The following is a 429,044-nucleotide window of genomic DNA, read 5'->3' as shown; positions in this document are numbered from 1 at the left end:
AGATAAACAAATAAGCCGTCCAAAGCTGTTAATCTCCTCTGTTAACAGTTTGTAATTTGCTCCAGGTGTATTCTATTAAGGCATCCATTGACCGTAGATGCTAATCTTTTTCAGCAATTCCTAGTTTGGTCAATCATTAAGGCCTTTCTTTCCCTATGTGGAATTTCCTTGTGTGTCTTTCTCCTACTACAATTTCCTCAGCCCCCAACCCTCCCTCACTAGAACAGGGAAAACCTCTTGCACAATCATACTATAATACTCTGTGTGCAGTCCCCGTACCTGTGTGTATGTACAAAATATATAACAGTTTGCTCATCCCCTATCATTGCCTTCAAAGCTGGCATGACTAAATTTACACTTACAGATTTAACCAGCCCTGGGGCAGGAAAGGAAGGGTGGGGGGAGATCCCTCATTTGCAGTATTTGCCAATTTCTGTTTTGTAGATACTCAGACCATGGCCGATTTAGGGCGACTGACATAACATCACTGAGCACAGAGTTGGGAAGAGATGTACCATAGCCCGCCATTGTACAGTATTTCTATCATATGGATAGAACACACACAAATAACCTCAAGGGCGCAGATAATAGTAAAATGTAGTAAAATAATTAGGAAGTGATGAATTTTAGGTACTTTTACCTTTGTTTTAATTACCAGCTGTAAGTGTATATAACAAGTTTAAAAAACAACTGTGTTTAACACCTGACTTGCAGTATCTCAAAAATTAGCAGTTGGTTCTTGCTAGCTAGTACAAGTTAGCTTTAGCATGTCAATGATTTTAACCTCGTCCCAGAGTCTAGAACCAAGCCCTAGTTGAGTAACTCCAACGAGTCACTCCTGTATCTAGAGCAACTCTGATCTCACATACACAGAAACTAGATTCAAATTAGATTATTGGTATTCACTGAACATTCCCACGTGTTTGGCATTGTTTTAGGGCCATGAGGACACAAAGAAGGTTAAGACTCCTCCCACATTCTTCCCTATATCAATAAAGAGCATCTCCATTTTCCAGTTTTTCAGGACAAAAATCTGGGTGTCATCTTTGACTCCTCTCTTTCTCTCCCTTCTTATTTCAAGTCTATTAGCATATCCTGAGGGCTCTACCTTCAGAATCACTTCTGATCACTTCTCACTTTAGCATAATAGCCTGTCTGAGCTCCTATTCTTTCTTCCCTGGATTATTGGAATAGCGTCCTAAATGGTCTTGCTTCCATATTTGCCCCCTTATGGTCCAGTTTCAAAACAATAGTCAGATGCAACCTTTTAAGATACAAGTCATGTTGTGCTTTTTCTCTGCTCACTATTCTCTGATAATTTCTCATCTCCCTCAAAGTAAAGCCAGATGCCTCGCAAATGATCTTCAGGGCCCAACATAATTGGTGTCTCTCTTACTACTTTTCTTTTCTTTTTTTTTAAGATTTTATTTATTTATTTGACAGGGAGGGACAGCCAGCCAGAGAGGGAACACAAGCAAGGGGAGTCGGAGAGGAAGAAGCAGGCTCCCAGCGGAGGAGCCTGATGCGGGGTTTGATCCCAGAACGCCGGGATCACGCCCTGAGCCGAAGGCAGACGCTTAATGACTGAGCCACCCAGGCGCCCCTCTCTTACTACTTTTCTGACATCATCCACTACTCTTCCCTTTGCCTCACTCTGCTCCAAAATGGCTTCCTGGCTTTTCCTCAAATGTGCTGGGCAGGATCCTGCCTCAAGTTCTTTGCATTTGCTCTATTCACTACCTAGAACACTCTTCCATTGATATCTGCATGACTGTCTCCTTCCCTCTTGCCAAGTTCAAGTCTTTGCTTATATGCCATCTTCTCAGTGAGGCTTTCTCTATCACTCTGTTTAAAATTGTAACCCTACTTCCCATGCCCAGAAATTCCCCACTTAAATTTTCTCCGTAAACTTATTTCTATTGACAAACTATGTATTTTACTTATTTGTTTATTGTCTGCCCTCCCCCCACACCCCAACCAGCTACACAAGTTCAGTGAACTTTGTTCTGTTCACTGCTTATTTCCAAGTGTCTAAAATAGTGTCTAGCATATATAGGTGCTTAATATATATTTATTGAATGAACGAATGATCTCAAAGAGTTTTATAGGTTTTCTATGTGTATCTTTTGTAACCAAAGTAACTGGATTTCCTGCCTTTGGATTCCGGTTTCCTAGTGACTAATCCCCAATACTTGTTGCTAGGCACATGCAGTTCTGACTTGCCTATTCCTATATTCCTTGCCTATTCTCTGTCAGTTAGCAGCTCAATTTTACATCTGGGGTCCTCCTTGGCTGCAAATTTTGGTACATACGTTCCTCTATTCCTTTTACCCTATAAATTGATCTTTCAGTTTCAGACCTGTCTTTGAATTATTACAATTTCATGTCTCAGTCTAAGAATTTTTTCCCTCACTGTCTGAGCTTTGGATCTGTTAGTATTCTGTGACAAAGAGATTGTGTAACAGCCTTTCCAGCAGAGATGACCTCCCAATGAGAACATGCCCCTTGAGAAGGATCTTCTCCCTCCCATTCCAGAAGAGGAGAAGAGGAAACACAAGAAGAAACGCCTGGTGCAGAGCCTGATTCCTACTTCATGGTCATGGAATGCCCAGGATGCTATAAAATCACCACCATCGTTAGCCACGCACAAACAGTAGTTTGTGTGTTGGCTTCTCCACTGTCCTCTGCCAGGCTACAAGAGGAAAAGCAACGCTTAGAGAAGGATGCTCCTTCAGGTGGAAGTAGCACTAAAAGCATCCTGAATCAAGATGAGTGGGAAACCATCCCAATTAACACATTTTGAATACAACAGCAAAAGAGAGAGAGAGAGAGAGAGAGAGAGAGAGAGATGGTAAAACAAAGTATATTACCATCACAGCCCTCAAAAATTAAAATGGGCATTGTAAGGATAATCATTCTTTTAGCAATTAGACAGGATATACTTATTATCTATCAATGCTCCTATTATCTACGTGAGATAGGCGAATATTCCAATAACATTCTTAGGTCTGACACATGCAAAACCAAGATTAGAAGCTATCTGTCAACTACCTACATGCTTTTCTCAGATATTTTACAAAAACCCTGGAATAACTAGGATCAGCTGAGTGGTAGCCTCATTTTTGAGCTGGTATTTGCTACCTAGACAACATGGCAATAGACAGCTCTGAATGAACAAGCTGTCTCTTTCAAGTTAAGATGGTTAGGGTGAGGGGTGCCTGGGTGGCTCAGTTGGTTAAAGCGTCTGCCTTCTCATGATCTCAGGGTCCTGGGATCGAGCCCCACAGGGGAGGCTGCTGCTCCCCCGACTTGGCTTTTCTCTCTCTCTCAAATAAATAAATAAAATCTAAAAAAAAAAAAGGTGATTAGGGTGATAATTTGAATCAGAAGAATTTTTAACAGCCAACAATCACAAATTTTGTGAAATAATTTTGTTTTCTTAAAGCATAATCTTCGTGACCCGTTTTATTTCTGCAAAGGTCTGCAAAGAATAACAGTATACATGGTAATCTTTTCCAAATAGAATTGATATGGTGCAAACTCAGGGAGCACTAAGTACCTGAAAACGCAAGTTGAAATATAAAAAAGACTTTCTCCTTACGTAGCAACAGCCCAGAGAGAACAAAATCTTTTACAGCGTCAATACCATTTCCATTACTGCATTTCTATGAGGGAACTGGTGGGAAAAGAGGAACAAATAATTTATCATGTCTTCATGGATAAAGAAACCGAGGCGCCAAGTTAGCCAATTTCTTGCCTGAGACCACAACGGTACACCAATTGCAGAAATAAGACCGCTGCATTGTCTTAGTTGTTAGCTTACAGAGTGGTTTTTCTAAATCTTTCTGCATCGCTAATATAATTGAGATTCCGAGTAATAAGAGAGGATGGTCAGGGCAAAGAAACGGTAATGAGCCAGAGCTAGAACTGAAAATAGAGTCCAAGTCTTCTAACTCTTTGTCCATTGATCCTGCCATTATGCTGCAGGACTGAATTACTGAACTTCATCAAAAAGTGGCAACCTAATGCCATTAGAGACAAACCAGCATGAGTTCGGTTAACTTTTCATTATAGATGAACAGAATAATTCATATTTTGGCTTACCTAAGGGAAAAAATATCTCAAATTGGAATTCTTTTCTGGACATTGTCATTTCTTCTGTTATTTGAGTATTTACTTGTGTGATATAAAAAGGTTCTTGGTTGACTGAAGTTCATTAGGCATCAGAAAAAAACATCGTAAGTTAGAAACAATCATCTCTGCTTAAAGAAGGTATGAATCAGCAAGCTGGAAACCTCAGTTTTTCATAGAGTTGGCTAGTCCACTGTGTCAGTCTAAGGGGTAATGTGGTCCATTCTAAGCTCCGAGAATAGGCCAGGGGAAGAGAGAAAAAAATAGAAATGGGGGGGAGGGGTGTCATCTTTTGTCTTACATTTAAGACATCTGCTGTTCGGGGCGCCTGGGTGGCACAGCGGTTAGGCGTCTGCCTTGGGCTCAGGGCGTGATCCCGGCGTTATGGGATCGAGCCCCACATCAGGCTCCTATGCTATGGGCCTGCTTGTCCCTCTCCCACTCCCCCTGCTTGTGTTCCCTCTCTCGCTGGCTGTCTCTATCTCTGTCAAATAAATAAATAAATAAATAAATAAAATCTTTAAAAAAAAAAAAAAGACATCTGCTGTTCAACCTTGTAAAACTGAATGAGACCAGTCATAATTCAGAAGTCAAAAAACTTTTCATTAAATAAAAAAGATTCTAAGAAAATGCAATACAGTGGGATGAATTCTCATTATATAAGCTGACACATGATACTCTTCTCATGTATTTACATGAGGACGTGGGCATTTTGCCCTGTTGGAAGGGATGTAAAGCTCACACAGACTTCCTCAATGGTGAAACTCTTTATGTAAATCAGAACGCCAGGAAGGTAGGGGCCAAAGAAAGAAACAAAGATCTTATTTCTTCATAAGTCTTAGTTTTCTAAAACAAATTGGCAGGTAAAGAGACATCTTTGGGGTTACTTAGTGTCTCTTGGTGTCTCCCATGTATACAGGAGGTATACATGTTATTAAATATCTGTTGGGTTTTTTTTTCCTGTTAAAAGGAAAGAAAAAAAAAGAAACATATTTAACATAATATTTCTGGTTTTAATTAAACTGACTTTTTTAAAGGGTGCCACTTAGCTTCATGTGCATTATTATTTTTTAACCTTTATAAAAACCCAGAGAGGAGAATATTATTTTACAGATGAGAAAGCAGAGGTTAAGTATCTTACCCACAGATTGCATTGTAGTTAGACCTGGGTTTAAAATGTAGTTCTTGGAGTGCCTGGGTGGCTCAGTTGGTTAAGTGTCTGCCTTCGGTTCAGGTAATGATCCTGGGGTCCTGGGACAGCGCTCAGCAGGGAGCCTGCTTCTTCCTCTCCTGCTCCTCCTGCTTGTGCTTTCTCTCTGTGTCAAATAAGTAAATGAAATATTAAAAAAAAATAAAATAAAATTTAGTTATCCGAAACCACTTCCAATACCTTTTCTATATGTCACAGAAGTCTACGGCAATATTTTTATTTTTTACCTTTGAGCATTTCTAGATAAACCTTAGGCTACTTGATGACTTTTTGAGAAATGGATGCAGGAATATTTGTTTTGCATACCTATTTTTCTCATATATTTCCTCAGCAAAGTATAGACATTAGACATCAGATTTGGCTCTTTTTGTTGCAAGAAGGTAGAAATGCACTTCCTCAAAAGTCTGGTCACCATACGCCTATTCGTTTTGGGTTCACTAAGGGAACTACAAGTGAACTTACTGGTTGTAGGCAGAGTCCTAAGCGAGAGCTATGAATGACTTGCTGTAAATAGAAGATTTCCTCTACTTTGTAAAACAAGGTAGAGGACGCTAATGAATAAACTGCATTTTGATATTGGCATAGCCTAACGTTAGGTATTAGATAGGCTTTAAAATGTTAGAGACAAACTGAGGGTTGCTGAAGGGGAGGGGGTGGAGGAATGGGGTAACTGGGTGATGGACATCGGGGAGGGTATGTGATGTAATGAGTCCTGGGTATTATATAAGACTGATGAATCACAGATCTGTACCCCTGAAACAAATAATACATTATATGTTAATTAATTGAATTTAAATTAAAAAATAAATACATTAAATAAATAAATAAAATGTTAGAGGAAAAGCAAACAAGTATTATTTTCAATTTACTTACTCCCTAGAAAGGGTGTAATTACTAGCATTTGCTGACTACCACCAATTTACAAGTTGTTACACTAAACGTAGATTCTAACTCAACCCTACCTGCGGAATATTGTTTTAGTAATCTGGTGAAGAAATTATCAAAATCATTAATGATTAATTCCTATGGATCTATCTGTATCTAGAGAACTTCAGGTGAAACCTCTTCCTTCTTTAATCATTCAACGAAAATTTGAGTTTATTATACACCAAGCTCAGTGTTAGGCACTATGGTGCCCTCTCCACAGTGAAAGATCAATATTGTTCAATGATGATTCACTAATGATTGAGCGAGTGAAGGAAACACAAGAAGTCAAATACATGGCATTTACCCAAAATGCTATCATGCTAATCATCTAGTATACTGAAACATACCAAAGAAATTAATGTATCAGTGGAATTATTTAAAAAACACAAAATGTCCTTTATATTGCTGCTTTTATCATGACACTGACCCCTAAGGCCTCAGCGGGATTACTTTGGAGCTAATAGTATAAGATACTACAGGATTGTCTCTGAGATCTTTATCATGTACTGAGCTGTTCCATTTATCAGAGGAGATAATATAGAGGAACAAGTATGGGGTAGAAGATATCCTGGATTCATATCTTGGCTCCACTACTTTAGCCAGGAGATCTTTAGCAAGTAGCCTCTAATGTTGTTATTTTTCTCATCTGAAAAATGAGAGCTTGTATAGTATTTTCCTCAAAGGGATGCGGTGAGGATTAAGCAAGATGTTATAGTGTAATGTCTATTACAGCACCCGGCATAACACTTTGCTGTTAGCTAGTACTCAATACTTTCTTAAAGATTTTATTTATTTATTCGAGAGAGAGAGAGAGAGATAGAGCATGAGCGAGAGAGAAGCAGGCTTCCCACGGAGCAGGAAGCCCGATGTGGGGCTTGATCCCAGGACCCTGAGATGACGACTTGAACCAAAGGCAGATGCTTAACCCACTGAGCCCCCCCAGGTGCTCCACCAGTACTCAATCTTATCGTTAACAGTATTTTTTTTTCTTTCTTTCAGATTTTAGAAAAATACTTTAAAATCTAGACTTAATTAACCTTCTTATGACCTTGTCAAAGGGCCTGTTTCCATATGCTGCCTGCCAGATGGCCCACTTACAAATGAGAAACCTGTGTGCTTACCTGTGTTAAATTAGACCCTTGAGGTCAATGCAGTGTAGTCAAGGATAGGGTTGGCATAACTGAAAATGTACAAGTATGTAAACTCTAGGAAGCAGTTTTCTGCGAAGAGGTGTGGTTCAGTGAGACAAAGCTAAGCTTGAATCAGACAGACCCAGCTTGACTCAACTCCTCACACTGTACTTAGCCTCTGAACGGTATCTTCATTGTGTGCCTGAGGGAAATTACTTAAATTCTTTGGGCCGTTGTATTTCTCATCTGTAAAGTTGGGAAAATAATACCTAACTCACTGAGTTTTTTGTGATGACTGACTGCCCAGAGTAAGACCTCAGGAAATTCACTGAGGGCTGTGGCCAGGCGTTGTGAAGGTGCTCCATCAGCCACTCCATCTCTGTACCACTTTCTTTTCATTTCTTCTCACCTCTCAAGGGGCTCAGTGACTTCATATGGCCATGACCTGTCCCTTCAGCTTCCACTGTAACCTGTCTCACCTCTCTCAGGTCATCCAATGCCATTCAGTTCTGCCATGAAAATCCTAATCTCTCCAGAGTTCTGCTCCTCCAGGACTTCTCCACGAGATGAGTGCTAATTGCATAAACTAATTCTAGCTAAGGAATCGACAAGACCTTCCTTTAGTTATGCTGTCCATTGGCATTTTAACAGAGGTTTCCAGTGTTTCAACCCAAAGGAGCAAACACTGTGAGAGTTTGAAGTACCAAGGCAAAGGTCACGTAGTGCAGTTCGAAACAGGGGACTTTTCAGCACAGCACATAGTAGCTGCCTGTCTGCTAATGTATCAAACTAGAGGTGGCCTTGAATACAAACCAGGAAGCGGAAGCTGTGTACATTTAATGAACAAGCCTGCCTGTCTCACATCAGCCAGTCCATTTAAAGAGTCAGTAAGAACTTTGGACCCTATACCAATACCCACCTCTGAAGGAAGAGAATGTGGGAGGGGCAGATTTTGTGGTAAAAAAAATTGCCTTGAGTGTCAGGAAACTTGGATTATAGTTCTGCCTCTACCACTAAATAGCTTTGTGAGGGGCACCTGGCTGGCTTAGTCAGAAGAGCATGGGACTATCTGTCTCAGGGTCATGAGTTTGAGCCCCACATTAGGTGTAGAGATTATTTAAAAACAAAAACCAAAAAACCTTTAAAATAAATAAAATGTCCTCTTCCTTGGGGAAAAAATAACTTTGTGGCTTTGGACAAGTCAGGTATGTGCTTAGGCTTCAACGTCACCGTGGACTGAGACTGCATTAGAGAACCTGTGAAATCTTTTTCAGGTGTAACCTTCTATGTGGCTTTTCCCCCTATTGCATTCCTATTTAGCCTGGAGGGAAAGGCAAAGCTGAATAGCTTCAACAGTATGACTTTGAGGGGCACCTGGGTGGCTCCTGGGATCAGGCCCTGCATCAGTCTTCCCGCTCAGGGGGAAGTCTGCTTCTCCTGCTCCCCTTGCCCCTCTCCACTGCTCATGCTCTCTCTCTCATACTCTCTCTCAAATAAATAAATAAAATCTTTTTTAAAAAGTATGATATTGAACTGCGTATTGAGGGGTGACTGGGTGGCTCAGTCAGTTAAACATCTGCCTTTGACTTAGGTCCTGGGATCGAGCCCCACATCGGGCTGCCTGTCTCCCTCTGCTTGTCCCCTCCACTTGTGCTCTCTCACTCTCTCTCTCAAATAAATAAAAATAAAATCTTAAAAAAAAAAAAAAGAACTGCATATATCAAGAGTGCTGGCTTCCAGAGAGATTACATTAAGAGTTAAGAGTGTGGAGTGTGGAGTGTGGAGTTAAGAGTCCTTCATTCCAGTGTTTGGGTACTGGGTTAGTATAAATTACTTAAGCTCAATTTCCTCATCTGTAAAACAGGAATACTAATACTTAGTCATAATGTTAGTGAGAGGATTAAATGAGCTAATACATATTAAAACACTCAGAACTAGTAGGTCCTCAGTACTTACCTCTCTGGGTAATTACCTCTCTGTAATTTTATTTTTTTGGTCCAATCAGAGACTAGGACTAAATTATTTCCAAGGTGTTTCTATTTCTGTCTTTCAATCTCTATCTTTTCATTTGTAATAGAAATGTGTGTTTTAGTAATTTGGCCAGTTTTGAATTTAATAGCTCAGTTATCCCTCCCATGTGCACAGAGTAGTTTCCCAGAAAGATCTCCAAGTCTGAACTACTCCCATAGCGTAGGACGATCAGGGCCGGTGACTAAGATATAAGAGTTGTACAGTTTCAATCCGAAAACCCTTGCTCCTGTACTTCCACTCCTGATAACATGAAAAACTACATCTGTAGATATCTAGGTCCCAGGCCACATGACAGTCCTAGGAGTCATCATTATTCCCATATTGATAAAGTGCAGCAGCCACTTGGACCCCAAGATATTTGTCTTACATCACATTCACCCATAGGTGATAATTTGGTTAAATATGAATATACTGCATGCCATAGATTTCTAATATCATGTTTCTTTTTTTTTTTAAGATTTAATTAATTTATTTGACAGAGAGAGAACACACAAGCAGGAGGAGCGGCAGGCAGAGGGAGAAGGAGAAGCAGGCTTCCCACTGAGCAGGGAGCCCGATGTGGGGCTTGATCCCAGGACCCTGAGATCATGACCTGAGCGGAAGGCAGATGTTTAACCAACTGAGCCACCCAGGCGCCCTCTAGCATCATGTTTCTTTCTTTCTTGTTTTTTTAAAAGATTTTATTTACTTATTTGACAGAGAGAGAGACAGCCAGCAAGAAAGGGAACACAAGCAGGGGGAGTGGGAGAGGAAAAAGCAGGCTTCCAGCGGAGAAGCCCGATGTGGGGCTCGATCCCAGGACTCCAGGATCATGCCCTGAGCCGAAGGCAGACACTCAATGACTGAGCTACCCAGGCACCCCTAGCATCGTGTTTCTTATTGATGAAGAGTTCAGCACTGCTTTCAAGCCCAAAGACTTGATCACAACGATTCTTCAATCCTACATTTGACAGTCTTCTTCCTGGATCACTTCTGGGATCAATTCTATATCAGTCAGCAGACAAAAACCACACCGGTTACTTGAGAAGAGATAATGTAATATAAATAATTGTTAACTAAGTGTAAAGATGTTAAGTAACTAACTGCAAGGGTAAAATGAAAACTTGAAAGACTCATGGGGTAGCAACTGCAGGAAGCAGTTACAATCCCTCCAGCCAAGAGAACAAAAGACAATGATTAGAATTATTATTAAAACTAGAGAAGGGGACTTTATTAACAATTCTTTATATTAAATTGTCTCTTCAAGTAATTGGTGTGGTTTCTGTCTCCTGACTGTACTATGACCGAACAGTGGTTGTGCCAATTTATACTCTCACCAGCAACATATGAAAGTTGGGATTGCTACATGTCTTTGCCAAAACTTGGTGTTTTTCATCTTTTTCGTTTTGACTATGTTGCTGGGCTTCAAGTGCTGTATTGCATTGTGGTTTTTAATTTGCATTTTCTTCATGGGGAATGAAGTGAAGCACGTCTCCATTTGTTTATTAGTTATTTGGATCTCATCTTTTTGTGAATTATCTGTTCAAGTTTTTTGCCCATTTTTTCTATTGGGTTGCTGCCTTTTTCCTACTGATTTGTGAGAGCTATTTGTGTATTTTGGACATGAATTCATGTCAATATCGTCGCAGCTCTCTGTCAATATGCCTAGGCAGCATTATCAGTACAGATGTTCTTCCTTTGATTAAATGGCCCTAGGGACTGAATTACCTCAACAAACATTAAGAACAGTGGAATGGAGGCACTATAACTTTCTCTATTGTGAGAAGAAAGGAATATCTATTTCACTTATGTATTCATTGATCCACAAATCCCTTTGAACATATGATTTTAGACCATTAATTATGAGCAAGGATCTATGCCAAGTATGTGAATTTGCTTCTTTCTGAAGTATTAGAACTCAGCTTGGGAAATTACGCATATTGTCATTGTAATAACATAAGAATCTTGCAGTAAATTAAAAAAAATTCTTCCGGGATCCAGGACATTTTTGAAAACTGAACAACTCATAGCCACTAACTACCTGAGGTCAGTGAACATCAATACTGAATACTTTTTGAAAAAGTGAATATCAATACTAAATACTGAAAAAGTCCTGTGCAAATGTTAAAAATGCCTTCTAGATTTTATTAAGACTCCCGTTTTTATTCATTCATTCATTCATTCACTCAAATCAAATATTTGTTAAGCATGTATTACAGAAAAACATTAAATGGAAACTAATTTATTAGATCTGCTTTTCTTCCACACACTCATCCTGGATTGTTTCAACCACTCCTATGGCTTTATTTACCAACTATCTATATGCTGATGACCCCTATATTTATTTCTACAGTCTATTCATCAGGCTCAAATAACCAACTATCCAATGAGTATTGTTGCTTAGATGTCTCAAGGCACCTGTCATACAATATTTTCTTTTCCTTTCGTTTCTTTTCTTTTTTCTTATTTATTTATTTATTTATTTATTTATTTATTTTAGAGGGAGAGAGCATGTGCAGGTGCACACGTGTGTTGGGGAGCGGTTGAGGGAGGGAATCCCCCAGACTCCCTGCTGCGTGCTAAGCCTGATGTCTGCCTGGATCCCATGACCCATGAAATTATGACCCAAGCCAAACCAAAAGGCAGGTGCTCAACTGACTGAGCCACCCAGGCACCCCTGTCATACATTTTCAAAACTGAGCTCATCATCTTCCCCCAACAAATCTTTTCTGTGTTTCCTCTTTCAGTGTACAGCACCAACATCCACCCAAGTTGCCCACGTGAGACAGTTAGAAATCTCCCTTGATAGCTTACTCTCTTTCATTTCTCCCACCCCCAAATATCCTATCAATTACCAATACCTTTTAATTCAACTTCTCACATACAATCTCTCTCAAATTAGTCTATATTTTCCCATGGCCAATACTATAAGCCATATTGCTGGCATTTCTTGCCTAGATCTCCTAATTTATTTTCTTGCCTTTAGTCTCTCTGATCTCCAATCTATTCTCTAATCTCTCCTATTTCTAAAATCCTTTAAGACTTAACCTTTATTCTTTGGATAAAGTCCAAATTCCCTAATATGGTTTATAAGATGCTATGTAACTGATTCCTGCTGCCTCTCTGGTATCATATCTCACTACTCTCTGTCTGTCATTTACTCCCACTAATCTGTCAGATCTCACCAAAGGGATCCCCTGAGATCCCTTCCCAGATCCTCAAAAAATAGGTAAAATGCCCTCCTACAATACTCTCCTATTCCCCTATCTCTTATTATATGATAATACGGTAAGCTTGTGAGGCCAGATCTTTTTGTTTGTTTTCTTGTTTGTTAGCTGTGGTAACTGAGCCAACAAATCAACTGATTTATTGAAATAATGAATGGATTTCTTGGAACTCAGGGATAGCCATTATTATAGTTAGAATACTGTATTACAATAAGTTCATTTATTAAATTTAAGAAATATTTCAGATCCTTTAAGGTAAGGAGATATTTGGGTATAAGTAGTTACAACTAACACACTTGGAATTTTGCATAAGCCAAAGTCCGTCTTACTTATTGAGATGATTTTCATGAGCTATTGTTTGTGATGACCATGTGTTGCAAATTTATTTGCTGGGGCACCTGGAGCTCAGTAGTTAAGCATCTACCTTTGGCTCAGGTCATGATCCTGGGGTTCTGAGATTGAGCCCCGTGTCAGGCTCCCTGCTCGGCTGGAGGCCTGCTTCTTCCTCTCCTGTTCCCCGTCTGCTTGTGTTCCCTCTGTCACTGTCTCATTCTCTGTCAAATAAATAAATAAATAAATAAATAAATAAAATCCTTTAAAAAATTGTATTTGCCAAGATGGAACAAAGTTTGCAAATTACAGTCCTAAAGAATGCATTCCAGGAAATGACTAACTAGGATTTTACTTTTCAGAGTTGGCCTGCTTACTATTAACCTATATGTAAAATTTGATTTAACAAGATTCATTCGTTTCCCAGGCCTGTTTTTGGGAGAAGGACCCATGTTTGCAAACAGGAAATTGTTTATATTTTTTCATCTTCCAAAACACAAAATTGATAAGACAACAGCAAAAGCCTATTTTAAAAGAATCATCAAATCTTTACAATCTTTTTCAAATCCTCTTAAGTGAGTTCTAGATTATGGGGATTTTAATAATAATTATAAAGTATCATGGGAAATAGCCTAAATTAACTCAGGATTCTGAATTAGGACCTTTCACTTGCTATCCTTGGTTTATAATCTAGTGGTATTATGTGAAAATTTCCTCTTCTTAATAATGATCATGATTTGATGGAATAGTCAATAGATCCAATTGCTTCAGGGCCTTAAAGTAGTAGCATCTATAGGTGCTATAAATTTTGCTTAAATTTTAACAAGTCTATTAAATGAGTTATTCTCTCTGATGCTGGAAAAGCCAAAGAGCCCTGTTTCAACCTAATCTATACATCTTAGCAGAGCAAGGCATGAAGGAAGGGCTGCAATATCTTCTTATAATTCTCTGAGATTGAAATTTTCTTTATACTCTGGCAATGAACTAGTTAGAAACTACTTAAATAGAATTGTACCCTACCACACTATGATAGCAAAAAACCTACAATTTTTTCATGTCTTTTTCCTAATTTTGTTGGATGAAGTGATTTATTACATTGGCAGTATGTTTTAAATTTGTGTTATATTGAGACTCCAAGATAACTCAAAGGATCTTTCAGTACTTCTTTTGAGTGATCTATAAATGTTGGACTGCAAAGTTACGGGAAGAATTGATCCCATTGCAAGGTTAGGATGAGCATTTTAGAAAAAGTAGTACATGATGCAAAAAATGTGAATTTGGGGAAGTTTTTCTTGCATATATTGGATGACACTTAAGAGGCATTCAATATATTTTTCTTGGCTGACTGATCAAATGGATGAATAAATGAATTATCCTCATCCAGGTCTTGTCCCCTCCTCTTATCCCAACTCCCAATTAATAGTAATTATTTCTGAGTCTCTACCCACATTTTAGATAATTTTGCTCCCAAGTTTTGGCAGCCGGATGGCTTTTATAGTGCCTAATTAAGAATGATTTGTTAATAATTATTATCTCTTTGAGTCATTTTCTTCCCCTTTTCACTCTTTTAAGCTGTTTTTACACTTTCCAAGTCTCATGCTGCTTTTTATTTCTTAAGCTAGCTTTTATTAAATAAAAGAGAATAGGGGCGCTTGGGTGGCGCAGTCGTTAAGCGTCTGCCTTCAGCTCAGGGCGTGATCCCGGCATTCGGGAATCGAGTCCCACATCGGGCTCCTCCGCTATGAGCCTGCTTCTTCCTCTCCCACTCCCCCTGCTTGTGTTCCCTCTCTGCTGGCTGTCCCTGTCACATAAATAAAAAATAAAATCTTAAAAAAAAAAAAGAGAACAAAGCCCTTTTTCTCTCCGCCTTTTCGTAAATGTGACCCTTTCTGTCATTCTTTCCTTGATCCTTTCCAAATCAGCAGTGGTTGCCATAAGTGACGGCTGAGAGACAAGATGCCAAGTGCAATGGCTAAATTTAAAGAGCAGTATTCGCACCTGTTGTTAACTGGCAATGACCAGTCTCACGCCCACGGCTTCCTCCACTCTCTGCCTCCTACCAAGTGCAACCCACAGTCCAGAGTCTTTATGTGTTCACATATAAATAAATACTGATGAAGACTATATGTATGATATCAAAATGGAGAATGAATATAGCATTTGACACTAAACTTGTTTAGTTTCAGAGGAGCTGAAATTTGGGCAACACTCAGCATAATATAAAGATGAATCTGACCTTGAAGTAGGTAGACTAATGTGGCTAGCTATTTAACACATTTTTGAAGACTTTTAATGGACTATTTCACCCCAGAGTAATTTTGTTAGATCTCCCATACTTTGTGACAATATTTTGGCTATTATCATTGGGAGGGTCCTATTATTTTAAAGGTGGTGTGAAAGAGGCAATCCCAGAAGTCCTTATCATCATCTAAAGAGTTAGCTTAGTTTGCCAGACTGACAACACTAACATGGAAGAGTCCTGTAAGAGAAATATAGAAACATAAATAATTTTGATACAAATTATACTTAGAAGATGAGAGAAGGGTACTGTGGCCCAGCCAACCAGATTAGTCTATTCAAATAGGTCTGATAACCAAGGGAGTGTGGCTGACCTCATTGTCAGATCAGCTCACATCAAGTACCAAAGTACTATGATACAAAGTCAAACAATAAATTATGAGAGTTTAATTTTACCTGGACATTTAATCTCAGAGGAGGCAAAGCTGGTCTTCAAAAGAGTAGAACAGGTGGCTTATAGAGACAGTAGTAGCAGAGTGGAAGGTTGAAATGTCAGGGCATATTCAGGGTATAGGTAGTAGATACCTGGAGATTGCTGAGAGAGGGGAGGACCTTACCAATTTGGATTTTGTTAGAATTCAGTCTTGTCAGAACATGTTCTTATGATTTTTTGGCACCTTTGGGTACTCTGGAATGGTGTTCAGTTCCATCAGAATGTGTTGAGGGGCACCTGGGTGGCTCACTCAGTTAAGTGTCTGCCTTTGGCTTGGGTCATGATCTCAGGGTCTTGGGATCAAGCCCCACTTCAGGCTCCCTGTTCAGTGGAGAGTCTGCTTCTCCCTCTTCCCCAACTCATTCTCTCTCAAATAAATAAGTAAAATCTTAAGAAAAAAAAAAGAAAGAAAGAATGTGTGTTGAATTCCTATGCTGAATTCCTATGGAGGTGTGGTTTATTTGAGTGCAAAATTAGTGTTCTGCCTCTTTGAGTCACTTCGGGTAGAGGCAAAAGACTTCCTGGCTCCAAAGGTCTAGTAACTAGCAAAGGCTGTAGGAAGCCGCAACCAATCCAATACAAAAGGGACAGCACTAATGTTTGCTGCCAACCTCTCAGATCTTAAGAAACATGAACAAAGACAGTCCTATTTGAACAAGCCCTGCCCTTCTCAACTCAATGTTTTCCTGGTGTTCTGCTCTTGATAGAAGAAAACTTGCAGATTGGAAAGAATGTTAGATTATAGGGTCGCCGAGTTACAAAATGAATGTGGAGTCAGTCATTCCTTGGAGGCCAGGGCATGAGGCTCCCGCCACACAAAAATTTTAAGAGGTCATATGTAAATACTTCTATGTAAATTATGTATGTACAGTATGTACATAATCCAGTGTAAGGCTACAGTCTATATTAGAGTAAAGGGGATAGGGGTGCCTCAGTGGCTCAGTTGGTTGGGCGGCTGCCTTTGGCTTGAGTCATGGTCTCAGGGTCCTGGGATCAAGCCTCACATTGGGCTCCCTGCTGAGCAGAGAGGCTGTTTTCTCCCTTTCCTCCCTGTTTGTGCTCTCTCTCGCTGTCTCTCTCTCTCTCTCAAATAAATAAATAAAATCTGTTTTTAAAAAAAGGTTTAGAGTAAAGGGGATGGGAATATTGGGGGAAGAAAAGGAGAGAAATAAAAATGAGGAAGGAAAAAATGTGTGTTCAATGAAGTGAGATTAGATGTGGATATAGACAGGAAGTGATATGTGGTGGGGTTTATGAGGAGTTCAACCCTTCTTGGCTACACTTACTAGAAATACATCTGGTCCAGGAAAGCTGAAAAAAACCCCAACATAACAGATTACAGAAACAAAGAAGTCATGGGAAAGTGAGTGGTGGTGATGGCATGATGGCTGCAGATGGGAAGGGGTAGAGAAATGGGAATAATGACATCTGGGAAGATAGTGAACCCCAAATAGCCAGAAAACAGATCTAGGCTATGATTTATGATATGATAAATATTTGAAGGTAAAACCCTTTCTTTTTGCTCTCCTTCTTCATACACTTTTTTCCTGTTCTTTAAAAATTGCTGATCTCCTCACTTGCATAGTAATTCACACCATCTGTGAACCATGAAACACAGCCCCCAGACCTCTAAGCAGATCCCTGTCATGGTTTCTTGCCCATGTCAATGAACTGTGTGCATCACCTATCCTGGCTATTCTGGAATGCTTTTAGATAAATCCTCCATTGAGTTGAGTCATAATTGGGAGCTGACTTCAGTGTACATTTTAGTAGGGAGCCTAGTTAGGGTTTCATGCTCCAGGAAATCTGTTCTGATTAGTTTTAGCTAAAAAAAGATCAACCTGTTTTAAGGATTGGCACAGAAAACAACTCTGTGGCCATGTAGATTTCAGTGACCATGTTTTTATAATGATAAAAATAACATGCAGATGGGAAAATGTTAAACCATTCAATAGAGTAGCTACCCCTCAAAAGTCTCCAGAGTTAACATGTTTCTTGTTTGTTTTTCCAGAAGTCACTATGTACCTGAAATACATATATAACATATAAAAATATGTATCAGTAACTTTTATATATATAAATAACTTTTAAAAGGCTCATCTGTATTAGATGATTACTTTTTAAAAATTACGTATTTATTGACTTGTCAGAGAGAGAGCACAAACAAAGGGAGCGGCAGCCAGAGGGAGAAGCAGGCTCCCCGCTGAGCAAGGGGCCAGATGCAGGGCTCCATCCCAGGACCCTGGGATCATGACCTGAGCCGAAGGCAGACGCTTAAACACCTGAGCCACCCAGGTGTCCCACATTATTACTTTTTTAAAGTATAGATGGAATAATTCATTTTGTTAATGGTTGTATAATATTCTGTTATAGGGTTAGTCTCTTATTAACAAATTCCCTATTACAAAACATTTAGGTTTTCTTCAATTTTTTATTTCAAAAGTTTATTTTTGTGCTTACTTTGCCATCTTTTATAAAAGTATTACCTCCAGAGTGATCAGTGCAGTGTCTGGCATAGTAGGTACTCAATGAATATTAATTCCCTTTCCCTTCATATGTAATTTATTATTTATTTTTTAGGAATGAGGATACTTTCTGTTAAGCCATCTACACTTTCTTAATATGGGACCTGGCCAACCAACTGAGGTGAGATATATCCTTTGCAGCTATGGAAAAGATTTTATCTGTGAGGAGGTAATTGACATTTGTATAATTTCTAGCCCGCGATTATTAGAACTCAATTTAGAACTCAAATTACACAACCTACCTGGGGTGCATCAGTGGTTTTATCTTGGTAGATAAAAGATGACACCTTTAGTAAATAAGAAGGAAGCTTTTGGTAATCCCTCTAGTTTCAGGTTTATACAGTTTTAAAAAAGCCCTATTTATTGTGGTTCTTTTGCAAATGCACAGGACTAAATCTCATACCTGCAGGATGCATGTCTAATTTCTGTATTTGGAAAAAATAGGAGAAAGACAATTCCAGTAGAACTTCTCAAAGTATAAGATGGAGATGGAGGGACAATCCTGATTTGTAGGCAGATATGGCAAAGGCAGAAAATAAAAACAAAAGTAAAATTCATGGTAATCCTAGTAAGAAGGAGGAAATGGCACAGCATTGGTAAATACATAACATGCAGATGGGATAAATATAGATGGGCAGAAAATGATTGTAAGTGAAATTGTTCCAGGAATGTCACAGATTTCCAGCTAGGGGGGATTAGTGTGTGCAGCTGTTGAATGGGGGTGCTCATCTCATTCTTGAGCTCTCAGGTTCCACTTGTTGGGCAATAAATGCCTTTTGGGTGAGTGGTGTGATATTCTCACCTGGAGAAGCCAATCATTTTACTGTTCTGGGGTGGGGTGGAAGGATTAAAAAAACCAAAAGCTCCATTTCATTATTTAACAATTCTTGGCTAAGCATATACCATTTCAGTTAAACTTTAAAAATATTATTAGAACAAGTGATACAATAAAATTGTATGTAGTGTATTTTTGTTTGTTTGTTTCAACTTGATCACCTAAGGCTACACTACCAAGATGTTTTCCAAAATTTAGAGTAATGCTTTAAAATTTTTATTTATTTATTTATCTGAGAGAGCAAGCACGAGCAGGGGTGGGGAGACGCAGAGGGAAAGGGAGAAGACTCACCACCTAATAGGGAGCCTGATGCAGGCTTTCCGGGCTCAACCCCACGACCCTGGGATCATTTCCCCAGCGGAAGGCAGACGCTTAACAGACTGAGCCACCCAGGCGCCCTTAGAGTAATACTTTTAGCTGCTTACCAAACTGTTCTCCTGCTTCAGATTTTAAAAGATGTGAGGACTAACCAGCTTATAATAACAGCAAGGAAATCCTCTTCTAAGAAAATACTTTTTTTCACAGTCTTTAATGAGCTTTCTTTATGATCTTGTTTCTTGGGGGAAAGAAGTATTTTTCAAGAGGAAGTGATCAAGGATTATTCCAAAGTGTATCCTAGTGGCTAGTTTATTTAAATTATGAAAATTCATTAAAATAACCTTTATACGACTTTTATTACATTACCAACACGTTCTGTTTCCATAGTTTAATAAGCGCACACAGGGTCAAAGATAGTAAGAAAATTATTATTCCTTCTGAAGAGTGTAAGAGTATCAGTCTAAAAGGTGCTGTAAAAATGAATTGAGTATTTGAAATGTATGTAGGTCTGTTAATTCACCCTGAGGGCGTGTACTCATTCTGGGACTTTGATATCATAAGCATTCTACCCCTCCTACATTATGCTACATGTCACGGTCATTAGATCGCCCTTTGATGTAGGGTTAATTTCAGCATATCCAAATACCATCAGTTATGAATGATAACTATGGGCGTGTCATTGAGAGTTCTAGCATCCTTAGTTTAATGATTACTAATTTGGTACATATTTTGCCAACTTAGAACACTCACAAAGTACAAAGCTTAGCACAAATATCTGTTTCTCCAGTTACCCTTATCATAGCTCTATCCTTGGTGAAGATTAGACGAATCGAGTATGCCATCTCTACTGCTGCTATTCTGAGGGGCTCGGGTGCCAATTACCGGTTCCTTAGAATTTGCCCGTAATTGACTATGTCCCACAATAGGTAACTCTGGAAGTGACAGGCAGCCTCAAGTGTGGTTCTCCCGCCTGTCGATTGGGCCTTGCAGGAAGCTCCGCCTCATCAACTCAGCCAAGGGCGGCAGTTGGTCCGGCGTCGGTGAGTGGCGGGTCTTAGCTCCGCCCCGGCCGTCCGCTGCGCTGCCTGGGTCGGCGCCGTTTCCAGTTGAGAGATGGCGGCCGCCGCAGGTAGATCGCTCCTGCTGCTCCTCTCCTCCCGGGGCGGCGGCGGGGGCGCCGGCGGCTGCGGAGCGCTGACTGCCGGCTGCTTCCCCGGGCTGGGCGTCAGCCGCCACCGGCAGCAGCAGCACCACCGGACGGTGAGCTAGCGCGCCCGGCGGCTCCGGGGAGGGCGGGGCGGCGCTGGCGTGTGGGAGCCGCCGGCGGGCAGGCCGCCGGGGCAGCGGGCGAGTTACCTCAACTCGCGGCCGCTCCCGAGCTTGCCGGGCACCGAGTAGCCGCCGTGCCCTTCAGGCGCCTGCGGCGGCGACCAGGAAGGGAGGGAGGGCGGAGGAAGCCGAGTGGAGGAGGAGGAGGGGCGATGGCGGGGATGTTCCCGCAGGACCCGGGGCACCAGGGCGGGGAAGGGACGGGACTTGAACCTCTCACTGACTCGCCCCCGATCTCGGTCCCTCCCTCCTTTTTTTTTTTTTTTCTAACAGCTCTGCCCCATCGCTCGCGAACTGAGCCCCGTGCAAGTTGTCCCCTTTCCCTCCTCCTCCGGGCGGGTTGGGGTGTCCTGAGTTGCCGCGGCTGCCTAGGGTATGTGTCAGGAGAGTGGCAGTGCCATGCTTCTGGGCACTGTCTCCGGAGAGCAGCCCAGGACCCCAGCGGGGCCGCTCCCTCGTCCTCTCTCGGCCCTGTGGGAACGGGCAAGAGGGATAATCAAACTTTATCCCCCTCCGTGACTTCTGCGTGTGTGGGCACGGGGAAGAGCCCCCTCGCGATGGATGCTGCATTGCTTCAGGAGGCAAGCTCCATCCCCTCAGGTCCTTAAAGGTCCTCGGTGGTCGTTTTGGAGGACTGGTTTATCAGCTTGTTCACGCGTGCCTGAAGAAGGAAGGGTGGGCAGCAGGCGGAGGGGAAGTGAATAAGGCAAGTTGTTCACAGAGGCAGGGATTTGGTGGTTGAATTAACCAGTTATTGCTGGATTTCATTGGCTGGCGACGAAGGAGAGTTTCTGTTTGAACAGCCTTGGGATGTATTTGTGAGTGATCGTGAGTTCTTTTTTCATTTGCAAGAGATCAACTTGGCATGGAGTTCTTGACCTAACAAGTCAGCGGGTTCTTTTTCCTTGGACTTTCTAGACCCATTTGTGTTGGTCTCTGGCCAACTGTGAGCGAAAGAGTGTAGATTTTGTTTCCTAGGGCTAAGTTGTATAGTGTGGTAATGAGGGAATCACTGCAGACGGCCTGATAGAAGAAAGTAGTACCTTCAGATCTCCGCAAATACATCCACCTGTCTTATTCTGATCGCATAGCTCTTGAGAGGAAGCTGAACTGGAGGTTTTCAGAGAGGATACCCCAAGACTGTTGATGACATGAAATTGTATGAAAGAGCTATGAAAAGAACTAATGCTCTGTAAATGCAAGATGATATTATTAGTCACACGTATGGATCCTATCCTCATTCTTGTGAAGAAAATTTGTACTTCATATTTGGCATACTGACATATTGCTTTGCTGAAGCTTTTGGGTGAGAGCCGAGCTTTTCCACAGTTCAGTTTAGATTTGCATGTTTCATAGCCTCCATTTATGTGTTTTGTTTTCCTAAAAACATAAAGCCATCCAAAAATCTGATGGCATTCCCCTCTCTCTCAAACTATTTAAAGACTTACCAAGTTGTCTTTATCCCTGTATTTTGCTAATACATCTTTTGACTTTGCACAGTTTGTTTTTAAGGCTATTTGGGTGTGGTATTCATTTAGCATTTTTAAATTTGTGCCTTGTATATTTTCCACTATGCGAATCTGTCAGGCTGTGAGTGTCTTCCTTGTGTGGGTACTTCATGAAAGTGTTCTTCTGTGCTATTCTGGGGTGGGTAAAAGTGATGTGCTGAATTTATAACTGAAAGCACAGTTAAAGTGAAGTGTTATTTCTGAAGGGCTGAGGTGTTATCATGGGAATGTTGACTTGTAAATGAACTTAGAATTGTACGATTTTGAAAAAAGTTGTACCTGATTATTGAAAATATATGAACAGGTTTTTTTTTCTTTTTCTACGATTGCTCTGAAGGCATCCTGTATATAGCTGTCTCCATCTGTTATTCTGTGATTCCTCACAAGACTCAGTTTGAAAGGTATCTCTTCGAGATTTAACTCTTGACATTTTACGCCTGAAATTGAGGCTCAGAAAGGGAGGCTCAGAAAGGGGAGGGACTTGGCCAGGATTACACAGCTAATATGCAACAGTTTTAGGATTCCCACCCACCCTAGATATTCTGACCCCCTTATCGTGTTCTTTTCATTCTAAAGTACAATTGCTCCTTCATAATATTCTCCTCCTTTTCAAAACTACTGTTAGGAAAGTATTGGTATTTTAAAGTCCCATGAATGGGAATTCTCCTGTAAGTAGATGTTGTTGGAGGCAGAGTTGTTGAATGAGGCAAATATGGGAACAAACAACTTGCTCTTATAAAGGTCCCTGAGTGACACTAAGGTTGAATCTTGCATAGGACACATTCTGTGCATGTGCAGCAGATGGCACTCTGCATTGGACTAGATCACAAACCCAGCTTGTGCCACTTTTGTTCTGCTGTAGTAGGTACAGTAAATTAGAGCCAGGGGGACATAACCAATTATGGCGCTCGTTAATTTTTTGCTTGAGATGCACGCGTTTTGAAATCTTTTCCAAGTTCACAGAATGAGTCCAAAGCAATACAGTTCAGCTCATTGGTAAATGTGGTTTCGAAGTTATAAGACATAACTTGTCCCTTCCCCACCTTCCTCATTAGAAGATCATACAACTGAGTAAATAGAAATAAAGGTGCAGGGGCTTATTCAATATTTTTAGCACCATCTAGCGTAATTTTTCCTTTCTTGTGTGAAGAGCCTGCTATTGCTCCTCAGCTTGTGACTGTAACAAAGACTGATGTAAAATATTTGTTGCATGCCTTTCTGTGTGGTTAGTGAAGGTGGCTGCTATTTTCAAGGATGATACTTTGAGGGGAAACTGCCTTTCATCGTGAGCTGGGTAATTGCTTTGCTAAATCAAACTGTCTCACCTCTGATTATGAAAGCCTGACTGTTAACATTTCCTAGTGGTCAACAGCTATGCTGAATTACTAAATCTCTTGCTTAAGCGTGCCATTGGACTGTTATAGTTTGTGGCCGCCCCTCTCTATTTTACACATTATAGTTCTTTGGCAGTGATAGCATTTCAGTTAAACTTGAGAATTTTAACTGAGGTTATATTACCTGACACAGAGGCAAGTCCCAGTTCTTTAATTGGGTTTCTCATGGTCTGGCCCGTCTTACTTAGCCAGATCCATCCCAGCACAAATACTCCACTGTACTTAAGCCAATGTTCTGTATATCTATACTAAATGTTTATGTAGTTCTTGCAACTGAATTTCAGTCTTAATCACTCCTCTAACCTCGAAGGTCCATTTCAGGTAAGAGACTGTGACCTATGACTCCTCTTTGATGCTAACCTCCTCACTTCACAGATGAGGAAACAGACCTAATGGCAACTGAGGGAAGTGACTTATTAGGTGATGTGTGTGGTTTATGACATCTGAGATTAAAATTCTTTAAATGGAGGTGGATTCAAGATGTTCTAGTCAGAATCTTAATTTGTGTGATTCCTGGCTCTTAATCCCCTTCTGTTCTATTCTGTCCTGTCTAAATTCTGATAGGATTTATTATTAGCAGGACACAGATTGATACTGACTTGTCTTGTTATCTAAATATTTCATTTGTGGGTACCTCATCTTACAGGAGAGGTAGGACAGTATTGCTTTTTTGTCTCTCATAGACTCCAACACAGTGCTAGGTATATAGGTGACACTCAAACATGCATTAATTGAATATGTACCTTTTTGTCTGCTTGCCAGTGAGAAGGTATGCTCATCCACTCCCCGAGCACCCTGTCCCCAGTTTGACTTGTTTAATGGTCTGTTACTTGAGTACCCATATTTGGGTAGTTGCTTTAACTTTGGTATTGCCAGTACGGTCTTTGATTGTATATTATACTTCTTTATGGTAGTATACCCATAGAGTGGGTACCTTTGGATTAGCTCTGTGGTGGTACTTGCTTTCTGCCCAAAGCCCAGCAAAAGTATGATTAATAGAAATATATGATTGAATCAGGTTCTAGAGTTTTTTTAGTCTACTACAATACTAAGATTTTGATAGTTCTGGATAAATATTTAGAACAGACCTTTAAAATTTACTTTTATTATTATTGTTATTTTCTGTTGAAATATAGTTGACACACAATGTTACATTAGTTCCAAGAGCAGACTTGTTTTTAAGGAAGCAACCATCCTTTTTTTTTTTTTTAACGATTTTATTTATTTATTTGAGAGAGAGAAAGAGTGAGAGAGAGCATGAGTGGGGGGCGGAGGCAGAGGGAGAGGGAAAGCAGACTCCCCCCCCCCTCAGATTTATAAATTTGGATTTATTCAACAGATTCTGATTATTTGAACTTCTCTAAGTCCCAGGGGGTTCTATTTTATGCTTTATGGAGCTCTACTCCAAGAGGAAATCTAAGTAGAGAATGCAGCATCAAGAATGGTGTATATCAAAGATAACAAAAAAGATCATTTTTGGTTTTGGGGCTACCTCATGTTTGAAATCCAGAGTGGTCATGGTCTTCTGCAATAGCACTTCATTGATACCATTATCTGAATAACTGCAGAGATGTTGCTTTCATTTTTTTTTTTTTTTAAAGATTTATTTACTTACTTGAGAGAGAAAGAGAGTATGAGATAGGGGAGGGGCAGAGGGAGAGGGAGAGGGAGAGGGAGAGGGAGAGGGAGAGGGAATGGGAATCCTTAAAGACTCCCTGCTGAGCACGGAGCCTGACCTGGGGCTCTATCCCAGGACCCTGAGATCATGACCTGAGCCTAAATCAAGAGCTGGACACTTAACCGACTAAGCCACGCAGGCACCCCTTATTGCTTTTTTATATTCTTTGTGCCTCTGTGGGTTTTCTTAAAAATTACTGTTTTGTTTTTTTTTTTTTATGATTAAGGACAACACTACCTTTTAAGATCTTGAGATAATCACTTAAGGGAATCCTCTATTTGACTGATTAATGCTCATGGATATTTTACAACTACTGGAATAACATGTTATTAGGAAAACTAAGATGTTACCATGGAGGACATGTACTTAAAAGAATTGTAGACTTGAGATCTCAAAAAGACTGTAGGTTAAGGAACTAGTGCAAGAGTGGTGAAAGGGCTTTAACCTTGGCAGCCCAGCAAGTTACTAAGAGCTGAAAATGGCTCCCCCATCTGCTGGCTTTTACATTCAATTCTTTTCCTACGAAATTACACAATTGTGTGTTTTGTTTTAAAAACTGTTAAGCAGAGCTGGGTTTTAAAAAGTGAATTGGGGCTATATTCTTTCAGTAAGTGCCTAAACTCAAACCCAGTATTGAATAATTACTCCATGATTTAGGTCAAGCTTGATGACACATGTTAAAAAAAAAAAACACAACAAAAACTAGTCCTGTGCATGTTGAATATGCAAGAGAAACTGTCCATTTAATTATTTAACTGCAATTTGTTAAATGCTTGCAGTGAGAAAGCCTGTGTAACATGAAAATTGACTTCAAGCAAAGTAATTTTAGTAAGTTTAGTGAATTATTAACCCATAAACTGTGTATGGGCTTGAATCTTTATATATATATATATATATATATTTATTTTTAAAGATTTTATTTATTAGAAAGCACAGTGGAGGGAGGGGGAAGGGGAGAGGGAGAAGGAGAGGCAGACTCCCCACTGAGCAGGGAGCCTCATGTGCGGCTTGATCCCAGGTCCGTGGGATGATGACCTGAGCTGAAGGCAGCTGTTTTACCAACTGAGCCACTAGGCACTCCGAATCTTTTATTTTGATAAAAATATAACTTGGTAAATTATATCACCAGCTGGGCCTAATAACATGCTAAAACTGAACTTTTTCTAATGCGGTTCTGGAAAAAAACAGAAAATATGACATTGCATTTTGACATCTCTCTTAAAAATAAGAGCCTTTTCCAATGGTTCTTTAAGGACATTGATAGTGTTTATTAATCAAAAGAGTGGGGTGTTTACCTCTTATACCTTGTTACTGAAGTTTTCAGTTTTTACTATTTATCATTTATTCTTTGGGGAGCATTTGTAATAATCACCAAAGAATTGCTGAGGAATCCATGTGTATGAGGCTATCCAGAGGATATTCTCCTGTGTAGTCTTAAACTTTACTGCCTTATAGATTACAAGATTCTTTAGACTTCTTTTTTTGCCTTCTAAGAGAGGCAACGTTGTACTTCTTATCTACAGTACGTGGTGTTACAGGATGTTTAAGAGTATTAATATCCCCTTTAAACTTTAGAGAAAGTTAATGTGACTGATTTTTTTGTGAACAGGAGAGTTAATAGGTTAGCTTGAACTGCCTGACCTGTATGTAGAGGAGTAGATATAGAAGGAAGCATCTAAGATCTGAGGGTATTGTTTTACCTCATTTAATTCTCACCATAACCCTATGAGAGCCATTATTATCCCAGTTTTATAGATGAGGACATTGAGGATGAGGTAGGCTCATTTCTTCTTAAGTGTCATAAACTGTTTTAATGCTAAGGATACAGCAGTGGACACATGTTTTGGAGGTGAGATTTAAGTCTAGGTCTGGCGCTGTGTCAGTGTGAGGCCTCCTTCCCTTCTGTCTTCTCCTCAGCCATGTTTCTTTCTCAAGCATCTCCTGCAGTTTTCTTCCAAGAGATCTCACCACCTTTCTGACTACATTTCTGAAATCTCTTTCTCCATCCTCTCCTCCAGGTATTAGGTAATAAGGGTCTAAGGTATTGCTAACTTAGGATCTTTGTAATTTAGCTAAGGATTCTAGAAAGTCCCACCCATTATCAAGCATTGCTTCTATAGCACATTTATAACGTTGTCTAGCGTACTCCACAACAACTCTTCAGGCGAAATACTACCCCCATTGTACAGATGAGAAAATGAAGACCTAGTAAGAGTAAGTAACCTGGAGCCATTCAGAAAATATCTATTGAACTACTGTTTATAACACGCTGTGCTGGGAAAGAGAGATGCCTCTGAGGTGGTCCAAAGAGGTCACAGTTTGGCCAGGAGACACCGACAAGCAAGACTGTAACTGGTTATGCTTTTCTTCACCCCTTACAGGGGTTCAGTAGGGGCATTTAGACCTACTCAAAACAATTGGGGAAGGCTTCACAAGGGAGGCCTCACTTAAGCTGAAACAGGTGGAAATATAATGTGTGGGGGACTGGAAAGGTGTAGTTCACATTCTAGAGAGCATCACCATCTGACATGACAGTCTGAGGGAGGAAGATGTATTTGAGAAATAGCCAGTAGTTTGTTATAACTGGAGTATGAGCAAGAATAGGCAGAGGTTAGGCTGGACAGTAGTAGTGATACCAGTAATAATTAATATTAAGTGCACCATGTGTTATGCACTTTACATAGGTAATCTCATTTAATTCTTGTGACACCCTGTGGTTAGGTACTGTTACTATCCTCCTTTTATAGGTAGTGAAACTGAGTTATCTTAGATCTCTGGATTTGCCCAGGATCACAGCTGGTGAGTGACAGTCAGTAAATGACTTGCTCAGGATCACACAGCTGCGACTGGTCTACCTGGCAAATAAACCCAAGGGGTCTGGCTCCAGCGCCTATGTCTTAACTACTGTGCTGTGGTGAGTGAATCAGACTGTGAAGGGACTTGTGAAGGAGTTGGAATTTTATTATGTAGGTCAGTCGTTTTTTTTTTTTTTTTTAACTCAACCCACAGTAGAAATACATTTTATATCATGACCCAGAATGTGCATGTGTGCGTAAAAGTAGGAAAAGTTTCACGAAACAGTATTTTTACTATGTATGAGGCATACATAGTTTCTGTGCTGTTTTCCTGAAGAAATACTGGTGGGGACCCATTTAAATTGATGCTACGATTTAAGCCATGGTTTGGAAAAATACTGCTGGTCAATAGGTGAGTGTCTGAAGAATTTCAATGAGGTGAATCACATGATCAGTTTGTGCTTTTTGTTAGGTTACAATAGCAGCTGTGTGAAGGCTGAATTGGAGAGAATGGGACCAGAAAAGCCAAGAGGCCAATAAGGGACATCTTAATGGACCAGGCAAAAGATGCCTGAATGAGGACAGTAGCATTGGGGCTAGAGAAAAGGAATAGAGAGAAGGCAGATTTAGGAAATAGAATTGATAGAACTTGATGATTGGATGTGGACTATCACTCAGCTGGTACTGGGTAGAAAGGTAATTCATTTCAAGGACTGTCTGATTCTGTTAATACTCAGGTGCTGAAACTTTGTTTCTGGACCTTCTCTGTGTGTTTCTCTTTACAGTCATGTTAAATATGTTTCATTGTTGTGACTGTTGTACCTCTACTTTTGTATATAAAAATGTGCTGACTTGGTTTAATGATTTTTAAATTTGTATATCAGATGCCCACCTTATCCTCATTTTCCTGCCCTCCTCCCCAACCCATACCATCAGAATCTGAAAGATTTGCATACCAGTATGGGAAAAGTTTACAAAAGCATGATGAGCATTCAATAAATCTTTGTTGAAAGTGTGTGTTCTGTGTATTATACTCTTCCAAAGCAGAAACTCTTCACATTACATTAATTAGAGGAATATTTTTGAGCAATTTCCTTTGACTTTGTTCTCGACTTCAATTTTCCACTTTTGTAATATTTGTTTACCTTTAGGGAATATTGAGCATTGTATGTTTGGTGGTCTTTTATATTTAAAACAAACATCTAGCTATTCTTAAGCATGAAACCTTTTCTTAGTAAAATTTTAGCAACCTTCCTTTTCACATTAGAAATGAAGATACGAGATTCCTACTGCTTCTGCCCCCCCAGTTCCTCAAGAGAAGTATAAAAAATAAAACCACATAATAATCGAGAACGAGTTATATGGAATGATTCCCTAGTATTTTAATTGATTTACTGGATTGCTTTATTTAGAAAGCATATGTTCTTTGGTCTTCTAGGTGTACAAAGGTAAGTATTTATTTGATACCTATGACAATTTTTTATTTGTTTTTAAAAAATATTTTATTAGACAGTGCATGCAGGGGTGCATGAGTGAGCAGGAGAGGGGCAGAGGAAGAGGGAGAGAGAGAATCTCAAGCAGACTGTGTGCTGAGCTCCATCCCACAATCCCGAGATCATGACCTGAACTGAAATCAAGAGTTAGCCAATTAACCATCTGAGCCACGCAGGCACACCAGCTATGACAATTTTTAGAGTCATTACAATATCCGCTTTGCCAGAAGAGATAGTATTTGTCATGTAGTGAGCCTTTTGAAATCTGTGGGAGCAAAGGATTGTTGTATCATCACAGAATTTTATATTAGTTTTCTGAGGTAATTAGATAAAAAAAGAGATGGAAGTGGTGTGTGTGTGTGTTTCAGTCACCAAAATAAAAGTAAGTAATTGAAGAGCGTTAGGTGCCATATGATATAACAGGAGTCTGGGTTCTGTTCATTCCTTTTCTGTTAACTTGCTATTTGACCTTGGGCAAGTGACTTACCTCTTTGGTCTTAATGTTTTGGTCAGTTAAATAAGGATGCTTAATCAGGTGAGCCTAATTCTAGGACATATATCATATTCATATTGTACTTTATAAGTAATTTTTATGTTATTTCATGGTGGTGGGCTTGTATAAAATCACAAACCCAAGTATAATATATTTGCTTATTCTCAAAAGGGTCGAGGGCTTGAAGTGAAGAAAAATAGCTTCCATTTCCTTTTCAGGACAGTTTGCATAATTACTTCTGACATCTTGATAGACAATTTACCCTGCATTCCTCTTAAACAGTTCATTATGCCTTAGTCCCATCTTTCTCTTTTGTCTTCTTTTTCCGATCCAAATTACTGAGGGTATGAGGGAAGAGGTGAAGATATGTTGGGGAATCCGGAGAGTTGGAGAGATGGGGGAGGGAAGGAAAGAAGCAGTTAATGTTGTAGTGCTGAGGTAAGATGGACTGTTCTTCCCCCCACCCCAGAGATTTTTATTTTTTTGTGAGAAAGAGAAAGAGCACAAGCAGGGGAACGGGCAGGTAGAGGGAGAAACAGGCTCCCTGCTGAGCAAGGAGCCCAGGTTCCTGGGATCATGACCGGAGCGGATGGCAGACACTTAACCAACTGAGCCACCCAGAAGCCCCAAGATGGACTGTTCTAGTAATTTGTTAATTCTGAGTTGTGGCTTGCCAGTCTGAAACAGAAAATGTTTCTGTTTTCCTTTTTAATTACACTACAGGAATTCTGAGTGTGAATACCTCAGTTGATAAGTTGCCCGTAGTAGTCTATTCTCCCAAACTCTGTGAACTGAGCCTAATACAGTGTCAATAACACTCAGCCAGTGTTGGATAAATGAGAGTCAGTGAGTTAAAAAGTCCTAGAGACCATCATCTAAATCCTTCAGCCCTGTGGATACTGCATCTGTAGATCATCTTGTTCTCTGTGCCTAGATAATACAGTGATGGAAATCATGGAAATTGAAGAAGGAATTACTTTTCTTTGATTCAAGCAGCAGCAAATCATTTTAAAAGAGTTCACAGATTATGCTGAAACAAGCAGGACTATAGAAAATACTAAGTAAAAATAGTGATGGAAAAATATTGTAGTGCTTTCGTGTTATAGGTGATTTAAGAAATTGACACATGCATCTGCCTGGCAAGTATTTGGAGCAGGTAGAGGAGAAGAGGGAAGGGTGAAGGGCTGGGCACTGCAGAAGAAAGCTTTAAAGGAACACTTTGAAAGAGGTGCTGCCAGCTCTAGATTCCCTACATGTATATATTTCCAAAGATGACAGATTTTTGGAGGTGTTTATTTTGGAACTAATCTTCTGTATTTCCATTCTGCCCCCACTGTATCCTGTATCTTGCACTGCCAGAATTCTGCTAGCTGCCATGAAGCTGGGCTGTGGCAAGTGGCCAAGTGTGATAAAACCTATTTTTCATTTTAAAACAGAGTATAGATGTCGGAATACTTCAAAGAAGTATTTAAGGGTAGATTGAATGGAGTAAGAGAAATAGTAAAAACCTAATGAGAAGATTGAAAGTTTCTGATTTGCTTTTGATGGAATTACATTTATTTTGTAAACAGAAGAATACCGGCTTATGTCTGTGTCTGTCAGTTTCTCTCTTTCTTGTCCCTCTTTCTCTGATCTTTGCATGCTGGTGCTAGAAGCTGCTGAATACACAGGAAAAATGAGTTTTCTGATTCCAAAGAGGTGATAGTGATTTTTTGTCGTTGTTTTGTTTTTATCTTTTGTGGGAATCCCAAGGGTATGCTCTGTGTGAATGTCTCATTACACATATGCATGTTAGAAATTCAGTTTTGTTTATTTTGTTCTTGCTTTAACCACCCCCTCCAAAAATGAAATCTTTTCTTTTTTTTCATTTCCGGCTCTGACTTAAGCTTCAAAACAAAATGTTGTCTAAACATTGTTGATATGGTAAAACACTCGTAGTATAACATTACAGAATTTTGAAGTATTCACTTATTAGATGGATAATTGAACTGCAATCAGTACTTTCTTTAATTTTAATATCTCTTTCTGCATTGACGTTTGATTCAGAATGAAATCAAGTTCTTCGCTTGGCCAAATGCCACAAAGTCGGGTGAGCTTTAAATATGTAATGACTTTGTTTTTAGTGATTGCTAGAGCTTTTAGCAGTTAAAAGGGGAAAATGAAAGGGAACTCTAGCAGATTTCTTGCCTAAAAAGAGTATTCTTGTAAGATTAAAAGTAGAGACGAGCTGAGGCCCTGAGTTATGGATCTGAGTCACATCACAGCCAGCATCAGAAAGTAGCAGCATTAGTGGAAGAAAACCCAGGTCGGTACAGTCTCTCAAAGCTCACCTGGAAAGGGCATTCCATCACCAGAGGGTTTTATTTGGGGTGCGGTGGGGGGGGGGTGGGCTAGGTAGGGTGTGTGCCTTCATAAGGAAATTGCATTGTATTCAGTTAAACATACAAGGGGAAAAGTCTTTTGTTTTTAAAGTATGAGGTATGTCATGTCTAAAAAACAGGTATAATATTTATTTCTTATAGCTTGAAAAATAACACAGGACAACTATAATTGCTGCCCTAAATATCCTCCCTCAGTCTTATTTCTTGTCCTTTCTCTCAAAAGTACCATTCTTTCTAATTTGGTATTTACCATTTCCATGCATATGTTTATGCTTTTATCTGTCAAAGTTACATAGTACTCTAAGTATGTTTTAAGCCTCACTTAGAAGATTTTACGCTGTATGTAGTTATGTAATTTGTTCTTTTTGCTTAAATTCTTAAAAAAAATATGTAGTTGATACATGGAGTTCTGGTTCATTCGTTTTTAACTGTTTTGTGGTGTTTCATTCTCTATTTCTCATGTTTAACCATTCTCTTGTTGACTGAAAGTCTTTTTAGCTGAATATTTTGGGGGGAGAGGAAAGAGGAATTTATTATGTCATTTTAAAAGTTAGACTAGGAATGTTGTGATTTTTTCCCCCTTTTTTGGTGTGGAATGTCCTCATTTATCATATTCCTGGGAAAATCCTTTGTACTGCCAGAGAGAAGGAGGAGGAGGAGAAGAATGTTTCATTGCACAGATGAACATGTCTTGTGCAAAATGCCCAACAGCATCTGCTGTAATACAGCAAAGCTCATGCGGGATTGAACTGCTGCAGCAAAATCTTGGTTTGCTCTATAAAAATGCTCAGATTTTTGAAGCGCAAACAAGCTGTGGAAGGAAACTTGTTGGCCTTTATTCATTGTTTCTTCTCTGTGTGTTTGGAATAATTTGCGGTTTGGGACTGCTTTCTTTTGTAAAAAGGATATGTGCCTTAAATGGTGAAAAGACTGTTCTTGAATGGTGTCATGGTTTTATGGAGCAAAGGAAAAACAAGGTCTGGGAATGAGGGGGGACGTATTTTTTTGAGGTAGATGATGTGAAATAAATATTTGTTTTATTAATAAACCTTATATATGTACTTGCCATTGAGTGAGTATTCTTTACTTTTTAGTCATTATTTTAGAAAGGCAATCTCTGATTTTTTTTTCTTTCCAATTTCATGCAGTTGTCTTTCATTTGCAACATTTCTGATAATGGTTTGGATAGTGTTTCAGAATACACAGTATAGCGCTCCGTTCAGGTTGTCCCTCCAAATGATGTGCTGTTGTGCTTTAACCAGAAGTGCTGATGCAGCGAGGGAGACACTAATACATGGGATGCTTCCCAGGAACTGTTAAGGCAAGGCAAACACAAGCCAAAATTAAGAAGAATATGTGAGCTAGGCACACAAGATGTAGTCTGGCCAAATATGCCCTCAACAGTGAATATCCCATTCTAATTAAATTAATTGAGGCCTGGACAATTTGAATCATCAGACTGTTAAAAAGGTGACCCAACTTGAAGCATTTTAGAATTAGGGAATAGTGCAACAATAGTCTTTCGGCTAAAACTTATTTACAAAGAAAAATTATCTTTGCCTTTTCTTCTTGGAGAGATTCTAGTGTCTCAAGAATAATTAAATTCAATTGCCTGTTTGTTTCTTCCATTCTGGTTCTGAGGGAAAGGGTGCTGAAGGGACATGCAAGTAAAAGAAGAGATAATGAAAAAACAATTTTTTTTTGAGGGGGGGTTGGCATGATTAGATGGAAGAGAGAGTATTGAGAATTCAGAATTGAGAACTGATTTTTTTTTTCTTTTAAAGATTTTATTTATTTATTTGACAGAGAGAACACAAGCAGGGGCAGCAGCAAATGGAGGGAGAAGCAGGCTCCCTGGGGAGCCCGATGTGGTATTTGATCCCTGGACCCCGGGGTCATGACCCAAGCTGAAGGCAGACCCCTAACAGTCTAAGCCACCCAGGCGCCCCTGAGAACTGATTATTAAGAATGATTTTTGTTTTTTCACTATTGCTGCTTTTCTTGTAAGTCACAATTTTTTATTCACTAATTATTTTACCCACAAATAGTGTAGGCATTATGAGAGGAGGTGAACAGGCTCTTTTTAAAATTGTTGCTGTTCTGGGGGAAAAAATGTTATTTGTCTGGGTTTTGAGTGATCTCTGATTAAATTTGCCAAGAGCCAAGCATTTTGAAACAGAACTCCTAAATCAGAGGGTTGTGGGGCTAGGTAAATCAATTAGGGTTTTTTTAGTGCGTCAAGCATTCTAAGATTCGTAAATTTGTTTCTGAAACTACTGAAAGTTCTGAATGAATATGGATAAGCTAAGACTTCTATTGCCAGGGTCCCCTTCAGTTTTAAAAAAATTTTCCTGTTTATAGAAAAGGGGGAGGGGTGCCTGACTGGCTCAGTTGGAAAGCATGCAACTCTTGATTTCTGGGTTGTAAGTTCACACGTTGGGTGAAGAGATTACTTAAAAATCTTAAAAAATATATTTCTTCTTCCCTCATTGTTTACTAGGGTTCCAATTTTTTAAATGCTAGAAGCATAGAGAAGAGTGAAAAAAATTTTGCTTCTTTAAAACTATTTCTAAAAATATTATTGGTCCATGAATTGTTGCTTCAGATTCTCTATTTTTTACATCTGTATGAGCTTATCATGTGGTTATCAAAAATTTAATACTTTCTTTCTCTGGAAAAAACGTGTATTGAGAGTTTCTCTTAACCTTCTGGATTTATTCTAGGTTATATCTAAAATTCTTTCACTTGTAATGACTAGCAGCTAAGATAGATCTAAAGAACATCTTTTCAGACTTTCTTTTCTTTGTTGCCGTATGCTGAGGTATCCATGTCAGCAGGCTCAGGAGAGCCTTTACCTTTGACATTGACTTTACTTTTTTCTATTCTTTTAGGTCTTTCACTACCATTCCTACAGTGGTTGACAAGATATCGTTTCTACCTCACTCACCATGTACCATGCCAGTGACATCTTAGCTGCTAGAGTGTGGAGCTGGCCTGTGAGAGTCAAGTAAGTGCCTTTTTTACTATTTGGCATGGTTTTTGCTTACTTTGCAAAGCCATGTAGAGGAACTTCTTAAGATTAGTTTTTAAAAAGGCACTTGCTTGATCCTTTTGGGCTGGCTCTTTGCTCCAGCCTGCTGTTGAACATCTGGTAGCTAACATGGGCCTGAATTTAGCAAGGCGACTATCACAGAATGGAACATTTTTATTAGGATAGACCCTAAGAGATGATAGATCTGATCTTGGCCTAATCAGCCCATTTGTGTTGATGAGCAACCCCTGTCCTATCCCAGAGTGAATCAGAACTTCTGTGTTAGCTCAAGCAGTTAGTCTGGCCTTCTGAAATTCAACAGCTTATGGATGACCAAAGGTCTGCTGGTCTAAAACAGCTGGGTTGCATGGAAGCAGAACAGCTCTCCCAGGAAAGTCAATGACCTTGATATTTACCTGAATTAATTTAGCTTAATATATAGAAGTAAAGTGATGGTTGACATTAATCAGGTTTGAGTTTTTGTTATTGCTAAAGTTGCTAAAACCTGGTATTTTACTTTTGCAGGTCACCTTGTAAATTTTGCCTATATAAATTAACACATCCTCTATATGTCATAACAACCATGTAAGGGAGAGTGTTTTCCTGCTCTGTCTTAGGTATTGGTGATGTGACCTGTTCATGCAGGGGATACTTGAACATTCTCAGGTATGTGAAGATCATGATTCATAAATATTTTGTCCCTGTAAACAAAACAGAGTTTATATCAGTGTGAACTCATGATGTGGTTTTACAAAATCTATCTTGCCAGTTGATTTTTCTCGCCTTGATATTAGAATAGGATTGGCAAATTACAGCCAAGACCATCACTTGTTTTTTTGAATAAAGTTTTATTGGAACACACACCCATTCTTTTACATATTGTCTGTGGCTGTTTTTGCACTATATTAACAGAGTTGAGTTGTTGTGACAGAGACCCTATGATTCACAAAGCCCAAAGTATCTGATTTTTTTTAAAGATTTATTCATTTATTTGAGAGCGAGAGAGAGCATGTGCAAGTTGGGGGAGGGGCAAGGGGAAAGAGAATCCTCAAGCAGAGTCCCCGCTGAGTGTGGAGCCAGTTGTGGGGCTTCATCTTACAACCCTGCGATCATGACCTGAGCTAAAACGAAGAGTCAGATGCTCAGCTAGCTGAACCTTCCGAGTGTCCCAAACTATCTGTCTAAGAAAAAGTGTGCCAACTCCTTCTATAGAAGAACCAAACTTAAGGTTGTATTTAGATATAAACTTGCTGGAACCACAGGTGAATTCAAATAGTCTTCTACAGAGAAAGTCAAGACCTGTGTCATAATGCTGACTAGCAAGTAAATATTTGCAATATATATATGGTGGTGGGGTTACTGATACAAGGTTAATGGAATGGAAAGCTATGATGGCTGTTCAGCTTCTTTTCTTTTGCTCATATCCCCCCACCCTCCATCCCCTGGTAGAAATAAACATTCATTCCGTGACAGGATATTAATTTTCTTTCTAGATGCTTTAAAAATTTTATAGAACAGATAAGGATAAAAGAATTGAACTAGGCTATCAGGCATAGCGAAGAAGTGATAACTAAAGGACCTCTTGATTCATGGAACAAGTATTAGAGTAAAATGGACTTGAGATCATGGATATGGAAGATCAGAGATGTTCAGGGAACATCCTCATCGGAGGAGATGAGCGGTTGAATTGAAACTAGAAGCTAGGTCTCTTGCCTGCTTGCCCAGAGTTCCTCCCACTAGGTCTCATACCATATTACGGCTACTTGTTTTCCCTACTACCTGTAAGGCACAGCCTTTTTCCTTTATTCCCTCCGAAGTAAAAGCAAAGACTCAATGACTTAAACCACAAAGATGTGATTTATTGGAGAATTGATGTTACTTGGAGTTTGGATGCTTTTATTTTATTGTTTGAAGATTAACTGGGGGATTGCTTCTTAATCATTAAGTGTTTACAGTATATACGCAAAAAGGTTAGGTTAGTTGGAATAAAAAAGGAAGTCTGAGCCTTGTTCGTAATTTTATAGCTAGGAGCAAAACCAAAATCAGCATAGGCAGAATGCTTCCTTCATATATCTATGCGTCTAAGCCCGTAGATGGAAAGTATGTGTGTGTGTGTGTGTGTGTGTGTGTGTGTGTGTGTGTATGCGTGTGCACACGCATGTATGCACGCGCGGGTGTCTAACAGCTCTTAAAATGCATTTGGATTGCATTCTGAGAGGAGTTTAGCAGGTGTATTATAATCTGCAGATTATGTTGCAGAGTTTTAAATGGATTTTTAAAAATAAATTCTATTTTTAAACAGCTTTGGATTTATAGGAAAATAGCTAAGATACTACACAGAATTCCCATATATACCCCAACTCCATTTCCCCTATTGTTAACATGTTACATGAGATTGGTACATTTGTTATAATTAATAAACCAGTACTGATACATACTAAAGTGTGTATTATTCAGATTCCCTTAGTTTTTGCCTAATATTCTTCTTCTGTTCCAGAATTAAATGAATTTTTGTTTGCATGTTCACTGATTTAGAAGGTATTGATACGACCACCTGAAGGTTAGACTAGTTTTGAAGTCCCTTTTGTTTTCCAGGAGTATGATTAAATGAGTACAGGTTTAACTGCTGCAGAGTTCTTTTTTTTTTTTTTTTTTTTTTTTAAGATTTTATTTATTTATTTGACAGAGAGAGAGACAGCGAGAGAGGGAACACAGCAGGGGGAGTGGGAGAGGGAGAAGTAGGCTCCCCGCTGAGCAGGGAGCCCGCCACCAGGCTCGATCCTAGGACCCTGGGATCATGACCTGAGCTGAGGGCAGACGCTTAAAGACTGAGCCACCCAGGCACCCCTAACTGCTGCAGAGTTCTGACATGTAACATTTATATTCCATAACATGTTGAGAATGTGACTCCTTTACCTTATTGATTATAATGGCTCTTCAACTGTTTCTAAATTTTCAGCATCAGCAGTTCAGAAAAGATAAGACAAACTTGGTTACTTCTAAGTGTTATTGTCACATTCCAAATTGCTGGTGAAAATATTCTAAAGTAAATTGCTGTCCTTGGAAGCCATGTGGTTCAACAATCCTACTTCAATGTGTTTACCCTCCTGAAAGTAGTTTTGATGGAGTTTTCATCATACCTTCTGACACATCATTAATCATTCAAATTGCCCTATAAAGACCTTAAAGTATTCCTTCCTTTGGGGGTACCTGGGTGGCTTAGTCGGTTGAGCTGCCAACTCTTGATTTTAGCTCAGGTTATGATCTCGGGGTGCTGGGATGGAACACCGAGTCAGGCTCTGCAATTGGTGGGGAGTCTGCTCAAGGATTTTCTCTCCCTGTGCCCCTCCCCCGCCCATGCTCGCGTGTGCGCGAGCATGCGTTCTCTTTCCCTCTCTCTCTCAAATAAATAAATAAATCTTAAAAAAAATATTCCTCCCTTTAAAGTTCATTAGTTGTTTTACTAAAGTTGAACACTTGCATGTTCTGTGACTCAGCATTTTCACTTCTAGAGTTATATACAACAGAATTGTGTGTGTATATTCACCAGAAGACATGGACAAAAATGTTAATAGCAGGACTAATTGTCATAGCACAAGCTGGAATTTTCCAAATGCCTATCAACAGTAGAATGGGTAAATAAGTTTCTGGCATAATCACGCAATGAATTAAACATTGATCAGAATGAACAAACTACAGCTGTATGTAATTGTGAAACTCACAGATACAATGTTGAGCAGAAGAAGCCAGACACTAAAGAGTGCATACTGTATGATTGCATTTACATAAATTTCAAAAACAGGTTAAACTATCTGTGGTGTCAGAAGTCAGGAGATTGATTACCCTTGTTGGGGGTTGGGGAGAGTATTTGAATGGGGCATGAAGGGGCCTTCCCAGGTGCTAGTGATGTTCTGGCTTTTGTTTTGGGTATTGGTTATATGGATGTGTTCACTTTGTGAAAGTTCACCAAGCTTATATATTTTTTCTGTATTCATATTATTCAAAGAAAATATATGAAAATATTAGCAATTCTAGAAACACAGAAACATACATACAAATTCACTGCTAACATTTAAAGGATATATAGAGAACACACTGAACATATTAACCTTATATCTTAGAATATATGGTGTCTGAATTATAGGATTATCAAAGTGCCTTTGTGTTACTGGATTTGTTACAGTCCTATTTGTATATAAGATGAATAAAGTAGGTTGTGTTAATGGCTGCTTTTTATTGTAATTAGGTTTTGGGGATGTCTTAGAAAAGACATCTTTTCAGTCTGTATTAAGTGCAGTTATCAAGTTGCATATCCATCTTTTCTTTCTTTCTTTTCTTTTTTTTTTTTTTTTTTCGAGAGAGAGAGAAAGCGCACATGGGCCGGGGATGGGCAGAGGCAGAGGGAGAGAGAGAATCTCAAGCGGACTCCGTGCCAAGCATGGAGCCTGACGTGGGGCTCAATCTCATAACCCTAAAACCATGACCTGAGCCAAAATCAAGAATCAGATGCTTAACCAACTGAGCCACCCAGACACCCCTCCATCCTTTCTTACATTAAAGACTGATAAGCCAAGTAGTAGTGACTTGGGCATATTAGTATATTTATACATGGTGAAATTTCTTCTTCCCACTGATTGTCTTTGTTAGATCAGCAAGTGAGCTTCAGTCTTATATCTCTGTATATTGTATATGTCCTTTTAGCTTTCAAGGCATCACTTCAAACTTAACCAGTATGTAGTCATTTTCCTAAATGGAGCCCCCTTTCCTGACTTTATTGTTGTGGTTGTTGTTGTTTTTCCTTATCGGTACCTTTGGTTTTTCCAGGTACTTGAGTTAACTTTCCCTTTCTGACCCTTTAAAAAAATTGTGGTGAAAATACATAAAATTTACCATCTTAACCATTTCTTAAGTGTACAGTTCAGTATCCCACCCTTTGCACTTTGTGTTCCATTATCACTATCCTTACCGTTGTTGAAACTCTTATTGTAGGTCTAGACTTTTGTCTAAATAGCATCTCAACGTCCATTGTTTACTCTGCAATCAACCCATCCTATATCTTCCTGCCAGATTTATTGTTCTAAAATCCCACCACGTAATTTCCCCACACAAAACTTTTGTTTGCCACTGCCTACAGAATTTAATGCAAGCTCCTTAGTCTGATATTTGAGGCCTTCCATAATTGGATTCCAATCTGTCTTTCCATCTTTAATGAGAATGTTGTTTTTGATAACCCGTGACTGCTTCCTAACTTCCAAGTTGTGTGAAGCACCATACATACATGATATTACTTAATTTAGTCCTATAAAGTAGGTACTGTAATTGCCACTTCCGAGGAAATAGAGGCTGGAGAGTTCTAAATAACATGCTGCAGTAAGTGACGCAATTGAGAGTTCAGATATGGGCTCCATACTCTACAGTTGTAATCCCTATCTCCCAGTGCTCCTGAATGCCTCAAGTAGGCTAGTCCTGGACCACCAAGTACGTTCCCATCTTTACCTAGCTCTTTAACTTTGCAGATCCATTGCCTGGAACACCGTTACTTATTCCTTTCTTTCCTCTCTCACAGGCTCATTCTGTCCATCCTGAAAGACCTATCTCAAGTCCAGTGATTTTTTTTTTTTTTCCTCTCTTTACCTCCAGTTAATAGAAAACTCCTTAGGGCTACTACACACTTTGTACTTGCACTGCCTTGAATCTGTTTCTTTTTATATATGGATGATTTAGCTTAAATTTTAGATTGTAACTTCCTTAGGTTGAGGGCTTGGATTATAGATCTTTTTGTATCCCCTGCAGTACCTTATATGTAACAGGGGCTCAGTAAATGTCTATGTTGATCATTTGGAATGATAATGGAATCGTTGATAGCTAAAGAAATGTAATGTGTATCTAAGACTCCTTATTGGTTTTTTGTACTTCTTGAAGCTCTTTATAAATCCAACTAACAGTCTTAATTCAGAACTAGAAATGACATATTTAGATTAGAGGTAGTTATCATTGATTTATAAGTAGGAAGCTTGGTAACTGTTGCCACATGCTGATTCAAATCAGAGCAGCTCTTCATATTCGGAATTCTGCTTCTGATGCTCTCACCATTGGCACTTTGATTTAGACTACCAGCATATCTCATCTACATTATGTCACCTACATTATGTCAACAACCTCCAAATTAGTCTTCCTGCTTTTGCCCTTTTTCTCTCTGATCAGAATTCAAGCAGTGATACCAGACAGAAGATGACCCTTCCAGTAGCTTCTGATCTCGCACAGAGCAAAAGGTAAAGTATTTAAAGTGGCCTACAGGCAGCAATGTGCTGATAAACTAAATCTCCAGAGGGGGGGAAATCCACTGATTTGTACCATTCGGCTATTTCTGTGGTATAATTACTCCCACTACGGCTGATTCAAAGTTCTGGAATGTATAACAATCTGTTCTTCAGCTGGTACCAGTTAACTCCAGCTCATCACTGCTGAACATTCCCCATCTGACCCCCACCTGCTGCTGCTTTCCCCTTACCCACTCCATTTTTATGATTCTGACCTCCTTTGTGTTCCTCAAACATGCTAGATATGTACCCATCTCACAGGATCTTTGCATTTGCAGTTTTATGATTAGAATGCTCTTTTCCTGAAATAAATGGGTATTTGCTTATTTCTTATCTTTCTTAGGTCTGCTTAGATATCTTCCATGATCTCCTTATACAGGCAAACTTGGAGATATTGCACATTCGGTTCCAGACCACTGCAATAAAGTGAATATGGCAGTAAAGTGATTTGAATGTATTTTTGTTTCCCAGTGCATATAAAAGTTTTGTTTACACTATACTGTAGTCTGTTAAGTGTGTGATAGCATTATATCAAAAAAATATACATACCTTAATTTAAAAAAACTATTGCTGAAAAATGCTGACCATTGTCTGGGCCTTCAGTGAATTGTAATCTTTCTTCATGTAGAGGGTCTTGCCTCTGTGCTGATGGCTGCTGACTGATCAGGGTGGTGGTTGCTGAAGGTTGGGGTGGCTTTGGCAATTTCTTAAAATAAGACAACAGTGTGAATTTGGCTGCATGATTGATTCTTCCCTTTGTGAATGATTTTTCTTTAGCATCAATGCTGTTTGATAGCATCTTACCCACAGTAGAACTTCTTTCAAAATTGGAGTCAATCCTCTCAAACCCTACTGCTTCTTTATCAACTAGGTTTATGTAATATTCTAAATTCTTTGTTGTCATTTCAATAATCTTCACAGTATCTTCACCAGGAGTAGATTCCATCTCAGGAAACCACTTTCTTTGCTCATCTATAAAAAGCAGTTGCTCACCCTTTCAAGTTTTGTCATGAGGTTGCAGCAATTCTGTCCCATCTTCGGGTTCCACCTCCTTATTCTAGTTCTCTTGCTGTTTCCACCACACCTGTAGTTATTTCCTCCATGGAGATCTTGAACTTCTCAAAATTATCCATGAAAGCTGGAATCAGCTTCTTCCAAACTCCCATTCGTGTTGATATTTTGACCTTTTCCCATGAATCACAACTGTTCTTAATGGCATCTAGAATGTTGAATCCTTTCCAGAAGGTTTTCGATTTACTTTGCCTCGATCAATTGGAGGAATCCCTACCTGTGGCAGTTATAGCTTTATGAAATGTATTTCTTAAATAATAAGACTTGAAAGTCAGAATGACTTCTTGATTCATAGGCTGCAGAATGGATCTAATGTCAGCAGGCATGAAAACAATCTTGTGGTACATCTCTGTCAGAACTCTTGGGTGACCAGTTGCCAGTGAGCAGTAATATTTTGAAAGGAATCTTTTTTTCTGAGCAGTAGGTGTCAATAGTGGGCTTAAAATGTTCGGTAAACTGTGTTGTAAACAGATGTGCTGTCATCCAGGTTTGTTGTTCCATTTATAGAACACAGGCATGGTAGATTTAGTATAATTTTTGAGGGCCCTAGGATTTCAGAATAGTAAATGAGCATAGGCTTCAATTTACAGTCACCAGCTGCATTAACCCCTAAAAAAAAAAGTCAGCCTGTCCTTTGAAGCTTTGAATCCGGGCACTGACTCTCTATCTATGGAAGTTCCAGATGGCATCTTTTTCCAATATAAGTCTGTTTTCTTTTTCTTTCTTTCTTTCTTTCTTTCTTTCTTTCTTTCTTTCTTTCTCTCTCTCTCTCTCTCTCTCTCTCTCTCTCTCTCTCAGACTGTTTTCATCTACATTGAAAAATCTGTTGTCTAGCATAGCCGCCTTCATGAACGATCTCAGCTGGGTCTTCCGGATAATTTGCTGCAGCTTCTGCATCAGCACCTGCTGCCCTACCTTGTGCTTCTTTGTTATGGAGATGGCTTCTTAAACCTCAAGAACCAACCTCTCCTGGCTTCCAACTTTTCTTCTGCAGCTTCCTCCCCTCTCTCAGCTTTGGCTTAGGGGAATGTGGTGGCTGGTTTGATCTCTCCCTCAGACCGCTTTCCCCCTATCAGCAATAAGGCTGCTTTGCTTTCTTATCATTCATGTGTTTACTGGAGAAGCACCTTCCGTTTCCTTCAAGAACTTTGCCTTTGCAACTGGGCTGACTGTCGGGACACGTGCCTGGCTTTTGGCCATCTCGGCTTTTGACGTGCCTTCTGCACTAAAGTGAGAGACAATGACTCTTCCTTCACTGGAACACTTAGTGACCATTGAAGGGTTATTTCTCGACCTGATTTCAATATTGCGGTGTGTCAGGGGATAAGCAGGCCCGAGTCGAGGACAGGGACAGAGACAGGGGACTGGCCTGTCCATGGAGCAGTCAGGACATACATGACATTGATCCATCAAGTTCACTGTGCTGTGTGGGCACAGTTCATGGTGCCCGGAAACAATTCCAGTAGTAACATCAGATATCACTGACCACGGATCACCAGAACAAGTATCATAATGAACAGGTCTGAAATATTGCAAGAATTACCAAAATGGGACACCAATGTGAAGTGAGCAAATGGTTGGAAAAATGTGGGCACCAATAGGCTTGCTTGACGCACGGTTGCCACAGATGTTGTTTGTAAAAAATGCAGTGTCTGAAATGCACTGAAGCGAAGCTCAGTAAAATGGAGGATGCCTGTATAGAACCGCAGACTTTCCCCAGCTGCTCAACACTCCCTTTCTCTATTGCTCTGCTTTTTTTCTCAGCACTTCCAGTATTACGTATTTATATATTAATATGTACTCCTTTTAAAGTGCACATTTCCCCATCTCAGAGTGTGTTTCCCCATCTCAGAATATCCTTTGTATAAAGGGATTTTATTGGTCATCCTGAGATGATTTCTTTTTTTTTTTTTTTTTTAAAGATTTTATTTATTTATTCGACAGAGAAAGACAGCCAGCGAGAGAGGGAACACAAGCAGGGGGAGTGGGAGAGGAAGAAGCAGGCTCATAGAGGAAGAGCCTGACGTGGGGCTCGATCCCATAACGCCGGGATCACACCCTGAGCCGAAGGCAGACGCTTAACCGCTATGCCACCCAGGCGCCCCTCTATCTCTCTTTTTGATACTTAAGTATTTTTACAAATAAAATTCTAATAACAGTTGAAAACATGGTAAAGAGCATTACTTTTTCCAAGTTAATCTTTGGGTAACCACAGTAATCCATTTTTGTTCTAGGGTTTGATTCACAGAGGTCAGAGAAGAGAGTAGCTTTAACTGAAAGCTGTCACTTCTTCCCTGCAGACAGTTAAGAAATGGAGAAAAAGTTGGTTTCTCTTTCCTTTGTATTACTTTCTTGGGTCATGTTTTAACTAAAATTTGTGATATTTCCTTCCTTAAGACTTTTGGACATGGGCGAGAAAGCCCGTTTCTCTTAAGAAAGCTGAAGTTGGGTATTATGATGCTTCCGTGTTGTCCATGAGCAAGCTGTGAGAAATTAAGTTGAGGCTTAGTAAACCGGTAGATCTTTTGGCCTTTTTTCCATTTCGCAAGGAGTAGTTTTGACACTCTCCTCCTGTTAGACTGTCTTAACTGTCTTAACTTCAAAGGCTTTTTAGGTGGAGGTGTGTCCTTCCCTCTCTGGCTCCAGTGTAACTGGGATGGTTTCTGTTCATGGCTATTCTACATCTTTTGTGAAGAGTCAGTTCAAGACCTTTGCCCATTTTTTTATTCGTGTTTGTCTTATTTTGAATGCAAGAGTTCTGGGTACAAATGTTTTGTTAAATAGGTGATATGTGTATGTTCTAATTACAAAGCCTTTGTTACGTATATATTTAAAAAGCTTAATTTCCCTTGTTATATCACTTTTGTCATCAGGAAATGTTTATCTTCTAGAATTTTTAAAATGACTTAATCTTTTTAGAGCAGTTTAAGATTCACGGCAAAAATGAGGGGGCGATAAGAGATTTAGATTTTTTTTTTACAACTACATTTTTAATAACTGCCCAACAAATCTGTCAGAACAAAGATAAACAATTTTCTGTTCATGTGTATGTTGCTATGAAAGTACTAAGTCATAGAAAAGTAAAATATACAGAAAAATGGAAGAAAGGAGAAAATGCTACTCAGAAACAACCATTGTTAACATGTTTATGCATTTCTTTCCGGACATTTTTTATGGAATTCATCTCACTTTTGATAGAATAGTAGTTCATTTTTTTTTTTTTTTTGTCAGAGATAGAGCACAAGCAGGGGAAGTGGCAGGCAGAGGGAGAAACAGGCTCCCCGCTGAGCAAGGAGCTCCATGTGGGGCTCCATCCTGGGACCCCAGGATCATGACCTGAGCCAAAGGCAGACACTTAACCGACTGAGCCACCCAGGTGTCTCAGTAGTTCATTTTTATATGCAACATAAAACTATATTTTGCTCCCTTTGCTTAGCATTACACCAAATGTTTACAAACTTGTCATGAACATTTATTTATTTATTTATTTATTTATTTATTTATTTATTTATTTTAAAGATTTTATTTATTTATTTGTCAGAGATAGAGACAGCCAGCGAGAGAGGGAACACAAGCAGGGGGAGTAGGAGAGGAAGAAGCAGGCTCATAGCGGAGGAGCCTGAACGCCGGGACCACGCCCTGAGCCGAAGGCAGGCGCTTAACCGCTGTGCCACCCAGGCGCCCCATCATTTATTTTTTTAAAGATTTATGTATTAATTTGAGAGAGAGAGGAGAAAAGGGAGAGGGAGAGAAAGAATCCCAAACAGACTCCATGCTGAGTGTGGAGCCTGACCTGGGACTCAATCTCATGACCCCAAGGTCATGGTCTGAGCTGAAACCAAGAGTCAATGCTTAACTGACTGTGCCACCCAGGCGCCCCTGTCATGAATATTTAATGGCAGCTTAATTTTTCAAAGACTGGCTGTATCCACTGTTTGTGTTTACAATACTATTTTCAAAATAGTTTTTTTTTTTTTTTTGGTGGCACATTCAGGAGTTTTAAAGAATAAACATTCTTTTCTCTTGAAACAAGTTTCAAGAAAATTGAAAGAAATCAAAAAACCTATATTCACCTGATGATCTTTTGGTACTTCTCCCTGTGGGAACAGAATTGGATACTGCCCGCACCATGTTCTTACACACTCACAAGTAACAGCCTCAAATTACAATAAGGTTATTTAAAGCATCTCTTAAAGTCCATCTGTTTGACATGCTATTCTCAAGAACCCTTTTACTATTTTAATGAAAACTGGTAAGATTCTTCTAAGGGTGTTGGAAAGCCCATCCTTCCATCTCTAGATTTGGTAACCAAGATATCAAGATATAATTGTCTTCTAAACTCTTCTTTCAGAATTGCTAAATGGTGTTTTCATACCTTGTGAATCTTTCACATAGATGTGTAATGTACTATACTTTTAGAAAAATCAATTCCCGTCTCTTAAACACTTAAGTTGTTCCCAGTCTTTTGCTATTATTTGCATAGCCACAGTGAATAACCTTGTGCATTTATTCTTGCTCTTGTATGAGTTTATGGAATGTATTCCTAAAAGCAGAAAGTATGGGAACTACTATCTGCTTACATCTTTGCCAACACAATGTGTTACCAAACTTTTGGATCTGTGTCTGACTGGTGAAAAAATATCATAATGTGGATTTAATTTGCATTAAGTGAGTGAAGTTGAACATCTTTTTAAAGAACTATGTTTCCTTTTGCTGTGCACTAAAGTTCCTATTCCTTAACTCTTAAAAATGGTCTTTTGCTTTGTGATTTTTAGGAGCTGTTTGGGTATTAAGGAAAGCCTTTGTGATCTGAGTTGCAATTTTTTTTCAGTTTGTCATTTTTTAACATTTAAATCTCTAGAGTCTGAGATTTAACAGACACATTTTAAGGGCTACATTACGTATAAAAGCAGGAAACTACCTGTAAGTGTTGCTAAGTGAATAAGATATTAGTCCTGTGAAGACAATTATGTAATTAGAGGTTAGATTAGATTTATTCCTTCTCCTTATGGACAAGCAAATTTCAGTTAATCACATGGAAGAATTTCTCTCATTAGATCAGCTTTAAAATGGAATGGGCATCCTTGGGACTAGATGGATTCTTTGTTAGTAGATCTGTTACTGGAAAGGAAATACTAACCCTTGTTGCTGTTTATTGCACAAAATAGGCATTTAGTGTTGAATTAATGAGGGTTGGATCATCTGGAGATTAGATTAGGTGGTTTCTAATAACTCTTCTTTTTATTTTCATATTGTTTTTATTTTAAAAATACTAGTTTCTTTATGTATATGATTTTTATATAATTGTGAATTTGTATCAATTTTTTCATTTCTTGCCTAATTCCCTTTCCCCCTTTACTTCTCATTTTGCTCCAAAGTAACTGTATAGTATATATCCTTTCATAATTTTCCCCATACTTGAATCACCATCCTATCTATTTTTTCCCTGCCTAGCAGGACACATACACTAATCCAGGCACACCTGTGTATGTATAGGTTTTTTTTTTTTTTAAATAAAACTGGATCATATGATGCATTCTGTTCTGTTCTGCATCTTGTTTTTCTCACTCATAATAACTAGTACAACATTCTCCACATCAGCTAGTAGAGCACTAAAGCATTCATTTATTGGCTGTATAAAATATGCTATTATGAATGAGATTATTTTTGGTGCAGCTGTACATTTGTTCATTTAGCTAATCCCTTATTGATGGACACCTACTTTGTTTCCCATTTTTTTTTTGTCACTGTGAACATTGTAGTAAGCTTCTTGTACATACCTTCACATATTGGTACATTTATGCTATGAGATAAAGAATCAGGATTGGGATTGCTGGTTCAAAGGATATATACATATGCTATATGTATATTTAGTAATATTTAGTAATTACTACAGATTGTTTTCCAAAACCAACAACATAAGAGTCTTTCTCAAGTCCCTTCTGATTCATGTGAGACCATAAAATGTAATTATGTAGTTTTTTATAGTTGTTAGCTATAGGATTTGCTGGATTCTTAGAAGACTTTATCTAAAGAGGTCTCTTTATAAATTTGTCTTTCTATGTTCTTAGTGACTGTGTTACTTTAACACACAAAAAACCCCAAAATTCTTTTCCCAAAGCCCTAGTTCGTGTGCCTGGTACCAACGTAATAATCTCATAGACCAGAGGATAAATGGAATTGAGACAAATGTTAAAACATGACTTTGGGGATGGGGATGGGAAATAAAGGCCATTTTGGTAATAGATTTTTATCTTTAAATTGGGTATCCAGTTGGTTACAAGAGGATTAATTATAAGAATCTCTTTCCCTAGTAGTCTCAGCTTGAACAGATAAATATAGAGCACCAGTGTTCAGAGAGGGAATGCTGTAGAAAATGTGTGGGTAGCTGTTGTAGTTTTACATAGCAGATAACATCTAGGATAAAGAATAGATGAAAATGCTCATTGAGGATTAGTGTTCTTGAAACATCATCAAATACAACATTCCCAGGCCTAGCATTCAGAGCCATTCATAATCTTGCCCATCCTGTATATCTAAGATACTTCCCACTGAGCTCCACACACTTTTCTTTAATCTTTTATTTCTATGTTTACCACACTTATTCCCAGTGCCATTCATTTGTTCTCATCCTTTAGAAGGCATGTATTTCCCCGTCTGCACCCCTGCAGAAAGATGGATTACAGTTTATCTTTCACTACTCAAATGCTGTCTCATGAAGTCTCTCTGTGTTCTCTAGTCTATGTTGATCCCTTTTTAGTTCTTAATTCCTATAGCACTGGTATTTTGAATTTCTTCCAACTGGTTCCTAAGTATATGTTTATGTAGCAATGAAGAACTTTTTTGAGTTTTTATCGAGTACCTCTTGTATATGCATCACTATTCTAAATCCTGGGTATAAAGGATGAAGATAGACAGTGTCCCTGTGCTCGCGGAGTTGATATTCTTGTGGGCAGAGACAGCCAATAAATAAAACAATTAACAAGAAGATTCAGACTGTAAGAATCTTATGAAAACATTTATGAAGAATGAATCGGATAATTTAGTTGCAAATGGTGAAGCCCATTTTAGTTAGTTAAAGCAGAGGAAAAAAATTAAGGGTGTTATATAGCTCACAGAATCTTTGGGGGAAAGTGGAGAATCGGTCTTGGAGACGACATAGCTAGGAACAATGTCTAAATTATAACATTGGGCTACATCATTGGAGGTATTACCACTTTTGTCAGTGGGAACAGGTATTGGAATTTGCACCGTCTCTGCCGAGTAGGAGATGCAACTGGTAGGACCTCTGTCATTTCTGTTTCTGAAAGGAAGGTTTATCTGTCTGAAACGTACTGCAGAATGGATTAAACGTGGTGTTTCCATTATATCACTTGATTCCTAATTGAAATATCATGTGGATGTGTTTGGTTGGGAGAATCTAGGTCACATACCTGCTTCCTGTTTGCAGAAGAGGCTGAGGAAGTGAATTTCTGACTTCTCTTTTGGGGAGACACGACTTAGGAGATGAAAAAGTTCCCAAACAAGGAAGGCTGTTTAAAGGTGCTGAGTAGTTAAAAACCATGGAAAAGTTGATACGGTAGAGAGTGATTGCAGGGTTAATTTAGATTTGAGTAGTCAGAGAAAGCCTCTCTGAGGTCAAGATACTTAAGCTCAGACCTAAATGACAAGGAGAAATTCATGTAATGTTAAGGGCGAAGAATATTTTAGTAGGGGGAACAAGTCAAAACACCCTGGTTTGGAATTGGGGTGGGGGTTTGAGGCAAAGGGTGGTGAATGAGTTTCGTCGTTTAGAGGAAGAGCAGGATGGCTGGCTGATGTTCCTGTAGTGTGGTGAGTGAGAGGGAGATTATAAAGGAGAGGATGTTTTTGTGTCGTTTTAACAAAAGTTTGAGGACACGCATCTTACTTTTTCTTCCGCTGAGATGTCCTGTTGAGAGTAGGCATGTCATTACAGGTGTGGAGACTGGAAGGATATTTCTGTGTTATTAAACCTGTGAGCTGTCGGATATCACGGAGTGACTAAAATCATTTGGATGCTGTTTAGGGGAGAACAGCATGAGGTTTCTAGCAAAGATAAGAAATACTAGAAAGACTGCATGTCCAGTGAGTAGTTGGACGAAGCCTTCTGTTTTCATTCCTGTGTCTCAACCTAGTGGGCCTTGAAAGAAATCCCTTCGTTATTTCTCTTCTTACCTTGATGTATGGGAACAATGTTTTGTGTGGTTACAGTGATAGCTCACGTGACTGCTTCAGAATAACAAAAAGACTTCAACCTCTAATCTGCCCTGATTGATCTTTCCTTTTAAAGAATTGCATTATTGGGGCGCCTGGGTGGCTCAGTCAGTTAAGTGGCTGCCTTTGGTTTGGGTCATGATTTCAGGGTCCTGGGATGGAGCCCCACATCAGACTCTCTGCTCAGCGGGTAGTCTGCTTCTCCCTCTGCCCCTCCTCCCAACTTGGGCTTGCTCTCTCTCAAATAAATAAATAAATAAATAAATAAATAAAATCTTTTAAAAAAATGAAGAATTGCATTGCATAATGAAGTGATAGAAAAATGATTCCTAGATTTTTTTTTTTTTTTTAAAGAAATCAACTCCATCAACAAGTGAGATAAATTTGCCTTGGAATGCAGAGCAGTTATCACTCTGAATAAAGTGGACTCTGCTTCTTGCTCACTCTCTTCCATTTTCCATTTTGAATTCAAACTGGAACGGATAGTCCATATGTATCTAATATTCTCACACTGCAGAGTGACATTTGGACTTTAGATGGACTAACGGGACCAAAGGTGGTAATATTCTATGCGATTTCTCAACCTCATCACTCTGATACCTTGTAAGATAATTCTTTGTGAAAGGGGGACTGTCCTGTGCATTGTAACACGTTTAGCAGCATCCCTGGCCTTTACCCACTAGGTAAAAGTAGCACCGCTTCCTTGGTTGTGATAACCAAAAAAATATCTTTAGACATTGCCAGGTATCATCTCTGGTTAAGAACCTCTGCTCCAACTATAGCTTTTCAGCTTTCTTTTAAAACTTACTCCTATTTGTCCTTTCTAATAATATCTGATGACCCTACTTGTAGGTGCTCTGCAGAGAATATATCCATGTGAACAGTTGCTGAATATGACCTCTTTATCCTAAATATGCAAAAGTCTTAACATAGTTCCAAAATGAGAAGACAAAACCTCTCTTTCTTGTGTGTATATCCTATAGATTTTCCCAAGACTACTGTGTAAGATACGTAAGAAAATGTATGTGAAAGTGCACTGTGGGTGATGTTAATGGATGCAGTGGCTGATGCCTCATTAACTATTTCACCTTTCCCCCACTGTGCAGCAGTAGTTAGGTTTCTGAACTTGACACTCACCTCATGTGAGAGCTCTGATTAGCCTAAGCCAGTGGTTTTGAGACTGCCAAACATGACCTATTAAAGGGTCAGAAAGTCACTTTAGTAGAGTGGCGACCAACTGAAGAAATAATAAAGGTAATAGAAGTTTTCTTCTATCAGAGTGCATTGTGTATAGTAAGGATACGTCTTGTTTCACAGAATATTCGTTAACTTGTCTGAATATGTGTGTGTGTGAGTCCTGATGTAAAATATTTTTCTTACCGTGACTTGCAGTTGGAAAAGTTAGAAAGCCACTGGTCTAAGCCGATCATGATAATTCCGTTCCCCTTGCAAGTGATTGGTTCAGGAGCCTGGGTTTAAGCCAGTCTGTACATGGACTTCCTCTGGTGGCATGAGTAATTCTGGGATGTGCACATGATTTTACGTGGCCCACTCAACCTGGAGGAAAAGGCTTTAGATAAGGGAACCTTCATTCTTCTACTTCATGAGTATAGAGAAGGCTGCAAATCCAGTTACTACTGGCTGCCATCTCAAAATCACAGGAATAACCAGCCTGAAGTTAAAGATGAACACGGCCTGGGTCCTTGGAAATATTGCGGAACTGGCTCTAAAGCCCACTCCTACCTCTGCTCTGTAACGAACAATACATTTCCATACTGTTGAAAACACTTTAAATATGTTTTGCTCTGTTTGTGCCTAAGAGTACTGACTGATGGGTGTACATGATAGTAGTGCTATTTTGGAGTTAATTGCTGGGAGCTTATTTTCTGTTCTTAGAATCTGGATGAAAATCATACTGACCCCTTTTCCTCCTCTGGGAAATGGAATTGGGACTAAGTTACTTGGAGTCTCATAGAACAAATTGCTGTATTTGAACGCAGTATTTAATATTTGTAGAATGTGCCACTTTATGACTGTGAATATTATACATATAAAACTTCATTTTAAGGGCTGTATTAGCCATCCAATTTTTGTTTTTTCTTTTCATTTATTGATTTTGAGTCTTACTCTCTTTCCAAAACTTTCTTTTTACCTATTCGCAGAGATTCTTTAATTTTCTAAGCCCCAAAAAACACAGCTACTTTCCTTCCTTCCTTCCTGCCTGCCTTCCTTTTTAAATTTTATTTATTTATTTGAGAGAGAGCACACAGGAGAGAGCATGAGCAGGGTGAGAGGGAGAAGCAGACTCCCCATTGAGCAGAGAGCCCGACTTGGGGCTCAATCCCAGGACCCTGGGATCATGACCTGAGTAGAAGGCAGATGCTTAATCGACTGAGCCACCCCGAAATCATGACCTGAGCCGAAATTGAGTTGGCCATTCAACTAACTGAGCCACCCAGTCAGGTGCCCCAGTACTTCATTCCTTTTATTGCATAATATAATCCATGATATTTCATTGTATGGATATACATAGTTTATCCAGCTATGATTTTCTTTTATTGATATTTTTGGTTGTATTTATTTCTCTTCAGAATATTCAAAAGAAAAAAATAATTTGTCTCATTCTTCTTAAATGGCAAAATAATAATAATAGTAAAGATTGTGCAGAGAACAAACCTATGAGAAAATAAAACTAACTCATTCAGATTTAGAGTCTTTTATTCTAGGTGTTATCAGTGAGCACCCACAAAAGGATATTGGAAAGGTGTGGTTGTCCTTAACTTCAAAGGATAGAAATCTCTCTCTCTTTTTAATAACAGCTTTATGGAGATGTAATTTACATACCGTAGCATTCACCCTTTTTAAAGTATGCAATTCAGTCATTTTAGATCTGCACTATCTAATTCCAGAACATTTTCATCACTACAGAAAGAAACCTCATACCCATTAGCAATCGCTCACCATTTCCCCGATACCCATCCCTGGCAATTACTAGTTTACTTCCTTATTTCTATGGATTGTTGTAATCTGAACATTTCAGTTAGATGGAATCAAACAATACATGGCTTTTGTGGTTCACTTAACATAATGTTTTTAAGGTTCAGCTATGCTGTAGCATGCTTTTTTTTTTTTTTTTTAAAGTAAGCTGTATGGCCAATGTGGGGCTTGAACTCATGAACCCGAGATCAAGAATACATGCTCTACTGACTGAGACAGTCAGGTGCCCCAGTACTTCATTCCTTTTATTGCATAATATAATCTGTGATACTTCATTGTATGGATATACATATTTTATTTATCCATTCAACGGTTGATGGATGTTTGAGTTGTTTCCATTTTGACTAGTATGAATAATGCTGCTGTGATCATTCTTTTTTTTTTTTTTTAAGATTTTATTTATTATAAATAAAAAGAGAGTGAGAGAAAAGAGCATAAGCAGAGGGAGTGGCAGAAGCAGGCTCCCACTGAGCAGGGAGCCTGACACGGGGCTCAATCCCAGGACCCTGGAATTGACCTGAGCCAAAGGCAGTTGCTTAACCGACTGAGCCACCCAGGCGCTCCTGCTGTGAACATTCTTGTACAGGCTTTTTGTGGTCATGTTTTCATTTCTCTTGGGTTTATACTTAGAGTAGAATTATAAGGTGATAGGATAATTCTATGTTTAGTCTTTGTGGAACTGCCAAACTATTTTTTAAACTGACTACACCATTTAACAACCCAGGCAGCAATGTCTGAGGAGGGTTCCAGTCTCCCTCTGTGTCGCAGTCACCAATACTTGTTATTGTCTGTCTTGTTTAGTTTAGCCATCCTAGTGGGTGTGAAGTGGTAACTCATTGTGGTTTTGATCTGCATTTCCTAATGATGTTGAACATGCTTTCATGTGCTTCTTAGCCATTTGTATATCTTCTCTGGAGAAATGCCAATTCAAATCCTTAGCCCATTTTTAAATTGAGTTGTTTGGGGGCGCCTGGGTGGCTCAGTTGTTAAGTGTCTGCTTTCAGCTCAGGGCGTGAGCCCCACATCAGGGTCCTCCACTGGGAGCCTGCTTCTTCCTCTCCCACTCGGCCGCTTGTGTTCCCTCTCTCGCTGGCTGTCTCTCTCTCTCTCAAATAAATAAATAAAATCTTTAAAAAAAAATTTGGGTTGTTTGTCTTTCTGTTGTTGAGTTGTAAGAGTAGGGGTATGTTTTTTAAGCTTTTCTTTACCTATCATTCATTCATTTTTCAAACTGATCTCTCAGAGTCTTTTTCCAAAGAAGGCAGTCATGTGTCCTTTTCAGTATCTTTTAGTTTTTTTTAAATATTGGTCATAAAGGGAGTAAAAGTCATCTGTTTTAAAAATTAAAATGGAGATTGTTGATGTACGAAGGTCAGTGGAAGAAATTGTAAAGGACTAATATAGATCAAATGTGATAGGATCTGGTAAATGGCATTAAATCCCTTTAATTCCTATGGGAATCTGATGAAAGCCAGAAATACTAAATGTGTCAAACAAATGCTGTTGGTTTCTGGCACACTCCGTAAGCATTCTTCCTCACCAGGTTAAGAAACATTTGTACCCAGTATTGCCAGGTTTTGTACATAACATTTAGATTATATATTGTTTTACCCTCCCGAAAAAGGAATTTGAGTATTCAAAGAATTCATAACTGGTTTAACTGGATCATGAGAATGATTTACGTAGCTATCACACGTGCCTCTTTTGTAGCAGCAAATGAAGGTTACTGTTAGATGTATTCTTAGCTTGACTGAATTACAGGAGAGCACCCCTGAAACCAGAATTGCCCTTTTGACTTTTTTCCCTACATTTAGTGGGTTTAATATGAATGTAATCTTTCAGTAGGAGCATTTATGCCTTATTAATATTAAATGGAAAAATAAAGTAGAATATCTGTAAGGAGGTAGAGATGGTTGGAAAGAGCACAGGCTTTGGTGCCAGACTTGGTTTCAAAATCTACCATTTCCTCCTTGGGTGACCTTGGACAAACCACTTTAATCTCTTGAAACTTCAGTCTTCTCATCTATAAAATGGGATGGATAAAATCTACCTTGAAAGGTTGTTGTAGTAAAATGAGACAATGTAATTATGAAAAGCATATAGGCTAGTGCTTAATAGGCACTCAGTCATTTTACCTGGTGTTTATTGCTTCAAATATATATATTTTGGGGGGAGGGGAATTTATTTATTATTTTAAAATAATTTATTATTATTATTTTTTAAGATTTTATTTATCCACAAGATTTTATTTATTGAGCACGAGAGGCGGGAGGGTCAGAGGGAGAAGCAGACTCCCTACTGAGCAGGGAGTCTCACATGGGATTCGGGATTCCAGGGACTCCGGGATCATGACGTGAGCTGAAGGCAGTCACTCAACGACTGAGCCACCCAGGCACCCTGCGGGGAGGGGAATTGAAATAGTCTCATTTAGCTTAAATTGGAGCATCTGCTCGATCTTGACAAGCCTTTCTGATAATTTAATTTCACAGAAGGTAGATAAAGCAAACTGAGACCTATTTTTTTTTTAACCTTTTGATTATGGTGGTAAAATATGCTTGTTAAAGACAAGTTGGGAAATTACTTTGGAAATTACATTTAAAAAGCTAAAAAAATGAATGGAAATCTGTGAACAGAGGCTTAGTATGGGAGTGTGTTCAAGAAAGAAAGAAATAGGGGTGCCTGGGTGGCACAGTCATTAAGCGTCTGCCTTCGGCTCAGGGCGTGATCCCAGCGTTCTGGGATGGAGCCCCACATCAGGCTCCTCTGCTAGGAGCCTGCTTCTTCCTCTCCCACTCCCCCTGCTTGTGTTCCCTCTCTTGCTGGCTGCCTGTCTCTGTCAAATAAATAGATAAAATCTTAAAAAAGAAAGAAAGAAAGAAAAAGAAAAAAACACTGTTAATTGGGAATTATGAGTAAGAACTAGAGGAGGGTCCTTTAAAGACTAATGTGTACTACGAAAGAGATTCCTTGCTTTACTCAGATCTAAAACAGACATTTACAAAAGACCAATGAGAAGGTTACACAATCGAGCGACCTTGGAGTATTATCAGAATGAGCTTAAAGTGAGATGAGGCTTCTAAAGTTACTGAGACAACAAAAACATTTTTTAAAAACTGGAATAATAGGTAAGGATAGGCTTGCTACTCTTACTTCCTGATGATGAAACAGATGAAAGCACAGTTCCTTACCTCCTGTTCACATTCCCAGTGAAGAACCTCTTTTGACATGAAGGATGGAAAATGCGCTAATAAAGAGTAGTCCAAGCCCGGGAATAGTGAAGGAAGCAGAGTTACCCAGAAAAAAAAAAAAAAAAAAAAAAAAAAAAAAAAGAACTACATGGTACTCAGAACTTATGTGTGTATATGACATTTGTGGTCTTTGAGAAATCTTAGAAAGTGAGAGAAGTACAGTATTGGGAAATTGAAGATGGGTCTTCTGAAAAAGAGAAGAAAGTAAATTTGCAGTCCAAAGAAAGGTCAGTGATATAGGCAGGATTCTAGAATAGATAATTAAAAAGGAATTTTAAAAATTGTAAACATTTTTCCAAATAGGATGCAAAACTAGTTGAGTGAAATGCTGCATCCACACTAATATTGTAGCGTTTAGCCACAGGTGACTTGAAATGTGCCCAGTTCAAATTGAGATGTGCTGTTAAGTGTAAAATGATGCAGGGCTGCTGAGCACCATGGTCAAGGAAGAATTCTTGAGGTGGAGTGACTGATTATTTACTTTTGTTTGTGGAGGGAAGGGGATAGACATAATTTAAGTTTCTTTTTTTTTTTTTTTTAAGATTTTATTTATTTATTTGACAGAGAGAGAGAGACAGTGAGAGAGGGAACACAAGCAGGGGGCGTGGGAGAGGAAGAAGCAGGCTCCCAGCAGAGCAGGGAGCCAGATGCGGGGCTCATCCCAGGACCCTGGGATCAGGCCCTGAGCCGAAGGCAGACGCTTAACGACCGAGCCACCCAGGCGCCCCCATAATTTAAGTTTCTAAGGAATTTCTATGTGCTGAAAGTAGGGTCTACCAGACCTTGCAGATCTGACTATTTGTCCAGATAAGGTTGTTTTTAGTCTTTGATGAAACATCAATATTAAGACAGCCATGAGTTTCTTAAGGACTGTCATGCTCTGCATGCCTCAGGGATTTATCAGTGGGCTGCAGGTTGTAAGGAGATTTAATTTTCGCTACAACTCTCTTGCCTTTGTCCTCATCATAAAATACATATCAGATTATTTACCTGTTGAAATAATATTTGGGGCGCCTGGGTGCCTCAGTTGGTTAATCAGAGACTCTTGATTTCGGCTCAGATCATGATCTCAGGTTCGTGAGATCAAGCCCCATGCTGGACTCTGTGCTCAGTGCAGTGTCTGTTTGAGATCCTCTCCCTCTGCCATTCCCCGTGCTTGTGTTCTCTCTCTCTCTTGCTCTCTGTCAAATAAATAAATAAAATCTTTAAAAAAATATTTTGGATATATTGTATTAAATAAAATATATTATTAAAATTATTTTTACCTTAAAATTTTTTTAATGTGGCTACTATTTTATATATGTGGCTCACATATTTCCATTGGAAGTATTGAACAGCACTGTGACTCGAGTGTAGAAATAGTTACTAACTTATTTTTGAAAAAGTTAAAGTACCGGATATTTAACCAAGCTTAAAATAATTTCCTTGTAAATGGTGGGAAAATAATGAGGACTTTACATTTGTATAACTAAATGGACTTATAACTAGTTAAATAACCAAAGAATTTGAAGAAAGAATGCATGTCTAATGGTGGGATATTTTAGTTGTAGTGACCATATTAACAGGAGACAGCGGGAAAATGGTAGTGATAGCAGACACTATGCTTTGGCTATCTTTTGTTCAGCATTTAAATTTATTTTAATTAAATTTTTTATTTTGAGATAATTGTAGATTCACATGCATTTGAAGGAAATAATGCAGTAAGATCCAGTATGCCCTTTACCCAGTGAACATTTTGCAAAACTGTAGTACAGTATCACAACCAGGATATTGACATTGATGGAATTCACAGATCTTCTTCTCTCTTTTTTTAAAGTTCTGGTATATTTAAGTATACTCCCAACGTGGAGCTCAAACTCATGACCCCAGAGATCAAGAGCTGCATGCTGTACCAACTGAGCCAGTCAGGTGCTCCTACAGATTGCATTAGATTTTCTCAGTTTTATTTCTGTTCATTTGTGTGTGTGTGTACGCGTGTGTGTGTACGCGTGTGTGTGTACGCGTGTGTGTGTGCGCACGCAATTTCTTCTGTATCCACCACTACATTCAAGATACAGAACAAATCCATCACCACAAGGATCCTTCTTCTTGTCCTCTTACAACTATATCCATCTTTTCTCTCCCTACTCTCTAACCCCTGGCAACAAGTCATCTATTCTCCATTTCTGTAGGTTTGTCATTTCAGGAATGTTGTATGAATGGAGTCCTATAGTAGGTATGTAACCTTTTGAGATTGGCTTCTTTTTGGTTAGTGTATATCAATAATTCATTCCTTTTTTTCTTTATTGTGGTAAAATAAACATAATATTTATTTGAACCATTTGTAAGTATACAATTCAGTAACATTAAATATACTCACCATGTTTTGTAACCATTACCACTAAATCATTGTCACTATACCTAAAGCTTTTTCATCATCCTCCCAAAATACTCTGTACCGATTAAACAATAACTTTCACTCCTCCCAGCTCTTAGTAAGCTCTAGTCTTTCTTCTGTCTCCATGAATTTTTCTATTCTAGGTGCCGTATAAGTGTAGTCATCCAATATTTGTTCTTCTGTGTCTGGCTTATTCCACTAAGCATAGTGTTCTCAAGGTCCATCCATATTGTAGCATATATCAGAATTTCAGTTCTTTTTATAGCTGAGTAGTCTTTCAGCACTCAACATTTTTATTAATAACATGGATGAAATATTGATGACTGAAATGGACTAAACTGATCAAGATTTATTGAACATTGATAAGTGCAAAATTCCACATATGATTCTAAAAATAAGTGTTACTGTAGATGATTGTGATGTAGTTTAACAGCAGGTAATGTGAAAAATACTGAGGGTGGGGTTGGAGTGGTGGTACATGTTCATGTGAGTGCACAGTGTGATTTGGGCTCTATTAATAGACAAGTAGTGTCCCGAGTGGGTACTATGATTGTTTCAGACTGTTCATTGCAGTACCTGGTTTTAAGGGTGCACAGACATATTCAAGACAGAAACTGGGATGATGTGACAGCAAGGTAATAGGCACTCAGTATTAGAATAAAAGCTGCTATAAGATGGAGTGGACTGCTTGAGAGGTAGTCAGGTCCTTGTCAAAGGATTTGTTTAAGCAGAGGCTGCCTGAACACTTGGCAGGGACATTGTAGAGAGTATTTTAGTATCTCTAGGAGTGTGGGGATGGAGAAGGTGCTCCATTATACCTATTATCTTTGTGGATCTTCAAACTTGAGGTTTTGTAATTACAGAACATTATAAAACACTGGGGTTTAAACTGTTAACAACAGTTGTCTCTGGGGGTTGGGATTGCAGGGGACTGTCACTTTCCATGTTAATGTATTTCTGTATTTAATTTTAGTTTTTACAATAAGCATATATTACTTTTTTTTTAAAGCAAAGGAAGTCATACATATTGTTTTGCATATTGATATAATTTAGTACTTTAATTCTAAAAATTTAAAAAATAATAGTAAATTAATATAAACATTTTTTGTTTATAACCCTTTGCATGCATTGAGAGATGTGTGTACACATGGAGGTTGGATATGTGAATATTTTATGTGTTTGAAAGAGTGCTTTGCTTCATGTTTGCCTGTATTCCTTTTAGTAGTTCTCTGGATGGTGACAGTAAAATTTGGTTGGGCTTTGGCAGGTTATTCTACATCCTCAGATTTACCACCAGCCCCAGGTCTGGATTATTAGATAACTAAATAGTAAGATTCTGACTAATTTCTCTGATTCATTTTCTCCCCCCATTGACTGTTGCTGCCTAGTACCCCTGTACTCACAAAGACTGTCAGTTCTAAAGGGAAGTGAGAGTGGAAAAAATTGTTGCATTCTCTTAGAAAATATTTCCTTCTAACCCAGATATCTTTTGTTTTCCCTCAGATGGTTTTATTTTATCCCGCAGAGATGAAGGTCGGCCCTTCATGCTTGTTGGGAAAGAAGGATTATGACCAACATTTCCCTCCTGGAGATGTTCAGGAGAAATGTTGCTAAGCTGCCTTAGTAAATAGGTTGTAAACAAAAACTCTGGAGCCACACCTCCTCTTCCTATTATTATCTCAGTCAGTAAATTTTAGCTCGGATTCTAATGATTTAAATGTTGTAGTTCTCTCATCTGCTTTCAAAATCTGTGACATTTGTCAATGAAGAGTTTGATTACTATACTTCCTCTGCCTTAGCTTAATAGTACCATTTTGATGATTTTTAGGTCAAGCATTTAGCAATCTAAATGGTGGACAATCTTGGACATTGTTGCTTGATGTCATCATGAAGCTGTTCGGTATTTGAGACAGTAGTGTGAGGAGAAATAGTTCTGTTGGCATTTGGTCAAAGAGCTTTCCCAGACTGGTTGCTTTCAGTGTTTATAAAAAGTTTCTACAAGAAGTTGTTTATAATTTGCTACAATGTTACCCAGAACTTCTTAGTCTTGTTAGTGAAGCATGTATGGCATGTGTTTTATGGATTATACTCTAAATGGACATATACATTTTTCTTGAAAATAACTCGTAACTTGCTTTTTCTAAACTTCAGAAATTCTTCAGTTGGTACCATATAAGTGGTATAATTCATAGTCTTCAGTTATGAGTTTGCATTCTCAGAGATATGAAGGCATAACTGTTTTGGAGGTAAGAAAACAAATAATGGTGATTACTAATGTAATGGTAGAACTTTCTGTTAGAGCAGTATAGAAGCAAAAGTGGTAGAAACCTCCACTAAAATTAAAAAAAAAAACCCAAAAAACAAAAAACTAACTTTCCGTGTAAAAGTCCCACATTGCTAGGCCTCGGCCTCAGACCTCAGATGGCACATAACCTATTTGTAAGAGATTTCTATTTTAAAACTTGAGAAGAGAGGATAAGGGAAGCAATCCCATGTGAATTCCTTAGGAGGAAAGCTGTCAGTGTTTCCCCCTTTTCTGCTTTTTAATTTTTTAAAAAAGATTTTATTTATTTGACAGAGAGGGAGAGAGAGAGAGAGTGCACAAGCAGGGGGAGTGGGAGAGGGAGAAGCAGGATGCGGCGTTTCATCCCAGGACCCTGGGATCATGACTTGAGCGGAAGGTAGACATTTAACCAACTGAGCCACCCAGGTACCCCTCTGCTTCTTAATTTTTGACCTGAGTTTCAAGAGTGGGCTATCCCTGTCTGCAGGTGCAGCAAGCTCTTGATTACATCCCTAACAACTCCTTATCATTCTCGGACTTTTGAGTGGGCATAGGAGTAGCAGTGAGCTGTGGTAAAGATGGTGGTTATCTGTAGGTACAGTTGTTACGTTAGTAGTCATTAGGACTTGCAGTCCTCTGGGATTGCTACTGGAGAAATCCTGTAATAATTGTAAAAGAATGAGAAAGCCTAGGCTGGAACTGGGGACAGAGTTACAATCATTACAAATAAAAACCACTGGAAAAGCTTTCTCGTTCTGGTAGTGGAATAAAGCTTATAATTATAGTAATCAAAAAGTTTATTTGAGGAAGATAGAGGTGGAATTGGCCTAAAGTTATATGAATAAGTACCCTGGGGGCACTGAGAAATTCCTCCCACTCATCCCTCCTTAGTTACGTGACCAACAAATCAAAAATAGCCTCATGGAGTGAGGAATAGAGCCAGTCTTATATACTTATGTGTACCCTATGTGCCAGGTTCAGCTTTTAGATTGAGCAAACATTGGAAAGACTACTTTTTCCTCTGGTTTGTGCTGTTTTAGATAAAATGGGGCAGAAAGACAAAGCCATTTTAGAAAGTTTATGCTAAGCAAGGAAATGTGGATTCTTAATTGTCTTGAAAAAGGAAATGTTGAGTACTGATAGCTCTGATGTTGACATCCTAGCCTCATATTTCAATAGTGAAGGGTTATAAATAGCAGAACATAAGGAAATGTTATGTGAAGCTTATAATTTCTTATCTGTAGAAATTCTGTATTTGGCACAGGGTTTTTAATGGTCACCCTTCTGCTTAAAATCCTTTGCTGCCTGTTGCCTGGAGAATAAAGCTTAAAATCCCCGAGCTTTTGTGTTGAAAGCCCTTTATGGTTTGAACCCAGTCTAGTCTTCCAGGTTCTTTTTTTCTCCTCTCCCTTTTGCAACCTACGCTTTTGCTGGGCTAGTTTCCTGAGACATGCCTTATGGTTCTGTCTTTGTTCACAGCTTTTTGTGGGATGTCCTCCTGACCCTTTCTACTGGCCAAAATGCTATTCATTTTTGAAGGCTCCAGCTCTTTTGTTGCATTTTTTTATTCGGCTAGAGCCAAAAGTATGTTTGGGTATGTATTAGAAGGTAAGCACTCTGTGCACTGACTGTAAATACTTAGGCTTAAAAGTCATGTCACAGTGATGTGCTGCACATATTAGATGTACAAGACATTGTAATTAAATTACTGAAGTAGGTACTATAAATTGGAGTATCTAACTGTAATTTACCTTAAAATTTTTTCGACTACTAGTGAGTTGTTGACTAATAGCCAAAAAAGAGAAGACTGTAATGTCTGGTACATTGCAGTGAAGTTTATATTCAGATTTGAGGTAGACCGTTCCCTTTTATACACTTTTATTTTTATTTTTTAGAAGATTTTATTTATTTATTTGACAGAGAGAGGGAGAAAAAGAGCGAGCACAAGTAGGGGGAGTGGCAGAGGGAGAGGGAGAAGCAGGCTCCACGCTGAGCAGGGAGCCTGATGAGGGCCCGATCCCAGGTCCCTGGGATCATGACCTGAGCTGAAGTCAGGTGCTGAGCCACTCAGGCCCCTTTTACATACTTTTAAAATAACATTTGGAATTATGCTTAGAATCATTTAAATTTTATTAAATTGTATTGTTTCAAATAGGATTTTAATAAAAGTCTACATGTTGGGAACTGGAAAAGTGATGAAAGTCACCCTATATATCTTTTTTTTTTAAATTTGAATTCTAGCTAAAAAGTGTTAATTTCAGTTCTAGGTGAACTTAGCATTTTTATAGCTTCCCTTGCAGCAATCCTTCAGGCTTCTCTGTTTATGAAACAGAGAAGAATTTTCCATTTTAAAGAAAGCCAACTTCTTATGGTCCTGTAGTCTTTTTGTGGGAGTAGGGTTTGGGGATATGTGGTTGTTCAGCCCCTTTCCCTTAATGTCTTAGTATATGAAGTTAACCAGTGAAGATTTTTATTGTTAACTCTGCTTCAGTCCTGTCACTCAGTGTTTTTTCACCTTGCTGTATATGGGTTAATAATAACTCTCTCACTGTTCTTTGGCCACCTGGAAAAGAATGCTTTCATCATGGTCTTTCCCCTTCTAGTGTGAGGCTTTCTCTTTCATTATCTCAAAGTAGGAAGCTCCATGGTTTATGGCTGATCATAACAGTGAAATGACAGAATATCCTATTAGGAATGCTTTTCCCAAAACAAAACTTCTTTTCAGTTTTTTTTTTTTTTTTAAAGATTTCATTTGTTTGAGAGAGAGAGAGAGAGAGAGCATGCGTGAGAGAGCAAGGTGGGAGAGGGGCAGAGGGAGAGGGAGAAGCAGCAGACTCCCTGCTGAGCAGAGAGCCTGAGGTGGGCGGGGCTCCACTTGGGGCTCTATCCCAGGACCCCAGAGATCATTACCTCAGCGGAAGGCAGACGATTAACTGACTAGCCACCTAGGTGCCCCAATTCTTATCAGTTTTGCGTTTTTGTTTTTAATTTCTTGAACAGCTAAGCTTCAGAATTGTGACTTTTATTTCTGCATTTCTTTTTGACTTCTGATTCCTGTCTCTTTGTTTATTTTGTGTGTGTGTTGTTTTCTTCATCTCCAGCTTCACTTCCAATGAGGTCATGAAAGCTAGTGTAACCCAAGGGTGAGTTCAAACCAACAGGTACCATGAGTCATTTGCTCCTCTGCCTGGGCAGCCAGTGTGTTTCTGTTAGGCGTGGTTGTCTCTCTTAATGAACTGTCAGGACAGATCCTTTAATCCAGTTGTGCCAGTGGGGAGATGACAGCATGGTTCTTAGAGAGGCATTTCTAGATCTAATAGGCAAAGACTTACTGGATGTATAAAAATATTCTAGCTAAATTTGGTATCATGTGGGCTGTTCCAACATACTTCAATAGTTGTTAATAAAATATTAATGCACTTACTCATATATTTAATTGTAAACACAATTAATCTTTTTTTCCTTTCAGATACAACAGTTAATGAGTTTAGTTAATTGAGCCCTTGAGAAAGCAGCATTTAATTGACCATGACTAAATATAGGTTTCAGTAGACATAAGGAAATTGTGTCAAGAATATGCCCCTGTGATTTATAGACATTCACTGTAAAAGATAAAACTATAGAAACAGTCTTCTTTTGAAAGTGGATGGTATTTTGAAAGTGGAAGGCAACGTAAAAGGAATCTATACTGTGAGAGGAGTGTTCCTGTGGTCAGCAGTCACTGTTGTTGACATTTCCTGTGCCATGCTTCCAAGATGACTGTGGCTTGTGGATTATTTGTATCTAAAACTTTTATTTGATAAGTCTTCTAGATTCCACTTGCTCCTGTTTTTTCTGTATACTCTGTCCATCTTTGTCATTGTAGGGGTTCTTCAGACTTGCAGTTTTATTTATACTCTATTGTATTACCATTTTTCCTCAGAGGTTCTCAGCATTTTTATATACATTTCAGCCATATTTTAGAGTGCTAGATCTTTGATAAAGTAAATAATGCCCAGAAATAAATGCTGTTCCTCCTGTCACAACCTGTTGGTCACCACTGGTCAATATTTTTATTTATAAATTAATAATCATGGTTTTCATGGATTCCTTAAGTGCTTGCCTATTCATTGACTACGGTGAGTGTGTACTCAGTGAGAACTGTACCCTAGTAAGGTTTGAGTGGGATACAGTGAAAGATAAGTGTGACGTGTTTTGCCCAATAACTTCCACACAGAGAGGTACGTCTAATAATGAAGAGCCATTATTTTTTTTTAAGAGCCACTAATTTTAAAGGAATCTGTTGCCCGTGGGCAGGACCTGGACTATGGTTTTGATTTTTACCCATTGGAGAAGAGCGCTCCAGAGAACCTGAGTTAGGAAAGGCCTTTCTCTTGAAGATGTAGTTCGATGCACTTCCACTTGCTATTTGGGCAACTCCTGAGCTGATTTTTAGGGAAGGCAAAGCTGTAAAAATACTATTGAGGATTTTGTTCAAGGCAGAAAGTCAGGGAAAGGGAAGGAAACAAGTACCTTAAATTCAGTTTTGGTATCAAATGGGTGTGTGTACTGGGGGTGGTGAGGGAAGCAGAGAGGGGGAGAGTACACCATTTGGTCACCACATTGTGTTTATGGCTTTGCCTGGTTTTGAGCTATCTAGAGAAAGGATTCTAGAGCCACTGTAATATAAGCATTTTATGAGGGGGAGATGGTAAATTTAACTATAATTAATTCTTTTTTTAAAAGAATATTTTATTTATTTGAGAGAGAGAGAGAGAGCATGAGCAGTGGGGAGGGGTAGAGGGAGAGTGAGAAGCAGACTCTCTGCTGAGCAGGGAGCCTGATGCGGGACTTGATCCCAGGCCCCAAGATCCTGACCCGTGCTGAAGGCAGACCCTTAACGGACTGAGCCACCCAGGCACCCTAACTATAATTAATTTAATTCCTTAACTATAATTCCTTTATTCATTCAGCAAATATTTATACTTAGTACCTATTACATTATCAGGCTGTTCTAATCATTGAAAGCACTTTTTTCTTTGGTAATGTACATTTAAGGTGTCCTATAAGCCATGTTTTTGCTTCTGGAAGCCTGTAAGCATAAGCTTTATGATATAGATTACTATATTATGAACTTAAAAGCAAATGAAAGAAACTTTAACAAATAAAAATTCATTTTGCAGTATTACTTAGAGGGGTGCTATTACTGGATGCTCTTATTTAAAGAGTAGCTATAAAGAAATGATGAAAGATTTGGTATATTCGTGATAGGATTTGAGACCAATTAATTGGACTTGAAAATAACCTTTCTACATAGTAGTTTTACTTCTGCTTGAAGTTCTCTTGGTGCCTGGTGGCAGCTGATTCTGAAAAGCTGAACAAGGTGCTGTTCTACAGTATGATGAAACTATGCAGTTCTTTCCAGTAATCCAGCCATTTGTTTTTTGTAGGTTATGCCGCAACTCATTTTCACTTCTCTCTCCTTGACAGTTTTATATATGTATATATATGCATATATATATATATAGTTTCTTTTGTTATTTGAAAATTATTTTAACCCAATCCTTTTTTAACCCACCTTTAATATAGAAAGTATTTTTTATATATGCTACAATTGTTTCTCTCCATTATGTAATAACTATCTTTTGGCTTCATTTTTTTCTATTCTAGATCCAAAGCAGTTTTTTGAGTTGGTTTGTTTGTTTTAGGATTTTTGAAGGGGTGCCTGAGTGGCTCTTGCGGTTAAGCGTCTGACTTGTTCTCGGATCTTGATCTCAGGATCCTGGGATGAGCCCTGGCTCAAGGGGGAGTCTGCTTGTCCCTCTCACTCTGCCTCTCCCCCTGCTCATGCGTGCACACGCACTGTCTTTCTCTCAAATAAATACAAATAAATAAATTCTTTTAAAAAAGGATTTTTGGATAGTTAACTTGAGTGGTAATAGGATATTCCTACTTAGTGACAGATGGAATGCAGATTTGTTCAGTGGACTTTGTTTTGCCAAGTAGCTCCTTAGATCCGGAAGAGTTTGGTGAGGAGGAGAAAAGCCTTGAATTTTTGACTGACTGGTCACAGCTTTGGGACTGAACATAAAATAGCAAGACTGGAGGTTATTCAGTCGTAGGCCCATTTTCCTTTGTTAGCATACCAAATTTCTTTGAGCTGCAGTGCAGACTTCTTTCTGTCAGACCTTTTCCCTGAAGTTTTGTTGGAGAGTATGGCAGGAATGTTCAGATAGACCTCTGGGTCAGCAAATAGTCCCCGTATCACCAGTTGAGATTTTGTGTTTTATTTTAATCTTTGTGTATTTAGGATAGAACTTTCTCTCAAAGTGACCTGCTTCCCTTTTTTTGGATTTGTGTAACAAGATCTGCAAGTAAGTATTTCGTATTAATATTATAAAATTGTTTATGTGGTCGATCCATATGAGTTTTTAAAAAACTATAAAATTGAAAGACTTATGACCAACTTAGATCAAAACAGTTTAGTTTCTCTTCTTGGTTTTTTTTTTTTTTTTAAAGTTTTTATTTGTTTATTTTACAGAGAAAGTGAGAGACAGAGACAGAGCATGAACAGGGTGGGGGGAGGCAGAGGGAGGGGAAGAAGCACTCTGCTGAGCATGGAGATGGATGCGGGGCTTGATCCCAGGACCCTGGGATCATGCCCTGAGCCAAAGACAGACACTTAACGGACTGGGCCCCCAGGCACACCTTAATTTATTTCTTTTTTAAGCAAGCATGTTTATTTCTAAAGGCTCAAAGTCTGTGTTTACCTAAAATTATACTTAGTTTTTCTTCCAATGGAGTAAATACTACTTAGTATTTTATACATAAATAGCTACCATAGTATGTTACTTTTGCCATGGAACTTGGCAAACAGATATTTTGTGAAACAGCATATCCTCACAGTACATCTTTTTCAGTGAGAGCCTTTTTGCTTATTTTTAAGGTTTTTACTGTACCATGTACCATAATATTTTACATGGCCAGAATTTCTCACCATCATAGTCTCAGTGTCCTCCTGTGAAAGTCCATAGTCACACTTGGCTGAGAAGCTATTAAAAGTTTCTTTTAGGGGCATCTGGCTGGCTCAGTTAGTAGAGAAAGCGACTCTTGATCTCAGGATCGTGAGTTTAAGCTCCACATTGGGTGTGGAGCCTACTTAAAAAAAAAAAAAACCTTATTGTGATAAAATATACATAATATAAAGTTTACCATTTTAACCATTTTTAAATGCACAATTCAGTGACATTAAATACATTTGCATTGATGTGAACCATTACTGTTATCCATCTCCAGAACCTTTTCATCATTCCATACTGAGTAGCTATTTTTTTGCTGTTTTTAGTGGAAGAGCATCCCATCTGGTTCTGCCTGTATTTTGTTTACTTGCATCAAGTTTTTCTTTGCAGTATTATATTAGTGTGCATATTTCCCCTCTTCTCATTTATTTATTCAAGAAATAGTTATTGAGCATCTTATGTGTATGTGGTAGGGTATGGAACCTAGTGATGTAACTGTTACCCATAATGCTCAAATACAGAACTACCTGATACTAGGCACACTAGCGTTGCTGTAGTTTTTTCAAAAATCAAAAGGAAAAGTATCCTTCGTGGGGATATTTGAATTATGGCCAGACTTAAAAGGAAAAAGACACTTGAGTAGAAGCTCCAAGTCATATCACACATCTGGAGAATCCAAAAGATTTATTGTGGTTGTGAATAAAAGCTGTTGTACAATGCTCTTGGATTTAAGTGTCAAAGAGACATAGTACGGTGACTAACATAATATAATAAAAAGCATTAAAAAAAAGTGTCAAAGAGACATAAATGTCACCTGTATCTAGATAAATACTACATTTTATTTATTTATTTATTTATTTATTTATTTATTTATTTATTTAACGTCCCTTTTAATGTGGATAAACCTGGCTATAGAGAGAGATATCATTTGAATTATATTTATTGAAGCTGTGTCTGTCCTAAGTAGTAAGTCTGGAGTTTCTTATTTTCAGGTCTTATTCTGGGGTGTTAATAAGACTTGAGTGTTTCAAGTACCTGAAGTTGCCTCCAAACAAACATACTAGCTGCTGTGTGTTTGGAGATCTTACTCTATTTTATCATTGTAATGTCAGCAGCCATCTAAAATCTAAACTTAATGCAAAATTTGTTATAATTGCTACTAATTAAGATAGACCAGGGTATGGAAAAATAATTTATTTGTATCTTTTAATACCAACTCTGAGATATCAAGACCTGTAGTTAGTATGGAGGGGATTGGGAGGAGCTTATTTATTATCTTTTACTTAGAAGTTGGGTAAACTCTTAATGGTAGGTTGCAAAGCATGAAGTTAGCCTATTTGAAATTTGGAAATATAAAGGAAATTTAGAACCTAACAATGAAACTGTCTAGGCCTTTTCAACCTAACTGAGTATCTCCAGATATGACCAAAAGCAGGTAAAAATATAAACTAAAAATGTAAGGGAAAGTTGAGGAGTAGATGTAAGAGTAATAGTTTGAGTTTATTTTTGTTTGAACTCGGCTTGCCTATTTGTTGCATCTGGTCTATGTTCAGGGCCTAGGTTTTGCTTCCTTATTCCACGTTACACTCTTCTGTGGACGTAGGTTTCCCAAACTGGCACTATGGTTTTTTCGTCTTGTGTTTTAGATTCCAGATGTAAGTGAAATCATATGGTATCTATCTTTCTCTGTTTAGCTTATTTCACTTAGCATAATATCATGTCACGAATGGCTAGATTGCATCTTTTTTATGGCTGAGTAATATTCCCCGTTGTATAATACACGTTGTGTGTGTGTATGTATGTGTATGCACGCCACATCTTCTTTACCCATTTGTCTATCAGTAGACACCCAGGTTGCTTCCATAAACAAACAGAAACAGACCCAGATACCTGTGCCAGAGAGAAGGGGGATGGGCAAAAAAGGTGATGGGGATGAAGAGGTACAGACTTCCAGCTATAAAATAAGTCACAGGGATGAAAAGTATAGCATAGGGAATATAGTCAACGATATTGTAATAACTTTGTATCGTGACAGATGGTAACCACACTTACTGTGGTGAACACTGCATAATGTATAGAATTGTCAAGTCACTATGTTCTCCACCTGAAACTAATATAACATATCAATAAAATATATTTTATTTCATATATTTCAATAAAAAAAAGTCTATGGTTGGTTGCTTTGAGATATTTCAGGGATCATACAGCATCTAGACAAATAGTAGGTACCCAGTAAATTCTTAGAGAATTAAAAATACCCCTTAAACCAAAAAAAGTGCAGGGCATTGCATTTTAAAAATATTCTGAGTTTTGCTTTGGTTTTCATTTCATTTTAAGATCTGTTAAGGAGAATATAGTGCTTATTACTGTCGAGTAACAAGGACTATTCTCATTACAGATAATTTTGTCACTTTGACACCTGTGGTGCAATTGCAAAGACTTTATAAGTAAGTCAGTATTATGCCTGTTATTGTTCTTATGAAAATTATTATGGAAACACATCAAAACGTAGTTTATTGTAGGACTGTTCAATAGAAATATAATGCAGCTGTATATGTAATTTAAAACTTTATAGTAGTCACACTAAAAAAGTAAAAAGAAACAGATGAATTTGTATATTTTACAATTTTTGGAAAAGCTTTATTTATTTATTTATTTATTTATTTATTTATTTATTTGAAGGAGAGCGCACACAAGTGGTGGCGGGGGGTGGGGAGGGAGAGGGAGATGCAGACTCCCAGCTGAGCAGGGAGCCCAATGCGGGGCTCAATTGCAGGACCCTGGGATCACGACCTGACATGACCTGAGCCAAAACCCACTGAGCCCCCTGGTGCCCCTGTATAATATATTTTAATACAAAATATCAAAAATACTATTTCCACATGTACTCAATTTAAAAATTATTAATGTTATTTTACATTCTTTTCTTGTTGTACTAAGTTGTAAAAATCCTTGCCATGCACGCATCTCAGTTAGGATGAGACACATATCAAGTGGTCAATAGAGCATCTGACTAGTGGCTGTTATGATGCACAGTGTAGGTCTATCACTTTCTTCTCTTTCTCCCATCAGATTTATTACCAAGGAATGATAGCAGGAGTATTAACTTTTCCTGTTCACATGAACTGCCCAAAGGGTGGATGACAAGAAGATATAAGGAGCCTGGGCAGTTCATTCCCTGAGGAAGTAAGTTTAATGCTTTAGGTAGACTATAAAAGAAGGAAATCCCAATCCACATTGTTAAGTCTCAAGGAAGAATTATAATTTGAAACCTTTTCTTTTTTTGACAACGATATCACATCAAGGAAGCTGAGATAAACTTTCCATCTGGAGATATAGCATATTGGAATTGCTTAGAATTTGGCAAACAGCATCCTAAATTGGAGTAAAAAGCATTGGCCTTTCTATGCTATTCAGTTGCTTTAAAATGAGAATGGAGGCATGGGTAGAGATTTTAAATTGGGTGGTTTGTTTGTCTTCAATGTGACTGATAGAGTTTCTCGTAAGATATTAGGGTATGGATTAATTAGAATGTTGGGTTATTTTTATGCAGTTATACAGTCCAGAGAAGAGAATTTTATTAGCTATAATTAACAAAATAAGTAAATACAACACAAACACATTAGGTTAATCAAATTCATTTTTCCTGTGTCTTTTTTTTCTTCTCTTTTTTCTCTTTTTAAACCTAGTACAAAGACTTCTCTTTGTGAGGTCCACTTTTTAGGTCTTGGTGTGATAGGTAGGGATTGTGGGTTTGGTGCCTTAAGGGAAATAGGTTAAGGGTGGGGTATCCATATAATTCATTGTCTAAACCTCAGCCCGTCTAGATTAAGAGAGAGAGAGCTGTTAATAATTATGTCAGGGGGTGCCTGGGTGGCTCAGTTGGTTAAGTGTCCCACTCTTGATCTCAGCTCAGGTCTTGGTCTCAGGGTCATGAGTTCAAGCCCTGTATTGGGCTCCACGCTGGGTGTGGAGCATATTTAAAAAAAAAAAAAATTATGTCGGTACAGCAGCTATTAAACCAGAGCTGTCCCAGGCATGTTAGGACACATGGTCACCCAAGTTAAAGGGCACTGTTTTAGCTTTGCTAGCTTCTGTTTTGGCAATCCTGATAGGCTGTGGAAGTTGCATTTGTGGAAGTTATCACTGTGAAAGGCCTGTACTGTTGGTGACATCTCCTTCATCTCAGGGCTTAGATAACTTTTTTTTTAGGGCACACTGAACTTGAGAGGTTGAATGAGAAGGAGAAGGTAAAAAGATTTAATTTAACAGACTGGCAATATCTGCCATCCCCTACAAGAAGGTTTTACAGGCATGAAATGTAATAGAAGAGTGTTTTCTTTTAAATGTGCAAAGTTATTGTCTTCTAATTCTAGATTGACTCCATAAAAACTAGTACAAAAAACCTGAGCACTAGGGGACCTGGCTGGCTCAGTTGGTGGAGTATTCAACTCTTTTTTTTTTTTTTCTTTTAAGATTTTATTTATTTATTTGACACAGAGAGAGACACACAGCAAGAGAGGGAACAAAGCAGGGGGAGTGAGAGAGGGAGAAGCAGGCTTTCCGCTGAGCAGGGAGCCTGATGCAGGGCTCGATCCCAGGACCGTGGGATCATGACCTGAGCCAAAGGCAGACGCTTAACCAACTGAGCCACCCAGGAGTCCCAGAGCATGCAACTCTTGATCTTGGAGTTGTGAATTTGAGCCCCATGTTGGGTATAGAGATTACTTAAAAATAAAATCTTTAAAATAAAACAAATGAGGGATGCTGGGGTGGCTCAGTCAGTTGGGCGTCTGCCTTCGGCTCAGGTCATGATCCCAGGGTCCTGGGATCCGGTCCTGCATCAGTCTCCTTGCTCAGTGGGGAGCCTGCTTCTCCCTCCCCCTGCTTTTGCTCTGTCTCTCTCGTCTCTGACAGATCAGTAAGTAAAATCTTAAAAACAAAAACAAAACCCCCCCAAAATTGAGTACTTTCTTCCTGATAAAATTATGTTGCAAGACATTGATTACATACTTGAATTTATTGTTCAATGCTCTTATTTAGATTTTTTGTTAGCCATCTTTGAGGGAGATGTCATAGTGTTTATGTGATTGACCATATAACTTCTTGATCTGGTGGCTTTTTACGTTCTATGTAAAAGATATGGGATATGTGATGCCATATATCTCAAATATAGATGACTTTGGAGGATATAGACTTTTCCCAGATTTTTCTTTTTTTAAGTTTATAAATAATAATATTTACTTTTTTTGTGTGTGCATCTATGTGAATTTTAACATGTGTGTAGATTTGTGTAACCCCCTTAACAATCAGGTTACAGAACAGTTCCACCACCCCTAAAATTCTCTTGTGCTGTCCACTGGACTGAAAGAAACCCTCTTCTCATCCACAACCCCTGCCAACCTTTGATCTGTTCTGTTCTTTAAACTCTTGCCTTTTGCAGGTTATCATATAAATGGAATCAAATCACTTGTAACATTTAGAGATTGGCTTCTTTCACTCAGCATGATGCCTTTATAATGCCTTTGAGATCCACTCATGTTACTCCATGTATCAGTAGTTTGTTCCTTCTTGTTGCTAAATAGTTTTCATTGTATGGATATATATACCACAGTTTGTCTTTCACCAAAATTGTATTCAGCCACTATTTCTTCAAATGTTTTTTTTCTGCACCATATTCTTTCTTCTCTGATGACATGGTTGTTATACCTTTTGGTATTGTCCCACGGATTCCTGAGTCTCCGACCTCCTTTGAGAACACTGTTGTTCATCCCTTAGAGTCATTCATTCAGCAAATAGTTTTTGAACACTTGTTTTCTATTCTCTTGTTGATAGGCAGTTATTTCCAGGGGTTTTTTTGTTTTGTTTTGTTTGTTTTTTTCTGTAATAAAAATGCAGCTGTGAACATTCTTGTGCAGTTCTCTTTGGGTACATGGCCCAGGCTTTCTCTGTGGTATTTGCCTCTGAGCAGAATTGCTAGGGTATAGGATTTGCATATTTTTCTTCACAGATGCTGCCCCAAGTTGTCACACCAATTTACTTTTTGAACGACAGTGTATAAGAGTTTACATTGCTCTATAAAATTTTTTTTAAAAAAGAGTTTACGTTGCTCTATATCCTTTTCAACACTTGGTGTTGTCGGGTCTTTTTTTCTTTTCTTTTCTTTCTTTCTTTCTTTTTTTTTTTTTAAGATTTTATTCATCCGGTGCTTGGATGGCTTAGTTGGTTAAGCGTCTGCCTTCAGCTCAGGTCATGATCCCAGATCCTGGGATCCAGTCCCATGTCAGGCTCCCTGCTCAGTGGGGAGTTTGCTTGTCCCTCTCCCTCTACCCCTACCCCCCACCTGTGTTAGCTTGCTCTCTCGCTAGCTAGCTATCAAATTTTTAAAAATCTTAAAAAAAAAAAAGATTTTATTTATCCATTTGAGAGAGAACAAGTGAGAGAAAGCATGAATGGGGGGAAGGGGCAGAGAGAGAGGGACAAGCAGACTCCCCACTGAGCAGGGAGCCCAATGCAGGGCTTGATCCCAGGACCCCCAAGATTATGACCTGAGCTGAAGACAGACACTTAACCAATTGAGCCACCCAGGTGCCCCAGGCTTTTTAGTTTTTATGTATGTAATGGATATGAAATGGAATTTTGTAGTCTTTTAAATATTTTTCTTATTATGAGTGAGGCTGAGCATTTAAAAAATAAATTAGCTATTCATGTTTCTCCTAGTATAACTTGGCCATTTATATCTTTAATCCATTTTTCTATTTAAAATCAGCTCTTGGGGCGCCTGGGTGGCACAGCGGTTAAGCGTCTGCCTTCGGCTCAAGGCGTGATCCTGGTGTTATGGGATCGAGCCCCACATCAGGCTCTTCCGCTCTGAGCCTGCTTCTTCCTCTCCCACTCCCCCTGCTTGTGTTCCCTCTCTCGCTGGCTGTCTCTATCTCTGTCGAATGAATAAATAAAATCTTAAAAAAATTAAAAAATTAAAAAAAAAATCAGCTCTTAAGACCAAGTTGAAATGTTTTCTGTGTAATTACACTGTTTTAAATATTTGTCCTTGATGAAACAGCTCTTTCAATGGACTCTGATATGAAATCAAGGGTCCCTAGTTTATTTTTTAATTTTATCTTATTTTTTAATTTTTAAAAAGGTTTTATTTATTTATTTGAGAGAGAGAATGAGAGAGAGAGAGAGAGCATGAGAAGGGGGAGGGTCAGAGGAAGAAGCAGACTCTCCGCTGAGCAATGAGCTCGACAGGGACTCTATCTCGACACAGGACTGGATCCCAGGACTGCAGGACCATGACCCGAGCCAAAGGCAGTTGCTTAACCAACTGAGTCACCCAGTTGCCCATATCTTTTTAGATATTTTATTTCAAAAATCATTGCTCAGAGCTTCTGGGTTGGTGAATTGTGGAGATGCGGGAAGAATGGTATGCTGGGAGAGAGCATGGAAACTCTGTGTCCCTTGCCTTATGTATCTCTTCCATCTGGCTGTTCCTGAGTTTCTGACACTGTCTCCAAGTAGATGGTATCAGAATTGAATTGAATTTCTGCATACCCTGCTGGTGTCCAACAATTGCTTATTGGTGGACTAGGAAACCCCTTCACACACATGTTGGAATTGGGTCCAGGAACCCAAAATAGTTGTTATGTATCAGGAAAGGGAAATTGGCACAGGAGAATGATCCCAGGTGAGATTTGGAACAGTGATCATCTGTGTACCATGAGAGTCGGCCAACCAGCTCCTTAGAAACCCAAATACAGTTTTCATAAAAGAGAGACTATGTAAGAAAATTCACATGAATAAACTACACTTTGATTAGTTTCAAGTGTCAATTTCACTTTAAATGGTTTTAAAATAAATTTCATATCAAATCATTGCCACAGGAGCACAGATCTGTCAGATGCGAAAGTCTTCAATAACAACCTCTGTGTCAAAACTTCTGTCTCAACTTAAAAACACACTTCTAGTCAAAAAAAATCCATTCATTTTCTGCCTTCTGAAAGTTTATACACTATTTTGTTATGTTTTATGGACTCAATATGTTCTCTGTATAAATTCAGATTGGTGATGCATTTCAGCAGCTGAAACATATTTAGTATTTTAAAACCAAATCAGCATTTACTTCATCTGCAGACCTCATGTCTAGATAAGGATCCATTTTTAGCTTTTGGTATATCATATCAATGTTGCCATACGTTGTTAGCAAAATATTGTCCCAATGACAACATGTTTGTACGCTACTAACTTGGGAAATACAGTTGACCTTTGAACAACACAGGTTTGAACTACATGGTTCCACTAATATGTGAATTTTTTACAGTACATTGTGCAAATGTTATCTCTCTTCCTTATGAGTTATCTAATTCTTTTCTCTAGTTACTTTATTGTAAGAATACAGTATATAGGCTGAGTTGATTAAGTGTCAGACTCTTGGTCTCGGCTCATGTCATGATCTCATGGGTTGTGGAATTAAGCCCCGAGTTGCTTGAAAGATTCTCTTCCTCTGCCCCTCCCCCCCCTCAAATAAGTAAATTCTTGTAAAAAAAGAATACAGTATATAATACATATATAAAATATGTACTAATCAACTGTTTGTTACTGGTAAGGCGGTTGACAGTAGGCTATTAGTAGTTAAGTTTTTGGGGAGTCACATTTTATACAGGGATATTTGATTGTGCAGGGATCAGTGGCCATAATGCTTGCATTGTTCAAGGGTCAGTTGTACTTTTTTTGTTTTTTAAAGATTTATTTATTTTAGAGAGAACACGAGAGGAAAGAGGGGCAGAGGGAGAGGGAGAGACAGAATCTCAAGGAGACTCCCTGCGGAGCACGGAGCCCGACACAGGGCTCAGTCTCATAATCCTGGGATTATGACCTGAAACAAAACCAAGAGTTGGACGTTTAACTGAGCCACCCAGGTGCCCCAAATTGTACGATTCTTAAACTGCCCTTGTGTTTCTTAGTTGGCTTTTAAAGCCAGTCGAAGTGGTGGTTTTGTTTCTTAGTGGCCGTGCTTTATATGTGAGGTGTACTCTGGATTAGAGACGTTGTAGTTTAGTAATAATGCACATTTAATAAAGAAAATCAGTCCTCTGTAAATGAGGTAAGTGCACCTTAGCAGCAGTCATTCTGTATCATACTTGACATTTGGCAGTCGTGTTCATCTGCCTGTTCATGAAATAGGGAGCCCTGTCTTTGACAGATTATTTTGCCAGATGTCCAGGGTTTCCTTCCCAAATGCAGCAGTGTGAGTCACGTGAGTCTGGCCTTGATCTTAATGGAGGTCGGTGTATATATAGTTTGTAGAGCTTCCAAGTAGAAAACAAAGATTTCATGAAGTTCAGCCTTGCTGAAGCCTTGCTATGCCTTATGGGACAAACTTTTTGTTTTGTGTGCTCTGTTGTTCAGATGTCTCAGATGGGTAGTAAAGAAGCCTGAGAGAGAAACGACAGGGAAGTCTTTTTATTGTTTTTTTTTCAGTGTGGAGGTTTGTCCTGCCCCAAGGAATGTAGTGTATTCTAGGAAAAAGGACAGCGAACTTAGCCTATTTATTGCTCTGGTTCTGGTTTCATTTTTTATTTCATAGGTTGAGATGATCACCATACTTTTCTCATTTATTAAATGGAGGTAACATTGCTTATCCTGTGTACCCATGAGAGATGTCAGGATAGGCAAATTTGAGTTTCTTCTTTTACTGCCCTTGTAGAAGCAGCATGTGGCTACATAAAATACTACTAAAAAAGCAAAAGAAAGCAGCAAGTATTGCCAAACAGATACTATTACTGAGGAAGCTAATTATCCCCACTGTCAATACTTCGTTTCTAGAAGTTTCCAAATTATGGTTAACTTTTGATTGAGCCCTTTGTGTATAATACCTCTAGCGGGTGCTATAATAAGATTATAAAGAATCGAAAGATGGTATAATTTCATAAGTTTTGCATTTGTAGAATGTTTCTATTCTCAAGCACTTTCATTTTTTTTTCCTTTATAGTGAATTAAAAAAACTAAAGCAGGGATTTTTATACCTATTTGTATGACATACTGTTGGCAGAAATAATCATTTCCATATGTATATCATTTTATAATTAAAAAAAAATCTCTTTCATATATTACCTCAGAGGAGACCTGCAGAGGTTAAATTACGTGCTGAAGACATAACACTATTTAGTGACCAATACAGATTTGAATCCAGAGCTACTTGGTGTCCATCTCATCAAGATGTCTTTTTTTTTTTTTTATTTAAAGATTTTATTTATTTATTAGAGAGCACAAGCTGGGGCAATGGCAGAGAGAGAGAGGGAGAAGCAGGCTCCCCGCTGAGTAGGAGCCGAACTCAGGGCTTGATCCCAGAACCCTGAGATCATGACCCGAGCCGAAGGCTGACGCTTAACCGACTGAGCTACCCAGGCGCCCCCATCAAGATGTCTTGATGGAGAGAATAATCTACACTAAATATGGAATGTGCTTCATGCTTGAGTGCTAAGAAGATGCAGGCATTCATAAAGCTGAGAAAACATTCTTCCCTTAGCACTGTATCAATAGTTGTGTAGCTACCACTCTGGTGGTGGAAATAACTGTGAACAGCAACAAAACTTATAAGCACATTGGAAGGACAGACATGAAGCAAGTATAAGCAGTCTTAGGTCTTCATTAGATTTCAGGTTTTGCGTGCTGCATGGCTCACAGTAAGCATCATTCTGTTGCAGAATTGGAGGCCTGTTAAATCCTCTAGTTTGCAGACCTGTGGTGTGTATTCTTTGTAGCTGAATCATAGCTGCTGTAGCTGACTTACAAGCTTGGAATTTATGGTAATAGAAACTTTAAATATCCCAAAGGGTGGAAGGAGCCCTTAAGAGAGCAAGGTCAGATATCTATTTTGAGTTTGAAACGGATCAACAGTTTATGAGGAATGCTGTTTCCAAGTTCAGAGAATCTATAGTTATGCCACTATGTGTAAATCTGGTGGTCTATATGTGTCATGTGAATATAAATTTCTTTTCTGTTGAGAGGCTCTAATTTTAAGCAAGAAGGTTTAGTGTCTCTGATGTGATTTTTCTTTTTTTCCATTTTTAAAAGATTTTATTTATTTGCTTTGAGAGAGAGAGATCGTGTGCGTGCAGGCAGGGGGGAGGGCAGAGGGAGTGGGAGAGAGAATTTCAAGCCGACTCCCCACTGAATGCTGAGGCCGATTTGGGGCTCTGTCTCACCACTGTGAGATCATTACTTGAGTAGAAATCAAGAGTCAGACACTTAAGTGACTGAGCCACGCAGGTGCCCCTCTTCTCTTTTTTTTATTTTTAAGGTTAGTTCAAACCTAATAAGTTGTAGGATTCTGTTTTGTTTTTTGACTGGATACTACTTAGTCTTAGGCCCCTTAGATTGTATTGTTTACAGATCTCTCTAATGAGATAATTTTCCTCTCACAACTTAAAAAGAGCCATGAACATGATTATCCTCCCTAAAATAAGAAATACCCAAAACATGAATGTATGATGCAAAAAATTTAAATGAGTTGTCAATACTAATGGCAACAATACCATTTAATAAACATTCGTTGAGCACTTACTAAGTACTGGGTACCAAGAACTTTTTGTATTTGCTAATTCTTTATATAACAATTATAAATAAACATGTAATAGTTTATGAAATGCCTTCTCATCTTGCTTCAACATTCATGGAAATGTCTTAGAATTAGATGGTATTCATTGTAACAGATGAGAGATCTGAGGCTCAGGTTGTGATACTACACGTGGTTATGATTTATTGGTTACAATTTACTGAGCATTTATTCAGTGCCTGGCACTGTACTAAACACTTCGCTTGCATTGTTTTATGTAATCCTCAAAACCACACTATGAAGCAAGTACTATTTTCACACCTTTTTTCCAAATGAAGAACGTGAGGTTTAGAGTGAAGTAACTTGCCCAAGATTACATAGCTAGTATTGGAGTAGGAAGATAACCTCTAGCTTGTGAGAAGCCTTTGCTTGAAATGGAAAAAGGTGCCCCCTGTGGTGAACCAATGAGATAACTGAAACTTCTGGGCTGCCACACTACCCTAGGTAGTAGCCTGGGGGCTTGTGTTAGGTGTCACTTCTTCTACCACAAGTAGCCCCCATTCCAGGATGGATGGCTTGGTGAGCTGAATGGAGGCAGAATTCCAGCCCCATTTTGCTTTCTTGGCCAGGTGCCCTTGTACTGTATATAAACTTTTCCACTCTACACAATGATCTTAAAGCTGGGATTTCAATCCAGGTGTGTCTGACTCCAGACCCTGTATTGTGTTTAATAGCATATTGCCAGTTAATGGCAAAATTAAGACTTTAACCCACGTTTTTCTTTTCTTTTCTTTCCTTTTCTTTTTCTTTCTTTCTTTCTTTCTTTCTTTCTTTCTTTCTTTCTTTCTTTCTTTCTTTCTTTTTCTTTTTTTAAAGATTTTATTTATTTATTTGACAGAGAGACAGCCAGGAGAGAGGGAACACAAGCAGGGGGAGTGGGAGAGGAAGAAGCAGGCTCCCAGCGTAGGAGCCTGATGTGGGGCTTGATCCCAGAACGCCGGGATCACGTCCTGAGCCGAAGGCAGACGCTTAACGACTGAGCCACCCAGGCGCCCCTAACCCACGTTTTTCTGACCATAAACACTTTGCTCTTTTTGTTATGTACTGTTTGACTTACAAATGGCACTGGGGTCCCATATTGTGCTATGCCCATTGCCTAGTTCCACAGGCATTGTTTGCTGGTGATGGTAAAGATTTCTAAGGGCTTAAAAAGGGAGAGCTGAAGAATTATAACCTCACATGTCTCATAACTAAATGTGTTTTTCGTTAAATGTAGCTCAAGACTTGTATTAAATTCGTGGTTTCACCATCCAGTTCCCTGTATCACCTTGACCAAGTTAGGGACAGAATATAATATAATAATTAAGAGCATGGACTGTGGAATCAGACTACCTGGGATTAAATTGTAGCTGTTACTTACTAGTAATGTGAACTTGGGCAACTTCCTTACTGTCTTTAAGCCTAATTATAATAATGGTGGTGGAGTGGGAAATAATAGTTCTTACCCCAACGAGTTGTGGGAATTACTAGATGAGTTAAGTATATAAAGCACTTAGAAAAGTGCCTGGCACATAAATAGAGTAACTGCTATTTAATTAATTGCTAGCTGATGTTGTTATTTGTATTACATCATTATGAATTTGTGCCTATAAGTCAGAGCAATCTGATTTGCTGAAACATAAATGATTATCTAAATTTGGACTCCCAGGACTTTTTCTTGCCGGCCGGAAGTTTTTAAAGATTGTGTCAAAGTATTGATTTAGGGATACTAGCCCCATTGCAACCATTTCCTGAAAGAGGTGTGCATGAGCCATATAGTACTCTCCATTTTTTTCCTAAAATAATGTTTGTACTGTATGGTGGTATCAATCTATCTTTGTAGTGTTAGCATTTAAGAATTGCATTTTCAGTAGATTGCTATAAGTTATAGCCACTAACAATTACTCATACATAAAATTTTCTTTTGGATTGTTAGCCAGTTTGGGGGAGCCCCTGAAGAAATTGCATAATTAACTGGATGAATGGGAGTCCTGATTCTTGGAGGTTATATAATAGCATTATCATTGCTTGCTGTATTCATTGTCTTTACACGTACTGACCTATTTTTAATAATACTTTTGCTGTATTCAAAGAACATCTCAATCTGAGAGACTCCCTGGTTGACATTACTCTGTCATGGCTAGCATGTTACCTTAGTAGCTTTTGCTAGTCCCATTTTGTTCCCTGACCTTCCATGTCTACTTTTTCTCCCTCTGCACTCCCTATCCTGTTTTCAGTGTGTGTGCCCTAAGAAGTCAGAGTTAGGATCTCACAGTCCATGAATTCAGGATTAAGATTTTTACTTGAGGAGGCATATTAAAGCACATAAGTATATGAAAAAGCCAACTAACATTTCAAAAAACAGTAAATAATAAAATTGCCAAGTAAGTGGTTTTTTTTCAGTCAGAGTCTCACTAGGAGAATGGAAACTCTCAGGTATTTACAACAGAAAGAATTTGATGCAGGAAAATTGTAACACAAGCAGTGAAGGGGCTGAGAGCCAAATAAGAGATGGCAGGGGAGGTAATCTAGAAATTAACAACAGGAAGTCACCCCCCCACCACCCCTCCCCTGCGCTTCCAACTGAAGAAACACAGAGAGGTACTACATTTTTCTCAGTGAGTACAAACATTGTTTCAGGGGGGAAAAAAGGAGGGAGAAAAATAGAATATTTAATTTGGTTAGGTAAGGACAAGTACAATATGATCCATCTCTCTTTTTCTCCCTCCCCTCCAAAAAGCACAGAAAACCCCATAAAAATTGCTGTTTTTGAATAGGAAGTTTCTCACTTTTTCTAGGAGGTGCCAGCCTGCACGTCAGTGCTAAAGGATAAAAATTGGAATAACATAACCTAATTTTACTTTTTAATCTCTAAAAAGAGAAAAAGAATTTTATGCCTAGCCAAAGTGGGCTGAGGAGTAATACCTACCAAATATAAGCCAGTGTCCCCCCCCCGCCCCCCCGCTGAAGAATTCTGTCCCCCCACCCCCACCCTGTGAGAATGTTCTCTGAAACAACCCTCTATGGCTGTATGATGTCTACAGATATAGTTGTGTAGTAGTATTTGCCATCCAGAGAGATGGTGTATAAAATCTCTGCCATCCAGAGAAAGTGAAATATAATATTAAAGTAAACTCTTTTCTAAAAGCATGAATAGGCATCTTTCAGTTACTGGAAATAATTATCTAACTCCAGCTTGTCTGTGGGTGGATGAGCCTCATTGATGAGTGTTGGTCAAGAAATAAGCCAATGACTTTGCTGATGTGTCAGTTTCTTGGCTTTCCCTGAAAGCAGAAATCACAAAACCATAGAGCTAATTAAACCCTGGTTTTCATGGCTCTCTTTAACCTATTTCCCTGGCTTTGAGAACTTTAGTCGTTTTAAAAATTTTCCCCTTTCTTTAATATTATTTAAATTTTCTATTGAAAACAGAATTTTAAGGCAGATTTAAGAAGTAATGTGAGAGAGGACAATGATAACACATTTAGAAATAGAAGTTTCAAAAATGCAGTATTATTTAGTGGAATGAGCTTCCAAGTTAAAAGGTTCAAATTCTGTTTGTAACTCTACCTCTCTTCAGTTGTGTCATTAAGGTTATATTGCTTAACCTCTCCATGTCTGTTCCTCAGGTCTCCATGTAGGATCATAGTACTTCTATTCATCTTAGAGACTTGGCGTGAGATTTGATTGAAATTTATAAACTTTGCTTTAAAATAAACTCTCAGTACAAAAATAAAGTAGCACAATTTGTTATGGACTGAATGTTTGAGTGCTCCCAAAATTCATATGTTGAAGTGCTAACCTCCAATGTGACTGTATTTGGAGATAGGTCCTGTGGGGAGGTGATAAAAGATTAGGTGAGGTTGTAAAGGTGGACCTCTAATCCAGCAGGGCTGGTGCCCTTATAAGAAGGAACACTAGAACTCACAGTGAGTAGGTGGCTGTCTATAAGCCAGAAAGAGAGCTTTCACAAGAAACCAACTCTGTCAGACCATCATCTGACACTTGTAGCCTCCAGAACTGTGAGAAAATAAATTTCTTTTGTTTAAGCCACATAGCCAAGGTATTTTGTTATGGCAGCCCAAGTAGACTAAGACACTCTTGATATACTCCATTATCTTTAAATCCTACAAAATTTTAAAATCTTGTTTCAAGAAATGGCTTCTTTGAAAAATCTGGTTATAATACTTACAAGTCGCACTGTAAGAGAAAGGAATATTTAGTGAGTAGTTACTCAGCGCCAGGCATTATTTTAGATGCATTTTTAAAAAGTGTTTAAAAATGTAATCCTCAAAAGAATCATAGGTGGCATTTTTGTCCTTATTTTACAGACAAGGCAACTAAGACTTGCCCAAGGTCAGTTAGTAAGTGATAGCACTGAGATTCAAACATAGTCCCTCTGAAGCTTTTTAATTATATCCTCATTCCTTCTAAGTTTCTACCAGCCACTGAGCTCAGTAGAATGCCAGGCAGAATGCAAAGGATTTTAGAATTAGGAAAAGGTTGTGTTACAGAGGAGAGAACCAAGGACCAGAGAGTTAGTGAGGTGACTTAAGATTGCAGAGCTAATTAGTGAAGTGAAGATCGATGCTGCCAATGTTTTGCAGTCCATTTTTAAGCCTGTGTAAATGCTAACCATTAGTAATGAGAGGCATCAGAAGATGTTGAACGAGAGGTTTGAGTTGCATATGGAATCAGTCTTAAGCCACAAAATGAGCCTGAAATTAAGAATCTTTCTACTTTTTATCTCCTGAAGAATTGAAGTGTCAGTTGATAGGAAAGATGCACAGGACTGATATGATTTACAGTTTAACTTCATCTTAAAATAGGTATTTTAAGGTACAAAGAAAACGAAGTTATCTTATGGCCAGTATACATCTTCTCAGCTTGTCACATGATAGGGACATTTTGGTGTATTATGATAGCTGCTGCCATACCTTCATGAGTACCTGCCAGTCTGAAAACTCTGTGTCACAGTGAAAGCTGACTTTTCCCAAATTCCATTTTTGAATAGTTGAATAAACTATATAAGGGTCGATCTAAGAAATTTACTCTTGTTACTCTTTAATTGACTTTGGACTTGAATTCCCATCTCTACTACTTTTGAGCTGTGTAATTAATCTCAGGCAAGATACTTAAATCCTCTGAGCCCCCCATGTCTGTCCCCGTAAGGATAGGTAGAATCACCTTTGTAGGGTCATTGTAAAGATTAAAAATACCACAGAGATGGGCACATATTACACCCTCAGCTGATACTGTGAATTATAGTATTAAGCATGCCTTTGAAAAGGGGAAAATAATGCCAATTTTAGAGGGTTGTGAAATGGCACTTTCTGAATATTTCTAAATCCTTGATTTAAGAATGAACTTCCAGTAGTAATTTATTTTGTCAGATCCTTAAGTTAAAATCACGGTGGATAAATAAAATAGTTCTTAGTGGATCTTGGAATTGATAGAACTAAAAACGTGTTCCTGATGACAGCATACATATATGATTTTAAAAAGTATGGTATGCGATATGAAACAGGAAAATTGATTTAAAAAAAAAAAGCTAAATACATGCAAGCTCCATGGGAAGACTGTGTCACAGTGAGTACTTGTCCTGTTAATAAAAGGAGACAAGTCAGAAGAAGTAAACTAGTATTAATAGATCTCTGTGTCTGGAATGACTAATGTAGAATGAAAGCAATTCATATTGCCAGTTAAGATTCTGAATTGAAGAAGAATGTTTTAATTATAGTAATAAGTTCCTTCAGAATTACATTATGAACATGTATCAGTTCTAAAATACTGTTGAGCATCTCTCTAGACAACAGCTGTGTAGGTATTGGGAAAACAATTTTGAGTAAGATCGCGCTCCCACCCTTGAGCAGACATAGACAGTGATAGTATCATAACAACGGTGCCCCCAAATATTAGTATTTTATTGCTGCTGTAACAAATTACCATAAACTTAGTGGCTTGAAAAAACACAAATTTATTTTCTTGCAGTTCTGTTGGTCAGAAATCTGACATGGATTTCACTGGGCTAAAATTAGTGTGTCAGCAGGGCTGTGTGCCTTCAGGACACTTTACAGAAGGATTTGTTTTTCTGCCTTTTCTAGTTTCTAGAGGTTACCCGTATTCCTTGGCTCATGATCACTTCCTCCATCTTCAAAGTCAGCAGCAGTGGGTTCAGTTCTTCTGTCATTTTCATCTCTCTGGGTCTCTGCAGCTTGGAAAAGTTTTCTGATTTTAAGGACTCCTGTGATTAGATTGGCCTACCTGGATAATCCTGGATGATGGTTTTAAATCCTAATCTCAAAATCTTTAATCACATCTATAAGGTCCCTTTTGCCATGTAAGGTAACATATTCATGGGTTTTTGAGGATTAAAGTGTTGACATATCTGGGGGCCATTGTTTTGCCTACCATATCAAGGAAATACGGAGGAACACAAGTTGGGCACCTGATCCAGTTTAGGGGTCCAGGAAAAACTTCCAGGAGGAGATCAGCTGGGTCTTGAATTGGGTGAAGGAGGAATATTGAGAAGTGGCTGCTGGGTAGGTAACAGGATGAGTAAGAGAAAAGCATTTGAGTAGGGGACCTATATGATGTCTAAGGGAGTGAGAGACAGCATGGCTTATTTTTTTTTTTAAGGAACTACAAATTAGTTCAAGGTGTAGTATGAGTTGGTGGGATGGGGAGAGAGGTTTGATTATGGTGGGATTTTGCATACTGTCTTTAGAGTTTGGGATTATCCTATAGGCAGTGGCATGACATTGAAGGGTTTAAAACTGAGGAATTATGTGATCAGATTTCACTTTAGATAGATCATTCTCAGCTGTCATGAGAAAGAATAAGACTGAAGGCAAAGAGACAGTGGGAAAGGCTGTTACTTTTGTTCAGGTATTGCCATATATTACTCAGTTGGTTAAATTTTTCACTTAGATGACTGGGCTGTACAATCTGAGATAGAAGAATACAGAAAGGTTTGAGAGATGTAAAGTAATAATAATAATACCCCCCCACTAATACACACAAAGAGAACCACCTGAGTTAACCTAAATTCTTAAATTCTTTCTCTAAAAGTAGCTATTTACCATTAGTAAGTATGCAAAGAGTTTATTAGGTTCAACTGTTAGATTTTTCTATTCTTAAGAGCAAGCTTTTCCCCCTTTGGCATCCACCCCACATTTACATAATGTTGACTAGCCACATATTTTGCCTTTCCCTGCCCTGTGGCTTTCACTTCCACTAAATGATTTAAGGAATCAGGGCATTGTAGAAGTATATTCCAGTTTACTTTCTCTTCCTTTGTTGTGCTGTGGTGATTGAGCCAGTTTCTGGTTTGCCAAACAGTCCATTAATTCAATTTAATGGACAGTATAATCTTGGCTGCGGAGAGAATTGTTACTTCAAGATATGAGAAACACTGGGGGAAGATGGTTGCTGATTGGGAGTAGAATTTACATGTAGACATGGTATTATTTACTTGTGGCTATGCAGCAATTGAATGTATTGCATAGCTAAGAGTTTCAGTTATTTTGAGAGGTGAACCTGTGCTTGTTCTGGTAGCTGACAGGTAGCCTAACATATTGTAGCACAAATGCCCAAATATTTTCTGTTCACCAGCTGTACTGAGTTCCTGCATACACTGCTCAAACTACAAAATGTTCATGTGGTAATTACACCTTTTCATTAGGAAGAGTATGCAGTGGGGAATAATCATAATTTGAATCTAAATGGTTAGATTCCCCTAAACAGATTTCGGGTTATATTTTTAATATTTCTAAATGAAAAATGGGGCACAGTCTACTTAAAGTAACTAAGAAATGTAATTGCCATGAAGTTCTAAGTTGATTTAATTATTTTTTGGCTATATGAAGAGAATGGGATTTTCTGAATTTCTCTACAAGTTCACTGTAGGTACTTTGATTAGTAGCCAATACATAGGGTCATTAATGACCACAAATTTGTAGAGTGGGATAAAAATGAGACACGTGGATGTGATTGTTGCCTTTAGGAAGATTTAGATATTAGGGCCTAGAGAACAAAGGTCTCAATGAAAATACTGTGCTTTGCCCAAAAACTCAGTCTATTGTTAATTAGACTGACCACTTACAAATGTATTAGTGAAAAGAATTTTGTTCATAAGGTTGCAAAATCTGCAGATGGTTTCCTTAGAGGTACTGTAAAAGATGAGAGATGATGGGAGAGGGTAATGAGTAGGAGGGAAGGAAAAGTTTATTAGCCTTTTGTTCTGCCTTATGCCAGCTCCTCTTGGAAAGTTATTATTTCCCGGGATGTGTCTTAGGTTTAAAAGATTATTTTAGTAACCCGTAGGGCTTTCTGTTGCAAATATTAAAAGCAAATGACTTCATCAAAAATAAGGAATCCCTTTCTTCACCTCTGGTGAAAGCTTACAGAAGGTCTAAAACTTTCTAGAATAAAAATAATCTAAACTATTATTTTTCATTTCTTAAAGTTTATTTCCATTGGAATAAAATTAAGAGAAGGTTGGAAATTCAGAATACCTTTTATGTCATTCTTTTCTCTTTCATTTTTATGTTCAATAGGAAGAGTACAACAAGATTTTCTCGAATGTCAGGTAGATTAAACCCAGCCTTAGCCATTAATTAGCATTATTAATATATGGTAAAACCAAGGCTTGCCACAGTCTCTGCCGATCAAATATGTCTTTTTGGATGGCCTCTCAATGTTGCTAGGTATCAAATATGCAAGAAGCCCAAGGCCTGTGTTTATTCATTACGTTTAGATATTCATAAATTAGCAATCTGTAGTTTAGGGCTGCTTGGACTCCTCAGACCCTCTAGTACTTTTCAGTCTTACCCTCAACTAGTTTCAAAAATAATTCTCTTTTTTTCAGATGTTCTTTTAGGAGATGTCAGAATTTTGTAGCTAGAACATAAAACTGAACTTTCAGGATGATAGTCCATTTCCCAGTACTTCTGTTTGTCTCTCTTTAAAACTGGTTAGATATTACTTCATGCCCTTCTGGTCCTAATATTTCTGGTACTTCCTGATCAATTAGGATTGAGAACGAAGTTATTGAACATTCTGTGGTTCTTCAGATGAACTTCTGTGTTTTAACAACTCTATTTCTTCTGATTTAAATATGCTCATTGAACACTTTTCCAAGGACCAGTGGGTATGAAAATGGTATTCAGGAAAGATGGTTCTTGTTGGGGTAAAACTCTGTAGGGCCTGGTCTCAATTCTGGGTCTTCTGTTCCTTTTTAAATAAACTTTATTGAGGTATAATTTATCATACAATGAACTAAAATGTGCAGTTACTGAGTTTTGATGTGTGTATATCCATATAACCACCACCATAATCAAGCAGATAGGTAGAATATTTTCATCACTCCAAAAAGTTCCCTTGTGCTGTTTGCAGGCAATCTCTTCTACCTGCGGCTACCCACTACACTTGACCTGCTTCTATCATTGTAGATTAGTTAGATTTTTATATGGAAGAAGTATTATTTATTTCAAACTCAAATTATTTTATGTCTTTTTATTGATTATTGTAATGGATTACTTTGATTTAGGACTTTAGGGATTTCTAAATTAAAAGTTTTCTTCTGCCATCTGTAATGGTCCTTTTAGCTCTGGAGTTTCCTCAGGAAAATATTACTTGCAATTTACAGAGAAGAAAATAGAGACACAGGATAAAGACCCAGAGATTATAAAGCACCACATGAATTCTTTCTTGTTCAAAAAGAAGTTTTAGTTGGAAGTCTTATGAGAGGAATATCTATTTTGATTTGACTGTATTAGTGAGTTTAGTATCAAATCAGTTCTTTTCAGCTCTTTTTTCCCTGGTATATTAGGTTCTGATGAATTTATAAAGGATAAAAATAAAGGATTCAGGATTTATGTTTGAGTGCTGAATCTGCCCCCCCCCGCCCTTTTTAGTGACTTTGATCAAATCGCAAGGTTTCTAAAGTTTAGTTTTCTGACCTGTAAAATTTATCATCTTGGTTTTCTTACCCTAAAATAAAATTTTAGAGTTATTTTAGGATTTAAAAGAGAATATATGAATGAACAGAAATCTATTTAATTTTGGGAGAGATTATTACTGATTGTTTCATTTTCATTTTGTTAGGCTCTAACTTTTTAATCTTCCAAAATGAATTGTTTAATGCAATTCTTAGCAAAATCTCAAGAAGATTTTTGTAGACTTGGACAGGCATGTTTTGATATTTATATAAAAGTTTAGGCTGTTAGGTTTTAATTTAGGCACATGTTAGATGAGCAGATCAACTTTAAAAACAACCTCTAAGGGAATGTAGAAAATATCGTAGTAAAATGACTTATACTGTCTTTTAGAGTGAAAAGTTTCCAAGGGGAAAAAAAGGGGGGTTGGGAATAAAGAGTAGTCAGTTTTTGAACTAGAGAAGAAAAAAAAAATGACTTGTACTTTTAAAAAAATTGAGTTTGTTTCTACACAAAATAAAATTGCTGTGAAATCTTTCTTAAATTCTGTCTCTGAAATCCTAGATCTTCTTAAATGAAGCTACTTGACTATGAAGTCAGTTTGGCATTTTAATAATTTACCTCTCCTGTCAGATTGCAAGATAGACATGTCTTCTTTAAAAATGTACTTTATAGTCAATAAAATAAGGTTCTGAAGAATTTCTCTACAAAGGAGTCTGGTAATGTGTTTGTTGATTTAAAAACCTATGTATAATCAGTGAATTTAGGAATTCTCAATTTATGTTAGAATTCCAATAAATTAGAATTAGGCAAATCTATCTTGAACTGTATGCATTGTAGGAACTGAGTTAGCAATATGATAATTTCAGCTCTTAAATGATGAATTTAGTTTACTCACACTGATTGTTGTTGCTAATATACTATATATTAGTGCTGTCAGTTATAAGACACACCATTTATGTTGCAGTTAGAAAAAAATACGATTAAACTATGACATAATACTTTGTCACGCAATATTTTAATGTTGTACTTACTGAAAATTTTATTTAGATTTTCTTTTTTAAGTAGGCTCATGACCAGTGTGGAGCCCAGCGTGGGGCCTGAACTCACAACCATGAGATCAAGACCTGAGCTGAAATCAAGAGTCAGATGCTCAGCCAGCTGAGCCACCTAGGTGCCCCTAGATATTTTTAAAAATTACACATCACTCTTAGACACATATAAAAAGGAATATATAAATGAAATAAATTGCTTTGGGTAACCTTAAAATGTCTTCATATTCTAGAGCCCGTCTTGTGAATCATTCTTTTACTCTAGAGTTGTGGATATTTATGTTTTTCCATATGAAGTTATCCTTGTGTTTGTATGTATGTATGTGTGTATACATGTAAACTCCACACCCAACATGGAGCCCAAGATAGGGCTTGAACTCACAACCCTGAGATGAAGACCTGAGCTGAGATCAACAGTCAGCCACTTAACTGACTGAGCCACTCAGGCCCCCATCGTGTGTTTTTAGAGAATGCTCCAATATTGTCTCTAGAGTTCTCTTCCAAGTTCCTAACACATATTCTGCACCTTTTGATGCTGGCACTTTCTTGATCTTAGTGTCAGTGGAATGTCCAAACGACAAAAGGACCCTTCTTCTTTAGATGAACATTACAGTGGTTTGTTGAAGGAAATTAAGAGGTTGCAGTTGATCAGAAACTGAAGAGAAAACCAAGTTCCTGCTTGCACAGGCAATGACAGCTATGTCACAATTGCTGCTTTGCTCTCAGAGATTCCATTGAAGGTAGATGCATTTTGATTTCAAAGATGTAAAAATGTGAAAAAAAGTCTTAGTATTGTTGAAATGTGCTGTATGTTTGTTTGTATTTATTATGTATTTGAGTGTGTTCATTTTAACAGCTGTATTGAGTTGTAATTACAAAATATACAATTCACCCATTTAAAGTGTTCAATTAATTGGTTTTTAGTGTATTCATAGGGTTGTACAACCATGACCACAGTCAATTTTAGAACATTTTCATCACCCCAAAAGGAAACCTCATGCCCATTATCGGTCACTGCCTATTTTCCCCAATCCTTCCAGTCCTAGGTAACCAAAAGTCTACTTCCTGTCTGTAGATTAACCTACTCTGGACACATCTATAATAGAATCATACACTCTGTGGTCTTAAGGTAAAAGATTTGATTATTGAGTTTTGATATCTTTTTTAATGTAAGGCGCTTACAGCTATAAATTTCCATCCGAGCACCACTTTATATTCCATAAGTTTTGTTATGTTGTGTCCTCGTTTTCATTCATCCCAGAATATCTTCTGTTCTAAATTTCCCAAATTTCCTTCAGTTACTGATTTCTAATTTCATTCTCTTACGGTCAGAGAGCATCCTTCCTTGGTTTCAATCTTGTTATCTTGTTTAAATTTACTGCTGGTAGTTTTATGGCCGAGCATGTGATGTCTTATTTTTCTGTTCCCCTGTTTATCCTGTACTGCTTTCTTCCGCATTATCTGAATATTTTCTAGTGTAACATTTTAATTCCTCTGATGATTTTTTTCACTTTTTTAAAAAATTATTTTCTTACTGAGTGTCCTATGGCTTATCTTAGCACAATCTACTTCAGATTTGTACTACCTTAACTCCAGTAAAGTGTCAAAGTGTACTCCTATTTACCTCCATTTCCTTTTCTCCTTTTATGCTGTTATTATTATGGAGTTGACCCTTAAACAACATGAGTTTGAACTCATGAGTCCACTTATAGCAGATTATTTTCAGTAAATATACATCTAGTACTGTAAATGTATTCTCTCTTCCTTTTGATTTTTTAAAATAACATTTTCTTTACCTTGCTTTATTGTAAAAATAGAGTGTATAAGACATACAACATTACAAAATATGTGTTAATTGACTATTCATTTATTAGTAAGGCTTCCAATTAATGGGAGGCTATTAGTAGGTTTTTGGGGAGCCAAAAGTTATACACAGATTTTCCACTGGGGGGGATGGTTGGCACCCCTAACCCTCTTGTTTCAGGGTCAGCTGCACATTTTATAGCTATGTATATTTCAAAGCTAACAGTGTTATAATTATTACTAGATATAATTTTATACCTTTTAAAGAGGCTGAGAGAAGACTGGAGAGCAAGTACAGAGTTTATAAAATTTTTTATTTTAGACCTTCTTATTTAGCATTTGTTGTCTTCATTTGTTTCTGTGAATTTAAGTAACCTTTTGGTGTCATTCCCTTACTCCGTACAAACTTGTTGCTGTTGACTCACTTTATGCTGTTATCAAATATATTACATCCGTGAATATATAATCTTAATAATATAATTATATATGTATTGTTTTATTCAACTGCTTTTAAAATAGCTAATAGAAATAAAGAAATAGGCATTTATACTATATTTTATAACCATGTAATTATCCTTACTGAAGCTCTTTGATTTTTTTTCATGTAGATTTGAATTACTTTGAGGGTCATGTGCTTTCAGGCTAAATAGTATCCTTTACTATTTCTTGTAAGGCAGGTCTGCTAGCAATGAATTCTTCTAGTTTTTGTTATCTTGCAATGTTTTTCTCTGCCTTCATTTTGAAAGATTGTTTTACTGAATTTAAAATTCTTGGTTGACAATTTTTTTTTAAATTTCAGCACTTTGAATATGTCATCCCACGGCTTTCTAGCCTTCATTATTTTTTTTTTTAAGAAGCTTTTTAAATTTATTTGTTCAGAGAGCTTGAGGGGGAAGGCACAGAGGGAGAAGGAGAGAGAATCTCAAGCAGACTCTGTGATGTGGGGCTCTGTCCCACGATCCTGAGACCATAATCTGAGCCGAAGTCAAGAGTCCGACGCTCAGCTGGCTGAGCCACCCAGGCGCCTCATAGCCTTTGTTATTTCTGATGAGAAATTTGCTGTTAATCTTTTGGGGATTTCCTTGTGAATGAGGAGCTGTTTTTTCTCTTGGGACTTTAAGATTTTAACTGTGATATATCTTGTGTATGTATAATATTACTTTTTGTTTTCCTGCATGGAGTTTTGTTGAACTTCTCAGATATGTAGATTGTTTAATCATATTTGGAAAGTTTTTAGCCATTATTTCTTTGAATATGTTTTTTTGTTCCTTTCTCTACTGAAAAAAGTTTTCTCCTCTACTCTCATTATGTGTATGTTGCTGTGCTGAATAGCTTTCTACTTTTCTCTGAGGCTGTTCATATGTGTATATTCTTTTTCTCTCTGTTCTTCTGATGCATAATCTCTATTCATCATGTTCAACTTTGCTGATTCTTCTGCCAATTCATATTTATGGTTGTGTTTGTAATGAATTTTTCCTCTTGATTATTGTACTTCTCAACTTCAGAATTTTCATTATTTAAAATCATGTCTGTATCTTAATGATAATTTCTGTTTGATGAGAAAGTAGATGAGGGGTACTAGTGTACAGAATTGTGAGCTGTTTTAAAAAAAGTTTTTAAAGTTTTTACTTTAATTCCAGTGAATTAACAGAGTGTTATATTAGTTTCAGGTGTACAATATAGTGATTCAGTAATTCTGTACCTTAGTGAGTGCTCATCATAAGTATACTCTTAATCCCCTTCATCTATTTCACCCACTCCCCACCTACTTCCCCTCTAGTGACCACCGGTTTGTTCTCTATATTTAAGAGTCTGCTTTTTTGCTTGTCTCTTTTTTCTTTGTTTTGTTTCTTAAATGCCACATATGAGTGAAATCATACGACATTTATCTTTCTCTGACTTATTTCACTTAGCATTATATCCTTTAGATCCATCCATGTGGTTGCAAATGACAAGATTTCATTCTTTTTTATGGCTGAGTAGTATTCCAGTGTGTGTGTGTGTGTGTGTGTGTGTGTGTGTGTGTGTGTGTGTACACCACATGTTCCTTATCCATTCATCTATCCATGGACATTTGGGTTGTTTCCATAATATGGCTATTGTAAATAACACTGCAGTAAACATAGGGGTGCATCTGTCTTTTCAAATTAGTGTTTTTGTGTCCTTTGGGTCATTGTCCAGTAGTGGAATTACTGGATCATATGGTAATTCTACTTTTAATTTTTTGACGAACCTCCATACTGTTTTCCACGCTGGCTGTATCAGTTTGCATCCCCACCAACAGTGTAAGAGGGTTCCTCTTTCTCTACATCCTTGTGTTGTTGATTTTAATCATTCTGACAGGTGTCAGGTGATATCCTATTGTAGTTTTGCATTTCCCAGATGACGAGTGAGGTTGGGCATCTTTTCATGTGTCTGTTGGCCATCTAAAAACTGGACATTTTAAATAACATATTGTAGCAGCTGAGGATGCTGATTCCCCAGTTCCCACACACGGACCAAGCTGGATGTTGTCACTTGCTAGTTTGTTTGTTTAGTGACTTTGCTGGACCATTTTGGTGAAGTTTATTTCTTCTGCAGTATGTAGCTTCTAATACTGTTTTTCAGAGGTCACAGTTTGGTGTAAGCAGAATCATCCTAAGATGATGATGGTTTTGGTTTCCTTATTCTCTGTAAAGCTGTCTGCCTCTTTAGGTATCACACCCAGCTGTTAGCCTCCACTAATTGCCAGCTGATTGCTTTATTGTTATCAGTAATGCTTGTGGCATGAATTTTTCCCACAGGCTGATGAAATTAAATTTGGGCCTCGTTGCAGGGGTAGTTTTGAGGCCAACCTTTGAGGTTTGTTCTAAACTCAGGAGGAGTGTTCTTGGTTTTCTCTTTCCTTGATTCTCCCTGGTAAAATTCTAGCTGTTCTGTGATTTAGCTTGCTACTCTCATAGTCTCATAATTGCTTACTACAAAAATCTCTGTTTTCTGTAGCTCCTTAAGGCTTGAACTTCCCCCGCAGTAGGTTCTAAATAGTCATTTCCCTTGGGAAGAGCTTCAGCACTCTCTTTGTCTCTTTCCTTTTGGCCTGCCTCTACCTTTGGACTAAACTTCTGTTACTGCCCTTGAGCTGAGAGTGAAGATAGCAGCCCCTTCTCTTGGAATGACACTCCTGCTTGGTCTTTTCAGCTTCTTCTCTTGTGGAAACTTCACTCTATGAGCAAATTGGGGTAAGGGCAGTTCGGATCCCAGTGTTCTTGGCCTGCCTGCTGTGGTAGAACTTCTTCCTATGAATGGGGGCTGAGTGGAAGAAGTGAACCCCTAGACCTCTTGGAGGCTCTTGCCTCTTTAGAGCTTCTGCAACGGAGATAGAAGTTATGAGAAATGCTTCTCATAGGAGACTGCTCCTTTTAGGCAGATACCATAGTCTTTAATTGGGAGTTGGGGGCAGAGGAAGGCCTACCTTCTTGGTTACATTCACCCAGAGTAGAGCTACCATCATGCTGATCTCAGGGAAGGGTGGAAGAGGAGCAGGTTGTGGCTCAAATTCCACAGATTTTTGCTGGTCTCACAGAGATTTCGTAGATTTTCTTGAATAAATATTCTTTAATTTGCTAAATACTTTTAGGACAATTTCTAGAAATTTTAAACTGTTGGTTAGTTTTTCGTTTTATAGTTTTCACCAGTTGTATCGTTTTGCTGGGTAGATGATCCATAGAACTCCTCAAGTTGGCATTTTAGAAGTTGTCTCCATTTGTGTTTATTTTTATCATCTTGCTTTGTATTGACTCTACTTTTTCTATGCTAATTCTTCTGAAAATGTTTCTTTATTCTCATTTTCTCCTCTATGAATTTGGAAGTTATGTGGTTTATATATATTAATATTTTCCATTATAATTTTAACATGCTAATCAATATCTCTACCTTTCTTTCATACAGTCCAGAAACTTTAGAATGATTTTACTCCTCTGTCATACAAAAAAAAATTTTTTTTTTTTTAAAATATATAGAGGGACAAAGAAGGTGGAAAAACACAGGGAGAGAGAGAATCTTAAGCAGGCTCCACACTTTGTGCAGAGCCCAACGTGAGGCTCAATCTCACAACCCGGAGATCATGATCTGAGCCAAAATCAAGGGTTGGACGCTTGACTGACTGAGCCACCCAGGAGCCCCATAAGATATTCTTTTTATCTTGTTTTTAATTTCACATTTTATTCTTCCAAGTTAATTGTTGTTGTTATTACTGTTTTTTATCTTAACACTGGCTTAGATGTAGCCCAGTCTTTGCCAGTATCTTTGTTCTTTTCTACTCTTTTCTTTTTAGGTTCAATTTTCTTCTTTTGAAGTACAGTTTTTAGTAGTTCTTTCTCTTAGGGCATGTTTGTAGTAAACTCTCTCATTCTGTGTTCTTGTGAAAATGTTTTCATTTTTGTTTATCCTTTAATGATGATTTAGTTGTGTGTAGAATTTTAGGTTGATGATTACTTTTATCTTAGCCTTTTGATGATGTTATTCCATTTCGCTCACACATCTTGTGTAAGTCTGTTGTTTCTTTGAAAGTCACCATATTTTTTCTCTAAGGTTTTTGGGTTTTGTGTGTGTGTGTGTGTGTGTGTGTGTGGTAAAATACACATAACAAAATTCACCATCTTAACCATTTTTAAGTAGTTCAGTGGCATTAAGTACTTTCACATGGTTGTACAACCATCACTGCCATCTCCAGAACTCTTTTTTTTATCATTGCAAACAGGAACTCTGTCTATTAAACAATAATTTCTCATTAGCCTTGCCCCAGCCCCTGGTAACCACTCTTCTGCTTTCTATCTCTCTGAATCTCTGTATCTATTTTAGGTACCTCATATCAGTGGAATCATATAATTGTCCCTTTGTGTCTGACTTATTTCATTAGCAAAATATTTCCAAGTTTTATCTATGTTGTGGCTGTATCAGAATTTCCTTCCTTTTTAAGGCTGATAATATTCCATTGTATTTATATGCCACATTCTGTTTATCCATCAGTGGATATTTGGGTTCTTTCCACCTTTTAGCTTTTGTGAATAATGCTGCTGTGAACACTGTTGTACGAATTAGTGTTGGAGTCCTCGTTTTCAGTTTTTTTAAGATACATACCTAGAAGTGCAGTTGCTGGATCAAATGGTAATTCTGCTTTTAAATTATTAAGGAAACACTGTATTGTTTTCCACAGTGGCCTCACCATTTTGTATTGCCACCAGCAGTGCGGAAGTGTTCCAATTTCTCCACATCCTTGCCAATGCTTGTTATTTTCTGTTTTTTGGGTTGTTTTGTTTTTTGTTTTTTGGGTTTTTTTGGTTTGTTTTCACTAATAGCTATGCTAATGGGTGTGGTGTGGTATTTCATTGTGGTTTTAATTTGCATTTCCTTAGGAACTAGTTATATCTTTTCATGTGCTCTAGTTTATTTTACTCTGTTCTCTTTTTTGTTTCTTCTACTTCACAGTCATGTATCTACATGTAGATTTGTTTTTATTTATTATTTTGGGACTTATATGGTACCTGAATCTGAGGATTCATGTCTTTTATCATTTCTGGAAAATTCTTAATCAAATATCCCTTTGAATGTTATTTTTTCCCCCATTATCACTCTTGTGTTTCTGTGGATCATCTATTAACGTATGGTACTTTTCATTTCATTCTTTTTTTTAAAGCTTTCTATATTTTTTTCTTCTGCATCCTGGATAATTCTTTATATCTGACTTCTGATTTACTGATTCTTTGTTGTGTCTCATGTGCTATTTGAACCGTGAATTTGACATTTTAGTTACTAGTTTTCATTTCTAGAAGCTCTATTAGGCTTTTGTTCAAATATGCCTATAATTTTCATAGTCTTCAAAAGTTTTTCAAATTTTTTTGTCTGTATTCATATTTATTTATTTATTTATATTAAGGTTTTATTTATTTATTTGACAGAGACACAGAGAGGGAACACCAGCAGAGGGAGTGGGAGAGGGAGAAGCAGGCTTCCCACTGAGCAGGGAGCCTGATGCGAGGCTCAATCATGACCTGAGCGGAAGGCAGACACTTAACGACTGAGCCACCCAGGTGCCCCTAAAAGATTTTATTTTTAAGTAATTTCTACACTCAATGTGGGACTCGAACTCACAACCCCAAGATCAAGAGTTGCATGCTCTGCTGACTGAGCCAGTCAGGTGCCCGTGTCTCTATTCATCTTAAACAAATATGTTTTATAGTCTGTATCTAATGGTTTTAGTATCCAAAATGCTTGGGGTTAATTGTCTAGCGTTATCTGTGATGGATTATTTTCTCAGGTGTTTTGTTTTTTGAATGATAAACTTATTTTCCCTGGGTTTTTATATGTAGTAATTCTGTGTAGTCTGGGTTGAGGGTTTTGTCTCCAGAGATATATTGAGTTTGATTTTTCTGAGTGTCCAAGGTTATTGTGTCTCAGCACCACTTAGTATGTTTCTCAGCTTGAGAGTGTTTATGTAGTATTTGAATAGAGGCCAAATTAAAGATATAATTCCTTATCATATTCCTGTGGTATGAATAAATTCCTTATAATTCATTCCTTCATTGAGTATATAGCACTTCAAGTTTCCTTGCTTTATGGGAGGATCTTAGTTATAACCTTATCTTTTATAGCTCAAATTTTTGTCTCTAACCCGTTGCTGGTGTTTTGTTTTTTATTTTTAATTGTGATAAAATGTAACTTTTTTTCATCTTGCAAAACTGAAACTTTATACCCATTAAGCAACAAAACAACTCCCCATTCCTCCTTCTTGCTGGCTTCCCTCAACGACTATTCTACTTTCTATATATATGAATTTGAGTACATATCACGTATAAATGGAATAATACAATATTTGTCATTTGGTGACTGGCTTATTTCACTTAATGTCCTCAAGTTCCATGTTATAGCATATGTCAGAATTTCCTTCCTTTTTAAGGATTAATAATATTCCATTATATGTATATACCTCTTTTTATTTATCTACTCATCGGTTGATGGAAAACTAGGTTATTTCCACAGTTTGGCTATTGTGAATAATGCTACTGTGAAAATGGATGTGCAAATATCTCTTTGAGTTTTTATTTCTTTTGGGTATATAGCCAGAAGTGGGATTGCAGGATCATATGGTAGTTCTATTTTTAATTTTTTGAGGAACCACTATACTGTTTTCTATAGCAGCTGTACACTTTTTATATTCCCACCAATAGTGTGCAAGTGTTCCAATTTCTCCACATCCTTGTCAACACTTATTATTTTTTAGAGACAGACCGTGCATGAGCAGGGGAGGAGAAGGAGAGGAAGAGAGAATCTTAAGCAGGTTCCAAGCTTAGTGCAGAGCCTAATGTGGGTCTCAGTCTCACGACCCTGAGATCATGACTTGAGCTGAAATCAAGAGTGGGACACATAACTGACTATGCCACCCAGGTGCCCCAGTACTTATTATTTTTAATAGTAGTCATCCTAATGAGTGTGAGGTGGTATCTCACGTGGCTTTGATTTGTATTTCCTTAGTGATGTGCAGCATCTTTTCACGTGCTTTTTGGCCATTTGTGTATCTTTGGAGAAATGTCTACTTAAGTCCTTTGTCCATTATTGAATTGAGTTGTTTGGATTCTCAGTTGTTGTTATTGAGTTACATGAGTTCTTTTTTTAACTCTTTATGAGACATAGATTTGCAAAGATTTTCTTCAGTTCCATAGGTTGCCTTTTTACTGTTTTGGGTGTGTCCTTTGATGAACAGTTTTTAATTTTGATGTAGCCCACCCTGGGGTGGGGAGTTCTAAAACCCAAGCCTGTAGATTACCCAGACCAGGGAACTTCCTCTGGGGCTTTGGTTTTCATTTCTCAATTCATTTTTAGGCCCGTGGGGATTTTTTCTTTTTTTTTCTTTGTGTTCAATTATGCATTTTAGAAGGTATTTTTATATTGTTAACCAGCATTTGTCCATTTTCGTGGTATGAGAGTTTTTAGTTTATCTGGTCTAACGTGTTGGTAGGAACAAAGTACTTTCTGATCTAATGTAGGGTATTTTGCTTATGTGAACTAGGCTAAGTGCCTTTTAAAATGCTAGGATTAAAGAAGTCTTACTTAATTATAATATCACCTTCTTTGGATAGCAGATAGTTGCCATAGTGAAAGTAAAAGGATTCAAATTCAGTTTAAGCCGTGTCTTAGTACTACTACAGCTGTGGCTAGCCTGGAGGAAGATGGATTGATAGTATCTAAAGTTTCTTACCATTTATTTACAAAGTTAGATAACACAGCCCATTTATAAGCTATTTAATGACACTCTATTATGTTCTTTATTGAATGCCCACACAAAAGGATAGTGTAAGATGGGAAAAGGCTCAATAATTTTTTAATTGAGTTTTTATATGTTATGCATGTCACAAGCTGGTGCAGAATGTATAGCAAATACTGAGAGGATGTATTGTTCACTGTTTCCCATTATACCTGTATAGCTGAAAATACAGAGCTATTTGTCCTTGGGCCTTATTGGATGTGGAATGCAACAAAGTATTTTTTGGATCCAGGGTATCTGTGATTAGCTCATAACAAGGTTGGCCCATAAGGTTGCCCTTTTTTGCCCTTACTTCTTATCAAATAGAGAAAGCCTATAGGCATGAGCTAGCAGAAGTGAAATACTTAGTTTCATTACTTCCAGAGACTTGATAGCAATGTAGTTGCACACCTCACTGTTGAGTCACAGATCTTTGCTACTCTTGAACTCTTTGGCCAAATTGTTTTTCCAAAGACATGCACCAACCAAGCGTAGGAAATATGTAGTGCTTTCCACATGGATTATTTTCTTTCTTTGGATATTGTGTTTAAGGATCTTGAGATGGGAGATTATTTTGGATGATCTATTTGAATCTAATATAATCACAAGGGTCCTTACGATTATAGGGAGACAGGAGATGAGAGTTAGTAGTAGGAGATAAGATGTCCCAAGCATGAGGTTGGAATGTGAGGAAGGAGTCATGAGCCAAGGAACGCAGGTGACCTCTAGGAGCTGAAAAAGGTAAGGACAGGGATTCTCCTCTCAGAGCCTCTAGAACCTTGACTTGACTTAGCCCAGTGAGACTCATTTAGAATTTCTGGCCTCCAGAATTGCATGAGAATAAATGTATTGTTTTAAACCACTGAGTTTATGAAATTTATTACAAAGACAATAGGAAACTAATAAAACAAGGAAGACCTGACTTACTGTAACTGTGTGGTGAAGGCATTCTAGTGATAATAAAATATTTGTAATTTCTGAGTACTTTGATTTTTGCTTAAGGAAAAACTTGGCTTTTATTTTTGAGTATTAAGCGACTTCATAGTTTTATGTCCTAGCTATTGGCACTACGGTTATGTAATGTCACTTGTCTTCTGTTTCTGATTGTGAAATGAGGAGTAGATCCGAGCAGAAAGGTTTATAAATTTCACACAAATAATTCCATAGCTATTCACATTACCTAATCAGTGCCTTCCTTTTCATTGTCTATTACCAATGTGATTGCTTACATCGTTGCTTCAAAACAAAGAACTAAAATAAAATTATTAAGAGCTAATAATTTGTGTCATTACAGGCTTACCTAAGCCTTGTGTTTTGAACAAATACAGGCTTCTTTCAGAAGTAAATGGATTTTAAAAGCATAGTGAAAGGAATGTTCCCTTTAAATGATTAACCATTAAGTTTCACAAATACAGTATTTTTTTTGAAACTGATTAATGTTTAATGCAGTTGTTAAATTTCCTGCATAATTCTCAAATTGTGTCATGGGTAAGCTTTATGAAAACTGCCGTGTATTAAGTAATCATCACATGAAAAGATGTTAAGCATTGATACGTGAAAACAACAGTTTATAAAATGATGTACTTCTTTTTCCTACTTGTAGGCAAATCCTCTCTGGATGAGACTACCTAGTGTAAGAAATAGAGAAAGGAAGATTTCTTATTTTTAAATTCTTGGGAGCCTAAGTCATAATTTGTAACTAGAGCATGGGGGTCTTGTTGCTAAAACTGCCATGGTGACTACGTTGCACAGTCTAGTCTGTTGGCTTGTTTGACTTGAATCAATAAAAGATTCTGTTGTTTAACAAGCTATATTTATTCACTGCAAATAAATTAGGAAATACAGATATGTGAAAATAAGACCCAGTGATATATTCACTGTTAATACTTTGGTATAGAGCTTTTCTGACTTTTTCTGTAATTGTTGTTTTCAAGACTTTTTATTACATAGCGTTACATTGAATGTCTTTTCATTCACTTAGAATTTTAATATGTATCTGTTTTTCATTAGCTTCAGTTTAGAATCTGGAATCAAACTTTGATTCTGGACTTTTCAGCTTAACACTTACACAACTTGGTAAATAAGCCTCATTTGTAAAGTGGAGATAAGTTATAGGATTGTTGTGAAGAGTAAATGAGGTCATATAACACATTTAACACAAAATCTCATATACAATATCATTTAATAAATAGTCACTATCTTTACTCAAGTCTTCCATTATATGAATATACCATAGGTAATGTAACAATTTCCTTATAGTTGGAAAAATTTTCGAATGTTTCATGATTACACAAAAAATGCAATGTTTAAGCAACTTCTTAAATGCCAAGATGACTTATGAAGTTTGGGATTGCAGTATTGAATTGGTCCCTCCATGATGGAGGGTAACATCTATATACTCTTCTAAGTTTTTCAATAGAGTGATTACCTAGTCTTATTTTCTGGGAAATACATATACAGTAATACACTGCTATAGTCTTGTTTATAGTGTATCTCTAATGCTGATTTATTTTGGTTCCCTATTTATAAGTTTAATTTAGAATATGGTATGTGAAAAGAAAACATTTTGAATTATGTTTACTTATGTTATTTATACAAGAAATCAAGGTATATGATAACAATTGGTGCATGAATAGACCTATAGTTGTAATGTTCTCTTTGCCCTCTTTGCCAGTGATTAGGTGTTTGGACAAATTACTATAATACCACTGGATTGTAGTTTCTTCTGTGTAGAATGAAGGCATTGGACAAGATCAGTAATTTTCAAATTTGAGTAATCTGCAGATCCTTTAAGAGGACAAATATTCCAAGTATTGATTTAAACTAAATCGTTGCTTTTAATTACATACATAACTCTAGTGTTGGGACAAACATAAAGTTATTTTTAAATTTTTTAAAGATTTATTTATTTATTTATTTGGGAGGAAGAGAGAGAGAACAAGTAGGCAGAGGGAGAGGGAGAAGCAGACTCCCTGCTGAGCAGGGAGCCCAACGCAAGGCTCAGTCCCAGGATCCTGCCTGGGATCATAACCTGAGCCGAAGGCAGACGCTTAACTGACTGAGCCACCCAGGCGCCCCAGACAAACATAAAGTTAAATAGAAGTTCCCTTTGCTGCATCCATGTAGAGCTATAAATCAAAACAGATGAAGTATAAACAAAACTGCAAAACCAACAACATTAATATAATGAATGATAATGGTTTGCTGAAACTAAAATGCTGCTTCTAATATGAATATGTTATTCCTTGCTATCTGTAGGTTCTTTTGCATTGGCCACCTGGACTACTGTGCATGAGATGATAATTTAATTCTCCTAATACATTATTTCTACTAAAACTATTGAAGATCTTTTATTTGGTGCATCATGATATCATTTGGCCTCTACTGGCTCAACTATATTGCTGCCTCTGCTTTTCTCATTAGCTTAAGATAGTAAGGGAAACTGATGACTTCATGTGTTGGTAAACACAAATGTGGGCACACAAATATCCTAGCAACTCTCAGTTTCATTCAGATGATCCAAATTTTCAAAGATTATCAGTGATAAAGGCATAAAATTTAAAATTCCTTATAGAGAACTTCTAAACTCTTGAATACATAGCCGCAGATCTGGACTGTGGTCCCCACTGAGAACACCAAAGTAGATAATTTAAGATGCTTGTATGATTCTGTGACTAGGAACATGTTCCCATATGAAATGATAGCAATATATACACACATTCCAGGATGTCTCACTGTTTTAGATTAGGGAAATGTATTTATGAAGCTAAATAAGATTATTTTTTAAACAAGCAACTAAGAAATAGTACTAATTGCTGTAGGGTAGTGGTTCTCAATAGGAGGTAATTTTGCCCCCCCAAGAGATATTTGGCAGTGTTTGGAGCATTTTGGTTGGCAGCAACTAAGGGGGGCGGTGGTAGTTCTACTGACATCAGTGGCTAGAGGCCAGGGATATTTCTTTCTTTTTTTAAAATAGATTATTATTACTTATTTTTAGAAAGAGAGAGAATGCGCACGAGCTGGGAAAGGGGGAGGTGCAGAGGGAGAGGGAAAGAATCTCAAGTAGACTTCCTGCTGAGTGGGGAGCCTGATGTGGGGCTCAATCTCATGACCCTGAGATCATGACCTGAGCCAAAATCAAGAGCCAGACGCTTAACTAAATGAGCCACCCAGGCCCCCCAAGGCCAGGGATATTTCTAAACATACTGGACAACACCCTACAACAAAGAATTATCCGGTCCAAAATGTCAGGGGTGCCGAAGTTAAGAAACCCCTCCTGTAGGGCAGTGTGGCCAAGCCAAGGTTAGTTTTAGAGGTAAAAGGAACAGTAGTATCATATTCTTAAAAACTTTATTATTGGAAGTACAAAATGCCCTATAGTCTCTCCTCTAATATAGACCAGGACTGTTTAAAATCAATTATTTGTGAAATAGATACTAACTGTAAGAAACTTTTTTTTTTGTAATGGGTCTAGGAACAAAGAATGGAAGTGTGGTACTAAAGTTTTCTTAAAGTAAATATGGTTTTCTATATTTAGTTGCAGAATCTGTTACCAAAAAATAAATTTTGATTTGTCTTACAGTTTCTCAAACTTTGGTATAAATCTTTCTGTTCCACAAATGAATTTGAAAGAATAACCTTTCCGATTGTGGTTCAAAGTCGTATCAAAGTGATTCCTAAAATGTGAAAGTCTACCCACCTGTACTGTATGAAACCTTATTGAATGAGAAAAGCATTATGTTTTTAGTATTGGATCATTTTTCTTGTAATTTTTTGTGTGGCTTTTGTTTTAGGTTTGTTTTACTTACTACAGAAAAATTTCAAAAATACACAAAATAAAGACAATAGTATAATTAACCCATGAACTCTGACATACCCATCAGCCACCTTCTGCATATCAACATTTTGCCAATCTTGGTTTATGTTTCCTCTCCCTCAACTAGCTCCCTTCCCAGAATTATTTTAAAGCAAATCTCAGACAGGGGCGGCTGGGTGGTTCAGTCGGTTAAGTGTCTAACTCTTGATTTTGGCCCAGGTCATGATCTCAGGGTTGTGAGATTGAGCCCTCCGTTTGGCTCTGCTCTGGGTGTGGAGCCTGCTTAAGATTCTCTCTCTCCTTCCTCTCTGCCCCTCTTCCCATCTCTCCCTCTCTTTAAAAAAACAAAAACAAAAAACTCACACATATTATTCTATCCATAAATACTTTGTAACTCTGTTTTTGAATGAAGGTGGAGAAGGTGTTGTCTTGAGAGTAGGTTATTGGGGGAATGGAATTGTAGCAAGTCTTTGGATGGAGGCTTATTGGAAATAAGTGGAAATTCCAAAGCCTTCCATATATTTGGAGTTCTATTAAACATTTACTGAACTGAAAAATCTAATATAAATGATTGTTTGAATATTGTGATTTTAATGTGCCACCAAGGCAATTTACTTACTTTAAAAAATAGTTTTTCTGCCATCTTTAATTTTAGCATTGACTTTAATCACAGCCTGGTCCCCACTGCTGCTTTTCTCCCTCCTCCTGACATTTTACTAATCCAGATTTTTTTCTTTTGGCCCTTTCCCAAGTATATATTCATGATACCTAACTCTTGAAAGTTTGTCACTGCTTTTGTTCTTCTCCTTAAGTATTTGGAATTTTAAAACTCCTAAAACTAAAGAAATGGATTTTAAACAAGGGAGTGACATGAAAAGACGAGCATTTTAGAAAGATAATTTTGGTTATGTTGTGGAGAATAGATAGTAGGCAGGGAGAATAGAATTGGTGCAGTCCAGACTTGGAGATACAGAAACAGATGGATTTAACAACTATTTCAGAGATAGAATCCACAGTCTTTGGTGACTGAATGAAGGAAGGAAGGAAGGTGGGAGGAAGGAGTTAAGAACGATGGCCAAGTTTATAATTTTGACATCTAAATGATAGTGCCATTTTCTGAGAGAAGGAATACAAGGGATAGAGCAAGTTTGTTGGAGAAATGTACTTTTCTTTGATTTCCTATTTTGGTGAGTGGTGTGGGGGAAGAATCTTCTCTTGACTCCATGGTGTTCTAGTGAAACAAGTATTGTTTTACTTGAGTAGTACTGTGATTTCATTCATACTTTTAGACTAGTTGGTGAAAAGAAAATCTTTGGGCGTTTTGTGCTCCCAGTTCTTCATGGCATGCAAGTTTTGTGTAGTCATTATCTAGATCAGGATTTACTTCCTGACACTCACTTGCCAGAGGTATTAGGCAAGATGCCTTGAAAGAAATAACAGAGTTGGATTTTGTAAGGGAATCCTTAAATCTCCCAACTACTCTCTACTTGGTTCTCTTAGAACTTAGAGGTGACTAGATGTTTGATTTACTTTGGTGATAGAAGACCAAGTCCTGGGGCGCCTGGATGGCTCAGTCAGTTAAGCGTCTGCCTTTGGCTCAGGTCATGATACCAGGGTCCTAGGATCTAGCTTCCTGCTCAGTGGGGAGTCTGCTTCTCCCTCTCCCTCTGCCTGCCACTCCCCCTGCTTTTGCTCTCACTTGCTCTCTCTCTCTCTCTGACAAATAAATAAAAATCTTTCAAAAAAAAAAAAAAAAGACCAAGTTTTGAGGGAGTATGACTTTAGATTTTCCTTATTCCATGCAGCCTTAAATAAATCCTTATATTTACAGTTAACATCCTCTTTGATAGGGATGCCAAGACAGTTCAGTGGGGGAAAGAAGAGTCGGCCCACAAATGATGCTAGGATACTGGATATACATGGCAAAAAAAAATGAAGTTGGATCCTCACCTCACAACATAGAAAAAAATTAACTCAAAATCAATTGAGGACTTTAAGAGCTAAAACAATAAAACTTAGAAGAAAACATAGATGTAAATCTTCATGGTCTTGGATTAGGCGAATTATCATTTAGAAGTGACACAAGATGCACAAGAGACAAAAGAAATATGTAATTGGACTTCACCAAAATTTAAAATTTTTTTGCTGCAAAATGATACCATTAGGCAAGTGAAAAAACAACCCACAGAATGAAAGTTTTTGCAAATCATATCTTTGATAAAGGACTTGCCTCCAGAATATGTTAAAAATAAACTCTTACAACTCTAATAAAAAAACAAACCACATTTAAAAATGGGCAAAGGATTTGGATAGACGTTTTGGCAAAAGAGTTATATGAATAGCCAATAAACTCCTGAAAAGATGTTCAGCTTCACGAGTTCTTAGGGAAAAGCAAATTAAAACCACAAAGAGGGGCGCCTGGGTGGCACAGCGGTTAAGCGTCTGCCTTCAGCTCAGGGCGTGATCCCAGCGTTATGGGATCGAGCCCCACATCAGGCTCCTCCGCTATGAGCCTGCTTCTTCCTCTCCCACTCCCCCTGCTTGTGTTCCCTCTCTCGCTGGCTGTCTCTATCTCTGTCGAATAAATAAATAAATAAAATCTTAAAAAAAAAAAAAAACCACAAAGAGATACCACCTCATGTCCCCTACTATGGCAACAACAATAACAACAACAACAATAATAATAAATAACAAGTATTGGTGAGGATGTGGAGAAATTGGGACTTTCATATATTTCTGGTGGGAATGTGAAATGGTACAGTCACTTTGGAAAACAGTTTGGCAGTTCCTAAAAGTGTTTGATATGGATTTCTCATATGACCCAGCAATTTCACTTCTAGGTGTATACGCAAGAGAAATGAAAGCATATATCCACCCAAAAACCTGTACAGTGTTTATAGCAGCATTATTTATAATAGCCCAAAAGTGGAAATAACCCATGTGTTTATCAGCTGATGAATGGTTAAACATAATGGTATATTCATGTGATGGAATATTATTTGGCAACAAAAAGGAATGAAGTACTGATAAATGCTATCACGTGGGTGAACTTTGCAGATACGTTAAATGAAAAAAGCTAGTCACAAAAGACTGCATATTGTTTGATTCCATTTGTATGAAATGTCTGGAATAGGCAATCCAGAGGGACAGAAAGTAGGTTAGTGGATGCCAGGGACTGGATGAAGGGAATGGGGAGAAAATATTAATGGACATGAGGTTTCTTTTTGGAGTGACAAAAATTTCTAGAATTAGACAGTGATGATGGGTATAGAACTTTGTGAACATACTAAAGGCACTGAATTGTACACTTAAAAAGGGTGAATTTTATAGTACGTGAATTATATCTCAAAAGTATTTAAAAAAATAACTGGAAGAAGGAAATGGAAAACAAAGTCTGGTGGGGTTTTTTAAAAGCAGTTTTCTAAGATACTGTTCGGCTCATATTTGTGTGTGTGTGTGTGCTGCGTGTGTGTGTGTGTTGTGTGTATTTTAGATGAATTGGAAGGAGAGTAGGAAAGATGCACTTGTCATCACCTGTTAAAACAAATTTACCACAATCTCTTATGATAACAGGAGCATGATACCTATTTGACTTAGATGGAAAGCCACAAAGAGCTTCACTCCTTCCCCTTCCAACTCTCCCATCACCTGGAAAGGTCTAGCAAAAACAAACAAACAAAACCCCTGAAATAGTGATACCTGAGTTTTACCATGCCAGCTGCTTTTCCTGTTAATACCTTCTTCACACTCACAGGCTTATTGTGAAAATCAGGTGCAGTTTTAGACAGGAAAAAGCTCTTAAAAATTAACATTATGGGGGTGCCTGGCTGGCTCAGTTAGTAGAACATGCAACTCTTGATCCTTGGGGTCATGAATTCTGTCCCCATGTTGGGTGTAGAGATTACTTAATAAAAAACATTCTACAAATGTAATATAATATATATTTGTGTTAATTTGGTGACATTGTAATGCCCATTTAATTGGTCTGACATATAGAGACAGTAATTCAATGAATAATTTATTCATTTATTTCTGGGTATTTTTGCCATTTTGGTATAAGGATTGGAACACTTGAGCGGGATTAAGGAGGATGGTACCCATGGAGGGAATGTTAGGTTTTTGATGTAGAATTTGGTATCTTGTTATTGGTAATCAGGACGATGAGTTGAATTTGTCAGGCAAGGAGTTTGGAAATGAGAAATTGTTGAGGCTGAGGTTACTTGGAGCCAGTAGGGACTTCTCGAATCCTTAGCCTGGACTGCAAGCTTTTAGAATTTTTCCCCATGGCTTACTTTGTCTTTGACACTTTGCTTTCTCATATAGCCTCCTCAGTTTCTTTGATTTATTAATTTTAAATGAATCGTGGGGTTAAATTCAACTGAAGGCTAGCCAGGTTATAGGTGATGAGGATTCCCAAAGGCAAAATATACGTAAAGTATACTGTGGGTGAGACATCATTCATTCCATTTGTGGTTAAAACAAGACTTTGGGGGTTTGGTTGTTTGTGCCTGTTTTCAGAAACCGATGGCCATGTGGTTATACATAAGCAGATGTTTTGTTTTCCTGGGAATCAGCTGAGACTTAAGTGTGGGAGCTGAACCTGAGCTAATTCCTAGGTGAAAAATGAGAATGCCAAGTTGCTTGGTTCTCAGACATACTTCAGAAGAACAGATACCTACTTTCAGTTAATTCTCTCTTTTTTCCCCCTTTTTCCATTTGTTGCTGTTACATATTTAAGGTCTTTGTGGTTGGCCAAAGGGCTGATGATCCTGGAAACTATTTTAGTGACAGGATCCGTAGTTGATCCAGACGGTCGGTTCTAACAATGAGGACACTGTGATTTGTGGTCATGCATAGGCTGCAAAAAGGGGGAACTCCATTTCACTCACATCAGAAATTTTGGTGACTTCCATGAGGGAAACCAGTGAGTGCTGCCAGGATTGTAGACTCCTCTCTAGAGGCGTGATACTCCCCATTCCATTCTGGAACCCTCCTTCACTATTGGTGATTCCACAAAACATACTCTAGCCACAGATCTGGGTGGAAAGAACTGCAAAATTGGCAGTATAAAAGAATGCTATGTCCCTTCGCAACCTGCCTGAAATTTTCTTTGTGAAGTGGTTGTAGAGGTGTAATGGTACTTGAACTGGTCCATATCCACTTGCAGCGTGCCTGCTACATTCTCACCTTCACACCGTATGTATTCCTAAACTCATGTTCTTCCAAATGCTCTCTTGTACTTTTTCATTTATCTAAATTTGACCTATTTTTTAAAAGTCCAACTGAATTTCTGCCTCTTCTGAGGAATTCATTTTAACTTTTGTTGTGTGTGTGTGTTTTAAAGTTTTTACTTATTTATTTGTCAGAGAGAGAGAGAGAGAGAGAGAGTGAGCACAAGCAGGGGAAGAGGCAGGCAGAGGGAGAAGCAGACTTTTTGCCGAGCCAGAAGCCCAATGTGGGACTCAGTCCCAGGACCCTGGGATCATGACCTGAGCCGAAGGCAGCCGCTCAACCGACTGAGCCACCCAGGTGTCTATAACTTTTGTTTTCTTAGTTAAATTTACAAGGATGTGTGTCTGGTTTCCCTTACTAGTTTGTAAGTTCTTTTCTTCTGGGGCTCATGAATTGTTTGTATTCGTCTGGTAGTTAGCAAGGCCGGGAACAACAGGGGTAGTGTCTCTAGTGTAGCTGTGTAACCATGAGCCAACATCCTGCAGTAGTATATAAGGGACTGGCCCTTGAACTTTCAAGGAAACAAAATAAATGATCAAGAATCCAGAGAATTTAGAAATATTTGTGACTGGTGGTGTTTCTCAATGGGCCTTCCTTCCACTAAGGCAAACCGGAGCACTGCAAAGTCTATAGTTCTACAGGAAAGTGTGAAAGGAGTTCCCAACCATAAAAAAGGAAACAATAACTCAGTTGGTTTGAAATTTTTGCTGAATGCACTTTAAGCATAATCAATATCTACCCTAAGTACCTCATTGAATGGCTTAAATGAAACCATTGCATTGCACGTGCTCCACCTTGGCTAGAGAATGTCAATGTTTACATTGTTTTGAAGTTGGATTTTATTACCTGGCATAGATACACCATCTGGGTGCACTGTACATAAAGCTTCCAGATATTTCAAAGTATATTTTAGATTCCTTCCCATTCCTTCACCCCCATCCTCATGTCCAAAACAAGTGTGATGCTGTTTATTTTAGAATATCATTTAGGACAAAGGTATGGTAAAAATAAACTAGTGGTTCCTTGAAGGGATGCGATTTGGACTCAGATATGAAATTGCCATGTGCCACTCCTTTCCGTCTGTCTTTGGCATCTGAGAGGTGTTGCATATACTGTGTGAACCCTTTCTTCCTAGGAGAGCTTGCTTAGAGAGGCAGTGTTGGGATTTCTAGCCCAATTCTCTTTTGAGGGAAAATATGTCAAGTTAAACGTTGTAGGATGAAAGATAGGCTTTTTGGGGGGAACTGTTGTATCCAAAGTATTACATACAGTAAATACTGTTTATTTTCTCAAAGGAAGGGAGAGAGCAGAGATCATGCCAAGAAAAACAAAGTGGAGTGAGGTAGAGAAGAAAATGTGAGAAGTCCCTAAAATCAGATGCATATGGGAAGGATCTTCCCCATGATTAGTTCCAAACATTTTTTTTAAAGGTAGTATTGTTTCTTTCTTTCATTTGTTTGTTCATTCTTTCTTTTTTTTAAAAAAGTTTTTGTTTACTTTGTCTTCTACTCTTTAGTTTCAAAAACAGGTTAAGGAGAAGCTTATTATGAACTCTAGTGCCACAGGCATTATTGAAATTCACCGGCACCCAAAAGTCAATATCCGGTTACTGTACCTTTTTGGCTGTTCCACATAATTAACCCTGCTGCTTGCTCCAAGAGAAGCCAGAGGAAAATGGGGGTACGGTTGGATCCTGTAGCTCCTTGTGTAACCTTTCATATTGTGCTGTGAGGTTGAAGAGCCCATTTACCTGCATCTGTTGAGGGGTTGGCATTTTCTTTCTATTCCCTCTTGAAAACCAAAGCAAAGAGTGTGTACATTTAGTTGTAGGAGAAATTAAAGAATAGATTTAAGTATGCTTTCTGCTTAGTGGCATATCTAAGAAGGACAGAAAGTCCTGCAAAGCAACTGTCGGCAGGGATTAGATCTCTGGGTGTCCTTGTCAGTCAGGAAGAGTCCTCTGTGCACCCTCTGTGCAGTACATTCTGTAAATGTTGATGTGGCACGGTGCAGGGAGAGGAGGGATCCTTCGGAGCCTTCTCATTTCAGTGCACGGTGCTGGGGAAAGCCTGTCCCTAAGCATGCGTGGATGTGTCTGTGAGGGCCTCTGAGCACTCTGCCTCTGGCTGAAGTATATTGCATAGCAGCTTTGCTTTTTCATGGGCACGGTGTGGGGAATTCCTCCTACACGGCAAATTTGGCAAATTCCTAATGCTGATGTATTTTCAGCTCTAAAATGATAATGCCTTTGTTAGAGTGAAGAGCAACCAGCACACAGGCAACGATATTAAAACCTGAATCAAGTGTATCATAGCGTGTATGTCTTTTACTTGCTTGGTAGAGCTGTTTCAGTAGAATCTTGCTGTTGTCAGCGACGTTGGGATTCCACATAGTATTCGAATTGCTCTCCTTTTACCTGGGGCTTCTCCTTCCTCTAGATATTTAGCATGCAGATGCAGTTTCACAATCCAGCGGGAGAGTCTCCCCAGTTTCCCCATATATCACACAGTCAGCCGAGGAAATGGTAGTGATGGCTGCTCCAGAAAGACCTGGCAGTGCTCATGCCAACTGTTTCTAATCCCCTTGCTGTCTCTGCGGCAAGGTTAGTGGTTGTGTATTAACTGTAGCCACAACTTTCTTCTCTTCTCTCTGCCTCTCTACCTCCCCTCCTGCCACTTACATCCCCAAACATTCTGTGATTGTCACGGTTGGTGGCAGATTAAGGAAACAGCATATAAAATAGCCAAATATATATTCTGGGAGGTCATCCTTGCTGAGCAGGCGTTTATCTGACAGATTGAAATGAGCTGCTCTTGTGTGTGGGCGTATAGTCCAGAACTGTGATTTTATTCACTTTTCAGTATTTCTGTAAAGTTATCCTGTTGACTCATTTCATGGAAGTAAGGGCTCACTTTATCTCTGACCCCTGTCTGTAGAAAGACTTTACAAGAGCAGCAGTTTTCACCTTGGTTTAATTTGTAAGAAAAACATTGTCGTATGTGTGTAGCCCCTTATTTTAATTTAGGTCAGTTCTCTACTAATAGAAGTGGTTGAAGAGAATCCTTTTGGAAAGGAGACTTTTATAGAAATTAAAGGAGTGTTGCTCAGCACCTCCTAGTTCACAGGTGTTTATTGTGTATCTATATTATGGGATGTATTGAGCACTTTATAGATTCTAAAAAAGAATAATAGGTGTGTTACAAGGTATGTGTTACCAATTTGAATAGATGAAAGTTGTCCATTGAACAGTAAGTGAAGTGAATGAAGACTGTTTTAAATAAGATATTAATGCTATGCAGTAAAAGTTCAAAAATAAAATGATACATAATGGACTGATCTGCCATAGAGGTATTTTCATAAGACATGAGATTGGTGTTCAGATATGTCACCCAGTTTAATTAATGTAGTTCAGGGTAGCTGTTTGTGAAATTCTGGCCTTTTTTTTCTTTTTTTTTTTAATATGTAGGTCCTCAGTGTTCTATTCAAACACATCAAGATGGAGTGGACAGCCACCGTTTTTTGCTATGTAAAAATGAGTCACGTATAGTAGAAAGAAATGAGTTTTTAGAATGAGAAACATCTGCTTTCAAATCCTAGCTGTGCTGATTCTTGGCTCTCTGTCCTCCTTGAACCTCAATTTCCTCATTGGAAGTATCAGGACAATAGTTGTAATTCACAGATTTGTTGGGATTAAATGATTTTGAAACACATAAACCTTGTTTCCTCAGTTTTCACACTAAATTCAGTCCTCCTGGAAACATGCCATCACTGGTAGAATATGTGTTTTCGAAGCTTTAGGTATTTCCTACAGTATTTGTTCTTGTGCAAACCACCAAATTTGTGCTTTCCTACCTCTCATAAATCATCTTGAACTTCAAATAGCAAAAGAGCAAAGAAAATTTATATAGGGAGAGGGGGAGATTTTTCAAGGACCATATTTAATCTCAAGCTTAAAGGATAAACTTTTATCAGCTTAATATAATATAAAATGATTTTAATATTACGCTAAACAAAACATAATTTAAAAGACAAACCTGCTGCCTCTTGCACCTTACAAAATAACATATCCTGCTAGACTCAGGTGAGGTCCCACCTCCAAGAAGCCTTCTGTAGCCACTCCTGGCTACAATAATCTTGACTCACTGAAAATTCAATTTCTGTTGGTTATTTAAATTCATTGGGTTTACCTCTCATTTGGCACTTGAGCATTGTTATAAACCAGTGTATGTTCATTTTTATGGTTGTATCATGCCTCAGTTAGTTAGATTGTAACTTCTTAGCCATCACAGACCTTGTCTTATTCTCTTTATTTTCTTCACAGCACCTCAGTGTTGCTTTCTACGTAATAGGCTCTGAGTGAATACCTTTTACTTGAGGAAAATGTTAACAGTTGTCAGGAAACAAGGATGGATTCTATTCTGTATTCCAGTCTATGGAGGGAATTCTGTCCCTTTCATTCAATAGGCATCTAGCCATTACCCAAACAAGTAGTTGTTGACTTTGAGTATATGACCCCAGCTAGTTAAAAAAAACTCAATGACTAATGTAGTACTGAAATGATAGGATTGTAGGGAAAACACAGGTAGTAGACTATATAAATAGTTGCACGTACAAACTATTAATGAGTAAGGTTCAGCTAGTACATTTTATGTGGAAATTTTACACCACACCCACATTGCTAAGGGATGGGTAAAGAAGATGTATTTTAAAAATCATTTTATATTTTGCGTTGTCACCTAGTAACACATCATGAGTTGTTGACTCATGATAGAGTGCTTGCTTGCTAGTCTACAGCATCCCTTATTTTAACAGCTACTGCTGTGGACATGGTGGTTTGTTGGAATAAACCTCACATTTGCTAAGTAGGGACTAAAGATAGTAGGGCTTGCGTATGTTTGAATCCCTTCCTCTGACGACAGTCTAGAATGGAGTGTCATGTCTTAGAGCCAGTTTTGCTATTTTCCTGAATCTCCTATGTCTTTTAACTTCCCTAAGTGAAAAAATAAGACTGTGCTTAGAATCTTTGAGTCCTGTAACTCTTTCATTTGTACCTGTCTAGAATGATTAGTGTGTCTACTTCTTGAGGCTTGTAAGGGGTGAGTTTGGGGTGTGAGATGAGTAAAATTTAGAGAGCAGTCTTGTAATTTCTTCTTTTCTTTGGGTTTTCCCATTGACTATCTCTGAGTTCCCCTGTGCTCAGGTACAGACTAGGGACCTTAGAACCTACCACCATCAAATGAACAAAATTGATACGTTGGGTGAGGTGATGAGTTCCAAAAATGGGATTGGATGGCTGTAAATTTTGGAAATAGTTAAGGTACTTAAGAGTGTAATCGTAGCATAATAGGTAGTAAGATGTTTTAGATTTAAATAATATTATGTGATTCAAGTTTTCTTGTTGGATGAGTACTAGTTAATATCTAATAGAATCAAATGGCTGGAATTGCATATTAGCTATAATACAGCATTTTTCAAATGTCTGTAGCTTCTGTGATGTGTTTAGAACCACATTAGCTTTAGCTTCATGTCAAGTAAGTATAGGAGCTTGTAAGAATTTGTAATGCTAGCTTTATGTCATTTTATAGTCTAATCATCTTGTTTTGAGCTTTCGCTCTGATTTTGTTTTATGGGAGAATTGCTCATCTTCATTCTGCATCCAGATAAAGTAAGATTAAACCATATTCGACACACAGGATTAGCTCTTCCTCTTATCCCTTCCCTTAATAGTAGGATTGGTGAAGTTTATCTCCAGGATTTCTAGCTTTCCCTTTCTATTTCCGTTAACCCTTGTTGAGTTCTGTTTCCTCATAATTCTCCATCAAATTTGCACCCAAGAAAAAGACTGTTAGTACATTAATCTTTGTAACTCTCCTAGGCTTCTGAAATTAGATTCATATTTCTAATCATAGCACAAAAGTACTTGTCCTCTTTTAAAGGCATTTCAGACTTCATCAAGCCACCTAAATCACACAATAAAATATGGAACACTAGAAAAGAAATTGGAAAAATGCCTAGCATGATCAGAGATCCTCAAAAAGCTGTCTTTTCCTCTTCTGGATACATGGCCCACCAGTTGTTTCTGGTCACACATTTCTGATATATTTACTAGCTTTGGTTCTGGTTTAGTCAGTGGCTCGATTCAGGAGACTTTGTTTTGTTTTTTTAAGATTTTATTTATTTATTCGACAGAGTTAGAGACAGCCAGCGAGAGAGGGAACACAAGCAGGGGGAATGGGAGAGGAAGAAGCAGGCTCCCAGCGGAGGAGCCTGATGTGGGGCTCGATCCCATAACACCGGGATCACACCCTGAGCCGAAGGCAGACGGTTAACGACTGCGCCACCCAGGCGCCCCGATTCAGGAGACCTGAGAACCTGTTTGTTCTGTGCATACATTGCCATAGGCCGCTTAAGCTGTAGACATATACTTCAGAATTCTGAACTCTGAGTCTTTCTTAACCCTGCAGCACTACAGTCCTGATACTAGCATTTTGGTTTAGTTCTAATATGTCTTTCATGTTGCAAAATTCAGCAAAGAAGGTGGGGCAGGAGAGACATTCCCTTAATCTGTATTAAGTGAACGTTGGCTTTTTCTATAGAAAGAAAAGAGAAATAACTTTTAGGCTAATTCCAGACTTTTGTGTGTATAGTGCTTTCTATCCCCATTCTTCCACCCCTAGTTAAGGGAGTGGGGAAGCTACAAGGAAGTTGTATGTATTATATACCTCCCAGAAGCCTCAACAAACATAAAGATTGTTAACTTAATGAAAGCTGAGGTGAATCATGTAGTCCTCTTAGAAACTGCGGTAGTAGAAAATTCTGCAAGATCATTCTGATGTGTTTTGGTTTTTGAGTTCTATTATTTTGGAGATGAATGGAGGTGAAGGTATAATAAGCATAGAGTTGAAATATACATCTCCTATTAAGTTGAATCTCTTTTTGGTTGATGAAATAACCCTGGGCATTCCTGGGATTCCCTGGTGTTTATTTATTTATAGTTTTCTATCTGGGGAAGGCTGTGGCTACGTAATAAAAGCTAGTAGGTGTGCTATATGCTACTATGCTCAGAAGGCTCTGATTGCAGAAGCGCTTTTATGAATAACAGCACTTCAGCTGAAATGCAGTCTCCTAGGATCTCAAATCCAGTATATGTTTTAAATCATAATAGTTCTTTTCATTTTGATTATAGAGAAATAAGAAAGAAATATATTGTGGTCTGACAAAGATAGATACTTTGGAGGCATTTCAAAATCTTGAAAGCCTTGCTCTATTGGTATATACTTAGTGAAATTCTTCAGAGTGATTGATTCACCCCGGAAGGATAATGTTCATATGATATTATAGTCTTGATAGTCTTTGCAGGTGCAGGGGAGAGTTGCAAGTGTATATTAAGATTTTACATGAAATAATCTCCTTGTTGTTGAGAGGTAAGAAGTGTAGCACATTTTGTTTTTGTTGCTCTACCTTATTCCCAATGATTTCAAATTAGTAATGGGTCTTATGTCTTTTGAGTTCTTTTATATTATGAAATGACTGTTTTAAAATCAGATTTAAGTCTGTAAAGTTCAGCTGCTGGCTGGCCATCTCTTAATGTAGCTTAGAGTTGTACAAAATGGATAAAAGAGAATTTTAACTTAATGTCATGTATGGACTGCAAACCATAATCATTAGTATTTATTATTTTCACTCCTTTTTGTTTTATTACTCTCTTCACCATCCCCAGATATACCCCTAGTCTAGGAGAAGGATGTCAGAGTTACACTAGTCCTTGTGGATTCTTTTTAGAGATTGTTTTTCTTTTTAAAAACAATGCTGAAAACGCTATAGCTTTTCTGTCTCTTTCTTGGAGGTTTCTGCTTAATTATATTGCATATTTAGATATAGGATAATTTATTTTTATTTTTATCAGGAAGCCTTTCAGTCAGTGTGCTTTCCCATAGTTATTAAAATGCCATGAATCACTAAACACAACTAATCTGAGTAATTGCTATTTGAATGCAGGTATATTAGTTGTAGCTGCACATTTATGTAAGAATATGAAATTACATAAAGTTCAATTTTTCTCCTTCTGAACATGTTTCTTTTTTTGTAGGAAATTCCTTCTAAATGCCAAAAAGCAATAAACATTTTTAAATTAACTCTATCCAGGAGAGATTGCTACTTCAGTTCCCTTTATCAAAGGGAGCAGAATGTGTAGTGAAGAGTGGGGACTTTGAAGTCAAGTTTGAATCCTGGCTCTGCCACTTCTAGCTGTGTGACCTTGGATAAAGTCACTCAGTATCTCTGTGTGAATGTGAGAATAATGATAATATCTCCTCAGGAGTTTCTTTGGAAGATTAAATGACATCAGTGCATGTGAGTTATAGTGCCTTACAAGGCTAATGCCCAGTAGATGTTGGTGACACTGATGATTATGCCCCTTTCCAAGGTTTACTGCAGTAATACAGTTGATCCTTGAGCAGCATGGGTTTGAAGTACTCAGGTACACTTGTATGTGGATTTTTTTTCACAGTACAGTACTGTAAATGTACTTTCTCTTATAATTTTCTTCAAAACATCTTTTCTTTAGCTTATTTTAAGAATACAGTGTATAATACATAGAACATACAAAATCTATCAATCGACTGTTTATGTTATTAGTAAGGTTTCCAGTCATCAGTAGGCTATTAGTAAAGTTTTGGGGGAGTCAAAATTATACAGGGACTTCCTACTGTGAGGGAGGTTAGCACCCCTAACCTCCTCATTGTTCAAGGGGCAATTGTATAGCTAGGAATTTAGAAATAAGCATCATCACCTTATGAGGTGAGGCAGAGCCTGCCTCAGAACTTCACTGGGGAAAATAAAGCCAGATGTTGAAACCACTCAAAAAGAGAGCAACCAGCAAAAGGAAAAACTATGGTAACCCGAACCTGGGTTTGCCTCTTGGTGGATATGGAGCCAAAAGACACAACCAAGCCAGAGTGGGAAGAGGAAGGGTTTTACTTGCAACAAGTAGGGGGAACACTGGGGTATTTCCAAAGCAGCACCTCCCCTTTCCCCCAACAATCTAATTGAGGAAGTTTTAAGCTTAGTGTGCTTGCATACTCATGACGGGGCTTGACAAAGGAGAGTTCAGTATGGAATTGTGGCAGAAGTCATCCTAAATTGACAGAGTCCAGGTCCTAGTTGTTTGAAGTTGCAAGGGCCTGCAAGGGTTGGCCTCATCAGTTCTCTGGCTCCAGTTAGTCCAGTGTTTGAGTGCTCAGAGGGGTTTAAGTCCTGCAAAAACAACTCAACAATGTGTGTTAGGTCACTCTTTACTTTTGAAACAGCTTTGGGAGTTTTAACCACTGATTTATTGTCTCTGACACGGTTAGGTTACCTCCTGGCCTGGTAGTGGCTGTTTGTTTTTGCATTCCTTCATTCCTTTAAAATCATTAACTACTGAGGTCTGTTTTCTGCAATGTTAGTGTATCCCAGGAAGTTCCACAAGAAATGTGCTTGGATAGGTAGTGTGCAGGTCAGGCATAGATCAGAAAATGATTTCTCTTATGTCAAAAAAGCTATGTCTCACCTTTTTTTTCCCGGAAACTCCTAACCCAATCTGCCTACACTATCAGAGAACTTTGTAGAAGCTCAGGAGTCTGGAACCACTTAATATATAGGCAAACAGTTCCCTAGATACCTTTGTGGACATGAGAGTTTAATTTATTAAAGAGGAATATACTGAGGTCTTTTTACCTATTGCTTTGTAACAAATACCGTAAAATTTATGACTTAACAGTCATATTATTATTTCTCATAATTTTGTGGGTTGCTTGGACTCAACAAGATAGTTCTTGCTTGGAGTATCTTATTGGTTGCAGTTAGATGATGGCTGGGTCTTCCTCACACATGTCTGGCTGAGACTGGCTCTTAGTATGGAATGTCTATATGCTGCCTTTCCATGTGACCTACATTTCAGCTGGGGCTGTAGTATGGAATATCTGTATGTTGCCTCTTTATATGACCTGGATTTCCTAACCACAGGGTGGCTGGGTTCCAAGAATACATATCCAAAAGAACCAAGTGGAAGCTATGTTGTATTTTATGACTTAGTTTCAGAAGTCATGTATCATAACTTCCTTATTCACAGCCCTACCCACATTTGAAGACTCATAGACCCTCCTGTTGATTGGAAGAATGTATTGGCCTCATAATATTGTGAGAAAAAATGTGTGAAATGGGATATATTGTGGTAGCCTTCCTCACTAGACACAATTTGCCAGTCTGCCCTCTGGCTATAAGAATTTACATCTCTCGGGGCGCCTGGGTGGCACAGCGGTTAAGCGTCTGCCTTCGGCTCAGGGCGTGATCCCGGCATTATGGGATTGAGCCCCACATCAGGCTCTTCTGCTATGAGCCTGCTTCTTCCTCTCCCATTCCCCCTGCTTGTGTTCCCTCTCTCGCTGGCTGTCTCTATCTCCGTCGAATAAATAAATAAAATATTTAAAAAAAAAAAATTTACATCTCTCTCACATGCAAAATGCATTCAGCTCCTCTACCTGAGATCCTCAGTTCACATTCCAGGACAACATCAGCTCCAAGTCCGGGCTCTTATCTATACCAAGTCCAGGTGTGAATGAGGCCCCACAGTGCAATTCCTTGCATATAGTTCCTTGAGGCATTCCTCTTGATTTGAAGACCTGTGACTGAAGACATAAGTTATCAGCCCTACATAAACGGAACATATAATGGTGGGACAGGCCTAGGATAACCATGATACATCTTTCCATCGGAAAAGGGGAAAAACAAGAGATACATAGGAGTTACTGATTGATAACACATATTGCCAGTTCCTTGATTAGGGAGGACTCAGTCTTTCTATATATGGGACTGTTTGCTAGATTCTTGGCTCTGCTCTCTTGCTCTTGATTCTGCTGAATCATCCTTGCTTTTGCATAAAACTAGCCTGTTCTTGCAGGTGAATAACCTTTACTAAAGGTTTGGGAAGTCCAAAGCCTCCTTTCATTTTGTTGTGTTTCTGTTCCTTTCAGTCCAAGTTGATACAATTTCTGTGAAACCTTTGTGGGCTTCTTATTAAATCAGTTTATAAATTCATTCCATTAGACAAACTCACATCCAAAAATCTCTTCAGGGTAAGCCCTCCTCTTCCTTGAGCTCCCTGTGAGACTGCGGTGGGACAACACCCTTAAAATTCTTAGAAGCCCTAGTGTTGAATGGAGGTATCTGTGAGTCGTGACTTATCTTTAGACAGCCTCCCCCCGCCCCCGCCACCATTTGAAAGGGTCTGTAAGGCACCACCTTAAATATTTCCCAAGGTCTTAAAAGATCCTAAAGGCTCATTCTAGGTTTGATGTTTGCCTAGAACCTATTTCTTAATTTGAGAATAGTTTGCCTTCTGTAGAGATAGGGAATGAGTAAGTTTTATTTTCAGACTCAGCAAATCCTAGGTTGTGTATATTTCCTTTAAATTTTTCTTAAAAAAAAAACACGACAGGTTGGTTGTTTTAGTTTAGTTTTGTTTTTAGCTTATCTCTTATACTTGTATTTTACTATACAGGGCTAGGAGAAAATAGCACCATTAAAACTCTGCCCAAAAATTTCCTTAGCTAGAACATTGAGTTCATTAGCATAGGTTTCCTATTTTCCATGTTACTGTTAGTGGCAGTATTGCCAAAATTTCCACCACTACATATATTTCTTCCAGCTTCTGATAAAATTTTCCTCACTTACCTTTAAGCTCTCAGCAACAGCCTCCTCAAGTCCAACCCTACCTCCACCTGCCACTACATCTCAGAATCAGGGCCACATGTTTAAGGTTTCTGATATGGCAGCACCCCACATCCAGGAATATGGACTCTGCATTGTCAAATAGAAGTTGTTTCATAATCGGTTTACTTTAAGTAAAATGAGTAAATCTTAGAATATTTTCCATTAAAGCCACTAAAAATTGAAAATGTGTGAGTATATGATAATTGTGATTATGTTTTAAAATAATTTTATCTTTTAGACATATTAAAATATTAGTGTATGACATGATATAATTTCTGGGACTTTCCAAAAAATAATATATTAGTGAGGGAAATGGAGTGTAGAAGAGATGAATTAAGAACAACCGTAGTTGTTGAATCTGGGTGATGGGTACATGGGGATTCATTGTAGAATATATTTGTATATACTTAAAATTTTCCACAATAAAAAGTTAAAGTAAAAATACTGTAGGAATTCTTCCAAGGAAAGAAATTTAAAACTTGAAAATATTTTATGCTTAAAGGGATAGGCTTTAGTTTCATGGAAAACTCACTTATGTGGATCACTCAGTTTTCTGACCATGCCAAACAAATGAGGCATCATATAGTACTTTTGGTCACCTACAGTTGTGCACTGAAGCTTTTGTTTCCATTTTTTTTCAACTTTATGAATACTTTGTTTATCCACAAAAGCTACCTCATGGTCTGCTTTGCTGGATCTCACCTGGCATCATAACAAAAAAAGTCACTATACTAGGTAATTTTCAAGCTATTCTTGAGTACCCCTAACTATAGAGAATATATCCCCTCAGGATACTAGGGATGTCCTTGACAAGTGTGAAGTTTCTCTGAAATCCCGTGTTTTATTTTTGAAGTTTGCGTACATTTTTTATTCAACTATGTACTAAGTTAATCTATTTCAGTATTAAATCTATTATATTAAAGTTCTATCTACCATAACTCCAAGAAAAATACACTCGAGGAAGTTGGGCCAGATTTTCCTTTCACACGAAGTAATACATGAGCATACTTACTTATACATTGCCCAATTTGATCACAGCTCCTCATGACTGGAAATGTTGGCTTCTGATGAGACACCTATGATGTAGTATCTGTTTCTTGGCGCAAGAGAATAGTTGGTTAAAAATAATGCCACTTAGTAACTGTTAGAGCTCATTAATTCACCAGGGATTTCTCATGGAAACACTAGGAAACTTAGGTCTATTACTTGAGAACCCCTGCCCTAACCTATATGCAGTTTAATATTTAATATACATATATCTCAAATAATAAAAACACTTAACTGTTATAGAGATATTTATATTTAATTTCTCAATAATAGAAATTTAATATTTCTCAAAAAATAGAAGCATTTAACTGTTAGATAGCCCATCCAATCTAAGGCAAGGCCAAAGCCTTAGCAGGGAAATTGAAATAATCCTTATTTCCTTTTTCACCAAAAATTGTTTAACAGAGAGTTTTAAAATTTCCAGATAGGAGTTTATTTTCTGATTTATTTTCTGATTTTGTTATATAATTTCTAGTTTTATTACACTATGATTAAAGAATGTCCTCTTTATTTTTGCTACTTCTTAGAATTTATTGAGGTTTCCTTGTGACTTAGTGTGGTTAGTTTTCATAAGTGTTACATGGGCATTTGGTGAGGTGGTTTTGTTTTTAATTTTCAGGGTATAGAACATACTTATATACCTATATGCATACATGTTCTAGTTTATTAACTAGGTTAAGTAGCCTTTTCCTCCTTATTTTGTCTACTTTATCTCTGGTGGTCTAAGAAGTGAAAGTCTCTTGTTATTAGTATGTTTCTGTGTGTTTTATTTTGCATCTCCTATTGTTTCTACTTTATGATAAATAGATGCTCTGCTGTTTGGTGCATAGATATTCATAGTTGTTATATCTTTGTTGTGAATCATTACTCTTGGGGGGAGTGCCTTAGATATCTCTTTCTGGCTGTGTGATCTTGTATATGTTATCTAACCTCTATGAACTTCAGTTTGATGGTAAAACAGTGTTAAGGTAATTCAGTATATTGAGGTTTTAAAATTTTTGTTATTTTCCCCTAACTACAAAAATAATTCTTATTCAGTGATGCATACAATATGAACAGTACAGAAATGTGTAAACTGGAAAGAAAACTCAGTGTGGCATTATTTTTTACTAAACTAAATGCTTAAAGGGGAAAAATACCCATCATCCCAGCACCCAAAGATAACTACTGTATTTTTATTGCATCTTCCCAGAACTTTTTTTGTGCATTTAATTTTTTTTAATTTTTAGAAATCTTTTCTTATTAGAGTAATATGTGATATTTTTAAGTAAATAGGCAAGACAGAAGTGTTACAGAGTAAAAAGCAAAAGTCATCTCCCACTTAGAGATAAAACCATTAACAGTTTGATGTAGATTCTTCCAGATTTTTCTCTATGCATATAAAATATGTGAATATATTTTAAGTGCAAATATAGAATCATACTATGTATTTTAACACAATTTTAAAATCATACTATATTTAATTTTGTAACTTAATTTTTGCACCTAAGATCTGCATGATATATTCTTTTCACAGATGTGTATGTAGATCAACCTCATTCTTTTTAACAGCTATGTAGTATTTCATTGTATTGATAAGTCATAATTTATTGACATTGCTTCCAAATATTCACTGTAATAAACAGTGTCACAGTAAACATTCATTTTTCAATATATTTTTAATGAGTACCCTCTGTGTGCCAACCACTATTTTTGGTTTTGAAAACATGGTAGTAAACAAAACTAAGTTCAAGCCTTCATGAAACTGTTCTCTAGAGAACACTTATATCTCTGTATAGTTGTGACAAGTTCAGTACAGAAAATATCTGAAAGCAGAATCATTGTGGCAAAGAGCACACATTAGATACTGCTACATCTCTTTATTCTAATCATATAGGAAAAAACCTAACTCATTTCATTGTGATGTATGTAATAAATTGCTTTTGAAATATATTGGTTGGAACCTCATAGTTTCTATTATTAATTATCTTTTTAATAATCATTCTGACAATGCAAAAAGATGGAAAATCCTCTTGTTCGTGAATCAGCAAGTCAAGATTTATTTACTGAATGACTTAATGAGTTCATACATCTACCCTGTCTAAAAATTACATCCTAGTAGTTATGCTCTTCATTTGAAAGCCTGAAAATCATTGATAATAAAAGCAAACATTCTCTAACAGAATGCTGAATAAAAGAGAAAATTGTATTTTCCTAACAAAATCTTTGAATTGAATTGTGTTTGGATGACTTTTTAAAACCTTGTCCGCATGCATTAAAAAAAAAAACTTTAAAAAATTGAAATATAATTCACATGCAAATAAGTACATAAATCTTAGGTGTTGGATTATTTTTCAAACTGTTGCAGTGAGAGGAGAAAACAGAAAATTGAGCATATTGTCATTAACTTGGGGAGATAAAGGTGGGTAGAGACCATATTCATAGTTCTTTGAACACTTTCCTCTAGAAAATTTATAGTAGTTTTAGTGTTATGATACAATATCACCTGTTAAGCTAGGAAGCTATTACTGTGTGATAGAAATTTAAAGTGCTTTTCAAGTGGACGTGACGAGGGGTTCTGATTAAATAATTTTCTGGATAATTAGTATTGTTTGATAACACTTTCAGTCCTTTTTGCTGAAAGTATTTCCAAAAGATCTGTTCTGTTCTGTTGATTTTAGAGGTACAGTGTAGTTAATATAAGTGACTCTTACTTGAATGATTATATTGTCAGGTACTTCAGGGATGTTATTTTGAATGTAAATTTATTTTTCGTCATCTAGGATTATACTGTTGAAGCTGTAGGATCAAGAATGATACAGTAGAATTTTATAGTCAGGATCTTAAAGATCATCTAATCCAGTCCTCGTATCACAGATGGAGAAACTGAAGTTCAGAGAGAAGTGAGAGAGTTGAGAGAGGTCACAGTCTTGGCCAGTTTTGGAGCTAACATTAGAACTCTGGCCTTCTGACTGGTCACATGTTTCACCCATGTACCCAACTTCCTTTTGAGAGGCTTGGACTGACTCTGACCCAGAGACTTAGAAGATTATTTTGGGTAATTCTTTGCCACTTTGTGTTTTTTGTTTTTTTTTTTTTTTTTTTTGAAAATTACCACTTTATTCTAAAAGTAGAAGATAAGAAACATATCTTGGTTCCTGAGGGTTCTAGGTCATTAATTCAAGGTAACTCTTAATTAAGCATGCTTTCCCACATATATATATGATTCCCTTTAAGAATGCGTATGTGGCCTTTAAGGAATTGTTAATACCAAGTGTTCAACTCAAAAATGGAAACTTCCACAGTTGAGAGGTTGGCCCATTCTATCCTGAAGGCCATAAATGGCATTTCCTGATGCAAATAATTCTCGAGACAGACTCTTAGAGCATCCTCAGGATTTTTCCTGCCTCCTTTGAGACAGTCATATATCCTTGCTTCAGTAACTTCAGCATTTTCTTCCTCCTTTTCCCTCCCTTCCCTCTCCTCCTCTTCTTTCCTAGAGAGCTAGAGAGAGTGCATGGGTCCGTGTGAATGGGGTGGGGAGGGGCAGAGTAAGAGGGAGAGAGAGAATCCTCAAGCGAATCAAGAGAATCTGTGGTCAGCACGGAGCCCAACGTGGGACTCAATCTCACAACGCTGACATCATGACCTGAGCTGAAATCAAGAGTCAGACACCCAACTGACTGAGCCACCCACACACCCCTTCAGCATTTTCAGTGAATCTAGAGTAGGAATAAATTATAAGACAAAGAAATTTTGTTAACCCCATTTCCACTTAAACATAATTTTGTATTTAATTGAGATAGAAATCAAGCCTCTCTGAGTTTTCTTTAAAGAAGAAGATAAAGGTTAATGAGTGACACAAAGCTAACCTCTCTGGCCAGGACTTCTGAGAAGTACCTTAAAAGTCCTTTAGTGAAACTGGGAAGAACCTAAATGAGGCCTACAAATGTTTAACTTCATTAGAAACAGCATGAAAAGAAAACTTATGGTAAAGGTAAATATTTAACTGTTCTAGGCTATTGGATAGCCACAGCTCTCAGAGCCTACCCTGCTCAAATATATTTATTATGTATATATCTTCATCGTTCAGCTTTTGCTTTTAAAAGACAAAACAAAACAAAACAAAACCCCAACACTGATTCCTTTGCATAACCCTTAAAGGTTCACTTTCTGTTTTGTGTTGCATGCCTTTATTTGAACATTAAAATAATATGTTTATATACTTATTTTTATTCTGTAAATGCCTATGAAAAGTGATATGGTAAATCTGTTCAATCCTTTACAAAAGCATCACCACTCAAATTTATTTTGAAATATTTATAACTCCCAAGTAATTGCATTGAGCAGCTTTTCACTGCACCTTAACAGTGGCTTCATTCCCCATACAACCTTCAGGCCGTGTACCAAGAGAATTGTATCATATTTCATTTGTGTTATTCATGACTCATTGTTTCTGCGTTTCTCTTATAATAGAATAATATCCTATTTCCCCCTTTTTCTTCTTTGTGGGTTTTATTGTCAGAGAAGATAGGCTTAAAACAGAATACTTTTCAGGAGCAAAATTAGGTGGGTCTTTCCATCTGAGTAATCTGTTTTCACTTAGGTTGTTGTGGTAGACAATATAGCTTATACAGTAGATCATTTGTTATTTTTTTTTTTCCTGCTTGTGTGTTTGTTTTAGAAACCACTTTTTCACAGAATCAGCAGCAGCTCTAATTTTTCCTGTATTTCTTCATCTGGTTGGCTCTCATTTTTCCCCACCTTCTGTTTGCCTTTTGTAATAAAGACTCAGCAAGTCTATGAAAGCTGCAGGATTTTTATTTAATAATGTAGTAGTAGAAAGAATGAACAAATACTTGACACACACGCACACACACACACACACACACACACACAAATCCAAACTCAAAAATCTGTATTGTTCAGTTTGTTCCTCATAGCATCCTCTATTAACTTATCTACCCATGTTAAAAACTCTGAAAAGAAAGCTTGTTTTAGAAAGCTTTTCTTAGAGAATCCTTAAATCTATTCAATTCCTATCCTCCAGTAAATAAACTTAAGCTGTAATAAATAACCTTAAGCTTCCATTTTATATTCTTAATATTTTATCGTGAAAATGTAAAACTTTTATGATAGTTAGAAGAGTAATGAATGAATCCCATGTATCAGTTACCTATCTTAATCAGTTATCAACCACATGGCCAATCTTATGTCATCTTTACCCTCACTCTTTACTTGCACATAACACACAAATACAGGATTGTTTTATATAAATTATTTATCATATCATTTTTCAAAGAATACTTAAGTATATTTCTCTGCCATACGGATAGTCACAATATCACCGTCACATCTAAAAATGTCAACAATATTTTCTTAGTATCATCAAATAACTAGTAATTATTCAAATTTTCCTAATTGTCCCATAAATGTTTTATTGCAGTTGGTTCTTTTTTTTTTTTTAAGACTTTATTTTTTTGAGAGAGAGAGCACACAAGCAGGAGGAGCAGCAGAGGGAGAGGGAGAAGCAGATTCCCCACTGAGCAGGGAACCCTACGTGGGGCTCGATCCCAGGACCCTAGGATCATGACCTGAGCTGAAGGCAGACGCTTAACCAACTGAGCCACCCAGGTGCCCCACAGTTGGTTCATTTGAAGCAGAATTGAAATTAGGACCATACATTAAATTCTGTTTTAATCTGTAAATTCCTCTTCCCCACATTTTTCTTAAGCAGTGTAAGTGAATATTTATTTAGAATGAGAAAAGAGCTCCACCAATTTACACATTTTAAAAGCCAACAAATACATATTCCAGAATAATAACAAAACATTTTTATTAATTAACTGCCTGACATATTTCTGTGGTACGTTTTATTCCTACGTTTTTTGTCTTCATACTCTTAGATCAGTTCATCATATGACAACTTTCTATGATAATTTTCTGTGGAGGGTGAAAACTAATTTAGTCTTTTCTCTAGCATGGTTGATTGCAATTGGCTTTTTATTGTGGATAGTTGGGATGCAAACAAAACAAGTAAATTCACCCACAGATGCATTCATTTCAGTATTAATTCAAATAGGAGTGTTGATTGATTAATTCTATTTTGTGCTATTTCCCACAACAACAACAAAAAGATATGGTGCATTATAATTGTATGCATGTATTATTGAATATATTTCTGACAAAAGAGAACTTCCATTTTGACTATGTTTCAGTGAGAACTGAATCTCCACTTACATTTTTTTAAATCCTTAACTTTTTTTGTTGAACAAATCAGGCCATTTATGCTATAGAAGAATTTGCTAATCCTTGTGGCATCTTTTAACATACTTCCATATCTCCTGTATTCCTACACATTGTTAATTAAATATAGAGGTGAGGTCAGACTCCGGTTCAGTTTTTGGCAAGAATACATCACAGGTGATTCTATGTATTTTCTGTTGTATCAGTTAGAGGGCACGTTGTTATATATCTCTACTTCTGTTAGCACTACTCCTCCAATTTCAGTTTGACTTTTTTAAGCAGCCTAAAAACTTGATGTTGAGATTTTGCTTTAAAAATATCAATTTGGAGTGGTGCCTGTCTGGCTCAGTCAGAAGAGCATGCAACTCTTGATGTTAGAGTGCCACATTGGGTGTAGAGATTACTTAAAATAAATAAATTAAAAGAATTATTTTAAATATCAATTTGGAACTTTAACGTCCCAAAACAAATTTCTGTTTTTCTTTTGTAATGTTAGATATGTAATGTTTTCTTTAAAAAGAAAAAGACCCCGAGAACCACTCTAAATCCCAGAATAAGCCTTCATTTAAATGAGAACTATACAAGGAGAAGGCTTTTAGATTAAGAAAAGTTCTCTTAAATTTTCTTTTCCTTCTTCGTTCCACAGAGATTTATACATATAAGTACATACTGAGTACCTGTTATATGCCACGCACTGTAATGAGTGGTTTTTTTTTTTTAATGTATTTATTTGTCAGAGAGAGAGAGAAAGAGAGAAAGAGAAGGAGCACACAAGTAGGGAGAGCTGCAGGAGAGGGAAAAGCAGACTCCCTGCTGAGCAGGGAGCCTGATGTGGGGCTCAATTCCAGGACCCTGGGATCATGAACTGAGCTGAAGGCTGACTCTTAACCCACTGAGCCACCCAGGCGTCCCTGTGCCACACAGTGTAAAGGTTGTCGACATGGTTCTTGCTTGGATGGAGCTTACATTCTAGTAAAGGAAGGGATATTAATCAGATAATCTCACAATTAAAAGTAAAATTACAGGGCCAGCTCAGTTGGAAGAACATGCAACTCTTGATCTTGGGGTCATAGGTTCACACCCCATATTGGGTGTAGAGATAACTAAAACAAACAAAAAGAATAAACTTTAAAAAATAAATGTAAAATTATAATTTCCTAAGTGCTTAAAGAGAGAGATGAAAAACTTGAAGAGCGTTAGGTAATGGGACGCTTGGCTGGCTCAGTCAGGAAAAGAACATGCAACTCTTGATGTCAGGGTGGTGAGTTTGAGCCCCATGTTGGGTGCAGAGATTATTTAAAAATAAATAAATAAACTTTTAAAAAGCAAACATTAGGTAAGGGGATTTGACCTCGTCTGGTTATGTGAGGGAGTGATTGAATGAGATCTGCAAAATGAATAGGCATTAATCGATGAAGGAATAAACTGGGGTCTTTCTCTAAACAGACTGAATGGGGAAAGACCCTGTGCCTAAAGAGGAGAGTGTAGAATTTAACTAATTACAAAAAACCACTGTGCACTGAAGTACAGAGTGAGAAGAAGGCTGATGTGAGATGAAGCCAAAGATGTAGGTAGGCACTAGGCCACAAAGGGCTGAGGCAGGTATGTGGAAGCCTTTAATTCATTAATTCATTCTAATATGCAGTAATTATTTGAATATGTCTATGATGTGCCAGTTACACTGGTCTTGGTGTCAGGAACATACAGTTGAACCAGTCATGGATCTTGTGTTCTAGTAGTGGTGTAGGCAGAAGGGAAGGGGACGAAAACAAATCATTCAGAAAGAATCACACAGTGAGAAGTGGCAAGAATAAAATAAAGCACAGGCTTGTGTTCACATTCTTAGGTTCACTTTGAGCTACTTCAGATTGATGGAAAGAGAGGACTCTTCTGAGAAGAGATGTTTAATAAACCTGATTGACAAGAAAGAGCCAAGCATCTGAACATCTATGGAAGGGATATTCTGGGCAGAGAAAAATAATTAATGAGAGGCTATAAGGCCAGAACAGACTTGGCCAGTTCAGGGAAGTATACGAAGGCATTGAGCTGGGACCCATGGAGTGAAGAGGTCAGAGGCACATAGCTCCTATATCACTGTAAAACCATATTATAAAACTAGTAAAATTCAAGCAGCCTTAATTTTATGTGGTAATATTTTACTAACATTAAATGGCCAACTTGAAATATGATTATGGCTGTAATTACCACTGCTCAGATTCTTGTGAGTGTAGCATACATATGTTATTATGTGGTGTGATGACTCAATCTCCTACCATTATTTGTTTCTTTTTGAAATGATACAAAAGCTTTGTCCCATCTATCATGATGTTACCTGGCTGCGCGGAACTTTGCACCAGCACAGTTTAAGACAGAAATGTGGAGGTGAATTTCATAGCATTACTCCAGTTCACCTAGGTTACGCTTTTTTACAGCTCTAAAGAGTGACCTCTGGTAATTAATGTGGTTTCTTAAGTTGTTGAAAAACAGTCATGATGTATTGCTTTTCACACACAGGAGCAGAATTTTTATTTATTATTTGGATATCTAGGTGAGTTTAAAACCTGACTTTGGCCATAAATAAATACCGTCATAAGATGATTCAGCTTTAGGGAGTAGAAGGGGGAGGGCTTTGTAATAATTCCTCTTTAACACTGCAATCATCTGAAATAAAACCCAAATGAAAATCTTGAGGAATATATTACCTATTGTTAATATTTTAATGACTTCTCATCCGATGAGGTGAACTTTTTCTGAAATGTTTAAAACAACAACAAAAAACCATGAAAGGTACTTTTCTTCGGAGCCAATAACTTTGATGTGGTCTAAGCCAGGAAAATGAAATAAAATCTGCTCAACTTTATTGAGTACTTTTTGGGTCATTTTTCTTAAAATAGGAGGCTAATCATCATAATATAGTCAAAACCCAAAGTTTAGCTACCAGCTAACTCAGTTCTAACTTGTTTATTGGGATAGTGAATCTAATACTTTGGTTTTTCTGCCTTTTACTCTTCTCTCTATATATACATACACCCTCTGTCTCCTTTCCCTCCTTTCCCCACACACATAAGCTTTGCTCAGAAAATAGACCTAACATTGGACTTTTACTAAAGTGTTGAGTGGCTGTTTTAAGGGATGGCCAAAAGAAGATAGGGTGCTGAGAACCTTTTTCCTTTTCTCCGCCAGGAACATGTACAGTCCATAAAATAACCTATTAATGTGTATTTATAAATTATTAGTAGGAAAAACTGATGAAATTAAAAAAAAAAAAACTTAAAAGAAAATTACTGATCCCTAACCAGATTCCATTTACTTACTTAAACATCTAATTACTTTTCCAAATGGAAACAAATCACTTAGATGCAATCTAGTCAATAAGCAACATGAAATAGGAAACTTTTCAGTAATCTTTAGACACACTTATTTTACTTGATGGTAAATAGATGATTTCTGTAAGAAATACTTAGGAAAAGAATTACATGAATTTAAAATAGTCATGTTTTACAATCAGATATCACCACCACTAATGGATATTAGGTTTCTTTTATCTTTATATTTAGCAGTTGGCTTACCTTTTCATCCACCTGCAATTTCTGAAACTTAGCCAGATTCTCTTGTCTTTGGCTCATGATGCAGCCAAATGAGAAAGGATTCAGGTAAATGTTTGCCCTGAAATTAAATGAGTGTACCATAGAAATTTGTGAGGCAGGAACAGTCTTGGGCATCAGAAATACAAACTTCAGAAGCCTTGCAGAATCCCAAGAAAATATTTTACAATTTTGACTCAAGAATGAAGTTTCCAAAAGTTTTTGTTGAAGTTTCAGGTGAATTCCTCGTATTCATGGGATAGATAGCTGTATAGATAAAGGAAATAAAACTCTAATGACCCACATTTTTAAGGTATGTTTTAAAAGGAAGTATCCATCCAAGACCTTGAGAAAGAGCTGTGATTGGTTAATTTTGTGGAAATCCTTGAAACTCATAAGAAGGTTTTTTTTTTGTTTTTATTTAAGATTGTATTTATTTATTTGACAGAGAGAGAGATAGCCAGTGAGAGGGGGAACAAAAGCGGGGGGAGTGGGAGAGGAAGAAGCAGGCTCCCAGCAGAGAGCAGGGAGCCTGATGTGGGGCTCGATCCCAGGACCCTGGGATCACGACCTGAGCCGAAGGCAGACGCTTAACGACTGAGCCACCCAGGCACCCCAAGAAGTTTTGTCTTTATCCTTTAAACAAAGAAAACCCAGTGAAAGTGTTTTCAAGAAAGGATTGTATCATCCAGTTTTCATTTAGAAGGATAACTGGTGTACTCTCATGGATTTATTAGAAGGACAAAAGATTGGAGGCTATTGCAGGAGTAATTAACAATAGCAAGCTTTTTTGTTTTGTTTTTTAGTGTTTTTAAGTGTCATTACATTAGTCCTTTGACACCTCACAACATCTGGATTTATAGATGCAGAAAATAAGGCTTGAGGTAAAGAACTTCCTTAAAATCACAAAGCTAGTAAATGGGGGAGCTGCGATTCAAAACCAATTGTGACCTCAGGGCCATCTAACTAAGGTTGGATAACATGAATCTGTAGTGATGTCATTTAACACAATTATATTGCCCTTTTTTATAGTTCTTGCTTCATCCTATGACAGGAGTTGATGGAATGGACTTACCAGAAGTAAGGGTTGGCAAAGTGCATCTAGGACATCAAGTAAGCTGAGAGACACCCTAGAGAACATAACTAAAATAAGGTGTATATACTGAGTAGGAATAAAGCAAGGAGGTTAGACCTAGATAGGCTGAGGGACAATATTGAAATGACGTGGTAATTTCTTTTGGTTACACCCAGTAAGAAACCTGTTAACATGCTTTTAGTATTAGCTATTCAGTGTACACTTTATTAGTTGACTCCTTGGGGTCACATTTGAAACAAGAGACTTGTTTAGACTCAGATTTTTACTGATGGTTTCTTAAAACAAAAATGTATAATTAATAATAAAGGAAAGATAGGCTACAAAACAGTGGATGATAAGATTTAAGTCCAGGTTGCCTTTTCAGTTTTGTTATGGTGGTGGTGGTTTTGAGAAAAAGTCATTATGTTAAAGAAAACTTGCATTGTAGCATTGAGCCAAAATATCATTTGCTGACTTCTTGATGTGTTCATGTATGCGTGTATGTTTTTTGCTGAACTGAATTGGCATTTTTATGAGATAAGCATGTTTTTGTGCCCGTTGTAGTTCTTTGGGTAGTAGAGATCCAATGTAACCAATAGACTTGATCTTTTATTAAGCCATTCAGTAAGATTTGTACCGTAAAATCAGTGCAAGTTGTTCAGATTATTCTTACATACGGATTTTCTTTTCTTGACTAGGCTGCTACCCAGTCTCTGTTTGCTGTTCTCTCAGTCAATGCATTAGAATGTCAGAGCAGGGGGAAGGGAATCTCAAACTCGGTTTAGTTTGATACAGAGGCATGATATTAATTAAAATGTATAAGTTATCTTCAAGCTTATTGTTTAATGATTGCTTTCTATCTCTGTATTCAAGGGCTGAGTAATGAGGATGTTTAAATTTTTGAAAAATAAGTTTCATAGTAACCAAGTTGTCCTTGAAGACAAATGATAATTTCTCAAAATAATGTAAATTTTTTTTGCAGACTTTACCAAAAGACCCTATTGGCTTCTCAGTCTTATTTTGGTACCTGTAAAATTCTAAATGATGTCTTGTCGTTCATCACAGATACAACCTAACACCCCCCCTCGCCCCCGTATATGCCTTTCTTTTCAGGAGAAAAATAAATTTCACTCAGCCAAGACTTTTTTCCTTGTCATTTAGGTACTGGATGTACTTAAAGGCGATTTCCCATAAAGAACATATTTTAGGGGGTGCTGGGTGGCTCAGTTGGTTAAGCATCCAGGTCTTGATTTCAGCTCAGGTCATGATCTCAGGGTTGTGAGATCGAGCCCCACACTTAGCTCTGGGCTCTGGTCTTAGCAGGGAGTCCGCTTGAGATTCTCTCTCTCTCTCTCTCTCTGCCACCCACCCCCATGGATGCCCCCCCTCCTCAAATAAATAAATCTTAAAAAAAAAAATACTTATTCATTTTTGATGTGTTTAGTGCTTTTTTTCTTTTAGTGTGGAAAGTTTAATGCTTTCGGTTTGAAATTTCAAGATTTCTTCGTTATCGGCGTGAGGTTAGAGACAGTGGGCAGAGCAAGAGACTGGACAAAAGGAAGAAAAGGAACCTCTGATCCGGTGACCAGAGAGAACAGAATTTATAGAGACTAAAAGGTTGAATACAGGATTTGAAGGGGCAAAGGAGCTTGGTCTCTAGTGAATAATCTTTAGTATTCATTATTGAAAATATGCTCTAAAATAAACTTATTGCAGTTTGGGGCAAATTGTTGCAAAGCAATACAAAGAGGAAGTAAGCTTTCTTCCTGGTTTACTGGTTTAAATAATGTTTTATCAAATACTTGGATTTTATGTTGTCTGTTTATTAGTTTCCTTTGAGGAGATTGGCAGAGTGGGACATCCAGCCCTTGAGGGAACATAAGATCTGCAGCTTGACAATTTAGTCATCTTTGAGACTTGGAGATTCAAGATGTGCTTTAACTGTCACATCTGATTCCGGGGTCACTTTCATCAGTGTCATTTCTAAGCTGTACTAAACATTAAATAGCGTGAGGGCTCACTGCTGCCAGCACTTGGAACACAGTCTGGTTATTAGCTCACTGTCCCAGCCCCACATTCTGGATTTTTCATATACTGAGGATGACTCATGTCAGGAATCCAAACAGATTCCCAGTGGGAAGTTGAAATGAGACAGCTTTTAGCAGGATGAGTAGAACCCATTGTAATACAAATTCAAATGATGTAGCCAGCCATGGACTGCTAGTGAGAGCCCCTGACCAGCCAACTTTGATATTAACACTTAGAGACCAGAGGATCTTTTTATGCCCAAAGACATCAACCAGCAATAAGATGTAAGACATGGAGCTGTAAAAAACTCTGAAGACTGCAGAAAACCAAACCTTTAGTTACAGAAGGTGATTAAAAAATCAGGCCAAACTTGGGAAAGAAATGTAAGAGGGTTTGTTAATTTGTCGTATCTTTTGATATCTGTACTATATGTAGCATATTTTTGTGATTTTTGTTCTGATTGTGAAATAATACATGAGTACTATAAATAATTTGGAAACTATAAGGACATAATCACCTGTAAGTCTATTTGTCATATGTCTCTTTATCTATACATAGATGTATTAAAAATATAATTCAGGGGCCCCTGGGTGGCATAGTGTATTAAGTGTGTGACTCTTGATGTCGGCTTAGGTCATGATCTTGGGGTAATGGGATTGAGCCCTGCATCAGGCTCTGCTCAGAGTTTGCTTGAGATTCGTTCTCTCCCTCAGCCCCTCCCCCCTCAAATAAATAAATAAAATCTTTAAAAATATATAATTCAGCTTTATACTGAATAGTGTGTATTATAACTAACAGCATGATATTTTAATACCTAGACCCAAAGGATTTTAAGCCTTAAAAATCACCTAATCTAACCTCCTAAATTGGAGGGGATATTTGAACCAGAGTGGCAAATGATGAAAAAAGAAATGCAATTATACACATATATGTCAACAAATGAGGGCTAAATCAAATGGAAGAGTGCAAAAGGGACTTTATAAAGTGATATTCAGGTGAAACTGCGAATCCTAATCCTAAACTTAATTGTAAACATGCAATGGAAGTCTTATAGTACAGCGTTCTGCAGCTACTTTTAATCCAAGTCTCACAACTGATTTGGCATGGCTGGTGGAACAGATCTCCAAACAAATGTTGTTCCTGGCACAGGCTTCCTTAAGCGATTCTTTCACACTGCTGATGTTGGATTTTTTTTTCTTTCATTACCTGATGCATTCCAACCTGTCAAGCCTATAATTTATTTCTTTGAAGATTAGCTCATCTTAAAATATAATGTGTCAGGAGGAGATTTCAGTTAAAGGTAGCAGAGTGAAGACATTTTTACTCTTCCCCTTTCCTTTGAAACTTACTAAAAACAAAAAGACAAGAAAATAGAAAAGAAGTCCATCATTAGTGAAATTAGGCACAAGGCTAAGCCCAGATTAGAAAGAATGCTATATACTGTGAAATCTACTCCACATATGGGAGGTGCTGAACCTCTCCTGGGAAACCCAAGCAATATACTGGTTTCTCTAAAAGTAAGTGTTACTTTGCATGAAAAGGTCTAACCGGTGAGGCTTTATTGGAGTTCCAGAAGGTCTCATAGATGCAAACAAATTATAGACCTGATCTGTTACAGAAAATACAGTATAATTTAAAACCTCTCCAACATAAATGTTGAGAAGAGTTAATAGGACGTAGAAGGAGATGAAATATCAGTGAGCAAACCTCAGGAAGGAAATACAAGAGAAAAAAGAAAAGCAATTAGAGTAATGAAAACCGCATTAGAAATTTTACAAAGAGAGAGAGTAAATGTAATCAGACATGGCCGAGGGGCTTGAGGAAATTACATAACATTAAATAAGAAAATACAAAAATTAGAGAAGAAGATAAGGGAAACCAAAGGAGATATAACATATGCATGGGGTCAGCAGACTTTTTCTGTAAAGGGCCAGATAGTAAATGTTTTAGGCTTTGCGGTCAATGCAGTTTCTGTTGCAGCCGGTCAGCTCTGCCCCTCGTAGTGGCTGTGCTCCAGTGAAACTTTATGTACAAAAACAGGTTTGGAGCTGGATTTTACCTGCTCATAATTTGCCGATCTCTGTTCTTGATGAAAACAAATGGAACTGAAAATACATTTAGAGTTATAATAGAAGAAAATTTTTCCTGAAGTAATTAAAACCTTGAATCAAAATGACTACCCTCTGGCCTAGGAACAATTGATGTACAAGAACTGGTATCAAGTCATATCCTGGTCAAATTATTAACTTGAAAAAAGAATTCTGTAGACATCTAAGTAGTGGGATAGGGATAGACTCTGTCTCCTGTTGAGAAAGAAGCTTAAGTAAGTCCAACGTTAGAAAACAGTGCAGGAATCCTACCTCGTCCTGAGGTTTCACCTGAGATTTTTTAACCAGCCAAATAGTTGAAGCATAAATACAACACATGCATGAATGTACAGTAGCATGGAAAAGCTGAACAAATATATGCCCATAAGAACTTTTTTTTTTAAATTGTAGGTACACTCATTTTTCGAAATTAATAAACATGGTTCTAACTTTGGGTTTTATTTTATTTTTTTAAAGATTTTATTTATTTATTTGACAGAGACAGCTGGCGAGAGAGGGAACACAAGCAAGGGGAGTGGGAGAGGAAGAAGCAGGCTCCTAGCGGAGGACCCTGATGCGGGGCTCGATCCCAGAATGCTGGGATCACACCCTGAGCCAAAGGCAGACGCTTAACGACTGCACCACTCAGGCGCCCCAGCCCATAAGAACTTTTAAAGGAAATTACATCATGATAAAATAGACATAATCAAGAGACGAATCAAAGAATTCAGAAATAACCCATGACAAATACAGTATGATAATAAGAAACTTAAGTTCATTTCTTGACAAAATTTGTATACTTCAGTGGAAATTATACTTTCAAAATAAATTGTAAATTTATACACTTAAATATTATAAAAAATAACTAACAAATCAGGTGGGGGAGGGGATGGACAGAAGTATAAATGTGCTCCTTTATTATCATTCATAGTAAGGAATCATAAATGCTCCTTAAAGTTGAACATGGCTAAAAAATTACGCCAGTCTCATAGTATTTTTCATAATTTTTTTCTTAACTCTAGAGGGGTCTTTAAGGGACCAGTATGTCATATATGCAGCAGTTGTTAGCAAGTCTTACATTTTAGATTTTTTTCTTCAGATTATTTAATGGAATTTTTAATATACTCTAGAAAGAACGTGTAGGGATGTGTTAGAATGAGCAAAAAATAAGAGGAGATTTATTTGGTTGCACAGAACTTTTAGTAGTCATTTATGTAAAAGGAAATCCTTTGGCTTCCTACACTCCAGTAACTGAAAGGTATTCCCTTCTAGCCAGTTGATATGTGCTTTTAAGTAGCTAATTCAGAATGATTAAAACTAAAACATAACCTGGTGAAGTTACTGAGCTTCCTTTTAAAAAAACCTTCTGGGCAACCAGGCAAACCCATAAAGTGGGATGAGGAGTGGCAGCACAATGCTACAATTTAAATAGCTGCATTTAACAATTTGATTAATTAAAAGTGTTATGCAGCAAATTTATTGCCAGTATTTTTTTCTATTTCTTTTCATTGCTGTGAATTTACAATTACTTATTGGAGCTGGTCTCCTTCACCCTCCTCCCCCAGCATACACTCTAAAATCAGTTTGACCCAGAAGCATCCAGAAAAATAGTCTTTCATTGGTTCTCTCCCTTCAACTTTGGTTACTCTGTTGTCTCTCTATTGCACAGCAAATACCCTACATGTATACTTTACATGTAAAATAATTATGGTGACTAAGTTATTTTGGCGGTATACTGCCTAATGTATGTTTGTTTCTTACCCTTCTAACTGCCACGATTTACACAATACAGTAATAGAACTCTTTAGTCCTAACTCGTTCCATCTCATCACATAGCCTTTCCCTGCAGAGTGCCAATATTGTTTGGTTTTATTGACTTTACCTTAACAATAGCCTGAGATATGCTGGCTTGCTAATAGTGTGTAAGGAAACCTACTACTAATTTGCATAAGCATTGAATCTCTTCTTTAGGTGTCACTTGCAGTAGCCACTGGCCTTGGATATTAGAATTATTAGTCTATAACATTACAATTATAAAGTAGTTACTATATATGAAAATTGAAAGAAGCACATGACACTGTTTCTGCATTTTTCAAAGGGTTTGCAGTCTAGTTGGAGTAGTATTGAAAAAGTTAGAAGTATATTGCTTTGTATTAACAAAATGATAGAGGGAGAGTAGTAGAGATTTAATGGACTTGGTTGATACAGAGGACTCTGAAATTTTTTCCCAAAGGGAATTAATGTTTATTGAGTGCCTGGCATGTACTAAGTACTTTAATAAGATGCAATCAAGTCGTAACTCTAATCTCTAAATGTGGATAATATTTTGACTTGCGTTATTCTTTTAGAATTTTGTAACATGGAAAATAGCTGTTTGAAAACAGGCAAAATGGACAGTGTTCAACTTCCTTCTTGGAAAAGAATTAGATGATAGGACAATAATGGAGTAGAAAAATTGAAAGACTTAAAACAGCTTATAATTGAGCAGCTGTTCTGGCTGTATTATAGGATTGTGATTTAGAATGAAAAGTTCCTCTTGGTAATCTAGGTCATTGTCCTCTTCTGTGATTTTTCAGAATTTTATGTGCTTCAAATGTAGAATGATTAGTAGGAGGAGATAGGCTAAGAGTGAGCAAACCATGATTGCTCTGTTGTGGTAATAATGATATTCACAGTGTTTTGCTAACTTACTTTATGAAAATAATACCAAAGCTACTGTTCCTAGAAGCCACTAAAGTTTTCCTTTGGCCTTCTTGATTTCTATGATTATTTCCATCTTAGAAACTTGAACTCTTTAACACACCCTGATTGTAGAATTGACCAGCTTTTATTTATTGCAATTGTAACTGAAGATCTATTTGTAAATTATTTAGTAGTGTTAAATCCAAAGAGGGAGAATGTGATATTCTGTCCATCCTCAAAGAACTTGTGTTGTCAAGCCATAGAAAGACAGCATTGACTCAGAGCATTGTCTTAATGATGCAGTTCAATGACACTTAAACATATTGGCACTGAGAGTTATACACTAGAAATAAAAGTAACTTCTAACTCTTAAAACTCTTAATCCTCCTTTTATAGGAACATTAATTCAATGTATAAACAGATGCCAATTTTGACTCTGTCATGTCTTTATAATACTTTTCTTCTGCTGGAAAAGGTAGAAAAAGATATAAGGTGTTTTGGGGCTCCTGGGTGGCTCAGTCGATTAAGCATCTGACTCTTGAATTCAGCTCAGGTCATGATCTCAGTGTTGTGAGATGGAGTCCCGCTTTGGGCTGTGCACTCAGTGGGGAGCCTGCTTGAGATTCTCTCTCCCTCTCTCCCTTTGCCCCCACCCCCCACGCTGTCTCTTGCTCTATCAAATAAATAAATAAATAAATAAATAAATAAATAAATAAATAAATAAATAAACGATTTAAGGTATTTTGTCAGATGCCATTTGAAAATTTGGTGGGAGAACCCCATGGAGAGTAGTGTCTGGATCCTAACTAACCAGCATCTCTAAAAATCAACAGCAGAGAGGGATTTAAATCAATTTTCATTATTTTGACAAATTGGGGTAAACCAGGATAGGCCTTATAACTCGCAAGTCATATGTAGTTCAACTAAAAAGCTCTAAGGAGATAGCTTTCACAGTAAGTCTGACATTTTGGTGAGAAGAAAGAGTGGCAATAGAGAAAGGAAGGAGGAAAGAAAACCATCTTTATTAGGCGTGCACACAAATCTCTTTTATATATTTAAAACCTGCGTGTGATACCTGTTTGCATATTTGTTTGACAAAAAATGGGGATTAGGGATTAACATTGTGTTTCATATAGAAGCATGGAAGGAAATACTGAGACCCTCTTGTTGGAGGTTGTGGGGATAGGAGTAAACCTCCTGAATCACTGCCAATCCGTCATCACTAGGCCTCCACTTCGGTATTACAGTATTTTGACCAGCAAAAGAACCCAGTGAATCTTACAGCACCTATTTGACTTTTATAATCAAGAAATTTCTTAGTTTCCCTCTCTCTTCTGCCTAGGTGAGCTTTGGAATATTGAAAAATCTCAGATTGTCCCAAAATTAAGCATCTGGTTTTTTTAGGCAAGGGTTTTAGGGAAGACTAAGAAACATACACACATACACACAATATTAAGACACATGTTGTTAGTTCTTTCATTAATTGTGGCTACTCCTATTTCCCACTATTTCTTCACCTGAACATAGTAAATACTCATGAGTAAGTTTAGACACCAGCATAAACTATAAAAATGCCAAGATAGGCGCCTGGGTGGCTCAGTCAGTTGGGCGTCTGCCTTCGGCTCAGGTCATGAGCCTGGAGTCCCTGGATCAAGTCCTGCATCGGGCTCCCGGCTTAGTGGGGAGTCTGCTGCTTCCTCTGACCCTCCTCTCTCTCTCTCTCTCTTTAATAAATAAAAATCTTTTTTAAAAAATGCCAAGAATAAATATAAGAAGTTAAAGAGAAAAGTTGTTTTCAATCAAGGAACTTAGAATATTCTAAGTATTTAGCACTTGCAGTTGCCTGGTCTATAATAGCCCATCAGCCTTAGCATTTTGGGATTTTTTTTTTTTTAAGATTTTATTTATTTATTTGACAGAGAGAGAGACAGCCAGCGAGAGAGGGAACACAAGCAGGGAGAGTGGGAGAGGAAGAAGCAGGCTCTCAGCAGAGGAGCCTGATGTGGGGCTCGATCCCAGAAAGCTGGGATCACACCCTGAGCCGCTGGCAGACGCTTAACGATTGAGCCACCCAGGCGCCCCAGCATTTTGGGATTTTTCATAAATGCTTTCCTTTTTAACCTTTTATGTTAAGAAATTTCAAATCTACAGAAAATTTGAAAGAATAGTACAGTGGACATCTTTATCTAGATTCACTAATTGTTAATATTTTGCCAATATATACTTTTGTTTTCCCACTGAGCCTTTTGAGACATCATTGACTCTTCATCCATGAAAAATTCAGTATGTGTCTCCTAAGAATAAAAACATTCTTTTTTTAATAAAAACATTCTTTTGCATAATTATAATGTAATTACTACACTCGAGGAATTTAACATTGACACAAACATATCACAATTAGATGGTGCTCTTGACTTAAGGAAAAATATTTTTTCTGTCCGCCTGAAAGATAAATACATTTTCCCTCTCAAAGATAAGTATGAGGGAAAAGTGTTTGCCATTTATTCTCTGAATTTGAATAGTACATATCTGTTACAAGACAGGAAGTAAAAATCGTGCTTACAGTGGGCATCTTTTATCAAAGAGAATCTTTCAAAAGGTACGTATTTACCTTACATTTATGCTTCAAAGAATATTTCATCTGTGTTGTGCATATATGTAATAGAGGTTTCCATACCTTGTGTTTTTGATGCTGTTGCTTGCTAATGTTTGTACAAAATTTTGTCAGTAAGAAATAAGATACTATGTGCCTTGTATCATGAGAGCTGTTAATAATTTAATTCTTAATAATTTTTATTATACTCCTATTAGACAAGCTATACTCATGAACTGCCCAGCTTAATTGTTGGAAGGGAATATTTTGGTATCTCAGTTTTACTTTTAACTTCATGCTTGTGTTAGCTGGAGGGCAGTCGTTAGGTGATTCTTTGTCACAATTACTCAAACTTTGCTTTGAAAGAGAGGCATAATAAAGAATTACTTAATATTTTGGTGGCAAATGATCAAGTAGATATCTCCTTTTCAATTTCTTATTCATCCATTTGGCTAGGATTTTTAATGAGATAATAAATGAAGTTTCACAGTGTTTTGGTCAGTAGTGATTCCCTACCACATCCTCTACACATTCCCTTTCCTTTTTGTTTTTTCAAATGCTGACATGATACTAGATTTCACACAGTCATCTACCTTAGAGCAACTCAGTATTGAGACCAAATTGTACATTAAATTCTATTTCTAGATTCATTGTCCATTCTGCCAACTGAAATTGATTTTTGTTTTTTTAATCGCTAAAGCATGGTCCCATTTTAAATTTTTTGACTTCCTTGTGATCATTACTCCTGTCTAGAAGTGATGGGCTCCTATATTGCAGGAAACAGAGTAGATAGGGAACAAAGATCTATGATGAAAATCAAAGAGAAAAAGTTTATAAGGGTTTAAAAAAATTCTTTTAAACCAGAACATTTGGTCCCCAAAGCCTGCATGAAGTACAAGATTGATATTTTCCTAATGAAGTGCTCCCATCATGTAAAATTAAGTGAAATAGTCAGCTAAGTTTAAATTTCATCTGGTGTTTATGTATTATGACTTATTAAGCTTTTTGAAGAATATATGTTCTTTCTAGGAAACTGGTTTAAAAGCCAAATAGTTAAATAACTCTAGAGAGTAAAAACAACCCAGTCCAACCTTTGTTTCTAGCCTTAATTAATATGCATGGTTGAGTTCTTAATGTGAAATTGATCCTTCTCACCAGAAGGAAACCCAAACAAACATGCTTTTCTGCTTGACTTTAACTCCTCAGTGTTTAGGGTAGTAGCATATTCTATTTGGAAAGTTCCTCACAACAGTTTCTTGAAGGTTTTGATTTTGCAGAGGTACATAGCTGTCCAGTCAAGCAAGAAACAGTTAAGCCCTTAATTGTCACCAAAAAATGTCAGCTTTAACTCATCTGGTATTAAAAGCCTCTGGCAACACCACGACTACAGATACTTGGCTATTTTCAAATGCACATAGAACATTTTCCAAAATTGACCATAAGCTAGGCCATAAATTAATAAATTTCAAAAGATTGAAATCATACAAAGTATGTTCCTTAACCATAGTGGAATTAAGCTGGAAATGATAATATTTCATGGGAAAATCTTCCAATATTTGAGAAATACATCAAAGAAGAAATAATAATAAGAACAAAAGTAGAACCAATTTACCAATATCGGGAACAGAGAAAGGGAATATCGTTACAGATCCTACAACCATTTAAAAAAATAGAAAAGATAGGAGGGTATTCTGAACAACTTTATGCCAACAACCTTTAAACTTCACATGAAATGGACAAATTCCTAGAATAACATAATTTAACAAAACCAACACTAAATTCAATAATAAAAAGACAATCTAATTAAAAAATGGTCAAAGAAGCTGAGTAGACATTTCTCTAACAAAAATATGATAGCCCATAAGCACGTAAAAAGATGCTCAACATTACTGGTTATCGAGAAATGGAAATCAAAGCCACAATAATAAACCACTTAACATCACTCAGGTGGCTGTAATAAAGAAGGTAGTAAGTATGGGTGAGGATATGGAGAAATTGGAACCCTTATACATTGCTGGTGGGTATGTAAAATGATACCACCGCTTATAAAACAGTTTGGCAGTTCCTCAAAATGTGAAATATAGAGTTCCAGTTCCCATATGATCTCACAATTTTAACTTCTAGGTAACACCTAAAGGAAATGAAAACATGTCTTTGCAAAAACATACAGAAATATTCATATTAACATTATTCATAATAACCAAAAAGTAGAAACAACTCAGATGTCTAATCTAACAGATCGGACAGATGAATGGATAAATAAAATATCATACATCCATACACTGGAGTATCATTTGGCAACAAGAAGGAATGGAGTACTGATACATGCTAAAACATAGATGAACCTTGAAAAGATTATGTTAAGTGAAAGAAGCTGGTAACAAAATACCATATATTCTATGATTTCAGTTATATGAAATGTCTACAATAGGCAAATTCATAGGGAGAGAAGGTAGATTTGTAATTGTCAGGGGTTGGAGGTTAGGAGGAACAGGAATTGACTGCTAAGTATAAAGTTGTGGGGGTAATGAAAATGTTCTAAAACTGATTGTGGGGGCTCCTGGCTGGCTCAGTCGTTAAGCGTCTGCCTTCGACTCAGGGTGTGACCCCAGCGTTCTGGGATCCAGCCCCACGTCAGGCTCCTCCACTGGGAGCCTGCTTCTTCCTCTCCCACTCCCCCGCTTGTGTTCCCTCTCTCGCTGGCTGTCTCTCTCTCTGTCAAATAAATAAAATCTTTTAAAAAAAATAAAACTGATTGTGGCGATGGTTGTTGCCCAATTCTATGTATATATTAAAAACCATTGAATTGTATATTTTAAATAGACAAATTGTATGGTATATGAATTATATGTCAATACTGCTGTTATTTTTTTTTTTTTAAAAAGCAGGGAGCCTGCTTCTCCCTCTCCACCCCTCCTCCCCCCGCTCATGCTCTCGCTCTCTCTCTCAAATAAATAAATCTTCAAAAAAACAGAGAGAAAGAAATCTAATTTAAAATTAAAGCCTTCCCGCATGGAAAACTCCAGGCCCAAATATTGTGCCAGTGATCAATTCTTTAAAACATTTAAGGAAGAAATAATAGCTATCTTAAACTCTTCCAGAGGATATAAAAAGTGGGCATACTTTATAACTTGTTTTGTAGCCAACAAGGTGATTATAAGAAAGGGAAACGATAAGCCATCTTCTTCTTAAAGATAGGTACAAACATCCTCCAAAAAACAGACAAGAAACGACAACCAAAAAACCAAAAACAGAAATGAAAAACTAAAAACAACTCTCTTAGCAAACTGGGAATAGATGGGAATTCCCTTAATAAGTCTCAGTTCTGGAAGGAAGATCCAAACCCATTTTATTTACAGGTGATGTGATTGTTTACATCAAAATCCAAAACAGTCTACAGATAAAATATTAAAATATGTGAACATTGCAAGGTTGCTAGAAATGAGGTCAGTATACAAAAATTGGTTGTATGCTTGTTGTGATCAGTTTGTAAAAATTCACTGAAGTGTAACACTTAGGATATTCTTTTCTGATGCATATTATACTTCAGTACAGTCTCTAAAAAATCTAGTTGTATCTCTATATGCCACCAATTAGAAAATGAAATTTGAAAAATGATACTCGTACCATAGCATCAAATAACATAAAAATATCTAGTAATAAATGAAAGATGTGCCAAACCTCTACAGAGAAAATCACAAAGACAACCCAAATGAATGGAGGAATATATGTGTTCAAGTACTGAAAGACTCAGTGTTGTTTAATTATCAGTTCTCCCCAAATTGATCTATATATTCAGTGTAACACCAGGAGAAATTTTTTGGGAGCATTAATAAATTCAATCTAAAATGTATAAGGAAATGCAGAGGGCTAAGCATAGTCAAGACGATCTTGAGGTGCCTGGGTGGCTCAGTCGTGAAGCGTCTGCCTTCGGCTCAGGGTGTGATCCTGGCATTGTGGGATCGAGCCCCGCATCAGGCTTCTCTGCTGGAAACCTGCTTCTTCCTCTCCCACTCCCCCTGCTTGTGTTCCCTCTCTCGCTGGCTGTCTCTCTCTCTCTCTGTCAAGTAAATAAATAAAAATCTTAAAAATAAAAAATAAAAAGACGATCTTGAAGAAAAACAAAACTGAAAAATTAACACTATTTGGTATTAAGACTGTATAAAGATATATAAAGTTTTATATACAATATAAAACTATATAAATCTTTGCATACTATATAAAGCTACAGTAATTAAGATAATGCAGAACTGGTACAAGGGTAGATAAATAGACAAATGGAACAAAGTAGAAAGTACAGAAACAGACCTATACACTTGACTTAGAACAAATGCTCGTCTCAATTCAGTGGAGAAAGGATGGTCTTTCCAATACATGATGGTGGATCAATTTGGTACCATATGAAAAAAATAAAAATAAATTTTATCTTGGCCTCAACTCATATCAGGACCCTGTCCCAAAGCAGACTTCTAGGTAAAATGTAGACATAAATGGGAAAGGTAAAACATTAAAGCTTACTAGGGAAAACACAGGAGAATATCTTCATGACCTTGGAATAGAAGAAGATTTCTTAAACAGGATACAAACAGTGCTAGCCATAAAGGAAAAGATTGCTAATTAGACTACATTAAAATTTTTTTTCATCAAGATACCATTAAGAGAGAGAAGCAGCAAGCTACAGGATGAAAAAAGATACTAGCATACATCTGTCTGACAAAGGGCTCACATCCCATCTATATTAAGAAATTTAATAATCAATGAGAAAAAAAGACAGTCTGACAAAAAGGTGAGCAAGAGACTTTGATACTCGTAAGAGGATATCTAAATGGTCAGTAAATATATGAAGAGGATCTCAACGTCATTAATCATCAAGGGATAAAACTACAAGGAGATAACCTGCACATATACCAGAATGGCCAAAATTTAACAAAACTGACAATAGCAAGAACGTGGAGTATCTGGAACTCTTAAACATTAATAGATGTGTAAGTTGGCACCCACCCACTTTAAAAACTGGTAATATCTGTTAAAGCTAAACATATGCATATCCTATGACCCAGCAATTCTACTCCTAGTTATACCCAAAGGACGTGCATACCTAACTCCACCAAAAGACATATGGGGCACCTGGGTGGCTCAGTTGGTTAAGCGTCTGACTCTTAATTTTGGTCAGGTCACGGGCTCATGTCGCAATCTCAGGGTTGTGAGATCAAGCCCCGCGTGGGGCTCTGTGCTTAGTGCCAAGTCTGCTTAAGATTCTTTCTCTCCCTCTCTCCCCCTACCCCCTTTTCTCTCTCCCTATCTTGAAAAAAAAAAAAGAGAAGAAGAATGTTCACAGCATTTTTAGCCAAATTTGGAAATAGCCAAAATGTCCATTTTAGAATATTCATACAGTGGGTTTGTATGATAGATACATAGATACACAGCAAGGGCAACTCAATAGTATGGATGAATCTAATACATACAGTGTTGAGCAACAAAAGCCAAACTCAAATTAATAAATGCTGTGTGGTTCCATTCATTTAAAGTCCAGGCCTTTACCAGAACATAAAATCTTCTGTGTTCTTTCCAGCCCCCATTAGAAACCTAACTGGAGAAATGGTATTTGTCAAAGACTGTTAAAAGGATAGTCTTTTATTTCTTTCTTTTTAATTTGGTTTGTAAACAAAATTACAGAATTATACCCTTAAATATTCACATTTTGTCATATTTGTGTCAGATCTCTTTTACTAAGAAAATAAACAATATATTGTGCTCGCTTCGGCAGAACATATACTTAAAAAAAAAATTGGAAAGAAAATAAGCAACATACAGTATAATAAAGCTGCCTTTGTCCCCATCCCCAATTCCTCTCCCTCCAGAGATAATTGCTAGAAAAAGGATATCTTTCCCATATATTTTAATATTTAAGTATGTTGAATATATTGTTATACCTGTTTATATTAATATATATGAAAAGTAAACCACGTGTTATGTTTCTTTAACTTTTCTTATGCAGTACTGTAATTTGCTTAACCTTCTATAATTTTTAAATCTTGAGATTTATCCAGTATTGATCTATTAATAGTTTTTAATTCTGAAAGAACTTTATTATATGAATTATTACACTTAATTACCCATAATATTTATGCTATTTCAAGTTATTATCTTTTCAAATCAGGCCAACTGTACCCAAAAAATACAAACTTGGTTTATATTATTTTACTCCCTCAAAGATTGACTTTACTCAATTGTATTTTAAGGTGATAAAGATATTCTCATCTTTTATCAAAGAATAATGTAAGAAAAAACCATGTGAAATTTCTTATACAATATCCAGAATGTTATTGAGAACCCTGTATCCACTACTCTTACTCAGAGCCTCCTATGTAAAGCACCGCATCAGAAATTTCCTTTAGAACTTTGTGTTAGAAAATATGTTGCCTTTCCTGACAAATTTTTATGTTTCCTCCCTTCTATTTTTTTTAATAATAATTTTTTTAATATTATGTTAGTCACCATACAGTACATCCCCTTCTATTAATGGGAATTAGTCTTTTTGTCTTGGGAGCTAGGAGACTGTAATAGTTTTCTATTATTTCTCTAACAGACTACCACAAAATTTGTGGCTTAAAACAACATACATTTTTAATAGGTTAAAAGCCAAATACAGGTCTCACTGAGCTAAAACCAAGGTGTCAGCAAGGCAGTGTTCCTTTCTGAAGGCTCCAAGGGAGGAGCTGCTTTTCCAGCTTCCAGAAGCTGCACACTTGCTCTGGCCTCCTTCCTCTAGCTACGTTGGGTAGAATCTTCCTGTCTTCCTAACACTGTCTTCCTACGCTCGTTCTCCGTAGCCACATCTTGCTCTAACCCTGTGAAGGCCCTTGTGATAACATTGGTTTTATCTAGATAATCTCCCTATCTCAAATTCCATTTTTTGGCAACCTTAATTCCATCTGCAACCTTAATTTCCCTTTGCCATGTACATGCCCACAAATTCCAGAGATTAGGGCATGGACATTTGGTGGGGACATTATTCTGGCTACCATAGAGGTTTAGAGCCAAATATGGAAATTAATTTTGCAGTTGTGAAGTTTTAATGGTTCACATACTCTTTTTCCCCAGTCTTTGTTTTCTAGTATTTTTATTTTCTTGGTCCTAGTTTTTTTAAAATTTGATTTCAAATTTTTAAAAATTAACCACCATTTTATCATAAATGTTTGTGTTGTGGTTGCCTCAAATTCTTTGTAGAACTAGGTAAGGCTCTGTCAGTCTCTCAGACTATGTGAAGTTGTGACTAGGATTGTTTGCTAAGAGATTGGTTCCCATGTGATCCCTAAACAGATGGAGAGATCAGCTGGAGTCAGAGAATGTGGGATGAGGACCATTCTGGGTTGAGTATTTTCAGTTTTGAATTATATATGAAAATCATCTCAACTATCTTATTTGATCTTACCCTTTGTACTGCGCTAAGATCTTTAATGACTACTGTTCTTTTGTCTTAATTTTAAGTAATGTGTTCATTATCTGAAGTTACACCCTAGAACGGCTTTGTTATGGATATTTTTTTAAAATTACGCAAATTAAAATAAATCCCCTTCTGTGAAGGTAGATAAAAGGAGGAAAGGTTATCAAAATCTGTGTTATTTGTATGAGGCCAGAGTATTAAAGACAAAACTTTATGAATGTCTTTAAATCTCTAATTAATTGAAGATGCATTTATTGTTCTTACGGTATTCCTGTTGGAGAAAGTCTTGAGGGACTGAAGGAACATTAGCAGTCAGCTAGTATATGAGTCTATTACTGGTATTATGGATTGAGATTTACAATTAAGCAGGATAGTTGTGTTAGAAATGCAGGCAGTATATTTATTTTTGTTTTTAATTTGGTAAAATAACTTACAGTAAATGGAAAAGGAATTTTGAAACAAAACCAACGGCTTTGCTCTTTCTCTTTTTATGTTTGGTCTTCTCGTGGTGTTAGTCTATTACAATTACACAGTACATGGGAGGGTGGAGAGTGATTTTTATAGCAGCTGTTGTATCCCGCTCCTTGCAGGGGAATAAAAAAGGCCTGTAGTTATTTATATTTGTGAGTGGTAACTACATTCTTTTTCATTATTAGCTAAAGCTAGGGCAAAACTGAAAATCATACAAGGCCTACTTTTGGCTTAAAATTGTGTACTTCATTAATAAAAGGAAGATATGAGACAACTTCTTTCCACTTCTTTCGCCCCTTTTATTTTATCCTTAGCTAGGAAGAAACTTAAGCGAGTCTGTAACCAAAAGACAAAATAGGGACGCAACATGGTAGTGTAAGTTGCACTTACACTTCTTTATAGTCTTCTAGATAATTGTTTTTTTCCCTTCTAACCTAACTTTCCTCTTGCATTTTAAAGGTTACAGAAAAATAAATAAATCTGTATTTTACTTTAAGAAAGAGAGAATACAGCAGGGCATTTTGGGGTTAGTAGATAATATATTTATGTTAATTTTTTCTCTCAACTTTTATTTGGAAAAAATTCAAACCTACAAAAAATTACAGAAAGAGTACAATGTATAGTCTTCTGCTCTTCACCTAGACTCGTCAGTTATTAATATTTTGCCACATTTGCTTTATTTCCCCCCTCTCTCTTTCTCTCTCTCCCTGTGGGCGTGCACACACACACACAGATTTTATTATTTCTTGATCCATTTGACAATGTCAGGCATCATAATCCTTTACCTCTAAATGTTACAGCCATGTTTTTCCCAAGAGCAATAACATGCTCTTGCTCTTATACAAAACACAGAATCTGATTTTACTTTTTCCTGAATCCTGTCTATTACCTGTGTTTTATCAGCATTTAAGAACAAAGGAAGCAGTGAGGGAAGTTATTAATAGCAGCCACCCACTTCCTATTCACCACCATCTATCTTCCAGAAACCAAGTGTGAAAACGAAAGATAGAGGTTGATTTTCAAACCTAAATAAATATAAAGGAATTAATGCACAAGGCCTTACAACATTAAAAGTAGGCCCACTTTCTTAAGATATCACACACAGTTGAGCCATTTCCCTAATTTTCTGTTGATATTTATATTCATAAATTCAGACTTTTAGAGTTGGAAGGGCCTTACAATGTATGTTGTATAACTCATTCATTTTACAGTTGAGAACTAAGTTTCAGGGTCACATAACTAGAGATGAGACTACAGCCTCACTTTTCAGACTCTCAATGTCATGTTTTTCCTATTATGTCATGTTGCCTCGCCACAAGCCTAGATGCTTATGCTGGGGTCTGGATGAACAAGAAAGGTAAAAGGTCTCAGAGTACTGCATCTAACCATCGAATGTAACCCCCTTGAGGCTCATCTGGGTGAACTATAGTCATGCTTCTCAAACTTGAATGTGCATATGAACTTCCTAGTGGTCTTGTTAAAATGCAGATTGTGATTAGAGAAGTCTAAGGTGAGGCCTGAGATCTGCATTTCTAACATGTTTATCTGACGGATGATGCTGCAGATCTGTGGACAGTATTTTTGAGGAGTACTTACCTAGAACAAGCACAGAAGTCTCATAGCCCCCAGGCACTAGCAAAGTAGAGAAAACTACAAAATATTTCAGTTATATAGAGTATAGAGAATAATATAACTAATCCTGTTTGCTCATCATCAAGCAAAAACAAAGTATTTCTAAAACTTGCTATTTTCCTAACTTTTACGCCACTTCAGAGATGGGAGTTTTATCTCATTGCATTAATTTATAGATGCAATTATTTATTTCCCCAATATTGTTATATCAACAAATAGCGAGCTTCCAGACTTCAGTGGTACTATGGAGGGAAATATGAATTCAGGTGATGAAAAGAACCGTAGCCAAATTGAACTGTCAATCAAAAAGAGCAACCAATTAAGTTCCAGTTTTACTCTCAATTAAAATATCTTTCAAACCTACATTTATTCCTTTAACACTTATTGAGAATTCATGTTCAAATGTGGTTTATATTCTGATTTCATTACCTTATGTCTAAATCTTTACGCTGCTCTGAATTGTACAAATGATTGTTGAAAGGCACAAATTCTAGCTAGGTTTTATGCGACAGTTAGTCCTTTGAGGATTTTGCATTTGGGTTTTTTTTTTTTTTGTAATTTAAAAACATGGTTAGCAGTTTAATGGCCATCCCAATATAACACGGAATACATTTACACAATGACAGTAACTAAAAATAAAATGGATATTTAATATGTACATGAAGAAATTTGCACTCTGAATATCTCCCATAATGCTTACAGAAATCATAATTACTTCCTTATTTCTCAGGGTAGTTTAGCAGTAAAATAAAAGTCAGTAATAATTCCCAAGGGAGGAAAACCGGGACACAAAGCAAAGTTGTAAAACTTGTCAATGATATTGAGGTATAAGGAGGAAGACAAAGACACCGCAAATAAATATTTAGCAAGCTTCTATTTCCTCCTAGGGTATGGGGAGGTGGGGAGGGTACCAATATATAAAGAAATGAAAGTAGTCTTCAAAGTGGTCATTACTCTGAAGGGAAGGCAGACATCTAAACAGACAATTAGAATACAATATGACAAGTGAAAACAGGTAAGGACAACAGTCTGAGAGCAATGCAGGAGAATTGTAAAGCAAATGGAATTGGGGAAGGTAATGAATTTAAAAACAATAAACTATAAGAATTAAAAATTTTTGTAAAATTTAAAGGAATGGATGGATAGCATGGTAATATTGAATCTAGGTGAAGGGCATAAAGGGTGTAAAATTATTAACTGTAAATAAACTGTAATATAATTTAACTCACTGTAAAATTTTTTCAATTTTGCACTAAAATGTTAGGTAAAATAATAGTTGTTTAAAAACCCAGATAAGGTGATATAAAGAGGCCAAAATTTTCTTTTTTTGTGTGAATGTAGGTTCTTAAGAAATAGAAGGAAAGAAACAAGGTAGAAAAGAACTTACCAAGTCACTGTGGAGAAGGAAGTTTTTGTCACTTAAGAAAAGTAGAATTCCTTGCTCTGGTTTCATTAACCTATTTGTCATGAGCTCCAAGGGAGTAAAAATGCATCCGTTAAGGAAGATGTAGCAACCATTAGGATATAAACACATTCCAAATATAGATATAGAATTGCCTCAAATACTAGGGATCTAGACTACACACTGAAGTTTTAGTAGATTGGACTCTGGTTCGTGCACAGTATAAACCATACGTTGTAATTTTGCAGTAATACCAAATCTAAAATAGAAACGTTATTTATCAATCAAGTTAATTCATACCAAATTATCTTAACTTTGTTAAGTAGTGATATACCAAAAATATCACTAATCTTTCAAGTCTTAAAATCTAGTTAATAATTTCAAGACCTAATGTAAGAGAATTGACTTTAATGAGCATTTCTTGATATAGTTAAACAGATAAATATTTGTGTTTATTAGGATAAAATAAATGACCTTTCATCAGTTTATATTATGTTGACAGATATGACGTACAAGTAGTTTCAGTTAAGGTTTGAGTGCTCTCATTATTTTAATCTATTGCTAATTTTATCGCTAAGGTCTTGCCTTGTATGATTTTACATATGTTATTTTACTTGATCCTCAAAGCACTTATGAGAGTGGTGAATGACATGAAACTGTTGGGGTTCGGAGTGAACAATCAAGAATGCTTAAGGTGTCTTAAGTGCAAAAAGGTGGTTTTATTAAAGCATGAGGACGGGACGCATGGGCAGAAAGAGCTGCACCGGGGTCATGAGGAGTGGCTGATAACATACTTTCAAGTTGGGAGAGGCTTAGGGATAGTGTAAGTCTCCAAGGAATTTGGAAGCAAGGTTTCTAGGACCTTGAGGGGCTAGCTGTTGTTAAGAAAAGTATTCACTACTGTGTAGTAAAACCTTAGTCATGAGACCCTTCAGATACATATCAGTGGGCCATATCCTTGGAGGATGACTGGTAACATATATTTGGGGGGGGGGGGTAGAGATAAGGGAAATTCCAAAGGAATTTTTATATATTAAAGGAGACTTATAGGATCCTGGAGATAGGGCTAATGTTAAGCTAAGTTGCCTTTTGTCCTTAGCGAAATATTAACCTTAAGGCAGTTGAGTCCCTGGAACCCTGCCTGTCTTAAGTACTTGTCAACAGGCTGTAGGTTGTAAGGAAGTTTAATTTATATATATATTTCTTTTGCCTTTGTTCCCCACATCAGTGAACAAGTATTAATTTTTAAAGAACCTTATTGATAATTTGGGAGCTAGATTTAATTTCCTAATTCAAAAATTGATGTTGACCAGATGCAACAAATAGTCCTTCAGAAAAATGTCTTCATATTGCCTTGTTTTATAGATAAGAAACTCTGTTGGAAATCAAAGGTATATAAATTGAATCATGACTTCCATTATAAAGTAACAATATATTCTAGTGGGGGAAGTGTTGCCCATATTACAATAAAACATAGTAACTATTATTTTCAAGGAGAAAATAATTTTCTAATATTAAACTGTAATTAATTCACAAAATATTAATGCCACTTTCACTTAAACTGCATAAGAAACATTGTTTCCTTGGTGAGTTATTGAAAGAAGAATAAAATAGGCCCTATATTTAGTCTAACCCTTTAAATATTTTTTGTGGTGCTACCTGAAGAGATTCTCTCTTTCTCTCCCTCTCTCTCTGTCTCTTTTTTTACGAAGAGATTCTCTTTTAAAACCTTACCTTAGGCTTCTGTCTTTAACATAATAAGGTGTTTATATTGTATGTCTTTGTTTAGAGGTGGTTGAGGCTTTCAAAATACATTATACTTACTAAATTCTTTTCAGTAAGAGCCTTTTAAGGAGATTGAAGATTATTTTGAGTTATATTTCTGAATATCTTACATTTTGGTAGGACGTTAGTCGTTCAGATGTTGTCACATTTATATTGTCACTTATCCTTAATGAAATCAGCCTTGTGAAAATAGTCAATTTTGTTGTCGTTGCTCTTGTTAATTTAACAAATGAGGATACTAAGACTTAGGGGTAGAAATCAAAGATAGTAAGTCAAAACTGGGCCCAGGTCTTTTGGTGTTTTCCCATATATCAGATTTGGAGTCACGGTGCTTATTTCAATATATTGATAGAGTTGAAGTGGGAAAAATTATCCAAGATGTGATGCTTCAATAATTGCATCATATCAAGAATGTGGAAAAAAATGATGCCAAATTGTAGAAGCTGTTAAAGGTTTGTCTTGTGTTAGAAGTCAAAATTCAGCTGAGTAGATTTGAAGATTTAATTGGCTTTATTAAACAAGTCATGCATTAGGCAGCATCCCATCTAGCAAGTACAGGGGAGCCCCAAGGAGTTGTACAAAATGGAAGGTTTTTATAGGAAGGAGGCTGGGGCAGGAAAGTTATTAGCAAAAAGAAAGGATTGTTCCTTAGAGGGAATAACAGAGGGTCTTATCATAACAGAGTATCTCATCTTCCTTTGCTGGCGGACTCGCTGGCACCTGTTAGAAAATTCTTGATGACCAGTTAAGACTACATTTCTGGGGGAGGTTGAAACTGCACTTAAGTCTATATATAAAGCCCTGGTTTGGGACTCAGCTTGAGTGATGCCATCCTGGGCCTCTGGTTTTCTTTTTAACACTTCATTGAGATCAACTGAAATAGTTTTACAGTCTTAATCTAAGATTTTTTAAATAAATAGAATTGGACAAATAAGGAACTGCATTTTTCTTTCTTTTCTATATTCCTCTCTTTTCCTTTTTCCTCTTTCTTCTGTTTTAACTCCTATGGTCTAGTGTCTAACTGGCTATGAATATTTGGGGTGTATCGACAGCTTATGTAGACTTGACATTCTTCCCAAGTTGCTGACAGGAATAGTTGCTGAGCTTGCTCTTCTGACCAATGAAAGGTGAGTGTAGGGGAAGTTGCATAATTTATGATAGTAGTAAAGAATTTTAAAGTTAAGTTTTGGCTTGAATTTAATCATTTGCTCTGAGGGCATGAAATGTCTTTTTATAATACTAAAGTTTGATTTTTTATTACCTTAAATTTTATGGCTTGGAAAAATTATGTTACAGTGTTTAGTAGTCTGACTCTAACTTGATAATGCTAACATTTTTCTTTTCCTGGGGTTAAGATTTAAGAAATGGTTGTAGTAGCAGAGCAGATTTTATATTTTAACTACAAGCCCCTGTTTTCCCCAGAAGTTCTCAAATTACTTATCAAAGATGTGGACAATCAGGGCACCTGGCTGGCTCAGTTGGGGGAACATGCAACTCTTGATCTTGGCGTTGTGAGTTCGAGATTACTTAAAACAACATCAAAAATGAACAAGAAAAAAAATATGTGGGCTATTTTTTAAAAAAAGATTTGTTCATTTATTTTGGGGGTGGGGGAGAGGGAGAACACGAGTAGGGGAGGGACAGAGGGAGAGGACAAGAAATCCTCAATCAGGCTTCCCGCTGAGTGGGGAGATCATGACCTGAGCTGAAATCAAGAGTCTGATGCTCAACCAACTGAGCCACCCAGGCACCCCGTGGAGTATTTTGTACCAAAAGTATAAACTTGTTTTTTCTTTTCAAGGAACCATATTGACACCAGATCACGTTGTTCATTTGACATTGATAGCGCCTACAGATTTACTCTTAAGATTTCTGCACACTTGAATATTTGCTTTCTTAACCTTAATCTTCATCTCTGCTTATGAAATTTAAATGTGTGTGTAAATACATGCCATTGATTCCTTGATTTCTCTTTCTGCTGCTTCATTGTTAGTATATAGAAATGCAGCTGACTTCTGTGCGCTGATTTTATATCCTGCGACTTTGCTGAATTCCTGTATCAGTTCTAGCAATTTTTTGGTGGACTCGGGTTTTCTACATAGAGTGTTATGTTGTCTGTGAAGAGTGAAATTTGACTTCTTTGCCAGTTTAGATACTTTTTATTTCTTTTTGTTGTCTGATTGCTGAGGCTAGGACTTCCAGTAGTAATGTTGAATAAATAAGTGGTGAGAATGGACATCCCTGTTGTGTTCCTGACCTTTGGAGAAACGTTCTCAGTTTTTCCTTGTTGAGGATGATATTCACTGCGGGTCTTCCATATATGGCTCTTATGATGTTGAGGTATGTTCCCTCTATTCCTACATGGTGGAGGGCTTTTAATCAAGAAAGGATGCTGTATTTTGTCAAATGTTTTTTCTGTATTTACTAAGAGAATCATATGGTTCTTGTTCTTTCATTTATTAATGTAGTGTATCATGTTGATTGATTTGTGGATGTTGACCCACTTCGGCAGCCCAGGAATAAATCCTGCTTGGTCGTGGTGAATAATCCTTTTAATGTACTGTTAGATCCTATTAGCTTGTATGTTGGTGAGAATTTTTGCATCTGTGTTCATCAGGGATATTGGTCTGTAATTCTCCTTTTTGGTGGGGTCTTTGTCTGGTTTTGGGATCAAGGTAATGCTGGCCTTATAGAACAAGTCCGGATGTTTTCCTTGCACTTCAATTTTTGGGACAATTTCAGGAGAATAGGTATTAATTCTTCTTTTAATGTTTGGTAGAATTCCCCTGTGAGGCCATCTGCCCTGGACTCTTGTTCGTTGGGAGATTTTTGATTACTGATTCAATTTCCTTGCTGCTTATAGGTCTGTTCAGCTTTTCTATTTCTTCCTGTTTCAGTTTTGGTAGTTTATGTTTCTGGGAATGCATACATTTCTTCCAGATTGCCTGATTTGTTGGTAATAATTGCTTATAATATTCTCTTATAATTGTATTTCTTCAGTGTTGGCTGTAATCTCTCCTCTTTCATTCATGATTTTATTTATTTGTGTCCTTTCTCTTTTAAGTGTGGCTAGGGGCTTATCAATCTTAGTAATTCTTTCAAAGAACCAGTTCCTAGTGTTAAAGTCCCCTACTATTATTGTATTATTATCAATGAGTTTCTTTAATTTTATTATTAATATAATTAATATGTATAATTAATAATTATATAATTATTAGTAATTAATAATTATTTATTTGGCTGCTTTTAAAGTTAGGGGCATAAATATTTACAATTGTTAGATCTTCTTGTTGGAGAGACCCCTTTATTATGATAGAGTGTCCTTCTTCATCTCTTATTACAGTCTTTGGTTTAAAATCTAGTTTGTCTGATATAAGGATTGCCACCCCAGGTTTCTTTTGATGTCCATTTTGAAAAATGGCTCTCCACCCCCTCATTTTCAATCTGGAGGTGTCTCTGGGTCGAAAATGAGTCTCTTGTAAGCAGCAAATCCATGGGTCTTGTTTTTTTATCCATTCTGGTACCCTATGTTTTGATTGGAGCATTTAGTCCATTTACATTCAGAGTAATTATTAAAAGATATGAATTTAGTGCCTTTGTATTACCTGTAAAGTTGCTGTTCCTGTAGATTGTCTCTGTTCTTTCTTGGTCTTTGTTACTTTTGGGGTTCTCTCTGTGCTCAAAGGATCTCCTTTAATATTTTTTGCAGGGCCGATTTAGTGTTCATAAATTCCTTTCGTTTTTGTTTGTCCTAGAGGCTTTTTATCTCACCTTCTATTCTGAATGACAGTTTTGCTGGATAAAGTATTCTTGGCTGCATACTGGGAAACCAGGTAGCACGTTAAATATATCATGCCAGTCCTTTCTGGCCTGCTAGGTCTCTCTGGACAGGTCTACTGCCAGCCTTATGTGTCTAACCTTGTAGGTAAGTATCTCTTGTCTTGAGCTGCTTTCAAGATTTTGTCTCTATCTCTGTAATTTGCAAGCTTCACTATAATATAGGTCAAGGTGTTGACCTATTTTTGTTGATTTTGAGGGGAGTTCTCTGTGCCTCTTGTACTTGAATGTCTATTTTCTCCCCCAGATTAGGGAAGTTTTCAGCTATAACTTGTTCAAGTAGGGGCGCCTGGGTGGCGCAGTCGGTTAAGTGCCTGACTCTTGGTTTCAGCTCAGGTCATGATCTCAGGATCCTGGGATTGAGCCCTGTGTCAGACTCCACACTCAGCATGGAGTCTGCTTGAGATTCTTCCCCTCACACTCATGCTATATCTCTCTCTCTCTCTCAAATAAACAAAATCTTTTTAAAAATATATATTTTTTTATTTTAAGCATTTATTTTTTTTAAAGGTTTTATTTATTTGAGAGAGAGAGAGCTCAGAGGGGCAGAGGGAGAGGGAGAAGCAGACTCCCCACTGAACAGGGAGCCCAAAGCAGGGCTCGATCCCAGGGCTCTGAGATCACGACCCGAGCCGAAGGCAGACACTCAACCAGCTGAGCCACCCGAGCGCCCCTAAATAAATAAAATCTTAAAAACAGTTTTAATTTGTTCAAATAAACCTTCTGCCCCTTTTCCCACTCCTCATCTTCTGGAACTCCTATAATATACATATTATTTTGCTTTTTGGAATCACTGAGTTCCCTAAGTCTACCTTCATGATCTAATAGTTTTCTTTCCCTCTTCTTTCCAGCTTCCTTATTTTCCATTATTTTTATCTTATGTATCACTGATTTGCTCTTCTGTTTTGTTCATCCTCGTTTTTATAGCCTCCACTTGGGACTCCATCTTAGTAATAGCATTTTTAATTTCAACATGGCTAGATTTTAGTTCTTTTTTTCTCTTGAGTAAGGGATTCTCTAGTGTTTTCTATGCTTTTTTTTCAGGCCCAGCTAGCATCTTTATTACTGTTGTTTTAAATTCTAGGTCAGACATCTTACTTATATCCATATTGATTAAATCCCCTCCTGTTCTTTCTTTTGGGGTGATTTTCTCCATCTCACCATTTTGTCCAGAAAAGAAAAGAAGAAAGAAAGAAAAAAAAAAAACCAGTAACAACCAAACAATAGAAAACAAAACAAAACAAAAACCTAGATCCTGGGTGTGTTTTGGTCTGCTTGTTAAAAGAAACTAGATACCCAAATAAGAAAGAAAAACATGTATATATAAATGTGTGTGTAAATACATATATGTGTGTATAAATAGAATGAAAGGAAACTATATATAGAGAGAATTGAAAAAATAAAATAATTGAAAACATAATACCAATAGACTAAAGAATAAAAATACAAGGAATGGTATATACTGTTTACCCTAAGAGCTGAAGTTTTGCAGCCCTCTATGATCAGAAAACTTGGTGTCAGTGAGTTAATTGTGTTGGTCTTCTGGGGGAGGGGCCTGTTTTGCTGATTCTCAGGTGGACTTGCCCGTGGAAAAGTGCCTCCTGTGCTCAGAGAGACCAAGACTCGGTGTAAGCAGCTCCAGACTCCACTAGGTGGCACTGCTTTGCTCCCTGAAGGCCTTTAGCACTAAGGGGTGGATGAATATGGCTGCACCCTGCTAGCACCAGAGCTGAAAATTCACCTCCCCCGCTTCAGTTAGCCCTCACAGAACAGCATTCAGTCACTCTTGTCTCCACGGTTTCTGTCAGAATTCTGTTCACCCGGCCTGTGACCGAGCATTTTCATCTCAGGCACGTGACTGAGTTTCAAAACTTCAAATTTTAGGGACCGCCCATGGCACGGACCCTTGCTGTTCCTTGGAGAGGGGGTCTCACCAGGCTTCTCCCTTTTGCTGGATCCTGCCCAGGAAAGCGGTTGCACAACCGTGCAGTGGTTTGCATTTTATGGCAACACAGAGCAGAGAGCTGGCACGTAGACTTGCTGTTCTCAGCCAGCTTCCCCATTTCTATGCCTGGGAACTCTGCCCCACTCAGGTACCCCCTGTTGTTCTTGTGATCCCCGGGATCCTGAGACCGTACTGTCACACCTGGGATTCTGCCCCACTTTGCCACCTGAGCACCTTTGAGCCAGGGACGCTCCCCCGCCCCCGCACTGTAGCCGACTTCTAAAAGTTCTGATTTTGCACTCCACTGCTTATAATGCTTTGCAGTAGCCTCCTTAAGCAGGCCCCCACCCCTCCACCATATCATCAGCTATATCACACCGGATTCAAGTCTCCGCACCTCCTACCTCCCAAACTGTACTCGCTTTTCTACTTGTAGACCTGCAGCATCTGTTTTTTCAGATCTCCGATTGATTTCTCGGGTGTTCAGAATGATTTGATAACTGTGTAGTTGTATTCGAGAGACAAACTTAGGGTCCCCCAACTACTCTGCCATCTTAACTTCTGGAATTGACATTTTTAATTGGGTAGCCAGTGTAGGCCTCACTCAGAAAGTGAAATTTGAACAAACATTTGAAGGAAGTGAGGGAGACTGATAGTTACCTGAAGAAATAATATTCTAATCAGAAATAATAACTATTGCAGAAGTCTTGAAGCAAGAGCATAGCTGGTGCATACAAGAAACAGGACAGAGTCTGGAGGGGCTAAAGCAGAATAATTGAGAGGGAGAAGGGTAAGGGATGAAGTGTGAGAGATAATAGGGTATCTGATAACATTGGGCCTTAAAGGCAATTGGAAGAACTTAGATTTATACTCTGAAATAACTACTAAACCAAAGTAAACTTTTCATATTATCAGAAGAAATACATGCATAACTAAAATAAAGCAAACCCAAACCATTTAGTAAACTATTTTTAAGAAGAAAGAGCAGCAATATGGGGCGCCTGGGTGGCACAGCGGTTAAGCGTCTGCCTTCGGCTTAGGGCGTGATCCTGGCATTGTGGGATCGAGCCCCACATCGGGCTCCTCCGTTATGAGCCTGCTTCTTCCTCTCCCACTTCCCTTGCTTGTGTTCCCTCTCTCACTGGCTGTCTCTCTCTCTGTCAAATGAATAAAATCTTTAAAAAAAAAAAAAAAGAAGAAAGAGCAGCAATAAAAACATAACATTTTTATAGCATAATATTTGATGACTGAAAGGAGATTAAATATATGTTATATTAATAAATGTAAATAGACTAAACTTTCCCGTTAAATGATTCCCAGATTATATCACAAAAAATTATTTAGAATAATTTCTAAAACGAATTCTGAAAGAATAACAAAATTAGAGGACAAGTAAAGCATAACAGGCAAATACAAACTAAATATAAATGCAGGGGTCATCATCTTAATATTGGACAAGATTAGTACAATTAGTACAAGAAGCATTACATTAGGGAAAGGGACATACAAGATCTGTGTGAAGAAGACCTTAAGATGCTTCTCAGTGACACAAATACAGACTTAAATGGAAAGGTGTACAAGGTTTTTGGATACAAAGATTCAAAATCATATGGAAGTTAGTTTCCCTTATGTTAATCCATGGAGTTAATATGATCTCAATTTCAAAACAGAAAACAAAGAAAAAACTAGTTAACATTTATTGAGCAGTTTATGCCAGGCACTGTTCTAAATACTTTATATGTATTACATTTAGTCCTCACAGCGAGTTTATGTGGTAGGTGCTAGTGTTACTCTTCGTCCATTTTTCAGTGAAGAAACTGAGGCTCAAAGAGACTAATGAACTAGTTCCAAGTTGAAGTTAGAGTAGGTTATTGAATCAGAATCTAAACTCAGGCAGGGTGATTACAAATCTGTGATTTTAACCACTATGCTGTTATACTGCTTTTGAAATGAATGGGATTGTGTGTTTGTGTTGTGTCACTAGACAAACTCGCTCTAAGTTCAAGAGTTGAAGAGTAACCAAGAAAATTCTTAATCAGGGAAAACTAGCTTACCCTCCCAGACACTAAAATGTATTACAAAGCTAGAATGTTGAAATAATGTAGTCACTAGGACATGAGCAGACAGATCAGTGGACAGAATAGTAATTCAGAAAAAGATCTAAATCCGTCTAGGTATTTAGAAAATTACAAAGGTAGCATTTCAAATAAGAGGGGGAAATAAATTATTTAAATACAGGACACCTTTGTTATTAGTGGGAAATTAGTTGGATTTCTACTTAACTTTAACCAAGATTAATTCCTAATGAATCAATTATTTAAACCTGAAAAATTAACCTAAAAGAAGCAAACAGAGAATGTTATAATATTCTCAAAGTAGGGAGGGCCTCTAAGATTTATGACACAGGCCCCTTAAGCTACAGAGAAGATTGCAACGTGTTCTGTTGACAAAGGGCTAATTTTCTCAGTTTTAAAGAACTTCTACAAAATAATATTCCAAGACCAAGAACTAAATTGAAAAAAGGTTAAAGGATGTAAATACTTAGTTCATAGAAAAGCAAATACAATTAACTCTTAGATAAAAATGTGTAAAATTTTTCACTTTTAATACAAAAAAATGCAAATTACAACTATAGCGAAATACTGCTCAGCTTTGACATTGGCAAAATAAAAAAGTTTAATGATACGTTGTTTTGGAGGGTGTTAGGAATCAGATGCTCATTTAGCGAATAGGAATATAATCTGTAGGTATGTGAATTCATGTTAATTTCCATGAAAAACAATTTGGCAATAGCTTTCAAAATTTAAAGTGTACATACCTTTAATTTGGCACTTGAAGTATTTTATCCTCTGATATTGGTGCCTACATGTAAGGATATTCATTCTAGTATCATGTGTTAAAATAATAAAAGATTGTTTGTCAACAGTCAGTTGTAAAGATATACCATAAAATTTATTTAACCAATGTAATTTTATTCAGTCACTAAAAACAGTGAGTTAAGTTAAAAAAAAAAAAAAAAAAGCAAGATGAGTAATGGAACTCTAGCATGCTACCATTTATGTTTTTAAAAATCTCTGCAAATACATACATATGTACACAAGCTTGTATATGTATAACACTGTCTTTGATAGGATATTCAGATTTAACGAGTTACCTCTGGAAAGAACTGTGTTGTTGGGCCATAGGGATGGGAGGAAGACCAACATTAAGTGTAAAAGACTTAATTTTTTATTTAGTTTTAGTTTTTTGAATTTTATATCATGTACCTGTTTTATCTATTCAAAAGAAATAAGCATTTAAAGTAAAATTATATTGCAAGAAGCTACCTAAGCATGGAGGAACAAAAAGACCTGCAGAGGATAAGACCAAGGCCCTGTGTGTTTTGTATAGAAGATGGTTAGCAGAATTGAGACCTGGATTCTAAATCCTGATTCTGCCTGATGTATGACTCTTAGTCACTTTTCCTCTGTGGGTCTCACTTTTTTCATTGTAGAATAAGGGGTAGGATTCAACTTCCCCTGCCTTCCAGCATTAGTTTTCAAACTGCTTTATGAAGTCCAAGGATTCTTTGGATCCTTATGGGGCTCAAGCAGAGGATCAGGAATGTGGGGTTTCCCAGCACATCCATCTTTAACCAGAGCATCCCTGAATCAATGTGTAAAATCAAGTTTAACTAAATGTTTGAAACATAAAAAAAAGTCTGAAAGTCACAGTAAAGTCATTGTATGTATTAACTAAAGGTTCTCAGCAGCATGAAAACACATTAGTGTACCATGATCAGCTATGAACTAAGTCTCAAGTAATTTTAAATGATTACAGTAGTCCCCCCTTATCTGTGGTTTCATTTTCAGTTACCCACAGTCAACCGCAGTTCAGAAGCAGATGATCTTCCTTCTGACATATGGTCAGAAGGTCATTAGTAGTTTAACACTAGGTCACAATGCCTACGTCCTTCATTTCATTTCATCTCATCTTGTAGGCATTTTTATCATTTTACGTCATCACAAGAAGAAGGGTGAGTGCAGTAGAGTTAAGATACTTTGAGAGACCACATTTATTTGACTATTACAGTATATTATTATAGTTTTATTTTATCATTAGCTACTGTTGCTAGTCTGTGCTTAATTCATAAGTTAAACTTTATCTTAAGTATGATCTTAAGTATGTGTGTATAAGAAAAAAGATACAGGGTTCAGTACTATACATAGTTTCAGGCCTCTGCTGAAGAATCTTGGGACATGGCCCCTGTGAGTAAGAGGGGACTACTGTATTTACATTTTTAGTAAATGTCAGTCTCATATTTCTGCATGCTTTTTTAAGTTGGAAGGAGGCGAGAATTGATGTTCACATGAAGGATATAAAGTCTGTTATGCATCATGGTTGTGTTAAGGTACATCTTGTCATAGAGTCCCAAATGATTTTCTTTGAGGGCTGATGGAGTGGAATATAATATCTGCCTCAGAGGCAGACATTGTTTTTAGTCAGTTAATGCCTTCCTTTAATACTTTCTGTGGCTGGGAAAGTAAAAGGTACAAAGGGATAAATGAATCATTTGACAAGTCAGAAACATATTTAATATTCTTTTTGAAGCTTAGTTTAATTGTGAGAAACTAAATTCTAGACCTAAATCTGCAAAAGGACACTACTCTCGGAGAAGGTAGTAAGATTGTAAGTGATTTCCTTCTTATATTCAGAAGGAAATTATTCGGGACTCAGGGAATGAGCCTGCCTGACCAAGTTTAAAAAAAAAAAGAAAAGGAAAATGAACAGAAAGACTAGATCCCTACCCAGTAATAGCAAATTCATAATACAACTACCTAACATCTAGTTATGAAGGAAATGCAGGTCTAAAAGCTAGCAAGAGGAGCATAAAAGTTTAGTTTAGAGTTGATAGCCCTTAAAACCAATATTGAGTGTTTAAAAAGTAGATGAAAAAGCAATTGTGTGATATGTGTGTATGTAAATGTGTTTGTATAACCTTTTGAAAACAAACCAAAATATTCATCACTATGATCTTAAGATGATATGAGTTTGAGAGACTTTTAAACTATATTTTTAAACTTTTCTACAAAGAGTACATATTATTTAAATAATCAAAAAGTTATTTATCACACACACACACACACGTTTGTTGCTCTGTCCTGACCGTGGGTGTGTCTTTTGTATTTTCTAGGTGCACCAGAGGCTCTCTTCTTGGCAGAATTTGAGAGTTGTTTATTGCAGTACTGTTGTGCCCTCTGATGGTGAGTTTTGGCACATCCATTTTTTTACGTGTAAATTTTTCCTTAACTCAGTATTTCTCATTCTCTAACATATGAATTTATAAATCATACTCCTTCACCTAAGATGGACTTGGAATCAGACAGAGAAGCTGGGGGGACAGTACTAAAGAAGAGAAATAAAATTTGAATGAAGATGCAGTGAATTTAGATGAGAGATCAGAAAGAAAAACTAATAGACCCATCAAGTTTTCATAGATCATGGAATGTTGTTATCTCATCTCTTCATTTATGTTTTAACACTGGGGACATAGATAATATGAAGGTCACAGAAGCACCGTCTTTGGTATTTCCTAACCATTGGGTCTTCATATTGTGGATCATGATCAAACTCTCCAGCCCCTTCGTGTCATCAGCGCCTAGGCAGAAGCAATTCAATCCGAGACCTCCTCCCCTGATTGTTTTTTTCCTCCCTTAGACTCAGGGCTGTGATGCCCTTCTTTGATGTGAGAAAGAATGAACAGATGCTTGGGGTCCACACACAGCGCTTTGTGAATGTTCATGATGCTGCAAACGGGCAACAGGATGGAGGCTTTGGTTGTTGTTACAGTAGAGGGGGAATATGTTTACAGCCTTACTATCATTTCTCTTACCCAGTATTGCGCATCTACAGTTTAGATCATTCGTTTAGAGCTGAATGTTATGTATATTTCCTCTGTATCAAGTTTAGTTTGATAGAATTCTAATTTCAACCTTATAAATATTAATTTATAGGCAAAGCAACCCTCAGAAGAGCACCTAGCAAACTTATAGACACCTAAAGTGAGGAAGCCTCAGAGGAATTTTGAAAGTCGTAGGATCCCGTTACTCCTCAGAATAGATATTTGCAGTGTTATCAGAATCCTCCCCCCACCCCCGCCCCAGAGCTGTTTAAACTTAATGTGGTTGCTATTACCCTATATGGAAGTATTTGAATAATGTAACAATGGTGCAGTTGTACTGGGGTATCTGGATGAATATTGTTCTAGGACATAAATGCTAGTAGGTTGCCCTATGTTGCGTAAGGGGTTGAAAAGATACATACTTCCAAAAAAAAGGGGAAAAAAAGCATGGATCCCCAAATTCCTACCAATACTATTGCCCTTCTTAAGAAAACCAACTCATATTAGTTATCAAGAAATAGAAGCAAATAATTGATTTAATGCAGCTCATTGTCGTTACTATCCCCAAATTATACATCCTTCTTATTTTTACTTCTAAACTAGTTTTACCTTCGGTCTGTAGAGCATATGAGAAGACTGCCTAATACACAGCTACTTCAGTAGAGTTAGCCACCAGGAGTAAACGTCTCTGCCACCATTCATTGCTCTTAGTTGAGGCTGCTGCATTGTATTCCGTATTAAATGAGGACCACCATTTTTTAAAAGTACAAAATCTAAAATACCACATTATATTTATGTACCTTGTATATATGCCTAATCTATACTACCTTTCAGTAATTGCTTATTGTGTTGTTTGATCCATCTTCTAATCATGACTCTTAATAGCTGATATAAAGGGTACATAGTATCTTAAATGTTTAACCTTCTTACCAAAGCAATCTAAAAGGTTCTTAGTTTTTCTTTCATCACAAATAGTTTTGGAGATCTGGTGAAAGCACTAGACTCTTTCTTTAGAGAAAAGTTATATATATACATAGGAAATTTTACGCATAATTTCTTAGTGATACAGACTCCCTGAAACCAGCTCACAGACCCTCAACTGGAGAAGCGCTTCGGATACATGGCGCACAGGTGCACATGTGTGTACCCATGCCCATGTTCCCTTTCAGGAGAGGCATTATGCTTAGACATTAAGTAAGAGACAAGTTTGGAGTCAAGCAGATCTTGGTTTACATCCCAGTTTCACCATTTAACCACCTTATAACTTTAGGCAAATAATTAGCTTCTCAGAGCCTCTTTTCTCATCTGTGAAATGGAGAAAATAGTAAAAGTATCACCTCAGAGAGAAAAACATATTTACCCTGCAGAAGTGGTACTTGTCCACCAGAAATACTTACTCTATAAACGGTGCTGGTGGTAGTGTTAAAGCCCTCTAATCTAAACAATGTGGCTTGAGACTTCTCGTTTTAACTTCTCTGTTCCCCTGATCCTCTACTGTAAAATGACTAACAGCAAATCATTATGATTGGATTGTTTATACGTACTTAAGATCTCCAGAGCCTTCAAGGGGTTCCCCTTCATTTTAATGAAAGTTAAGGACGAGAGTAATTCTGCTACAGACAGGTTGAATATATAATTGATCATCCAACCCAGGATATTTTGAGGATGAAAAGGGGACAACCGGAGTTTTCCTGACAATTTCTAATAGTGTAAGCCCAGGACATATCTTCACCTTGGCAACTGGGAAAGTGCCAAATGTGATCTAGAATAAGAACAAGGAAAACAATCTGTTCTAGCCGTCTTCATTTCTCTCTGCAGAATGTAATGCTACTGAATTAACCCTGTATTGAGAATTGTGGTAGACAGTTGTGTTTATTTTATAGTTAACAAAAGGTACAAGATTTCTTACAAGAATTATTTGAGGGAAAATAATTCTGTTAATGAAGGGTTATTGAAAATAGCAGGGTATCTGGGTGGCTCGGTCAGTTAAGCAACTGCCTTTGGCTCAGGTCATGATCCCTGGGTCCTGGGATCAAATCCCAAGTTGGGCTCCCTGCTCTGTGGAGGTTCTGCTGCTCCCTCTGCCCTTCCTCCCACTCGTTCTCTCACTCTCTCTCTCAAATAAATAAATAAAATCTTAAAAAAAGAGAAGAGCAATCATCTGTTTAATCAACCCAAGTATAGATTATATAATTCTTAACCTAAGGTCTCTGGATGGTTTGGAGAACTAAATATGTGCCCCAACTTTCACTTTGGTTTTTGTCCTGTTACTTTTTTTAAAAAAGTTTTATTGAGATATATTTTACATACCATAAAATTCACATTTCGTGTCATAGCATCATAACAGTCCAGCTTTAGACTACTTCCTTCATCCCTTCAAGTTTCCTTGTTCCTGTTTTGCAGTCAGTCACTTCTCCCACCTTCTGCCTCAGGCAACCACTAATCTACTTTCTGCCTCTAATAATTAAATCTTTCCCAAAAATGTCATATAAATGGACTCCTATAATATGTAGTCTTTTGCATATTATAATGCTTTTGAGGCTTATCCCTATTGTAGTGGGTGTTGCAGTTCTTTCCTTTATTTTTACTGCTGAGAAATATTCTAGTGTATGAAAATACTACGTTTTGTTTATTCACCAAGTGAAAGATGCTTGGATTGTTTTCCATTTTGGACTGTTACTACTGCTGGTGTCAACATTTGCTTATAAGTCTGTGTGAACATATGTTTTCATTTCTCTGGTGTAGATTCTTAGTGGAATGGCTGGATTATATGGTATATACTTGACTTTTGAAGAAATTATAAGACTGTTTTCCAAGGTGGCTGTACTATGCATTCCAACCAGCAACATATAAGTGTTCCAGTTTCCCTGTATCTTCCCCAACACTTATTTGGATCAATCTTCTTGATTATAGATATTTTAGTGGATATGTAGTATTATTTCATTGTGGGTTTTTTATTTATTTATTTTTTTAGTTGAGAGAGAGTGAGTGGGAGAGAGAGCATAAGCCAGGGGGATGTAGAGAGGCAGGGGGAGAGGAAAAAACAAACTCATCACTGAGAGGGAGCCTGACTTGGGGCTCAGTCCCAGTCCTGGGATTATGACCTGAGCCAAAGGCAGACGCTTAACTGACTGAGCCACCCAGGTGCCCTCCGTTGTAGTTTTAATTTGCATTTCACTGATGACTAATGATGTTGAGCATCTTTTTTTTTAAGATTTTTTTTATTTATTAGAGAGAGAGCATGAGCAGGGGGAGGGGCAGAGGGTGAAGCAGACTCCTTGTTGAGCAGGGAGCCCAACTCAAGGCTCAATCCCAGGACTCTGGGATCATGACCTGAGCTGAAGACAGAAGCTTAACCAACTGAGCCACCCCGGCGTCCTGATGTTGAGCGTCTTTTAGTTTGCTTATTAACCGTTCAAATATTTTCTTTAGAAAAGGATTCAAACTTTTTGCCCATTTAAAAAAATTGACCATCTTGGTATTGATTTGTAAGTATTCTTTATATATTGTAGAGCTTTTCCTGTTGCTTTTCAAATCATTTGAGGGAAAAGAAAGGTTTGTTTGAGTCATCTTGTTTTATTAATGGCCACTCCTATACACATTTGGAAATTCTGTATTTATTGTCATCATGGTGTTGAGGGCACAAACTACCCCACTACTGTCTTTCATTCCAACTTTTCAAAAAGTTGACAACAAAAAAGAAAGTAATGAAATCACCTAATCACCAAAGATGATAGAACACAAAGCCTTAGTTTTTTAATGTGGCAGAGTTCTCACCAACCTATGTATGAAGTTGGGAAAGCTGGAAAAGCTTACAGTTTTCCATTTTTAAAATATATCTTACACTTTGGGGGTTTTTTGTTGTAAGTAGAAGTTTCAGTTAGGAACTACCAAAAATTTTGTTCTATTACAAAAGCCTTTTTTGAAAAGGTTCTATAAAATTGACTTTCACATTGCCAAGAAAAGCTGCCACGTGAAATTGGAAAGACCTTTAAGTTTTATGTGCTGACAGTTTTGAACTGATTTAGCTTGGAGTAGAAGCAAATTTATGTCAGATTTCAGATGATGTCCTCCATTGTAGGATTCCTGTCATTTATTCCAATAATTTGAAGTTTTGAAGGAATTGGAAATTATCCCATTTCCCTCTGGAATGCAGCTTGATGAAACTATTGATTTGTTCTAAGGAGTTAGTTCCTAGTTTTTGTCTGTTAATAAGCATGTTGACACAGTCAAAGAAAAATCTCAAATATGTGAGGTTCTCTTACGGAAATTAGAAAAGCTGTTAACATTAATGGTTGTCACCGTCTTTGAAAGATTGTTAAATTTCTTTGCCAAAATAACTACCAGAAAAAAAATTTTTTTTGATGCTAAGGAAGATCTTGGTACTCTGCACAGATGGTGCATCTTCCAAGCTTAGTAACATGCATATTTATATTGCCTCAGAGAAGAAAGGAGCCCCACCCATTGTAATAATACATTGGATTTCTTTTTTTTCATTGGCACATACTGGAGTTGAAGGCTCTTCCAACAGCCATAAAAGAAGCCTTGCCTGCTACCACAGAAGTAATCACCATCATGAGAAGAAGACTCTATCAAAATAGAATATTTTCCTTTGCTTGATTAAACTTTGGATAGGAGTTTTGCTTTTTAAGAGAAGAGAAAATTTAGTACAAGGAAGAGTTTACTTATGGTTTGATTTATTTGGGGATATTTGGGTTTTTATGAATGAGCATAATCTTCCAATTTAAGACCTTTTAGTCATTATTACGAATTTGATAGAACAATCATAAGCTCCTTTAACCAAGCAGTAATTAGAAATAGACAACCTTGTGAATTCCCAACTGCTGGAGGAAATTTCTCTGGGACTGGTCATGACTGGAAAGCTTTATCAGTTTCTCTACAAGAATTGAAAAACCTCAGGGCTCTTGAAGATTATCTTTCCACTCAGAAACCTTAAAATCGAATTTTGGATTTGTAGTCTTTTGATACTGCATCAAAACAGTGATAATGAATTCGATTCTAAGAGTCTTAGGAAATTCGAATGTTCCTTGCACACATGTAGCCTACCATCATCATCTGGCAGAGTGAGCTGTGATTATATTTGTTACCACATATCTTTCTCAGAGTCTCAGAGTTTTCACTTCTTTTCATGAAAACAAAAAGGCATAACCTTTTAGATATCAAAGATGATATTCAAGTTAACCATGTTCCAGAACCAGGCCATTATGTGACTTCTTTATGCAAACCAAACAATAGCAGCCTTATAATTGAAATGGTTTTTTATGTAGAATTAAAGTTTATTTTATTTAATTTGTACAGGTTTGTTTTATCTCTTTAGAAAAAAGAAATGGCCCTTAATTTGTGGTGAAAAATGGGGAAATACTTCAGTTTTTGTCAACATTTATTTAAAAAATATGTCAATGTAGTAGTCTGCTTGGGCTGCCATAACAAAATACCATAGGCTGGGTGGCTTAACTGACAAAAATTTATTTTTTCACAGTTCTGGAGGCTGGAAGTCTGAGGCCAGAGTGCCAGCGTGGTCTGGTTCTCATAAGAACTCTATTAGCTTGTTGGTAGCTACTTTCTGTCTGTGTTCCCACATGGTGGGGAGTGGAGAGAGTTCTTACTCTTCTTATAAATCCACAGTCCTAACAGATTGGGGCCTGTCCTTTGTCCTTTATGATCTCATGTAACCTTCGTTACCTCCTAAAGACCCATCTCCAGATAGTCACACTGGGAATTAGAGCTCCAACATATGAATTGGTCAGGGGCACACAGCTCAGTCCATAACAGGCAATATGAAGGAAATCGGTTTCTGATGCAATAAAATATTATATCTAAAATTTTTATGTATGAATTGTTTGAATTTTCAGGAAATAGGGCCGAAGGAGGAATCTATACCTTTATCAGTGTCTCAAAGAAGTCAATTATCTAAAAGTACTAAGAAACATGGAATTGGTTTATATAGTATACACTGTTTTTGGTTTTTTTTAAAGATTTTATTTATTTATTTGACAGAGATAGAGACAGCCAGCGGGAGAGGGAACACAAGCAGGGGGAGTGGGAGAGGAAGAAGCAGGCTCCTAGCGGAGGAGCCTGATGTGGGGCTTGATCCCATAACGCTGGGATCACGCCCTGAGCCGAAGGCAGACACTTAACCGCTGTGCCACCCAGGCGCCCCCACTGTTTTTCTTGTTGTTGCCCTCAGTGGAACAAGTCAGATTTGTTATCTTGAGATTTAAAGACATGATTGCATGTATTCTATGACTTTAGACTTTGGGTTTTAAGACTATAGTTTTTAGGAAAATCAAGAAAAACTATTATAAAGCAGGCCTTTTTTCACATATTCTCATTGAATCTTCTCAGCAGCCTTATGAGATATCAGAATCCCTATGTTGTAAGTGAGAAAACTGAGGTACAGTTATATTCAGTAGTGTGCCCATGGATTCAAGCTGTCTCCTGTGGTAGAACTTGAGTACGATCAAGCTGAGATTCCAAAACCCTGCTTTTTCTACCGTACTCAACTGTCTGTAGTTTAGGAGTGGATTCTGCTTCTCAGTACCCAGAAGTTAAAGTGGGCCAAAGGTCAAGGTTTAATAAAGTTACTTTCACAGCAGCACCATCAAAAGCATTGGTTTTAAAAGGAAAAAATGTTACAGTACTATTTTGGGACAGGACTTCATTTTTGTAAAAGCAAACAAAAATTGTTAATTCTCAGAATGAGTATATGAATGAGAAGAAAGGAGGGGATGACCTTTTAGCACAAATGGTTTTGACATTTATGAGAAATATTTTCATGAATTCATTTTACAAGAACCAGAATTAACAAAAGGTACATAGGTTGTACGGCTATTTAACATCAGACTGATAATACCATACATTCAAAGACAATTTATAACTGTGTTTTTCCAACTTTCATCATCTAGGCCTCATAATAACTTCACAAAAATAGTTTTATGTAGTTTATAGAGATTCGGTTATACAAATAATGATTCACCTCAAGTACAAAGTGAAATATATAGTTGATGTGATTAAACTGATTTATAGGGGCGCCTGGGTGGCTCAGTTGGTTAAGCGCCCAACTCTTGGTTTCAGCTCAGGTCATGATCTCGGATCCTGAGATCAAGCATCAGGCTCCGTGCTCAGCAGAGAGTCTGCTTGTCCCTCTCTTCTGCTCCTCCCCTGCTCTCTCTTAAATAAATAAATAAACTTAAAAAAAATTAATTTATACTACTGGTTAGAAAAAAACAGCTGGATTTATTAAACTACTTATGTTGTAATTATATAATTGGGCTTTCTTATATTGCTGTGGAAAAATATTTCCTACATAAATATTTACATGTTTTCAACATGAGTATTCTTCAAATGATGTTAATATGTGACAGATTTAGTATATTTAATATATTATGAATAATGTAAAGAAAATTTCAATGATCTATTTTTCATAAATAGATTCTTCTGAGGTTATTGTGAAGCAAGAACATTGTTTATACATGTTAATTACAGATTTCAAGGATATTTTTGACATAATGTATTTTTGCAATAATGTAAGGAAGGGCCTTATTATCACCAAAATAATATTTAGTTTATTCTATTAAAATGGTAGTCTTACATTTTGTCTAACATAATTTAATGAGAAAGCATATGGGCCTTTGGAATTACATTTATGAACGTAGAAGTGAGTATTAAAAATAAATTGTTTGAAGCTATCTAGGCATGATACTAGTAAAAAAAAATCTGTAAAACATATATTAAGAATAAACTGTATTGAAGGACATAAAACAAGATAAAAATAAATGCAGAGTTATAAACATTAATGAATGTGAAGACAACATTGTAAAAATTGTCAGCTTCCCTGTATTTATAAACTCCAGTGCAATGCTAATCTATTTTTTTTTTTTTAAAGATTTTATTTATTTATTTGACAGAGATAGAGACAGCCAGCGAGAGAGGGAACACAAGCAGGGGGAGTGGGAGAGGAAGAAGCAGGCTCATAGCAGAGGAGCCTGATGTGGGGCTCGATCCCATAACGCCGGGATCACGCCCTGAGCCGAAGGCAGACGCTTAACCGCTGTGCCACCCAGGCGCCCCTGCAATGCTAATCTAAACCCCAAGAGAAACTGCTGAACATATTCAAAAATTCATATGAAAGAATAAAACTATACAAATACCTAAGATAAATTTGGAGTAGAAAAGGGGGAAAGGTTTGCCCAAACCACATTAAGATGTATTTTTAAAACCATAATAATCAAAACAGTGAAATGCTGGTTCAGGAAAGATTGTAGGGTCAGATTAGAGAAACATTGCATATATGGAAATTTAATGTGTGATAGAATTAGCATTGTAAATCAGGAGAAAAGGCAGACTATTCAATAAATACTGCTGTTAAAATTGACTTCTTACCTCACGAAAGTAAATTCCAGATGGCATAAGGAATGAAATGTGAAACAAAGAGCTCAAAAAGGAAAAGAAAATTTGGCCAAATTTATATTGGAAACTAAAAACAAGGAGTGCTGCTAACTCTTTTAGCCTTCTTTTTATTTGTAATAAGGAACAAAAAAAATCTGCTTTTTCAAGGGATGAATAAATTGTGGTGTATTCATACAGTGAAATTTTACATAGGACTTTAAATGAATGATCCAGAAATGTGATTCAATTTGAATAAATCTCAAAGCATTATTGAGCATAAAAGGCAAGTTGTAGAAAATTGAATATAGTACCACCATTTATGTAACATCTAAGTATATGCAAAAAACATGCCATATTTAGTTATTTAATACCATATAGCAAATTATGGACATACTTAGTGGCTTAAAACAATAATAATCCTTTATTATCTCATGTTTTTATGGATTTGGAATTTAGAAGCAGTTTAGCTGGGCAATTCAGAATCTCATGGGGTTGCAATCCCATGTCAGCTAGGGTTGCAGTCATCTAAAGGTTTGACTGGGCCTGGAGGATTTAATTCTAAGGTGGCTCACAGCATGGCTAAGAAGTTGGTACTGGCTCTTGATGGGAGACTCCACTTCCTCTTAATGTTGGCTTCTCCAAAGGGCTGCAGGATTGTCCTTGTGGCTACTGGGCTCCCTCAGAGCAAGTGTTCCAGGAGAGCAAGAGAGAAGCTACAGTCTCTATGACATAGCCATCACATCTGCTGTATTCTACTGATTTTTACAGACCAGCCCTGATTTGATGTGGGATGGGACCACAGAAGGATGTGAATACCTAGAGGCAAGGATCATAGAGAGTCATCTTAAAGGCTGGCTTCCATATACTGTATATGGTATATTGAGCTGTGTGTGTGTCTGTGTGTGTGTGTCTGCCTGCCTGCTTATATGTATATCATAGATGGGAATGCTGAACACCAAATACCAAATTCAGGATAGTGGTTTCCTTTGGAAAAAGAAACATTACTCTAAGTGTGGATAATGTTTTGAACAGGAGCAAGGCTGGAATAAAGTAAGGAGTCCAATTATAATGTAGCTGATAGAAGAACTGTGGTAGTGGCCTGGACTAAGAAGATGATAGTAGTAGAGAGAATTGAAAGGATTAGAGATGTTTAGAAAATATAATGAAATGACATGGTTACTGATTAGATGTGAGGAATGTCATGTTCTGGTTCTAAGAGTAGTCAGGGATAAATTTTTGGGATTGGGCAGTAGTTAAATAATGGTGGTGTTATTGACCAAAATGAGAAATGTCGGAGATGAGTGGTTCAGGGAAGATTAATCAGTTTTAGGATTTTTTGAATTTGAGGTATGTGTATAGGAAACTCAGCAGATAGTTGAATATAGGTTTAGGACATCATCAGCATTTAGATGGTGCCTGACAGTATGGAAGGATGTGAGATTACCTAGAGAGTGTGTAGATTGAGAAGCACAGAGGCCAAGGACAAAGCACTTAGAAACTTTCAAAAGGATGAATATAGGAAGAAGAACCTATGAAGAAAATGAGAAAGTGTAGACAGAAAGGTACAAAACAACCAGGAGAGTGTGGAATCACAGAAGCCAAAGGAAAACTTTTTATAAAGTGAAGGAGTAGGTTGACATCATTAGATGTTGCTAAAACAAGCAAGTTAAGGGCTAAAATTCCCACTGAATTTAGCAACCTAAATCATATCTGACCTAGGAAAAAATGACTTTTTAGTCAATTGATGAGATCCAAAGCCACTTTGCATTGGGTTGAACTCTTGCCACCTTAGGAATATCATTTAACATGCCGGACTTTATTAATCTTAGCTGCAAAAGAAAGACATAGTCTCTATGATTTCTCTATCTCTTCCAACGCTAAAAGTCTCTGCTTATAGTTCGCATTTTTGATGCATAGTATTACAGAAAGGGGAAGGAAAAGAAACACAAGATCTTAAGCCACTGGAATCATCCAGTGGTTCAGCTCTAAGTAGCTTTGCAAGAAACACCCTATATGTTTTTCCTTATTGCACCAGTTCCCTTTCATAAGTCCTTAAGATGTATGCAGTTATGTTCATACATGAGATGATCTAATCTGGAGGAGATTTTACCCATTATTTTGAGCACCAAATAAATTTCTTAAATGCAGTTAACTTTCCCACTTAACAATTGGCTAAAAAACAAGCATTTCTACAACTTTTTCTGTACCTGGTGCCCCAAAGACATTTTGTTTTTAATGTATTCCTTCTTCAACCCCAAATGTCTATTGTACTTGCACTTCTCTTCTTAGTCTGGAATATCCCTTACCTTTTTGTTTTTATGCCTAAATCCACTGTCATGTTCTCCTTCTCAGTATTCATATTGGTTGACCCATAATTTCTGGGTTTCTTTGAAGCACACTGCTGTAGAACATACTTAGATTATTTCTTATTTTATTGAAATGGAAATCAAAGCAAAACATTAAAAATAAACCCAACCAAAGAACTACAATTTACACTTAAAAAGAATATTTATCTCTAGAGAATAGGAGCTGATAACTGTCAGTAGCTTGTAAATACCCATTGTGACTTTGCTACAACCAGCAGCTATTTTACATATTGTTAAACTTGAGGAACTTGGGTAATTGGTTTTGGTTGCAAACCAAGAAATCTTACATTTACATTACAATCTAGTGTGTGGGAAAGGAGGAGACTTGGGGATTTATTTCAAAAGCAGTATTATAATGAAGGTTTGTCAGTCGTGAAGTGTGTTATTCTATGCACTGTTTCTCAAAGCTTTCATATTTCACTCCTTTGAAAGGCTTCATGATCTTTAGTGTAAAAAGTGGGTGAGAAAGACCTTAATTTTCTCTGTTGACTTTATCTCAGTTATTTTACAGTAGTAACCCCTAAGCACTTAACCTGTGAAACTGATGCTTTAGTGAAACCTTTCATGCTTTTGTGTTTTAAGACTCCCCATCTTTTATTTAAATTCACCTCTCTCTGCTTCTTGAAATATGTGGCTGAATAGTTTTTTCACATGTAGAAAGAATATAATGGGAGCACAGAAATAAATAGATTAGTCACCTAATTTTATGATGGCATTATCATTTCTGCCTATAGAAAAAGTAGGGATATTCATGTTAATGTCTCTGACTAAGGAAACACTGGATTGTAAGGATTCTTTTATTAAAAAAAAAAATTTAAAAATATTTATTTGTCAGAGAGAGAGAGAGCACAAGCAGGGGGAGTGGCAGGCAGAGGGAGAATCAGGCTCCCTCCTGAGCAAGGGACTCAGTCCCAGGACCCTGGGATCATAACCGGAGCCAAAGGCAGACACTTAACTGAACAAGCCAGCCCAGCATCCCACTAAGGATTCTTTTAGAAATGAAAAAGAAAATGACAAATTTTTCAAATATCCTTAAACTATCTAGATAGTACTTACTGTATATTAAGTTCATATTATTATCTTTGGCCTCTTCTTCCTTAGGAAATATAGCCTACCCTTTTGGAAGAATTAAGGAAATAGAGATTTCTGTCTTCTTTTTAATTTTTATATAAACATTCAAATTACGTATCCACAGAGGATTAACTGCTATGGGAATTGCTGCCCTGCTGTCAACAACTAGAACACCAGACAAAATATGTAAAACAATTATTTTTAGACATTGGACAATAGGGACAAGACTGTGATGTCTGAGAGAAGAAAAACAAATGGGATTGACCCTACCTTGCCTCAGCTCATAGCCTAAGTCTTTGGCTAAATTCTAAACCACAAGACCATGCTAGAATAACTTCCAATAACAATTACCAGAAATTGTAAAATGGATAATTCTTAGTGCTCATACAGGACCAGGAATCGACTTCCCTCCTGTCAAGGAAGAGTCATCACTGAATATATGAACATTCAGTGTTCATTGAATCTTAGAACTGGAGCCAAATTTGGCCCTGTAATAAAGGAATCTCTAGATCTGTCCTAAGAAACTTTCTAAAGGACTTGAAAGGATCAAAATAATATGCAAATAACTGTGCAACAAGATCCAGCACTGAACAATGTAAAAGTCACAATGTCTAACCTCAAATCAAAAATTACTAGGCATATGCAGAAGCAGGGGGGAAAAACCAGAAGAAAAATTAGTCAACAGAAACAGATCTAGAAATGACAGAGATGATGGAATTAACAGACAAGGGTTTTAAAATAGTTATTATAAATGTGATCTTTATATTCAGGGGGAAAAAGGAAAACAAGCATACAATAAACATGTAACTTCTAGAGATGAAACAAATAATATCTGAGATGAAAAGCAGTTATAGATGGAATTAACAGATTTAGACAATGCAGAAGAAAATATCAGTGACATTGAAGTGTATAGCAGTTAAAACTATCCAAAATGAATCTGAGAGGGAAAAAACCGTGACATATATGAAGAGAGCCTCAGTGCCCTGTGAGATAGCACTACATAGTCTAATATGAGTATGATTGGAATCCCAGAAGGAGAGGGGTAAGAGCTAGAAAAAATATTTGAGTAATGGCCAAAATTTTTCAAATATGATGAAAACTGTGAGCTCATAGATCTAAGAAATTTAATATCCCCCAAGTAAAATACTTAGGAAACCATAGAAAGGAACATTATAATCAAATTGTTGAAAACCAGTGATAAAGAAAAAATATTAAAAGCAGCCATAGGAAAAAAGACATATGTACAGAGGAATAAAGAATATACATGAACTTATCATATGCTATGCAAACCAGGAGATAAAAGTTCTTTAGAGTGCTAAAAAGAAAAAAAAAATGTCCACCTAAATGTTTTACACAGCAAAATGTTCAAAAATGAAGGTGAAATAAACTTCAGACTTATCAAAATTGGGGAGAATTTATCATCAACACATCTGCCTAACAAGAAATGTTTAAGCAAATTAAGCAAATGTTCAAGCAAAGGGAAAATATGATATTAAATAGAAATTTAGATCTATATTAAATGAATGAGGAATACTAGAGGGTAACTGTGTAAATATAAAAGATATTTTTCCTCATTTTAAAATTTGTTTAAAATGTAATTAGTTGTCAAAGTAAAAATAACATATTGTGTGGTTTGTAACATGTAGAAATAAAATGTATGAGAACAATAGTACAAAGCAAGGGGAATGGAAGTGTGTTGGTCTAAGATACTCTAGACCACTCTATACCTAAAGTGGTAAATTATATGAAAATTATATGAAAATCAACTGTAATATTACAGGTTGAAGTTGTAAATTATAAACCCTTGAGCAAGGTTCAGTAAACCCAATAGGTCAAATCCAGGCCACTGCTTATTTTTGTAAATACAGTTTATTGGAACACAGCCATACCCATTTGTTTACATATTATCAGTAGCTGCTTCTGCCCCAGAATGCACTCTGTAGTTCAACAGAGATTATGGCCCACAAAATCTAAAATATTCAGTATCTAGCCCTTTACAGAAAAAGTTTGCCAACACCTACTGTAGAGAAACCCCTAAAAACATAAAACGGTATAGTTAATGAGCCAATGTAATCATAAAAATAGTTCATCTAAAAGAGGGCAAGAATAGAGGAAAAGTAGAAGAAAGAACAGGTGGCTCAATTAAGTAGCAAGGTTTATACACAAGTAGATTACACAACCATATTTATAATTTATTAAATGTTATAACATACACACTTTAATTAGGCTGAGATTGGAGGGTGCCTGGGTGGCTCCATTGGTTTAGTGTACGACTCTTGATTTCAGCTCAGGTCATGATTCCAGGGTCCTGAGATTGAGCCCTGAGTCGGGTTCTATGCTCAGCAGGGAGTCTTTTTAAGATTTTCTTCCTCTCCTTCTGCCTCCTCCCCATTTATGCACTCTCTCTCTCCACCTCTCTCTAAAATAAGTAAATCTTTAAGAAAAGCAAGACCGAGATTGTCAGATTGGATAAAATAGCAAGACCCAACTATATGTTGTCTTCAGAAAATCCACTTTAAATATAGACATGGATAGGTTAAAAATAAAAAGATGAGGAAAAGTATAGCACAAAAACTACACAAGGCCTTGAAAGTGGGTAATCATAAAAAAGCTTTTCTCGTAGTTGCCAAAGACTGGAAACATTCCAAATGTCAGTCAGCAGGAAAATGAATGAATTATGTATATACATACAGTGAAATATTACTCAGCAATAAAAATGAACTAATGCATGCAGCAACGTGGGTTAATCTCAAAGTCATTATGTTGAGAGAAGTCAGATACAAAGGAGTCTGTATGATTCCAGTAATATAAAAACTCCAGAAAAGCTAAATATAATCTGTAGTGACAAAAATCGAATCAGTGGTTGCCTAGGGATTAACTGGAATGGGGAACAGGGGAATTTGGGGGAGTAATGGAAATGTTTTTATCTTCATTATTGTGTCAAAACTCATCAAATGTCCACTTAAAATAAAAGTATTTTGTGTTATTTACAAACTATGCCTCAGGGTTACTTTTAAAATTTACTGAAAGAATGTAGTGTGAGGGCGCCTGGGTGGCTCAGTCGATTAAGTGTCTGCCTTCGGCTCAGGTCATGATCCCTGGAATCATGGGTCCTGGGATTAAGCCCTGAGTTGGGCTCCCTACTCAGTGGGGAGTCTGCTTCTCCCTCTCCTTCTGCCCCTCCCCTCCCATGCTCTCTCTCTCGCTCTCTCTGTCTCAAACAAATAAATAAAATAAAAATGTAGTGTGAGGCCACCATATACATTGTAGGCCTTATAAATTACTAGAGTAAACAAGGAAATAAGATGTAAATAATTACAACACTGCAAAGTGTGAGGCATTTGGAATCTCGAGAATGTTAATCTATATGTTTCCTCACAACACTTCATTTTCCAAGGGCATGAATACTTAGAAACATTATAGAACGTATCTTTTGATTCTTAAAAAGTTAATAAACATTATCATGTGTGTATCAAGCAGTGTGTTAAGTGTTTTATTTTTTTTAAGATTTTATTTATTTATTTATTTATTTATTTATTTGAGAGAGAGTGATCCAGAGAGAGAGAGCACGAGTGGGGGCAGGGGCAGAGGGAGAAGCAGACTCCCTGCTGAGCAGGGAGCCTAACATGAGACTCAATCCCAGGACCCTGGGATCATGACTGAGCCACCCAGGTGCCCCGTCATGTGTTAACTGTTTTAAATGGTTTATTTATTCCTCGAGACAACTCTGTCAGTTAAGGATTAAATTGATTTTATATATCAAAAGAGTGAGGCTCAGAGAAGTTATATACTATGCCCAAAGTTATAAAGCCAGGATTCCATCCCAGATTTGCCTCTAAAACCTGTTTTCCTTTACAGGCTAGTGCTAACTTATCGTTAAATGCTTGGTTGCTCATGTAAAAAATTCTGCTTCAAACTTTATTTATTTATTTATTTATTTATTTATTTATTTAAAAATTCACATGAAAATTATTTCAAAAGAGTTATTCTGACATTTGTTTTAGGGACTAAGGCTTTGTAAATCAAGACTATTGAGGAAAAAGATAAGGAAATAGGAATTCTGTGCTGTCATGTTGAACATCTTTTCAGTTTTATAGCTTATGATAATGTTTCCTTTAATAACTTTTATTAGAAAATCCCAAATAGTTGAATTTTGGCTTCTAGCTGACCTCAGGATGATGTTCAAGAGAATGTAAAAAGAAGTGTTTTGATTATATCATAATATATTCATATTGTATAAGAGAATACTTATTTATCAAGCACCTTGGAAATAATAATTATGCCATAAATATGAATTGACTGCCCTTGAGTAAGGGTCTCTTTTTAATGTCTTTTTACATGTTATTCCCCAGGGATTCTTGAAAGCTATGGCTCCTAGGAGCCACCTCCTACAGGTTATGGAGCCTAGCCCAGCAATCTCTGGCTATTTAAAAATCTTCCTCAATAGAACTAGGGTTTATATTCACCAATACCAAAATCTTTTCCTCAAATTTCTGGGAAAGTCTCTTCCTGACCTACTTAGAAGATAATCCTTTGCATGTTGGTTTTTTTTTTTTTTCCTGAAAAGTGAATTGTGTGATCTGTATGATTGATCTTCCATAAGTCAGTTCCCAGAATAACCTTCAACTAAAGCTAAAGGGCATATTCTTAAACCTTTGAAAATATTTTAAACCACATTGATAATAATAGGCCCTATGTAAGAATAGTAATAATGTAGCTTTAACTTACAATGAAATCTAATTATCATATGATTATGGGTCTTTTTCATTCAGATGTGACAGTGGTGTATCAAAATGGGTTACCTGTGATATCTGTGAGGCTACCATCCCGGCGTGAACGCTGCCAGTTCACACTCAAACCTATCTCAGACTCGGTTGGTGTGTTTTTACGACAACTGCAAGAAGAGGATCGGGGAATTGACAGAGTTGCAATCTATTCACCAGGTACAGTCACATTCATTATTAATTCCCACCCAACCCTCATTTCACCCCAGACCACTTCCACACACACACACACACACACACACACACACACGCACGCGTACACACACACCACTGCAAAAGAATCCCACACTCTTAACTTTAGAACACATTTTTTTTTTGCTTAGTAAATGTCATGAGAACCAGTGACTTCTCTCTCAGTTCTCAGAATATAATTGTTGAATTTTAGGACTGTATGTACACAAAAGGCTCATTCAGAAGCACCTCGTATATAATGCCATGGGCAAAGATGAGCGATTGGTCACATTTTATGTTATCGAACCTTTTATTATTACCTTAGCCATAAAATAAATTTTTCTAACAGTTGGCCCTCATCTCTGGAGATAGGAAATGTTAAGACTTCTTTTTTAGATCTGTCTTTCACATGAAAGTTTACAAAATAAAGACATGTGATTGGAAAAGAACATAAAATAAGGCACCAAAAATTCCCATTTGATATGACATCTTTCCTATTTATTTATGTAAGTACCTTATATTTTTTCCCATTCTTTGAAAAATCTTAAACCTACAGAAAACATAAAACATAGGAAATACCTATTTACCCTTGGATTTACCAGTTAACAATTTGCCACATTTCTATGCTTTAAGTAGTTTAAATATACTTAATTTTCATCTTATCTAGTAATATAATTAGTAGACCAGTATGGTGTACTTTGCTGACCCTAAAATCTGGCCCTACCAAATTACTGGCAACTAACCAGTAATTATACTGAGAGGTACCATACATTAGAAAGCATTGTGTTTTTTACTCAACCAGCTTCCATCATAGATAGATATATGACATCCATGCAGTTCTCCCAACAACCCTAGATTTCCAATTAACACCTATAGATCTATGTAATTATTTTACTTGTTCCTAAAGTTCTGTGAGAAAAGTGTATTGTTAAATCTTCATGGACTTGAGGTCATGAAAGCAAAAAACTCAGATAATAAAAGCTTTGTTTAGCATTGGGGATGAGGCAAAAGTGTACTGGAATTTAAAAGAGAAGGTACAATTTTTAAAATCAATTTTGAGGATTGCTTTTTCCTGATCATTCTCAAATAATTATGGACATATGACAAGTTTAAATTTTTACATTTAAATTTTTCACAGATGGAGTTCGAGTTGCTGCCTCAACGGGGATAGACCTCCTACTCCTTGATGACTTTAAGCTGGTCATTAATGACTTAACGTATCATGTACGACCACCAAAGAGAGGTAAAAAGTAATCTTGATAAGGTCAGAGAAATATGGAGGGGCTTTTGGAAAGAACTTTGTTTTTCCCTGGATAACCTTGAAAAGCAGATAATACTCAAAGAAACTGGAAGTCTTATGTCCAGATAAACTCTTTCAGTTGAACAGCTCATTGAGTACCTCATGCTTGAGTACGTGGGTAGTACTGTGACTGACATTTAGATTCTACCTAGACACCAGAATGGTTTATTATTGGATATTGTCACTCATTCACATAAATGAATGTTCTATGTAAATTAAACTCCTTCCCTCCATACAAGCTAAAAGTCACATCATTTTAATAAAATGGCAGGGGGAATCTTTTTAAAATGAAGTGTGGACTTCTCTGTCCTCTTAAACATTTGTAACAGAAATTAATCTTTTTATGGTTTTTTTTTTTTTTTGATGGCTCAAGGTCAGTAGTGTGAAAGTCAATTAGTGTAATAGTCCTTAGGAACTTCTGATGTGTCTATGTTTTTATATAAAAAGTGTGGTATTTGCCTCAGGTGCAAATTTTTTTTTAAGATTTTATGTATTTATTTGACAGAGAGAGCACAAGTAGGCAGAGGGAGAGCGGAGAGCCTGATGTGGGGCTCAATCCCAGAACCCTGGGATCATGACCTGCAGCAAAGGCAGATGCTAAACTGACTGAGCCACCCAGATGCCCCTTCAGGTGTAAATTTTAAGAGGGTGCCCCCAAAACACTTAGTAATCAAGATAAATAATATTTTAATGAACTATTTTAAAGTTAATGCCAAAACCCATGATGAACAAAATATCAAAAATTTAAATGAAGGCAGTCGGTATTACTAATTTTTCTTTTTGTCCCAGACTCCAGTATGGCTCTGCACAGTACTGATGCTAGATAGCTCTTTAAAATAGGCTTTGATATGGGTCTTTTTTGTCACTTTCCTCTCTCTGCCCTTGATCTTTATTGTCACTTAACTGCTGTTAATGCCCCTTCCATTATCACCACCCTCCTAGGGCATCCCTTCTTTTCAATTCTGCTTTTGAGAATTGTGTCTAAGGTAGAAAATATTCTCAGTGAAAGCCTAAACATTGAACGCCTCCAAAATCTGGTCCACATCTACTTTAAGTTTTCCTCTTTCTCTCTTACATGTTGTCTACTCTTCCTCCGCCTTTTCTTCCTTTGCTCTTTTCTGAACTGTGCCATTCTTTGCCATCTCAGTGTTTGCTCACCTTTTTCTAAGGTGCTTTTTCCTTCCTAACCTCCTATTCCTCATGTCAAAATCGTCAAGGTCGGCTCTTCCATGAAGGCTTTAATGATCCTATTCTTTCTATTCTTTCTTGCTCTGACTCCTAGGCAACCAGAAGTGACTAATCTATTCTCCGAACTCTTCTTATTCCTCTTCTTTGTTAGTGCTCAGACAGAAAGCATTGTGATTTTTGTGTCCTCCATGGACTCAGGTGGTCATTCTGTGTTCAGTGAAATAAGTGAGTTACGGTGGTAGCATTTTGATTGTTCACAAGCCAGATTCTCTTCCGTGTGCAAGCTCGTTGAAACTTAGAAAAAATATAGTAAATACAGCAAGAATGGACAAGTATCCTTTAAATAGTAAGACATTACTGAACCAGACTTTATTACATTGGAATGACTGAACATCTAGACCAGGGATTGTTAGTTACATACCAGTTATGCTAATATGTTTTTCTTTATTCCCTGATTTTTGGACTCTCTTTAAAATAACAGAAGTACAGGCCTTAGTTTATTCCGTTTTTTTGTTATTGTTATTGTTCTTTAAATTTGCTCTTTCTTTTCCAGCTTTATTGACATATAATTGATATATAGCATTGTAAGTTTAAGGTATACAGTGTGATGATTTGATACACTTTAATATTACAAAATGATTACCACAGTAGGATTAATTAACACCTCCATCACCTCACATAATTACCTTTGTGTGTGTGTGTGTGTGTGTGTGTGTGTGTGTGTGTGTGGTGACAACACTTAAGGTCTACTCTCTTAGCAAATTTCAAGTATACAATATTATTAACTATAGTCACCATGCTATACAGTAGATCCCCAGAACTTACTCATCTTACAGTTGGAAGTTTGGCACCCTTTGACTGACCATACCATAATACCATATAATCCAGTAATCCCACTTTCGGATATATAACCAATGGAAATGAAATCAGAATTTCAAAGAGATACCTGCACTCCTGTATTCAGTGAAGCATTATTCACAGTAGTGAAGATATGAAAACAACCTAATTGTCTGTTTGCAGATAAATGGATAAAGGAGATGTGGTACATATATATAATGGAATATTATTCAGCTGTGTAAAAGACAGAAACCTGCCATTTGTGACAAACTGGGTAGACCTTGAAGGCATTCTACTTAGGAGTATTTTGTGTGTGTATATAAATTACCTAGAGAGTTCATTCTATTTAGATTTTCTATTAGTATAATTTAAAAAGTTCACTAATATATCTTTACGTGAAGTATAATAAGCAGGACAGTAAGCTTCCATATATTATGTTGTCAAAAACTAGAAGCTTTTAATCAATGACTGATTCTAACCATTGTGTCTAATACTGTGTTTTTAAAGCAGAATTGAATGTTTTAGGTTTTTAAATAGGGTTATTCCCAAGCTGAATAAGGGAAAGTGAAGGTAGAAACTGAAAGGGGGAGATATTATATATGAATTTCTGGTAATCAGTTCACCATTCTAACAACTCTTTATTTTATCTACATCTCAGAACTGTGGAATACTACTCAGCTTCCCTAGAAGTCAGTTAGAATATGAAGTTTGTGGGGCACCTGGCTGGCTCATTTGGTAGAGCATGCAACTCTTGATCTTGGGGTTATGAGTTTGAGCCCCATGTTGGGTGTAGAGATTACCTAAAAATAAAATCTTTTTTTAAAAAAAAGAATATTAAGTTTGCAAGGGTCAAAAGTCTATAATTCGTGGAATAATTATAAATTGAAATGTGAAATTTGGTAAGCTCAATAGCACTGGTGTAGAATTTTAAAATATCTTTTTTAAAAAGATTTATTTAGGGGCGCCTGGGTGGCGCAGTCGTTAAGTGTCTGCCTTCGGCTTAGGGCGTGATCCCAGAGTTCTGGGATCGAGCCCCACGTCAGGCTCTTCCGCTGGAAGCCTGCTTCTTCCTCTCCCACTCCCCCTGCTTGTGTTCCCTCTCTCGCTGGCTGTCTCTGTCAAATAAAGAAATAAAAAAAATCTTAAAAAAAAAAAATAAAAAGATTTATTTAGGGTCGCCTGGGTGGCTCAGTCGTTAAGCGTCTGCCTTCGGCTCAGGGCGTGATCCCAGAGCAGATCAGGGAGCCTACTTCTTCCTCTCCCACTCCCTCTGCTTGTGTTCCCTCTCTTGCTGGCTGTGTCTCTCTGTCAAATAAATAAATAAAATCTTTAAAAATAAATAAATAAAAATAAAAAGATTTATTTATTTATGAAAGAGAGAGAGCGAAAAAGCAAGCACACAAGTCAGGGGAAGGCCAGAGGGAGAGTCTCAAGCACACTCCCTGCTGAGCTTAGAGCCCTACACAGGGCTCGATCTCAAGACCCATGAGATCATGACCTGAGCTGAAACCAAGAGTCTGTCACTCAACCAACTGAGCCACCCAGGCACCCCAAAGTATCTTTTCAGTATTTAAAATATTTTCGTACATCATAGCTCTCTTACCTCTGTTATTAGACAATGAGGGATTATGCCATTAGATACCATTTCTCACAAAAGCTTGAATAATACTGTTTCAAGTCCATAAACACTTTTTCCCAAAGTTTTAAAACATAGTAAAAATCAAAACCACAGGAGACAACAAGTATTGGTGAGGATGTAGAGAAAAAGGAGACTGGTACAGCCAGTTAAAAATAATTACAATAGTTAAATAGTTAAAAATGGAAGTACTCTATGATCCAGTAATTGCAGTACTGGGTATTTACCCCAAAAATACAAAAACACAAATTCAGAGGGATACATGTACCCCTATGTTTATAGCAGCATTATTTACAATAGCCATATTATGGAAGCAGCCCCAGTGTCCACCAATAGATGAATGGGTAAAGAAGATATGGTGTATATATGTATATGATGGAATATTATTCAGCCATTAAAGAGAATGAAGTCTTGCCTTTTGCAATGACATGGATGGAGCTAGAGAGTATAATCCTATAAGACAAATACCGTATAATTTCACTCATATGAATTTAAGAAAAAAACAAATGAACAAAGGAAAAAGACAAATCAAGAAACAGACTCTTAACTAAAGAGAACAAACTGACGGTTACCAGAGGTAAGGGGGGTGGGGGGACCGGTGAAACAGGTCGTGGGGATTAAGGAGTGAGTGCGCTTATTGTGATGAGCACCAGGTGTTGAATCACTATACTGTACACCTGAAACTAATATAACACTGTATGTTAACTATATTAGCATTAAAAAATTTTTTAAAGATCTTTAAAAACATAGTAAAGAAAATCATTTTCTTTTGATAATATATAAAATAGGTTTTAATTTTGTTTCCACCATATTATATTTGTCTCCCTGTGTGGGGAAGATATTGCTGGCATCCAAGTCACCATCTTTTTCAGCTGCATCAAGAGAACAGTTTGAATTTCTGTATTTGAGAAGGTTGGCAATCATCCAGATGAGTAGGCATATTCCTCTTCCCCACATTGGAACTCTTTTTAGTAAAAAGGCTAAACAGAAAAGAAATTGAAGGTACTAGAGCTCAGGTATCAGATGATGAGGAGAACACTAGGATTTTGTATATACATGGAGCAGATGGAACAAATCTAATAAAGAAGTTAATGGAGGAGAACTTTTACAAGACAGTTTTTTTTAAGTTTTGAAACAATTTTTTCTACTCACCCCCCTCCTTTAACTTTCACTTCTCTCCTATTTTCCTTTTAAGACATTATTTATTTGTCAGAGAGAGATAGAATGCGTGCACACAAGCAGGGAAGCAGCAGGCAGAGGGAGAAGCGGGCTTCCTGCTGAGCAAAGAGCCCAATGTAGGACTCGATCCCAGGACCCTGGGATTATGATGTGAGCCAAAGCCAGATGCTTAACTACCAAGCCACTCAGGCCTCCCTTTCATTTCCTTATTGACGGATAGCACTTTATTATTTTTTTAAATTATGTTATGTTAGTCACCATACAGTACATCATTAGTTTTTGATGTAGTGTTCCATGATTCATTGTTTGCATATAACACCCAGTGCTCCATGCAATACATGCCCTCCTTAATACCCATCACCGGGCTAACCCATCCCCTCACCCCCCTCCCATCTGACACCTTCAGTTTGTTTCCCGGAGTCCATAGTCTCTCATGTTTTGTCTCCCACCCTTCCTTCTTCCCTTCCTTCTCCTTATGTCCTCCGTGCTATTCCTTATGTTCCACGTGTAAGTGAAACCATAGGATAATTGTCTTTCTCTGCTTGACTTATTTCACTTTGCATAATCCCCTCAAATTCCATGCATGTTGTTGCAAATGGTGGGTATTCATCCTTTCTTATGGCTGAGTAATATTCCATTGTGTAAATGGACCACATCTTCTTTATCCATTCATCTGTTGAAGGGCATCTCGGCTCCTTCCACAGTTTGGCTATTGTGGACATTGCTGCTATGAACATTGGGATGCATGTGCCCCTTCTTTTCACTACATCTGTATCTTTGGGGTAAATACCTAGTAGTGCAATTGCTGGGTCCTAGGGTAGCTCTATTCTTAACAGCTTGAGGAACCTTCGTACTGTTTTCCAGAGGGGCTACACCAGCTTGCATTCCCACCAACAGTGTAAGAGGATTCCCCTTTCTCCACATCCTCACCAACATTTGTTGTTCCTGTTTTGTTAATTTTTGCCATTCTAACTGGTGTAAGGTGGTATCTCATTGTGGTTTTGATTTGTGTTTCCCTGATGGCTGGTGATGTTGAGCATTTTTTCATGTGCCTGTTAGCCATTTGTATGTCTTTTTGAGAATTGTCTGTTTGTGTCTTCTGCCCATTTTTTGACTGGGTTATTAGTTTTTTGAGTGTTGAGTTTGAGAAGTTCTTTATAGATCTTGGATATCAGCCCTTTATCTGTAATGTCATTTGCAAATATCTTCTCCCGTTCTGTGGGCTGCCTCTTAGTTTTGTTGACTGTTTCCTTTGCTGTGGAGAAGATTTTTATCTTGATGAAGTCCCAAAAGTTCTTTTTTGCTTTTGTTTCACTTACCTTTGGAGATGTGTCTTGAAAGAAGTTACCGTGGCCGATGTTGAAAAGGTTGCTGCCTATGCTCTCCTCTAGGCCACGGTAACTTCTTTCAAGACATGTCTCCAAAGGCAAGTGGATAGCACTTTAGAATTAAAAATGCTATATGTTGCGTACCAGTAAACCCGAACTTTGCACACTTCCGTCATGCACTGAGGACAAAGGGCTTATTGATAGAGGATCTAATAAAGGCCCATGTTTATGTGGGATTGACAGTCCATAAGTATTATGGATACTTAGGTGTTGACAACTCTTTTTTTTTTTTTTAAAGATTTTATTTATTTATTTGACAGAGATAGAGACAGCCAGTGAGAGAGGGAACATAAGCAGGGGGAGTGGGAGAGGAAGAAGCAGGCTCATAGCGGAAGAGCCTGATGTGGGACTCGATCCCATAATGCCGGGATCACGCCCTGAGATGAAGGCAGACGCCCAACCGCTGTGCCACCCAGGCGCCCCAGGTGTTGACAACTCTTGTACCTAACCCCAAAATTGGAAAGGAAGAGGCAGAAAAAAACCAAGGGGGCAGGTCATAGCACTAAGGCTAGCTGTAAGTATCCTTGCATTCTTTTGGTTATGATAGCTGTGTATGGCTGGATTGCTGTCTGCCCACTGCAGGATGAGAAGAGTAACTGTTTTAGCAATTAGATTATTTAAAACCCAACCTAAATCTAGAATGGAGGGAGGAGTATGGAAAGGGAGTACAGAAGATCTTTTATCTCAGTCCATGTTGAAGTCGTAATTAACTATCTTCCACTTAATATAGGAAGGAAGAGCATATAATCTAAATCACTGGTTGTTGAAAGTTGTTGTGCTAAGGAGAATCATTTTGATTGGCACCACTAACCCTTTTCCCCATTTATCCATCCAGAGGATATTGGAAACCTTGCTTCACTCTTAATGATGTAAATGACTTGAGAGAAACAGTTGAACAGACAAACCAAATACAAACAGTAACAAATACTTTATCAGAGACTCAACCAAAGTCCTTCTCAAATCATTGTAGTAGCTGAAAAGACTTTTAATCCCCATTATGTTAACACATTTCCTTGCCTTTGTGTACCTTGATTTCCTGGCACTGATGACATGTGCAAAAACATTAATAAATATCTAATTGCATTTTTAGTGAAGCATGCACAAATCATCCAAAAGTGTTGTTGTTAAGCCATTAGCAGATTTATCTTCTCATAATTTCATCTCCAAATATGTGGGCAAATTTTTCCAGGTCAGTGGTTTGAGGTTGATATTTTTCTCCACCCTGACAATACCTTGGAACCATATTCTTCATGACAAGAAAATCTAACAAAATAAAGCAAATTCTCTTGAGTTTACTGGAGCTTTAGTAATTGGACATCTGTGAGATTGATCTTTGAATTATCATTTCATGGTTTTTTCATTGCTGTTAGAAGGTATGTGATTGCACATTAAATTCTTGTACTTGTTTAGAATAGGCAGTACAGTCACAAGGTTTAATTCCCAAAGTCAAAGAACGTATGGGAAAAAGTTTTCTTTTCCTTGTTCCACATCCACCGTTTGCTCCTTCTGTACCAGCAAGCACTGTTCTTAGTTTCTTATGTTTCCTGACAAATATTGTTGATGCATTTGTAAGAAAATATGAATGCATAACTTTTTTCCCTTTTTATGCAAATAATAGCATACATATATACATACATAGTATTTGTACCAGTCAGGGTTCAACTGGGGAATCAGAACCACATAAGTATTGTGGAATAAAAGATTTATTATAGGACTGAGACCTTGTACAATTGCGGATGAAGCTGAAACAGTAAGAGTGGATTCAGGGGAAGATGACAGTGGAGTAGGAGGACCCTAGGCTCCCTCCTCCCATGAATACAACTAGATAACTATCAAATCATCATAAATACCCCAGAAATCAACCTAAAGACTGACAGAACAAACTCCACAACTAAAGGGAGAAAACAGTGAGGGTGGCTCAGCCAGTTAACTGTCTGCGTTTGGTTCAGGTCATAATCCCAGGCTCCTGGGATCGAGCCCCATGTTGGGCTCCCTGCCCAGCAGGAGAGTCTGCTTCTCCCTCTCCCTCTGCCCCTACCCCTGCTCATGCTCGCTCTCTTGCTCTCTCTCACTCACTCTCTCTCAAATAAATAAAATCTTAAAAAAAAAAAAAACGGGAGAGAAGAGGCTATGTTGAAGAGGGAACAAGAGACGTAACTGGCTTTTGTAACACAGAGAAGCAGGCAGAGACTAAGGCAAAATGAGAAGGCAGAGGAATTTATCCCAAATGAAAGAACAAGACAAGGCTGCAGCTAGAGATCTAAGCAAAACATATAAGTAACATACTTGATGGAGAATTTAAAGGAGCAATCATAAAGATAGTCACTGGGCTTGAGAAAAGAATGGAAGACATCATTGAGAACCTTACCACAGAGATAAAAAAAAGTTAAAAAGGAGTCAGACCGGGGCACCTGGGTGACTCAGTTGGTTAAGTATCTGCATTCAGCTTAAGTCATGATCCCAGCATTCTGGGATCAAGCCCGCATCAGGCTCCCTGCTTAGTGAGGAGTCTGCTTCTGCTTCTTCCTTTGCACCTCCCCCTGCTCATGCTGTCCCCACCACCACCTCAAATAAATAAATAAATACATCTTTTAAAAGGAATCAGACATGAAGAGTGCATTAAACTAGATTAGAAACATGCTTGATGTGATGAACAGCAGGCTGGAAGAAACAGAGGAACCAATTAATCACCTAGGAGACAGTAATGGAAAGCAATGAAGCTGAACAAAAGAGATAAAGAATTACACAAAATGAAAATAGATTTAGGGAACTCAATGACTCCATCAAACATAATAACACATAAATCTTATAGGAGTCCCAGAAGAAGAAGAGAGAGAAAAGGGGGCAGAAAATGTATTTGAAGAAATAATAGCTGAAAACTTCCCTAATCTGGGGAAGGAAACAGACATCCAGATCCAGGAGGCACAATAAAACTCCCATCAAAATCAACAAAAGCAGAGCCACACAGACATACTGTGATTAAATTTGCAAAGTATAATGATAAAAAAATTCTTAAAATGGCAAGGCAAAAGAAGCCAGTAACGTAAAGGGAAAACCCATAAGGCTAGCAGGAGATTTTTCAACAGAAACTTTGCAAGCCAGAGGGGTTGGCATGATACATTCAACGCGCTGAAAGGGGAAAATCTTCAGCCAATAATACTCTATCCAGCAAGGCTATCACTCAGAGTAGACAGAGAGGTAAAGAGTTTCCAGACAAACAAGTTAAATGAATTCATGACCACAAAAACAGCCCTACATTAAAGGGGACTCATCGAGTGGAAAGGGGAGACCAAAAGTGACAGTATAAAAGGCAGAAAACACAAAAGCAGTAAAAAAATATTTCCATAAAAAAGTCCAGTCCTCAGTACCTAATACAAAAACATTTGTTAATCTTATCTCTAGGATTCAAATTCCTCATTTATAAATTTTGGCTGCCAAGTTTACTCAGGCTGTTATTGTGAAGATAGCATGATATAAATAATGTATGTGTAGAGATTTTGTTAACCATAGATAATTGATCACTACTTAAGGAATTGTCTTTTTGAAAGGGGACCAAGCTTTCATGAGAAATATTGTTGTTGATCTAATAGAAACATTATAATTCAGTTCCAGTCATGGGGTCGGGAGACACGGACTCTACCACTTCACCGTGACATTCTGTATAAGCTACTGCCTTCTAGAGTGCAGCCTCCTCTTCTGGTAACTTTGGAAAGTATAAAGCCATATGCAAATGTGAGCTACAACTTCAGTGGAGAGAAGGCCCTGTTGACATAGATGACTTCTAGAACTCAAAGTGTTCTTGCTTTTGTCTGTTCCCATTAACTCAGCACACATTTACTGAAGTGTGCAAGGTACTATGCTAGGTGGTGTATCCCATTTTATTATATCAGCTCTTCTGTAATCCAATTTGCTTCCCTTGAATTTTTCATTAATCGAATTTCTGTGATAACTGTACTAAAGGACATCCTTGAAAAAAGTTTAAATACATGGCTAATTCTGACTATGGCTTATTTTGATTTATGCTGTGTGTAACAAAATGTCACATTTAAAGCTAATAAGATTTTAAAACAAAAGTTTTCTTCCTTGTGTTTTTTTGTTTTTATTCATTTGAGAGAGAGAGATAGAAAGAGCATGAGCAGGGAGGAGAAGGAGAAGCAAGCTCCCCGCTGAGCAGGGAACCCGACATGGGACAGGATCCCAGGACCCAGAGTTCATGACCTGAGCTGAAGGCAGACGCTTAACTGACTGAACCACCCAGGTGCCCCATAGTTGATTTTTTATTAGATTTTCAAAACATAATTTTGAGATTTCTAGAAACACATGCTACTCACAGAAGAGGATATTGAATCAAAGAATTTAATCTTCTACCCTTTCAATCATTCTCATAACTCATGCCCTCTAAAACATGATATTGAGGCCCAAACAGCTATATTCTGTGTCTTTTCTCAACAGGGATAAATAAAAGTCGGTATGCTAGGGGAAGGTGTATGGGAGCTAAGAGTTTTAGGGTAATTGTATTTTTATTTATACCTTTGTATTTGCAAATTTGAAATACTAGGTATTTTTTCTAGTGTTAAACAGGAAGAAAATAACCAATTAAAATGGCAGGACCATAGATAAATTATAGATAAGCATTTTGATAAGCGTGATAATCAGATTGATTGTGAACCTCTCTACTAGTTTTTAACATATTGCCTAAAATTTTTTGTTTTTATCTAATGAAGATTATTATTATTTGTAACCTTGTTTGTAGCATTTCGACTTCCAAGAATTATAAAGGTAGATGTTGGCTTCAAAATTTTGAAGTTGCCTAAATATGAATTGACTTTCTAGGATTTGTAGATACCTCTTTTTTGAAAAGGAACTATCACTTTCCTTCAGTTGAACACTGATGGGGGGTTCCCTATAGCAAATGAATCTATCTTGTTTTTATTATTGTCTAATAGCCCTGGGAATAGTAATGCTCCATCTGAGGCAAACATTTAAAAAAATGTAATCCCCTTTTTTCCAGACCTCTTAAGCCACGAAAATGCAGCAACACTGAATGATGTGAAGACACTCGTCCAGCAGCTGTACACCACGCTGTGCATCGAGCAACACCAGTTAAACAAGGAGAGGGAGCTTATCGAAAGATTGGAGGATCTCAAAGAGCAACTGGCTCCCCTGGAAAAGGTGCTGATTCAAATCTCAGACTTCCCTCTTCAACAGTAATTTTCTAGAGCATATATGTTTGCTTTTTTTACCCCTCCATCTTTTTTGGTAATTGAGTTGTGTCAATCAAACTAGTCCTTTAGTCAATCAAACTAGTCCAATTGAAGCTAAGAAAAAACTTAAAAAGGAATAGTTTCGAGTCTTCATAATGGGCACAGAACTTTGAGCTCTAAATGTCTGCCCTTAACCTGATTTACCATTTACCAAATTAAAATAATTACTGATTGAGAAAAGTTATGAGTGTAGTGAATAATAATTTTGGCCAAGTTAAGAATCAATATTATATGGAGTATTATGTGGCTGTTAAAAATGGTTATATAGATCTAATATGCAATAGAAGAATATTATGATATTTTATGAAAAGTCAATTATAAAATAGCGTGCATATTAGTGTATACTATGATCTAATTTTTAAATGTGTTGTGCATATAGCTATGCATATTTATATATATGTATATGTAAACCACAGGAAAAATGTCAGAAGGAATATATTCCAAAATGCTAATGTAGTGGTAGGATGATGATTGATTCTCTTCTTTACATTTTTCTAGATGTTTTATAGTAAACGTGTCATTATTTTTTAATGATGATGCAAATATTTTCATTTTAAGAAATTAGACTATCAGAGATTAAGGAAGAGAACAAATACTCTTAATATTATGCTTTTTCTCATTTCCTTAAAAATGATGAACATGTATCTCAAGGTTGTTCTCATTAAATTTAAGACCATTAGAAATATGATAAATTAAACTTGAACTGTTGTGAAGGAAAATGAGATTTAAATTTGGTATTTTCAAGATGTAAAAAAGCATTTTTTTAATGTACCAGCTATAACAAAATAATTATCATCTTTTATGAATGTTTTTTATGTGCCGGGAATTGTGCAGTTATTTTACCTGTATTCCATTATTTAGTCCTCGGAACAACTCTATAATGACACTGACAACGATATACAGATCAGGGCCTGAACACAGCTGTTCTGAATCCAGAGTCCATGCTCTGACTCACTGTGCTTTCTGCCCCCTGGCAGACCCCTTGAGCAAACAATGATGATAGATTTTAAATCTTGTATATTACAGTAAGAGAACACTGGCATGTTTTCATATCCCTCCCTCAAAAAAGAAAATTGTGTAGTTGGATGAAGAGTTGTTGACACTAACTTACTCCTGTAGTTTCACCATATTTTCATCTACTTCTAGGGTGAAACATAAAACACAAGTGTCCTAAGAAAGTGTTACTCTTATAAAATATTCAGTGAAAACTACAGACACTATTTAGGAAGACAAGCTACTTTACTAGAATGGATACTGACATGTCTTGATTATGAGCCCTATTTCTTCCGTGAACGTAAAACAGCTTAAATTTAAAATGGGTTCTATGTCAAAATACTGTATTGTTGATTGATCTTGTTGCCTGTAGGTACGAATTGAAATTAGCAGAAAAGCTGAGAAGAGGACCACTTTGGTGCTATGGGGTGGACTTGCCTACATGGCCACACAGTTTGGCATTTTGGCCCGGCTTACCTGGTGGGAATATTCCTGGGACATCATGGAGCCAGTCACCTACTTTATCACTTACGGAAGTGCCATGGCAATGTATGCATATTTTGTAATGACACGCCAGGTAAGAATTGCTCTTCTAGAAACTTTCTATGAGATGCTATTGAAGTTTTGGTTGTTAAAGTAGTTCTCTTTTCTCTTGTATTCTTTCTAAGGCCAGTTCCCTTTAAGTACTCATTTATCCTACACACACACACACACACACACACACGTATACACACATGCACATGCATGTTAATTGTGTATTAGGCCCTATTCTAGGAGGTAAAGGTAGGGAGGTAAATCATGGCTCCTGACCTCATGGACCTCACAGACTATAAAGTGAGCCATATAAACCATTAAATTCAGAAAAAAATATTTTACAATAAGTTACAGAATAAGAGGGCAAAGGGAGAAGAATGATCTGCTGCAGGATAGCCTGTTCAGCCAAGTTGGCTTGGCTTTTTATATATTATGTATAACAGTTGGATAGGGTAGTCTCAAACTTTTTGTTTTTATTGAATTCTTGGAATGGAAAGTTGGTGATAACTAATCAGATAGTTAAACTCAAATCTGGGCAATTTCTAATTTGTTAAGAGTATAAGTAGGCTTCTTTGTTATTGTTTTTACATGGAAGAGAAATGAAAATTAGATATCTAATCACTTTTATATGCCTGGCCTATTCTCTAGCAGCCAAGACTCATTTATTAAATATCAGTATCTGGAACTAATTTTTGTTGCCAGTTATGTTTATGGTAGCTTGAAAAATCCTGTGTCACTTTAAAAAGTATGAAGGATTTATTATCACTGTGTGATACCAACACAGATCCAACTTCCCTTGATAAAAAACATAAGTAAGTGAGACATAAGAACCTTCTTCTATTCTCTTAGGTTTCAAAAGAAAGCTGAGAATTGCTTCTCTCATATTTTTATATGGCTGCTATTGAACATAGGCATTTTGTTTCTGTTTTTGTTAGACCACTGGTCACAGGTCTATTTATGTGTGAGAAAATGAAAGCCCAAGAATGGTATTTAACCTTTCTGCGCCTCCCAAACTTGTCTAGTACAGAAGAGAGACAGTAAGCTGTTCATGTCCTGCCATTGTTTGCCCAGAGTATCCAACACCTAGTCCCATGTCTGGCTTATACTCATTACTCTGAGTGAACAGAACCAAACAATCAGATCAATCATGTCTAATCACAGCTCTGGACATGGCTTTGCTGTCTGTCTGTCTTTGTTTCCTGCCTTCTCTTTCTCCTCTCTTCCCTGTTCCTGTCCCTTATATACACACCCCTTTAATAGGTTCTTTTTATCTAATGATTGAAGTCCAAACTCCTTAGCCTGATATTCATAATCTCTGTCTTGCTCTCTGTCTTCTCCAAAGGTCTGTCAGTTCCCTACAGTATACTTACTATGTGTTCTAAACAAATCAAATTATATTCTTTATTCCCCCCAAATGCCCTGAGTTTTCCACCATTTCATTCCTTATTTCCCATCATTCTATCAACTGGGAAAGTTCTCCCTGTTGTTCTCCCTCTGTTATATTTCAAGGTTCCTTAAATGCTTATCTTTCATGAACCTTTGGCCAGTTCCCTGCAGCCAACTTTGAACTCTCCTTCTGCATTCCTGAAGCACATTGTGCCTTTCATTTCACTTATCCTGTGCTATCTTGTGTTATAATTATTCACATATAATGTCTTCACCCCTTTACTAGACTGTAATATCTTAGGAGGTGAGGCATTCAGGTTTTTTTTTTTTTTTCAATTTTTATCTCCCTTTAGCTACTATTAATCCATTATTGTCATTATCAGTAATTCAGTATTCACTTCTTGTGTGGCATACTAGGCATCAGACCAATCCTCCCATTAGGAATAGTTAGAATAGTTAGATAAAACATAAAATACATCTGCCTATAGACACTAGAGATATATAAGTATTATAAGATATATAATATATATATTATAAGATAGCAAAAATTACCATGGAAGGACCTGAAGAAGAGGAATTCCAGGAAGGCGAACCTGGTGTTGGTGTGCTTGTTCCTCTGTGGATTTATGCTGACTAAGCAGGGTAAGATGGAGAAACCAAGAAGCTGAGCCATACTTGATAATCTAGAAGGACCAAAACCATAGAGATTGCTTTGGTTTGGAACCTCTAATGGCTACCGTTGTAGAATAAGGATGAACCTGTTGTAGGTTCTCTCTGAACTATAGCCCAACTTCATTCATCTCAATCCCATAATTTAGACTAAGGTTTTCCTAGAATAGTGGTAATCCCAAAGTGCTAGTGCTCATAGATTCCAGGCAGATGCGAACATAAATTATCCCTGGAAGAAGGCAAGAAAAAAATATTAAAAAGTGTAAAGATGGGAAAGAAAGAAAACTGATGTTATTTGAAGATTTTTGTACATAAAAAAAATACAAAAACATGTACATATATTTGGTTAGAATCCATAAGTGAGTTTCATAAGGGTTGCTGGATATAAGGTCAATATACATAAGTCAATTGCATATCTATATGCCATCAACAAACAATTATAAAATGAGACTTTAAAAGCTGTAACTTAAAATGACTTTTAAATATATCTAGAAGTAAATCATGCAAAAGATGTGCAAGACCCTCTGTGCAGAAAAACATAACATCAAAGGAAAATTTTAAGCATGTTCATGGACTAGAAAAGTGTATATTAAAAAATGTCAGTTTTGTATACAAATTGATCTATTTGATTCAGTGCAATCCCAGTCAAAATTCCAACAATTTTGGGGATGGAGGGGAAGAGATTTGAATAAGCAGCTTCTAGAATTTCGATGAAAATGTAAAAGACTAAGAAAATCCAATAAACCCTTGAAGAAAAACTAGGTAAGAGAATTTGCTCTACAGGATATGGAAGACTATAGCTTTATTTTTTCCTTTATTTATAATACTACAGTAATTAAGACAATGGCACAAAGACAAATAATCCAATGGAATAGATGAGAGAATATAGAAACAAACCTGGTATAAATGAACTTTTGATTTTAAAAAGATAGCACTGCAAAGAAGGAAGAATCTTTTTCTATGAATGGTGCTAGGACAATTGAATATCCGTATAAAAATGAAATGACCCCATTCTTACACATCCTTAATTAATAAAAATTAATTCCAGATGGATTATAGATCTAAATATGAAAGGTAGCACAATAAAGCTTCTGGAAGAGGGGCACCTGGCTGGCTCAGTCGGTACAGCATACAACACTTGATCTCAAGGTTTTAAGATCAAGCCCCAGTTGGGTGTGATTACTTAAGAATAAAACAATTTTAAAAAATAAAATAAAGCTTCTGGAAGATAATATAGGAAAATATGTCAATTACTGTGGAATGGGAATGATTTCTTACCCAGAATGAAAAGTGCTAACCATAAAGAATAAGAATGATAAATTTGACTCTATTAAAATTAAGAACTTCTTTTTTTTTTTTTTAAGATTTTATTTTATTTATTTGACAGAGAGAATGACAGCCAGCGAGAGGGAACACAAGCAGGGGGAGTGGGAGAGGAAGAAGCAGGCTCCCAGCGGAGGAGCCTGATGTGGGGCTCGATCCCAGGACTCTGGGATCACGCCGTGAGCCAAAGGCAGACACTTAATGACTGAGCCACCCAGGCGCCCCTAAAATTAAGAACTTCTGAGGGCGCCTGGGTGGCTCAGTCGGTTAAGTGTCTTTCTTTGGCTCAGGTCATGATCTCTGGGATTGAGCTTCCTGCTTAGCGGAGAGTCTGCTTTTCTCTCTCTCTCACCTTAGAAGGGTAAACAGGCTAGGAGGAGATATTTGTAGTACATATACCCAACAGAGGATCAGAATATATTAACAAAGCCTGTAAATCAGTAAGAAAAAGCCAGACAACCCAACAGAAAAAGATGGCAAGAGATTTGAATAAACACATCTAAAAAAAGGAAATTAAAATGGCTAATAATATATGAACAAAGTCCTCAGCCTCAAAAGTGATCGGGAAAATGCTATAGATCTCCAAGAGAAATGAAAACATGTTCACACAAAAACTTGTACAGGAATATTCATAGCAGTATTATTCATAATAGCCAAAAAAGTGAAAACAACCCAAATATCTGTCAGTTTATTAATGGATAAATAAAATGTAGCATATCCATTCAATGGAATATTACTTGGCAACTAAAGAAATGAAGTACCAATTCCTGCTACAAATGGGTGAGCCTTGAAAGAAGGCAGCCACAAAAGGCTACATGCTACATGATTCCATTTATACGAAATGTCCAGAATAGGCAAATCCGTAGAGTTATGAAGTAGATTAATAGTTACCTGGAATTGGAGATATTGAGGGATATGGGAAGTAACTATTAGAGTACAGGATTTCTTTTGGGGATAATGAAAATGGTCTAAAATTGATTGTAGTGACTGTTGTACAACTTCATGAATACAGTGAAAACCATTGAACATTATAGTTTAAATGGGTGAATTGTATGGTGTGTGATTATATCTCAGTAAGGCCATTCTTGAAAAATGAGGTAGTACTGCACACACACCAGAATGGCTAACATTTTTTTTTTAAACTGGCGATACCAAGTATTGGTAAGGATATGGAATGATGGCAACTCTCGTATCCTGCTAATGGGAGTATAATTGGTACCACCATTTTGGAAACCTGTTTCATATCACTTCTTAATTTGAACACAGACATACCTTATGATCTAGGATCTCCATTCACAGGTATATACCCAACAGAAGAGAGAAGCCCAAAAAAGTTCTTGGCAGCGTTATTCATAGTAGCAAAGCCTGGAAACAACCCAAAAGTCTATCAATAGTAAAATGGATAAATTGTGATGTAGTCATACAATAGAATGTAACATAGCAATGGTAATGAATGGACTGCAAAAGTATGAATATCACAAACATATTGAGCAAAAGTAGCCATACATGATACCTACTGTCCGACTCCATTTTTACAAAATTAAAAAACAGGTAAAATTAAGCTGTAGAGTTCAAGGGGATTCATGCTTAAGTAGGAAAGCTGTAAAGAAAGCAATAAATAGTTACCATAAAAGGCAAGATAGTGGTAAGTTTTGGGAGGAAGGAAGGTTACTAATTCGGAAGAGGCAGGAGGATGCTTCCAGGTTGTTGACAGTGTTAGATTTTCTTTATCTGGTGATGATTAACTTATTCATTATGTGATGATTCATTGTGATGTACATTTTTGTTTTGTGTACTCTTACGTGTGTGCTTCACAATAAAAAATGTTTAAGAAATAAATATTTAACACAATGCATGTATCAGTATATATCTTTATATGTGTGCACGTGTATTGAACCTAATCAACAGCTAGTAAGTGCTCCTTTTGTAAAGATAGTATTCCAAGGACTAATAATTTAATTTCTCCTTTAATTTGTAGGAATATGTTTATCCAGAAGCCAGAGACAGACAATACTTATTATTTTTCCATAAAGGAGCCAAAAAGTCACGTTTTGACCTAGAGAAATATAATCAACTCAAGGATGCAATTGCTCAGGTAAGTTTTCCAAAAATAAATATAAATTCCAGCCCCATTTTGTATGGCATTGGTATTATAATAATAATATCATTATTATTATTATTATTATTACTGTTATCTGTAACTATAGTGCTTCTGTGGGTAAACTCTGAAAGAATGATCACACCCTCTTCTTCCTATATTAACTATTCTTCAGTTAATAAAAATGTCTATTTTAGCATGGACACCTCTCTGGAAAGTTTTAGAACACAAGCAAGTGAAAAGGTAATGGGTCCCATCTATCCCATTAACAGTAGCATATTGAAATTTGTAGAACTATTTTTACTTTTTTTCTTTTTGTGTTCTTAAGTTGTCTATTTTTTCTTTTCTCTCTTTTTAAAATCTTTTTACGACCATTTCCAAAGATTTCCCACCAAAAATGTGTGGTAGCAATGGGGCAAAAATAAAATCCAGGTAAGAGAGACTACTGGAAATGTTTGCCAGGCACAAGTCAGAGTTTATTGAACTAGAAGATGTTGTTTTAAAAAAGATTGATATATTTTATTTCTCATAATAGTTACTTCTTTCAAATTTCTTTGTGTGCCTCCCTCTGATATCTTTGATTTTGCTGAATAAATCTTCATTCCTCTTCTCTGTAGTCTTACATGACTTTAGAGATTTTTTAAAAATCTCTAGAAGTTCTTCTATCCTCTTTAATGTTTGCTGCTCTTCTCTGTCCCATATTGGTGATGGAGTTGTGCTTTGAATAGGCTTAGTCTGTCTTCCTGCCTTGGCCTCGGTCGACTTGGGTCTTCTGTTGCTCTGTGTGGTGGTTCTCAACTGGAGGGAACACATCACGTCATTCCGGGAGCTGTGAAAAATACAGCTGCTCCGGCCCCACCCCGAGTAAGCCTAATACTCCAAGTCCACCAGCGGCGGGGTCCCAGCCCGTGTGAGTTTTGAAAGTGCTGCAGTTGACAGCACATCCCTGTTTTTAAAAATCACTAAGTGAAAAACTTAAAAACAATCACTGGAGGAACAACTGAAGTCTTGAGCAACGTAAATTAAAGTTCTGGATCAAGGCAGAGGTTTGAGAAACGCTGTCAGGGTGCATCAGATGCTCCCTGCATTCTTGAGCCTCTGAGTCCTGCCCTGTTGACAGCACAGCCTTCTCTGGAGGCTCTGTTGACAGCTGAAAACTGCCAGGACAGACTTCCATTCTGGTCCCCCTATGTTGTCCTGTGCCTTTAAAGCCCTTTGCTTCTGAGGCACTCTATTTTGAGAGTAATTGAGATGATTTCTGTGATTCATAGAGATGCAGAAAAGACAAATGCCTTTTCTGAGGAGACAATAATGTCATTGAAAGCTTCACTAGCCAGTTTTTCTCACCTTTTGTTTCTATTTTAGGCAGAAATGGACCTTAAGAGACTGAGAGACCCATTACAAGTGCATCTGCCCCTTCGACAAATTGGTGAAAAAGATTGATCTGCAAAGAGCCTCTGAATCCTGGCAGAAAGAACACCTGTTTATAACTCTTGCCTTTTTAATTAAAGCATTGCAGGTGGAAGCTGGGAGCCATGTCGAGGTTGAGGGTTTTTACCTTTAATTAAAAAAAAAAAAACAAAAAGAATCTTGGGGAAGAAGGGAATGTTAAAATCTAAGGATCAGGCTTTGTGGAATATAAGCTCAAAGGGCTTAGTGAATATTGTCTTAATCAAGCATCTTAGTTTCTGGATGAAAATGATGCATTATATAGTTGAGAGATTCATAATGAGAAAAGGATGCTGGGGGTGTTCCTTTCTTGCATCTTCTTGCAGGGTCAGCAAAACAGTAACACACCAGCACCCCACTCAGCTCTAATTTTTTTTTTAATTTAACTTTTCTTATTTTTGACATAGGAGTAAATAAATATACCAGAAAAGCAAATCCTCAAGATATGTGGGTGGCAAACAGAGTCTGAGCCCATGTCATTAGCGTTTATTTTAAATTGGACCCAGTCTCTGCAAAGTGACCAGGAATCTCTCCTATTCGTGCCCCTTTTCTGACCACCCACTCCTGTTGGTTATGCTAATTTTATCCATATGATAGTTGGAACCAACTTACGACTGTTTGATAATTGACACTTTGGATTATCCCGTAATACCTTCTTAAATGTCTGTATATTCCAGTGCTCTGGATCAGTATCTAGGAATCATTGGCAACACTGCATGAGGTTGTTTTGTTCTGTTTTGTTTTTTACTAATTAATCTTTAAGAGGAGGCAGAATTTCCCTCCTTTATTTAACTATCCTATTGATATTCCCCTCTCCCTCCATAACTCAGATGGGGGGTGGTGTTCAGCTGTATTACCAAATCAGGAAGATGTAAGGTTTACAAATTGGCTAAAAATCATGGCTCTCTAGCCATTTCAAACCAGAATAATTTCATTGCTGTTAATCTGCTTGTGTGACAGCATTCCAGCCCACCCAGATGGCGCTGCCTTATCTGGAGACTTTGTTTATCTTGAAGGACACACACTTCCACACTGTTTGTGAGCCCCCCCACCTCCACCACTTCAATAGTTGTAAATCAAGTGTGTGGATCTCAAAGGGTGCAATTTATCTTTATACAGGAGTACATTTCTATGGCTTCCTTCAACCTACCCTCTTCTCACCCTATTTTTTCTTATCTTAAATTGAGAAAAGGAAGAATTAATCTTATACTCTATCAAAATATTTTCTACCATATTTCCAGATGACATCTGCACTTGAAGAGTCAAAGGGATCTGTGTCTAATATCCTGTTTTTAACTACTGTGGGGGCAGGATGGAAAGGATGATGAGGCTTGCCACACAGCTGATTGGCTTTTTCTTTCACATGATTCACCCTCCTCATTGTGGCAAGGAGGTTATTTCTCATTTTCTTCCTCTTTCGGGATCATTGTGTATGAAAAGAAGCACTCGCAATGACAAACCCAGACTCCAGGTGCCTTGCAGAGGTTGAAGGCAAGCCAGAACCGCTGCAGCTCTGCTCCTGCCGCCACCCCTTCCACTGGCATGATGAGATGAAAGGATGCATGTCTCCCAGTCCCCCCAGTCGTCCAGCCCCTTCCCTCATTTATTTTTGTTAAGTTATATGAATTATTTTTTAATCTATCCTGTTTGTGTGCAGGGTTTTTAGGAAGAAACAGCACAGTGCAATGAGCAAATCCTTTCAGGGTGTGTGGGAGGCAAGGGAGGGAAATGTGGAGAAAAGTCCTTTAAACAAATAGCAAAATATTGAACATGTGTAAAATCCTGTATCATTTATGAAATATGTATAAAAAGCAATGTACCTTCTGGAACAATAAATACTTATTCAATTTTTGAACTGTAGCATCTAATTCTTTAAAACAAAACCAAAAACAATAGCGGCAACAAAATTTATTTTCCAGTGATTCTAGTGGAAAACTGTTTACTTCTAAAATTAATTCTTATAAAAATACCATTTTGAAATTAAATTTGGTTCCTAGAGCCTGTATTTTAAAAATAGACTTTTTTTTTTAAAGATTTTATTTATTTATTTGGCAGAGCACAAGCAGGGGGAGCGCAGCCCATCACTGCTTGCTCAGAGGGGAGCCTGCTGCTCCCTCTCCCTCTGCCTGCCCCTCCCCCTGCTTGTGCTCGCTCTCTCTCTCAAATAAATAAAATTTATAAATAAATAAACTTTAAAAAACAGGCATTTCATTAATGCTTCCTGAATCTAAGATGGTCAATATTTTCCTAATTTTCCAGAGCCACCAGATGTTAAGTGACTTCTACAGCCAGAATAAAGCCATTGGCAGTACTGAGACTAATATCCTTATATCCTCATTAACAGGAAAATATTCCATTATATCAGACCACCAGATTGTCCAGTATGGTCTCCTGGACTTCAGAACACTGTCCAAGAACCAAGATTAAATATTATTTTAAGAGTTTGTATCAAATGTGATCAAATCAAATAATGATCACCGAACAGGAAAATATCACATGCTACCTAGATCATTGAAGGCATGTCAAAAAGCATATGTTAAGCGCTTGTATTTAGTGCAGCGGGAGATGTACTATGTACCAAGAGCCTCCTGGCAGCTATAGCAACCCAATACAGACATCCCTGAGACAGATGTAAAGTGTAAGAAGGTAAGATTGAAAATGGTAAGCCACTCTTCAATCTCAACGAATAATGTCTGCATATTCAACAACATTGTTAGACTTTAGTGAATTTTCACTAGATAATGGAGAGTTAAATCCATTAGCGGGTGTAGATAATGTGGTTTGCTAACGGATAACAGACCTTTAGAGCTGGCAAAAGTCAAAGGGTTCTCTCCTGGTACAATTGCTGGAGCGGCACCCTGGTTATCTCCTTGTCGAAAATGCAAGTTCTCTGATCCCTACTGAATCAGAAAGTAGGCATGGAGCCAGCAATCTGTATTTAAGTCCTGGTGATTTGATGGGAACCATTGGGCCAGTCAAACCAGAGGACATCGATGTCACAACTCATCAGTGAATACTGTGACCAAACAACCAGAGTGACAGGATTGGTGAGTATGGTGAGTATGGTAAATGGAAAGAATAGAGCTCATATCACATGTACTATTGTATCTTGCTTACCAGCAGAGAGTAGCGATGAACGCATAGTAGATGCTCACAAAAACAAAAACGGGTCCCTGGGCAGTTAAGCGTCCACCTTAGGCTCAGGTCATGATCCCCGGATCCTGGGATCGAGCCCCTGCATTGGGCTCCCTGCTCAGAGGGGAGTCTGCTTCACCTTCTCCCTCTCTGCCTTTCCCCGCTGCTCGTGCTCACTCTCTCCAAAAAACAAAATCTTTTTAAAAACTTAAAAGAACAAATAGGTGGAATTTTAAAAGTCAATCTGGAAAGAGTTCACAGAAAATGGAATTTCTTACATTTTGGAACTCAGTTTCATCAAAACTGTTAAGAGTTATGATTCATTTTTCTGGGATGCCTGGGTGGCTCAGTTGGTTAAGAGTCTGCCTTGGGCTCAGGTCATGATCTTAGGGTCCTGGGATCGAGTCCTGCATCAGGTTCCTTGCTCAGCGGGGAGCCTGCTTCTCCCTCTGCCTGCCTCTCTCCCTGCTTGTGCATGCTCTTGCTTTCTCTCTCTCTCTCTGATTGATAATAAATAAATAAATAAATTAATTAATTAAATAAAATCTCTTAAAAGAACAGTTATGATTCATTTTTTGAAAGATTTATTTATTATTTGAGGGGGGGGGAAGGGCAGAGGGGGAGAGAATCTCAAGCAGACTCCCACTGAGCACAGATTCCCCCCCCCCCCAAGGCCAGACCCCCATCCCACGAAGATCATGACCTGAGCTGAAATCAAGAGTTGGTCACTTAACTGACTGAGCCACCCGGGCGCCCCAGTTGTAATTCATTTTTATCACTGCCAACCATCTTTAGTTTGTAGCTCTCCCAACAAACAGGTACAAACTGCTTGTCTTCCAGAATGTGCTACATAGTTACTTCCTTAGGATAAATGTATAGGTTAACTTAGTGAATTCTACTGAATATAAAATGACCCACTTTATAAATTTTCATTTGCATATGTTTTATAAATGCATCATCCACTGAGCAATCCCTCATTCTTGAAACTGTCCTCAGCTCCTGTGACTCTACTCTTGGGTTTCCTTCTTTAAATCTGACTACTTCTTGGTCTCATTTGCAGTATCCTCTTCCTCTGCCCACATCTTTGATGTGGGATTTCTCCAAGTTTCCATTTCAGACCCCATTTTCCATGGATGATCTCACCCACTCCCCTTCCCATCTATATGCCGGTAGTTCTCAAATTGTTAGGTAAGCTCAGATCTTTCCTGAGCAGCAGACTGGTTTATCTATCTCCTAACTGATCTGTTTCCCCCCGTGCATTAAATTCCCTTAGTGTAACCAGAGTATTTTTGTTTTTAATTTCTAGTAGCATAGACTTTAGAAAAATAAGAAAATATGAACAAGAATTAACATTATCTGGGAAAAGGGACACTAAAAGACATCACAAGAAGCAGTCAGACAAATCTAGAATGTGAAACATTCTATAGGACAAATGACTGGCTATCTTCAACAAATGGTGTGGGTGTTGGGGGAGGGGGGCCATTCTAGATTAAAAGAATTTAAGAGACAGAACCATATGCAATGCATGGCTCTTTGAATCCTAACTCAAGCTAGCAATGCAAAGAAATTTTTGAAACAATTGGGGACATTTAAATATGAAATGGGTATTAGATGGTACTAAGTTTTCATAGTAGTAATAATGACATTATAGTTATGTAAAAAAGGCCTTATGTTAGAAATGCATCTAGGTGTATAAATAAAATAAGATTGACATAATATTAGTAATTGCAGCTGTTTTTCTTGTTATTTCTACTTTTGTATATGTTTGAAATTTTTCGTCATAAAAAATTGAAAGGGCAGGTCAACTAAAAAGGAAAAAATAGGAATAAGAAAAAAAAAAAGTCCTACCATCCTGGGAATGCTTGTTTACAGAACCAAAGGGCTATCTGGTAAAAGTCCTTGACTCTGGCAATCAATCCTGGCAGCAAATCTGGGTTTATCTCATGCACACGTCCTCTGTTTCTCTGCAACACATATGAAGCACTCAGACGGTTTCTCAGGAACAGGAAATTGCAGGGTTTTGTTTTTTCTGTTAAGAGCACTAACTCTTAACTGCAATGAGACCATTCCTTGGTCCCAGAATCATCCTTTGCTGCCATCAGATTGCAACTTAATAAATTAAAAATGGTCAGGTTGGCTGTGTTCTGCTCGCGTTAGTGATAAAGTGGGTAACTATAAATTCAGATCACTGGAAACCCCCTGCTAGAGCTTTCCACACTACAGCATGGTAAACTCTGTGCTTGTGGGAACCACTTTTACCTTCATCACTGTCAAAACCCAGAGACAGCGTGGCACTTGGCCCCTAGTAAGCACTCATGTTTAATTGAACTGAAACCCTTAGAGGAAAGGGGCCACAATAATTTGAATGCCACTTAGCATAGGAAAAAAATGTGATAAGAGATGAGGAAGACAAGTTTGTGAACTACTTCCTAGAACAGTAAATATCCCTTCCCTGGTCATTAGAAATTTGATTAGGACACAAAACATAGATGAGAGAAAGGATAAGAATGATAGAAGCCAAAGCATCAAGTCCAGATAAGATTAGGAGAGAGAATTTTTGGTTTCATTCAGATCTTTCTTTAATAAAGTATTTTTTTAAAAACTTCTGGGGCACCTGGCTGGCTCAGTCGGTAGAGCATGCGACTCTTGATCTCAGGGTCAGGAGTTCAAGCCCCATGTTGGACATGTCCTCCTTTTAAAAAATGGTAAATAAATAAATAAATATTTTTCCCCCTACCCTTCTTTTTGTCCTTCCCTTTCACATTATCTTCAGTAATAGTGCTTGCCAATTCTCAGGAGTCCACACACTATAGAATGTCAGGGAGCTGGCATTCTATTGTCTGGGGACACGTAATATACAGGTCCTTTCATTTTGCCTCTTTTGTCTAAAAATGAAATTCTAGTAAACATCACTTTTTAGTGTTGTTAATTTAATGAGTCGTTCCTAATTGAAGCCCCTACCTCTATCTTAGTGTGAGAATTAGTAAAATAAGTAACATTAACCCATTTTAAATTTGAGGAAGAAAGAAAGGCACTATGAAAACATGAGGTATTGCTGCTTGAATTGGTAGAAACGCAACTTAAACCTGGTTTCTTTAGGAAGTTTTGAGACCAAAGACCATAGCAGAACACACTTAGGAGCTCGCTTCAGGACAGTGTCTGCCCATGCCACACCTTTCCTTACTACTTTTTCGTGTGCTATTGTAAGCTCCTTTACCATCTGACCAAGACATTTCCTAGTGACCAGTTGCAACAATTTGACTTTATCCCTTTCTCATTCCGTAAGCAATGGTGGGGCTGCAACACCATGAAATTAATTCCTAGAAGTCACAAAACAAGATTTTGACATGAGGGGATGTCCCTCATTTAGAGTTCCCTTCTGGATAAGATACTGGAGGCCTTGTTGCAGGGAATTCTTGAGAGAAAACAATAGGAGGATGAGGGATTGTGATGGTTTCCCCCCCCTCCCCAAAGAAAAATATCAATAACCCTGTTGACAGTGTAAAGCAGTGTTTCTATCTGGGGTCAAGGCCAGAGCAATGGACTCCTTATCCCACTCATCCTCTTCCTCTGATAAAGCCCCAGCCAGTACTGTAAAATCTTTTTTCAGGAGAGCCTAGCGGCCTTTTTTTAAAATGTGCTTGAAAAAGAAAGGGACAAAGGACAAGTGGAATTAAGAGGATTTCCAGTCTGTTCTGGTGGCTGGTCCAGAAGGATGCTTCAGTTCCTGCTTCTCACCTGCGTCTTCATCACAATCACACCTGCATCACCAATGGGTGAGTCTTGTGTCAAGTACTTGGCACAATGCACTTTTTGTTGTAGGAATTTGCTATTATGTCCGGATTAAAAGCTATTTTCCAGTATCTTAAATACTGGTTCTAGAATAGTGTAAGAAAACCTATGATAACCTACAATACATATATTTTCAAAGAATTTCTGTTTCATGTTCCCATTAGCCTCTTGCCTGGGCATCCAGAATTTCCATGGATCTGCCATACCCAACAGTTTCCACTAGATAAATATTTCTTGGAGTATGTGTAAAAAGAATTCTAACTTCTTTATATTATAGACACTTTTATAATTCCAACTTTTTTTTTAAGGTTTTATTTATTTATTTGACAAAGAGAGAGAGCCAGCAAGAGAGGGAACACAAGCAGGGGGAGTGGGAGAGGAAGAAGCAGGCTCCCAGAGGAGCAGGGAGCCCAATGCGGGGCTTGATTCCAGGACCCTGGGATCACACCCTGGGCTGAAGGCAGACGCTTAAAGACTGAGCCACCCAGATGCCCCTATAATTCCAACTTTAAGAGCAAAAATATAATCTTTAGAGTTGAGGATAGAGTTGCTTTTTTTTTTTTTTCCTTTAATGAATACAAGGCACTGAATGAAAGCTCTATCCCCATGAAAGGCACAGATCTGGATAAATTGAACTCAGTCTGGACATCTGAAAAATATGACTTTTGCATAGACTGAGTGAATCTTAAACTCTTTCCCTTCTCAGGCTTGGCACAAAAATGGCCAAGAAGGCAAAACAAAGTTTCAATTCCAGTTACTAACACATTTCTCCTTTTTCCAATTGAATTTAAGTTCTAATTGAAAGAGAGGGGAGAGGAGGTTGAGATGGACAGAGCTATCCTTCTTGGCACTTCTGCGTAGCTCTGTCTAGTTGACCCTGATTTATTTCTTTACGATAATTCAGGTCTTGTGCTAGCACCTTCAAGGGTACACATTAACAATAGGTTTGAAACCCTAAAAGATGTGAAAATTAAGGTAATATGGTATCCTGGATGGGATCCTGGAATAAAGACACAGGCAAAAACTAAGGAAATCTAAACTATGGACTTGAGTTAATAATAATAATGCATCACTACCGGATCATTAAATGTGGAAAAGAGACCACACTGAAGTATGATATTTCATAATAGGGGAAACTGGGCACCAAGTATATGGAAACTCTTTGTACTATTTTCTCATGTATGCCCTAAATCTAAAACTGATCTAAAAAAAAAAAAAAGTCTATTAGAAAAGTCTTGAACTAAGTTTAATCACCCTGTATCTGCAGCCAATAACCAGCCAAGACTTTTCTAAGCAAAAATCGCCCCCCACCACCGGGAACTACCACTTCCCTTTCTTTCCATTCTTTATTGCTGACTCTCCCTCTAGTCCCTCCCGTTCCCATCAAAGATCTCCCATCCCACATCTTTTTTATGTTATTTATTTTTTGCAGCCCTTCTAGGACGTTTGACTCAATGCCAGCAGCGAGACAAAGGGAAAACTTCGGGGGCTGGGGAGCAGGGAGGCGGTCTTCCCTGGGAGGAGAGGGGAAGTGAGAGAAAAGGAGGGGAAGGAAAGGAGAGGAGGGGAGGGGGCAGGAAGCAAGGAGGGAGAGTAGGGAGAAGGGAGGGAGAGGGAAGGAAGAACACAGGGAGCTTGCGGACCCAGGACCCAGCCCGAGGGGCGGCATCCCCTCCACCTGGACGACTGGGACGGGAAGGGCAGGGACGCTGCCTGACGTCTGCTCTCCGCACTTGGCCGCCGCGAGGGGCTGGCCCTTGGGGACACGCAGGCGTCTGCGCGTCCCGGGTGGGGGGGAGTCGGGAGGGGCCGCCAGGCAGGAATCCTGGTAAAGACCGAGGAGCTCTCTGGCAGGCCTGGCCCGGACTCAACTTTGAAAGGAACCCTCGGGGCTGTTCTTTTTGAAGGTCTCCCATTTATGGAGTGTGTACTTGAGCAATTTAGGACGCAGTATGCATAATACCGAATTCCAGGCTCCCCACGGAGAGACTGAAGAATACCAGTGGCCAGATTCTTAAAGGTTTGAAAGGGTGGAGAGGAATTGGTTATTTAATGTTAAAAAATATTCCGTGGGGAACTTAAAAAATGTATTTATTTTACAGAAAATAGCCGGTAAATTTCCCCTATTTGGGCCATATGTCCCCTTCAACAAGAGGAAGTGAACTTTTAACAAAGAGCACAAGAAATGACAGTTAAATTTAAGGAAAAACTTTATAAACCATGAAATAGTTATTGAGGGAGGTTTAGGAATTTCTGCAAAAGCCATTAAAAGTTGAGTATCTAACCATTTCTTATAAAAGTAGAGCCAAGGAGATCAACAAATATTTCTATGAATTTATAATCACCTGTGAAATTGCCCTGGAAACCTTCCTTGCTTCTTAAGAGAACCACAGCTGGGAGAGCAGATGAGGGAATTTTTCCCTTTCGAGAGGGGAGAACGTCTGGGTGAGGACATTTCCTGCCCTCAAGTGACATCAAATATGGTCTAGGGCACAGCTGGGATATCTCAGGAACATTTTAAAAGAGAGTGGCTCCTGCCATGTGCAACCTGCAAATGTGTTATTTCCAGAAAATGCAGTAGCCTATTTATTTCCTGTCCCAAACTGTCATATTCTCTCTGGGGCCATTAGCTCTAGGCTACACCCTCCTCTGCATGTGACTGAATTTAGAGAGTGAACTGGAGTTTTAAATGTAGTCTGGGAAAATCCAAAATATTTTCTAGACAACTTACATTTTATGATCATGGCCCATCCACATTTAATTATTGTGCAGTATTTGCTAAAACTGAATTTTCTGCCTACAAAATGTATGGGCCTTAATGTAAGTTCCCCACCTACAATGTCAGGTAAGTCGGCCTCACGTGCATTACAAAGGATAGCACTCTGGCCAGTGTTCCTTTCTAGAATTTCTTGGTTTTATAGACCCTTCCTAAGGACAATTTGCCTACATTACTTCAATGTTTCCCTGAAATTGAGGGAAGCAGTGAGAATATTGGGGTTACTGGTGTCTGTAGTCATTAAAATATTGTTGATGAGATATTTGTCCATGCAATTTATGCACTAAAAATGAATGCTCGAGAAATTTGGCTCTACTTTAGATAGTGATGCCATGGCTGATTGTTTATACACAAAGTTCATATATTTTCAATAAGCTGATGGCATATATACCAACATTCAGCTTGAGAATATCTCTGATAATAATTTGCCTGTATGCTGTGTATTTCAAAACAGCAGACACATGCCAGAGGCACTTTCTTTTCAGTGGAGTGAGCTGTATACCTTCTTAACAAGACAAACCTCCCAGTAGTGCAAAATTTCATCCACAGTCTTGCTTACAAATGACCATCCAAACACTTTTTGAAAATTACCGGAGACGAAGAGCTTACAACACTGCGATAGGCCTCTCCATGACTCTATAGCTGAACTAAAGGTGCCCCCAGCAGTCTGTTCTTGCTCTTGTAACAGAATACCTAGATTTGTGAGAACTGATGCATACTCGTCAGTCTTTTTTTTCTCCAAACTATAGTTGTCAGCTTCTTCCCCAGTTGGTAATTTTTTGACTCCCTTCCAAGTCTGGTCACTTTTCTCTGGACACCAGGTTTGTCCATACTTTCATATAATATAGCCTCCAGGTGAACACAATGTTCAAAATATTTTCTGACCGTTAAACAGAGCTCAGGGAGACTATAATCGTAACTTCCCTTGGTCTGAACAACTATCCTTCTATCAAATGATTATTCTGGATAAAAAGTTTAGTCCAACAGTAGCACTAAACCTTAAGCAGATTGGAAATAATTATGTAAAAGGCATTTATAAAATATGTTTACGTCAACTTAAGGAACCTTAAACAGCTATATGGGAGATTTTCGGGTATTTCTTTCTTAAAAAAAATAAAATAAAATAAAAATCCAAAATGTAAGACCAAGAAGGTGGGCTCAGGCTATCGCCATTGTAATTTGAAACATGACAAGGTGGCTCTGAGTGTCTTTTCATTCCCAGCTCTAGATCCTTGTTCTGCTTACATCAGTTTGAATGAGCCGTGGAGGAACACGGAGCATCAATTTGATGAGTCTCAAGGTCCCCCTCTTTGTGACAACCATGTGGATGGGGAGTGGTACCGCTTCACGGGAATGGCAGGGGATGCCATGCCCACCTTCTGCATACCGGAAAACCACTGTGGAACCCATGCTCCCGTCTGGCTCAATGGCAGCCACCCTCTAGAAGGTGATGGCATCGTGCAACGCCAGGCCTGTGCAAGCTTCAGTGGGAACTGCTGCCTCTGGAACACCACGGTCGAGGTCAAGGCTTGCCCAGGAGGCTACTATGTGTATCGTCTGACCAAGCCCCGCGTCTGCTTTCATGTCTACTGCGGTCGTGAGTACCTTCTCTGTGCTCTTTTTCCTCCCCCGTAAGGCATCAGATGGCATCAGAAAATGCCGTGTGAAATTCAGTGATGGTAGTATCTCAGAGTCTGAATAGCATTGATTTAGGGCCACAGGTAACTTCAGATGGTGATTTCTGTGATCCGTCCTTGGGTTTCTGAAAATGTCCTAAAGAAACGGAAAGGGAGAGGAGCTATGACTCTGATCAGTTCTATTTTGTTTTGTCTTTATTCCATTCAAACAAAACATTAGAAAATGAAGTGTTGATTTGGGTTTTCTAAATAGTGGATTTCCAACATTTTTGAGTGTGGATGACCCCTTTTTAAGATCTATATCAGACATCCGCAGGGTGGCATTGTGTTTAGTATCCATTGATTTTTTTAAATGATGTATAATGGGAAAAAACTACTTGAGATCAGGAATATTTTTAAATGAATTTTTCTATTATTAATCCCATCAAAATCTGTACACATTTAAAAAACGGAAGCACATAGGAGAGTAGGGCAGACACTTACTTAACCTATTAACACTTACTTAACCTACAGCTCATATTTGATGAGGTTTTAGATTCACAGAGACTATCACCCGTGCATCTGAAGTCGGGAACCATTGATCTAAATGACAGATGTCCCTGGGCAGTATCTCTTTCCATTGGGTTACATAAACCCTGAATGATGAGAACTCTCAACGTTGTCCACGAACCGATACCTCATGATTGAACTCATGAGGCTTTCTCATGAATGAGAGTGTCCTCTGGTCCTCGCCCCTCATGCAAGGTTGACTTCATCTTCCACAGATTTTTATGACATCTGCGACGAGGACTGCCATGGCAGCTGTGTGGACACCAGTGAGTGCACGTGCTCTCCAGGGACTGTGCTAGGCCCCGACAGGCAGACATGCTTCGGTAAGAAACTCATCTTGAAGTGGAAACAGGCCATTTATATCAAAAGGACACGTCAAACACTTCCTGACTCAGAGGTCTGTCGCTTTTCTAGTTCGTGTCTCTAAACATTTAGAATGGTGTTTGCCTTTTTTAGGTCATGACTAAAGCCTGAAACCAAATTTATATCATGGGTGGAGACAATCTGGAATTTCACTGTCCACTACAGCAGCCCCTAGCATGTGTGGCTGTGGAGCTCTTGAAATGTGGCTGGTATGACTGAAAAGCCAAATTTTAATTCTATCTAATTTTAATTTATAAACTGATACTTGGCTTAGTCGTTAGAAAACTGAAAATGTTTGGGACAACTTGAGTAACCAACTATACATTTTATGACTCTAAATACAGAGCAAGTATTTCCAATGAAAATTTAGCATCCAAATTGAGATGTGCTATAAATTTCTCAATAATTTTAATATTGATTTTACATTGAGATGAAATGTTTTAGACATATTGAATTAAATAAAATATATTATTAGAATTTTTTAATGTGACTACTAGAAAAATTTAAATTACTTATGTGGCTTGCTTTGTATTTCTGTTGGATAACTTTGGTCTAGAATTATCTAAGGACATACTTCTACAACTTCACTCACATAATTTTGGTTTCTCTGAGCAGCAAGAAAGGGGGGTCAGATTATTTTCTAGGAAATCTAGACTTGTCTACTTGTACACGTGTTGTTATCTGTAACTAGAAGAAAATAGAGTTGAAAAACCCAAGACTGAAGATCATACCTTTTCCCATTATGAAGCTTTTTGTATTCAGACTCAAGTAGATTTCCTTTTTTTAAGATTTTTAAATTTATTTTTGTGAGAGAGAGAGAGAGCACAAGCAGTGGGAGGCACAGAGTGAGAGGCAGAGGGAGAAGCAGGCTCCCCACTGAGCAGGGAGCCTGATGCGGGACTTGATCCCAGGACCCTGAGATCATGACCTGAGTTGAAGGCAGACGCTTAACCAACTGAGCCACCGAAGTGCCAGGATTCAAATAGATTTAAAACACATCCAGAGAGGAAGGGAGGACTGGCCCATACCCACCTCCTCAAGAAGAACAGTAACTGGTCAGCATGGAATGGGGATTAGGTTGAAAGGTATATAAAAATGCTCTTATTTTAGAAAAGCTTTTGTTCTTCAGCCTCCTTAGTGAACCCACTGACCGTCCTATGGAGCAGGTTTACACCCTCCCATGCCAGCTGCTAGCGCTCTTACATGACGGACTTTATGTGATTTAACGCTAAAAGGTTTGGGGTACAGGAGAGCATTGTTCCTGTAATCTTCCCCAACCTCCCTCCTCACCTCGATCTGTCTCTATCTCTGTCTCTGTCTCTCTCTCTTTCTCTCTCTCTCTCTCTCACACACACACACACACACACACACACACACACACGGTGTGCTTGGAAAATCTTTGACGTCATTTTAAGGCAGTTTTTGTTTCATTACTCAGCTTTTGGAGGGTTTTTTGTTTGGTTGTTGTTTTTGTTTTAATATTTTATTTATCTGGGGCGCCTGGGTGGCTCAGTTGTTAAGCGTCTGCCTTCAGCTCAGGTCATGATCCCAGGGTCCTGGGATCAAACCCCACATCGGGCTCCCTGCTCAGCAGGAAGCCTGCTTCTCCCTCTCCCTGCTGCTCCCCCTGCTTGTGCTCTCTCTCTCTCTGTCAAATAAATAAATAAAATATATTTTTAAAATATTTTATTTATTTATTTGCGAGAGAGAGAAAGCATGCCCGCACAAGTGGGAGGAGGGGAAGAGGGAGAGAATCTCAAGCAGACTCCACACAGTGTGGAGCCCAACGTGGGGCTCAATCTCATGACCCATGAGATCATGACCTGAGCCAAAATCAAGAGTCGGACACTCGGGGAGGAGTTAAGATGGTGGAGGAGTAGGGGACCCCTTTTTCAGCCGGTCCCCTGAGTAGAGCTGGATAGGTACCAGACCAGCCTAAATAACCACGGAACCAGCCTGAGACGCAGGATGATGCATCTGGATCTCTACAAATGAACATCTCCAGCGCTGAGTATTGAGGTACCAAGAGGGGAGCTGTAAACCGTGCACGGATATCGGAAGATAAACGGAAGGGGGAGGGAGCCGCCGCGTTTGGGCTCCGGGAAGCGGCAGCCACCTGCACGGGGGAGCGGGCGGACTCACAGAGGGCACCCGCGAGAGAGCGGACTGAGACCGGTGAGCCGTGAACGCGCGCGCCACCAGGCATCTCCCGGAACACCGGAATCCCGGTGTGCTCACGGGATCCAGACTGAGACCGGGAACTCCCGGAGCGCGCACGGGGCGGCTGGCGGGCCACCTGCACGGGGGAGCGGGCGGACTCGCGGACGGCACCCGCGAAACAGCAGGCTGAGACCCTGAACCGGGTGCGCGCGCCACCAGGCTTCTCACGAAACTCCGGAATCGAGGTGTGCTCACCGGGCATAGACTGAGACCGGGAGACCCGGGAGCGTGCGGGGCGGCCGGTGGCTGGCGGCATTAGAAACACAAAGGACAGAGACGCGCCGGCCCTGGAAGTGAGGGCTGGGACGCCGGGTGTGGGGCGCACATCCCGGGACGCTGCAGGGTTGAGCAGCACCAACAGAAACAGAGTTAAAGTGGCCAGAACATCAGTGGAGAACGGGCCGCAATCCCTCTGTTCTGCGACAATGCAGCCTCTGCTGCTCTGACCCTCAGAAGAGGCACAGCAAACCGCCAGGGAAAGCCGCCAGAGAACAAAAGCCTGGAAATACCGGCTCAGGGAGTGCCCATCCCCATCCCCCCTCGCAGGGGACACGGAGACTCTACCCAAACAGGGTTGCCTGAGTATTGGCGCGGCAGGCCCCTCCCCCAGAACACAGAAGGCAGGCTGAAAAATCAAGAAGCCCACAACCCGAGGCGCCTGGGTGGCGCAGTCATTGAGCGCCTGTCTTCGGCTTAGGGCGTGATCCCGGCGTTCCGGAAAGGAGTCCCTCATCGGGCTCCTCCGCTGGGAGCCTGCGTCTTCCTCTCTCACTCCCCTGCTTCTGTTCCGTTCTTGCTGACTGTCTGTCTCCCTCTCTCAGATAAGTAAATAAATAAAATCTTTAAAGAAGAAGCCCACATCTCTAAGATCCCTATAAAACAAGGGGCACGGCCTGGGACCCAGTCAATAATTTTGGGCTCTGGAAACCCCGCAACCTCTCTTCATCAGAATGACAAGAAGGAGAAGCCCCCCCCCAGCAAAGAAAAGACAGTGAGTCAGTGGCCTCTGCCACAGAAGTAACGGATATGGATGTAACCAAAGTATCAGAAATGGAATTCAGAGTAACAATGGTCAAGATTATGAGTAGACTTGAAAAAAGTATTCAGGAAAATATTACTGAGAATATACAATCCCTAAGGACGGAAATGAGAGCGAATTTGACAGAAATTAAAAATTCTATGAGCCAAATGCAGGCAAAACTAGAGGCTCTGACGGCCAGGGTCACGGAAGCGGAGGAAAGGGTTAGTGAATTGGAGGATGGGTTAATAGAGGAAAAAATAAAAATAGAAGATGGTCTTAAGAAAATCCACGCCCACGAATGTTGGCTACGGGAGATTACTGACTCAACAAAACGATCCAATGTTAGAATCATCGGCATCCCCGAGGGGGTGGAGAAAAACAGAGGTCTAGAAGAGATATTTGAACAAATTGTAGCTGAAAACTTCCCTAATCTAGCAAGGGAAACAAAAATTCGTGTCCAAGAGGCAGAGAGGACCCCTCCCAAGCTCAACCATGACAGACCTACACCACGTCACGTCATAGTGCAATTCGCAAATATGAGATCCAAGGAAACAGTATTGAAAGCGGCCAGGGCAAAGAAATTTCTCACGTACCAAGGCAAAGGCATCAGAATTACATCAGACCTGTCTACACAGACCTGGAATGAGAGAAAGGGTTGGGGGAGCATTTTTAAAGCTCTTTCAGAGAAAAACATGCAGCCAAGGATCCTTTATCCAGCAAGGCTGTCATTCAGAATTGATGGAGAAATAAAGACATTTCAGAATCGACAGTCACTAGCCAATTTCATAACCACGAAACCAGCCCTACAGGAGGTATTACGAGGGGTTCTATAAAAGTAAAAAGGCCCCAAGAGTGATACAAAACAGAAAGTCACAGCCAATACAAACAAAGACTTTACTGACAACATGGCAGAATTAAAAGCATATCTCTCAGTACTCAGCCTGAACATTAATGGTTTAAATTCTGGCTTCAAACGCCACAGGGTTGCAGATTGGATAAAAAGAAATGACTCATCCATTTGCTGTCTACAAGAGACTCATTTCAAACCCAAAGATGCATTCAGACTGAGAGTAAGGGGATGGAGTACCATCTTTCACGCAAATGGACCTCAAAAGAAAGCTGGGGTAGCAATTCTCATATCAGATAAATTGGATTTTAAACTACAGACTATAGTTAGAGATGCAGAAGGGCACTATATTATTCTTAAAGGAAGTATTCAACAAGTGGATATGACAATTATAAATATATATGCCCCCAACAGGGGAGCAGCAAGATACACAAGCCAACTCTTAACCAGAATAAAGAGACATATAGATAAAAATACATTAATAGTAGGGGACCTCAACACTCCACTCTCAGAAATAGACAGAACACCCTGGCAAAAACTAAGCAAAGAATCAAAGGCTTTGAATGCCATACTCGATGAGTTGGACCTCTTAGATATATATAGAACACTACACCCCAGAACCAAAGAATACTCATTCTATTCTAATGCCCATGGAACATTTTCAAGAATAGACCATGTTCTGGGACACAAAACAGGTCTCAGCCGATACCAAAAGATTGAAATTATCCCCTGCATATTCTCAGACCACAACGCTCTGAAATTGGAACTCAACCACAAGGAAAAATTTGGAAGAAACTCAAACACTTGGAGACTAAGAACCATCCTGCTCAGGAATGACTCGATAAACCAGGAAATCAAAAATCAAATTAAACAATTTATGGAGACCAATGAGAATGAAAATACAACAGTCCAAAACCTATGGGATACTGCAAAGGCAGTCCTAAGGGGGAAATACATAGCCATCCAAGCCTCACTCAAAAGATTAGAAAAATCTAAAATGCAGTTTTTATATTCTCACCTCAAGAAGCTGGAACAGCAACAGAGGGACAGGCCTAATCCACGCACAAGGAAGCAGTTGACCAAAATTAAAGCTGAAATCAATCAAGCAGAAACCAGAAGTACAGTAGAGCAGATCAACAGGACTAGAAGCTGGTTCTTGGAGAGAATCAATAAAATTGACAGACCACTGGCAAGACTTATCCAAAAGAAAAGAGAAAGGACCCAGATTATTAAAATTATGAATGAAAAAGGAGAGGTCATGACGAACACCATTGAAATTGGAAGGATTATTAGAAATTTTTATCAACAGCTATATGCCAATAAACTAAGCAATCTGGAAGAGATGGAATCCTTCCTGGAAACCTATAAACTACCAAGATTGAAACTGGAAGAAATTGATTTCTTAAACAGGCCAATAAATTATGAAGAAATTGAGTCAGTGATAAACAACCTTCCAAATAACAAAACTCCAGGCCCGGACGGTTTTCCTGGGGAATTCTACCAAACATTCAAAGAAGAAATAATACCTATTCTCCTAAAGCTATTTCAAAAAATAGAAACAGAAGGAAAGCTACCAAACTCATTCTATGAGGCCAATATTACCTTGATCCCCAAACCAGGCAAAGACCCCCTCAAAAAGGAGAATTACAGACCGATTTCCCTAATGAATATGGACGCCAAAATCCTCAACAAGATACTTGCTAATAGAATCCAACAGTTCATTAAAAGGATTATCCACCACGATCAAGTGGGATTCATACCTGGGATGCAAGCGTGGTTCAATATTCGCAAATCAATCAGCGTGATACATCATATCAACAAGAAAAGACTCAAGACCCATATGATCCTCTCAACTGATGCCGAAAAAGCATTTGACAAAATACAGCATCCTTTCCTGATTAAAACCCTTCAGAGTGTAGGAATAGAAGGTACATTTCTCAATCTCATAAAAGCCATCTATGAAAAGCCTACTGCAAATATTATTCTCAATGGGGAAAAGCTGGAAGCCTTTCCCTTAAGATCAGGAACACGACAAGGATGCCCACTCTCGCCACTATTATTCAACATAGTACTAGAAGTCCTTGCAACAGCAATCAGACAACAAAAAGGGATCAAAGGTATTCAAATCGGCAAAGAAGAAGTCAAAATATCTCTCTTCGCAGACGACATGATACTCTATATGGAAAACCCAAAAGAAGCCACTCCCAAACTATTAGAAGTTATAGAGCAATTCAGTAACGTGGCGGGATACAAAATCAATGCTCAGAAATCAGTTGCATTTCTGTACACGAATAACGAGAACGAAGAAAGAGAAATCAGGGAATCCATCCCATTTACAATAGCACCAAAAACCATACGTTACCTTGGAATTAACTTAACCAGAGACGTAAAGGACCTTTATTCTAGAAACTATAAATCACTCTTAAAAGACATTGAGGAAGACATAAAAAGATGGAAAGATATTCCATGCTCATGGATCGGAAGAATTAACATAGTTAAAATGTCCATGCTACCCAGAGCAATCTACACTTTCAATGCTATCCCGATCAAAATACCGAGAACGTTTTTCAAAGAACTGGAACAAATAGTCCTTAAATTTGTATGGAACCAGAAAAGACCCCGAATCTCCAAGGAACTGTTGAAAAGGAAAAACAAAGCTGGGGGCATCACAATGCCGGATTTCGAGCTGTACTACAAAGCTGTGATCACAAAGACAGCATGGTACTGGCACAAAAACAGACACATAGACCAATGGAACAGAATAGAGAGCCCAGAAATGGACCCTCAGCTCTTTGGGCAACTAATATTTGATAAAGCAGGAAAAAACATCTGGTGGGAAAAAGACAGTCTCTTCAATAAATGGTGCTGGGAAAATTGGACAGCTACATGCAAAAGAATGAAACTTGACCACTATCTCACACCATACACAAAAATAAACTCCAAATGGATGAAAGACCTCGATGTGAGACAGGAATCCATCAAAATTCTAGAGGAGAACATAGGCAGCAACCTCTACGACATCGGCCAAAGCAACCTTTTTCATGACACATCCCCAAAGGCAAGAGAAACAAAAGATAAAATGAATTTATGGGACTTCATCAAGATTAAAAGTTTCTGCACATCCAAGGAAACAGTCAGAAAAACTAAGAGGCAGCCCACGGAATGGGAGAATATATTTGCAAATGACACTACAGATAAAGGACTGGTATCCAAGATCTACAAAGAACTTCTCAAACTCAATACACGAGAAACAAATAAACAAATCAAAAAATGGGCAGAAGATATGAACAGACACTTTTCCAATGAAGACATACAAATGGCTAACAGACACATGAAAAAATGTTCAAAATCATTAGCCATCAAGGAAATTCAAATCAAAACCACACTGAGATACCACCTTACGCCAGTTAGAATGGCAAAAATAGACAAGGCAAGAAACAACAATTGTTGGAGAGGATGTGGAGAAAGGGGATCCCTCCTACATTGTTGGTGGGAATGCAAGTTGGTACAGCCACTCTGGAAAACAGTGTGGAGGTCCCTTAAAAAGTTAAAAATTGAGCTACCCTATGATCCAGCCATTGCACTACTGGGTGTTTACCCCAAAGATACAGACGTAGTGAAGAGAAGGGCCATATGCACCCCAATGTTCATAGCAGCAATGTCCACAATAGCTAAATCGTGGAAGGAGCCGAGATGCCCTGCAACAGATGACTGGATTAAGAAGTTGTGGTCCATATATACAATGGAATATTACTCAGCAATCAGAAAGAATGAGTTCTCAACATTTGCTACAACATGGACGGCACTGGAGGAGATAATGCTTAGTGAAATAAGTCAAGCAGCGAAAGACAACTATCATATGATTTCTCTCATCTATGGAACATAAGAACTAGAATGATCAGTAGGGGAAGAAAGGGATAAAGAAAGGGGGGGTAATCAGAAGGGGGAATGAAACATGAGAGACTATGGACTATGAGAAACAAACTGAGGGCTACAGAGGGGAGGGGGGTGGGGGAATGGGATAGGCTGGTGATGGGTAGTAAGGAGGGCACATATTGCATGGTGCACTGGGTGTTATACACAACTAATGAATCATCGAGCCTTACATCGGAAACTGGGGATGTACTGTATGGTGACTAACATAATATAATAAAAAATCATTATTAATAAAAAAAAAAAAAGAGTCGGACACTCAACCGACTGAGCCACCCAGGCACCCTTCAGCTTTTGTTTTAATATAACTTTTGACTAGGTAAGATAGTTGGGTCCCAAATTAAACAGTGTGAAAGGTATACAATGAAATGTCTAGTTCTCTGTCCTCCGTTTGTTCCATTTCTCCCTTCTCCAACCCCATCTCAGGTAATCTCTTATATTATTTTCTTACGTATGCTTTCAGGGTTTCTTCAGGCAAATATAAAAAATGCAAATATATATGTTTATTTACTGCCCTTTTTTTACACCAAAGTTGCATACCATACGCATCTCTTGCTTAACAGTTTATCTTGGACATCATTGCCTAACAGTGCACAGGGGGAACCCCCGGTTGCTGCCTGAGGCCTGTCTGTCAGTTTCAGGGACGTCATGAATTCCCTTAAATTAAAGGCAAAATTTTGTGATAATGTACATATGTCAGTTTTCCTTAATTTTAAAAAAAAATGTAACTTACTTTTAATTCTTCATTTTAAATTCCATAAATTTTTTCAGTCAGCGAGGAGTAAAGGAAAATAATACAACAGGATTATTGGCCAGGATGATAAAATAATATAACTCATGTGCCCAGATTGAACTATAGTTAGTTTTTTTCTTCCTTTGTCTTTTTAATAAAATTTTGAAAATACAAATAAAGCCATCTCACTCCGTCTCCTTTTTCATTTTCCTATTTCACCCTCCAGGAGTAATCACTGTTTTGAAGTTAGTGTATATTCTTCTGGTCCCTGTTTTTATGCTTTTATTATTTGTGTATGTACCCATAAAAATATAGAGCATTGTTTTTGTTCTTAAAATTAACATTAAAATGATACTCCAAGTGTGAGATTTTCTCTAGAGCATACCCATAAAAGTGGAATGGCTGGGACACAGAGTGTCTAAGGCTGTAAATGACAATGAACTCCCAAATGACAATGGCTTAAATCAGTACAAGTGTATCACTCGCTCACATTAAAAAAAAAACCACATTGGTCTCGAGGTAAACCGCCCAGGCTCGGGACAGCGTGTGGCCCCATGCAGGAGAGCTGTCAGCACCTCCGTCACCATCCACTTTCCGGGCCGTAGTGGCTCAAACTAAGAGTCTGATCTTACCCACTGTGGTTTCCATTTCTACAAGTTCTATGTCTGTTTGGTTTCAGTTCTGCCTTGTCTTTTTGCTCACTTCTTTTATCTTGGTTACTCTCCTTTCTTTCATCTGTTTAGTAATTTTTAAAATCCTTGCATTATGGATTTTTCAGGATTATTCTCTTATCTCCAGTTCAAAGCTGCCCATTTGTTATCTTGCCAAGTCATTCTCAAAGTGGATCATTTCCTCCTGTGTCGTGTTTTGTGGCAAACCACCTTCTGCTGTAATTGTGTTTCTGTGGAACCACGCTGACCACCTGCTTTGTGGAGGTCTGACTACGGAGTGGTTTTTCCAATGCTTCTGTCAGGTGTCACAGAAGCTTCATCGGTCCAGGCCACATTTTATACCAATTCCTCAGCTTCGAGTTAAGTTCATACTTCAACCATGGCAAGGCCTGACTTGGGGTTTCTGTTGTTTATAAAGGATTTCCTCTCTCCTGGAGCCTCAGAGAGGGCTTGCTTACTGCGTCCGTGGGCCTTGGGGCAAAGTTCTACTCCCCCTTTCATTCTAGGGATATCTTTTCTGGAGTCGTGGATTTAAGCAGGGTTTCGGTTGCAGGTCATCTCCTCTCCTGGGCCCAAGACCATGCCTTCTGTCACCCTATGGGTGTTTAAACCCCAGTACCCCAACCCTAATACATTTGTTCCCAAGCTTCCCTTTCTTTCTCGAAGGAAGGGGATCAACATTTGTTCCCAGCTATGCATTTTTTAATAGCAAGAGTCCATATCCTTCATCATATTTTTAAAAAGATTAGCAATCATGGTTTAAGTACAATGTGGGAACAGTCCAATATTTAAGATAGACTTCAAGGGCAGTTGTTCATGTTATAACAGAAGACTGCCTCACACAAATTTTTTATCAGCCATTTACTTCCATGATGTAAGTTCCTTTGATGTATTTAAAACACCATTTGGTTTGTAAGTCTGTATTTATTCAGCAAATCTTCGGGCACTCACTGTAGAAGGTGATGTTCACCAACACAATAAAATAGGTGAATCCAGGTAACAAAAAAACCTCCATTTCCCCAGTTTTGCTCTTAAAGGGAATTAATTGGCAAACGAGAAGGGCCTTCTGCTCTCGCAGAGGGCGGGTGGACAAATTACTTGGTTGAGGACATCAGGTTGATGGAAGTGATGATAAGGATCATAGCAAAGAAGTTGATGTATCAACAGGCTCTGAAAAGACGGGAAGATTCTGCTAAGGGGCTTGGGATAGGTTGAGTTGCTCAGCAGTGTGTAAGGGGCGTGGTTTCTCTCCTACAGATGAAAATGAATGTGAGCAAAACAATGGTGGCTGCAGTGAGATCTGTGTAAACCTGAAAAATTCGTATCGCTGTGAGTGTGGCGTTGGCCGCGTGCTAAGAAGTGATGGCAAGACGTGTGAAGGTGAGAATGGGCAAGAAGGGATTCAGATCAAGCGCCCACACTAACCCATTGGCTTACTCTTTGACTGATGTTCATGAAACTGTCCCGCGTTAGAAGAGAGTCAACGTTGGGCTGTGTAAAGAAAAGACCAAAGGGCTTCCCCGTCATCGAGGACAGTCATGTTGCAGGCAGAATTCAGGGTTGATTTTATTTTCAAATTTAAAAGGAGGGAGTTGTTGCATTTGCAAGAGGCAGAGAGCCACTTTTTTTTTTTTTTTTTTTTTTTAAGTAAACTCTACCTTCAATGTGCTGTTTGAACTCACAACGCCGAGATCAGCAGTCACAGGCTATCTACAGACTGAGCCAGCCAGGTGCCCCGAGAGCCACAGTTTAATTTGGGAAATAAAAATGGGGTATTATGTGTTTCTCAAACTTTAATGTGCCCATAAATCATCTAGGATCTTTTTAAAATGCAGATGCTGATTCAGTAAGTCTGGGCTCAGGCAAGGACAGTGCATTTCTAAATAACTTCTAGGCGACATCTCTGCTGCAGATCAAGGAGCATCCCTGGAGTAGCAAGATAATAGAGGCGGTAGCATAACAAATGGTTTATAGCAGTGGTTCTCGAACATTCCTACTAAGAAGAATCACCTGGGTGCTTTCACACCTGGCCCTTCCCAGGACTCTCTCCTGGAAACTTTGTTCAGTGGGGTGAGATGGGCCTTAAACTTTGTGTTTTTACCAAATTCCATTAGGTGAGTCTTACCATCTTGGAAGTTTGGGAAACTGGTTCACATGAAGCCATTATATTCCCCCTCTAGGCTTTGCATTTATTGAAGATTGATATACTGTGGGGGAGATAAGTAACGTCCTTTTTTTTTTTTTTAAGATTTTATTTATTTATTTATTTTAGAGAGAAAGAGAGCATGAGCAGGGGGAGGAGCAGAGGGGGAGGAAGAGGGAGGGGAATAGAATCTCAGGCAGACTCTGCACTGAGCATGGAGCTCCACACGGGGATCGATCCCAGGACCCTGAGATCACAACCTGAGCTGAAACCAAAAGTCAGGTGCTCAACCCACTGAGTCACCAGGGGCCCCACATTGTCTATTTTTAATAGCAGGAAGGCTAGGTACATTTTATATGATTAAGTAATAAAAAAAATTTGTAATGTATGTGAAATAGTTGAAATTGTATACTGTAACAAGGATATAAAATTTAGATAATGTCCCTTCTGTAAGACACATTTGTCCTTGCAAATTATCACAACTAAAATGTCATCATTTCTACTTAAATAAGTCTGAATCTCATGATGTTGGGAGTTGAGGGACCAAAAGGAAAAAAAAAAAACCTCTTTGCAGATTATATAAAGAGATAAATGACTTAATTATTATTTACAGAGGACATATGATTTGTCCCTGAGGCTAATTGAATTTGTAGTATAATACTGCTTATAAGAGTTCACTTTATTCTAGTTATATTCAATATAATGAAATATGACCCCAAAAGGAAAACTTATGGCTAGTTCCCACAACTTATTCCATGCAACAAAGTTTACGTTATTCACTGAAGGACCGTTAGCCAGAATATTAAACTATTGTCCCTCATAATGAGACTAAATGTACTTTAAATTTTATTGAATAAGGGTAATGTCCTGAATCTTTCTTAAATCCTAATTATTTTATGTAATAATCTTTGCATATTTGAATACTAATGAAATGTTTCAAGAGGAACATTTGTAATTATTCATGAACATTTCATTGGAAGTATTACTGTTAATCCTCATATAATTTTAAAACCTAATAATCATGATTGAAAAGTATTTTAACAGAAGATAAAATTTATACACGAGTTATACTTTAGCATTAAATTCATTGAAACCCTTACTTATTTTTAAAGATTTATTTGTTTATTTTAGAGAGAGAGAGACAGAGAGCATGGGGTGGGGGGGGGCAGAGGGAGAGAGAAAATCTCAAGCAGTGTCCCTACGAAGCGAGGAGCCCATGCAGGGCTCCATCTCTCAACCTTGAAATCATGACCTGAGCCAAAATCAAGAGTCAGACATTCAACCGACTGAGCCACTCAGGTGCCCCTGAAACCTTTAAGTTTTATTGATAGTTCAAACATATTTGTTTCTTTGGTTGGTCTGTAAAATAATTATACCTTTTTTTTTAAATAAAAAAATACCTTTTTATTTTTAAGTAATTTTTGTTGTTTTGTTTTATTATGAATGTTCATAGAAGAAAATGTGGAGGAATAAATAAAAGATAACTAAAATGGCCCACAAGCCCACTTGCCAAATGTAGTCAAACATTTTGGAATATCCTCATAAGAGACTTACATCCTTTAAGTCAACTTAGAATTTCAACTTATTTTGTGCTTTGCAGTTTTAGACCTGGAAATATCCTGAGTGAACTTTTACTCCAACCCCTTCCTTTTACAAATATTGAAATTGAGACCCAGAGAAATTAAATGACTTAAGGAAGATAATTCTTGTTGATTGATTTTTCAGATTTATTTATTTATTGTAGAGTACATGCATGAGCAGGGGGAGGGACAGAGGGAGAGCAAGAGAGAGAATCCCAAGCAGACTTCCCACTGAGTGTGGAGCCCTTTGTGGGACTTGATCTTACGACCCTGAGATCACAACCCGAGCTGAAACCAAGAATCAGATGCTCAACAGACTGAGCCACCCAGGTGCCCCAGGAAGATCACTTTTAGAAAAAAAAAAATCCCATTAATGTTGATCTTAACATTTTATAGTATATTTTTATGCTGTCTTCTACATTGTTACATGTCATTTTCAGCTGTTTCAAAAACCCATAGCAATACTTTCATCATTTTTAAGTATCCAGATTTATAAGCAGGTAATAGCCTAAGCTTTCTTAAGTTTTACAAGGATTAATTCACTGTAAATTTACACTCTCTATATGTTTAACAAAAATGGATTCATCCCCAGTTAATTTACTGATGTTCCAAAGAACTTTTTTTTTTTTTTACTATTACTGAACTGAGAATTCTGACTATAACTGGAAATCAGTTTACATCTGTCCCTGAGCATCTGAGATGATTTGAAAGCATTCCCTTTCTTTATCTTACCCCTAGAACAGGGGCGGCAAACTTTTTCTGTGTAGGCCAAACAGTAGATATTTTAGGCTTTCTGTATCATATGGAATCTGTTGAAACTATTCAAATCTGCCGTGTAGTGAGAAAACCCTCAGAGACAATAGGTGAATGAATGGGTGTGGCTGTGTGCCAGGAAAACTTACAGGGACATGTAGCAGGCCAGAGTTTGATGGCCCTTGACCTAGAAGATAGTGTCTAGAGCCCACAAGTTCATTAATTTTTATCTACTATGAAATCAGGTGGTAGTTTCTTTAGTTTTCAACTGAGTCCTTTTTTCTTGTCCATCTGGTGGAGTTTGCTTTTTGAAAATGCAAAACTGTTTACATTTTTTTTTTGGCGGGGCTTGAACTCATGACCCTGAGATCCAGACCGGAGCTGAGATCAAGAGTTGGACATTTAACTGAGTGAGCCACCCAGGTACCCCCCAAAAATGCAAAACTTTTTGAAAGGAAACTGAAAAACTGACTCAAAAGAAGAATGTCACCAAGAGTTTGGCGGAGTAGACCAAGTGTGCCGTCTAGGCCTCATTTCTATAGTGTGCGTCAGCCCAAGACACATATCCCGGTGTTATTATTACTACAGGTTTGAGGAGAGGGTCTGGCGATCCAACCTACTGGCAATAGCCAACTGATCCATCTAATTAGTCTAGTTGCATTTGTATTCTGTCAGTCCCCTTTATATCAGTAATACTCTATAAAATTTCAAAATGGGTGCATTGAATGCTATAGCAATTAAGAAATGACTTTTGGGTATTCCTCCCCAAAACTGTAGCATAACTGTGAGAAAAACCGACAAATCCAGATTGAGGGACATTCTACAAAATGACCAGCTGAAGAGGTTAGAGACTTGGATGTTGTAAGATTGCTCTTTGTAGCTGTCACATTTAATAAACATTTTTTCATAGGTTTCCCTACATGACTGAGTTAGGCCCCAGTGATACTGCGATGAGTTGAGTGTATTCCCTGATGCCAAGTGCCATCCCAAGAACCAGAATCCTCGGGGAAGAGGCCTGCAAGATCATGTCCTTTTCTTCTGGTTTTATTGCAGACATTGAAGGATGTCACAGTAACAACGGTGGCTGCAGCCACCTTTGCCTCGGGTCCGAGAAAGGCTACCAGTGTGAATGTCCCCGGGGCTTGGTGCTGTCTGAGGATAACCACACGTGCCAAGGTAGTACCTGGATGGGCTCAACCTCTGCTCCCCCACCCCGCCCCACAAGCCTCCCCGCCTTCCTCACTCTAGTGTGTCAAAATTCTCATCTATCGAACACCAGCTCCTTCGGCAGTGTGTATCCCTGCATCTTTCCTCTGGGATCGTTCAAAAGAGAAGCTCTCTAAGAAAATATTACCAAAAAGTTAATTTTCCTTTGCTTTTTAAGAAATTGTGGTTAAAAAAACATATAGCAGAAAATTGACCATCTAAGCCAACTTTAAATGTATGTTTGGTAGCGTTACATATATTCACATTGTGATGCGACAGATTTCCAGAACTTTCTTATCTTGTAAAACTGAAACTCTATATCCATGAAACGATAATTCTCCATTCCTCCCTCCCCACGACGCCTTGGCAACCACTATTCTATTTTCTATTTCTATGAAGTAGACTACTTTAGACACCTCATGTAAATGGGGTCATATGGTATTTGTGTTTTTGTGATTGACTTATTTCACTTAGCATGATATCCACCAGGTTCATCCATGTTATAGCGTATGACAAGATTTCCTTCCTTCAAAAGGCTGAATACTATTCCATTGTATTTATATACCACATTTTCTTCAGCCACTCATCCATTGATAGGCACTTGGGTTACTTCTGCGGTTTAGATATTGGGAATAATGCTATGAACATGGGTGTGCAGATATCTCTTTGAGATCCTACTTTCAATTCTTTTGGATGTATACCCAGAAATGGGATTGCTGGATCATATGGTTTCCTTTGCTTTTTACTTGCAATTTTTCCCCCTAATTTCTATTATTAGTAGTATAACTAATAATTAAGTTTGAAGTCTAAGACATTGGTGGAGTTCCTCTCTTTTCTAAGATAATTGGGTGGTGAAACTAAGCTGAAAGCCTTAAGGAACTGATTTTTCTCCTTACAATTACAATATAAGAATCAACAATCCTCTGAGAACTATTTTCTGGAATATGTCCCGAATCTTAACTCATTCATCTAGCAAATATTTAATGAGCACCTACCTTTGATTTCTTTATACTGTGTCATTGTTATGACATATCCTCACATTTTTTCTGACAGTGCCCATAAATATTCCTTTCACGGTACGTGTAGAACCTGGAAAAGTGAGCACAGGAACACTGAAGAAAAGCAATCCTTTTCATATTAAGTTAAAGTGGAATTTATAGTCAGCATTTATGGTTTACTGAACAATGCAAGGACAATTTGGAACTTTTCCCCAAGTACACTAACATTGTTTTTATTACCTCTGTTTTATGAGACATAATTAATGGCAAAGTCAAAGCAGTGCTGTTATGTAATTTAAGCCTACAGTAAAGCAGTACGTTTTCTGTATTGCCAATAAATTGTGGTTGTGCTAAAAGTTAATCCTTCAGGTGTTTCATATGGAACTATGCTATCCATACTTTGAAATAAATGTTGAGTCAAAACTTGAACAGTATTTCCTCATTCAGAGATCAGTGCGTTTGAGGAGCATTTTTTTACCACAACCTGGGGAGTTAGGAGTCCTGGTTTTATTCACCGACTTGTTTTGAGTCTCTTAGATCTCCTTGAGGATGGAACAAAAGCTCAAGTTGTGTGAGGGTAAAATTATTTCTCCTAGAAGCCTTCCTTATCCTTCTCCCAATTCCCATTTCTCGGTTCTAACAGTACTGCCTTTCTGTCACAGTCCCCGTGTTGTGCAAGTCGAATACCATTGAAGTGAGCATCCCCAGGGACCTGGTTGGCGGTCTGGAGCTCTTCCTGACCAACACCTCCTGCCGAGGAGTGTCCAATGGCACCCATGTCAACATCCTCTTCTCCCTCAAGACCTGTGGCACAGTGGTTGATGTAGGTTCTTCCTGAAGGACACTTGGGGGATGACCAAAAACCAGTTATGGGGGAGGTAGTTGACAGAGGCGTGGCTTGTCATAGATGAGATCTTTCCACATGAAAGAATGCAGCGCAAAAACTCATATGCCATTCATTTAACGCATGTATTATGGAACGTCTGCTGTGGTCCAGGCCCTGTGAGCGCAGGGAGGTGAGCAGAATTCTGCTCTTTCTGTTCTTCGGTAGTCCTCTCTCTCCACTACGAGCAGACATTTTCCCGAGTGCACCAGCATCAGCACCAGCACCGGGAGGCTGGTTGCATCTCCTCTGACCGATTCTTTTACTTGAAGAAAGCAACCGATACAGATGAAGGTTCAGGTGTGAGGTAACAGATGAGGTCAGGTGTTGGACCAGATAGAGGGAAAAGGTTCGTACTTTCATGTAGGAATGTGCACCGGAGCCTGAGGGATATATGCAACAAGAGCCTAACTTGGGGAGCACACACGGTAGGATTAGGATGACAACACACCCACAATATAATCAAGAAACAGGGATGCAGAGGACAGGTGCAGTCACAGTCCAGAAAGGGACAACACTGGAGCAGTCAACACAAGTGGACCTTGAACTGGGGTGGAAGCCTGCATGAGGCTTATCCAGACGGAGAGGAAAAGAAAGGCCATTTCGGATGGGAAACAAGGGAGCCAGTGTCGGGGATGGCAATACTTAAAGCTGCTGCTGAGGGAACGGGCAGTGCGGACTGACTGGCAAGGAATGCATATTGGAAAAGGAAACTGGAAAAGTAGGTGGGGGAGGACTGTGCTTCCAAAGATCTGCCTTGTGTGCGAGGGTGAGGCGTTTGGGCTTGATCCCACAGAGTGAGGTTGCAAGCGCTGTCGTGATGAGATCAGAAGTGTAGAGCCCGTTAGAAAAAAAGAGGACCTGGATCCAGGAGATCAGGGCAGAGGTTCTTGCGACCATTTGATTAAACAAACACTGATTTATTGGATCCAACGAAAAGACAACCAGAGAGCTAATTAGACTTGGGGTGAGACCTGGGAGTGATATCTCAGGAGAAAAGGGTCCCAATTCAGGCAAATTGTGTTTGTTGTGTCTGCGGATAATGGAGTGGAAATGCCCTGGGGTGGGTTGGAGTCGCTGGCACCCAGGGGAACAGACGAGGCTGGAGATAAAGAGCTGAAAGTCATCTGCACAAATGCGGGAGCTGCAGTTCTCTGCCTGTGGATGAGTTCAGCACAAGGTCAGGCCGCAGCCTGACCAGCACGTCTAGGATTCCAGAACAAAAAATAATATACTGAAGCCATTCTTTCCTAAAATACCAGAGCTTTGAATTTGCTGATTCTGCATAGTTCAGGTTTAATGAGTAATACTCCAAAGGAACGTGTGGGTTGACCATGAAGTAGTATATAAAACTCTTAACAGTCAGAACATCTTGCTAAAAAGAGAAGAGATTTTTTTAAAAGGCTTCAGGCTTCAGCAACCAAATCTCTAATTGTTTGGATATAAATAGAAGTGTGGAGAATGTTACAGTCAAGAGTGGGATGCGGTGGGGGCTGGGGTGGGAGGGAGGGATAGGGTGAGGTGGGGAACTCTGGAGAAATAGACATACAATCTTTTTCCTCTCCTGGCCCTGGCCTGGCTCAGGTGGTAAATGACAAGATTGTGGCGAGCAACCTTGTGACAGGTCTACCCAAGCAGACCCCAGGGAGCAGCGGGGACATCATCATCCGAACCAGCAAAGTGCTGATCCCAGTGACCTGCGAGTTTCCACGCCTGTACACCATTTCAGAAGGATATGTTCCCCACCTTCGAAATTCCCCACTGGAAATCATGAGCCGCAGTCACGGGATCTTTCCATTCACTCTGGAGATCTTCAAGGACAATGAGTTTGAAGAGCCTTACCGGGAAGCTTTGCCCACGCTCAAGCTTCGAGACTCCCTCTACTTTGGCATTGAGCCTGTGGTGCACGTGAATGGCTTAGAAAGCCTGGTGGAGAGCTGCTTTGCCACCCCCACCTCCAAGATTGACGAGATCTTGAAGTACTACCTCATCCAGGATGGGTAATTATTCTGCTTACACGATTTATTATCCCCAGTTCACATCCGATTTCTAAGTGCACAAGCATACTCAGTCATTTCCTAAAACAACAGGGCACTTTTGTGAGCTCTTAATTGGTTTGAGAAACTGTTTATTGACATGGGAGGTAAAAACTGGTGAAGGAACGGGGAGTGGAGAATGATTCCAAGGGGTCTACCACAGATGACTGACTAGATGCCATTAACCCGGATGGAGGGCTATAAGTAGAAAAGCAGACTTGAGGTAAAATATTGAATATGATAATTCCAAATAATACTATTGAATTGTAAATGCCCGCAGGATACATGGGAAGAGAAGTTCAGTGGGCAGTTGGAAATGTGTATCAGACCCAGGAACAAGGTCAGGACTAGAGATAAAGGACCAAGAATCATCCTTGTTTCTATTTGAAACATAGGATTGATTAACCTGCTCAAAGAGAGGGTAGAGCATGAGTGTTGGCGGTGGGGGGAGGCTGATAAGTACAAGGGGATAAGGAAGAAAAAGCACCAAATGTAGACTCCTCTTTTAGGAAGCTTGGTAGTTAAGGAGAGGGAAGAAATACTTGGAAGGTTTTAGGAGAAAAAAGATCAAGTAAAATTTGGTTTTTGTTTGCTTGTTTTATACAAAAGAGATTTCCTTATTTCCTAAGGATCCCTGGATTGAGAACTGTGTGTGTCTCATGGGACCATTGGAAGCCTAGCAGTTGTCACACCCATTGTTTACAATCCTGGGAAAATTACACACAAACCCCAGACTCACGTAGAATCTTGTCAGTTTCTTCCTTGTTCTCAGTGTCAGGCGGACATAGCTCAGGTAGGGTCAGGACCTGCAGCTCAGTGAAAGGGAGGTGGTCTAATAGGAGCACCACCTGAGCCATGCCCTTTGCTAATTGGCCTCATGGACTCTGAAATGTCTACTTAGTTTTTATCTACTGGATCTCTCACCACAGGCATCCTCCACCTGCTGCTGTCAATCTCTTGCGCAGTGATGTTCAACCTTGAAGTGCACTGGGATCAACCAAGAGGCTTTTGTAGAAGTAGCAGTACCCCCAGACTTGCTCTCTCTGCTCTACTCTGGCCTAATCCTTGCCCTTATCTTTCACCTAGACAGTGAAAACAGCCTTGTGACAGCCCCCTACATTCCAACTCTCAAATCTCAGCTCCAAGAGTCCCTGGGTAGCCAGTCAAAAAGAAAACAAATGTTAAAAGTTAGAAAAAATATATATCTGTATATACAGTCAGATCCTTACTGAAAACCTTTGATGGCTCTTGATTTCCTTTGGTTGGTAAATTTCACCATTTGCCAGCTGGTGGAAAATGTATCATTCTGAGCTGCTTTGGATGGCCAGTAATAGGTCTCATAGGGGTCTGTAGTTCTTTGGATTTCTTGCCGTCTTAAAATTACCTCCACAAAGTTTTAAAGTGAAAAGTAGAAGTGTCATCTTTTATTTCTTTTTTTCACTCACATACCTAATGCTAAGGAGATTAAGATATGGATTTACTGTTAGGGGGGAATAGATTCGGGTTCCTTTTTTTTTTTTTTTTTAACGGCTTCATTGGAATACCATTCTCATACAATGAGTATACACATTGAAAGTCTACAGTTTGGTAAGTTCTGATGTATACATTCATGAAGCCATCACTACAATCAAGATAGGGAACATTTCTCTCATTCCAAGAGTCTTTTCTTCCCCCTGTATTTACTTTTCGCAAAAATACATGTATAATCATAACTCACTGGAAAAACATGTAATCTACCATCTCAGTAAAGCTTGTAAAGTTTATTTATATATTTGTTATTCAGATGCTCAGTTAAGGACTATAAGCTTTTTATTTTAGACCGTTCTAAGAAGCTATGCTTTTTAATTTCCAGCCCTTAGCACATACAAAATAGCTAAAAAAAAAAAAAAAAAAAAAAAGCTGCAGGAGAAATTAAAATGCTTAAAAGCCAGAGGCAAGAATTCAAAAACACAGCAGTAGAGGTCTATTTAGTAAACAGGCAAATAGCCCCATCTCTGGCATAATAATGGAGAGTACTGGAATGGTGTCTGTGAGACAATTCCTCGAGATAAAATCCAGCACTGAGCTTGGCTCACCATGCCTCACCCTCTGATCTCTGCCCTCTCCAGTTTCTGCTCGCAGCAAAGGGAACTAAGGGCAATTCTCAGACTCTATGTTTTTTACGCCTTCCTTTGCCGCACCTGCTGTTTCCTCTCCCAGAAATCTCCTTTTCTTCCTGCCTAAGTCTCACTGTTCCTTCAAGATTCAGCAGGATTTCTTTCCTCCATGAGCCTTCCTTGATTCCTTCCAGCCTGAGCTAGAAATTTTCCTTCCTTCTCTTTCTTCCTCAATGCCTAGCCTATAGTAAGGGTCATTAAATAGTTGTCAAGTGAACTATTGAATGAACATTTACTATAATAATCTTTTGAGGCAAGTCCAGAGTCCTAAAATAAATATAATACAGTGTGTTTACATTTATAAATGGTCTGATTATTCATTGTCCTCAGCTTAACATTTTAATCAGGCCATTTTCCCCTGGTATTTAACACAGCTCATTCACCTTGCTCCAGTTTTAGTTGGCGTATGCTGGGAGAATGCAAAGTAACTTAATACAAACCTCAGCAAAGTAGAATGAGAAAGTGAATCTCCAGAAAAAGAAACATATTGAATTCCAAAGTGAAATATTGGACAATATTTTGGAATCGATTATTTTGGATTATCCTATACCATCCTTACTTTCTTTTAACACATGAACTTGGAGTTGATGAATTAGCATGGTCTAATCTTAGCAAACACCAAGTCAAGAGCCAGGATTGGTCCTGGGTCCCATATGTAATATATTACCCTATAACAACTCTTCCTGCCTCATTTTCCCTTTTTAAAGCTAAACAATGGTATTTTTTGGTAAAAATAAATTGAAAATGGTGAGGCCCTTAGGTGAAAAGTGCCATTTTGATATCATGTTACTATTTGTGTCCTAGATACAGACTATAAGGTCCTTGACATCACAGACCAGTTATTCATCTTTATACCCTCTGCAGCTCCCAGCAGAGCATGTTGTGTGGATTAGATATGCGATAGGTGTTTATTATAGAACATAATCAAAAGATGGTATAAATTAACTTTAACCTCAGGAAAATGAAAATGAGTACATAAATACAAGAAATAACAGAAACCGCATTATATATTTAGATTCTCTTCAGTTCAGGGGAATACGGTACTGGGGTATTATAAATCACAGTGCCTTCTTTTTAAACAATTTTACTGGATTTTTTTCAACTGCACTGAAACAGCACTTAGCAATGAACTAGAAAGTGGTCTAAAAGCATGTGAAGAAAAGGATCCAGTTTCATAGACTTTTCTTTCTGGTCCCCACTTTTTTTTTTTTTTTTCCTGGCCTGGTAGACCAGAACTATTAGGATACCTAATAGGTATCCACCTGATAGTAAAAGGAAAATACACTTTAAAGTTCCTTTAAAATTCAGAGTGGGAAAGATGATACAAGTGTAATCCCTGGCCTATCAGGAGAAAATGTTCATCAAATACTAAACCCTGGTCTCAAAATTGGGAATCAATAAGACTTCTTTTACCCAGCTAACTCTGGGGTGAGCCTAGGCGTTTCACTTTTAAAAAGTGGACATGAGATGAAAACCCAAAAACCCTATCAAACCACTTCCTAGCATTAAATTTGGAAAAAGAGAAAGTACAGCAATTTGGAGGTGCCTGAACTTTCTCAGTAGCACCAGTTATTCTCTCCGGAACTTAAATCTGTATGCAGCTCTGTGATGTGCAAATTGAGGTTTGCTCACCTTTGAACCCCCTCTGGGGGTTAGTGTGTGTTAGGTGTCCAATACATGTTTATGACATCCAGTTAAAATAAAGCCTTCTCAAACCAATTATCAAGTAGTGAATGCAGAATTCCTGTGACGTATTACAGATGAAAATACAGGCTTCCAGAGCGATCTTCATTTCAAAAGGTATCTTTGAAAGAAATGTGGTTGCTGTTGCTAATGCTTCCATACATTGACATATCGAGAGGTCCTCGTGCCCAGTTTGTGCGTACAGAGAATGAGAGAAGGGACAGACAGTATTCATGACCAGGGCTGAAGATGCCTTTGCAGGGAGGGAATTTCATTTTTCCTTCATTCTCAAAAAGTTTGAGTGCAGCCCAGCCTCCTCCACCCAGTCAGCGTCTCTTTGGACCAAACACATTGGACCGGATTGTTTTTCCACCTCTGTTGAAATGATCAAGTCTTACGTGCTCTCCCGTCCTGCTTTCAGCTGTGTTTCAGATGACTCCGTGAAGCAGTACACGTCCCGGGACCACCTAGCAAAGCACTTCCAGGTCCCTGTCTTCAAGTTTGTGGGCAAAGACCACAAGGTGAGCTGAACACCTTTTACCTTGTAACCCACACCATGCCCCCCCCCCGCCGCCCTCCCACCTCAGCCCCAGACCTGAGCCTCGTTTCTTGGTGAGCCAGTTAGTTGACATTCGCTGTGAGCCTACAGTTAGGATCTGCATTACCTCTATGAAAAACACGGCAGAATTGGCTATCTAGAAGTTTCATACCTTTCATGAATGTCACAATTATCTCCCTCCCTCCCAATAAAACCACTGTTTGTTCAAGGAAAATACTGTATGATCATAATTTTATTTTTTTAAATTTTAAGTTTTATTTTATATAAGTCATTTCTATGCCCAACGTGGGGCTCGAACCCACAACCCTGAGATCAAGACCTGAGCTGAGATCAAAGGTCAGATGCCTAACAGACTGAGCCATTCAGGCACCCCTATATGATCATAATTTTAAACTGCTGTGGGCAGGTATGGTTGAAAAAGCCTGTGTGGTAGTCATATGGCAAAGGATATGGGCAGAAAATTCACAGAAAAGACAAATAGTGAATTGTTCAGTGAAAACAGTACTTAAAATGCCAACTAAAACAATTATAGGGGCGCCTGGGTGGCGCAGTCGTTAACCGTCTGCCTTCGGCTCAGGGCGTGATCCCAGCGTTCTGGGATCGAGCCCCACATCAGGCTCCTCTGCTGGGAGCCTGCTTCTTCCTCTCCCACTCCCCCCTGCTTGTGTTCCCTCTCTCACTGGCTGTCTCTCTCTGTCAGATAAATACAATCTTAAAAAAATAAATAAAATAAAACAATTATAAGACACTATTTTATACATATTATATTTATAAAAATTATAAATCACAATGCTTGCAGAGTTATAGGGAGAAGCATACAGTGGCAGTATAAATGGGTATAGTTTCTGGAAAGTTGTCTGGTAATATGTAGTAATAACCATAAAATCATCAGATTCTTTTGTCTAAAAATTCTGACAGTTTCTCAAAAACAAACAACCAAAAAGAAAAACAAGATGTGTTGGATGTTATAGAGCATTGATTGTTACACAGAGAATGAGAAAAAGCCCCCAAACATCGCTACCCTTTGTCAACTAGTGCAATATTAAGCAGTTATTAAAATGAGAAATATAGAAAAAGGAGATAGGAAAAATCATTTGTCATACCAATTTACATGCATATTGAATATGCTACATTTTTTAAAAATACACATCAGAGGTTATAAGAGGCAAAGATAGTCTGTTAAGGTGGAAAATTTTTTGTTTTTTTCAGTAGAGTTGTTGAAACATTTAAACCAAGGGAAGTTTAAGAGATCAACAATCTTTTCTACGCCACATTTAAGTGAATTCATGTCCTTCCCTGCGACATCACTGTTCTCGAACAACTACTAACCGGGAGGGCTAATCCTGGTCTCCCTCCTCAAGCTGGCAGCGTACTTTGGCAGGTAGCTTAGAGGAAGACGCTTGGACAAAGAACTTGTTATTTTACACAGAAGCGTGTGGGCACCGATGTTTTTCCCAGACTGTGATGTGAAGTGCGAGGATGTTAACGTTATTAGGTGTTCCCTTCTCGAAGGTCTCTCCTGTCCCTGTACGAAGGCAGAAGTTATGCTAGATCACCTGTGTGACTCAGTCTGTTTGCCCACCTGACTAATTTACTAATGTCAATCTGGGCAAGTTCTCTAACCTAAGTCTCCGTTTCCTCATCTGTAAAATGGGGATGACAACATCTACCTCAAAGGGTTGCTGTTTAGATGAAATGAGACACTATATATGAAACATCTGGTGTAGTGTCCGGCTTCCGGAAAGGGCCCCACAGGTGGCAGCTGTCATCGCTGTTTTTGTTAATTATCATTATGGTCTTTCCAGGAAGTGTTTCTGCACTGCCAGGTCCTTGTCTGTGGACGGCTGGACGAGCATTCCCGCTGTGCCCAGGGCTGCCACCGGCGGATGCGGCGTGAGGCAGTGGAAGGAGTGGACGTAGCTGGTCCGCGGAGCCAGATGCTGACAGGCGGCCCGATTGGCATTGACCGGGAAGACTAGGACCACCCAACACCCGACTCCTGGCTCCTGGTTCCACCTCTTTGGAACTTCCCCCTCTGAGAGAACATCAGTCAACACCTCAGAACATGGCACTTCTTTAAACCTCATACTGTGGGTTTAGACAGACTCCCAGAACTGATTCATTCTGATTCTGGCCCCTGGGTTGGGAAAGATCACTTCACTGCTGACTGACCTGACCCACGTGGGGCTTCATCCTCCTGACGTTGAAAGCTACACTGTCCCTTCAGAAAGCAGCTCACCCCATTTCCCACATTTCTTTCCTACAATGAAACACCTAGTGTAGGATGCAATAGGACCATTACAGTCAAAAGTTCGGCATGATATTTCAAACTACGAACTTAAATAGTTGCTTGAAATTATGACTTAAATACCCAATGACTCCTTAAATATGTAAATAATAATGATACCCTGAGATTTCAGTTCAACCACAGAATAGTTATAGGGGATTTGGAAGTTCATCAATGTAAGTATGTACTAAAAATACTTTTTGATTTTTCTCTTGCATGATGTTTTCTTTTGATGTTTTTATATTATCTTAAGTGAAATATTTTCAATTAATAACTATTAACAAATTTATTAACATGCAGGGCACCTGGGTGGCACAGTCAGTTAAGTGTCCAACTCTTGGTTTTAGCTCAGGTTGTGATCTCAGAATCGTGAGATCGAGCCCCGAGTCGGGCTCCATTCAACATGGAGTCTGCTTGAGATTCTCTCTCCCTCTGCCCCTCCTCCCCCCTAAAATAAATAAATCTTTAAAAAAATTTATTAACATGCATTTAAGAGATTCAATGAACTGTAGACAAAATTCGGTACCATATGCCCTCTTATCTGGCATTCTATGCCCTCAGACTAATAAGGCAATAGAAAAAGATGTAAAATTATACCATACTCTATTTTGTAGGTAGATGCTTAATAAATTTTATTGAAATAAATATTATAAACTACAGGGATAAATTTTATATGCAATCAAATGCAATTTCTTATTATGCCAATTAATTTTATGGCTTTACATAAGATCAGGAAACAGATTTTCTTCTTGTTCTTTTTAGAAATGACTATCACCAACAATTCTTAATGCAACCAGTAAATTTAACAAAAGGAAGGGAAAGACAGAATGACCTAGGTCAGCAATTGGCCAACTTTTTCTGTCAAGGGCCAAATGGTAAACATTTTAGGCTTTCTGGCCGTGCAGTCTGTCACGAGTATTCAGCTCTGAGGCTGTAGCACAGGCGCGCCATAAACCAAGGAGAGCATGGCTGCGCTCCAAGAAAACTTCACAGAGGCAGACGTTAGGCCTGATTTGGCCCATGAGCTTCATTTGCCAATCCCTGACCTTAGTGGACCTCAGCCTTCCCAGTGCGTCAGAATCAGGTGGGGAGCGTTTATCCACCAATAGGTAGATACCACCCCCAGAAATTCTTTGTTTTTTAATGGTCCTCCGGTGATTCTAATCTGTAGTCAGAGTTAAGAAACATAGTTTACGGACTGACCATTTGTGTCCCCCCAGATTTCAGGGACTTTACCTAGCTATCTGCAGTGGCAATTTTTACCACGTACTTCTCAGATCTTAACATGACACTAACACCACTTAGGAATTGGGAATATCAACAGGAATAGTTCGTTGAAGGAAAAAATGGAACCTCAGAGACCTAACTCCATCTGACCTCCACCTTCATTGGCCTTAACCAGGTAAGTCTCTGACCTTTCCCACCTGTTCTCATCTCTCCAGCACCAGTGGGAATGATGGTTATCATCAGTGGAACTTACCAGGCTGGGTTCTGTTCTCTTCTAAGTGAAATGGAAGTACATTGGTGATAATGGAATTCATTCATTTCTTTTCTAAAAAATACACTTTATTAAATGTGAGATGCTTACTGGCAACTGAAAGATGAACCAGAGGAAAGTCCTTGCCTCCCAAATGGTTGGACTCTGCAAAATTTCACTTATGAATATAATTACCAAGTCCAGGAATCCCAGTGTTTTAGTCTTTATTTTAGTCTTTAAACTAAGAACTGAATTGCCAGGCAAATGTGTTTCGGCTGGGGAGACCATCGTTAAAATGAAGAGTAGTCTTCAAATCACTCCATGGCTTTTTTCCAGTTCTCCTCAAAGGATGGGACTCACTTCTCAGCTAGTAGAACAAGGTTTTCTTTCTCTTGCTTTGTGGTATCCAAACTTTTGGAAGCAAGGAGGAGACACATCTGCCACACTACCATCTCAGAGACTGACAGCTGTGGCATCATTCAAAACCAGGAAGAGATCACCTCTTTCTCATAATTCTACTTTCTCTTCTTCTGCACAGATGCAGGCTGCCCGTTGGCTATTCATAAAAGGTCGGCAGCCCAAGGTCCATACAGTATTGAACACAGTATCAGCCAGAGAATCACAAGCTACTTGAAAAAGATGAAGAGAAATAAAAGGTTAATATACTAGACTACCTGAAGTAGATTGAGTAATTTTAAGAAGCAGTGTAATTCCAAGGATGACATGATATCTGGAGGAAGGTTAAGGCAGTAAGCCAAATACAGAATTAAAAAGAAAAACATACATGTAAGAGAAGTTTTTTCATAAGCTTCCATCCAAACTAGTAAAGCAGAATATACTTTGGGGTACCCTTCTTTTATGGGCCTCCAGGTCTAAATCATGTTTAGCAATCAGAACTCCCATACCACTGTGCTCACTCCATGGAAACTCTACCATTTTTGCAGAATACTCACCCAGATAACTCCACTATGTTTCCTATAGCCTTCTCTGTTCAAGTGTGGGATGAATAACAATTCACTCATTGAAAAAACATGTGTGTTGGTCAGTAATTCTGTTAGTCATCTGGGATACAAAGACCAAAGACATCCCAACCCAAGTATTCACAGTTTGGACAGAGGCGGACAAGATGGATAGGTAAACAAATGGTTACACTACACCATGATAGAAGTGATATTAAGGTTGTATGGGAACCCACAGAAAGAGTCTCTATCCTTTTGGGGGTAAGGGTTATTAGGGAAGGCATCTCAGAACACCTTCCATTTGAATTTTGATAGGGATTGCATTGAACCTGTAGGTTGTTTTGGGTAGTATGCACGTTTTAAGAATATTAATTCTTTTGGGGCACCTGGGTGGCTCAGCCGTTAGGCATCTGCCTTTGGCTCAGGTCATGATCCCAGGGTCCTGGGATCGAGCCCTGCATCGGGCTCCCTGCTTGGCGGGAAGCCTGCTTCTCCCTCTCCCACTCACCTTGACTGTGTTCCCTCTCTCACTGTCTCTCTCTGTCAAATAAATAAAATCTTAAAAGAAAAAAGAATATTAATTCTTTTAATCCATGATCACAGAATATCTTTCCATTTATTTGTGTCATTCTCAGTTCTTTCATCAATGTCTTATATATTTCAATGCACAGGTCTTCCACTTCCTTGGCTAAATTTATTCCTGGGTATTTTATTCTTTCTGATGCAATTGTAAATGAAAAAATTTTTAAATTTCTCTCTCTGATAATTCATTGTTAGTGTACAGAAACAAAACTGATTTTTTTTTAAAGATTTTATTTATTTATTTGACAGAGATAGAGACAGCCAGCGAGAGAGGGAACACAAGCAGGGGGAGTGGGAGAGGAAGAAGCAGGCTCCCAGCAGAGGAGCCTGATGTGGGGCTCGATCCCATAATGCCGGGATCATGCCCTGAGCCGAAGGCAGACGCTCAACCGCTGTGCCACCCAGGCGCCCCAAAACTGATTTTTTGTATATTAATTTTGTATCCTGTGACTTTACTGAATTTGTTTATTAGTTCTAATAGTATTTTGGTGGAGTCTTTAGGGTTTTACATATACAATATCATGTCATCTGCAAATAGTGATAGTTTTACATCTTCCATTCCAATTTAGATGTCTTTTATTTCTTCTTGCCTAATTGCTCTGGCCAGGATACTTCCAATACTATGTGAAATAAAAGTGGTGAAAGTGAGCATTCTTGTCTTATTCCTGATCTCAGAGGGAAAGCTTTCAGCTTTTCTCCATTGAGCATGATGTTATCTGTGGGCTTGTCAGGTATGGCCTTTATTATGTTGAGGTATGTTCCCCCTCTACCTATTGTTGAGAGTTTTTATCACAAATGGATATTGAATTTCGTTAAATGCTTTTTCTGCATCTATTGAGATGACTATATGATATTCATTCTTCATCTTGTTCATTTTGTTCATGTGGTGTATCACACTGTCTGGTTTGCTGATGTTGAAACTTACTTGCATCCCTTGAATAAATTCCACTTGACCATGGTGTACAATCCTTATAATGTATTGTTGAATTAGGTCTGCTAAAATTCTGTTAAAGATTTTTGCATCTATGTTCATCAGGGATACTGACCTGTAATTTTCTTTTCTTGTAGTGTTCTTGTCTAGTTTGGGTATCAGGGTAATGCTGGCCTCATAAAGTGAGTTTGGAAGTGTTCCCTCCTCTTCTATTTTTTAGAAGAGTTTGGAAAGGATGGGTATTAATTCTTTAAATGTTGAAGCCATTTAAATGGATGATCAATTCTTCTTTAAATGTTGAAGCCACTTTAAAAGTCCATCTTGTTCATTTGTTGGGAGATTTTTGATTGCTGATTCAACCACCTTACTGATGATCAGTTTATTCAGATTCAGTTTTTTCATTATGCAGTCTTGGCAGGTTGTGTTTCCAGGAATTTACCCATTTCTCCTCAGTTGTCCAATTTGTTGGCATATAATTATCCATAGTAGTCTCTTGTGATCCTTTGTATTTCCGTGGTGTTAGTTGTAATGTCTCCTCTTCCATTTCTGATTTTATTTATTTGAGTTCTCTCTTTTTTGTTTTTAGTGAGTCTAGATACAGGTTTGCCTATTTTGTTCATCTTTTAAAAAAATAGCTCCTACTTTCATCTATATTTTCCATTATTATTTTAGCCTTCATTTCATTAATTCTGCTCTGATCGTTGTTATTCCCTTTCTTCTACTAACTTTGGGCTCTATTGCTTTTCTTTTTCCAGTTGCTTGAGGTGTGAAGCTAGTTTGTTTAAGATCTTTCTTTTTTTCTTGATATAGGCATTTTATGGCTAGGAATTTCCCTCTTAGTACTGCTTTTGCTGCAGCTCTTAAGTTTAGATATGTTGCATTTTCATTTTCATTTGTCTCAATATTTTTTTTAAAGATTTCTTTATTTATTTTAAAGAGAGAGAGTAGGGGGAGGGACAGAGGGAAAGAATCTCAAGCAGACTCTCTGATGAGTGTGGAACCCGATGCAGGGCTCAATCTCACAACTGTGAGATCATGACCTAGCCGAAATCAAGAGTCAGATGCTGGGGTGCCTGGGGGGCTCCGTCAGTTAAGTGTCCAACTCTCGAATTCAGCTGAGGTTACAATCTCAGGATTGAGAGCAAGCCCCACATCAGGCTCTGTGCAGGGCAGGGAGTCTGTTTGGATTTCTCTCTCTCCCTCTCCATCTGCCCCTCCCCATCACAGTCTTTCTCTCTCTCTTTAAAATAAAATTAAATAAATCTTAAAAAAAAAAAGGAGTCAGACGCTTAACTGAGTGACCCACAGGTGCCCCTCAATATTTTTTTTATTTCTCTTTTGATTGCTTCTTTGGTCCTTTGGTTTTTTGGTACCATTTGTTTATTTGCTCTCTACATTGCTCTCACCACTTCTGTTCAGTATTGTACTGGAAGTTCTAGACAGGACAATTGGCAAGATGAATATATAAAAAGGCATCCAAATTGGAAAGGAGAATGATTTGTAGATGGCATTATCTTGTGTATAGAAAAAACCTAAGGAATCCACTAAAATCTATTAAAATTAATAAGTGAATTCAGCAAGGTTGCAGGATAATAGATCAATATACAAAATCAGTTGTATTTCTGTATGTTATTAATAAATAATCTAAAAATAAAGTTAAGAAAATTTTGTTTACAATAACAACAAAATGAATAAATTAATACTTATGAATAAATTAAACAAAAGAAGTGTAAGACTTGTGCTCTGAAAACTATAAGACATTGTTGAAAGAAATTAAAGAAGATCCAAATAAATGGGAAGACATTCATGTTCATTGATCAGAAAAAATTATTTTGTTAAGATGGTAATATGCCTCAAATTGATCTATAGATTTAACAGAAGCCCTATCAAAATTCCAACTGCCATTTCTTGCAGAAATTGACAAGCTGATCCTAAAATTCATATGGAAATGCAAAGCATCCAGTATATCCAAAACAATCGTGGAAAAAGGACAAAGTTGAAGGACACTTCTTGATTTCAAAGCTTACTACAACACCACAGTAATAAAGACAGTGTGGCACTGGCGTAGATCAGTGGAATAGAATTGAAAGTCTAGAAATAAACACTGCATGTATGTTCAACTGATTTTTGATAAGGGTGCAAAAACAATTGAATGTGAGAAAGAATAGTCTTTCAGCAATATGCAGGAACATCTGTATATCCACATACAGAAGAATGTATTTGGACCTCTTTCTTAAATCACATGCAAAAATTAACTAAAAGTGGATCATAGATCTAAATGTATAAGCTAAAACAAAACTCTTAGAAGAAGAAACTCTTAGAAGAGCAAATCTTTGTGGCCTTGGGGTAAGCAAAGCCTTCTCATATATGACACCAAAAGTACAAGCAACAAAAGAAAAAAATAGATAAATTGGACTTAATAAAAACGTAAAATTTCTGCTTTACAAGTAATTTCATCAAGAAAGTAAAAAACCCACAAAGTGAGAGAAAATATTAGTGAAACCTATGTTCGATAAGGTACCCGTGTCCAGAATATATAAGGAACTCTTACAACTCAATAATAAAAAGACAAGTAACCCAATTTAAAGAGAGGCAAAGGATCTGAATAGACATTTCTCCAAAGCAAATATTTAATGGCCAATAAGCACATAAAAAGGTGCTCATCATAAGCAGTCAGGGAAATGCAAATCAAAACCACAATGTGGTACCGGTTCACATTTGCTGGGGTCTATGATTAAAAAGACAAAGGGACAACTGGCTGGCTCATCAGAAGAGCATGTGACTCAATCTCCGGCTGTGAGTTCGAGCCCCGTGTTGGGTGTGGAGCTTGCTTAAATAAATAAACTTAAAAAAAATGACAGATAATAACAAGGGTTGGTAAGGATGTAGAGAAATTGGAACTTCTATACATTGCTGGGGGGAGTGTAAAATGGTATAGCTGTTTTGGAAAACAGTTTGTCATAAAATTTCCATTATAACCCAGAATTCCCCTCCCAGATATGTACTCAAGAGAAATAAAAAAAAAGTATGTTTCTACAAAAACCCATACATCAATGTTTATACCAGAATTTTTCATGATAGACAAAAGGTGGAAACAACCCAAATGTCCTTCATTTGATGAATTAAAAAAATACATTATATCCATATAATGGAATATAATTTAGCAGTAAGAAGGAATGAAATACTGATACATGCTACCACATGGATAACCTTGCTGAGTTAAAGAACCCAGTCACAGAAGACCACATATTTTATGATTCTATTTCTATGAAATATCCAGAATAGGAAATCAATAGAGGTAGAAAGCAGATTCATGGCTGTCAAGGGCCTGGCAGGGGAAAGATGGAATGGGATTGCTCATGGCTATGGGGTTTCCTTTTGGAGGGATGAAAATGTTCTAAAATTGATTGTGGGGCTGACTGCATAGTTCTCTCAACATATTGTAAAAGCATTTGAATGGTTCAATTATATAGTATGTGAATTATATCTCAATAAAGCTGTTTAACAACAACAACAACAAAATGAATGATCAGAATGTTCCAAGCAGAGGGAACTGTAGAGGCAGAAAGATATGGTCCATCAACCCAAGGAGTTTGGAATGGCAGAAGTCAGGAGAGAAATCAGAAATAAGCACGATGATGCTGGAGAGGTGTGGTAGGGCTGGATCAGAAAGGGCTATGTTCATCATACTAAGGAGTTTCGTTTTATCCCAAGGAAGAGGAACCAACTAGAGGACTTACACAGAGGGTGGAAATGACTGATTCAAGTGGTACAAAAATATATCTGGTCCCTATGGGGAAAAATAGATTGGATGGGACCCAGAGATTAGATTAACTTGCAGTAACCAGGCAAGTGGTATATCAAAGAGATATTGAGGAGAGAGAATCAATAGAACATTGCTTAGAGGAAGTAACTCCACCTGACCCTAGATTAGCAGCGGGTACTTCTTCACCTTTTGTCGGTACAGATAGTGTAATACTCCCTTTACGGGGCCTAATTAATTCTTCATATTTTCAAGCCTTCACACATTCCCTTTGGGACTACACTCTAGACATTGATCTATGAAAACAATTTAAGATTCTTTCTACGGCTGACTTTCTCAGTGGCATGAGGCCAGCTCCTTATAAGCCTTAAACGTCACTTTGCCATCTAAAAATACATAATGCTAATACCTAGATGTAATGTTCTAGTTTTGGAAACTAAAGGATTAAAGCTTTTCCTAAGGTGAATTAGGGAAAAGAAATTACACAATCAGCACTAGAAACTGGGTAGCTATGCAGTTTTTTTAAAAAAATTATCCTCAAGTATACAGAGAGCTTTACACATAGGTTTTTAAAAATTCTTTGCCCAACTGAGAACAAAATAAGGCAAAAAGAGCTTACACCAAACCAAGTGGTCCTATACAAAATAACTCCTGATATGGAAAATTATTTAATAGTGGAATGAATAACCAAAGCCAGTTGGGCAACTCTTTGTCCGGTCTTAAAGGATAGATTTTTATATCTCTGGGAAGGCTTTGGTGTGGCCCTGTCCATCAGGAATGGGGCCAGCAGCTCCTGGGCAGGACAGCAAGAACTTTAGCGAAGGAATGTCCAGAATCTTCCTTTACCCTTCCTATGTTCATCACAGTGTTCTAGAAAGAAAGTTAGGGGAGCTCTAATGGTCTCTTTGCATCGAGGAGCTCTGGATACATTTCTGTAAGAAAACAGGAACAGAACTCCCTGCTCACCAGTAGATGCCCTTAAGAGACCTACCTTCCACTTTGGAGACAAAGCCCAGACTCCGCTTCAGGTCAGAACAGATGGAGTGGAGACACCACCGGAATTTTGCATCACAGCGATACTTATTGGCACCACAAGTGTCATAACAGACATCCAGCTGGTTGCAGCACTTGGTCATTGCCGGAATGCCCAAGTCCATCTGCGGAAAAGCGAAGGAAGAAAACGCCACGTTTAGACCAACGACCTCAGGCAACCTTGCCCTCCTTGTTATGAGCTAGCCAGTCCTCGAATTCCTGCTACACGCGCAGATCAATTCTGAAATGCCAGCCACTCGGGAGAACACATCCGGTTGACAGTCACAGGATGTTAAGTTTCCGTCATGGTTTAGTTATTAGTTTCTTAACTCTGAATAGCCCATTTTCTTCTTTTTCTTTTAGATTTGGTAATTTTCAAAGTCACAGGCCACTACAGTGATGAAAATAGAGATCAGAAGGTTAGTGAAGAAGGCAAAGCTATGGGACTTCAACTAAGACCTATGTAATGTGAGATTTCGCTTGAACAAAGGATCTGAAGGCTCAGAAGTATGAAAAATTAAGCCTTAGTTCATCAAGCGGTCACCAGCATTTATCAGGGACCCATCCCACACAGCACTGTTTTAAAGGTGTGTGTATGTGTCGGGGAGCAGAGCGGGCTCTAGAACATGTGGTTCCTGACCACAGGCGGACTGTGGTCAATGGCAAGATCTAACACACACACGCGCGCACACACACACACACACGTATTAAGCATCCTATAAACAGTTATAAATGCTGTGGCATAAACTGAGTAGTGAAGTTCGTAGAATGCCACATCTAGAGTCTGATGACTCTACATGGGTTTCTTTGGAGAGGATTATGAGGAATGAGGTTAGACTTAGGGTGTATCAGGGAAAGGAAGGAGATATGAACAAATCATATGTGAGCAAGTCGGTTTGTTTAGTCTTTCAAGGGCTTAGCAGGGACGAATTTGTTTGTTTGTTTGTTTATTACTTTTTAATTAGAGAGAAAGGCAAGTCGGTGGATGGCCCTGACTTCCAAAGTAACTGGTAAGAATTGATAAAGACTCTGGAGCAAGGCGGAGACATGACAGAATGAATGATTATAGGGAGCGATCGTTCTGTGGTCTATGAAAGAGTTTGGACCAGAGGTGTCGAGACGCAGGTAGAGCATCTTAGAATCTTTGGCACTTCTGATCATATAGACTTGGACCCGAGGGGAAATTGTGGAAATCTGGTTTCACAATATAGGTGGGGATTGATTAATCAGCTATTATAGATCCTTTCCACTTGGGTCTCCTTAAGTTCCCCCCTTTTGAACTTTTACTCCAAGGCCACCTAAAGCAGAATATGGACATTGGTAGTTTAAAATGCCCTTCTGAGAAAAAGGGAAGAAAACACACTGTTACATTGAGAGGTAATGTAATTCACTAGACAAGACAACAGCATGGGCTCTGCATTTCTGGGCAGATCCCTATCACTGCTTCCTTCCATTTTGCTTGTACCTCATCCCTACAGCTAAACATCTATCACAGCGGAGGTAGCAAAATCTGGTGAGTATAGTCGCTATCATCAAGTCAACTAAATTGGAAATTCTTGAACTAGTTCTAAAGAATACTTGTACCGATAAACAAAATGACATTACTCCCAAAATAGAGTGCATACTGTTGTTGAAAACTGACCTCTGTGCTCCGGAGCCAAAATATGTAATGTGAAGACAGAGTTGGGGATAAAGAAGGGACATAGTTTATTCCTTTGCCAGGTAAAGGGGGCTGCAGCGGACTAATGCCTCCGAGACTGCAAGCCCATCCTGGGGTAAGAGCCTGAGAGGTTGTATAGGAAAATACAGGATTGGGGCAGGTTCACTAGGAATGTGGTTTGTGCTGCCAGCCGTGTCCCTTATGTCTTCTGGTGCTGACACTGGCCATGCACGTCTCGTTACTAAGTATCAACATCCTCACCGAGTTCCTAGAACAAAGGATTCTACAGCAAAACAGTGATAGGGAGAGGGAGGTTTCAAGAATGAGGAAGAGAAAAATTTGTTGACAAGTTGAGCCTTGTTGAAGCATTAATGTGTCCATGTTAATAATTTCCACCCACTGGTACATTTCTATAGAGGTTTCGATACCACTTTCATAGCTACTAAATCGGTATCAAGTATAGTAGCCAAAAAAGGGGATTTCTCTAATATAAATACATATCTGAAAGAGATTGCCTTTCCTCTGTGTCTACACACATCTTGATGATTGTGGACAAGGCTGGGCATATGGCCGTGCAGGTTATGCGGTATGTGAAAGCGTCGTATCAAAGGGGACATCTCCCCACAAGACATCATAGATTTGTATGTTTATTAAGGAAAACGTCTAGCCAGGTGCCGGGGTGATGTAGTCGGTTAAGCGTCTGAGTCTTGGTGTTGGCTCAGGTTGTGATCTCAGGGTCGTGGGATCCAGTCCCTTGTTGGGCTCTGCGCTCAGCACGAGTCTGCTTAAGATTCTCTCTCCCTCTCCCTGTGTTCCTCCCCTTGCTCTCTCGTGTGCTCTCTCTCGCTCAAATAAATAAATAAATCTGTAAAAAAGAAAAGAAAAGAAGAGAAAAATGTCTAGTCAATGGCAAATTTCCTCTTCTAACAATCAGTATATTAGGATGAATTTCTGACAAATGGAAGAGGAAAGGGGACATTTTCCCAATTTGCACAAAAATGCCACATTGGTGGGCAGCATTCTTTTTTAAAGATTTTATTTATTTATTTATTTATTTGAGAGAGAAAGAGAGAGCGAGCACAAGCAGGGGGAGCGGCAGAAGAAGAGGGAGAAGCAGACTCCCCGCTGAGCAGGGAGTCTGATGAAGGGCTCAATCCCAGGACCCTGGGATCATGACCTGAGCCGAAGTCAGACGCTTGACCAACAGAGCCACCCAGGTGCCCCAATGAGCAGCATTTTTGATAGAAGAATAAACATTACGCTGCTTAGAAAACGATTACAAAGTAAAATCTTTTGAATCAGCAGAAAAGTGAAATTAAGCTTGATTAAGGCAGAATTCAAAATCATAGCTTAGATGTGAAATCCCTCTACCCACATTTTACATAACACCTCTTTTCTGAAGTAAAAAAGATAAAAGGGCCTCCAAGAGGTCTTAAGATCAATCAGTTTATTATATTGTTTTCAAGGGAGGCCAGTAGTTTGAGGGAACAGCCAGCAGTAGGAGGAGAAATGTTTAGCCAGCGGCTAGATGGGAGGTGCGGGTGGGGGCTGGGTGCTTGTATGTGGGTGGGTATGTGGAGACACTATGATCTTAATACTCTGAACATTAATGATTTGATGCTACCAGCATGAAATCAACCACTTGCAAAAGTCTTTGCCGGTCAGTGCCAATGGCTCCAGCACATCACAGGGAAAGTCTCACTCAATTTAAATAAGTCAAACTTGTCATATTTCATATGAAGTGATGTTTGATTACTTAAGATTCGGCTGATACTTGCAGTGGTGACTTTAAAGTTCACTACACAAGATCTTATCTGAGGGACAGCTGCCTCTGATAAAAGGAAATCAGATACTTTCTTTGAAAATTATCTCCCTTACTCTGTATCCAATTTAAAATAATTATCCTGATCAACTATATTTCATAAATGATCACTCCCATCATTGATAACTCTTGGACTTGCCTTCGTTAAAACCAATCAACTAAGAAAACAATGGTGGTGGTACATACACTTTCTGGTACCTTAAGACCCAGGAAATAGGAGCTGCAGCCGTTGGGCTCCTGAGGCTTGTAGCCAGGTCTGGGCATTGGTGCCTTTCCTAGCAGGAGAAAGAGAGGAAAGAAGCAGGAAGAAATATTTAGAAATTAAGCATTTGGGAACATTCATCAAATAAAAGTTATCTAAAAGCATATTCAATTTTTCCTTTTTAAAGTCCACATTCCTCAGCAGATATTCACATCCCAATTAAGTAGTAATGATGGTGGTGATGATGATAATGTCATAAAAGGGTAATAATCTTCAGACTAGCTTGGCGTTTTTCTCCTAATCTCAAAGAATTTTATGAGCATTCATTTACTAACAATTCTAATGTTTTGTTTTGTTTTCATTTTTTCTTCCTAATTTTTTATTTTTTATTCATTTCTTTTATTTAAAATCAGTTAACACATAGTGTATTATTAGTCTCAGAGGGAGAGGTCAGTGATTCATCAGTTGCATATAACACCCAGTGCTCAGTACATCATATGCCCTCCTTGATACCCATCACCCTGTTACCCCAACCCTCCACCCACCTCCCCTCCAGCAACCCTCAGTTTGTTTCCTGTAGTTAAGAGTCTCTTACGGTTTGTCTCCCTCTCTTATTTCATCTTGTTTCATTTTTTCCTCCCTTCCCCTACAATCATCTGTTTTGTTTCTCAAATTCCACATAGAAGTGAGATCATGTGGTATTTGTCTTTCTCTGACTGACTTATTTCGCTTAGCATAATACCCTCTAGTTCCATCCACTTCACTGCAAACGGTGAAATTTCAATTTTTGATGGCTGAGTAATATTCCATTGTGTATATATACCACAACTTCTTTATCCATTCATCTGTCAATGGACATCTGGGCTCTTTCAATAGTTTGGCTATTGCGGACATTGCTGCTATAAACATTGGGGTGCATGTGCCCCTCCAAATCACTATGTTTGTATCTTTTGGATAAATACCTAGTAGTGCAATTGCTGGGTCATAGGTAGTTCTGTTTTTAACTGTTTGAGGAACCTCCATGCTGTTTTCCAGAGTGGCTGCGCCAGTTTGCATTCCCACCAACAGTGGGAGTCGAGTGTGATCTTGTTCAAGTTTTAAAGCGTTGTGGTCTAAAATATGCAGGGAAGAATCCCTATCTTTTGGGACCTTTTGAGATCTGATTTGTGACCCAGTATGTGATCTATTCTGGAGAATGTTCCATGTGCACTCAAGAAGAATGTGTATTCTGTTGCTTTAGGATGGAAAGCTCTGAATGTATCTGTGAAGTCCATCTGGCCTAGTGTGTCATTCAAAGCCCTTGTTTCCTTGTCGATCATCTGCTTGGATGAGCTGTCCATTGCTGTGAGTGGGGTGTTAAAGTCCCCAGCTATTATCATATTATTATCAATGCGTTCCTTTAATTTTGTTATTAATTGGTTTATATAATTGGCTGCTCCCAAGTTAGGGGCATAAATATTTACAATTTTACAATTCCAGACAGGGTCTCTATAGATTTGCCTATTCGGGACATTTTGCATAAGTGGAATCATGTAATTTGTGGCCTTTTCTGTGCTCCTCTCACTGAGTGTCGTGTTTTCAAGGTTCATCCACGTCGTACGTTGGATCAGTGTTTCATTTCTTTTTGTTGTCAGTAAATATGATGAACATTTAGGTTTTTCCCACTTTTCGGCTGTTATGAAAATGCCACGGCAAACATTACTTTGTGTGGACAATATGTTTTCATTTCCCGCGAGGAATAAAACTTCTAGTTTGTATGCTGACTCTGTTTAACATTTCGAGGAGCTACCAGACTGTTTTCCAAAGTGGTGGCATAATTTTACATTCCCCACAGCAATGTATAAGGGTTCTGATTTTTCCGCATCCTCTCCCCCACTTGTTATAATCTTTTTGATTGCAGCCATCCTAGTGAGTATGAAGCGGTATCTCATGGCCATTTTGGTTTGCGTCTCCCTAGTAACTAATTATGTCGGTCAGCTCTTCCTGTGCTTATTGGCCGCTCATATGTCTTCCTTCCAAATACCTTCTCCCGTTCTGTGGCTTGTCTTTTCACTTTCTTTCTTTCTTTTTTAAGGATTTATTTATTTATTTATTTATTTATTTATTTATTTATTATTTATTTATCAGAGAGGTGGGGAGGGAGAGAGAGCATGAACAGGGCAAGCGGCAGGCAGAGGAAGAGGGAGAAGCAGGCTCCCTGCTGAGCAGGGAACCCAATGCAGGACTCGGTCCCAGGACCCTGGGATCATGACCTGAGTGGAAGGTAGACGCTTAATCGACTGAGCCACCCAAGTGTCCCTTCTTTCACTTTCTTGATTGTATTCTTTGAATAGCCAAAGTTTTTAATTTTGATGACATCTGTCTACTTTCTTTTTTTTTTTTTTAGGTGAAATTCACATTTCCATCTTAAAGTGCACAGTTCAGCGACATTCAGTACTTTGATAATGTTGTGCGACCATTGCCTCTGTCTACTTCCAAAACACTTTCATCACCCTCCAAAGGAGACCAAATGCCCATTAAGCATATTCTCTCCTCCTCCCAACCCCTGGCAACCACTAATCTGCTTTGCTCTAGGGATTTACCTATTCTGGGTATTTGAATAAATGGAATCATACAATATATATCATTTTGTGACTGCCTTCTTTCACTTAACATAGTATTTTCATGGTTCATGTATGTTGTAGCAGGTATCAGTACTTCATTCTTTTTTATGGCTGAATACTATTCCATTCTCTGGATGTTTATTCATCCATCCATTGATGGACATTTTGGCTGTTTTCATCTCTTGGCTACTGTGAAGAGTGCTGCTGTGAACACGGGTGTGCAAATATTTGTTTGAATATCTGTTTTCAATTCTTTTGGGGACAGATACCTAAAGAGTGGAATTGCTGGGTCATACAGCAGTGCCGTGCTGAACTTGTTGAGAAACCATTCAGCTGTGTTCTTCAGCAGCTGAACCATTTTCCACTCCCACCAGCACTGCCCAAGGGTTCCCATTTCTTCACGTCCCTCGCAGTCTCACTGCACTGCATCCAGGTGTGGATTGTATATTCTTCTCCTGGTTGGAACAATCTGAAGGCCTGGTTTCCTTCACTCTGGATAATTCACAGCCACTGTCTGAATGTTTTCCTTTCCTCATTCTCCCTAATTTCTCCTCCTAGGCCTCATATTACTAAATTTTAAATCCTCTTAACTCTGTCCTTTGTATATCTTAACCTCTCTTTTACATTTCCATCCTTTTTTCTCTCTCTGCACTGAATTTTGACTAGCTCTTCAAGTTGATTTTCCATTTCACTAATTCTCTCTAGGTTCACTAATCTGCTATTTAACCCAATCACTGAGATTTTTCTTTCAGTGACTATAATTTTCACTTCTTGGAATCCTATTTGATTCTTCTTTTAAATCTGCATATTCATTTTCACTGAGTTCTGTCTTTTTTATTATGTTTTCTAGTCCTTCTTTTCTTTCTTTAATAATTTCAAATATTCTTGTTTTATTATTTTACGGTCTCCAGTTTTGGGGGTGCTAAGTCAGTTTTTAATGTCTGCTGAGTTTCCTCATATTGGGTTATCTTTTCCCATGGCGTGCAATATTCTAGTAAGACTTCAACTTCAGGAGGGCTTGTGTTTCTAAAGGAATTCCTGGGCCCCGAGTCAGGTACTACAGAGCGGTTCCTCAGTTACCTTTGCTGTGGCTCCAAGAGTCTTAAGATTCTGTAAACACTAGTATTTTTGTTAATTTCTCAGCTTGGAGCTCACACCAGGCCAACTGTATAAGTTCAAATTCCTCACCTGTGAATAGAATATGTTTGGAGTAGTGATTTTTAAATTTAAAATAAATTTTTTATTATTAACAAAGAATGCTTCAGGGGTACAGGTCTGTGATTCATCAGTCTTACACATGGAGTAGTGATTTTTTGGTGGGTGCTCTTTATTCTGCCTTCAAGCCTCAGCCCCAAGGGGGTGGAAACCATCCCTGCTACTTTCTTGGAATATTGGATAGATCTTTTCTAATCCATTTAAACAGACTGGGCAGCTCCTCGGGCTCTAAGCTTTATACAGACTAATCAGTTCCAAATTCCCAATTCTTACAAGTGAAAGCTACCCTTCCTCTCTTTGTATGAGTACTTTTTTAATAGTTTTAAATATTTAAATATTTATTTATTTATTTGAGAGAGAGAGAGAGAAAGAGCAAAGCAGGGGGGAAGGGCAGAGAGAGAGGGAGAAGCAGGCTCCCCAGCAGAGCAAGGAGCCTGATGAGAGGCTCGATCTCAGGACCCTGGGATCATGACCTGAGCCAAAGGCAGATGCTTAACTGACTGGACCACCCAGGCGCCCCTCTTTGTATGAGTATTAAAACCCATTCTTCAGCCCCTGGAATCTACATATGTTCCAGACTAAAAACTCCAAGGTTTTTAGCATCAGCCCCTGCTCACCACTTTGGCACTGCTATTCCCTTTCAACTGGAACTTACAGGTTTCCCTTTATTCCATTCGAGCTGAGGGTGTACATTTTTTTAGTGTTTTCTTTTCACCCAACATTTCTTATTTGTGATGGAGAGGAACTGTGCTTATTGATGGAGTCTGCCAGCCCACCAGTAATCCCTACATAACTTTGCAAAGTTCTTGAGAAATGTAACCTACCACTCATAAGGTACCAACCTACTCTGTATGTGCACATGCGTGTGTGTGTGTGTGTGAGAGAGAGAGAGAGAGAATTACCAACTCTTGCGGAATGGGTAAAATGTATTAAATAATGTTAGTAATCAAATTTACACATAATGAAAATAATCACCCTATGGCATAGATTGAATGTGAATTGTCTCTTGTAGATAAGATGATTATGGTGATTTTATTTTTTCTTTGGATTGGTCTTTTACAAATGTCCTACACATACTAGCTTTAGAGAAATTAGGAGGGAAATTTTTCAGGAAGAAAGCAATGTGTAAATTTTGTGATAATACTTATCTCTTTAGTAATTTTGCTGAGAAAGAGCTTTTGCAGCAGATGCAGTGAGGTTTCCTGGGTTACCCTCTGCCTTTTTTCGTGTTTGATGACTCACAGAAGATAAAATTCTGATATCCCAGTTTGAAAGCTAATAGAACTCCAACTCCAGACACTTCCTACCTGTCCTGTTATTTATTTATTTATTTTTTGTATTTAATAGTTCAGGATTAGCTGTAGGAATTCCATTTAGGAATGAAGCTTGAAAGAAAAGTTCTAAGAAAAAGGGTGTTGGTTTGTGTCTGGGCAGAAATAATTTACTATATCCTCAACTTACAGTTTGAGCTGTTTTGAGTTGCACTGAGTCTTTACGGTTTGATGTTTTGAGTCTAGGCACCGATAATGTACTATGTCCACAGATGAATTTTATTTTCTGGTTTCGGCTATTTACAGGAACGGGAGGCTGACCCCTTGGTCCTCTAGTTCATGGGTTGCCAAACGATGGCCCAAGACCAGCCCATTGCCTGTTTCTGTATAGCCTGCCGGCTAAAAATTGTTCTCATATTTTTAATTGGGTGGGGGGGGAGTCAAAACAAGGATAATATTTAGCCTCATGTGAAAATTACATGAAGCTCAAATTTTAGTGTCCGTAAAAAAGTTTAATTGGAACACAGCAAGTCCTTTATTACATTTTAGCTATGGTTGCTTTCACAGAAAAAACGAACAGAAGGGTGTTCTAATTGTGATGTGAGGTTGGCTTTCTAAGACACAACCCTGAGAAGCCATAAAGAAAAAGACTGACAGACTTGATCTTATGAAAATGAAAACCTTCTGAACAAAGTGAAACACCACAGAACACGCCAGACCCTTGAGAGACAAACGAGGGAGAGTCAGGGGGAGGTTTAGCCCCGAAAGCAGAGTTCTGCCGCAGGCACGACACAAAAAGAACAGTAAAAACTTCTGGGCTTTATTACCCAGGTCAAGGGTTTCGTCGTCCCGGGAGGGTGTGTCTCTTCTCCCCACCCAGCTGGCTCCTGCAGAAACTGTGCTCCCCTGGGAATCTACTAAAGAATCAAAGTACTTCATTTGAAATGTACATCCTTCCAGGGGCACCTGGGTGTCTCAGCTGGCTAAGCGTCAACTCTTGATTTCAGCTCAGGTCATGATCTCAGGGTCGTAGGATGAGCCCCGAATTGGGCTCCAGACTCACAGGGAGTCTGCTTGAGATTCTCTCTTCTTCGCTCTCTGCCCCTGCCCTGCTCGTGTGTGGCTCTCTCTCAGATAAATAAATAAATCTTTTTAAAAAAATAAACATATATCCTTCCAGGAACACTCAAATATAGCATGAGGAACACATCAAGGGAATAAAGCAGAACTACGACAATTTTACTGAAGCAATAAACTCCATTTCAGTCCCTAAAACAGAGTAAGTTACTGCAGGAGGGAGGATGACCAACTTGTCCTGGTTTGCCTGGGACTGCCTCTGTGTTAGTGCTGGAAGTCCATATCCCAGGAATCCCCACCCTGACCCTGCCTCTTCCCTCAGTCCCCAGCAGACTGGGACATTGGGTCACCTTAGCACGAGAACAATCTTTGCCTCTGAACCAGTGGCTATTTCCTTTTCTCAGGCTATGGATCCCCTTACGAATCTGATGAAGGCTGTGAATCCTTTCCCTGGAAAAAGACACAAACTCACAGGCTCATAAAATTTTGCTCTAGATTTTACACAGATAAAACACCCTCTTGAAAAAAGAAGACCTATATTTAAAGATACTTTTTCTAGAACTAAACCCAAGGAGAAATTCATCATGAGGTCCTTTTATCAAAGTGTGAATAAAGACACAGAAACTCTGCTCCAAATACCCTCATCCAAAGACCTTCACAAAGGCACAGAACACTTAAATCATCATTTCTTCCAGAAGTTGAGAGGGTGTTGTCCAGCCACTGGGATTTCTGTGTTTTTTAAATTTTATGTTGAAGGAGAACGGGAAGAATCTGAATGCATAGTTAACCTGTTCAACAGACCATCTTTCTCATAACGTTTATAAAATTTGGTATCTGCCATGATCCACACATAGCACTAATTCTTTATATGTATTATCTTTCTGATAACAACCTTATAGGTTGTAAGGTAGGTGTTATTAACATTATTTATAAACATGACTCAGCAAAGGTTGAGAGAGTTAGGTAACTTGCCCAAGGTCACCAGCAATGGAATTCACGCACCCCTACCCCCAGTTCAAACCCATGATTTTTCCATTACTAGTTATTTCTCAAAGTCTGGTTCAAGAGCCACCTGTGCAGCTCCAGAGTCCTACCACAGACCTATTGGCTCAGCATCTCCGGGGGGCGGGAGAGGGAATCTTGTTTACATTAGTGCAGATCCCTGATAGCAGTTCGGCTACACCTGTTATTGATACCTGCTGAATCTCATTATATGTACAGCCCGATCCTTGGCAATTACAGATTTTGCGTGTTGACATGAAAACAAGCTGCTGTAGATCTCCGAAGTGGGGAAAGGAACGTTGACACAATGTTGTAGGACACAAATACACCTTCACCTGTCTGAACAACCCATGGGCTGAAGTTCTCCAAGAATGACCTCTTAAAATAGCGCTCCATACCTTGACTGCACTTGATAATCACCTGGGAAATATTAAAAATACTGATATCTCCAACCCACGGAGATTCTGATTAAATTGGTTTGGGCAGCAGTTTTGAAAGCCCCCCAGGTGCTTGTTAAGTGCAGGGCCAAGATAGAGAACTAAGGTTTTAAGTAGTTGTTAAGTACCTACCAAATAGAAATTTTTTCTTGTAGACTAATTGTGGTTAAATTATTTTCTCTGACAAAAGATTGTAGCCTTCAAAGCAGATTTTTTTTTTCAGGAGTGTGGTCTCGGGACCAGCAGCGCCAAAATCACCTGGAAACTCTTAGAAATGCAAATTTTCTGGCCCCACCCCTACCTACCGTTCTACCCAATCAGAAACAGGGGGGAGGAGGCAGGGGAGGGGGGGAGGGGCAGCAGTCTTTTTAAGCAAGCCCACCAGCCGATTCAAAGTACACGGGAGTTTGAGAACCACCGCTTTAAAGAGAGAAGCGTTATGCACAAGAAGTGTATCAGAAAGCAAACTGAGAAAGGACAGGGACTCAGCTAATTATTAGGTATTATCTCTTCCAAAGATTGCTTCATTCACAGTCAACCCGAGAAGATATTTTGTACTATTTGGCCACAGCCTCCAGGTTCTCGGCTCCACCGAGTTCCAAAGGTAATAAGGCTTAATCCCGTATTTCCTGCGTGTTTTTCAGGCCCCTCCTTATGGGCTCTGTTTTCGGAGTGACTGGAGTTATTTGCCTTCCTGCAATGTCTCTGTTGACTGTCCCCCATCCCCCTTCAGTGACTGCTGGGCCTGCCCAGGGAGAGGCTTGCAACCAAATTTTGCTGACATCTTTAAATGCTATTTTGCTAGAGAAGGAAGAGGAAGGTTTGAGTCTTGTTTTCCTAAAAAATTCCTGTGGTTATGTATTTGCTAAACCACAGACCTAAGTCTCTGAGAGCCTCTAGGAAGGAAAACAGCACCTGTATTTATTCAAAACGTGAAGTGAGTTAACTCCCTTCCTGCACCGTTGTTGCAAACTGGGTGATCTCAGTCCAGTGACCAGGCACTTCTGCATTTGTCCAACCCACGTTGGACAAAGACGGGGCTAGGGGCCCACGGGGTCCTAGCGCAGATGGCTTTCTACCCCATGGGATCTTCACAGAGAAGCTGCAGCTCCTTTGTTCACCGTAACTGCGTGTGGTTAAAACGTGTGTCCTGCAAGGCTTTGGGCTCTGCTGCAAGGATGACCCGTTGTCTCTGAGTCACTTGTGGTTCGTAAGGTAGGGATGTCCCTGGCTCGAAGGTAAAAGGGAGTGAGCGAGACTGGGTGAGTCCAGCAAGTAAGCAGCCCTTTTGAGAGTCTCTCTCGAAGCTGAGTTTTATCTACTGAGTGTTTGGAGAAAATGTTGCTCGAATGGTTTCCTGCTAGGCTGGACTGACTCACCAATTTTATCCAATCTCATGATGAAATGTTTGATAAGCTAAACCATAAACCTAACGCCATGTGAAACTGCGTATCTTTCGAAAACCTGCTCGGCTGCATTTAAAGTTCCCCCGCCTCCCGGCTGCGAGGGCCAGGGCCTCGCTTTCTGCTGCCCTTACACCACTCCCGGTGCAGAGAAGGGAGCTGACGCCGGGGACTCCTCCCGGCAGCCACCGGTGCCCCCCGCTCCCAGGTACCCCCTTCACAGCTCCGGCAAGGTGGAGCTCCTACCCGTTCCCGACTGTGCATCGGACATCAGGCCTGAGGGACCGAGCGGGGCCTGCTCAGCCCGACCCCGGTGGGCAGAGACGGCTGGCAGCAAGCCCTCCCTGTCCCCTGAAGGCCTGCCATTGCTGACTGAGGCGGCGGCGGCAGGGACTGCCCTCCTGGGAGGGTCAGACACACCGACGCCCATCAGAGACTGACAGAGCTGGAAGGAAGGTGTGAACTGCATGAGGGAGAAAGGAGAACCCATCTCCAAACTTAGCACAGCGTGACTGAGGAAGCTGTTTGACCCGCTGCCAGAATTTTCTCGAATGTTCATCTCCAGTGTTCATCCCTAGGAACTCCTCCCAAAGACCCCTCATCTTCTTTCCCCCCACCTCTGCTTCCTGTTCCTCGGAACTGGCCTCATAACAAACTCCTTAAAATGGCCCCGGGGAGCTAGACTCCCTGGAGTAAGTCCGTTAGAAAAGATACAGGAAGCTCAGTGAAATTCGTATTTCAGATAACCACGCAATGATTTGTCAGTGTGACTGTGTCGCAAATATTTCAAATACACTAACAAATTATTGGTTGTTTGTTTGAAATTCACATTTCACTGGAGTCCTGTGTTTTTATTTGCTGAATCTGGCCAGCCGACTTAGGAGCTGGCTGACAGGGAGAGGAGCATGACGACGGACCCCGCTCCAGCTGTCCACAGGTCCCGCAGGAGGAGAAGCCGGGCACTCACCGTATCGGCATCTGTACTGACAGACTCCATTTTTCCCTCCCAGCAGCTCCAGAAAGGAATCGAAGTAGCTGTTGACAGATTCAAAGCTGTCCCTGATGTGCCGAAGGCCCCAGTCTGAATAGGACTCCTCTGCCTCGGGGCTGGTGTCAGTCTGAGCCAGGCCACCCCCCAGACTGAGCCACAAGACCAAGAAGCCGGTGGCCAGCTTCATCCTGAAGCCAGGTAGGCACTGAGGTCTTGCTCAAACCCCAGCCAGCGTCCCAGGAAGTCCAGGTCCACAGCCTGCTGGCCAGATGTCAAGCAGGACTGGAAAGGGGATTATCTGGAACACTCAATCTGTGTATTCCCCAGAGGTGGACTTTAAACATAGCTATGGAGGTTGGGATGAGATCAGGGCAATTAGAAAGGGCAAAGGTTAGGCAGTGGGAGGGCCTGTCTGAGGGATGGCCAGTGAGAGAGAACACTTCAAAGTGGATTCCACAGGCCTGCAGGAGGGAGATGCTGGCCAGCTTGCGGGAGGCATGAGCAGTGGAGCAACTGGAATTCTGCCCCCAACCAGCCTGTTAACCTATTGATCAGTTACAAGTTTGGTTCTCCAGGGCTAATCTCTTGACACGAGAGCTTGTCCCCAGGTCCCAGTGCCACCCCGAAGTCAGTCACCTGTGCATGGTACCATCTCTAGGGAGATTCGGCAGGATGTCCTCAGGGCTCAGGAAACCTCCAGTGACAGTGGGTTAACAGTGTCACCTGTACCGATGGTCAGGATATTGTTGGAGTGTGCTCTAAGTGTGCGTGACATGCGTTCAGATTTGAGACCCCAGCTTCCGCCTTGGTCCCTTCTTGGCTCTCAGACTCCGTCCTCTAACCCAGCAGAGCTCCTAAGTGCAGCCGCCCTACTGCTGGGCCATCTGTGCCTCTTTGCTTACAGCAGCGCTGTTTCCTCCGCGGTCTGAGGCTTGCAGATTGCCCAGGGAAGGCGCTGGGGGGACTCAGCTCGCCTTGTGTTGTTTTTACTTGGGGCTGCTTAGAAGCTAGAAGGGTTATGAGAAACAGTATTTGAAATTTTAGGCTTTAAGACCTTTGACTGGAGTTCAGTGTTTTGGCGTCATTTTCATACTTTGCTTTTAGTCACATGAAGAAATAAATTCCATCCATGAGATCACCAGTCTAGATAAAGGGTGCCTTTATGAACAAAATGAGTCATTTAGGTTCTCTCTCAAAAGTCGGGAAAGCTCCATAGGAAATAATGAATTACATTTCTTCATTTTAGATAAGTCTCAAGACTCAGCCTGCAGAAAAGGCAATGGTTAAAACAGACTTGGTGTGAACAACAACGCCACCAGTATTCTCCAAACCACTGTGCGCGCATTTCACACCAATTCTCTGAAGCAGGGTACGCCTCATTCCCATCTGAGAGGTGACACAGCTGAGCCACAGAGGCAAAAGGACTCCGTCAGAAATGGACAGGCTGTCACTGGTAAAGCGGGCGTCAGGGAGGGCCAAGTACATGATTTGTGGGGCCCAGTCAAAATGGAAATGAGAATCTCTTTATCAAAAAGCAGGAAAAAAGTGCTGCTAAAAGAACTAAAATGTAAAGCTTTTCCTTTAAAAAGGTCTTATTACTCATAAAATATCCTGGGGTAATAGCGATAACTGAGTAACAATATAAACTTGATTTGTTCTGACTTTTCTGCAAATGCATTTAACAGCTTATCAAGATTTACACTCCTATTAACTTCATTTTCAATTCGTATAATCAAAAGCAATGTCAGTTGCTCTTGGCAAATGCAAGATCGCAAATAATATCTGATAATTTTTAATTTTGAGAAGGATCTTTATGCTGATGCAACTGTTACTGGAACTAATAATAGTATTTTTCCCTATTTCTCAATACCATAAAATTTTTATTGTGATAAAATATTCACAACATAATATTTGCCATTTTAACCGTTTAAATGTAGCATTAAGTCCACTAGGTACATTCACAGTGTTGTTCAACCGTCATCACTGCCCATCTCCAGAACTTTTTCATCATCCCAAATTGAAACTCCATACGTATTAAACAGTAATTCCCCATTGCACTCTTCCCCCAGCGTCTGGCAACCACTATTCTTTCTTTCTGTAGTAATTTGCCTATACTAGGCACCACATAGAAGAAATCATACATTTGTCCTTTTATGTCTGGTTAGTTTCACTTAATGTTTTCAAGGTTCATCCATGTTATACTATCAATACTTGATTATTGTAAATAATACAGTTAGGAATATGGGGATACAAATACCTGTTCAAGTCCCTGCTTCCAGTTCTTTGGGGGAACATACCTAGAACTGGATTTGTTAGATCGTGTGGTAATTTTACGTTAAACTTTTCGAGGAACCACCAGACTGTTTTCCACGGTGGCCGCACCATTTACATTCCCCCAGCAGCGCACACGGGTTCCAATTTCTCCACATCCTCACCTACACTGCTTATTTCCTCCCCCTTTTTTTTTTGGCAGTAGCCATCCTACTGGGAGCAAGATAGTGACTCATCATTGCAGATTTACGTTCTCTAACGATTAGTGATGTTGAGCATCTTTTCATGTCCTTATTGGTTATTTGTACATCATCTTTGGAAGAAATGTCTATTCAAGTCCCTCTTTGCCCAGTTCTTTTCCCCGGCTTTACTGAAGCGTAACTGACATAAATATTCTGTGAACTTAAGATGTAGCTCAAGTTGATCTGATACACTTCTATATGGTGAAATGGTTACCACGACAGCATTAATGAACACCTCGCTCACCTTGCACAATTACAGTTTCTTCTTTGTGGTAAGAACAATTTAACATCAATCTTCTTAGCAAGTATATAATACAATATTGTTAACTATAGTCACTGCACTGTACATTACATCCCCAGAACTTTTTTGTCTTGTGACTAGATGTTTGTGCCCTTTTACCGATAATTCCCCAATTTCCCCAACCCCTAACTGGCAACCACTTCCCAAATCTGTTTCCATGAGTTCTGCTTTTTCTAGAATCCACATACAATAGTGATATCACACAGTATTTGTCTTTCTCTGTCTGACTCATACCACTGAATGTAATGCCCTCAAGTTCCATCCATGTTGTCACAAATAGCAAGATTTCCTTCTTTTTCATGGTTGAGTAATATTGCAGTATGTGTGTGTGTTTGGCATTTTCTTTATCCATTCACTGTAGACAGACACTTAAGGTTCTTTCCATACATTCGCTAGTGTGAATAATGCTACAATGAACATGGGAGTATACATATCTCTTCAAGATTCTGATTATGTTTCCTTTGGATATATAACCCAGAAATAGAATTGCTGGATCATATGATAGTTCTATTTTAATTTTTTGTGGGACCTCTATACTGTTTTCTTTTTTATTTTTAATTTGTTTTTGGAGAGTGTGCACACGTGTGACCTGGAGGGTGGGGGCAAAAGGAGAAGAGAGAGAAAGAATCTTACGCAGGCTCCACGCTCGATCTCCTGATCCTGAGATCATGACCTGAGCCAAAATCAAGAGTCAGATGCTTACCTGACTGAGCCACCCAGGCGCCCCTCCATACTGTTTTCCGTAGTGGATGCACCAGTTTACATTCCCACCAGTGCACTTGGGGTTCCCTTTTCTCTATATCCTCACCAACCATGTTATTTTCCTGTCTTTTTGATAACAGTCATTGCAACAGCTGTGAAGGGATATTATGGTTTTGATTTGCATTTCCCTGATGATTGATTATGTTGATTGAGGACCTTCTCATGTACCTGTTGGTCACTTGTATGTCATCTTTGGAAAAATGTCTATTCAGAACACTCAGCCCATTTTTTAATTGGATTATTTGGCTTTTTGCTATTGAGTTGCATGAGTTTGGATATTAGCCCCTTATCAGATACATGATTTGCAAATATTTTCTCCCATAGGTCGCTTTTTCATTTTTTGATGGTTTCCTTTGGGGTACAGAAGCTTTTTAGTTTGATGTAGTCCTGCTTGTTTAGTTTTATTTTTGTTGCTTTTGGTGTCAAATCCAAAAAAAATCATCACCAAGACCAATGTCAAGGAGCTCACCACCTATGTTTTCTTCCAGAAGTTTTATGGTTTCAGGTCTTACATTCAAGTCTATAATCCATTTTGAGTTGATTTTTGTGTATGGTGAAAGATAGTAGTCCATTTTCATTCTTTTGCATGTGACCAGTGTTCCCAGCACCATTTATTGAAGAGACTGTTCTTTTCCCATTCTCTGTTTTTTGGTCCTTTGTTGTTAATTAATTGATCATATATGCCTGGGTTTATTTCTGGGTTCTCTGTTTTTTCCAAGGATCTATGTGCCTGCTTTTATGCTGATACCATGCTGTTTTAATTGCTATAGCTTTGTAGTATAGTTTGAGATCATGAAGTTATGCCTCCAGCTCTGTTCTTCATTCTCAGGATTGCTTTGGCCATTCAGAGTCTATTGTGGTTCCATACAAATTCAGGATTGTTCTATTTCTGTGAAAAAAGCCATTGGAATTTTGATGGGAATTGCATTGAATCAATAAATGTTTTTGGGTATAATGGTCATTTTAATATTCTTCCAATCCATGGATATCTTTCCACTGTGTTTTCTTCAATCACTTTCATCAGTGTCTTATGGGCTTCAGTGTACAGACAGTCCCTAACTTGCAATGGTTCAATTTACAATTTTGGGGGGGTGCCTGGGTGGCTCAGTCAGTTAAGCATCTGACTTTTGATTTTGGCTCAGGGAATGATCTCAGGGTTCTGAGATCAAGCCCCTGTGTCGGGCTCCATGCCCAGTGTGGAGCCTGCTTAAGATTCTCTCTCTCCCTCTCCTTTGGCCCTCCCCCTGCTCTCTCTTATAAAAAAAACAAAGGGGTGAGAGTGAGCATCCTTGTATTGTTCCTCATGTTATGTTGAATATGATGTTAGCTGTTGGCTTGTCATATATAGCCTTTATTATGTTGACTCATGTTCCCTCTGTATCCATTTTATTGAGAGATTTTATCATAAGCATATATTGAATTTTGTCAAATGCTTTTTCTGTGCCTATGGAGATGATCATATGATATTGACCCTTCATCACGTTAATGTGGTGTATCACATTGATTAATATGAATGTCCAACCAATCTTGCATCCCTAGAATAAATCCCACATGATTATGGTGTATGATCCTGCCAATGTATTGTTGAATTCAGTTTGCTAATAATTTGTTGAGGATTTTTGCATCTGTATTCATTGGGTATATTGGCTAGTACTGTTCTTTTCTTGTAGTGTTCTTGTCTGGATTTGATATCAGGTTAACACTGGCCTCATAAAATGAGTTTGGAAGGGTCTCTCCTCTTCTATTTTTTGGAAGAGTTTGAGAAGGATGTGTATTAATCCTTTAAACATTTGGTAGAATTCACCAGTGAAGCTATCTGATCTTGGACTTTGTTGCAAGATTTTTGATTGCTAATTCAATCTCCTTATTAGTAACTGGTTTGTTCAGATTTTCTATTTCTTCTTGATTTGGTCACGGTAGATTGTATATTTTACGAGCTTATGCATTTCTTCTAGATGCCTAATTTGTTGGTGTATAATTATTCATAGTAGTCCTTATGATCCTTTGTCTATCTGTGGTGTCAGTTATATCCTTTTTTTCCCTTGGTGAGTCTAGCTAAAAGTTTTTCAATTTTGTTTATCTTTTTTAAAAAATCAGCTCTCAATTTCAGTGATTTTTTTTTTCTATGCTCTTTTTAGTCTCTAATTCATTTACTTCCACTCTGATCTTTATTTCCTTCCTTCTACTAACCTTGGGCTTCATTTTTCTCCTTTTTCTAGTTCCTTGAGATATAAAGTTAGGTTGTTTGAGACCTTTCATGTTTCTTTTTTTCTTATAATAATTTTTTATTATGTTATGTTAGTCACCATACAGTACATCCCTAGTTTTTGATGTAATGTTCCATAATTCATTACTTGAGTATAACACCCAGTGCACCATGCAATATGTGCCCTCCTTAATACCCTTCACCAGCCTATTGCAATCCCCCACCCCCCTCCCCTCTGAAGCCCTCAGTTTGTTTCCCAGAGTCCATAGTCTCTCATGGTTCATTCCCCCTTCTGTTTACCCCCCTTCATTCTTCCCTTTCTTCTCCTACCGATCTTCCTATTTCTTATGCTCCATAAATGAGTGAAACCATATGGTAATTGTCTTTCTCTGCTTGACGTATTTCACTTAGCATTATCTCCTCCAGTGCTGTCCATGTTGCAGCAAATGTTGAGAAATCATTCTTTTTGATAGCTGAGTAATATTCCATTGTATATATGGACCACATCTTCTTAATCCAATCATCTGTTAAGGGCATCTCAGCTCCTTCCACGATTCAGCTATTGTGGACAATGCTGCTATGAACATTGGGGTGCATATGGCCCTTCTCTTCACTACGTCTGTATCTTTGGGGTAAACACCCAGTAGTGCAATGGCTGGATCATAGGGTAGCTCAAGTTTTAACTTTTTAAGGGACCTCCACACTGTTTTCCAAAGTGGCTGTACCAACTTGCATTCCCACCAACAGTGTAAGAGGGTTCCCCTTTCTCCACATCCTCTCAAATATTTATTGTTTCCTGCCTTGTCAATTTTTGCCATTCTAACTGGCATAAGGTGGTATCTCAAGGTGGTTTTGATTTTAATTTCCCTGATGGCTAATGATTTTGAACATTTTTTCATTTGTTAGCCATTTGTATGTCTTCATTGGAAAAGTATCTGTTCATATCTTCTGCTCATGTTTTGATTTGATTATTTGTTTCCAGTGTATTAGTTTGAGAAGTTCTTTGTAGATCTTGGATACTAATCTTTTATCTGTAGCGTCATTTGCAAACATCTTCTCCCATTCTGTGGGCTGCCTCTTAGTTTTTTTGACGGTTTCCTTGGGTGTGCAGAAGCTTTTTATCTTGATGTAGTCCCACAAGTTCATTTTATCTTTTGTTTCTCTTGCCTTTGGAGATGTGTCATGAAAAAAGTTGCTGTGGCCGATGTCAAAGACGTTGCTGCCTATGTTCTCCTCTAGGATTTTGATGGATTCCTGTCTCACATCGAGGTCTTTCATCCATTTGGAGTTTATCTTTGTGTATAGTGTGAGAGAGTGGTCAAGTTTCATTCTTTTGCATGTAGCTGTCCAATTTCCCAGCACCATTTATTGAAGACACTGTCTTTTTTCCACTGCATGTTTTTTCCTGCTTTGTCAAAGATTAGTTGCCCAAAGAGTCGAGGGTCCATTTCTGGGTTCTCTATTCTGTTCCATTGGTCTATGTGTCTGTTTTTGTGCCAGTACCATGCTGTCTTTGTGATTACAGCTTTGTAGTGTAGCTTGAAATCCGGCATTGTGATGCCCCCAGCTTTGTTTTTCCTTTTCAAGAAACCTTGGCAATCGGGGCCTTTTCTGGTTCCACACAAATTTAAGGGCTGTTTGTCCCAGTTCTTTGAAAAATGTCATTGGTAGTTTGATTGGGATGGCATTGCAAGTATAGATTGCTCTGGGTAGCATAGATGTTTTAACTATGTTTACTCTTCCGATCCATGAGCATGGAATATTTTTCCATCTTTTTGTGTCCTCAATGTCTTTCAAGAGTGATTTGTAGTTTCTAGAATATAGGTCCTTTACGTCTCTGGTTAAGTTAATTCTGAGATAACGAATGATTTTCGGTGCTATTGTAAATGGGATGGATTCCCTAACTTCTCTTTCTTCAGTCTCATTGTTCGTGTATAGAAATGCAGCTGAATTCTGAGCATTGATTTTGTATCCCGCCACATTACTGAATTGCTCTATAACTTCTAATAGTTTGGGAGTGGATTCTTTTGGGTTTTCCATATAGAGTATCATGTCATCTGTGAAGAGAGACAGTTTGACTTCTTCTTTGCCAATTTGGATACGTTTTATCCCTTTTTGTTGTCTGATTGCTGTTGCAAGGACTTCTAGTACTATGTTGAATAATAGTGGTGAGAGTGGGCATCCTTGTCGTGTTCTTGATCTTAAGGGAAAGGCTTTCAGCTTTTCCCCATTGAGAATGATATTTGCTGTAGGCTTTTCATAGATGGTTTTTATGAAATTGAGGAATGTACCCTCTATCCCTACACTCTGTAGGGTTTTTAATCAGGAAAGGATGCTGTGTTTTGTCAAATGCTTTTTCTGCATCAATTGAGAGGATCATACGGTTCTTGACTCTTTTCATGTTGATATGATCTGTCACACTGATCGATTTGCGAATGTTGAACCACCCTTGCATCCCAGGGATGAATCCCACTTGGTCATGATGGATAATCCTTTTAATGTACTGTTGGATCCTATTAGCTAGGATCTTATTGAGAATTTTAATGTCCATATTCAGCAGGGATATCAGTCTGTAATTTTCCTTTTTGATGGGGTCTTTGCCTGGTTTGGGGATCAAGGTAATACTGGCCTCATAGAATGAGTTTGGTAGTTTTCCTTCTGTTTCTATTTTTTGAAGCAGCTTCAGGAGAATAGGTATTATTTCTTCTTTGAATGTTTGGTAGAATTCCCTGGAGAATCCGTCAGGCCCTGGACTCTTGTTTTTGGGGAGGTTTTTGATCACTGCTTCAATCTCTTCATAATTAATCAGTCTGTTTAAAAAATCAATTTCTTCCTGTTTCAGTCTTGGTAGTTTATAGGTTTCCAGGAAGGCATCCATTTCTTCCAGGTTGTTTAATTTATTGGCATAAAGCTGTTGATAAAAGTTTCTAATGATCCTTCCTATTTCATTGGTGTTGGTTGTGATCTCTCCCCTTGCATTCATAATTTTATTAATTTGGGTCCTTTCTCTATTCTTTTGAATAAGTCTGGCCAGTGGCTTATCTTATTTATTCTTTCAAAGAACCAGCTTCTAGTTCTGTCGATTTGCTCTACTGTGCTCCTGGTTTCTAATTCATTGATCTCTGCTCTAATCTTGATCACCTGCCTTCTCATGAGTGGGTTAGGGCTGTTCTTCTGTTCCAGCTCCAGCTTCTTGAGGTGAGAATATAAAAACTGCATTTTAGATTTTTCTATTCTTTTGAGTGAGGCTTGGATGGCTATGTATTTCCCCCTTAGGAATGCCTTTGCAGTGTCCCGTAGGTTTTGGACTGATATGTTTTCATTTTCATTGGTCTCCAGAAGTTGCTTAATCTCCTTCTTAATTCCCTGGTTTACCCAATCATTCTTGAGCAGGATGGTTCTTAGTTTCCAAGTGTTTGAGTTTCTTCCAGATTTTTCCTTGTGATTGAGTTCCAGTTTCAAAGCATTGTGGTCTGAGAATATGCAGGGAATAATCTCAGTCTTTTGGTATCGGTTGAGACCTGTTTTGTGACCCAGCATATGGTCTATTCTGGAGAAAGAGGTCCATCTGGTCCAGTATGTCATTCAAAGCTCTTGTTTCTTTGTTGATTTTCTGCTTAGGTGATCTGTCTATTGCTGATAGTGGAGTGTTGAGGTCCCCTACTATTAACGTATTATTATCTATATGTCTCTATTCTGGCTAAGAGTTGGCTTGTGTATCTAGCTGCTCCCCTGTTGGGGGCATAGATGTTTATAATTGTCATATCCACTTGTTGGATACATCCTTTAAGAATAATATAGTGTCCTTCTATATCTCTACCTACAGTCTTTAGTTTAAAATCTAATCTGTCTGATATGAGAATTGCTACCCCAGCTTTCTTTTGAGGTCCATTGGCATGAAAAATGGTTTTCCATCCCTTCACTTTCAGTCTGGATGTATCTTTAGGTTCAAAATGAGGCTCTTGTAGACAGAAAATGGATGGGTCATGTCTTTTTATCCAATCTACAACCCTGTGGCGTGTTATGGGAGCATTTAGGCTATTCACATTGAGAGCGATTATTCTGAGAGATGATTTTAATGATGTCATGTTGCCTGTTAAGTCTTTGTTTCTATAGATTGTAAATTTCTGTTCTGTATCACTCTTGGGGCCTTTTTACTTTTATAGAACCTCTCCCCCCTTAATGTCTCCTGTAGGGCTGGTTTGGTGGTTACGAATTCAGTCAGTTTCTGCCGATCCTGGAAGGTCCTTATCTCTCCATCAATTCTGAATGACAACTTTGCTGGATAAAGGATCCTTGGCTGCATGTTCTCCTCAGATAGAGCTTTGAAAATACCCTGCCAACCCTTCCTATCTTGCCAGGTCTGTGTAGACAGGTCTGATGTTATTCTGATATTTTTACCTCTGTACATAAGGAACCTCTTCGCCCTGGCTGCATTCAATACAGTATCCTTGGATCTAGTATTTGCGAATTGCGCTATGATGTGACGTGGTGTAGGTTTGCTGTGATTGACCTTGGGAGGGTTCCTCTCTGCTTTTTGGACACGAATGCTTATTTCCTTTGCCAGATTAGGGAAGTTCTCAGCTACAATTTGTTCAAATATCTCTTCTAGACCTCTCTTTCTCCACCCCCTCGGGGATACCGGTAATTCTGACATTGGAACATTTCGTTGAGTCAGTAATCTCCCATAATCTACATTCTTGAGATAGGATTTTTTTGAGCCAAGTTTCTGTTTTAACTTTCTCTTCTACCATCCCATCCTCCAATTCACTAATTCATTCTTCTGCCTCATTTACCCTGGCCGTCAGAGCATCTAGTTTTGACTGCATTTGATTCATAGCATTTTTAATTTCTGCCAGATTTGCTCTCATTTCCGCCCTTAGAGATTCTATATTCTTGTTAATATTTTCATTAATATTTTTTCAAGTCTACACATCATCTTGACCATTGTTACTCTGAACTCCATTTCTGACAATTTGGTTATATTCATATCCATCAGTTCTGTGGCAGAGTCATTATCTTTTCTTTGCTGGGGGGGATTTCTCTTCCTCCTCATTCTGATGAGGAGAGGTTGTGGGGATGCCCAGGGCCCAAATTATTGAGCAGGACCCAGGCAGTGTGCACTTGTTTTATAGGGACCTTAGGGATGTGGGCTTCTTGATTTTTCAGCCTGTCACCTGGGGGAGGGGCCTGCCGCACTGATATTCAGGAAACCCTGTTTGGGTAGAGTCGCCCTGTCCCCTGCGAGGGGGGATGGAGATTGGCACAATGTGAGCTGGTATTTCTGGGCTTTTGTTCTCTGATGGCTTTCCTGGAGGTTTTCTGTGGCTCTTCTGAGAGAGCAGCAGTGGCTGAATCCCAGCCTCTGTCTCAGAACAGAGGGATCGCAGTCCGCTCTCCACTGAGCTCTCCTGGCCTCTTTAACTCTGTCTGTCGGTGCTGCTAAAAACCCTGCAGCATCCCGGGATGTGCGCCCCACAGCCGGTGTCCCAGCCCTCATTTCCAGGGCCAGCGCATCTCTGTCCTTTGTGCTTCTGACACCACCAGCCGCCCCCAGTTCCCGCACGTGCTCCCCAGCTCCCTGTTTCAGTGTGGTTGATGCGCGCTCCAGAGCTCCGGTTGTCAGCCTGGTCGCACGCGTTCCCCGGCTCACGGTCTCAGTCCGCTGTCTCGCGGGTGCCGGTCCAGGAGTCCGCCCGCTCCCCCGTGCAGGTGGCTACTGCTTCCCGGCGCCGAACGCAGCGGCTCCCTCCCCCTTCCGTTTATCTTCCGATATCTGTGCGCGGTTTCATGGCTCCCCACTTCGTACCTCAATGTTCACACTGAAGATGTTCGTTTGTAGAGATCCAGATGTATCTTCCTGCGTCTCAGGCTGATTTCATGGGTTTTCAGGATGGTCTGGTACCTATCCAGCTTGACTCAGGGGACCAGCTGAAAAAGGGGTCCCCTACTCCTCCACCATCTTTTTTCCCTCCCCCTTTCTTTTCTTAATGTAGTCATTTATCACTGTGAACTTCCCTTTTGAATGGCTTTTGCCGCATCCCTTAAGTTTCAGTATGTTGTATTTTGGCTTCATTTGTCTTGAGGTATTTATTATTTCTCTTTTGATATGTTCTTTGACTCATTGGGTGTTCAGTAGCATGTTGTTTAATTTCCACATATTTGTGAATTTTTTTCCTTCTAATTGGTTTTTCTTGTAATTCTAGTTTACTGTTGAGATCAAAAAAGATTCTTGATATAATTTCAGTCTTCTTTAATTTATTAAGACTTGTTTTGTGGTCTAACATATTATCTTTCCTGGAGAATGTACCATGTGCACTTGTGTATCCTGGATGGGGTTTTTTTGTTTGTTTGTTTTTTGTTTGCTTGGTGTGTTTTTTTTTTTTTTTTTTTTGCATGGAATGTTCTATATATGTGTGTTAAGTCCATCTGATCAAATGTGTAAGAGTGAAGATCTCTCCATGTTAAGATGAGTTTCTTTGGTGACCTATGAGCTTCATGAACTTAGATATTATCCCCACCCAGATCTGGGGAGTTCCTTCTATTTCTTTAAATAAGCTTTCTGATGCCTTCTCCCTCTCTTCTCTTTCTGGGACTCTAAAAATGCACTAATTGTGTCTTTTGATGTTATCCCATAGATTAAGTTGGCTTTCTCTATTCTTCTCTTCTGACTGGATAATTTCAAAAGTCCTATCTTCTAATTCACACTTTTTTTTTATTCACACAGTTTTTGGTTTTTTTCCTTTTTGACCCATTTTGTTGTTGGTGTTCTCTATTGTAGTTTTCATCTTACTCGTATTCTTCAGCTCCAGATTTTCTGTTTGGTTCTTTTTATGACTTCTGTCTTTCTTATGCTTCTTATTTTGTTCCTGTATTTTTTCTGATTTCATTGAATTGTCTTTCTGTGTTTTCATGTAGCTCATTGAGCAACCTTGAAACAGTTCTTTTGATTTATTTTCTTTTTCTTTTTTTAAATTAAAGCTTATTTATTTATTTGACAGAGGGAGAGCACACATGTGCATGCAAGCTGGGGGTGGAGTGGTGGTGGTGAGGGGCAGAGAGAGAGAATCTCAAGCAGAATCCACCCTGAGCACGGAGCCTGACATGGGCTCAATCTCATAATCCTGAGATCATTACCTGAGCCAAAATCAAGAGTGGGACACTCAACCGACTGAGTCACTCAGGCACCCCTGATTTCTTTATTAAGTAAATCACAGATATCGATGTCTTTGAGGTTGGTTACTAGAAGATTTTTTTGCATGTGGCCAAATCTTTTTTTATTATTTAATGCCAGTATAGTTAACATACAGTGTTATATGAGTTTCAGGTGCACAGTATAGTAATTCAAAAACTCCATACATCACAGTGCTCATCATGACAAGTGCACTCCTCAATCCCCATCACCAGTTTCACCCATCCTGCCACCCACCTCCCCTGTGGTAACCAGCAGTTTGTTCTCTATAATTAAGAGTCTGTTTTTTGGGTTGTTTTTTTCTCTCTTTTTTTCCCTTTACTGTTTATTTTGTTTCTTAAATTTCACATACGAGTGAGATCATATGGTATTTACCTTTCTCTGCCTGACTTCCTTCACTTAGCATTATACTGTCTAGCTCCATCCATGTCCTTGCACATGGGCTGGGCTGCTTCTGTATCTTGGCTATTGTAAATGAAGCCGCTCTAAATACAGGGTTGCATATAACCCTTTGAATTCGTGTTTGTATCTTTGGGTAAATACCCAGTAGTGCAATGGCTGGATTGTAGGGTAGTTCTATTTTTAACTTTTTGAGGAACCTCCATACTGTTTTCCAGAATGCCTGTACCAGTTTGCATTCCCACCAACAGTGCAACCAGTACCTGTTGTTTCTTGTGTTGTTGATTTTAGCCATTCTGACAGGTGTGAGGTGGTATCTATCATAGTTTTGTATTTCCCTGATGAGGAGTGATGTTGAGCATGTTTTGGTCTGTTGCACATCTGGGTGTCATCTTTGGAAAAATGTTCACGTCTTCTGCCTGTATTTAATTGGATTTTTGGGGGGTGTTGAATTGTATAAGTTCTTAACATATTTTAGATATTTTTTTAAAAGATTTTATTTATTTATTTGACAGAGCGAGAGAGGGAACACAAGCAAGGGGAGTGGGAGAGGGAGAAACAGGGTTCCCATCAAGCAGGGAGCACGATGTGGGCTCGATCCCAGGACGTTGGGCTCATGATCTGAGCTGAAGGCAGACGCTTAAAGGCTGAGCCACCCAGGTGCCCCCTGAAGGGAGACTCTTAACCCACTGAGCCACCCAGACACCCCCTGGCTCTTATGTTTTAAATTCACCAATGAATAGTAAGCCTGTGAAACCCCAGGTCCCCACCGTCAAGTCAATAAAAGCAGAACCTCAGGCCGGTGAACCCTCTGGCGCTCTCTACCTGTAACCTCACTCGCTGTGTGGGCCTAGGTGTGCTGTGTAATTTCCAGGTCTTTTAAGTAATAAACCTGTCTGTGCTCTCATATAGGATTTTTACAGTTTCAGGTCTCACGTTTAAGTCTTTAATCCATTTTGAGTTTATTTTTATGTATGATGTAAGAAAGTGGTTCAGTTTCATTCTTTGCCCGTTGTAGTGCAGTTTCCCCAACACTGATTGTTGAAGAGACTGTCTTTATCCCACTTCGTATTCTGTCCTGCTTTGTGGTAGGTTAATTGGCATTTAATTGTGGGTTAATTTCTGGGCTTTCTGTTCTGTTCTATTGACCTATGTGTCTATTTTTGTGCCAGTACCATACTATTTTTATGACTACATCTTTGTAGTATAATTTGAATCTGGAATTGTGATACCTCCAGATTTGTTTTTCTTTTTCAATATTGCTTTGGCTATTTGGGGTCTTTTGTGGTTGTATACAAATTTAAGGATTATTTGTTCTAGTTCTGTGAAGAATGGTGGTATTTTGTTAGGTATTACAATCTGTGGATTACTTTTGGTAGTATAGACATTTTAACAATATTTGTTCTTCCCATCTATGAACATGGAATGCCTTTCCATTTCTTTGTGTCATCTTCAATTTCTTTCATCCGTGTTTTATAATTTTCTGAATACAGATCTTTCACCTCTTTGGTTAGTTTTATTCCTAAGTATCTTATTATTTTTTTGGTGCAATTTTAAATGGAATTGTGTTCTTTTTCTTTCTGTTGCTTTATTATTGTATAGAAATTCAACAGATTTCTGCACATTGATTTTGTATCCTGCAACTTTATTGAATTCATTTAACAGTTCTAGTAGTCATTTGGTGGAGTCTTTCAGGTTTTCTACATATAGTATCATGTCATCCGCAAATAGTGAAAATTTTACTTCCTCCTTACCAGTGTGGATGCCTTTTATTTCTTTTTGTTGTCTGATTGCTGTGGCTAGGACTTCCAGTACTATGTTGAATAAAAGTGGTGAGAATGGACATCCTTTCTTGTTCCTGATGTTACGAGGAAAGCTCTCAGTTTTCCCCCCATTGAGTATGATATTAGCTGTAAGTTTTTCATATATGGCCTTTATCGTGTTGAGGTATGTTCCCTCTAAACCTCCTTTGTTGAGGGCTTTTATCACAAACAATGTTGTACTTTATCAAACGTATTTCCTGCGTCTATTGAAATGATCATATGTTTTTTATCTTCATATTAATGTGATGTATCGTGTTGATTGATTTGCAAATATTGAGGCACCCTTGCATGCCAGGAATAAATCCCACCTGATCATGGGGTGAATGAGTTTTTTTAAATGTATCTTTGGATTCCATCTGCTAGTATTTTGTTGAAGACTTTTGCATCCGTGTTCATCAGAGATACTGACCTGTAGTTCTCTCTCTCTCTCTCTCTCTCTTTCTTTTTCCTGTGGTATCTTTATCTGGTTTTGGCATCAGGGTGATACTGGCCTTATACAATGTATTTGAGTTTTCTTGCTATGTGTTGGAATAGTTGGAGAAGAATGGGTGTTGACCACTTTAAATGCTTGGTAAAACTCACCCGTGAAACTCTGGTCCTGGGCTTTCGTTTGCTGGGAGTTTTCTGATTACCGAGATTACTGATTCAATCTCCTTGCTGATAATTAGTCTGTTCAAATATTCTAGTTTTTTCTGCTTCAGCTTTGGTAGGTTATATTTCTAGGAATTTACCCATCTCTCCTAGGTTATCTCATTTGCTGACACAGTTTTTCATGACATTCTCTTAGAATTGTTTGCATTTCTGTAGTGGTTCGTCTCCTCTTTCGTTTGTGATTTTGTTTGAGTCCTTTGAGTCTGACTAGAGGTTTATTAATTTTGTTGATCTTTCAGAGAACCAGCTCTTAGTTTCATTGCTCTGTTCTGTTGTTTTATTAATTTCTAATCATCTATTTTCCTCTAATCTGTATTATCTCCTTCCTTCCGTTGGCTTGGGGTTTTGTTTGGCTTCTTTTTCTATCTCCTTTAGAGGTAAGGTTAGGCTGTTTATTTGAGATTTTTCTTGCTTCTTGAGGTAGGCCTGTATTGCTATCAACTTCCCTCAGAACCACTTTTGCTGCTTCCTAAAGGTTTTGGACCATTGTGTTTTTATTTGTGCTTGTTTCCATGTACTTTTTGATTTCCTCTTTGATTTCTTGGTTGACCCATTCATAGATTAGTAGCATGTTATTTAACTTCCATGTATTTGTGGCCTTTCGGGATTTTTTCTTGTGGTTGATTTCTAGATTCAGAGCGTTGTGGCCAGAAAAAATGCACGGTATGACCAGTCTTTTTTAATTTGTCGCGGCATGTTTCGTGGCCTAATATGTGATCTATTCTGGAGAACATTCCACGTACAATTGAAAAGAATGTCTATTCTGCTGTTTTAGGAGGGAGTGTTCTGAATATATCTGCTAAATCCATCTTGTCTGGTCCAGCATGTCACTCAAAGCCCCTGTTCCCTTTCTGAATTTCTGTTTGGATGATCTGTCCATCAATGTCAGTGGGATATCAAAGTCCCCTACTATTATTGTATTACTATCAATTAGTTCCTTTATGTTTGTAATTAACTGTGTTATGTATTTGGGTGCTCCCATGTTGGATGCATAAGAATTTACAATTGTTATGTCTTCTTGTCGCATTGTCCCCTTTATTTTTTTTTCTGGGAAAGCATTAGTCTCCTTTATTGCACATCCATGGGGACACCTCAGCACCGATCAGGCAGCCGGAGAAGAGAAAGCAGGATGGAGGCGGGGGACAGGGAGATGCCCACCCTCATTTCTAGTCCTGGAAGAATTGCTTGAAGATGGAGCTCTTGGCTCCTCTGCTTCCTGTAGCCTACTATTTATTCCATCTGTTGTATTTTTAATTTCATTTATTGAATTCATCATCTCTGATGTGTTATTTTTATATCTGTCAAGGTCTCACTGATGTCCTCCACCCTTTTCTGAACTCCACTGAGTATCTTTATAGTCATTACTTCAAATCTTTATCAGTATGTTACTTATTTCTGTTCACTTAGATCTCCCGCTGCGGCTTTGTCCTGTTCTTTAATTTGGGAATATCATTCTGTCTTGTCTGCCTTGCCGTGTCTGTTTCTGTGCTTAGGAAAATCGGCTACACCTTCTGCTCTTGAAAGTAGTGGCTTTACGAAGGGGAGGTTCTGTAGTGCCCTACGCTCCCGTGTCCCCTGTTTATCAGAAACTTGCCGCTTCAGGGGCGTCTCCTATGTTGCTTGAGTCCTACTTTGTTTGAGTCACTTTTGCTTTCAGTCCAGATGTCTGCACTGACTCTGCCTACTGTCGGCTGTGCTTGCTCTCTGGTGTTAGTGAGACCCGCGCAGTCCAGCTCTGAGGGGGTGAGGCCACAGGAGGGCTCTGGGGCAGGGTGGCAGCGTTAGCATAATTTGTGCTGAACCACTAGTCCTAGGCTCGATTCCTCAAAGCGCGGCGGCTGGGGGCGTGGCATGCCGTGGTTGGGCAAGGCACACGTGGCATTAACAAACTTTGCACTGGCCCCTTGCGGGCTGGAGTGGGCGCGTTCTCAGGAGAACTCGTGGGCGGGTGCTCTGCGGGCAGGTTAGGTAGCAAGTGTCCGTGCTGTGCTGCGTCCTGCAGGCGGCTCTCTGTTTATGCTGGGGGCGGGGGCAAGAAGGAAAATGGCTCCTGCCAGCTCCTTTGTTCCTGGAGAAGTCCCCGTACATGCTCCAAATTCCATATAAACAGATCTCCTTCCCATCCGTCCCAGGTGTTATGCAAACTTGACCTTCTGTGTTGCCTCTCCATGGACTATTGTCTCTCACGGGTGAGGACTCAGCTGTCACTCATCTTGCAGGCTTCCCCATGCCAAGTCAGCTGACTTTTAAAGCTCCAGGCTCCAAGTCCAGCTGGTTTACAAACTCACAGAATTCAGCCCCTCTAGTTTTCAAGGCCAGACAATATGAGGATTTGCCTTCCCACGTGGGCTCCCTGGTGCTTTCCCTGTTCTCTGTCAACAGCTCCCTCCCTCCTAGGGGCAGCTCCTGACCACTGTTTCTGCCCTTCCTAACCTCTCAGATGCAGCTTTTTTCATCTACATCCAGTTGTGGAGTTTGTTCTGCCCATCTTTGGATAATTCTTGGTTTATATACCGAGCTTGAGTGATGTCTGGTTGTAAACGTGGGACGGGGTGAGCTTAGGGTCCTTCTACTCCCCCATCTTCCCTAGGATCCTTGGTGAATGGAAGATTATTGTGATCCTTTAGTGTTGTCATGTTTATTTGATTTTTCATGTTCCTTAAAGTCTTGTGTTGCTGTCTTCACATTTGAAGTAGGGGTCATCTCCAGTTTTTAATAACTGCCTTTAGGAGAGGAATAACTTCTGTCATCCTTGCTAAGGATTCTAAGACTTTCTTAGATCTTCTATGCATATACCTGCTTCAAAGCAGATTAAGTTTATTCTTAGGTATTCTTTTTATTTAAATTTTATTTATTTATTTATTTATTTATTTATTTATTTATTTATTTTTAAAAGATTTTATTTATTTATTTATTTGATGGAGAGAGAGACAGCCAGCAAGAGAGGGAACACAGGCAGGGGGAGTGGGAGAGGAAGAAGCAGGCTCCCAGCCAAGGAGCCCGATGTGGGGCTCAATCCCAGGACTCTGGGATCACGCCCTGAGCTGAAGGCAGATGCTTAATGACTGACCTACCCAGGCGCCCAGACATTTATTTTTTGAGAGAGAGAGAGCACAAGCGTGTGAGCAGGGGGAGAGCAGAGGAAGAACAGAGAGAGAATCCAAAGCAACTCCACACTCAGCTCAGCACAGAGCCCAACGTGGGGCTCAAACTCATGACCGTGAGATCATGACCTGAGCCAAAACCCAGAGTCTGATGCTTAACCCACTGAGCCACCCAGGGACCCCTATTCTTCAGTATTCTATTTTTTGGGGGGTGCAGTTTTAAATGCGATTATTTTCTTAATTTCTCTTTCTGCTGCATTAAGGTGTGTAAAAATTCAACAGATTTCTGTACATTGATTTTTGTATCCTGTGATCTTACCGAATTCATTGAACAGTTCTAGTAGTTTTTTGGTGGAATCTTTAGGGTTTTCTACATATAGAATCATGTCATCTGCAAATAGTGAAAGTTTTACTTCTTCCTTACTAATTTGAAGGCTTATTTTTTTTTTAAAGATTTTATTTATTTATTTGACAGAGAGTGAGACAACGAGAGAGGGAATACAAGCAGGGGCAGAGGGAGAGGGAGAAGCAGGCTCCCCACTGAGCAAGGAGCCCAATGCCGGGCTCAATCCCGGACCCTGGGATCATGACCTGAGCCGAAGGCAGACGCTTAATGACTGAGCCACCCAGACGCCCTGAATGCTTTTTCTTTTTGTTGTCTGATTGCTGTGGCTAGAACTTTTACTACTATGTTGGATAAAAGCGGTGAGAGTAGACATTCTTCTTTTGTTCCTTATATTAGGAGAAAAGCTCTCAGTTTGTCCCCATTGATATGATAGTAGCTATGAGTTTTTCATATGTAGCTTTTTTAAAAAGATTTTATTTATTAATTTGAGAGAGAGTGCACGTGTGTGCATGCGTGTGCACGAACGCGAAGGGGGGAGGTGCAGACGGTGATGGAGAAACAGGCTCTCCACTGAGCAGGGAGCCTGATGTGGGGCTCGATCCCAGGGTCCTGGGATCATGACCTAAGCCAAAGGCAGATGCTTAACCAATTGAGCCACCCAGGCGCCCATCATATGTAACTTTTATTATCTGAGGTATATTCCCTCTAAACCTACTTTGTCGAGGCTTTTTTTTTTTTTTTTAAAGTAAGCCCTAAGCCCAATGTGGGGTTTAAACTCACAACCCCAAGATCAAGAGTCACATGCTCCACCAACTGAGCCAGCCAGTACCCTTGTTGAGGGATTTTATCATGAATGATTGTTGTACTTTTTGAAACACTTCTTCTGAATCTATTGAAATGATCATATAGTTTTACCCTTTCTCTTATTGATGTGATGTGTCATGTTGACTGATTTGCAAATATGGAATCACCCTTGCATACAGAATCAATTCCACTTGATTGTGGTGAATGATTCTTTAAACGTGCTGTTGGATTTGGTTTGCTATATTTTGTTGAGGGTTTTGCACCTATGTTCATCAGCAATATTGGTCTTAGTTTTCTTTTTTTGCAGTATCTTAATCCGGTTTTGGTTCAGGGTAATGCTGGCCTCATAGAATGGATTTGGTGTATAGCATCTCCTGCATAGAGTAGTCTGTATTAAGTCGATGATCGCTTAAATTCGAATCCTTTTTTTACTCTTCACCCCGCACATTTTAGGTATATGGTGTCATACTTTACATCCTTTTATTTTGTGAGTTGCTTGACTCATTTTTACAGATATACTTATTTTTACTGCTTTTGAAAAAGTTTTATTTATTTTAGAGAAAGCTCACATTGGGGTGGGGGAAGGGCAATGGTAAAGGGAGAGAGAGAATCCCAAGCAGACTCCCTGCTAAGTGTGGAGCCCGACCTGGGGCCAATCCCATGACCCTGAGATCATGACCTGAGCTGAAATCAAGAGTTAGATGCTTAACCAACTGGGCCAGCCAGGTGCCCCTATTTTTGCTGCTTTTATGCTCCCTACTTTTATTACTCTTACTTATGGTCTTCCCTCTCCACTCAGAGTCCCCTTTAACATTTCTTGTAGCGATGGTTTAGTGGTCATGAATTCATTTAACTTTCGTTTAGAACCTCTTTATCTGTCCTTCTATTCTGAATGATAGCCTTGCTGGATAGAGTATCCTTGGCTGCAGATTTTTTTCCCTTTAGCACTTAGAATATGCCACTTACTCTCTTCTGGCCTGCAGAATTTCTGCTAAAAAATCAGCTGATAGTCTAATGGGGTACCCTTCTATGTAACTTTTCTTTTCTTTCTTTCTTTCTTTCTTTCTTTCTTTCTTTCTTTCTTTCTTTCTTTCTTTCTTTCTTTCTTTCTTTCTTTCTTTCTTTCTTTCTTTCTTTCTTTCTTCTTTCTTTCTTTTAATCTTTATTTATTTGACAGAGACAGTGAGAGAGGGAACACAAGGGGAGTGGGAGAGGGAGAAGCAGGCTTCCTGCTGAGCAGGGAGCCCGATGCGGGGCTCTATCCCAGGACCCCGGGATCATGACCTGAGCCACCCAGGCGTCCCTGTAACTGTTTTCTTTTCTCCTGCTTTTAAAATTCTTTATCACTACTTTTTGCTATTTCAGTTGCTGTGTGTTTCGGTTGGACCTCCTTTGGTCGCTGACTGATTTAGAGTACATCAACAGTGGGGAGAGGGGACCACAGAGGGAAAGGGAGGAGCATCTTAAGCAGGTTCCATGCCCCCCCTGCCCAGTGTGGTGAAGCCTGATGCAGGGCCTGATCTCATGATCCTGAGATCATGACTTGAGCCAAAATCAAGAGTTGGACACTTAACCACCTGAGCCACCCAGGTGCCCATCCTTTGGTTGATTTTGTTGGGGGATCTCTGCTTCTTGGATCTGAATTTCTGTTTCCTTCCCTGGATTTGGGTAGTTTTCACTTTTATCTCTTCAGTTAAGTTTTCTGGCTCTTTTTCTCTCTCTTCTCTTTCCAGGATCTGTATAATGCAAATGTTATTATGCTTGATGGAGTCACTGAGTTCCCTGAGTCTATTCTATGCTGCATAATTTTTTTCATTCAGGTTGATTACTTTTCATTAGTGTGTCCTCCAGGTTGCTGATCCATTTTTCTGCTTCCTCTAGTCTACCATTTATTCCATCTAATTTCATTTACTGTATTCTTCATCTCTGATTGATTCTTTATCTACTCATTAAGGATCTCACTGATGCCCTCCACTCTTTTTTCAAGTCCATTGAGTACCTTGAAGATTATTACTTTAAATCGTCTCTCAGGCGTATAATCTCCGCTTCACTTAAGTCTCTCGCTGTGGTTTTGTCCTGTTCTTTCATTTGGAACATATTTCCCTGTCTGCTCATTTTGTTTGCCTGTTTCTGTGTGTTATGTAAGTCAGATGTGTCTCCCGCTCTTGAAAGGTGTGGCCTTATAGAGATCCTCTCGTGCTGTGCAGTGCAGTGTCCCCTGTTTACTGAAGTGTCTCCTGCCTGTGTCTGGTGCACCTTGCTGTTGTGACCAAACCGCTTTTTCCTCCAGTCTTCGGCAGTGGCTCTCTTTGCCTGTTGCGAGCAGTGTTTGGTCCCTGTGGTATTAGTGGATCAGTCTGTGGCTGCCTTGGGCTTGAGTGGAGTCAAACTAGGCATTTAGCAAAGATGTAATAGCACCAAATTGCAGGGTGCTTTCCCTGTGTTGTGCCCTGAGAAGCTTTGTTGGTGGGTGGGGCCTGCAGTCAGACCAGCTGTCTGCCCCCAGCCCGCTTTCGGGGTCACGGTTGGGCTGCTGTGTGTGGGTATCTTTCCCCCTCCAGCTGGCAAGTGTGGATATCTTTCTCTCTCTCCAGCGCAGGAGGCACTTCAGAGTAGTGTCGGCCCTGTCAGGCCCGCTTGCACACTGCCAGGTCCTTGGCCCCCCTTTGAATGGGCTCTGGCCAAGAGATTAGAGGGGGCAGATGCACAGAGTGTGTGGGGCAGGACTTGGGGTTTTAGCAAGGTTTGTGCACAGGTCCCCTGGGAGAAGGGACTTTGCTGCTACTGGGACGGAGGCCCCACAAAGTGTGCAGTTTGGATACAGGCGTGCAGTTTGGATACACAGTGTTAGCACGGTTTGCTCAGGACTTCTGTGGGAGGGGACCCTTGGTGCCAGGACTGAGGCAACCCTGGCTGCAGGGGCCCATCTGCCAAAGCTGGGGAGGCAGCGCTTAGTGTAAGCAAGTCAGGTCGTGTATGGTGGCGCCACACCGGTTTCCACAGGTGGCTGTGTGTTCCTGCTGGGGAGCGGGGTAAGGTAAGTGTTGTCTGCCAGCTCCTTCGTTCCCGGAGCAGTTTCCCAACCGTCTCTGCTCCTCCAGACACACTCCTTGATTAGTAAATAACCCTCCCTCCTGTATGCCGCAGGCACTTTTCTGACTGCTGTTTCTGTGCGGTATCCCTGCAGGCCTTGTTTTGTGCTGTCTCTTTAAGGGCAGGGACTCAGTTTCCTCTTGCCCTCCCAGCTCTCCCAGAGCCAAGCCTGCTGACTTTTTAATTCCAAGTTTTAAGTCCTGTTGGTTGTAAGAACTCTTGAAATTCCGCCTCTCTGGGTTTCAAAGCTAAATGTTGTGGGGATTCTTCTTCCTCACGCGGGCTCCCTGGTATGACAGTCGGTCTGTCTCCCGCCTCAGCGCTTGTGGGTCCATCCCTCCCGCAGAGAGGCCCGAGGTCCGTCTGGCTCCTCACCGGCCTCCGCCCTTCCCTCCCTCTTTGATGTGGCCTCTTCTCGGCGCTTAGCGTGGAGCTGGCTCTGCCAGTCTTGGGGTCCTTTTCTGGGTTACTTACAAGGATGTGAGCGTTCTCTCGCTGTGTCCAGGGGACAAGGTGCGCTTAGCGTCTCCCCGTCTCCCTACTCTGCCGTTCTCCGGGCAATCCCTTGGGAAACATTGTCAATGGAAGAAGTGCTAGCACGCCCTTTGACCTTCCTGTGGGAAGCATCCTGATTGGTCGGTTGGGGCCTGTGGCTGTTTCCAGGGCGGTTACTTAATAAGCCTGTTTGCACCCGCCGAGCTTCACTGTGGACCATTTTGCCTCGTTGAAGTCTTCACTGCCCAAGCCGGTTGCCTAAAAGCTCCATCTACATTTACTTCTGACATTAGCTGAAATGCTTTAAAACAACTTTTACAATCAAACGTGGTATTTACTGGAGGCGTGTAGTAGATAACGTAATGAGATTGAGAAAGGTCCCCTCTACTTCTATTTTTCAAAGCTTTGTTTGTTTTAAATCAGGAACGTACGTCATACACCTTTCCCCTACAATTAATATTATATGTTTTAAGACTGGGCTTTATTAATAGATTTTTAAAATATTGATCCCTTATTCTTGGGATAGATGATACCTGGTTAGGATATTTTTTTATTTATAGTTTCCTGTGCCAAGTAGTTTGCTAATTTTTAAAACATGTATTGAGGGATAATTTACATGTAATACACATATTTTAAATACACCATATAAGAGTTTTGACAAAGGAATACACCTGAGTAACTACCACCATGATAGAGAGCAGTTTCACCCCAAAATGTCCTTTGTGCCCTTTCTGGTCAATCCCTACCCTACCCCTCTATTCCACTGTTGCCTCTGAGAAACAGTAATCTACTTTCAATCACTATAGATTATATGACATTGTAGGGGAAAAGTTTAATCAGAACATTCACTCTTATGTATTTAGCTTCTTTAACTCAGCATGTTTCAGCGTTTGATACATGTGGTTGCATATATCACTAATTCATTTTATTGCTGAGAGATAAAGGGATATACCACACTTCATCCATTCTCCTGTGGATGTAAATCTAAGTTGTTTCTAGATTTTAACTATCATGAAAAATGCTATGAAAATTCATATACAAGTCTTTGTAGGTATGTTTTCAGTTCTCTTGGGTAAATACCAAGGAATGAAATTGATGAGTTTTATGCAAAGCATATGTTTACATTTATAGGAACTATGAAACTTTTTCCCAAAGTGTAGGTACCATCTTGAAGTTGTACCAGCAGTATATGAAAGTTCCAGTGGCTCCACATATTTACCAACACATAGCATTGTCAGTCTTTTAAGTTCTTTCAATTTTATTTGGTGTGTAGTGGTATCTTATTTGACTTCAATTTGCATTTCTCTGATGACTAATGATCTTGAGTATCTTTTAATATGTTTTTTCGGCATTCATATATCTTCTTTGGTGAAGTGTCTGTAAAACTTTTGCCCTTTTTTCAAACCGGGCTATCTTATTAATCTAGGTATAAATCCTTTTTCAGGTACATCTTGCAAATATTTACTTCTGGTCTGTGACTTATCTTTTCATTTTGTTTGGTATATTTCAAAGACAGAAACATTAAATCTTGATAAAATCAAAAATTTTTTTCTTTTGTGGTTAATGCTTTTTATGCCCTAAGAAATTTTTGCCAACACGAAGGTCACAAAGATTTTCTCTTATATTTTTTCTAAATTTTTATAGTATTACCATTCACAGTCAAGTATATTATCCATTTCAGGTTTTTCTGTATGTTTAGTGTGAGGTAAAGTTTGAGGTTTGATAGTTACACAGGTGATAGGTGGGAAGATAGATATCCAATTATTCCAATAATGTTTGTTGAAAAGGCTATACATTTCCTTTTGAATTACTTTGAGTCCTTTGTCAAGAATCAATTGACTATATATGTGTTTATCCACTTCTGGACTTCGTATTTGGTTCCATTGATCTATATGTCTTATAACAATACACACTATCTCAACTACTGTTTCATATAAAGTCTTTAAATCAGGTCATGTAAAACTGCCAACTTTGTTCATTTTTTCCTAATTTTTTTTCTTCTACATATAAAGTTTAGAATGAGCTTGTCGATTAGAAAAAAAACTTGCTTGGATTTTGACTAGGATTATGTTGAATTTGGGGATAATAATATTGAGTCATCTGAATCATAAATATGATCTATATCTCTAAGGTTTTTAAAAATATTCAGTGATTTTTTTTGTAATTTTCAATACAGAGCTAACACAAATTTTGTTAGATTTAATTCTAAGTTTAACATTTTTGGTCTTGTATGCACATTGTTTTTATAAAGTTCAATTTTTATAAGGTTTTATTTATTTATTTGACAGAGCACAAGTAAGCAGAGGTGCAGGGAGAGGGAGAAGCAGGCTTCCTGCTGAGCAGAGAGCCTGACATGGGGCTCAATCCCAGGACCCTGGGATCAGGATTTGAGCCGAAGGCAGATGCTTAACTGACTGAGCCACCCAGGCACCTCTAAAATTTGATTTTAAATTGATTTTTATATATGGACTTTATATTCTTGTTAATCTATACTAGTTTTTTTTTTAAGATTGATTTATTTATTTGAGAGAGAGAGTGGGGGTGGGGGATCAGAGAGGAAGAGAGAATCCCAAGCAGACTCCAAGCTCAGTGTGGAGCCCGACACAGGGCTCGATCCCAGGCTGAGATCACAACCTGAGCTGAAACCAAGAGTCAGGTGCTTAACCAACTGTGCCACCCAGGTGCCCCTGTACTAATTTTTTTTAAGTTTATTTTAAGGTTTTATTTATTTGAGAGACAGCATGAGAGAGAGAGAGATCATGAGCAGGGGGAGAGGTAGAGGGACAAGCAGACTCCCTGATGAGCAGGGAACCCAGTGTGGGACTTGATGCCAGGACCCTGAGATCATGACCTGGGTGAAAGGCAGATACTTTACCTACTGAACCACCCAGGTGCCCTAAGTTTATTTATTTATATATATATATATATATATATGTGTGTGTGTGTGTGTGTATATGTGTGTGTGTGTGTGTATATTTTACATACATATGTTTATATATATGTTTTTATATATATGTTTTATATATATAACATATATAAAGTTTATTTTATTTATATACACACACACATATATACATACACACATATGTATATATGTATGTATGTATAATCTTTATACCCAACATGGGACTCGAACTCATGACCCCAAGATCAAGAGTCACGTGTTCTTCTGAGCCAGCCAGGAGCCCCAATCCATATTAGTTTTAAAGTTTTTATGTAGATTCCCTAGGATTTTCTACAAACACAATTATGTCACCTGTGAATAAAGACCACTTCTTCCTGTCCGATGTATGTGCCTTTTATTTCTTTTTCTTACCTTATTGCACTAAGATCTTCATACAGTAGGTCGCAGTCCATTTGGGCAGCTATAACAAAACACCACAGACCAGGTAGCTTAAAATATCAAATTTATTCTCGCAGTTCGGGAGTCTGGAAGTCTGAGATCAACCTGCCAACGTAGTCAGGGGAGCCCTCATCTGGGTCACAGAGTTCTTGTGTCCTCACATGGTGGAAGGGGCTAAGGAGCTCTGTAGAATCTTTCATAAGATCATAATGCATTTCATAAGGGCTCCACCCTTATGACCTAATCACCTCCCAGAGGCCCCACCCATGAATATCATAATATGGTATTAGTTAGGATTATAATTTCAAGGTATCAGTTGGTGGGGGAGGGACAAAAACATTCATACCATAGCACAGTGTTAAGCAGGAGAAGGGAAAGCAGACACTATTGCCTTATTCCAAATATAGTGAGAAAACAGGATGATAGAGTAAGGTTTTTATAAGTGCCCTTTATTGAGTTGAACAAGTTTCTATTGCTAGTTTGCTTTAAATTTTGTTTTGAACTGGAAATCATTTTAAAAAATATGAAACACTTGGGGCGCCTGAGTGGCTCAGTTGGTTAAACGTCTGCCTTCGACTCAGGTCATGATCCCAGGGTCCTGGGATTGAGCCCCACATCCAGCTCCCTGCTCAGCAGGAGTCTGCTTCTCCTTCTCCCTCTGCTATTCTCCCACTTGTGGGCGCACTCTCTCTCTCTCTCAAATAAGTCAAATCTTTTTAAAAAAATATGGAACACTTCACAAATTTGCCTGTCCTCCTTGCACGAGGCCATGCTAATCTCTGTATTGTTCCAATTTTAGTATATGTGCTGCTGACGCGAGCACTGCTTTATTTTTTTAAAGCACAAATGCTATTGAAATTTGTCAAAAGTTCCATCTGCATCTACTGAATCGTGTGATCATTTTGCCTCTCTCCTTCTGGTAACATGGTAGATTTCACAGATTGAAGTTTGGATGTCATGCCAACCTTGTGTTCCTGAGAGAAATACAACTCGGTCATAGAATATTAACCTTTTTATTTATTGTTGAAGTGGACTTGCTAATATTTTGCAAGGTATTTTGCTTCAGTTGATCACAAGAGCTTTTATCCGTAGTTTTTTAAAATTGTTTTTGTGTGGTTTTAGAATCCGGGTAATGCTTATTTCTTAAATGAGTAAGAAAGCTTTTATCTTCCTCTATTTTCTAACAGGATTTGTATAGGGTTGGTATTCTTCTGTATGTGTTTGATAGAATTTACTACTGAAGATATCTAGGCAGCAGCTTTGCTTGATGGTAATGTTTTTAATTATTCAACTTCTTTACTTCATATGGGGCTATTCAGACCATTTCTTCTTGATAATTTGTACCTTTCAAGAAATGTGTCCAGGGGCGCCTGGGGGGCTCAGTCGTTAAGCGTCTGCCTTCAGCTCAGGTCATGATCCCAGGGTTCTGGGATCGAGCCCCGCGTCAGGCTCCCTGCTCAGCGGGAAGCCTGCTTCTTCCTCTCCCACTCCCCCTGCTTGTGTTCCCTCTCTCACTGTCTCTCTCTCTCTCTCTCTCTGTCAAATAAATAAATAATCTTTAAAAAAAGAAAAAGAAATGTGTCCAGTTCATGTAAGTTGTCTAATTATTGGTATAGATGTTCATCACATTCCAATATTATCCTTTTAATGTCTGTAGAAACTGTAGTGATGTCCCTTTTTAAATTCCCAATATTGGTGATTTGTTTCTTTTTCTCAGCTCTTTATCATTCTGGCTAGAGGCTTAGCAATTTTATCCATCTATTCAAGAAATTGGCTTTTGGTTTCATTAATTTCTCTGCAGTTGATCTGTTTTCTATTTCATTTATTTCTGATCTTTATTGTTAAGTTGCCTTCTGCTTTTGATTTGTTCTTTTTCTAACCTTTGAAAAACATTTTTATTGAACTATAACTCACATACTATACAACACAACTTAAAATGTACAATTTGATATCTTTTAGTTCATTCACAGAATTGTGTATTCATCATCACAGTCAATTTTAGAACATTTTCATTATCCAAAAAGGAAATTCTATACACTTTAGCCATCACTTTCTGATTACCCAATCTTCAGGCAACCACTAATCCGCTTTTGTTCTCTCTAGATTTGCCTATTTTAGACATTTCATATATATGGAATCATACATTGTCCTTGGTAACTGATTTTTCATTTAGTATATGTTTTCAGGGTATATCCATCTTGTAGCTTGTATCAATACTTCATTCCCTCTTGTTCCTGAGTAATACTCCATTGTATGGCTTTTCAAGCTTCTTAAGGTAGAAACTTAGATTATTAATTTTGGACCTTTCTTTTTTCTAATATGGATACTAAGTACTCTAAACTTTCATCTAAGCACTAATTATTTCCATCATACTTACCTAGGGTTTTCTCTATTCTTTCTCTAAATAAATATATTTATTTTATTGTATTTTTTATAATGTCCTTTAATATTCTAAGAAAAAACTAATAGGACAAAAAACATGACATCTGATGTATATATCTCTCAGGCTCAACTGCAATACTCCTTGAAAAAAAATTGGGGGAGGGGTTTTACTTGTGGAATTTTAAAAAATTCTTTATTTAAATTCATATTTAGTTAACATATACTGTATCATTAGTTTCAGGGGTAGAATTTAGTGATTCATCAGTTGCTTATAACCCCCAGTGCTCATTGATCAAGTGCCCTCCTTAGTGCCCGTCACCCAATTAACCCTTCCCCTCCACCTCGCCTCCAGCAACCCTCAGTTTGTTTCCTAGAGTTCTGTGTCTCTTACGGTTTGCCTCCCTCTCTATTTTCATTTTATTTTATTTTTCCTTCCTTTCCCCTATGTTCATCTGTTTTGTTTCTTAAATTCTACATATGAATGAAATCATATGGTATTTGTCTTTCTCTGACTGAATTTCTTCAAGAAAATAATCACAATTAATACATTTCCATCAGCTGTTCTTGATCAAACTGCTGAGATCAGGGTTTCTCAACTTTGGCTTTATTGACATTTGGGCCTGATAATTTTCTTTCTTTCTTTCCTTTGTTCTTTTCTTTTTTCTCTTGTTTATTTGTTTGTTTCTTTCTTTCTGATATAACTGACATACAAGATTATATTACTTTCAGATGTACAATATGATTCAGGGTTTATATAGTGAAATAATCATAATCATTATCATCCATCACCACACAGTTACAATTTTTTTCTTATGAGAACTTTTAAGATTTACTCTCATAGCAACTTTCAAATATACAATACAGTATTATTAACTATAATTACAAGGGTGTACATTATATCTCCAGGATTTATTTATTTTATAACTGGAAATTTGTACCTTTTAACTACCCTCAACCATTTCACCCACCCCCCTTCCGCCTTCCCTCTGGCAACCCCCAATCTGTTCCCTATGAGTTCAGGGTTTTGCGTTGTTTCGTTTTTGTAGAGTCCACACATAACTAAGATCATACTACTTATCTCTGCCTGACTTATTTCAGTTAGAATAATGTCCTCAAGGTCCATCCATCTTGTCACAAGTGGCAAAATTTTCTTTTTTTCTATGGTTTAATAGTATTCCATTGTGTGTGTACACACACACTCCCCCCACATTTTCTTCATCTGTTCATCCATTGATGGACACTTAGGTTGCTTCCATGTCTTGGCTGCTGTCAATAACGCTCCAGCGCACATGCAGGGCCTATTTCTTTACAAGGAGGTGCTTTTATTTCCTTTAGAGAAATACCCAGAAGTGGAATTACTACATCATATGGTTGTTCTATTTTTAGTTTTTTGAGGTACCTCCATATTGCTTTCCATAGTAGCTGCACTGTAAATACATTGATTTAAAAACTATTTTGGTATTTTACTGTAAACATTAAAAGTAAATTTTCCTGTAAATGCTGTTGTATCCCACAGCATCCACTGTCTTTCATATCTAAATATTTCATAATTTCCCTTCTGGTATCTGACTCTCATTTTCTAGATTTCTTGGGAAGGGATCATAGGAACATAGAAGTTCCTACATGTTCATAGATTTGTCTGTGCCCCTTATACTTGAACGTTAGTTATGCCAGATACAAAATTCTTCGTTCACATTTTCTCTCCTTGACCATCTTAAATATATTAACCCATGTTCTTCTGGGGTAAAAGTGTTGCTGTCAACATCTGATCATGATCTTATTTTCTAAGTCATGTGGACTTTCTGCCAAAATGCTCAAAGAAATTTTCTCCCTCTAAAATATTTGGTAATTTACAAGGATGTATTGGTGTTGGTCATTTTGTCCTATTCACAGATATACAATGTTCCTTTTCAATATATAGTTTTAAATATTTTAAAGAAAGTGTTGTGTCGGTCCCAGACTATTGATAGTGATGCTGTCACCTAGGAATGCCTGAGACACTTGCCTGGGCCCATATTACTAGTGGCAAATTCCAATAGACATTTCCTAGACTGGAGCCAAAGTTAGTGCTGGACCATCCCTTGTCATTCTTATTATGATTTCAGGGCACACCTCAGCAAACGCCATCAGAGACTTAGAAGAACAAAATTTACTACTTGCAGATTCTGGAGGGTGCAGGGCATGCCTGAGGGTGACATGGCAAAATCACAGGTCGAGAGGATGGGCAGGAGCACAGACCTGAGCTCTGTCTTTGTTAGGGTCTGAGGGCTGTGTGCCTAAGTTCTGTCTTTATTAAAGTCTGAGGGTGATGGGTTCATTCTTTACTGGCAAATTCAAGCATAAGAGTAGAAATTAGTGCCTGGGAAGGGAAAAATAGGGACATTCAAGTGGTCAGTTATCTAGGATACCCAGGAATTTCTAGAAGAGGAACTTCATGGGTGGGGACAGCCTGGTTCCTTATCCAGTTGTTTTGCTTGTAGCTGCATTATACAGGTGGCAATATTTTTGTTGGAGATGGATGTCTTCGAAATGGTGCCATGGCAATGAGAGGCTTAATGTCAAGCAGTTATATTACAATAAAAAACTTAGTGGCAGACACTTAAACTACAGAAAGTTTTCTTGAAATACAATTTTTAAGCATTCTCTTTATTTATTTAGGAATTCCTATTATCTCTATGTTAGATCTTCTTTGCTTATTTTCAATGTCATTTTTAAAATTCTTTTATTTCTTTATTTTAAAAATTGTCCTCCTTTTAAATTTTTTTAAACTTTATCCAGTCATCTGTCAATGCACTTGGACTGCTTTCACCTTTTGGTTATTGTGAATAGTGCTGCTATAAACTTGGGTATGCAAATATCTCCTTGAGTCCCTGCTTTTGATTCTTTTGGGTATAAACCCCAAAAAAGGAATTGCTGGATCACAGGGTAATTCTGTTTTAGGTTTTTCAAACTTATTGTATTGTAGTAAAATTTACAATTTTAACCGTTTTAAGTGTACATTAAGTACATTCATGTTGTGCTACCATCACCACCATCTGTCTCCAAAACGTCTTCATCTTCCCCAACTGCAACTGTATCCATTAAACAATAACTCCTCCTTAACCCCTGGCTGCAGCCCCTGGCAACCACTCTTCTACTTTCTGTGTCTATGAATTTGATTATTCTAGATACCTCATCTAAGTGGAATCATATGATAGTTGTCCTTTTATGTCTGGCTTATTTCACTCAACATGTTTACAAGGTTCAGCCATGTCGCATGGGTCAGAATAACTTTCGTTTTTAAGCCAAATAATATTCTATTATATGTATACACCACACAGTGTTTATCCATTACTCTGTTGATGAATACTTGGGTTGCCTCTGCCTTTTGGTTGTGAGCACTGCTGCTTTTATTAAGACGAGTGTACAGATATCTTTTTGAGTCCCTGCTTTCATTACTTTTGAATATGTACCCAGAAATCGAATTGCTAGATCATATAGTAACTCTGTTTAGTTTTTTTGAGAAATGACCATACCACTTTCCAGTAGCTCCTACCAGCAAAACACAAGGATTCCGATTTCTCCACAGCTTTACCAACACTTATTACTTCCTATTTTTTGTGATAATAATCACTGTAAAAGAGAGGAGGAAGTATTTCATTGTGGTTTTGAGTTGCATTTCCCTAATGATTTATGATGTTGAGTATCTTTTCATGTAGTTACTGACCATTTGTATATCTTTGGAGAAATGTCTATTCAAGTCCTTGATCCATTTAAAAAAATTCTGTTGCTGAATTATGAGGATTTATTTCTGTGCTATCTCTTCTATCCCAATTGTCTACATGACTGTCTTTATGCCAAGTACCACACTACTTTGATTTCTATAGTTTTATTTATTTATTTATTTTTTAAGATTTTTTTTTTTTTTTTTTTTTTTATTCGACAGAGGTAGAGACAGCCAGCGAGAGAGGGAACACAAGCAGGGGGAGTGGGAGAGGAAGAAGCAGGCTCATAGCGGAGGAGCCTGACGTGGGGCTCGATCCCATAACGCCGGGATCACGCCCTGAGCCGAAGGCAGATGCTTAACCGCTGTGCCACCCAGGCGCCCCTGATTTCTATAGTTTTATAGTAAGTTTTGAAATCAAGAAGTCTGAGACCTCTATTGTTATTCAAGATTGTTTTGGCTATTTAGGGTCTCTTGAAATTCCATATTAATTTTAAGGTGGCTTTTTCTATTTCCATTAAAAAATCATTGGGATTTTTATAGGGAATATAGTTTTCCATCCGTTCACTTTGAACCTGTGCATGTCTTTAGATACAAAGTGAATCTCTTTCAGACAGCATATACTGGAGTCATGTTTTTAAGCCATTATATCAACTTATGTCTTTTGTTGGGGGAGTTCAGTTTATTTACATTTAAAGTAAGTACTGACAGGGATTTACTTATTTTTGCCATTTTGTTTTATGTCTAAAATTTTTACTGTCCCTCGTTTTCTATATTACTGCCTTCCATTGTGTTTAGTTGGTTTTCGTAATGGTGCATTTTGATTCCTTTTCATTTCCTTTTGTATATGTTCTATAGACAGTTTCTTTGTGGTTACTATGGAGATTATGCATATCCTAAAGTGGTAACAATCTAATTTGAACTGATACCAACAACCTCACACAAAATTCTACTCCTTCACAGCTCCATTCCCCTTTGTTAGTGAAGTCACAAATTATATATTTATATGTTGTGTACCCATTAACACAGATTTATTTTTTAGATATTTGTTTTTTACAACAGAAAAAAGTGGAGTTACATACTAAAACTACAATATTGGGGCGCCTGGGTGGCTCAGTTGTTAAGCATCTGCCTTTGGCTCAGGGCGTGATCCCAGAGTCCTGGGATCGAGCCCCACGTCAGGCTCTTCCGCTGGGAGCCTGCTTCTTCCTCTCCCACTCCCCCTGCTTGTGTTCCCTCTCTCGCTGCCTGTCTTTCTCTCTGTCAAAAAAAATAAATAAAAATCTTTAAAAAAAAATAAAAAATAAATAAAAAATAAAACTACGATACTGATTTGTCATTTGTCCATATATTTACCTTTACTACAGATAATTATAATTTCCTAGCTTTAAGTCAACATCAGGTGTCCTCTCAACCTAAAGCATTTCTTGTAGGGAAGGTCTAGTAGTAATAAACTTCCTTAGTTTTTGTTTATCAGGGAATGTCTTAATTTTTCCCAAATTTTTTATAGGACAGATGTGCTAAATATAGAATTCTTGATTGACATTTTTTTTCCTTCGTCATTTTACATGTATTATTCCACTGCCTTCTGGCCTCCTAGGTTGCTGCTGAAAAATCCACTGACGATCTTATTTAGGTTTCCTTGTACATGACAAGTTAATTTTCTCTTGCTGCTTTCAAGATTCTTTATCTTTGTCTTTCAAGAATTTGATTAAGCATCTTGGTGTCATTCTCTTTGAGTTTAACCTACTTGGAATTCTTTACGTTTCTGGGATTTGTACATTATGTGACTTCAACTTTGGGAAATTATTGATGATTATTTTTTCAAATGCTTTCTCAGCAACTTTCTTCCCCAGGGATTCACTTAATGTGTATACAGGGCTGCTTAATGGTGTCCTATTGTCCCTTTGGCTTTGTACATTTTTTTTTTCATTCTTTTCCTTTTGCTTCTCAGACTTGATTAATTCAAGTGAGCTGTCTTCAAGTTTGCTGATTTATTTTCCTACCTAGTCAAGTCTGCAGTTGAACCCTTCTGATGAACTTTTCCATTCAGTTACTGTATTTTTTCAGCTCTAGAATTTTTGCTTGGTTGTTTTTATAATTTTGATCCTTTTGTCAATACTGTCATTTTGTTTATATATTGTTTTCCTGACTTCCTTTAGTTCTTTGTCTCTGTTTTCCTTTAGTTCTTTGAGCATATTTAAGACAGGTATTTTAAAATCTTCGTTTAACACATCCAGTGTCTATGTTCCTTCAGGGATGGTTTCTTCCATTTTATTTTCTCCTTTTGAATGGACCATGTTTTTCTGTTTGTATGTTTTGTAATTTTTTTTAATTGAAAATTAAATATTTGAAAAAACAGCCACCTCTCCCAGTTTTGCTGAATGGCTCCTGCTGAGGAAGACCTTCAGTAATTAGCAGGACAAGATCTGTTCCCTGTCTGGAGTGGTAACTTCAGGTCTTTTCTTGGCGTAAATCTTGTCCTGCCTGTGTGTGTGTGGTTTGTTTAATCTCCCCATATACATGGCACTTTTAAATATCTTAATTTCCACAAAAGTTTCATCGTAGGCTATTTGGGGGGCCTTCTATTATATTGTGCTACCTGTCATCTCTAGCCTTACATATCTGCATGTCTGTAGTCCCCATACAGCTTTAACAGTATCTGATGCTTCCCAGGGCTTTTTCTTTCTTTTTTTTTTTTTTAATTTTATTTATTTATTCAACAGAGATAGAGACAGCCAGCGAGAGAGGGAACACAGGCAGGGGGAGTGGGAGAGGAAGAAGCAGGCTCACAGCAGAGGAGCCTGATGTGGGGCTCGATCCCAGAACGCCAGGATCACGCCCTGAGCCGAAGGCAGACGCTCAACCGCTCTGCCACCCAGGCACCCCCCCAGGGCTTTTTCTAGTTACAAGCTTTTCCTTATCTGAGCTCTGAGTTAGGTGAAACAGGCCAGTCCTTCAGGCAACTGCCAAATAGTCTAGAATGTTAAAAACTAGGTCTGGTTTTTCTTCCCTTTGGTTCAAGAGACAAAACTGGGAATTGGGCAACTACTTCCTACTACTTCCTCAGCACCAGTTTTAGGGTAGGGCAAGAGTAAGTAAACACACCACAGAATGTCCTACCATTTTGAGTATGGCTTTTTCTTTACTGAGCATTCACTTGGTTACTGTAAATCTTCAGCTGTTTTCCAGACCTCTAGACATCTATAAAGTTATCTTATCCAGTTTCTAGTTGCTTATTTCATGTTTCCAAGGAGAACCAGGGGCTTGGAGCTTCCTAGTCTGCTATCTTCCTCTAGAAGATACATTGATCTTGATACTCTTGATTCCTTGATGATTATTTGCAAAGCTAAATAATTATTCTAAAGTGTTTTCCCCCATTATGCTAAGACATACAGAATTTACTCCCCCATCCCAAACAAGATGCAAACCACACATATTAAACTCTCTTAGTGCTCTCAAAAATGCAGAAGCAAACAATTTGTATGCTTTAGAACAATGCTATTTAAGCTGGTTCTCACTGAGATAAGAACCTGTAACACAATATAAAGAACACATTGCTTTTTTCATCTTGAAAATCTTGCAATGAAAAAGTCAACTGAACAAAACCATGTACTTATTAATGTAGTTTTTTACATTTTGATGTAGTTCCCTTATCTTGTTGTAGACCAGTAACAAATCCCATGGCAACTTTTCTGCAAACCACTCTAAGTAGCACTGTTTCAGAGCAACTTTTAATTATTATCTTAGTTTAACTTTCTATAGACTATTTTCTCATGGTTGCAGAAATAAAAAAGGAATGTGAGAGCGATAACACTGATTATTTTTAATAAGGGCCACTTATTTTCCATCTCACAACAAAAGTCTAACAGGTATTTCATGTCACAGAGCCTTAACTTTGTTGCCTTATAAATGTAAAGCAAAAATAGAACATAACTAAATTCAACTATTATGTAAGTCATTTATCTTCTAAGAGTTAAAAACTACAATAAATTTTATTATACAGATATCAAGGGATAAGATTGATATGTTATTAGAAGTTAACCATTATGTAGTTATTTTACATAATTAACTCCTGATATATTCAAACCTATATAAAACCTACATTGCAGTGGAGTTTATATTTATGGCTTTAAAGTAGATATTACAATAATAATTATGGGTCTTTGCTGCACTTAAAATTAGTGAATGCCTTTTCTAGGAAAGATTGACTCAAGATACAATTCATTTCCCTAAAATGCCCTGAAATATAAAAGTACACATCACTCTGTGTTCTATTTGAAATGTTCTATTCTTTTCTTTTTTTAAAAGATTTTATTTATTTATTTGACAGAGAGAGAGACAGCCAGCAAGAGAGGGAACACAGGCAGGGGGAGTGGGAGAGGAAGAGGCAGGCTCCCAATGGAGGAGCCTGATGTGGGGCTCGATCCCAGAACTCCAGGATCACACCCTGAGCCGAAGGCAGACGCCTAACGACTGAGACACCCAGGCGCCCCTGAAATGTTCTATTCTGAACTCTTTAAAATATTTAGCCTAAAACAGATTTGTATAAGAAATAAGCCTATTGGGATATTGGAAAAACCATACAACAAAATCTAAGGATTTTCTCTTTTTGGATTTTAAAACTTATTTTATCTGTCATTATCTTGCTTTGTACAACTAATTTCAACAGAAGAGTGCTGCAATAGAAATTCAGCAAGACCTCAAAAAGCAGAGTATGGATGACTTCCACTCCTTTTGGCTGTTCCTTTTATTAAAAATCTGCTTTTACATTTGATAAGACTGCCTTACTCCTAATGTTTATTTTTTTTAATAGATTTATCAGTCTCACTGCATCATAATGTATATTTAGCTGAATGCTGCACTCACACAGAATGTAAACTTAAAATCCTCAAATAAAAGTTAATAAAGCGGGCAACCAAGAACATTACAGGTCTTACTACATAGTTAATTTTGCATAACTCATCAGTGTTGTGGGGTAATGTCCAAGGACATTAGGAGAATAGGAATATGAAATTTATTTTGTTCTGATAAATCTGATAAGTTAACAAATGGTACTCTCTAGAGTTGATCATTCATTTTTCTCAGAGCCACCCAATTTTGTGCCTTCTAAAACCCATCTTTTACTGTAGTACAATAAGCACTGCCAAGAGAAGTGATTGCTTCTTATGTTGCTGACTATCCAGATTAAGATGTCATTTCTCATTGTTTTCTCCTAGCAATTTCTGTTTTGCAATTCTGTTTATTCTTGAGTGATTTATAGTTATTTCACGATTGGGAATTTGTTGTATTGTTTTGGTATTACACTGTCAATTTCTTAATGTCAGCAATCCAGTCATTCAATTGTTTAAGCCCATGGGTCCCTGCACGTATGTTGTTCATTTTTCAGCTATATGGACTTAAGTGGATACCTGATATGGAATGTGCATATAACTAGTTAACATTTGGTTAGGTAGAGAGATTTAAATTCTTCTCAGCAACAATATCATACGTGTGTGTACGCATGTGTATTGATTTACATATTATTTATGTGTGTGTTTTTACTGCTTCCAAAAACTCTTCTCAATCCTCTCATACTATAGTAACCATTTTAACATATTTTCACCAAAGTAGATGGTTGATAGCTTCTTTTTTTATTTTCTTAAATTCTAGTTAACATACAGTGTGATATTAGTTTCAGGAGTACAATTTGGTGAATTTAACACTTACATACAATACCCAATGCCGGTCACAACAAGTGCACTCCTTAACCCATCCACCGGCCCCCCACCTCTCCTCTGGTAATCATCAGTTTGTTCTCTATAGTTAAGAATCTGTTTCTTGGTTTTCCTCTCTCTTTTTATTCCCCTGTGATGATTTATTTCTTAAATTCCACATGAGTGAAATCATATGGTATCTGTCTTTCTGACTTATTTCACTTAGCATAATACTCTTTAGCTCCATCCATGTCATTCCAAATGGCAAGGTTTCATTCTTTTTTTATGACTAATATTCCACTGTATACATATGCCACATCTTCTTTATGCATTCATCAGTTGATGGACATTTGGGCTTTTCCCATAATTTGGTTATTATTGATAATGCTGCTATAAACATCAGGGTGCATGTATCCCTTTGAATTAGTATTTTTGTATTCCTTGGGTAAATACCTAGTAGTGCAATTGCCAGATCATGGGGTAGTTCTATTTTTAACTTTCTGAGGCACCTCCGTACTGTTTTTCAGAGTGGCTGCACCAGTTTGCATTCCCACCAACAGTGCAAGAGCACTTCCCTTTTTCCACATCCTCTCCAACACCTGTTGTTTCTTATGGTGTTAATTTTAGCCATTCTGACAGGTGTGAGGTGCTATCTCATTGTAGTTTTTATTTCTATTTCCCTGATTGCTTCTTTCATCACTGTATTTACCATTTTAGCTTTCCACAGAATCCTAATAAAAAAAAAAAAAGAATCCTACCATGTTCTTATCTAGTGACATTTAATTATCCTGTTGTTTTAAGTTTTGGTGAATACTTCAGTTAACTCCATGTTGGTAATAATGGTGATAATTCCATGCTTAAAGTTAACAAATAATTAAGCTCCTATCTTGAAGGATAGGCACGTAAGGTTGGTGAGGAAACTAGTTTGCACATTTTCCATGTTAGCTCTAGCCCTCATTTATTTTATTATTTGTTTTAATTGAAATGTAGCTAACACACAATGTCACATTAGTTTCAGGTGTACAACATAGTGATTTGACAGCTCTATCCATTTTGCTATGCTCACCACAAGTGTAGCTACCATCTGTCTCCATATAATGTTAACACAGTACCACTGATTATATTCTCTATGCTATACCTTTGATCCCCATGATTACTCATTCCATAACTGGAAACCTATATCTCCCCTTTCCCTTCACCCATTTTGTCCATGCCCCCCACAACTCTCCCTCTGGCAAAAATCAGTTTGTTTCCTGTATTTATGAGTCTGTTTGTTCAGTTTGTTTTTTAGATTCTACATATAAGTGAAATCATATATTTGTCTTTCTCTGACTCACTTCACTTGGCATAATACTCTCTTAAGTCCATCCATGTTAGTTAACCATAAAAAAGAATGAGCTCTGCATCTGTTGAGATCATGATTTTTCTTGTTTTTGTTAATGTGGTGTGTTACATTGATTGATTTGCAAATATTGAACCATCCTTGTATCACTGGAATAAATCCCACTTGATCATAGTGAATGATCCCTTTTTCCCCAGATTTATTTATTAGAGAGAAAGAGTGCACGTGCGCATGTGTGGGCAAGCAGGGGGAGAGGCAGCAGGAGAGGGAGAGAGAAGAATCTCAAGCAGACTCCCTGCTGAGCACAGAACCCTACACAGGGCTCAATCTCATAACCCCGAGATCATGATCTGAGTCAAAATCAAGAGTCAGATGGGGCGCCTGAGTGGCTGAGTCATTAAGCATCTGCCTTCGGCTCAGGGCGTGATCCCAGAGTCCTGGGATTGAGCCCCATACCGGGCTCCTCTGCTGTGAGCCTGCTTCTTCCTCTCCCACACCCCCTGCTTGTGTTCCCTCTCTCGCTGGCTGTCTCTCTGTCAAATAAATAAATAAAATCTTTTTAAAAAATCAAGAGTCAGATGCTTGACTGAGACACCCAGGCACCCTGGTGAATGATCTTTTTAATGTATTATTTACAATTATGGTTTGCTAATATTTTGTTAAGGATGTTTGCATCTATGTTCATGAGGGATATTGGCCTGCAATTTTCTTCTTTTTGTAGTGTCTTTGGTTTTGTTATGCTGGCCTTGTAGAACGTATTGGGAAGTTTTCCTTCCTCTATTTTTTTGGAATATTTTGAGAATAGGTGTTAACTCTTCATTAATTGTTTGGTAGAATTCACCTGTCAATCCATGTAGTGCTGGACTTGGTGTTTGGGAATTTTTTAAATTACTAATTCAATTTTGTTACTTGTAATTGTTCTGTTTGGATTTTGTTTTTCTTCCTACTTCAGTTTGGTAAGTTCCTAAAAATTTCTCCATTTCTTCTAAGTTGTCTAATTTGTTGGCTATATTTTTGGTAGTCGTCTTTTATAATCCTTTGTATTTCTGTGGTGTTGGGTTGTTACTTCTCTTTGATTTCTGATTTCATTTATTTGGGTCATCTCTTTTTTTCTTGATGAGTGCGGCTAAAGGTTTATCAGTTTTATTTGTTTCAAAGAACCAGGTCTTGGTTTCATTAATTTTTTTGGGGGGGGGTGTCTCTATTTCATTTATTTCCACTCTGATCTTAATATTTCCTTCTACTGACTTTGGCCTTGTTTGTTCTTTTTTTTTTCTAGCCCCTTTAGGTGTAAGGTTAGATTGCATATTTGAAATATTTTGCTTGTTTCCTTAGGTATGCCTGTATTGCTATAAATTTTCCTCTTAGAACTGCTTCACTGTGTCTCAAAGACTTTGAACCATTGTGTGTTCATTTTCATTTGTCTTCGTGTATTTTTTAATTTCCTCTTTGACTTCTTGGTTGACCCATTCATTGTTTAGTAGCATGTTATTTAACCTTCATGTATCTGTTTATTCCAGATTTCTTATGATTGATTTCCAGTTTAATACCATTGTGGTCAGAAAAGATGCATGATATAATTTCAGTCTTCTTAAATGTATTGAGATTTGTGACCCAATATATGATCTATCCGGGACAGTGTTCCATGTGCACTTGAAAAGAATGTGTATTCTATTGGTTTTGGATGGAATGTTCTGTATGTATCTGTAAAGTCCATTCGGTCTAATGTGGCATTCAGTGACACTGTTTCCTTATTGGTTTTCTGCCTGGATGACCTATCCATTGATATAAGTGGTGTGTTAAAGTCACTTACTATTATTGTATTACTGTCAGTTTTCCCCTTTATGTCTATTAATATTTACTGTATGTACTTAGGTACTCCAATGTTGGGTGCATAGATATTTACAATTATTATATCCTTTTGTTGGATTGATCTCTTTATCATTGTTAATGGCCTTCTTTTCTGTTGTTAGTCTTCTTTTTGTCTGATAAAAGTATTGCTACGCTGACTTTTTTCTCCCTTCCACTTGGATGGAGTACCTTTTCCCATCCTTTCACTTTCAGTCTGTGTCTTCAGTCTTAAGTGAGTCTCTTGTAGGCAGCATATAGATGGTTCTTGTTTTTTTATCCATTTCACCACCCTATGTGTTTTGATTGGAGCACTTAGACCATTTACAATTAAAGTGATTATTGATAGGTATGTACTTATTGCCATTTTGTTAGTTGTTTTCTGGCTGGTTTTGTAGTTCTTGTTGTTCCTTTCTTCTCTTGCTGTGATCGGTGCCTTTCTTTAGTGTTTGGCTTTCTTTCTCTGTATTTTTGTCTGCCTGTTACAGGTTTTGGGTTTGTGGTTACCATGAGGTTCATACACAACATCTCAAGTATATATGTATGTATTAAGCTGATGTTTCAGTTTGAACACATTCTAAAATAACTTTTTTAATCCTCCACCATCATGTGTTCTGTGTATGGTTTCTTAACTTACAACATTTTATTCAGAATTCTCTTCTAATTATGGCCTTTTCTTCTACATGTAAAGAAAAATCTTTTAACATTTCTTGTAAGGCTCGTTTAGTAGTAATTAACTTTCGTCTGGGAAACTATTTCTCCTTCAATTCTGAATGATAATCTTACAGGTAGTCTTGGTTGCAGGTTTTTTTCCTTTCAGCAGCTACCCCCCTCTAACTTACAAATTTCTGCTGAAAAATCAGCTGATAGTTTTATGGGGTTTCCCCTCGTACCTATTTTCTTCTCTTGCTGCTTTTCAAATTCTCTTTAATCATTGACATTTTAATTAATGATGTGGTGTAGACCACCTAGAGTTCATCTTGTTTGGAACTCTGCTTCCTGAACCTAAATGTGTTTCCTTCCCCAGGTAAGGGAAGTTTTCTGCTCACTAGTCTTTTTTCCTTCTGGGACCCCTATAATGTGAATGTTTGTTTGCTTGATGTTGTCTACGAGATCCCTTAACGTATCCTCGTTTTTAAAAGTTCCTTTTTCAGTATATTGGGTGGCTCAGTCGACCAGTTAGGCATGTGACTCTCAGCTCAGGTCTTGATCTCAGGGTTGAGTTCAAGCCCCACGTTGGGCTTCACACTGGGCATGGAGCCTACTTAATAAAATAAAATTTTTTTTGTTCTGCTGTTCAGCTTGGTTGCTTCCTGTTATCCTGTCTTTCAGATCACTGATTGATTCTTCTGCATCTGCTAATCTGTTGATTCCCTTTATGGTATTTTCTTTTCTTTTTTTTTTTTTATTCGTTTGAGAGAGAGAGAGAGCACAAGCAGAGGGAGGCAGGTAGACGGAGAGGCCAACTCCCTGCTGAACAGGGAGCTGGATACAGGACTTGATCCCAGGACCCCGGGACCATGACCTGAGCTGAAGGCAGACACTCAACCAAATGAGCCACCCATACACCCTGTTGTTGTATTCTTCAACTCAGTTTTTTTTATAGTTTGTCTTCAAGTTCTCACGGAGCTCTTCCACTGTTCTCTCCAGTGCAGGGAGCATATTTATGCTCATTATTTTCAACTCTTTACCGGGCATATTGCTCATCTCCATTTAGTTCTTTCTCTGAGGTTTTGTCTTATTCTTTCCTTTGGATCATATTCTCTGTCTCCCCATTTTGCTTGACTTATTTCCATGAATTAGGTGGAACAGATACTTTTAAACTCAAAGGAATGATCTTGTGTACGGCCATTCCATGTAGACTGCATATACCTAATGACTTTGGTTTGCTGGCTGGAGCTGTGTGTGGCATAGGCTGGGGTGCTGGGGCTGTCCTTGTGGGATGGCCAGAGCTAAAATGGGCATAGTTTCTGGGGTGCTCCCTGGGAGAGGGCACCCAGGCAGGACAGCTGAAACTGAAGTGGGTGCAAACTGGGGTGTGCTGGGGTGGTCAGGGCAGGGGTGCCCTACAGGAGCAGTAGGAGCTGAGGCAGGTTCTGGGCCAGTGAACCCTGGAGCACTCCACACAGGGGTGCCTTGGCTGAGTGGCTGGAACAAAGGCAGGCACCGGCCAGGGGTTCTTGGAGTGCTGTGCCACAGGTGCCCTGGCAAGTCCTCTGGGCCTGTGTCACCTTACTTAGTGAGATGGCTGCAGCTTTAGTGAACACTCACTAAGGGTGTCCTGGTGTGTGCCCCATCTTGGCTGCAGCTTAGGCTGCCTTGGTGGGATGGCTGGGACTGGCATGGGCTAGAGGCCTGGGTCTCACTAAGGAGGTAAGCCTGCAGGGTGCCCAGACCCTGCCTCCATCCACCCTATCAAAGTGAAGGGGAACATAAACCATGGCACTTGCTAGCCCCTTCAACCTAACAAGAGTTCCAACAGCTCCACCATCCTTTGGCAGGGTTCCTTTATATTCTAGTTGCTCCTTTAAACCACAGCTTTTTTTCTGTGCCCCAGGACATCCAGGGCTGGTATGCAGCCATCATTAAAAAAAAAAAAAAAAAAAAAAAAAAAAAGATTGCAATGACCACTGGACTCAAAACTTTTTACGGGATTTTTTTCTCCTTTTCATTTGGAAAGAAAAATAGTTGGTAATGAAACTTGGGAGGGTTCTGTAAGATCTAATACTGAAGAGTTTACTGATCCCTGTGGAGAGTTTGGGTTGAATATAATGAGGAAATCTGTAAAAATATCATTTCCTTCTGAAATATATATTACTTTTATTCTACTTGCTAAAACACATAGGGTAATAAAGGTTATTTCCCATTCACTGAACCCCCATTTTATTTCTAACCTTTTGCATTTACATTGTTTCTAACATTTTTTTAAAAAATCATCTGTGGTCATAAAATCTAAGTAGATTAAAATACCGAAGCTAATTCTCAATGTTACTTACCAAAAGAGTTGTGGTGAAACAAAGGGTATTTGGGAGAAAGGAATTTTACAGTTGATTTTTTAATTGGTAAAAGTAATACCTTCTTACCCAAACAATTAGCCAAATTCTTAAATATTAAAATAGTGCATAAAGGATAAGGAGAGCCCTTGTATGAACTAAAATTCACAATAAGAAATGTAAAAAGTTAGTCTAAAGGGTCAATCAGTACACTTCATTAGGGTCACAGCTTTATATTACGACTTATTTTTGAATAAGAGAAAGCTTAAGTAACATTATTATATTAACTCCATAACCATAGTAAAGTTGTAGAACTCCTTTTGAAAAAGGAAACCTATTTTGATTAAGTATCTGAAAGTTCAGAGAGCCTAAATTTTCTACCACAACAGTGTGACATTAGAGTGAATGAAAACCAAGGGGATGAACCTAAGTCCTGTGCATTAAAAAACATCAACAGAAATCACCTGTTGTCACTGCAGCATGCATTCACATTCAAATATGAAAAATACCACACAGAAAACAGAAACATTTTTAAAAAAAGATTTAAGATCATAAATAGGTCATTGTTGTCACAACACATTTCAGAATTGAGAAAAACAAACATTTTGGCTTTTTAGAAAAGATCTTTTTTTTTTTAATCAATTCCCTCATCATTAAAAGGACTTGTACATTTTTAAATTTCCAGTCTCCTAAGGCACAATATTTTACCAGAATGCCAATATTATCACCCTGCTATAGCAGGAATAAGAGGCAAGGTATTAGCACTAAGAAAAACAGCAAATTTTATGGACAAAATCATCAGTCATTTAAGGGGGAAAGAGACTAATGATCATTTTAGTTAAGACTCAGTGTTGTTATATAGGGCTTTGTATTAAAAATTTTTGTTTAATCAAAGTATTTTAACTCAGATTTAATTCGCCACAGAGGAGCTATGAGAGAAGAATGGGATTGGTAAAATAGAGTATACTTTCTTTAAAAAGATTTGGAAGGAAAAAAATCAACTTAGAATAGCATATGGGGCAAACATCAAATGGAACCGAGATTAGAGGCCTAGTTTATTCCTAGTCTTCAGGCAGATCCAGAAAAGTAAGACTAGGTAAACCTAATACCTAGGTTCATACTACGAGGCTTCTGCTCCTTCATCACATGGCCCATTCGAGCTTACCCCCTAAACACTGAGATGTAGTGAATACTATAATCAGATGCTTAAACTGTTTTCTTTATCCAACCAAGAAGTTCTTTAAGATACAAGTGTAACTCATTTTTAACTCTACCTTGCTTTATCCTCTGTGATACCAACTGAACTTTAAAGGTTTATATGTACAATATGGTGATTTAGTGTTACTTTTAAAAGAAAAAAAAAACCCACAAAGTTAGTGATTGTCCACAGATGAAACATCGGATGAGGTTCATGACTGAAATCAATCATGGAGTGTTAGTCAATTGTAAACTCTGGAAAGTTAAGACTGGGACATGTGAATATCAGACACATTAGAGTATAACAGGAGAGGAAGGGAAGCCTATGTGTCATTCCAATTCTGATAAGGTGCATGGTCTTCGAAATTCTTGTCCACGTTCATGGAGCCATTTATTGGATACTGTGAGAGAAAAAAATATATTAATATTCTCTACTATCTAACTAGTTTAACAAAGTTTCTACATGAGCTAAAAGTTCAAGGCCAAATAAGATGAAGGCAGATGATACTTAGGCACTCTTTTAAAAGCTTCGCAAAATGTTGGAAACACATTCGAGAGTCTATGTATGTGCATTTCCTAAAGTTTCTGATGTTCAGTGAAAGCCTTGAAATGAAACACAATTGAATTAAGATGTAGGTACAGACAGAGCACTGTTTGCAAAATACAATCTCTAATGACATTTGAAAAATGAACACAAAGCCGCTGGCCTACAGGATCAATTCTACAATCAATTACTATTATGTGCTCATTAAGTTTCCTTGATTCCAAGATACTGCTTTTCAATAACTCAAATGGAATTTTCTACTCCTCCTATATCCTTAGGGCCCAATCAGTGGCATCAATGTGTACAAAATATCTAAACCAGGACCTATAATTACTCTTTTATCTTTCTCAATTCCTGTATTCAATCTTTTATTCATCAAACCCTGTCACTTTTCCTTATATATCTCTTTACACTTCAACAGTTTTTGCTGCTGCCTTAGTCCAGACTTTCATCCTTACCCACTTAGGGGAAAGGAGCCTTCTAAACTGATCTTCCCTTCACTAGCCTCTCTCCACTCTATCCAGTGATTCTCAAACATTATCATCATCAGGGGAGATTTTTAAAATCATAATGATCAGGTGTCACTCCTTAGTCCTGCCAAGTCTGATATGGTAGCCACTAGACACATGTGGCTACTAAGTACTTGAAATGGGGCTAGTGATACATATTGAAATGGATTTATGGGGTTAAATAATATGTATTAAAACAACTCCACCTGTTTCTATTTTGTTTCAATGTAGCTGGTCAGGCACTAGCATGACCCTGAGCATCTCTCTAGCATCACGTGAGTCCTGGACCCAGGCTCTAACATGCCTGGAAAACATACTGCTCTAGCTTCAAGACCAAATTTTAAAATTAAGCTTTGAAGAAGCCTCCCTAAACATAAGGAGTCAGCATCTTCTGTTTACATCTCTGTATTAGTGTGTACTATCCCATGTTCTAATGTATCCATTACCATGTCTCAATCAGAGATGAGTGTAAACTCCTTGAGGGAAAGATAGAGCTTATTTAAGTGGGAATACTGTTAAAAATCTGTCATCAGAATTCTGAGCTGTTGAAAGCAAATTTATATTAAGATCAGCAACTGGCTTGGCTGAATCCCTTTCAATGTTAGGAAAAATCACAAGAGAATATAGGAAATATTTACCCCATTTGTTTCCAACTAGCACAGGACAGGCTGCATGCCGTGTACTATAATCTCCTTCTCCACTGGCAAACAGATTATACCAGAAAACAGCAGTTCCCTGTGGAGAAAAATATAAAATTATCTGTAATAAGATATCAGGTTATCACTTTTTACAGTGATTAAATTTTCCTCTGTTCCTGTGAGGAAGTACTCCTCTATCGCAGCATTTTATCTTCTCTAATGGAATTCTAAAAATATGACAATCATTTACAAAATTTTGGTGATATGAAGTTGCTTGACAAATCTTACAATAGCAAGATGAGGGATAAACATCATATGGAACCCATTTTAGAAATGAAAACTTTTAAGTACTAATCCTTGGTGGTTCATTACTTCTAGTAATCATGGAAATTGTGCCATAAAAATATTCAAAACTTTACCTGGTATACGTAGTAAGTAAATCTTACCTAGTAAGGATTACATTCTCTCTATCTTTAAAAATGTAGTTAATTAAACTATGAAATTGAGGTACATCTCTTCCTCAGGGTAAAAATAAAGAGACCCACAAAATTAAAATAACAAATCAAGTTTACCTTTTTGGGCCAAACACTAGCTCCTACTTCAGGAAAAACAGTGGCTCCTCCTGCTGACACATCACTCATCTATAAGAATTCCAGAGAAGTATTATCAGAAGCACTGGTGTAATAAGGTTAAATGTGCCACTGTGAGGAAGAGAGGACACTGCAGAGAATGAGGACATCTGGACTCCTACCTAACATAGGTTTGTGCATGCTACCCAGTTTTTATACAAAACAAGATGCTGTTCAGGTTTATACACAAGTAAACAAACAAACAAAACACAAATAAATGATAGAGTCAGGAAGGGAGATAAGGATATCTTTTATATCTTACAGCCAGAGGTAAAAAAAGATTATTTAAAACCAATAAATCAAGTAATACAGGAGTATAATTATGCATTTATTGCATTAAAGTAGAATCTCCATGGGGCAGGACTTTTGTTCATTGCTGAGCTTTAGTGTCTAGAGTAGTAATCGTAGGTGCTCCTCCTAGGTATTTACCCAACGAATATGAAAACATTAATTCAAAAGGATACATGCATTCCTATGTTTATTGCAGCATTATTTACAACAGCTAAATTATGGAAGCAGCCCAAGTATCCACTGAAAGATGAATGGATGAAGAAGATGTGGTGCATATATATACAATGGAATATTATTCAGCCATCAAAAAGAATGAAATCTTGCCATGTGCAATGATGTGGACAGAGCTAGAGAGTATTATGCTAATTGAAATAAGTCAGACAAATACCATATGATTTCACTCATATGTGGAATTTAAGAAACAAAACAGAGAGAAACAAACTCTTAATTATAGAGAACTGATGGTTACTGGAGGGGAAGTCGGGAGGTGGATGGATTAAAGAGAAGATAGGGATTAAGGAATGCACTTGTGATGAGCACCAGGTAATGTACGGAAGTGGAGAATTACTAAATTGTACACCTGAAACTAGTATCACACTGTATGTGAACTATACTGGAATTAAAATCTTAAAAGTTTAAAAAATGAATAAAAACACAAATCTTCCAAATTGAGGAAGCACATGGACAAAATGAGACAAAGGAAACACAGATCATAAAGACTGTATCACAAAGCAAATCCCAATTATGCTACATCCTAGGGTCACATCTAATACAAGGGACTTATAAACACTGAAAACAAAGATTTGACAGGCAAATGTTACACCAAAAAACAACAAACCAGTTTGATCTTAATATCAGGCCCAGTTTTAATCAAAATAAAAGCATTAAGTGAAATAAATACATCATCAGTAGCAAAGAGCTATCAGCTCTGTAGGCAATGAAAAAAATGAAAAATGAAAAAATTGTGCTAAATGGCCTATCTGGGAATAGTATTTAAACAAGGGTGGGGGGAGGAAGATGAATTACTAATCTAATCAAAATGTTATATAATTAAAGGAGAACATAACAATTAGTAATTAACATAAAATCTAATGGTCAAATCTAATCTTTATGGATATTGGACCAAATATAGCATTTATAAAAGTAAATGTTCGTTCATAAAAGTAAAATGTTTAACGTCTCTTAAAGATCAATAGATCAAGCTCTCTAAGAGAAATGCAAGTTAAAACCACACTAACTGCCAATCTAATAAGTGAAAGATGTACAAAGTCTGACAGACATCACACTTAAAGGTGGGATATAAATTGGTACAGTTATGGAGAGCTCACCTCTAGACAGTATACAAGAAAGCATACAAGTATACAAGTATCAGCTTCTCCCTGGTTTTTTCCCTTTGTGATTGTAATTCTCATCTTTAACTTAGTACTTAAATACTTTTTTTATGGTTATCTTAAATATTTTTGGAAACAGATAAAGTTGGGGGTGGGGAGAAGGAGAATAAGGTGGGAAGGTGAAAAGGTAGGTTGAATGGAGGAAATAGGGTAAAAGACACACAGGAAAGGTGGCAGCGAGCAATGAAGAAAGAAAATGAGACTGAGTAGAGATATACTGATTTCGGTCGGGAGTAGATAAAACAGCGAAAAGAGGCCACTTTCATATCATTCAGATGGGGGTGGAAAGTGCAATGAAATAAGGAAAATTTAAGTCTAGATATGAAATACATCTTCTTGAGTTAACAAAGTTTACAACATTATGTTTTCCAAATATTATACAATATGTCCTGTCCTACATGTTCTTCTTACGCGACACTGCTATTCTTATTGAGTGGTAGGGTCTATGTCCTCCCCCCTCAGTCTTGGCAGGTCTTTATAATTGCCTTCATTAATAAAATGCAGGAGAAGTGATGTTATTTGACTTCTGAAGGTAGGTAATGAAAATGCCATGCATTTCAGCCTTGCATTTTGTGGAGATATGAGCTCTTGTAATCCAGTCACCGTGCTGGGAGGAAGCCCAGACCACACGCAGGTATCCTGGCCAAAGCCAGTCTCAACCTCAGCCTTCAAAACGACCCCAGTGCCAGGCATCCCTGACTGCAAATGCATGAAAGAGCCACAGCAAGAACCAGGAGGGAAGCCCACTCAACCTCACAACCAAGAGAGAGGAAAAGTTATTTTAATCGATTCAGTTTTGTGGTGATTAGTCATGCAGCAGTAGAGAACTGGAGCAAATATTATGACCAAAGTTAAGACTGTTCATATACCTAAACATATAGAAAAAATTAAAATCATACTGTTTGAAACTTTAGTAAACAATGTGAAAATGGTTATTCTTAATGGGGCTTCCAGGGCGCTATACTGTGCTCTTGATCTGGCTGCTGCTTACACCAGATGTGTTCACTTTGTGAAAATTTATCGAGTTATAGTACTTATGATTTGTATACTTTTTCTGATTGATATATATCAACAAAAAATTCAAAAGGAAAGTTTGTTATAATGTGTGTGAATGTATATGCAGAGATGCCTATATACGCATATTAACATAGTCCATACTCCAAAATATCAACAATGATTGTCTCCAAGTGCAGAGAATATTAGTTTTAGCATTCTTATTCAGCTTTTAATATTATAATTTGAAGAAGTTACAAATGCAAAAAAAACCCCACAAAAACCCTCCATTTACTCAGCTGTAAAAGCTTTAAATTAGAACGTTAAATAAGGGCTAAGGAAAACAAACATCTGAACACATCAAAATAAATGTCATGTAATAAAATCCCATCTTAAATTTTTAGCTGTAACTTACATAAAACAGCCATGTAGCAATTCTATTCCCTGTCCCCAGCTCTTTGAAAGCATCTGGTTCATCTTTCTGTAAATAAAACATAATTCAATGGTATAAAATTCAGTAATGCAAATTATCTAGTGGCAACTGACCACCAGTAATATGCTAAAGATATGCCAAAGACAACCCAAAACGTTCACTTATAATGTCCGGTGCACAATATACAGCAGGCACTCAAATACTTGTTGGATGTCAATTCAGCTTGTACAGTGAATACTTTTGATAAGACCACTTATCAAGTGGGGGGGGGACCCAGATTTATTAGCCTAAATAATGAAAACCATTATCTACTATCCACAGATTGTTAATTAAATTCATGCCTATAGTTTTGCTTCAAAAAAAAAAAAAAAAACACATGTAAGACATGAGAGTCTCTTAGCTACATTGATGAACTCTATTCTCTGTAGGTAAAAAAATTTACCTTGAGGTTTTCTTTGAACTCACGATCCATTCAAATGTTTACTGCTACTATGCTTTCATTCTTTTGGACAGTCAGCACTTTAATCTGGCTGGAGAATTCACATCTGGCTCTTTAAAGTAGGGGCACATGGGTGGCTCAGTCAGTTAAGCATCTGCCTTTGGCTCAGGTCATGATGCCAGGTCCTGGGATCAAGCCCTGCATCAGGCTTCCTGCTCAGCAAGAGTCTGCCTCTCCCTCTATCCCCTTCTCTGTCTCAAATAAAATCTTTTTTAAAAAATCTAAATTACAATACAGTCTCTTGGCAGTTATTCCAGGAAAATGAAAATGGATTTTTCACACAGAAATTTACACACATCTTTGTGATAAGCCCCAAACTGGAAACTACCCTAATGTCCTTCAAAGGATGAATGACTAATGAAATAGTACTCAGCAATAAAAAGGAACACACTATTGATAGATTTCTGTAAGAACATGAACCTCAAAGGAATTCTGAGTGAAAAGAGATCTCAAAAGGATGCATACTGCATATACCATTTATCTAACAGTTGTGAACTGGCAATCATGGAGAAGGACAGGTCACATCAGTGGTTAGCAGCCGTGAGGCACGGGAAGCAGAGGGGCACGTGCAGCTGCAGAGCAGTGCTCTACGGGGTCCGGCAGTGATGGTGCAGTTACGCACACTGATCGTGGTGGTAGTTTCACAAAGCTACTCGTGTAATAAAACTGCATAGACACACATGCACACCCAAATTAGTGTAAATATAACTGGTGAAATAAGTTCGGTGGCTTGTGCCAGTGCCTATTTCTTGGTTTTGATAATATGCCACAGTAATGGAAGATGCTAACGGTGGGGGAGGCTGAGGGAAGGGTTCGCAGGACCTCCTTGTACATTTCTTTACAACTTCCTAAGAATCTGTGATGATTTCAAAATAAAAAACTAAGAAAAAAACTTAGTTGCACTAATGTCAGGGTTTGAATTATACTTTTATATCATCCAAGACTCTCAGACATTTTTCAGTAATTGAAAATAGAAGAGAAAGAAACTAAAAATAAATTCTTTGCTGGCCTACATAGAAGAGTCTAGGATTCTGGGATTTAAGATGGTCAAGGGCTATAACACAATAAAGGCTGTGTTTTCTTTCAAAAGAATATACCCTTATTTTAAAATGGTAATAGATCAAGAAGTTTATTAAAATACCTGAGACAGTTCTTAGAATTCATTTAATTTTTTAAAAATATTTCTGATTTTACTTTTTCTGTTTTTTTAAAGATTTTATTTATTTGACAGAGTGTGCACACAATCAGGGGAGCTGCAGAGGAAGAGGAAAAAACAGGCCCCCACAGAGCAGGGAGCCCAACGTAGGGCTTGATCCCAGGACCTCGGGATCATGACCTGAGCCAGAGGCAGATGCTTAATTGACTGAGCCACCCAGGCACCCCTAGAATTCATGTAATTACGATAAAGCTTAATTAATTAAGACTTGGTAATGTATAATTTAGAGCTTAATGTGAAAAAAGAAAAGTTACACCTTTTTAGCAAATTGCTTTGATATTATTCTCCAGTGTCTCTCTACATCTATTTCGTATTCTTTATCTTCCTTTCTCTCAGCATATTCTTATAATTTCTTCAGATTTATCAGCTAATTCGCTTCAACTGTTTTAATTTATCTAAACTTTAAATTTCAACAATTACTTTTTTCTACCTAGAGCTTCTATTTGTTTTTCAAATATGTTAAATCATTTTGAAAGTTTACTAATTTTCATCTTTTAATTTTTAAAAATATTATACAGTTATTTTATATTCTGTATCTGATAATTCAAGTACCTAACATCCTGGGGGCATCTAAATCTGTTGGTTACTTCAGTCTCACCAATGGTGTCTTATTACCAGTTAGTAATTTCTTTTTCAATGAGTTCATATTTGGCTGACCTTACTCTTTAAAATTCCTGAGGTGTTAGAATGAGGATGCCTGTTTCCAGGGAGGACATGAGTTTGTTTCTGCCAGGTACCAGGGAGTACTACCTAACTGAACAACTTTAATTTCTCCTCTTCCAGGGTACTGAAAATTCAAATCCAAGGTTCATGTGGGAGCAGGCCTATGCTTTCAAACTCCCAGAAAAGGCTCTCATACACATTACATCCCTGCCAGGGTGATGACAGGTAACTCTCCTTAAGGCTCCTACCTCAAAGCAGATGATTTTCAAGGCTATTCTTTCTCTGAGGGTGTCATCCTTTTGGAGATTCGGGTGTTATGCATGGGTCTCAGGTTCGGCAGCCTGCGCAGTGGCAGGTCCTCACAGAGCTGTTAGTCCCCAAAGCTCTAGATTCCTGGAGCTTCAGCTTCAGCTTTTTTGCCACCCCCTTAACTCTAATTTTAGTTTCTAGGTTTTCCTTGTTCGTTTTGGCTTTGGGAATTTCCTTTACTTTCTTCCAGGCTCAGCAATGCATTTAAAAGTATCTATTTTTTTTTCTTTTTACTGTGTATCTTAGAGTTTTTTACTGTTAAAAAGGTTTTATAGGGTTATCTATTCCACCATGCTTCCACAAATTGCAAACAGGCAATACATTTTTAATTCTAAAAGAACAGAATTAACATGCCATGCCTGAGCTTCAATAGAACTCTTACGTTCTCCATTTTTTTTTTTTTTTACTTACCCGTGCAAAATCAAAATGGGGTTCATACTGTCCTCCAACTCCATAATTTGCTACCTGAAGGAGAGGAACAAAGTATGCATTAAAAAGAATCGACTACTATTCAAAAAATTTATAAGTCCTATTTTGGCACCTTATAGGTCGTGGTTATGCACTCCTAGAGAAATGAGAAGCAAAGCAGTTTAAATCAATGAGAGTTCCTAAGGAACCAAGGATAAAAATCCTAAGGATAGCTACTATATGATTATTTTAGAACCTTAGTTAATATGCTTTTCTTTAGCAAATGTTTGGGGTACATGTTTTCCTCTAATACATAAACTAAAATTAATTTGAGTTAGAATTTTAAAATTAAAATGTTTAGATTTAAGATTTTCTAGAATTAGGGTTTTGAGGTTTCTATTAATTTTTACTAAACAACACTTTCCTTTGGCATTTAAATCAAGACTCATGTTGTCCAAAGCCCAAAATGCTGGTAAACTCCCAATCTATTTTAATAAAAACTCCTCCCACATATTTTTTTTTACCCTAAAGTAAAAGAGGGAAGAAGTTAACATGAAACTTAATTATTCCTGCTGGAGGGCCTTAACAATTTCAGTTGGTAATGACAATCCCAGTGTGAAGCAGCAAAAGGGAGTGAGAAAAGTATCTGGTCTAAGTGCTAGCTTTCTTAGTTATAATATATGTAGCTTAGTTATAATATATGTAACTTTCAATACAATCTCAGTTTTCTTATTTGTAACTAAGGAGAATGATACCCTAACTCCTTCCTTGCATCCCAATATGACAAAATGAAAGGAGAATGTAATTTAAACAGCACTGCTGATGAAATGAAAGGAGAACATAAAGAGTGTTGCCCACAGCAAAGTCCAAGTCCTATGTAAATTATTTTTACTCCAGGTATTTGACTCCTTATGTCGTAGACATTTGGGTCGGATCAGCCTGCTAAGTAGGACTGTATCAGGTAGCTTGAAAGATTCTGTGAAGGTTAAGCAGATGAGAATAAACACGGATCAGGAAAGATATAAGAGTTTTTAATAATATAATGAATACCAAGGAAGTTGTAGATTACTATGGAATAAATGGCAACTTAAGCCAATTTAAATATAGACAACCTTCTTCGCACAGTTCCAAAGTGCATAAGGTTTAGCTAATCATTAACACCAGACCCCCAACAACATATTAACTATAATTGCATAAAGTACTAATGTCGCTGCTAGTGCTTTAGTCCACAAATTACTATGTAAATAACAGCTACACATCATGATCAATTACCAATCATATCACTTCTTTCAAAGTCTGTCAGTGACTGGTCACTGCACATCTGTTATTCAGTTCATGCACAGACAGCAAAATATGTAGTTGTGTTGCCTCCCCATGGGATATTGTACAAAAATGGGTAGCTGGGACAAGGACTAACAAAGATAACGTTCAGCACAGAAATGGTAAGTAATGATGCTGTAAGCACAATTCAAATCAAACCTAAGTGGAGACATAGAAAAAAGAGCTGACAAGGGGAATGCTTCCACTTGTGCTGTTCAAGAAAGTCTAGATATGCAGCCGGAGGGACTCGGTGAAGGCAAACTTATTAACATAAGGAAAGTGATTGTGATGGAAGGGAGAAAGATGTCTTGGAGGAAGTAATGTTGGAAAGATATCTTAAAAAAAAAAAAAAAAACCCTCAGGGATACTTAATATCGAAAGCACAAAGGATAAAATGTTGAAAACTTACTCAAACTTAAAGTACGACAGTTTGCGAAGGCAGAGAAAACATGCTTACTCTGTATCATTTCACAATGAGAAGAAGGACTGTTTAAACTATTCTTGATTAGTGGATCGAAGATCTGAATGTACAAGACAAAACCATAAAACTGTTAGGAAAAAACACAGGTGTAAATCTTTGTGACCCTGCGTTAGGGACTTCTGAGAAAGACGGCAGAGTAGGAGGATCCTAGGCTCCCCTGGTCCCATGGGCACACACCGAGATAATACCAAAATCAGTGTAAATAACTCAGAAAATGACCTGAAGACTGACGGAACACTCTCCGAGGCTAAATGTGAAGAAGAGGCCACAATGAAGAGGCAGGAAGGGCTGAGACATGGTCAGGAGTCAAACGGACTGTGAGACTGCCTGTGGGGGGTGGAGGGTACGCAGTGGAGTGGAGAAAGGAGAGGAGCAGACCTCCGCCCTAGGCATGGGGGACATGCATGGCTATATGCATATGATAAATCCCTATAACATTTGGTTTTGAAAATCAGAGGGACCTGGATTCTCAAGTTCTTATAACCAGTGGGCCTTAACACCTGGAACTTTAAAAATCAGCAAGCAGCTCTGGGAGCTGGAGGGCTAGAAGAAACTGAATCCCTGCCCTTAGACAATGCAACGAAGAGCCCAGATGAGATACAGCACAGAAGAGGCAGTTTGAAAAACGCCTGGGGTATACAGGAAGGAGATTTATTTACTAATCTCAGAGCATGTGCTGGAAGAACAGGGATTTTTGGGACACTTCTCTAAGAACAAAAGAGCTAGAAGGTGCCATTTCCCTCCCTTGTTCCCCCAGCCTAGATATACAGATACCTGTGGGAACCAGGGCAGCAGAACACTCTCCTGCTAACAGCGAGAGCCTTGCCTCACCGTTCTTCTGCAGACACGCCCTCTCCATCCCAGGCAGCTTCAGGTCCCCCATAGAGCAGACCTGCATGAACCTTACTAACAGCACACCTCCTCCTTCCCTGATCTCTTCTACAGACGCCGCCCCCCGCCCAATTCCAGCCTGGACAGGAGTTTTCCCAGGGGCTGTAAGCCCTCTCCCACAGCAAACCAGTGCATATCTTGCTAGCACCATGAGCCCCAGCTCTCTCCAATACACTTTTAGCCGGAGTCCATCCAAAGCAGTGCCATAAGCCTAGCAGTGTGCAAGTAGCCCTGGGAGGGGCCTCCACCACTCCAAAGAGACTCCTGCCTGGGGAGAGGTGAAGATAAATACACACACCCGTCAGACTGTGGCCCAGCGCGGGGCTGGTCTGACTGCAGGCCCCACCCACCAACAAAAGCTTCTCAGGACACAACACAGGGAAAGTACCCTGCAGTTTGGTGCTACTGCATCTTTGGCAAATGTCTGATCTGACTTAAGGCCACAGTGGCCCCAGACTGGCCCACTAACAACACAGGGACTAAAACCTGCTCACAACAGGCAAGGAGAGCCATTGCAGATGACTGGACTAAAAGCAAACATGGCTCAGCCGCACAGTGGGGTTTCATGCATCATATAGAGGAGACACCCCTGAAGCACTGGGTTCTGGTGAACAGGGAGCTTTGCACTGCAGGACCTCTTCTTCATAAAGCCACTACTTTCAAGAGCAGAAGACATAGCTGACTTACCTGGCACATAGAAACAGACACAGAGTTAGACAAAATAAGGGACAGAGGAGTATGTCCCAAAATGAAAGACGAGGACAAAATTTCGACAGACTTAAGTGAAACAGAGGTAAGTAATATACCTGCTACAGAATTTAAAGTAATAGTCCTAAAGATACTCACTGGACTTGAGAACAAAGTAAAGGACCTCAACAAAGAGACAGAAAACGTAAAAAAGAACCAACCAGAGATGAACAACTCAATAACACTAGAGGGAATAAATAGAACAGAGGAAGTAGGACAGAGTAATGGAGAGCAATAAAGTTGAACAGGAAAGAGAAAAAAGATAATAAATGAAAACAGACTAGAGAACTCAGTGACACCATCAAACATAGTAGTAACTGCATTATACAGATTCTGGAAGGAAAAGGGAAAGAAAAGGAAGCAGAACATTTATTGAAAAAATAACAGCTGAAAAGTTCCCATATCTGGGGAAGGAAACAGAAATCCAGCTCCAGGAGGTACAGAGAACCCCCAACAAAATCAACATGAAGGTCTACACCAAGACACATAGTAATTAAAATGGCAGAAAGTAGTGACAGCAAATTTTAAAAGCTGCAAGAGAAAATCATTACATAAAAAGGGAAACCCCATAAGGCTACCAACATATTTTTCAGCAGAGACTTTGTAGGCCAGCAAGGAGTGCCAGGCTATATTCAAAGTTCTGAAATAAGAACAACAACAACAACAACAACAAACCCCTGCAGCCAAGAATACTCTAGCCAGCAAGGCTATCATTCACAATACAAGGAGAGATAGTGTCCAGACAAACGGAAGGTAAAGGAATTCATGATCACTAAACCAGCCCAATAAGAAATGTTAAAGGGAGACTCTGAGTGGAAAGGAAAGACCATAAGCAGGAGTAAAAGGAGTAGGAAGCACAAAAGCAATAAAATTAGGCATATGTATAAAAATCAGTCAAGGGTTTCACAAAATAAAAGGATGTACAGTATGACACCATATACCTAAAATGTGGGTAGAGGAGTAAAAATGTAATGATTTTAGAATGGATTCAAACTCAACTGACCATCTACTTAATATAGACTGCAATATGCATATGATATTACATATAAACCTCATGATAGCCACAAATCAAAAACTGGTAAAGATATGCAAAAAAATAATAATAAAATAAAGAGAAAGGAATTCAAGTGTATCACTAAAGAAAGCCAGCAAAGCATGAGAGAACAGAAAAAAGGAAGAACTACAAAAGGAACCATAAGACAAGTAACAAAATGGCAGTAAGTACATACCTGTCAATAATTATTTTCAATGTAAATGGACTAATAAGTGCTCCAATCAAAAAACAGGGTGACAAAATGGATAAAAAAAGCAAGACACATCTATATGCTGCCTACAAGAGACTCGTTTCAGACCTAAAGACACATGCAGATTGTAAGTGAAGGGAAGGAAAAGCATTTATCATGCAAGTGGAAGAGAAAAGAAAGCCAGGATAGCAATACTTATATTGGGCAAAACAGATTTGAAAACAAAGACTGTAACAAAAGACAAGGACACTATATAATCACACAGGGGACAATCCAATAAGAAGATATAACAACTGTAAATATTTATGCACCCAACATGGGAGCACCCAAATACATGAAACAGCTAATAATGAAAATAAAGGGGGTGCCTGCATGGCTCAGTGGGTTAAGCGTCTGCCTTCAGCTCAGGTTATGATCTTGGAGTTAGGCAGGATTGAGCCCTGTGTTGGGCTCCCTGCTCAGCAGGGAGTCTGCTTCTCCCTCTCCTCCACCTCACCTCGTTCCTGCTCTCTCTCGCTCACTCTCTCTAATAAATAAATCTTAAAAAAAAACCCATAAAGGAAATAATTGATAATAATTCAATAATACTAGGGGACTTTAACACTCACATCAATGGATAGATCATTCAAACAAAAAAAATCAATAAGAAAAGGGTGGCTTTGGATGACACACTGGACCAGATCAATCTAATAGATATACTCAGAACATTCCACCCTAAAACAGCAGAATATACATTCAAGTGCACATGGACCACTCTCCAGAATAGATTACACATTAGGTCACAAAACAAGTCTCAACAAAGTAAAAAGTTTAAAGTCCTACCAAATATCTTTTTTGACCACAATGCTGTGAAACTAGAAAGCAACCACAAGAAAAAAATCTGGAAAGAACACAAATACATGGAGGTTAAATAACATGCTACTAAACAATGAATGGGTCAACCAAGAAATCAATTAAAAAAATACATTGAAACAAATGAAAACGGTCCAAAATCTTTGGGATGCAGCAAAAGCTGTCTTAGAAAGGAAGTTTATAGCAACGCACGCCTACCTCAAAAACTAGAAAAAATCTCATACACAACCTAACCTTACACCTAAGAGAGCTAGAAAAAGAACAAACAAAACCCCAAACCAGTAGGAAGAAGAAATAAAGATTAGAGCAGAAATAAATGAAATAGAAACTACGAAAACAGAATAGATCAATGAAACCAGGAGCTGATTCTCTGAAAAGATCAACGAAATTGATAAGCCTCTAGCCAGACTCTTCAAAAACAAAAAAAAGAGGACTCAAATAAAAACAGAAATGAAAGAGGAGAAATAACAATCGACACCACAGAAATACAAAGAATTCTAAGACAATATGAAAAATTATATGCCAACAAATTGGACAACCTAGAAGAAATGGGTAAGCTCCTTGAAACATATTAACCTCCTAGAACCAAATCAGGAAAAAACAAAAAATAGAGACTGATTTGGCAATGAAATTGAATCAGTAATCAAAAGCTTACAACAAACAAATGTCCAAGAGTAGATGGCTTCACAGGTGAATTCTATAAAATACTTAAAGAAGAGTTATACCTATTCTTCCCAAACTATTCCAAAAACAGAAGAGGAAGGAAAGCTTCCAAACACATTCTATGAGGCCAGCATTACCCTGATACCAAAACCAGGTAAGACACTACACGAAAAGAAAACTACAGGCCAATATCTCTGATGAACACAAAAATCTTCAACAAAATATTAGCAAACCAAGTTCAACAATACATTAAAAAACTCATTCAACATGGGGCACCTGGGTGGCTCAGTAAGTGGCCCCTCTTGATTTCAGCTCAGGTCATAATCTCAGAATCCAGGGATTGAGTCCCATGTTGGGCTCCGTGCTTAGGAGTCTGAGAATTCTCTCTCTCCCTATTCTTCTGCCCCTCCTCTTGCGCTCTCTCTCTTTCTCTCAACATAAATAAATCTTTAAAAAAAATACACCTGTTTCACCACAATCAAGTGGGATTTATTCCTGGTATGCAAGTGTGGTTCAATATTTGCAAAACAATCACTGTGATGTCATATCAGTAAGAGAAAGGATAAAAACCATGTGAATATTTCAGTAGATTCAGAAAAGTCTTTCACAAAGTACAACATTCATTCATGATACAAACCTTCAACAAAGCAGGGTTACAGGGAACATGGTAACATGATAAAGGCCATGTATGAAAAACCAACAGCTATTATCATACTCAATTATGAAAAACAGAGCTTTTCCCCTAATGTCAGGAAGAAGACAAGGATGTTCATTCTTAACACTTTTATTCAACATAGTACTGGGTGCTGTAGCCACAGCAATCAAACAAGAAAAAGAAATAGCATTCAAATTGGTAAGGAAGAAATAAAACTTTCATTATTTGCAGATGACATGATACTATATATAGAAAACCCTACAGACTCCACCAAAAAAACTACCTGAACTGATAATTCAGTAAGGTCTCAGGATACAAAATCAATATACAGAAATCCATTTGCATTTCTATACACTCTAATGAAGTAGCAGAAAGAAATTAGGAAAAGAGTCCGATTTACAATTTAACCAAAAATAACAGAATATCTAGGAATGAACCCAACAGAGGGGATGAAAGACCTATACTCAGAAAACTACAAAACACTGACAAAAGGAATTGAAAATGACTATATAACACTGATGAAAGAAACTGAAATGGAAAGATATTCCATGCTCATGAATTAGAAGAACAAATACTGCTAAAATGTCCATACTGCCCAAAGCAATCTACAGATTTAATGCAATCCCTATCAAAATACCAACAGCATTTTTTACAGAACTAGAACAATGAATACAAAAATTTGTATGGAACCACAAAAGACCTCCAGTAGCCAAAGCAATCCTTTTTTTTTTAAGATTTTATTTATTTATTTTGAGAGAGAGGGAGTGAGAAAGAGCACAAGCAGGGGGAAGGGGCAGAGGGAGAAGCAGATCCTCTGCCAAGCAGGGAGCCAGACTCGGGGCTTGTTCCCAGACTCTGGGATCATGGCCTGAGCCGAAGGCAGACGCTTAACTGACTGAGCCACCCAGGCGCCCCTAGCCAAAGCAATCTTAAAAAGAAGAACAAAACTGGAGGTATCACAATCCCACGTATCAAGAGATACTACAAAGCTATAGTAATCAAATCAATACACACGTAGATTAAGAGAATAAAATAGAAAACCCAGAAATAAAACCACAATTATATGGTTAATAAATCTTTGACAAAGGAGGCAAGACTATGCAATGGGAAAGACAGTCTCTTTAACAAATGGTATTGGGAAAACTGCTGGACAGCAACATGCAAAAGAATGAAACTGAACCACTTGCTTATACCATACACAAACATAAACTTGAAATGGATTAAAGAACCAATGTGATACCTGAAACCATAAAAATCCTAGCAGAGAGAACAGGCAGTAATTTTGCTGACATTGGCTGTAGCAACATTTTTCTAGACATGTCTCTTGTGGCAATGGAAACAAAAGCAAAAATAAACTACGGGGACTACATCAAGATAAAAAGCCTCTGCACAGCAAAGGGAACAATCACAAAACTAAAAGGCAAGCTACAGAATGGGAGAAGATACTTACAAACGACATATCTGATAAAGGGTTGGTATCCAAAATATAAAAGAACTTATATAAAAGAACTTATCTAAAATATAAAAGAACTTAAAATATAAAAGAATTCAATACCCAAAACATAAATAATCCAATTTAAAAATGGGCATACGACATGAACACACATTTCTCCAAAGATGACATACAGATGGCCAACAGACGCATGAAAATATGCTTAACATCATTCATCATCAGGGAAATGCAAATCAAAATCACATGAGATATCAGCTCACACCAGTCAGAATGGCTAAAATCAAAAATGCAAGAAACAACAGGTGTTGACAAGGTTGTGGAGAAAAAGGGACCCCTGTGCACTGTTGGGTGGAAGGTAAATTGGTGCAGCCACTGTGGAAAACAATATGAAAGTTCCTCAAAAAATTACAAATAGAATTACCATATGATCCAGTAATTCCAGAATGTAAAACCACTAATTCAAAAAGACATATGCACCCCTACATTTATTGCAGCATTATTTACAACAGCCAAATTTTAGAAGCAACTCAAGTATTCACTGATAGATGAATGGATAAAGTCATGGTATATAAACACAATGAAATATTACTCAGCCACAAAAAAAAAGAATGAAATCTAGCCATTTGCAACAACATGGATGGATCTAGAGAGGATAATGCTCAATGAAATAAGTCAGTCAGAGAAAGACAAATACCATATGATTTCACTTATATGTGGAATTTAAGAAACAAACAAAGGAAAAAAAGAGAAACCAAAAAACAGACTTAACTATAGAGAACAATCTGATGGTTACCAGATGGGAGATGGGTGGTGGGGATAGGTGAAACAGATGACAGGGATTAAGAGTACACTTGTTACAATGAGCACTGAGTAATGTACAAAACTGCTGAATCACTATATTGTACTTCTGAGACTAATATAAAATTGTATGTTAACTATACTGGAATTTAGTAAGAAAGAAAATAAATAGAAAGAAAAGAAAAAGAAAGCATAAGCAACTAAAAAACCCCAAAGCCAAAAAACAAAAAAAGACCTATCAGACTTTATCAAAATTAAAAATTTTGTGCCAAAGGACACTATCAAGAAAATGAAAGACGACCTACAGAATGGGAGAAAATATTTGCAAACCATATATCTGATAATGCTCCTATATCCAGAATGTAAAAAGGACACTTACAACTCAACAATAAAAACACAAACAACCCAATTAAGAAACAAAGGATTTGAACAAAATTTTTTTCAAAGAAATAAATAGCAAATATGCACATGAAAAGATGCTAAACATCATTAGCCATCAGGGAAATGCAAATGAAAATTATAATGAGAAAAAAAAATCAGACAAGAACAAGTGTTGGCAAGGACGTGAAAAACTGTGATCCTCATACACTACCAATGGAATTATAAAATCGTGCAGCCATTTTGGAAAACAGTTTGACAATTCCTCAAATGTTAAAGTTACCACATGACTCAGCAATTCCATATATTTTAGAATTTAAATGAAATTTAAATGTTTGTGCAAAAGCTTGTATGCAAATGTTCATAGCCACATTAGTCATTATAGTCAAAAAGTGCAAACAACCCAAATATCCTTCAGCTGACAGATACATGAAGTTGTGGTACATTCAAACAACGGAATATTATTCAGGCATGAAAAAAGAATAAAGTGCTGATACACTGGAAACATTATGTTAACTGATATAAGCCAGATACAGTAGGCCACATATTGTACTATTCCATTTATATGAAATATCTAGAAAAGGCAATTTCATAAACAGAAAGAAGATTAGTAGTTGCCTGGGGCATTAGGAGAGGGAATGGAGAGTGACTGCTTAAAGTTTTTGAAGTAATGATATAGTCTTATAATTAGATAATGGTGATAGTTGCATAACCATGTGCATATAATAAAACCAGGGTAAATTTTATGGTATATGAATTCTATCTCAATAGAAAAGAGAAAAAAAAAAAACACATTAAAAAAAAAAAACTGCCCCTGGTTACCTGACAGGTTTAGTTAGGACTGACAAAAAATTACAGCGTGCTTAATAAATATTGTTACATATTGTTCATTTCCCTACAAATTTATAGTTAACAGTAAGAGTTTTTAATGTTTTGTAAAGGAATTTTAGAGATCACAGACTAATCCTAATTTTTCCCATTGATTATTAAGATCAGTTTGCTTGGTTTCAGCTTGCATATTCACTTTTAGGGTCCCAAACTCTCCTGCAATACCTATCCAGTGCCTGTATAATCTTAGGAAATCGCACCTGAAGCATCTTTTGAAAAAGTGTAAAGAAATAATGTGATAGCATATAGTTTAAGGACAATGTGATTACCTACCTGTAATTCCTCTGCTGTGGAAACATCTAGTCCTGTTAGATCTTGTATTCTCATATTAATTCGAGACACCACAGGGTTTTCATAGCCAGACAGCCAGGCACTAAGAACAAGAAGAAAATATTACTTATAATGTTTCAATACATAAAGACTAATAGCCATCATTTTAAAAGCCATAATATATGGGACAATAAACCACTATGTATAGGCATTTAGTTGGCTTGCTTGTTTGATACGATTTTTACTAAACAATGCTGTATTTTTTTTAATGTTACATTTTAGAGTTAAAGGTTAATAAAAATTCATTTATTTCAGAATTTCTTTGAAAACAGTTGGATTAATGTAAGAAGGCTATATAGGGCTATTACATTGAGAATTTTAAAAAATTCTGTAAAAATACATACCAAACTGAAAACCATTTTTCTTTTTACAGAAGGTATATAGGAACTGACTGGGGTGGAGGTCATAGGGCTTTGGGTTTTTAACCTGATTTATATAGTGTAAATATTTTATAAGAAAAAAAATCATGTAGGGGCGCTGGGGTGGCTCAGTCGGTTAAGCATCTGACTCTTGATTTCAGCTCAGGTCATGATCTCAGGGTTGTGAGACTGAGCCCTGTGTTGGGCTCCATGCTCAGTGGGGAGTCTGCTTCAGACTCACTCTCTCCCTCTCCCTTTGCCCCTTCCCCCGCTCACATACTCTTTCTCTCTAAAATAAATAAATCTTAAAAAAAAAATAAATCTTAAAAAAAAATTCATGTATTTCTTACATAAATGAAAATAAGTTTTTAAAAGGTACCAAAACACACCCAGTAGGAGGACTATAATAAAAACGTATGGACGGGGGCACCTGGGTAGCTTAGTCGGTTAAGTGTTCAACTCCTAGCTCAGGGCCTGATCTCGGGGTCTTCAGTTCAAGCCCTATGTTGGGCTCAAAACAAAACAAAACAAAACAAAACAAAAAGATGGACAATAACAGGTGCTGGTGAGAACGTGAAGAAATCAGAACCCTCATACATGGCTAGTAGGAATGTAAAAATGGTACAGCCACTTTGGAAAACAGTTTGGCAGTTCCTCAAATTTTTAAACATACAGTTACCATATGACTCAGCAATTCCACTTCCAAGTACATACCCAAGAGAAATTAAAACATAAGTTCATACAAAAACTTGTACATGAATGTTCATAGCAGCATTATTAATAATGGCCAAAAAGTGGAAAAAATCCAAATATTCACCAACTGATGGGTAGATACATAAAATGTGATACATCCGTATGATGGATTATTGTGCCATGAAAAGGAATTGGGTACTGATACATGCCACAACATGGATGAACCTTGAAAACATTATGTTAAGTAAGCAAGATAAAAAAGACCACATATTATGATTCCATTTATAGGAAATACCCAGAATAGGCAAATCAACAGATACAGAAAGTAGGTCAGTGGTTGCCAGAGGAAGGAGGAAATGGGGAGTCACTGCCAATAAGTACAGGCTTTCTTTTTGGGGTGATGGGAATGTTTGGAAATTAGATAATGGTAAAGGTTGCACAACTAAAAAGACTAAAAACCACTGAATTATACACTTTAAAGGAATGAATTTTATGGTAATGGAACTATAGCTAAATAAAAAAAGGTACCCCAAATTAAGCTATCTCCTTTGCATATGCTTTTTTCCTCGTCTATCAGCCTTTTTCTTTCTTTACTTCTCTCATCAACCTCTGATTCCATGATCCATCATTTCAACAACATTCTGCTAAATGCCTAAGTTAAACTGTCTGGCAAAAATATTATCCTCAATGAATTTTGTTCTCTAAGCTTATACCTGTGTCAACAAACCCTACTGGAGAAAGTCAAGAAATAGGGCAAATGTCTTCCACTGATAATTCATGAACACCAACTTCAAATGGGCCTTTACTCCTACTCCTTCTTCTACTGTGAACCCCAACCCACCTCAGCTTCCCTATTCTCTCAGTACAAATCCCCTACTTCAGAGAAAACAGAAACCATACAATCCACCTATGTTTGCATCTGTCTGTTCCTTTTGGGTCATCCAGTTCCTTCATTCCTGTTCCAAAGAAGAGATTTCTCTTCATTATCTAAGGCTAATCCTCTGCCTTAGATTCTATAATTTTCTGACATTTTAGGAAGCATAAATCATTGATTGGCCCTTTTCTCTCTTACATAATCAACTTTCCTTCTCAATTCCTCCCACAGCTTTTAACTGAGCTTAAGTCTCCTCTTCCTTAAATAAATAAATAAATAAACTGAGCCTGGGTGGCTCAGTCGGTTGAGTGTCTGCCCTCGGGCTCAGGTCATGATCCCAGGGTCCTGGAATCAAGCCCTGCCTCGGTCTCCCTGCTCAGCAAGGAGTCTGCTTGTCCCTCTGCCCCTCCCCCTCAAATAAAACCTCTCATATAAATAAAATCTTTTAAAAAATTCTTTCCCTCAAGGCCCTGTCTTCCTCCAGCTACCAACCTCTTTCTCCTCCCTCTGCAAGCCAACTTTTTCCACAGACTCTTCATTTCTTTTTTAAGATTTTATTTTTAAGTAATCTCTATACCCATTGTAGGGCTTGAATTTACAACCCCAAGATCAAGAGTCATATGTTCTACCAACTGAGCCAGCCAAGAGACCCAACTCTTCATTTCTTAATCCATTCCAATCTAGCTTCCTTCACTTACCACTCCATCAAAACTGCTCTTGCTAATATCACCCATAACTACTGTGCTACTAAATCTAACAAGACTTTTCCAATTTTCATTGTACTTGCTCTTTTAGTAACATTTGAATGTTCATCCTTCTTGAAACAACTCCTCACTCACTCATTCTCCAGGATTCCTTCAGTCTCTCTGGTTGCTCGGCTTTGATCTCCCTTATAACCTCTCCCACCATATTCTGTCTCCCTCCAGGTGCCCCAGCATCACTTCTTCAGGAACATGTTCCATCTAACCCCAAGGCTAGTGCACGTGCTCTTCTCTCTGCCCAGAATATTCTTCTTTTTCACTTTGCAAAGATCAGACTTTGGATTATCAATTTAGTCATCTCTTCTTCAAAGAAGCCTTCCTTGACTCTTCCCTATCAAAACTACTTAATTTTTATTTTAATAAGAGGAAGAAGGAGGATAAAGAAGTTTTTACTAATCACAACATTAAATTGACATGCTATTAGAACTGAACCAGGATAGGGGCGCCTGGGTGACTCAGTCAGTTAAGCATCTGCCTTCAACTCAGGTCATGATCCAGCCCCGTGTTGGGCTCCCTGCTCAGCGGAGAGCCTGCTTCTCCCTCTCCTTCTGCCTGCCACTCTGCCTACTTGTGCTCTCTCTGTCAAAGCAATAAAATCTTATAAAAAAAAAACTGAACTGGGATAAATAATACTGTTAGAAAATTGACATTTCTCACACCCATTTCAAAAGAAAATATATAGGACTCTTCTTCATCTGATGGATTGATTTCAGTAAAATCATTTTAAAAATAGTAAATAACATACTTTCCCAAACTATGCTAAGAAGTTGTCAGAAAAGCTGCTATAAAATCAATAATGATAAGAATTGACAGGATTAGGGGCACCTGGGTGGCTCAGTTGGTTAAGTGCCTTTGGCTCAGGTCATGATCTGAGTCCTGCATCAGCCTCCTTGCTCAGCAGGGAGTCTGCTTCTCCCTCTCCCTCTGCCTGCTACTCCCCCTGCTTGTGCGCGCTCTCTCTCTCAAATAAATAAAATCTAAAAAAAAAAAAAAAAAAAAAAAAGAATAAGACTTTGAAACACTTTCAGTTTTTAAAATAGCAAGGCTTCTGATATACCGCTCAAAACTAGCTTTCCATTTTGGTATATGACCTGATACACGGCACATTTGATCTGTTAATAGTTTTTTTTCTATCAACTATACTTTGCCCTCAGTAGGGGTGTTATAGTTTCAAACAACTTTCACAGAAATATATTTTAAAATAAGTTTTATTTCACTGAATGGAGATTTTTATCACTCATGCACCTGCAGAAGGTAGTCTGAACACATACATATTTGCCTACATATATGTGTGTATGTATGTGCTTTTAAAGTAGGCTACTTTTAACCATTAAAATAGATGACAAACTAAAATCCTTTTCTAGGTTGAAGAGGACAAGCAATTTGCTAAATGATTTTCATCATTTCTGAACTCCACCTAGCCATGTCCCACCACCACAGCTAGAGGCCCAGCCCACTTCATCAGCAGCACGAGCTTCTAATGTGCCAAAACCAGGTGGTTGTTGACTGAGCATTCGATGCTGCTTGCAGTCTTTCAGTAACTCGCTACTTTATGCCCAACCTTGGCATCAAAGAAACCATCCACAAGCTCAAGAATACCTTCCTCTGTAGAATGCACAAGTCATAGTTTCTGTGCCCCTACCCTCCCCGAGGAATAGACAGACACCTTCGTTCCAGCCTCTCTCCACTTCCTAGCTGCTGGAATGACATCATCAGTGAATGCCGCTCTTACTGTCCCAGCTGTAAAAGGCTGCCTTCCACAGAAGCCTTGCATTTCTGTCAGTGTCATGGTCTTTGCACCCAGAGATCTCTGCCAGCACACATTATCTACCGCAGCCTGGATCATCTCTTGCAGATCATCCACCGCATTCCCAGATGTGGCAGAGGTCAAAATACCCTATCCCGATGGGAATCCTTTTCGGCCTGTTACCACAAAGGACTGAGATCCTGCTGGCACTCCTCTTCTTTCCTCTAAGAGGGAAGAAGTATTTTTCTCTGCAGTTAATTCTTAACATTTTCTCTGATATAAGGAAACAAGATACTCTTCACAAAAGCAATCATGCTTGTAGTACTTTCGATATATAACAAGACCACAGTGACTTTGATAGGCACCTGCTAGATGCTACTATGGGAATCACCCTTGGTCCAGAGGGTGGAGGGTGGCAGCAGCTGTACCCCCCAGAACCATTCATCTCAGAGCAGCTGCAGCACATCAGGCAGAGGCTACCTCCGTGCCCCTGGAAGTGGAGAAGGCAGCTGCCCCTAATGTTTTTATAGTACTATATATCTTACTTTGTAGCACTTATCACAATAATTATATATTAATTTATTCTTTGATTAAGGTAAGATGTCTTCACTCAACTACTAGTCCCAAATACGTACAAATTCTGCCTGGTTTTGCTCACCACTATATCTGCAGAACCTATTACAGTGCCTGGCATATAGCAGATGCTCAATAAATATTTGCTGAATGAAGAAATGAATGAATCATAGAGACTTCTGAGAACTAATCCAAGATTTATTCTGTTTTACCATAATTACTTATCTGGTGATTCCCTGCAAATTTATGTGGACTGGCTGAGAATTCCTCAGTGTAGCAGAAATAGGAAGGATCCAAGAATTTTACTGTTACAAAGGGTGTAGCAGATAAATATACTAAGAACTATTTCTCCCAGTTCTGAGTTCCTCTGTCAGTGGACTTATCTTTCTGGCTGGCAACAATTTGATAGATTTTTGAACTTTACAATCCACAAACTACTGACTTGATTTTTATAGAGAACTGCAACACAAGATTGGCAAGTGTTCTATTAACATTTCAGGGGCATCCGGGCAGCGCAGTTGGTTAAGCATCCACTCTAGGTTTTGGCTCAAGTCGTGATCTCAGTGTTGTGCGTTCAAGCCCTGCGCTGGGCTCCGTTCTCAGCACCGAGTCTGCTGGAGATTCTCTCTCCTTCTCCCTCTGCTCCTCCCCCCTGCTCGTGCATGCTCTCTCTCTCTCTCTCAAAATAAATGTCTTAAAAAAAAATTCAAACTAGATGCATCTTGAGAATTGTTCCTATTCCATCCTGGAACCTATCACCCACAGAGAACCCGTCTCCTACTTCTGTTACCTTCAACTTCTTTCCCTCCTACCACAAGCGTCTATTCCTACCTTTTCTCTTATACTTTGGTAGAAGCATCATCCTTCAGCCTTACAGAGACTGGGTCTTTTCTCTATGCTTTTGAACCTACTCTTTCTAAGTCAAATTGTTGCCGGCCGGGAAGATGGGTACGCTGACATACTACATAGCTACAAGATCTACCAGGAACTCAGTCCGAAGTGGGCGAAAGAAGTTCTAACTCAATTTATCAATTACTGCCGCTCTTTTTATCTTTAATCTTTTCTTTGACAATGCTTACTCTTCAGCCTAAAGTTTCCTGTTACCAAGAACGCCTTTACTTTTGTTACTCTAGCAAATTACCATTCCAATCTTTCACTTTACACTTTTAAAATTATAAAAGCAAGAAATGTGGGGCATCTGGATGACTCTGTCAGTTAAGCATCCAACTCTTGATCTCAGCTCACGTCCTGAATTCAAGCTTGTGAGTTCAAGCCTGGTGTTGGGTTCTGTGCTGGGTGTGGAGCCTATACACACACACACATATGCATTATCTATAAAAGCAAGAAATGTTATATTCGACAGTCTTGGGACAATGGATAACCACATGCAAAAGAAAGAAGTTGGGCTCTCCACCTCTTATCATAAAAAAGAAAAAAAAAAAAAAGAACTCAAAAGGGATTAAAGACCTAAATGTAAAAGCTAAAATTATAAAACTCTTTGAAAAAACTGCAAGTGTAAATCTTTGTGATCTTAAATTAGCCACTAGCTTAGCTATGACATCAGCTATGACATCAGAAGTACAAGCAACAACAAAAAAATAAACTGGGTATCATCAAAATAAAAAATTTTGTGTTTCAAAGGACACCATCAAGAAAGTGAAAAGACAGCTTGGAGAATGGAAGAAAATTTCTGCAAATCAAATGTCTGATAAGGACTTGTATCTACAATATATAAAGAACTATTATCACTAAATAAAAGACAAATCAATTTAAAAATGGGAAAAGGATCCAGTCTCCAAAGAAAATATACAAATGGCCAATAAGCACATGGAAAGATGCTCAACATCATTAGCCACTGGGAAATGCAAATCAAAACCACACTGAGATAGCACATCACACCTACTGGGATGGCTATAATCAAAAACAGACAGTAACAAGTGTTGATGAGGATGTGAAGAAACTGGAATAACCCATATGTTGCTGGTAGGATTGTAAAATGGTGCTGCCACTTTGGAAAAGTTTGGGAGTTCCTCAAATGGATAAATATAGAGTTACCATATGACCCAGGAATTTCACTCCTAGGTATACACCCAAGAGAAATTTAAACTTATGTTCATATAAAAACTTGTACATGAATGTTCAGAGCAGCATTATGCATAATAGCCAAAAAGTAGAAACAACCCAACTGTCTATCAACAGATGAATAAAAGATAAAATGTGGTATATTCATACAATATTGTTCGGCCATGAAAAGGAATGAGTACAGATACATATATCAACATCAACGAACCTTGCAAATATGGCAAGTAAAAGAAGCCAGATACAAAAGGCCACATATTATATGATTTCATTTATATGTAATATCCATCCAGGGGCACCTGGGTGGCTCAGTCAGTTAAGTGTCTGACTTCAGCTCCAGTCATGGTCTCAGGATCCTGGGATTGAGCCCTGCATTGGGCTCTGTGCATAACAGGGAGTCTGCTTGTCTCTCTCCCTTTGCCCATCCCCCTACTCGTGCGCATGCATTCTCTCTCTCTCTCTCTCTATTGATAAATAAAATCTTTAAAAAAAATATCCAGAACAGGCAAACCCATAAAGACATAAAGTAGCTTAGTGGTCACCCAAGGCTGGGGGGTGGGGGGACCTGACTTGAGGATTGAGCAGTTATTGCTAAAGAGTGCAGAATTTCTCTTTCAGGTAATGAAAATGTTCTAAAATTCATTGTGGTGAGGGGTGCCTAGGTGGCTCACTTGGTTAAGCGGTTGCCTTTGGCTCAGGTCATGATCCCAAGGTGTTGGGATTGAGCCCACATCAGCTCCCTGCTCAACGGACAGCCTGCTTCTCCTTCTCCACTGCTTGTGCTCTCTCTCGTACTCTCTCTCTCAAATAAATAAAATCTTTTTAAAAATAAAATAAAATTCATTGTAGTGATGGACACACAACTCTGGATATACTAAAAGCCACTTAATTGTACATTTTAAAGCAATGAAGTGTAGGGTTTATTTCCCAATAAAGCTATTTAAAAGAAGAAATACTTATAAAAATGTCAAACAATACAAAAGTATACAAAGTCTCTTTCCTAGTCCCACTCCTCACAGGTAAACTGTACATTGTAACAAATAGGTACATAGCCTCTCAACATTTCTCCTAGTGTATAAACAAATATACAGAGAAAATTTTTTAAAAAATAGGAATCTACTCACCTTCCAATCTCCCACATCAATATACACATTCACTTTTCCCCCCTGAAAATACTTCTGACATCTTTCCAAATCAATACATATAGCACCTCAGTTTTTTAAAAAAATATTGTGGTAAAAAATACGTAACATACAATTTACCATTTAACCCTTTTTAAGTGTAAAATTCAATAGCATTCACAAAGTTGCGCAATGATCACCACTATTTCCAGAACTTCTCATCATCCCAGACACTCTGTACCCATTAAACAATAATTTGCCATTTCTCTCTCCTCCCAGCCCCTGGTAACCTCTAATCCACTTTTTCTCTGCATGAATTTTTCATTCTAGGTAACTCCTATAAATAGAATCACATAATATTTGTCCTTTTGCAACTTATTTCATTTGGTATAATATCCTCAAGGTTCATCCATGTTGTGGCATGTATCAGAATTCCATTCCCTTTTAAGGCTGAATAATATTCCATTATATGAATATACAACATTTTATTTATCTATTCATCCATGAATGCACACCTGGGTTGCTTCCACATTTTGGCTACTGTGAATAATGCTGTTATGAACATGAGTGTACAAGTACCTGCTTGAGTCCCTCAATTCTTTTGGGTATATACCTAGCAGTGGAATTTCTGGATCATATAATAACCCTATGTTTAACTTTTTGAGGAAATACCATCTTTTCCATAACAAATATATCACTTTACATTCCCTTTCCACAGTGTTTTTTAACTACTGCTGATTCATTTTTTAAAATTATTTTTTAATTTTTTAAAAAAGATTTTATTTGAGAGAGAGAGAGAGTGGGACAGTAAGAGAGAAGCATACTCCCCGCTGAGCAGAGAGCTCGGTGTGAGGCTTGATCCCAGGGCACCAAAATCATGGCCTGAGTCAAAGAGAGATGCTTAACCAACTGAGCTACTTAGGCACCCCCATTTTTTTCATTTTTAAATATTTATTTATTTATTTATTTGGGGGAGAGAGAGAGAGCAAGCATGAGAGCAGGAGCAGGAGGGACAGAGGGAGAGGGAGAGAGAAAATCCCAAGCAGACTCTGCTCCGAAGGCATAGCCTGACTCAGGCCTTGATCTCATGACTCTAATATCATGACCTGAGCCAAAACCAAGAGTAGGATGCTCAATTCACTGAGCCACCCAGGTGCCCCTGCTTTTCATTTTAAAATATCTTTACTTCCAAAATGACCATGAAGGTCTACCAATAAAGCGCTGGCTAAATAAGGTTATTTCTACTTTTTCTCCATTACAAGTAATACTATAATGAAAATTTTGTATATCTTTGCACACTTGTGGGAATATCTCTGTAGGTTGAACTCCTAGATGTGGAACTGCTAGATGACTTTTACATTTTGATAAATGATGTCAAACTGTTCTTCTCCAAAGTATTTTTACTTCTACCATATGTTTATGAGAGCCCATTTCAGAAAATACTTGCCAGTAACAATCTTTTTAATTTTTGCTAATCTTAAAGGAAAAATATTTTAATCTTAATTGTTTAGATTTTTAAAAAAGTTTTAATTTGCACTTTTTGTTATACCATAAATGATCTCAATGGAAGGTCTGAGGCTTAGCAGTTAAAGTTATTAATGATTAAAGGTTAAAAAATAAACTGTTATCTTAATTGTGGTTCTGTTACTGTCACTAAAGAGGAAAATAAACTCTACTTATGCATGTAAAGTTATTTCACTTAATTTGACTTTCACGGAAAACCTCTCCAAAACGTAAAAGGATTCTCTTTAGCTGGAGAACTCTATACATTTAAAACATTTCGTTCATCTGGATCCCAACTGCTAATCTGTCAGATAATCTAAAAAATTAGGCCTGAATTTAAATTGTTGTACAATTGCTCAAAAATTCAGTGGAGACACTGAGGGTACTGTAATATATATTAACTGTCTATTCTTTAGGATTTGGAAGACTTAGTCTTATTCCTGCATTAAATTAAATCAACAGAAATCAAGGTCCTTTCTTCTAAGAACTCAGTGTTTTTTAACTGAGTTAGAACATAAGGTTACAGTATTTTCCATTACTAATTAGATAACACAAACTATATTCCTTTTGGTCTTAATCATAGGAACCCCAAATCTAAGTTTCACATTCAGAGTAATGTTTCAACATTTCTCCCAATATATGATTTTTTATAGTATCACTGGAATGCTTTATTTTTTTTCTTTTAAGTAGTCTCCACACCCCACAACACAGGGCTTGAACTTACAACCCCTAGGTCAAGACCTGAGCTGAGATCAAGAGCTGGACACTCAACTGAATGAGCCACCCAGGCACCCCTGGAATGCTCTGAGTAAGGAGCAACATTCTCACGCTGCCTGACTATATTTCTAATATATTAATAAGGACATCATATTCAAGTAAATAGATAATATCATTTCGGAGGTTTTGGAGATTATTACAAAACTTCCAAAGGAAGATGGAAGTGATACAATTTGCACTACCTTCTTCTTCTAACCTAACACATGTGAAAATTGACATTTTGCAATTAGCTAATATAAAAACTACATGATTTTTTTGCAAAGGCAAAAAATAATTCAGGACTCCAAGTGCCAGTTACAGAGAACAAACTTTCAATAATTCTTCTGTGTTTGATGGTTAACAAAGAAAGGCTGATCATGTAGCCTGGGAATTTATCCTGGCCCTTTGGTTCTTAGTGGGACAAGTATGCAATCATACTATAGATCTGTCCATTTCAGTCACCTCAATCTGAGAACTACTGTTCAACCTAACAGAGGGCAATGTTGTTGTTAAAAGTGACTCCAATTTTTTTTTTAAAGATTTTATTTATTTATTCGATAGAGATAGAGACAGCCAGTGAGAGAGGGAACACAAGCAGGGGGAGTGGGAGAGGAAGAAGCAGGCTCATAGCGGAAGAGCCTGATGTGGGGCTCGATCCCATAATGCTGGGATCACGCCCTGAGCCGAAGGCAGACGCTTAACCGCTGTGCCACCCAGGCGCCCCAAAAGTGACTCCAATTTAAAAAAATATCTGAAATATTCAAAGATATTTGTATTTGCCCCATACTATAAAATATTAATATGCTTTTATATTGTATTTGTTCCTTATTTACATGGGTAAATTAAATCTTAAGCATAAGAAAATGTCATATTATAGGAAATCTGTATATCAGAGTAAGAAAATGAAAACCACTTCTAAAAATAACCTACCAGAATCAAAGAAGCTTTTTCTACCACACTAGATTGTTTATTTGCCTATCTCTTCATATTACTTTAACTGGACCTAATGAGCTCACATAACTAAACTGTCTTTTCAGAGCATGTTACTCAATGTTTACTTTTCCAAAACTAAAATTCCATTTCTCTGCTTTAGCCAAAATTACTAGCATCTCCATTAACAAGCTGTAGTAAATTCTTAGTTTTGTCTTGTTTTTTTTAAATAATGCAAAGGACGGAGATGACTTACCAAAAGTCAGAGATAGTCAATAAAGTAAATAAACAGTAATGGATTTCCACACATACTTTACCCAAATAAAATTCTATTTGCTAGGATGCTGGAACATATTTTTCCTTCCTCGGAAGATGATGCAATCACTTAGAAATTTCTCAAAATACAGATATTTGAAATTCCCTTCTGACCCATTCAAAATACACATGTTCCCACAGCAAAAGGAACTACGTTAACTGACATCAGTACACATAAATTTTTCTATTTTACATTTGAGATGCCTTTTTCAGAGGTATAATGTATGAAGGAAACCTAAAACACTCATTTATTTCACTTGTAGGAATCTTCAAAATTCAGATTCCACTGATAGGTAGAAAATGTCTTGACATAGCTAATAAATTCCCTGAACAGCAAAAACTTACATGTTAAAATATGAAACGTTTAGGATATTTTATGGAGCAAATTCTTTCTTTAACAGTTAAGGCCTCTCTCTCAACATGCGTATTTTATTTTTAAAAGACTTGCTGAACAATTTTCCTTAAGAGTAAATAAGAATATCAGTGTGTTATGGAATTCCATTGTTACTAGGTTGTTTTGAACACAAATACACACACTCTACATACTTGGCTGAGATTGGCTGAATTTATTCTGGTGTTAGTCTTCCATTGCTTCTAATGCTGCTGGCTAAATGCCTTCAATTGCCGTATATAATATTTGGTTGTGTCTTTCTAAAAAATCCAATAAAATTGCTTCTCAGAGCTATAAAATCAGACTATTTTAAAAATAAGCTCAAACTGTTTAGAAATATTTAGTTCTTAAGGAAAAAAAGTCTGTAGATCACCTTTCCAAGAGTAATTTATTTTGCCTTATTGGTAAGAGTCCAGTGACTCTGTGGGCTGGATATTTCTTCAAAAGGTCCATTGTATATACAAAAAATTTCCAAAAAGGACTTCCAAAGAACTAAGTTCATGAAATTTTCTTTTATGTGTTTCCTAAAAGCATCCAAACCTGGAGAATTTAGTGACAAGCCTTATGACAGTAAAAATGCCTAAAACGATGTAATAATCTTTGATAAAATATACAATGGCTTATTTTTTAAAAAATAAAGGGTTAATTTTTTAAGACATGAATAAGATTCTGTAATAGAATGAAAAATTAGCTGAAGTTTAACCTGAAATTTAGAGTTAATTACAATGCACAGAAGCATTATAAATCATGTATCAAAACATTATCTAAATTAATTTCTACAAATCCTTAGTCTCCATGAAATCAAAAATGTATGATAGAAGTTAAATTTTCTTCATGTCTTCTAGTTTGCTGGGGGCAGGCAGCATGGGGCACACAGTTAGGAAACCAGAGTATGTGTGTGGGCATGCTGAAGGTTACTACCATAGGAAGGACATAGAGCTTTGCCCAAAAAGAGTAAGGAAACAATGCATTCTGTACAGCCTTCCTAGTACTTTTCCTATGACTTACAGCAATAATATCCAAAATTTTTTTGTTCCAGTAACTCCTAAAATAGTCGTTAAATCTATGTACTTACTTTCTGCACATTTTTTTAGTTGACAACTAAAATTTTTCATCAAATAGCTTTGAAAGATTTAATTCTGGCACACTGAAATAGTGGTAATTTCTGAAAAATGATCTTTTTTAACATATCCAGTGGAATCTAAATACCACAATGATTTGATGCCCACCATGATCCACTTAAAAAAAAAATACACGAATGAAGGTTTTTTTAGTACTTGGGAAATTTTATATCATTCTTTTTTTCCCCCCTTGAACTGCATTTTCATTCCATTCTTAGAATAGTGGCTTTCAACAGGGGTGGATAGGTGAAGTCTCTGGGGGTGGTGGTGGGAATTCTGCTTCCCAGGGGACATTTGGCACTGTCTGGAGACATTTTTGATTGTCACAACTGGGATGAAAGGCATGATTGGCATCTAGTGGGTACCAGAGATGCTAAACGTCATACAAAGCTATGACAACCCCCAACAACAATTATCTGATTCAAAACGTTAATAGTGCTGAGGTTGAAAAGCCCTGTCCTAGAGAAATATATTTCTATGCCTAAAAGTCTTTTATTACATTATACTTCTTAACAACAAAAATACTTTTATAAATTGATAAAACTATAAACTCCTTTAACATAAAGGTCTAATTATTAAAAATAATGTCTTCCAGGGGCGCCTGGGTGGCACAGCGGTTAAGCGTCTGCCTTCGGCTCAGGGCGTGATCCCGGCGTTATGGGATCGAGCCCCACATCAGGCTCCTCCGCTATGAGCCTGCTTCTTCCTCTCCCACTCCCCCTGCTTGTGTTCCCTCTCTCGCTGGCTGTCTCTATCTCTGTCAAATAAATAAATAAAATCTTAAAAAAAAATAATAATGTCTTCTGGAATGAGTTATTACAATTATCATTAGCACACATTAGTCTAAATAACATGATTAAACAATCATAACCCAATATAAAAAGTGAAAATATATTAAGATGTTTCTAATGAGATGGAAGGAGCTTATTTTGTTATTTTCAATATTCTCATTTTTATGAGAGCTGAGAAATCTCCATTACTTAAATAAGTAGATGGAAAAGGAGTTCTGTTGGAATAATGTCACTTATTCTGTGGGCTCCTTCTAAGTTATACATGAGTTACACAGTAATCTACTGTTAAAAATTATTTCAGTGATCAGCTAATAACTTAAGTACATTCTCTTTAAACATTGTTAAAAGCAAAGAATTTGTAACCAATTGACTTAGAAAGGATTTGTAATGGAATCCTTCAAGGCATGAACTTTCTCAATACCTACAGCTATTCTGGTGACCCAGAGATTTTTAAACCTTTGTTTTACTATAGAAGCCAAATTAGGCCTTGTTTCTATTAAGGTTCTTTGGGAACTTCTCTTACTTCAATACGGGAATACAACTTCACTTTTCAAGTGGGGTCTGGAGTCTCAGCAGGCATTTTGAAACGTAGTAAGTTACTTCAGGAAAATCTCTGTTAATGCCCCATAACCACGTCTGTTTATTAGTCTATCATGAAAATTCAGGCATGGTTGTCATGCCTAAAGCCTAAGTCTTAAAAACCACACCTTGGGTTTTATGAAAATTAGATTCTCAAGAAAGAAAATGTCCAAATAGGACTAAAATTCTCTCCATTACTCCCTTACCTCTTAGATACTCTGTACTGTGCTGTGGTCAATTTTCCAGTCTCAGGGTCATGTACTGTAGCTCGGCTCAGCTACAAAAAAAGAGAAAGGACAAGGACTTACTCACGTAGCAGGCAATTTTGGGCTTTTGTTTGTTTTGTTTTGTTTTGCCAAGCCACAGGTGATTGGAAGGGTTCAGATTGGTCTGGATGGTAGGTAATGGTTTCAAATCAGCAAAAACATTTAGACAGGTGGCAATAAGAAAAGCCACTTCCAAATCAAGAGAAAATGGGTTGACATATTTTTGTTGTAGATTTATTGTCCTTTCACTTTTTTTAAAAAAATCATTTGAAGCTTTATGTAAATGATTTATAGCACTGGGTTTCACAGGAGCTTTCTCAGATCTAGAAGTTTAATGTCCTTTAAGTATTTTGACAAAAGAATAGTTAATAGTCTCTTTAAATTTATTTTTTAAAACTCTCACTGAGATAAAACTGTTAAAGTCTCTCTGGCAGCAAATAAATTCATGAGTAATAGTAGTTGGAAGACTGAGATCAGAAGCATAACTCTGTTCTTTTCATTGCCAACTTTCTAGTCAGCAAGTTTTTTAAAATAACTCCAACAGGAGGAATACAGATTACTCCAAAATGACAATGGTATTTCACAAGATGAATGAACAAATGCCAATACAAATCACCATGAAGAATGATGTGAATTCACTGCAGCATTTATGAATGTAAGAGAACTATATAAACAAAGACTACTCCCAGATTAATCCAGGCTGCTGTTTTTTCTTTTCTTTTCTCCTTTTTGGCAGGAAAAAGGAAAAAGAAAACAAGTATCAAGCCATTTCCTGGAGATTTGGTTCCTGACCTGAAGAGAAATGCAAAGCATATTAATTCCCTAAAAACAACAGACCAATTAAGGATTAAGAAAAGAACTTCTAGTTAAAGGGAAAGACCTGTGAAACACAAAGCAGTTTATCCATGCGTATATAAATAGGCGGTGACTTGAGCTGCAGACTGAAAATGACCTACTTCCCTTAAATGAATATTCCTGTAGGATGTACAAAACACTCATTAGAGAGCAAAATATGCAACATACACATCTCTTACCTTTTGCTAATTCTGTAATGTACCGTCTCCAAGTCTCCTGTTATTGGGTTTGAAATGGTGGCTCGCCTCAGCTGTGAAGCCAACCATCAAAATAGTTGCATTACAAAACAAAAAAATGAATCACATTTATCCAACCAGTCAGAATTCTGGGATTTTTACGAAGGAGGATGAAAAGAGAAAATAACTCCATAGACTTCCAGTCACCTTGTGTTGAGCCTTGAGAGACAGTTGGCTTTTTAGCTTTTTATATTTTTTCGTTATTTTTTAAATTTTGTTTTTGCTTTGCATGAACGGAGGGTACACACACAACAGAGATTAGAAATTAAATTTCTTTCAGTGGTTGGAGGATGGGACTGTGAGGAAAGAAATTTCTAAAATCTGAAATCGAATTTATAGTTATAAGAATGGCTATTTGCAGTTAATGATCTATTTCAAACTTTTGATTTTAATTTTTTTTAGTGATGGAACTGTTTACAAAGGTTAATGTCCAAAATTTGTTTCAAGGTCCATCTTTTCTTCCTTCAACATATCGGTTCATGTATTTCACATATACAGTGAAATAATCTTGGACTTAGCAGAAAGGCAGATGAAAAGAACTCATAAATGTACAAAAACAGTAGGAAAGAGAGGACAGCCAAGATAATGACTTCAAACTAAAAAAAAAAAAAAGATGATTCTGAGATTAACAAAAGAGTATAAAATTTTTATTGGCATTGAATTTTTTGATTAAAATAATCCAACTGAGTTGTCCCTTTTGAAGACTAAGGCCTCTGAATCCAGAGATACAAGACTTGACCTCTAAACTGAAATGAATTCTTAAAAAATATTCTACCAAGATATTTTGGTTTACGGGGTTTACTGACCACAAAGAATGGACTAAAACAGAAATTGAAAAGATACTGACAGAATATGATATGATATAAGTAGTACTCTGTTTGAAAGACTTATAAGAATTCCCTTGGACAACAGCTATACATATTAAACCAGTCTTTTCCATTTAAAATGTAATCTTTGGTTAAAAAAAAAAGGTACCAATTTGGAATAGTAAAACTTAACAGCAACAAAAATTCTGACCTTAAGTTTCAGTACAGATATCCAGATAATTAAACCTTTATAACAAGGATCAGCAAACTATGGCCCATGGGCCAAATTCAGCCTGCCACCGGTTTTTGGAAATAAAGTTTTACTGAAATATAGCCACACTCATTAATATATTTTCTATGGCTGCTTTCACTATACAATGTAGACTTGAGTAGTTGTGATAGATGGTATGGCCAGCAAAGCCTAAAATATATTTATTATTTGCACTTTTACAGAAAAAATTTGCCAACTCCTGTATAAGACAGCACAGATATGCCTAATGTTTATTTAACAATCGCTTTACGACAGTGATGGTAGTTTATATTACTATCGATGAGATCAAATAGGTTTTAAGAACAAGTCGATGGGAAAAAAGGCAAGAGCATCTCAGATTCTCATAAAAGAAGAATTTCTACGCTAAACACTAAGTTTATGAGATTGTGTTTAAATTGTTTTCCTTAATGAATCACTAAATTCTACCTCTGAAACTAATAATATACTATGTTAAATAAATTGAATTTAAATAAAAATTTTTTTAAAAAATTGTTTTCCTTAAGATAAGTGATAGGAGTTAAATTCAGAAAACTATGATGTCCTTATTTCAAATTAGCATGATGCTTGTGCAATTATATCTTTCCAGTAATAATGTGCCCAAACGGGAATAAAAATACTTCAAGTATTCTTCCAGATAAAAATACAGAAGATATGAGAAAGTTGGTCTTTGATTAGCCTAGGAGACTAAAGGGTTTGAAAATATATACAAAACCTTTTCAGGAAGATCTGAAATATCTGCAAACAAAATCAGTGTGAATAAAAATCTCATCTATGATTTTCATAATTAAGTGCTTAAAACCCAGCTGCAGGGTATGTTATTTGTGTTAATAACAAAGTGATGAAAAGCTAGTATAAATAGAGCTTATTAACAACTCCATTCTGTTGTGACAATACCTAAAACTATCTGTGGGGTTACTGCCATATCAATGATCATTTTTGTAATCTTGCAAAGACAAAACTGATACACAGGTAGAGTAAATAGAGAGAAAAAAGAGAAAAAAATTACTTACCCTTGGTTTTGCTAGATCTTTGACAATTTCAATTTCTGCATCAGAAATAATATCATGGAAGCGAATAATACGAGGCTTGTCCCACTCATCCTCCTGTTTGGCTGGAGCCAGAATGAATTTAGGATTCCGGTTTCCATCATGGTAACGGCAAAAGAGTTTTTTCTGTCTCCGAGGAGTCTAAACATAAAGTTAAGGAAATGATAAACATATTAGAGTAATAATAGTTTTAATCTTGCTCCTATGCAAAAAAGAAACAATAATCATGCTTGTGAGCATTGATGGAAGAATATACAAAACACCGTACTCTGCAAGTACTTTGCATCAAATAGGACATTCAGGATTTTGAAAGTTTTATTAATGATTATTTTCTGGGAGAGATGCTAGGTCTTAAATAAGAAAAAAGGTAGGGTTTCACTTTTAACCCATTTCTCATCAAAATAAAGTCTGGATGTCTAAATATGAAAGAAATAATAAAATATTTATGAAAATATGGAATGAATGACCTGCATGGCTCCAATCTTCACAAAGTGACTGGCAAGCTCCCAGAAAAAAGTTTTAAAAGTTTTTAAAACCTCACCAGGTTTTCCTAAATACCTCCCAGTTAGATGCTTGCAGCATAAATAAATGAATTTAGTTAGTTTTAAAAAGCAAAGATGAAAATGAGTAATTCTAAAAAAGAAAAAATAAGTTATTAAAGGCAGGTGCTTTTATTGATGAGTATTAAAAACAGAGTGATCGACAAAACAAATAAATGTTCCTTTCAATCTATATTAACTAAATAAGTTATCCATCGCTGATTCTTCTCAATTAAACAAGTATATAATATGTGAAGTGGAAATAATATTAGTTTTTGTTTTTGTTTTTAAGATTTTATTTATTTATTTGACAGAGCGAGAGAGCACAAGCAGAGGGAGTGGGAGAGGGAGAAGCAGACTCCATTCCAGGACCCTGGGATCATGACCTGAGCCAAAGGCAGATGCTTAACTGACTGAGCCACCCAGGTGCCCCTAGTTTTTGTTTTAATTATTAGCTAACATACTAAGACAAATAATGATGAATGTTTATTCTCTATGTATTTATTTACCTAGAGTCAAATCTAAAGATTTATTATAAGTCTTTGATACAATGATGAGATTAATTAGTATGAGAATAAAGATAATCCTTGACTTTGGGTGGGGTTGACGTGTGTGTCACAGCAACAAACTGGTATATTAAACAGACTTCTGTTTTATACCTATGGTTCCATTTTGATCTCTTCTTTAAGAGTTATTAAAGGCAATTAAAAAAATATCTGCTTACTACTGGAAATCTGAACACTAGATATTATGGAAATACTGTGCATTTTTTTTAGGCATGACAATAGTTTTTTGGTTATTTTTTGTCTTTATCTTCAACAGATATGTAATAAAATATTTAGGTGTGAAATTTAAAAAAAATGTTTCGTGTGTCTATCAGAGTGTTATTATCCTTGTATTTACTCAAGCACCCAAAGCAAAAGTAAGCATGTTCTTCCAGGAGTCCATAAACTTAGCTCTCAAATGTGTCAACACAGATATGATCTAAGCATTTGCAGTTAGACATTAAGCTATCAACAATAAGTCCTCAAATACCAAAAAGTCATCAAAATATACAACCCAGCCTGAGTTTATTAGTAGCAGAGAAAAACTTAAAAGACTATTCAAATGTTTACACTTAAAAGTACTTACTTCAAAAATTCACTAATTCCTTCTACATATGCCTGCATTCAACTGAAAACTAGTACCACATGCTCTTCCTTAAAAAAGGGTTCCATGCATGATCAAGTAATGTTGCGAAGCAAATGTAGCATACCCATAATGTACATTATCATAAAAAGGCTCTGAAAAGTCCTGAGGCTGAACAAAAACCTACATTCCCCAGACCTGAACTTTTATGTTTGTGGCCTTTAACTATTAACACCCTGAAGCACTATACTCTAAGTTATAAATACATAAATATACAATAAAGAAAAGGATATTTATAGGCACATTTGAGTATTTAAAAAAATAAATGTTAAAGCCAAAATCTGCTGAAACTCTTTCTGCATTTTAAGTATTTCTTAAATAGACTAACACATTTCACTAAGCAATCCTGTCAAGTCAACTAGGAGCAAAACCACAAAAGATAATTGTATAGATGAGTTCTTTGTCTTACAGGATGGGTTAAGATGGTATATTATTTCTGCTTAAGATTGCGGAAATATCTTTTGCATTAAAATGTAAGAAAAAAACTTATCACTTCCCTTAAACCATCTGATCCTTCATCTTACAAAAATAAGCCTCTTTTGGCCTATGCAAAGTTATATTATCAAAAATACACAAAATGGCACAATGATTCAAAAGCTTTATTCTAAAGCTATTTTACTAATAGTTGGACCATATTAAATGTGACACCCACAATAAGTTGATGCGGCATACTGTAATACTTTAAGCCATTAATTCTAATTTTTACCACATAGGCATACATATAAAAGAACTCTGATCCTCTCCAAAGCTATGTACAAACACACACACACACACATTCACACACACACACACAATTGGCTTTTCCACTTTACCATTTTGATACCCTCCCCACGGCACAGCATTTCGTACTTCTGTCTCTCTGGCAGGTAATCCACAGCAGCCCCTTTTTTCTTCAGTGTGGTTTTCTGATCAGATTGATCATCTGAAGCAGACTTATTGACATCTTTTTCTTTAGCCATTATATATTCAAAATATTTTAAGTTACCGTTAGCTCTCTGGTGTTCAGGATCTATTGGATAAGGAAGAAAGCATGACCGTGGTTAAGTTTACAGTCATTCAAGCATCAGAATATAGTAATATAGAAATAGAGGACCATATAATTTGCTTCCAAACCAGGATACTTATGAGAGGGAAAGGAGGCACTACTAAAAACTATTATACCAGGGGTGCCTGGGCAGCTCAGTCAGTTAAGCGACCAACTCTTGGTTTCAGTTCGGGTTTGATCTGGGGCTGTGGGATGAGCCCTGCCTCCAGCTCCACACTCAGCACAGAATCTGCTTGAGATTCTTTCTACTGCCACCCCCACCCCGCTCACACATGCTCTCTCTCAAATAACTAAATAAATGAAATATTTTTAAAAAATTATTGTACCAAAACAATAGGTATAAACCAGTACTGCCCCAAGTAAATCACATACAGTCACCCTATATAAAAAGAGTTCTGCAAAGGAAACCATTTGTGTCAAAGTAGCAAATATTCTACTTTGAGAACTTATTAATCAGCCAAATGAATTATGATCAATTTGATGCCAAATGAATTCTAAAATGTTACTCATTCTACTTATTTTAAGCAATGGAAAAGATTTTTCTGAGACCGAAATGTAATCATCATGGGGAAGACAGTGTATACAGTTCAAAAGCAATGTTCACCAGAGATACATTATAAATGCAGAACATAGCCTACTTCCGAGGGCTGAGAGAATTTCAGTACCAAAATTCTAAGTGAGATGGAAAAAGAGAAACTAAAGTCATAATTTTCAAATAAGCCAGAATCCACTAACTGCCTCAGAATTGCTAGTCATGATTTTTAGCTATCTTTTAGGAGGGAAGAGAGGACTACTCCACCCATCCGGAGGAAAAAAAAAAAATCCAAACACACAAACACACACACACACAAATAAAAAAGAACAATACACAGAAACTTCACTTATGATATTAACTGAAGTGATCAGGAAATCTAGCCTTAGATTTGTAAAATATTTGTCTTTGAGAAACTGCTCACAAAATATGTTATAATATAAATATGATCTTAATTTTGTAAAAGAAAGGGAAAAGTGAGTATGTGCAGGGAAGAGGGTATATACTACAAGGAAACAAAATTTGTGGGTATCTTCCAGTGATTGGCTTATGGATGACTCTTCTATATATTTTTCTATTTTAAAAAATTTCCTATAATGACTCTTCAAGTCAGGAGGAAAAAAATCACCACAAAATACTGAAAAAGGGGTACTTGAACTAATATCTCCATTTATTAATTCACTCAACCAAGAAATAACCTAATTGTCAGAAGTTCATTTTCAGGTAACCAGTCCTTTTAAACTATTTGACTCTTCTAACATACACATATTAACCTGTTCAGAAAAATATTAATTTTTAAAAAGTTTTAAAGCTTCATTATATACCAAAGGCCACCTGAACTTATTAGCATACAACTCTACCTCCAGAGATTCTGATTTAGTAGGTCCGGGGTGGAGATCAAGGAATTTTTCATTTCTAATATGTATCCAAGTAATTTTGATGCACATGGTCTCTGGATCATACTTAGAGCAACAAGCTGGAAATACTAGTCATCAAATCCTCATAGGATATCACATTACCTAACATCTGAATATGACAAATATATTTTTAGTGTATTTCAAATCACTATTTTAAAATATGAAATGCAACAAAACAAAAACATTCTTCAAAGGAAACTGGTCAATATTTAATATGACAACATGGTTAATAAACATTTTTGACTGAGCTACTAGGTTAGGTCTGATTTTAAAGTTCCTGAGGAGTACATGGCAGAGAAACACAGCCACTGCTGTAGTACCATTAGCTGAGAAAAATGCCATTTATTTAATGGATAAATACAGGATAAAATTTGTCTAACAAACAGACTCTTGACTTATAACAAAAAGGACCAATGCATATTACTCAGTCATAAAAAAAATGAAATCTTTGCAGTGACATGTATGGAGCTAGAGAGTATAATGCTAAGCGAAATAAGTCAGTCAGAGAAAGACAAATACCATATGATTTCACTCACATGTGGAATTTAAGAAACAAAACAAATGAACATAATGGGAGAAAAAAGAGGTAAACCAAGAAACAGACTCTTAACTACAGAGAAAAAACTGATGGTTGCTGAAGGGGAAGTGGGTGGAGGATGGATTAGATAGGTGACGGGTATTGAGGAGGGCACTCGTGGTGAGCACCATGTGTTGTGTGTAGGTGACGAATCACTAAATTCTACATCTGAAACTAACATTGCACTGTGTGCTGACTAGAACTTAAATAAACACTTGAAAAAGAAAAAAAAAGTACCAAAGTTATATGACAAATTACATATCAGAATTATATATATTTATCATTATATATATAAGATATAGTTATATTATCAGAATTATATACTGATCTTGTCATATAGCTTGGCACTTTTATATATCATGATTATCATACATAATTTATATCTATATATAACTTATAATTATATATATATTTTTATATATAACTATATATATCAGTATCTATATAGATATAGATATAGATATATTAAACCTTGAATTAGGCCAAATTAACATACCTAGTTCAAGAAGCTTCTTTGTGAGCAAAAGTGCCTTATCCAGGTCTCCCTGCTGGTATACCGCATAGCTCAAATAATCTAGAACAGAGACTTTATCAATGGTAGAAATCTCGCCTTCATCCAGCTGCCTTAGTGCTTGTTCCATCCACAGTTCTGTATGGTAATAATCGGCTTCTGTATAGGCCACTTTGCCCAACTCAAAACAGTCTTCAACTGTTAGAAAAGATTTGTGTTTTACTCCTAGGGAAAGAAAATAAAGAGAACTTTAGAAATATTTATTTAGGACTATACAGCTTTCAAAGTGCTATCTCACTTTTATTTGAAATTTTTAACTACCTTCTGAGGTCGGAAAAACAAGAATCATCCTAAATTTATGAACAAAGGAACAATCTACAAGGTAATGAAACATGCTAAGAATCACACTAACAGGGGTCATGGACCTAGAAAACCCAAGACTTCAATTATCAGCCATCATACCAAAATGAAACATCAATTAAGTTGAAGCATGCAATTTTTTCGCATAGCAGGAATCACCATAGGACAAATATCTTACTCCTAACCAATAATCTGGGCAACAAATGAATGGACAGGAAGAAAGGCAGACCTGTAAATTAGTTCCTTCCCTTTTCCATTCTCTCCAACAGCATTAATAATATGTAATTTACATACCATAAAGTACACCCATTTAACGAATACAATAGTTTTTAGTATGTGCAGAGTTGTGCAATCACCATTGCATTCTAATTTTAGAACATTTTCATCACCCCAAAAAGAAACATTGTAACCATTAGCAGTCACTACCCATTTTCTCCCCCTCTCTGCCCCAGCCCTAAACAACCATTCATCTACTTTTTGTATCTATAGATTTGCTTATTCTAGTTATTTCATATAAGTGGAATCATGTAACAAAGGGTCTTTTGTGACTGCTTCTTTCAACTCAGCATAATGTTTTCAAGGTTCATTCATGTTGTAGCATCTTTTTTATCGTTAAATAATAGTCCACTGTATGGAAAGACTGTATTTTGTTTATCAGGTGATGGACATTTGAGTTGTTTCTAGTTTTTTGGCTTTTATGAATAATGCCATTATGTAGATTCATGTACAAGTTTCTGGGTGGACATTTGTTTTCATTACTCTTATATGCAGTAGTGGAATTCCTGGGTCCCATGGCAACTCTATGCTTAAACACTTTCAGGAACTGCCAAACTGTTCTCCAAAGTACCTACACCATTTAACAATTCCACCAGCAATGTATGAAGGTTCCAATTTCTCCACATTCTCACTAATACTTGTTGTCCATTTGTTTTTACTACGGCCATTCTATTGGGTATAAAGTAGTATTTCACTATGGTCTTGATTTGTATTTCTCTAATGACAATGCTGAGCATCTTTTCACGTGTTTATTCTCCATTTGTATATCATCTTTGGGAAAAGGTCTACTCAAATCCTTTGCCCACTTAAAAATTTGATTCTTGGGGCGCCTGGGTGGCTCAGTCGTTAAGCGTCTGCCTTCGGCTCAGGGCGTGATCCCGGAGTTCTGGGATCGAGCCCCACGTCAGGCTCTTCCACTGGGAGCCTGCTTCTTTCTCTCCCACTCCCCCTGCTTGTGTTCCCTCTCTCGCTGGCTGTCTCTCTCTGTTAAATAAATAAATAAAATCTTTAAAAAAAAAATTGATTCTTATTATTATTTTTAGAGTTCTTTGTATTATTCTGGATACAAGTCTCTGATCAGAAATATGATTTTCACATATTCTCTCCCACTGTATGGGTTGTCTTTTCACTTTCTTGATGGTGTGAAGTATAGAAGGTTTAATTTTGGTGAAGTCTAACTTAATTAATCCTTAATTAGTTATGCTTTTGGTGTTGGTATGTCAATAGCTTGTGAAGTAAAACTTCTGTCTTAAGAAAAGGAGACGGGGCACCTGGCTGGCTCAGTCAGGAGAGCATGCAACTATTGATCTCAGGGTCAGGAATTCAAGCCCCACGTTGGGTATGGAGACTACTTTAAAAAAAAAAAACTAGTTAAAAAAATTTTTGACATTTCACATGAAATTTAAAAAAAATTAAAAAGTAGGAAAATAGCCTAATCATTAAAGAAATATGAAATTAAAACAACCCTAAAGAAAAATATTTTTAAACAATAGCCTACATTTATTGAGGTCTTACTATGTGCCAGACATTTGTCACTCATTTAATTCTCAAAGCAATCCAGATGAGGAACTAAGGTAGAGAGAGGTTAACTACTGTGCTCAAGGTCACACAGCAAAGAGCCAGAATTGGAATCTGCACACTACGACTCGAGAAGTTTGTGTCCTATTATACCATAAAATGGCAAAATTTAATGGGGGGGGGGAGTCGTAAACTGGTAACTTTACTCTTAAGACATCCAGCAATATGAAACTGGATAAAATAATTTTATGCCTATGAATCGATGCTATTTTTCAATTATTTTCTTGAGTTTAGTACTAGGGGTTGGGGAAGAAACACCTTGTATAAACAACTTTTATAGCTGAACCAAATTTTATAGCTAAAAAGTATAATAAACTAAAAGCAAGGAAATGTATAGGCCAATATGTCAACATAACGGAACAGCATTTTTCATTAAGAAAGATAATTTTTTTTTAGATTTTTGTTTATTTATTGGGCACCCAGGCACCCAAGACAGATAATTTCAAATGCCATATAGGAAAGCCAGAAAGATCTAGACAGAAATATGTCAAAATGTTAAATTGAGGGCACCTGGGTGGCTCAGACAGTTAAGAATCTGACTTCAGCTCAAGTCATGATCTCAGGGTCCTGGGATCAAGTCCCACATGGGGCTCTCTGCTCACTGGGGAGTCTGCTTCTCCCTCTCACTCTGTGCTCTCCCCCTCTCTTTCCCTCCCTCCCTCTCTAATACATAAAATCTTTAAAATTTTTTAAAAATTTAAAAAATGTTAAATCAATACCCTGAGGGATGGATTACAAATTGTTTCCTAATCTTTATGGCTTTCTACCTTTCTATGTCTTTCTACCTTTATGCCTTTCTATTGTACAATTACCATTACTTTCATAAAAACAACAAAAAAAAAGAGCTATATAAAGAAATAAACACAAAAAGTATAACTCTGAATGATACAAAGAAAACGATAACAACCATATAACGTTCCATCTTTATAAACAGTAAGTCTGATGAGTTACTTAGAGATTTTAAGGGCCTGAGTTTTGTATGTTGTTCTTGGTTTCTATCATGTTAAGTAAATAATGAAGAGATGATTACTTCTCAAACCTATTCTGGGAGAAAAAATAAACATCTGATATAAAATATCTGGAAACACCAGATAAAATGTATTATCTATTTATACTATAGCCCAGTTCACAGGAATTAAGCAATCTAGGGCCAAAACCAAAAAGGAACTTGAAACTCAGACAGGTAAGCAGAGGATGAAGCTACATTTAGCCTGGAGGCAGTCACCAAATCAGAAACCTGAAGACTGATTTTTAACCACCAGAAAAGGAACAGGAAATAATCCATGCAAAGTGGCAAGTTGGTCCTTAAAGTAGTGGTTGGTTGGTAACGTCATAAGACAAATGGCAGATGCAACACTTATACTTGGCCAAATGCACCCTTAGTTCAAGTTTTGCAATATTCCCACACACAATCTGAAGAAGTATACACAATCCAAAATTACAAAGCACATGATGGAACAAGCCATTATGAGCAAAATCAGCAAAACTATTTAAAAACTGCATTAGACATCCCCCCAAGTTCTTCAGATATTGGTGCTATCAGATTAAGAATACAAAATAACTATGATTAAAATGTCTAAAGAAATAAAAAAAATAGAAAATAAGAACATGTAAGACACCCTAAAAAAAAAAAAAAAAAAAAGACCAGGGAGATGTAAGTGGGAGGAAAAAAAAGAGAACTTCCAGAAATGATAAATAGAATCAATGAAATAAAAACTTACTGGCCCAGTTAAACTGCAAGTAAGACACAACAAAAGGGGATAATAAACCTAAAAGAGAGAGCTGAGTAAATTACCATGGGACAAACTCCCCAGGATGCAGCAGAGGAGGGATAAACATGAAGCGCTAGTTAAAAGGAAGAAAAATAAGAAGGTCTAATATGTCTACTTGGAGTCCCATCAGATGACAATAGAGAGAACATAGGAGAGGCACTATTTAAAGAAATAATGGTGGAAGTGGACAATTTTGCAGAATTAAAGCACATAAAACTTGAGAGTCAGGAAGTACAAAGAACCCAAAGCCAACATACATGTGTAATATATATATAAAGGCTTCTTAAGGATATGTTTCAAAGATGAGGAAAACGTCTTTTTAAAGATGTATTTATTTGAGAGAGACAGAGACAGAGAGAGTGGGTGGTGGTGGTGGTGGTGGTGGTAAGGGGCAGAGGGAGAGAGGATCTTAAACAGACTCCACACTGAGCACAGAGCCCAATGTGGGGCTGGATCTCAGGACCAAGAGTCAGACATTCAACCAACTGCACCACCCAAGCACCCCTCAAAGATGAGGAAAATCATTCTATAAGGAAAGTCTGAGGTACAAGAAAGAATGATAAAGAAATTGGTATACATATGAGCCAATCTAACTTAAAGTGAACTGGGGCACCTAGGTGGCTCAGTCAGTTGAGCATCTGACTCTTGACTTGGGCTCAGGTCATGATCTCAGGGTCCTGGGATCCAGCTCTGCGTTGGGCTTTGCACTCAGCGGGGATTCTGCCTGGGGATTCTCACTCTCCCTCTCCCTCTCCCCCTACTCTCATGTGCACACTCTCTCTCTCTAAAATGAAAATAAATAAATCTTCTAGAAAAATAAATTGAAGTGAACTATCAGATTGGCAGAAAAGTCAGTTTGACAAGATGGCCATTTGTTTGGTGGTGCTGTAGGGAAATAGGCGCGCTCACATATTGCTGATAGAAATGCAAAATGATACAACCACTACGGAGGGTAACTGGGATAATATTAGCAAAATTACCTATGCATTTACTCTTTGATTCGCTGGCGTCACTTCTAGGAAAAATATCCCAAAGATCACTTAGCAAAAACAGAAAATATATGTACAAGGATACTGGCAGCATTATTTTTATAAAATAAAGAGACAACAAACAACCAGATGTTCATCCTAGGGGCCTGGTTAAATAAACATGGTACCTCCACAAAAATAGAATAAAATGTAGATATAAAGAGAAATGAGAATTTCTATATATGATATGAAGTGATATCTAGGGTATATCAATAAATTAAAACACCATGGTAAAGAAAGTATTTTTACCATATTTCCTGTGTTTATGTTGAGAAGAAACAGGAATACATACACATTTGCTTATATTTTCAAAAATAAACAAGGAAATAGAAAAACTAAAATGGTAGTTACATATAGGAAAAATAAACAGGTTGAGGAGTACAGAAACCCAATTAAGACTTCCGTCAGTGGAACTCACAAACACAATTTAGACTTTGAAAGAATATAAAAAGTCTGACATAATTAAAAATAGTATGGGAGGGTGGTGCCTGGGTGGCACAGCGGTTAAGCGTCTGCCTTCGGCTCAGGGCGTGATCCCGGCGTTGTGGGATCGAGCCCCACATCAGGCTCCTCCGCTATGAGCCTGCTTCTTCCTCTCCCACTCCCCCTGCTTGTGTTCCCTCTCTCGCTGGCTGTCTCTGTCTCTGTCGAATAAATAAATAAATAAATCTTTATTTTTTTTTTTTTTAAGATTTTATTTATTTATTTGACAGAGACAGAGACAGCCAGCGAGAGAGGGAACACAAGCAGGGGGAGTGGGAGAGGAAGAAGCAGGCTCATAGCGGAGGAGCCTGATGTGGGGCTCGATCCCACAACGCCGGGATCACGCCCTGAGCCGAAGGCAGACGCTTAACCGCTGTGCCACCCAGGCGCCCCAATATATAAATCTTTAAAAAAAAAAAATAGTATGGGAGGAATGAGTGAAGGTGGTCCAAAGGTACAAACTTCCAGTTATAAGATAAATAAGTCCTGAGGAGGTAATGTACAGCATGGTGACTATAGTTAACAATAATGTATTGTATATTTGGAAGTCGTTAAGAGAGTAGCTCTTAAAAATTCTCCTTAGAATTTTTAGGGAGGAAACAAAGAGGGGTGCCTGGGTGGCTCAGTCAGTTGAGTGTTCAACTCTTGGCTTCAGCTCAGGTCATGATTTTATGGGTCACGGGATCAACCCCTACATCAGAGTTCACACTCAGTGGGGAGTCTGCTTGAAGATTCTCTTTCTCTCCCCCTCTCATGCACATGCTCTCTCTCTCTATTAAATAAAATCTTTTAAAAAAATTCTCCTCATAGAAAAAATAAAATTTGTAACTATGTGCAGTAATGGATATTAACTAATCTCACTGTGGTAATCATTTCATAATATGTGTATCAAGTCATTAAGTTGTACACCTATAATATATTACATGTGAATTATATCCCAATTTTTAAAAAGATAACTTGGGCAGCTCTTTTATTTATTTATTTATCTATCTATTTAAAGATTTTTATTTATTTATTTAAAGATTTTATTTATTAATTTGACAGAGAGAGACAGCCAGCGAGAGAGGGAACACAGCAGGGGGAGTGGGAGAGGAAGAAGCAGGCTCCAAGCGGAGGAGCCTGATGTGGGGCTTGATCCCAGAATGCTGGGATCACACCGTGAGCCGAAGGCAGACACTTAACGACTGCGCCACCCAGTCGTCCCTGGGCACCTCTTTTAAATAGAAAACATCAATAATAGCATTTTGCAGTTTTAGCTGTCACATGCTTTTAGCTCATTTGATTCTCTGGGCAATCCAATAAAAAGGGTATTAAGTCAGACCCCAAAATGGCTACTGCCCACTATGCTAACTATAGTTTCATGTTCCCATATTGGACAATCTGTTAATCTGCTTCATTTGTCAACACATTTCTAAATGTAAAAGATATTTAGGGGTGCCTGGGTGGCACAGTTAGTTGAGCATCTGATCTTAGTTTCAGCTCAGGTCGTGATCTCAGGGTCATGAGATTGAGCTCTGGGTTGGACTCCATGCTCAGCGCAAAGACTGTTTAACACTCTCTCTCTGCACCTAGATGGCTCAGCCAGCTAAGCGTCTGCCTTTGGCTCGGGTCATGATCCCAGGGTCCTGGGATTGAGACCCACATCAGACTCCCTGCTTAGTGTGGATCTTGCTTTTCCCTCTCCCTCTGCTGCTCCCCTGATGCTTGTGCTCTCTCACTCTCTCTCAAATAAATAAAGAAAATCTTAAAAAAAAAAAAAAAGGACTCTCTCTCTCCCTCTGCCCTCTCAACATGCACTCACACTCTCTCTGTCTCAAATAAATAAATCTTTTTTAGCTTTATTATTTTTTAAAGATTTTATTTACTTATTTGAGATGGGGGGGTACAAGTGGGGAAAAGAGTCAGAGGGAGAGGGAGAAGCAGACTCCTCACTAAACAGGGAGTCTGACACAGGGCTGGATCCCAGGACCCCAAGATCATGACCCCAGCTGAAGGCAGACACCCAATTGACTAAGCCACCCAGGCACCCCAAATAAATTTTTAAAAAAAGATATTCAGAAATCAAAACAATATAAAATTTTGAATAGGAGAAAGATATGACAGGAATTAAAAACTAAGCCTGTGATAAATTTGCTTTTGGTGAAAAAGACACATAATAAGAAAAGGGAGGACCAAAGGGGGGAGAAAGGAGGAGGCAGAGGAGAGTGTTTTCTAACTTTTGACACCAATGGTCAAACAGTAACTGTTAGACTTATGGTGGTTTAACGTTAATGTTAAAATATCTTGTCTACTACCCCAATTTCTCTGACCTAGATAAATGGAGAGATACAACATGTTCATGGATTAGAAGAAGTCTATATTGTTAAAATAACAATGCTGCCCAAATTCTTTGCAAGATTCAACCCAATCCCAATCAAAATTCCTACAGGAATTTTTTTTTTGTGGGGGGGAAAACTGACAAGCTGATTCTGAGATTTATATGGAAATTCAAAGACTCTAGAATAGCCAGAGCAATTTACCAAAGAACATAGCTGGAGGACTTATTCTGCCTGATTTCAATACTTACTACAGAGCTATAGTTCAGGGGCACCTGGGTGGCTCAGTGGTTGAGCGTCTGCCTTTCGCTCAGGTCATGATCCCAGGGTCCTGGGATTGGGCCCCACACTGGGCTCCCCATTCAGTGCGGAGTGTGCTTCTCCCTCTCTCTGCCCCTCCCCCCACTCGGGCTTGCACGCTCTCTCTCAAATAAACAAAATCTTAAAAAAAAAAAAAAGCTGTAGTTCAAACTGCTTGGTATTATTTACAGGTAGACATACAAATCAATGGAACAGAATCGAGTCAAGAAATAGACCAATTTTCAACAGATGTCAAGGCAATTCAATGGAGAAAAAAAGCCTTTTCAACAAATGTTGTTCAACAAATTAAATATTCATAAAAACAAAACAAGACATCTATCTTTACTGCCTACCACATACAAAGTCAACTCAAAATGTATCCTATAGCTTAATGTGAAATTTCAAACTATGGAACTTCCAGATTAAAAAAAAAAGCACAAAAAAATATTTTAGACCTCAGGGGAGACAAAGATTTCTTAGATTTGACACCAAAAGCACTACCATAAGTGAAAAAAATATCGGGGTGCCTGAGTGGCTCGGTCGGTTCAGTGTCTGGCTTTTGATTTCAGCTCAGGTCATGATCTCAGGGTTGTGAGATCAAGCTCCATGTTGGGCTCTGCACTGAGCATGAAGCCTGCTTAAGATTCTCTCTCTCTCGGGCGCCTGGGTGGCACAGCGGTTAAGCGTCTGCCTTCAGCTCAGGGCGTGATCCCAGCATTGTGGGATCGAGCCCCACATCAGGCTCCTCTGCTATGGGCCTGCTTCTTCCTCTCCCACTCCCCCTGCTTGTGTTCCCTCTCTCTCGCTGGCTGTCTCTATCTCTGTCAAATAAATAAATAAAATCTTTAAAAAAAAAAAAAAAAGATTCTCTCTCTCTCTCCCTCTCCTTCTGCTCCCCCACCTCTCTAAAAAATAAAATATTGATAATTAAACTTTATCAAAATTTAAAACTTCTGCTCTTTGACAAGAGCTAATATGAAAATAAAAAGACAAGAGACTGGTTAAAAATATTCACAACACATTTATCTGATAAAGAATTTACATCCAAAATATATAAAGAACTCTTGGACTCTTCACCAAAGAACAGATATGACTAACCAACAAACACAGGGAAAGATGTTCAATATCATCAGTCATCATTCGTAACATATATATATAACAATGTAAATTAAACAATGAGATATCACTATGCACCCATTATACTGGCTAAGATTAAAAAGACTGAATATACCAAGTGTTTGAAGTATTTAGAAGAAATCATACTGATGAAAGGAATGTAGAATGGTACAAAAACCTACTCAGTTTCTTAGAAGTTAAATATATGCCTACCATACAACCCACTCATTTCACTCCTAGATATTTAACCAAAAGAAACAAATAAAAACAATAATAATAAAAAGAGAACAATCTCTCTAACTGGAGAAAAATACTAAAATGAATGAACCCAACTATACAACATTGAGGGCATAACCACACAAAGAAATGTATTACTTCAGGTGTTTTTCAAACAATATTTTAACCAATCACATATATTCTAAGGATAAAAAGTACAAAGAAATAAACTGCATTTAACAATCTTAATGTTATTAATAATGTAAGTACGGTTATTCTGAAATTATTTTAGGCCTTTTACAGGATAATACAAAAAAACTATTATGTTTAATGTTATTGGAATGAAGTTTCGACACAAAAGAGATAAAAGTATATAAACCCTATAATCTTATATTTGAATTGGAATTAACAACATGAACTCACATATTTCCTATCTTTGTCCGTTGAAAAGCCCTAGAATCAATGACAAACTTAACAGCAATGGACATCCCTAGAACCTAGCTACACTCCACTCCCTGAATGTCATTCCCCATTAAAAAGAATCAAGGTTCACTATAGCAAGGCCTGATTCTTCCTGCTTTGGGGTAGAAATTTATAAGATAAACTTGGAAAAAACTGCCAAAAATTAAATTCCCTTAATAATAAAGAATAGGATAATTTCAAAAGGACAAATTAGCTGATCTAAAGATCAGCTGATCTAAAGAGGATCCCACTGGCCTCAAATAGGATAACTGGGCATCAAATGATTAATAATAATGGATTGAAATAGAAAAATATATAAAAATCCATGAGTTTATAATGATACTTCAGATAAAAATCACTGGTCACTACTAGAAGTTATTATGACATCAACTCATTACTCTGAAAATTGATATAAGAAAAGCAATCAAGGATTTATCTTGCCCTTCATATATAAACTCTAGTTCAGGGTAACAAAATGGTTCCTGAAAGAAAGTTCTTACCAATAGAATTCCAGCTAATAATTAAAAGTAGAAGGAACAATGAGATAAGACAATCACCTTTTTCAACCCCTATAGAAATAGTTCTAGGCAAGGATCATCAAAGTCTGCCAAAACAATTAGATAAAACTCATGGAAAACTTCATGTTGACTTATCAGTCTCCCACCACCAAAGCTACTCATCATCACTAACACAAAAAGTGTGATGAGATGTTAGGTGTCTGGTATGCAATTCAACAGAAAGTTCAGAGCGCCACCTATGGAATTAATTTAAAAATTTAACTTGAATCTAATTGAGACTCAAGCTCTAACCAGTTTGTAGGAAACACAGGAATTAGAGGAATAAATTAACACAAAGAAAAAATCCGGCAACTCCAAAAACCAGGTTTTTCCAACTTAATCAATGGAATGGGAGGGGGGTAGGAGGGGAAGAGAGAAGAATAAAATAGATTTAAGAGATAAAACCAAATGTACAGCTATAAAAAGATACCTTTGAGATCACCAGAGAAACTGAGTATTGACTGGGTATTAAACTGTATTAAGGAATTACTGCCATTTTGTTAGGTTGGATAATAGTAAGTGATTGTTATTTAAAAAAAAAAAAGACCTGATTGATTAGATATGCATATTTAATTATTTATGGATAAAATGACATCATATCTAGGATTTGCTTTTAAAATAGTCCAGTTAAAAACAACAACTAAAAGCAGGGGATAGAAAACAAGAATGGCAAAGTGTTAAAAACTTTCGAAGCTGGGTAATGGACACATGGAAGCTCATTATGTCACTACCTTTATTTTTTTGTTTGATATTTTCCATAACAAGAAATTTTATAAACAACATTAAGAAGGAGAAAGCCATGTCCCATAGGGCTCTTTTTATGCCTTTTAAAGGAAATCACATAATACCCTTTTTGACACTAACAAAAAAGAAAATGACAAATATGTGAAAAAATAATAAAATTAGATAATAAAAAATAAATACTACTTACCTGACATTTCCCTTTGAACATACAGTTCTAAGAATCAGGAAAGATGGTGGTGGAGTAGGTGGACCCTAGGCTTTCCTCATCCCATGAATACAACTAGATAAGTATCAAATCATCCTAAATACCCCAGAAATCAATCTGAAGACTGAAAGAACAAATTCCACAACTAAAGGTAGAGAAGAGGCCACACCAAGGTAGGAAGTGCAGAGAGGTAGTTTGGGAGAGAAAGGGATCATGGCCACTGCGATAGGGTGGGAGCTGTGGTATCAGAGAAGGGCAAGAAACAAACTAGCACACAGGGGAGCACATGCGGAAAAGGAACCCCCATAACAAATGGCTTGGAAAATGAGTGGGCTTACTTTTGTGAGTTCTTGACACCAGCAGGACTTAAAGCCTACAGTTTTAAAGGTCAGTGTGCTTGACTCTGGGAGAGCTTGGGGGACATTAGGGCTGCTTTTGGAGAAGAGGCAAGGCAAATAGCCTGTGTACATACAGCACTGAAACAGCAATCCGAAGAATATCTGGGGAACACTGTCAGGAGGTTAACTGCTCATCTCAGAGCGTGTTCCAGAGAAGCAGCGTTCTTGGAAAGAACCCTCTGTGCACACCATTTCCCTCCCATGCCCCTCAGCATAAACACAGAGTCCCCTGCAGGAAAGAGCTCAGTGCCAGCATTTGCTACTTGCTTATGCCCACCCCATCCCCAGAATCCGGAAGTACCACCCTTCCCAGTCACACTTGCCCCAGTGCCAGAAGACCAGCACAAAACCCTGCCAACACCACATCTCTCAACCTGGGAGTTTTGCAAGGCCTCGGTTCTGGTGGTGGTGGCGACAGGTCTCATTTCACAAGCAGATCAGGGCACACCTTAAAACTCACCACATTCAGGCCAGGGACTAAACACTGCCCACAATAGGCAGAGAGCCTCTGCATATGACTGGCCTGAAGAATACAGTGGCCAGGACACAACAGCAGAGAGCATACGGCATACACTGGAGACACACCTGAAAGCACTGGGATATGGAGAACAGAAGACATAATACTGCAGGGCACTACAGAACCTCTTCTTCATAAAGCCATTACTCTAAAAAATAGGAGATGTGGAGGGAGATAAGATGGCGGAGGAGTAGGGGACCCCTTTTTCAGCCAGTCCCCTGAGTCGAGTTGAATAGGTACCAGACCAGCCTGAACATCCACAGAATCAGCCTGAGATGCAGGAAGATACATCTGGATCTCTACAAATGAACATCTCCAGCGCTGAGTATTGAGGTACGAAGCGGGGAGCCGTGAAACTGCGCACAGATATTGGAAGATAAACAGAAGGGGGAGGGACCTGCTGCGTTCCGGAGCCAGGAAGCAGTAGCCACCTGCACGGAGAAACAGGCGGACTCGTGGACCAGCACCCACGAGAGAGCAGTCTGAGACCGTGAGCCGGGGAACGCGTGCCACCAGACTGAAACGGAGCTCTGGTGTGCTCACTGGAACCAGACTGAGACCGGGAGCTCCGGAAGCGAGGCGGGGGTGGCTGGCGGCTAGTGGCTGGCGGTGTTAGAAACACAAAGGACAGAGACACGCCAGCCCTGGAAGTGAGGGCTGGGACGCCGGGTGTGGGGCGCACATCCCGGGACGCTGCAGGGTTGAGAGGCACCAATAGAAACAGAGTTAAAGTGGCCAGAACATCAGTGGAGAACGGTCCGCGATCCCTCTGTTCTGAGACAGAGGCTGAGATTCAGCCACTGCTGCTCTGACTCTCAGAAGAGGCACAGCAAACCGCCAGGGAAAGCCGCCAGAGAACAAAAGCCTGGAAAGACTGGCTCACAGTGTGCCCATCCCCATCCCCCCTCGCAGGGGACACGGAGACTCTACCCAAACAGGGTTGCCTGAGTATCGGCGCGGCAGGCCACTCCCCCAAAAGGCAGGCTGAAAAATCAAGAAGCCCACATCCCTAAGATCCCTATGAAACAAGGGCACACGGCCTGAGTCCCGGTCAATAATTTGGGCTCTGGACAACCCTGCAACCTCTCCTCGTCAGAATGACGACAAGGAGAAATCCCCCCCAGCAAAGAAAAGACAATGAGTCTGTGGCCTCTGCCACAGAACTAATGGATATGGATATAACCAAATTATCAGAAATGGAATTCAGAGTAACAATGGTCAAAATGATGTGTAGACTTGAAAAAAGTATTAACGAAAATGTTAATGAGAATATAGAATCTCTAAGGGCGGAAATGAGAGCGAATCTGGCAGAAATTAAAAATTCTATGAGCCAAATGCAGTCAAAACTAGAGGCTCTGACGGCCACGGTGAATGAAGCAGAAGAACGTATCAGCGAATTGGAGGATGGGTTAGTAGAAGAGAAAACTAAAATAGAATCTGGTCTTAAAAAAATCCAAACTCATGAATGTAGGTTACAGGATTACTGATTCAATGAAACGTTCCAATGTCAGAATCATTGGCATCCCTGAGGGGGTGGAGAAAAACAGAGGTCTAGAAGAGATATTTGAACAAACTGTAGCTGAAAACTTCCCTAATCTAGCAAGGGAAACAAACATTCGTGTCCAAGAGGCAGAGAGGACCCCTCCCAAGCTCAACCATGACAAACCTACGCCAGGTCACTTCATAGTGCAAATCGCAAATATTAGATCCAAGGATACAGTATTGAAAGCGGCCAGGGCAAAGAAATTTCTCACGTACCAAGGCAAAGGCATCAGAATTACGTCAGACCTGTCTACACAAACCTGGAATGAGAGAAAGGGTTGGGGGGGGGGGCATTTTTAAAGCTCTTTCAGAGAAGAACATGCAGCCAAGGATCCTTTATCCAGCAAGGTTGTCATTCAGAATTGATGGAGAAATAAAGACCTTCCAGAATCACCAGTCATTGACCAATTTCGTAACCACAAAACCAGCCCTACAGGAGATATTGAGGGGGGTTCTATAAAAGTAAAAAGGCCCCAAGAGTGATACAGAACAGAAAGTCACAATCGATAGAAACAAAGACTGTACTGGCAACATGGCATCATTAAAATCATCTCTCTCAATATTCAGTCTCAATGTAAATGCCCTAAATGCTCCCATAAATGCCAAAGGGTTGCAGATTGGATAAAAAGACATGACCCATCCATTTTCTGTCTACAAGAGACTCATTTTAAACCTAAAAATTCATTCAGACTGAAAGTAAAGGGATAGAATACCATCTTTCACACCAATGGACCTCAAAGAAAGCTGGGGTAGCAATTCTCATATCAGACAGATTGGATTTTAAACTAAAGACTATAGTTAGAGACACAGAAGGCCACTATATTATTCTTAAAGGATGTATCCAACAAGTGGATATGACAATTATAAATATATATGCCCCCAACAGGGGAGCAGCAAGATACACAAACCAACTCTTAACCAGAATTGAGAGACATATAGACAAAAATACGTTAATAGTAGGGGACCTCAACACTCCACTATCAGAAATAGACAGAACACCCATGCAAAAAATCGACAAAGAAACAAGGGCTTTGAATGCCATACTCAACGAGTTGGACCTCATAGATATATATAGAACACTACACCCCAGAACCAAAGAATACTCATTCTATTCTAATGCCCCTGGAACATTCTCAAGAATAGACCATGTTCTGGGACACAAAACAGGTCTCAATCAATACCAAAAGACTGAAATTATTCCCTGCATATTCTCAGACTACAACGCTTTGAAATTGGAACTCAACCACAAGGAAAAATTTGGAAGAAACTCAAACACTTGGAGACTAAGAACCATCCTGCTCAGGAATGATTCGATAAACCAGGAAATCAAAAATCAATTTAAACAATTTATGGAGACCAACGAGAATGAAAACACAACGGTCCAAAACCTATGGGATACTGCAAAGGCAGTCCTAAGGGGGAGCCATCCAAGCCTCACTCGAAAGAATAGAAAAATCTAAAATGCAGTTTTTATATTCTCACCTCAAGAAGCTGGAACAGCAACAGAGGGACAGACCTAATCCATGCACGAGGAAGCAGTTGACCAAGATTAGAGCAGAAATCAATGAATCAGAAACCAAGAGTATAGTAGAGCAGATCAACAGAACTAGAAGCTGGTTCTTTGAGAGAATCAATAAAATTGACAGACCACTGGCAAGACTTATCCAAAAGAATAAAGAAAGGACCCAAATTAATAAAATTATGAATGAAAAAGGAGAGGTCACAACCAACACCAATGAAATTGGAAGGATTATTAGAAACTTTTATCAACAGCTTAATGCCAATAAATTAAGCAATCTGGAAGAGATGGAGGCCTTCCTGGAAACCTATAAACTACCAAGACTGAAACAGGAAGAAATTGATTTTTTAAACAGGCCAATTAATTATGAAGAGATTGAGTCAGTGATAAACAACCTTCCAAAAATCAAAACTCCAGGCCCGGATAGTTTTCCTGGGGAATTCTACCAAACATTCAAAGAAGAAATAATACCTATTCTCCTAAAGCTATTTCAAAAAATAAAAACAGAAAGAAAGCTACCAAACTCATTCTATGAGGCCAATATTACCTTGATCCCCAAACCAGGCAAAGACCCCATCAAAAAGGAGAATTACAGACCGATTTCCCTAATGAATATGGACATCAAAATCCTCAACAAGATCCTGGCTAATAGGATCCAACAGTACATTAAAAGGATTATCCATCATGACCAAGTGGGATTCATCCCTGGGATGCAAGGGTGGTTCAACATTCGCAAATCTATCAGTGTCTTAGATTTTATCCAGAAAGAAAAATTCAAAAATCATATGATTCTCTCAATAGATGCAGAAAAAGCATTTGACAAAATACAGCATCCTTTCCTGATTAAAACCCTTCAGAGTGTAGGGATAGAGGGTACATTCCTCAATCTCATAAAAAATATCTCTGAAAAGCCTACAGCAAATATCATTCTCAATGGGGAAAAGCTGGAAGCCTTTCCCTTAAGATCAGGAACACGACAAGAATGCCCACTCTCACCACTATTATTCAACATAGTACTAGAAGTCCTTGCAACAGCAATCAGACAACAAAGAGGGATAAAAGATATCCAAATCAGCAAAGAAGTCAAAATGTCTCTCTTCGCAGATGACATGATACTCTATATGGAAAACCCGAAAGAATCCACTCCCAAACTATTAGAAGTTATAGAGCAATTCAGTAATATGGCGGGATACAAAATCAATGCTCAGAAATCAGTTGCATTTCTATACACGAATAATGAGACTGAAGAAAGAGAAATCAGGGAATCCATCCCATTTACAATAGCACCAAAAACCATACGTTACCTTGGAATTAACTTAACCAGAGACGTAAAGGACCTATATTCTAGAAACTATAAATCACTCTTGAAAGACATTGAGGAAGACACAAAAAGATGGAAAAATATTCCATGCTCATGGATCGGAAGAATTAACATAGTTAAAATGTCCATGCTACCCAGAGCAATCTACACTTTCAATGCTATCCCGATCAAAATACTGAGGACATTTTTCAAAGAACTGGAACAAATAGTCCTTAAATTTGTATGGAAACAGAAAAGGCCCCGAATCTCCAAGGAACTGCTGAAAAGGAAAAACAAAGCTGAGGGCATCACAATGCCAGATTTCGAGCTGTACTACAAAGCTGTGATCACAAAGACAGCATGGTACTGGCACAAAAACAGACACATAGACCAATGGAACAGAATAGAGAATCCAGAAATGGACCCTCGGCTCTTGGGCAACTATAATCTTTGATAAAGCAGGAAAAAACATCCGGTGGAAAAAAGACAGTCTCTTCAATAAATGGTGCTGGGAAAATTGGACAGCTACATGCAAGAGAATGAAACTTGACCACTCTCTCACACCATACACAAAGATAAATTCCAAATGGATGAAAGACCTTGATGTGAGACAGGAATCCATCAAAATCCTAGAGGAGAACATAGGCAGCAACCTCTACAACATTGGCCAAAGCAACCTTTTTCATGACACATCTCCAAAGGCAATAGAAACAAAAGATAAAATGAACTTGTGGGACTACATCAAGATAAAAAGCTTCTGCACAGCCAAGGAAACAGTCAAAAAAGCTAAGAGGCAGCCCACGGAATGGGAGAATATATTTGCAAATGACACTACAGGTAAAAGACTGGTATCCAAGGTCTACAAAGAACTTCTCAAACTCAATACGCGAGAAACAAATACACAAATCATAAAATGGGCAGAAGATATGAACAGACACTTTTCCAAAGAAGACATACAAATGGCTAACGGACACATGAAAAAATGTTCAAAATCATTAGCCATCAGGGAAATTCAAATCAAAACCACACTAAGATACCACCTTACGCCAGTTAGAATGGCAAAAATTGACAAGGCAAGAAACAACAATTGTTGGAGTGGATGTGGAGAAAGGGGATCCCTCCTACATTGTTGGTGGGAAAGCAAGTTGGTACAGCCACTCTGGAAAACAGTGTGGAGGTCCCTTAAAAAGTTAAAAATTGAGCTACCCTATGACCCAGCCATTGCACTACTGGGTATTTACCCCAAAGATACAGACGTAGTGAAGAGAAGGGCCATATGCACCCCAATGTTCATAGCAGCATTGTCCACAATAGCTAAATTGTGGAAGGAACCGAGATGCCCTTCAACAGATGACTGGATTAAGAAGTTGTGGTCCATATACACAATGGAATATTACTCAGCTATCAGAAAGAACGAGTTCTCAACATTTGCTGCAACATGGACGGCACTGGAGGAGATAATGCTAAGTGAAATAAGTCAAGCAGAGAAAGACAATTATCAGATGATTTCTCTCATCTATGGAACATAAGAACTAGGAAGATCGGTAGGGGAAGAAAGGGATAAGGAAAGGGGGGGTAATCAGAAGGGGCAATGAAGCATGAGAGACTATGGACTCTGAGAAACAAACTGAGGGCTTCAGAGGGGAGGGGGATGGGGGAATGGGATAGGCTGGTGATGGGTAGCAAGGAGGGCATGTATTGCATGGTGCACTGGGTGTTATACACAACTAATGAATCATGGAACTTTACATCAGAAACCAGGGATGTACTGTATGGCGGCTAACATAATAAAATTTAAAAAACACTAAAAAAAATTTAAAAAATAAATGAAAAAAAAAAAAACAAACAGGAGCTGTAACTGACTTTCCTAACACAGAGAAACAAGCACAGAAACTTAGACAAAATGAGATGACAGAAGAATAAGTCCCTAATGAAAGTAGAAGACAAAGTCATGGCTGGAGATCTAAGTGAAACAGATATGAGTGACACGCCTGATAGAGAATTTAATGTAATGATCATAAGGATACTCACTGGATTTGAGAAGAGAGTGGAAGACATCAGTGAGACCATTAACATTGAAATAAGGAATAACAGCATTGATAAAGGACTCACTAAATGAAATGAGAAACACAGCTGATGCAATGAGCAGCAGGCTTGAGGAAACAGTGGAACAAACTAATGACCTAGAAGAGAGAGTAATGTAAGGTCATCAAGCTGAACAAAAGAGAGAAAGAAAAGTTATGCAAAACAAGAACAGACTTAGGGAGCTCAGTGACTCTATCAAATGTAATAACATTCTCATTATAGGAATCCCAGAAGAAGAGAGAAAAAAGGGGGCAGAGGATTTATTTGAAGAAATAGTAACTGAAAACTTCCCTAATTTGGGGACGGAAACACATATCCAGATCCAGGAGGTGCAGAGAACGCCTAACAAAAATCAACAAGAGCAGACCCACACCAGGACATGTTGTAATTAAAACGACAAAATATAGTGACAAAGAAAGATTAAAAGCAGCAAGACAAAAGAAGACAGTTACATACAAAGGAAACTCCATAAGGCTATGAGCAGATTTTTCAGCAGAGACTTTGTAGGCCAGCAAGGAGTGGCATGATACATTCCAAGTGCTGAATGGGAAAACCTGCAGCCAAGAAGACCATCCAGCAAGTCTATCATTCAGAATAGAAGGAGAGAGAAAGAGTTTCCCAGACAAACAAAAAAGAAAGGAGCTCATGACCATTAAACCAGCCCTGCAAGAAATACTAAAGGGACTCTGAGTGGAAAGGAGAGACTAAAAGGGACAGTATAAAGGTAGGAAACACAAAAGCAATAAAAATGAATTTTTCTTAAAATGATCAGTTAAGGAACTCACAAAATAAAAGGATGCAAAACATGACACCATATATCCAAAACATGGGAGGAGAGGAGTAAAGAAGAGGTTCAAACTTAAATGACCATCAACTTAATAAAGAGTGCTATATGCAGAAGAGGTTATATACAAACCTAATGGTAACCACAAACCAAAACCCACCTATAAATATGCAAAGGATAAAGAGAAAGAAATTAAATATATCATTAAAGAAAACCAGCAAAGCATGAAAGAGAGAAAGATAGAAAGGATCAGAGAAAATCTTCAGAAACAATGACAAAACAGGTAATAAAATTGCAATAAATACATGTCTACGGATAATTACTTTGAATGTAATGGACTAAATACTCCAATCAAAAAACACAGGGTGACAGAATGGATAAAAAACCAAGACCCATCTATATACTGCCTACAAGAGACTCATTTTAGACCTAAAGACACCTGCAGATTCAAAGTGAGGGGATGGAGAATCAGTTATCTTGCAAATGGATGTCAAAAGAAAGCCAGGGTAGCAATACTTATATTGGAAAAACTAGACTTTAAAACAAAGACTACAGGGGTGCCTGGATGGCTCAGTCAGTTAAGGGTCATGATCAGCTCAGGTCATGATCCCAGAGTCCTGGGACTGAGCCCCTCACTGGGCTCTCTGCCCAGTAGGGAGCCTGCTTCTCCCTCTCCCTCTGCCTGCCACTCTGCCTACTTGAGCACTTTCTCTGTCAAATAAACAAATAGAATCTTTAAAAAATATATTAATAAAATAATAGAATAAAAATAAAGACTGTAACAAGAGACAAAGAAGGGCACTATATAATAATTAAGGGGACAATCCAACAATAAGATCTAACAATTGTAAATATTTATGCATCCAATATGGGAGCACCCAAATACATAAGAGTTAATAACAAACATAAAGGAACTAATCGATAATAATACAATAATAATAGGGGACTTTAACACCCCACTAACACTGATGGGCAGATCATCTAAAAAGAAAATCAAGAAAGAAAGGATGGGGGGGGGCGCCTGGGTGGCACAGCGGTTAAGCGTCTGCCTTCGGCTCAGGGCGTGATCCCAGCGTTATGCGATCGAGCCCCACATCAGGCTCCTGCACTATGAGCCTGCTTCTTCCTCTCCCACTCCCCCTGCTTGTGTTCTCTCTCTCGCTGGCTGTCTCTATCTCTGTCAAATAAATAAATAAAATCTTTAAAAAAGAAAGAAAGAAACAAACAAACAAACGATGGTTTTGAATGACACACTGGACCAGATGGATTTAACAGATACATTCAGAACATTCCATCCTAAAACAGCAGACAACACATTATTTTCAAGTGCACATGAACATTCTCCAGAATAGGTCACATATTAGGCTACAAAATAAGCCTCAACAAATTCAAAAAGATCAAAGTCATAGCATACATGTTTTCTGACCACAGCGCTATGGTTTTTTTTGAGGGGGGGGGACTTTTTAAAAAGATTTTACTTAGGGCACCTGGATGGCTCCGTCAGTTAAGCATCTGCCTTTAACTCACGTCATGATCCCAGGGTCCTGGGATCAAGTTCCATGTCGGGCTCCCTACTCAGTGAGTAGCCTGCTTCTCTCTCTCTCTCTCTCTCTCTCTCTGCCCCTCCCCTGGCTTTTGCTCTCTCTCACCACTCTCTCTCTCTCATTTTTTTGTTAAAATATTGTATTTATTTAAGAGAGAAAGAGCACGAGCAGGGGGAGGGAAATGGGCAAAGGGAGAAGCAGGCTACCCACTGATCAGGGAGTCCAACTCAGGGATCGATCCCAGGACCCTGGGATCATGACCTGAGCTGAAGGCAAACGCTTAACCAACTAAGCCATCCAGGCACCCCCTTATTACAATGCTATGAAACTAGAAGTCAACCACAAAACAACAACAACAAACTGCAAAGTCCACAAATACATGGAGGTTAAATAACAGGCTACTAAACTATGAATGGGTCAACCAGTAAATAAAAGAAGAAATTAAAAAGTACATGCAGGGATGCCTCGGTGTTGCAGTTGGTTAAGCAGCCGACTCTTAGTTTCTGCTCAGATTGTGATCTCAATGTCGTGGGATTGAGCCCCGTCAGACTGTGCTGAGTGCAGAGTCTGCTTGAGATTCTCTCTCTCTCCCTCTGCCCCTCCCACTTGTGTTTGCTCTCTCTAAAATAAATAAATACATCTTTAAAAAAATAAATAAAAAGTACATACAAACAAATGAAAATGAAAATACAAAGGTTCAAAACTTTTGGGACACAGCAAAAGCAGTTCTAAGAGGGAAGTTTATAGCAATACAGGCCTACCTCAAGAAGAAAAATCTCAAACAACCTAACCTTATACATAAAGGGGAGCTGGAAAACAAACAAACCACCCCCCCCAAAACTAGCTAGAGGAAGGAAATAATAAAGATTAGAGCAAAAATAAATGACATATAAACTAAATAAACAACAGATCAACAAAACCAGGAGCTAGTTCTTTGAAAGAGATCAATAAAACGGATACCTTTAGCCAGACTTCTGAACATATAGTTCTGAGAATAAATAAATATTGTGCTAGAAGTCATACTTCCAGAATAATGAAGTTTTTAAAATAAACTACGGTCAAAAACAGACTTAACCTATGTCCTCGATAAAACAGATACAATCTTATGCATTTAAGTGTCTGATAATACTGCAAAGGAAACTGGTAGAAAAAGGAACACAGTGGTGTTTTCCTTAATAAATCTTGACTGAATGCACTTCAATGAGTCACTAAATTGGCTAAAACCAAACTTAGCTATAACCTATCCAACAATGTCAACATGTTTGTTTTTAAATGCAAGCAGAAAAGGAGTTCATGAGAAATAAATTAAGAGAAAATAAAGGCATGGACACATTTTACTAGTGCTCTGATATTCACTGTCTAGGGGAAAGCATCCCCTGGTCTGAGAATTCCAGTACCAAGCAGAATGCTAGCATGGAGGCACATGCACTGGAGGATTACACAACCAATACAATCTAATATTCGATACCTACAACTACCTCCATTCATTATTTTTTTCCTCCTGTTAGTCACTTATGGATAGTAACTAATTATCAATGTACTTCTAAAATGAAGATGAAGATACACTTTTGACACTTTTCCCTTAACTATTACACACTCCACTCTGGGAAAAGATACCAAGAAGCTAACTTATTAATAGTTTAACGATGCATTTCCAGGAATCAAAGAAACATTTAAATCTTGACTTTCTTACTATTTTTCAATTATGAAAACTGGTGTACATTTCTAAGATGAGCTTACAATGAAGCAATTAAGAGTACTTTTCTCAGGGACACGCAAAAGACATAAAGGACGGTCTGCCATTAAGACATGCAGGTAGCCCAGTGATATTTTTTACAGGACCTGCTATTCTGGCAACACTATTTGAAAGCCTGATGGAGACAGTAGAGGATTTTTTTTTTTAATGATTTTTTTATTATATTATGTTAGTCACATACAGTACATCCCCGGTTTCCGATGTAAGGCTCGATGATTCATTAGTTGTGTATAACACCCAGTGCACCATGCAATACGTGCCCTCCTTACTACCCATCACCAGCCTATCCCATTCCCCCACCCCCCTCCCCTCTGAGGCCCTCAGTTTGTTTCTCATAGTCCATAGTCTCTCATGTTTCATTCCCCCTTCTGATTACCCCCCCTTTCTTTATCCCTTTCTTCCCCTACCGATCATCCTAGTTCTTATGTTCCATAGATGAGAGAAATCATATGATAGTTGTCTTTCTCTGCTTGACTTATTTCACTTAGCATTATCTCCTCCAGTGCCGTCCATGTTGTAGCAAATGTTGAGAACTCGTTCTTTCTGATAGCTGAGTAATATTCCATTGTATATATGGACCACAACTTCTTAATCCAGTCATCTGTTGAAGGGCATCTCGGCTCCTTCCACGATTTAGCTATTGTGGACATTGCTGCTATGAACATTGGGGTGCATATGGCCCTTCTCTTCACTACGTCTGTATCTTTGGGGTAAATACCCAGTAGTGCAATGGTTGGATCATAGGGTAGCTCAATTTTTAACTTTTTAAGGGACCTCCACACTGTTTTCCAGAGTGGCTGTACCAACTTGCATTCCCACCAACAATGTAGGAGGGATCCCCTTTCTCCACATCCTCTCCAACAATTGTTGTTTCTTGCCTTGTCTATTTTTGCCATTCTAACTGGCGTAAGGTGGTATCTCAGTGTGGTTTTGATTTGAATTTCCCTGATAGCTAATGATTTTGAACATTTTTTCATGTGTCTGTTAGCCATTTGTATGTCTTCATTGGAAAAGTGTCTGTTCATATCTTCTGCCCATTTTTTGATTTGTTTATTTGTTTCTCGTGTATTGAGTTTGAGAAGTTCTTTGTAGATCTTGGATACCAGTCCTTTATCTGTAGTATCATTTGCAAATATATTCTCCCATTCCGTGGGCTGCCTCTTAGTTTTTCTGACTGTTTCCTTGGCTGTGCAGAAACTTTTAATCTTGATGAAGTCCCATAAATTCATTTTATCTTTTGTTTCTCTTGCCTTTGGGGATGTGTCATGAAAAAGGTTGCTTTGGCCGATGTTGTAGAGGTTGCTGCCTATGTTCTCCTCTAGAATTTTGATGGATTCTTGTCTCACATCGAGGTCTTTCATCCATTTGGAGTTTACTTTTGTGTATGGTGTGAGATAGTGGTCAAGTTTCATTCTCTTGCATGTAGCTGTCCAATTTTCCTAGCACCATTTATTGAAGAGACTGTCTTTTTCCCACCGGATGTTTATTCCTGCTTTATCAAATATTAGTTGCCCAAAGAGCCGAGGGTCCATTTCTGGGCTCTCTATTCTGTTCCATTGGTCTATGTGTCTGTTTTTGTGCCAGTACCATGCTGTCTTGGTGATCACAGCTTTGTAGTACAGCTTGAAATCCGGCATTGTGATGCCCCCAGCTTTGTTTTTCCTTTTCAACAGTTCCTTGGAGATTCGGGGCCTTTTCTGTTTCCATACAAATTTAAGGACTATTTGTTCCAGTTCTTTGAAAAATGTCCTCGGTATTTTGATCGGGATAGCATTGAAAGTGTAGATTGCTCTGGGTAGCATGGACATTTTAACTATGTTAATTCTTCCGATCCATGAGCATGGAATATCTTTCCATCTCTTTATGTCTTCCTCAATGTCTTTCAAGAGTGATTTATAGTTTCTAGAATATAGGTCCTTTACGTCTCTGGTTAAGTTAATTCCAAGGTAACGTATGGTTTTTGGTGCTATTGTAAATGGGATGGATTCCCTAATTTCTCTTTCTTCGGTCTCGTTATTCGTGTATAGAAATGCAACTGATTTCTGAGCATTGATTTTGTATCCCGCCACGTTACTGAATTGCTCTATAACTTCTAATAGTTTGGGAGTGGCTTCTTTTGGGTTTTCCATATAGAGTATCATGTCATCTGCAAAGAGAGACATTTTGACTTCTTCTTTGCCGATTTGAATACCTTTGATCCCTTTTTGTCGTCTGATTGCTGTTGCAAGGACTTCTAGTACTATGTTGAATAATAGTGGCGAGAGTGGGCATCCTTGTCGAGTTCCTGATCTTAAGGGAAAGGCTTCCAGCTTTTCCCCATTGAGAATAATATTTGCAGTAGGCTTTTCATAGATGGCTTTTATGAGATTGAGAAATGTACCTTCTATTCCTACACTCTGAAGGGTTTTAATCAGGAAAGGATGCTGTATTTTGTCAAATGCTTTTTCGGCATCGATTGAGAGGATCATATGGTTCCTGAGTCTTTTCTTGTTGATATGATGTATCACGCTGATTGATTTGCGAATATTGAACCACGCTTGCATCCCAGGTATGAATCCCACTTGATCGTGATGGATAATCCTTCTACTGTACTGTTGGATTCTATTAGCAAGTATCTTGTTGAGGATTTTGATGTCCATATTCATTAGGGAAATCGGTCTGTAATTCTCCTTTTTGAGGGGATCTTTGCCTGGTTTGGGGATCAAGGTAATATTGGCCTCATAGAATGAGTTTGGTAGCTTTCCTTCTGTTTCTATTTTTTGAAATAGCTTTAGGAGAATAGGTATTATTTCTTCTTTGAATGTTTGGTAGAATTCCCCAGGAAAACTATCCGGGCCTGGAGTTTTGTTATTTGGAAGGTTGTTTATCACTGACTCAATTTCTTCATAATTAATTGGCCTGTTTAAGGAATCAATTTCTTCCGGTTTCAATCTTGGTAGTTTATAGGTTTCCAGGAAGGATTCCATCTCTTCCAGATTGCTTAGTTTATTGGCATATAGCTGTTGATAAAAATTTCTAATAATCCGGGGCGCCTGGGTGGCACAGCGGTTAATCGTCTGCCTTCAGCTCAGGGCGTGATCCTGGCGTTCCGGGATCGAGTCCCACATCAGGCTCTTCCGCTATGAGCCTGCTTCTTCCTCTCCCACTCCCCCTGCTTGTGTTCCCTCTCTCGCTGGCTGTCTCTCTCTGTCGAATAAATAAATAAAATCTTTAAAAAAAAAAAAATTCTAATAATCCTTCCAATTTCAATGGTGCTCTCGTGACCTCTCCTTTTTCATTCATAATTTTAATAATCTGGGTCCTTTCTCTTTTCTTTTGGATAAGTCTTGCCAGTGGTCTGTCAATTTTATTGATTCTCTCAAAGAACCAGCTTCTTGTCCTGTTGATCTGCTCTACTGTACTTCTGGTTTCTGCTTGATTGATTTCAGCTCTAATCTTGGTCAACTGCTTCCTCGTGCGTGGATTAGGCCTGTCCCTCTGTTGCTGTTCCAGCTTCTTGAGGTGAGAATATAAAAACTGCATTTTAGATTTTTCTATTCTTTTGAGTGAGGCTTGGATGGCTATGTATTTCCCCCTTAGGACTGCCTTTGCAGTATCCCATAGGTTTTGTACTGTTTTATTTTTATTCTCATTGGTCTCCATAAATTGTTTAAATTGATTTTTGATTTCCTGGTTTATTGAGTCATTCCTGAGCAGGATGGTTCTTAGTCTCCAAGTGTTTGAGTTTCTTCCAAATTTTTCCTTGTGGTTGAGTTCCAATTTCAGAGCATTGTGGTCTGAGAATATGCAGGGGATAATTTCAATCTTTTGGTATCGGTTGAGACCTGTTTTGTGTCCCAGAACATGGTCTATTCTTGAGAATGTTAGAATAGAATGAGTATTCTTTGGTTCTGGGGTGTAGTGTTCTATATATATCTATGAGGTCATTAGAATAGAATGAGTATTCTTTGGTTCTGGGGTGTAGTGTTCTATATATATCTATGAGATCCAACTTGTCGAGTATGGCATTCAAAGCCTTTGATTCTTTGCTTAGTTTTTGCCAGGGTGTTCTGTCTATTTCTGATAGTGGAGTGTTGAGGTCCCCTACTATTAATGTATTTTTATTTATATGTCTCTTTATTCTGGTTAAGAGTTGGCTTGTGTATCTTGCTGCTCCCCTGTTGGGGGCATATATATTTATAATTGTCATATCCACTTGTTGAATACTTCCCTTAAGAATAATATAGTGCCCTTCTGCGTCTCTAACTATAATCTGTAGTTTAAAATCCAATTTATCTGATATGAGAATTGCTACCCCAGCTTTCTTTTGAGGTCCATTTGCGTGAAAGATGGTACTCCATCCCCTTACTCTCAGTCTGAATGCATCTTTAGGTTCGAAATGAGTCTCTTGTAGACAGCAAATGGATGGGTCATTTCTTTTTATCCAATCTGCAACCCTGTGGCGTTTTATGGGATGGTTCAAACCATTTACATTAAGACTGATTACTGAGAGATATGATTTTAATGATGCCATGTTGCCAGTAAAGTCTTTGTTTGTATTGGCTGTGACTTTCTGATCTGTATCACTCTTGGGGCCTTTTTACTTTTATAGAACCCCCCGTAATATCTCCTGTAGGGCTGGTTTTGTGGTTACAAAATTGGTTAGTGACTTGCGATTCTGAAATGTCTTTATTTCTCCATCAATTCTGAATGACAACCTTGCTGGATAAAGGATCCTTGGCTGCATGTTTTTCTCTGAAAGAGCTTTAAATATGCTCCCCCAACCCTTTCTCTCATTCCAGGTCTGTGTAGACAGGTCTGACATAATTCTGATGCCTTTGCCTTGGTACGTGAGAAATTTCTTTGCCCTGGCCGCTTTCAATACTGTATCCTTGGATCTCATATTTGCGAAATGCACTATGACATGACGTGGCGTAGGTTTGTCGTGGTTGAGCTTCGGAGGGGTCCTCTCTGCCTCTTGGACATGAATGTTTGTTTCCCTCGCTAGATTAGGGAAGTTTTCAGCTACAATTTGTTCAAATATCTCTTCTAGACCTCTGTTTTTCTCCACCCCCTCGGGGATGCCGATGATTCTAACATTGGATCGTTTCATTGAGTCAGTAATCTCCCGTAACCTACATTCGTGGGCGTGGATTTTTTTAAGACCATCTTCTATTTTCATTTTTTCCTCTATTAACCCATCCTCCAATTCACTAACCCGTTCCTCTGCTTCTGCGACCCTGGCCGTCAGAGCCTCTAGTTTTGACTGCATTTGGCTCATAGAATTTTTAATTTCTGTCAGATTCGTTCTCATTTCTGTCCTTAGGGATTCTATATTCTCAGTAACCTTTTCGTTAATAGTTTTTTCAATTCTACTCATCATTTTGACCATCGTTACTCTGAATTCCATTTCTGATAATTTGGTTACATCCATATCCATTATTTCTGTGGCAGAGGCCACAGACTCACTGTCTTTCCTTTGCTGGGGGGGGGGGGCTTCTCCTTCTTGTCATTCTGATGAGGAGAGGTTGCTGGGTTTCCAGAGCCCAAATTATTGACTGGGTCCCAGGCCGTGCCCCTTGTTTTATAGGGATCTTAGGGATGTGGGCTTCTTCTTTAAAGATTTTATTTATTTATTTATGTGGCAGCCAACCAGCGAGAGAGGGAACAGAAGCAGGGGAGTGGGAGAGGAAAAAGCAGGCTCCCAGCGGAGGAGCCCGATGAAGGACTCCTTTCCCGAATGCCAGGATCACGCCCTAAGCCGAAGACAGGCGCTCAATGACTGCGCCACCCAGGCGCCCGGGTTGTGGGCTTCTTGATTTTTCAGCCTGCCTTCTGCGTTCTGGGGGAGGGGCCTGCCGCGCCGATACTCAGGCAACCCTGTTTGGATAGAGTCTCCGTGTCCCCTGCGAGGGGGAATAGGGATGGGCACTCTCTGAGCTGGTATTTCCAGGCTTTTGTTCTCTGGTGGCTTTCCCTGGCGGTCTGTTGTGCCTCTTCTGAGAGTCAGAGCAGCAGCAGCCGAATTTCAGCCTCTGTCACAGAACAGAGGGATTGCGGCCCGTTCTCTGCTAATGTTCTGGCCACTTTAACTCTGCTTCTGTTGGTGCTGCTCAACCCTGCCACGTCCCGGGATGTGCGCCCCACACCCGGCGTCCCCTCACTTCCAGGGCCAGCGCGTCTCTGTCCTTTGTGTTTCTAACGCCGCCAGCCGCCAGCCGCCCCGCGTGCGCTCCGGAAGCTCCCGGTCTCAGTCTGGATCCGGTGAGCGCACCAGGATTCCGGGGTTCCGCGAGAAGCCTGGTGGCGCACACCCGGCTCACGGTCTCAGTCTGCTGTTTTGCAGGTGCTGACCGCGAGCCCGCCCGCTCTCCCGTGCAAGTGGCTACCGCTTCCCGGCGCCCAAACGCGGCAGCTCCCTCCCCCTTCCGTTTATCTTCCTATATCTGTGCGCGGTTTCATGGCTCCCCGCTTCGTACCTCAATACTCAGCGCTGGAGATATTCATTTGTAGAGATCTAGATGCATCTTCCTGCGTCTCAGGCTGGTTCCGTGTTTGTTTAGGCTGGTCTGGTACCTATCCAGCTCGACTCGGAGGACCGGCTGAAAACGGCGTCTCCTACTCCTCCACCATCTTAACTCCAAATCCTCGACAGTAGAGGATTTTTATCTCATGTTTTGGTAGTTAAAGTATCTCTGCTTATTTTATCTATTAACCTATTCACAATTATTAGAGGCAGAATGCCTGGGAATTACATTCTCAAAAGAAGAAAATGAAAAAGAAGTAATGCAACAGTTGAAAGGGAAGGAGTTTCCAAAACAGAGAACATAAGAAGAGATAAATGGACAAGTCGACGAAGAAAATGAAATAAAGGAAGTGATGTTGTCAGAAAAACACTGCAGAAAGCTTTCATATTTGATGAGGAAAAAAAGAATAAGTTGTAAATTACTTAGTTAAAAGAGTCCTGTGAATTTATTATCACAATATAAACTATAATACTATATGACAGTAGTGGAAAATTTTACCTAAAAACACAATTTTGTGGCTCTTTCATAACCTGGGACATTTACTTTAAAAATTCTTACACTTCACAGGGCGCTTGGGTGGCTTAGTCAGTTAAGCATTCAACTCTTGATTACAGCTCAGGTCACCATCTTAGGTCATGAGATCGAGCCCTACATGGGGCTCTGTGCTAGGCATGGAGCCTGTTTGGGATTCTCTCTCTCTCCCTCTCACTCTACCCCTCCCCAATCCCCCACCGCTCAAGTGCATGTTCTCTTTCCCTCTCTCTAAAAAAAAAAATTCTTACACTTCACAGGAACACTTGTAGTGGATAAAAACTTGATTTATAAGGAGAACTATGTTTAAAATGCACACACTTGGCAAGCTGCTATCTTGCATCTGAGGCATCAGTACACTCAAAGCTACGTGAACTCCAGAGATGTGTAAAGAACCTATTGCTTAGTGGAGTAACCTCATCAGCTTACCAAGACAGTGATAAAAGTCATCAAGAGCATGAACACTCAACTTCCAGCTAAAGTAAACAGAATTTTATACATTAGACATTTTCCATACCAAAAAAAAAAAAAAAAATCATAGCTTTGGGGGAAAAAAATCATGGTATCTTTGGACAATATGGGTCTATTCAACAAATCAGGGTTAGAAACAACCTGAAACCAAAGGAACAGTCTATAAACTAGAAAGACACCAGTGATGCCAAAATACATATAAATTATCAGATTTTATATGAAAATATCAACAAAGAGGGCACATTCGGTTAAGCAAACAACTCTTGGTTTTGGCACAATTCGTGACCTCAGGGTTGTGAGATCAAGCCCCACATGAGTGGAGTCTGCTTGAGATTCTCTCTCCCTCCCCCGCCCCTCCTGCTCGTGCTCGCTCTCTCAAATAAATAAATCTATAAAATAAAGTAAAATAAAATATCAACAAAGCATTTCAAAAGATAGGCCCAAAGGAGGAGGAAGAAGCAGGCAAAACTAATCAAGGAGTTACATGGCATCAACATACATCCACTGAAATAAGCATTTCTCTGTTTTTTGTTTTGAGACAATTAAAAAAAACAAAAAACAAATATCCTTCCCCCCCAACTCTCACCCCCATTGTTTCTCACGTAAATTGCTATAGTTTTAAGTCTTACAAAACCAAGGGTTAGCAAGTATATGAAGAAATGGGAAATCTTGGGGTGCCTGGGTGGCTCAGTCAGTTAAGTGTCTGCCTTCGGCTCAGGTCATGAGCTCAGGGTCCTGGGACTGAGCTCCATTTAGGGTTTCCTGCTCACCAGGGAGCCTGCTTCTCCCTCTCCCTCTGCCTGCCAGTCCCCCTGCTTGTACTCTCTCTCGCTGTATAAAAGCTTTAAAAAAAAAAAAAAGGGGAACTCTCATACATTGCTAGTAACAGTATAAATCGGTGCTTCTGCTCCAGAGAACAATCTGGCCACATCTGGTAAAGCTGAAGAAACATATACCCTGACTTCTTATACCCTAAGGAAACATTTGCATGTGAGTACATAAGCAAAAGAATACATAAACAAGGATGTTTACTGAAACCTTGTTTGAAATAGCAAAAAATTGGAGATAACGAAAATGTCCATCCATGCATAAAGGAATGAATAAATCAATTCTGTCATATAATACCATAAAGCAGTTAGATGAATTTACTCAAAAAACTGAGTAGAAAAGGTTACAGAAAGATACACAGAATACATTATTTAAAATTTTAAAACACAACAATATACGTAGTAAAGTATAAAAAGACAGAAATATCCAACCAAGTTCAGAATAGTCATTACCTTGAGAAAGGAAGGAAAGGTGCACAAGGGGCCTTCAAACACATCTGGGAGCTTTTATTGTAACAGAGAAAGGTTTAGAGAACAAGAAAAGGCTAAAATCTGTTTATTATTTCACTCTAATAATAGTGTTACTTTGACCGCTTATAGGACATATTATGCTCAGAAAATTTCAGGGATTCTACTTATAAAGAATTTGCATGAAAAGAAAATTCAGTAAGAACTGAATCCAAAACAGTGACTTGAAGAGGAAGAAAAGTCAATAAAGAGAGAAAAAGTACCTAAGAAAGGATAAATACTGTCCCAGTGAAAAGTAATTACACAAGGATGCCTGGGTGGCTCAGTCAGTTAAGTGTCTACCTTCAGCTTAGGTCATGGTCCCAGGGTCCTGGGATTAAGTCCCGCATGGGGCTCCTTGCTCAGCAGGGAGCTTCTCCCTCTGCCTACTGTCCCCCGGCTTGTGCTGTCTCTCTCATCCTCTGACAAATAAGTGAATAAAATCTTTAAAAATAATAATAATAACAATAATTACACATATTCTCAGGGTGTCTTATTTTCAGCCATTCTCTATGAAAGTCTTACCAAGTGATTTCTAGATTAAAGGCAAAGTGTTTGGGGGAACCCAATGAATTTCCTAAGACTAAACACAGCAAAATCAGACTTAAATAATATTTAATGCCATTTTGATGGAAAGATAATAAAATTTTAAACAAAAAGAAATAGAGTAAAACAAATGAAATTTATTATCCCCACATACACCAAACCTGCTTCTTTTGTGTTCTTTATTTTGTTGGATGGAACCCATATAGTTGTTCAAGCCAAAAACCCTTATCAAGTCCACCATCAAATTCTACCATTACACCTCCTAAGTAGCTTGATAACCTATCCATTTCTCTCTGTAGCTACCAGCTACCACCATCATCTCTTAAATTTTTACAACAGTCTCCTCCCTGAATGCTTTGTCCCTACCCCAAGGTCTCAATCCAATCTCCATACAGTCCATGATACTCCTAAAATGAAAATCATGTAACTTCCCTATTTAAAGCTTTTCAATGGTTCCTTACTGCACTGAGAGGATTTCAAACTCCTCCACATGTCTTACAAAGCCCTTCAAGAGATGGCTTGTGCTTAACCTATCCAGCCTCATCTCTCACTACTCTCACAAAACCAAACCCCCAGCCCCACCCCTCATACACTCATCTCTTGAACAAACTACTTGTTATCTGATATAATACACTCTCTCCTCTCTAGCCTTTATACACATTCTCTCTGGAATACTTTTCTCATGCCCACTTTTTTCTCCAATTTCCTCCATTTTCCTGGTGAATTCCTTACTTATTACATCCCCAATTTTTTTAATGTTGTATCTTCCAGGAAGTCTTCCTTTATGTCTCTTATCAAGTATAGAATTAGGTTTTCTTCTATATGCTCCCACGGTATCCTAAATTATCCTCATCATGGCATTCATCATACTATACCATAAGAATATAAGTACTCTAAGGGCAAGAGCTATATTGGACTTATTCATTATTGCATCCCTAGAACCTAACAGAATGGTTGGTACACATTATATAGTCAATAGCTATTAAATGAATTGATGTTTTATACCAGAAGACAATTTTTAAAGATAAGGCTCTGACCTTATCAGAACTGTTGTAATGTATAATATTAGTAGAAACAGAAAATAATGGAATTATGTACCAGCTTAATGGAAATTTTATTTAATATTTTTGTACCATGGTTAGCATTCCCACTTGATATTTACCCCAAATAAAGAGAGATGAGCAAGAAAACATCTTAAGAAGTAACTCATCCCACTGTATATTCTTACTGAGGAAATCAATTTCAGTATGAAGACAGAGGTAACATGTTTTATTTTTCCAGCTAATAATGACAAGGAGATAGTAATGATAGTAAGCCATATACTCATGGAAAAAGTGAGAGATAGCAGAAGCAAAATATTGTGTGAAGTCAGGTATCAGTAACACAAGTAAAATTAGCAAACTCTTAAATTTGTGGAAATGAAACAACACACCAATGTGACAACAACCAATGGAACAAAAAAGAAATCAGAGAAAATTAGAAAATTAGAAAATACTTAAAAACAAATGAAAACAAACACACAAAATACCAAAACTTACAGGACACAGAGAAAGCAGTGGAAAATGATGTAATGTAATTGCTTACATTAAAAATCTAGAAAGATCTCAAATCAAGAACCTAACTTTACAACTTAAGAAACTAGAAAAACAAAAACTAAATCCAAAGCTTGAAGAAGAAATAAAATAATAGAGGTAAATTAAGTAGAATGTAAAAAAGAGAAAATTAATGAAACCAAACATTGGTCCTTAGAAAAGATCAACAAAATTGATAATCTTTTAGCTGCACAGACTAAGAAAAAAAGAAAAGATTCAAATTACTAAAATAAAAAATGAAAGAAGGGATATTACTACTGATTCTACAGAAATACAAAGGATTACAAGAGAGTAGTATGAAAAATGTACACCAACAAATTGGATAACCTAGATGAAATGGACAAATTCCTAGGAACAAAAAGCCTACCAAGACTAAGAAAGAAACAGAAAATCAGAATAGATCTATAACTAACTAGCAACGGGACTAATTCGGTAATAAGCCTCCTGGCAAAGAAAAGCCCTGGACCTAATGGCTTCACTGGAGGATTCTACTAAACATTTAAAGAGGAACTAACACCAATCCTTCTCAAACTTTTCCAGAAAAACTGAAGAGGAGGGAATGCTTCCTATTTCATTCTACGAGGCCAGCATTACCCTTACAGCAAAACCAAAGACTCTACAAGAAAACCACAGACCAATATCCCTTGCAAATATCGATGAAAAATCCTCAAGTATTGGAAAACAGAATTCAGCAGCATAACCAAGTGGAATTTATTCCTGGAAAGCAAGGATGTCTCAACATACAAAAATTGATCAATGTAATACACCACACTAAAAGAATAAAGGGAAAAAACACATGATCATCTCAACTGATGTAGAAAAAGTATTTGACAAAATTCAACACTTTTCACAAGAACACTCAACAAATTCGTAGTAAAAAGAAACTAGCTAACCATAAAAAAAGATATACTTGAAAAATCTACAGCAAATATATGCAATGGTGAAAGACTTTAAGATCAAGAACAAAAACAAAGATGCCCACTTTCACTACTTCTATTCAACTTAGTATGGGAGCTCTAGCCAGAGCAATTAGGCAAGAAAAAGTGATAAAAGGCAGCCAAATTGGAAAAGAAGTAAAATGATCTCTTTTTGCAGATTATATTATTATCGTCTATGCAGAAAACCCTAAAGACTACACACACATACACATACACACACACACAGAAAACTGTTATAGCTAAAAAATAAATTCAGCAAATTAGCAAAGGACAGTCAACACACAAAACTCAGCTGCATTTCTACATACTAACAATGAATAATCTGAAAACTACTAAAACAATTTTTTTTGAAGATTTTATTTATTTATTTGAGAGAGAGAGAGCTAGTGAGCAGGAAGGGAGGGACAGAAGGAGAAGCTGACACCCCACTGATCAGGGAGCCCGATGAGGGGCTTGATCCCAGGACCATGGGATCATGACCTGAGCTGAAGGCAGACATTTTAACTGATTGAGCCACCCAGGTGTCCCCGCTAAAACAATTCTAAGAATAAAATACTTTGGAATTAACTTAACCAAGGAGGTGAAAGACTTACACAATGACAAGCACAAAACATTGTTGAAATAAAAGAAGACATAAATAAATGGAAACACATCCCATGTTCATGGATTGGAAAACTTAATACTATTAAAATGGCAGTACTACCCAAACTGATCTACAGATTCATACAATCCCTATCAAAATCCCAATGACATTTTTTGCAGAAATAGAAAAACCCATCCTAAAATTCATATGTAATCTCAAGGGACAGTCAAAACAATCTTGAAAAAGAACAAAACCAAAGAACTCAAACTTCTAGATTTCAAAACTTACTACAAAGCTGTAAGTCATCAGGGGATCCTGGGTGGCTCAGCTGATTAAGTGTATGCCTTCCTCTGCCTTTGGGTCAGGTCATGCTCTCAGGGTCCTAGTATCAAGCCGGCTTCCTGCTCACCAGGGAGTCTGACTCTCCCTCTCCCCTCCCCCCTGCTCATGCTCTAATAAATAAATAAAACCTTAAAAAAAAAAAAAAAAGCTACAGTCATCAGAACAGTGTTGTATTAATATGGCATAAAGATCAATGGACTAGAATGGAGGGCCCAGAAATAAACCCTCACATATATGCTCACATACTTTTTGACAAGGGTGCCAAGACAAATCAATGGGAAGAGGACAGTCTTTTCAACAAATAGTGCTGGAAAAACTGGATATCCACGTGCAAAAAAAAAAAAGAAAAAAAATGAAGTTGGACCCTTATCCTAACACCATACGTAAAAAATATCTCAAAATGGATAAAGGACCTAAATATAAGACCTAAAACAATAAAACTCTTAGGAAGAAAACATAGGAGAAAAGCTTCATGATATTGGATGAGGCATCAATTTCTTGTATATGACCCCTAAAGGCACAGGCAACAAAAGAAAAAATAAATTGGACCTCCTGAAAAATTTAAAATTTCGTGTATCAAAAGACATTATCAACAGAGTAAAAAGGCAACCCACAGAATGGGAGAAAATATTTACAAATCATGTATCTCATAAGGGATTAATATCCAGCATATGCAGACAACTCCTAAAACAACAACAAAAACTAATTAAAGAGTAGGAAAAGACTTCAATAAACATTTCTCCAAGAAAGAAATACAGATGGCTACTAAGCACATGAAAAGATGCTCAACATCACTGATGATTAGGGAAATGCAAAACTACAATGAGATACCACCTCACACCCATATGGACGGCTACTATAAAAAAAAAGACACAATAAGTGTTAGAGAGGAGGTGGAGAAATTGGAACCCTTGTGCACTGTTGGTGGAAATGTAAAATGGTGTATCTACTATGGAAAATAGTATGGCAGTTCCTCAAAAAACTAAAAATAGAATTACCATATGATCCAGCAATTACACTTCTGTGTATACACCCAAAGAATAGGAGGCAGGGTCTTGAAGAGATATCTGCACACCCATGTTCACAGCAGCACTATTCGCACTAGCTAACACATGGAAGCAACCCAAGTGCCCTGCTGATGGATGAAAGGATAAGCAAAATGTGGTATGTATGTATGTATGTATGTATGTATGTATATATATGACGTATTACTTATTCAGCCTTAAAAAGTAAGGAAATTCTGACATTTCCTACAATGTGGATGACCCTTGAAAGCATTATGCTAAGTGAAATAAGTCCATCACAAAAAGACACATACTGTATGATTCCACTTATATGAGGCACTTAGAATAGTCAAAATCATAGAAACAAAGCAAAATGATGGGGCTGGGGAAAGTAGGGGATGGGGAGTTACTGTTTAATGGGTACAGTTTTAGTTTTACAAGATGAAAAGAGCTATGGGGATGGCTGCTAGTGATGGGTGCACAACACTGTGAATATACTTGGTGCCGCTAAACCACACATTTAAAAGTGATAAAGATGGTAAATTTTGTTATATACTTTTTGTACAATAAAAGATCTTTAAAGCAAATTATCATGAAACCAGCTGTAACCTAAATAACAGGTTTTGCTAAAAATAGGTCATTAAAGCAGGATGTTCCATATTATAGAACTTTAAAAATCTGTGTACACCCAATATGTCTTGGTTTTTAAATTATTGAACATAATATAAATTTTGATTATCAATTCCTTTACAACTTTACATAGAAACATTGGATGTTCTGAAGAAAAACATGAGGAAAACCGATTGTTTCTTTTTTCAGGCTAAAAATGCCTACTTAAAGTTAAATCCCTATAATATTAAGCTTTCACAGTAACAAGCTATAAACTTATCTCCCCTGCCAGCTAAGTATAACAAGCTATAAACTTATCCACAACTATTAAGTCCTAGGGAAAGAGAGGGCTGTTTTGTCCTCAAAGACTGTGAAATAAACTAATGTTAAAAGTCTTAAAATACAAAAGTTTTCTTTAGATTAACTGTTCTAATGGACTGAATAGAACAACCAGGTAATAAATGTTTTATAGACTAGAAGAATTCTTACCTGGGAGATTACCCTTTGAGATGGTGTCTGTATCCAAATTGTAGGTGTCCTGGAGACGCAACAGAGCTTTCGCTGCCCCAACCTGATCTTCATCATTAGGGAAGTACTGTCTCTGAATGGTTAGGTTAGAGATAAAGCCTTGAAATTTAAAAAAAAAAAAAAAAAAAAAAAAAAAAAGGAAAAGAAAAAAAAAGACTCTAGAACCTCATAGACTTCCAATTTGCAATATACAGTGTTTATAAGGATTTTATTACAATTTTCTACCACACCATGGAAGTTCCACATGCTCAACAAGAAAAAAACTAAATACACTGAATAAGACTTGAAATACCTCTAACTTATTCAATCTTCCCAAATCCTAATGTCACTTAAGTAATCTGAAGCCACTGCATAAATCATATCATATTAGGTAAAGATCAACATGATAATTGAGTTTTCAGTTACACAAACTAGCCTCCACACAAAATGAATGGATTTATGGATTTAAAAATGACATCCACTGGCAACCAATTACACTTTCAGATAATAGATGGTAAATAAAATGCATGCGCTTAAAGAAAGTTCTATTTTCTTCTTCCATGTGTCACACACTATATAAATATGTAAATATATCAAGTTTGGTAGAATTCTTTGAGGGGGAAAGAGAGATATTAATTATATATTTAAGATCAAGTGAGCTCGTTTACTAAAATATATTTAGATCTGTTAAATTACTGAATATAGTGATCAGCCAAGATTTGTTCTATATAAAATCTAATCTTAATTTTAAAAGGCTTTATATAAAATACAGCAAAAACCAAACTAACAAACTAATTACTGATAATTATATAACCCCTAAGGAGAATGGATGCTAAATACTCAAGGAACCAAAAAAACAAAAAAAGTGATTTAAAATTTTAATATGTGTCATCATATGCAACTAAAAGTTAGGTATGAAACTTCCCTCCCCTCTCATTTACCTATAATCAACTGTGTATTTTGATCAGCAAAAGGCCAGGCATTTTTATGTTAATGAAAATGTACAAATGAACAACTAGCTAGGAGAGGCCTACAGTTCATATCAAGTACATTTTTTAGTTTTAAGACCAACTCCTGGTCACAATGTCCACATGGAATTTTACAAGTTTTACAGATTTTTTATAACCCAAAATAAAATCCAAGAAGTTGCTTAAATCTTTTCCAATAAAAAAGAGGAAAAATATATGTATCATAGCACTATGGGACAACTACCACAGATTTGAGCATCGAAGTCTCAAGGTTTGGGACACCTGGGTGGCTCAGTTGGTTGAGCAGCTGCACTGGGCTCAAGTCATGATCCCAGTCCCGCCCTGGGCTCCTTGCTCAGCAGGGAGCCTGCTTCTCCCTCTGCCTGCTGTCTGCCGCTCCCCCTGCTTGTGCTCTCTCTCTGACAAATAAGGAAGATCTTAAAAAAAAAAAAAAAAGGTCTCAAGGTTTACCTTATAAAAGAACTTAGGTCATAAAGGTCATTACTTGAGAATTTTTTTTTAATTAAGTAAATACATAAACGTGTATGTGTGTGTGTACACATATATACAGGACTTTAAAAATATTCTCATGGTGCTATATAAAAGAGCAAATAATCACCGGTATTTCCCTCTCACCATGAAGTTTTCACAAGTGCTTGCCTTAATTTTTTTTCCTCAAGACTTCCTGTCCTATGCATAATAGTTTACTGCTCAGAAACACTCGCAAGCACCCTTGGAGTATTTTCATTTACATAGTTAACTCGGTTCTCTGCCTCTTTCTTGCTTTTCTTCATTCCACCTGCAGTCACTGAACAAATAGTATGTCTAAGCATATTCCCTCTAGTTCTTAAATTCCAGACTTAGTTTTCTGTGTCTGTTACTAAAATATCTAAAACACCTCAATACTCCAAATGCAATTTTGTTTTAATTAGAAAGACCTTCATTGTTACTGTTTCCAGTCTTAGTTTTGAAATTTATTGCCTACGTAAAAGAAGTCTAAGATTCAAAGTACTATGTAGAACACATCTAACACTTTTCCTTATAGTACCACTTCCAATACATTAACAATTGATGAGAAGATAGAGATATACGCATAAATTTTTGAAGTCTGAAGGTAATCCTAAAATGGGAAAGGATTACTCTCAGAAATGAAGCTATATGCCAGATAACTGATTTTCACTTTTGTAAATTTCAAAGCAAAAGGCACCAGTGCTAGTCATCAACAACAGAAATTACTTTTTTTTTTTAAACACTAAAGTTATTTTTATTTGTTTCCAGTTTTTATTCCCTTTTTTTAAAATCAAGGAATTCGGGATCTAGACTAACTCCAGTCAAACCAAACACACCCCTGCAACAATTCAGTTACAACACTGAACACTTCAAGTTCTGGGAAATGAATTTATTAGTATTGGCATTTCCACACCTAACAGCAATATTGTCTTACTTTTTTTGGCACTTTAGTCTTACCATGTGACTTACCATCTGACATATCCTTAAGGACCAGATTCTCCAACTCACTCCATTCAGTGTTCAGACGTTTCATTAATTTGAATGCATTTACTGGATGCCCAACAAATCCTTCCGGATCTTTTGTCGCTGTGCTGGTTAGTCTATCTAACTTCTCTGCCCATCTATAAATGTAAGACACATAAATGGAGAACACATATACTTAATCAGGAAGAACACAATTTAATAAAGCACTCGGAAAAAGAGAAAAGACTAAATTAGAGGTTTTTGAGTGAAAACTATATTCAAAAACTCTTTTTAAAGTAAAATTATAGGTTTTTTTAAAAAAGCAAGACTGTTATGGGTAAAATCTATCTTGGTAAAATCAAAATGTAACAAATCCTTTTCTTTTAGTTTTGTTCCTCTCAAATGGTTACAGTAAATGGAACCTATCTTAGAAAAGGTGTGTTGGATCCCTCTAGTAAGGATCTAAAAATTCATCTCCCCACAGGTCCTTAAAGTCAAATAATTGATTATTATAAAGTACAAATTAGCCCAATGGAAATTCAGTTACATGTTCATTTAAATTAAACTTATACCAAAATTTTACATTCAAATACCCAAAAACCATATTTTAAAACAAACAAAAAAACCCTGAATACTCAGCTACTCACTAAACAAAAGGCATGAATTCTCACATCAGGATTAACTCTGAACCTGAGTCAGTTAAAAATAAATTAGCAGGTAAGGAAAAACTGTATCAATTAATTATTAATAATTAACAATACTTATTGTAATCTCTAGAATGGAACCATAGGAGTGAAGGATACATAGAATTGGAAAACTGCTCTAGAAGATGACTTGATTAGGGAGATTAGAGGAAGACAGAAGATATTAGCAACCATTTTTAAAAATTGTCAGTCAACACCCATACCCATTTATAGCCTTATCTCAATCCATGTTCCTCGACCTAAACTCTTGGCCCAGGCCTAACCCTTGTTTTCTGTGCTCCTATTTTAGCCATTTCAGTGGGCTTTTAAGACAGGTGGCTTCCATTTCCACTCAAAGAATGTTTTAGCTCTAGAATAAAAATATCCAGGTGGAGTCAGAATCATAATAAGTAGCACACTTCGCTTACTTTTTTATTTGTTCTAATTTGTCTTCTTCTGCCTTAATATAGTCTTTCAGAGAAGTCACCAGATCTTTCTCAGTATGGATCAAATCAGTCATCTGACCTAGAAGGAGGAGAAGGGAAGGTTATCAACTATCTACACTGGGCAACAAAAGCATTTTAGAATAATTTTAAAATGATCAAGAATTCTTGGAGAAGATTTAACTGGTATCAAACACAGATACGTTGGAGAAAACAACTTTTTTCTTTTTTTTTCTTTTTTACTAGATAAACAAAGACACTTGTGAAGTTCCAATTCTAATTTTCAAGCTACTTCATTTTGCAAATTGGACCATATTGGCAAATTCATCTAAAAATTTATTTTTAAATTACAAAACACTACTTTTTCTTCTTTCCTACCTCTACCTCTGTTGACACCTTTTTTTGTTCTTGAGACTAATTAGAATTAATTTTTTATTCAATAAACTAAAACCACACTAACAAAAGGTATACTTCACAAATTAAATTTAAACCATCCATGTTTAGTTATTTATAATGGGATAAGAAGACTCATTTTATATTCCAAAATTAGATGTCATAAATATAATACTTGTGTTTTAGTTAGCACTATGATCACACAAGGGTAAAACTGGTTAACAGCATCAAGGAAAACATTTTATTTAAGGCAGATGAAGTGCGCAAATAGGAAAATATATAAAGATACACATCAAACACGAAAAATATTTCTGGGGGAAAGAGGACATATAGAAGTCTTACATTCTATGTATTTTTGTTTGTTTCTTCTTTAATCATATGCTATTTTAGTAATACTTTCAAAGATTTTCTTAAATTATGATGTTGAAAAAAGATAACTTGTGTTCATAGCAGATTCTTAAATGGAAAAAGCAGGTCATGAAATAATGTGCAATGTATTATTTATACCTGTGCATTAAAAAAAGATTGTATTGGGGTACCTGGGTGGCTCAGTTGGTTAAGCGACTGCCTTCGGCTCAGGTCATGATACTGGAGTCCCAGGATTGAGTCCTGCATCAGGCTCCCTGCTCAGCAGGGAGTCTGCTTCTCTCTCTGACCCTCCCCCCTCTCATGCTCTCTCTCTCTCTCTCAAATAAATAAAATCTTAAAAAAAAAAAAACTTAAAAAAAAGACTATTAAATTATTTGCTGAGTGGACTCATTAACAAAGAATTTTCTTGGTATGCTTTTCTAAATTTTCTTAAGTTCTAACCTGAAAATGTACTGCTTTTGTAATCAGAAAAAAAAAATCTTTAAATTTAAAAAACAGACTTGTAGAGGGGAAGGAACTAAATCAATGCTTCAGTCTCTGGCAATACACTGTATTTGTTTTTACTGATTTAAAAACACTAAAAAAAATGGGCACCTGGGTGGGTCAGTCAGTTAAGCATCTGCCTTCAGCTCGGGTCATCATTCCAGGATCCTGGGATGGAGCCGCATCGGGCTCCCTGCTGAGCAGGGAGCCTGCTTCTCCCTCTACCTTGCTTATCTCCCTCTCCCTTGCTGCTCCCCTTGCTTATTCTCTCTCTCTGTGTCAAATAAATAAATAAAATCTTTTAAAAAACCCACACTAAAAAATGGAAAATTTTAAATGCAACATCAATACAAACCAAAAAATAGTAAGACTTACCAATTGAAGTAAAAAAGCCTGGATGGGCCAAAGACTGGGGAAGTAGAATCCCTACAATTAAAATACACCAGATCATCTTGGAACACTTAATTTTTCAGGTTCACACACCTACAAGAGAAATATGGCCATTAAAACAACAAAACGTAGGGTAGTAAAAGTTCCTAACCGATTTTTCCTGCGAACAAAATGTAAGTCAGACACTAAGGTTGCCCATAGACTGTTGTTAACTCTTGTAAGTTGATTTAATAACTTAATCAATAAGAGCTACTATCTTGTTTTTCATATATCTAGAGTACTAACTTTACATTCCATGTTAAAGAAAAATATAAAGGTTTGTTATCTCCTGAGAATTTATGCTTAAAAATTCAACCCAAGTTTGTTTTCTCCTTAGCTACTACTACAATTAGAGTGATTAGATAGTAACTCTTTCATATAGTGAGAAAAATAAGTTTTCTGTTATCTATGTCTAAACTATGAATTTCCCATAAAAATACACTACTTCATTAAAGTAATTTAACTTAAACATTACCAAAATACATTCTGAAATCTTCAAATATGTTTTAAAGAGAAAAAAAAGTTTTCAGAGCCACTGATTTATCCTTTAAATTTCTAACTTGTTCCATGTTTTCCCTACATGCCTTTCAATTTTAAAATAAGTTCAATTAAAAGTTGTACATTTTCAGGGCGCCTGGGTGGCTCAGCTGGTTAAGCGTCTGACTCTTGATCTAAACTCAGGTCTTGATCTCAAGGTCATGAGTTCAAGCCCAGTGTTGGGCTCTATGCTGGACATGGAACCTACTTTAAAAAAAAAAAAAAAGTAGATTTTTGGGGTGATGAAAACGTTCTAAAATTGACTGTGGTGACTGATGGTTGAAGAACATTGTAAAAGTACTAAAAACCACTGAATCATGACCATTAAATGGGTGAATTGTATGGTACATGAATTATATCTCAATAAAGCTGTTATTTTTAAAAAGTTGTACAGAATCCAAAATGAATAAACAGCCTTGTCGATTTAAGCTAGTAATTTCTCTCAAAGGACCTAGTGTTGAGGTTTTCCTTTCTACTGTGTTCTATGTAAAAATTCTTAGCCTAGTACACAGCTATGGATTTTTTTTTTAAGTTGGCAGCAAAGCCCTTCTGTATTTTTTCTTTGTCCCTGGTAGCACTGACTTTTCTAGAACGAGTTCTTCACAGCAGATGCAAATCAACTAACCATCAGAAAGATTTTACCCTTCTTTCCCAAATGTACTGACAGCACTTTTCTAGCTCCTTTACCATCACATACACGGACTTTTTAAGTCCTCCTTATTACCTTCCAGAAGAGAAAGTTACTATTATAGAACCTCTTGCCCCAGTAACAGGCTCCCATTGGTTACTCTCCTTGTCTCCCTATTCCTCTTTGAGCCGGCACTTCTGACTATTTCCAAGTGACTTCACTTAAACCAACAGGTTCAAGTCCACATTGGAAAGCTCCCTATTCCGCCAAAACAAACAAACAAAAACAAAAAACAAAACAAAACCAAAAAAAAAAAAAAAAAAAAAAAAAAAACCCCTTTCCCCTTCTTGAGTCTCAGTAAAAAATAGATCACCACAGAAACTGACATTCTCTTTCCTCAAGTTTGCCACAAGCTCCCAGATACTTCCAGAACCACACAGTAGTGAAATACACTGCTCTCTTGGCTGCTTTACAGTAACTCTTTGGGAAGGCTTCTAGAATGCAGCAGATGCGGACACTTCCTCTCCTGGGCTCTTGCCAAAGCACAAGGCTTTTTCAAAATCCTGGGCTGTCTGAAAAGTCTAGAATCTTCTCACTGTTTACACAGATTTCTGTCATAATTTTCTTCATGAATAAATGTTATTTCCAGAAAATAAAATGCTTTTGCTATACTAACAAAAGGCTAATCAGAAATGCTGTTAAATGTTAAACTCTGATAAGAAAGTTTAGATTTGTCAGGTAAGAGGGTATTTTTTCATAGCTAAAATATATTTTGTAACTCAAGTTTTTTTGGTCATCTTTCATTGTCCTTAAATCCCTCAATGAATCAAGAACCATTAGCCTACAGAAATCACTAAAGTTTGAAAACTGCATTTTAACAATGATAGAACTTAGATAGAAATTCAAAGCATTAATCAAATGAAGAATAAATATACCTTTTTCATGCTGCAAAATAAATTCTAGATGGATTAACAAAAAGTTACTAGATCTCTAAAAGGAGAAAAGAATCTCTAAACTTTAAAAAAGATAAAACAAATAACCTATCAAAAGCCAGACGGAATTCAAATACACAAAATAATCTAGGCTTCTATGTGTTTTTTTAAAAACCCAGAAACAGGGCACCTGGGTGTCTCAGTCGGTTAAGTGCCTGACTCTTGATTTCGGTTCAGGTCATGGTCTCAGGGTCCTAAGATGGAGCCCCACGTCAGGCTCTGTGCTGAGCATGGAGCCTGCTTGAGATTCTCTCTCCCCTTCCCTGCTCACACACAGCACACATGCTCTATCAAAAACAACAAAACAAAACGAAAAGCCCCAAAAAAACGAAAACCAAAACCAAAACCCTATAAACTACAAATTAGGAAACTAAAGAAAATGGAACTCATTTAAGGAGCTCATACAAATCAGTAAGAAAAACACTAAGATATTAACAGAAAAGTAGATTAACAATGCAGAAAGTCACAAAAGAACTAAAAATAGTTTTAAAAGTTCACTCAGTTATCAAAGACCCATTTTTGTCCTTCAAATGAACAATTAAATTTAACAAATTTATAATTCAAAATATCTAATGATGGTACTATATATATGTCAAGGAACTTGAGTATATTCTTTAACTTGTGAATTTAAATGAAAACACAAAATTTAAACATGAACAAACTCACATTCATTGCTGGTGAGAATGCAAAGTGGTAAAGCCATCTTGGAAGACGGTTTGGCAGTTTCTTAAAAAATCATACTCTTACCATATAATCTGGCAACTGTTCTCCTTTGTATTTACTCAAAAAAGTTGAAAACTTATGTCTACACCAAAACCTGCACATGGATATTTCTAGATTTCTTCATAATGGACAAAACTTGGAAGAACCAAGACGTCCTTTAGTAGGTAAATGGATAAACGGGCACATCCAGACAATGGAATATTATTCAATGCTAAAAGGAAGTGAGCTATCAAGCCATGAAAAGACATGGAAGAATCTTAAATGAGTATTTCTAAGTAAAAAAAAGCCAATCTGAAAAGGCTATGTACTGTAGGATTCCAAAAAAAAAGACATTCTGGAACTATGAAGATGGTAAAAAGATCTATGGTTGGGAGATGGGAGGATGAAGAGATGGAGCACAGCAGATTTTTAGGGCAGTGGAAATATTCTGTATTATATCATAATGATAAATACATCATTTATTTTTGGACATACATTTGTCCAAATCCACAGAATATATAACACCAAGAGTGAATGGGTAATGTAAATAAACCATGTATGAACTTTGGGTAATTATAATGTGTCAATGTAGATTCAATCAAGTATAACAAATGTACCACTCTGGTGTGGGATGTTGAGGCTACCCATGTGTGGGGGTAGGGGTTTTTGGGAAATCTCTGTACTGTCCTCTCAATTTTGCTGTGAACCTAAAATTTCTTTTAAAAAATAAAGTCTTAAAATAAATTAACCTCGTACAACCCTGGTGGAATCTGTGTTGAATTAGATTAAGTTTCCACTACTCTGACAGAAAGTCATAAATAAATATGGATCAAAACAAAAAAAAAATTAATACCGTAATATGATCCTAACTATGCATGAAAATATACAGAGGAAATTCACCAAAATGTAGTTGTTCCTGGACAACAGAACATTAGGTAATTTTTTTCTATTTCTCTGTATTTTCCAGATGTCCTAGGGTATATTTACTTTTATAGTGACAAAAAATTAACTCTATACAAAATCATAAACATACAATAATAATAAAACATCAACATATTATTTATGTCACCCTAAGCTTTTAATGAAGTGGTTAACTACTCTCTAATACAAAAAAGTAGCTAACAAATACTATCCCCATTTGTGCCTGTTCTACGTTCTAACTATATAAGCCTCCAGATTTCTCTCTCTGCTACAAAGATAGGAAGTTTATATGAAAGCAACCCAAATACCCAGCCATGAACTACATTGTCAGAGTAGCACACTTTTCTATTATCCTTCCTCTTACAGACAGACATATGATGTGGGCTAAGCCAGTCACTGACATAACATTCGAGGGGTGGGTTTGTGAAGTGGTACAAAGCAGCTCCTTCTAGAGTTGCTCAGCTCATAGGATTTGAATTTGGAGCTGCCTGTGATGATCTTTTCCACTTGTCAAGGACACATAGGAGCCCAATCTATAAACAGAATAAAGTCATCGAGAGACAAACAATTCCAAGCTCTATAGCCCTGATTCTTTCCAATTATTGCTTTGAATCTGTGAGCTACCCCAATAATCTTCCAACCCAGTAAAGGGAGACTCTAAATTCCCTTTTTAAGGAATTTTAAACTACATCAAGTTGGATTTCTTTTTTTTTTTTAAGATTTTATTTATTTATTTGACAGAGATAGAGACAGCCAGCGAGAGAGGGAACACAAGCAGGGGGAGTGGGAGAGGAAGAAGCAGGCTCATAACGGAGGAGCCTGATGTGGGACTCGATCCTAGAACGCTGGGATCACGCCCTGAGCTGAAGGCAGACGCTTAATCGCTGTGCCACCCAGGCGCCCCTCAAGTTGGATTTCTAACATTTGCAATATAAAGATCAGACCCACACAGCATTACTCCAAACACAGTACTACACCAACCAAATGAAGATAGCCCTATATAGCAATGGTTCTCAAACATTAGCTATATCAGAATCACCTAAAGGTCTGAGGCATGTAGATAATTTACACAAGTTCTTAGATGATGGTGATGCTGCTGGCCTGGGGATCACACTTTGAAAACCACCAGATACAAACATCCCTTAAAATCACACAAAAGGTGCTTTCTACCTTTAAAAGAGTAAAATTTTACTTTATTTTTTGAAAAATATAATTGAATTTCTAATTATTCTAGTGAATAGTTCCTTTAATCTCTCTCTCTCTCTCTCTTTTTTTTTTTTTAAGTAGGCTCCATGCCCAACTCGGATCCCAACATGGGGCTCAAACTCACAACTGTGAGATCAAGACCTGAGCTGAGATCAAGAGTCAGATCCACAACCATCTGAGCTACTCAGGACCCCCTCCTCCAATCTCTTTTAATACCAGATACTTGTTAATAAGCAAGCATATCTTTATCAATCACAGGTTTGTAAAACAATGGTTTCCTTACTTCTGATGTCTCACTTCCATTCATTTCCATCTTCATTCAGTTAGCAGCTTGCAAAGCAAATCACTATAAGCATCTAAGAGTCAAGCATCCTAAAAGACAATGGAGTTTTATCAAAAACTATAAGATAGAGGGGCTCCTGGCTGGCTCAGGCGGTAAAACATGAGACTCTTGATCTCAGGGTTGTGAGTTTGAGCTCCACAATGGGTGTAGAGGTTACTTAAAAATAAATTTTTTAAAAAAAATTTTTAAATACTAATATACAAATGTCTCCTGTTCTAAATCCTTAAACAAGCTTGAAATAGAATGTAAATGGGTTAAGGAGGATGCAAGGAAGGTAAACCTCAGCTCCTTGAAAAGACTGGGAAAGAAAGAAAGAAAGAAAGAAAGAAAGAAAGAAAGAAAGAAAGAAAGAAAGAAAGAAAGAAAAGCCAAAGGGGAGTCAAAGATACAAAGAAAGAAAGAAAGAAAGAAAGAGAGAGAGAGAAGAAAGAGAGAGAGAGAGAGAGAGAGAGAGAAAGAAAAAGAAAGAGAAAAGAAAAGCCAAAGGGGAGTCAAAGATACAAAGATAAATTCATGCTAGCATCAAATGTAGTATGGAAACGCTACAGATAAATTACTGATATTTTGGTTCTTGGTTAGATGGTAGGTTCATGAATGCTTATTACCTACTTTTTATAACAAATGTATATTATACATGTTTAATATGCATGAATATTATATTTTAGAAACTATAAGGAAAAAAGAATATGGAAGAAATCTTTCTGGAAAACATATTCTCAGGTAAGCCAGATAAAAATAAACAGCAAAGTATAATATCTATCCAAAACTTTCCCTACAGTCCTTCTCCCAGGAAAGTCCAGTCCCACACATTCACAGGTCAATCAAACCTGGGAACAGATTTTAAAACAGTTCTACTACATTGTAAATATTTACAACTTTGAGTTATCAGGATTCATTGAATTGTATGTACAAGTTATTTAATGAATTACTAGGAACAGGGTATCTGGCAAATAACTCTAGTAGCCTTTCAGTCTAACATTTTTCTTCCAAGAAAAAAATTGCAACATTTTAAAAAGTTGGTCTTTCCCAGATAAATCATTAAAAATTAATAAGGCCAACTAAAGAATGTTTGATATTCTAATCTAAACTTTCTCTGACACTAAAAATTTTCCACAGATCTCCTAGCAGTCTCTCCATACCTTTCACAACTGTTCCAAATCTTCTTTTAGAGGGCTCCAGCTTAAATTTATTTAACCTCATACAAATCCCACATTCAACTGTTGGTATTCCTAACATCTGCGTTAGACTTTAAATTTTTTTTTTTTAACAGTTTTTATAGTGAATGCAAAAAACCAGCACAAATCCAGGCTTCTAATTCAGGCTATAACAATGTGGTGCATATCAAGACTTGGCATGTCTCTTCCATCTAAGTAGGATGGATTTTCTAAGACAACTAAGAGTACTTACTAATAGAACTAGTTATATTTCTGTTCTTCCTTATAATCCCTCTGGCAAATTGCCATTTGTTTTAACTTAACACCATAAATTCCAGTCATACTTATGCTCCCAAAGAGAGTAAGCCACATCTCTAACACATACAATCTGACGGACTAAGTGCTTTAATGGCTATGACTAACTTTTCTATCAAAAACTCAGAAATCATGTTAGCTTTCCCACAGCTTTCTGTACTTGAGCAGTGAACCCAGTCATTGATATAATTCCAGCTGAACAACATTTTGAAATTCGGTTGGAAAGAAGCTCTAAATCAAGATATTAGCCTTAACTGACGTACAATATAGTCTGTCTTTTGGAGATTCTTTTCCTTGTCAGAAAGAACTGAATATAATATCATTTCAAAAACACACACCTATTTTTGCCTATATGCTGCCTCTACCACCACTACTCTCTTTCTTCTAGAAACTGCCCCCTTCTACCTTTTTTACTGCCTCAATCTACCTTTAATTCATCCTCATAGTTTCATCAGTCATGTTATACAGCATGATACTTCTCCCTCACCAAGTGACCAAAGTTCTTTCCTGGAAATTTTGAAAATAAAATTGAGAAAAAAAGGGCAGGCACTCTTTGAATGCCTGAATTATATAAAGCCTCAGGAGAAGTAATGGACCAGATTTTGACATATAGGTCAAAACGTAAATGAAGTTTATCTGGAAAGAATAAAAAGCAAAGCAAATATACAGAGAGGAAGATAGACAAGAGAAGAAAACATTCTGATGTTCCTGATATTCTTGAAATCTAATCACATTCTGGACTTCAATTGTTAAACAACTCCCTATCCCCACAATACTTACATAAATTCCACTGTATCTTAGTATGAGTTGGGTTTCTGTTTAACCCAGAGTCCTAATTGTTTGTCTAACCCTGCAGTTAATATTTTTGTAGGCAAAATAAATAATAAGGTAATTTTTTGGCTTGTTAGAAATCCAATAAGTGCCACTTCTATATCAAAGATAGAGTTTACAGTAAATATTTTAATCCATTTTTTAAAAAGATTTGAATTGGAACTTGGATTCAAAATTGAATTTAAACTTGCTTTGTTTTTCTTTACCAGTATTCTACCTCACCTTTACTTCTGTGATGGTTATATTGCCTAGTAAGCACACCTGTGGTTGTGAAAATAGCATAGCAAAAAAGAAAATCCCCAGTTATTGATGCACTAGATTTGTGTATGTCTTTTAAGTAGTTCTAGTTTCCACTTTACATAGAATCATCAGGAAAAGTGTAAAAATTCAAAAGTGAAATTAAAAAATTTTATTTATATTTATATTAAACTCAATGTATAAAGTTTGTTTCAACTAGAAAAGTCAAGTTCCCCTAAACCAGAAACATTTTACAAATAAATGTAGGCTGATGGAGAAGGTTTGAGAAAGAAATGAATCTTATTATTTATTATTAAAATGGTGCTATTCTTCACTGACTCTTAAACTATGTATTTTAAACTGTATAATATACCTCTCAACTATTTCAAACACTTTAGTTAGAAATGCATACATTTCCCAATGTGGGGGGAAAGGTCAGGATTCTTATGCCCCAGGATACAGAATATAAAAAATTTACCAGAAGTGATATTAAAAGCCCCCCAATTAGTAAGATTCATCAATAATGTCCACCTTTATTTGGTGATCCCCTTAACAAGAAGCTGAATAAGCAAAAAAGGTATCAAAATATTAGGTCAAATTTGACTGCCAGCAAGTAATAAAAAAAAACAGTGATTTAGATGGAAGTGCCTAGGAGGATACTTGGCACATAGAAGACACTTAAGAAACGTTACTTTTGGATGTGGGGCAAGAACTTAAGAATAGATGGATCTGTTGCCAAGGGTGTTTCAAGGGACGTGGAAAAAGGAAAGACTTGGAGAACGGTGGGAAGCCCAGGAAATCTCGATCCTGGGCTAAGGTGGTGAGAAGGAACAAGTAGCCTAGTCTAGTAGCAGACAGATGCAGACTTTTATAATTTAAGGATTTGAGTAGGAGAAGTAAGTGGACAGAAGCAATGAAAGGGAAAAGAGAAAAGAAGTAACCATTAAATTATATATGCTTTATTTGTTACTTACAAATGCTAGTATTTCCAAATATTAACATGGTCTATATATTTCTCATTTTAAGAAAGACCTTGCAGTATCTTCTCTTGGCTGTATAAACTAGTTATTATATTAATGAAACTGTGTGTATCCAATAACATAAATGTCAATTAATATTGGTCAGGGCATTAAAAAACCAGCAGTAATATAAAAAGCAGCAATTAGAGATTCAAACTCTTAAAACTTTACACAGTAACTAAAAGAGCTCCAAAAAAAAATGTTAACTGAGAGGTGGGATCACAATTATCTTCACTCAACTTCTGCATTTTCTTTAATAAACACTTAATAGAACATTCAACAAACATTTAATAAGATTTCTATTTCTGTAAGTAAGCAAGTAAGCTAAAAAAAAAAAAAAAGTCAAAGTAGCACTGAAGTGAAGAGACAAATTCAAATCATGAACAGATTGAGAAAATCCAAATGTTTAACTCCCCAGCTCTACTAGTTGACACAATACCACCATCAATCCCTTTTGCTCCAAAGGGATTTTTTATTTACATAGGAAGCTCTGATAAGACAAATTTACTGTCATCACCACCCTAAGGATATAAGTGAAACGTAAAATTTAGATTTTTACATTTTAGAGTTTTTAAGCTTAAGTAAGGAATATGAGGTGATGACAAAATATTCCAAAAGCAGAATTTTCAATGAAACATGTAGATCAGTGGAACAAAATAGAGAATCTAGACACAGAAAATGGTCTGTTTGGTTTTGGCAAAGGTATAAAGGCAACTCAACAGAGGAAGGATAGTCTAGAATAGTTGGATATTCATGCACACACACACACACACAAAAAGTTTTATTTGGGCACCTCATACCCCCTAACGGACACTGGGAAGCTCCCTGCCTAGGAATTTATATAAATTTTGGTACAAATTCCATTTTTCTTAACCCGAGTCTCCCTCTTCTCATTCTAGCCTTCAATTCCCTCATTTTCCTAATGCCAGATCCAAAATTGTCAAGTTCAGGAAAAGATACATGAAATAAAGTTACATATACTAGATAAGGAGAGATGAATTCATGGTTGCAGAAGATGTGAATCTAGATATGGGTTTCCATTCAGTACTTACTCAGATTTAACATCAAGTAAAATGTTAGTAACATGCTTGCAAGGCATGTAACTTTCATGTCCCATTTTTCCTACAGAACATTTCTTATTACTCTTTTGATTCTCCCACTGTCTACTAGACACATTATAAATGCTTTTAAAATGAAACTGAGTGGAATGATTAAGTTAGTTACTACTAACCAGGGACCCTACTTTGTTTCAACCCTGGATATTGAAACCATTTATAATACATTGGTAATATGCTATTGTTTATTTTTCCCCCGTTCCATTTCCTCAGACTCAATCTGATCAACTTTCAAGAATGAAGTACTATGAAATGTGAATCAGAAAACAGACAACCTGGGTCCAAGTCCTAGTTCTGACGGTTACTATATTCCTGGGCAAATTACTTGACGTCTCTGAGCCTCAGTATCTTCATTTGTAAAATGCGGATGATATAAAACAACCTGGCAGAATTATTTTAAAGATCAAATTATATATAAAACACTTTAAAAAATATAAAGTGCTGGGGCGCCTGGGTGGCACAGCGGTTAAGCGTCTGCCTTCGGCTCAGGGCGTGATCCCGGAGTTATGGGGATCTTCCCACGTCAGGCTCTTCCGCTATGAGCCTGTTTCTTCCTCTCCCACTCCCCCTGCTTGTGTTCCCTCTCTCGCTGGCTGTCTCTATCTCTGTCGAATAAATAAATAAAATCTTTAAAAAAAAATATATATATATATATAAAGTGCTTTAGTCGTTATCAGGTAGATTAAAAAATCTTTTTAGAGCCCAGTCCAATGCCCCTAGAAAATTCTTTCGGGGGAAGGAAAAATTACTGATGAAAGGTTTTATTGTCATGTGTTTCTTTTCCCCCAAAAAAGAAAAAAAGCAGATAGAAAGAAAACTGGTTAAAGTTGACTGTAGCCATACAGGTGGATAAAAGAAACAACTAAATTATAGCCTTCTCTTTGCACTACTTATCATGGAGAAACAGCTCAAATGCCTAACAAGAAAGAAAGGCTGAGTATATTAACATATTATAATATTACTATTTAAATGAAAAATATGTAAACCACCAAAACATGGACATATTTATTTGAAACACTAAGCAGGAAGAGGAAAAAGTCCAAGATAGTATGCATTCACAGATGACACTATGTAAGAAGCATGACTCCTATACTGTATTTTTGCCAAAGTCCAACCAAATATACTAATAGTCATACTGATCATCCAAAGCAACATGAGGAAAAGGAATGTTTCTCATTACATCAAGTTCAAAAATTGCTGTAGTAGTCTTAATGAAGTCTTTTGAACTTCTAGGTTTTATTAAGGCACAATATTTGGCCAGAGGAAAACCAATGAGAATTCAGCTTCAATTTATACAAATAAATTGCATTGGGTAGAAACACGAATGAAGCTTTAACTAGTTTCACAAATATACATACACACTTTATTTGGCTTGTCTCTTATAGTCATATATTGTACATACAAACACACCATTATGATTTAATTGTTAAGATGCAAGTTCTCACTGTATGAAGAGCAACAGTTTCATGCCAAGGACCTATACAATTTATTTTTGTTTACATTCAAGCATTTTCTACTTTCAGAGTAGAACCAAAGACAAATGACAACATATGGGGGGAGGGGAAGTGGGGGGGGAGCAATATCATGTATGATTGCCTAGACAATTTAGCAATTCAACAATTCTCCCACCAACCCATTAACTTTTGCTAAAACCGTTTCAGCAAAAGTTTATTACTGTCATCTATATACTCAAATCTAGTCAGACTTACTGCTCAGTTCCATTTTCAGAAATATTCAAGAAATACTGCCTCAAGATACCTAGATGTACTTGAAGATTAACTTCATATATCTTTTATTTTTTTATTCTTATACTAGTTTCCATATGTGCAAGGTTGGGGGAGGGAAGTATCTGTAAATGGTACATAATACTTCATGCAGATATATGCACTTACATTTTCTGACCCAGGATCCATACCTTCTATCAGATTCTCAATGGATTTCATGACCTCAAAATAAGTTGAGAACTGCTACTAACGTATCTCACAGGGTACACTTCTCAAATCTAAGAGCAGTAATGATATCCCAGGTGATAATTAATTGCTAAATAAAATAAGGCATTCCTTCCACAGAAGTGAAGGCTCACAGCTTTACCACTGGGTCCCTGAAATAACTCCTGCGGCATCTCTGGAATAAAAGCAGGACTATGAACTTAGCCTTATGAAAGATACTGCTTGTCAGTACACAACCTACTCTGCAGTATTAGAAAAGGTGAACATCTCATTATCAGAAAGCCAAGGTTCACCTGCAACAACCTGTACTACCTAGGTGGTATAAAGCTTTTTTTTTTTTTTTTTCAAAAGTCTTTTGCACTAAATTTTTCTACAGTAAAGTTGTATATATTTCTTTTATCTGTTTTACTACCTTAGTTACCAAGGCACAAAATGACAAATGTAATTATCCGCTTATCAAAGTCCTGGCTTTAAGTACTTCAAAATAAAACTCATTTTAAGATGTCAAAGGAAACAGCATTATCCATCTAAAAAAGAGACAAAGTAGTCCTTTTCCTAGTTAGTCTATGTTAATCTATAAGAAGCATTTGCCATCAGCTATCTAAAACACTGGCAGAACTCAAGGCATAATGCTTCAAATCAAAACTGGCATGGCTTTTAAAGGTAAGTCATAAAACCTATGCTTCCCACAGAAAGAAAAAGGTAAAATTTGAGGTTCTTATTTAAGATTCTGAAATTATATTCATAGGTTAAAAGCCAAAATTGAAGGAAAAAAACACATGCAATGCCTATTTAAATTTCAAGTGAAGGCAACACATATTATAAGTTGTTCACTTTCTGCTCCTTGACTATTTCCTGCTTAAGGTATCCATTTTCTCCATAGAAACTCAATCAGAAAAATCCCTTCAAAATGTTTTATAAATTCCAATATTCCTATTTCATCTGATTATCTTAGGAAAAGACTAGCCTCATTCATAAAGCTATTCACACATCTAAACCTAAAAGGCGAAATACGTTTCTTCCCAGAAACTTTTTTTTAAAAAAGAGCAAAAACCTGATGAAAGAACACTGCTGCCACGTCTTTTCCCCTCCCCCACTCACGTAGTGGCTGTTTCATCCCTTCGGAGTGCGTTCCAAGGGAAAGTCCAAAAGCCACAGCTCCCCGAGAAACCAGAAACAGTTAAGTTGAAATTGGCAAGTCTCTGTGGCCTTTCAGATCAATTCCTAAAAGGAGAGCCAGCTGCTTCTTCATCCCTTTCTTAAAGCAAACAGTGCAAAATTCCAAGAGTCTTTACTCTCCGGGAACGCATCTAAGTGTCTAAAAACTAAACTCTACTTAATACATTCGATTATTTAGGAGAAACAGTCTCCTAGAAATTGGTAGGAGAAATGGTACCATTCTTCCTTCCCCTTAAAACATACATCTGGGAGGCATTCATGAAATCCAACTATAAGTTCTCACACAACCACGAAACTCGCTTCACTGATGTGCACTTTTTAAAAGCAGCACACACTCAGCTGAGAAAAAGTGAAGGGGGATGGTGAGGGAAGCTCGTGTGCCTTTAAAAAAAATCGTGGAAGAAGAGGGAAGGAAGAGGAGCTTCCCCGGCGACTGGGTGATCTGACAGCCGTCTTCCTCAACCCAGTAGCCCGAAACTCGGCGCCTGGGGCAGCGTCTAGCTGCTCCAGCAGCAGCGCTGCGCGCAACAGATTAGTCGAGCCCGAACTTCTCTGACTAGGTCCGCTGCCCGGACCGGACGACTTTCCGACAGGCTAGAAATGCCTCAAGTGCTTCGGCTCTGGCCCTAAGCTTTAAAATCCGCTCTCCACTCCGCCACATGCTAACCATCTGCCGCGGCGGAGGCCAAAAACGCACGCCCCGCCCTCGCGTGCCCCCCAGCTTTTGTAGGGAGGACCAGGTATGAGAGCAGCTCGGAAAAATCAACAGGGTGAGCCCTCCCCGCGAAGGAAGGAATATTCAAGAAAGTCCTGGTCCCCAGGGCGGGGACAGAGGCTGCCGCAGCCCCAACGGTCGGGGGCGCCGAACAGGCAGGAGGAGGGATAAGGGGAGCACGAAGAAGGGCAGAAGGGCCTCTGGGGCAGCCAGGGGGCGCGGGGCGCGCGGCCGAGTCCCCAGGAAAGAAGGTATTCAGACTGCTGTGGTCAACTGGAGAACCCTCCGCCCCCAAGCCATCCCACCAGAGCGGGCAGGGAGCCGACCGCCACAGCTCTCCGAGCAGGGCCACAGCGGTCCTAGGGCCTGAGCCACAGTCTAGAGAGTCGGGGAGCGTCTCACCTGGGAAGTGGGGCGGGAGGGGCGGCGCGTTCTTCAGTCCCCTGTAGCCTGCTCTCGGGCCGGATACCTGCTCCCTTCCCTCAGCCCGCTGGCGGCGCGACTGGGCAGCAGAGGGAGCCAGTTAGCCCTTTTATAACCTCTAGGCTGCGACGGCAGCACTAGGGAGGAGGCGACTGCAGCCCTCGCTACGTGAGCTCGATCACACCAGCGCCCCGGCGACTGCGCAGGCGCCCAGCCCGCGCCTCCCTCCGGTCCGCACCCGCGGCCCACACCCGTACTCCCCGCCAGCCCCGGAGTCTTAGGCGGAGCGGGGCGCGGACGGGCAGGCGGGCCTGGTATGGGATGCGCCTGCGCAGGGTTCTCGCCACGCCGCCGTCACCTTCGTTGCTTCAGGTTTGCCTCGCTCCTTTTCGTCAGGTTGTTTAAACGCGTTACTTTCAATCTCGGCTTCAGGTCTGGGCGTGGAAACCACCAGCAATGAAATAACTTAAATATGAGAAGAGGAACATGGGAACGTAGAGAATGAAGCAGAAAAGAAGACTCCAGTGGAAAAGAATACAGTGCATCCTTGGTATCTCAGCTGTCGTGTCCCGGAGGCTCTTTGCTTTACTAACCTCCCTTTTTCACCTCCACTGTTATTTATACGAATCTCACTCAGCCATCTTTACACTTTATCAGTAGATAAAGTATACGCACTCCGGAGACAGATTTTTTCGAATTTAGTTCCCGGCTCAGCCCTGTAAAACGCAGGGCATTGACCTCTCTTTATCTCAGTTTCCTCATCTGTAAAATGGGAATGATGATAGGCTTCTCATAGGAATACTGGGAGAATTAAATGAGATAATGTACGTGAAGCACTTGGTACGTGCCTAGCACACAGAAAGGACTTGCTAAATATTAGATGCTGTTGTTACACCATATAAGACACCCAGTGTTTTGTTTGGTCTTAGTCTAACGTTTACCTTGGCCATTATATTCTTGAAAGAACAAAGCCTTGCTATCAGGGAGCAATTAAGGAGATTCTTTTACCCTTGTCAGTAAAAAGGAAGAGTGACTTCTCTAAGACTTGTGATTCATTAAAAATTTTTGTTTCTAAAGTTTTCCATGTATGCCAAAGAGCACAGCAATTAACATTTGACTCTTACCTAGGAGGTGGAGTTGATTATATAGATAGAGAAATAGAGAGCAGGTACTTGGAAGCTCTTAGGCATCCAGAAAGTAGATAGAATGATGTCTAACTCAGCGGTTGTCAAAGTGTAGTCGGGGGTCCACAAGATCAAAATTATTTCCTATTATTTCATACCAAGACTGTGCTTTTCCAGAGACTACATGTTTGGTGATATTGCAACAGATTGAATGCAGTAGCAGATGTGAGAATTCTGTTAAGCCAGACATTATAGAGACTTTCAGAAATGTAAAATAGTGCCACTCTTCTCACTAAATGCTTTTGGCTTTGAAATAATAGTTCCATTTCATTAAAAATGTTATTTAAGTTAATATGTAACAGATTTATTGTTTTTGTTTTTAAATGAATTAATAAATATTTTACATGTTTGTTTTAACTCTAATATTGTTAATATTGACAGATATGATCCACATGTAAGCTTTTTGGAGTCCTCAATGCTGTTTAGGAGTGAAATGGTCATGAGACCAAGAATTTGAGAACTTCTAGTTTAAGCAAATGGCAGAAAGCCCTTTGACACAAGAGGTTTGCCTCTTTGTCTCAAACGGAACTGTAAACAACATACCCACTAGCCCTATATGAGCTGACTGAAAATTGACAATCCACCCTAAAGATAAAATGGCCCCAAGCCCTGAGGCAAATTTAATGCAAAGCTAAGAAGGCTTCAACTTCAGGTGACTTTATTTGCACTAGCATTTTCCAAGGCCCTGGAAGGGGCCCTGGCAGTATATTCACATAGTTCACAAAAATTTTAGCTGCAATCTTTAGACTGCAAATTGGTTCCTCACTGATTTCTCCTCTGTAGCACTTCCGCTTGTCTAGTGGTGAAGGAGTGGCTAGCAGGCATTTTTTTAAATTTAGCTGAAGGAAGTTGAGTTAGAATACATTTGGTTTGAGTTTAGTGGGATATATTTTTGTAACTCACAGTCACTTCTATGCATAGTTAAAATATTGCCAGCTGTCCCAGTGTTGGAATGGCATCCAAGAATACTCCTACCACCCATTGTGCCAACCCACCCATCACTGTAAAACAAAGGTGCAGGGCCAGACATTTTATAGCTATTTGAATGTGTCCTATGTTCTATCATCAAAAATACATGTATAGTGGAGCAGACACAAAGTTGAAACTTAGGGAACCTGAAGCTTATCTGTGGGATATCCTTCTATTTATTGGATGTGTGAAAAGAAATTTTAAGTAACCCCTACCCCCAAGGGGACTCTTGAACTCACAACCCTGGGATCAAGAGTCATATGCTCTACCAACTGAGCCAGCCAGGTGCCCCCGAATGTGTAAAATTTTAATGAAAGATTTAATGCTTGCCAATGCTTAGCTAATAAAAGAAAGTTCTTTTCTGTTACAATTGAATAAGGATATTGACAACAACTAGTTAGAGTATTATCAGTTTAAAGAAAACTGATACGCCCTGAACTCTTTTTTTTTTAAGATTTTTTTTTAAAGATTTTATTTATTTATCTGACAGAGACAGAGACAGCCAGCAAGAGAGGAAACACAAGCAGGGGGAGTGGGAGAGGAAGAAGCAGGCTCATAGCGAAGGAGCCTGATGTGGGGCCTGATGTGGGGCCTGATGTGGGGCTCGATCCCACAACGCTGGGATCACGCCCTGAGCCAAAGGCAAACGCTTAACCGCTGTGCCACCCAGGCGCCCCCGCCCTGAACTCTTTTAAATCACATATGAAACAATCTTATTTTGAGGTTCTTCCGAATGTAACGACAATCCTAAAAATTTACATGACATCATCAGCAATGAGTTGTGAAACTGAAAGAAATGTCTAACTTGTCCCTATCAGTATCATTCGGTTGCCCAAAAAGGACATTTCATGTCAAATTTATATATGACTACTCAACCTGATTATCCCTGCTTCGTTAGAATGAAAATGAGAGATACCTTAGCAGAAAAAGAATGACACGACTCCCCTTTGAAAGACCAAACATTAGAACAGAACTGTTGTATCCTCCAACTGTTCTATAAACCTCCAATCTCTTCTTGCATCTGAAAAAGTTGAATGGGTTCATCAGTTAATAAATATTTCTTAAACAAAATATTAAAAGTCCCATATTTATAGGAAAAGATTATTATATAACTATGGTAACAACTAATGAACAGAAGTAATTTTTAAACTTAATTTAACAGATCAATGGTGGTAACTCAACCTTGTGAACAAGCCTCTAAAAAACCAGCCTGTCAGTGACAGCTTCCCACTTTTTAAAGTTAGCCAAACAGCAACAGCCTTACTCTTGTGAACACATCTCTGAAAATCAGCCAATTGTAAAGTCTCTGCATGAGAATAATTATGCTTTCATAACTGATGTCAACCCAACCCCCTCCCATCTTTGAAAGTCAGTCAATCTCTGAACTCCACTTTTCACAAAAGTAAGGAGGGCACGTATTGCATGGTGCACTGGTGTTATATGCAACTAACGAATCATCGAACTTTACATCAGAAACCAGGGATGTACTGTATGGTGACTAACATAATATAAAAAAACATTAAAAAAAATAAAATATAAAAATAAAAGGTATGTTAAATAACAACAACAAAAAAAAGGTCAGCAGAGAGACTAGACCAAACAGGTATAGTGCTTCTATACATAGAAAATAATAAATCAGCTTTTTATTTCACATTTTGTATGATGGTTTCTTCCAAGAAAGGGGGAAGCCGAAATAGAAAATGTAGACTTATTGAAGGCAGTTTTAATCAAATTGTATTCACACATATGAAACGATTAGAAATCATTTGAGAGAGTAGATAAGTACTGAACTGTGAGGATTATAAAATACTACATACTTCAGTTGAGAGAAAAAATAATAAAGTTGAATTTGATAAAATAGGTAATAGTGGATAAGTTTTTCAGCAGGGGATTAAGATAATGGAAGCAATGTTTTAGAATTTTATGCTATGTGAACTAGAAGAGAAAGTGGAGTCTAGATTAGTAGTCCAAGATTCATTGAATAAATATTTATGGAACGCCTACCAACAGTGTCCAAGACATTGCCTGCTGGGCTGTGGAAGATCAAACTTTAATTAGACAGTCTCTTAAAGAGTTTATAATCTTATTGGATAGAGTGATGCATGATTCCTGCTGTCATATAACTTGGAGTCCTTTGAAGGAAACCAAAAATACACTAAATAAATATTAATTATAATAAAAGAAAAAAAGCTGCAATGGAAAAGAATAACAGTAGGGACTTACTAATTTAAATAGATAACACAGGAAAAGTGTCGCTGAAGAAGTGACATATAAACTGAGACTGGAGTTGGCCAAATGAAGTGTGTGAACAAGAGCATTCTAAAGAGAGAGAATAGCACATGTGAGGAGCATGTGACAGGAAAAGCTTGATCCATTTGAGAAGCTAAAAGAAACAGTGTATTTGTAGTTCCATAAGCAAGGAAGAAACCAGGATGATCAGTATGCAGAGGCTAGATTATGCAGGGCCTGTTTGGTACTGTAACAAGTACAATGGGAAGGCATTGAAGTATTTGAAATGAGGCAATATCATGTTATTTACCAGCCACAAAAGAAAATGCAGTGTTAGAATATGAGTTTTGCACGTCACTGGGCATGGGAATGAGCCTTGGGACTAGGAGCGATAGGGACTTTCTGTTTAATCATGAGTAGGAACATAAAAGTCAAGAGATGAATGCAGCTGAAACTGGTAACCATTCCAGTTACTAACATCCTATCACTGTGGCATCAAGGAAAGTGGCTGCAATGGGGTAGCCAGACCATCTATGTCATGTGAGCTCAATAGGGATGCTGTGGCAAGCAGAATAATGGCTCCTCAAAGATGTTCACATCCTACTCCCTTGTACCTGTGAGTATGTTACTTTACCTGGCAAAAGAACTTTGCAGATATAATTAAGGACCTTTAGATGGAGAGATTAGTCTGGGTTATCCAGGTGGGCCCAATTTAATTAAATGATTCTTTACAGCTGAAAACCTTTCCCAGCTGTGATCAGGGAAAGAGCTGTGAGGATGGAAGCAAAGTGAGATATTTGCTACACTGCTGATTTAAAGATGAAAAAAGGGGACTGGGAACCAAGGAATGTGGGAGGCCTCTAGAACCTGGAAAAGGCAAAGAAATGGATTCTTCCCTAGAACAATTCAGGAAGGGACACAGCCCTGCCGATACCTTTGATTTTAACCCAATGAGACCCATGGCAAACTTCTGACTTACAGAACTGTAAGATAATAAATTTGTATTGTTTGAGCCATCAGGTTGGTGATAACTTATCATAGAAGCAATAAAAAACTAATACACTCATCACTTATATGATTATGACTGAAACAATATTTGAAGGCAATGACATTTCCCAATAATCTGAGTAAATTTTCTAATGTTCTGTCCTAGAAGTGAATGTAGTAATTAGGACTGACCCCTTACAAAGGATACACATTCTTGAAATCATGAGAATTCACTGAGGAAGAGGACTCTAGAGAGGAAGAAAGAACTCTAAGTAAGCAGGACCGAAGCATTAAGACCTTTAATTTAAATAGCAAAAGGCATATGACCTCATATTGTACCCTCAAGCTGGTAAAGCAGAACATATTAGTTACACACAAAAAAGTGCCGTGGCCTCCAGTTTGGAAAGCAGGCCAGAATGACAGTGTCAATAACCAAATAAAGAAGTTGGTAGGGGCGCGTGGGTGGCACAGCGGTTAAGCGCCTGCCTTCGGATCCCGGCATTATGGGATCGAGCCCCACATCAGGCTCCTCCGCTATGAGCCTGCTTCTTCCTCTCCCACTCCCCCTGCTTGTGTTCCCTCTCTCGCTGGCTATCTCTGTCAAGTAAATAAATAAAATCTTAAAAAAAAAAAAAAAAAAAGAAGTTGGGAAAGTGAGCAGAATTTGCAGAGCATTTGAATAGTTTGATTTTGAATCTTATTAGATTTGAAATGACAGAGGTCATCACCAGTTCCAAAGTTACTCTGCCAGTGAATAGTCAGTTTGTCAATATTAAGCAGATTCTCATATCACAATGAAACCTTGTATACAAACTAAACTTCTATCTACTTGCAGCTTTAATTTAAAATTAATCCGTGGTTTCTTTAGATTTAATTCTGCTAAACTTGAGTCAGCCGCACATTAACTGCACATGTCTTTGCTGGTTGGCAAGGCAAGGCTACCTCCCCATGGTATTTATTAGTACTGTTCACCAAATATTTCTAGGACTTTTCCCAGACAGGATGGTCTGCTCTTCTCCACCTTCTCTTTTTAAGATTTTTTAAAATTTATTCATTTGAGAGAGAAAAAACAAGCAAGGGGAGAGGCAGGGGGAGAAGCAGACTCCCCTCCAAGCTGGGAGCCCAACGCCAGGCTTGACATGGGGCTTGATCCCAGGATCTATAGATCATGACCTGAGCCGAAGGCAGACTCTCAACCATCTGAGCCACCCAGGCACCCCTCTTCTCCACCTTCTTTAAAGTTAGTTTTAACCAACTAATTTGCTTTGGCCTTTGGAAGTGACACGTTTGAAAGTCAAAATGTGTTTCATCACAGTCCCTTCTAAGTATTGCAGTTACCATGGAAGCCCATATCAAGATGAAGCCTTTATCAGTCCAGATCTCTGGGTTCCTACGAGGAACAAAGATTCAAACTCTGCACTGCCTTCACAATCTCTGCTGGGTATGTAGCTTGAGTGAAAAGCAAACTTCTATCATGTTAACTCACTAAAACTTAAGAGTGATCTATAACTTCAGCATTACCTAGTCTATCTTAACCTATGTACTGTCTATACAAAGTCAAACTTTTCCTTTATAAAACTTATTACCAGAATTGTATTTATTGATTATGTTTGTACCTGAAATGGACACTGTGTGCTGCCTACCTAGAATTCATCCCCCACTTTGCCAACCTTATTAAGACTTTCCAAACTGCCCAGCATTTCAGTGTAGGTGTGACTTCTACTTCTGCCTGGGATGTAAAAAAAGTGCAAAGAATTTTGCTCCCACAATGACAAAAAAAGCCAGATAATCTGCAAAATCATACATTTTCTTGAGTACACCAGACAGCTGAGGTTGCAAGGCAACCAAGTAACTTGAGTTCCAAGGAGAAACGGGCCACACAGTTTAGACTTTGGCAGAGTAAGAGATAACTCAACAAAAAGTTTAATGAATTGCTAAAGGTCATGTGTAGGCTAGTATGTCAGTTTGGAGCCTCAGACACAAAGGGAAATTGCACTTGCAAGTTTTTCCCACAAGCTCAGTGGAACTCAGATGAATGATTAGGGGCAGGGCAGGAGATCATAGAGAACCCCAAATATTGCAGACATAAAGGAGGTAATTGGCAGCTGCTAGGAATTGGGCATAAAACCTCCCAGACCCTTATTCCTCAGACTCTTCTATCCTAGGAAGCAAAAGCCATAAGCCACTGGATAAGGGGTAGCAAACACATTGGCCCCCAGGGCACAGAAAAAGATCCCTTGTGGATAGGGGAAGCATAGAAGGAAAGCCCTTTATCTTTTCCGGGGGGGTGGGGAGGCAGGAAATTCGCTTAGACCCTCGATCTTACACTGATCACAAGCTGAGATGCACTATTGCTGAGGGAGGAGCAGGAAACTCTTGCCCAAGACCAAGCGTAGATAAAAGGCTGAGTTGGCTTCCACAGAGAGGAGACTGAAGAAGTCCCACCTCCCAAGGCCCAGGCAAACAGAACCTCCCTAAGACTGAGACTGGACTAGGACACAGAAAATCTCTATCACAAACACTGAGTGTGGAGAGAGAGACCCCCTCTGTGCCATAAGAACACGGGGGCAATTGAAAGTGCAGGGGCACAGCAGGAACACTGAGAGAAACTCTCTGGCACAGCAGCCCCCATGCTAAAAGGAAACAGCATCTTCCTGATAAATGAATTTGTACAAAGCCCCAGCCCAGCTCCACTCCTAACTAGATTGATCCAACCCCCAACGTTAACAACCTGACAGAAGAAGAGGTGTGTTCATTGTCAGGTGTGGACACTGCTTACCAGAAAATAGTACTGTTCTACACATAATGTCCAGCATTCATTAGAAAACCATGAGACACACAAAAATCCCATTGTCAAGAGACAACATAGCCAACAGAAATGGACTCAGAGATGAGCCCGATGTTGGAACTATCAGATAAGGACTTCAAACTAACTGGTGAAAAAAAGTGGACAAAATGCATGAACAGATTGGGAATTTCAGTAGATAGATGAAAATTATAAGAAAGAGTCAAAGGCAAGTACTGGGGGAAAATCCCATTATTCAGAGATGAATAATTCTTTGAATGGACTTATCAGTGTACTCAACACAGCTGAGAAAAGAAGAACAAGTTATCCAAACCAATACAGGTTTCACCATTTATCGAAAGTACAGAATTTCTATGAACCTTCCCTAAGTTGAAACAGCAAAAAGTGAAGAAGCAATAGCCATTAACTTATGTGGAAAATTTTTTTTAGCATTTCCAGACCCCAAAAATAACCTCTCTAAGGCTTTTCTGATACCCTAGGACACATCTTGCTAACAGATGCACAAAATAAATCAAGATAAAGCACAGATGCTCACAGACACAGTGCAAAGGTATGGTAGCTTGGTGCTGAGATGATGAGTGTAGTTCTTGGGGAAGGAGCTTGGCAGTGCCACTCTCTCTGCCTGGGGTGCATACTGCCCCTATAATAGCTCACTGCAAAACTAACACTGAACACTATTTTTGCTTTTTCTCTTTTTTGGTAATCCTCTTCTGATTTCTTTCAGTTAGCAAAAAGAGGTACTGATGTAGGTCTTTCATAAAAGCAAAGTGGTGTTATGCAAACTTTTGATAAGCATGGGATGCCAGTAACCAAAGAGGAAAAAAAAGTGAAAAACAAATAGAACAACAATAAAATAAGCTGTGGGACAGTATCAAAAATCCTACATATGTGTGGTCGGAGTTCCAGGAAGGGAAGAGAAAGGAAATGGGCCTTTAGAAATATCTGCAGAGATAATGAGAAAGTACATTCCAAAAATAATAAAATCAAATCCATATCCAAGAAATTTATCTGCTCCAAAATCAGGGGAGGCCCCTCATTCTGATAAGCCTGATTCACATCAGTAAAGTGACAATTTGTCTTGCCACAGCAGTTAGGGATGGTCACTTAACCCAGGTCACAAACAATTCATGATGTTTCTTTGACCCCAGGAATTGTTTGGTTAGGGGTTCAGAAAGTGGGGATTGTAGCCTAAATTGATCCAAATAGAGTGAAGACCAATATTCTTGTTTCATGGCTGAGGGTAGACATACTCTCTAGAGAGTAAAAAAAAGGAAATAGCCCTAAGATCTTGTGGCAGCCCTTTGTCTACCATGATAAAAGACAACTTGAGGACAAGCCAATACATGAAATAGGTCAGAGCTGAGAGAGACTGAGTAAAACCTTAATCAAATAGTATGTGAGGCCCAAACTACAGTTGGATGTTTTAGCTATGCAAGTTCATATATAAATTCACTTATTGTTTAAGCAAATTAAATTTGAATTTTCTCAAATCTCATTTGCAAGTAACCAAACACATCTTAACTGATGTAGTACCCTAGCACTAGTATTAAGAGTTGTTTTAGAGAAGGCTCCAATTCAGCTCTCAGCTGTTTTCTTGTTTTGAACCAAATTTCTAATTCCCACAGGAGGTGTACTTGTTTTCCAAAAGGAAAACAATCGTGTCAGGAGACTACTACATTTTACCAAACAACTTTTGCCTTCACTCTATTTGGATCAATTTATGTAATAAGAGCCTATTTTAGTTATTCACTCATTCATTCATTCATTCATTCATTCATTCAATAAATATTTATTGAGCACTTACAATATTCCAGGCATTATATCTAGCATTGGAAATACATTTGTGAATAAGACACATTTATTTATTAATTTTGGTTGTGAAAAATTTATGAATAGCATGACAACTGTATCAGATTCCAGTTACTCCTTTCTCATTTTCTGATATCTTTCCTTAGCAATGTATCACTCTTTGAATATAAATAACTTGAGTCCTAAGTATGACATTTTCAAGTGCTATAGCTTGTAGGGGAATGTCCAACAGCTATTCTGTCAAGCATAGGAAATGTTTACAAATTTTAAAAAATATTTTTATTGAAAACAATTAAGTTACATTTCAGAAGAATGCTTTGTTCATAAACAAACAGCATCTGACTTAGCTGTTTGAAAGATTTGCAGAGCTTGGCTACTCCATGCATTCTTCCACCCAAATGAACTTGTCAAGAGCTCAAACAAACCAGGCGAGAATGCCAGAAATCTCAACTTTTTTTTGGTGAAGCAAGATTCAGAGTTTAGGACCTGGAATGCATTCAGTCACAGAATCACAGGATTTGGTAGGGAGAAAAGCTTTGATCTAGAAGGAGCACTGGTAGAATCAGTAAGTGCAGGTTTTAGTCCATCATTAACAGTATAGAAGGGTGCCCTAAGCGAATTGTTTTAACTTTTATGCTTCATCCACCAAATGGCCATAATAATATTTCCTCCATCAACCACATAAAAACATTATGAGAATCAACTGAGATAGTTGTTTTGAAAATTCTTGGAAAAGCATGAAGTACTATATTAATAGGAGCAATCATCAGATGCATATAGTATTGAATGTGTGAGGTTTTGTTTTGTTGTTATTTAATCATAAAGCCAAATTTTGTGAGTTTTAGATCTGTTTCAATGACTTTCATAAAATAATGAAATGAGTGATTAGTTCTAATCTTAATGGGTTCAAGGGGGTAAAGAGAAAGATGCTTATTTATAGCATCTGTAATTGTCTATGGTTAATGTTAGTTCTTAAGTCAATCCTAAAGTTAAAGAACACTGTTTAATATCCCATACCAGTTTAAGGAATACTTTTAATAGAGCTACTGTGTTAGATTGGTTGCGCCAATAGTCATAATTCTTCCCTGCTTCCTGTATTCACCCTTATGTCTTAAAAAAAAAATGTACCTTGCCCAAAATGAGGTCTGGTTTCTGCCCTTGGTTTCTGAGAGGTAATCTCATGCCTGATAGGAGTGTCTTTGTTTGCCTGGGGGTCTTAGAGCACACTGGGTAATATAACAATGTGATTTAGGGTGGGGATTGGACATATCCAATAGCTTTAGAATAGGGATTGTCCACACCAAAAAGCCCAACAATGTGATTTACAGTGGGAGCTTTGGATGATGGAGCCCCAGTAGAAACTCCAATGCTCAAGTGAGTTTCCCTGGTCGGCAGCATCCTGTATGTGTTGTCACTCACTGATACTGGGAAAGTAATGCATCCTGAGTGTGTGGGAGAGAACAATGGGAACTCCACTTTTGGTACTCCCCCAGATCCTACCTTATGTGCTTCTCCCCTTGGCTGATTTTAATCTGTATCCTTTCCCTCTAATAAGCCATAACCATGAGTGTAATAGCTTTCGGTCAGTTCTGTGAGTCCTATCAAAACTGAGGATGGTTTGGGAACCCTCAAAACTTGTAGTTGGTGTCATGGTGACTTGCATTTCCAAGTGTGCTTTTACCATCTGCCATTAAAATCAAAAGAATGTGTCCATGCTAGACCCAACATACCCCCATTGTCCTAGCCAAGACCATTTTAGAATATCTAACAGTGTACCACCCCTAGGCATATAAATGAGCCTAACCAAGATCAGCAGAATCACCTAGACAACCACTCCAGGTGTGTGGGTAATAAACACTTGTTGTAAGCTTCTATGATTTTGTGATTGTTTGTTATGAAGCATTATTGTTACAATAGATAACCGATAACAGCTATCTCCCAAGCTTCCATTGTAATGTAGGAATAAAGAGAGTATGGATCATGCAAATCAGGAGGAAATTTCTAAATTCTTTTCATACAACATCGAAAACATAATGATCATGTATCTGAATAATATTTATGTTATAAAATATTAGAGATTTAGGGATATCTCCAACTGAGGTTTAAAGAAGTAAAATAATCACCAGATTAAGTAATGAAAAATTACATTTGCTTTGGGAATATAACAACACACAATATATACTTTTTCTAATACTCAGAACCTCTTTAGATATTGGGGTAAAGGTGTAACTGTACAAAACACTAGAGAAGTGAAAGTTATTTAACTATGGTCGTAACTCATTATTGAAAGCCTTTTGCCAGATCTTTTAACTGATAATGAAACTGGTGATTTTTTATTAACTTCAGCCAATTTTTTGATGAAACTGCTACTGACTACAGTGAAATGGTTCACAGTCATTTGAAAAAGGGGATTGGGGAGCAAAAGCAAAGGGAGTAAGAGTTCAATTAACAGGAAATAGAAACCCAGTCAGTCTAGCGACTGCCTTATGCTAACAAAATCATGTATTCAAATTAATTTTTAACTTGGTATACCATAACTGTTCTGTTTTATCTTGTCTTCCAGCTGAGTATGGTCTTGGTTCCATTCACTGCTATGTGTTAAGCATCATTCCATATTTGAGAAGATAGAGAAGGAAATCTATTGTACTTTGCTCCTGAAGAGTAGCGTAAGGCCCTCCCAGTGTTTATGGCACCACTGGCTATGCAGATAGGGATCTTTGAAAGTGGCTTATTATTTAAGGGACCTTCATGTAAACCCCTTCCCACCTGTTTGCTTAGATCTTTTTCTTGCCCCACATGTAATGAGACACTATCCAACCATAAGTCTGCCAGCAGAATGAAGTTATAATTTCTCTCCAAGTTTGTTCAGGTATACCCTACATCCTATGTCCATTCCCATAAATGGCCAAAGACTGAGTAAATGAGCTGTTGTCTCACATGCTTGCGTGCTAACTCACTCTCTCTCTCACACACACACGTCATATGCACATATACATGTATAATTAATATTTGATGGCAGAGGCAGTATGTTATTCACCTTCGTAACCTCAGTTCTAGCATGATGCCTGTTATATGACAGGTTTTCAATAAATGTCTGTTCAGGGATGCCTGGGTGGCTCAGCTGATGAAGCATCTGCCTTCAGCTCAGGTCATAATCCCAGGGTCCTAGAATGGAGCCCTGCATTGGGCTCCTTGCTCAGCAGGGAGCCTGCATCCCCTTCTGCTGCCTCTCCCCCTGCTCGTGCTCATGCTCTCTCTCTGACAAATAAATAAAATCTTTTAAAATAAATAAACATCTGTTCAATGAATTAATAAACGCATATCTTTAAATACCTTGTTATTTTCAGAGTGCCTAGGCGGCGAGTTGGTTAAGCATGTAACTCGGTTTTGGCTCAGGTCATGATCTTGGGGTCATGGGATTGAGCCCTGCGTGGCGTTCCACGCTCAGCTCTGAGTCTGCTTGAGATTTTCTCTCTTCTTCTCCCTTTGCCCCTCCCCCTGCTCATGTGCAAGTGTTTGCGCTCTCTCTCTCTCAAATAAATAAATAAATCTTTTGGGACGCCTAGGTGGCTCAGTCGTTTGAGCGTCTTCCTTCAGCTCAGGTCATGATCCTGGGGTCCTGCGATTGAGTCCCGAGTCAGGCTCCTTGCTCAGAGGGGAGCCTGCTTCTCCCTCTGCCTGCTGCTCCCCCTGCTTATGCACTCTTTCCTTTTCTGACAAATAAATAAAATCTTTAAAAAAAAATAAATCTTTTTAAAAAATAAATAAATACATTGTTACTTTCACCACCAAAAACTAGACTGGGATTCAACCACTTGAGGCTCAATTTTTGCTCTTAAAACAGTAGTCAATTTATTACATGGTTAAACATTGCCATTGGTTTAAACTTAAGCATGTCTGAGGAAAGATAATTTTTACGTTATCATGACCTAAAAACATTATGAGAATTATAGTTGATATCATATTTGTTGTATTTACTAACCATGCATTGTGATTGTTTAATACAATTAATGATTTGATTGAATATTTTAATAGCTTTATTGAGCTATAATTCAAATAACATATAACTTACCCACTTAAAGTGTGCAATTCCATTGAGTGATCTGTAGTTCTTAGGGTCACAGAACTGTGCAGCCATCACCACAATCAATTTTACATTTTCATCACTCAAGACAAAATCCCAAACCTCTGTTCCCACAGCACTCACTCCTCATTCTCCTTTTCTAATGTTTCTAACCCTCTGTTTTTTCATCCATAAAGTGCAAATAATAATACATATCTCATAGGATATGAAGATTAATGATATTATATGAAACACTTTGCATGGTACCTGGACCATAGTAAATGCCTAGTTAATCTTCTCTATTTGTCTTAGTCCCTTTGGTCTGCTATAACAAAATTCCACAGACTGGCTAGCTTATAAACAACAGAAATTTATTTCTTACAATTCTGGAGCCTGGAAGTCCAAGATCGGGGTGTCAGCATGGTCGGGTTCTGGTGAAGGCCCTCCTCCAGGCTGCAGACTGCTGACTTCTCTCCAAATCCTCACATGGTCAAAACAGCAAGGGAGTACTCCTGGGCCTCTTTTGTAAGGGCATTAATCTCATTCATGAGAGCTCCACCCTTGTGACCTAATCACCTCCCAAAGGCCTCACCTCCTAGTAGTATCACCTTGGGTATTATTATTTCAACATATGAATTTTGAGGGAACATAAAGACTCAGACCATAGAATTATTTTTATTATATAGCACTTAACACTTAATTGCTCAAAAATATAGTTATTTTGATTTTTTAAAAAATTATTAGAGGCCTAACTTTCCCTAAGCACGTTTCCCCATCTCTTAGGAATTTATTGACTTTATAATCTTGTATGTCTTGAATTTTCTGTGCCTTCCTTGAGGACAATGAATCAATCTGATAAAATGCTTGCGTTCATGTGTTAATGGAAAGGTCCAAAAGAAATGGCTGGTCAATCAGAGTTACTATTCTTCCTTCCCATGTAACCGAGTTACATATTAATAATAACATTCAGGATTTAATAACCGGTATCCCCTGTAGTCTAACACACAGAGTAATTCCTTACAATGTAAGTCAAATCATCTCATTCTCCTGCTCAAATTCTTCTGTAACATCCCATCCATCTCAGAGTAAAAACCAAAAGGATTACAATGAATGGCTCTATAAGAATTATAAGATTTGTGAATTGTAAGATATCTGATCTGATACTTGGCTACTCTTCGACCTCATCTCTGACCATCATGCTTTGTCCTCGGCTTTCCTCAGACCTGCCTGTTATACTTCCTCACCA

At 38.1% G+C, this 429,044-nt stretch overlaps 4 protein-coding genes, 2 long non-coding RNA genes, 1 other non-coding gene and 1 pseudogene across 18 annotated transcripts; 4 read left to right on the top strand and 4 right to left on the bottom strand.

Annotated features, from left to right (window-relative positions):
- The first annotated feature begins 20,461 nt into the window (after positions 1-20,461).
- Positions 20,462-209,093, top strand: MCU (mitochondrial calcium uniporter). Of its 2 annotated transcripts, XM_044386153.3 has the most exons (9): positions 35,337-35,452; positions 36,094-36,142; positions 168,486-168,555; positions 185,812-185,982; positions 187,133-187,237; positions 198,534-198,694; positions 200,153-200,356; positions 205,670-205,786; positions 207,155-209,093. In XM_044386153.3, the coding sequence occupies exons 2-9, from the start codon at positions 36,116-36,118 to the stop codon at positions 207,230-207,232; spliced, it is 933 nt and encodes a 310-aa protein (XP_044242088.1). In that variant the 5' UTR covers positions 35,337-35,452; positions 36,094-36,115; the 3' UTR covers positions 207,233-209,093. The 2 variants fall into 2 exon arrangements, with proteins under 2 accessions (XP_026360219.1, XP_044242088.1); XM_026504434.3 differs by lacking the exons at positions 35,337-35,452; positions 36,094-36,142 and adding an exon at positions 20,462-20,634.
- On the top strand, positions 57,921-73,706 carry LOC130543058 (uncharacterized). The gene is made up of 3 exons (XR_008958084.1): positions 57,921-68,361; positions 71,405-71,453; positions 72,079-73,706. It is a non-coding gene; the product is annotated as an uncharacterized LOC130543058 (long non-coding RNA).
- Positions 209,094-213,891: 4,798 nt separating the features above from the next.
- Positions 213,892-245,415, top strand: OIT3 (oncoprotein induced transcript 3). Its single transcript, XM_026504436.4, has 9 exons — positions 213,892-214,149; positions 218,164-218,538; positions 219,343-219,450; positions 230,173-230,295; positions 234,445-234,567; positions 236,258-236,418; positions 238,063-238,478; positions 242,775-242,874; positions 244,718-245,415. Exons 1-9 carry the CDS (start codon positions 214,089-214,091, stop codon positions 244,889-244,891), a joined length of 1,641 nt encoding a protein of 546 aa, XP_026360221.1. The 5' UTR covers positions 213,892-214,088; the 3' UTR covers positions 244,892-245,415.
- A 390-nt stretch (positions 245,416-245,805) lies between these two features.
- Positions 245,806-267,971, bottom strand: PLA2G12B (phospholipase A2 group XIIB). Of its 5 annotated transcripts, none has more exons than XM_026504437.4 (4): positions 267,603-267,971; positions 257,612-257,700; positions 253,903-254,068; positions 245,806-247,305 (listed from the first exon to the last, which is right to left on the bottom strand). In XM_026504437.4, exons 1-4 carry the CDS (start codon positions 267,811-267,813, stop codon positions 247,184-247,186), a joined length of 588 nt encoding a protein of 195 aa, XP_026360222.1. In that variant the 5' UTR covers positions 267,814-267,971; the 3' UTR covers positions 245,806-247,183. The 5 variants fall into 5 exon arrangements, with proteins under 5 accessions (XP_026360222.1, XP_026360223.1, XP_026360224.1 ...); XM_026504438.4 differs by having other exon boundaries at positions 245,806-247,302; XM_026504439.4 differs by having other exon boundaries at positions 257,624-257,700; positions 267,603-267,947.
- On the top strand, positions 261,066-272,157 carry LOC130543057 (uncharacterized). Its single transcript, XR_008958083.1, has 2 exons — positions 261,066-267,824; positions 268,873-272,157. It is a non-coding gene; the product is annotated as an uncharacterized LOC130543057 (long non-coding RNA).
- Positions 272,158-295,378: 23,221 nt separating this feature from the next.
- On the bottom strand, positions 295,379-295,481 carry LOC113259305 (U6 spliceosomal RNA). Its single transcript, XR_003317551.2, has one exon. It is a non-coding gene; the product is annotated as a U6 spliceosomal RNA (small nuclear RNA).
- A 17,667-nt stretch (positions 295,482-313,148) lies between these two features.
- On the bottom strand, positions 313,149-413,995 carry P4HA1 (prolyl 4-hydroxylase subunit alpha 1). 7 transcript variants are annotated; one of them, XM_026504440.4, is made up of 15 exons: positions 413,731-413,995; positions 399,432-399,539; positions 397,797-397,893; positions 396,692-396,843; positions 394,227-394,364; positions 356,410-356,649; positions 353,655-353,851; positions 351,080-351,256; positions 348,936-349,006; positions 332,986-333,085; positions 322,346-322,399; positions 319,230-319,295; positions 316,083-316,151; positions 315,511-315,607; positions 313,149-314,220 (listed from the first exon to the last, which is right to left on the bottom strand). In XM_026504440.4, the coding sequence occupies exons 2-15, from the start codon at positions 399,505-399,507 to the stop codon at positions 314,150-314,152; spliced, it is 1,605 nt and encodes a 534-aa protein (XP_026360225.1). In that variant the 5' UTR covers positions 399,508-399,539; positions 413,731-413,995; the 3' UTR covers positions 313,149-314,149. The 7 variants fall into 7 exon arrangements, with proteins under 7 accessions (XP_026360225.1, XP_026360226.1, XP_057164779.1 ...); XM_026504441.4 differs by lacking the exon at positions 348,936-349,006 and adding an exon at positions 347,842-347,912; XM_057308796.1 differs by lacking the exon at positions 413,731-413,995 and adding an exon at positions 404,755-404,838.
- Positions 336,744-338,170, bottom strand: LOC113259265 (enolase-phosphatase E1-like; annotated as a pseudogene).
- Positions 413,996-429,044: the final 15,049 nt, after the last annotated feature.

The sequence above is a fragment of the Ursus arctos genome, unplaced genomic scaffold, assembly GCF_023065955.2.
Source record: "Ursus arctos isolate Adak ecotype North America unplaced genomic scaffold, UrsArc2.0 scaffold_7, whole genome shotgun sequence".
Lineage (NCBI taxonomy): Eukaryota > Metazoa > Chordata > Mammalia > Carnivora > Ursidae > Ursus > Ursus arctos.
Note: the sequence above shows the minus strand (reverse complement) of the source record. Positions and strands in the feature narration are given on the sequence as shown.

Excerpts from the sequence above, each read along its gene's own strand:
- MCU (XM_026504434.3), top strand. The coding sequence starts at position 20,488 with ATGGCGGCCGCCGCAGGTAGATCGCTCCTGCTGCTCCTCTCCTCCCGG. Across the intron at positions 198,695-200,152 it reads AACTGGCTCCCCTGGAAAAG|GTACGAATTGAAATTAGCAG; the intron begins GTGCTGATTCAA and ends TGTTGCCTGTAG. Across the intron at positions 200,357-205,669 it reads ATTTTGTAATGACACGCCAG|GAATATGTTTATCCAGAAGC; the intron begins GTAAGAATTGCT and ends TTTAATTTGTAG.
- OIT3 (XM_026504436.4), top strand. The coding sequence starts at position 214,089 with ATGCTTCAGTTCCTGCTTCTCACCTGCGTCTTCATCACAATCACACCT. Across the intron at positions 238,479-242,774 it reads TACTACCTCATCCAGGATGG|CTGTGTTTCAGATGACTCCG; the intron begins GTAATTATTCTG and ends TCCTGCTTTCAG. Across the intron at positions 242,875-244,717 it reads TTGTGGGCAAAGACCACAAG|GAAGTGTTTCTGCACTGCCA; the intron begins GTGAGCTGAACA and ends TGGTCTTTCCAG.
- PLA2G12B (XM_026504437.4), bottom strand. The coding sequence starts at position 267,813 with ATGAAGCTGGCCACCGGCTTCTTGGTCTTGTGGCTCAGTCTGGGGGGT. Across the intron at positions 257,701-267,602 it reads TCAGTACAGATGCCGATACG|GAAAGGCACCAATGCCCAGA; the intron begins GTGAGTGCCCGG and ends TTCTCCTGCTAG. Across the intron at positions 254,069-257,611 it reads GTCTTAAGGTACCAGAAAGT|ATGGACTTGGGCATTCCGGC; the intron begins GTATGTACCACC and ends GCTTTTCCGCAG.
- P4HA1 (XM_057308793.1), bottom strand. The coding sequence starts at position 399,507 with ATGATCTGGTGTATTTTAATTGTAGGGATTCTACTTCCCCAGTCTTTG. Across the intron at positions 316,152-319,229 it reads TTGCTACATGGCTGTTTTAT|ATGAGTGATGTGTCAGCAGG; the intron begins GTAAGTTACAGC and ends GAATTCTTATAG. Across the intron at positions 315,608-316,082 it reads CTAGTGTTTGGCCCAAAAAG|GGAACTGCTGTTTTCTGGTA; the intron begins GTAAACTTGATT and ends TTTTCTCCACAG.